Genomic DNA, 576,716 nt, shown 5'->3' with positions numbered 1-576,716 from the left:
AGCGGCTGAGCCGCACCAGCGATGTTAGGCCACGCAGCCGAGCCGCACCGGGCGATGGAAGGTCCCGCGGCCAAGCCGCACCGGGCACTGTTAAGTCCAGCGGCCGAGCCGCGCCGGGCGATGTTAAGTCCAACGGCCGAGCCGCACCGGGCGATGGAAGGCCCCACGGCCGAGCCGCACCCCGCGCCGTGAGGAAGAGACCTAAAAGAGAAAGGTTTCCCCCACCCCCTCACCATCACCCACCCACACCACCACCCCCCACACATACACAACCAAAAAAAAAAAAAAACACCCCAACACCGACACACAACAAAAAAAAAAGAGGGAAAAGACGAACAGACTGCTAGCGAGCCGCAGCCGTTAGGCGCCGCCACTTCAGGTCTGAAGAAGGGTCTCGACCCGAAACGTCACCCATTCCCTCTCTCCTAGATGCTGCCTGAACCTGAGTCTCCGGCGCTGCATTCGCTGTAAAGTAGCAACTCTACCGCTGCGCTACCATGCCGCCCTCCGAATCAAGGGGGGTTTTCTCTGAGATCTTCGGTTTCCTCTCACGTTCCAAAGACGTACAGGTTTGTAGGTTAATTAGCTTGGTATAGATTGGTAAAATTGTCCCTAGTGTTTGTAGAATAGTGTTAATATGCGGGGATTATTGGTCGGTGAGATCTTGGTGATCCGAAGAGCATGTTTCCGTGCTGTATCTCTAAACTAAACTAAATTAAAAATATAGACCGTGCTGCTGACGGCGGGCTGCATCGCCTCCCTGGCTGCTTCCAGGACGGACCTACTCTGCCACCGCCGGCCCACATAGATTCCTTGACACTTCCAGTACGAGCCTGCTGCCATCACCAACACTGCCAACCCTTACTTGCACTGGCCGCCCGCAGGCCACAACCATTGACTCTGTCGATCCTCACCTCTCCCCTGGACACCAGCAGGCCAATGCTGTCAACTTATTCCAGGCTCACTTCCGGACCGAGAGCAGGTTGGCTGGATGACAGAAGACAAAGAGTGGCAATCAAGGGGGCTTTTTCCAGTTGGCTGCCAGTGACTAATGAAGTTCCGCAAGGGTCGGTGCTGGGGCCACTATTCTTCATGTTGTATATTAATGATTTGGGCGAGTGGATTGAAGGTTTGTGGCAAAGTTTGTGGATGATACGAAAATAGGTGGAGGGGCAAGTAGTATAGAGAAAGCAGGGACTCTGCAGGAGGACTTGGACAGTTTGGGAGAGTGGGCAGTGAAGTGGCAGGTGGAATATAGTGTAGCAAAGTGTGGAGTCACGCATTTTGGTAGTAGAAATAAAGGCATAGACTATTTTCTAAATGGGATGAAAATCCAGAAATCTGAGGTGCAAAGGGACTTGGGAGTGCTGGTGCAGAATTCCCAAAAAGTTAATCTGCGAATTGGTGGTAAAGAAAGCAAACACATTATTTCAAGAGGGCTTGTATACCAAAACAAGGATGTAATGTTGAGGCTCTATAAGGCGCTGATAAGGTCGCATTTGAAATATTGTGAGCAATTTAGGGCACCATATTTGAGGAAGAATGTGCTGGTCTGGAGAGGGTCCAGAGGAGGTTTATAACAATGATCACAGGCATGAGTAGGTTAACCTATGATGAGCCCTGGGCCTTTACTCGCTTGAGTTAGCCCTGGGCCTTTACTCGCTTGAGTTTAGAAGAATGAGGGGGAACCTCATTTAAACATACAGAATAGTGAAAGGCTTGGACAGAGTGGATGGGGAGAGGATATTCAGCCATGCTCACAGTGAATGGCGGTGCTGGCTCAAAGGACTGAATGGCCTACTCCTGCACCTATTGTCTATTGTCACTATTGGGAGAATCTAGGACTAGAGGTCATTGCCTCAGAACTAAAGGATGTTGTTTTAGGAAGAAGATGAAGAGAAATTTCTTCAGTCAAAGGGTGGTGAAACTGTGGAATTAGACAATAGACAATAGACAATAGACAATAGGTGCAGGAGTAGGCCATTCAGCCCTTTGAGCCAGCACCGCCATTCAATGCGATCATGGCTGATCACTCTCAATCAGTACCCCGTTCCTGCCTTCTCCCCATACCCCCTCACTCCGCTATCCTTAAGAGCTCTATCCAGCTCTCTCTTGAAAGCATCCAACGAACTGGCCTCCACTGCCTTCTGAGGCAGAGAATTCCACACCTTCACCACCCTCTGACTGAAAAAGTTCTTCCTCATCTCCGTTCTAAATGGCCTACCCCTTATTCTTAAACTGTGGCCCCTTGTTCTGGACTCCCCCAACATTGGGAACATGTTATCTGCCTCTAATGTGTCCAATCCCCTAATTATCTTATATGTTTCAATAAGATCCCCCCTCATCCTTCTAAATTCCAGTGTATACAAGCCCAATCGCTCCAACCTTTCAACATACGACAGTCCCGCCATTCCGGGAATTAACCTAGTGAACCTACGCTGCACGCCCTCCATAGCAAGAATATCCTTCCTCAAATTTGGAGACCAAAACTGCACACAGTACTCCAGGTGCGGTCTCACCAGGGCCCGGTACAACTGTAGAAGGACCTCTTTGCTCCTATACTCAACTCCTCTTGTTACGAAGGCCAACATTCCATTGGCTTTCTTCACTGCCTGCTGTACCTGCATGCTTCCTTTCATTGACTGATGCACTAGGACACCCAGATCTCGTTGAACTGCCCTCCTCCTAACTTGACACCATTCAGATAATAATCTGCCTTTCTATTCTTACTTCCAAAGTGAATAACCTCACACTTATCTACATTAAACTGCATCTGCCATGTATCCGCCCACTCACACAACCTGTCCAAGTCACCCTGCAGCCTTATTGCATCTTCCTCACAATTCACACTTCCCCCCCAACTTAGTATCATCTGCAAATTTGCTAATGGTACTTTTAATCCCTTCGTCTAAGTCATTAATGTATATCGTAAATAGCTGGGGTCCCAGCACCGAACCTTGCGGTACCCCACTGGTCACTGCCTGCCATTCCGAAAGGGACCCATTTATCCCCACTCTTTGCTTTCTGTCTGTCAACCAATTTTCTATCCATGTCAGTACCCTACCCCCAATACCATGTGCTCTAATTTTGCCCACTAATCTCCTATGTGGGACCTTGTCGAAGGCTTTCTGAAAGTCGAGGTACACCACATCCACTGACTCTCCCTTGTCAATTTTCCTAGTTACATCCTCAAAAAATTCCAGTAGATTTGTCAAGCATGATTTCCCCTTCGTAAATCCATGCTGACTCGGAATGATCCCGTTACTGCTATCCAAATGCTCAGCAATTTCGTCTTTTATAATTGACTCCAGCATCTTCCCCACCACTGATGTCAGACTAACTGGTCTATAATTACCCGTTTTCTCTCTCCCTCCTTTCTTAAAAAGTGGGATAACATTTGCTATCCTCCAATCCACAGGAACTGATCCTGAATCTATAGAACATTGAAAAATGATCTCCAATGCTTCCACTATTTCTAGAGCCACCTCCTTAAGTACTCTGGGATGCAGACCATCAGGCTCTGGGGATTTATCAGCCTTCAGTCCCATCAGTCTACCCAAAACCATTTCCTGCCTAATGTGGATTTCCTTCAGTTCCTCCATCACCCTAGGTTCTCCGGCCCCTAGAACATTTGGGAGATTGTGTGTATCTTCCTCAGTGAAGACAGATCCAAAGTAACGGTTTAACTCGTCTGCCATTTCTTTGTTCCCCATAATAAATTCCCCTGCTTCTGTCTTCAAGGGACCCACATTTGCCTTGACTATTTTTTTCCTCTTCACGTACCTAAAAAAACTTTTGCTATCCTCCTTTATATTATTGGCTAGTTTACCCTCGTACCTCATCTTTTCTCCCCGTATTGCCTTTTTAGTTAACTTTTGTTGCTCTTTAAAAGAGTCCCAATCCTCTGTCTTCCCACTCTTCTTTGCTATGTTATACTTCCTCTCCTTAATTTTTATGCTGTCCCTGACTTCCCTTGTCAACCACAGGTGTCTCTTACTCCCCTTAGAGTCTTTCCACCTCTTTGGAATAATTCTTTGCCACAGAAGGCTGTGGAGGCCAAGTCAGTAGATATTTTTAAGGCAGAGATAGATTCTTGATTAGTACAGTTGTCAGAGGTTATGGGAGAAGACAGGAGAATGGGGTTAGGACGTAGATCAACAATGATTGAATTGCGGAGTAGGCTTGATGGGCCGAATGACTCCTATTCCTGATGACCTTATGAGAGTCTGTTGAAGGGTCTTGACCCAAAACGTCGTTTATCCATGTTCTCCAGAGCTGCTGCCTGACCTTCTGAGTTTTCCAGCACTTTGTTTCCTTTTGTGTATTAACTACTAACTGCAGTCGTTTGTCTCTACTACTTAAACAATGATATTACCTTACCTAGTTATAGCGGACAATTGGCAATTATAGACACCGTTCAACGGTTCAATAGTTTGTTGGCACTTTATTGTCACATTGAAATTTGATTTGCCATACAGTCATACAAAAAAAAGGAACAAGATACATGACTACATAAAGATTAAACATAGACTTAAACGGCCACCACCGCGGCGTGTGAGAATCCCCAGGGCACACAGCATAAGCGGAGACCCACAGCCATCAGTTCAATGTCTGGGCCACAAACACGCTCCTTCACCGTGATGTGACCAGAGTTGTACCGACCGCTATCACTCTCTCTGCAGTCCCTGTCGACCTGAACAGTCAGAAAGCCGGCCACACTCGCACTAGACTCCGGGATGTCCTCGTGGAGCCATGTCCCCGCAAACACTGAGGTCACTGCACTCACGGCACTCCATCTAAGTCCGCACGCCAATCTTGTTTTTTCGGCGACCTTCCATTCCCCACTGTGATGGAAGGGAAATAACATATCTTCTTTCCTCCTTTTCTCCTGTGGTCGGGGCAATCGAAACATCTGCAGTCGGGGCGATTGAAGCTCCTGCTGTCGGCAATCGAAGCCCCCGCATCGGGGCGATGGAGGCTCCTGCAATCGGTTGGAGCTCCCGAAGTCGATCCCTAACAAAGGGACCTCCAGCTCCACGATCTTAAGGCCGCAGTGCGGACAGAGATACAATACGGAAAAAGTCGCATCTCCGTCGAGGGAAGTGATTAAAAATGTTTCCCCCCCACATAATACAAAAACTAAAGATACACTAAAACATCCAAGTGAAAACAGACTAAAAACAACAAAAGAAGAAAGGGACGAGATAGGCTGTTGGTGAGGCTGCCACGTATTGTGCCACCCCGTGGCCACTATTGCCAACTATGGTCCGTTATAATGAGGGTTTACTGTAATTAATGTATAACTTTTTTTTGTGTGTGTATATGATTTACATGCCTGTGATGCTGCCTCAAGGAAGGTTTTTCATTGTACATTTACCTCACCATACCATAAACTCGACTCGACTTGACTTATTTTTTGTGACCAGGAGATAACTGTGCAATTTCTAACATGGTTGGAAAGTTGGCACTGTTGTATCCATTCTGAAACCACTTGGCAGCTGGCCCAGTTATTCTGGGCTGCAAGCCATCAGTACTAAGAAGGAATATTGCATGATTGCCTTTACACTATCCAGCTCTCCCAGCTATCTCTTGATAATTCCCAGCTGTTATCAGGCACCGAAACATCCTACCAACAGCTAGACAGCAGTCCTGAACTACTATCAACCTCATTGGAGACCCTTTGACTATCTTTGATCACCAGGCGTGGGGGGAACACCGTGAGGGGGGAGGGGAAGAACAAGGGAGGACCCGGCATGGGGGGACCACCGTGAGGGAGGTGGGGGGAGAACAATGGACAATGGGGGGGGGGGGGGGGGGGGAGAACAATGGGGGAGCTGGCGGCTTTCTAACTTTGTCAGCGCCATAGGTGGCTGCTATTTGTATACATTGGGTATGCAAGCAAAGGATTTCACTGTGCCTTGTCACATGTGACAATAAAGTATTCCATTCCATTCCATTCCAAATGAAACGTCTAAAGTGGGTAAAAGTCCAGCAGGGAGATTCCATGGGAAAGAGTTTTAGATGGGTTTCCTGACCTAGGTGCACACCCATTCTCCTGCAATCCCACCCCCTCTCCGTCCCCTTCCACCTATATCCCTCCCTCTGGGTTTACATTTCACTCCTCCCTTTATCAAGCTCCAGGGACCCGGCTTTGTTCCTGACTACTGGTGCTTGTTTGTATGGAGTTTGTATATTCTCCCTGTGACCTGCGTGGGGTTTTCCCCGAGTGCTTCGGTTTTCTCCCACATTCCAAAAACGTGCAGGTTTGTAGGCTAATTGGCTTGGTATAATTGTAAATTGTCCTTTGTGTGTGTAGGATAATGTTAATGGGCGGGGATCGCTGGCTGGCATGGACTCAGTGGACTGAAGGGCCTGTTTCTGCACTGCATCTCTAAACTGTACATAACAGGGCACTGGTGGGTGATTCTGCTGAGGGATACTAATTATCTTATTAAAGGAACTAAAGCAGCAGCTAAAAATCATTGTCATAGAAATGCAAATTAGTTGAGTCCAAGGGAAGTTTTACATGGTCTTTCCTAACCTAGGATAAATGCAATATTTAACAGAGCCGCAAACTGAGGAAGCGATAAGAAGAACTGGGGGTCTAAATTTAATAACAAGATTTAAGAAATAATAGATGTAAAACAATATAAAAAAATTAAAGAACCATTCATCATACGTAAATGGTAGTCAATGTAAATCATCTAAAAAGAATATTATTAAAATGTAAAATCGATTCAACATTCATTAATGAAGGCAATCAGTTGGCTCTGACATTTATGCTATAATTGGACAAAAATATCTTGAGACTGTTTCAGTTTATGACCAATGCAAAATCAGTGCTTGATATTAATTTTAAAGGCAAGAGCATTTTGTTAATATATCAACGATAAGCATTGTCTGAACTTCTTAACTGTCTCCAAGTCCAAAACTATCATTTTCCATTCTCCCCAGTGCATTTCTAACTCCAGTAGGTTCAACAGGAAGGGAAGACATAAAAGGAACATAGGAGGTTGAAAGACATATAAAAGACATTGGAGGTTGAAAAAACAGAAACGTTACAGCTGACACCAGGCTGGTCATTTAGTAGGAATTCAGTTCAATTAATCAGAGATTTAAGTGGCTGATGTTTACCGAAACAGCTTTGGTTCCTATTTTTTAATCTTTTCTGCATTTCCTCTTCCAGAATATTTTGATTCCTGCATTTAAGAGGAAAACCCCAACTTTATAGTAGCTACAGATCTGTTTATAAAATATGTAGCTGGTTTAAATCGAAGAAAGACTCAAAATGCTGGAGTAACTCAGCAGGACAGGCAGCATCTCTGGAGAGAAGGAAAGGGCAACGTTTTGGCTCGAGACCTTTCTTCAGACTTATCTGAATGCTTATAAAGTACATAGAAATCCATCAAGACACGGCACAGCACTGGGAAAATAACCAAGAGATCTGTCTCATAATTATGTTTAGCTACTGCACTAATCTTTTCCGTTGGGATCTATTTAGGATTTAGTACTTAAGATAAGAAGCAAATGTTGGAAATGCATAGACCGACTGGCTACTTACTGGCTGTTGGATTATCAGCATTTTGTATGTGTGACTGTTTTTCTTCGCAAAGTGATTAAAATGTGGAATGTGACCTAACAGTTGAATTGAACCTAATTATATTAAAAAAAAACCAATGATATATGAATTAAAGAGGTATGCTCATCGAGTGAGATAAAGTGAGAGATGGCTTGAGAGGTGCATAGGCACTGTTGTGATCTAGGCAGTATGAATTACATGCCAATGTGCTGTTAATTCTACAGACAGACAGTCCCCAGGCACATAGTTCAGTTCCTGAGAACTGTTCTTAACCTAACAGTTTGTAAGTCAGAATTCAACGAAAGCAAGTTGTGGGAGAAGATCACACAAACAACTGTGATGGGAAAAGGGAAAGTGGCCACTAGCCACCCTCAGTGACTCAATGAGCAAATGTATCTGCTCAGTGCTCCAGGTACTGCACAACTTGACATAGCCCCCGACTCTTATGGCCCTGAGGGTGGGGTAGTTATGAGCGAAAGCTTGCTGAGGTGCTCCCTTCCTACCAAGCAGAAGACGCCTCCGCCCCCACAGTCGCCAGCAATTCATTCCATCCATTTCGTTGGTCTCCCAAACGTTCATTTGCATGTATAGAGTGTCCATTGTGTTGGATGTTCATAACCTGGGTAAGAACCTATGTTAATATACAATCATAGTCAAACAACATTGAGTTTGTGCCAACCATCAAAAAGGCCATTTTACTCAGTCCTACACTGATCCCATTTTATTCTCCGTGTTTCTTCATCCTAGTTTCTATCTCTCATCTGCTTAATAGGGGCAATTTAAAATGGCCAATTAATTGGCCAACCCACTATCCATTTGGGGATCTGGGAGAGACTAGAGCATTGTGGTCACAGGGAGAATGTGCAAACTCCACACAGATTATGTGCTCAGATATTGGAATTTCTGACTTTTGGTGAATTAATGGCCCAACTGCAGCTGCAGAAGTGTAATGACACTATGAATTTCCGTCTCTGGCATTGTACATGGCAGCCGTGCCGACAGGCTGTCTCATCTTTTTCTTCTTTTGCTGTTTTGGTCTGTGTTTACTGTGTTTACTTGTATGTTTTTAGTGTACCTTTAGTTTTGAATTATGTGGGGTTGGGGGAGGGGGTGGGTTGGTGGAGACTTTTTTTTCTCTCTTTCCATGACGGTGATGCGACTTTTTCATCGTATCTCTGTCTGCACTGCGGCTTTAACATCATGGAGCTGGCAGTCCCTTTGTTAGGGATCGACTGCAGGAGCTCCAACCGCAGGAGCTTCGAACGCCCCGACCGCGGGAGCATCGATCGCAGACTGCGGGAGCTTCGATCGCCTGCGGAAGTTTCCATTTCGATTTCCCCGACCACGGGAGAAAAGAAGGTTACAGTTATTTGCCTTCCATCACAGTGGGCAAGGGGAAATGTGAGGTCGCCAATAAAAACAAGACGGATGTGCTGCCTGCACTGGTGAAGACTCGGAGGGAGTGCCGTGAGTGCAGCGATCTTGCTGTTTGGCGGGGACATGGCTCCATGAGCATCTAGTGCGAGTGTGGATGCCTTCGGGCGGACAGGGACTGCAGAAGGAGTGTCAGCGGTCGGTACAACTCTGGTCACATCACGGTGAAAGAGGGTGTGTGTGGCCTGGACATTGAACTGATGGCTGTGGGTCTCCGCTTATGCCCAGGGGATTCTCACGCCATTGTGTTGGCTGTTTAATCTATGTTTAATTTTTATGTGGCTCTAGAAATAGTGGACGCATTGGTGATCATTTTCCAATGTTCAATAGATTCTGGATCAGTTCCTGTGGATTGGAGTTTAGCTAATGTTATCCCACTTTTCAAGAAAGGAGCGAGAGAGAAAACAGGGAATTACAGACTAGTTAGCCTGACATCGGTGGTGGGAAAGAGATGTTGGAGTCAATTATTAAAGAGGTAATAACGGTGCAGTTGGATAGCAGTAAAAGGATAAGTCCAAGTCAGCATGGATTTATGAAAGGGAAATCATGCTTGACTAATCTTCTGGAATTTCTTGAGGATGTGACAAGTAAAATGGATGAAGGGGAGCCAGTGGATGTAGTGTATCGAGACTTTCAGAAAGCTTTTGATAAGGTCCCACATGGGAGATTGGTGAGCAAAATTAGAGCACATGGTATTGGGGGTAGGGTGTTGACATGGATAGAGAATTGGTTGGCAGACAGGAAGCAAAGAGTAGGAGTAAACGGGTCCTTTTCAGAATGGCTGGCAGTGGCGAGTGGAGTGCTTGAAGGGCACTCCTGCACCTATTTTCTATGTTTCTATGTGGTTATGTATCTTGTTGCTTATTTGTACGACTGTTGGCAAATCAAATTCCTTGTGTGTTTAGATACTTGGCTAATAAATTAATTACAATTACATAGAAACATAGAAATATATAAAAAAATAGGTGCAGGAGGGTCCAGAACCAACGTGATTTTCCCAGTCTACCTGCATATTGAAATTTCCCATAACCACAATGGCATTACCTTTGTTACATACCAATTTTAGCTCCTGCTGCAACTTACACCCTATATCCAGGCTACTGTTTGGGGGGCGGTAGATAACTCCCATTAGTGTCTTCTTTACCTTTACAATTCCTCATTTCAATCCACAGCGACTCTACATCGTCAGTCCCTATGTCACCCCTCACGAGGGACTGAATTTCATCCCTCACCAACAGAGCTACCCCACCTTCTCTGTCCATAGGACGTATAAACCTGAATTTTCAGTTCCCAGTCCCGATTCTCCTACAATAATTCCAATTACAGTTGTAATCTTGATGTTCACTATTCTTGGAATCCTGAGTTGATGAACCCTTCTGCAGCTTGGTCTGAGTAATGGCAACTGGCTTAATTCCAGACCATTACCGTAAGTCTCCAATGCAGACTGCTTGTTCTAATCAATCAGTCCAACATTTATGCTATCAAGATTAACTGTTTATCCTACATCATCGAAATAAATGAATTTGTTCAATACAAGAGCTGTTCATTTGCAGAAGACTATACAGTATCTCTCTGTTGCAACATTCACACAATTGTTTTTACCATGAAGAGCAATTTAATTGTTTCTGAATTATATTAGTGGTATTAAAGAGCTTTTGCAATAGCTCATTGATGCTCAATGGATATTTTTAAAGTGGAGATTGATAGGTTCCTGCTAAGTATAAGTAAGCAAGGGTTGTGGGGAAAAGACAGGAGAATAGGGTTGAGAACGTTCTCAACCGTGTCTTTTCTCCGAGATCTTCAGTTTTCCTCCCGCACTCCAAAGGCTTGGTAGAAATGTAAAAAAATTGTCCCTAGTGTGTGTGTGGGATGGTGTTGGTGTGCGGGGATCACTGGTCGGCGCGGACCCGGTGGGCCGAAAGGGCCTGTTTCCGCGCTGTATCTCTAAACTAAACTAAAAAACTAAACTAAAAACTAAACGAAAGATAGATCAGCCATGATTGAATGGCGGAGTAGGTTTGGTGGGCCGAATGGCCTAATTCTGCTCATATAACTATAAAGTTATGAACTTATGCAATAGTTCCACGACACGTGCTGACATTTCAGTTTGTGATGCATTCTCGTGCTTTGAAGTTTCATTTTTAGCTAAACGGACATCAGAATAGTGATGTGGAGAGTTGTTGAACTGAATTCAGGTGATGTTGTCAACAAATCGATGCAGATTTCACCAAGTTCGAGCAAAAGGTAGACACAAAATGCTGGAGCTACTCAGCGGGACAAGCAGTATCTTTGGAGAGAAGGAATGGGTGACGTTTCGGGTCGAGACACTTCTTTAGGCTCAGGTCTCGACCCGAAATGTCACCCATTCTTTCTCTCCAGAGATGCTGCCTGTCCCGCTGAGTTACTCCAGCATTTTGAGTCTCACTCCGATTTAAACCAGCATCTGCAGTTTTTTCCTACACAAGTTCGAGCAAAACATTGCTTCCTCAATTGATGTAGTTTAACTTAGTGTGGACAATTTAGGATCTTTTTTGGCCCATGCATCAGTGGTCTTTTAACATTCAATGTAGCCTGGGGTTAACAGAAACAAATTTCCTGCCTCTTCAAATTTCCAAGAATGATCATGTTTCCAATTATCATGCGTTGAGGTGGCACCGTTTCAGAAGCCTGCAAGAATAATTTATCCCTCATTGTTGAGTCTAATAGAAACCATGCCTTGTCCATTTTTATTGTGCTAAAATATTCCACTGGGAAAGATGAGAGCAGAATTTTCCATTGAAGTGATGCTCCAGAAATTGCTTAAGAACATGATTGAATGGCTGAAACAGAAGGTAACACCAATGTTCAAATATGTGTGGGATCATAGAAGTACCACGCAAATTGCCATATTGTATGGCTCTGCTTCTTTCGTGTCCATCATCCATGTTTCAAATGTTACATCACTGTCATCGTCCGTCCTGAAAAGGGCGCAAGCCTCCGGCAACAATCAGCGGGAGCCACAACTTGTACAATAGATGATGGTGGTAGCAGAATTAGCTCAGGACACTTCCAGTTTCCAGCCCCGCGACGTGGCCCCTCTGCTACGGGGCCATTGTATAGTTAATGAAAAACAAAAGACTACAGCCACATTCTGAATGACTTCATCCTGGAAAATAAACTGGACTTCCTCTGTCTGACTGAAACCTGGCAACAACCTCTGGACTACCTCCCACTCAACCTCACTACACCCAACGGATACTCCTACATCAATAAACCGCGCTCGGAGGGCCGAGGTGGTGGGATTGCCGTAATTCACCGACAGGACTTCAAGATCAGCCTCAACTCCATCTCATCTGCTCCTTCATTTGAACACCTGGCTTTCAAACTCTCTGGCCACACACAATTAGTCATGGCAGTTGTCTACCGCCCTCCCAAACCACACCCATCATTCCTTTCTGACTTCTCTGACTTTCTGACCCAGTTCTGTTCTCTCTCCCTCTCAATCCTCCTCCTCGGTGATTTCAACATCCATATGGACTTCACTGAAATACTCAACTGCTTTAACCAACACGTCAATTTTCCTACCCATAACCGTGGGCACATTCTGGACCTTGTCTGCTCCACTGGACTAAATCTACATCACCTCTCTGGCTCCGACCCCACCCTCTCTGATCACTTAGCCATCACCATGTCCGTCAACATTCCCACCCCAGCTCCAAGGCAAAAATACAAAATCAACTTCCGTAAGCTGAACTCTGTTTCACCTACCTCGCTCTCATCCTCCCTCTCTGAAATAATGTCCGCCTCTCCCTTCGTTGACCTCCACAGCCCCTCTGACCTCACTGACTACTACAACCACACTCTCTCCTCCTGCCTCGACCAGCTTGCACCTATAAAAACCAAAACAGTTTCCTTCACCCACTCTGCTCCCTGGTTTACCCCCGAACTCCGCATGATGAAAACTCATGCCCGCCAACTTGAAAGACTCCGCAACAAAACAGGTCTCACAATTCACTCCCAAGCCTACAAAGACCACCTGCAGCACTACAAAGATGCCCTCTCCCGCGCCCACTCCACCTACTACTCTCAAATAATTCACTCTGGCTCCGGAAACCCAAAAGCACTCTTCTCTACAATAAACAAACTCCTCAGCCCCCTGGACACCATCTCCCAATCATTCACAGTTGACAAATGCACCACTTTCCTTTCATCCTTCCAAAGCAAAATAGACAGCATCTACAGCACCTTAACCACCAACGCACCTGCTCCCCCTCAAACCACCTGCCCCCCCTTATCCTGTCAACCCCTGCCTCAGTTCTCCCCAGTCTCCACCACCGACCTCTCTGACCTCTTCACAGGAATAAAAACTGCCACCTGCTCTCTGGACCCCATCCCCTCCAGCTTTGTCAAGGCCTGCCTTCCTGCTCTCTCTCCACTTATCACTGTAACAATAAACTCCTCCCTATCAATTGGCATCGTCCCGCCATCCCTCAAAATTGCTGCTGTCACCCCCATTCTGAAAAAACCTGGTCTCAACCCTGACACCCCAAACAACTTCAGACCAATCTCCAACCTACCCTTTCTGTCCAAGGTGGGAGACAGTTTTCTCCCCCCTGAAACGGTCTCCCACCTTCACTCGACCTGGACCCTTGGCGTGACAGCCTCACAGTAGGTCCTGTCCAGGAAACTCTCGCATTCCCGGATGGCCCTGAGGTCATCCAGCTGCTTTTCCAACTCCGCCACACGTCCAGTCAGGAGCTGCACCTGGACACAATTCTTGCAGGTGTAGCTCCCAGAAGCTCCAGCGGTGTCTCTACCTTCCCACATCCTGCAGGAAACACACTGCACCAACTTGTCTGTCATCACTTCGGTGTCAAAAACAATTCTGGCTCAAAAAACAAGTGTAAGCTCCTCACCTCAGCCTCCTCGCCGAAGACTCGCACTTTACTCACAGGGCACTTCCCTCAACAGGGCTGCACCCCTTGTGCAAGCCTTGCTTATATCAGCCACTAAATTACTTAAATGGCCAATTTACCAAACGTCTGCTTTAATTGATCAACCAATCTCACTTCTATGCTGCCTTCCTGACCAGCTTGGAGTTATGCGCTCTCAGCCAACGGTCGTCCTTGCTGGACTTTTCTGACTTTTCTAACACATCGTCCCAACATCTGTACACAATACTCTGACTGATGAAAGTCAATGTCCCTCAAGCCTTCTTGACAATCTTTCTAGTTCAGTTTAGTTTATTATTATTGGCGTGTGTTCAGCAAGATGTTGCTTGTAACTTGCCTAAAATGTTTTCCAGCGAACAGCGAATCTAGACCCTATTTAAATTTGTACCCAGATGTGAAAGAACCTCACAATGAAATGGCATAGACAGAGTCTCATTCTGTATTGCCTGTGAAAAAAGTGTTTTAATCAACCTTACTTTACTTCCCAGTTAAGCACCCGTTTGAAGATTATGATTGGATTTTGATGGTAAGTGGTAATGTTACACAGCATTAAAATAATCCTCATCGCTTCTTTTTTTATAAATAACATAAATCAATTATTTTGTTTAACAATTTTTGTTGCAGTGGAAGCTTTGAACTCAATGATTGTAACATTCCCAAGGCTTCAATATTTAATGCTGTTTAGGAAGTGGCAGGGAGCTCACTTGTTAGCTGTGTGGTCTTTAAGAGCTGAGTCGTTATGCACGGCATCTGAATGAACAGCAAATTTGGAAATGTGATTGTTGATACAGATTATGAATTGCCTGGCCCAAAAACTTTCTGAAAATAAATCATTTTCTAGTTTATACATAATGGACAGAATTCATCTGTGTCGTCCAGGGGATAGATAAATAATCCTTGAAGATAAACTGGGTTAAAAAGATGTTATGAAAGGTCTTGCGCCTGGGTGATCAGCTGTTCCAGAGACTTGGTAGTTACAAGAAGGTGGCGGCATGCGACAGCCTTCTATGGTGTGCTGTTTCAGATGAGGAATTATTACCCTAATGTTTGGCATGATTTGTTGAATGGCCTGCAGAATAGCATTTCACTGTGCGATAATTTAAAAAAATCTTTGAGCCAAATCCTCTTCCAGCAGTTTGTTTTTTTACTCAAGATTCCAGCATCTGCAAACTCGTATCTCCTTTGACCGTCTGTCTGGGCTACAATACAATACAATATCTTTATTGTCCTTATACAAGTACACCGAAATTAAGAATGCCACTTCCATATCGACGCTATAAAATAAATAAATCATGGCGAAGACAAAAACAACAAAGGGAGGGGGGGAGGGGAAAGGAAACAAGGTAAAGTGCAAAAAAGGTTCATGCTGGGTCGGTTGTGCCAGATGACCATGGGGGCAGAGTCAGATCAAGGCAAGCTCTCAGCTGGTCCAATTCAGAGCAGCTATAGCTCTAGGAATAAAGCTGTTTCTTAGTCTGGAGGTGCGGGCAAACATCTAGAGTGAGAGGCAAATCTTTGTTTTATCCCAAACATCCAGTGTGATTCTACTTTGGGTTTGTGCATGTAACCCTGTAGATAAAGAGGGGAGAGGTAAGGGAAGGTGTGAAGGAATCTACTTTATTTATTGTTCACTCTCAGTACTTCATTAGTTATCGTATCGTTACAATTGTCATTCGGCACGAGTTCCGTGAGTTCACGAGAGTGCTCTGAGAATGGCTCCGATGCTCAATATGAGAGATTTAAGGAATGCAAGTGTTGGTTCTTTTTGTTCACATGTAAAATGTGACCGCAGAATTATTTCTTGGGATGTGACTGAAGTGAACAGATGAAAACAAAATGCTTTCAATCACAAAAGAGCAGCTGCTATATTTGAGACTTTTAGTTTAGAGATACAGCACGGAAACAGTCCCTTTGGCCCACCGAGTCCGCGCCAACCAGCGATCCCTGCACATTACTACACCATCCTACACCTTACTAGGGACAACTTTTACATTTACCAAGCCAATTTACCTACAAGCCTGTACGTCTTTGGAGTGTGGGAGGAAACCGAAGATCTCGGAGAAAACCCACGCAGGTCACAGGGAGAACGTACAAACTCCATACAAACAGCACCCGTAGTCGGGATCGACCCAGGGTCTCCGGCGCTGCATTCGCTGTAAGGCAGCAACTCTACCGCTGTGCCACCGTGTCTTATGGGCAACGTACGGTAGTTTGAGGTGTTCTTTCATACAAGGCATTTTTGCTTTCAGTGGAATAATTTGACTGCTTTTTAATTTTATTTTGATTGAATACTTCAAAAGATTCGGATGTTTTGCACAGGTTTTCAAAAAATGTAAGGGTGTTATTTTGTTAATAGAACTTGAGTAATTTGCCAAATCTGGAGTAAGTCAGGTGGTCAGGCAGCATCTCTGGAGAGAAGGAATGGGTGTCGTTTCAGGTCAAGACCCTGCTTCAAACTGAGTAATTTGCCAATTTTCTATCTGGTATCTGGAAGGGAGGTGTGGTTTCCATTCAGCTGTTATTTGTCATATAAAAGGGTTTTCAAAACTTGTCGCTACTGCCCAGTCTCTATTAAAGGGGCATGGACTGAGAATGACCTCTCATCTCACATACTCATGCTAGCAAATCCAATGGGAAGGTAAGAGAAATGAAAGCTTAATCTAGTCTTCATATGTTTATGAAATGGAAGAAAAAAATTATTTTTTGCAATTTGGAAAACATTGTATGATATTTAAATAAATGCATTGAACGTAGACTAAGACGTTTGTAAGTACCCTAACCCCGACGTGCAATGAGACAACAAAACCTGTAATACATCGTCTGTGCAAATTTATAATCAAATGTTTTGAAGCAATCTGATAAGGTGATGGCGATAAACTAGGCTAAATCATGCAAGTGAAATTTTTATCTATGCTGTTTCTTTATACACAGTGGGTGATCTGAGTAACTGAAATCCCACATTGGAACGGCTGTGATTATAAATTAAATTTAAAGTGATTTTATTTGCATTTCCAACTGACAAAATTTGTGGTGATTGGATGGCCTAAAGGTAGAGCCAGCCAGGTACGAAAAAGCAACACCTCCCTGGCTTTGTGGCTTGGGATAGTTTGTGCAGCCTTGCATAAGTGTACCTCTGGTTGTAAGTATTCTCGATTTTACTGATATCTGCTGGTCGCTTAAAAGACACTGTGGAATTGTTTTTAAAATCAGGTAGTTGAGGAGCTTTCCGTGTTCTTCTTCATAACTTAATGTACTAAAATTACTCAAAACTTGCTGTACTTATAAACGAGCTGTGAAATAAATTGAAATTTAGGAAAGGGTAGATTTAGGAAACTATAAACTTTCATTAGTGGAATGATGGCAATCGGTAGACAATTCTGTAGATGGACACAAATTACTGTAGTAACTCAGCGGAACAGGGAGCATCTCTGGAGAGAAAGAATGGGTGACGAAGGACGAATGGGTGACACGCAGCATCTCAGTCCTGCTGATTACTCCAGCATTTTGTGTCCAAGTCAAGTCAAGTCAAGTTTATTTGTCACATACATATACAAGATATACAGTGAAATGAAAGTGGCAACGCCTGCGGATTGTGCTAAAAATACAAAACAGAATATAATTTTTTTTTAACACAAAAAATAAATGAATACAGTAAATTAAATTAGTCCCTGGTGATATGAGAGTTAACAGTCCTGATGGCCCATGGGAAGAAACTCTGTCTCATAAGAAAATAACTGCAGATGCTGGTACAAATTGATTTATTCACAAAATGCTGGAGTAACTCAGCAGGTCAGGCAGCATCTCGGGAGAGAAGGAATGGCCGACGTGCAATGAGACAACAAAACCTGTAATACATCGTCTGTGCAAATTTATAATCAAATGTTTTGAAGCAATCTGATAAGGTGATGGCGATAAACTAGGCTAAATCATGCAAGTGAAATTTTTATCTATGCTGTTTCTTTATACACAGTGGGTGATCTGAGTAACTGAAATCCCACATTGGAACGGCTGTGATTATAAATTAAATTTAAAGTGATTTTATTTGCATTTCCAACTGACAAAATTTGTGGTGATTGGATGGCCTAAAGGTAGAGCCAGCCAGGTACGAAAAAGCAACACCTCCCTGGCTTTGTGGCTTGGGATAGTTTGTGCAGCCTTGCATAAGTGTACCTCTGGTTGTAAGTATTCTCGATTTTACTGATATCTGCTGGTCGCTTAAAAGACACTGTGGAATTGTTTTTAAAATCAGGTAGTTGAGGAGCTTTCCGTGTTCTTCTTCATAACTTAATGTACTAAAATTACTCAAAACTTGCTGTACTTATAAACGAGCTGTGAAATAAATTGAAATTTAGGAAAGGGTAGATTTAGGAAACTATAAACTTTCATTAGTGGAATGATGGCAATCGGTAGACAATTCTGTAGATGGACACAAATTACTGTAGTAACTCAGTGGAACAGGGAGCATCTCTGGAGAGAAAGGATGGGTGACGAAGGACGAATGGGTGACACGCAGCATCTCAGTCCTGCTGATTACTCCAGCATTTTGTGTCCAAGTCAAGTCAAGTCAAGTCAAGTTTATTTGTCACATACATATACAAGATGTACAGTGAAATGAAAGTGGCAACGCCTGCGGATTGTGCTAAAACTACAAAACAGAATATAATTTTTTTTTAACACAAAAAATAAATGAATACAGTAAATTAAATTAGTCCCTGGTGATATGAGAGTTAACAGTCCTGATGGCCCATGGGAAGAAACTCTGTCTCATTCTCTCTGTTTTCACAGCGTGACTGCGGAGGCGTTTGCCTGACGTTAGCAGCTGGAACAGTCCATTGCTGGGGTGGTAGGGGTCCCTCATAATGTTGCTGGCTCTGGATCTGCACCTCCTGATGTATAGGTCCTGCAGGGGGGTGAGTGTAGTTCCCATAATGCGTTCAGCCGAATGCACTACTCTCCGCAGAGCCTTCCTGTCCTGGGCAGAGCTGTTCCCAAACCAGATTGTGATGTTTCCGGACAAGATGCTTTCTACAGCCCCAGAGTAGAAGCACTGAAGGATCCTCAGAGAGACTCTGAATTTCCTCAGCTGCCTAAGGTGGTAAAGGCGCTGCCTTGCCTTACTCACCAGTGCGGCAATGTGTGTTGTCCATGTCAGATCCTCTGTGATGTGGACTCCCAGGTATTTAAAGCTGCTCACCCAATCCACAGTAATCCCATTTATCTCCAGTGGCGTGTACGCCTTCAGATGTTGAGCCCTTCTAAAGTCTACAATCAGCTCCTTAGTTTTTGTGACATTCAAGGGGAGGCTGTTGTCCTGACACCAGAGTGCCAGATCAGCCACCTCCTCCCAGTAGGCCTTCTCATCGTTATCGGAGATCAGGCCCACCACCACAGTGTCGTCAGCAAACTTGATGATGGAGTTGGAGCTGAACCTGGCCACACAGTCATGTTTGTACAGGGAGTACAGTAGGGGGCTAAGGACGCAATCCTGGGGGGATCCTGTGTTCAGGGTGAGGGGGTTAGATGTATGTTTCCCCATCCTGACCACCTGATCCGGCACCAGCGCGGTCAGCCATGTCTCGGTCAGACAAAAGATGTTGCAGTCTCTTATGTCCCGCTGGAATCTGATCCTCGCCCTGAGGTCATCCAGCTTGTTCTCCAGTTGACTGGACGTTCGCCAGAAGGATGCTGGGCAGAGGTGGACGAAAGGCTTGGGCTCTCAGCCTATTCCAAATCCGCCCCCCACCCCGCTTTCCTCAATGTTTTCTCCGACTTTTTCTCGGAGCCGCGCTCCCATTGTTGTTGCCGCGGCGCGCTCTCTTGATCTCTGTCGGCCACGCTGGATCGGTGAGTACAGTGTCTAATAAGTCTTCGGTTACCGTAAGGTTTAGTTTTACGAGAGTTTTCCGGTCGTACGTTGTTAGTGCTAGTGTGTTAGTACTTAAAAATAAATTTAAAATGAACATACGAGTTTAAAAAATGCACATTCTCTGCGGACCTACCACGATGGCGACTGGACTCAGACGTGCCATCGGAGGGACCTTTGGTGCATCTTTGGTGCAGTGCCTTCCTAGACAATTCTGGAGGATGTCAGCTGACAGACTTTTTGGGGGGATTAAATGACATGATTACAATAAATTGTAAATAGAATCCAATTTATTATATTGTGTGGCGGCTCCCAAGGGTCGGGCCATACCACATATCGTTGCCGGGGCGGGAGGAACCGCCCTCATCCACCCTACAGCGCCTTCGAGAGCGAGTTGGCAAGCCATCGGCCCTCCGGGACTGCGCCTATGTGTTCCTGCGCCGTGACGCCCACTGGACGCCGCTCCAGAGGCATTATGAGGGCCCATACCGGGTGCTGGAGCACGGACAGACAACCTTTGTCTTGGACATGGGGGGCCGGCCGGAGGCCGTGTCAATTGACCGCTTGAACTACCGCCCACTTGGACATCAACCAACCGGTGCGGGTTGCCCAGCCTCGGCCACGAGGTCGCCCCCCTTTGCGGGTCCCACCACCTGTCCCTCCACCTGTTTCTCCAACTGTGCCTCCGCCGGCCCCTCTGTCGGCCGATTTTCGTACGCGGTCCGGTCGGGTTGTGCGACCACCAGTGCGATTCGTGCCTCCGGTTCGGGGGGGGGTCCTGTGGCGGCTCCCAAGGGTCAGGCCATACCACTACCGACCCCTCGGCACGGGAATGGACCGGTCCAGGGGGGCGGCCCTGTGCTACAGATATAAAGGACGAGGTTTTGGGCGCGAATTTACTCTGGCAGACTTGACTGGTCTAGCAAACGTATTAAATTAATTCCTCCCGAAATACCCGGCTCCTCGCCTTTATTTCGGGCCTTTTTCGACGCGCCACATTTGTGTAATTCTATGAGTTATACAATAGAATAAATATAACCCTTGAAAACCTTACCAACTGGTTTGTGTAAAGAACCTGAACAACTTTAGAAAGTAGGGTTTCAAAGGATTGTACACGATATAGACATCATTGGGCGAATCGGCTTGGAAACGTCTATTCTCCGAATAAAGTAATTGGCTGCAATAGTTAAAAACAATTGAATGTAATAGAATTGGCAAGTAGTTGATTTCAAGGAAAATTTTACAGGGGATTTCCTAACTCAGGGTGGATACAATATTTATCAAGCTCCAAATTGGGAGTCTTAATTTCATGAATATATCAAGAGTCCAGAATGTTTTATTGTCGTATGTCCTGAAATGGAACAATGAAATTCTTACTTGCAGTAGTACAACAAATATGTGAGTATAGTACTCTGTAAACACCAGAATAAACAACAAAAAAAGTGCAGCAGCAGCACTAGAGAGAATGGAAGAACGGAAGAATGGCAAAGTGGAGTGCCTTCCTGCTGGCTGTGTTCCCCGTCACAGGTTCAAGTCAATAGTCAATAGTCGTTTATTTGTCACATACACATAAATGTGTAGTGAAATGAAAAATTACCCGCAGTTCAACAATAAGACCAATAAGAATAATCAATAAAAATGCAATAACACATACAATCATAAACTAACACCAAACAAAAAGAAACATCCATCACAGTGAGTCTCCTCCAGTCACCTCCTCACTGTGATGGAAGGCCAGAATGTCTTTCTCTCTTCCCCTGCCGTCTTCTCCCGCGGTCAGGCTGTTGGAGTTGCCACTGATGAGTGTTTGCCAGCACTGAGCCTCTACTTGCTGGAGTTCAGATGGACGAGTGGGGACCTCATGGAAACGTACTGAATGGTGAGAGAATGAAAGATCCGATTGAAACTTATAAACATCCTTTCCTCTGAAAGCACAGGAGATGTAATACATGTCATTACACCTTCTCCCTCACCTCCATCCTGTGACACTAGCAGCTTTCCACCTGAGACGGAGGTTCACATTGCACCTCTTCACATCTTGTCTTCTGCTTTTGGTCCTCCCGATATGGCTCCTGATAGGGTGGCACAGTGGTGCTGCGGTGGAGTTGCTGCCTTACAGTGCCAGTGACCAGGGTTCAATCCTGCCTACGGGTGCACTCTGTACGGAGTTTGTACGTTCTCCCTGTGACAGCATGTGTTTTATATGGGCGCTCTAACTTCCTCCCACACTCCAAAGAAATACAGGTTTGCAGGTTAATTGGCTTTGGTAAAATTGTAAAATTGTCTCTAATGTGTAGGATAGGGTTTGTGTATGGGATGATCGCTGGTCGGCATGGAATCCATGGGCTGAAGGGCCTTTTTTCCGTATTGTATCTCTAAAGTGTAAAAGATATGGCCTCTTTTACATCAATGAGACCAAGTATAGGCTAGATGAGTGTTTCGCCAAACACTTGTTCTTGGTCCGCCAAGGCCTGCTGGATCTCCTGGTTGCTAACCATTTTAACTCCCCTTCCCATACCCTTACTAGCTTTTCTGCCCTGTGTCTCCTCCATTGCCAAAGTGAGTCAAACTGGAGGAACAGTCTCTCTTATTCCACTTGGGTACCATATAATCCAATGGTACGAACATAGAATTATTGGATTTTAAATAGCACCCATTTTTCCCCTTCCATCTTTCCTGTGCCGCCCTAACTCAACGTGCACCCATTTCTCCCAATACATGACTACAATTGAGTCACTCACAGTGTACAAATTCATGATAAAGGGAATAACATGAGCAACTGCTCTGAAGAATGTTGTGAGACCTGTCATTAGGATAGATTGCTGGTGATTTAATTGAAGATTTGAAGTGCTTTTATGGGGATGTAACTGCTCTGAAGATTTGCAAAGGAACTTTATTAAGGGCCTGTCCCACTTAGGCGATTTTAAGGCGACGGCCGGCGACTAGGTTGTCACCGACAGTTCGCCGGGGTGTCGCGGGCATGATCGTGAGGAGTCTTCCAAAAATCGTAGTGGATCTCAGCGCATCGCTGAGAAATCATCCGGAGTGAAATTTCTCGGCGACAGCTGGCTTGTCGCCAGGTATCGTTGCTTATTGCGGGCACTGTCGCATGCTGTCCCCAGGTTTGCTAGTTTCTCTTAGATGCCCCAGGTTTGCTAGTTTCTCTTAGATGCATTTAGAAGCACATAATATTAAAATAAGTAAAGTCATTTCAAGATACCATAAATTACTTGTGTTTAACCAATTTATTTACCATCAGAACATTTGACAGGTAGATTGGAGGCAACAGTTTGACGGTCAGGTAAGCATGGAAATTTTTGCGATGTTTATGGCCATCAGCGATCACATTTAAAGTAGGCTCCCAACCTAGATTTGCAACCCAGAAACCAGATATGTATCTCCCGTACATTTTCAAAGAATGCCCACACATTTTTCACAAAAATACATTTAACCACTTCTAAAATTAAATTTCTTAATACTGCCGTTAGTAAACTGGAAGTAAATCCAGTTTATGCCTTGTTACCGTGAAGCTTGGTTTTTAATTAACCCATACAAGATGTTATAGTTCAAAACTCTCAAGTTTTTACCGACTTGTCAGTGATTTCAGCTAAATTTAGGATGCCGGTGAAGCATGGGAATTTTGTGATGTTTCCGAAGACGGTGTAATCTCGACCTGACTCGGCATTGTCGTGGTCATTGTTATCGGGTGAAAGAAAATTTTGGCGATCTGCTACGACTTTGACAGTCGCCGGCAGTCGCCTAAAAAATCGCCTAAGTGGGACAGGCCCTTTAGCTATGAGCTCTGCAAGGAATTCAGATTGTGCTCAACAAAACATGCCCTCCTGATATTAATATCAGAAGTTTTGTTATTTAACCAATTTAGTTAAACTAGATATACCATATGATCATACCATATGACCATTTGGGGTCATATTGGCCTGTGCATTAATGTGGTTTCTTTGAAGGTTTATTATAGCTTGGGGCCATCTTGAATGAATTTCCTGCTTCTCCAAATTTCCAAGTATTAGCAAACGTCAAATGGCACGATCAAGATGGCTCCAGTAGTATTTAATCACTTTCATGTCAGGGCCAAATCCAAACCACTATTATATTTATTATTGCTCTAAAATCTTCTGTAGACAAAATGTGCCATGGAAGTGATGCCAAGGCTATTGACCATGTTGGTGATTTCCTGCTGGAAGTGATAGTTCAATGATGAGCGGAGTTTACACAATACCATGCAAATCACAATATGGTATTATTAATCAAAAACTATAGACTGCAATCTGAAATAAAAAGGTCATGCGACATCTGCGGGGAGAGAAACAGATGTTTGAGCTCGATGATCATCGTTCTTAGGTTATTGTCATTTATACTTGAAAGCACTGACCAAGTGAATCGCCATTGAAGACCCAAGAATCCAAAGCTAACAGGGGCAGCTAACAGAGCCTGGGAAAAGCAAGGTTAGTTTTCATGGGGAAGGAGAGGATGATGTGTGGTAGAATAGAAATTTTCCACACTGTGAAGATGTTTGATATTTTCAGAAGGCGATTTTGATGTAAAGAAGAAGACAAAGCATTTCCTTCTCTGAGAAAGTCCATAACTCGGGGAATAAATGCAGGTAGTTCCGCTAGACCACGTGTTTCCATCACACAAATTGGATATAACATGAGTGAAGATTTAGGGAACACCGTTTTCATTAAGTGGGCCTAATCGGTTTTAATGTAATTTTGATTGGGAATTTGAGAACCAATTAAAGCTCTGAAGAAGGGTCCTGCCCAAAACATCACTGATCCTTTCCCTCCACATATGCTACCTGATCCACCGGCCCTTTGTGTTTTGCAAGCAGTTAAAGTTACTTTGAATATGGACAAGTGATAAAAACCCCATCTGAGACGAAAAACAATCCCGAGAAAAAAACAACCTGTGTTCACTAATTAGATACCATTATTTCTTAAAAGCACTGCTGCTATTTTAACTGCAAGTAGCTATTGAAGTTGATAAATGATTGCTTCGATTGACACCTGTGCAATGATACTCTGTTGAACAATCTAATATAACGTTTATAGTATTTTGAGCTTTCAGTAGTGAAAATAAACTATTGAAAATAACTTTCGTTTTGAAAATCTTGCAGGAAAAATAACATTGTTATTCCAAGTCTAAAACTCTTTTTTTCCCCCAATCCTCTTTCCCCCAAACCTTCTTTCCCCCATTTACACAATTGTTTGTATAATGTAAATTTTCTGCAACATGAAATTTCTTAGGAATACAACTATCATATTCGAGCTAAAATACCTGTATGCATCACTATTAAACCCACCAAGGAAATCAGGAGAAACTTCATTTCCCAGGGTGAAGTCACAAAATGAAATTTACTACAAGGAGCTGAGGCAAATAATATTTAAACTTGGTGAGCTCATAGCAGGTGTCAGGGGTTATGGGGAGAAAGCAGGAGAATGGGGTTGGGAGGGAAAGACAGATCAACCATGATTGAATGGTGGAGTAGACTTGATGGGCCGAATGGCTTAATTCTACTCCTATAACCTGTATGAACACACAAACCAAGAAGCAAAAAGATTCAGCATTGGATCTATTGTGTGGAATGGGTGTTTATGCTGTAACTTCTATGCACTCAGTGATTTTTATCTAAGTTGTTCATAAGGAAGGTTGACAGCAAATTAAAGATCTTGCAACTGATTATAATGAACAATGAATGTGACCAAGTTTCTTTCTTTTTTGAGTTGGATCATCTCAGTGGGTTGCTGACCCAACTGTTCATCAGTCTGATTGTACGGTCATTTCCTTTCTCTCTTTCCTTCATGCCACCATCACCATAAATCTTTCCTCATTACCTGTTATTAATGTGGGCGTCATCAATAAAACAAGACCAGCTATTGCCATTGATCCAATTTACTATGCCCTGTTTACTGGTAAACTGATAATCCCATTCAAAGATCTGTACCAATTGTTGAGGAGCAAAAACAACAGGTATTCCATAATAGTTTGCTTTGCCGAAGAGATTCTGGCAAGACTTTGACATAAAGGAATCCTTTGGATGTTGGCCGTGGCCTTGTGAAGACTTCCTCTCAAGTCCTGAGAATCTTCAAATGGATGGTTGGCAACCTTCACAGAAGAAAGGGGCTGGGGTTGCTTTGTCTACATAACATGCATTGTCACAAAGAGGTCTTGTGTTAAATGCAAAGGGTTTAGCTAATGTCAGAAATCAATGAGCAGTGTTACATTTACTGGACTTCACTACGCAGATTTCCATTTTTTCACACAATACCCAAGCCACTTAAATAACCTGACTCCAGCAAACCATCAGGATTAATTTAGTCTTTAGGCTCATTATTAAATGGAAAAGTGAAGAAGACACAAAGACTTCATTCCTAAATCCAAATTCACTTGCTACTGGATTAAACTTTGACTTGTACTGAAATAAACAGGTCAATTGGTGGCTCTTGTCTCTTGGAACCAAACAAAAGGAGACAAAATTGAACCAGATCAAAAAGGAATTGGCATCAGATGAACAATGATAAATCTATTGCTATTGAAAAGTTTAATAGCTTTTAAATATTAAACCTAAAGAGAGCGAATGTTGATGAGTTACAGAATGAGGAATGAAGAAATGTGTAGGAAAGAACTGCAGATGCTGGTTTAAATCGAAGGTGGACACAAAATGCTGGAGTAACTCAGCGGGTCAGGCAGCATCTCTGGAGAGAAGGAATGGGTGCCGTTTCGGGTTGAGACCCTTCTTCAGACTGTCTGTTCATCAGATTGTCTGTTCATCAGTTTGAATAAGGGTCTCGACCCGAAACGTCACCCATTCCTTCTCTCCAGAGATGCTGCCTGTCCTGCTGAGTTATTCCAGCATTTTGTGTCTACCTTCGAGGAATGAAGAAATACTTCTCTCTTCTAGTATTGTGAAGATTAATAATCATGGTTAACTTTTTGACTTTTCATCGGTATTTCAGTAGATTAAAATCTCAGTAATCTTACAAAATTTGACTGCAGCCATAATAGATTTGCCTGTAATATTTGAATATGTTTATGATTCATCAAATCTTCAGTTATTCCTAACCCATTTGCATCTCCACGTTTTGCTTGCAGCCAATACTGATTGTCTGACGAGGACTCTTCTTCAAACAATGCTTTCCTGTATAATGGTTACTATCCTTCCATTTCAGATATTATCAGTGGAAATTGTTGGCAAATTTAATTATTTATTTTCTCTTTTGGTTTTTATTGGGTGATAATTAAACCTGATACAAATCTGATAATTAAACCTGATACATTGGAGATGAAATGGCTGAATAGATTGAATAAAATCTAGAGTATGAACTGGAATAAAACACTAACTAAGCTTTGGAATTTTTCAATTTAGGTTGGAAAAGTTACATCCAAATGCGTGCGAAGTCTGTATTTTATCCTTGTACTCAGCATGACCAGTGTGGCTCTAATAACTGAGAAAGGAACATAGGAGCAGAAAGAAAGGACATGGTTCTTTAACTACAAAGTGACATATAAATGCACGTAATTCTTTCCAGGCATAATATGTGGTGTCAGGGGCAAGGGTGTGATTTTTCTGTCCATCCCCAAGAACCCTTGAGAAAATGTTTGCGATGTTTTTGAACAGCAATGCTCCTTTGTGAAATGTTCCTGCAACGCTATGGAGTAAAAGATTCATTTTATGCATGGTGCCCAATATTTCACAGTGAATCAGGTAAAGCACAAGGATTTATTTTTCATTAAAAATCCCAACAATTAAGTGAACTCTGTACCAAGAAGTTATTTTGAAATGGTAGTGAGCCCATGCACTAACATATCTTACTAACTCATAAACAAATTGGGGATACCAATCCTGCTGTAAAATGTGAACTATTAGCACCAGTTCACCAAATTGGGATAATACATTGCGCATGTCTCAAAGACTTGATAGTGAAAAACAGATGCAGCAGAACCAATATAAAAATGTGGTAAATAAACTTTTCTTGGTGTACATGTTTCTTACATAGTGTTTGTCTCCTGAGGCTTTTGCACAATCACTATGGTATATTACAAAAGTGAAGGTGTTGACCAAATAATGGTGAGATATTTATATTAACAAGATATTATGTAACAGCTGAAAGATGCACAAACATTTTGTACATTGTGCTATATAACACGATGCTATATAATACGAGTATGTGCTATATAAAATATGATTACTTTGAAGAGGCAAGGGTGGAAATAGCGGTTTTAAAAGCTGAGTTTAAAGAAACATTTCTTATGTAAGATTCTATTTTAGGAATAGAGAGGCAAAACCGTACTACTGAAAAATTGATCAATTTCAGATTGCATGCCCACTTGACTGGAGTGAACCAGGGCTATGGGAGGTGCATGGAATTACGAGGTGATCAATGGGTTCATTTGTAATGTGGAGAAAGAGCTTTGTTTTTCACCTAGGGAAAAGTACTACCATTGAGTGAAAGATTGTAACTCTTGTATTTTTTTTTTGTTCTGCAGGGAGATTATGAGAAGTTCAGTCAAAATGGCGCATTTGGAGGCTGCACTGATCGTCCTTCTCTTCGCAATGAATTTACCTTCTACTGACTCTCAAATGACTGGTACCAGGCTCTTGAGTTCTATAACTGAATTTGTTTATTTATGAGATATTATGAGAGAATGACGACATATGAACCGAGGAAAATTTCCCTCAATCGAGCTAATTGTTCAAAGAGTGGAATTTGAAATAATATTGCATAATTTTACGATTTTTCTTTTCTTGGGTCATTTTTGGATTCAAAGGATATGGGATGGGGATCTGATATCAGTAGTTTGGATGAGCGGGCCAAAAAAGACATATTCAGGTTTTTTGTGAATACAAAAGATAGCTGGTATGTGGATCACAATGATAATGCATAGAACCTTCAAGAGCATATAGACAGGCGAAGTGAATAGGCAAGGTAAAACTAAATTGAAGGGAACATGGAAAAAATGCGAGCTTATCCACTTTGGTGGGAAAAAAACTAGAAAAGTGAGGTTTTTTAAAATATGGTGAGAGATTGAAAGATTCTAGTTTTAAATAGATTTTGCATATGAATCATTGAAAGTTAGCAGGCAATATAGCAAGCAGTTGGGAAGGCAAATGGTATGTTCATCTTTATTATGAGAGGTTTAAAGTACATGAATGAAGATATTCTGCTGCAATTCTGTCAAGCACTGGTGAAACTGCATTTAGAATAAAATGTACTCTTTTCTTCCTAAGTAAGGGATGATATACATGCACTAAAGGAAGGTTCACCAGGTTAATTCCTGGGATAGGGAAATTGTCGAACGAGGTGAATTAAGTGAATCTATTGATCATTTCTGGGATTTCTGGGGCAGGTTTTAAAGATCTATAAGGTTTATACTCCAGAGTTTAAAGAGGATCTCATTGAAAACTGTAAAGCTCTAGTAGTGCTCAGAGAGGTAGATGCTGGAACATGTTTTTTTTCTTTCTTGATGAGTGTATTGAGAATCAGTTTTGTGATGTGAAGACATTTCTTCACCTCAATTGTAGTGAATCCTAGACATTTTCTGCTCTAGAGGGCAATGGAAGCTCAGTCACTATCACTATTTAAGACTGAGCTGGATGTTTTCTTTTGAATATTCAGCAAATAGTGGGATATATAATGCAGGAAAATGGCCATGTGGTGAAAGATGAACTATAATTTTATTTAATGGTGGAATAGGCATGAGGGCATGAACGGGTCCAGAACTTCTTTTTATTAGAATAGGAATAGGACTAGGAATAGGAATACTTTATTGTCTCATGTGACTAGGCACAGTGAGATTCTTTGCTTGCATACACAATGTATACAAATAGCAGCCACCTACGGTGCTGACAAAGTTACAAAGAAACACCAGCTCCCCCTTTTGTACCCCCCCCCCCCAACAGTCCCCCCATGCCGGGTCCCCATTGTTCTTCCCCTCCTCCCTCATGGCGGTCCCCCCACGCTGGGTGATCCACACACCTCCTTCACGGCGGTTTCCCCACGCCGGGTCCTCCATTGTCCTTCCCCTCCACCCTCACGGCGATCCTCCACGCTCTCTTCGACCGTCGACCACGGGTTGACCCGTGAGGCTTCACCACTGCCGAGGCCCCATCATCGCAAGGCTTCACCGCTGCCGCCGCTTCACCGCCGCTTCACCGCCGCCGATGCCTCACCGCTGCTGACCCCATTTTACGCCTCTGTGGCGCCGACCCAGACTCCAACCCATGAGGACCCGGCCGGGCCCCGACCCGGGCTTCCACACAGCATTTTGGGAGGCATTGAGACTGCGGCCCCTCGATAAAGGCCTCCGGCCGCGTTCCCCGTCCACAGCAGCGGGGCGTGCGAATGCCTGTGAAAACTTGCACACCTAAAACATCCCCGATCCACATTTGGTTTCAGTTGGTGTCAAGTTTGGCACAGACGTTGGGCGCCGCAGAGCCTTTTCCTGTGCTGTACTGCTCTGTGTTCTATGTCCACACGAGTCATACACAATACACAATCGTGTGCCAATTACATACAAACAGTAACAATTCAATTAAGGTTGACACAAAAAGCTGGAGTAACTCAGCGGGCCAGACTGCATCTCTGGAGATAAGGAATGGGTAACGCTTCGGGTCGAGACCCTTCATCAGATTCTGAAGGTTACCCATTCTTTTTTTCCAGAGATTATTATGTTCCATGTTCAAATTTTTTGAATAATATAATTAGATTTTTGCATTGTATTTTCAAGTTATTAATGTATTTTTGCTAGCAGTTTACCGATTACAGTTTATATATACATTTACTAAAAGTCCATACTGGTACCTCACTTTGTGCTCGGGATGCATTCTCAGGTATGAGAGCATGTACAGAATCAGCATTGGAAGGAGCCCTTATATCACCACATAAAGAAATACATGATCGATGTCAGAAAATATGGTACAAAACTCTGCCCCCCCCCCCCCTACTGCTGTGTGTTGCCATGCCAGGACCGTGGTGAACCTCTGAATGCTGCTGCTTGCTGCTGTGTGGGTAACCTGATGTGGAGCCTAACCCTCACCACTGGTGCATCTTGTTGTGCCATTGACTTGGCACAAACCCCAACTCACTGGGGCTGACTGCTGTGCCAGAAACATGGATGCTGGGAACCTTGAGCAAACACAGCAATCCATGGTGGTGGGTGTATAGAAAGAGTGGTCGGAGGAAGTTGAAGCAGGTACAATAACATTCAAAAGGCATCTGGACAGGTATGTGGATAGAAAAGGTTTAGAAGCCTAAGGGCCGAATGTGGACAGTTGGGACTAAGCTAGATGGGGCATCTTGGTCAGCCTGGGCAAGTTGAGCCCAAGGGCCTGTTTCCGTACTGTGACACTTGATTAGAACAGGCATCAGAGGTTATGGGGAGAAGGCAGGGGAATGGGGTTAGGAGGGGGAGATAGATCAGCCATGATTGAATGGCGGAGTAGACTCGATGGGCCAAACCTACTCTAATTCCACTCCTATTCCTTATGACTGTATGGCTTTACGACTCTACAGCTCGATGTGGAGATGCCGCTGGTGAGGGCTGGTGTTGAGCAGGTTGGGATAAGTGATGCATCTGCTCAGTGCTGAGATGTGGGGCACAAGGAGGTGCCTTGGGCAGCAACGTGAGTGTGAGCCATTGATGGAGACCAACAACTCGTGCTCCATGTGTTCAAAGTCCACCTGGATCCTATGGTTCCTCTCCTCAACTGCTCTTGGATGTGATAGAAGTTGCTGCCGCTTCCTCATTTTGTTTTGTTCCAAAGCTCTCTCCAACCCAAAAACCTTTCAATGGTAACAAGCTGAACCCTGGTTGTTGGTTACCATCGAGAAATCTGTAGGCAAGAGAAACTACCATGTTTGCCAGGCAAACGCAGCTTTCGCCACATGCAGCAGGAGGTAATGAGGGAGACTGGGCAGTCTGTCAACACATGGAGCGGGTGTTACTGGTCTCAAGCAATGACCCATATTCAGTACTGGGCAGGATGCAGCCCTGAGGCCCCACATCTCAGTGCTGAGTATGTGTACCACCCACCGTGACCTGCCCAATACCAGCCCTCACATGCAGCCTCTCTAGTTTGAGCTGTGAGGAGAATCATTGGTGCAATGAATCGGTGGGGGTTGGGGGTGGGGGGGGGGGGGGGGGTGGGGGAGAGAGAGGGCAGGGGCTCACAACACAGGTTATCAACAGCAGCAAGGCAGGCAAATCCGGGTTTAACTCAAAGCTCACAGCATTGCAGTGCCCAGCCTCAACAGGTTCTTTACCAAAGTACAGGAGGGTATGAATCTGCATTAAATTGGGGAACCAATCACCCTGTTCATCACGGTCATTCCAAGGCAGGACCTGGAGCAGTAGTAAGTGACTTCTTGTCACTTTGACAAACCTACTCTAATAAATGTCGAATAAAGCACGACATGCTGAGAGGTTATAAAAATCTTCCCACCTGAATAGATGACAGACATTAACATCCCAGGTTAAATTGGTGCTCTCCCGGCAGCACAAAGAAACGTATGGCCTCTTGAAAATGTTATCAACAGAATGAAAAATTCATAGGATGTAGAATTTGAGTTTGATGGGCTATTGAAGGACATTATTTAAATTCATAATATTCCAACAATTAGAGCTAAATTTCACTTTTAATAACCTCTCTCAGGTAATTATGCCTTAATTTTCTGGATTTCATTGCAACCTGAGGAAGTCATGATGACCTGACTGGTGCTTAAGTGTCAATTTATACCGCAGAAGCTCTCTTGAGAAAATGCAAATGTAACCCGGTTGTTAATGCACATTATTACAGAAATTGTGGGTGTCAACTCATGTGGGAAAAGTTATTATCACGCACTATTGCTTTTTCTGTTTTAATAGCCTGCACAGAGGTCTCCACGGCAGACATTGTTTTCCTAGTTGACGGATCCTGGAGTATAGGAACTCAAAACTTTGAAAGGATTCAAGAGTTTCTCTATACATTGGTGAATGGATTTGACGTTGGAGAGGACAAAGTCCGGATAGGCCTCATACAGTACAGCGAAAATCCTCAAGCAGAGTTTTTCTTGAATACTTTTCATGATAAGAATGAAATCCTGCAGAAGATCCAGCAGCTGCCTTACAAGGGAGGAGGCACGAGAACTGGACTGGGCTTGAAATTCATGCTGAACATGCTTTTTGTGGCCTCGGCAGGAAGCAGGGCTTTGATGGGTGTGCCGCAGGTGGCCATTGTTATCACAGACGGGCAGTCTCAAGATAATGTGGATCTGCCTGCAAAGGCACTGAAAGAGCAGGGCATCAGTGTGTACGCCATTGGTATCCGGGATGCCAAGGAGGAGGAGCTAAAGGAAATTGCCAGTCAGCCATCTTCAGATTACGTGTACAATGTGGCCGACTTTACTGCTTTGAGGGAAATTTCACAGGCTGTCATCCAGGTTGTATGTACTCGGGTGGAAGAGGTATCCCGTGAAGTTTCTAAGGTTGCAAAGTCATCCATAGGTATTGTATCAAGGAAGCCAACAAGGTTGGAACTCAAAGATAGAACATTCTGTTTTGGTTTGGGCTCTTGGGTTTTTTCCTTTTGTTTAAATGTGTGTTATCTGGAATATCCCAATTTGTTCTGCCCCTCTTGTTGATATGTTTCCCTTATCACCTTTGCTGTTTGCTGTGCTATAATCCTGCCATCATTCCTGTTCCTCCCACATCTACATTCACACATTAATGGGTGCATAGCTTGTTCCCAGTGTCTCTTGAATGTGGTTGTGTCTCAAGTAATACCAAAAGGTTGTTTAATTTTTTTGTCTTTGATCCTGGTGTAAAGATCATGAGAACGGAAGAAAGACATTTAGGATCTCAAATCATTTATGACATTTGATTGGGTCATGGCTGAACTGTATCTTAGTGCCATTTACTCATTTTGCTTCCACAAACATTGAAACAACAATACTGAGACACGAGGAACCACAGATGTGGGAATCTTGAGCAAAATACAAAGGAGAAACTCCTATTGTGTCTTTATGTGGGATCAACAACATCCAGTGCAATCACAGCACAACTGCTGCCACTCAAAGAGAGCAGTGATTGTATTGAACAAAATACTAAGTGCTGGAGTAACTCAGTGGATCCGGCAGTATAGGTGGAGAGAATTGAGAGGGACGTTTCAGGTTGACCCGAAGAGTCGACTATCCATTCCTTCCACAGATGCTGTCTGACCCGCTGAGTTACTCCAGCATTTTGTATCTTGCTGGAAACAAAAATACCATATCAGTGATACCTTTGAAGTTTTCTGTTTCCCAAATATTTTATTTTGGTGCTTGCTTTAATTTTAAGGTCATGCCCTTCCCACAACTGGAAATAATTTATTTCTACACATGCTATTAAATACTTTAATGATCCAAAACGTTATTTCCAACACTCAGGGGAACAAGAGCTATAGTTATTCGTCATGTACTAACAGGGAAAAAAGGAAACAATCATGGTTAATTGGTTGGCTGAGAGCCCAGCACCTTGGAGCATTAATCAAAAGGCATGAATCTAAATACCTTGGCAGCAGCTGAAAAGCTTAAATTCACGAGATTAACTCAACTTTGATTTTTGTTGTTGTGAAAATAACTTACTTTGGACTAAGAGGGCTGGTCCGTGGGCAGTTGCTGCTGGGACGCAAGTCGGGGCCTGATCAACCCTGGCTGGGTCGCCTGGGCGAGGGTGTCTGATGTTGTGAGACCCAAATCACCCGATGACCCCAGATCACATCACCGAGGATGCTTCCCAGCGCATCCAGAAGATGTATCTTTCACATCACACTTATCAATGGCGAGGAAATCACCAAATTATTGGAAAAGCTCACTTGATTCCCTGCCATTCTTTGGGTAAGGAAATCTGTCATCCATGCCTGGCTTGGCCTGAATGTGACTCCAGGCCAATGTAGTTGACTTGTGGCTATCTCCTAAATGCAGGGGCAATTCTGAATGGATAATAACTATTGACATTCCCGTCCTGTGAACTAAATAAGTAAGGAAGCAATTTAACTTTTCGAAAGCTATTATTATTCCGGTAAATCTGCACAGAACTCTCTGCAAGATCAATAGCCCACAGACGAAGGATGAAGTCTGGAGATGGATAACAGTGCATCTTTACATGTGGCCCATCTCTGTTCAATGGCCAATGCAATCAAGGTAGAAGATACAAAAGAGGAAGGATTAACATTGTTCTGTTATCTAGCAACTGACCCTGGCATCAGGAAGATGCAAGTCACACCTGTGTACTTAAAGTAGCTGCCAATGGATTAGATCTTCCACTCTACTGTTACAGTTTTCGGGAGTAATGTTCATCACGGTCATTCCAAGGCAGGACCTAGAGTAGCAGTAAGTGACTTCTTGTCACTTTGTCAAACCTACTCTAATAAATGTCGAATAAAACACGACATGCTGAGAGGTTATACAAATCTTCCCACCTGAATAGATGACAGACACTAACGTCCCAGGTTAAATAACAGGGAATGTGCCAAGGATTGAATCCAAAACCATGTGTTTAGAAGTTGGCCCTCGAGCAGTACTCACATTAATTGAACCCTGGTGTCCCAGCCTTGGTGTGCCATTCACTTGGTGAAATCCTGAGCGGGAAGGGGGTGAATGATTATGATTGTATAGGATCAGGTTGTACTCCAGACCAGGGAGTATTCCTAAGGCTCTTGAAACACAATGATAATGAAAGTCCTTGAGTCAAACAGGACGAACTGCTTTGATATTGAATCTCAGCCAAATGACCTAAAATGGATGTTACGCTGCTCACCTGCACACCAGGAGCGCCACATAATATTTAAGATGCCTCAGAAATTCTAACATGCTTTTCAAACATTTGGATGCAGGGCATTGGGTCCCAGATTTACTCTACATGATGCTTCTTTTGTGCCCTTACGTGGGATCAACAAAGTCCAGTTCTACTACAGCACAATTGCTGCCACTACTAGAGAGAAATTATGTATTAGACAATAGACAATAGACAATAGGTGCAGGAGTAGGCAGAGAAGTGCCAGATGGAATATAGTGTAACAAAATGTGGTGTCATGTATTTTAGAAGTAGGAATAAAGGCGTAGATTATTTTCTAAATGGGGAGAGAATCCAGAAATCAAAGGTGCAAAGGGACTTTGGAGTGTTGGTGCAGGATTCCCAAATAGTTCATCTGCAAGTGGAATCGGTAGTAAAGAAAACAAGCGCAATGCTAGCATTTATTTCGAGAGGGCTTGTTATGCAAAAACAGGGATGTAATGCTGAGGCTCTACAAGGTGCTGGTCAGGCCACATTTGGAATATTGTGAGCAATTTTGGGCACTATATCTGACGAAGGATGTGCTCGCTCTGGTGAGGGTCCAGAGGAGGTTTACAAGAATGATCCCAGGAATGAGTAGGTTAACATATGATGAGCGTTTGACAGCACAGGGCCTGTACTCGCTGGAGTTTAGAAGAATGAGGGGGGACCTCATTGAAACGTACAGAATAGTGAAAGGTTTGGATAGAGTGGATGTGTAGAGGATGTTTCCAATAGTGGAAGAGTCCTGGACTAGAGGTCATAGCCTCAGAAATAAAGGACGCTCTTTTAGGAAGATGAGGAGGAATTTCCTTAATCAGAGGGTGGTGAATCTGTGGAATTATTTGCCACAGAAGCCTGTGGAGGCCAAGTCAGTGGATATATTTAAGGCAGAGGTTCTTGATTAGTACAGGCGTCAGAGGTGACGGGGAGGGCAGGAGAATGGGGTTAGGAGGGAGAGATAGATCAGCTATGTTTGAATGGCGTAGTAGACTTGATGGGCCGAATGGCCTAATTCTGCTCCAATCACATGATTTTATGTGGTTCAGAGCTTATTTGGAGGTTCCAGTGTTTAATATCCAGTTGGTTGTAGGGAAAAATATACTCATGAACCTGGATGTTTCAGGCTCTTCCTATACGTTCTTCCTGATAGCAGGAGGAAAATGAGTGCAGCCAGCACTGATCTCTCTCCTATGCTCCAACTCATGAAATATCTATTCAGAAGGCGGTGGAGGTAAATTCTCTGAATGCATTCAAGAGAGAGCTAGATAGAGCTCTTAAGGATAGCAGAGTCAGGGGGTATGGGGAGAAGGCAGGAACGGGGTACTGATTGAGAATGATCAGCCATGATCACATTGAATGGCGGTGTGGCTTGAAGGGCCGGATGGCCTCCTCCTGCACCTATTGGCCTTTATCTATTGTCTATTGTCTTTCAATGAACCAAACATTAACCTTGCACCACTTTATTCTACGGCAGTATGAGTCATACAGTAGAGCAAAATGCATAAAGGTATGCATAAGAGGAACAGCGCCTCATATTTCGCTTGGGTAGTTTACACCCCTGCAGTATGCACATTGACTTCTCCCACTTCAGGTAGTCCCTGCTTCTCCTCTCTATCCCCTCCCCCTTCCCAGTTCTCCCACTAGCCTTCCTGTCTCCGACTACATCCTATCTTTGTCTCGCCCCCCCTCCCCTGACATCGTCTGAAGAAGGGTCTAGACCTGAAACGTCACCTTCTCTCCAGAGATGCTGCCTGACCCGCTGATTTACTCCAGCATTTTGTGTCTACCTTCGATGCGTAAAGGTATGTTGGTAGATCTGTTGTCCACTCACATTTGGTAAAGACCAATTTAACAGAAAATGTCTTTCATGTGTTCTCAGATTGCAGAGATGCCAAAGTCGCTGATATTGTCCTTCTGGTGGATGGTTCATCGAGCATAAATAACGAGAATTTTAAAAAAGTGAAGGACTTTCTACACACATTTGTAAATGGCCTGCAAATTGCAAGAAACGGAATGAGGATTGGGTTAGTTCAGTACAGCGGTGATCCAAGAACTGAGTTTTTCCTGAATCAATATTCGTCGAAGAACAGCATATTGAACTATCTGGAGAATATGTCCCAGAAGAAGGGTAGCACAAATTTGACGAATGCTCTGGAATTCCTGCAGAGTCAACATTTTGTTCCGGCAGCTGGGAGTAGAGCAGATGAAGGCGTGAAACAAATTGCCATTGTGATTACCGACGGAGGATCTGTCAGCAAGGCAGCCGAGGTAGCGGCTCAGCTGAGGAGCAAAAGTGTTACAATTTATGTTGTCGGAGTTGAAGTCAAATCACCAGGGAGACTTTATGATATATCCAGCAGACCACCTGAGAAATACACCCACAAAGTTGAAAGTTTTAACATGCTATCAGAATTTTCAAAAACATTATTGGAGTCAGTGTGTGGGACAGTTGTAGACCATATCCAAGGTTGGTTCAACTGAAATGTCATTGTCATAGTATTATGCAAAACATGCCCTTTTGTTCATTGCCTTTGTGCCAGCTATCAAGGACCTATCTATATAATCCCGTTCCTGAACACTTGCCCTGTAGCCTTTGTTTCTTTTTTTATTATTAGCTATAGCGCTTGTCATGGTTTTCCACGATGACCACACTGAACCCACCTCATCCACACTCACCCTTCCCAGTTTATTTTACATCTTCACACCTTTAGCTTTGATAAACTGACCTATACTATTTAATTCTTTTTTCTTCTATATCCCCAAGGCCTCATGAAGTTCGTCTCCTTTACTAGACTCACATATCACATCCTTGACTCTATCTCAATCTATTATTGTCCTGGAATTATCTCTCTTTGGCCAAGTACTTTTCCCATAGTTCCCTCTTTAACAAAGCTACCATTACCTAATTCAGAGGCCCATCTAAAGTCTTCAATTCTCTTTGATTCCTGCCCCATCTCAAACAAACCTTTAATATTCTAAAATAATATGCTTTAATTTTGGTACACATTTTCTCTTTTTTTTTCTCATGTGATGCAACATTCCCCAAATGAATACTTTCAAATTGATCTATGATATTGAATCTGACAGAAATATTCCTTTGGGCTCCAGTAGGCTCTCTTCCTTCTTGCTATTCTCTTTCAACTTCTCATCTCCTCCACCCTTCCATCATCCAATCTCCTTCACTAACCAATCACCCCCCATTTCAATTTTTCCCAGCAAAGATTTATTTCCAGCATTATGCTGTCAAATCACTTCCACCATCTCTCCATTAACTTGCTTCCACGATTCCACCATTTATTTCTCCCCTGCCATTCACTTGTAGACCTTTCTTTATCCTGCTCCTACCTACATCAAAATAGCTATTATCTTTGCCATGAAGTATTGCCTTTACAAGGGGAACTATTGTGAGGATTAGGATTTCAGAGCTCCCCAGTTTTGATCCTTGAACTAATCCATCCTATTATTTATTTTACAGCCTTTGCTATGCAATATGCTGATGTTGTTTTTCTAGTTGATGGTTCTCAGCACGTGGGACTCCCCGGATTCAATCAGATCCGAAACTTCATCTTAAAAACTGTTTCTCAACTTGAGATCGGGGTGGACAAGTACCAAGTTGGTCTCGCCCAATATGGTATCTCCACCCATTCTGACTTCTTACTGAATGACTTCCAAACAATTGCAAAGGTGACAAACTACATAAGGAATATTCGTAGGCCTGCATTCCGGGGGAGCCGTGGGCTCAGAACAGGCAGTGCCATTGACTTCCTGAGCAAGACATTTTTCAATGCATCCACTGGAAGTCGACAGGCTCAAGGATTTCCTCAGATTGCTGTAATAATTACTTCGGAATCTTCAAGGGATAATGTTATTCCGGCAGCCAGAGAGATAAGAAGCAAAGGGGTGAAGGTTATCTCCATTGGTGTGAAGAATTCTTCTCTTGATGAGCTGAAGGATATAGCCTTTCCCAGTAATCAATTTTATTTCCAGGTTGATGCTGGTGATGCACTTGTTCAGTTATCCAAAAAAATACCCAGCACCATCAAGATGATAGTGCAAGAGCAATTTCAGTACAGAGAGTCAAGTAGACAAACAGGTATTGTTTGATTCGTCTGACATTATATTCTCACCTTGTGTGTTTATCCAGTTCTGGTATTAATATCTTTCCATATTATTCTAACATTAAGATGTATATTGTGTGAGTGATGTGCTCACTCACTCCAACTGCCCGATAATAACAGAATGTACACATGAAAATGGTGCTCTGTTACTTGCCACCCATTACCATCCATTCCTCCTTGCCACATCATCTTTCCTGTGGAAAGAGCAATCAGGTGAATTCTACTTACTGAACTTTTAGTTGACTCCACTGCTCTTCTCCATTACTCTCTACAATTGTAGATTTAGAAAGTTGATGGTTGCCATCTCCTGAACTTACTCCTACTGCTCCCTAAAGGCTGAATTTAGGAAATACAGTAGATAGGTTAAAAAGAGCACAAGCCCAACTCTGTGTTGCAACAACCTCTGCCACTTTGGATGAGTTCCAAGATGCACAGCTAAAACTGTTGGTTATCTTGGACAGCATATTCAGATTAGAAACCTATGACTGTAATAAAATGCTGCCGATTGCCTGTCCAGTGTGACTTTAGAGAGCTCAGAAGTAGGCGGAAAAGCAGGACATCCAGGTCCGGTATCTCCGGTTTGCTTCCAGCTCCTCGTGCTGGTGAGGGCAGGAACAGGGAGATAGGGGATCTGAATGTGTGGCTGAAGGGCTGGTGCAGGGAGCAGGGATTTAGATTCTGAGACCACTGGGATCAGTTTTGGGGTAAGGGGGAATTGTACAAAAGGGATGGGTTGCACCTTAACAGGCGGCAGAGCAGCATTCTGGCAGGCAGGTTTGTCACTGCTACACGGGTGGTTTTAAACTAAATAGTGGGGGGGTGTTTCAAATGGGATAGACAAGGATGGAGTTAAAGGGAAAGAGAGTATAGGAAAAGTTAAGAAAGACCCCAGAATTAACGGGAAAGAAAGCTCACAAAGGAATAGGAGAGAATGGCCAAGTGTAATAGGAATCGATGCGAAAGGTGAGATGAGCAAAGGATTAAAAGTACTATATATGAATGCGCGAAGTAAAAGAAGTAAAGTGGATGAGCTTGAGGCTCAGTTAGAGATTGGTAGATATGACATTGTGGGGATTACAGAGACGTGGCTGCAGAAAGATTAGGACTGGGAACTGAATATTCAGGGTTATACGTCCTATTGAAAGGACAGGCAGATGGGCAGAGGAGGTCTGTTAGATCTGTTGGTGAGGGATGAAATTCACTCCCTTGCGAGGTGTGACATAGGGACTGACAATGTAGAGTCACTGTGGATGGAAGTTGAGGGAAATGTAAAGGTAAGAAGACACTAATAGGAGTTATCTACAGACCCCCAAACAGTAGCCAAAATAGGGTGTAAATTGCAGCAGGAGTTAATACTGGCATGTAACAAAGATAATGCCACTGTGGTTATGGGGGATTTCAATATGCAAGTAGACTGGGAAAATCAGGTTGGTTCTGGACTGCAAGAAAGGGAGTTTGTAGAGTGCCTCCAAGATGGATTCTTCGAGCAGCTTGTACTGGAGCCTACCAGAGAGAAGGCAATTCTGGATTTAGTGTTGTCCAATGAACCAGATTTAATAAGGGAACTCAAGGTAAAGTAACCGCTTGGAGGTAGTGACCATAAAATGATTAGTTTTAATCTACAATTTGAGAGGGAGAAGGTTAAACCAGGAATGTCAGTGTTGCAGTTGAACAAAGGCGACTATGAAGGCATGAGCGAGGAGCTGGCCAAGGTCGAATGGAAAAGGATCCTAGCAGGAATGACGATGGAACAGCAATGGCAGGAATTTCTGGGCATAATCCAGAAGATGCAGTATCATTTCATTCCAAAGAGAAAGAAAGATTCTAAGGGGAGTAAGAAGCAACCGTGGCTGACAAGGGAAGTTAGAGATGGAATAAAACTAGAAGAAAAGATGGATAACATAGCAAAGAGTAGTGGGAAGTCAGAGGATTGGGCAACTTTCAAAGGACAACGGAAGGTAGCAAAAAGGGTAATACGGGCTGAAAAGATGAGGTACGAAGCGAAGCTGGCCAAGAATATAAAGAAGGATAGTAAAAGCTTCTTTAGGTATGTTAAGAGAAAAAGATTAGTAAAGACAAATGTGGGTTCCTCAAAGGCAGAAAAAGGGTGAAATTATTATGGGTAACAAGGAAATGGCAGAAGAGTTGAACAGGTACTTCGGATCTGTCTTCACTAAGGAAGACACAAACTATCTCCCAGGTGTACTAGAGGACAGAGGATCTAGGGAGACAGAGGAACTGAAAAAAAATTGCATTAGGTGAGAAATAGTATTGGGTAGACTGATGGGACTGAAGGCTGATAAATCCCATGGACCTGATGGTCTGCATCCCAGGGTACTCAAGGAGGTGGCTCTAGAAATCGTGGACACGTTGATGATCATTTTCCAATGTTTAATAGATTCAGGATCAGTTCCTGTGGATTGGAGGGTAGCTAATGTTATCCCACTTTTTAAGAAAGGAGCGAGAGAGAAAACAGGGAATTATAGACCAGTTAGCCTGACATCGGTGGTGGGGAGGATGCTGGAGTCAATTATTAAAGATGGCGCATTTGGATAGCGGTAACACGATTGGTCCAAGTCAGCATGGATTTATGAAGGGGAAATCCTGCTTGACTTATCTTCTGGATTTTTTTGAGGATGTGACAGGGAAAATGGATGAAGGAGAGCCAGTGGATGCAGTGTATCTAGACTTTCAGAAAGCCTTTGATAAGGTACCACACGGGAGGTTGGTGAGCAAAATTAGAGCACATGGCAGACAGAAAGCAAAGAATAGGAATAAACGGGTCCTTTTCAGAATGGCAGGCGGTGGTGAGTGGAATGCCGCAAGGCTCGGTGTTGGGGCCGCAACTATTTACAATATATATGAATGATTTGGCTGATGAAATTAGAAGTAACACTAACAAGTTTAAAGATGACTCAAAGTTGGGTGGCAGTGTGAACTGCGAAGAGGATGTTAGGAGGTTGCAGGGTGACTTGGACAGGTTGAGTGAGTGGGCAGATGCATGGCAGATGCAGTATAATGTAGATAAATGTGAGGTTATCCACTTTGGCAGCAAAAACAAGGAGGCAGATTATTATCTCAATAGTGTCAGATTAGGTAAAGGGGAAGTGCAACGAGACCTTGGTGTCCTTGTACACCAGTCACTGAAAGTAAGCGTGCAGGTACAGCAGGCAGTGAAGAAAGCTAATGGCATGTTGGCCTTCATAATGAGAGGATTTGAGTATAGGAGCAAAGATGTCCTTCTGCAGTTGTACAGGGCCTTAGTGAGACCGCACCTGGAGTATTGTGCGCAGTTTTGGTCTCCTGATTTGAGGAAGGATATCCTTGGTATTGAGGCAGTGCAGGGTAGGTTCACGAGGTTAATCCCTTGGATGGAAGGACTGTCATATGAGGAAAGATTGGAAAGATTGTGCTTGTATTCACTGGAGTTTAGGATGAGAGGGGATCTTATAAAGATGTATAAAATTATTAAAAATGTTCCCAATGTTGGGGGAGTCCAGGACCAGGGGCCACAGTCCAAGAATAAAGGGGAGGGCTTTTAAAACTGAGGTGAGAAGGAACTTTTTCACCTAGAGAGTAGTGATTTTGTGTAATTCTCTGCCACAGAAGGCAGCGGAGGCCAATTCATGGATGTAAAAGAGAGTTAGATAGAGCTCTAGGGGCTAGTGGAATCAAGGGATATGGGGAGAAGGCAGGCACAGGTTACTGATTGTGGCTGATCAGCCATGATCACAATGAATGGCGGTATTGGCTTGAAGGGCCAAATGACCTCCTCCTGCACCTATTTTCTATGTTTCTATGTTTCTAAATAAAAATTGGCCCCATCTTGTCTAATTATGACATCATGGCAGATGTTGTATATATAGAAGTAGAATGGTATATTGGTCTTTCATGGGTTGGTATTTTCTACCTCCTTGTTGAGTTCACCAGGTCCAGATACCTCTGTGGGAATGTAGAAAGGGGTAATTCGCAGGATGCGATGTGCTGCTTGTCAACTGGTCAGGTTCCCAGCTTCTGCATTTTATTTTAAAATTGAGGCCAACTGCCAAAGTCGAAAGATTGCACAGAAGATAGCAAGAAACAACTTTTAAAAGTTATGAAGCTGACACGGAGTCTCGAACTTGAAATGTTAAATCTTGTTCCTTTCCACAGATGCAGCCTGACCTGTTTTTATTTTTGATTTGCAGGCTTTATGGCTACGAAAGGTCTAGAGAGATATAGGTCAATCATGGGAAATAGGGCAAGCTTAGATGGGGCATCTTGGTCAGCATGGAGTTGGCTGAAGGGCCTGTTTCCATGCTGTACGACACTATTAGTTGTTGAAGGAGAAAGGCTAAATCGAGGAGGGTCTATGCCCTGTCAAGGAGTAATTTTCAACCAGAGACATTACATTGAGCTAGATTCTCGGCAGAACTTAAAGAATGGGAATGCATCCTGTGTGATCGTCCTTTCCAAGTAGACAGTCACATATAGCTATGCATCCCCACCCCCCGAACTTTAACACAGGGAATTTTGAAGGAAAACAGGAGGTGATTTACAATCATTAAATTGACAACTTCTGCTCTTGTGACAGAATACGCCTTTTTTGAGGCTGACTGCAGGATGATAATGTCTTCAGAAACTTAATTAAAGGCTAAATGCTTGAATATTATAGTTAGAGTGAAGTTGGTACGGTGCTGCCCTGAATTGCGTAACTTATGTTTTGATGAAGAATTGGAACATTGTAATGTTGAACACAGATGCCAATCAGATAAATGAGCTCGCTCTTCTATTCAGTTATATTGTGCCTGATCTATACCTTTTTTCCTTTTTGCACAACTTAATCTCATAGTTGACAAAAATATTATTTAACACAAAGCTTTCAATCAATTATTTTATTTTCATTTTCAATTAACCTAATATTAATATCTTAGCATGGAAGGTACATTTCAGATGTTGGAAGAAATGCTTTGACATCACCTGTGAAAATGTTCCTTGTTGCTACACTCCAGTAGGAGAGGAAAATGTTTCCACCATTTCAACAATTCCTTTAATCATTTTAAGTGTCCATTGAAACAATCTTCTGAAGTTGAGGGAATTTTTCTATAAACTCTGCAACCTGTCTCATAGAAACATAGATAATAGGTGCAGGAGTAGGCCATTCGGCCCTTCGAGCCTGCACCGCCATTCAATATGATCATGGCTGATCATCCAACTCAGTATCCCGTACCTGTCTTCTCTCCAAACCCCCTGATCCTTTTAGCCACAAGGGCCACATCTAACTCCCTCTTAAATATAGCCAATGAACTGGCCTCAACTACCTTCTGTGGCAGAGAATTCCACAGATTCACCACTCTCTGTGTGAAAAAAAACTTTCTCATCTCGGTCCTAAAAGACTTCCCCCTTATCCTTAAACTGTGACCCCTTGTTCTGGACTTCCCCAACATCGGGAACAATCTTCCTGCATCTAGCCTGTCCAACCCCTTAAGAATTTTGTAAGTTTCTATAAGATCCCCCCTCAATCTTCTAAATTCCAGTCTCGTATTTTAATATTTTGTTTGAAGAAAAGAACATCAATGTGTAAAGCTCTATATAAAGAGAGGGTTAGATATAGCTTAGGGCTAACAGAATCAAGGGATATGGGGAGAAAGCAGGAATGGGGTACTGATTTTGGATGATAAGCCTTGATGATATTGAATGGCGGTGCTGGCTTGCAGGGCCGAATGGCTTACTCCTGCACCTATTTTCTATGTTTCTATGTTATTCACAATGTTACGATATCTCAGAGCCAATGAAGTGTGGCAGCTCTGGTGCAAAGCATAAACCACTTTGCCCATAACAAATTTCCCACAAAAAAAAAGATGAGCTAATGGCCAGATTGTAGAAAAGTCACATTGCTTGAGAGATAAATATTGACTATGGGGCCAGAGGGAGTATCTTCTTCCTCCAATGTGACCCATGAGTCGCCTCTGAAAGTACGTGCAGTAACTAATTGAAGGTTGTCTCAAAATAATTGTTGACATAGAACCAAGAAGTGTACAGGACAGGAATAGGCCCTTTGGCCCACAATGTCTGTGTCGAGCATGATGCCAAGACCGACTATTCCCTTCAAAGTCATGTGCCTTTCCAAAAGTCTCTTAAATATCGCTATGGTATTTGACTCCACCACTATCCCCAGCAGTATATTCCAGGCACTCACCATCATCTGTGTAAAGAAAACTTGCCCCACACATCTCCTTTAAACTTTATCACTCTCCCCTTAAAGCTATACCCTTTAGCATTTGACATTTCCATCATGGGAAATAATTTCTGACTGTTATTAATTTGCTTCAACTCTTGACCTGTAGAATCATTTGTTTCCCCACAGCATGCCAGTCTGATTCAGTCGCTGATATTATCTTCTTGGTAGAAGGATCTGATAACTTTGGGGCAATCAACTTTCAATTACTCAGAATTTTCCTCCAAAATGTAATCTTTGGCCTGGACGTCAAAGCCGACAAAGTTCGCATTGGTTTGGTCCAGTACAACAAAGAACCGACAGCAGAGTTTTATTTACGAACTTATCACCAGAAGAGTGAAATCCTGGAGCATGTCAGATTATTGCCCTACCGGGGAGGAGGCAGAATGACAGGCAATGCCATCAACTTTGTATGGAGAAACTGCTTTACACTACAGTCTGGCAGTCGCGCCAAGAAAGGGATCCCCCAAATTATGATTTTGATCACAAGCGGTGAATCCCAGGATCAGGTGGCGGAGCAGGCAGACTCTCTGCGCCGTAAAGGTGTTGTTGTTTATGCCTTGGGAATTGGAAATGCTAACGTAACTGAGTTGGAGAACATCGCTTCATATCCTTCAAAAACGTATGTTTCCAGAATGAAAGACTTCATTCAGTTGTTATCTATGATGGAGATAGCACAGAAGAAGATTTGCAGTGAGGTTGAAAGACAAATCTCAGTGGCAGCGAGACAAGAAGATGACCTGAAACAAGGTTTGTAGATGTTAGATATTCCATAAATTTTAGCACATTACTTAATATTGTTGTTGATAAGAAGCATAATGATTGTGCAGTTTATTGAACATAAATATTATTTAAGGATATTGTTGAGGTGTTAATAGTTCAAAATATCTTTTATTCCTACTGTCCTGTTATTATGTTAGAATTGATCAAAATGTTTATGTTTTGTATTCTTTACCATGGCCCCAATTATTGGAGTTTGATTTTAACCCTTTATGCCTCTGTTAAAATAGTGTATATGGGTGTTTCCATAGATAAGGGTACCAGCCTGTGACATGGGTGGCCAAATTTGAAAGCTATTAAATCATAATGAAATACCGCAGCATTAAAAATGAGCCTACATATGATCCTACATATAGTAACAGTTCTTAGAGTATCTTCAAATATTCAAAATGATTAAGATCCAATGATGTATGTTGGAAGAATGTAGGATAGAAAATGCACAGCAAAATTATGTAAAGGAAACTCCCACAGACAGTGATATGATAAAGTCTAGGTAATCCAATTTTTTATTAGCAGAAATGGTCCTAATATTCTTTGAATTCATATTTGGGGATCTTTTAATCCATCTAAAAGAAGTGATGGACCCTGCATGTAATATCTGAAAGACTGCATTTCCAAGAAACGATTCCCAAGAATTACATATTATCAACTTAGATTTGTGTGGACAAGACTCTGGAATAGGTCTTTAGCCTTGCAAACTTCTACTTATGCACAATGGCTAACTTGGCACTTTGTGGTGACTGCAAGCAACTGTTCATGTCCTATATATGGAAATAATGGTAGCAGAGATAAATATTCCAATAAATCAAAAATTGTGTCGCAGTTTCTTGTGATGCAGCATCTAGGATTTGACCATTGTTCCAGATGCATGAGTTCAAATCCCTGCAACTCCAACCCAGTGCCACCACCAGGACAATGGGCCTTTATGGCCAACTTAAGACTCTAACATTTTTAACAACTCTGATCTTCGAGGGTACAAGATGGCGCTAAAAATGTGGTGACTCTTGTGTAATGCCTCAGTGTAATCTACTATCTTACACTAGATATTGTATTGAATTCAGCAACAAGGAGAAAAGGTGCAAATAAAATTTACAAAAATGTTACCAGATCTGGAAGGTTTGAGCTGTAATGAGAGGCCAAATAGGTTGGGTCTTTTTTTGATTGGAGCAGAGGAGGCTTCATTGTGACTTTATGGAGGTACATAAAATCATTAGGGGCTTAAATAGGTTGAACAACCATGGTCTTTTGCCTAGCATAAGTGAGTCAAAAACTAGAGTGCATCAGTTTAAAGTGAGAGGAGAAAGATTTAAAGGGACCTGAGGGGCAACTTTTTCAAGTAAGAACTATTAGAGAAATGGCCGAGGTGGGTACAATAAAAATGTTAAAGACAGACAGGCACATGGATAGGAAAGGTTTGGAGGGATATGGACCATGTGCAGCCAAATAAGACTAGCTCAGTTAAGCAACATGTTCAACATGGACAAGTTGGGCAGAAGGGCCTGTTTCCATGCTATAAAGTGCTCTAACTCTATGAGAAGGGTAGGATTACCAAAGGGATCTTCCCTCTTAGCGCTGTGAAGTGGCCAACCAAGAGATCAGATGCACCAATATTTGATGTTAAGCATGTTCTTGACTTGTGCATTCCAGTGCATGTCATACAAGTCAGGAATGTGCTGACAATGGAAGAGAACGTCACTGGTGGGTATTTCTCAAACTACCAGTAAAAAGTATGTTTTGTTCCCTTGATCTTGTTCAGGTTCCAGCTAAATAAATTGGGTTATACTTGCCCTTTCTTGTGTCAGTTAATTCTATTTTTTAAAGTATTTATTCATGCACCATATGAAAACGATAATTATGCAGTGCATGGTTAGAGTTTGGAATGAACTGGCCTAATAAGGTGGTAAATAGAGATTCAATGGTTGCCCAAAAGGGAAACAGCTAAATAGAAAGGAGAAAAAACATTGCAAGTGTCTGGGAAAAGTATACAGTTGTGGGACGAAGTGTAATGTCCTTTGAAAGACGGGACATGGTTCTGAAGGGCTAAGCTAATGTGTGAAACAAGTATTATCTTAACATCCAGTGTTTAATCCCATTGCCTCAGGTAAGCATCCAACCCTACTGTGTGCCCTCGTTGTTCTTCAGCACCTGATACAATTCTTCTATTCCAGGCTGCATTCAGACTGAAGAAGCTGACATTTTTTTTCTCATTGATGGGTCATTCAGCATTCAATCTTGGCAATTCGAGGATGTGCGACGATTCCTGATCGATGTTGTTAACGTATTTAACATTGGTGCAGATCAAGTTCGTGTTGGGGTTGTCCAGTATGCAACAACGTCAAGAATTGAATTTGGAGTCACTCAATATACCAATAAAACTAGTCTGGAGACTGCAATTAAACAAATTTCGCAAATGAAAGGAAAAACTGGAACAGGCCTTGCATTAGGCCGCATGAAAGATCACTTCAGTGAAGCAGCGAAAAGCCGCGGAACTACCGTGCCACGCTTTCTGATCACCATCACCGATGGAAAGTCAGATGATAAGGTGGAAATTCCTGCTAGAGAGTTAATGCAGCAAGGAATAATTATGTACGCTATTGGAGTAGGTCGGGCAATTGAATCTGAACTTCAACTGATTTGTGGAACCAAAGAAAGAGTTTATTACGCCAATAACTTTGATGCATTAAAATTTGTGAAGAATCACATGGTCCAACAAATATGCTCACCGAAAGGTAAATTTTGCAATGGATTTCAAAACACCATTAACTGGTTTTGAAAATGTATCTGTCATTGTTCATTGCTGGTATCTCCTTTATTTTATTACGGTGAGAAATGTGTAATAGGGAGCAATTCATGGCTGTTAAATTTCATTAGGAGGGCACAATGTAAAATGGGTTTTGTAAAGAATGAGTATTTATAATTGACCATGAGATGTTTGCAAATATATAATAGGTCTTGAATGGTCTTGAAACACCTGAGTATGGATCTAGATATTTACTTTGACCAAATAGTTAATAATCGCATTCTATTTTTTTCTTTTATGATTTCGTAAAGGTAATTAAATCAGAATAAAGAAGGAAAATGTTGAGACCCTGGAAAAGTTTTGATTTTAATCAATTATATTACGTGGGTGGATGGAGTAAAGTGTCCCAAACAATCCACCCACCTATTATACAGTCCATTACATTTGCCTGACCCCTCACTGACCTTATCAGACACCTCACAACCCACAGAATTGTAGAGAAAACAAGTCATCCCTGACACTGAAAGATTGCATAAGAAGATAATGAGCAAGAACAAATTGGCACTGGCATTATGATCTTTTGGTTGTTATTTCCATTGAGATCATTGGAAGGAATGTCTTACCCTAGTTAGTTTATTTTAACTTATCAATGTTTATTGAATGGCTATATTTTGCTGAGAAAAGTTGAGAGGTGGAAGGGTAAATTGTTGGTTTCAGGCTGGAGACCCATAGTCTTCCACAGTTCATAAGTTCATAAGTGATAGGAGCAGAGTTGGGCCATTCGGCCCATCAAATCTACTCTGCCAGTCAATCATGGCTGATCTATCTTTCCCTCTCAACCCCATATTCCTGCTTTTCCCCCATGACCCCTGACACCCGTACCAATCAAGAATCTATCAATCTTAAAAATATCAATTGACGGCCTCCACAGCCTTCTGTGGCAATGAATTGTGTATAAACTCTACCCCCTCTCCCAACTGTCGAGAAACAGCTGATGCATGCGATGATGCACATTGCAACACTGCCCACTTCAAGCTCAAGGATTGTAAACTGTTAAAATAAATCAAATCATAAGGCATTAGCAAATTTGCAGATGATACTAAGTTGGGGGGTATTGTGAATTGTGAGGAAGATGCAATAAGGCTGCAGGGTGACTTGGACAGGTTGTGTGAGTGGGCGGATACATGGCAGATGCAGTTTAATGTAGATAAGTGTGAGGTTATTCACTTTGGAAGTAAGAATAGAAAGGCAGATTATTATCTGAATGGTGTCAAGTTAGGAGGAGGGGGAGTTCAACGAGATCTGGGTGTCCTAGTGCATCAGTCAATGAAAGGAAGCATGCAGGTACAGCAGGCAGTGAAGAAAGCCAATGGAATGTTGGCCTTCGTAACAAGAGGAGTTGAGTATAGGAGCAAAGAGGTCCTTCTACAGTTGTACCGGGCCCTGGTGAGACCGCACCTGGAGTACTGTGTGCAGTTTTGGTCTCCAAATTTGAGGAAGGATATTCTTGCTATGGAGGGCGTGCAGCGTAGGTTCACTAGGTTAATTCCCGGAATGACGGGACTGTCGTATGTTGAAAGGCTGGAGCGATTGGGCTTGTATACACTGGAATTTAGAAGGATGAGGGGGGATCTTATTGAAACATATAAGATAATTAGGGGATTGGACACATTAGAGGCAGATAACATGTTCCCAATGTTAGGGGAGTCCAGAACAAGGGGCCACCGTTTGAGAATAAGGGGTAGGCCATTTAGAACGGAGATGAGGAAGAACTTTTTCAGTCAGAGGGTGGTGAAGGTGTGGAATTCTCTGCCTCAGAAGGCAGTGGAGGCCAGTTCGTTGGATAGAGCTCTTAAGGATAGCGGAGTGAGGGGGTATGGGGAGAAGGCAGGAACGGGGTACTGATTGAGTGATCAGCCATGATCGCATTGAATGGCGGTGCTGGCTCGAAGGGCTGAATGGCCTACTCCTGCACCTATTGTCTATTGTCTATTGTCTATTGGATCATGCTATCTGATTTACCATATATAGAAATTGCAGAAATTAACATCAAGAACTCGTGATTCTCAAAGCTCTGTTCAACTGGAAGTTTTGTTGTGTCTGAATCTGGTCTAGATATTTTTGATTAGCAACATTGCACTGTTGTTGTACCAGTCATTTACTAGGATGGTAGAACATGAGCATAATAGAAGTCACCAAATTTTAATTGTTTCTCTCTCCCAGCCTGCAGTAAATTGGGCGACGCTGACATCATCTTCCTAATTGATGGATCGGATAGCATACGTAAGGATGATTTTACAAAAATCAAAACATTTATGGTTAACATTGTCGACAGGATGACCACTGGATCTGACCATGTGCGCATAGGTCTAATACAATTTTCCACGCAGACTAAACTAGAGTTTGAGCTTAATGAATATTCATCAAATGAATTACAAAAGCTAATTCATACAATGAAACAGTTGGCCAGTGGCACTAACACTGGCAAAGCCCTGAACTTTACAGCAGACTACTTTGCTAAATTGACAGTGAGTCAGGCTGGTTCCTCCCGGTATCTCATCGTGGTCACTGATGGAGAGTCAAGGGATGAGGTCCTGATACCAGCGAAAAACGTCAGGGATAAACAAGTCACAGTGTTAGCTGTGGGTATTCGTGATGCCAACACTACTCAACTTCTGGAAATTGGAGGAGCTAATGATAAGGTTTTCTACATCGAAGAGTTTGACCTGCTGAAAGATCTGGAAGAACAAATATCCTGGCAGATATGTCTTGATCCTGATGATAAGTTTGGTAAGCCGATTTAAATTATTCTTATAGATAGGCAAACAAAAAGCTAACTTGAAGATTTCCTTAGAAACATAGAAACATAGAAAATAGGTGCAGGAGTAGGCCATTCGGCCCTTCGAGCCTGCACCGCCATTCAATATGATCATGGCTGATCATCCAGCTCAGTAGCCTGTACCTGCCTTCTCTCCATACCCCCTGATCCCTTTAGCAAAAAGGGCCACATCTAACTCCCTCTTAAATATAGCCAATGAACTGGCCTCAACTACCTTCTGTGGCAGAGAATTCCACAGACTCACCACTCTCTGTGTGAAGAAATGTTTTCTCATCGCGGTCCTAAAAGACTTCCCCCTTATCCTTAAGCTGTGACCCCTGGTTCTGGACTCCCCCGACATCGGGAACAATCTTCCTGCATCTAGCCTCTCCAACCCCTTAAATTTTTTATATGTTTCTATAAGATCCCCCCTCAGTCTTCTAAATTCCAGCGAGTACAAGCCCAGTCTATCCAGTCTTTCCTCATATGAAAGTCCCGCCATCCCAGGGATCAATCTGGTGAACCTTCTCTGTACTCCCTCTAAGGCAAGAACTCCCTCTAAGGCAAGATCTTTAAAGAAAGATCAACAAATCCATTAATTTGTGGTCAAAACCCATTCCCAATGACATGCTTTCACTATAAAATGGATAGAAAGGGATGGGTAATTGGTAGAGGATTCAACTCACACTGTTGTTGGAAATTTGTTGGAGCAATATGCTTGAGTGGATGATTTGGGATGTGGGCAAAATCCCTGCCTTGTATTCTCACCATTTCCTGCTGTCATTGCCTCATGGTGCTGACCATGTAGTTCAAACCATTGCAAAGAGCCTAGCAACTTTTCCGTTTCAAAATGTGGATATTCTTTATGATGTGAAGGTTGAACAACTGTTCAGTTGTCGTTCGTTGTCCCCTCCAGCCTGCCTGAAAACGGATGCAATGGATATTGTTTTTGTGATTGATGGATCAAGCAACACACAACCAGATGCGTTTAAGCATATGAAAAGTTTCATGAGGACAATGGTGAACATTTCAATTGTCACCTCCGACCATGTGCAGTTTGCTGCCATACTGCTCAATGAGAAAGCTGATGTCCAATTCCAACTGAACCAATTCAGGAACAAAAGGGAGATCCACAAAGCCATATTCCAAATGCAGCGACTAGGAGGAACTGCCACCATCGCACATGCTCTTAATCAGGCAAAACAGGTTTTAGCCACGGACAAAGGGGGCCAAAAAGCACAAGGTGCCTCACAGTTCATTATAGTGATGTCTAATGAAGAAGCGACAGAATCAGTCCAACAATTGGTGGCTGACTTTACAAATAATGACATTACTGTAATCACCGTGAGAATGCCCAGAAGCAACGAGGCATCCCTGAGAATAGAAGGTGCCAATGAAAATAAATGGAGCTTTCAAAATCATGATGCCATGAGTCAAATAATGAACAAGATCCTGCAGCACATTTGTGACAAAACTAAGCCAGGTAAACGGATATTTGTGTCTTTGGGTTGAACCAAAACTAACAGTATAAGTGAATTATAACATAGTTATTGACCTGAGAAAACATTGCATTTTATATTGAGTTTGGTGCAATGGGGCTGGAGACTTGAGGGTTAGAAATAGGGTGGTAATGTTAGCCAAACGTAATCTTGGTTATCGCCTTGGCCAACACTGGGTCGGAAATGATCTTGAAAAATTTACCTCATCCCATCCCACCCTAAACAATCTTCACAAACAAAGCAATCTAGCACATAGCATTTGTTACTGGCAGATGCAGTGGCTTCTGCATGGGAAGAATCAAACATAACTTGCTGAACCTTTTACTTGGTCTACAAGAAAACTGAACTTTCAGTTTCCTGTCATTTTAAATCTCAACCCTCCTCCCAATCTAGTTAGCCTTTCTGTCCATGCCCCTTATGCTGTTCCTGTGAAATTCAATATAAGCTTGAGGAACAGAACCTCATTTTTATTCTGGTACATTGCATTTTTCTGCATTCAATATTGAACACAACAATGCCAGCCTTCCAATCTTTTATCTTATATTTCCAGCATCCAGTTGTGTTATATGTTTCTATCCCTCATCCTTTTAAAAGATCCCCATCATCCTTCTAAATTCCAGTGAATACAAGCCCGGTCTTTCCAATCTTTCCTCATATGACAGTCCCACCATCCTGGGGATTAACCTCGTGAACCTACCCTGCACTGCCTCAATAGCAAGGATGTCCTTCCTCAAATTGGGAGTCCAAAACTGCATACAATACTCCAGGGGGTGTGGTCTTACCATGGCCCTGTACAACTGCAGAAGGAGCTCTTTACTCCTATCTTCAAATCCTCTCGTTATGAAGGCCAACATGCCTTTAGCATTCTTCACCGCCTGCTGTGCCTGCACTCTTACTTTCAGTGACTGGTGTACAAGGACACCCAGGTCTCGTTGTACTTCCCTTTTACCTAATCTGACACCATTGAGATAATAATCTGCCTCCTTGTTCTTGCCGCCAAAGTGGCATTTACATTTCCCTACATTATACTGCACATTTACCTAATTTTACTGCACCTGCCATGTATCTGCCCATTCAACCTGTCCAAGTCACCGTGCAACCTCCTAGCATCCTCTTCGCAGTTCACACTGCCACTCAGCTTTGTGTCTTCTGCAAATTTGCTAGTGTTACTTTTAATTCCATCATCTAAATCATTAATATATATTGTAAATAGTTGCGGCCCCAGCACCGAGCCTTCCGGCACACCACTCGACATTGCCTGCCATTCTGACAGGGACCCGTTTATTCCTTCTCTTTGTTTCCTGTCTGCCAACCAATTCTCGATCCATATCAATACCCTACCTCCAATACCATGTGCTCCAATTTTGCCCACTAATCTCCTGTGTGGGACCTTATCAAATACTTTCTGAAAGTCCAGATACACTACATCCACTAGCTCTCCTTCATCCATTTTACTTGTCACATCCTCAAAAAATTCCAGAAGATAAGTCAAGCAGGATTTCCCCTTCATAAATCCATGCTGACTTGGACCAATCCTTTTACTGCTATCCAAATGCGCCATTATTACTTCTTTAATAATTGACTCCAGCATCTTCCCCAACACCGATGTCAGGCTAACTGGTCTATAATTCCCCCTTTTCCCTCTCGCTCCTTTCTTGAAAAGTGATACAACCTTAGCTACCCTCCAATCCACAGGAACTGATCCTGAATCTATAGAACATTGGCAAATGATCACCAATGAATGAATGAATGAATGAATGGATAGGTTTATTGGCCAAGTATGTGCATATACAAGGAATGTGCCTTGGTGCCTAGAATGCCTAGAGAACACTGGAAAATGATCACCAATGCCTATTGAACATTGGAAAATGATCACCAATGCTGAAGCATTATTTCTATTTCTCTCTTCATAAATGCCGCCTGACCTGCAAATTACCAGTGGTTGGAGGACATTGTCAGACTAGGAAATGGGAGATAAAGGATGACAATTCTGCATTGAGAATGTTTTCTTGATTTCACCATGCATTGTGCATAGTGGGCAGATTGTATTGACACTATCTGCAGTGATCGTTAGAGCTATTTTCCAAAAGGTGGCAGAAACCATGAAATAATTTGTGGAATGTAAGTCAGAAACTTGCTTGAGGGTTGTAGATAGGGGAAGGCTGGAAGTGTATTGCAGTCTGCCATAAATCTAAAAATTGTTTTATTTTCTTTGATAGATTGTAAACTTCAGGGAGCAGATACTGTTTTCCTCGTAGATGGATCAACGAGTATCAATGCTAAAGATTTTGAACTCATGAAATCTTTTCTGAAATACGTGGCTAATATTTTTCCTATCGGCCCGAATAAATTCCAGTTTGGTCTGGCACAGTTCAGTACAGGTTACCAAAAAATCATTGAATTAAACGATTTTGCAACAAAAATTCCTTTGCTGAGGAAAATTGAAGAAATGAAGCAACTGATGGGAAGCACCTATATTGGAATGGCTCTGGAAAAGACGATTGCCTTGTTCAAAAAGGAAGCAGGTGGTCGGAAATCATCTGGAGTTCCCCAAAACCTGTTAGTGATCACGGATGGGAAGTCAACCGATACAGTAGTTGCCTCAGCTGAAAAGATTAGACATGATAATATAAACATATTTGCTGTTGGTACAGGAACTGCAAGTGAGAGCCAACTTTTACAAATCTCAGGGTCGAGTAAAAACATGTTTTTTGTTAAAGAATTTGACGGTCTGGACAAGATTAAAAGAAGAGTCATCCGCAGTGTCTGCGAGCCAAATAAAGGCGAGTGAAAGATTCTTGTTCTTCCTTTTTATTTAGTTGGTTAAGGTTTATCACTGACTGTATATTAATTGTCAGAATTACTTAAATACAATTTCTTTATTTTTTCAACACAATGTTTTTGAAATTGACAACTACAATGTAATTATAGTTGTAACCGAGAGGCTGGGCAGGCTAGGACTTTATTCCTTATAGAGATATATAAAATCATGAGGGGAATAGCTAGGGTGAATGCACAGAATCTTTTTCCCATGTTAGGGGAATCAAGACCTAGAGGATGTAGGTTTAAGGTGAGAGTGGAAAGATTTAATTGGAACCTGAAGGGCAACTTTTTCATACAAAGGATGGTGGAGCTGCCAGATGAAGTAGTTGAGGCAGGTACAATTACAACATCTAAAAGACGTGGACAGGTAGATGGATAGAAAAGATTTAGAGCGATATTGGCCAAAAGTGGGGAAATTGGCTTATTTGGGGAATCTTGCTCGGCGTGGACAAATTGGGCCGAAGGGCCCGTTTCTATGCTGTACGATTAATGCAAGAATAGTATCTAAATACCCAGCAGCTTCCAGAAATGATGAATAAATAGGTATTTGAAACAATGAATAACTTGGCAGAAAGATCAGGAATGACAAACCCGTCGAAGACATTATGAAGTCTTGGTTCTGCATCTTAAACTTTAATGGATATTTCATCCACAAAGCTTCATATTACTTTGTGTCAGTTTAAAGAGTCTAATAGCTTAGTTGGGAGTCTGATCTCCCCTGGTTTTTCAAAATGTTTGAGTATACATTTTCAGGTAAAATCTGGAGTAAAAGAAAACAATATTGCAAATAAATTGTTTAAAACCTCAAATCATAATATTCTCTTTTGATATTAGAAGCATTTGCGGCTATTGCAAGAGTAAGAACAATGCCGACTGTGCTGGTCCATGTGTGTGAGCAGCCTCTTCTTTCTTCCAGATTGCATCATTGATATTTCCATTGGAATAGATGTCAGTAGTCAGGTACAATTTCAAACTACACCTGGCAGTGAGCTGCAACTGCAGATGCATCTGAATGGCATCATTGACAGAATGTTGGATCTTCACAACATCAGCTGCAAGGGAGGTCACAGTCTCACCATGAGGATTGACTTTCACAGCCCCAGCATGGATACATTCGACTTTAAAAGCCGTGATTCCAGAGGAGAATTGCCATTGCAGAGTCACATTACATTGACTGCTGATTATCTGCTGTCATTTTTAAACAAATTTAAGATTTACTCGGAAAAACACTCGAAGGTAACATTTGATAAGTCTGGAGACATGACTATGTGCCATAATCTTTGAGGATTACTCTTTTGAAAAAAAGTTGTTCTGAATCCATAGAGTCATAGAGTCTTACACCGTGGAAACAGGCCCTTCAGCCCAACTTGCCCACACCAGCCAACATGTCCTGTCTACACTAGTCCTACCTGCCTGCATTTGGCCCATATCTCTCTAAACCTGTCCTCTCCATGTACCTGTCTAAATGTTTCTTAAACTTTGCGATAGTACCCACCTCATCCACTTTCTCTGGCAGCTCATACCATTCACCTACCACCCTTTACCTGAAAAAATTACCCCTCAGATTCTTATTAAATCTTTCCCCCCTCACTTAACCTATGTCCTCTGAATCATGATTCCCCTACACTGGGCAAGAGACTCTGTGTGTCTACCCAATCTATTTGTCTCATGATCTTATACACCTCTATAAGATCACTCCGCATCTTGCGCTCCAAGGAATAGAGTCCCAGCCTACTCAACCTCCCCGTATAGTTCAGTCCCTCGAGTCCTAGCAACATCCTCGTAATTCTTCTCGGCACTCTTTCCAGCTTGACAACATCTTTCCTATAACATGGTGCCCACAACTGAACACAATATTCTCAATGTAGCCTCACCAACGTCTTATACAACAGGAACATGACCTCCCAACTTCTGTATTCAATGCTCTGACTGATGAATGCCAATGTGCCAAAAGCCTTTTTGACCACGCTGTCTACCTGTGATGCCACCTTCAATGAACTATACTCCTGTCCTCCGAGATGCCTCTTCTCTACAACACTCCCAGAGACCTACCATTCACTGTGTAGGTTCTGCCCATTTAATGCCCCCAAAATCCAACACCTCACATTTCTCTGTATCAAATTCCATCAACCATTCCTCAGCCCACCTGCCCAACTGATCACGATCCCCTTGCAATGTTTGACAACCATCTTCACTATCTACAATACCACCCACTTTTGTGTCATCTGCAATCTTGCTAACCATGCCATGCATGTTCTTATCCAAATCATTTATATAGATGACAAACAGCGACGGGCCTGGCACCAAACCCTGAGGCACACCACTAGTCACAGGCCTCCAGTCCGAAAAGTAGCCATTCACGTTCACGTTCTGCTTCCTTCGATGAAACCAATTTTCTATCCATTTCAGCTATCTCTCTTTGAATCCCATGGGATCTAACCTTCCAGAGCAGCCTACCATGCGGAACCTTGTCAAATGCCTTACTAAAATCCATATACACATCAACAGCTCTGCCTTCATCGATCTTTTTGGTCACATCTCCAAAAAACTCAATCAGGTTCGTGATACATGATCTCCCATGTACAAAACCTTGTTGACTATCCCTAATCAGCCCTTGTCCATCTAAGTGCATGTATATTCCATCCCTCAGAATAGTCTCTAGTAACGTTTCGATCACAGATGCTAAGCTCACAGGCCTATAGTTCCCAGCCTTTTCCCAATAGCCCTTTATGAATAGAGGCACAACATTTGCCTCCCTCCAGTCTTCTGGTACCTTGCCTGTATTTAATGACGAGTCATGAATCTCAGCAAGGGCTCCTGCAATTTCCTCTTGAGCTTCCCACAGTGTCCTCGAATATATCTGCTCAAGCCCGGGAGATTTGTCCATCTTCATACACATCAGGACCTCCAGCATATCTGTGACCGTAATACTGATTGCTCTCAGGACACTTCCAGTGACTACCCCAAGATCCCCCTCCCTCCAGTCTTTCTCCACGGTAAAAACAGGGGAGAAATACTCATTGAGGACCTTGCCCATTTCATGTGACTCCACACTGAGTTGACCGCTTTGATTCCTGAGGGGTCTCACTCTCTCGTTACCCTTTTTTCCTTTATGTGCTCATAGAATCGCTTGGGATTATCCTTAATACCATCTGCCAGACCTATCTCCTGTCCCCATTTTGCCCTTCAGGATTCCTATTTTAGCTTAGTTCCTGAAACTCCTCCAGTAATACACTTGATCCCAATTGCGTATACCTGTCCAATGCACCTTCTTACTCTTGATCAAAGCCTCAATTTCCCTCCTCATCCAGGCTTCCTTACACTGGCCTGCCTTGCCCTTCACTCCAATAGGGATGTGCATGTCCTTATCGCTTGTCAGCACACTTTTAAAAACATCCCACTTTCCTGATGTTTCTTTTCCATCAAAATAGCTATTCCAATCTACTTGAGCATGTTCCTGTTTCATACCATCAAAGTTGGCCTTGCCCCAATTATCCATAATTATATTAAACCTAATAGAACAGTGGTCCCTGGTCCCTAAATGTTCCTCCAGGAACATTTCATCCAATTGCCCCTCCCGATTTCACAAGTTCACAAGTTATAGCAGTAGAATTAGGCCATTCGGCCTATCGACTCTACATCACCATTCAATCATGGCTGATCTCTGCCTCTTAATCCCATTTTACTGCCTTCTCCCCATAAGCCTTGATACCCATTCTAATTAAGAATTTGTCTTTCTCTGCTTTAAAAATACCCACTGACTTGGCCTCCACAGCCCTCTGTGGCAATGAGTTCCACATATTAACTATCCTCTGACTAAAGAAGTTCCTCCTCACCTCCTTTCTAAAAGAGCGCCCTTTAATTCTGAGGCTATGGCCTTCTGAAGAAAGAATGGGTTGACTGGGCTTGTTTTTGATGGAATTTAGTAGGGATGAAGGGATCTTATAGAAACATATAAAATTCTCAGCGGATTGGGCAGGGTAGATGCAGGAAAAATGTTCCCGATGTTGGGGGAGTCCAGAACCAGGGGTCACAGTTTAAGAATAAGGGGTAGGCCATTTAGGCCTGAGATGAGGAAAAACTGTTTCACCCAGAGAGTTGTGAGTCTGTGGAATTCATGTGCCACAGAAGGTAGTGGAGACCAATTCACTGGATGTTTTCAAGAGAGAGTTAGATATAGCTCTTAGGGCTAAGTGAATCAAGGGATATGGGGAAAAAGCCGGAATAGGGTACGGATTTTGGATGATCAGCCATGATCATATTGAATGGCGGTGCTGGCTCAAAGGGCCGAATGGCTACTCCTGCACCTATCTTCTATGTTTCTATGTTTCTTTGGTCCTAGACTCTCCCACCAGTGGAAACGTCCTTTCCACATCCACTCTATCTTTGCCTTTCATTATTTTGTAAGTTTCAATAAGGTTCCCCCTCAACCTTCTAAACTCCAGCGAGTAAAAACCCAGTGCTGTCAAATGCTCATCATATGCTAACCCACTCATTCCTGGAATCATTCTTATAAACATCCTCTGGACCCTCTCCAGAGCCAGCACATCCTTCCTCAAATACGGGGTCCAGATTTACTCACAATACCCCAAATGCGACCTGACTGCCACCTTATAGAGCCTCAGCATTTCATCTGTTTTTGTACTCCAGTCCTCTTGACATGAATGCTAGCATTGAATTTGTCTTCTTTACTACCAATTTATAGACAATATACAATAGGTGCAGGAGTAGGGCATTCGGCCCTTCGAGCCAGCACCGCCATTCAATGTGATCGTGGCTGATCATTCTCAATCAGTACCCCGTTCCTGCCTTCTCCCCATACCCCCTGACTCCGCTATCCTTAAGAGCTCCATCTAGTTTGATTTGCAAATAAACTTTTTGGGAGTCCTGCACCGACACTCCCAAGTCCCTTTGTAACTCTGATTTCTGGATTCTCTCTCCATTTAGAAAATAATCTACCCCTTTATTCTTATAACCAAAATGCATGACTCCACACTTTGCTCTGCTGAATTCCATCTGCCATTTCTCTGCTCACGCTCCTAACCTGTCCAAGTCCTTCTGCAGAGTCCTTGCTTCCTCTACACTGCCTGCCCCACCACCTATCTTAGCATCATCTGCAAGCTTGGCCATAAAGCCTTCAGTCCCCTCGTCCAAATCATTAATATACAACGTGAAGAGAAGTGGCACCAGCACCGACCCTTGCGGAACTCCACTAGTCACTGGCAGCCAACCTGAAAAGCGCCTATTATTGCAACTCTTTTTCTTCTGCCTTCCAGCCAACCCACTATCGAAGTTAGTACCTTCCCTTTAATACCAAGGGCTCTCATCTTCCCTAGCAGGACCTGATCAAAGGCCTTCTCAAAGTCTAGGTAAACAACATCTACAGCCTCCCCTCTGTCCGACCAGCTATTAACTTCCTCAAAGAACTCTAGCAGATTCGTCAGGCAAGATCTTCCCTTCACAAAACCATGCCGACCGGACTATTTTATCGTGAACTTCTAAGTACGCTGTAACCTCATCCTTTATAATTGACTCTAAAATCTTACCAACCACCGAAGTCAGGCTAACCGGCCTATATTTTCCGCTCTTCTGCTTTGCTCCCTTCTTGTACAGCGGGGTGATATTTGCATTTTTCCAATCTTCAGGAACCACTCTTAACTCTAGTGACTCTTGAAATATCACAATGAATGCCTCCCCAATCTCTGAGGCCACCTTCTTCAGAACCTTCATATGTGGATAAGTGTGAGGTTATCCACTTTGGTGGTAGGAATAGAAAGGCAGAGTATTATCTGAAAAGTGTCAAGTTAGGAAAAGGGGACGTACAACGAGATCTGGGTGTCCTAGTGCATCAGTCACTGAAAGGAAGCATGCAGGTACAGCAGGCTGCGAAGAAAACCAATGGATGTTGGCCTTCATAACAAGAGGAGTTGAGTATAGGAGCAAAGAGGTCCTTCTGCAGTTGTACAGGGCCCTAGTAAGACCGCACCTGGAGTACTGTGTGCAGTTTTGGTCTCCAAATTTGAGGAAGGATATTCTTGCTATTGAGGGCGTGCAGCGTGGGTTTATTAGGTTAATTCCTGGAATGGCGGAACTGTCATATGTTGAAAGACTGGAGCGACTAGGCTTGTATACACTGGAATTTAAAAGGATGAGAGGGGATCTTATCGAAACGAATAAGATTATTAAGGGGTTGGACATGTTAGAGGCAGGAAACATGTTCCCAATGTTGGGGGAGTCCAGAACAAGTGGCCACAGTTTAAGAATAAGGGGTAGGCCATTTAGAACGGAGATGAGGAAAACCTTTTCAGTCAGAGAGTTGTGAATCTGTGGAATTCTCTGCCTCAGAAGGCAGTGGAGGCCAAATCTCTGAATGCATTCAAGAGAGAGCTAGATAGAGCTCTTAAGGATAGCGGAGTCAGGGGGTATGGGGAGAAGGCAGGAATGGGGTACTGATTGAGAATGATCAGCCACGATCACATTGAATGGCGGTGCTGGCTCGAAGGGCCGAATGGCCTACTCCTGCGCCTATTGTCTATTGTCTATTATCTATTGAACCCTGCGGTGCAGCCCATCTGGTCCAGGTGACTTATCCACCCTCAGACCTTCCAGTTTTCCAAACACCTTCTCCTTAATAATCACCACTCCACTAATTCCCAGCCCCTGACTCTGCTGGTGTCTTGCACTGTGAAGGCTGATGCAAAAAGTTATTCAATTCCTCTGCCATTTCTTGATTTCCCATTATCACTTCTCCTGCATCATTCTGCAGTGACCCAATGTCCACTCTTGCATCTTTGTTTACTCTTTATATATCCATAGAATATTGCTATCTTCTTTTATATTATTGCCTAGTTTCATCTTTTCTCTCTGTATTGTCCTTTTAGTTACCTTTTGTTGATCTTTAAAAACTTCCCAATCCTCTGACTTCCCACTAATCCTTGCAATGTTATGTGCCTTCTCTTTTGCTTTTATGTTGTCCTTGACGTCCCTTGTCAGCCATGGTCGTCTTATGCTCCCCTGGAATCTTCCTCCTTGGAATGAAATGATCCTGCACCTTCCTAATTATCCGCAGAGATTCCTGCCATTCCTGCTCTACCATCATTCCTACTAAAGCACCTTTCCAATCAATCTTTGCCAGCTCACGCCTTGGTAGTCCCCTTTGCTCGCAGCTGTAATACCAACACATCCAATTTCACCTTCTCCCTTTCAAATTAAATCTAATCATATTGTGGTCACTACCTCCTAGTGGTTCCTTTACCTCAGGTTCTATTATTAAATCTAGTTCATTGCACAACACTAAATCTAGAATCACCTTATTCCTGGTAGGCTCCACTTCAAGCTGCTCTAAGAAACTCTCTTGGAGGCACTCTGCAAATTCTCTCTCTTGGTGTCCAGTGCCAACCTGATTCCCCCAGTCTACCTGCATATTGAAATCTCCCATGACCACCATAGCATTGCCTTTGCTGCACTCCGATTTTATTTCCTGATGCACCTTGTAACCCATGGGGGTGTGGGGAGAAGGCAGGAACGGGGTACTGATTGAGAATGATCAGCCATGATCACATTGAATGGCGGTGCTGGCTCGAAGGGCCGAATGGCCTACTCCTGCACCTATTGTCTATTGTCTATTGTCACATCCTGGCTATTGTTTGCGAGCCTGTAAATAACTCCCATCAGAACCTTTTTACCTTTGCAGTTTTTTATGCTCCACCCACACGGACTCTGCATCTCCTGGTCTTAAGTCACCCTTTGCTAAGGACTGAATTTCATTCCTTCCCACCCCCTCTGCCCATCTGTCTGTCCTTGCGATAGGATGTGTAGCCTTGAATATTGAGCTGCCAGTTCCGATCCTCTTGTAACCACGTCTACGTAATGCCTACAACATCAAACCTGCCGATTTCCAACTGTGCTACAAGCTCATCCACTTTGTTCCTTATGCTACATGCATTCAAATATAATACCTTCAATGCGGTGTTGACCAAGACGTGATCAAGCGTTGCCCTTTCCCAGGTAGGGCCCTCAACATATTGCCAGAGGAATCTTTCCTGAACACATTTGACAAATTCCACCCCGTCTGAACCTGTCACACTATGACATTCCCAGTCAATGTTGGGAAAATTAAAATCCCCAACTATGACATCATGATTAGACCTGCAGCTGCCTGCAATCTCCTAGCACATTTGTAGGATCAACTAAATCCCTCGACAGAAAGCAAAGAACAAACGACACTTAGCCGAGCCAGACACCTTGTGTCCCGTTTATTCCAGAAGCCTCTTTTACCTACATTCTCATCAATCATAACCCGTGTGCAGATAAGGCCAGTTAGTGCATCTGACCTTGGATTGTTATTGAGCTCTTGTGGCTGGATCTTCTCGTGAGGCTGCTGGCAAGTCGCCAGCGATGATAGGCTGTATGCAAAATCAATGTGGGCATGAAGGTGCCACACATTTGCTCTTTTTAATTCCTGTGGACTATTTGGGGGCCTATAGTACAACCCCAGCAAGATGATCATCCCCTTCTTGCTCCTCAGCTCCTCCCTTATATAGCCCCACTAGACAAACCGTCCAGAACATCACCCCTGATCACTGCCATGGCATCCTCCAGAACCCCCTCCTCTTTTACCGTCACCCCAGTCTCTCCTGAAGCACCTGTACCCTGGAACATTCAGCTCCCAGTTCTGCCCCTCTCTTAACAAGGTTTCCGTAATGGCTACATCGTCCCTATCCATGTCCCAAGTTCATCTGTCTTGCCCATCAGACCTTTTACATTAAAAACGTGCAATTTAAATCGACATTCCTCCCTCCTTCCCTCCCCAACTTCTAATCTCTCGCCTGCCTCGTCTTGTATAAGATCCCATCCCCCTTCCAATCTAGTTTAAACCCACCCATGTTGCACGAGCGAACCTGCCTGCCAAGATATTGGTCCCCCTCTGGTGAAGATGTAACCCACTCCTCTTGTATTGGTCACCTCTGCCTCGGAAAAGATGCCAACTGTCCAGAAATCTAAATCCTTGCACCGATTCCTCAGCCACACATTCCTCTCCCCTAGCTTTCTGTTCTTACCCTCACTAGCACGAGGCACGAAGCAATCCAGAGATAACTACCCTGGAGGTCCTGCTTTTCAGCCTTTCACCTAATTCCCTATAACCATGGTGCAGAACCTTCTTCCTCTTCCTACCTATATTACGTGTGCCCACATGCACAATAATTTCCAGCTGCTCCCCCTCCCTCTTGCGGATTGTCACGCAGCCGCTCCAAGACATCCTGGACCCTGACACCAGGGAGAGCAGCATACCATCCTGGAGTCTCGACTGCTGCCGCAGAATCTCCTGTCTGCACCCCTAACTATTGAGTCGCCCACCACCGTGGCTCTGCCTGATGTCGCCCTTCCCTGTTGAGCCTCAGCCCCAGGGTTAAAGTCACAGCCCTGCCTGCTACTCAAACTTGAAGTATCATCCGTCCTGACAGCTCCCAAGAGGGTGTACCTGTTTTGAAGTGGTACGGTTACTGGGGTCACCTGCACCACATTTAATTCCCTTCCTTGTGATCACCCACCTTCTCTCTTCCTGGTCCTTTGACATGATGGTCCTCTCCAGGAAGCTATCGTTTTCCCGGATGGTCCTGAGATCATCCAGCTGCTGCTCCAGTTCCCTAACGCGGTCCTTCAGGAGCTGCACCTGGACACAATTCACACAGGTGTAGTCTTCTGGGGTACCAGCAGTTTCCCTGACTTCCCACATCCTGCAGGAGACACACTGCAACAACTTGCCTGCCATTACCACTGCTGCCAAATCAATATTTAAATAAAGATTTACACTCTCAGAGCTGATTGTACCTTATCCCCGATCTGCTACTGATAGCCTCCTCGTTGAAAACTGCTGAACCAAAGACTCACACTTTACCTCCACACAGCACTTCCCCTCAACACACTTTCTCTCCCAACACGGCCGCTCCACTACACCTAGCCTTACTTTTATTTGCTATTCAATTAATTAGTTTGGATGTCCTGCCGCTCCTCCTCCGACCTCAGAGTTAAGTGTTCAAGGCTGTCCCTGGGTGGCGTTTTTAGAGTTCCCGCACTGAAACTCACTTGGGATTCCCTTGATGTTAATTCACTTCATATATCAAGTCAAGTCAAGTCAAGTTTATTTGTCACATACACACACACGATGTGCAGTGAAATGAAAGTGGCAATGCCTGCGGATTGTGCAAAAAAAGAATTACAGTTACAGCATATAAATTAAAGTTAATACAGAGAAGACAAAATTTAGTCCCTGGAGTTATAATAGTTAACAGTCCTGATGGCCTGTGGGAAGAAACTCCGTCTCATCCTCTCCGTTTTCACAGCGTGACAGCGGAGGCGTTTGCCTGACCGTAGCAGCTGGAACAGTCCGTTGCTGGGGTGGCAGGGGTCCCTCACAATCTTGCTTGCTCTCGATCTACACCTCCTGATGTATACGTCCTGCAGGGGGGCGAGTGTAGTTCCCATGGTGCGTTCTGCCGAATGCACTACTCTCTGCAGGATATTATGGTGTTGGTAAAAAAATATTGGAATTGGGCAGTGTAGGCTCAAAAGATTAAATCAATTGTTTATATCAGCCCATTGCTAATTCAATATAAATCCAGTTCAGTACTGCACAACACTAGTTACTGCCCAGACAGTTAACTTGAAATCCTCAATATATTTAACATTCATGGTTTCACAAACTGCTATATTGGTAAAATTTGCTTTTTTTCAAATATAGCTGGAATCTCCTCTATCTATATGTCTCTGGAGTTCCCCCTATCTACACATCATATTGATCTCTTCCATCTGAAATCTCCACAATATAATCTGTAATCCATTGTGTCCCAATGATTTACAGGGATGTATTTGTATATGATCTTTGTTTCTGCTTGTTTATGTGATTTCCTTTATCTGTGCCTCATTTTTCTCCCCCCCCTGTCTGTCCCTTTCTATAATCTGCTCAGTTCGTATATCCCCTTACACTAGGTAAAAGATATTTGAATTGGGCAATGTAGGCTCAAAAGAATAAATTCATTATCTATCTGCTCATTTCACTAAAATAGTGCATTTACCCAATCTATTCCTCTCATGATCTTATACATCTCTAAATATTTATACCTACATATTTCACTCCTGCCGTATCCAAGAAGGTACAGGAGCCTAAAAACGGTGATGTTCAAATTCAGGAACTGCTTCTTCCCTACAGCTATTAAATGCTACAACCTCCAAATAAGCTTCCAACTAAGATTTAGGAGCATTGTTTTTGTCTTTATTTGTGTTTCATATACTGTCTATTGTTCAGTTTCAGGATAAAAGACAATAAAACACTCTTGACTCTTAACTCCCTTGACTCATGAAGATCACCTCTCATCTACCTGCGCTCCACGGAATAAAGTCATAGACTGCTCAATCTCTCCATATAGCTCAGGCTCTCAAGTCCTGGCACCATCCTCATCAATCCTCTTTGCACCCTTTCCAGCTTAACAACATCTTTCCTGCAACTGGGTGACCAAAACTAAGCAAAATACTCTAAATGTTGGCCTCGCCAATGTCTTGTACAACTGTAACATGACCTTACAATTTCTATACTCAATATTCTGACTGAGGATGGGGGCTAATGGAATCAAGGGATATGGGTAGAAGTCGGGCACAGGTTACTAATTGTGGATGATTTGCCATGATCACAATGAATGGCGGTGCTGACTCAAAGGGCCGAATGGCCTCCTCCTGCACCTATGTTTCTATGTTTCTATGAAGGCCAATGTGCCGAAAGCCTTCTTGACCACCCTACCTACCCGTGACGCAACTTTCAAGGAACTCATGTACCTGCACTCCTAAATACCTCTGCTTTTCGACACTCCCCAGAGCTCTGTCATTCACTGTGTAGGTCCTGCCCTGGTTAGGCTTCTCAAAATGCAACACCTCACCCTTCTCTATATTAAACTCCACCACCAATTCCTCAGCATATCTGCCCAACAGATCAAGATCCCACTGCAATTTTTTATCACCATCTTCTCTATCTACAATATCACCCACTTTAGTGTCACCTGCAAAATGTATTAATTGAAATAGATGAAAAACAGCAACGGGCCCAGCACCGAATCCTGAGGCACACACTAGTCACAGGCCTCGGGTCCAAAAAAAACACCTTCTACCATCACCCTCCGATTCCTTCCATGAAGCCAATTTTCTATTCATTCAGCCAGCTCTCCTTGGATCCCATGCAATCTGACCTTCCAGAGCAGTCTACCATGCAGAACCTTGTCAATTGCTTTGCTGAAATCCATGTATACAATGTCTTCAGCTCTGCCCTCATTAACCTTTTTGGTCACATCTTCAATAAACTCAATCAATTTTGTGAGACACGATCTCTTATGTACAAAACCGTAGATAGACACAAAATGCAGGAGTAACTCAGCGGGTCATCTTTGGAGAAAAGGAATAGGTGATGTTTCAAGACGCAATGGTCCAGTGTTGGCTGTGGAAGAGGTGATAATTAAGGGATACAAACAGTGAAATTAGCAAGACTAGGGTGGGAGAGGGACTGCGAGAGTGGGAATGCAAGGGTTACTTGAAATTGGAGAAATCAATATTCATACCGTTGGGTTACAAGCTACCCAAGCGAAACATGAGGTGCTGTTCCTCCAATCTGTGTGTGGTCTCACTCTGACAGTGGAGGAAGCCCAGGACAGAACGGTCAGTATAGGAATGGGAAGGGGAGTTGAAATGTTTGGCAACTTGGAGATTGCACAGGCAAGGTGTTCAATCGCACAGTCTGCGTTTGGTCTCGCCGATATACAGGAGGGGTAGGCCATTTAGGACTGAGATGAGGAAAAACAAAATTCACCCAGATTTGTGATTCTGGGGAATTCTCTGCCATAGAAGGCAGTGGAGGCCAATTCACTGGATGTTTTCAAGAAAGAGCTAGATTTAGCTCTTTGGACTAAAGGAATCAAAGGATATGGGGAAAAAGCAGGAATGGGGTTCTGATTTTAGATGATCAGCCGGGAATGGCGGTGCTGGCTCAAAGGGCCGAATGGCCTACTCCTGCACCTATTTTTCTGTTTCTATGTTCTATGAGTCCATGCTGACTATCTCTAATCAGTCCCTGTCCAGCTAAATGTATGTATATCTTATTCCTCAGAGTACTCTCTGGTAATTTTGCGACCACAGATGTTAGACTCACTGGCCTGTAGTTCCCAGGCTTTTTCCCTGCAGCCCTTCTTAAATAGAGGTACAACATTTGCCACCTTCCAGTCTTCCGGCACCTCACCCTTATTTAATGATGACTCGTAAATCTCAGCCAGTGCACCTACAGTTTCTGCTCCAGCATCCCACAGTGTCCTTCGATACTGTATGTATATTCAGGCTCGGAAAATTTGTCTAGCTCCATATGCATTTGGACCTTTGGTCTAAAACAATTGTAAGGGGAATTACAGACGATAGAATTGGCTCTTAAATGAGGAGAATGGTTGGAGCACCTATTGTAATTATTTCCTTGGGTTGAGCTGCATATTCTGATTGTACTTTTTAAACTCTCTCTTCACAGATAATAGTAATATTTACAGATGGAATAGATGACCGTATGGAAAACCTAAAGGAAGTATCACATAAACTCCGACTTGATGGTAACTTACTAAACAATGCAGTTTTGAAGATATGAGCACTAAATGTTGGCAAAGAGTGGTGGTATTTAACAAATCATTCAGAAATTTCCCAATTATTTTGTCTGTTAGATTTTGATACATGTTTATTTTAGATATGGAGATCTTAATCATTAGAATGTTTTCAGATATTAGGATGAAAGAGATTCCACTGAAGAAATAGAAACAAAAGGAAATAGAAACCATGTGCATTTCTACTTGAGTCTTGAGTCTTTGATAGCACTTTTTCTGGATAGACTATATCCCTTTCATCTATGTCCCACTCATCTGCATTTGTGCATCTGGATGTGATTTACAAAAAAAATAGAAAATGTGCCCGTTAATGCATGTAATGATGTTTCAGACTGCAGTGGATAAGTACACAAAGTGAGGGGAAACTAAAGAGAGAGAGGGGGGTTGCCTGATCATCAGTGCAATTAGCTGAAACAATGGAAAGCATTACCCATGTAATTTCTATAAATTACCAAAAAGAAAACGGGTAACCTGTGAGCAATGTGCAATGCAGTAAGGTGTAAATGTCGCAGAGAAACACTCTGACAGAAATCAAGAAAGTTCAAAAATATTTTAATAGGGGACAATCGTTTTATTTTTGTAACAGGTGTGAATGCATTGATTGTGGTTCCCCTGGAAACTAAAAGTACTGACAACTTTACTGAACTAGAGTTTGGACGAGGGTTTGGATACAGAAAGAAACTGAGGATCAATATGCCCGATATTGGAAATGCTTTATTGTCAGAAATTGTAAGTTATTTTGTAAGATAACCAAAGGTTAGCAGAAGTATTGGAAAATAGCTGTAATAAACAATTTGTACTTTTAATCATTTGCTTTTAAAAAGTTAATTTTATTTAGAACTGATGGACAAATTTGCAATGTTTATTGACAATGCTTATTGACAAAGCACTTCATTGAGTATGTAAATGGTTCAATGTCTGGTTTATTGCATTTATCCAAGATATAGCATCTAAATGCTTACGTCCATCCTCTGACATGCCCTGGTTATAAATATTATTGATATCTTATAAGATATGGTTGTCCAGAAATTATTTGGCATTCCATAAAACTTTTGTGTGCAATGCTTGGGATCACCAGATGACAAAACTTACTCTGGGTCCATTATGTATATGACATGCATTCACAGACAGAGATGTGTAGTGATGTAAAGTACATGCCATGAATGTTTTGACACCACATGGGCCAAGTACAGTTTTGCATCTGAAATTTGCAAATGTCATGGGCACCAAAGAAGAACCGAAGGTAGCTTCTGATTTGTTTAAGAGCATTGTGTATGGTGGTGAGCCTCCCAACATCAATATTTAGTTGTGCTCTTGTGTACTCTGCACTCATTTAAAGTCTAGACTCTTTTCCATCGCTCACAAATTTGCTTACAGCTGTCCTGAATTTCCCCTTTAATAGAATAGTTCCTTTATTGTCATTGTAACATGAGCCATGTACAACGAAATTGTAAAATGTCAGCCAGTCAGTGCACCATTCAAACATTTCTAAAAGCTAACGATACATACAAGGTAAAATATTTTAAAAAAGATAAACAACTAAAATAAATATCATGAAAATAGCACGCATAAACACCCAACCCTACATCCTTCTGTCGATTTCACAGTCTCTTATTATGTATCGCCCCTGCGTTCCTTGGCGGCTACATTTAGTGCCTTTATAGCAGTGGGGTAAAAACTATTTTTAAGTCTGTTTGTCCTTGTCCTTGTAGATCTGTACCGTCTGCCTGACGGTAACAGTTCAAACAGGGAGTGTCCGGGGTGGGAAATGTCCTTTATAATACTCTGGGATTTTTTGATGCAGCGGGAACTGTGTAAGTCCTCCAAGGTAAGTAGAGGGCAGCCGACAATCCTCTGGGCGTTGTCAATGGCCCTCTGGAGCGCTTTCCTCTGAGCCGCTGTGCAGCTGGCGTACCATACGCATACACAGTATGTTAGGATGCTCTCAATGTAGCACCGATAAAAGGACAACAGCAGTCTCTGAGTGATGTTATTCTTCCTGAGCACCCTCAGGAAGTGCAGTCTCTGCTGGACCTTTTTCAGCAGCGCAGAGGTGTTCACGCTCCACGTCAGGTCCTCCTCAATATGGATTCCCAGGAAGCGGAAATCCGCCACCCTCTCCACACAGTCCCCTCTGATAGTTAATGGTACCATGTCCGTTTTATTCTTTCTGAAGTCTATTATTATTTCCTTTGTCTTTAAGGTGTTGAGGAGCAGGTTATTTTCTCCACACCACACTGTCAGCTGCTCCGCCTCATCCCGGTAGGCGTACTCGTCCCCCCCGGTGATGAGTCCCACCACCGTAGTGTCATCCGCAAATTTGACAATGGTGTTGCTGTGGTGGGCGGGGGTGCAGTCATGTGTATAGATGGTGTAGAGCAGGGGGCTCAGCACGCAGCCCTGTGGAGAGCCGGTACTGAGGCTGAGGGCCGTGGATGTGTGATGGCCCACTCTGACTCTCTGGCTGCGAGCTGACAGGAAGCTATTTATCCACATGCAGGTGGAGTGTGGAAGTCCCAAGTCCCCCAGTTTGTCCACCAGTTTATGGGGAAGGATGGTATTAAAGGCAGAGCTGTAGTCCACAAAGAGCATCCGCACGTAGCTCCCCGGCTGCTCCAGGTGGAACAGTGCAGCATGGAGGGCTGTGGCTATAGCGTCCTCTGTGGATCTATTCGCTCTGTACGCAAACTGGTGGGGGTCAAAGCTTCGGGGCAGGAGTGATGTGATATGACCCCGGACCAGTTTTTCAAAACACTTCATCACCACTGGTGTGAGTGCGACTGGCCGGTAGTCGTTGAGGCTGGAAATGTGGGGTTTTTTGGGCAAGGGGACTATGATTGCGGACTTCAGACAGGATGGAACAGTGGACTGGGCCAGAGACTGGTTGAAAATCCTCGTACAGACTCCAGCCAGCTGGTCAGCGCAGTCCTTCAGCACGCGTCCAGAGACGCCGTCGGGTCCAGTAGCCTTCCTTGGATTGATGGCCCGCAGCGTGCGCCTCACCTCATGCTCCTCTATCTTGAGGGTTAGGCTGCTGTGGACCATGTGGTGTGATATGGCTGTCTCGGGTGGCTCCACTTCAAAGCGAGCAAAGAAGAGGTTCAGCTCCTCTGCCAACGAGGCGTCACCTTCAGCAGCTCCAAGGTTGGTCTTATAGTTGGTTAGATACTGGATCCCCTGCCACACCTGCCTGCTGTTGTTACTGTCCAGGTGGTCCTCTATCTTCCTCCTGTAGTCTAATTTGGCCTCTCTGATGCCTCTCTTCAGGTTAGCTCGGGCCATGCTGTATAAAGCCCTATCGCCAGACCTAAAAGCAGTGTTCCTCTCTTTTAACAGCCAACTTCTTACCTTCTTACACTTCTTACCTCACTTCACCTCACCATCCATCTTTAACCAATCATTTATCGATACATTAAGAGTGATAATTATCCTTGGTCTTTTATTTTATTCGGTTGGCTCCCATCTAAAGAAAAACTACTGCAATTTGACTGCAACCTCTTCGCTGCAATGCTTATGGAGTTTAATTGTTCCTCACCTACTACTGTTTAAAGCAAAATAGCAAAAAAATTAACTTAACAATGCGGGAACAAGTGGTTAATCTTTCTTAACATTGTATGATGTTGCAGGATACAATTGCAGAGAGGGAATGCTGTAAAATGTGTTGCAAGTGCGTAGGGCAGCCTGGACCAACAGGACCTCAAGGAACAAGAGGATCTTATGTAAGCCAAATTTTAGATTTTACTGAATGACACAAGACTCCTAAATTGGCTATGTTCCCTAATCATTATGTTGTTGGACCAGAATTCTGGAGCTGAAATATCATTATTTGAAAATAGATTTTTATGGAGGTACAAAAATGAATAAAAATAACCATGTCTGTTCAGAGTTTTGTCATTTCTTTAATAGGTTTGTAAGAAGGGAACTTGGTGGCTGCTTAGGTCTATATGTGACTCCAGATCCTTAACAATGTGATTGTTCAATGTGATTGTTTTAGTGGGAATAAATGCAGTCATCATCAATGAATAGATTTTCAAAGTAAATGGCAAGAAGAGATACTTTCATTAAAAGGCATGGTTTACATTTTTATGTTCTAATATTTGGAGCACATATTAGGGAAATAAATACTTGCAGTGAATTTCTGCAGTTGTATGTTTTTTGAATTTGTATAAGTTATGTATTAAAACAAGTTGAGCAGTAACGTCAGTTATTTTACTGCTGTAACCCATCAGAATCAGATAGAAATGCTTGCTACTGGCAGAAAATGGTCTGACGTTTCTATTTAATATGGGTAAAATTGCTCTGATAGATTCCCACTGTTTTTTTTGTGGAATCATTTAAATGAACTCTCAACAATTCATCTTGCAGGAATGTTTTGATGAATACTTGAAGACTGTAGTTCAAGTCTTGAATACTTGAAGAGTGGGAAGTGGGAAGAATTTCAGCAGTTACTTTTTGTTGCCTTTTATGAAAATCTCAGTTTTCTCTTTGGGTCTGCTGGGAATTTTCTGATTTACACTTACCATAGTTCCGTTGATAAAATGTTGTAAAAAGACAAACCTTCTGGAGTAACTCAGCGGGTCAGGTAGCATCACTGGAAAAAATGGATAAATGCCAATGAAGGTTTGAATGAAGGATACAACATGGATTAGCCTTTGTCCACCCATCTGCCAATCAACCCCCCCTCGCCTATTTCCGTCTATTTCCCAAGCTTTGTCCCACCCCACCTCTTTCCCTGCTTTCATCCCCCTCTTCACAGCCCCTCCCCCAACTATCATTAGTCTGAAGAAACGTCCCGACCCGGAACCTTGCCTATCCTTGTTCTCCAGAGATTCAGCTGAGTTATTCTAGCACTTTTTTAGTGGGTTTTTAGTAAACCAACATCTGCAGTTCCTGAAGTCTCCAGGGTGCCAGCGTCTCCAGTTCCTCACATCTCCAGGTGAGAATGTTCTGATAGGCTACTCTGGGGTTCAACTATTGCAGCTATTCAACCTAACAATAAGCCCAGTTCCAAAGATGCCAGGTCTGAGCGTACAATGATTTTGCTGAGGATCTTGTAGTACGTACAGCCTCACAACCAAGGACCTTCAGCAGTGGGTGGATCGAGGTCGCAGCCTGGGTCTTCCTCTGCTCTTGGACTAAAATGGATGGATGATTGTTGGGCAAGATCAACATGCTACATAATTCATTTTGGGACGCATCTGAAGTTTTGTATTATGTCATTGCACGGTGGCGCAGCGGTAGAGTTGCTGCCTTACAGCGAATGCAGCGCCGGAGACTCAGGTTCGATCCTGACTACGGGCGCCGTCTGTACGGAGTTTGTACGTTCTCCCCATGACCTGCGTGGGTTTTCTCTGAGATCTTAGGTTTCCTCCCACACTCCAAAGACGTACAGGTATGTAGGTTCATTGACTGGGTAATATGTAAAAATTGTCCCTAGTGTGTGTAGGATAGTGTTAATGTGCAGGGATCGCTGGGCGACGCGGACTCGGTGGGCCGAAGGGCCTGTTTCCGCGCTGTATCTCTAAAAGAAAATAATGTTTTTTAAAAATGACCATCTGAATATAGAACAATATCAGATCCTTTGCACAATGGATGTTGGAGTGGGGGAATGGCCATAGAATTCCATCTATGCCAAAGTCCCAAATCTCATTTAATAGTATGTTCCAATTTCCATCTAAATGAAGGATCCTCCTCCCTGATCCAAATTACTTGATCAGAGTCAACATGAGAAGCATCTTCGGGTGCTAAATTTGGACAGGACCTCATTTTATTATTTCCAAAATAATTTGGAAATCTTTCCGTGACAATCTAGAGACTCTTACAAGTGAGTATTCATGTCAGATTTTTGAGGCGCATTCTGGGACAACCAAACCAGTGTAAGAGAGCCGAAATGCAGGCCGCTTGTCTTTGAAACAATTCTACTGTGAAAGGTAATGCTTCTTTTATTTAACTTGACAACGTGGAAGTCTTTGAGCAATTGTGAAGGTTCCATCGGATAACTTGTTAGGAAAAGGTGGTTCAGATCAGGATTTGAACTTGCGATTTCCCTGATCTTTGGGCTCAGGACCGTGCCAGCCCATCCACAGCCTTACTGAAATATTATTGGAGCAAATGCAGAAACCTCCAATGTCCAAGTTGAACATGTTTGATAACTGTTTATGCACCTTTATTATTTCAGGGGAACGCAGGTCAAAAGGGAACTAGAGGATATACAGGAGAAGAAGGGGCTGTGGTAAGTTTGTTAAGGTGAAAGACTTTTTTCAAAACGATTTTTAAATGTTTAAGGTAAGATGGAAATATTGTTGTTTGGAAAACTATTGAGATTATGACAACCGTGCATGGTCTCTAAAATGTATAGAAACAGGCAATTAGGCAGGTCCTGCATTGCCAAGGGATATGTTGGAAAGGAGTGTGGAAAGTGAAGAGAGAATCTGAAATATAAGGGAGGTTTCAGAAAGGGGCGAACAGAGTATTTTAAGTGGCAATCAAGTTGAGATGTTTAGGGTGATTAAGTTCAGTTTAGTTTATTGTCACGTGTACTGAGGTACAGTGAAAAGCTTTTGTTGAGTGCTATCCAGTCAGCAGAAAGACAATACATGATTACAATCGAGCCATACAGTGTATTTACAGTGTATTCACAGTGTATTACAATACATTTACAGTACAAGGGGATAATGTTTAGTGAAGAAAATGTTGCTGTTGGAATAGAGATTTAAGAGTGTGGAGCGATTGTAATATGTGTTTGTGGATCTGCTTCTGTGGTTAGCACGCATATGGTCGCCTGGGTTGGGTGCCATTTTGGAATCAAAAGAACTCAGTGGGAGATAACCTCTGATTTAGGGGTGAAGGAGGGATAAAATGCATGGTAGGTTGTTCAGCACTGATCGTGGAATCAAAGAACTGTTGCAGATGATGCGAGGAAACATTTGTGAGGCAAAGGGTAGTAGGTACGGACTATTTTCTAAATGAGGAGATAATTCAGAAATTGGAGGTGTAAAGGGACTTGGGGGTACTGGTGCGGGATTCCCAAAAAGTTAATTTGCAAGTCGAATCGGTAGTAAGGAGGGCGAATGCAATGCTAGCATGGGCTAGAACACATGCATTTGGAATATTTTGAGCAGTTTTGGGCCCCATTTCCGTGGAAGAATGTGCTGGCTTTGGAGAGGGTCCATAGGAATGATTGGGTTTACATATGATATGCATTTAAAGGCCCAGAGCCTGTACTCACTGGAGTTTAGAAGGATGAGGGGGGACCTCATTGAAACGTTCAGAATAGTGAAAGGCCTGGATAGAGTGGATGTGGAGAGGATATTTCCACTAGTGGGAGAGTCTAGGACCAGAGGCCATAACCTCAAAATAAAAGGACGTACCTTTTGAAAGGAGATGAGGAGGAATTTTTTAGTCAGTGGGTGGTGAATCTGTGGAAATTATTGCCACAGGCGGCTGTGGAGACCAAGCCAATGGATGTTTTTAAGGTGGCAATTGACAGGTTCTTGATTAATAAGGGTGTCAGGGGTTATGGGGAGAAGGCAGGAGAATGAATTTGATTGGGAAATATAGATCAGCCAATGGACCCAGCACCGATCACAGAGGCATACCACTAGCCATGCAATCTAACCTACTGACTGCATAGCACGCAACAAAGAAGCTTTCCACTGTACCTCGTTACGCATGACAATAATAAACTAAACTACAGTAAACTGAATCTTCATGGTTCCTTCTTCAAAAAACTCAATCAAATGTGTGAGACGTGATCTTCTTATTCCTCTCCAGTAATATTCCTACCACAGATGTTAGGTTTACTGGTCTACAGTCCCCCAGTTTCTCTTTGCAGCCTTTCTTAAATAGAGGTGCATCATTAGCCACCCTCCAGTCTTTCAATACCTCGGGTATGGCTAATGATGACTGATATATCTTAGCCATGGCTGTGGCAATTTCTTCTCTAGCTTCCCACAATGCCATTGGATAGATTTGAAAAAGGCCAGCCGAGTATGATGCCAAGACCAGTCTGCCTGCATATCATTCCTATCCCTCCATTCCCTGCATATGCATATGCCTTTCCAAAAGTCTCTTGTTTTATCTGCCTCCAACACCAGCACTAGCAGTGCATTCCAGGACTCGTCACCCTCTGTGTAAAATAACTCACCTTGAACATTTCCTTTAATCTTTGCCCCTCTCACCTTAAATCTATGCCCTTTAGTATTTGAATTATCCATCCTGAGAAAAAGGTTCTGACTGTCTATTTTATCTATGCCTCTCAGAAATTTTATATACATCTATCAGATCACCAGACAACCTCCAACATCCCAGAGAAAACAATCCAAGTCTATCCAACCTCTCTATGTAGCTAATGATCCAGGCATCATTCTGGTACACCTCCTCTGCACCCTTTCCAAAGCCTCTGCATCCTTCCTGTACTGGGGTGACCCGAACTGCACACAATACTCCAAATGCACTCTAACCAAAGTCCTATGAAGCAGCATCATGACTTCCATCTCTTATACTCAATGCCCTGACTTATGAAGATGGTAAGCATATCATCTATTTTCTTTACCATTTTTCCACTTGTGCTGCCACTTTCAGGGAGTTATGGACTTGGGCTCCAAGATCCCTCTCAACATCAATGCCGTTAAGGATGATGCAATTAATTATATATTTTCCCCTTACATTCGTCCTCCCAAAGTGCAACACCTCAAACTTACTCGGATCAAACTTCATCTGCCATTTCTCTGCCCATTTCAGTAGCTGATCTGTATTTCATTGTATACTTTGAAACCTTTTCTCACAGTCCCTGTCCCCAGCAATCTTGGTGTCATCTGCAAACTTACTAACCAACCCATCTACTTTACATCTAAATCATCTATATGTCCCAGCACAGATTTCTGCATAACTGGTCACAGACCTCCAGCCTGAATATTGTCCGTCCACCATAACTCTCTGTCATCTAAAAGTAAGCCAGTTCTGAATCCATACAACCGAATCACTCTTAATCCCAAATTTTCTTTGTGTTTTCACGTAGGAGTGGCAAATGTAAATGGTTGAGGTAAAATACAAGAAAGAAACTTCAAGGTTTGAAAACTGAATGTGTCAGAGAGAACTATGATGTTTATGTCACACAATTATGTACTTCACTGTCACCAAGAAATTGTGTTCTGTCTTTCTTAGGGCAACAGGGGACGTATAGGTGTTAATGGAACTCAAGGAGCAGATGGATGCCAAGGTCCCAGAGGCTTCCAGGTCTGTGTTTCAACTCCGTGGACCTACATTCCAGCTCAGTTTAAATTTCCAGTATTAACTCAATAATCATTGTTTTTCAGGGATCAAGAGGGTATCGAGGACAGAAGGTGAATATGTTTTCAAGCTTAACTAATTCTCCATCCAATTTTTTTGCTTTTACTATGGAGAATACCTTGTTTCTGCTGATCTTTTGGTCAATGGTTCACCAATGGTCTAATGTTCTCTTGACAGGCTGCCAGTGGTCTCAATGGTGTGGATGGAATAAGTGGAGAAGAGGTACATCAGGAATCAAGCTCAGTTTGTAACTTGTGCTCCTAACATTTCTTCACTGCTGAGTTAGATGTATCGCATGTGCTTGTAGAGTTGGTGTTGACCTGAGAATATAAAGACTAAATTGAAACTGGACTGTCTGTCCTGTCTACATAATTTTAGACCTTCCAGATATCGGAACATTTTAACATAATGATATCAAATAGCATATTTTGCATTTTAGGCTTCATGCATGTGTTTTATTATTTTCATTTGACTCGGTGCAAAGACCATTTTCGGCAATTTTTCTGCCTGTCCCACACTGAAGGGATCTAGGCACAAAACTCTTGATTTTAATTATCCTCTGGGTTCTCACTTCAAATGAGTGTTCCAAGACAAAACTTCAATAGGAAATGATGGAAGGTAATGCTCCTACAGAGGGATTTTAGCGGGTACCTCAATGTTGTCTTAATCCATGGATTTCACACACACACACACACACACACACACACACACACACACACACACACACACACACACACACACACACACACACACACACACACACACACACACACACACACACACACACACACACACACACACACACAGACACACAGACACACACACACACACACATACACACACACACACACACACACACACACACACACACACACACACACAGACACACACACACACACACACACACACACACACACACACACACAGACACACACACACACACACACACACACACACACACACACACACACACACACACACACACACACACACACACACACACACGTATGCGTATACATATTTCATTTCCTGTTTTTTTTTTTTACCTCTTCTTGTGTTTTAAATGTATTTGACGACTGAATCCAAAATATTATATTGCAGGGAAATCCTGGAACTCCTGGACTCGGTGGAGAAAAAGGGGCCGAAGGAAACACTGTAAAATCTTTTTTTTTAATCTCATATTTATTGAATTTGAAATGTACACACAAAGCACACAGTCCATAATTAAACAATAGTAAAGAAATAATGTAATTATTATTTCATCCTCTATCATTATAAACATATAAAGCAATCAAAATCCCTTTGATTTACAGTTTTCTATTCCTTTATTCTTAGTTCAAAGTTATGCCTATTTTGGAATTTCTTGAAGTTGAGAGGATGATAACAGTGCAGAATAATAAGATGAATGGTCCCATCCTGAATCAAAGTATCAAACAGCTGGGAATGAGGAAATGCAGTTCATTATGTCTGCGGTGACTCTTTGGGAGAACCACTTAGTGTTTCTCTGCATGCTCAGCACAGTCTTTTTTTAAAATATCCAGTTTCTTTATGAAAACCCGTCTCGGATCTGTTTCCTTATTCCTTCCAGGCAGTGCATTCCAAATCATAACAGTTAGAAGCATAAAGCAATGTACTTTCCATCTGGCCCTCTTTTATTTGTCTCTTCAGTTATCTCAAAATCAGTGTTCTTTGGACAATGCCCCCTTTTGCTAGATTAAATAATTGCCTAAAAGTTCACCGTTGCCAGCGTGTTATACCCTTCTGCTGAAATTCATTCTTTGAATTCAATAGAATGAATTTTAGAGGGCAGGGTACCACATACTGATGTTCTTATATAGTCATCATATCATATCATATATATACAGCCGGAAACAGGCCTTTTCGGCCCTCCAAGTCCGTGCCGCCCAGCAATCCCCGTACATTAACACTATCCTACACCCACTAGGGACAATTTTTACATTTACCCAGCCAATTAACCTACATACCTGTACGTCTTTGGAGTGTGGGAGGAAACCGAAGATCTCGGAGAAAACCCACGCAGGTCACGGGGAGAACGTACAAACTCCTTACAGTGCAGCACCCGTAGTCAGGATCGAACCTGAGTCTCCGGCGCTGCATTCGCTGTAAAGCAGCAACTCTACCGCTGCGCTACCGTGCCGCCCATTTAGCACCATCAAAACAATGATGAATTTCCAAATGTGTCAACTCATCTAATCTAGCAAAACCTTTAAAATTGCAAACTTCTATTAAATCTGTCCTTAATCCACCTTACTGTAAGGAGAACATTACCAGTTTCTCTTATTTCACAAAATGCTGGAGTAACTCAGCAGGTCAGGCAGCATCTCAGGAGAGAAGGAATGGGTGACGTTTCGGGTCGAGACCCTTCTTCAGACTGAAGAAGCTTCTCTAATCTCCTCACACATCATTACACTCCATATCCCTGCTCCCATTCTGGTGAATCATTTCTGCATCCTTCTTTCTCACTTATTTTACAAATGCGGTGGCCAGTGGAGGCATGAACAGTGACTTAAAAAGCCTGACCACAACTTCCTTGCTTTTTATAACTCTGAGTGCATTTAAAAAGCTGATGATTCCCCTGGTTGTAATAACCTTCTCAGCTGTTCTGTCTCCTACAATTCTATTTGCAACATTATAATCTCTGTCTCTGCTGTATTGATCAGTCCAGTTTTATATTTCTGTTCAATAATTAAAAACAATATAAACAGTGCATTCAGAAACCCATGGAAAGATCTGCTGCCAGTAACGTTCAGAAAATATCATCTGATATTTGGCAATTTAACCTGTCACATTAACTTTTCAGGGAAGTAAAGGTGCTCAAGGATTCAAGGGTGACCGAGGAGATCCTGGTCTACCAGGGGACACTGTAAGTAGATAAAGCAATATTTGACATTACACAGACTTTGAACATTATTTTAAACTGTAGTTTTATCTATATGATCATGTCAAGATATCATTTTGGATCCCTGTTTTAATCAGGACTTGGTTATACCTAGTGAATTTTGTATTGAGGTGCAAATTGAATATTCAGTTTGACGCCCAATGACTGCTTCTTCACATCAGATCATGAACCAAGCATCATGGTCACGTTTAGTTGCTGTACTAGACAAGTGGACCCGTTGGGCCCAAACCTCACATGCATTGGTGTTGCTATTTCCCATGACCCACTTAAATGTGTTTCTGTGATGGATTAATTTGATCTTTCTCTTAATCATTTAAAAAAAATTGCAAGCAGAAATGTACATTTCCCAGTGTGATATCTTATTCCATCAGAATCTCACTGTTGCCTGATCAACAGTGAGATACACTGCGACCATAAGCTCTACCTTCCCAGCCAGACACAAGGAAACTGTAAATCAAAGCAACTGTTAGTGTAATAACTCGAGTAACCAGAGTTCAATCCTGAGCTTGAATGCTAACTTTAGGGATTTTGCACATTCTTCCTGTGGTGCAAGGATTTCCCCTGGGTGTACAGCTGACAAGAGCCCAGGACCTGCATATTCCTGATAGAGCGAAGGGCAAAGCAGATGGGCATGAGGAAGCTTGAATGACGAGCGAAATTGAGGCCCTCGTCAAGAATGAGTAGAAGGCTTAGGGCAGGTATAGCAGCTGAGATCAAGCGAATCCCTGGAGCAGTTTCGGGAACTGAGGTGCAACCTAAAAAAGGAAATCAGGAGGACAAAAAAGGGGACAGGAGATAGCTCTGGCAGATAATATTACGGATAATCCTAAGAGATTTTATAAATACACTGAAGTAAAAAGGGCAACCAGAGAGGCCCCTCAGGAATCAAAGAGGTCAACTCTGTGGAGCCACAGGAGGTGAGCAAGATCCTTAATGAGTATTTCTTCTCCGTTTTTACCATGGAGAAATACATGAGGACAGAGGAACGTGGGGCAGGCAATGGGAGTGTCTTGAGGGTAATCAGTATTATGGTCGAGGTGGTGCTGGCGCATATGAAGGTAGACCATATCTCCCGAGCCTGATCAGATACATCCGAGGACACAGTGGGAAGCTAGAGTGGGAAGCTAGATATTGCAGGTGCCACGGCTGTGATTTATAAATCTGATTTATTAAATACGGGTGAGTTGGCGGAAGACTGGAGGGTGGCAAATGTTGTGCCTCTATTTAATAAGGGTTGTAGGGAAAAACATGAGGACTACAGGCTAATGAGTTTAATATCTGTGGTAGGAATAATAAAGAGTATTCTGAGGGATAATACAGAATAGACATGCATTTAGATGGGCTGATTAGGGATAGTCAGCATGGTTTTGTATGTGGAATATCATGTCTCACAAATCACACAACTCTACCAAAGGGCCAGCTGTTACAGCCACACATTAAGTTTGCTGGTGAAACATTTGGATTCTTTGAAACGTGCAATAACTTAAACATGAGCAAAACTAAATATGTTAAATCATACATTAAATATTTTTAAGCACTTTTAAAATGGCTGTGCTATCAAACTTGAGGGGGAGGCATTATATGAGGGAATTCTTCTTCTTGCATTTGAGGCAGCAGAAATTATGTAACGCCCTCCAGGCGCTGTAGCCAGTGCAATGTGCTGTTGTCGAGGGCCGTGAGGTCTACCCCTCCACCATGGGGGCGGAGGACAGTGCAGTCGAAAATTACGTGCTGCGCTGTTTGCTGGTCTGCTCCACACACGCAGGCTGCTCATGAACGCAACGCAACCCCCAATGATGCATGTTGGCATTGAACCGGCCGACCCCTGTGCGGAGCCGGTTCAGGGCGACCCACTCTTTGCGGGGCATGTCCGAGCCGGGTGGGGCTGTGGTGTTCGGTGTGACAGTGAATTGAGGAGGTCACGATGTCTGTTCCCAGCTGGTTCTCCATGCTCCTAGTATGTTGAAACCGGAGCCACAGAGGGTCACTGCATGACGGGAGAAAGGGCAACGAGATGACAGGCGTTGAGGTCCCAGTTGCTGTGAATCCTGGGCAAGGTTGTGCAAAGGATGTTTGGCGTCCGATGGGGCCTTGCACACCAACCTATGAGTGAAGAACTCTCTGCGAAGCTTGGCGGGTGCGATACCTGCGAGCACCGGCAGGAGATCCGGCGGAGTAGGGCGTAGGCAGCCAGTGATGATCCGCATGGTGTCGTTGAGGGTGGCGTCTAGTTTGCTAGTATGAGCGCTGCGGCACCATGCCGGGGCGAATGAGGGAATTCCTTTGGTTTAACACAACTATGGCAAGAACAAGAGATATTTGATAACTCTATCTGTTTTGCACTCTGGCTGATTAAGTTTTCCATTGATTTCATTATAAAAAGCACGGACCTTTGTTGTTTTATGTATTTCCTGAATCTTTGAATTTACTTTTGTGCTATCAGTTAAAAAAATCAAAAAGACTCAGACTATAGATGCTGTGTTCTGATGTACACAAGTAACAAACACATGGATTCAGATGTAAATTAAAAGACTCATGAGAAAAGGTGAAAGACTTTTTTCAAAATGATTTTTAAATGTTTAAGGTAAGATGGAAATATTGTTGTTTGGAAAACTATTGAGATTATGACAACTTTGTGCATGGTCTCTAAAATGTATAGATACAGGCAATTAGGCAGGTCCTGCATTGCCAAGGGATATGTTGGAAAGGAGTGTGGAAAGTGAAGAGAGAATCTGAAATATAAGGGAGGTTTCAGAAAGGGGTGAACAGAGTATTTTAAGTGGCAATCAAGTTGAGGTGTTTAGAGTGATTAAGTTCAGTTGAGTTTATTGTCACGTGTACTGAGGTACAGTGAAAAGCTTTTGTTGAGTGCTATCCAGTCAGCAGAAAGACAATACATGATTACAATCGAGCCATACAGTGTATTTACAGTGTATTCACAGTGTATTACAATACATACTGAGAAACAATCTTCTCAAATACCAGGAAGCAGTAAAGTCTGCTAGAGCACAATAGTTCTCCGACCTTATTTCCAAAAACTCTCATAACTTCAAGGTCCTATTTAGAGCAATTACCTCTGTCATATGTCCCGCCCCCAGTACCAGCTTAGTTGGGTCCCCTGCTAAGTGCGAAGAATTCGCTAAATTTTTCACCAACAAAGTTGAGAATATTAGAATGAACATTTCCCCTCCCACCCGTGACCTAGCTGTCTCACTAGTCTGTTCATCTAAATTGGACTGCTTCCAACCCGTCACTATCCTCCATTGCAAAGCTTGTCTCCGCTATGAAACCTGCAACCTGCCCCCTTGATCCAGCCCCCACTGTCCTTCTGAAGGATGTCATTGCAATAGCCGGTCCCAGCATCCTCTCTATTATCAACAGTTCTCTGGCCACTGGCACTGTTCCAACCAGTTTCAAGCACGCGGTGGTCCAGCCCCTACTGAAAAAACCTAACCTAGACCCCACCTTGCCTAGCAACTACAGACCCATTTCCAAACTGCCATTCCTGTTAAAAGTCCTTGAAAAGGCAATCCTAAACCAATTAGTGCCCTACCTGCACCAAAACACCATCCTGGAAAGTTTCCAGTCAGGTTTCAGAGCCCACCACAGCACAGAGTCTGCCTTGTTGAAGGTACACAACGACCTGCTTCTCGCCATCGACACCGGCGACTGTGCAATCCTGCTCCTTCTCGACCTCAGCGCAGCGTTCGATACAGTGGACCACACCATCCTTATTGACCGTCTCCGGTACGCGGTTGGCATTGATGGCACTGCCCTGAGCTGGTTCGCTTCGTACCTCAAAGATAGGAGTTTCGCCATCAACATAGGCAGTTATTCCTCTGCTCCAGCTAGCCTCTCCTGCGGAGTTCCACAAGGCTCCATCCTAGGCCCCATTCTCTTCTCTCTATACATGCTCCCCCTTGGCCAAATCATTCAAAGGTACGGCATTTCTTTCCACTTCTATGCCGATGACACTCAGCTTTACCTCCCCCTGAAACTCAACAACCAGTCAAATTTAAACAGCCTCTCACACTGCCTTGAGGACATAAAATGTTGGATGGCACAGAACTTCCTCCAATTAAATGAGAGCAAGTCTGAGGTCATCCTATTCGGCCCCCCCGACTCCATCAAATTGATAACAGGCAGTCTTGGAAGCCTATCCTGCCTAGTCAAACCGCATGTCAAAAACCTCGGCATGATATTTGACTCTGCATTAAAATTTGATAAGCAAGTCAACGCTGTGGTAAAAGCCAGCTTCTTCCAACTTCGAACCATAGCTAAAATCAAACCTTTCCTCCAATTCGACGACACAGAAAAAATCATTCACGCTTTCATTTCCTCCCGCCTAGACTACTGCAACTCCCTATACACTGGGATCAGCCAATCTTCCCTGTCCCGCGTGCAACTGGTCCAAAACGCCGCAGCGAGACTCCTGACGGGTACCCGTAAAAGGGACCACATCACCCCGATTCAGGCCTCTCTCCACTGGCTCCCTGTACGGTACAGAATCAACTTCAAGCTCCTCCTATTCACGTATAAAGCCCTAAATGGACACTCCCCCCCCACATCAAAAATCTTCTAACCCCCCTCTCTAACTCCAGGTCCCTCAGATCGGCCGACTTGGGGCTATTCACTATCCCGCGGTCTAGGCTTAAACTCAGGGGTGACCGCGCTTTTGCGGTTGCAGCTCCTAGACTGTGGAACAGCATCCCTCTCCCCATCAGAACTGCCCCCTCCATCGACTCCTTTAAGTCCAGGCTCAAAACATATTTCTACTCCCTAGCGTTTGAGGCTCATTGAGGAGGCGCTGTGAACTGTTTGCGTGCTACTGTATGTTTTCATTTTTTTTCTATTGGAACCTAATCAAATGTACAGCACTTTGGTCAACGTGGGTTGTTTTTAAATGTGCTATGCAAATAAAATTGACTTGACTTGACTTGACTTGACTTGACATTTACAATACAAGGGGATAATGTTTAGTGAAGAAATGTTGCTGTTGGAATAGAGATTTAAGAGTGTGGAGCAATTGTAATATGTGTTTGTGGATCTGCTTCTGTGGTTAGCACGCATATGGTCGCCTGGGTCGGGTGCCGTTTTGGAATCAAAAGAACTCAGTGGGAGATAACCTCTGATTTAGGAGTGAAAGAGGCATAAAATGCATGGTAGGTTGTTCAGCACTGATCGTGGAATCACAGAACTGTTGCAGATGATGCGAGGAAACATTTGTGAGGCAAAGGGTAGTAGAAAGTAGAAAGGTGTGGACTATTTTCTAAATGAGGAGAGAATTCAGAAATTGGAGGTGTAAAGGGACTTGGGAGTGCTGGTGCGGGATTCCCCAAAAGTTTTCCTGGTTTGGGATCAATATTTTCTTCAGTCCAGTTTTCACTCATTTATTGACATTTGAAGCTTCCAATTACACTGGGAGGACGCCTGTATGTAAACTGACGTCATCATAATCACGCACACACAATCACAATCACAATAAAACTTTATTAGCCAAGTATGTTTTGCAACATACGAGGAACTTCATTTGCCATACAGTCATAACAATAAAAAGCCACAGGACACACAAAACACATCTTAACATGAACATCCACCACAGTGACTCCTCCACATTCCTCACTGCGATGGAAGGCGAATCTCTCCCTTCTTTGTCCCCCAGCAGCCGGAGGCTCTAACCTTCCATTGACGGGATGATCTTGACTCCCGTAGCCGGCGGCGAGCCCTCCTCGTCGGGGCGATCAAGCTCCTTCATCGGGGGTGGGGTTGGGGGGGGGGATCTCAGCTGCCCCGCGCCGGCGATCTACCCCGGGTCGGGACCAGTCGAACCTCGTGCAGCGTTTGGAGCTCCCGACCGGTCTCAACCCAAGACTGCGAGCTCCAGATGTTAAAGTCCGCAGGCTGCATTGCAGCGTTGATCCCAGGCAAGGGATCGCAGGCTCAGATGATAAGTCCACGCCCCTGCGGGGACTCAAGGTCAGTCCCAGGCAAGACCTCCAGCTCCGTGCTGTTAGGCCGCAGAGCGACCGGAGATACCATCCAGAAAACAATCGCATCTCCGGCAAGGTAAGAGATTGAAAAAAAGTTTCCCCCGACCCCCTCTCCCACCCCCCACATAAAACAAACCAGAGAACATTTACACAAACTTTTAAAACTTATCAAAAATAACAAAGAGAGTTTGAAAAGGACAGACAGACTGTCGGCGAGGCAGCCATGGTGCATCGCCCCTTGATTGTGTCCAGAAAACAAAACTCAATTATACTTGTGCAGGAAAGAACTGCAGATGCTGGTTTAAATCGAAGGTAGACACAAAATGCTGGAGTAACTCAGCAGGACAGGCAGTATCTCTGGAGAGAAGGAATGAGTTATATTCTGGGAGGGTCTCGACCCAAAACGTCACCCATTCCTTCTCTCCAAAGATGCTGCCAGTCCCGCTGAGTTACTCCAGCATTTTGTGTCTACACTTTAACTTTCCATTGGAAGAGGGGAGCAATGAACGATGAGGATGATGGTGTTCAAATCAACTGTAAAAACCTGAGCATAATCCCAGAACTGAGGGTTATTGCCAGACATTAAATGAACAAATTTCAGCTCAAGTCAACGGCACCACTAGGATGCACAATGTGAGATCCATAAAGGGAAAGTTGTGAAGCAGATGGTACCTGTTTTTTGTGCAGTTTTGCACAATCTCTTTAAGTACTGCTGGTGAAATGACTTGTTTTAGATAAGGTGGAGAGGAGTGGGGTGGTGGGAAAGTGTGGATGTAGCTTTCTATCTCAGAGAAGCAGGAACTCTCCATACCATCTCCAGATTCAACCAAGATGATGTGGGAGCAGCATCAGATGGATAATGAATGACTGATGCCATTTTTAGACTCCAGCTCGAGTTGAAATCAATTCTCATTTGCATTCATTTTGGCCTGATTGGCAGTGATGAATTCAAGGTTCCTTTAGAAATCATAAATGCGTCTTGGTAAAAGTCATTTTCTTTTGGCATTTAGAGATTGTCATGAACAAGCACAAAAAAATGAAAACCGGGAAATACATTCATAACTGAAGAATAAAACAGAAAATAATGGAAGCAGTCAGCATACCACGCAGCATCTGAGAAAAGAGAAACAAATTGGATCAGAGACTTTCTCAGAGACATTTTGTGTAACTTGCATATACTTTTTATTTCAGGGTGTACATGGTGCAGACAATTCCTTTCGAGGAAGGAAGGGTGATAAAGGACAACAGGGAATACAGGTGAAGTCTTTATTCTTTACTTAATCAGAATGGATTTCAGAGCAAGTGTACAATGCCCCACCATTAATAGGCAGTGTGTTTAGCACAGTTGAATCTCTAGGCGTGTATGTTTCATGGAAATTTGGAGCTCTTATTAATCCATTCATATTTTGAGGCTGAAGCTTTTTGGAACATGGTGATAGTAGCAGACTCAAGCCTGCACTGCCAATCATTTGATTAATGGCTGATCAATGTCCAAACTCCATTTCCCTGCAATATCCCTGTTTTCCTTAACACCCTCACCCAACAGAAGTATGATGATCTCAGTTTCAAACTTTTCAACTGAGCTAGCTGAAGAGTCAAGAGTATTTTATTGTCATATGTCCCAGAAAGAACAATGAAATTCTTACTCACAGCAGCACAACAGAATATGTAAGCATAGTACTCTGTAAACAATATAATAAACGAGGAAAAAAGTTCAGTATCTATATATATGTAGGTAGACACAAAATACTGGAGTAACTCAGCGGGACAGGCAGCATCTCTGGAGAGAAGGAATGGGTGACATTTCTGGTCGAGACCCTTCTTCTTATATATATGTGTATCTGTGTAGTGTGTGTATATATAAAAATAACAAACAAACAATAATAGTGCAAAATAGTGTCATGATCACGTTGAATGGCGGTGCTGGCTCGAAGGGCCAAATGGCCTACTCCTACACCTATTGTCTATTGCCTATTGTCTAATGTCTAAAACGACATTAACGTGCAGGTACAGCAGGCAGTGAAGAATGTTAATGGCATGTTGGCCTTCATAACGAGAGGATTTCAGTATAGGAGTAAAGAGGATCTTCTGCAGTTGTATAGGGCCCTGGTAAGACCACATCTGGAGTATTGGTACAGTTTTGGTCTCCTAATTTGAGGAAGGACATCCCTGTAATTGAGGCAGTGCAGCGTAGGTTCATGAGTTTGATCCCTGGGATGGCAGGACTGTCATATGAGGAAAGATTGAAAAGACTAGGCTTGTATTCACAGGATTTTAGAAGGATGAGAGGGGATCTTATAGAAACATATAAAATTATATAAGGACTGGACAAGCCAGATGCAGGAAAAATGTTCCTAATGTTGGGCGAGTCCAGAACCAGGGGCCACAGACTTAGAATAAAGGGGAGGCCATTTAAAACTGAGGTGAGAAGGAACATTTTCATCCAGAGAGTTGTGAATTTGTAGAATTCTCTGCCACAGAGGGCAGTGGAGGCCCAATCACTGGATGGATTTTGGAGAGAGTTAGATAGAGCTCTAGGGGCTAGTGGAATCAAGGGATAAGGGGAGAAGGCAGGCATGGGTTATTAATTGTGGACGATCAGCCATGATCACAATGAGTGGCGGTGCTGGTTTGAAGGGCCGAATGGCCTCCTCCTGCACCTATTTTCTATGTTTTTGTTTTAATGCCCCCATGTCTATGTAGTTCAGAGCCTATTTAAAACGGCTTTTTTTCCGTTGAAGTTGTGGATTTTCTCTGCCTTTGGTGAGATGCAGTGCTTCTTTACATCATCGTGACCAACTTCACTCCAATTTCAAGCCTCTTGTTCTAATCTCATTGAACAAAGGAAATAATTTATTTTTGTTTATCCTTCATCTTGAATACTCACAGGAATGCAAGACCAATCTAAATATTACCATTTAGCTTCAAACTGCTAATAAAAGCAGCTAATGTGTTTGTTTATCTTTCCCAGGGTAAACTGCAAACTAGAAGAAGTTGGTAAGAAGAAAATTCTTGATAATATAATTGAAGGAAGGTCACGAACTCATCAACAGAGAAAATGTCATTTTACAAATCTTTAGAATTTAAAAAAATGCACTCCACTGAAATTATGAGCTTTCTTATTATAGTCTCGTTCCATGTGTGGAACTGTTGAGAAAGAATTACAGCTGGAATGACATTGACGTTTGTTCCTCTCATTTTCTTCTGTAGGGTGAAGTCGGATTAGAAGGTTATCCGGGTCAAGATGGCAAGGCAGGAAATCACGTAAGATACTCCCCGCTTCCAGTCAGCAACACAGACCATGCATGACCATGCTTTTATGTCTTGTTTGCTTTGTAAAGCCTCTTTGAGTTTCTTGAAAAGCGCTATATAAATTAAATGTATTATTATTATTATTATTATTATTATATTATTTGTACTGATCTATTGGCAAATCCATCTTGTCGGTCTCCCAAATGCTCATTCACACGTACAGACTGTGCCAAAGTTGAGAGTTTACAATCTGGGAGAACCAATACTCAGTAGAAACAAGGAGCTGCAGATGCTGGTGTACACCCAAATATAGACACCAAAGTGTGGAGATTCCAAAGATACCAAAGTCTGAAGAAGGGTCCCAACCTGAAATATCATCCATCCTTTTTCTCCAAATGTTGTATCCAGTACATCTGTATACTAGTGGTAGTGACTAGTGGGGTGCCGCAAGGCTCGGTGCTGGGACCTCAGTTATTTACAATATATATTAACGATTTAGACGACGGAATTAAATGTGACATCTCCAAGTTTGCGGATGACACAAAGCTGGGTGGCAATGTGAGCTGCGATGAGGATGCTGTGAGGCTGCAGGGTGACTTGGATAGGTTGGGTAAGTGGGCAGATGTATGGCAGATGCAGTATAATGTGGATAAATGTGAGGTCATCCACTTTGGTGGCAAGAACACGAAGTCAGATTATTATCTGAATGGTGTTAGATTAGGAAAAAGGGAAGTGCAAGGAGGCCTGGGTGTGCTTGTACATCAGTCACTGAAAGTATGCATGCAGGTAGAGCAGGCAGTGAAGAAAGCTAATTTAAGTTTAGGAGCAAGGAGGTCCTACTGCAGTTGTACAGAGACCGTGCCTGGAGCATTGTGTGCAATTTTGGTCTCTTAATTTGAGGAAGGACATTATTGTTTATTGAATGAATGAATGCCTTTATTTCTCGTTGAAAGCACCGCATACCACAAAATTATTATTGCCACTCCATTGGTGCATAATATACTTAACATAAAAGCATTTGCAGTTAGCAATCTTATTCTCACAAGTTCAGCAATCATAGGGAGGCCATAGGGTGGTGAGAGGAAACAGAGTGCTCAAGAAAGGAAAGGACACTCCTGGACCTTCCTATTCCCATAATTTACTTAAGCTTGAGGATTTACAGGGGTGCTGCAGCTGAGATAAATTTAGACATTTCCCTCTGGCTTTTGCTCCTTCACATAAATCATGAGAGGAATAGATCGGGTAAGCGCACAGAGTCTCTTGTCCAGAGTAGGGGAATTGAGAACTAGAGGACATAGGTTTAAGATGAGGGGGAAAGATTTAATAGGAACTGGAGGGGTAACTTTATCATGCAAAGGGTGATAGGTGTGTGGAATGAGCTGCCAGAGGAGGCAGTTGAGTTAGGTGCTATCTCAACGTTTAAGAAATATTTAGACAGGTACATGGATAGGACAGGTTTAAAAGGACATGGGCCAAATGTAGGCAGATGGGACTAGGGTAGATGGGACATGTTGGACGGTGTGGGCACGTTAGGCTGAAGGACCAATTTCCATGCTGTAAGACTGTGACTCCGTGACCCTATAAACTGTGACTTCGTAAGGATTGATGGATCTGACAATTTTGTAAACTCTCATGCTCACTGCAGCAGTTATTGGCTTCAGGTACATTTCATCCAAAGAATATATTATATTAATTGACAGCAAAATACCACAATTTTGCTCCACAGGTCAAACCATCAAGGAAGCATCAAGGCCCAATCACCATTCATATACAACACTGCATTTCTATTTTTGAATGTCAGCGCATGTTTGCATGCTTTTGGATCAGTTTAAAAACGTATAAACATGCATAGGTATGACTCCAGTGCTTTTACTTGTGCTGCACCAAAAGATTCACCCCTTTTTAATCTATACAATTGCAAGGCAGTTTGAGCAAACATTATTATTTTAAAGAATATAAATAGAAGAAAAAGGGACTGGAGGGGCCTGCTCGGCTATTCACTGGCTACATTTTATTTTGTCTTCAGCAACACTTTCTGCTCTAATTTCATATCTCTTGACGTCTTTAATATGAAAATGATCAGTCTAAATGACTGAGTGACCAATTGGAGAGAGAAATTTGGGTGAAAATTGTTTATCCTTGTACTGAATAGCTGACCCTATACTATGACATGAAAGGACATAAAATGCTGGAGTAACGCAGCAGGTCAGCCAGCATCCCTGGAAAACATGGATAAATGAGGTTCTGGGTTTCTACCTGCTGAGTTACTCCAGCACTTTGTGTCTCTTATTATGACTTTTGGTTCTTGGCACCCTAGTCAAGGGAAACATCATCTTGCATCTACCTTGATAAGCCTGTGATAGTTTTATATGTTTCAGTAAGATTATGTTTCATTCTTCTAAATTCTGGACAGATTTGGCTCTGACTATTCATATTACAAATCTGTCTTCTTTGGAAACAATTTGGTGAGCCTTCATTGCATTCCCTCTGTTGTAAATGTCTCTTTCTTCAGGTAGGAGAACAGAATATTCTAAATGTAATCTCTTCAGAACCCCATATGGGAGAAGCAAGATATCCCTATCTTTGTACCAAAATGCCATGCAGTTTGCCTTCCTAATTGCCTGCTGTACCAGCAATTTAACTTTCAGTGATTCAAGTACAAGGACTACCAGGTCCATCTCAACTCCAATACTCTCAATATCCCACTGTTAGAAAAACCACGCTATGCTTCTATCTTTTCGACTGAAGTGGATGATCTTGGTTTTTTCACATTGTATTTCATTTCCCATGTTCTTGCCCATTAATTTAGGCAGTTTAAACCTCATAATCCTCATAGTCACGGGGCTTTGTATCATCAGTAAATCTGGATATATTATTCTTGATTTCTTCATTCAAATCATTGATGGAGTTTAGATTAGCTGGGGATCCAGGACCGTCTCACCAGTTACAGCTTCACAACCCAAACATGATCTGGGTTAATGTTACTCGGTTTTCTATCTGTTAACCAAATATACTTGATGGAACAAAATATAAAATGCCGGATGTAACTCAGTGAGTCATGTACGGTATGGTATTTTATTTGTCGCATGTACCGAGGTACAGTGATATTCATTATTGTATACAGTTCAGTACAAGTATCACTATACATAAGCACTTAGTTAGACAGCATCTCTGGAGGACATGGGTTGGCAGTATATCGGGCCAGTATTTGATTGCCAACAAATAATTAGATGCGTTGTGTAGATTGATTATTATTCTTCCTTCGGATCAACTTTAATGTTGTAGACCTTGCATTGTCGTCGCGGTTGATGTGATGTAAACCATTTATATGCCTAAAACAAATGTAATTTTGCATCTTTAAAGGGGCGACCTGGTCGGAGAGGAGTTGTAGGTAGTAAGGTGAGTGCATTCACTTATGTCAAAATGTTATTTTAGTACCAATAAAAAGAATGAAAGTATATATTTCCAACACTATTATATTATAAATGTTATCACTCATTAGGATATGCTAGTACCTTTGTAGCAAGATATATACAGCCTGGAAACAGTATCTGTGAAGTCAAGTTAAAGGGGTATAAGAAAATAACTGCAGATGCTGGTACAAATCGATGGTATTTATTCACAAAATGCAGCAGTAACTCAGCAGGTCAGGCAGCATCTCGGGAGAGAGGGAATGGGTGACGTTTCGGGTCGAGACCCTTCTTCAGATTGAAGAAGGGTCTCGACCCGAAACGTCACCCATTCCTTCTCTCCCGATATGCTGCCTGACCTGCTGAGTTACTCCAGCATTTTGTGAATAAATACCTTCAAGTTAAAGGGGTGGTCTGCAGCAGGCTAATTAAAATTTCATTTGCGGTGTGCTGCTGCAGAATAATGTAATAGTGGGGCCCCACAAAATCATATATTACAGAACCAACTTTATCTTCTTTAAAAGCCTTTCTGCTGTGAGATTTTCCACTGTGGTGTAAAATGAGCACTTGATCTGATCAGTTGAATTAGTCCACTCATCCCCAAGTTAGTGGAGTGTCGAAGGGAATGGATTAGGACAGTAACATTTAGTAACAGCTACTTTCAAGAGGAACCTGTGATGCCATGACTGAGGTGCACCTTTGTGCTGGAAGAATGCTCACTTCTCAGATAGATGCTGTAATTTTGCAGTTGAGGCTAACAGGACATAACTGGGTAATTAATGGCAGGTAAAGCACTTAATTTTCAATCAGAACATGCCAATGGGGCAAAACTACTACACAACAACAACAACAACAAATGCAGATGTTGGGAATCATGTACAAATACAGAAATGCTGGACATATTAAACAGATCGGGTTAAAGACTCTTCATTATAAAATTTTCCATTCCTGTCCCTTGTTGGGATAAGATACAAAATATTCAGGCTAGAAGGAGTATGGATTTAACTATCTTGTGGCAATTGCATGTTGAATTCAAACCTCAGAAGTCACCCAAATCAAGCAATATTATGTAGAAGCAAAATCTTATGCTGTAATGTTTTGCAACTTTTTTGATCATTTTCTTCAATCCAATCCCTTTACTAACATACAAACTTTCCTCCTACAGAGTCGCCAGGGCCAATTTGGGGTCCCTGGACCCATTGGGCCCGCTGGATATGAAGGCGTGCAGGTGAATCCAAATATTTTATGTAATTTCTTCTGAAAACTCAGTATTTGTTTTTTGAACAGATTGAGTAAATGCCCTACAAATATAAATCTATATAAGGGACATAGTTAGCTATGTAAATTAACTATTAATCTCCCTACTACAATGCTATTTGCTGATAAATTAGACCCCTCAAAAGGCCATAGCTGTGGAACTTTTAAATGAAAATATTTAAACAATTTTATGTTTCTGTTATTATTGAAATTGACATCTGTCCCATTAACTTGATTAATTCTCTTGAAGAGGTGACAAAGGAGATTGATGAAGGTAGGGTGGTGGGTGTTGTATATATGATTTTTAGTAAGGCTTTTGATAAGGTCCCTCATGATCGGCTGATCAAGAAGATGTAGGGGATTCACGATGAGTTGGTTAAATGGATTCAGAACTGGCTTATTCATAGAAGACAGAGGGTTATGGTGGAAGGTAGATATTCTGGCTGGAGGTTTTGACCAGTGGAGTTTTGCAAGGGATCTGTGCTGGGACCTCTGCTGTTTGTGATATATATTGATGACCTAGACATAAATGTAATTGGGTTGGGTTTGCTAACAACACCAAAATTGAAGGAGTTGTAGATAGTGAGGAATGCTGTCAGAAGATACAGCGGGATATACATCAGCTGCAGAAATGGGCAGGGAATTGGCAGATAGAGTTTAACCCGAGCAAGTGTAAGGTGCTGCACTTTGGTATTTGAATGTAAGGAAAGTATACAGTTAATTGCAAGACCCTTAACAGCAATGATGTGCAGAGGGATCTTGGTGTCAGAGTTCATAGCTCACAAATGTGGCAACACAAATAAATAGGTTGGATAGGAAGTTTATGGTATATTTGTCTTCATTGCTAGGGGCAATGAATATCAGAGCCAGGAAGTCAAGATGCAGTTCTATGGGACATGCTTAGGCTGCTTTTGGAGTATTGTGGTCGCTTTACTACAGGAAATATGTGGAGTCCGGAGAGATTGCAGAGGAGGTTTATCAGCATGCTGCCTGGATTGGACGGTTTCAGCAATGGGGAGAGGTTGGATAGACTTGGATTGCTTTCTCAGGAATGTCCGAGGTTGAGAGGAGACTTGATGGAAGTATATAAAATTATGAAAGGCAGAGACAATCATAATCTTTTCCCACAGAGAGTGTTGGGGGTCTGTAACGCACTGCCAGGGATGGTGGTGGAGGCAGATACGATAGTGGCATTTAAGAGACTTTTGGATAATCACATGGAAGTGCAAGGAATAGAGGAATATGGATCATATACAGGCAGATGAGATCAGTTTAACTTGGTATCATGTTCAGCACAGACATTGTGGGCCAAAGAGCCTGTTTCCTCTGGTGTATTAGTCTACATTCTATGAAATGGTTCCAAGTTCAATTCTCGTCCTGCATTTGCTCAGTGAATATAGCAAAGTAGTACTTTCAAATAAAATGCTGATGAAAAATTGACATGAATGTTGATCACTTTATATCCATATTGTTTAGGGTCAGGCCAAAATTGTGCTTGCTCCTTAACATGAATTCCTGTTCATCTTTTGGTGTTTTAGTAAACAGAAAATCACACCTTTGCAAAAATTAAAACAGTCAGACATTAATTTTACTATTATTTTGCCATATTTTCCTTCAAAAGCCCTCACAATTTTAAGCACCTCCATAACTTCCATTAATCCTCAATCCGTAAACTGAATAATATCAATTTCTCTAGTCTTTGCATCTAATAGTAGACTCTTAAATCTTATGTACTCTCTCTCATGCCTTGACATGCCTACAAAAGTGACTAGAAGAGGACACAATAGTTTACTAAGCCCAAAGCACCAATTTATAACGGTTTAGTATAATTTCCATCCTTTTTTTAACTTTATGTTTCACTTATAAGGTCATAGATCCGGCATATATTTTTTTTAACAATGCCATAAACCTATCTGGCATGTTCAAATATCTTAGTTTCTATTTCTTCATTCCTATTTGAAGTTTGGTTTAAAATTCTTTAATTAAAATTGTGATTACTTTTCTTGACATTATCTGTAAACTGAAGATCTGAAGAACCAAATTGAAAATTTTACATGTTAACTATACCAAATGGACCCGTTGGGCCCAAACCTGTCCTGCATTGGTGCAGTATCCTCTCCTCCCCCCTCTCCCCTCCCCTCTCTCCTCCCCCCTCCCCGCTCCCCCCTCTCCCCTCCCCCGTCCCCTTCCCCTCTCCCCCCTCCCCCTCCCCCCCCTCCCCCTCCCCCTCCCCCTCCCCCTCCCCCTCCCCCTCCCCCTCCCCCTCCCCCTCCCCCTCCCCCTCCCCCTCCCCCTCCCCCTCCCCCTCCCCCTCACCCTCCCCCTCCCCCTCCCCCTCCCCACACCCTCCTCCCCTCCCCCCTCCCTCCCTCCCTCTCCCTCCCCTCCCCTCCCCCTTTCCCCTCCCTCCTCCCTCCTCCCTCCTCCCTCCTCCCTCCTCCCTCCTCCCTCCTCCCTCCTCCCTCCTCCCTCCTCCTTCCTCCCTCCTCCCTCCTCCCTCCTTCCCTCCTCCCCTCCCCCTCCCTCCCCCTCTGTCCCCATGCCCTCCCCTCCCCCACTCCATCCCCCTCAACCCCCCTTTCTCCTCCCTCCTCCCCCCCTCACCCCCTCCCTCCCTCCCTCCCTCCCTCGGAGATAGATTTAAACTTTAAAATGTGAATAACTTTAAAAATATAACACCGATTTCAATGAAACTTCTTCCATTAGCACCAAAGGGATGACGGTGAGTAAGGTGGACCTATAATTGTTGTGCTGTCGTGTACCATTTTGGTTGTAGTTCAGGAACAAACAAACGAACAAACAAACGAGAGTTTTAGTATATAGATTCTTTGTAGGAATGTTTGCTGGACAAGATTGAATACTAGCAAAATCAGGAAAGATGTACGACCCATTTTCTGATTACAACAATATTTAAAATTGTTCCACCCAAACCACAACATGTGTATTGTTTCTTTTTATCACATTGCTAATATTAGGTCCATAATTTTGTGCTTTTTGTAGGGGTCTAAAGGAACTTTAGGTTCTCCTGGAATAAAAGGAGAGAGAGGATTAACAGGAGTTCAGGTGAGTCAGAGTTGCACCAATAACCTATTGAATCAATAAAAAAAATATGGGCTTCCAAGAGTCCTTTGCAAAGAAGTTGACTCTTCAGGTTGTGGAGAGCAAGTGGAAACGCAGGTGAGAATCACGTGACTGGCAAGTTACTAAGCTTGCTTGAATTTGAAAGTCAGAGCAAAATTTCATGAACTTTTAATGTTGGATATTTTTGGATATTAGTCTGGATTGACCAGACTAACAAAATCGTTCTTACCAATCTAGATAGGAAAGATGGCAGGGACAGGTTGGCATTTGTAGCAACTCTTTCACAATCCCAGAACATCCTAAAACATGTTGTTGCCGAGACGCTATGTGAAATGTAGATTTGGTATTAAATTTGCAGACTGTAAGATTCTATAAATGAAAATGGAATGAATGGTCCCAACCTGCCCTACTCCTCATGTGTCTTCAGTTTAGTTTATTGTGATGTGTACAGTGAAAAGCCTTACCCTGCAACTACTGGAGATTTAACACCTGTTCCTATACCTCCTCTCTCACTTCCATTGGCAAGACCAAGCATTGACTCGGCAACCACTTACTCCACCCATCTTTCAAATACCCCCCCCCCCCACCTGTATTCACCCAGCACTTGCCATGATTTGCCCTGTCCCCACATCTCTTTTCCAGCTACCCCGCCCCTACTCCTATCAATCTGAAGAAGAGTACCGACTCGAAACAGTAACTGTCCATTCCCTGCCCAGATGCAGTGTGACCTAATAATTTCCTCCAACACTTTGTGTTTAGCACCAAATTCCAGTATCTGCAGTTTCCTCAGTCTCTCCGAATGTTCAAACACCTTTGCTGGAATAATGTTACGCACATGCATGGTCTAAAAGTACTCTGTCTCACCTTGAAGGGCTGCTGGGGTCTGTGGATGGAAATCAGAGAGGTATTAGTTCTCCTGCAGTTGCAGAGGAAAGTATTGGGGAGGGTCTATCCCAAAACCTCTGTCCTTAAGAGGACAGAGAACCTAGACACCTAAAATTAGTGGTGTGAGGCAGGGCCGTTTTTACAGCATTATGGGCCCCCGGGCAAAGCAGTGTACTGGGGCCCCTACCGTTACTCTCCCCCACCCCACTTTCCGTACCAGCCCCCCCTTGTCGTGCCGGCGTAAAGCACGTACCGAAAAGCACTTAGCGATGGACTTAGGGTGCTACATTGTTGCGAAAAGCACTTACAGAAGCACTTAGTGACCGAAAATGTTGCGAAAAAAGCACTTATTGAACCTACATTTTTAAAGTAGTATTTATTTATTGCAAGTCACTTAACATACACAGATCAGCATGGGGCCCCTATGCTCGTGGGGCCCCGGGCAAGTGCCCATCAGGCCCATGCTTTAAGACAGCCCTGGTGTGAGGGCTGATTCTCCATATCACAATGGATCAAAATAACTTGCCCAGAACATTTCCTTCAAACTTTGATCCTCAACCTTAAAGCATAGTAGTTAACATTACCACTCTGGGAGAAAGGTTCCGACTGTCTATCCTATCAATGCTTCTCATAATTTTATAAACCTCTATCACGTCTCCCCTCAGCATCTGGCGTTCCAGAGAAAACAACCCACGTTTGTCCATGCTCTCCTTGTAGCTAATACCCCCCTAATCGAGGCAGCATTTTGTAAGCCACTTCTGCACCCTCTCTAAAGCCTCCATATCCTTCTTCCAACGGGGCAACCAGAACTGCACCCAATACTCCAAATGAAGCCTGCCGAAAGTCCGATAAATCCGCATCATGGCTTCCTAATTCTTATTCTCAATGCCCCAGCCAATAAAGGCAAGTATACCATACACCTTCTTTACCCCTCTGTCTACTTGTGCTGCCACTTTCAGGGAGTTATGGACCTAGATCCCAAGATCCCTCTGCACATCACTGCTGTTCAGGGTTTTGCTATCAATTTTCTCCTTACATTTAACCTCCCAAAGTGAAACACCTCACACTTGCTTGGATTAAACTCCATCAGCTATTTCTCCGCCCATTTCTATAGCTGATCTACATTCCATTCTGTACTTTGATAACTTTCCTCACTGCCTGCAACCCCAGCAATATTGGTGTCATTTACAAACGTACCAACTAACCTATCTACATTTCCATCTTAGTTGTTTATACCTACTGTATATCACCAACAACAGAGGTCCCAGGACAGATCTCTGTGGAACTCCTCTGGTCACAGAATTCCAGACACAATAATGCCCTTCCACCACAAACCTCTGTATTCCATGAACCATCTAGCTGTGAATCTGTACGACCAAACCCATCATGAATCCTGTACGTGTTAATCTTTTGGACCATGGGGTTTCGAATTAATGTCAATAATCCAATAATTCTATAACTCCTGAACAATTCCTGCAAACTCCATTCCTCCAATCTTGGCCTCTTCATCAATCACACATTTAATTGCGGCAGGGTGGTGAATCTGTGGAATTCTTTGCCCCAGAAAGCTGCACAGGCCGTCAATGGATATTTTTAAAGGCAGAGATAGATAGATTCTTGATTAGTACGGGTGTCAGGGGTGTAAGGGGTTTCCGCCCGACCTAAGGTCCCCGTGCCTTGCTCTGATCCCTTGACCTGGCCGTGCACACTGGTTTCCCCGTGAGTGGTTCGACCCACTCACCCCTTACGGTTCTAGACACTGGACTTGGATGCAGGAGCTCTTATAGTGCAGAAAAATTCAACCAGACCAGATTTGAAAACCAGGGTTTAAATGAAAAGGCTTTATTTCAGCACTTGGGACTATTGTCCATGAATACTTATACAGTTCTATAATACATGTCTATAAAACACATACCGAATCACACGAATACTTATAACTATGAATCATAAAACACACACAGTTCTATAAGACATATACACGACTGTAAGATGGGGAACGTACGACACATCGCAAAATTGACCAACACACACTTCTTTACACACCCAACGTTTATTCAAACCACCCTCCCCTCTACACTAAACTATGTCCAGGATATGCCAGATCTGGGTGCATGCTCACCATGGGGCTATTACTGGGGTTACTGGCTGTTCGTTTTGCAGTATTTCTCCTCGAGTTGCGTGCCTGTTCCTCTCTCTTGCATCCGTTCTTCTTGCCTGTCTTTTCTTCCTCCTGCATTCGTTTTCTTGCCTGCTTGCGTTCCCTGCAGGTTTTCTTCTCGAGTTGACTTAACTTAACTCAACCTCTTCACCCAAAAGTAGTGGCCAGTTATACTGTTTCTGACCCGTCCTATCTCCCGCCAGATCTTGGAATCTCTTTGTTCAAAAAGATATGTATGAGGTTTTCTTCTGATCTGCGCTTATGTTCGGGGATACCGGGGATGGCCAGAAGGTGTAAATTGGGATTTCATTGTGAGGTGGTGGGTGTTAACTGGTTTCCCATCACCTACCAGGTAGTTTTCTATGGGCTATTGTGCCCCCTCACTGAGATGAACTGTTTAGGTCGGCTTGGGGCATTGTGAGTATGCTGATGTCAGCGCCCCAGTGTCTGGACTCCGACCTGGTTTCGTAGGTTTCTGCATGGCCAATACCCATCCTTTGTTCTGGCCATGGCTTTGCAGAAAACCTAGAGACTGGGATGTAAGGTTTTTACCTTTTTTTGTGGCTGGTCACGAGGTCCTGCAGCCATTTTAGGACCCACAGATTGTGACATCCTTTGGTAAACTGACTGCAGCCTTTCTCCGCTATCAGCCCCAGTCTCCCGTTTAAAATGTCCAAACTGCAGCTCTTTGGTTTTGTGTTGATTTCAGAATGAGGGAAAACTTCTCAAATCTTACAGGGGTTACAATACAATACAATACAATATATCTTTATTGTCATTGTACAGGGTTACAACGAGATTGGGAATGCGCCTCCCATATGATGCAATAATTTAATTTGCTAGTCAGTATTCATTTAAACAACCCAATGAAACAAATTGTAACAGTTTTAAAACAGAATAAAGTGCAAGTAGATCTGTGCCGGATCACTGTGCGATGTGACCTACGGTTCATAGCAGCTATGGCCCTGGGGATGAAGCTGTTCCTGAGTCTGGAAGTGCGGGCATAGAAGGCCTTGTATCGTCTGCCCGATGGAAGGAGTTCGAACAGACTGTTGCAGGGGTGTGCAGAGTCTTTGTGGATGCTGGTGGCTTTTCTGAGGCATCGTGTGGGGAGAAGGTAGGAGAATGGGGTTAGGAGGAGGAAATAGATCAGCCATGATTGAATGGTGGAGTAGACTTGATGGGCTGAATGGCCTAATTCTGCTCCTATCACTTATGATCTTATGACCTTATGAGAATTTACCATCATGCCTTCTGTTGTTAATCCCCAAAAACTGTATTTCCTACTTGAACCCCACTGCAATCATCTTTCTTCTTCCTTCTTTGTGCACTTATCAGGAAGTCTGCTGTTGGACTGTTTTTTCGCTATCTGCCCAAAATTCTCCTGAAATGGCTCGGTCTCAAATGGTCATTTGATAATGTTCTTGTAAAGTATATTTGGCTGTTTGCCACATCAACGTCAAAGTTGTTTACTTTAGTTGTAGATTCAAAAATTTTCATAGAACTGAACATTGTCTAAAGAGGTTTCAAATGTTTCCTGATTGAGTGAAGTCCACATAAAGTCACAGCTCAAATAAATAATTTCCAGTTCTATCCCGGTTAATCCCGATCTTTCAGAATAATTATCCTTTATTAGCCAAGAGAAGTACGCTGGATACAGAAAAGACTGCAGTTGCTGGAGCAAAAATACTTATTTTATTTTATTTTTTTGGAAAAAAGTAAACAATTGAATAAATAAATAAATACAATTAAAAATCTTAAGCAAAAAAGATATTTTTTAAATTAAATTTTAAAATTTAATTTAATTTTTTATTATTTTATTTTATTTTTTAACCCGGCAGTCCAGGCAGCATCTGTGGAGGGAAACGTACAGGCGATGTTTGGGTTGGGACCCCGCTTCAGACTGGTGGAGTAGAGGGGGGGGGAAACCTGGTAAAGAGAGATGAGGGGTAGAGTTGGCTAAAACTGGGAGGTGATAGGTGAATTTAGATGAGGAGGTGGTGATAGGAAGGAACTGCAGATGTCGGTTTACACCGAAGAAAGCCTCAAAATGCTGGAGTAACTCAGCGGGACAGGCAGCATCTCTGGAGAGAAGGAATGGGTGACGTTTCGGGTCGAGACCCTTTTTCAGGAGGGGTGATAAGCAGATGGGTGTTGATGGAGGTGAGGTGGAGACAGAAGTGTGCAGAGAAGCTGATTGGCGTGACCATCCTACCTGCAATGATAGCTTGTACTTGCACTATTTTTAACATCAATTCTTTGTGTTTCAGGGCTCAATAGGACGAGAAGGCTACATCGGTGCCAAAGGGAATGAAGGATTCAGAGGGCGAAAGGTTATTCTGTGTTTCTTCTTTTAATAATTGCTCAATTAAAAAGAACTTGCTAAAATGAAAAATGGAAATCTGTGGACAGACAATTGCCAACTTTTGCTTTGTTCGCAACATTGATCGAGATGGTGGTAGATTCACAAATGAGTACATTTTTAGTGCGTCCACAGAGGGTAAGAAGTGAAATTCATATTTCATTTGCTGTTTAGATGGATGTCAATAATCCAATACCATTATTTGATGAAGAGTAAGTTTTTCTTTTGACATTCCTTTCTCAAGCTATGATATCAGCTACATCTTGTTCCTATTTCTGGGATCGTACATAATATTTGCAGACATTATTAGGTAAAATAATATTCAGGCATTTTTAAATCTTGCAAAGATTGTATATTTTGGCCAGTCGTGGATTTTCCCAAGATCCTTGACACCCACTTACTACCTTATCTACCTACCTAAGGGGTAGGCCATTTAGAACAGAGATTGGGCGGCACGGTAGCGCAGCGGTAGAGTTGCTGCTTTACAGCGAATGCAGCGCCGGAGACACAGGTTCGATCCTGACTACGGGTGCTGCACTGTAAGGAGTTTGTACGTTCTCCCCGTGACCTGCGTGGGTTTTCTCCGAGATCTTCGGTTTCCTCCCACACTCCAAAGACGTACAGGTATGTAGGTTAATTGGCTGGGTAAATGTAAAAATTGTCCCTAGTGGGTGTAGGATAGTGTTAATGTACGGGGATCACTGGGCGGCACGGACTTGGAGGGCCGAAAAGGCCTGTTTCCGGCTGTAGATATATGATATGATATGATATGAGGAGAAACTTTTTCAGTCAGAGAGTTGTGAATCTGTGGAATTCTCTGCCTCAGAGGGCAGTGGAGGCCAATTCTCTGAACACATTCAAGAGAGAGCTAGATAGAGCTCTTAAGGATAGCGGAGTCAGGGGTTATGGGGAGAAAGCAGGAACGGGATACTGATTGAGAATGATCAGCCATGATCACATTGAATGGCGGTGCTGGCTCGAAGGGCCGAATGGCCTCCTCCTGCACCTATTGTCTATTGTCTCCCCTTATCCCAGGATAATATTACTATTATATCATTTCAAACTGGAGTTTAAAATTATTTATCCAATGAATCAACTGCAAAGCATAATAAGGTGCAGCTATGGAACAGGGCAAACATAATTCAGTTCATGATGGCTTTTGTTTGCCATCTCCAACAACTGGGTTGAAAAATGGACCGAAGAGAATTTGAACACCAGCAATTGCTAGTTCTTGCCCTCACACAGAGAAGGTTTCATTTATTTAGTGACCATGATTTTTATAGCCCAGTCGTACAAACTGGATGGTAATAGTGCGTAGAAAGAAATTATGATCATATAACTCATATGGAAATTGTGCTTAGGGTGAAGCTGGATCCCTGCGTCCGAAAGGAGAATCTGGAAGAGCTGGACCTCGTGGGCCGCAGGTTAGTTTGTTCTTACTTTGCCAATGTTACATTGGGTGGTTCTGAGATATTGTTTTGGTTTCCATAAAAAAAGAGAACTGATGCATGGAAAAAAAGGATTAAAGTTACAACCAGAGGATGGTCTGCACATCTTAGGTGTCTGAGAGTGTCCCAAAGAAGTGAACTAGCCTCTCGTTAACCTGGAGCCCTAATTTGTGGCACAGAGTCCTAGTGTCACAGAGTCATACAATGTGGAAACAGGCCCTTCAGCCCAATTTGCCCACATTGATCAACCTGTCCCATCTACATGAGTCCCACCTGCCTGCGTTTGGCCCATATCCCTCTAAACCTGTCCTATCCATGTATCCATGTCTAAATGTTTCTTAAACATTGTGATAGAACATGCCTAAACTACCTCCACCCTTTGCATGAAAAAGTTGCCCCTCAGGTTCCTATTAAATCTTTCCTCCCTCACCTTAAACCTATGTTCTCTAGTTCTTGAGTCCCCTACTCTGGGCAAGAGTCTCTGTATGTCTATCTGATCTATCCATCTCATGATTTTGTACACCTCTAAGAGATCACCATTCATCCTCCTGCGCTCCAAGAAGTAGAGTCCTCGCCTGCTCAACCTCTCCCTTTAGCCCAGGCCCTCGAGTCCTGGCAACAGAAGGCTTAGGAAGTTTGGCATGTACCCTACATCTCACACCAACTTCTACAGATGCACCCATCTGCAAACTTGCTAACCATGCCGTGTATGTTCTCATCCAAATCATTGATTCTTGATGACAAACAGCAATGGACCCAGCACCGAACCCTGAGGCACACCATTAGTCACCGCCTGAAAATGTAGTTTCGATAAAATGTAGACACAAAAGAACTGCAAACTCTGATTTACCAAAAAAGACACAAAGCGCTGGAGTCTGTGTAACCAATGGTAAGTAGTGCTTCACTGCAAAGACCTAGCACACAGATCAGTCTTAAGATAATTTTCCATCCCGTAGTCTGAATGCTGAGAGTTGCTGTTGCTTTCTGCACTGTGATATTTTTCTGCAATGCACATGACCAAAAATATATGTTTAATTTTGTTCAGATTCTGATGAAACCTGGTGTACTCAAGAGTTTAGAGATGACTCACTAGTATTTTCTTTGGTAATACACAGGGTATGGATGGAACTGATGGAATTGGAATCCCTGGACCTAAAGGGCGAGAGGTGAGGAACCAAATCTACTGCTGTGACAGTAACCCAATTGTTTTTACCTTCTGTGCACAGTGCATAGACTGAAGCAAGACTCAGTGATATGTGCACACATACACATCTATCTTCCCAAAATGTTATTCTTGCACCATACCTTTGGTCATCATTCTTGGTGTTTGTGTATACCCACTCCTATAAAGAACTTTGGGTTATTTAACTACCCTAAAGGGGTTGGCAACAAATTAAATTGTGATTAATAATCTATCCAATTCATTTTAGTGAGCAGCAAATCATCATTAGTTTGCCCTATATTATTCCCTCTGGCTATCCCTCAATTTTTTTTTAACGTGGAGCAATACTTCTTTGAATGTGTACAAGATAGTTCCTCTGTCCCTCTCTTCCCCTCCTCCTTCCCAGATCTCCCTCTATCTTCCTGTCTCCACTTATATCCTTCCTTTGTCCCACCCCCCTGACATCAGTCTGAAGAAGGGTCTCGACCCGAAATGTCACCCATTCCTTCTCTCCTGAGATGTTGCCTGACCTGCTGAGTTACTCCAGCATTTTGTGAATAAATACCTTCGATTGTACCAGCATCTGCAGTTATTTTCTTATACTACCTTGTATATTTTAGATGTCAGTGAAAATAAAACATTAATCTGCAATGTGTTTGAAGATCAGACGTGGACCTGTTGTGACGGTGGTGAAATTGCAGTGGGTCAAGGTTGCTTGGTCAACTAGATTTAATATGTTCTATAACCAGCCTCTCAAAGCACTTCATGATGGTGGATGTCAAGGCCACTGGATCACTTACATTGATAAAAGTACAAACAGTTGAACAGTGCAATCTAATTTCTTTTCTTTTCTTATTGTTTAAGGGAACAAAGGGATACCTCGGTTTTCCTGGCCAGCAGGTACGAATTGAAAACATTTATGTTTGTAAAAGGATATACAGTTTTTTTTATATAGGATGTGAGCCAGTTATTCATGCACGTTGCATTCTGAATTTTCAGGGATCAAATGGTAGAACTGGAACCTCTGGTGCTAAGGGACATAAAGGTTCAAGAGGGCGCAGGGTATGTTATTTAATCTGTTCACCTCATGTTTTAACCCTTGTTAACCATTTTGTTTTAACCATTTCTCTCTCAAATGGACTCATTTAAGAGAGCCGGCCAATCAGGCAATATAAATATTTTGGAAACTCCTTGAAATGTTAGACAGCGCATGAAATTACCATTACCAATAGCAATTCCTAACATCACAATCTCTCTTTAAGCAAATTTTGCCCACACAACCATCTGATGCTCCTTTAACTGCTGTCCACCAATGTACAGCTTTGATACACCTTCCATCCATACTTTTCCAATCCAACAAACCATGCTCATGCAGAGATAGCTGAGCTGTTGACACTTCTTGTAAAACATCATACTGGTTGGTACACATTGAGGCAAAATATGTGTAATTTACCCATGGCATTCCAGTGGCATTTGCACCAAAGTGTTGTGCTTTATAAGAGAAGATAAGCAAAATTAATATTTGAATTTATGCGGATCTGAAATAGGTAAATATTACAATTCATTCTGACTGTCACCAGCCACTGCCAACATGATTACTTGGAGTTGGCTGTCTTAAGAGTTTACATGCCATGAAAGTAATCCAAACACAAAATGAACGTGTGAAATATTGAGTATTGTTCTGAGAAGAACAATGATTCAATGTATCCCATTTGGAATCTGGTCGAACCGGAGATAGTTTATAACAAGTAGGAGTTCTTTTTTTTGGTTTTAACTGAATAAGATTTTCTCTTTCTATTTGAGGGGGACTCAGGCCAACCTGGTGAGTTGGGAGGTCCAGGCGAAGACGGATATCCAGGAACAAGGGTGAGGTGCACACATATTTGGGGGAAGGGGAGTGGTGGTAGAAAACGGAAGCATTGTTGCCAAATTATTTCCTGCGATTGCTTGTGCCAAGTTTCCATTTATATTTTACTTGGCTGCCTAATAATAGTTGGAGTAAAAGAATGACAAAACCCTAAAGCCATATCAGATGTCCGAGAAAACCTGTTTCATAATAAACAAGAAGTTCCAAGAAATTTGTTTTGGCAGTACAGTACAGTATTATTTTTATCCCTAAGGGGAAAGTATGACCTGTACAAAAAGGACGGGTTGCATCTGAACCTGAGAGGAACCAATATCCTGGCGGGGAGATTTGCTAAGGTAATTGCGGAGACTTTAAACTAGTACGGTTGGGGGGAGGGACTCAAACACAGATAGCTAATAGGCAGTGTGTGAAGCAGGAGGCAGAAAAGGGAAACACTCAGACCCAATATGTAGGAGAGAAAGAAGGGAAAAGAAATAAACTGAGAATAAGAAATGATGGGTCCCTTAAATGTGTATATTTTAATGCTAGGAGCATTGTAAGAAAGGTGGATGAGCTTAGAGCCTGGATTGACATCTGGAAGTATGATGTTGTGGCGATCAGTGAAACATGGTTGCAGGAGGGTTGCGATTGGCAATTAAATATTCCAGGATTTCATTGTTTCAGATGTGATAGAATCGGAGGGGTAAGAGGTGGGGGTGTTGCATTGCTTGTCAGGGAGGATATCACAGCAGTGCTTTGGCAGGACAGACTAGAAGGCTCGATTAGGGAGGCTGTTTGGGTGGAACTCAGAAATGAGAAAGGTTTAGCAACACTTATAGGGGTGTATTATAGACCGCCAAATAGGGAACGAGAATTGGAAGAGCAAATATGTAAGGAGATAGCAGATATTAGTAGTAAGCACAGAGTAGTGATTGTGGGTGATTTCAATTTTCCGTACATAGACTGGGAATCACATTCTGTTAAAGGATTGGATGGTTTGGAGTTTGTAAAATGTGTGCAGGATAGTTTTTTGCAGCAATACGTAGAGGTACCTACCAGAGAAGGGGCAGTGTTGGACCTCCTGTTGGGAAATGAGACGGGTCAGGTGACGGAGGTATGTGTTGAGGAGCACTTTGGGTCTAGTGATCACAATGCCATTAGTTTCAATATAATTATGGAGATGGTCAAATCTGGACCAAGGGTTGAGATTTTGGATTGGAGAAAGGCTGATTTTGAGGAGATGAGAAAGGATTTAAAAGGAGTGAAATGGAACTTTTTGTTTTATGAAAAGGATATAATAGAGAAATGGAGGATATTTAAAGGTGAAATTTTGAGAGTACAGAGTCTTTATGTCCCTGTTCGGTGGAAAGGAAAGAATAATAATTTGAAAGAGCCGTGGTTTTCCAGGGAAATTGGACACTTGGTTCGGAAAAAGAGGGAGATATACAATAAATATAAGCGGCAGGGAGTAAATGAGGTTCTTGAGGAATATAAAGAATGTAAAAGGAATCTTAAGAAGGAAATTAGAAAAGCGAAAAAAAGATATGAGGCTGCTTTGGCAAGTAATGTAAAAGTAAACCCCAAGGGGTTCTACAGATATGTCAATAGCAAAAGGATAGCGAGGGATAAAATTGGTTCATTAGAGAGTCAGAGTGGACAGCTATGTGCTGAGCCGGAATAAATGGGGGAGATATTAAACAATTTCTTTTCTTCGATATTCACCGAGGAGAAGGATATTGAATTATGTGAGGTAAGCGAAACAAGTAGAGTCGTGATGGAAATTATGAGGATTAAAGAAGAGGAGGTTCGGACACTTTTGAAAAATATAAAAGTGGATAAGTCTCCAGGTCCTGATAGGATATTCCCTAGGACATTGAGGGAAGTTAGTGCAGAAATAGCAGGGGCTATGACGGAAATATTTCAAACGTCATTAGAAACGGGGATGGTGCCGGAAGATTGGCGCATTGCGCATGTTGTGCCTTTGTTTAAAAAAGGTTCTAAAAGTAAACCTAGCAATTATAGACCTGTTAGTTTGACGTCTGTGGTGGGAAAATTAATGGAAAAGATACTTAGGGACAATATATATAATTATTTGGATAAACAAGGCCTGATTAGAAACAGTCAACATGGATTTGTGCCTGGAAGGTCATGTTTGACTAATCTTCTTGAATTTTTTGAAGAGGTTACCAGGGAAATTGATAAGGGCAAGGCTGTGGATGTTGTCTATATGGACTTCAGTAAGGCATTTGACAAGGTTCCACATGGAAGGTTGATTAAGAAGATTAAATCGTTGGGTATTAATAGTGAGGTTGCAAGATGGATTCAACAATGGCTGAATGGGAGATACCGGAGGGTAATGGTTGACAATTGTATGTCAGGTTGGAGGCCAGTGTCTAGTGGAGTACTCCAAGGATCTGTGTTGGGTCCACTGTTGTTTGTCATTTACATTAATGATCTGGATGATGGTGTGGCAAATTGGATTAGTAAATATGCAGATGATACTAAGATAGGTGGTGTAGTTAATAATGAAGTAGAGTTTCAAAGTCTACAGAGAGACTTGGGCCTTTTGGAAGGGTGGGCTGAAAGATGGCAGATGGAGTTTAATGCTGATAAGTGTGAGGTGCCTCATTTTGGTAGGACAAATCAAAATAGGACATACAGGGTAAATGATAGGGAATTGAGGAATGCAGTGGAACAGAGGGATCTGGGAATAACTGTGCATTGTTCCCTGAAGGTGGAATCTCATGTGGATAGGGTGGTGAAGAAGGCGTTTGGTATGCTTGCCTTTATAAATCAGAGCATCGAATATAGAAGTTGGGATGTAATGTTAAAATTGTACAGGGCATTGGTGAGGCCGAATCTGGAGTATGGTGTGCAGTTCTGGTTGCCAAATTATAGGAAGGATGTCGACAAAATGGAGAGGGTACAGAGGAGATTTACTAGAATGTTGCCAGGGTTTCAGCACTTAAGCTACAGAGAGAGGTTGAACAGGTTGGGTCTTTATTCTTTGGAGCGTAGAAGGTTGAGGGGGGACTTGATAGAGGTTTTTAAAATTTTAAGAGGGATGGACAGAGTTGACGTGGGTAGGCTTTTCCCTTTGAGAGTGGGGAATTTTCCAACAAGGGGACATAGCTTCAGAATTGAGGGACAAAAGTTTAGGGGTAACATGAGGGGTAACTTCTTTACTCAGAGTGTGGTGGCTGTATGGAATGGGCTTCCGGTGGAAGTGGTGGAGGCAGGCTTGATTTTATTATTTAAGAGTAAATTGGATAGGTATATGGATAAGAGGGGATTAGAGGGTTATGGTCTGAGAGCAGGTAGATGAGACTAGGTCAGAGAGAGTGGTCGGCGTGGACTGGTAGGGCCGAACGGGCCTGTTTCCGTGCTGTAGTTGTTATATGGTTATATGGTTATATGGATAAAAATAATACTGTACTGTACTGCCAAAACAAATTTCTTGGAACTTCTTGTTTATTATGAAACAGGTTTTCTCGGACATCTGAATGGTAATGAAGGTGCTTTGAATTTTAGCGTGCAAACCCATGTATATTGTCTTCGATGGAACCAAATTTCAGAAGTGGAGTCCAATGCATATTTGTTACTATTTTTACATAATTTAGGGTTACAAAATAGAGATTTTGTTCTACTTTCAAAACTTGGACTGTGGGAGAGCAGCCATCTTGCTGAAAGCATGATTTTAAAACCTTGAAAAATCGGCAGGAAAAGGTGAAGAGTGTTTTTTTCACTGTTGCTAAATGTGGGGCCTGGACATTGGATTGAGGCAGATGTCGATTGGCTCAGCTAGAGTGAGAGTGGCAAATAAATAGAAGGTGAGGTACAGCGGATCAGCCTGTTGGGAGACGCCATGTTGAGGTGCAGCACCGTGTTGAGGAAATGTAGAACATGAGGCTTTGCCTCGAGAGGCTTCTGAGAGAAGGGCTGAGGAGAGGAGTGCTGACCTGTCAAGCCCCGAGCAGAGCAGCTATCATCAAATTACTGAATAGTTGTAGAAACCTAATATATTCCAGAACCAGGGGTCACAGTTTAAGAATAATTGTAGGCCATTTAGGACTGAGATGAAAGAAAACAATTTTTCACCCAGAGAGTTGTGAATCTGTGGAATTCTCTGCCACAGAAGGCAGTGGAGGCCAATTAACTGGATGTTTTCAAGAGAGAGTTAGATAAAGCTTTTAGGGCTAATGGAATCAAAGGATATGGGGGAAAAACGAGGAACGTGGTAGTGATTTTAGATGATCAGCCATGATTATATTGAATGGCGCGAAGGGTCGAATGGCCTGCCTCTGTACCTATCTTTGGTATTCACTCGTGTCTTTGAAGGAAGATCTTCAAGTCTGATCTACATGTAACTCCAGATCTACTGCAATATAGCTGATTGAATTTTAAAATAATAACCCATTGGATTTAAAAATAATAATCCTTCATCCCCCACATTGGTCACACCTTCGTACATTACACAAAACCTCTAAAGGCTGCTTTTGTTTTCTTGCTGTTTCAGGGCTTCAAAGGGCCAAAGGGGCCAGCATCCTTGAAGGTAAGTCACCTTTGTACATACTGTGTGGTTTCTCCCAAAATTTGATGCCATCCTTCAGATCTTGAACATTCCATTTTTCTATTGCAGCCATGCGAACTCCTGTCATACATTCGTAGTCATTGCCGTAAGTAGCCTAGTTCTTCATTACATCACAATGTGTTTAAACCAGAACCGTTTCTTTTTTATTAATTCTCATGTGAAGACTTTAAAAAGATAAGATTTGATATTTACTGGTGATAACTGTGTGTAAAGTTTTGTGTGTAAAGTTTTAAAAACATTGTGGGAAACAACTCACCACCTTCTCAGGTAACCACTCTCTCACATTTACGTCTTGTTTTCGTGGATTTTGAACACGGACCCAAATGCAATCTGAAACAACAGAAGAAAGATCCATTAGACCTTTTCATTGCATCGGGCACACAGAAGAAATATTAGCTTGTGGGCTCATGCACCCACCAATCTAATGCACTTTTTGTTCTTGTGAGATGTACTGCATGGTGTGTTGTGGACCAGTAATTCAAACAATCCTCTGACAAAAGCTAAGAATTTGAGATATCTTTGTTGCTAATGTTCACCACTCTTGGGATGCATCGCCTCTAAACTAGACGTTTCCTTTTTTTTCTCCTTCCAGCTTGCTGTTCATCAAGTAAGTGCTCTTGCTTTATTTTCAATTGGTGCATCTTAAGGCGTTTTAAGGTTGATAAATCTTCGGGGCCTGACCAAGTGTATAAAAACATAGAAAATAGGTGCAGGAGTAGGCCATTCGGCCCTTTGAGCCTGGCACAATATCCTACGAAATAGTGAGAAACAGGGGAAGAAATTGCAGGGACACTGGCAGAGATATTTGTCCCATCTTTAGCAACAGGAACACTATCAGAAGACTGGAGGATTGCTGTTGTTATTTCCCCACATTTCCCCCAGGACAGGGGATGTCCAAAACCTATTGACATTGATTTACGGTAAGTGGGGAAAGATTTTAAAAGGATCTGAGGGGCAAACTCTTTCACACAGAGGGTGGTGGATATATGGAAAGAGCTGCCAGAGGAAGCTGTGGAGGCAGGTACAATGTTTGAAAACCATTTGTACAGGTACATGGATAAGAAACTTTTGAAGGGATATGGGCCAAATAAATGCTGGTAGATGGGACAAACTGAGATAGACATATTGGGTGCAATGGATGAGTTGAGCCAAAGGGTCTTTTTCAGTGCTGTATAATTCTATAGCTACGTGAAAGCAATGGCCCAGTGCCTCTGTGTCCAAAGGAATTCTAGTATAATGTTACCCATTTAATCGCATAATCCAACAAAATACTTCCAGTTCAGCGCTGAGGACATGTACCGTCGGAGCCACAAAATCCTGAGTAATAGAACACTAGGTACTGGAATTTGATTCTAGTTCCTATGGTTTCGGAAGTGTATGGAAACCCCAGAGAGGGTGTATCGGAGATTTCTAACATGGTTCTAGGGAGGTGAGATCTCAGCTATAAGGCAATGTTGGAAAATGTGGATTGTTCTTGGTGAAAAGTGGGTAGAGAGAAGATTAAAAGGAGGTTTACAAGATCAAGTTTAAAATGGAACTGCAGATGCTGGTTTACACTGGAGTGACTCTGCAGGTCAGGCAGCACCTCCGGAGAAAAGGAATAGGTGATGTTTCGGGTCGAGACCTTTCACCAAACTGGATGATGGGTCTCGACACGAACCATCATGTATTCGTTTTCTAAGAGATGCTGTCTGGCCCGCTGAGTTACTCCAGCGTTTTGTGTCTATCTTCTTTACAGGATCAAGATAGATAGAGCTCTTAAGGATAGCGGAGTCAGGGGGTATGGGGAGAAGGCAGGAACGGGGTACTGATTGAGAATGATCAGCCATGATCACATTGAATGGCGGTGCTGGCTCGAAGGGCCGAATGGCCTCCTCCTGCACCTATTGTCTATTGTCTATAAGATGGGTTTATAGAGCACAAGCCAGTTTCCATTATTGGATGGTTCAAGGATAAGTTTGCACAGATTTAAAGGGTGAAAAGGTCAGAGAGATGACAAGGAAAAATACTTTCATGCAGAGTGGTTATGATCTGAGATTTATTTATTGCAAGCGTGATGGAAGCAGAAGCAACAACTTTAGCAGTGCAGCCATTTGATGGGAAACACGTATACAGATGATAGGAAGAAATATGTGAATGGAACTAAAAAGATTACTCGCTGTGAAGACAGCATGGACGTATTGGGCTGAATAGCCAGCTACTCACTGTAACATGATTTTACACTGCTGTGAAACTATTTCAAAGAGATAAATCGTTTCCTTGGTATCTTGGCCAATATATTCTCCTTCTGCTTATCTGGATAGATCAACATTGCTCTTGCGATAAAAACAGAAAATACTGGAAACATTCAGCAGGTTAGGCACCATTTTCAAAAGAGAAACAGTTAATATTTCATGTGAAAGACCTTGGTTCTGGTCAAAGGGGCTTCAATGTGAAACATTAATTCTATTTTTTCCTGCCACAGATCCTGACCTGCTGAGTGTTTCCATCATTTTCTGTTTTTTTGTTCATGCCAGATTTCCAGCACCTAAAGTTTTTGTTATTCTTGTTATTTTTGGGAACTTGCTTGCAAATTGCTTGTCACATTTCCTTCAATATAGTATAAGAAAATAACTGCAGATGCTGGTACAAATCGAAGGTATTTATTCACAAAATGCTGGAGTAACTCAGCAGGTCAGGCAGCATCTCAGGAGAGAAGGAATGGGTGACGTTTCGGGTCGAGACCCTTCTTCAGACTGCCTGAAGTCTAGACTGACTGCCTAGAGTCTGAAGAAGGGTCTCGACCCGAAACCTCACCCATTCCTTCTCTCCTGAGATGCTGCCTGACCTGCTGAGTTACTCCAGCATTTTGTGAATAAATTCCTTCAATATAGTGATGACTACTCATTAGACATATTTAACTAGTTCTAAATCAGTCCTGAGGCAATGTAATATGCGACATAAATGTGCGATTTTTCATTGCTGTACCTTAATACTTATGAATGATCTCTCATTTCAGAAAGTTTAGAGTGCCCTTTTTCCCCAATGGACCTAGTGTTTGCATTGGACATGTCTGTGGATGTCACGCCATCCATATATAACAGAATGCGGCAGATAGTAAATGACTTTGTGCAGGATCTCAAAGTCACTGAAGGTGCCTGCCCAGAGGGAGCGCGTGTGGCAGTTCTTTCCTACAGTTCCACACCGAAAATGCATATACGATTCTCAGATTTTAGGAGAAAACAGACTTTTCTGAAAGCGCTGGCGAAGCTGAATTATGAGCGGTCATTCAACAACCGAAATATCGGACTAGCAATGAGGTTCGTTGCAAGAAATGTCTTCAAGCATGCACGTGGTGGCTTACGTGTCAGAAAAGTAGCAGTATTTATTACCAATGGTCCATCTCAAGAGAAAACATCAATTGTGTCGGCAGCCCTGGAGTTCAGAGCCCTGGACATTACGCCGGTTGTCATTTCTTTCTCTCGGGTCCCTGAAATACAGCTTCCTTTCCAGGTAGGATATCTATGATATTTTGCAAACAATGTATTTATTTATACACCTTGTCAAGTTACCATGCTTGTATTTGTAATACAAATTCCTTATGCTATTATTAAGCCCACCTACCAGTGGAGACACTACATCACCATGGATTGGTAGGGGGATCTAATTGCAAGGTTGACATTTACATGGGCAGTTTTCGTTATCAATCTGGCTTTATCAATTGTTTAGAGTAATGCAAAAATAAGGTCATTTAATAAGCCTTTCTTCAGCTAAAGTCCACATATTCTCAACCTCCTGCAGATCATGCCGTATGGAATTGACTGGTATCTTGATATCTTGGATAGGTGATGTTTTGGGTCATGACCAGACTTGCTGTAGTAAGGGGGAAAAAGCTGGAAAAGAGGTGGAAGCTAGGGAAATTCTGGCAAGTGATAGGTGGAAACAGGTGGTGGTGGTGGGGGGTGGTGGGGAGGAGGTTTGATTGTCAGATGGGTTGGACAAAGGCCGGAGATGAAAAGACAAAAAACGAGATAAGGAGATAACGATAGAAGACGCGTGAAATGTGAAGCCAGAGGAAAAGAATACAGGGGGAAGGGAAAGGGAGAAATCGATTTGCATCCAGATGAGGCACAGGGAAGAGAGGGGGAGAAGCTAATATAATAATCATCTGATCATTCTGTTTGCTAACATGGAAAGGGTGCAAAGAAGATTTAAGGGGGAAAGAGTGCAAAGGAGATTAAGATTGAAGAGTGCAGAGAAGATTAAGCTGGAAAGAGTGCAGAGAAGATTTACAAGGAGGTTGCTGTGATTTGAGGGCCTGAGCTATAAGACGAGGTTAGACAGGCTATGACTTGATTTCATGGACCGTAAGAGGCTGAGGGCTGACCGTATAGAGGTGTAAGAGATCATGAGATAGATAGATAGGGTGAATTAGTATCTGCTCAGAAGGAACACGTGTGGCAGTTCTTTCTTACAGCTCCGCGCCAAAAATGCGTAATGAACCGGATTTGATAAGGGAACTCAAGGTAAAGGAACCACTAGGCGGCAGCGACCACAACAAAGAATCAGCGTGGAGACAGGCCCTTTGGCCCACTGAGTCCACGCCAACCAGTGATCACCCCATACACGAGCAGTATCCTACACATTAGGGATAATTTTACAATTTTATTTACCGAAGCCAATTATCCTACAATCCTGGAGCGTGGGCGGAAACCGGAGCACCCGGAGAAAACGCACATGGTCACAGGGTGAACGTACAACCTCCGTGCAGAGAGCAGCCATTGTCAGGATTGAACAGGGGTCCCTGGTATTGTAAGACAGCAACTCCACCGCTACGCCACTGTGCTCCCCTCTATATTATCTTCAGTAAATGTCCACATCTTCTCTTGGATATTAAATTTCTATAAGATTACTTGACCTATTGAGTGGCCATGGCTCGAATCGAACTAGTTGGGCTTCAAGGGTGTAGTCTCCTTTTTATATATTTGACATTGGCTTAGTTTAGTCTAGAGATACAGTGCGGAAACAGGCCCATCGGCCCACCGAGTCCGCACCGACCAGCGATCCCCACACATTAACACCATCCTACACACACCAGGGACAATTTAGACATACACCAAGCCAATTAACCTACATACCTGTACGTCTTTGTAGTGTGGGAGGTAACCAAAGATATCAGAAAAAACCCACGCTGTCATGGGGAGAACGTACAAACTCCGTACAGACAGCACCCGTAGTCAGGAGCGAACCCAGGTCTCTGGCGCTGTCAGCGCTATAGGGCAGCAACTCTACCGCTGCGCCACCGTGGCTTCCGCGTTTAAAAATGTTAAAAAATGTTTGCAATTTAAATTTGAATGTACATTCTATTTTCCCGTAAAAGGTTGATGATACAAAAACATTTCAAGTACTTTCTTTGTCAAGAGATCAGCAAGAAGCGAAGGAACAATTGCATAGCATCCAATTATGCACTTTCTGTTTTGGTATGTCTTTAATTGTATTCAGTTAATTGTATAGTAAATCAAAAGTTAACCTGCATAAATTTAAGTGTGCCTGAACTGCAAGGATTCTTTGATTAGTTCATATGTCAAGATCTAAACATTAGACTTTCCTCTTCCCTCGCAGATATGTGTAGACCAAATGCCCAATGTGGACACGTCATCTCCCCACCTCCCATTTCAGTTGACATGGACATGGCTTTTGTCGTCGATGGCTCGCACAACATGAAAATGATGGACTTTGCAAGAATCAAGGGTTTCCTCAGCTCAATGCTGGACATGCTTGTGCTCTCAAGAAATCCACGCACCCGTGATAATCGTGCCAGGGTAGCATTGGTACAATACTCACCGCCAGGTTATTTCCCTAGGGCTGGTCAGAAGCCAGCCAATTTGGAGTTTGGGTTCATAAAATATAACAGCAAGAACCTGATGAAGAGGTACATTGAGGATTCATTTAATAAGTTAAATGGCCCTCCTGGGGTTGGCCATGCTATTGAATGGACCATAAATAATGTCTTCATGAGCCATGCTGAAGCACGTCGTCGTTATAAAGTGATCTTTGTTATACTTGCGGGAGAAACAAGTGCCTTTGATATGGAAAAGCTAAAAGCTGTGTCCCGAAAAGCTAGGTGTGATGGTTTTGTGATCTTTGCATTCTCCCTTGAGACAATCAGAAACAACTTGGAGGATCTTGTTAGTTTTCCTATTGACCAACACGTAATTCGCCTTGGCCAGCTGCTTGATTCTGAAATGAGTTATGCCAAAAGGTTTGCCAGGGCCTTCCTGAAAAGCCTCTCACGTAAGTTATGCTTGAGGTAAAACTGAAAAACTATATTAAGTTCTTAATGTCAATGCATTCTTTACAGAGAGACGTTGTTGCTTTGACATTGTTTAATCGTGTATTTTTAAACTTTGTTTCCATATGCTGGTATCGTGAGACTTCAGACCACCTTTACTTTAATACTACGATAGGCATCAATTGACAAAGGAGTTAAAGGGACCCATCACTGCACTGACTTCCATCTGAGCCCCCCCCCCCCCCCGGTTGACTGCTTCGAGAGAATTGAAGCAAAACACCTCAGATGCAGGATATTCAAAGCATAAACAGAAAATACTGTAGTCAAGAGATCAGACACTTTGGGTCATGGCACTTCATCAAGACAAAAATGAATCTGTTAAGTTGCATAAAAGATAGAACAAGGTTTTGTGTTTCTCTCCAGTGATGTTGCTTGACATACTTAGTGCTTACACCATTTTCTGTTCCATCACATCATGAGTTCAAAGCCACCTCTAGATTCTTTTCCACATACTCCAGGTTGACAATGTGATGCAGTACTGAGAGGTGCTCCATTCCCAGGTTGTTTTCTGTTTCATTAAACCACCCCCTTAGTCGGATGTAAACGATTTCCAACCGAGACCAGCTCTAATCTATATCCTTCCATTCCCTGCATATTAATTTGCCTATCCAAAAGTCTCTTAATTGCCACTAGCATATCAGTTGCAAACATCTCCCCCTGGTAGTGCATTCCAGGCACTCCGAACCCACTGTGTAAAAAAAAAACTTGCCCAGTACATCTCCTTTAAAGTTTTCCTCTCTCACAAACCTGTGCCCTCTGGTATTTGATTTTTCCATCTTGGGCAAAAGGTTCTGACCAGAACGGCATGCAGTACTCCAAGTGCAGCCTAAACTAAGTCATGACTTCCAGATTCTAATACTCAATAACCTATGAAAGCAAGCATACCAGATACCTTCTTCATTTCTATCTACATATATTGCCACTTTCATGAAGTTATGGATTTGGACCCCTAGATCCTTCTGTACATCAATGCTGTTAAGGATCATGCCATTAATTGTATATTTTCCCCTCGCATTCAACCTCCCAAAGTGTAACACCTCACACTTGCTCAGATTAAACTCCATCTGCCATTTCTCCACCCACTTCTGCAGCTGACTTGGACCAATCCTTTTACTGCTATCCAAATGCTCCATTATTACCTCTTTAATAATTGATTCAAGCATCTTTCCCACCACCGATGTCAGGCTAACTGGTCTATAATTCCCCTTTATCTTTCTCACTCCTTTCTTGAAAAGTGGGATAACATTAGCTACCCTCCAATATACAGGAACTGATCCTGAATCTATAGAACATTGGAAAATGGTCATCAATGCGGCACGATTTATTGAGCCACCTCCTTGAGTACCCTGGGATGCAGACCATCAGGCCCTGGGGATTTATCAGCCTTCAGTCCCATCAGTCTACCCAATACTATTTCTCGCCTAATGCAAATTTCTTTTAGTTCCTCTGTCTCCCTAGATCCTTTGTCCCCTTGTACATCTGGGAAATTGTTTGTGTCTTCCTTAGTGAAGACAGAACCAAAGTACCTGTTCAACTCTTCTGCCATTTCCATGTTCCCCATAGTAATTTCACCAGTTTCTGCCTTCAAGAGACCCACATTTGTCTTTACTAATCTTTTTCTCCTAACATACCTAAAGAAGCTTTTACTATCCTTCTTTATATTCTTGGCCAGCTTACCCTCGTACTTCATCTTTTCACCCCATATTGCCTACCTTCTGTTGTCCTTTGAGAGTTTCCCAATCCTCTGGCTTCCCGCTACTTTTTGCTAAGTTATACACCTTTTCTTATCGTTTTATCCCATCCCTAACTTCCCTTGTCAGCCACGGTTTACTCCCCTTAGAATCTTTCTTTCAGAGGCCCCATTCGAGGGGTGAGAAAAAAACATTGTTCCTTGTTACAGGATTTTACATTTTCATCTTTTATAATGACTTTTTCATATGTACAAAAATTCCCTCGATCATTGGAAAGCCATTCCCACTATTTGCCCCTTACCATGGCTGTTTATTCACCTGCCTTTCACTGCTTCAGTTCTCGGCCTATTTCTGCAATCTTTAACTGCAAATGGGACCCCTCAAAGGAAGTACAGTGCGTTGGGATTGGGATCAAATCTGATATTTTCATAAATAATCTCAAGAACAAGTCAATTAATTTTAATCAGCTCATGAAATCATTACTGGTTGCTTCAGTTTTTATTGACTCAAAATTAAATATTGGGAATTTTGATACGCTATTTTTTTTCTGCTTTTAATGAAATTTGCCTTTTGCAGTTAAAATCAATGAATATCCACATCCAGACTTGCAGGAGGAATGTGAAAGTGAGATGGATTTGTATGAAAGCGAGTATGTTTTCAAAAGCATTGCACTTTTAGATTAATGCTAATGTTTTTAATATATTTTCATTGCCATTTTATTTGATTTTACACCAGTTTGTAATGCATCAACTTTACAGAATTCCAATGGAAGAAACAGAAATAGAAGACAAATATGAGGAAGACTTTGAAAACTATGACCTGCTATCAGAAGCTGAAAGAGAAGCAAAAGGTCGCCATGGTAGGTGAAATGGGACCCTCTGTGGACACTTTTCTTCCCAGGTCTATATAAAGACACAATATATGCACAGTTTATAGAAACACTGCATTAGAGTTGAAAGCAAAACATTGGTACAGCAAATGTTACAATTACACCAAAGTGTTTTGCTGTCTGCCCATGGAACCATGTCCCATCTACACTAATCACATCTGTCAGTGTTTAGCCCATATCCTTCAAACCTATCCTGTTCATGTCCCTGGCCAAATGTTTTTTAAACGTTGTAATAACATTGGCCTCAACTTGAAAAATGTTATCACAAAAAATAACAAACTGCTGGAGGAAGTCGGCAGGATGAACAGCATCGGTGGGGGAAAGGAATTGTGAACACTCTGGGCCGACGCTCTGCAACAGGACTGAGAGTAGAGAGGGAAGATAGCCAGTGTGAGGGGAAAGGGGGAGTTGGTGAAACAAGAGCCAGCGGCTGATGGGTGAGCCTTGGAGGGGTGAAGTATGACAGGCCGGAGGAGCTAGGTGGGGGAGGGTAGGGGTAGGTAGGTTGAAAAAAATACACGGTAGATGAAGCCAGATGCAGGGGAGGGGAGGCTAAAGGTGGAGGCAGCTGCCAGAGGGTGATAAGTAGATAGATGAAATCTACCTGTGTAGGAAAAAAAACTGCAGATGCTGGTTTAAATCGAAGGTAGACACAAAATGCTGGAGTAACTCAGCGGGTCAGGCAGCATCTCGGGAAAGAAGGAAAGGGTGATGTTTCGGGTCGAGACCCTTCTTCAGTCTGAAGAAGGGTCCTGACCCGAAACGTCACCCGTTCCTCCTCTCCCGAGATGCTGCCTGACCCGCTGAGTTACTCCAGCATTTTGTGTCCACCTGAAATCTACCTGTGCTGGGATCAATTACAATTCAGTGTCTGCAGTCCTTGTGTTTCCATCACAAAAGTTGTTTCCAACTCTTATAGAATTGTCTGTTTGCATTGTAAGCTTTCCTCTAGTAGTTGCTTTCTGCTTGGCCTTAATTAATGCAGAGTTGATTTCTAGTTATTTGTTAAAATCTGAGTCAGAAGATTATGTGTTTTGTTCTCGCATATGAGACTTTGGAATAACATCCAGTTTTGGACAACAGTGGCAGAGTGGGATGCCTGCTGGCACTATTTTGACTAAGATCCATGGAGATTTCTGCATAATATTCATCAGGTTATTTAATCTCAGTACCATATGATTCTTGTTGAGCAATTTGGCTGCTATGTTCCAACACCATGGCATTAAAACAAGATGCTGGAGCCAAGAACATAGCAGCCAAATTGCTCAACAAGAATCATATGGTACTGAGATTAAATAACCTGATGAATATTATGCAGAAATCTCCATGGATCTTAGTCAAAATAGTGCCTGCAGGCATCCCACTCTGCCACTGTTGTCCAGTGGGTCAGTGGGTCATACGACATCTGTGAAGCTTCGGGTCGAGTCTTTGCATCAGGACTGAGAGTGTATAGGGAGATCACTTCTTCCTACATTATAAGTACCTGCCCTTCAAAAAGGTCATTACTGGCTGTAAAATGTTTGGAATCTCCCGAGATCTTTGAAGATGCATTATAAGAATGCTTTCTATTAATCAAACGGCTATTAATAATAATAATAATAATAATATTCATTTATTGTCATTGCAACGAGTACAACGAAATTAAAAAATAGCCAATCCTGATGGTGCGTAAAAACATATATGCAATAAATGCAAAAACAAATAAATACAATTATATTAAGTACAAAAGTTTTAACAGTGTTGCCGAGTGCAGAAGGTAGTGTTCAGTTCTCGTATGGCCCTGGGGTAAAAACTGTTCTTAAGTCTGTTTGTTCGGGATTTGATCGACCTGAAACGTCGACCAGAGGGCAGATGAACAAACAGACGGTGGCCGGGGTGGGATGGATCTTTTATTATTTTGCCTGCTCTACTGAGGCAGCGTAGGCTGAACAGGTGCTCCAGTGAGGGCAGTGAACAGCCGATGATCTTCTGGGCCGTCGTGATGACCCTCTGAAAGGCCTTCCTGTCCTTTTCTGAGCAGCTGGCATACCATGTGGTTATACAGTATGCCAGCACACTCTCGATGGAGCAGCGATAGAAGGACATCATGAGCTTCTCCTGCAGGTTGGTCTTCCTGAGGATCCTCAGGAAGTGGAGTCTCTGCTGTGCCTTCTTCACTGTGGTAATGGTGTTGGTAGACCAGGTAAGATCCTCTGCGATGTGCGTACCCAGGAACCTGAAAGCGGTTACCCTTTCCACACAGACCCCTTTGATGTAGAGTGGGTCGTATTCTGCACTGGTTTTCCTGAAGTCTATTATGAGTTCCTTTGTTTTGGCGGAGTTCAGGACAAGATTGTTCACTGAACACCATGCTGCCAGCCTTTGGATTTCATCCCTGTAGGCTGTCTCATCTCCTCCTGAGATGAGTCCAACCACAGTCGTGTCATCCGCGAACTTGATGATGGTGTTGGTGGGATGGGTGGGGGCGCAGTCGTGAGTGTAGAGGGAGTAAAGGATGGGGCTCAACACACAGCCCTGTGTTTGAACAAATATTTAACCCCTGTTGCCTCTTAAAAACAGTTCACTGAATTTTGCTGTAACATTAACAATGAAGGTATGTTTTTCCCCTCAATTCAAGAACAGACCAGAGAGCAATCTTAACGACCGCATGTAGAGTCAAATACAGAAATCGCGAAGTTGCTTTCAAATGGTGACTGCAGATGTTGGAACCTTGGGCAAAAACCAAACTGCTGCAGAAACACAGCTGGCCGGGCAATATTTGTGGAAGGAAATTTTTGTGGAAGGAAACACACAACTGGCCGGGCAATTCTTGTGTTTCCTTGTCCATTTTTTTCCACAGATGCTGCTGACCCGCTGAATTCCTCCGGCAGTTTGTTTATGCTCCAGTTGCTTTCCCAGTTCCTCTAGTTGATTGACTATCCAAGTACATTATCAAAGGACTTGTCATTAGAACACATGGAGTGCTTGCCAAAGAAACTAGTCAATGTTAGGTAGACACTAGACCAAGTGGACCCGTTGGGCCCAAACCTCTCCTGCATTGGTGCAGCACCCTCTCCTCCCCTCCTCCCCTCACCCCTCCCCCTCCCCTCCCTCCCTCCCCCCTCTCCCCTCCCCCTCCCTCCCCTCTCCCCCTCTCCCCCTCCCTCCCTCCACCTCTCCTCCCCTTCCCCCTTCCCCTTCCCCGTACAACCCCCCTTATCCTCCCTCCTGCCACCTCCCCCCCCTCCCCCTCCCTCCCTAGGAGATATATTTAAACTAAAAAGTGAATAACTTAAAAAATATAACACCAATTTCAATGAAACTTCTTCCATTAGCACCAAAGGGATGACGGTGAGTAAAGGGCCTGTCCCAATTTAGGCGATTCTAAGGCGACTGCCGGCGACTAGGTGTCGCTGACAGTTCGCTGGGTGTCGCGGGCATGATTGTGAGGAGTCTTCCAAGAATCGTAGTGGATCTCAGCGCGTCGCTGAGAAATCACCCGGAGTGAAATTTCTCGGTGACAGCTGGCATGTCGCCAGGTATCGTTGCTTATTGCGGGCGCTGTCGCCTGCTGTCCCCAGGTTTGCTAGGTTCTCTTAGATGCATTTAGAAGCACAATATATTAAAATAAGTACAGTCATTTCAAAATACCATAAAATGCTTGTGTTTAACCAATTTATTTACCGTCAGGACATTTGGCAGGTAGATTGGAGGCGACAGTTTGACGGTCAGGTGAGCGTGGGAATTTTCGCGAGGTTTATGGCCATCAGCCATTACATTTAAAGTGGGCTCCCAACCCAGATTATGCAACCCAGAAACCAGATATGCATCTCCCGTACATTTTCAAAGAATGCCCTCACACTTTTCACACAAATCCACTAAACCACTTTTTTTTTTTTTTAATACAGCTATTAGTAACTGGAAGTAAATCCAGTTTATGCCTTGTTACAGTGATGTTTTTAAGTAACCCATACAAGATGTTATAGTTCAAAACTCTCAAGTACTTACCGACTTGTCAGTGATTTCAGCGAAAATTAGGACGCCGGAGAAGCATTGACAGCGTGGGAATTTCGCGATGTTTCCGATGACACTGTAATCTCGACATGACTCGGCATTGTCGTGGTCATTGTCGACGGGTAAAAGAAAAGTTCGGCGATCTGCTACGACTTTCACAGTCACCGGCAGTTGCCTGAAAATCGCCTCAAGTGAGACAGGCCCTTAAGACGGGCCTAAATCGGGTACCGTTTTGGCTGTAGTTCAGGAGCAAACAAACGAGAGGTTTAGTATATAGATGGTACATTCCAAATCAATCGATCTTCTCGTGGTACAATTGTTAACTTATTACTCTCCATCAACCTCTCTGACAATAAAAAAATATTTATTTGCAATTTACTTGAAGATGAGGAAGATTTTGAAGAATATGCACGGGAGAAAGAAGCTGAGGAACAAACACACACACATCACGGTAAGCTCAATGAGATGTATGGGCACTTTTTTTAACCTAAGCTATTTGAATACACTCACGTCTTCATATTTTAACTGCGTTGGTTAAAATAAATATGAGTTTTACTCTGTCTTTTTTCTCTCTTAGTCCCATTTGTAAAAAAATTCCCTTCTTCATTTGACTTCATGTGCATGATTTAGCATTGAATTAAATATTCCAATGTACACTTGGTCCACGCTCAGAAATGTTTGATCACATTCACACACATGCAATTTAGTTAGGTTTAGAGATACAGTGTGGGAACAGGCCCTTCAGCCCACCGGGTCAGCACCGACCAGAAATCCCTGCACATTAACACTACCCTACACCCACTGGGCACAATTTTTACATTTACCAAGCCAAGTAACCTACAAACCTGTACGGCTTTGGAGTGTGGGAGGAGACCGAAGATCTCGGAGAAAACCCATGCAGATCACGGGGAGAACGTACAAACTCCGTACAGACAGCACCCGTAGTCAGGATCGCACTCGGGTCTCCGGTGCTGCATTCGCTCTAAGGCAACAACTCTACCGCTGCACCACCGTGACCGCCCGATATCTAATTGCCCTGTGTTCCAATGGAAAAAGTCCACAAAGAATCATTGAGTAAGAGCACAGTCACATCTGTGGAATCATTTAAGTTCCTTGGGACAATCATCTCCAGGGATCATAAATGGGAGGTCACCATCGACTCCACAGTCAAAAAGGCCCAATAGAGGATGTATTTCCTGTAGCTCCTGAGAAAATACACCTGCCACAGGCAATGGTGGTCCAGTTTTATACTGCCATCATAGTCTATCACACCTTCTCCAACATGGTCTGGTTTGGCTCTGCCACCAAGCATGACATCCGGAGGCTGCAGCTCATCGTTCAATCAGCCAAGAAGGTTGCAACCTTTCCCCCATTGACGGACTGTACACTGCAAGGGCCAGGAAGCAAGCGGGCAAGATCATCTCTGACCCCTCTCACCCTGGCCACAAACTCTTTGAAGCACTTCCCTATGGAAGGCGACTCCGGACTGTCAAAGCCGCCACAGCCGAACATAAAAACAGATTTTTTCCACGAGCAGTAGCTCTACTCAACAACCAAAAGTCTGTAACCTCCTTTTGCTCTGGTGTTTTATTTAATTTGTTACCTGTGTAAATTATAATGTTCTATTCTTAATTGTTTACTGGTTGTCATGTTGTTACTTGTGAGCAAAGCACCACGGCAAATTCCTTGTATGTATACGTACTTGGCTAATAAAATTTATTCAATTCAATTCAATAATGAACGGTTGACACTATTTAGTGCAATACCCAACCAATTCGGAAATATAGGCATTTGGCCTGGCACAACAATTTCTAAGTTATTTCTTTGTTCATTCCAGATATTTGCTTACTCGAGTGGGATATGGGAGACTGCGAGGATTATGCCTTAAAGTGGCACTTTGATGAAGGCACGCAGGGTTGTGAACAGTTCTGGTATGGCGGATGTGGAGGAAATGAGAATCGATTCAATACCCTTGAAGAGTGTGAAGACTACTGCGTCAAATCACAGTAGAAAATGTTTAATCAGTTGTGTGCAACAAAATGACTGCTTTAAAATCTGTAAACTCTAGAGCACAATGGTCTTACCCTGTGTTGTGAGGCAATTAAAAATTCCAATTTACTTAAACCTTATTTAAGCTTTAAGCAACTCATTTCCGTAATACATATCTTCAAAGCGTCTGGAAATTATCGCTGATTCCACAGGCCTCGTCCGCCCGAGAGTCCCGCACATTCTCCCCTCCTATTTATAAGTTGAGACGGTCAGGGGGTTTAGTATGTCTTGATGACCGTGGCAGCACTGGAGCATCAGGAGATAATGGTGTTTCAACAGCTGGTGGGACATATATTGCTTGGTCATCAACTTCACTCATATTGTTATTGACATTTTCAATTTTAGAATTACTTATAGACGTTTTCATAGGGGATGATGGGAGTGTTGGAGGAAGTTCTCGATTAATATTATCAAGGAGTGGTGGAGCTGATGGAGAAGATGGACATGGTGCAAGGTCACGAAGTGAGACGGTTGACTGACGTCCATCCTGATACTTGATAGTTGCATAAGAAGGGTTCACATCAGTCAGTTCAACTTCATCAACAAAGGGCTCATTCTTATTTGATCGGACATATCGACGAAGCAACACAGGCCCAGGGCTAGTCAGCCATGATGGCAGAGAAGTACCAGTAGAAGAACGCCTTTTGAAGTTAAAGAACCGCTCATGTGGCGTAGTATTGGTAGCAGTTGACAGTGGAGATCTGATGAAGTGTAATGCATCTGATAGAACACATTCCCACTGCCGATCTGGTATGTCATTTGACTTTAAAGCCAGTTTCACTGCTTTCCAAATGATTCCGTTATACCTCTCAACCTGACCATTTCCAATAGGATGATATGGTGTTGTTTTACTTGTTGCAATTCCTCTATTGGAAAGGTAGTCCTTTAAATCTTTTGACATGAATGAGGTGCCCCAATCAGAATGTATGTAACTTGGAAATCCACAGAATGAAAACAATTGATCTAAACATTTGATAACCGTAGCAGCTGACATATTTGGACAAGGAAAGGCAAATGGAAACCTCGAATATTCATCAACTATGGTAAGTATATAAACATTTTGAGAGGGGGATGGTAAAGGCCCTTTGAAGTCAATACTCAAACGTTCCATAGGTTGAGTAGCTTTGATCAATCTTCCTTCTTCAGGACGGAAGAACCTTGGTTTTAATTCAGCACAGATTCTACATGAAGCACATGTCATCTTCACATCTTCTGTAGAGAAAGGCAAGTTTTTGGAACGAACATAGTGTAACATACGAGTGACTCCAGGATGACACAGCCCATTGTGAAGATCAGTGAGTGCAGAAGAATGAACAGAGGCACAAAATGCTCGAGTTAATGCATCCGGAGCAACATTATCCTTACCAGGGCGGTTGAATAACTATATGCAGATAATTCAATCCTCCATTCATGAATTTTACTGTTTTTAATCTTCGTTCGCTTCCGATTATCTAGCATAAAAGCTACTGAACGCTGATCTGTTATCAAAGTGAAGTGCTGGCGAGCAAGAAAATGACTCAATTTTCTCACTGCTTCAATAATTGCTGTAGCTTCCTTTTCGACGGGTGGGTAATGCAATTCACTACCTTGGAGAGTACGAGGCATGAAAGCCACTGGTCGTCCTCCTTGATTTAATGTTGCTGATACTACTAAATCAGAGGCATCACATTCAACAACAAAGGGGAGATCCTCATCGATGGCATCTAATGTCGCAGATTCTAATTGTTTCTTTAAAGAAGTAAAGGCACCAATTGCTGTAGAGTCAAGGGGGAAAGATTTTGCTCTAATCAAAGGTTGAATTTTGTCAGAGAAATTTGGTATCCATTTAGCATAATATGCAAACATGCCAAGAACCCTTCGTAGAGAGTTTAATGTAGCTGGAACAGGTATCTCTTGGAGTGGGCGGAGTCTTTCTGGATCAAGCTTGATCATATCATTTCCAACCCAATAACCAAGAATATTAATTGATGACACTGATATTATTGACTTAGCCTCATTTAATGTTAGATTTTTAGAATGTACAACTTCTAAAAACCGTTGTACATTTTTGTCATGTTCAGCTTGGTCTTTTCCGGCAATAGTTATATTATCAAGATAAGGGAAAGTATCTTTAAGGTTTTTCTGTTCAACAAGTTTGTCCATCTCTCTCTGACAAACTGCCACACCATTAGTTACACCAAAAGGAACTCTGCAGTAGTGGTATAATTTTCCATTTGCTTCAAACGCGGTGTATTTCTTTTCTGATTCTTTCAAAGGAATTTGGTAGTAAGCACTTTTTAGGTCAAAAGTAGAGAATACCTTATACTTAGCTAATGTATTGATAATATCTTCTATACGAGGTAATGGATATGCGTCAAGTTCCATGAACTGGTTTATAGTTTGAGAGTAATCAATGCAGAGTCTCTTTCTATGTCTCTCCAAGGGGTCCTTAACCACGACAACTTGTGCCCTCCAAGGGGAAGAGCTGGGCTCTATGATCCCTTCTCGTAAAAGATTAGTTACTTCTGTGCTGATAAAGTTTTTGTCATCCTTACTAAAATGCCTTGATTTTGTAGCAATTGGCTTGCACTTAGAGGATAAATTAGTGAATAATGAAGGACATTCAACAGATGCAGCAGAAAAAAACACACAATACTGGTGGCTTTGATAATACAAGATCAGGCATAGTTCCTTCATACATTATTTGAAGTGATCTGTGCTGTTTCTGAAAATCCTGACCTAGAATTACATCGCTACACAAATTTTCCATAATACCAAGACATACGGATTTATAACTAGTTTTGTTCAGAATAAAGTCTACAATACAAGATCCAATAATTTGAGCATTGAGAGATGTCAGAGCCATCGAGATTTCTCTATTCAAAGGAATTAAAGTTAGATTTAGTCGAGACACAACTTGTTCATTTATAAAACTTTCTGAACTGCTAGAATCAAGTAGTACATTAAGTGTATGGCCATTGATGGATACCGTTGTAGCTGCATGAGACAAGCTCTGAGGAAATGCAGCTGTAATTGCACATAGAGAAGGCATATACATGGCAGCAGTCACACTTTTAGTAGTTGCTTTGGACTTGCATACTCTAGAATAATGTCCCTTCTTGCCACAACTATTACAAGTTGCCTCTCGAGCAGGACATATCTCTCTATTATGAGATATTACCCCCGCAAAAGTAACACTTCCTTTTTGGATAAGTATATGCTGCAGCAAGGGCACATTAATCAGTAGAAATTGTTTCAGCTTGCTCCATTGATATAAAAATTCATTCCTATAGTTATTGGGGACTGTACCTTTAAGAATAATGTATGGGCAAGCAGATGCTTGCTTGTAGACTTTGCTCACTGCTATTTTGTGCTGACTGTGGTTTTGTACTTTGCACACCTGCGTGATGAGATTAAGTTGTGGTCCTGCGTGATGAGATTAAGTTGTGTTCGATACGTCCTTGTTTACTCCATTGTATAAAGGAATGAGTGGGGCACTGCTGCGGCAGAGAGACTCGTTCAGACTCCTGTACTCTGTGCGATCCTCTCTCATCATATCATATCATATCATATCATATATATACAGCCGGAAACAGGCCTTTTCGGCCCTCCAAGTCCGTGCCGCCCAGCGATCCCCGTACATTAACACTATCCTACACCCACTAGGGACAATTTTTACATTTACCCAGCCAATTAACCTACAAACCTGTACGTCTTTGGCGTGTGGGAGGAAACCGAAGATCTCGGAGAAAACCCACGCAGGTCACGGGGAGAACGTACAAACTCCTTACAGTGCAGCACCCGTAGTCAGGATCGAACCCGAGTCTCCGGCGCTGCATTCGCTGTAAAGCAGCAACTCTACCGCTGCGCAGTTGGATCTAAATTGCTGTGACTGTCGTTTGTTGGGAAAATATTTCTAACATAATTGGCGCCCAACGTGGGGCCCCAATACCTCTGTTGCCTTCTTCCAATAAACAAAGAGCACTCACTTGAAGGATTTACGGAAGGTGGAAACAGAACACCTCAGTCTTCTGTCCTCGACCACGAGCAGGTAGAAATAAAGCTCTTTCTAAAACTATTTCCTTGGTTCCGTGTGCTGCATTTGGGTCTATCTGCGTTCCGTTACATTACAATCTGGCCAAGACATGGACCCAGCACACACAGCGTCACCACTGAATCGCTTTGAGCGGATCGAGAGTGCGCTCCAACAGCAGCAGGAGGGTTTTACCAACGCTCTCGCTGATACTCGCTGGAGTGTTTCTGTCTTGGGGCACACAATGACCACATCAGCCAACCAGATGTAGCAGTTGACCACGGCGCTAACGCAGCAGACAGCTGCAGGTTCAACGCCTGCTCCTCTGCCACCTGCGCCTGAGCCCTCACCACTCAGGAACTCCCCTGAACCCCTGGTGGGGCTGCCGGAACGCTATGCCGGAGATCCTGAAGGCTGTGGACCTTTTCTCACAAACTGTTCGATCCTGTTTTCCCTGCAACCCCGTACCTTCGCCACGGAGGAGGCGAGGGTGGCCTTCGCCATTACCCACCTGACAGGCAGAGCACGGTTGTGGGGAACAGCCGAATGGGATCGTGGGATGCCAGCCTGTCCTTCCTTTCGGGCTTTCTCTGAGGAGCTTCGCAAGGTTTTCTGTCTGAGGCCTGAGAGCTCGGACGCGGGTCGAGGCCTTTTTCACCTGTGTCAGGGGGTTCGGACCGTGGCTGACTACTCCATTGATTTCCGTACTCAGGCTCGTCGGAGTAACTGGAACATTTCCGCTTTGTGTGACGCTTTCCTGCATGGATTAGCTGACTATGTTAAAGACGAGCTGGTCTCCTATGAACTACCTGCCACGCTCGATGGGGTCATTGAGCTCGCCACCCGGGTTGACCTCCGGATTCAGACACGGAGACGGGAGAGGCGTCAGGGGCCCGCAGAACATCATCCCCGGGGCCGCCCCTGGGTAGCCGCTGCCTCAGCCAGCACAGCCAGACCAGTCGAACAACCGCCTGAGGGGGCAGAGCCGATGCAGCTGGGTCGTTCCCACCTGTCTACAGAGGAACGGCAGCACTGGCACCGGAACAACCTCTGCCTCTACTGTGGCCAGGACGGCCATTTTCTCACCAGCTGTCCGGCAACAGGGGGAGTCCTGATGAGCCGCACCCCGACTAAAAACTCTCTCATCCAAAGACCATTGCTCCACGCTCGGTTTTGTTTTTCTGGCAGGATTCTCACCCTCGCTTGCTTCATTGACTCTGGGTCCGATGTCAGTATCATGGACGAAAGGCTCATCACCCACCTGGAGCTGGGCCGAGTTCCTCTGCCTCAGCCTGTGCCGGCCAGTGCCCTGGGAACTGTCACCCATCAGACCACCCCAGTTCTTCTGCCGATGTCCGGCAACCACCACGAGACGCTGCAGTTCCACATCCTGCCATCACCTCTACAGCCATTGATTCTGGGGTATGCCTGGCTCCGCTGCCATAACCCCTACATCGACTGGTCCACGGGGGCCATCCTGGGGTGGGGTTCATCATGCCATCAGATCTGTCTCAAGCAAGCCTCCTTGTCACAGTCTTCGCCGGTCTCCAGCCCTGCTCTCGATCTGTCCTCAGTGCCGGCTGAATACCATGATTTCCAGGAGGCATTCAGCAAGACTAAAGCCACGTCTCTTCCACCCCATAGACCCTATGACTGCGCCATCGACCTACAACCTGGCACTTCCCCTCCCAGGGAGCGTCTGTTCTCCCTGTCTGCACCTGAGAGGGAAGCCATGGAGAAATACATCAATGACTCTTTGGCTGCGGGCATTATTCATCCATCGTCATCCCCAGCTGGGGCTCGATTTTTTTTTTGTTGATAAGGAGGACAAGTCCCTGAGGCCCTGCATTGACTACCGGGGCCTCAACGACATTACAATTAAGAACCGATACCCTCTTCCCCTCATCACCTCCGCCTTTGAACTGTTGCAGGGAGCCACTATCTTTACCACGCTCGATTTACGCAATGCCTACCACTTGGTCCGGATCCGTGAGGGGGACGAGTGGAAGACAGCTTTTAACACCCACACTGGGCACTACGAATATCTCGTCATGCCTTTCGGGTTGACCAACGCCCCAGCTGTGTTTCAGGCCTTGGTCAACGATGTGCTGAGAGATATGCTCAACAAGTATGTCTTCGTCTATCTGGATGACATCCTCGTCTTCTCTCGCTCCCGGGAGGAGCACGTCCACCATGTCCAGACCGCCCTCCAGCGCCTCCTCGAGAATTCCCTGTTTCTTCAAAGCCGAGAAATGTAAGTTTCACGCTGCCTCCGTCACATTTCTCGGCTACATCATCCGCCAGGATCACGTCCAGATGGACCCGGAAAAGGTTTCTGCTGTGACCACCTGGCCAGCCCCAAAGGACCGTAAGCAGCTCCAAAGGTTCCTGGGTTTCGCCAATTTTTACCGGAGGTTCATCCAAGGATACAGCTCCATAGTCTCTCCACTCACCGCGCTGACATCTTCCAAGGTTCCATTCCGGTGGTCCTCTGAAGCAGAGACGACCTTCAGGGAGCTGAAGGCCAGATTCACCTCCGCGCCCATTCTTCAGGTTCCAGATCCAGACCGTCAGTTCGTGGTGGAAGTCGACGCTTCTAATGTGGGGGTAGGAGCTGTCCTTTCTCAGCGTGCTGCAGCCGACCAAAAGCTTCACCCCTGCGCTTTCTTCTCTCTTCGACTCACCCCCTGTAGAGAGGAACCACGACATTGGGAACCGGGAGTTCCTAGCGGTCAAGTTGGCCTTGGAGGAGTGGCGCCACTGGCTCGAAGGGCCCAAGCTGCCTTTCCTGGTGTGGACTGATCATAAGAACTTGGAGTATATCCGCACAGCCAGACAACTCAATTCCAGGCAAGCCAGGTGGTCACTCTTCTTCACCAGGTTCAATTTCACCCTCTCCTATTGTCCCGGTTCCCGTAACGTCAAGCCTGACGCCCTATCCCGCCGCTTTCCTGATGAAGAGGGGCCTTCCCCAGAGTCCGACTCCATCCTTTCTGCTCCGTGCCTGGTTGCTGCAGTTTCCTGGGAGATCGAGGAGAAAATGAGGGCCGCCCTGGAGGACCAGCCCGGCCCCAGCACCTGTCCCCCCGGGTCGCCTGTTTGTTCCCCAGGCTCTCAGGGGGGACATCCTCAAGTGGGCCCACGACTCCCGTCTCTCCTGCAATCCCGGCATCCAGAGGACTAAGGGCGTCGTCCAACAACGTTTCTGGTGGGCCACGCTGGATGAGGATGTCCGGGGGTATGTCAACGCCTGCCCAGTTTGCAACCAGCACAAGCCATCCCATAAGGCTCCTGCCGGACTTCTGCAGCCGTTGCCTGTGCCTCATCGCCCGTGGTCCCACATATCCCTGGACTTTGTCACCGGTCTGCCGCCGTCAGACAATAATACCACCGTCCTGACGGTGGTAGACCGGTTTGGTAAGATGGCACACTTCATCCCTCTCCCAAAGCTGCCATCCGCCAAAGAAACAGCCATGGTCATCCTCCAACATGTGTTCCGGCTCCACGGTCTACCAGTTGATGTGGTTTCCGACCGGGGGCCCCAGTTCACATCCATTTTCTGGAGGGAGTTTTGCAAGCTGCTGGGGGCCACAGTCAGCTTATCCTCCGGCTTTCACCACCAGACCAACGGCCAGACGGAGAGAAAGAATCAGGACATGGAGACGGCGCTGCGGTGCATGGTCTCTCAGAACCCCTCCTCCTGGTCCCGTCTGCTCCTGTGGGTGGAGTACGCCCACAACACATTGACCAGCTCGGCCACTGAACTTTCTCCCTTTCAGTGCGCCTATGGCTTCCAGCCTCCACTTTTTCCGGCCCAGGAGGAGGAGGTATCCTGTCCGTCTGTCCAGTCCTTCATCCGCTGCTGCCATCGAACCTGGGTCCGAGCACGAGCTTCTCTGATGCGTGCGGCGGACCGCTACTCGGTAGCAGCCAACAGACGCTGCTCTCCAGGCCCCACCTACCAGATTGGCCAGAAGGTTTGGCTGTCCACCCGAGACCTCCCTCTTCAGGAGGAGTCCAAGAAACTGGCACCCAGGTTCATCGGTCCCTTCGAGATTGAGAGGATCATCAACCCAACGGCGGTGAGACTGAAGCTTCCTCGGACCATGAGGGTCCACCTGACGCTTCACATCTCCAAGGTGAAGCCGGTCCGGGAGAGTCCCCTTTCGCCAGCAGCTCCACCACCGCCACCTCCACGCTTCATCGATGGGGGCCTTGTCTACACGGTCCGTCGACCGCTGCAGTCCCACCGCCGAGGGAGGGGGCTGCAGTACCTCGTCGACTGGGAGGGGTATGGTCCAGAGGAGAGGTCCTGGGTCCCTGCTCGACACATTCTCCACTCCCGACTCATCAAGGCTCTTCAACACCCCGACCAACCGGCTAGGCCCACTACATCTTCCAGAGGGGCACCCCGGATAACCTCGCCGTCTGTTGCTCCAGATTCTCCGGAGGAAGAAGACTCATCTGGTGACGAGGAGATTTCCAGTCCCGGACACACTAGTGCTGGAAGTCTCGAGGGGCCATCCTCTGATGAGGATGATTCCCCCCACCATTCACCTGCCTCCCACCCGGTTGCGACTATGGAATGGGACGGCGTCTCTGAAGAGTATTAGCCCACCTCCACGGCCCCTCCTCCCACCTTCTGTTTATTGACTTTTGGGGACGTCAGGAGCCGTCCCTTGAGGGGGGGGTTCTGTCGCAGTCTGCCCTGTTCACTCACCTGCCAGCCACGCCCACCACGTTAAGCCAACTCCCCTCACCTGTTCACTCACCTGCTCCAGATCACCAATCAAGCCAGCATATAAACCCTTCCTGCACACACACTCTTTACCAGATTGTCTTTAGCCTTCATGCAAGACTCTCCAGCATTCTCTTGGTTGGACTGATTTCCCGTTGGCGACCCTGCCTGCTCCCGACCTGCATGCTCTTCGTGGCCCTGGTGAACGCCTCAGTCTTCTGTCCTCGATCACGAACAGGTAGAAATAAAGCTCTTTCTAAACCTATTTCCTTGGTTCCGTGTGCTGCATTTGGGTCTACCTGCAGCCCGTTACACTTATCCCTCTTTACTTACTGGAACATGCTGATCTTGCACTTCGGTCAACTGGCTTTTAAATTACATCCATATGTCAGCTGTGGACTTACCCAATAACAACTGCTCCCAACCAACCCTACCTAGCTCCTGCCTAATGACATTATCATTTGCTTTCCCCAATTAAGTACCTGCCCCTAGCATCCAGATTTATTCCTATTCAAAACTATCTTAAAATTTATGCTGTGATCACTATCTCTGAAATGCTCTTGCACCATAACACCTATCATCTGACATTATTTCCCAATGTAAGGTTCAGTACAGTCCCTCTTTGAGTCGGACTGTACCCGTACTGTTTAAGGAAACTTTCTTGGATACACCTGACAAATCCTGCCCCGTCTAGTCCCTTTGCACTGAGTAAGTCCAAGTCAATCTTGGGGAAGTTAAAGTCACCCAATACAACAATCCTGTGGTTCTTGCATGCTTCCATCATCTGTTCTATAAACTGTAATATGTTGATGTAGTATCATGTAGAGTATTCTTGTCTTTCTGTATTCACAGCCATGGTTTGTCTTGGAGTTTGTTCATGCATATGTTTCATCAGCAAAAATATTGCTATTTGATATGAATTAAAAATAAAGTAACCTGCAATTATATTTCCTTCTCTATTTCATCTTCTGCGCATTCACCAACATTGTTTTGGAAGAAAAGTTGCATGTGAGCATAATCAGTCCATCAGCATTGTGAATGCACCAAATTGTTCAGATAATAGAATACATGAATGGGTAAGCATGATTGCAATAAAAAGGGGATTCTTGTTGTAAATGTCCTATAGTCAACCAGCATTTGAGGAGCAAATATGCTTGGAGCTTGCAGGCAACTGTAAGGTTAATAGGCTTTTCATAGAAGGGGATTTTAACTTTCCCATTATACCCTGGGACTGCCACGGTGTCCAAGAGTGTAGATGGGGTGGAATTTGTCAAGCCTGCTCAGAAAAGTTTCCTCAGGCGATATGCAGAGGGCCTTACAAGGGAGATGACAAAAGCCTGAACAACTCTTGGGGAATTGAGAAGGGTAGGTGACTGAAGCATCAATGGGTGAGCATTTTGGATTCAGCAGCCACAATTCTATTAGTTGTAACATATGCTTGGATGTCGCTGTCTGCAAAGTTTGACGTCCGGGCCAAAACTCCTCAGCTGGCTCGGGTTTTTTAACCAAAAATAATCGAATCAATTATTAACAATAATATTGAGGTGCTGCTCCTCCAATTTCCGGCGGGCCTCACTATGGCACTGGAGGAGGCCCATGACAGAGAGGTCAGACTGGGAATGGGAGGGGGAGTTAAAGTGCTGGGCCACCGGGAGATCAGTTTTGTTAATGCGGACCGAGCGCAGGTGTTCAGCGAAGCGATCGCCGAGCCTGCGCTTGGTTTCACGATATAAATGTCAACTTATTCTGACCAGTCTGACCTCTCTGTCATGGGCCTCCTCCAGTGCCATAGTGAGGCCCGCCGGAAATTGGAGGAGCAGCACCTCATATTTCGCCTGGGCAGTTTGCAGCCCTGTGGTATGAACGTCGACTTCTCCAACTTCAGATAGCTCCTCTGTCCCTCTCTTCCCCTCCTCCTTCCCAGATCTCCCTCTATCTTCCTGTCTCCACCTATATCCTTCCTTTGTCCCACCCCCGACATCAGTCTGAAGAAGGGTCTCGACCCGAAACGTCACCCATTCCTTCTCTCCCGAGATGCTGCCTGACCTGCTGAGTTACTCCAGCATTTTGTGAATAAATCGATTTGTACCAGCATCTGCAGTTATTTTCTTATACTAAATAAACTACTGTATAACTACATTACAATCCCCATCGAGGATGACTTCCACCCCACGCGGTGCACAACAGTCCCGGAAATTCCCCAGGGCGCCCGTGGACAACGCGTGGACCCTCTCTAGTGCCAACAGGGCGTGGACGTAGGGCACTGGGCTTTGTGAGCAGTCCAGCACCCAGGCCGACTCATTATTCACCCAGCCACGGCCGAGTCGGTTAACGAATTGCCCCGGACGGACTTAGTGCACGAAACATCTGGCACTGGGGGTGTTGCGTGAATTGGTTGATGTCCTGATGTGAGTTGCACGCCTGGTTCATGCACTCTGACACTTGGCCCACGAGCAACACGCTTGGTTCATCACTTTCACCACTTGGTTCATGATTTCTGTCCATTTGGTTCATGATGTACACACGTACGGGAGCATATTTTAAAGTACTGCTGTTTGAGGTGCACATTTGTGGGGAAATTGTGGGTGTTGGTCGGTGTGTCGGTAGCGATGAGCTGGGCAACGGGGCTGGATTTGCCGTCGCCTGCCGGGCGGCTGCGCGTGAAATTCGCGTGCGATCGGGAGACCGGGAGAGTGCGTGGGACATGATTTATAGACAATAGACAATAGGTGCAGGAGGAGGCCATTCGGCCCTTCGAGCCAGCACCACCATTCAATGTGATCATGGCTGATCATTCTCAAACAGTACCCCATTCCTGCCTTCTCCCCATGCCCCTTGACTCCGCTATCCTTAAGAGCTCTATCTAGCTCTCTCTTGAATGCATTCAGAGAATTGGCCTCCACTGCCTTCTGAGGCAGAGAATTCCACAGATTTACAACTTTCTGACTGAAAAGGTTTTTCCTCATCTCAGTTCTAAATGGCCTACCCCTTATTCTTAAACTGTGGCCGCTGGTTCTGGACTCCCCCAACATTGGGAACATGTTTCCTGCCTCTAATGTGTCCAACCCCTTAATAATCTTATACGTTTCGATAAGATCCCCTCTCGTCTTTCTAAACTCCAGTGTATACAAGCCTAGTCGCTCCAGTCTTTCAACATACGACAGTCCTGCCATTCCGGGAATTAACTTAGTAAACCTACACTGCACGCCCTCAATAGCAAGAATATCCTTCCTCGACGTTGCCAGCGGGGCGCAGTGGGCATTCTGCCGGCCAGCTGCGGGTAATTAACCCGGGCGACCGGGAGATCGGTGGTTTGCATGCGGATGCATTTGCCTGTATCTACGGGGCGGCGGAGGCCTTTTGCCGGGCGATTGTGAGCGATCTACCCGTGTGATCAGGAGACAGGGGAGTGCACGTGAATGGATATCCCTGTGGCCGCGGTGCGCCCCGTGTGCCCGGCTCTCTCCCCTGGTAAGTGATCCGTGGTGTATCACGATCAAGGTTGGCGGGCTTGAGCCCAGACCTTGCCAGCAGGCGTAGTGCTGGGTGTCGGTGTGTTACCATCGGCGCTGCCCCGCATTAGGGTTTGACCACATTAGGGGGTACTGGGTTAGGGGACCGAGGGTTAGATGGGGCCAGCCAGGGCCATCCGCCTGTGGGACGGGAATCAGGCCCGGAAGTTCGAGCTCGGAACCTCGGCGGGGAAGCACAGTTTTCAGAGACACCTGAAGAGTCGGTGGTGAAACGTGCGGGCTGCGACCCGTCAGCCGCTGAGCGGCAGCGTGAATGTGCTGCTGCCGGGTAATCTGTCGAAACCGCGCTAGGCCGAGGGGCGCCCAGCGACCCAGCTGTTCGACGAGTCGAAGACTACCTGAAGAGCCCGTCTACGCTTTCAGGGAGCCTTGATACAGGCCCACAACCCTAAGCCTAACCCTAACTCCCTTGGTTGAAGAATTCGCCATTTGGTTCATGAATTCTTCCACTTGGTTCACGAGTTTGCCATTTGGGCTGCTGCAATGATTTGAAGGCAATTAGAATGGCTGGGTGGCAGTGTCAACTGCGACGAGGATGTTAGGAGGTTGCAGGGTGACTTGGACAGGTTGAGTGAGTGGGCAGATGCATGGCAGATGCAGTATAATGTACATAAATGTGAGGTTATCCACTTTGGCAGCAAAAACAAGGAGGCAGATTATTATCTCAATGGTGTCAGATTATGTAAAGGGAAAGGAGCAGCAGTGGTGGTACCAGCAGCAGCGCAAAGTCAAGTCAAGTCGAGTCAATTTTATTTGTATAGCACATTTAAAATCAACCCACGTGCTGTACATCAGCTCAGGTACTACGAACGAACATACAATGGCACACAAACATAACAGCACATACATAAAAAGTTCACAGCGCCCCCTCAGAGGGGCTCAAACGCTAGGACGCCCCCCTCCATCGGCATGCACGGTCTGGCCGTGACCAAGCCAGCTGGTGACTCATCTCCTGCCCTCGGTCCCGCTCCGCCTTATGTCATAGAAACATAGAAACATAGAAAATAGGTGCAGGAGTAGGCCATTCAGCCCTTCGAGCCTGCACTGCCATTCAATATGATCATGGCTGATCATCCAGCTCAGTAACCTGTACCTGCCTTCTCTCCATACCCCCTGATCCCTTTAGCCACAAGGGCCACATCTAACTCCCTCTTAAATATAGCCAATGAACTGGCCTCGACTACCTTCTGTGGCAGAGAATTCCACAGACTCACCACTCTCTGTGTGAAGAAATGTTTTCTCATCTCGGTCCTAAAAGACTTCCCCCTTATCCTTAAGCTGTGACCCCTGGTTCTGGACTTCCCCAACATCGGGAACAATCTTCCCGCATCTAGCCTCTCCAACCCCTTAAGAATTTTATATGTTTCAATAAGATCCCCCCTCAGTCTTCTAAATTCCAGCGAGTATAAGCCCAGTCTATCCAGTCTTTCTTCATATGAAAGTCCTGCCATCCCAGGGATCAATCTGGTGAACCTTCTCTGTACTCCCTCTAAGGCTAGAATGTCTTTCCTCAGATTAGGAGACCAAAACTGTACACAATACTCCAGGTGCGGTCTCACCAAGGTCCTGTACAACTGCAGCAGAACCTCCCTGCTCCTATACTCAAATCCTCTTGCTATGAATGCTAACATACCATTCGCTTTCTTCACTGCCTGCTGCACCTGCACGCTTGCATTCAATGACTGGTGCACCATGACACCCAGGTCACGTTGCATCTCCCCTTTTCCTAATCGGTCACCATTCAGGTAATACTCTGCGTTCCTGTTCTTGCCGCCAAAGTGGATAACCTCACATTTATCCACATTATACTGCATCTGCCATGCATTTGCCCACTCTCCTAATCTATCCAAGTCACTCTGCAGCCTCCTAGCATCCTCCTCGCAGCTAACACTGCCACCCAGCTTCGTGTCATCCGCAAACTTAGAGATATTGCATTCAATTCCCTCGTCCAAATCATTAATATAAAATTTATATTGTAAATAACTGGGGTCCCAGCACTGAGCCTTGCGGTACCCCACTAGTCACTGCCTGCCATTCCGAAAAGGACCCGTTTATTCCTACTCTTTGCTTCCTGTCCGCCAACCAATTTTCTATCCACCTCAACACTGAACCCTCAATACCGTGTGCTTTAAGTTTGTACACCAATCTCCTATGTGGGACCTTGTCGAAGGCCTTCTGAAAGTCCAGATATAACACATCGACTGGTTCTCCCTTATCCACTCTACTAGTTACATCCTCGAAAAATTCTATAAGATTCGTCAGGCATGATTTGCCTTTCATAAATCCATGCTGACTTTGTCCGATGATTTCACCACTTTCCAAATGTGATGCTATCACATCTTTAATAACTGACTCTAGCATTTTTCCCACTACCGATGTTAGGCTAACTGGTCTATAATTCCCCGTTTTCTCTCTCCCTCCCTTTTTAAAAAGTGGGGTTACATTAGCTACCCTCCAATCCTCAGGAACTACTCCAGAATCTAAAGAGTTTTGAAAAATTATCACTAATAGACAATAGACAATAGACAGTAGGCCATTCAGCCCTTCGAGCCAGCACCGCCATTCAATGCGATCATGGCTGATCACTCTCAATCAGTACCCCGTTCCTGCCTTCTCCCCATACCCCCTCACTCCGCTATCCTTAAGAGCTCTATCCAGCTCTCTCTTGAAAGCATCCAATGAACTGCCCTCCACTGCCTTCTGAGGCAGAGAATTCCACACCTTCACCACTCTCTGACTGAAAAAGTTCTTCCTCATCTCCGTTCTAAATGGCCTACCCCTTATTCTTAAACTGTGGCCCCTTGTTCTGGACTCCCCCAACATTGGGAACATGTTTCCTGCCTCTAATGTGTCCAATCCCCTAATTATCTTATATGTTTCAATAAGATCCCCCCTCATCCTTCTAAATTCCAGTGTATACAAGCCTAATTGCTCCAGCCTTTCAACATACGACAGTCCCACCATTCCGGGAATTAACCTAGTGATCCTACGCTGCACGCCCTCAATAGCAAGAATATCCTTCCTCAAATTTGGAGACCAAAACTGCACACAGTACTCCAGGTGCGGTCTCACCAGGGCCCGGTACAACTGTAGAAGGACCTCTTTGCTCCTATACTCACCTCCTCTTGTTACGAAGGCCAACATTCCATTGGCTTTCTTCACTGCCTGCTGTACCTGCATGCTTCCTTTCAGTGACTGATGCACTAGGACACCCACATCTCGTTGAACATCCCCTTTTCCTAACTTGACACCATTCAGATAATAATCTGCCTTTCTATTCTTACTTCCAAAGTGAATAACCTCACATGCATCCACTATTTCTGAGGCTACTTCCTTAAGCACTCTGGGATGCAGCCTATCCGGCCCTGGGGATTTATCGGCCTTTAATCCATTTAATTTACCTAACACCACTTCCCGACTAACCTGGATTACCCTCAGTTCCTCCATCTCGTTAGACCCCCGGTCCCCTGCTATTTCCGGCAGATTGTTTGTCTTCCTTAGTGAAGACAGAACCAAAGTAGTTGTTCAATTGGTCTGCCATCTCCTTGTTCCCTATGATCAATTCACCTGTTTCTGACTGCAAGGGACCTACATTTGTCTTAACTAGTCTTTTTCTCTTAACATATCTATAAAAACTTTTGCAGTCAGTTTTTATGTTCCCTGCCAGTTTTCTCTCATAATCTATTTTCCCTTTCCTAATTAAGCCCTTTGTCGTCCTCTGCTGGACTCTGAATTTCTCCCAGTCCTCTGGTATGATACTTTTTCTGGCTAATTTTTATGCTTCATCTTTTGTTTTAATACTATCCTTGATTTCCCTTGTTAGCCACGGATGCACTACCTTTCCTGGTTTGTTCTTTTGCCAAACTAGGATGAACAATTGTTGTAGTTCATCCATGCAATCGTCCACCGTCAACCCTTTAAGTATAAATTGCCAGTCTATCTTGGACAATTCACGTCTCGTACCCTCAAAGTTACCTTTCTTTAAGTTCAGAACACTTGTTTCTGAATTGACTTTGTCACTCTCCATCCTAATGAAGAACCACCATATGATGGTCACTTTTGCCCAAGGGGCCTCGCACAACAAGACTGCTAACTAACCCTTCCTCATTACTCAATACCCAGTCTAGAATGGCCTGCTCTCTCGTTGGTTCCTCGACATGTTGGTTTAGAAAACCATCTCGCAAACATTCCAAGAAATCCTCTTCCTCAGCACCCCTGCCAATTTGGTTCACCCAATCTATATGTAGATTGAAGTCACCCATTATAACTGCTGCACCTTTAGTGCGCGCATTTCTAATTTCCTGTTTGATGCCATCCCCAACCTCACTACTGCTGTTAGGTGGCCTGTACACAACTCCCACTAGCGTTTTCTGCCCCTTAGTGTTTCGCAGCTCTACCCATATCGATTCCACATCCTCCGAGCTAATGTCCTTCCTTTCCACTGCTTTAATCTCCTCTCTAACCAGCAACGCTACCCCACCTCCTTTTCCTTTCTGTTTATCCCGCCTGAATATAGAATATCCCTGGATGTTGAGCTCCCAGCCTTGGTCACTCTGGAGCCATGTCTCCGTAATCCCAACTATATCATAATCATTAATAACTATCTCCACATTTAATTCATCCACCTTATTACGTATACTCCTTGCATTGAGACACAAAACCTTCAGGCTTGTTTTTACAACACTCTTACCCCTTATACAATTATGTTGAAAAGTGGTCCTTTTTGATTTTTGCCCTGGATTTGTCTGCCTGCCACTTTTACTTTTTACCTTGCTACCTATTGCTTCTACCCTAATTTTACACCCCTCTGTCTCTCTGCTCATGCTCCCATCCCCCTGCCACATTAGTTTAAATCCTCCCCGACAGCACTAGCTGTCGTTGGTGGAAAGGAGAGTTCTCAAACTTTAAATGGGCAAGAAGCCAGGCTCACTGGTTTGAAGTCAGGCGTGTAATGCGAGGCAAGCACGCGGGGGCTATGCCGCGACAAGTAGGAGGGCCGCTGCGGTGAGCACGGTAGGGTGTGGGCCTGGGTGGAGCCACCGCAGGTACAAATCTTGGTGGTAGTAGATGGTCTCCAAGGTGAACTACTAGTGGGAAAGTCTAGGACTAGAGTCATAGCCTCAGAATTAAAGGACATTCTTTTAGGAAGGGGGTGAGGAGAAATTTCTTTAGTCAGGGTGGTGAATCTGTGGAATTATTTGGCACAGAAGGCTGTGGAGGCCAAGTCAGCGGATATTTTTAAGGCAGAGATAGATAGATTCTTGATTAGTACGGGTGTCAGGGGATATGGGAAGAAGGTAAGTGGGAGAGAAAGATCAGCCATGATTGATGGGCCGAATGGCCTAATTCTACTCCTATCACTTATGACCTAATGAATACTGGTGCAAGGCTCACCGGCCAATTATTTCCTAATTTGCCCTTAAAAAGCGGACCAACGTCTTGTGGTAAAAGAGACAATTCCACCGTCCTCTGTGTACTCTGTCACAACCCGGGCAATCTCCTCTCTTGCCCCTCTCAATAATCTGGGTTCGATCACAGCAGGCCTGGAGATTTATTCACCTTAATATTCTTCACCGTCACCAACAACTCCTTAAAATGACAAATTCATATCCGGAGTACTCTGCGTGCCGCTGGTCCACACAATACTGTAAGGACATGATTGCAGTGGGGAGGGCACAGAAGAATTGACCATGATGTGGTCTGAGGTGGTTCAACTGCACGGAGGAACTGGATTCTCACATTGACTCTTAAATCAAACATAAATTTTGGCTGAAGAGATATGAGGGTTAGAAATTGGAGCCAATTATTTCAATATTATGCTGCCCAGAATGAACTCTTGGCTGCATTTTCTTCAATTCATATTTCAGAAAATGGGTGTTTCTGAAAAGACTAGCACTTATTGATCATCATTAATTGTTACTTGCAAGGTTCAGGTTATACGTCCTAAAGAAAGGACAGGCAGGTGGGCAGAGGAGGTGGGGTAGCTCTGTTGGTGAGGGATGACATTCAGTACCTTGCGAGGGGTGACTTTGGGACTGATGAGGTAGAGTCACTCTGGATAGAGTAGAGGAATTGTAAAGGTAAGAAGACACTAATGGGAGTCTGAAGAAGGGTCTCGACCCGAAACATCACCCATTCCTTCTCTCCTGAGATGCTGCCTGACCTGCTGAGTTACTCCAGCATTTTGTGAATAAATCCATTTGTACCAGCATCTGCAGTTATTTTCTTATACTAATGGGAGTTATCTACAGATCCCCAAACAGTAGCCTGGATATAGGGTGTAAGTTGCCGCAGGAGTTAAAATTGGCATGTAACAAAGATAATACCACTGTGGTTATGGGGGATTTCAATATGCAGGTAGACTGGGAAAATCAAGTTGGTTCTGGACCCCAAGAAAGGAAGTTTGTAGAGTGCCTCCAAGATGGATTCTTAGAGCAGCTTGTACTGGAGCCTACCAGAGAGAGGGCAATTCTGGATTTAGTGTTGTCCAATGAACCAGATTTAATAAGGGAACTCAAGGTAAAGGAACTGCTTGGAGGTAGTGACCATAATATGATTAGTTTTAATCTGCAATTTGAGAGGGAGAAGGTTAAACCAGGAATGTCAGTGGTGTAGTTGAACAAAGGGAACTATGAAGGCATGAAAGGCATGGGCTCTTTGGCCGACCGTGTCCGCGCCGACCAGTGATCACCCCATACACAAGCACTATCCTACACACTCGGGACAATTTACAATCTTACTGAAGCCAATTAACCTACAAACCTGTACATCTTTGGAATGTGGGTGGAAACTGGAGCACCCATAGAAAACCCACAAGGAGAACATACAAACTCCGTAGTGACAGGACCCGTAATCAGGATCGAACCCAGGTTTCTGACGCTGTAAGGCAGCAACTCTACCACTGTGCCACTGTGCCGCCCTCAAGCCCACCCGACTCACCCGCTGAACAACCGCGCCGTGGACTGGAACCTGCCCGGTAGGTCCGACCCGTCCCCACAGGTCTCCCAAGAGGCTGCGGGAAAGCCAGGCGGCGAAGTGAGCTTGGGCCGAATGGAGTGGCAGCAGTGAAGTCTCGGGCAGCGGTGAAGCCTGGCGGCAATGGGCCCTCAGCAGCGGTGAAGCCTCGTGGCGGCAATGGGCCCTCAGCAACGGTGAAGCCTCGGTGCTGGTGGTGAAGCTTTGGCGGGGGTGATGAGCCTCGCGGGTTGACCTGCGATTGGCAGTCGATGAGAGCCTTGGGGGACCACAGTGGGGGGGGGAGGGGAAGAGCAATGGAGGACCCGGCGTGGGGGGGGCCGCCGTGAGGGAGGGAGAAGAACAATGGTCAATGGGAAGGGAGGGCGGAATAGATTTGATGGGCCAAATGGCCTAAATCTACTCCTATAACTTTTGAGGTATGAGTAAATTGGCATAGGGCTGAACGCATGGCTCAAAGACTGGTGTAGAAAATGTTTGTCAAAAAGCCTTCAGGTTAATGATAATTGAATCCATAATCCAATCAGGCAGTTAGTGATGGAAAGAACTTGGAAAGAACGATCTGATAGTGCTTGCACCAACTAGCAGTCTTTCGGTATTTTTAAAGCAGAGATTGACAGGTTTTTGATTAGTAAGTAGAAACAAGGAACTGCAGATGGTTGTTGAGACCAAAGAAAGTGACTTCCTTGATTGCACACATCCTGATACCTGGCAAGTCACCTTCTGCAGATCCTATCTCTGAATTAACCTCTATGGTCTTTGAAGAGTCAGTATCTGGATTGGTGTCTGCGTACATTTATGTAAAAGACTCTTGTACCATTACCTGGCTGGATTGCAGTTCCAGTTATAAGTGCAAGTGTTTTCACACCATGCCCTTCCCTATCTCTAGTCTCCCTCTCCTCTGACTCTCACTCTGAAGAAGGGCTTCGAACTGAAAAGTCACCCATTCTTTCTCTCCAGAAACGATGCCTGGCCTGCTGAGTTAGTCAAGGATCTTAATCAATTGGGCGAGTCGGCGGAGGAATGGTTCATGGAGTTTAATGCAGATAAATGTGAGGTGTTACATTTTGAGAGGTCTAACTAGGACAGAACCTTCACAATAAATGGCAGGGCTCTGGGGATTGTTGTAGAGCGGGAAGATCTAGGAGTTTCTTGAAAGTGGTGTCAAGTGTATACAAGTTGTCATGAAGTGTTTCGGCACATTGTCCTTCGTCAATCAGTGTATTAAGTATAGAAGTTGGGATGTTACGTTACAACTGTACAAGGCATTGTGAGGCTGTTGGGGTATTGTGTTCAGTTTTGGTCACCCTGCTAGAAAAGGATGTTTTTAATCTGGACAGAGTGCAGACAAGATTTATAAGGATATTACCAGGACTTGAAGAGGGAGAGGCTAGGACTTCATTCCTTGGAGTGCAGAATGACGAGGTGTATAAAATCATGAGGGGAATAGATAGGATAGATGTACAGAGTTTTTTTTTACCCAGAGTAGGGGAATTAAGGACCAGAGGACATGGGTTTAAGGTGAGAGGGGAAAGATTTAATAAGAATCTGAGGGGCCTTTTTTACACAGAGGGTGGTGAGTATATAGAATGAGCTGCCGGAAGAGGTAGTTGAGGCAGGTACTATAACAGCAATTAAAAGGCATTTGGACAGGTACATGGATAAGAAAGGTTTAGAGGGATGTGGGGCAAATGTGGGTAGGTCAGACTTGTGTAGTTAGGGCACATTGGTCGGCAAGGGCAAACAGGGCCAAAGGGCCTGCTTTCATGCTGCATGATTCTATGAAATTTAGTGGCAACATTGCATTTGAAGCTCATTCACTGAGCTTGATTGCTGATATAAAGTTATTGAACCTCGCAGCAGTGTACCTTACAAGGCTGGACTCCTGACACTGATCTCCCGGTCTCTTGGCAGTAAATATTTGGAGTGTCTTCTATTTCCCTGTGGAGGTCATCATCCCACCTCTCCTGTTCCTCCCTTCCACAAAGGTGTCAAGACATTGGTCATCACCCCACAATGACCAAACCCGAAATACAGGCAAGATGCACCTCCCCTTTAAGATGCACCTCCCCTTTAAGATTGCAGGCAGACTTTAGTCAGTGCAGGCCAACTTGAACTGACTCAATCAATTCTGAAGATAGACACAAAAAACCGGAGTAACTCAGCGGGACAGGCAGCATCTCCGGGGAGAAGGAATGGGTGACGTTTCGGATCGAGACCTTTTATGAAATCAGGCCCCATTCAGGACGATAGGGCAGCAACAACAGTGCTGTTGTTGTTGGTTTACTCTGAAGTCGTTACACTGAGCAAGCAGCACAGATTTGTAGGCATGCCCGCAATGGGTTGAGCAGACACACAGATTAACTTTCTCACACAAATCGATATACCTCTAGTTGAGGATTTTCACTGCCCTTCCTACACAGCATTGTTTAGGAGTTAAGATTTGTGATTATCTTTATTGCACCTCACACTGAAGTTGTTCTGCAGATGCAAGTGAAACAGATATTGCTCAAACTCTTAAAAGACAGGAGATCAGAGACCACTATCAATTATATATTTGTTCTAAACTTTGTATGTTCTTATGCAAACAACTTTTATTTCAAGTAATTGAATCTTTAGCCTGAGAAAAATGTTTGTCAAAAAGCCTTCAAGTTAATGATAATTGAGTCCAGAATCCAATCAGGCAGTTAAAGTGATGGTGGAACTTGGAAAGAACGATCTGATAGTGTTTGCACCAACTAGCAACTACAATGTAAACAGTCACAATGCAAATAATCATGATTTTGCCTTAATGTCAAAAGCTTTGGCATCGCAATTTTGTTCTTATACAGCTTTATGTAATTATGTACATGTGTTCAAATATGTGTACATGGAAGAACGGACATTCCCTTTTCAGAATTATTCCGAGCAAACAATATGGTTCTGAAACAAATTCAACAGCGTCTGTTACAACTGAACATGCTTCTCTACTAAGAACCCGCGCAAAATAATTTTATTAATCTGATGCCATGTTTCACCATATCTTATGGTCAGACACACCGTAATATATTCTGGTGCATTTTACAAGGGGGATGGTTGTACACATGAAGTTTTACATTCCTGTTGTGTGTCAAATCTATTTGCATTTCCTCCACAGCCACCGTACCAGAACCGAGCGCAGCCTTTTTTGGCATCATAGGACCACTTGATGGTGTAATTATGACAGAGTCCTTCGTCTTGCTTCAATAGACATACATCTGCAAAGAGATAAAGTAGGTCATGGAAAATTGGAAAAGCTGCAATGTCTGCCTCAGACACGAAATGCTGGAGAAACTCAGCGGGAAAAGCAGTATTTCTGGAGCGAAGGAATGGGTGAGAAAAAAGTCTGAAAAAGGGTCTTGACCCAAAATGTCACCTATTCCTTCTCTCCAGAGATGCTGCCTGTCCCGTTGAGTTATTCTAGCATTCTGTGTCTATCTTCTGTTTAAACTAGCATCTGCAGTTCCTTCGGACACATTATGCCTGCCTCAGAGTTCTTTAACGCTGTGTTATCAGCATTTGTACAGCAACAAATTAACCTGAACCACCACCACATAGAAACATGGAAAAATAGGTGCAGGAGTAGGCCATTCGGCCCTTTGAGCCAGCACCGCAATTCAATATGATCATAGCTGATCATCTAAAATCAGTACCCTGTTCCAGCTTTTTCCCCATATCTCTTGAGTCCGTTAGCCCTAAGAGCTAAATTTCACTCTCTCTTGAAAACACCCAGCGAATTGGCCTCCACTGCCTTCTGTGGTAGAGAACTCCATAGATTCACAACTCTCTGGGTGAAAAAGCTTTTCCTCAACTCAGTCCTAAATGGCCTACCCCTTATTCTTAAACTGTGACCCCTGGTTCTGGACTCCCCCAACATCGGGAACATTTTTCCTGCATCTAGCCTGTCCAATCCTTTAAGAATTTTATATGTTTCTATACGATCCCCTCTCATCCTTCTAAATTCCAGTGAATACAAGCCCAGTCGACCCATTCTTTCATCATATATCAGTCACGCCATTCCGGGAATTAACCTGGTGAATCTACGCTGTACTCTCTTAATAGTAATAATGTCTTTCCTCAAATTAGGAGACCAAAATTGCACACAATACTCCAGGTGCAGTCTCACCAGGACAACTGCAGTAGACCTCCTTGCTCCTAAACTCAAATCCTCTCGATATGAAGGCCAACATGCCATTAGCTTTCTTCACTGCCTGCTGTACCTGCATGCTTACTTTCTGGAAGCGATGTAAAAGCACACCCAGGTCTCGTTGCACCTCCCCTTTTCCAAATCTGGCACCATTCAGATCATAATCTGCCTTCCTGTTCTTGCCACCAAAGTAGATAACATCACATTTATCCACATTATACTGCACCTGCCATGCATCTGCCCACTCGCCCAACCTATCCAAGTCACCCTGCAGCATCATAGCATCCTTCTCTCAGCTCACACTGCCGCCCAGCTTTGTGTCATCTGCAAACTTGGAGATGTCACATTTAATTCCCTTGTCTAAATTGTTAATATATATTGTAAATAACTGGGGTCCCAGCACCGAGCCTTGCGGCACCTCACTAGTCACTGCCTGCCATTCGGAAAAGGACCCGTTAATTCCTGCTCTTTGCTTCCTGTCTGCTAACCAGTTCTCTATCCATGTCAATACCATACACCCAATACCATGTGCTCCAATTTTGCATCCTAATCTCTTGTGTAGGACCTTGTCAAAAGCTTTTTGAAAGACAAGATACACCACATCCACTGATTCTCCCTTATGTACTTGTTACATCCTCAAAAAATTCCAAAAGATTAGTCAAGCATGATTTTCCCCATCATAAATCCATGCTGACTTTGACCGATCCTGTCACTGCTTTCCAAATGCGCTGCTACAACATCTTTAATAATTGACTCAAGCATCTTCCCCACTACCGATGTAAAGCTAACTGGTCTACAATTCCCTGTTTTCTCTCTCCCTCCTTTCTTAAAACCATGCTAGCTTTCTTTCCCCCTCACCTCTGCAATCAGTCTGAAGAAGGGTCCCAACACAAAATGTCACCTATCCATGTTCTCTCGTGATGCTGTATGAGTTACTGAGTTACTCCAGCTTTTCATGTCTTTCTTTGGTAAACAAGTATCTGTTAGCTGTTTCTACACCTAAAATGAACCCCTTATTCCCAAGCACGTATTTAAAGAATATTTCAAAAATTGCTATTTTTGGATGATCAAATGGAGCATCTTGGAGACAGAAGAAATTGCAGATGCAGGTTTACAAAAAAAAGACACAAAGTGCTGTAATAACTCAATGGGTCAGGTAGCCTGTCCGGAGATCATAGATAGGTGACGTTTCAGGTTGGGACCCTTCTTCCAACTCTTTACTGATTTTAACGCATGATTTAATGCATGCTAACGTATTAAGTTTAAGGTGAGAGCACAAAGGTTAAATAGGAACCTGAGGGTCACCTTTTTCACTGGGAGGGTGGTGGGTGTACTGAACAAGCTTCAGAGGTAGTTGAGGCAGGTACTATAACAACACTCAAAAGATATTTGGACAGGTATGTGGAGATGAAAGATTTAGAGGGATATGCTTTATGCTCAGTGTGGACCCAGTGGGTCCCAGTATGACATGAAGCCCTGTGCAAATGTATTTGTATACAGAGAGCTCACTCAGTACACAGTGTGCCTCTCCCAAGTCATAATTTAGTGCTGGCGTTTGAGAACTATTGATTACACACAGACTTTGCTTTCTCTTCACCTACCGTAATTGTTGGTGTAACCTTTGGGCACCTCAGAGTCATCCGCAACAACCATCCTGTAAATGAAGAGGCAACGATTTAGTAATAAGAATAGTTTCTGTTAATAATATCTAACATCGCGCATGTCTGTGAAACGTACAGTTGTAAATTATTAGGCGGCTCTTGTGGTGCATCCTTGACTGGCTCCTGAGGTTTTATTCCTTTGCATTCCGTCACAAGATCTGGAGGGGGATAGCTGTTGATTCCAGCTGCAAAATAAATAAAAACTTTCAACAGACTGCACTGAGATAAAGAACAGAACAGCTGGAATATTGCTGGCTGTTTCCCCCACACACTGACATCATCTTGGAAGAAGATGGCAGTTCTCCACAGTTCCTACTTGTACAGAGCAGAGCTGGGAGAGTGAGAAACCTCCAGATCAATTACCCACAAACTGTTTTTGAAAAGTTGTCATTGCATCCTCCAAGGTTTAATCAGACGTTCAATCCATTTGTAACTGGATATCCATTTATCCGACTGGATGGAAAAATTGACATCATGGAAGGAATCAGAGGGTGACGGTGGAAGGTTGTTTTTCGGACTAGAGGCCTATGACGTGGTTGGCTGAAGGTACGGTGCTGGACCCATTGCCATTTCTCATCTATGTCAATGATTTGGATGAGAACGTACAAGACATGATTAGTAAGTTTGCAGATGACACTGGAGTGGGTGGTATGGCAGATTGTGAAGATGGTTGTCCAAAATTACAGCAGGGTCTTGATATGTTGGCCGGGTGGGCTGAGGAATGGTTGATGGAATTTATTATATAGAAAGTATGTGGTGTTGAGTCTAACCAGGGCAGGACCAACACAGTAAATAGCAGGGCTCTGAGGAGTATAGTAAAGCAGAGGGATCTAGGAGTGCAGGTACATACTTCCTTGAAAGTGGTGTCATTGGGTAGATAGGGTGTTCAAAAAGGCTTTTGGCAGATCGGCCTTCACCATTTAGTGTATTGAGTATAGAAGTTCGGAGGTCATGTTATAGTTGTACAAGACATTGGTGAGGCCGCATTTGGAGTATTGTGTTTAGTTTCAGTTTCAGGATGGCAGGTATATGAAACGAGCTGCCAGAGGAGGTAGTTGAGGTAGGCATTATCACAACTTTTAAAAAACACTTGGACAGGTACATGGATAGGATTAGAGGTGATATGGGCAAAACCAAGGATGTGACCCACACCAGGGTCAAGTACCCAGGCTGTGCCAACTTTGGTAGGATCCTTAGCCCTGCACTGGAATGTCTGGTCAATGGCTATTGTAGGTTAGTTTTATTTTCCATCACCATATACACCATGTCTTCCTCCAACACTCAGCCAACTGCTGAATAGATTCTGCTCTGGGGGAATCGAACAGCCATCAGCTAAATTTCACAATGTTTCAAGACATTAAAGACACTTTATTCCACACAAGCTAAACCATCAAGGTAAGTATCTCCACAAAGTCCAAATGTTCCCATTCTCAATGAAGGCAACAGTGTGAACCTTTCATTTTTTAATTTTTATTATGAAAATACAGCCCCTCAGCCCACAATGTTTGTGGAAAACATCATGCCAAGATAAACTAACCTCCTCTGCTTTGCACGTGATCCATATCCCTCCATTCCCTGCATATTTACGTGCTTATCTAAAAGCCTCAAAATTGCCACTATCGTATCTGCCTCCAGCACCATCCCTGGCAACATGTTCCAGGCACCCACCACCCTCTACTAAAAAATGTCCCCCCACACATTTCCTTTAAACTTTTCCCCTTTCAATTTAAAGCCATGCCCGCTATTCTTTGACATTGCCACAATGATTTGATGGTCTACCCTATCTATGCCTCTCATAACTTTATATACATCTATCAAGTCTCCCCTCAACCTCCGGCACTCCAGAAAAAAACAATGCAAGTCTGTCAAACCTCTCCTTGTAAGTAATGCCATCTAATCCAGGCAGCATTCTGGCAAACCTCTTCTGCACCCTCTTCAAAGCTTCCACATCTTCTTTCCTGTAATGGGGTGACTGGAGTTGCACACAATACTCCAGATGTAACCCAATCAAAGTCTCAAAGAGCTGCATCATGACTTCCTGTTCAATGCTCCAACCAATGAAGGCAAGGATACTATACGCTTTGTTTACAACTAACTCTAGTTAGAAACTTGTGTTGCTACTTTGAGTGAGCTATGGACCCGGACCCTAAGATTTCTCTGTACATCAATGATGTCAAGGGTCATGCCATTAACTGTATACTTTCCTCTTCTATTGGACCTCCCAAAGTGCAACAGGTCATACTTGCTCGGATTGAACTCCGCCTGCTATTTCTCTGCCGATTTCTGAAGCCGACCTCTATCCTGCTGCATACTTGGACAGCCTTCCTCACTGTCTGCAATTCCAGCAATCTTGGTGTTGTCTGCAAACTCACTAACCAGACTACCATTTACTTTAATAGATTGCTTTTGGAGTAGTCTCTGCATTCTATCTTCCTGTTTTCATCTCCTCAAATCGTGATTGTTCCACAAATTAAGAAGGAATGTCCATTGCACTTATTCTGCCTGAGTGAAAAGTCTTGACAATTATCTGATGTGTCAGGGCTAATTTTGGTTTAAAATAACTAGCTCCTGCTTCACTCAAACATTTTTGTGTTCCCTTATGAAATTTGCAGTGACCTTAATAAACTAATTAAAATGCTTCACACTTCAAAACAAAGCTACATTTTAACTAATATATTAGACCTACTTCAGGCTAGGAGCAAAAACCAAAGTCATTGCATTTTCTTGTTGACTTTGGCTGCTTGTTTAGTTTGATATATTTGCCCTGTAATAACTGCAGATAATGTATTTGTATTCTTTTAACATTAAGATGAAACAAAACTGGGTCAGCTCTTGTATTCGTACTCAGTTGATAGAAAGTACAAACATCCTAAAATATTTTGTTTTAGGTTTTTTTTCCAGCAAACATCCTCCAAAGCTGCCACCTTACTTACCTGCCAGGTTTTTCAGAAAAGTCACTGCAAACCTTTGTGCATGTTCCACTTCAGTCTCCAGAACTTTGTCCAGGTAAACTAAATGTTGATCAAAGGGAAAACTGACAAACTCCTCCAGAATTGTCGTGTTGGATACCTTTCCAAGGACCAGGGTAAATATTGCAAAGCCTTTACACTTGGCTTTGTGTGATATCTCCAGTAACTCGTCGTCATTCATGTTCGTTTCCCCTGAAAGTATTGTAAAGATAACCTTGTGCGTCTGCTGGTCGGTGAGATTTGAAAAGTAATTCTTCAGGGTCCATTCAATAGTGTTGCCGATGCCAGTGGAGTGCTCTGGCTGACTGGCTGAGTCGTGGACATGCCTCTTCTTCAGTGTTTTTGTCGTGTAATCCAAAATCCCAAATTCAAGCTCGAATGGATCATTCCCATATTGCAGCCTGTGGTTTGGGGAGTGCTGAACAATAGCTACTCTGGGATGAAATTCAGCGGCCTTTGGTTCTGCGGAGCTTAGAAATGTATTCAGCATGGAATTTAAGAAATGCTTCATGGCTTCTCCATGCATGGATTCCATCTGTTCGGGATCATCGACAATAAATGCTAAGTCCAGGTTCACAGGCAGAGGAGATATCCGTGTATCTCCCAGGCACAAAACGTTTGGTTCGCACATATCTGCCAAAGAAAAATAAAACTATCAGTTCCGTTCCACTCCTTTTATTTTGCAGATATTTAATTGATTTTGCTGAAACATTTCAAATAATTTTGCTTTATTTATATTGGGATGTAAATGTTGATTCGTGGCTGAAATTCACCTCTGGCATAAGATAAATCTCTGGGGAAGAAAAAAATAACGCGCTTCTTCACTCTGGAATCAAGTTGGCCGTTGACTCTCAGTTTCCCAGTGTTATGCAAAACAATCTACTTCGCATCAACATTAGGGGTGCACGCTGAATTAAAAACAAGTCGGGTACTTTAATTACTCATGGTTCCACAATTTGTATATGGCATCATTTTAAGAATAAGGAGTAGGCCATTTAGAACGGAGATGAGGGAAAACTTTTTCAGTCAGAGTTGTGAATCTGGAATTCTCTGCCTCAGAAGGCAGTGGAGGCCAATTCTCAGAATGCATTCAAGAGAGAGCTAGATAGAGCTCTTAAGGATAGCGGAGTCAGGGGGTATGGGGAGAAGGCAGGAACAGGGTACTGATTGAGAATGATCAGCCATGATCACATTGAATGGCGGTGCTAGCTCGAAGGGCCGAATGGTCTACTCCTGCACCTATTGTCTATTGTCTATTTCTAATACTCATTTACAGAGGAGGATTGTATTTCTATTTAACTTCATTTCTGAAGATCAGCACCTCCAAATTTGTGGTGCTGTCCTCAGTGCACCATTGTAACATTGGCCTCCTTTTAGTGTCTAATTATATTGGTAGATAGCACAATTAAAGCTGGTCAATAACTGAACCATTAAAGCGAAGAGATTCCACAAATTGGTGAATAAGTTGATTTTAACCTCTGTAGTGGTCGTGTTACCACAGCTGATCCAAGTGCTGATTGAATAGGGAGGAGGAAATCATTCAGATTGCTTGTCCAAAATTATTTCTAAGTGAGCCATCGAAAGCAGACTTGTGTACCATTTAAGGGAGCCTCACTGCAATGAATATTGCAATAAATTCCTATTATTGGACAGAGTTTTGGGCAGTGGAGGAAAACAGAAAAAATATTCAAGGTTGGCAGAGGAGCAGCAGGTGAAGGAGTGAGTGCGGGGATTGGCTTAGAAAGTAATCTCAGGGAGTTTTTCCAGTGTTTTTTCAGGAATGGGTGATTTAAAAACTGGCCGGGGCCAGCCTGTAACACATACCTTCAAGGTCGGCAGAGGAGTGGCAGATTGGCTGAGAAGGGGAGCGGCCTGTCGGGGAGCGGCCTGTCGGGGAGCGGCCTTGTCGAGGGAAGTGCCTTGTGAGAAAAGTGCGAGTCTTTGGCTCGAGATCCTTCTGTGAGAAAAGTGCGAGTCTTTGGCTCGAGAGCCTTCGGCAAGGAGGCTGAGGGAGGAGACTACACTAAAAGTTGGAGAGGGTGAGACGCAGTGAAGAAATGACAGGTAAGCTGATGCAGTGCGATGCTTGCAGGATGTGGGAGGTCAGGGATCCTGCTGGTGCCACTTGCTGCTACAAATGTGGAAAGTGTGTCCAGGTTCAGCTCCTGAAGGACCGTGTTGGGGCACTGGAGAGGCAACTGGATGACCTCAGGATCATCCGGGAAAACGAGAGATGCCGGGACAGGACCTACAGCGAGATCGTCACACCGAAGATACCGGAAGAGAAAAAGTGGGTGATGATGAGGAAGGGAAGGAAGCTTGGAGTACATGAGACACCGAGGGATGTACCTCTTGAAAGCAGGTTCACCCTTTTGGAAGCCGTCAGGACAGAAGACATTGCAGTCTGAGCGGCGGGCAGGTCCACGAGTCAAAACGTGGCGCTGAGGCAAAGCCGAATAGGTAGACATGAGGCAGAGCCGTGGTAGGAGGGGACTTCATCGTGAGAGGTACAGACAGGGGTTTCTGCGGCAACAAGCGGGATTCAAGGATGGTGTGTTGCCTCCCTGGTGCCAAGATCCAGGACGTCACGGACCGATTGCAGGGCATCCTCAAGGGTGAAGGTGAGCAGCCGGAAGTGGTAGTGCGTGTCAGTACAAATGACGTCGAGAAAAAGAGAAAAGAGATTCTGCAGCGTGACTTTAGAGAGCTCGGAATAAGGCTGAAAAGCAGGGCCTCCAGGGTGGTTATCTCCGGTTTGCTTCCAGTTCCTCGTTCTGGTGAGGGCAGGAACAGGGAGATAGGGCATCTGAATGTGTGGCTGAGGAGCTGGTGCAGGGGGCAAGGATTTAGACATAGAAACATAGAAAATAGGTGCAGGAGTAGGCCATTCGGCCCTTCGAGCCTGCACCGCCATTCAATATGATCATGGCTGATCATCCAACTCAGTAACCTGTACCTGCCTTCTCTCCATACCCCCTGATCCCTTTAGCCACAAGGGCCACATCTAACTCCCTCTTAAATATAGCCAATGAACTGGCCTCAACTACCTTCTGTGGCAGAGAATTCCACAGACTCACCACTCTTAGACCACTGGGATCTGTTTTGGGGTAAGGGTGAATTGTACAAAAGAGACGAGTTGCACCTTAACAGGCGGGGGACCAGCGTTCTAGCAGGCAGGTTTGCCACTGCTACACGGGTGGGTTTAAACTAAATAGTGGGGGGGGGGGGGGAGACAAATTGGATATACAAGGATGGAGTTAAAGGGAAAGAATGTATAGGAAAAGTTAAGAAAGACCCCAGAATTAACGGGACAGAAAGCTCATGAAGAGATAGGAGAGTATGGCCAAGTGTAATAGGAATCGATGTGAAAGGTGAGGTGAGTAATGGATTAAAAGTATTATATATGAATGTGCGAAGTATAAGAAGTAAAGTGGATGAGTTTGAGGTTCAGTTAGAGATTGGTAGATATGACATTGTGGGGATTACAGAGACATGGCTGCAGGAGGACTGGGAACTGAATATTGAGGGTTATATGTCCTATAGAAAGGAGAGGCAGGTGGGCAGAGGAGGTGGGGTAGCTCTGTCCATGAGGGATGAAATTCAGTCCCTTGCGAGGGGTGACAAAGGGACTGACGATGTGGAGTCGCTGTGGATAGAATTGAGGAATTGTAAAGACACTATTGGGATTTATCTACAGGCCCCCAAACAATAGCCTGGATATAGGGTGCAAGTTGCAGCACGAGTTAAAATTGGCATGTAACAAAGGTAATGCCACTGTGGTTATGGGAGATTTCAATATGCAGGTAGACTGGGAAAATCAGGTTGGTTCTGGACCCCAAGAAAAGGAGTTTGTAAAGTGCCTCTGAGATGGATTCTGAGAGCAGCTTGTACTGGAGCCAACCAGAGAGAAGGCAATTCTAGATTTAGTGTTGTCTAATGAACTAGATTTAATAAGGGAACTCAAAGCAAAGGAACCGCTAGGTGGTAGTGACCATAATATGATAAGTTTTAATCTGCAATTTGAGGGGGAAAAGGTTCAATCAAAAGTGTCAGTGTTGCAGTTGAACAAAGGGGACTATGAAGGCATGAGAGAGGAGCTGGCCAAGGTCGACTGGAAAAGGATCCTAGAACGAATGATGGTGGAACAGCAATGGCAGGAATTTCCGGGCATAATCCAGAAGATGCAGGATCATTTCATTCCAAAGAGGAAGAAAGGCAACCGTGGATGACAAGGGAAGTTATGGATGGAATAAAACTAAAAGAAAAGATGTATAACATAGCAAAGAGTAGTGGGAAGCCAGAGGATTGGAAAACTTTCAAAGAACAACAGAAGGTAACAAAAAGAGCAGTACGGGGTGAAAAGATGAAGTATAAGGGTAAGGTTGCCAAGAATATGAAGAAGAATATAGTGAAAGCTTCTTTAGGTTTGTTAAGAGAAAAATATTAGTAAAGACAAATGTGGGTCCCTTGAAGGCATTATTAAGGGGAACAAGGAAATGGCAGAAGAGTTGAACAGGTACTTTGGTTCTGTCTTCACTAAGGAAGACCCAAACCATCTCCCAGATGTACTAGTGGACAGAGGATCTAGGGAGACAGAGGAACTGAGAGAAATTTGCATTAGGCGAGAAGTAGTATTGTGTAGACTGATGGGACTGAAGGCTGATAAATCCCTAGGGCCTGATGGTCTGCATCCTAGGGTACTCAAGGAGGTGGCTCTAGAAATCATGGACACATTGGTGATCATTTTCCAATGTTCTATAGATTCAGGATCAGTTCCTGTGGATTGGAGGGTAGCTAATGTCAAGAAAGGAGTGAGAGAGAAAACAGGGAATAATAGTCCAATTAACCTGACATCGGTGGTGGGGAAGATGCTGGAGTCAATTATTAAAGAAATAATAATGGTGCATTTGGATAGCAGTAAAAAGATTGGTCCAAGTCTGCATGGATTTATGAAGGGGAAATCCTGCTTGACTAATTTTCTCAATTTTTTTTGAGGATTTGACAAGTAAAATGGATGAAGGAGAGCCAGTGGATGTAGTGTATCTGAATTTTCAGAAAGGTACCACACGGGAGGTTGGTGAGCAAAATTAGAGCACATGGTATTGGGGGTCGGGTATTGACATGGATAGAGAATTGGTTGGCAGACAGGAGGGCGTGCAGCGTAGGTTTACTAGGTTAATTCCCGGAATGGCGGGACTGTCATATGTTGAAGGACTAGAGCGACTAGGTTTGTATACACTGGAATTTAGAAGGATGAGAGGGGATCTTATCGAAACGTATAAGATTATTAAGGGGTTGGACATGTTAGAGGCAGGAAACATGTTCCCAATGTTGGGGGAGTCCAGAACCAGGGGCCACAGTTTAAGAATAAGGGGTAGGCCATTTAGAACAGAGATGAGGAAAAACCTTTTTAGTCAGAGTTGTGAATCTGTGGAATTCTCTGCCTCAGAGGGCAGTGGAGGCCAATTCTCTGAATACATTCAAGAGAGAGCTAGATAGAGCTCTTAAGGATAGCGGAGTCAGGGGGTATGGGGAGAAAGCAGGAACGGGGTACTGATTGAGAATGATCAGCCATGATCACATTGAATGGCGGTGCTGGCTCGAAGGGCCGAATGGCCCACTCCTGCACCTATTGTCTATTGTCTATTGTCCATTGAAACAGAGTAGGAACAAACGGGTCCCTGTCAGAATGGCAGGCAGTGGCGAGTGGAATGCCTCAAGGCTTGATGCTGGGGCCGCAACTATTTACAATATATATTAATGATTTAGATGATGGAATTAAAAGTAACACTAGCAAATTTGCAGATGACACAAAGCTGGGTGGCAGTGTGAACTGTGAAGAGGATGCTAGGAGGTTGCAAGGTGACTTGGACAGGTTGAATGAGTGGGCAGATGCATGGCGGATGCAGTATAATGTAGATAAATGTGAGGTTATCCACTTTGGTGGCAAGAACAAGGAGGCAGATTATTATCTCAACGGTGTCAGATTAGGAAAAAAGGAAGTGCAACGAGACCTAGGTGTCCTTGTGCACCAGCCACTGAAGGTAAACATGCAGGTACAGCAGGCAGTGAACAAAATTCATGGCATGATGGCCTTCATAACGAGAGGATTTGAGTTTCGGAGTAAAGAGGTAATTCTGCAGTTATACAGGGCCCTTTTGAGACCACATCTGGAATATTGTGTGCAGTTTTGGTCTCCTAATTTGAGGAAGGACATCCTTGCTATTGAGGCAGTGCAGCGTAGGTTCATGAGGTTAACCCCGGGGATGGCGGGACTGTCATATGAGGAAAGATTGGAAAGACTGGGCTTGTATTCACTGGAATTTAGATGGATGAGAGGGGATCTTATAGAAACATACAAAATTATAAAAGGACTGGACAAGCTAGATGCAGGATAAATGTTCCCAATGTTTGGGGGAGTCCCAAACCAAGGGCCACAGTCTAAGAATAAAGGGAAGGCCATTTAAAACTGAGGTGAGGAAAGACATTTTCTCCCAGAGAGTTGTGAATTTGTGGAATTCTCAGCCACAGAAGGCAGTAGAGGCCAATTCACTGGATGAATTTAAAAGAGAGTTATATAGAGCTCTAGGGGCTAGTGGAATTTAGGGATATGGGGAGAAGGCAGGCACAGGTTACCGATTGTGGATGATCAGCCATGGCTCGAAGGACCAAATGGCCTCTTCCTGCACCTATTTTCTATGTTTCTATGTTTCTAATACCAATGAAAATTATGTTGATTTCAGTGTAATGTGAGATTATAGTCCCAAAAATTTAATCAAATCTTAATCATTACAGATGTTAATGGAAACAAACGACTTATCCTTCACAATTCAAACAATGGTAGTTTCCCTTTATTTGCTTTTAAATTAATTCCAAGTTTTGAATGAAAATTATCTCAAATCCCCCAAGACATTTTAAAATCTTACCAAAGCAAAGTGTGCACTGAAAGAGTCTGTGTAACAATTTCTTGGATTCTTGTTGCTGTCTTGGCAATACAATCACTTTAGCTGATGCTTCATTATTGACCTTAGATAAATGAATTGAAAGAAATGCAACAGAAATAACAATAATCACCAACTTGACATTAATATAAACAAGCACATTTTATTTTCCCTGTTAATAGAATGTCAGGGTAAAAGTTCATAGAACTATTTTCTATGTTAAAATAAGCGCAAGAGTAGGTCATTGGCCCTTCAAGCCAGCACCGCTATTCAATATGATCATGGCTGATCATCCAAAATCAGTAGCCCGTTCCTGCTTTTTCCCAATATCCCTTTAGCCCTAAGAGCTATTTCTAACTCTCTCTTGAATACATCCAGTGAATTGGCCTCCACTGCCTTCTTTGGCAGAGAATTCCACAGATTCACAACTCTGGCTGAAAACGTTTTCCTCATCTCAGTCCTAAATGGCCTACCCCTTTTTTTAATAAACTATGACCCCTGATTCTGGACTTCCCAAACATCAGGAACATTTTTCCTGCATCTAGCCTGTCCAATCCCTTTCTCCCCATATCCCCTGATTCCATTAGCCCTAAGAGCTCTATCTATCTCTAGTAATTCATAATTGCCAAAGTGCTGTGAATAATTATTTAATACATCAGGTTGATAACAGTCTAAACTAAAATAATTAGTAAAGCACACAGAATATTTCATGAACTGATTAGTAAACAGTTTTATAATAATACAATATACAATATTTGTACAATGATGGTACTCCACGAAAAAGATGGATTCCTTGCAGAATTTTAATACTGCATAAAAATTTCCACCATGACCAATGAATAGAGACCTTAAGAATACCCGCTAAGAAATTGTGTAGTGACCGTCAGGGTATCAGTCACTCATCATAAACCCAATGCAGCTTCAGACGAATGCAACAAAGGTTTACCTGCTGTGCCCTTCATCGGAGAGCTGTGTGCAAAAAGGAAATCAGGGGATTGTGGAGATGGGGCAGGGATTGGGACTGGAATGGGGAATGGCAGTGACGTTTGTGAGGCATGGAAGCCAAGAGCTGGGTGCCAGGGTGGAGATCAGCAAGAGAAACATGAAAACAGATCGGCAAGTTGAGAGTTCAAGGGGAGAGATGATATTAGAAAATAGTTGGAAAAGATGGAGGAGGCTGGTTGCGAGAGGTTCACTAAGCAAATCCAGGAATAGAGGTTCACAGTTGGCCAGGGGGTGATTGCTGATTCGGGAATATTGTTGGTAGAGTGATGGGTGGGGTGTCAGGGCAAGGTTCACAAGCCTGAGAAAAGCGGTTACAATGTGGGATGTCGGTAGATGGGTGAAGGGGGCTAGGTAGCCAGAGGACGAGTTCAATAAGTGAATTACTTTAAAAAACAGCCTACTTGAATCGCACAGATGTAGGATTCACAGACTTGTTTCGGTTTTAGTGGTCTGTGCACAAGTGTCAATGAAAATCACTGGCTTCACCAAAGATCAGTGAGGGATTAGTTTAGAGATGCAGCGCGGAAACAGGCCCTTCAGCCACCGAGTCCACGCTGACCAGCGAGCCCCGCAAATGACCCGCCCAGAAGGTGCAGCTCACCTGCCGGTGACCGAGGACTCGCCCGCAGTGGATGGAGCACACACCTGGTAGTCCCGACTCTTGTACAACATCCGAGTTGTTATCTAATATGTATCTAAGTGCTTATATACTTATATATAGCGATACTTCGACTGAACTGTCCACAAAAATGAATTTCACTGTACCTCAGTATATAGAGTCATAGAATGATCCAGTGTTTAAGCAGGCCCTTCGACCCAACTTGCCTACATCGGCCAACATGTTCCAGCTACACTAGTCCCACCTGCCTGAATTTGGTCCATGTTACACCAAACCTGCCCTATCCATGTACCCATCTAACTGTTTCTTAAATGTTGGGATAGTCCCTGCCTCAACTATCTCCTCCGGCAGCTTGTTCCATACACCCACCCCCTTTGTGTGAAAAGGTTACCCCTCAGATTCCTATTAAATCTTTTCCCCTTCACCATAAACAATAGACAATAGGTGCAGGAGTAGGCCATTCGGCCCTTCGAGCAAGCACCGCCCTTCATCGTGATCATGGCTGATCAGTAACCCGTTCCCGCCTTCTCCCCATATCCCCTGACTCCGCTATCATTAAGAGCTCTATCTAACTCTCGAAAGCATTCAGAGAATTGGCCTCCAGTGCCTTCTGAGGCAGAGAATTCCACAACTTCACAATTCTGAGTGAAAAAGTTCTTCCTCATCTCCGTTCTAAATGGCCTTCTCCTTATTCTTAAACTGTGGCCCCTGGTTCGGGACTCCTCCAACACCAGAAACATGTTTCCTACCTCTAGCGTGTACAATCCCTTAATGATCTTATTGTTTCAATAAGATTCCCTCTCATCCTTCTAAATTCCAGGGTATACAAGCCCAGTCGCTGCAGTCTTTCAACGTACGACAGTCCCGCCATTCCGGGAATTAACCTCATGAACCTACGCTGCACTCCTTCAATAGCAAGAATGTCCTTCCTTAAGTTTGGAGACCAAAACTGCACACAATACTCCAGGTGCGGTCTCACTAGGGCCCTGTACAACTGCAGAAGGACCTCTTTGCTCTTATACTCAACGCCCCTTGTTATGAAGGCCAACATTCCATTGTCTTTCTTCACTGCCTGCTGTACCTGCATGCTTCCTTTCAGTGACTGATGCACGAGGACACCCAGATCTCGTTGTACTTCCCCTTTTCCTAACTTGACACCATTCAGATAATAATCAGCCTTCCTGTCCTTACCACCAAAGTGGATAACCTCACATTTATCCACATTAAACTGCATCTGCCATGCATCCGCCCACTCACACAACCTGTCCAAGTCACACTGCAACCTCATAGCATCTTCCTCACAGTTCACACTGCCACCCAGCTTTGGGTCATCTGCAAATTTGCTAATGTTACTTTTAATCCCTTCATCCAAGTCATTAATGTATATTGTAAATATCTGCGGTCCCAGCACCGAGCCTTGCGGTACCCCACTAGTTACTGCCTGCCATTCTGAAAGGGACCCATTTATCCCTACTCTTTGCATTCTGTCTGTCAACCAATTTTTTATCCATGTCAGTACCCTATCCCTGATACAATGTGCTCTAATTTTGCCCACTAATCTCCCATGTGGGACCTGGTCGAAGGCTTTCTGAAAGTCAAGGTACACTACATCCACCGGCTCTCCCCTGTCCATTTTCCTAGTTACATCCTCAAAAAATTCCAGAAGATTAGTCAAACATGATTTCCCCTTCGTAAAGCCATGCTGACTCGGAATGATCCTGTTACTGCTATCCAAATGCTCCGCAATTTTGTCTTTTATAATTGACTCCAGCATCTTCCCCACCACCGATGTCAGACTAACTGGTCTATAATTTCCTGTTTTCTCTCTCCCTCCTTTCTTAAAAAGTGGGATAACATTAGCTTCCCTCCAATCCAAACCTATGTCCTCTGGTCCTCGATTCCCCTACTCTGGGTAAGAGGCTCTGCATCTACCCGATCTATTCCTCTCATGATCTTATACCTCTATAAGATCACCTCTCATCCTCCTGCACTTCAAGGAATAGAGTCCCAGCCTACTCAACCTCTCCCTTTTGCTCAGACCCTGTAGTCCTGGCAACATCCTCATAAATCTTCTCTGAACCCTTTCCAGCTTGACATCTTTCCTATTACATGGTTTCCAGAACTGAACAAAATTACATGTGACAAATAAGGTACCATACTATAATAACACTATCCTACACACACGAGGCACAATTTAGAAACTTGTATGTCTTTGGAGTGTGGGGGGAAACCGAAGCACCGGGAGAAAACCTACACAGGTCATGGGTAGAACATACAGACTCTGTATAGACAGCACCTGTAGTCAGGATTGTCCCTGGGTCTCTGGTGCTGTAAGGCAGCAACTCGACTGCTGCCCCACCATGCCAGTCGGCCAGAATCCAGTTCGCCAGAAAATCTGTCAGTTCAGCAGAATGCTGTTCTGAATGTGTCGGATTAATTGTTTTATTGTAATTGGAAACATTCATTACTTTATGCATTTTAAGATCTGGGATTAAAAATATACCTTGAGCTTAAAATTAATAATTGAATAGAAGACAGAGGGTTTAGGTGGGTCAATATTCAGGATGGCAGTGTGTGACCAGTGGAGTTTAGTTTAGTTTTGTTTAGTGGTTCAGCGTGGAAACGGGCACTTCGGCCCACTGAGTTCACACAGACCTGTGATCACTGATACACTAGTTCTATCCAACACACTAGGGATAATTTACTGAAGCCAATAAAACTACAAACCTGTACGTCTTTGGGATGTGTGTGGAAACAGGAGCACCTGGAGAAAACCCACGTGGTCAGAGGGAGCACATGCTAACTCTGCACAGATACCATCCTAGATCAGGATCGAGCCCGGGTCTTTGGCGCTGTGAGGCAGCAACTTTATCGTTGAGCCACTGTGCCCCCGAGTTCCGCAGGGATCTGTGCCAAGACCTCTGTTATTTATAAATGACTTGAACATAAATGTACATGGATTGGCTAGTAAGTTTGAAGATGATACCAAAATTGCTGGGGTCGCTGCCCATGAGGAAGGCTGTCAAGGCATACAGTTGGATATAGTTGAGCTACAGAAGTGGGCAGAGAAATGACGAATGGACAATAGACAATAGGTGCAGGAGTAGGCCATTCGGCCCTTTGAGCCAGCACCGCCATTCAATTTGATCATGGCTGATCATTCTCAATCAGTACCCCGTTCCTGCCTTCTCCCCATACCCCCTGTCTCCGCTATCCTTAAGAGATCTATCTAGCTCTCTCTTGAATACATTCAGAGAATTGGCCTCCACTGCCTACTGAGGCAGAGAATTCCACAGATTCACAACTCTCTGACTGAAAAAGTTTCCCCTTATCTCCGTTCTAAATGGCCTACCCCTTATTCTTAAACTGTGGCAAATGGTTCTGGACTCCCCCAACATTGGGAACATGTTTCCTGCCTCTAACATGTCCAACCCCTTAATAATCTTATAATTTTCGATAAGATCCCCTCTCATCCTTCTAAATTCCAATGTATACAAGCCTAGTCGCTCCAGTCTTTCAACATATGACAGTCCCGCCATTCCGGGAATTAACCTAGTAAACCTACGCTGCACGCCCTCAATAGCAAGAATATCCTTCCAATAGCAAGTATGAGGTGTTATACTTTGGGAGGTTAAATGTAAGGGGAAAATATACAATTAATGGCATGATCTTCCACTGCATTGATGTACAGAGAGATCTTGGAGTCCAAGCCAAACTCCCTGAAATTAGTAACACAAGTAGATAGAGTGGTAAAGAAGCAAATGGCATGATTGCCTTCATTTGTCAGGGCATTGAGTTAGGATGTCATGACACAACTTTATAGGAATTTGGTTAGGCCACAACTGGAAGAGTCCCAACCCAAAATGCCATCTATGCATGCTCTCCAGAAATGCTGCCTGAACTACTGTGTTACTCCAGCACTGTGTCTTTTTTTTGTAAACCAGCATCTGCAGTTCTTTGGGTTTACATGAAAGGATTGGTCCTCTTACATTCCGTTTGTTAAAAAGACTAATTACTCATGCTACATAGAGTCAGAGAGTGATACAGTGTGGAAACAGGCCCTTTGGCCCAACTTGCCCACACCGGCCAAAATGTCCCAGCTACACTTGTCCCACCTGCCTGCGTTTGGTCCATATCCCTCCAAACTTGTGCTATACACTATTACACACTATAAAGGAAAGCTACATTGATGAAGTAATGTTCTTACCTTAAAAGCCCGTTCTACTTCTAGGATTTCTTTGAAGGAAATGATAACTGGAATGATATCTGAAGCACTGAATTGTGAGGCAGCTGCATTAATGGCATTTGTGTCTTTGGATCCTCCATTAGCAAGAAACACAGCTATTTTCCTCACGAGGGCACCATTACGAACTCGTTTAAAAGTATTTCTGACCACGAACTGCATAATGTTGCCGATATTTCGTCTTTTGCTCGATCGTTCATGACCTAGTCCGTCTATTTTTTTCAGAAGTAACTGCTTTTTCTTAAAGTCCGAAAAGCGAATGAAAGACTTAGCTTGGTTATTGTAAGTCAGCACTGCCACGCGAGCACCGGTGGGGCAGTTGTTTTCGGCGATGTTAATATCCTGCAGGAAATTAATCACAATTTTCTTCATCCTTTCAAATATAGCAGGAGGGACATCTGCAGATGTGTCCAGAGCAAAGGCCAGCTCTGTGGGGTAGGCTGGACATGCTCCACCTTCTGCAAGTGTTAACAATCAATTAGACCACAAGAACATCTCTTAAACACTGGACTGAAACCATAGTTGCAGTGATAATCAATGAAGCTTACTTACTTTTTGAACAACAAGCTGGAAGGAACAAATAATGCCGGAAATTAATAGAAAATTGGAAGCAAAATTAAGAGACACATTATTAAACTCTCATCCATCTTCACTCATTAAGTAACATGCTTGAATATTTATTCATTTTTATGGGTTTTGTGCCTTGGAATTTTTTGGTTTTACTTGTACAGAAGCAGGTACATTAGTTATAACTGCACTTGAAAGTCACTGAGTATTTAAACATTATTCATGTTAATATAAAACATGGAACATAGAAAAAAAACTGTACAAGAACAGGCCCTTCGGCCACAATGTCTGAGTCGAACATGATGCCAAGATAAGACTGGATTCACAGGAATGATCTCATCTGACTGCTAACAATGCATGTTTCTCCATTCCCTGTATATCTGTACCTATCTGAAAATCTATTAAACTCCACAACTGCCTCCACCATTCCAAGGATCCACCACCTTCTGTGTAAAAAGCATATCCTGCACATCTATATACTAAAACTCTCGTTTGTTTGTTCCTGAACTACAGCCAAAACGGTACACGATAGAGCGACAATTTTAGGCCCACCTTACTCGCCGTCACCCGGGGAGGAGCGCATTAGTTAAAGGTCCGGGGGGGGGGGCGCATTAGTTAAAGGTTCCGGGAGGGGGGAGCGCATTAGTTAAAGGTTCGGGGGGGGGGGAGGGGAGCGCATTAGTTAAAGGTCCGGTCCGGGGGGGTGGGGAGCGCATTAGTTAAAGGTTCTGCGGGGGGGGGCATTGGCCCTTGTGTATTTTCACATTATCAAATCTGGCCCTCTTTGAAAAAAGTTTGGACACCACTGATGTAGTCCAAGCTAATTAGCTTCAGACAGTGATTTTTCACAGGAATTATCAAATTTGGCAAAACATGTTTGGAACACTGGCTCAAGACTTGAAGTCAGATATGAGCTCATGCTCTGTCCATCCTAATGTAAACCTCACAACAGAGTAGGGGAGGGGTGGACAGGGATAGAAATAAGCCCAAGAAAATGGTGCAAAACACAGAACACGTGAAGAGCTGTCGAAGCAATGACCCTCCTTTAGCTGGCCTTCAAAGCTGTGAAGACACTGATTTTGTGCTTGAGAAAATTCCTAAAACATCACCATACCATTACAGCAAATAAACAGATCCTTAGCCCACCATGTCCACATTCAAATAAAAGTTCTTAAAGGTATAAAAATAAATTATAAACCAAACTGATTTAAATCATTCTAAAATACTTAAAAATCTGAAGTTTTTAAATAATGTACAACAAAACCTTGCCCCACAACCTGTCCTCTATATTGACATGAACTGGACATAGAGTTCATGCACTGAGTCCATCCAGTGCAAGTTGTTAGCTCAGTTGCACACCTCCGATTCAGGGACAGCTTCTTCTCAGCTGTCATCAGGCAACCGAATCATCTTACCACAACAGAGCAGTGCTGAACTACGAACTACCTCTTTGGTGACCCTCGGACTATCCTTGATGGGACTTTGCTGTCTTAACCTTGTACTAAATGTTATTCCCTTATCATGTATCTGTACACTGTAATGGCTTGATTGTAATCATGTATTGTATTTCTGCTGACTGGATAGCACGCAACAAAAGCTTTTCACTGTACCTTGGTACACGTGACAATAAACTAAACTGAAACTGAAATTGTCCCAACTTCAGAACCAAGGGCTTCTTGCCTTTCAGAGCACCAGACTCCTGATTTTGAACTTTCTGCAGAGGATTTTAGATAGGCACACAGATATGCAGAAGAATTGAGCAGTATGGATTATCAGCAGATAGGTTAGATTAGTTTATGATGGCATCATGTTCAGCACAGACATGGTGGGTGGATGGCCTGTTCCTCTGCTGTACTCCTCTATGTTCTGTGATTTTGAGGAGCTGGGGCATTTATTCCTGTGTGCAGGTTTACACTGAAGAAAGACACAAAATGCTGGAGTAACTCACCGTGTCAGGCAGCATCTATGGAAAAAAGGAATGGGTGACGTTTTGTGTCGTGACCCTTCTTCAGACTGAAGGATCTCTTCAGACTGAACGGACTCTTCAGAAGAAGGGTCTTGACCCAAAACATCACCTATTCCTTTTCTCCAGAGATGCTGTCTGACCCATTGAGTTACTCCAGCATTTTGGGATACTCAGATGATAGCATAATATAAGAGATGAGTGCCATCTAGTGCTGCTCGTGATAATACAGACATGAAATATATTTCAAGCTTCAAGCATTTCCAAAGCAGAGGTTGCTCCTGCGATAACAGAACTGAATGTAAATTAATGAGTAATTATAGAATCATACAGCATGGAAACACACCCTTCAGCCCAGCTAATTGACGCTAGATGTCCCAAACTAACCCATTTGCCTATATTTGGCACATATCCCTTTAAACTTTTGCTATCCATGCACCATGTAGCTTTAGAAAGAGATGAGGAGGAATTTCTCTAGTCAGAGGGTGGTGATTCCTTTTCTCCAGAGATGCTGTTTGACCCATTGAGTTACTCCAGCATTTTGTGCCTATCTTCCACATTTATTCCTATACCTGACCCACCACAGTTACATTGGTTGCTCCAAAATCACTGCAACCAATGGTTAAAAAACAGAGATCACCTCCGCTTAGGAAGTGCAGGCTTGACCTCAACCAGCAGTCATTTTCAACTGGAACATGGAGCTCCTGAAATCACTCCCTGTGACTGTATGCCACTGTGTAAATTAGCATGATTGGCACGATGTGAATGTACAAATCATTGTATTAGTTGTGAACGCCATATCTGTCTGCATGATAAACTGACAGAGGTCCCTCACGTGTGAATATCTCCCCATTACTTCACAAAATATGTTCATTGGATAGCCTAAAGCACTCAAGAGCAAACAGAAAGGAATCTATGTACAGGTGTATAGGTTAATTGGCCTGGTAAATGTAAAAATTGTTCTGTGTGTGTGTACTCCAAAGACGTACAGGTATGTAGGTTAATTGGCTGGGTAAATGTAAAAATTGTCCCTAGTGGGTGTAGGATAGTGTTAATGTGCGGGGATCGCTGGGCGGCACGGACTTGGAGGGCCGAAAAGGCCTGTTTCCGGCTGTATATATATGATATGATATGATATATGATATACGATAGCGTTAATGTGCAGGGATCGCTGGTCGGCGCGGACCCGGTGGGCCGAAGGGCCTGTTTCCATGCTGTATCTCTAAACTAAAAAAAAAAGAAAAATACTTACGGCAGCTTTCTCGCACAGCCGATATGAGATCACATGGCTGGAAAAGAAATCGTTAAATTTAAGGCACGATAAAAGTATTAGACCAAATATATTAATTCATGGCTAACCTATTCCATATATGGTTACGTACCGTGATTGCTAATCCTGGTGGTCCCTTCGGACCCTAGAATGAATAAAAAAGAGACACTTTTAGTGTATCAGCAGACAATTCACTGGCAATTTTACAGAATGACATGGTGGAGATCTAACTGATACCAGTGTAAGAAAATAACTGCAGATGCTGGTACAAATCGAAGGTATTTATTCACAAAATGCTGGAGTAACTCAGCAGGTCAGGCAGCATCTCAGGAGAGAAGGAATGGGTGACGTTTCGGGTCGAGACCCTTCTTCAGACTGATGTCAGGGGGGCGGGACAAAGGAAGGATATAGGTGGAGACAGGAAGATAGAGGGAGAACTGGGAAGGGGGAGGGGAAAAGAGGGACAGAGGAACTATCTAAAGTTGGAGAAGTCAATGTTCATACCACTGGACTGCAAGCTGCCCAAGCGAAATATGAGGTGCTGTTCCTCCAATTTCCGGTGAGCCTCACTATGGCACTGGAGGAGGCCCATGACAGAAAGGTCAGATTGGGAATGGGAGGGGGAGTTGAAGTTCTCAGCCACCGGGAGATCAGGTTGGTTAAGGCGGACTAATCGAAGGTGTTGTGCGAAACGATCGCCGAGCCTGCGTTTGGTTTCGCCGATGTAATGAAGTTGAAGCAAAGAGTAGGAATAAACGGGTCCTTTTCGGAATGGCAGGCAGTGACTAGTGGGGTACCGCAAGGCTCAGTGCTGGGACCCCAGTTATTTACAGTGTATATTAATGATTTGGGTGAGGGAATTGAATGCAACATCTCTAAGTTTGCGGATGACACGAAGCTGGGTGGCAGTGTTAGCTGCGAGGAGGATGCTAGGAGGCTGCAGAGTGACTTGGATAGATTAGGCGAGTGGGCAAATGCATGGCAGATGCAATATAATGTGGATAAATGTGAGGTTATCCACTTTGGCGGCAAGAACAGGAAAGCAGAGTATTACCTGAATGGTGACCGATTGGGAGAAGGGGAGATGCAACGTGACCTGGGTGTCATGGTGCACCAGTCATTGAAAGCAAGCATGCAGGTGCAGCAGGCAGTGAAGAAAGCGAATGGTATGTTGGCATTCATAGCAAGAGGATTTGAGTTTAGGAGCAAGGAGGTTCTGCTGCAGTTGTACAGGGCCTTGGTGAGACCGCACCTGGAGTACTGTGTGCAGTTTTGGTCTCCTAACCTGAGGAATGACGTTCTTGCCTTAGAGGGAGTACAGAGAAGGTTCACCAGATTGATCCCTGGGATGGCGGGACTTACATATGAGGAAAGACTGGATAGACTGGGCTTGTACTCGCTGGAATTTAGAAGACTGAGGGGGGATCTTATAGAAACATATAAAATTCTTAAGGGGTTGGAGAGGCTAGATGCGGGAAGCTTGTTCCCGATGTTTGGGGAGTCCAGAACCAGGGGTCACAGCTTAAGGATAAGGGGGAAGTCTTTTAGGACCGAGATGAGAAAACATTTCTTCACACAGAGAGTGGTGAGTCTGTGGAATTCTCTGCCACAGAAGGTAGTTGAGGCCAGTTCATTGGCTATATTTAAGAGGGAGTTAGATGTGGCCCTTTTTGCTAAAGGGATCAGGGGGTATGGAGAGAAGGCAGGTACAGGCTACTGAGCTGAATGATCAGCCATGATCATATTGAATGGCGGTGCAGGCTCGAAGGGCCGAATGGCCTACTCCTGCACCTACTTTCTATGTTTCTATGTTTCTACATCTAGAGCAGTGGATACAATAGATGAGGTTGGAGGAGGTGCAGGTGAACCTCTGTCTCACCTGGAAAGACTGTTTGGGTCCTTGGATGGAGTTGAGGGGTGAAGCATCTCCTGGGGTTGCAGGGGAAAGTGCCTGGGGATGGGGTGGTTTGGGTAGGAAGGGACGAGTGGACCAGGGACTTACGGAGGGAACTGTCTCTGCAGAACGCAGAAAGGGGAGGGGATGGGAAGATGTGACCAGTAGTGGGTCCCGTTGGAGGTGATGGAAATGTTGGCGGATGATTTGTTGGATACGCTGGCAGATGGGGTGGAAGGTGAGAACGAGGGGGATTCTGTCCTTGTTACGAATGGGGGGCGGGGGAGCAAGAATGGAGCTGCGGGATGTAGAAGAGGTCCTAGTGAGAGCCTCATCTATAATGGCGGAGGGGAAGCCCCGTTTCCTGAAGAATGAGGACATCTCTGATGCCCTAGTGTGAAACACCTCATCCCGGGCGCAGATGCGGCGTAGACGGAGGAATTGGGAGTAGGGGATAGACTTTTTGCAGGAGACAGGGTGGGAAGAAGTGTAGTCCAGATAGCTGTGCCAGTCAGTGGGTTTATAGTAGATGTCAGTCATTAGTCTGTCTCCTGTGATGGAGATGGTGAGGTCCAGATACGGTAGGGAGATGTTGGAGATAGTCCAAGTATATTTAAGAGCAGGATGGAAATTGGTCGTGAAGTGTATGAAGTCAGTGAGTTCTGCATGGGTACAAGAGGTAGCACCAATGCAGTTGTCGATGTAGTGGAGGTAGAGTTCGGGGATGGAGCCAGTGTATGTCCGGAACAGGGATTGTTCGACGTACCCGACAAAGAGGCAGGCATAGCTAGGGCCCATGCGAGTGCCCATAGCTACGCCTGTGGTTTGGAGGAAGTGGGAGGACTCAAAGGAGAAGTTGTTAAAGGTAAGAACCAGCTCTGCTAGGCGGAGGAAGGTGTTGGTAGATGGGGATTGGCTGGTTCTGCGGTCGAGGAAGAAATGGAGGGCTTCGAGACCATCCTTGTGGGGGATGGAAGTGTAGAGTGACTGGACATCCATGGTAAAAGTGAGGGAGTGGGGGCCTGGAAACCGGAAGTTATCGAGGAGACAGAGAGCATGTGAGGTGTCTTGGACGTGAGTGGGGAGGGATTTGACCAGGGGGGATAGGATGGAGTCGAGGTAGGTGGAAATAAGTTCGGTGGGACATGAACAGGCAGAAACAATGGGTCTGCCGGGACAGTTCTGTTTATGGATTTTAGGTAGAATGTAAAATCGGGCTGTGCGGGGCTGGGGAATGATAAGTTTGGAGGCTTTAGAGGGCAGAGTGCCGGAATTGGTGAGGGCAGTGATGGTGTTGATGATTAAGGTCTGGTGCTCGTCGGTGGGGTCATGGTCCAAGGATAAGTAGGAGGAGGTGTCTGAGAGTTGTGAACTGATACCAGTCATCTGTGAAAAGAACTTCCTGACAACAAATGCAAAGGTATTGGCATTAGGGTTGTTTTATTAGGAACATATCCCAGGTGTCCCTGTGAGAAACATATTATGGGTGATCATTTTTTATATTACTATTAAAAGAGTTGGATTGATCTTAGATAAAAATGTAGATAACTAGGCAGATTTAAAGAAAGCTCGGGCTTTTGTAGTTTTACGATCAAGGTAATGACGCACATGAAAACAACTACAATTCAACCATGGAAATACGAAAATGAAAATGGATATTCTGTGGTTTTCTTTGTTGCTCGTGAGGATTTCCAAGATTTCTCTGGGATGATTAAATAATTTAAGCCTATATTGGTCCAGGTTACCTCAGATTTAGATTGCTCAAGGCTTTCCAATGAATAGATATGTGTGCTTTAACTCTGTATAAATTTTGGCTGGATGTCTGTGACCAGTGAGGTTCTACAAGGATCTGTGTTAGGACCTCTGTTGTATGTGGTGTATCTATATAAACATACACGTACATGGGCTGCTTAGTAAGTTTGAAGATGACACCAAAATTGCTAGAGTTGTGGGCAGTGAGGAAGACTGTCAAAGTACGCAGCAGGATATAGATCAGCTGCAGAAATGGGCAGAGAATTGGCCAGATGGAGTTTAATTAGAGCAAGTCTGAGGTGCGGCACTTTGGGAGGTTGAATGTAAGGGGAAAGCATAGAGTTCATGGCAAGATCCATAACGGCAGAGGAGGAACTTGGGATCCAGGTCTTTATATATATTTTCCTTCGTGATCATTGGATACCAGTGTGAACCATTATAAGCCTCGTTCAATCCTACTTCTGTTCCTAGGGTTTATATTACCATTGCTGGCGGTAGATTTTGTACCTCCAACTTATTAATGCACTTTCACGAAAACATGCTAAGGTGCTTCACAGATATTGGGAAAAGATGGAAACAAAACTGAGAAGAGGGACAACCAAAGGCTTGTTACAGTGACGGGTTTTAAGGAAGATCTTAAGAAGGTAGTCAAATTGAGAAAATGAAATGGGCATAATGGGATCTAGCTGGCTGAAGGCACCACATTTTCATATTTAATTATTCATTGTTGGCTGTTTACCACTTATTTTACATTTCATTTTAAAACACGTATCTGCTAAGCAGGAATTCAGCTGCTGTATAAACTTTGAGGAAAATAGTAGATGCTTTAGTCTTAGTTTTAATTTTAGTTTTAGAGATACAGTGTGGAAACAGGCCCTTCAGCCCACCGAGTCCGCGCCGACCAGTGATCCCCGCACATTAACACTATGCTACACACACTAGGGACAGTTTACACATACACCAAGCCAATTAACCTACATACCTGTACGTCTTTGGAGTGTGGGAGGAAACCAAAGATCTCGGAGAAAACCCACGCAGGTCACTGGACGAACGTACAAACTCCGAACAGACGGCGCCCGTAATCGGGATCAAAACCTGCTCTCCGGCGCTGCAAGTGCTGTCAGGCGGCAACTCTACTGCTGTGTTAGACTTGCTGCCCTTGTGGTGCCAACCTGCCGCTTTGTACCAACTGATTGCAGAACTTACCACGCGCGAAACGTTGGAGAAACTGTCCAATGCAAACTTTTATATTGAAAATGTATCAACTATCCCATTGTCCTACCTTTTGTCCAGGAATTCCCATCTCTCCTGATCCACCGGCATCACCAGGAGCACCAGCGTGGCCCTGAGAGGTGCAAGCACATCACGTTATTCTGGAGGAAACCGTATCAATGGATGATTACCTGTACGTTCATACTTCGTATCTGAATAAGTATTCACAAAGAAAGTACATCCAGTGTCTCAAAGTCCGTATCACGGTTTGTGAGCTTGAGCTGGGGCTGGGTTCATTGAGGAGCTCATGATGTCCTTTTTTCAGGAGATGGCTGCATTCCATGGATCAGGGGAATGATGAGCAGGCACCCATCCATAATGGACGAAGCAGGCAAGTGCAGGAATCCTCTGGGCTGACAGCACACTCAAACAAGCTCAGTTTGCTAAATACGGTGTGTGTGTGTGTGTGTGTGTGTGTGTGCGTGCGTTTGCGTGCATGTGTTATTGATATTTGCAACAAAAATGAGAAGCATCTGCTGATATGAGTCTTGCATCTTTAAACTTCTCTCAGGTCTGACGATCTAATGATGAGCTTTCAGATTAAAGCACTAAACTGACTTCCAGCCCTCAACGGACCCTATCAGCAAGTCTACACGACCAGCAAGACCTGCCATCTATTAGTCTTCTGAAACCTCCAGGCAATGAAATCAACCCCCCCCCCCCCCCCCCCCCAGAGCTAATCAGACTATAGAACAGTGCTGTGGTGCAATTGCTTATTTCTAGAGTGAAAAGTATTTGCAGCTATTTCTGACCGGATGAGAGGAGATCTTATCGAAACGTATAAGATTATTAAGGGACTGGACACGTTAGAGGAAGGAAACATGTTCCTAATGTTGGGGGAGTCCAGAACATGGGGCCACAGTTTAAGAATAAGGGGTAGGCCATTTAGAACTGAGATGAGGACAAACTTTTTCAGTCAGAGAGTTGTGAATCTGTGGAATTCTCTGCCTCAGAAGGCAGTGGAGGCCAATTCTCTGAATGCATTCAAGAGAGAGCTGGATAGAGCTCTTAAGGATAGCGGAGTCAGGGGGTATGGGGGAAGGCAGGAACGGGGTACTGATTGAGAATGATCAGCCATGATCACATTGAATGGCGGTGCTGGCTTGAAGGGCCGAATGGCCTCCTCCTGCACCTATTGTCTATTGTCTATTGTCTTGCCGTTCCAGAAGATAGACCGGGGTCTTTAGTTGCTGATCGCCCTTGAGCATCCAATGATATTTCGTCTGGAGAGCTACTGGTGTAATTAGGTCACATTGCTGTGAAGCATGCCTTTTTGCTGGGCCCTCCCGGAACATTGATGTTTCATAGAGCTGCTGGAACCTGACCCGGGATCCTCTTTGACTCTTTTATATATTTGCTGTTTTTTTTACTCGGAACCTTACCATCCATTTCTCCTCCCCATCATGAATGAATGAATCCAATCCCTGTCTCTGTCAACCTCACCGTACACCTTCCTCCCCCTTTGGCAATCTGTGATGCATTTCCAAATAGTGTTGGTGTTCCAGGCCACCACACAAAGTCCACGTAACAAGCTCAGAAACATCATATTGCATTACTGTCTCCAGTAGCTGTTCTACTTTAAATAAGGAAATCCTCACCACATTCAATAGGCGATTGGTGGGTGATGTGAGATGTTATCACAGAATTAGGCTGGAAAGAGTGCAGAGAAGATTTATGTGGATGTTACCAGGACTCAGGAGCCTGAGCTATAGGGAAAGGTTGAACAGGCTAACATTTTATTCCTTGGAATGGAGATAATATAATACCATTTAAAAGACAGCTTGACAGGTATAATTTCATAAGTTCTAAGGGCAGAATTCGGCTATTCAGCCCATCAAGTCTATTCTGCCATGACCTATCTTTTCTTCTCAACCCTATTCTCCTCTCTTTGTCCCATAACCCCTGACACCCGCGCTAATCAAGAACCAGTCACTCTGCCCTGAAAATATCCATTGACTTGGTCTCAACAGACATCTGTGGCAATGAATTCCACAGGATTGCCACCCTCTGACTATAGAAATTCCTCCTCATCTCTTTCTAAAGCTACATGGTGCATGGATAGCAAAAGTTTAAAGGGATATGTGCCAAATATAGGCAAATGGGTTAGCTTGGGACATCTAGGTCAGCATCAATGAGCTGGGCGTGTTTCAATGCTGTATGATTCTATAATTACTCATTAATTTACATTCAGTTCTGTTATCGCAGGAGCAGCCTCTGCTTTGGAAATGCTTGAAGCTTTAAATATATTTCATGTCTGTATTATCACGAGACAGCACTAGATGGCACTCATCTCTTATATTATGCTATCATCTGAGTATCACAAAATGCTGGAGTAACTCAGCGGGTCAGGCAGCATCTCAGGAGGGAAGGAATGGGTGATGTCTCGGGGTCGAGACCCTTCTTCAGACACGGAGGGCAGGAGGAATCACAGAGAGGGAGCAGTGAGAGAGCATGTTGCTAAACTCTCGTCGAAGGGCGGAGGAGAACGTAGACATACCTTGAGGAGAAATCGCAGTGGAGCGGCAAGTTGTGTCGGAAAATAACTGCAGATGCTGGTACAAATCGAAGGTATCACAAAATGCTGGAGTAACTCAGCGGGTCAGGCAGCATCTCAGGAGAGAAGGAACGGGTGACGTTTCGGGTCGAGACCCTTCTTCAGACTTTTGTGATACCTTCGATTTGTACCAGCACCAGCAGTTATTTTCCTATCATCTGTGTAGAATGAAATCGGTTCAGAAGTGTTTAATAAAATTCTTCTTGCCTGACTTGGACAATAGAACATAGGCAATAGAGGCAGGAGCAGGACACGCATCTCTCTGCCCAGAGATGATGTGGCGATCATGCTCACTAAGCAATGTTAGTGAGTTGTAAAGGACGATACTTAGAGGATGAACTGAGAGTACTAACACGTGGTTGATGCAAAGTGTGGCTCATAAATATATTTTCATTTTTTATGCAGCAAAGATGTGGCAGATAAAATGTTACAGAGAACTGCCAAATGTGTGCAACATTGGTGCAACTCTGGGCTGCAAAGTTCCACATCTAGAAGAGCCACTGCTTCATGCAGTCAGAGACCTGGGTTCAGCCCTGACCTCAGTCTGCGTGTCATTTACCCGTTCTCTCTGTGGCCACATGGATATCCTCTGGATATTCTAGTTTCCTCCCACGTCCCAAAGATTTTCAGGATGGTAGGTTAGTTGGCCACTGTATACGCCTGCAGGTGAATGGGAAAATCTGGGATGTGATGATGGGAATGAGGGGAGAATAAAAATGGAATTGGCATAGGAATAGTGTCAATAGGTGCTTGATGGTTAGTGCGGACCCAGTGGACCAAAGGGTCAGTTTTCATGCTTCACGCCTTTATGGTATGGAACGGAGCACAAAGTGTACAATATAAGGCTCATCAAAGCATGAAGTTGGTTGTACTCAAAAGAACACAAAGTTCTGGAGTAACTCAGCAAGTCAGACATCATCCCTGAAGAACATGGATAGATGACATTTTAAGTCAGGACCCTTCTTCAGATGCCAGTTTATTGTACCATTAAAAAAATCCATTAAGAGGATTCTATGACCGGAAGATTGAGTGCAAGATTATCGTGTTTACTGGCTTGGGAAATAAGCAGCAAACAAGATGACCTTGCGCTCAATTCACATGTTGTAAAGCAAAAAAATTAGAGAGTGGCTTGGTACATAAACTATTTTCTTATTTTATCACAGGTTTCTGTTGATTGGGTTATAATCTAAATTCAGGGTGACTGCAAGTTAACTCGGCGGGTTTAGATTCTGAGAGGTTGATCATTTCGGCCGATCAATAGTTACCATTTATCCTTGGCATAACAGAGGTAATTGTTGTGTTTGACTCAAGGCATCATTGCTGCCATTACTCAATATGTCAGTCCCACGTCTCCAAATGAATCTGCTTTGAGACAACATCTTGGCTGCACATCCTGAAGGGGTGTAAGGGTAAGTTGGGGTCTCTCTTTAATACAGACATGCTCCTCTTTTGCTCTCTCGTCCTGTTGCTGCCTTTGGAGGGCTTCAGGTGGAGCTATCAGGAGCATGGAGCAGAGTTTGTCCTGAACTGTCCTGGCACCAAAGTCCCCTCCAAACACCCATGGCTCAGGCACAATCTCAACAATGCAACACCACCATCCGCTCCTTCAAGTCAGCATTGCCATTCAATATGATCATGGCTGATCGTCCAGAATCAGTACCCTGTTCCTGCCTTTTCCCCATATCCCTTGATTCCGTTTGCCCTTGAATACATCCAGTGAATTGGCCTCCACTGCCTTCTGTGGCAGAGAATTCCACAGATTCACAACTCTCTGTGTGAAAAGGTTTTTCCTCATCTCAGTCCTAAGTGACCTACCCCTTATTCTTAAACTGTGACCCCTGGTTCTGGACTGCCCCAATACTGGATTATTTTTCCTGCATCTAGCCTGTCCAATCCCTTAAGAATATTATATAGGTGAGGAGCCAACGGATGATAAGATAGTCTTTCAATCAGAGCCTTGCCATGAGCTGAATAGTCATGAATGGATAGTCAAAATGAATCATTTTCATAATTGATTTCCTGTGTATTAGTTTACATAAATGTCATTGTTAATGCCAAAACTGTAACAAATTAATAAATTTAACATTAAATGTTTATTAACAATAAATAGAAATCTTTTTAGACACAACAATAATTCATAAACTAAACCTTCAAACATGGTTTAAGAATGTAATGTTTTCAGTAAACTTCCTACCCTGTTCCCTTTCATTCCTTTAGGTCCTAGTTCTCCATTTTGAGCAGCTTTCCCATCTTCTCCCTAAAACCATGATAACAAATGTGGCACAAAGAACAATTCATCGCCTGCAGTAAATTATCCAAAACAAAGGTGTGAAAGTAAGACTACTTTAAACATCAAAGATACCTTCACGCCAATGATTCCTTGGGACCCTCTCTCTCCCTGCAGGAAAATAAAATAATTAATTGAAGTTATATTTATATTTTTGTGTTGAAACAAGGCAATACTGGGTTAAAGAATGGAATGAAATATTTTTGACTCTTTGTTAGTAGATCAACCATAAATGAACAAAACAGGATTTTGTTCATGTCTTCATGATCTAAATGGAAAAGTAGGCAGTTTCTTTGCGGCTGTTCCATCAGTTCCTTTATTCTGCTTTCAGGTTTTCAGGTACGGAATCTTGATGTTAATTCTTATTTACTTATACTGGAATGGATTTTATTAGCTCTAGTTACATTGGCAATGAGTTACAAAGAATATGGTCCCTCTAAAGCTAACTATGGGAGTGGGAGAGAAGTGGACTAAGCTGATGTCTGGTCGTTTAAAATAGTTCAGGATTACTTACCTTTGGAAAGTTTACCCGGTGGCCCCCAGGGCTACCACAGACTGACATCTGAGGTGTATTCTGATTCATGGATGCTAATCTGTATATAAGGACATTATGTCATCCCACATGTAACTTCTACAGATCTCCTTGGAGAAGTCAGGAGATAGAGAGGCAGGGGTGGAAATTGAAAGAGTCCATGAAGTAAACTCAGTTCCTTCGTGCCACCATGAAGAGCAGGGTTGAAAGATCCAGGTGTGCACTTCCCAGTTTGAAGCCTCAGGACTTATCCTTTCCACACTCCTAACATGAGAAAATTACCTGAATGGAAATGAATAACTGATGCTCCTCATTCGTGCCCACTTCCCAACAAGGATGTCCATCGGATGTATGCTAATGAAGCCCAACAACATAATTCACAGTTGCCTGACATTAGGTAGGCAGTTAACTAAAACCACCTCCGCCTTGAAAAGGTGGGATGACAGGAACTGCATTAGATGAGGAAAAACTTTTTCAGTCAGAGAGTTGTGAATCTGTGGAATTCTCTGCCTCAGAAGGCAGTGGAGGCCAATTCTCTGAATGCATTCAAGAGAGAGCCGGATAGAGCTCTTAAGGATAGTGGAGTCAGGGGGTATGGGGAGAAGGCAGGAACGGGGTACTGATTGAGAATGATCAGCCATGATCACATTGAATGGCGGTGCTGGCTCGAAGGGCCGAATGGCCTCCTCCTGCACCTATTGTCTATTGTCTATAATATTTTCTCTACTTAAAGAAGCTGCCCCCAAATCAGAATAAAGGTAAAATATAATGGACGTTTCTGCCTACTTTTCCATTTAGATCATGAAGACATGAACAAAATCCTGTAACAGTTAAAACTTTCTGATTGACTTTCATGACTTTTCTGATTGAAATATCGGAAGTAGTCAATTAAAATTAGTGGGATATCATCAAGTTACTTCAAATATTTAAACAACTAAATTTGCAATTCCTTTAGTGGATGAAGAAGAAAATATATTGGCCAATTTTCGATGATTCTGGTCATGAATAAAATCTCTCCAGAGAAGGAAATTCGTTTGTTGCTGGGAGATCTTTCTTTAATCTCATGCATACTTTTTGACTAATCTGTTACTTAGGTGATTCTTACCATAATTATTTTGTGAGTGGATTTTTAACGTAGATTAATTATTACCCATGTTTTTATAAATGTTGCAACGTTAATACTAACATTCCTCACTACACTATGATTGCATATGTTAAATGGGAAAAATGGCATAATGAGACTGATAGTGCGAACTAGTACAGTGGGTAGAAGTCATAAAGCTCCCAGCAGGGTACAATAGACAATAGACCTTACACAGCAGAAGCTCCCAATGGGCTGTGGCCTGTCGGAGCGGAGCCACCGAGCCGGACCTTGCTCACCCCCCATGGCGGGACGCACAAAGATCCGGCGGGCCACGGCCTGTAGTGGGGAAGCCTTTGGACTAGAGACCAGAGAGGATGTAGCCGCGACGACGAAAGCGAGGAGCAAAGCCAGTAATAGAGGGACTGGGGACTGACCTACAGTGCCCTCAAGGTCGGCTGCGTGAGGCACAAAGGTGGACAGGTGAGGAGCGGGATTTTGGTTTGTCGATCCACACGTCCAAGGAATTATACTTTGATTAGTACGGTTGTCAAGGGTTATGGGGAGAAGGCAGGAGAATGGAGTTAGGAGGGGGAGATAGATCAGCCATGATTGAATGGGGGAGTAGACGAGGGGCAGAATAGCCTAATGTTGCTCCTATCACTTATGAACTGATGAGGAATGGCAGAATATTAGACCCGGAGGATGGCAGAATATTAGGTATGATGACATTCCTGCTCAACTGCGAGTAGAGGGTGCAGACAGGCGTCAGGAGTTGGTTGAGTATGTAGCCAATGTGGATGAACAGCGTGGAGAAATGTTTCTTGAAGAGAAGGTTCCTACAATTGATGAACTAAGGGCTGCTATAAGGAGAGTGACGATCAGCCATGATCACATTGAATGGCGGTGCTGGCTCGAGGGGCCGAATAGCCTCCTCCTGCACCTATTGTCTATTGAAGGTGATGGCTGGAGGCCCTGCAACAGCCTGGGGCTTGCCTGGATGGAGTGCTGCTCATCATACCTGGAGCAAGGAGTGGACTTTGGAAATGGCACCCAAACCTGGCGCCTCCGTATGTTTGTGTTGTCATTTGTGAGCGGATCACCAAGGCATATTCCTTGTATATGCATACTTGGCCAATAAACTTATTCATTTATTCATTCATTCATGTAAGAATTTCACTGTGCATTTGCACATGTGACAATAAAGCACCATTGAACTAATAATTCACAAGCTACAGCTACAGAATCTGAGGCGCAATGACATAAAAGGCAAGATTTCTTATCTTGTTACAAGAGTAAATTATGTCAGTGCATATGCTGTTACCTTTCTTCCTTTTGAGCCTTGATGGCCAAATCCATCCCCGCCATCCAGACCCTGTGTGGTAAACAAGACTTTGTACATACACATTCCAATTGTGCTTCATGTTGTGGCTTCTTCTAGGAATTTAACATTAGCAGAATGAATCTTTTGAGACATCCGCAAGTACCACACTGCTGATTAGTGATGGCGACAAAATCATCAACAATATCAGCTATTCCCATTTATATTGTGCTGCTACCACAGATAAAAACCATCCATAGGCACATCAAAGGATGATTGCTGGCAAAAATTTGACAAGAAGTTATGGCTGAAAGAATAAATTTTGAATAGGTATGAAGGAATGGAAGGTGAAACAATGCAGAAGTCTGGAGAGGCAATTCCAGAGTTTAGGAATAAATTGAGAAAACGCTGTCAACATTAATCGATCTGCAGCAAGAGATATATAATTATTGTTTCAGGCCCAAGTCCCTTTGCCAAAATCAGGAAAGAGAAAAGCAAATTAAACGTCAATCGTAGAGTGCTTTAGTTTACTTTAGTTTAGTTTAGAGATTTAGTACAGAGAAGGTTCACCAGATTGAGCCCTGGGATGGCAGGACTTTCATATGAAGAAAGACTGGATAGACTAGGCTTATACTCGCTGGAATTTAGAAGACTGAGGGGGGATCTTATTGAAACATATAAAATTCTTAAGGGTTGGAGAGGCTAGATGCGGGAAGATTGTTCCCGATGTTGGGGAAGTCCAGAACCAGGGGTCACAGCTTAAGGATAAGGGGGAAGTCTTTTAGGACCGAGATGAGAAAACATTTCTTCACACAGAGAGTGGTGAGTCTGTGGAATTCTCTGCCACAGAAGGTAGTTGAGGCCAGTTCATTGGCTATATTTAAGAGGGAGTTAGATGTGGCCCTTGTGGCTAAAGGGATCAGGGGGTATGGAGAGAAGGCAGGTACAGGTTACTGAGCTGGATGATCAGCCATGATCATATTAAATGGCGGTGCAGGCTCGAAGGGCCGAATGGTCTACTCATGCACCTATTTTCTATGTTTCTATGTTTCTATGTTTCTATGAGATACAGCGTGGAAATGGGCCCTTCAGCCCACCGAGTCCGTGCCGACCACCGATTCTGGCACATTAACACTACCCTACACACACCAGTTTTTTTTTACACCAAGCCAATTAACCCACAAATCTGTACGTCTTTGGAGTGTGGGAGGAAACCGAAGATCTCGAAGAACACCCACGCAAGTCATGGGGAGAACGTACAAATTCCGTAAAGACAAGCACCCCTAGTCAGGATCGAACCCGGGTCTCTGGCGCTGTAAAGCAGCAACTCTACCGCTGTGCCACTGTGCCGTCCTGAGTGATGGGTAAAATGAAGAGAGTTTGCGACCAAATTCTGATTAAGTTCTGATGTTCCTGTTCTGACGATGGGTTCTGGGTGTGAAATATGAACTGTTTCTTTCTCCATCTCTGTTTTTATTTGGTATCTTCTGTATTGACAGTTTCTTTGTATTTTCATTGAGGCTTTAAGATCTTGACAAATGAAGATGCAGCTGTCAGTACTGAAGAGATTAAATTTAACAATGCTCACGGGGCCAGCATTAGATATAAAGATTAGGAGGCAAGAGATCATGGAGAGATTTAAAAATGCTGAGAATTTTCAACTGAGGCATTAAAGAACCAAGTGCTTGAAGGGTCTCGACCCGAAAAGTTATCCGTTCCTTCTCTCCAGAGCTGCTGCCTGCCCCACTGAGTTACTCCAGCCTTTTGTGTCTATTTTCAGGTGCTTGTGGAATTCAGTTTTATATTGCCTTTTGTTTATGGAGACAAATACAAATTATGCAGATTAATACTTAAGGACACGAGAGGAGATTTGACTGAGGTAGGTTAGATCATGGTGGCTATGAATAGGGTAAATAGAGAGAAACTGATTTTCATCAGGAGAGAGGCCAAAGACTAGAGAGGGGAATTTAACCCAAGTAAATAAATGGGATAGGAGTGTTAACATATCAAAATACTCCAAACCTCATTTTGATGAGTAATGTGTAGACCATTGGTTTGCAAAAGGACTTCAGTCTTTAGTTAATGCCATTTTGCAGTACCAAAATTGATCTAGGTACCTTGAAGAATTTAGAAGTTTCATACCTTGACTAAAAACAACTGCACCCTGTACTATATAAGGAAAGGTATGTTGAATATTTACAAACTGTTTGGTAATGTCTTTTATATTGTCCTATGGTAGCTCTAGTTACTCTATTTCAGATTATTCTCCTAAAACCGTTGTTTCTTTTTTGTTTTGCTTGAGCTTTAAAGATATGACAAATATTGATAATTCTATAATTCTACAATTCTGTAACTGTAATTCTATAATTCTACAATTCTGTAACGGTAATTCTTTTTTGTGCACAATCCGCAGGCATTGCCACTTTCATTTCACTGCACATCGTGTATGTGTATGTGACAAATAAACTTGACTTGACTTGGATCATTTCATGCTTGGCACCTACTAAATTTTATTTTTTAATCAGAGTTCTTAGAATAATTTGTTTTAGCAAAGGATGTGAATCCTTCATCAAGAAACGATCATGCTTTGTAAATTTGGTAATGCTGCCGTTGTGCATTGTGATCAATGCTCACTAACACAGATTATCTAATTGGAAAATGAATCTTTCTCATCACAGATGCTGCCTGACCTGCTGAATGTTTCCAGCATTTTCTACTTTGAATTCTGATTTTCACAATCTGTAGTTTTTGAAATTCATTTACTGTAGAATTGGATGTGGATGTCACTACTCCAGATTTGTATTGCTTCTGATTAGTTTTAACACAGAGATGTTTATCTGAGATATATTGAGATATGGTGGCAAGAACAGGAAAGCAGACTATTACCTGAATGGTGGCCGATTAGGAGAAGGGGAGATGCAACGAGACCTAGGTGTCGTGGTACACCAGTCAATGAAAGTAGGCATGCAGGTGCAGCAGGCAGTGAAGAAAGCGAATGGTATGTTGGCATTCATAGTGAGGGGATTTGAGTATAGGAGCAGGGAGGTTCTGCTGCAGTTGTACAGGGCATTGGTGAGACCACACATGGAGTATTGCGTACAGTTTTGGTCTCCTAATCTGAGGAAATACATTTTTGCCATAGAGGTAGTACAGAGAAGGTTCACCAGATTGATTCCTGGGATGGCAGGGCTTCCATATGAAGAAAGACTGGATAGACTCGGCTTGTACTCGCTGGAATTTAGAAGATTGAGGGGGGATCTTATAGAAACTTACAAAATTCTTAAGGGGTTGGACAGGCTAGATGCAGGAAGATTGTTCCCGATGTTGGGGAAGTCCAGAACAAGCGGTCACAGTTTAAGGATAAAGGGGAAGTCTTTTAAGACCAAGATGAGAAAGCTTTATTTCACACAGAGAGTGGTGAATCTGTGGAATTCTCTGCCACAGAAGGTAGTTGAGGCCAGTTCATTGGCTATAATTAAGAGGGAGTTAGATGTGGCCCTTGTGGCTAAAGGGATCAGGGGGTATGGAGAGAAGGCAGGTATGGGATACTGAGTTGGATGATCAGCCATGATCATATTGAATGGCGGTGCAGGCTCGAAGGGCCGAATGGCCTACTCCTGCACCTATTTTCTATGTTTCTATGTAATACAATACTATGCACACGAGCATCATGAACTGCCAGAACATTGTTTGAAAGTGTAGGAATGAGAAAGGTGTAGCGACCATAGGGATTGGACCTGAGAGTCGAACCCTCGGATTGGCCAGCAAGGTCAGGTGGTGGTTGTGGCGCCCAAAACCAGTCAGTGGGAAGAGAACTTCGAAGCGAACAGTTTGATTTAATGGTTGTCTGTAATTTCGTTTGTTATACTTTGTAATCGAATATTGCTGCCGCAATAAACTTCTTTAACAAAGAACAAGGCTCCAGACTCGTCATAAAGGACCACAAAAGTGTTGGTGACACCACCTAATCTTTAATTATGCAAGTTAGACCCATGCAGTAAAATGCAGGCAACCAAGCATAGATATGTGAAACTGGAAGGGAAAGGATATTTTCTGCAAGTATATTCCTATTGATGGTAACGAGAAGACAGCAAACCATCCTTTTTAGGTTGTTTTTTTCCATCTTGTTTACAAACTCTTTATCATTTGTATAGAGGAAAAAAGTAATTCAACATGTTACTTTGAAAATTAATCAAATAATGTAACTACATTATTCATTAATCTGATAAACACTCTCACAGTATCTGAATAAACACTGTCAGACCAGGCACATTGTTTAAGGCACAGACCTGCAGTACAAAAAGTAGTTTTGCTATTTAGAGCAGGTTCATTGGTTTAGACTTGTGAGTGAGAGACACTGAACAGACTCACATTTTGATGCTCTAAATTAATTAGTCATCTGGACTGGGTTTGTTGGTAACCAGGCAACTACTAATTCTGCTAGCTGATTTAAGCCAGATCAGTGGTTAGCACAGCATTATTGCTCATGTGAAAAGTGTGAAAAGAAAAATCAGTGGAAGCTCTTGCTCGTGTCTTTTGAGAGACCGTTGACATAAACTGCTCAGAACCACGCAATGGCTTTTGCCTCTTCAATGGGATTAATGGGCTGCTGGTTGCAGGTTGTTGCAAGTATGGTGGGGCTTGGAGTAGGGGTGCCAACTATCTCACTCCCAAATAAGGGACAAGGTGACGTCACCGCCCCACGCCCCACATGACCTCACCCAGCCAGCGTCCACGTGCTCCTGCTCCACCAATGGTGCCCCCCCGGGCTGGGAGGCAGGTTGCTAGGCAACCTCTGTTAGGCGGCGCCCGGACCTCCGGGCCTACATTGTCCGGGCCTACACTGTCCGGGCCTACAGTGTCCGGGCCTACAGTGTCCGGGCCTACAGTGTCCGGGCCTACAGTGTCCGGGCCTACAGTGTCCGGGCCTACAGTGTCTGGCCTACAGTGCCCCCCAGGCCTAATATAGGACAAGGGTGGTCTTGTATGGGACAAACCAATTTAGCCCAATATACGGGATGTCCCGGCTAATACGGGACAGTTGGCAACCCTAGCTTGGAGGGAAGATTAGGTCTTGACACTTAAATCTTGTGTTAGTGTAATATATATTGGATAGGGTATATATAGGGTTTCCCCCAGGTATTTTCCAGTCCATAATTTTCATATATTCACACATCCGAATATGACCAAATGACCAAAATGGCGGCGCTGCCATAGCAGCTGCGGCTTACCTGCGGTCCATTTGTCTTTGTGTTTTGTTGTTTTTTTGTGTCTTAATTGTCGTTGTGATGTCGTGTTTTTGTGTTTGTGTACTATGTGTGGGTGTGGGGGGGGAGGGGGGAACTGTAAAATTGTAAATATGTGTCCCTTCCGAACGGAGAGCCAACCTTTGTGTTCTGGGTCGGGTCTCCGTTCCTGCTGCGGCCTACCATCGGCCCAACTCCTGGAGCTGGCGGCCTCCAGGGCTCTGGTTCGCAGAGCCCGCGGACCGGACTGACCATCAGCGGAGCCGGCCATCTTCGGAGGCTGCGGGAGCGGCTGCGACTCGCCTTCGGCTCGGGCCGCGTGGATGCCGACATCGGGAGCTCCGGCAGCGGCAGCGTGTTCGCCTACCCCGGATCGCGGGGCTTGGGTCGCGGACATTTCACCGTCCGGCGCGGCCTAAAATAGGCCGCGGGATTTTTCTCTGCTGGGCGGGGGCTTCAATGTCAGGAGCCACGACCGCCCCGATGTGCAGCAACAGCGGCAGCGACAGCGTGTTCGCCCGCCCCGGATCGGACTTATCATCAGCGGAGCCGGCCGTCTTCGGAAGCTGCGGGAGCGGCTGCGACTCGCCTTAGGCTTGGCCCGCTTCGGACCGTCCGGCGCGGCCTGCAACCACAACAACCTGACCGCGGGTGAAGACGGCAGGAGAAGGGAAAATACATTGTGGCCTTCCATCACAGTGAGGAGAGGGCTGGAGGAGACTCACTGTGATGGATGTTTCTTTGATGGATGTTTCATTTTTTGTGTGTTTGTGGGGTTGTGTAATTTTAATGCCTATTTTAATGCTTTTGTTGTTGGACTGTGGGTGACTGAATTTCGTCCAATTTGGATGACAAATAAAGCTATCTTGAATCTTGAATCTCTTGAATCTGTATGACATATGAAAGATTGATAATCATCTGCAGAACTATGTCTCCCTACACCAACATCTTGGAGTGTGGAGGGAAGAGGGGAAACAATGTACCTTGTAAAAAACCTATAGATTTGTAACCTTATATTCATAGCATAATGCCTTGGTGTGAATTGTGAGCCTGTGATTCAGCTACTTGTGTCGTCTCTCATCATGAAAGGTAGTTGATTTGCTAAGAAATGCAGGTGATAGTGGCGATGAATGGATCTTACTATAAATCTGATGGCCATTCTGAAAGACGATGCAAATTGCAATTTATAGCTTCTGCTGAAGTTACAGAATCATTTCAGGATAACTGCTGTGGAAGTGCCAGGATTGAATGGAAAGAAATTCTGTCACTTTTATTCCTCCAACTTGTTTGTTCATTAGACAATAAATACATATTTTTTAAAAAGACCAAACTTACCATTGAGCCACGACGTCCAAGTGGTCCAATTACACCTTTCGCCCCAAGATTTCCAGGTTCACCCTATTAAATAATACTCTCTGGTTAATTAATAACATACATGGTTTGTAATCAATCCATTACAAACGTATTAGGTGAACCACAAAGCATTTATTGAAACCCATGCTGAGTGAACAATACATAATGTTGCACACCTGGTATCAGCTTACAGACAGACTACCAAACTAAAGGGACGAGCAGGATGTTATCAGTGACTGCAGTCCTATTCAAATCCCGGACTGGAGTACCTGGTGGAATGTGTATCATGCATAAGATATGTGGTGAAGGTCATATTGACAGAGATAAATGTGGTTGATCTACAATACAAGAGCTAAATTGCACCCACCACCTACCCATTAACAGCAATGTGTTGCAGGCTGAACAATTGGTGAGGGATAATAATTTTGGGCATTGGGATGGGGAAACATTAGAGATATGTTGCGTCTACCTACAAGGCAGAGTATTTTTAAGTGATGGGAGACTGAAAGGTGTTATTAGGATGACAGTTTGTTTGCACACACATCATTGAAAATTGACGTGCAACTAGAAAGACTAAAGATATGATGAACCTCATTGCTAGAGGATTTGAGTACAAGGGCCAAATATTTTCTTCCAGATTTGCATCAGCATCATATTTTTTGATTTTCAATTGTAGGAGTAACAATCTCGTACTAGAGTCAGAGAGTCATTGAGTGATACCGTGTGGAAACAGGCCCTTCAGCCCAACTAGCCCACACCGGCAAACATGTACTGTTGGCGAGACAGCTTCTGGAATTTTAGGTACATTTGATCTCCCTACCTAAGACGGCGTCTACTGAAAATAGAGAGACTGCAAAGAAGTTTCACCAGATTGATCCTGAGATGAGATATTAGGTTTGGTATATGAGAAAAGATTGAGCAGACTGAGTGTATACTGTCCAATATTTGAAGAGAATGAAGGATATCTCATTGAAACATGCAAAATTCTTACAATCTTGACAGGATAGCTACAGGGAAGATGTTTCCACAACTGGAATTAAGGGTCGTTGCCTCAGAATAGTTGATCAGTCATTCAGGACTGAAATGAGAAGAAATCACTTCACGCAGAGGGAATGAATCTTTGGAATTCTCTACCCAAGATGACTGGAACAATTTAGTCACTGCGTATATTCGACAGAGATTTTTGTCGTTTTTGAAAATCAGAGAGATGCTGTTAGTGCAGGAAAGTAGTGCTGAGGTAAAAGCTCAGCCATGACATTATTGAATGGATAACCTAGGTATAGAAGCCCAATGTCTCCTCCATTTATAACGCGGCAACTCTAGTAACACAGAACTCCATCAGGACATCAAAGGAATGGTGGTTTAGATATTGTACTGAAGTTCCTGGATTCGATTTAAAATACAGAACCCCCTAACTCAAATGTGATATCACTGAGCCACAGCCAATAATGCAAAGAGCCTTCAATTCGAATAGGTGTTGGTCAGTTGGGTAGATAACTGATATGTGAAAACGCATCAGCACAGTTGCTGAAATCAGTGTGGTCCATCACGGGACTACCCACCATGGAGAGAAATGTCCAACACTAGTGGACATAGCGATAAGGTGTGAGGATGAAAGTTTAATGGAGATGTTCGGGGCAAGTTTTATACACAGAGGGTGGTGGGGCCCTGGAATACTTTGCCAGCGGTGTTGGTGGTAGATATGATAATGGCATTTCAGAGGCTTTTGGATAGGCACATGGAAATGTAGGAATTAGAGGGATAAGGATCATGTGCAGGCAGATGAGATCAGTTCATCTAGGCATCATGCTCAGCACAAACATTGTGGGCCCGTTCCTCTGCTGTACTGTTCTATGTTCTGTGTACAATACTATTATGTTGATGTAATGATAAACAACAGAAAATGCTACTTACGTTTTGTCCTTTATATCCTTGGACCCCCTCAATTCCTTGCTCACCTGGGATTCCAGGCAGGCCCTGTAGCATGATTGATATTAGTTTAGTTTTAGATTAGAGATACAGCATGGAAACAGGCCCTTCGGCCCACCAACTTCACACCGACCACTGATCACTGTTCACCCGTTCACACTAATTCAATATGGTCCCACTTTCTCACCAACTCTATGCACCATAGCGTCAATTTTACAGAGGCCAATTAACTTCCAAAGCTGCAAGTCTTTGGAATGTGGTAGGAAACCGGAGCACTCAAAGGAACCCCACACGGTCATAGGGAAAACATGACAGCACCCCAGGTCAGGATTGAACCCGGGCCTCTGGCCTTGTGAGGCAGCAGCTCGACTCATTATTCATACATTTTAATTCATTAAAGCATAAGAACAAACCTCTTGCCTCAGCCTTTCTTACAGTTTGGGAAATTAGCAAGTTGAATTAAAAGAATCCTGAGAAATTATTTTAAAAAACATAGATGACATTATTTGGTGGATTACAGAGCATAATTTACTAAGCGAGCTGTGGAAGTCCAGCTAATGAAACCGAATAAGAGATATTTACCGAATGCAACTTAATAGGGATGGAACAGTGGGATAGTTAACAGAGCTGCCACTTTACAACCCCAGAGATTCAGGTTCAATCCTATTCTCGGGTGCTGCCAATGTGCAGTTTGTACATTCCCACTGTGAAGGGCCTGTCGCACTTAGGCGATTTTTTAGGCGACTACAGGCGACTCGGCTATTGCCACACGGTCGCCGGGGTGTCACCTGTACGGTCGTGAATAGTCTCCAAAGAGTCGTAGAGTCTTTCTGGTCGCCACTGGATTTTCAGAATTTTGAAACTTTTCGGCGATAGTGAGTTTGACGCCAATGAGCGTAGTTTGATATATCCTGACGTATGTGATGTCGTAGGTTGTCGCCAGGTGACGTAGGTTGTCGCCGGTGGTGACTTCGGTGAATTCCAAGTGTGGACTTAATCTGATCACCCATCAGTGTAATGTGTCCATAAATGCTGTTACGTTTTGTATGTTTTTGCACTTGTATTCTGTTTAAAGTTTGAATTTTAATGTTTGAAGTTTGAAGTTTATTGAAATTTATTACAATATTTTTGTATGCACTGTTGTATGTTCTTATCAACCTTTTTAAAAAATGTGTTTGTTTCAATATCAATAAAGGAAATTCTTGACATTTTGACGGAAAATTGATGTATGAATTTGTATTTCAGAATAGTTTCTCATGGCATCACTTTCAAATAGTCATGATGCAGAATGATTGGAAACCCTACCGTACACCCCCTTTTATAGGGAAACTGGGTGAAACGTGAATTGTCTTCAGTCTTCAGGGTCGTAGCTTGTCGCGGGTGGACATAGGTTGACTGGTTGTCGTAGGTTGTCGCCTCTGTGGTCGTAGGTTGTCGTATGTGTCGTCATAGGTTGTCGTAGGTGCGGTCGTAGGTGGACGTCCTATTCGCGACGATTGGGTCGCCGGTAGCTTGCCATAGCTTGACGTCGACTAGGTGGTAGGTTGTTGTAGCTTGTCGTAGACATTGTCGTAGGGGCGGTCCAGTCGCCGTTTTTTCGGCGACCTGCTACGACTATGACAGTCACCGGCAGTCGCCTAAAAAAATCGCCTGTGGGACAGGCCCTTGACTGTTTAGATTTCTTCTGGGTGATCCGGTTTCCTCCCATATCACAAAGATTTGCGAGTTGATGGGTTAATTGAACACTATACTTTAAGAGTAATGTGTTGGTGAATCTGGGGGGGGAGCTGGTGGAACTGTGGGACTAACACAATGGGATTCTGCTGAGTTACTCCTGCATTTTGTATCTATCTTCCATTTTGTGTCTATCTAAACCAGCATCTGCAGTTGCCTCCTACACAATGGGATTAATAGGTGCTTGATGGTTGGTAGAACCAATATGACTTCATGGAGGAACCACCATTGAATCTGTGGGCAAGATGCACAATAAGATTGGAGGATTTTGAGTTGAAAGATGTTTGTGCATGTTATAGGAAGGATGCTGTTGTGTTGGAGAGAGTGCCGTTAAGAGATTCACTTGGATATTGACTGGTTTGTAGGACTTTAGTTAACCGGAGAGATTGGATAGGCTGGGCTGGGGGTTCCCAGATAGAAGATAATGAATGGCACAGGTAGGGTGGGTCAAATCTTTTCCCCGTGGAGGAAGTATCAAAAACAAGAGGACTTAGGTTTAAGGTGAGAGGAAGGAATTTTTCAGGGGTCCTGAGGGGTAAGTTATTTACAGAGTTTTTGATATGTTGAATGTGCTGCCAGAGGAGGTGGTAGAACAGATACGATCACTACTTTTAAGGGGCATTTAGACAGGCCCTTGAATAGGCAAGGCAGAGAAGCAAATGTTCCTAATGCGATTAGCGTAGATAGAATCAGTGTCATAGAGTCATAGAGCGAGGAAACAGGCCCTTCAGCCCAACATGCTCATAGTCCCACCTGCCTCTGTTTGGCCCATATCCCTCCAATCCTGTCTGATCCATGTACCAGTCTAACTGTTTTTAAACATTGCGATGGTCCCATCTTCTAGCAGCTCGTTCCATACACCCACCACCCTTTGTATGAAAAAGGTTACCCCTCAGATTCCTATTCCTATGGCCAAAATTGTTGGCATGGATGTGCTGGGTGAAAGGATCTGCTTATGTCCTGTACAACTCTACGAATCTATGTGATAACTCTCCATCCCAAGGCAGTTGGATACTTTCAGCTGGCATATGCAATAGAGCAACATTCACAACGATGCTGGTGCTAATGTGACCTGTAATCTCCCCTGCAAATAAACCTCAATGCATTACAAACCCGACCTATGACTCTACCGCGTAGATACACCAACATTTAGTTTTACTACAAACCTGCTGGCCTCGAGCTCCTTGGCTTCCATTCAGCCCTTGTGGCCCAGTGGAACCTGGTATCCCCTGTAAAGAAAAAGGGCACTTATCAGGAACTGATATTTTTGAGCACGGGCCAAGATCACATTGTAACTAATAATAACTGACTCCTTTATTGTTAATCTGTAGATGTCAAAATAAAATCTTCACCATTCTTTTGTGGACAGTAGATACTTTCTCCCCAGATCAGATAAACTCGAGGGCCATTCAGAAGTCCATGTTTAGGCCACACCTGCTCTGTGAAGGTCTGTTTCTGAAGATTGGCTTGCACTGTTCACTGGACTACTTAATAATAATAATAATAATAATAATAATCCTTTATTCATCCCAGAATGGTGAAATTTGCAGGGTTACAGCAGCAAAGTGGATAGCAAAAATAAATAAGCATTCATTAAAAAATAAAATAACGGTAATTATCTTTATACACTGATCTGCTGGGAGCAGTGCTGGTTGTGCAGTCTGACGGCAGCAGGAAGGAAGGACCTTCGATATCTCTCCTTCACACACTTGAGGTGAAGAAGTCTGTCACTGAAGGAGCTACTCAGTGCAGTGACAGTGTCCTGCATGGGGTGGGAGTCGTTGTCCAGCAGTGACGATAGCTTTGTCATCATCCTCCTCTCTCCCACCGCCTGCACTGAGTCGAGGGGGCAACCCAGGACAGAGCTGGCCTTCTTGATCAGTTTACATTTCCTGTGCAAATTAACTTCATGTGAGGAACAGTCCACATGCTGGGAAGTCATTTTGGGACATCTAACAAAGACAGGCCCAACACAGTAAATGGTAGGCCTCTGGGGAGTGTTGGGGAGCAGAGGGATGTAGGAGGGCAGATGCATGGTTTCTTGAAGGTCGAGTCGCTTTTGGCACATTGGCCTTCATCAGTCAGAGTATTGAGGATAGAAGTTGGGAGGTCATGTTGCAGTTGGAGAAGACGTTGGTGAGACCGCATTTAGAATATTGTGTTCAGTTCTGGGCACCATGTTATAGGAAAGATATTGTCAAGCTTGAAAGGGTTCAGAAAAGATTTACGAGGATGTTGCCAGGACCAGAGGGTGTGAGCTAACGGGAGAGGTTGAGTAGGCTGGGTCTCTATTCCTTGGAACGCAGGAGGATGAGGGGTGATCTTATAGAGGTGTACAAAATCATGAGAGGAATAGATTGGGTAGATGCACAGAGTATCTTGCCCAGAGTAGGTAAATTGAGGACCAGAGGACATAGGTCAGAGGTGCAGGGGAAAATATTTAATAGGAATCCAAGGGGTAACTTTTTCACACAACGGGTGGTGGATGTATGGAACAAGCTGCCAGAGGAGGTAGTTGAGGCTGGGACTATCCCACCATTTAAGAAACAGTTAGACAGGTACATGGATAGGACAGGTTTGGAGAGATATGAACCAAGCGCATGCAGGTGGGACTAGTGTAGCTGGTACATGTTGGCCGGTGTGGGCAAGTTGGGCTGAAGGGCCTGTTTCCACAGTGTATCACTCTATGACTCCATTTGAAAGCAGTTCCAGATTTTTCTGAGCATAAGTGCAGCATGAATTCAGAGGTCCCTGACCAAATGTTGCCTTCTGCATGACTCACACATTAAGCATTATGCATTACAAAAAGGAATTTAACCCAAAATGTTCTGGCTACATATATAATTGTTCCTTGTTTAAGTTCCTTCATATACATACAAAATCATTTCTAATCTGTTAATTATGTCATTATTTAACGATCAAGTTAAATTAAAATCAAGCTTCTCTGAATATACAGCGAATTCAGGAAAGACATTTTTGAACTGTTGAATAAAATCTCAGTGCAGGTCAGCAAAAAAATGTCAAAAGAATATTTAAAGTAAAGACTCTGTAACAACGCTCAAGTGACACAATCAAAAACGGTATGCAGCTGGCCTTTTAATGAGGGAGAGTTCATCAGGTGGTGTACGTTACTCTGTAAGCTAGCATAGTTCCAGCAGAATAGAGGATTTAGGTAATGATCTGTTGAAAAGGAGAGTCTTCCAAGATGGCGCCCAACCCAGGTGACTATTTGTGTGCTACCCACAGAAGCAGATCTACAATCACATGTTACAGTCACTCCACATTTTTAAATCTCTACTCCTACAGCAACATTTCTATTCCCTTATTATGTATCTGTACACTGTGAGTGGCTCGATTGTAATCACGTATTGTATTTCTGCTGGTTGGCACGCAACAAAAGCTTTTCACTGTACTTCGGTACACGTGACAATAAACTAAACCGAACGGAATGAGATTGTGCCATTAGACTCTGAGGTTTGTTCCTCTTATTTTGAATGAGAATAATGAGCTTGTCATTGAAAGTGGAGAGTGGTGATAAATGGATGTTAGTGTATCCTGCCCAAACTTCTTTTCCACTGCAAAGTGTGGAGCTTTTGACTGGTTTCCAAGTGTTTGCCCTGCTGCCCAAAATCTCTAACAGCGCCCTTTGTGGAATTGGAAAAGGACCAGGATTAAGTTGGACAACAACAATCTGGATGGTCGAATTGGTTACTCGAGTGAAGAAACAGAATTTTGCCAAACGTGGAAGCAAACTCTTGAAGGGAGAAGAGCTGTAAGGCAGGATAAACATGCTGTAAACAAAATAGTAAAATGAATGAATGCTAATTACAGCAGTTGAACCGTTAACTTCCATATCAGTCAAGTTGTAATTAAATGCTCTTTGTTACTCATGATTACCTGTGTGCCTTGGAATCCTCGGTTTCCATTATAACCTCTTTTGCCAGGCTTTCCATTCTGACCCTATATAGAAATAGACAAGCATTATTTGATAGGAAAGAACTGCAGATGCTGGTTTAAATCGAAGGTAGATACAAGATGCTGGAGTAACTCAGCGGGATGAAGGGTCTCGACCCAAAGCGTCACCCATTCCTTCTCTCCAGAGATGCTGCCTCTCCCGCTGAGTTACTCCAACATTTTGTGTCTACCTTCAAGCATTATTTGATGCTAATGATCTCTAATTTTGGAATGTAATTTGACCGTGCTTTTATGGCCACCTTTAGAGAACTATGGATTTGAACCCTAAGGTTCCTCTATGCATCAACATTCCTTGGCACCTTACCTTTTGTGTACATGTCTTAGACCTATTTGACTTCCCAAAATCACCTCCTTACATTTATTGGGATTAAATTCCATCTGCCAACTCTCAGTCCAACTTTCCATCTGACGTATGTCCTGCTGTGGCCTGAAACTGATTCCTCACTATCCATGACACTACCAAACATTTTGTTATATGCAAACTGACAAATCGTACCTCATACATTCAATCCAAGTTGTTATTATATATATCACAAACAACAAGTCCCAGCACAGCCAACCGAGGTGTACCACTCATCACAGATTTTCAATCAGTAAAGCGTTCTATCTGCTCTCACCAAGCCGAGTTTGGATACAGTGAGCCTATTCACTTTGTTTCCTTGCGCCTTAACCTAGAGTAGACTGCCATGCAGGACCTTGCAAAATATCTTAATATAGTTCATATAGACAAAGTCTCTTGCCCTACTCTCATGAATCTTCCAAAATCCTTCCTTGAAATGTTTAACCAAATTTGTGATCTTCACAAATACAAACATAGAAACATAGAAAATAGGTGCAGGAGTAGGCCATTTGGCCCTTCGAGCCTACACCACCATTCAATATGATCATGGCTGATCATCCAAATTCAGTACCTCGTTCCTGCTTTCTCCCCATATCCCTTGATTCTGTATAAAGTAACATTTATTACTGGATTAACAGAGACCTGAACAATTGATTAGTGAGCTTGAATCTGAATCCCACTATGGCAACAAGGGTATTTAAATTTGGTTTAATAAATCTGAAATACCAAACTAGTATCAATAATGGTAACCTTGATACAGGTTTGTTGGAGAAACAACACATCTGCTTCCCAAATATCCTACAGGGATGGAAACCTATCCTCTTTCTGCATCCAATCCAGATTGTTGATATTTAACCCTCTTCTGAATTAGGCTACTCAGATTAAGGAAGCAATTATATTTAGACATTGACTGCTGGCTTTGCCAGCTTTAGCCTGTCAAAATAAATATGAACATGCTTAGTTACAAACAGATCCAATTTAGTCGGCAGCTAGCTAGTTGAGTAAGCATTGCCATGATGCTATCAGGCACAGATGTAGCAGCTGAGTAATGGGACAAAATTGACAAAGTGAATATAAAAAGCATATGTGTGTGGGTTACAACTTCGTATTTCGTTCTTTTTTTATCTGCAGGCACACTCCCATTAGTTATGTTGATTACATCAGGAGATAGGAACGTATTGGATTGGAAAAGCTGACTGCTACCCATCTGAATTAGAATTTAAAACACAATGTTTGTGCCGAACATGATGTCAAGTTAAATTGATTTCACCTGCCTATACATGATCCATATCCCTGTATTCCCTGCACTTCCTAAAAAGCTTCTTAAAGGCCACTATTGTATCTGCCCCCACCACCACCCCTGGCAATGCGATCCAGGCCCCCTCTAAACAAACTTGCCCCGCACATCTCCATTAAACTTTCCCCCTCTCACCTTATAGTTGGACATTTCCACGCTGGCTGTCTACCCTATCGACTGTATGCCTTTCATAGTTTTTCATATTTTTATCAGGTCTCCCCTCAACCTCCGATGTTCCAGAGGAAAACCCAAGTCTATCCAACCTTACCCTGCAGCTGAAACTCTCTAATCCAGTCAGAAATCTGGTTAACCTCCTTTGTACCCTTTCCAAAGCCTCCACGTGTTTTCTATGATAGGGTGACCAGACCTACACTTATAGACAATAGATGCAGTAGGCCATTCGGCCCTTCGAGCCAGCACCGCCATTCACCGTGATCATGGCTGATCATCCACAATCAGTCCCCCCATTCCTGCTTCTCCCTATATTCCTTGACTCCAACATCATTAAGAGCTCTATCTAACTCTCTCTTGAAACCATCCAAGGAATTGGCCTCCACTGCCTTCTGAGGCAGAGAATTTCACAGCTTCACAACTCGGAAAGTGAAAAAGTTTTTTCTCATCTCCGTTCTAAATGGCCTACCCCTTATTCTTAAACTGTGGCCCCTGGTTCGGGACTCCCCCAACATTAGGAACATGTTTCCTGCCCATAGCGTGTCCAATCCCGTAATAATCTTATATGTTTCAATAAGATACACTTGTTGCACAAAAATCCCACTTATAAAGATTGCATGATAATAGACAATAGACAATAGGTGCAGGAGTGGGCCATTCAGCCCTTCGAGCCAGCACCGCCATTCAATGCGATCATTGCTGATCATTCTCAATCAGTACCCCATTCCTGCCTTCTCCCCATACCCCCTGACTCCGCTATCCTTAAGAGCTCTATCTAGCTCTCTCTCGAATGCATTCAGAGAATTGGCCTCCACTGCCTTCTGAGGCAGAGAATTCCACAAATTCACAACTCTCTGACTGAAAAAGTTTTTTTTGGTTATGGACTAATTATATACATATACGATTATACAGTATCTGTTGTGCTGCTGCAAGTAAGAATTTAATTGTTCTCTCTGGGACGCATGACAATAAAACACTCATGACTCTTGACTACTACAATACAATGCAGTGATAATAAATTGAATGAATTTAAAAAATGATCAAACTCACATCTTTCCCAGCTTTGCCTCTGTGACCAGGGAGACCCTAAAACAAACAAAATATTACACTTTGAAATTATATCACTTGATAAATCTAGACCGTGGGTTGCCTGCAATAATATCTTTGGACAATTTTTCTGCTCTCCTGTCATGGAAGTCTTAGTGATAAAGAGTTTTATATTAATGTTTAGTATTCCACTCAGATTCACCCTTTTTAGGGCTTGAATGAAGCAAATAACTTCTTGTGTAGGAAATGGGTATTGGTGGAGCCTGGTGGTTCATAATTCTCAGCAGTGAGATGGATGTACAAGCTTGTACACGGCTCTTAAAGGGATAGATTGCAATCAAAGCACCACTCTTCAAACTACTGGGGAGTGTTGCTACTGACTGACAGAAATCTGCAATAAGACAATTGAAGAATCCATCCACCGAGAGAGAGAGACCTGGAAAGGTTTGGAAGAACAATGCTAACTTGTTCTTTATGCAAAATAACATGCTAGGGTTAAAGCTAAATGTTCCTGGCAGGAAGATACCAAAAGATCATCCTGTGGTTCTGAATATCTATATAGCTGTTATCAAGCAACTGAATGAGCTAGAGTGCGAGTTGGCACAGTCTCAATGGGCCAAATGGCCTCCTTCAATGTCATAAGGAAGTCTGATACATGAAAAGGTCATGTTCGAGAACATTGCCTCGGCAAGTGTGATGAAGTGCAAATTGGACACCACCTCCTAGGAGACCATGGGATGCTGCAAGGAAACAAAACGAGAATGCCAGAACATCATGTCACGATCCAGATCAACAATCCAGGCCACCCATTCATTTCAGGAACATGTGTTCCAAGTTACCACTCTGGAGCAGCCTGCATCAGCTTTGTCTGGCAGATAAAATGTTTATTGAGAGATTATTATCCTTAACCTCAATGGATAGTTATTCCTAGTTCACAACTTGATACACCACATACCATCTACTTTAAGGAGAAGAATGCCATTTTCTCCAGTCTCCCCTTAAAAAGTCCCTGTTGCCATTTTAGTCAATCTTTTCTGCACTTTCTCAATATCTGAACATCCGTTCTGAGGTGTGGTGTTCAGCAGTGAAAGCATTATTCAAACTGGGATACAACCATTATTCAAGGATATGTCAATGGATACTTTTAAGGCAGAGATAAATTCTCGATTAGTACAGGTGTCGGAGACTATGGGGAGAAGGCAGAAGAATGGGGTTAGGAGGGAGAGATAGATCAGCCATGATTGAATGGCGGAGTACACTTGATGGGCCGAATGGCCTCATTCTTCTCCTATCCCTTATGATCTTATGATTATTTCAGTTTGCATTATGTCAGAGCCCTTTTACTTGCGACCCATCTTTCACACTAGTGGTACATTCATCTCCATCGATTCTGCATCATGTTTCTCCTTCCAGAATGTTTATCGTGTTCCACCCTTCTGTCAACTCCCCTGCAGTATTAGGTAGCTTTCTTGTGATCCCGACTCTTCAGGGATATTTTGTCCTAGATCTGGCTCTGATGGTCTTAAATTGGAAAACACCCTGTACTGTAATATTTATTCAGTCACATGTTAGCCTGATTTATCTTACTATTCCTGATCTCATGAGTACATGGGGGGGGGGGGGGGGGGGGGGTCATCCAGTGATCACTATATTTGAAGTTCTACCTTTTAAGTTCATCACCAACTCATTGGACCGTCTGATGGATCTCAAACCTGTTTCTTCCAGTGATACTGAATCCCACCAAGTTGGAAGTGACAAGCTGGGCTTATACTTCTTGGAACAAAGGATGGCAATGGACGATGGCAGTTGTAGATAGGGTAAACTCAGCAGTTCGTACATCAGTGGGAGAGTCTAGAACTAGAGGTCATAGCCTCAGAATTAAAGGACATTCTTTTGGGAAGTAGATGAGGAGAAATTTCTTTAGTCAGAGGGTAGTGAATGGCCACAGAAGGCTGTGGAGGCCAAGTCAGTGGCTGTTTTTAAGGCAGAGATAGATAGATTCTTGATTAGTACAGGTGTCATGGGGAGAAGGCAGGAGGTGTCATGGGGTTAGGAGGGAGAGATAGATCAGCCATGATTGAATAGCACAATAGACTTTATGGGCTGAATGGTCTAATTCTACTCCTATTCCTTATGACCTTATGACCATCAGGAGAGACAGATTCAAAGTGATAAGAAAGACCAGAGAGTAGTTATAACCTGGAACGCTCTCCCTCTAATAGTGCTGTAGACAACATCAGAGTAGGCCTCAGAAAGGGAATTGGATTGGCATTTGAAGGGAAATTATCTACGTTAGGGGGAAAGAACAGAGGAATGGGACACCACAAGAAGCTGGCATGAACCTATTGGGCCAAATGACTTGGGTCTGAACTACAACTGTATGATACTTACATCCATAACATTTTCCACATCACAATAAGCTACCAAAGATTAAGTGGTTGATGTTACCTCAATTTATCAGATAAATAATTTTGACTGCAGGCAGGATATCTTCAGCAGCACGCCACATCTCTGCCACATGTATAATTTTTTTGTTGATGTGTAATGGGGAAAATTGATATTGCCCAAATTGCACATAGTTAAATTTACCTTTCACTGACAACCCTGCACTCTACTAAACCATCCCCGGCCCTCCATCCATGAGTAATGTTAAGTAGCTCAAAAATCTGGTGCGAAGTCAACAGCAATGATGGGGTTATGTTTGTATTGTATTAAATTGTAATCATTCTGATTAAAAACAAAGAAACTTTCTTACAGGACGTCCTGCCCTACCACGTTTTCCTGGATCACCATTCTCTCCTGGATCACCCTGTTGAAAAAAAAGTTTACTGTTAGTTCAGTTTGCTACTGCAGATCCATTGTAAAATAAAAATTGCAAGCTAGTTGAAATTTTGACGAATGTATTCGTAACAATTACACAGAAATTACATCTGTGGAATTCTTTGCCACAGAAGGTTGTGGAGGCCAAGTCAATGGATATTTTTAAGGCAGAGATAGATAGATTCATGATTCGTACGGGTATCAGGGGTTATCAGGCAGAAGAATGGGGTTTGGAGGGAGAGATAGATCAGCCATGATTAAATGGCAGAGTAGTCTTGTTGGGCCAAATGTTCCTATCACATGACTTATTACTTAAGACCTTAACTTCACTGGAGCATCCATGGATCCCATGGTATAATGTTACTCCAGTGCATTCTGGATAGACTGAATATATAACTGTAAACTATGGAACGTTCGAATTGATGCTAGAATTTTGGAAGAAACAGGCATGTTGTTTTTAAGTTAAATATGTTCTTATTATTATCAATATTCCCCCGAGGTGCACAAGACCAGTTTCAAATTTCTTTTGTTGTGCATGCTATCCAATCAGATCAGATAATACCAAACCGAAATGCCATAAAGTTAAACTGAAGTACAATAGGTAGAGCACAGGGAAAGATACAGAGTGCAAAATCTCAGTTCTCAGCATTGTAACACATCAGTTCCATAGACAATGTCTGCAATTAGATACAGGTGAAGTGGACAGTATCCCATGGAAGGAGTGTTCAGAAGCCTATTAACAGAGGGAAAGAAGCTGTTCTTGAGTCTGTTTTGTGTGTGCTTTAAAGCCGTTGTACCTTCTGCCCAACAGGGGGCAGGGAGAAGAAGGAATGAGCAGGGTGGGATAAAGTTTGGTTTGTTGGCTGCTTTTCTAAGGCAGCGGGAAGTGTACATTGAGTCAACAGCGGGGAGTCTGGTCTGTGTGATGGACGGGGCTACATCTACAACTCTTTACAATTTATATTGCAGTATTGTGCAGGGCTATTCCCAAACAAAGCTGTGGTTGACTGGGTGCCAATAAATGGGCTGTGTTGTCCTAGATGGTATTGAGCTTCTTGAGAATTGTTGGCACATACTCATTCATGCAAGTGGAGAGTGTTCCATCATGTCCTGATGATGGTAAAAAGGTTTTGGGGTGTCAGTTGGTCAATCACCCATCATGGAATTTCTAGCCTCTGACTTGCCCTTGCTGCCATGGGCAACATTAATGTGACTGGTCTAACTGAGGTTCTGGTCAATGATGATCCTCCAGGATACTGATGGTGGCAGTGGTAATGAAATTGAATACCAAGAGCACATGGTTTAATTCGCTCTTGGAGATGGTCATTGACTTGAATATATGCAATGGTAATGTTACTTGCCACTTCTCAGCCCAGGCCTGAAAGTTGTTTAGATCTTGCTGTGTGCAGGCATGGACTGGTTAATAGAACAGAACATCTCTCCCGAGATGCTGCCTGACCTGCTGAGTTAGTCCAGCATTTTGTGAATAGAACATTATGGAGAACATGGATAGGTGATGTTTTGGGATGGGACCCTTGCCTACATCCCATATCCATGTTCTCCAGAGATGCTGAGTTAGTCCAACACCGTGTCTTTTTTAAACATTTAACAGACATTTGGACAGCTACACCATGGTTCGGAGAGGTTTAGAGGAATATGGATCAAAGGCAGACAAATAGCTTTAGCTCTGATGGGGCATCTTGGTCAGGATGAACAAATTGGGCCAAAGGGCCTGTTTCAATGCTGTCTATTGATTTTAAAGATCAGAGAAGGAAAAGTAATAAAAAACATATTTTTAATTTAAGTTAAAAAAAATCTTCCAAAACCAGGAATTGTTTTCAAATGCACAGGACATGATGTTAAAATCCAAAGTGCCACTTCTTAAATTGCTCCCGAATAAGACATGCATTTTTGGTTGTTTGCATTCTCGACTAATGCTAATTATCATTTAAAGAGTACTAGTGCTAATAATTAACATGGATATTTCCAATATAGATCTACAGCATAATTAACATGCAGATTCAGCATCAATTTGAAAATCGCTAACAGATGAAGCCCCAAATCATGTTTTGAAAAGCTAATGATGGAGTAACAGTAAATGGCCATCTCTGGGGAATCCGCATCAGAGAAAGAAATATAATTGGCTTGTAAGTGCATGCGTTAAACCATATGGTCACACTCTCTAAGAGATACTCATATTTTTTAACCCTTTCCTCCCTCATCTTTTCTGCTCGTGAAAATTAATTCGTTCTTCTCTCTTTCCCAGTTCTGACAAAGGGTTCTGGGCCGGATTCATTACCTACTTTTCTTTCCACAGTTTCTCCCATTTTCTTCTGACAGCTTCCAGCATTCCCTACTTTTATTTTTACCTTCAGATTTCCTGCATTTGCATTCTTCAGATTTTCCCACCTGGCAGCAAATGGCTGGTTGATTTGCAGATTAACAATGGCAATCGGATATTACCTTTTTTTTCAGCATGCGATAATTAGTAGACAAATATAGACACGCCAAAACATAAACACAACTTACCGAAAATCCCATGTCACCTTTCTGACCTTTTAGACCTCGAATTTTATTGTTGTTGCCAAATTCACCCTACGAAATTGAAATAAGATCCATTAATTCACCAAAGCAAGGAACATGGTTTTCAAAAGCATTCAGCACTGAAACATGCATTTTCTATGAAACAATAATGATAGGAATTCACTTGGATGAATTCTGCGCACAACATAAATAATAATGAGAGTTCAGCAACATCCTCTCTCGCTGCTCCCCTTTGCAATTCCTCTTGCTCTCCGACTCTATGACCACGTTTTAACCCAGACTCGCTACCACAGACCTTTTTTTGCATATCTTTCATTCATTTGTTCTACATCTCTCCATATCACCATCCATATCCCTCGTTTCCCTTTTCCCTGACTCTCAGTCTGAAGAAGGGTCTCGACCCCGAAACATCCCCTATTCCTTTTCTCCAGAGATGCTGCTTGATCCGTTGAGTTACTCCAGCTTTTTGTGTCTACCTTCACAATATAAATACGTTTGCTACTCGGGTGGGTTGAAACTAGATAGTCAGAGGTATGGGCTCCAATGCTGGACTGGGGCAGGTGAGAGGCTGAAAGTCATTATGGAAGGTGATGAGAGAACGTTCAATGGAGAGGATAGGCAAGAGCACAGCGGGGTGCAAGGACGTTCAGTTGGATTGAATTGCATTTATGTTAATGCGAGATGCCTGACGGCTAAGGTGGATGAACTCAGGGCATGGATAGGTACGTGTAACTGAAAAATTGTAGTTATTACGGACACCCGGCTAAGAAATGGACAGGACTTAATGTTCCACGGCAAAGGTCGAAGATTACATTATTGATGGTTCATCCAGCGAGGTTATATGGGTGAAGCTGAGAAATAAAAAGGAGATCATAAGATATAGTAGAACTAGGCCATTCAGGCACATCAAGTCTACTCTACCATTCAATCATGGCTGATCTATCTTTCCCTCCTAACCCCATTCTCCTGCCTTCTCTCCATAATCTCTGACACCGGATCATCTTGTTGGAGGTGTACTGTAAGTCTCCAATTACTCTGCGGGTATTAGAAGACTATGCCAGGAGATTGCAGACAGCTACAAGATTAATAGGGTTGTCATAGTAGGGGATTTTAACTTTCCCAATTTGGACTGGTACTGTCATAATGCTGATGGCTTGGATGGGATGGAATTTGTCAAATGTGTTCAGGAAACTTTCCTTCAGCAATATATAGATAGCCCTATAAGGGAGAGGGAAAAGCTTGATCTAGTCTCATGAAATTGGCAAGGGAGGTGACTGAAGTGTCAGTGATCAAGCCTTTTGGGACTAGTGGCCATTGTTCCATTGGCTTTAAAATAGTTATGGATAAAGACACAGAGAGCCCAAGCTAATGTCTCTCCTTACCATTGCATTAATCTCCTCTTTAACCAGCAATGCCACCCCACCTCCTCTTCCTTTCTGTCTATCCTTCCTGAATATTGAATACCCCTGAACATTGAGCTCCCAGCCTTGGTCACCCTGGAGCCATGTCTCCGTAATCCCAACTTTATCATATCCATTAACAACTAACTACACGTTCAATTCATCCACCTTATTACGAATGTTCCTCGCATTAAGGCACAAAGCTTACAGGTTTTTTTTTTAACATTCTTAGCCCTAAAAGAATCATGATGTAATGTGGGCATTTTTGATTTTTGCCACTGATCTCTCTGCCTTCCACTTTTACTTTTCTCCCTTTTACCTTTTGCTTCTTCCCTCATTTTTACAGCCCTCTGTCTCCCTGCACTGGTTCCCATCCCCATGCCATATTAGCCATAAAGGACATCTGGATAAGAAAGGTTTAGAGGGATATGGGCCAAATGTGAGCAAATGGGAATAGCTTATTTGGGGCATCCTGGTCAGCATGGACAAGTTGGACTAAAGGGCCTGTTTCTGTTTGACTTTATGACTCTTGTTTCCCCTTCTGTCCACAGAAACCTATGAAGCTCAGACTATCTAACAATCTGTTTATTTTATATGGGTGTTCCTGCAGCCAGAGAGCTTTGACTTTTATTTTTGTGTTAAGTTGGAGATTGTCACGATGTTAATGCCATTCCAATATTTCTAGTAATCTCCAAAGAGAAAAAAAACAACATAACTTCAATGGATGGGAGCCATGTTTATGCTTTGCATGTACTCAGTAATGCAGACCCAAATTGAACCCAAAACTGAAGGGTTTTCTATTTTAATTTTTTTGCTGAATTTTTCCATCAAATTCAGCTACATATTGCTGAACATTAAATTTGGGGATGTACTTTTATATTAAATTTGCACAAATTATTCCCTGAGCATAAGAAATAGAAACACAAAGTGCGGCACGGTGGCGCAGCGGTAGAGTTGCTGCCTTACAGCGCTTACAGCGCCAGAGACCAGGTTCCATCCCTACTACGGGGCTGTCTGTGCGGAGATTGTACATTCTCCCCGTGACCGCATGCGATTTCTCTGGGATCTTCGGTTTCCTCCCACACTCCACAGGTTTGTAGGTTAAATGGCTTGGTAAATGTAAAAATCATCCCTAGTGTGTGTAGGATAGTGTTAATCACTGGTTGATGCGGACGGTGGGTCGAAGGGCCTGTTTCTGCGTTGTATCTCTAAACTAAACTAAACTAAACTAAACAAGTGAGCCTTCTTGCCTCCTTCGCCATTCAATGAAATTATGACAGATCTTTTAAATCAGTGGTATCTTGCACTAATCTTATATCCCTCAGTTCCTTAATATGGAAAAGGTCAACTACTGCCTACCCAAAGCCCGTTTGTGCAAGAGAATCCCAAAGATTCATACTTTTCTGGATGAAGAAATTTCTTCTCATATCAATACCGAATGTCTGACCCCTTATTTTTGCACTGTGACATCTGGTTCTAGACATCCCACATTAACATGATATCCACTCTCTCAAAACTCCAGATACCAAAATATTAAATGAATAAACATCTCATTGAGAGATGGAAGGTGTGGTTTTACTTACATGGTCTCCAGGTAAGCCTGCTTTTCCAACTTCACCATGGTCTCCTTTTTGGCCTTTCTTGCCCTACAAGTCATGAACCATTAATTAAATGTCAGAGGACTCCAGAAGTATTTTGGTAGCAGACATTCATATATAATTTACTCATAGGTTAAATCTAACAAACTTATCAAACTAACAGCCTGCCTGCATTATTGCAGAGGTCTATCTAAAAGATAGGCACATGAAAGTGCAGGGAATAGAGGGATGGGGATCATGTACATGCAGAGGTGATCAGTTCAGCTGGCCATCATGTTCAGCACAAACATTGTGAGCTGAAGGGTCTGTTCAATAGACAATAAACAATAGATGCAGGAGAAGGCCATTCGGCCCTTCGAGCCAGCACCGCCATTCACCGTGATCATGGCTGATCATGCACAATCAGTACCCCGTTCCTGCCTTCTCCCCATATCCCCTGACTCCGCTGTCCTGTGCTGCACTGTTCTACGTTCTATGTTCTCTAACTTGATGATCTATAAAAAAGGTAGTAATCATTATTTCCTATGTAATTGTTCATGCTTCTTTGATAAACCATCATTGGCAAAAAGTAGTGGATGTGTGATGAAGGTCAGTGAATTCCTTGGAGAAAGTCCTTACAGGTTCAGAATTGTTTTAGAGGCTGGAGTTTCATTGTATACAATGAGGCAGAGCTAGGAATAATGTGAATGCATGTAAATCACAAAGCCATCTAGTTTCACGCTGTGGTAATTAAAAAATGCATCATTCTTGTTGCATGGTTCCCTGGGACTCGACTGGATTGGACACCACTCCAGGATGCTGAACACACAGATCGGACACGGCCTGCAACAGCACAGTGCAGTGGAGCAGTGGAGGACACACGTAGCTTCGGTTGGCCAGGATGACCCCTACAAGCCATAAAGGCCAAATTAAGAACTCTACTTTCGTAACAATTGGGACTTGAATCATGAAAAATGGCACCAAAACCAGGCAACTCATGCATACTGTCTCGGTGTACACTTGTATACCCTATACACTTGTACTGAACAAAGCTCATGCTTATGCAAAAAAGGAATTTCATTGTACCTCGGTACACGTGATAATAAAGTACAACTGAACCATTGAACCTTGTTTGTGTTTAATTTAGTCTTTAATATTTTCTGCTTCTTGATTAATTCAACATTCCCACGAATTGGAGATTTGTTTTTGAGTTTTTAGCTTAAGACTTAAAAATTCGTGACTCTCACAAGGTAATTTTTTTGATGTTCTTTCAAAATGAGTCAAATAGATTTTCAACTGCATTTCTCCAGTTTCCAAGTAGCACATGTCTAATATTATGGGTGATGTGGCAATGTATTAGCAGTGATTGTAGACATTTGTTACCTAGACCAGATGTGACCAAGAATAGGATCTGTAAATGAGCTGAACTATGACTCATTCGTATGCTTTAAAAATGGTTTAGAAATAGCCCACTTCTGTACAAATGAGATGGGATTACTTTCACATTGATTCTGCCAATGTCTTATTCCAAGCTGACAATTTAAATAAAAACATATTTATTTTGTGGCAATCTTTTTGCATTCTTCCAACAACTGGAATTACCATTTGCTTTTTAATTTAAATTAGTAACAAACACTTGTTGTGTTTTGCAATTCTCTTTTCCAAAGTTGGGTCCAGATATTGAGCTACACTGGCTGTCTTGGATTATTATTGGTGTTAAATGTAGCCAATTATAGTTTTGCTGATTACCTTTCTTGATCGCATGCAAACTGAGATCTTGTGGTCAGTGGCAAAGCAACTCTACTTGCCACTAACCTTTTGGAACCAAACCAAAAAGATTCAGTGAGTTCAATGCAATGAACTACACTTCTCCAACACCAGTTGCTATCACAGGTCAATTACAAGGGATTTCTGTTATTTAGGAACAATTATGTTAACAAACAAAGGTGCAATTTTAAACAAATGTTTGAAATCTTTCATAGACATCAAAACTGAATTTGTACCAAGCAAATGCATTTTAATTTAAGTGTGTGGCACTGATTTCTTTAAGGGGGATTAGGTGATTGTTCAAATGCCTGAGCCTTGGAAGGTCAGATTAGAATCATTTGCAAAACTCAATGAGACCTTGCCATTTAAGTGGCAAAACTTTCCTTAATTTACAATTATTTAGTAAATTGTGCTTTTAGACGTTGCAATATTATAAATCTTATACTGGGGTAAGCATTATTTTTAAATATTTGTATGATGAGTATTGTTTTATTAAATGATATATAGTTTTGCTTGCAGCGCCAGAGTCCCGGGTTCGATCCTGACTACGGGTGTTGTCTGTACGGAGTTTGTACGTTCTTCCTGTTAACTTGTGGGTTTGCTCTGGGATCTCTGGTTTCCTCCCACAGTCCAAAGACATACAGCTTTGTAGATTAATTGGCTTGGTAAAATTGTAAATTGTCCCTAGTGTATGTATGTTAGTGTGTGGCAATCACTGGTCGGCACAGGCTCAGTGGGCTAAAGGGCCTGCTTCCACGCTGTATATTTATATTAAATTAAACTAAGTAATCTTTTGCCATACACTTTTTAATCTTGAAAGAGAAGAAGCAGGAATTGTACCAAAATTTAATATACATTAGTTATATATTATATATTATGTAAAATTAAATATATGACTTTGCCAGAAAGCAATGGAACTTCATTGAATTTATATCTCTGAACAGATTTACAAATGAATAGTCTTGTCTGTGAAAAACTGGTATAAATTATGTTTCAGCCCAATTCCACCTGCTGACAAATTGCTTTTTTCATACCAAGTGTGCACTAAAACATACAATTCAATGTTCTATAAGTGCTAAATATAGATTATATTTCATGAGAACAAAAGACATTCTGATGATGTGCAGCATGTTAACAGGCATGCTCATTCTAATTATTAGAGGATGACAGTACCGGATTTCCAGGGGCACCTTTTTCACCAGATGATCCAGCAACTCCATAGTCTCCCTATGGGAACAGAATATTCTATGAATGCTTATAACAAATCGAGAAATGACCTTTGAGTGTAAATCTGATTTGGGAAATTATTACCTGTTCTCCAGTTATTCCATTGATGCCCTCGATTCCACCTATACCCTGTTACAAAGACAATGTTTTAGAACGCTGCTTTTAAAAGGGACACGGGTAGGTTTTTCTTGATGAATAATTAACTTCTAATTTAGAACCGACATTCCATATTTACCTTTTCTCCAGGATATCCCAAGTTTCCCTGAAAAACAAAGTCTCATTCATCAGACTACATGTACAAAACTACAACGTTAAGATATACTTATATTTAATAAGGGAGAGATTCTTACCTTATGGCCTCTGAAACCAAGACATCCTTCAATCCCTCGAGTTCCATTTGGACCGGCTGGGCCTCTTTCACCCTAGAAACAATTAAAGGTGTCGCTTGAGCATCTCAATAACAATAAGTTCATAAATTCATAAGTGATAGGAGCAGAGTTAGGTCATTCGGCCCATCGTCTACTCCGCCATTCAATCATGGCTGATCTATCAACCCCATTCTCCTGCCTTCTCCCCATTACCTCTGACACCTGTACAAATTAAGACTCTATCTATCTCTGCCTTAAAAATATCCATTGACTTGACTTCCACAGCCTTCAATGGCAATTCCACAGATTCACCACCCACTGACAAAGAAATTCATCCTCATTTTCTTCCTAAAGGAACGTCCTTCTATTCTGAGGCCCTGACCTCTGGTCCTAGAGTCTCCCATTAGTGGAAACACCCCCTCTATATCCACTCTATCCAAGTCTTTCAGCCTTTTAGTCTTTTGGCCTACAGCTAAAATTGGAAGTTTTCACATACAATGGTTAGTGTTTTTTTTTGATTGTCAGTTGTTTCCTAAATACACCATTAAAATGATTATTGCAGTTTTATTTTATAAGAATCTCAGTTGATTTAATACATTCTCAATATTCAAATGGAGAATAAAGATTTCATAGAGTAAGAAATTTACGAGATACGAACATTGTGGGCCAAAGGGCCTGTTCCTGAATGTACTGTCCTATGTTCTATGTTCTCTTTACAAAGAGAGCATTAAGTTTCAGTTCGCACATGCATGGACAAATGCTGAAATGTACTTACTGACAAGTGTGCACTGGTTTCAAATAATGGGATTGGGTTGGAAGTATTTTTTGAATTTTGCTTTTCATAATGCAATTTTATAACAATATAACTCCTCAGGGGTCTTTCAGAAAAGATAGTATCTTGTAAAGTTTGAGCCTAATGGAATATTTTAAAGTGATAAACCAGCTGTGCTTTGTCAAATTAAAAGCAAAGCAGCTGTTTCGCCAGGGAAAAATGTAGGAATCGTCATCATCCTGATTGGGACATAAATTCATGTTCTACATGTATCAAAGATGGATCATAACAAATAATAATATTATTAACTCTTCGAAAACAGTCAAACGCAGTGAAATTCAGATAGATAAACAATCAGATAGCATTTTGGACAAGAATTATAAAGTATACTACACCCAAATAAGGGAAATACTCTCTACTCGGACTAGTTATTTCCCACCAGACATCTTGCAATGGCCATCACCAGATGTCACCATTTCTACATAGGCATTCCCTTGGAGTCCAAAATATAGAACATACAGCACTGGGACAGGCCCTTCTACATTGAAGCCTGTGCCAAACATGATGCCAAATTTAACTAATCCGTTCTGTCTGCACGATTCGAATCTATTAATTACCTACATGTTCATGTGTCTATCACAAAGCCACTTAAAAGCCACCACGATATCCATCTCCACCACCACACCTTGCAACTCGTTCAGGTCGCACACCACTCTCTGGTTAAAAAAACTTGCCTTGCACATCTCCTTTAAATTTCCCCCCTCTCACCTCAAAGATATGCCCTCTAGTATTGCACATTCCGAGTCTGCAAAAATAGGTTCTGTCTGTCCACTCTATCTATGCCTCGGTCTTGATAAAGCAAATCACATATAATTTTATGTACTTCCATCAGGTCTTCCAACAGCCTCTGATGCTTCAGAGAAAATAATGTAAGTTATATGTCCCTATAACTAATGCCCTCTAATCCAGATTTGCATGGAATTTAGTCAATCCAAGGCCACATCATACATCAGTACTGCCTTTCTGGGAATCAGCTTAATGAACCCTTTAGTTTTTATTTTTATATTTGTCACGTGTACCAAGGTACAGTAAAAAGTTTTGTTTTGCATGCTATCCAATCAGATCATATGATACTACACATAAAATGTTCCTAATGTTGGGCGAGTCCAGAACCAGGGGCTACAGTCTAAGAATAAAGGGGAGGCCATTTAAAACTGAGGTGAGAAAAAACGTTTTCACCCGGAGGGTTGCGAATTTGTGGAATTCTCTGCCACGGAAGACAGTGGAGGCCAATTCACTGGATGAATTTAAAAGAGTTAGATAGAGCTCTAGGGGCTGTGTGCAAAAACCTGGAGATACTTGGAAGTACTTGGATACTTGAAGTGGCGGCAGCGGTGAAGCCTCGCGACGATGGGCCTCGGCAGCGGCGATGCCTCGCAGGTCGACCTGCAGTCGACGGTCGATGAGAGCATGAAGGACCGCCGTGAGGGGGGGAAGGGAACAACAATGGAGGACCCGGCGTAGGGAGACCGCCGTGAGGAGAGAGGGGAAGAACAATGGAAGACCGACCCAGCATACGGGGTCCTCCGTGAGAGAGGTGGGGGGGGGGGGGAAAGACAGTGGGGACCCGATGTGGGGGGGGGGGGGCAAAAGGAGGAGCCGGCGTGCTTTGTAACCTTGTCAGCGCCGTAGGTGGCTGTTATTTGTATACATTGGATATGCAAGCAAAGAATTTCACTGTGCCTTGTCACATGTGATAATAAAGTATTCCATTCCATTCCAAGTACATTTAAGCCGGTTAAAAGTTTTCGAATAAAAATGTTTTCTTCATTATTTATCTGACATCCTTGCACGTTTCTGTACTTGGCCCTGAAACCTCCAATTTAATGCAGCTTAAACAGAACAGAGCCCACACGCAGCAGGGCTCCAAGCCAATTAGATCTGGAAACAAGATAAAATCATACTTCCATTTGCAAAAGAAACATTCAAGTGTCAACTTACTGGTTCTCCTTCTTCTCCAGAATGTCCTTGAAATCCTTTTGCACCTTGGTTTCCCTGAAAAAAACATCAACACATTTACCAAATGACAACAGATTTGGACAAACTAGTTGTTTAACTGTCCAACAATGGATATGTTTTCAAACATGAGTCAGCTATAAAATGTGAATGTCAAACACACTCCAGAAACATGCATTCAATATTAGAATGTGGTGCCTTTTGCACATCCATGTCGTAATTCAAGTTTATGTCCTGTTACAACTTCAGATTCTTTGACAATCTTCAAAATGCCAGACTCCCAATGCAATGTGGTGTTCCAAAACAAAGTGACCTTTATTTGAAGCAATAATGTAGCTGATGGTAGATTTTAGAAAAAACTATTAGTGCTGGTAAAAGTAGAAATCATGAAACAGATGGGGACATTTCACTCAATCTAATCCATCTCAAAACTGTTCTTAAGAGATTGTTGATGCAATTTGTCAGCACTGTTCAGCCAAATGAATGTAGCTGTGGGACTTTATACAGATCCTGGCATGCACTCCCTTATTGTTTCCTTGATTAAGTTTATTCTGATAACAGATCCACACTGATATCACAGGAGGGTCACCTCGATCCTGTGAATTGTGTTCACAGTTTACCACTTATGGTTGGGAGAATAAACATAACATTGTGAAAGCCATGTGCTTTTTTTTGTTGCTTGGCTCATCCAATATAATTTCAGAAAAGGACTTTCATTGGGAATTTATGAGACGATACGACATGATCCGATTGAACTTTACTTATCCCAGGAGGGAAATTGATCTGCCAACAATCATAAAAACACAAAATACATGAAACATGAAATTAAAGTGACGAGTGGAAAGGATTGGGGATGTGTAAAGATTGGGGGGGGGGGGGGTCAGTCTCAGTCTACCCCACGACAGAAGGGGGAGGAGTTTACAGTTTGATAGCCGCAGGGAAGAAGGATCTCCTGTGGCGTACTGTCCTCATTTCATGTTGCTCTTCCTAACGTAGGACAAATCAAAATAGGACGTACAGGGTAAATGGTAGGGAATTGAGGAATGCAGTGGAACAGAGGGATCTGGGAATAACTGTGCATTGTTCCCTGAAGGTGGAATCTCATGTGGATAGGGTGGTGAAGAAGGCGTTTGGTATGCTTGCCTTTATAAATCAGAGCATCGAATATAGAAGTTGGGATGTAATGTTGAAATTGTACAGGGCATTGGTGAGGCCGAATCTGGAGTATGGTGTGCAGTTCTGGTCGCCAAATTATAGGAAGGATGTCGACAAAATGGAGAGGGTACAGAGGAGATTTACTAGAATGTTGCCTGGGTTTCAGCACTTAAGCTACAGAGAGAGGTTGAACAGGTTGGGTCTTTATTCTTTGGAGCGTAGAAAGTTGAGGGGGGACTTGATAGAGGTTTTTAAAATTTTAAGAGGGATGGACAGAGTTGACGTGGGTAGGCTTTTCCCTTTGAGAGTGGGGAAGATTCCAACAAGGGGACATAACTTAAGAATTAAGGGACAAAAGTTTAGGGGTAACATGAGGGGTAACTTCTTTACTCAGAGGGTGGTGGCTGTGTGGAATGGGCTTCCGGTGGAAGTGGTGGAGGCAGGCTCGATTTTATTATTTAAGAGTAAATTGGATAGGTATATGATGGGAGGGGATTGGAGGGTTATGGTCTGAGAGCAGGTAGATGAGACTAGGTCAGAGAAAGTGGTCGGCGTGGACTGGTAGGGCCGAACGGGCCTGTTTCCGTGCTGTAATTGTTATATGGTTATATGGTTATATGGTTATAACGTAGGAGGCAAATGTACCACTTCTCTCACAAGTCCCTGAGCAGTTCAAAGCAATCTATGGCTGATTAACCTTTATGAATATAATTAATACATTTCCATTTTAAATGTACACCAAGTGAATCGTGACAGTAATTGTGGAAATAGTCAATGCTAAGTGCTCTCATTAAACTCCATTTATGTAAAACAGATAGACGTACTGCAGGTGCAGACTTCAGAGTGAACCACATTGTGCACGGAAATGTGGCTGCATCATGCTTGAGGTGTAAATTTCTTCAATTCTTCAATCCCATCTTGCAGGCCAGGAAAACCCTAACCTTAGGCCACTAGACTTTCACCAAGCTGAAAATCAGCTGGGTTGTACACTGTTTGCAGAGGGACTTACCAGTAAGCCTTTTTTTCCCCGTGCCCCCTGGGCACCTGTTTTTCCCAGGCATTTACAGAGACAACTGCAGCATTCTTTTTCCGCAACGGCATTCTGGAATAAACATGTACGTTTGTTAATCCTGCATGGTTCAAACCTCAAAGCTGCAACTTTTCAATTAAAGCAAAGTCTACTCCATTGAAATCGTCTAATATTAAATAAAGGTTGAAGAGGGTCAGGATCTTTAGGATGTGGTGTTACCCCATTAAATGTCTCCATGGGTTACAGACCAGCTAAATGGTAGCATTTGCATGGACATGGAATCAGCTGTGCACAGGTTTCTTATCAAAAACACAAAGGGGAAACTGAAACCATGGACACTGATGAGGTATAAGAAACTATTGGAACTCCCATTGAAAAGTGGAGCAGAATTTATTAAGAGAGGGTTCGGATAGAAAAAGATTAACATGGAATTACAAAGTAAATAAAGCATAAAATCCGTAGATATTAGCATCTGAAATAAAAGATGAAGATGGTGGAAACACAGGAGGTCAGGAAAATATATGGAGAGGGAAGCAGAGTTCATGTTTCAGATTGATGATACTTCATATTTCTGGTGAACCTTCCTAATAAACCATCAGTGACAGCTCTGAATGAAAGATCACCAGCATGAAACACTAACTCTCTTTCCCTCTCCACAGATTCTACCATGCCTGTTGAGTTTTTACACCATTTTATGCTTTCTACTTTTGAAGTCTAGCATCTGAAGTTTTCTGCTTTTTGGTTGGACTAAAAATCTCATTAAACAAAAATATCTCTGCAATAATTGGCATTGGTAAAAAGCTTCTTTCAAAGAATAGCAACTTTTTTCACCAGACTGTAAATTCACCATGGCTGCAATAAATTAGTCGACTTTTGCATGCACCAGGCGATGTTTTTTTTCTATTGCAAAGAGCAGAAAATTCTGGTTTGATAAATATAGAAGTGAAAATGCTATTTCCGTAACCAAATCAATCCTTTCTCTTGAAAAAAATTAGCTGAGCAACATTGAAAAATAGAAATTAAAAATTACTGTAACTTTACTTGGTTTTACTTACTATTTGTCTTTGCAAAACAGTTGCAATATCCTCCATTTCAATAGATAATCCTTGCTTGTATCCAAAGCCTCTTCCGAATTCAATAGAAAGTAAGTCACCAAGATGCTGGGGACCTTGTAGAGCCACAGTGATGAGTGCATGGACTCCTACAATAATAAAATCACGATTCATTAATTATCGAGCAGATACATTTTCATTGCATATTTGGCTACTTTTCAAATTTAAGGAATGCATTTTCTTTTTAAAAGAGTAGTTATGCAGTGATCTTGCTATTGAGGGCGTGCAGCGTAGGTATACTAGGTTAATTCCCGGAATGGCGGGACTGTCATATGTTGAAAGACTGGAGAGACTAGGCTTGTATACACTGGAATTTAGAAGGATGAGAGGAGATCTTATCGAAACGTATAAGATTATTAAGGGGTTGGACACGTTAGAGGCAGGAAACATGTTCCCAATGTTGGGGGAGTCCAGAACAAGGGGCCACAGGTTAAGAATAAGGGGTAGGCCATTTAGAACTGAGACGAGGAAAAACTTTTTCAGTCAGAGAGTTGTGAATCTGTGGAATTCTCTGCCTCAGAAGGCAGTGGAGGCCAATTCTCTGAATGCATTCAAGGGAGAGCTAGATAGAGCTCTTATGGATAGCGGAGTCAGGCGGTATGGGGAGAAAGCAGGAACGGGGTACTGATTGAGAATGATCAGCCATGATCACATTGAATGGCGGTGCTGGCTCGAAGGGCCGAATGGCCTACTCCTGCACCTATTGTCTATTGATCTTTTGCTAAGTTTCCCTAAAATAGAATGAAAGTCAAGACAAATTTACAGAGAACACAAAGACCATAAATCGATTTTAGTTTGCAGTCAGAGTATTTGCACTGCAAACATCTGTTTAATTTCAGAACTTTCTAAATGTTGACGGACTTTTTGAGGTAGTCGGCAAAAGTTCCGCAGAAATTAATTTTAAAAGAAAGGAATTGTATGGCATTAATAAATAATAACCATCTGAGCTCACTGCCTAGCTGACATAAGACAGATAGTCACTTGGGCCAGATCCTCTAATGCAGCTGGTGTCTTTTGGAGCCAGAACTGTGCATGTGTCACTAGAGCAAGAGTAAAGGAAGAGAATGAGTCAGTAATCCTGTTAATCATGAGTTATCGTTGGAGTACTGCAGTCAATAAATGAGAAAACATGTTATATTTGGTCTACGATAAATCCGATTTTTTTTCTGGCCTGGTCGCTATCTCTAATAAATTCAAGCTAATTCTGAGGTGGAAATATTACCAGATTAATGTCTGCGATATGAGTATGTGGAGGAGGGGGGGGGAGGTCTGATTGGGGTTTATGTGAAATTCTGAAAGGCCCTTGTCTGGGTTGACTTCTCAGGCTAGGTGGTGAAGGAGCAGGATATCGAATCTTTCATTTGGAGCTGAGAATGCAAGTTATTTTTTTTCAGTGGGTTGTAAACCTTTGGAATTCCCTTGGACAAAGGACTAGGGATGCTCAGAAACTGAAGGCCAAGACTGAGGCGCACGGGGGGAATAAAATAACGCGGGGGTTGGCTGGAAAGTGGTCTTGAGGATTAATGAACAAGCTGTGATATTAAATAACTGGAGCAGGACTCATGTTTTCCCATTCATCACCAGACAATTTAAAAGGCCTCTCCTTGTTGGCCAGCACCCAGGATTGGGAGGGGCAGGGAAATAGTGATATTTTTATGGGCTTCAAGTAAAAAAGCAAAGATTTACAATACCCATATGCAGAGCCTATTCAACTACAAATCCTCAGTCGTCCCTTTACTGGCATTCAAGTTGGGCGAAACTCCCATGTGTCCAGCAAAGGTACAACCCGGATGACTTGATTCTAGTTCTATCCTGTTAAGATCTCCTTGGATGGTGTGCTCTCTGCTTGAAACTAATAGAGCACAAGACAGCAGCTGGATCTCAACATGTGTCAGGAGCAGGGAGAGGGTGTAACATAGAAACATAGAAAATAGGTGCAGGAGTAGGCCATTCGGCCCTTCGAGCCTGCACCGCCATTCAATATGATCATGGCTGATCATCCAACTCAGTATCCTGTACCTGCCTTCTCTCCATACCCCCTGATCCCTTTAGCCACAAGGGCCACATCTAACTCCCTCTTAAATATAGCCAATGAACTGGCCTCAACTACCCTCTGTGGCAGAGAATTCCACATATTCACCACTCTGTAGGGAAAGAGATAAAAGCTGGAAGCACATTCGTACTGAGTTCCCACTTCCATGTTCCCTCTCACCATCACTCTTTCTCCAGTTTAGTTTTAATTTAGTTTATTGTCACGCGCATGGAGCGAAAGTGAAAAGCTTTTGTTACGTGCTATCCAGTTGGCAGAAAGACAATACATGATTACAATCGAGCCATTTACAGTGTATAGATGATACATGATAAAGGAATCACGTTTAGTGCAAGTTAGGTCAAGAAGATCATTGTTAAAGTTAGAAATGTTGCTGTGGGAGTAGAGATTTGAGTGTGTGAAGCGATCGTAATATGTGACTGTAGATCTGTTTCTGTGGCTAACAAGCAAATAGTCACCTGGGTTGGAAGCAAGATTCAGCATGCCTCCACCACATCCTGCAATCCCAGAGATGATCGGCTTAATGTATGGTGAGTGTTTGATGTCTCTGGGCCTGTACCTATTTGTGGGGCTCTGGGCCCATTAAACAAATTATTTATCCACGAGAATGTTGCAGATCACTTTTCCTCCTCTCCGCTACTTTAGGTTTAGGTTTATAATTGTCGCCTGTTCCGCAGTGACAAGCTTTGTTTGCACGCTATGCAATCAGATAATACCATCAGTAAATAAAATCAAGCCAAACTCAAGTACTGTAGATAGAGCAAAGGGGAAGAGCGAAGAATATCGTTCTCCGAATTGGAGTCAGTTCCATAAACAAGTCTAATGTCCACAATGAAATAGAGGTAAATCAGACAGTACGCTAACTTATGGAAGGACCATTCAGAAGCCTGATAAAAGAGGGAAAGACGCCTCATGCTCTGATGTTTACAGCAAGTTAACTGTTTGATTACCAAAAGGTGGACATGTAGCAATTCTAATTGCCCTGCACCCATTCTGAGCTGAGTTACTGAATTTGACTGCACACCAAGTAACTCGCCTACAAGTCAGATCTTTACCTTTTTCTCTCAGACTTTTGGATGTTTTTTCAAGCACATCTTTGGTGTCATCCAAGCCATCTGTAAATATTAGCATCACCTGTAAAGAGATGGTGTTGAAGCATAGTTACTATGAACTGTTTATTCCACAATCAACAAAGTTAGTGAGAAAACGCAGATTTAAAGTGTAAGTTGCCAAGAGATATTGATGCTGATAATTTCCAAAGTATGGAACAAAACAAGGTCGAATCCAATTGGCCTCAATTATTGCTGGCTGCAATAGAGGCTTATCATCAAGAGACTCCTGTCCTACCCCACTCCCACCTCTCCCCAAAAAGACCAGCGTTTTACAAAAGCGGTCAATGAACTTCCAAATTGGATGGCAGGCTCAAAGATAATAGAGATAGACCACTCCATCGAAATCACCTATACTGAAGCGTAGGACACAAAGGACCCATTTTAGTAGGCAAAACCTGCCGTCCATTATGCCTCTCACAGTGTAATCAGTGTTTTGGGGGAACAGTATGTGTGATGATACCATAAAAATGCAGAATATATCTCATCTATCAATTCACAGATTTTTGTTATTTTTCTTTTAAAATGTTTCTGCAAGTTTCTGCCTACTAAAATGGCGCCATGACATATTACGATTTTTAGGGTCTTGCTCTGCTCTATTATTTTTGGGCAGGAACATGATGGTATAAATTTTGAGGTGCAAATGGGCAACACTACCTTCAGCCGATTTGGAAGGGCCATTGAGAGTAGACTGGGAAAATCAGGTTGGTACTGGATCCCAAGAAAGGGAATTTGTAGAGTGCCTCTGAGATGGATTCTTAGAGCAGCTTGTAGTGGAGCTTACTAGGGAAAAGGCAATTTTGCGTTTAGTGTTATGTAATGAACGAGTGTTGATAAAGGAACTCAAGGGAAAGGAACCACTTGGAGGTAGCGACCACAACATGATAAGTTTTAATTTGCAATTTGAGAGGGAGAAGGTGAAATTGGATGTGTCGGTATTGCAGAGGCATGAGGGAGGAGCTGGCCAAAGTTGACTGGAAAGGTACCATAGCAGGGATGACGGTGGAACAGCAATGGCAGGAATTTCTGGGAATAATCTGGAAGATGCAGGATCTTTTCATTCTAAAGAGGGAGAAAGATTCTAGGGGGAGAAGGAGGTGACCATGGCTGACAATGGAAGTCAAGAACAGTATAAAGCTAGAAGAGAAGGTGTATAACATAGCAAAGATTAGTCAGAAGCCAGAGGACTGGGAAGCTTTTAAAGAACAACAGTGGGTAACTATAAAGAAAATACGGGGACAAAAGATGAATACAAAGGTAAGCTAGCCAATAATATAAAAGAGGATAGCAATAGTTTTTCAATAAAGAACAAGGAAGCTGGAGAATGATGTAAAAGTGACAATGGGGAATAAAGAAATGGCAGAGCGGTTGAATAACTTTTTGCATCAGTCTTCACATTGGAAGACACCGGCAACATACCTGAAATTCAAGAGAGTCAGGGGGTGGAAGTTAGTGGAGTGGCTAATACTAGGGAGAAGGTGCTTGGGAAGCTGAAAGGGCTGAAGGTGGATGTCACCTGGACCAGATGGACTGCACTCTAGGGTTCTGAAAGAGGTGGCTTTAGAGATTGTGGAGCCATTGACAATGATATTTCAGGAATCACTAGAGTCAGGAGTGGTCCCAGATGATTGGAAAATAGCCAATATCACCTCGCTGCACAAGAAGGGAGCAAAGCAGAATAGTGGGAACTATAGAGCAGCTTGTACTGGAGCCTACCAGGGAGAAGGCAATTCTGGATTTAGTGTTGTTTAATGAACCAGATTTGATAAGGGAACTCAAGGTAAAGGAACCATTAGGAGGTAGTGACCATAATATGATGTTTTAATCTACAATTTGAGAGTGAGAAGGGAAAATCGTAAGTGTCAGTGTTGCAGTTGAGCAAAGGGGACTATGGAGGCATGAGGGAGGAGCTGATCAAAGTTGACTGGAAAGGTACCATAGCAGGGATGAACAGCAATGGTGGAACAGCAATGGCAGGAATCTCTCGGAATAATCTGGAAGATGCAGGATCTTATCATTCCAAAGAGGAAGAAAGAGTCTAAGGGGAGTAAGAGGCTGACAAGGGAAGTCAAGGGTAGTAAAAAAATAAAAGAAAAGTATTATGACATAGCAAAAATGGGCGGGAAGCCAGAGGATTGGGAAACTTTTAAAGAGCAACAGAAGGTTAAAAAAAAGGCAATACGTGGAGAAAAGATGAGGTACGAAGGTAAGCTAGCCAAGAATATAAAGGAGGATAGTAAAAGCTTCTTTAGGTATGTGAAGAGGAAAAAAATAGTTAAGACAAATGTAGGTCCCTTGAAGACAGAAACAGGTAAATTTATTATGGGGAACAAGAAAATGGCAGATGAGGTGAACAGGTACTTTGGCCCTGTCTTCACTGAGGAAGACACAAACAAATCTCCCAGGTGTACTAGTGGCCAGAGGACCTAGGATGACGGAGAAACAAGGAAATTCACATTAGGCAAGAAATGGTGTTGGGTAGACTGATGAGACTGAAGGCTGATAAATCCCCAGGGCCTGATGGTCTGCATCCCAGGGTACTTAAGGAGGTGGCTCTAGAAATCGTGGACGCATTGATGATCATTTTCTAATGTTCTATAGATTCAGGATCAGTTCCTGTGGATTGGAGGGTACCTAATGTTATCCCACTTTTTAAGAAAGGAGGGAGAGAGAAAATAGGGAATTATAGACCAATTAGCCTGACATCGGTGGTGGGGAAGATGCTGGACTCAATTATAAAAGAAGAAATAGAGGCACATTTGGATAGCAGTAACAGGATTGGTCCGAGTCAGCATGGATTTATGAAAAGAGAAATCATGCTCGACTAATCTGGAATTTTTTGAGGATGAAACTAGGAAAATGGACAAGGGAGAGCCAGTGGATGTAATGTACCTGGACTTTCAGAAAGCCTTTGATAAGGTCCCATATAGGAGAATAGTGGGCAAATTTAGAGCACATGGTATTGGGGGTAGGGTACTGACATGGTTAGCAGACAGGAAACAAAGAGTAGGGATAAATGGGTCCCTTTCAGAATGGCAGGCAGTGACTAGTGGGGTACTGCAAGGCTCGGTGCTGGGACCGCAGCTATTTACAATATACATTAATAATTTAGATGAAGGGTTTAAAAGTAACATTAGCAAATTTGCAGATGACACAAAGCTGGGTGGCAGTGTGAAGTGTGAGAAGGATGTTATGAGGATGCAGGGTGACTTGGACAGGTTGGGTGAGCGGGCAGATGCTTGGCAGATGCAGTTTATAAATGTGGATAAATGTGAGGGTATCCACTTTGGTGGCAAGAACAGAGAGGCTGTTTATTATCTGAATGGTGTTAAGTTAGGAAAAGGGGAAGTACAATGAGATCTGGGTGTCCTTGTACATCAGTCACTGAAAGTAAGTATGCAGGTACAGCAGACAGTGAAGAAAGCTAATGGTATGTTGGCCTTCATAATAAGAGGAGTTGAGTATAGGGGCAAAGATGTATTTCTGCAGTTGTACAGGGCTCTGGTGAGACCACACCTGGAGTATTGTGTGCAGTTTTGGTCTCCAAATTTGAAGAAGGACATTCTTGATATTGAGGGAGTGCAGCGTAGGTAGAAAAAAATTACCTTTGCTTTTGAAGTTCTTTCTCCAAGCTTCTTTCCAAGTGACTCCAAATTTTCAACAGTCAAATCAATTTTTTCTGCAGTTTGGATTGCCATGAGGTTACTAATTGTTTCAGCAGTATAATTTGCGAATTTTGATTCAAAGATAATCTGGCCAGTTTTACTTTGCATGTAAATTGCCATGCTTATTGTTGGCTGTGAGCTAGAAAGACAACTGACACCAGTCACGGATGTAATTCCTTGAAGGATTTCGGCTAGCTTTAGTTTTAATTTCTGTTGTCCAGCAAATATGTTCTCTGATCCAGCCCATCCAGGGAGATCAAATCCCACTGCAATGTCTATGAAGCAATCTGCAAATCCTATAAAACGGAACAGAAATCAAAATTGTGCCTTCACTACAGTGTGCCAACACTTCAGACAAATGCAGGCATTCACAAATAGACTAATACGAGTTATAATGTGAAATGTAATTCTCAACATCACAATAAAAAAAGGATTTCCAGTGCAGTTTGAAAATGTTCATCCTGCCTGTGATATTCATCAGATTGCAATGTCACTTATTTAACATAGAAGCAAAGAACTGCAGATGTGGGTTTATACTAAAGATAGACATAAAGTGCTGGACTAACTCGACGGGTTGGGTAGCGTCTCTGGAGAAAAAGGATGGGTGATATTTTGGATTGAGACCCTTCTTCATACTGCAAATAAGGGATGGGGAGGGGGAGGGGAACCTCCTGGATAAGTGGCCTCCTGCACCCATGCAGAACTCATGGACTTTACATCTGACTTTCACCCTTCCCAAAAACTCTAACTCAGACACCTCGCCCCCACCCTTTCTTGATCTCACTTTCTTCATCACAGGAGACAGACTATCGACAGACATCCATTGGAAACCTACCATCTCCCTCAGCTATCTGGACTATAGTCCTTCCCACCCTGCCTCTTGCAAAGATGCTGTTCCCTCTACCCAATTCCTCCGACTACACCGTATCTGCTCCCAAGATGAAATATTCCTTACTAGGACATCATACCCCTCATTCTTCAGGGAACATCGGTTCTCCTTTTTGTGTGATAAATGAGGCTCTTACACGTGTCTCCTCTGTGTCCTGTAGTTCTGCTCTCCCTCCCCCTCCCCCCAGATGCAACAAGGACAGAGTTTCCCTGGTCCTCACCGTTCATCCAACACTTTGCCCTCCAACATTTCGGCACCTCCTAAGGGATCCCACCTGCAATCACATTTCCCTATCTCCACCTCTTTACACATTCTACAGGGACCGCTCCCTCTGCAACTCCTTGGTTCACTCATCACTTCCCACCATAATCTCCCCCTCCCCAGGTACTTTCCCCTGCAACCGTATGAGATGCAACACCTGTCCCTATACCTCCTCCCTCAACTCCATCCAGGGACCCCGGCAGTCCTTTAGGGTTAGAAAGACATAGAAACATAGAAAATAGGTGCAGGAGTAGGCCATTCGGTCCTTCGAGCCTGCACCGCCATTCAATATGATCATGGCTGATCTTCCAGCTCGGTAACCTGTACCTGCCTTCTCTCCATACCCCCTGATCCCTTTAGCCACAAGTGCCACATCTAACTCCCTCTTAAATATAGCCAATGAACTGGCCTCAACTACCTTCTGTGGCAGAGAATTCCACAGACTCACCACTCTCTGTAACCACAGACATGTACCTCTTCTAACCCCATCTACTGCATCCGGTGTTCCCGATGTGGGCTCCTGTATATCGGCGAGACCGTTTCTCTGAAAGCTTACACTCAGCCTGCCAAGGCCTATGGGATCTCCCAGCTACCAACCATTTCAACTCCCCTTCCCATTCCGACCTTTCTGGCCTGTGTCACCCTCCATTGTGAGAGAGAGGCCCAGCACAAATTGGAGGAACAGCACCTCATATTTTGCTTAGGTAGCTTACAACCCAAGGGTATGAACATTGAATTCTCTAATTTTAAGTAACTTCTACTTACACTCCCCCCTCCTCCCTCGCCCCCTTCCTGCTCCCTAGTTGTTTTACCAGTTCCCCAGTTCTCTACATTGTTTCTCTCTTGAGATCACACCTTCCCAAGCCAACAATGGGCCTACTAGGCATTGCCCTGCCTGAGGTCATTTGTGGCTGGTCCTGATTTGTCCTGGTCTTTTCTCGCCTCTGGCTCTTCAACTCCCCCCCCCCCCCCCCTACATTCATACTTTGTTTCTTACTTCTTTAATATATTTGCAAAATTACAGTTCTTTATCTGCCATGAGAAAGTGAGTACATTTCTTATTTGGATGAATATTTTATGGTATTTACCTGGTTTCTCAGCTACATAATCCATTTGGGCTTCTGACATTTAGAAGTCAAAAATGTTCTGGCATTTACAGTTGGAAATGTCCAACTCTAGAGGGCATAGGTTTAAGATGAAAGGGGGAGAGTAAAACGGAGATGTGCGGGATAAGTGTTGTAACAGAGAGTAGTGGGGGGGGGGGGGGCTGGAAAGCATTGATGGTGTTGGTGGAGGTAGTTAAGATAGTGATGTTTAAGAGGCCTTTGGATAGGTACATGGAAGTGCAGGGAATGGAGGGATATGGATCATGTACAGGCAGATGAGATCAGTTTAACTTGGCATTATGTTCAGACATACATTGTGGACCGAAGGAACTGTTCCTGCGCTGTATTGTTCTATGATCGATGTTCTTTAACAAGATAAATCCATGCCAATAATTGCAGGCTATATAATCATCTTTGTTCATCCCCTCGCTAGCCATGTTTCATGTGCTTTGTCTGTCCTGATGATCCGTGGACAAGGATGGTGGAAGGCTGCCGACTCTCATTAAACAAATTGCCAGTCCTAAAAGAAGACAATGAGCAGCTCTGCATCTGAGCAGCTCAGGAATTTTACTGCATCACCCTTCCATGAGTATCAGCCAGTCAGGTCTTGCAAGCAAGAATGGGAGCTCTGATGGACTGGCACTGGAGAGATCGTGAATGCTATCAGCCTCAGAGGGTCCAGCCAGGTCTTACTCCCCCTCTCCCAGATGCAACTTCTCTCAGCTAACTGATTGCTTGGATTGTCCAGTACAGTCACAGTCTATATGAACATCTGCATCCAGAGCCACAATGGCAGTTCACAGTGGCAACACAGAGATGCCTGATGTTCTACACAAGTCAATAGACAATAGACAATAGGTGCAGGAGTAGGCCATTTGGCCCTTCGAGCCAGCACCACCATTCAATGTGATCATGGCTGATCATTCTCAATCAGTACCCCGTTCCTGCTTTCTCCCCATAACCCCTGACTCCGCTATCCTTAAGAGCTCTATCTAGCTCTCTCTTGAATGTATTCGGAGAATTGGCATCCACTGCCCTCTGAGGCAGAGAATTCCACAGATTCACAACTCTCTGACTGAAAAAGTTTTTCCTCATCTCTGTTCTAAATGGCCTACCCCTTATTCTTAAACTGTGGCCCCTGGTTCTGGACTCCCCCAACATTGGGAACATGTTTCCTGCCTCTAATGTGTCCAACCCCTTAATAATCTTATACGTTTCGATAAGATCCCCTCTCATCCTTCTAAATTCCAGTGTATACAAGCCTAGTCGCTCCAGTCTTTCAACATATGACAGTCCCGCCATTCCGGGATCATCAGCTATCAGATGTTCAGTAGCTTCTCGATGCGTGGTCAGGGAAGCAAGGTTAGTCAAACAGGTAGAAGGTATGGGAGCCTGACAACTCCAGTCTCTGGAGCAGCTTCTTCCCAACAACCATCAGGTTATTAAAACCTCTGAATAAGCACCAAACTACATAGACGTAGGGGTGTTGTTTTTGTCTTTGCACTATTATTGTTTATTTTTATTCAGCACATATAAATATAAATATATATCTGTTGGAATACTGTAAAGGACAGCAGAGTAATGCTACCAGTAGAACTGTTGCTACACAGGTTTTATCCAGATCTCGTGCTGTCTGTGTGGAGTTTGCAGATGCTTCCACATGTCTTCCTTGTTGTTCTGATGTAGAAGTTAAAGTGATTCATGTTACGAAGGGCAGAGCTTGAGAAAATGTTAGGCCTTAAAACCAGCAAATCCCTGCAACTAATGACTATGTCCCAGAGTTCCAGAGATAATGAGATAAAACAGTTAAATAATGAAAGTAGTGAAATTCAAAGCCTGGATGGAGGGATATTGTAGATGGGCTATTGCATGCTAGCCAATCGTAGTGTTTGTTAGTAGTGATGTAGATGGGCTATTGCATGATAGCCAATCGTAGTGTTTGTTAGTAGTAGTCCCGCCCATTATGTGCTGTATATATTAAGAACTTGCCTGCGTCAGTCAGTAGGTGCAGCAGCTCGGAGCTGGAATGTACTGCACCTCCTGTGATGTAAGTGTTGCATTAAAAGCCATGTGTTGTGTTACAGCGTTGGTATGATCACTTCATTACAGATATGATGGGAACAGGACAAGGGTGGGGAATACGGGGTATAAAAGGGAAATTTGGGAGGGGGTTGGAGGGGTGGAGCTGGTACGGTAATGGGAGGAGGGTAGGGGGAGTATTACTTGAAATTGGAGATTTCAGTGTTCACACCATTGGGTTGCAAGCTATCCAAGCGGAATACCAGATGTTGTTCTTCCAGTTTGCATGTGGCCTCAGACTGGCAACGGTGGAAGCCAATGATGGGAAGGTCGATATGGGAATGGGAAGGGGAGTTAAAACGGTCAGCAACCAAGAGCGGCAGCAGGCGTTGATGGACACAGTGCGAGTGATCAGCAAACAGGTCACCTAGACTATGGTTGTTCTCTGCAATGGATGGATCTCATGGAGCCGAATAGCTTGCTGCTTTGCTCTGCATACAGTCAGTTAGAGATGGGTTGGTTTCGAACCGATAAATAACTGCAATATGGGAGATTAATCCTTTCTCTTACTACTTTGAGAGAAAATCCTACAGTTTTCCATTAATCAATCACTGTGATAGCCATTTAGATTTATTTAGAGATACAGCGCAGAAACAGGCCCAGCGGGTCCGCGCCGCCCAGCGATCCCCGCACATTAACACTATCCTACACCCACTAGGGACAATTTTTACATTTGCCCAGCCAATTAACCTACAAACCTGTACGTCTTTGGAGTGTGGGAGGAAACCGAAAATCTCGGAGAAAACCCAGGCAGGTCACGGGGAGACATACAAACTCCGTATAGTACATCACCCGTAGTCAGGATCGAACCCGAGTCTCCGGCGCTGCATTCGCTGTAAGGCAGCAACTCTACCGCTGTGCCACCATGCCGCCTGATTTCTTGCCAGGCATCATTTATGCCTGGCAAGAAATCAAGCAATCAATTTTTAGGCTTTCGATCCAATAACCAAACTCAGTCTCTGAGACTATCTGAAATAATTTTCTCTTCCCGCAGAAAATATAAATGCAGAGCAAAGAGCCCTTTATGTACCACTTCAAGGATCTTAAAGTGCTTTGTAGCCTATGGATTAGGTTTGAAGTGTATTCCTCATTGTTAAGAAACATTATATAAACATATATTATATAAACATATGTTCAATAAACATTTGGATAGGTACATGGATAAGATAGGTTTAGAAGGATATGACCCAAACGCAGGCAGGTGGGACATTTTGATGAGCCATTGACTATGATTCTATGACTACAAAGGAAACCCGAAGATCTTGGCACACTCTTGTGAAATGGTCAGGGAAAATTTGCAACATGCATTTCTAGCCAAAATCAACCGCTTATAACTAAAAACTGTGATTATAATAAACTTTCACAACAAAGTATTCAAAATTGAAACCAGAAGACTGTTGAAAGTGTGCCAATTATCCAATATATGTCTCTTTAACGATGAGTTTTATGCAAGAAGAAAGTCCAGTCCAAAATCACGAGATGTCAGAAAAAGGGTTTGTCCTCAAATGTCAAGAATTTGACAGATATTCAATAAATATTTGGTTTAGATTTTCCCCATCTGGAAATGGATGTGCGTTATTTGACATCCTTAAAAGGGTAATATATCAGTATCTTGGAACATAAAACAGTGCAGCATAGGAACTGGCCTTTTAGCTCGTGATGCCAAGTTACTCTAATCTCTACCTGCACACTTGTTGAGTCTCCCCTTATAAGTAATACTCTCTCATCCAGGCAGCATTGTGGTAAACCTCATCTGCACCTTCTCCAAAGCTTCACATCCTTCCTCTATTGGGGGACCCAGAACTGCACACAATACCCCAGATGCGGCCTCATCAACATCCTATAAAGCTGCAACATAACTTCCAAACTCTGATACTCAGTGGTATACCAATCAAGGCCTTATTTACCACTCGATCCACACGAATTATCACTTCAGCCTCAAAATCCCTCTGTACATCAATGCTGTTATGTGTTTTGCCCATAACTATACTCATCCCTTACATTCGATCTGCCAAAGTGCAAAACCTCACACTTGCGTGGAGCAATTTCCATCAGCCATGTCTTTGCCCATTTCTGTAGCTGATCTATTTCCTGCTGAATACTTTGACAGCCTTCATCACTGTCCACAAGTATATTCACTTGCATTCTTCCATAAAATTGTAATATTCGGAGACAACTCACATTTCGGAGCACCTAATATGGTCCACTAACACTGCTGCGCTGGTCAAGAAGGCACAGCAACGACTGTTCTACCTAATAACACTGGAAAAAGTCTGGTCTACCCCAACAGCTGCTGACGACCTTCTACCGCTGCACCATAGAGAGCATCCTAACACATGGCATCCCTGTGTGGTATCTCAGCTGCACGGAGGCAGAGAGGAAAGCTCGACAGAGGGTAGTCCATAGAGCTCAGAGGACTATCGGAACACAGCTACAAGCCTTGGAGGGCATCTACAACACACGATGCCTCAGAAAAGCCACCAGCATCCACAAAGACTCTTCACACCCCTGCAACAGTCCGTTCGAACTTCTACCATCGGGCAAATGATACAAGGCCTTCTACGCCCGCACCTCCAGACTCAGGAACAGCTTCATCCCCAGGGCCATAGCTGCTATGAACCGGTCCTGCTGAGCCGAATGGTCACATCGCACAGTGAACCGGCACAGATCTACTTGCACTTTATTCTGTTTTAAAACTGTTCTAATTTGTTTCATTGGGTTGTTTAAATTAATACCGACTAGCTAATTAATTTATTGCATCATATGGGAGGCGCATTCCCAATCTCGTTGTACCTCTGTACAATGACAATAAAGATATATTGTATTGTATTCTATATTCAATAATGTAGTTAGCAGCATGGTAATACTTGCATGATTTACTGTCCTTTTGTTAGTTTAAAGGATATTTTAAATGGATCTAAGTTAAAGGCAGAGGCGCAAGAGACTGCAAGTACTGGAATCTGGACCAAAAAACAAACCGTCAGAAAAACTCAGAGGGTCAAGCAGCATCTGTGCAGGGAAAACAATTGTCGATATTTCAGGTCAAGAATGCGCATCGTTAATGGCCTTTTTTTCTGGTGGGCAATTAGTTAACAAACTAGGTCTGTTAAAGGTAACATTGCACAAATTACACCTGTTACTATGGTTTATCTTCATTATTGCCAAATGGATCAAAAAGGGTCTGAGGTTCAACAGCCACCTGCTATATGCAAGAAAATAGCTAATTAAATCATGAAATCAAACCCAAAACTTGCCCTGTGTAATTGAATCTTAAACCAATTCTGTCAGTCTGAAGAAGGGTCTCGACACAAAACGTCACCCATTCCTTCTCTCCAGAGGTGTTGCCTGTCCTGCTGAGTTACTCCAGCATTTTGTGTCGATCCTCAGTGTAAACCAGCATCTGCAGTTCCTTCCTACACATCTCTTTAAGTCGCTCATTATTTTCACTGCAACATATACTCTATGCTCTGAACCTTTATGAGCGTTGATTTCATTTTATTGGAGCAAACATTGACACTGCACAATTTACACAGCAAATAAAATTCTTACTGATTCATAAAGAATATTAAAATAATTTTACACCCAACAAACAATTGCAGCGCTAATGAAGGATAGGTACTTTGACTTTACCTGATGGAGGTTCAATTTCTGTGGCTTTTGTCATTTCGTGTATGTGCTTTATTGTTTCAAAGACATTTGCCACAATGTTTGTAATCTCAGCGATATTTCCGATCCTGTGAACAAATTGGGCATCTGGACGGTAGGCAATGGTTTGGAGTTCACTTAAGTCTGAATCCTTCGCTCCAATGGAAATAGCTATCACGTTGTCATTTCTCAAAGATGTGGAATAGTTTGTAACATTGTCTTCTGACGGTGCGGTTGTAACTATTATTGCAATCTGAGGAATGCCTTTATCCTTCCGACTTCCAGCGAGTGCTGTGAAGAAATGTTTGAGCAGAAAATCCAGAGCGATGCCTGTTTTTAGAGAAGCTCCGCCCTTGTACTGAAATTTTTTCTTTATGTAGACCATCAATTCCTTCTTGGTTTGAAATGTATTGAATACAAACTCCTCATGCTGAACATCGCTGTACTGAGCGAGACCAATTCTGTACGCATCCGTTTGTACATTCAGCCTGCTGATAGTTTTTAAAATAAACGCACGTACGTGTTTAAATCCTTGTGCTCCCATATTTTGAGATCCATCAACCAGAAAAACAATATCAGCAGCGGGTTCAGCAAGTACTGGCAATTTAGAAAAAACATTATTAATTTCAAGAAGGAAAAATGAATATTAACATATTGTCTACAAACTTATTGAATGATTCTCGCCTTCTAATTCCCATTTTTATACCAGTAAACCTATTATTTCACATCTTATAAACTGAACTTGTAGTTGAAGTGTGCAGAAAAAAAAGTATATGTTCTGATATCAGCTCCTTACTGAAATATAAGGGGTCAAGGAACATTGAGATCCAGTGCTCTCGGTGGAAGAACAAGAGTAGGTGTCTTTTAAAGATTGAGAGCAGACATCTATATACTAAAACTCTCATTTGTTTGTTTGTTCCTGAACTACAGCCAAAATGATACACGATAGCGCAACAATTTTAGGCCCACCTTACTCACCGTCGTCCCTTTGGTGCTAATGGAAGAAGTTTTATTGAAATCAGTGTTATATTTTTAAAGTTATTCACATTTTACAGTTTAAATCTATCTCCTAGGGAGGGAGGAAGGGGGTAGAGGGAGGGGGGAGGGAGAAGGGGGATGGAGGGGGGAGGGTGCTGCACCAATGCAGGAGAAGTTTGTGCCCAACGGGTCCACTTGGTCTAGTTTTAAGCTAAATGTTAGCTTTACGTCTAGTCATACAGCATGGAAACTGGCCCCTTGGCCCAACTTGCCCAAGCCGACCAATAGCTACATTTACACCAGTCTCATCTGCCTGCATTTGGTCGATATCCCTGTCCATTTTTCCTATCCATATACCAGTCCAAATGTCCTTAAAATATTGTCATAGTACCTGCCTCAACTAACCCCCTCTGGCAACTCATTCCACATGCACACCACTCTTTGCATGAATAGCGGCCCCACTGGTTCCAAGTAAAGCTTTGCCTGTTAAGTATTAGCTTGAATATTTAAAACTAAACATTCAAGGTTCAAGCATTAGTCATTCAGAATAGTAAGCTGCCTGTCTGTGCAACGCCCTCCTTTACCCTTTTCTCTTCCATAGTTTGAGTCCCCTCAGCTCAGACAGTGGGGACCATTTTGTCCTAATTTCAAGCTGACATTTAACTTAAAGTGTCTGCTCTCACCTTTCAAAGAGCACCTGCTCTTGGTGTTTCTCAGAGAGCACTGCACCTCCACATTATAGAGTCATGCAGCACGGAAACAGGCCCAACTGGTCCATACCAACCAAGATACCCCATCTACCCTTGGCCCACCTGACCGCATTTGGCCCATATCCTTCTAAACCTTTCCTATCCTTCCCTTTGACCTCTGGTTTGCATCTGCTCAGGAACACTAAGAGCCCATTGTTGCATCATTGATCTGCTGAGCCTTTACTTACATTTTCCCAAGTAATCTTATGTAGCTTACAATTTATTGCCCTCTCTGCCACTTTCCTTTTGAGGTAACAGGTGCCCAACTGTTTCTACTAGTTGTGTAGGAAAGAACTGCAGATGATAGTTTAAATCGAAAATAGACACAAATGCTGGATTAACTTAGCGGGACAGGCAGCATCTCTGGAGAGAATGAATGGGTGACGTTTCGGGGTGCAACGCTTGAAGGGTCTCGACCCGAAACGTCACCCATTCCTTCTCTCCAGAGATGCTGATTGTCCCGCTGAGTTACTCCAGAATTTTGTGTCTGTCCTGCTTCTGCTAGCTGTTCAGCATCTTTGGGTGAAAGAACTTTATCGTGACGTCTGCTACAAATTCTTACCCCCATTCCAGTACTTCCACCTGTCCAATATTTTGCCCTACAAATAGCTTCTGTATTCACTGCCTCATCACACCTGTCCCTGAACCCGAACAATGTTCCATGCTGATACTCAGAGTTGCATCAACTTTATCACACCTCCTCTCAGGTCCAAACTCCTGCTCTTGACACCGCACAGTCCCCCATTTACCACAGGTTACAGGAAAGCTATGTTATAAAGTTATGAGAGGTTATTACCTGTGAGATTAGGTCTATGGAACAAGTTTTCTTTCTGTCCTGCCACATGCATGTTTCGCCTGTTATCTCAAACCTGAGCAGATCGTGCTTACTGTTTTAACTCTACCTTTCTCCTCCAAGAGCCATCTCTCACATCCAATCTTTTTTCCCCCTGGTACAATGATCTCCAAATCCCTACCCATGTGTTGTCTCTTCCCAGGCCTCCCCCTCCCTTTCTCTCTCTCTCCCCCCTCCATCTCTCCCTCTCTATCCCTCTTTCTCTCTCTCTTGGAATTCCCTTGATGGTCCATTCTGGCTCTTGATGCTCCTTCCTTCTGAGTGGTAAGCATGGCTACCCCATCCTCCGAACTCACCAGCTTCCTTGCCAACAAGGGCCAAATTTGCCAATTGCTTTCTCATCCTGCTCACCTGGTGCTGAATCCATGTATTCAAATCTTCAAGCAATGTAGAAGGATACCATTCAGCCCATCGTGTTAATGCTAGCTCACTGAGCAGCCATGTTCCCCAATTAATTTTCCGTGCAACCTATTTTCCCAACAGGTTTATAAACCTCCCATCAGATTCTGCCAGTCATCTACACACCAGCAGCAATTAACAGTGGTGAATAAACCAACAAATCTGCATGTCCTTGGGATGTGATAAGAAAGCAGAGCATCCAGGGAAAAACCATGCAATCAGAGGAAGAACGCTCAAACCCCACACACGCAACGCCGGGGGTATTGTACCCTGACCTTAAGTTTTATTTCAGGCAATTCTATTCAAATATTTCTCTAAATGCATTGGTTTTCTGCACATTTATGAAACTAAAAAGCATTGTTTGTGTGTTTCTATGTAAGCTTATAAATGAGCATGCTAGGACAATTGTCCTACATATAGACACATTTAAATACCTTGTTCCTGAGAGATGGTTATATACATTGTTAATGCCAGAACGACAAATGATATTGACGCTTCAAACATCCCCATGTTGGCGAGAGCTCCAAAAGTTGGCCTTGGTAAAAGCATGAAGAAGAACAGCGAAAATGTAGATGTTATTTTGCTCTGTTAAAATCTTAAAAATCAGAAACAAATTATTTCAAGTTCAACATGCGTTTCCTTTTCAACAGAATAACTGATATACCTATCATATAAAGTAAGGTATATCAGGTATCACTATCAGGTAACATGTTTGTATGTCATGGAAGGTTGTATTTATAGTATTTTGATGGGTCAAAAAGTAACAAAACTGGCAAAGTCCAATATGTTTGATTTACACTGCAACTTGGAAAATCAATTCTAATCAATGACGTATCGTATCTAATGGTAATAGATGATTAATTGGTGCTGAAGCAATAACAAAATTAGCAAACATGGGCGAGTTCAGGATAAAATACTGCACTCTATTTATAGTGGCTATTGGAGGTATAAATTCCCAAATGATCTTCATGAAACCAGAATAAAATATATGCCAGAATGGAAATTTTGAATTTTATACCAGTCTATCGGTTGTAATATAAACAATAGAAGAATTATTTGCATTGGCGATTGGGTGTAGTTGCGCATTTGAAAATATTGTCATTTATTGTAATAAGAATTAATTTATCACCTGGCAGTCAAAGGATCTGGTAAGCCATCTGATCTACTCTGCAGAAGGTTTTCAACAAGATCTTTATTAAAAAGTATGAATAATATTTGTTATTACTTTGTATAGTCTTTTGATACCCAGAGTTGGGAAATCAAGTAAAAGAGGGCATAGGCTTACGCTGAGAGGGGAAAAAATTAATAGGAAACTGAGAAAACGGAAGTTTGTCCACTTACCCACCACTCAGATGGTGGCGGGTATATGGAATGAGCTGCCAAAGAAGGTGGTTGAAGCAGGCCAACCCACAGGCCATCAGGACTGTCCATTTTTATAACTCCAGGAACTAAATTTTGTCTTCTCTATATTAACTTTATTAACTTTATTTATATGCTGTAACTGTAATTCTTTTTTGTGCACAATCCGCAGGCATTGCCACTTTCATTTAGGTGGATAGATGGGAGAAGCTGGTGACATTGTCGCTGGAACAGAAGAGAAAACTTTATATAATTGCCGTGATACATTTTAATTCCGGCACTCAGATCCTCTCGTAATATAGGCTAACGTGCCATTTGTCATCCCAATTGCTTGCTGCACCAGGATATGGACTTGCAGTGACTTATTTGTGAGCACTCCCGGGTCCATTAGAACCCCAATATCACACTATTTAACAAATAATCTTCTTGTCTCTTATATATACTTTATTTTATTTTTGGTTAGTTTGGTTTAGAGATACAGCGCGGAAACAGGCCCTTCAGCCCACCGAGTCCATGCCGACCAGTGATCCCCGCACACTAGCACTATGCTATACACACTCAGGGCAAATTTACATTGATACCAAGCCAATTACCCCACATACCATTTTTTTGACCACTCCCTCTTTGTTCCCTTCAGACTCGTTACATCTTCACAAGTTCTGGTCACCACACTGTCTCAGTTTAGTTTATTGTCACGTGTACCGAGGTACAGTGTAACCCCTGGAGAGATTGCAGAGGTGGTTCACCGAGTAACAAGAATGGCCTGGATCATGCCGCAGGATCACCACCCAATGTCCCTGCAAACTTGCATCTATCCTGGCTGGGTAGGGTGCTCTACTTTTCCTTGTTCTCACCGTTCTTGAGTGTAACAATGCGGTCCAGGCAGAGGGGTAGACCATAGGCACCAATAATGCAAAACATACTGCCTGAAACCAGGCAAAGCTGGGGTGAAGCTTTATCTCCTGGCAACGTTCGCATTGATTTCGTAGTTTTTAAATGCTTGGTTTTTCTGCCAATGAAAGTTATCCCTGCAACAGATGTCATGCAATAATGGTGCAGTGGATTGGTATCTGGATTGGTATCTGGGATCATGGATTGTCCTGTGATAAAGTGCCTGGGTGTATATTCTCCTTGGGATTCAAAGGGATGAGAGACTATCTCAATGAAACACGCAACATTCTTACAGGGCATGCCAAGAGAGATGCAGAGCTGGTGTTTCCCCATGGCGGAGTTGGGTTAAACCGCAGGGCAATTTCTCAAAATAAAGGATCATTCGTTCAGGGCCGGGATGAGAAGACAGCTTCTCGCCCAAAGGCAACGGATTTTTGTGGGAGTCTAGAGCTTCCCACTAAGCTTCCCACTAAGCTCTAGAGAAGCTCACTCACTAAGTGTATTAAGAACTGAGATCTATATGTTTTTTAATGTTAAGGATATGATGTTGGTCAGGAGAATAACTCTGAGGTAAAAGATCATCCACAAAGCTTATTGAATTGTGGAGCAGGCACTAAGAGCCAAATGACCTAGTCCAGATTTTATTTTAAATATTGTTCTTATGTCATTTGGACAGAATACCAGTTCCCTGGAGTTGTTGAGACAACGGTAACTCCATGCTTAATTTCCTGCCATGTGAGCAGTCTGTTTAATGTAATGCATCAAATATTTGCTTGGTTCACTCCACTGCAACTTTAATTACTACTTTGAAGATTTATTCAATAAAATTGATTCTTTTGTTATTGATATTGATCTTTAGCTCATAAAAATATAGTGCAGTCTACACTGAATGAATTGTTAACAGTTATTATCTTCCAATGGCTCAAAGCTGATAAATACATACTGCTAGACAATGTATTTGATAATTCACCTCCTGTGACCAAATTGTACATTTAAATGTTGGATGCTTTTCAAAAATGAACTAATTGCTTAAAACATGATTCAAATTACTTTTAAATGTTCTTTTGATTTTCTTAAGTGAAAAGTTCAAATACTCTATTCTCATTTTATACAACAATATATTTTGTAATACAACACAAAATAATTGTAAAAATGTCAGTAAATATCAGTGCCAATATATAGTATATCTAAATCTAAAACCCGATGCCAAAAAAATTAAAATGTATTTGTGAACTAATTGTTTGTTTCTATTTAGGATGGGCCACAAATCTCATTCTTTCATTGAACGTAGAACAGTGCAGCACAGGACAGACCTTTCAGCCCACGATGTTTGTGCTGAACATGATGCCAGGTTAAACTAATCCCATCTGCCTGTACATGATCCATATCCCACTTCCATGTGCCAACCTAAAAGCCTCTTAAATTTTTGGAGCGTGGGAGCAAACCGAAGATCTTGGAGGAAAAACCCACGCGGTCATGGGGAGAATGTACGAACGCCTTACAGACAGCACCCTTAGTCAGGATCGAACCCGAGTCTCTGGCACTGCAAGTGCTGTAAGGCAGCAACTCGCCGCCTTTAATATACACATTCTAATATACACATTAAAATACAAATTTTATATACATTTTAAAATATTATACCATCCTATCTTCAATACTATTTCAAAGAAGGGGACTGAATGCATGATCAGCCTTCTGAAGGTTTCCATTTTTCTCTTATTACATATTTTAAATGTTGCTTTGACGACCAGCGAAGAGGGATTTGGAGTGATTCGCTTTGCAGGTGGGATACTCATTAAAAAGTTGTTTTGAAAACATTTTGATAGTTTAGTCATCTGGCTAAAACCATGCCAAACAATCTGTTAACTTAGACATTAGCTTCCTTTTACAATTTAACCATGATTCCGCAGCATGAGAAATGTGAAAGAGTTTCAGATACAAATCAAAAGAGCAATTGAATCTTCAGAGAAAATCAACTTCATATTTCAAATGCCACTCAGAAGTAATCAATACAGAAACATTACAACAACTCTAGCTTCCTCCAAAATTGTCAGCAATTGACCCAAAAAGCAATATTTAACAAAATGATTTCCATGAGAGCATAACATTCAAATGAAAAATCCTCCTTATCACCTGATTTTATATCATGCAGAATCTTTCAATTTAAGTAACTATTTAATTCTTTACCATACAAAATCAGTCTGCAGATATCAGTCTGACTAAAGCACAACTTAATGACCCAGGCAGATGTGGTATCCAAAATAATTGCTATAATAAAAGCTGCCCTCTTAGTTATAGAATTGGCTGCAATAGGACTATGTTAATAATTTATGCTCAGAGTCCACTATAGCAATATTTTTAATTGAAACAACATTACTTACTGTATAAGACGATTTACATCTACCCTGTGCAGAGTAGATTCTGAAACTCCAAGCTAATATTCCAGGTTCACATTAGAAAAGCATTGGGAGGCTCCTCCTTATTCTCCCTTTTTCAATGTTCCGAAACAACTCTCAGTGTCAAAACTTCAGGCAGATTAACCTTTCACGTGCTGCCTTGTTTTAAACCTATTCCAATTACTGGATAGTGTAACTTGGTGATGTCAAGTGTCACTAATAGTTCAATAACCTGAAACATTTTCTTGCCTACTGCCGACTTTGGTTATATTTTTGTCATTTTCTTTGATAACAGACTCAAACAAAATGTTGATGCAAAATTGAAAAGCAGGTGAAAAAAAATCTGAAATTAAAATGGAAAGCACCGAGAAAGCACTGTCAGGCAGCAACTGTGGAATCACAAAGGTGAACGATCATAACTGGTTTCTCTTCACATAGATACTGCCTGACAAACTGAGTATCTCAAACATGTTCTGGTTTTGTTTCAAACATGACATGCCTGATTTCTCTCCTCCCTTTATAGTTATCATGAGGCCTAAACATTCCTTTAGTTACCCAATGAGTCTTTTCAACACAGGATTTTGTCAAAGCGAAGAAAGGTAAATAACATCAAACCAGGCTTTCATTCTTATACATCTTTAGTCATTATCATAGAACATAGAACAGCACAGCAAAGGAGCAGGCTCTTTCAGCTTGCAATGTCAGTGCTGGACATGATGCCAGGTTAAACTAATCTCCACTGCCTGCACATGATCCATACCCATCCCTTCCCTGCATATCCATATGCCTATCTAAATGCTAATATCATATCTGCCTCCCTCACTACACCCAGCAGCGCATTCCAGGCACCAACCACTCATTGTCCCACACATCTCCCTTGAAACTTTGTCCTTTTTACCTTAAAGCTATGACCTCTAGCCTTTGACATTTCTGCCCTGGGAGAAAGATACTGCTTGTCTGCCTCTCATCATTTTATATGCTTCTATCGGGTACCCCCTCTATCTTCGACGTTTCATAGGAAAAAAATCCAAGTTTGTCCAGTCTCTCCTGACAGCTAATACCCTTTGTTTTTGGCAGCATTTAGCAAACCTCTTCTGCACCCTCTCCAAAGCCTCCACATCCTTCCTGTGATTAGATGACCAAAACGGCACACAGTGGTCCATATGTGGCCTAGTCCAAAGTCCTAAAAAGCTGCTACACGAATCCCTGACTCTTGTATTCATTGCTCCGACTGATTAAGGCTTTCTTTACCACTCTTTGTACTTGTGTTGCCACTTTCAGAATCAGAATCAGAATAACCTTTATTATCATCCAAAAAAAACAAGTCTTTTGGATGAAATTCCATTACCCACAGTCCAACAATAAGAGCAATAAAAATAAGCAATAACACACACAATTACAAACCAACACAAAACAAAAAAAAGAAACATCCATCACAGTGAGTCTCCTCCAGTCCCCTCCTCACTGTGATGGAAGGTCAGAATGTCTTTTCTCTTCCCCTGCCGTCTTCTCCCGCGGTCAGGCTGTTGACGTTGCCACGTCGGGGTGGTTGGGGCTCCCGATATTGAAGCCAAGAGTTATAAACATGGACCCCAAGATCCCTCTGTACATTAATGCTGTTAAGGGTCTTACCATTAACTGTATACTTTCCTATTATATTTGACCTTCCAAAATGCAATACCTCACACATGTTTGGATTAAACTTCATCCTTCAGTTCTCTTCCCATTTCCGTAGCTAAGCTACATCCAAATATTTACATTGACAGCCTTCCTCACTGTGCACAACTCCACCAATTTTGGTGTTGTCTGCAAGCTTACTAACCAACACATCTATATTTAGGAAGGAACTGTAAATGCTGGTCTACACCAAAGATAGACACAAAATGATGGAATAACTCAGCGGGACAGGCAGAATCTCTGGATGGAAGGAATGGGTGACGTTTTGGGTTGAGACTCTATACTTACATCCAAGTTGTGTATATGTATCACAAAGAACACAAAGCATAGATCCCTACAGAACTCCACTGATCACAAACTTCCAGCCAGAATAATATCCTTCCACCACAACCCTTTATCTTCAATGAGTAAGGCAGTTCTGAATGTAAAAAACTAAGTCACCATAGGGTACAATTATGAAATTGTAATGTGAATGAAAATTGTAAAAAAAAAACAACCTGACCAGAATGCCAGTAATTGATTTAACTCTGTTAACCATTCCTCAGCCTATTTGCCTGAGGGTAGCTAATGTTGTCCCACAGTCCACATTAATAGGTTAATTCCCGGAATTTTAAAGGATGAGAAGAGATCTTATCGAAACGCATAAGATTATTAAGGGGTTGGAAGCAGGAAACATTAGAGGCAGGAAACATGTTCCCAATGTTGGGGGAGTCCAGAACAAGGGGCCACAATTTAAGAATATGGGGTAGGCCATTTAGAACTGAGATGAGGAAAAACTTTTCAGTCAGAGAGTTGTGAATCTGTAGAATTCTCTGCCTCAGAAGGCAGTGGAGGCCAATTCTCTGAATGCATTCGAGAGAGAGCTGGATAGAGCTCTTAAGGATAGCGGAGTCAGGGGGTATGGGGAGAAGGCAGGAACGGGGTACTGATTGAGAATGATCAGCCATGATCACATTGAATGGTGGTGCTGGCTCGAAGGGCCGAATGGCCTCCTCCTGCACCTATTGTCTATTGCCCGGCTGATCAAATACCTGATGATCAAAGCTGTAATCTTTGATAACCATCTTCACTATCTATGATACCACCCACTTTAGTGGCATCTAATCATGTCTCGTACATTTTCATCCACATCGTTGATATGAACCACAAACAGCAATGGGCCCAGCACTGATCCCTGTGGCACACCACTCATCATAAGCCTCCAATCTGAAAAATATCCTTCCACCACCACCTTCTGCTCCCTTCCATGAATTCAATTCTGCATCCAGTTTGCTAGTTCCCCCTGGATTCCATGGTATCTAATCTTCAAGAGTAGCCCTTCTTGTAGATCCTTATCAAAGATCTTGCTGATGTCCATTTAGACAATGTCTACAGCCATGACCTTGTCAGCCTTTCTGGTTACTTCTCAACTCAATCAAATTCATAAGATACGGTCTCCCACGTATAAAACCATGCTGACTATCCCTAATCAGCCCCTATCTATCTAACTGTATCTTATCCCTCAGAATGCTCTCCATAATTTGTAAATTGGTCTTACCCTCATTCAGAACTTTAACTTGTGGGCCCGGCATATCCTTATCCATAAATATTTTAAAGTTAATAGAACTGTTGTCACTGGTCCCACATGATTCTCCCACTGACACTTCAGTCACTTACCCTTCCTAACTTCCTACCACGTTCCAGAGAAAACAATCCTAGTTTATCCAACCTCTCCTTGTACTGCAGCTAAAACCATCTGATCCAGGCAGCATCCTGGTAAACATCCTCTGCACCCTCACCAAAGCCTCCACATCATTCCTAAAAAGGGGGGGACCAGAACTGCATGCAATATGCCAAGTGCAGCTTAACCAAAGTCTTATCGAGTTGCATCATGATTCCCTGACTCTGTTACTCAATGCCCCTAGCAATGAAGACAAGCACACTATATGCCATATTTACCACTCTATCTACTTGCGCTACCACCTTCAGTGAGCTATGAACTTGGACTCCGAGATCCCTCTTCTTATTAATGCTGTTCTGTGCCTTCTTTAGCCAGTAATGGTTATAACATTCCAGTTGCGCATACCAATCCATGCCCTGAGTTCATCCGCATTACCCATCAGATCTTGTGCATTGTATTAAATGTAGCTTAAACCTGCCTCGCTCACTGCTGTGTTCCTGCCTATCCCATCTATTAAATTTGCTTTGTCACCTACAGTGCTAACTTGCAGCTGCTCACCTGCCCCAGTCCTGCATTGAATCCCTCTCCCTGCCAACCTAATTTAAACCCTCCTGAGTGGGACTTGTAAACCTACCTGCCAGGACATTGGTTCCCCTCCTGTTCAGGTGCAATCTATCCCTCTTCTACAGGTCACGTCAACCTCAGAAGAGGTCTCAATAGACCAAAAATCTGAATCCCTGCCCTCTGACCCAGACAGAAAGGCCAGTATGGGAATGGGAAGGGGAGTTAAAGTGTTTAGCAACTCTAAGATCATTGTGTATGTATGTATATACAGGTATAGAGGGATACAGGTGGGGGTTGGGGGGGGAGTGGTTATTGGCAGGTGGGTGGAGCGAGTGACAAAGGCGAAAATGGAATAAAACTGTTAAATAAGGAAAGGAATGAAATTTAAAGTCTGGAATGGAGGGATACGAGTGTAGTGAACACAGGGAATAAAGGGGAAATATGGGAGGGGGGCTGACATGGTTACGAGAGGAGGGTAGGAAAGTATTACTTGAAATTAGAGAAGTCAAATAGGGAATAAATTGCAGAATTCAGATATTTAGATATAGAAGGGTAAGGTGTGAAAAATGAGACATTGAAGGGGATGAGGGTCAATGAAAATATAGAATAGATCATAGTTAACTCAGGGAAGGTGAGCCCTGCTCCTCCCCCCCCCCCCCCCCCCCCCCCCCCCCCCATCACGGTCATCGCAAAGCTTCATTGCCTCACAGCTCAGTAATACCTCAATATGAAAATGTTCACACAGACAATCCCATTCCCCCCTGTGTAATTAACTCCAACTGAACAAACCCAGCTGTGATTCTAGGCCTCTTGAGATCTTGGCTTGAGTCCACGATGCTGGCACGAGTTATTTCATTGCATCTTGAAAATTGAGGATGTTGCTGAGCTGCTATGAATAGAGGAAAGGGAATGGTGTTTCATGTCTCCTTGCACACAGTATCTTGCTCCAGGTTTAGTTTAGTTTAGAGATACAGCGCGGAAACAGGCCCATCAGCCCACGCCGACCAGCGATCCCCGCACATTAACATTATCCTACACATACTTGGGACAATTTACACATACACCAAGCCAATTAACCTACATACCTGTACATCTTTAGAGTGTCGGCGGAAACCGAAGATCTCGGAGAAAACGCACGCAGGTCACAGGAAGAACGTACAAACTCCGTACAGACAGCACCCGGAGTCGGGATCGAACCCGGGTCTCCGGCGCTGTGAGGCAGCAACTCTACCGCTGCCCCAGGTGTCAAACAAGTTGGCCTATTTGCCCAGATGTTGTTGAACTCCCTTCTTGTTCTTAGAACAGTACGTTCTCAGGAAAACAGAGAGCATTCCACACACTTTCAGCTTGGACATTGTTGATAGTGCAAAGTCCTTGGGGAATGAGCATCAGGGCTGAAACATCCTCAGTGTATTTTCCTATTAGGATTTTAACCATCTCATTCGTGCTGTTTCACAGGACCCTAAAAGGATGCCAATACGTGGCTTTAAAAAACATTTTTTTTGGCAGATATCTCTGATATAATGGTACGCTGTGTCAGTTTCCATGGGGATTACTGAAAAAGGTCACATTGATTTTCTTGAGTCAAGAACTCATCAACCACTTTCTTAATGACGTACAATACTGTTGGCACACTTTCAGTTCACCACCAGATTCAAGAACTGCCTCTTCCCAGCTCTCATCAGACCATTGTACTATGAATTAAGGAAATATTCCCAATCTCGCAATCTACCTTGTTGTGGCCCTAGCATTCTTAGTTTTAGTTTAGCTTAGAGATAGAGCGCTGAAACAGGCCCTTCAGCCCACTGTCTGAACCAGCGATCCCTGCACATTAACACTATCCTACACACACTAGAGACAATTTACACTTATATCAAGCCAATTAACCCACAAACCTGTATGTCTTTGGAGCGTGTGAAGAAACCGAAGATCTCGGAAAAAACCCACGTGGTCACGGGGAGGAGGTACAAACTCAATACAGACAGAACCCGTAGTCGGGATCGAACCCTGATCACCAAAGCTGTAAGCGCTGTAAGGCAGCAACTCTACCGTTGCACCACCGTGCCACCCTGTTTTTAATCTGCACTTTCTCTGTAGAGGCAACACAATATTCTGCATTCTGCTTCCTTTCTCTTTTGCAGTACCTGTTCTACTGGCGCAATGTTCGGTTGCATCATTTGCCTGAACAGCTCCTGAAGCAAAGCTTTTCATTGTATCTTGGCAATGTTGCGGTTTGTTGAGGTTCTTGATCTTGTTGTTCTCCCTGGTGTTTTCTGGTCCTTCCTCTTGCTCATCTTCTTATTCCATCCCGACCAACAATACCTGAGGTTGTCCATTGGGAAGGTTATGCAGGCCATAACGGGCCATGCCGAAGTAGAGCTCTCTGGATTTGAACTTGACAGAGGGACGCAGACAGCAAAATCACATTTTCAGCCGCCCCTCTGTGGCCTCCACTAAGTCCTTGAATGTGGTAATTATTGTAGCACTGGTCAAAATATCATTAATTCATTAATCAATCAATCAATCAATTAATTAATCAATTGATTGATTGATTCATTAATAAATAAATTAATTAATTGATTAATTAATTCGAAAGATGCGCTAGACAGAGCAAACAATCATTTGAGTCGTGAACATCCCTCATCCCCAAAATGCCCATGGAAGTTAAAGAGCAGCTGTGACTGACTCCCAGCAAACCCGAGATAGAGTGACTGAGAGAATGCATCTCCCTCCAACTAAATGGATATATTTGAGGTGTAAACGGCAGATCCAATGGCCACATAAGATCAGGCTGGCAGTATCAGCAATCTGGGGAAGCTTGTGATGCCAATAACCTAAGAAATGTGAGAATCAGGAAGGATGGATAACGTGCACAGACGATACAAGGCCTTCTACTCCCGCACCTCCAGACTCAGGTACAGCTTCATCCCCAGGGCCATAGCTGCTATGAACCGGTCCTGCTGAGCCAGATGGTCACATCGCACAGTGATCCGGCACAGATCTACTTGCACTTTATTCTGTTTTAAAACTGTTACAATTTGTTTCATTGGGTTGTTTAAATTAATACTGACTAGCTAATTAATTTATTGCATCGTATGGGAGGCGCATTCCCAATCTCGTTGTACCCCTCCCTGTACAATGACAATAAAGATATATTGTATTGTATTGTATTGTATTGTATTTCTCTTGTCAAAGAAAGCTGAGGAACGAATTAATTGAGAATCTTAGAAATTGTAAAAGGTTTTGCTAAATGCAAATGTGTGAAATTTTGTCGTTTGGTTTTTCCGGGCGGTCATATGATTGGAAAATGGTTTCAGCAGTGTCCATGTACATTCCAACAGTTTATCTGTGGGTTTTAGTCCCTTGTAAAATAGTATGAGTTAGTGAAGTCAACCAGATGATTTTTAGTTTCCTGGCAAAGACTGCTATCCCCAAAAACAATATCATTGCAGAATTTAAAATGAACAGTCCCCAGCTTTACCGGAATGTTTCCTGGATCAGGAATATTAGCAGTTTCTTCCCCTCTTGTTGTCAGACTTCTGAATCTTAGGACTGTGATGAGGAAAACATTTTTCGGACTGAGATGAGGAACATTTTTCTGCAACCAGAGAGTTGTGAATCTGTGGAATTCTCTGCCACAGAAGGCAGTGGAGGTCAATTCACTGGATGTTTTCAAGAGAGTGTTGGATTTAGCTCTTAGGACTAAAGGAATCAAGGGATATGGGGGAAAATCAGGAACGGGGTACTGATTTTAAATGATCAGCCATGGTCATATTGAATGGCGGTACTGGCTCGAAGGGCCGAGTGGCCTACTTCTGCACCTATTTTTCTATGTTTCTATGTTACAATAAACCAGGTACTACTCACCATTGCGGACATTGGACATTGTCTATGGAGCTGTTGTGCTACAATGCTGAAAACTATATTCTGCACTCTCTATCTTCCTCTTTGCTCTACCTATTGTACAAATTCAAATCGATTGTAGTTTCGAATAATGTTATCTGATCTGATTGGAGAGCTTGCAAACAAAGCTGTTCACTGTACCTTGGTACCTATGACAATAATAAATCTAAACCTAAACCTATTAGCTACAAGGAGAAGTTGAGTAGAGTTGTAATAATCTGCAAGGAAAATTAATGGGGAAATGGGATTGTGCTGTGAGCCGGTTTAGACTTGATGAATGTCCTTTTTCTATGTCATAAGAAAATATTGCAGTGCATTACTAACACAGTTAGTTAGTTCGTTTAATTTATTGTCATGTGTACCAAGGTTTTGTTGCGTGCTCACCAGTCAGCACAAATATTATATATGATTACAATCAAGCCATCTGCAGTGCACAGATGCATGATAAAATAAATAACATTTAGTGCAAGATACAGTCCAGTAAAGTCTGATCAAAGATAGTCCCAGGGTCTCCAATGAGGTACTTAGTAGTTCAGCACATTAGCACAGAAGAAGTAGAATGTACCAGCTTAGAAACATAGAACATAGAAAATAGATGCAGAAGTAAGCCATTTGGCTCTTCAAGCCAGCACCACCATTCAATATAATCATGGCTGATCATCCAAAATCAGTACCCTGTTCCTGCTTTTCCCCCCTATCCAGTGATTCATTTAGCCCCAAGAGCTAAATCTATCACTTCATCTAGAAACAAGAATTTGAAGAATATTAATAAATATCCCAGCTTTTAAAAAATTCTGTAATCAATTTGGGGTTTGTTTGAGATGAGCATCCAGTTGACAATGCTCAGAACATGTTTTAGGTGGATACTCTGACAACCTCTGACTTGGGCTATTTGATCACAAGATTGTTCACCTGGTCCCCAACCATTGTTAGAATCTAAATCACAAATGTGTTGGGAGCCAAATTTCCATAGACAACGATGTAGTCTTCAGGAGTGGATATATCATTTGAGGAATGCAGTTGGCTTGAACTCAAGAGTGTGTCTTGTAAAATGAAAATCAGTTCCTGATGTTTTGCTTCACTTCCTCTGGGAATTGGAGTTTATCATGTGTGATTTATCCAATTGTTTCCTGTGGGAGGTTGTTAGGATAGTTCATAATTGGAATACTTCCACATTGAACAGCTGGCTGTTTTGATGGTTCAATCAGTCTTTTCTCAATCTTCACTTTCTCATGTTCTATATTATAGTATCTCAATTATTGCTGTTGTGAGGAGAAAATTTATATGTTGAAAAGACAAAAAACAGGTGATGCTTGCATAGTGAAAATTGTGTTGTAATTTTTATTTTCATTTCGTATTAAAGCCGTAAATTAGGAATTAAATTAGTACCTTGAAAGGTGGTGCAATGGTAGAGTTGCTGCCTTACAGCACTTGCAGCACCAGAGACCCAGGTCCGATCCCAACTATGGTAACTTCTGTACGTTCTCCCTGTGACCGTGTGGGTTTTCTCAGAGATCTTCGGTTTCTTCCCACACTCCAAAGACTTACAGGTTTGTAGGTTAATTGGCTTGGTAAAAGTGCAAATTGCCTCGAGTGTATGTAGGATAGTGTTAATGTGCGGGAATCGCTGGCCGGTGCGGTCTCAGTGGGCCAAAGAGCCTGTTTCCGCGCTGTATCTCTAAACTAAACTATTTGCTGAGGGAGAGAAACAATTCACTTTCCAGTGTCTTCTCACTACCATTGGATTTTCTCCAAATAATGCTCAATATTTTCAGTGAATTAAGCACTATTATGTCCGTGATACCACAAAGTTAATTTCTATATTTGTTACATTGGAATTTGCACACCTGCAACGCTGATGACTAAAGTACACTGCTGCTAGTAGTTAATGAAAAATCAAGAGTGTTCAATTGTCATCGGTACCTAAATGGAAGTTTTAACTTACAGCAGTAAAACAGGTCCATCAACACAGTCCTCAATAAATAATATAGTAAACAAACAGAAAATAGCTCAATAAATGTTTAAAAAGCAATATTAGTGCAAAACCAAACAAAAGCCTGAAGTCCCGAGTGCAAGCAAGACAAAGGTTCAAAGGTTCAAAGCTCAGTTTATTGTCACGTGTACCAATTAAGGTACAGTGAAACTTGAAATACCATTTCATCATTCAAAGTTTAGTAGGCGTTTGTTGGCGAGGAGGCTGAGGCGAGGAGGCTACATTTATTCAGTTGTGCGTTTAATTTAATTTAGATATTTAAACTTATTGGCGTGATGGCAGGAATATTACTGCAGTGCGTTTGCTGCAGGGTGTGGGAAGTCAGGGGCACCGCTGGTGTCAGTGACCACTACGCCTGTGAGAACTGTGTCCAGATGCAGCAGCTCAAGGACTGACAGAGAACTGGAGCAGCAGCTGGATGACTTTCGGTCCATCCGGGAAGACGAAAGCTTCCTGGACAGGACCTACCGTCAGGTCACTACAAGGGTACAAGAGGGGTGACGTTGTTGGCGGAAAGGAAGGGGATGAAACGAGTGCAGGAGACCTCGGTGGAAGTACCTCTTGAAAACAGATACACCCTCTTGGGAGCTGTCGGGGCCGACGACACTTCCAGTCCGAGCGACGGACAGGTCTGTTACTCAAAACCTGCTGCTGAGGCTCGACCGGCGAGACCGACATCAGGCAGCGCTATAGTGCAGGGGGACTCCATCGTCAGAGGTGCGGACAGGAGATTCTGTGGCGACAGGCAAGACTTGAGGAAGTTGTGTTGCCTCCCTGGTGCCAGGGTCCAAAATGTCTCAGACCGACTTAAGAACATCCTCGTGAGGGAAGGTGAACATCTGGAAGTCGTTGTGCATGGAAGCACAAATGACGTGGGTAAGAAGAGGAAGGAGGTTCTGCAAAATGAGTATAGAGAACTAGGTGGGAAGCTGAAAAGCAGGACTTTTAGGGTGGTTATCTCTGGGTTGCTTCCAGTGGCTTGTGCTAGTGAGGGTAGGAACAGGGAGATAGGGGATCTGTATGTGTGGCTGAGGAGTTAGTGCAGGGGGCAGGGATTTAGATTTCTAGACCGCTGGAATCTCTTCTGGGGCAGGGGTGACCTGTACAAAAGGGACGGGTTGCACCTTAATTGGAAAGGGACCGACATTCTGGTAGGCAGGTTTGCTTGTGCTACACGGATGGGTTTAAACTAAACAGTAGGGGGGGTGGGGTGGAGTCAACAACGTGGAAGCGTATGCGTGCAGTTAATGGGAGAGTGTAGGAAAGGTCACGTTTAAACTAACAGGGCATGGGGATGGGAACCAATGCAAGGAGACAGAGGGCCATAAAGGAGGGCAGAAGCTAAAGATAGGAAACATAGAAACATAGAAAATAGGTGCAGGAGTAGGCCATTCGGCCCTTCGAGCCTGCACCGCCATTCAATATGATCATGGCTGATCATCCAGCTCAGTAACCTGTACCTGCCTTCTCTCCATACCCCCTGATCCCTTTAGCCACAAGGGCCACATCTAACTCCCTCTTAAATATAGCCAATGAACTGGCCTCAACTACCTTCTGTGGCAGAGAATTCCACAGACTCACCACTCTCTGTGTGAAGACATGTTTTCTCATCTCGGTCCTAAAAGACTTCCCCCTTATCCTTAAGCTGTGACCCCTAGTTCTGGATTTCCCCAACATCGGGAACAATCTTCCCGCATCTAGCCTCTCCAACCCCTTAAGAATTTTATATGTTTCTATAAGATCCCCCCTCAGTCTTCTAAATTCCAGCGAGTACAAGCCCAGTCTATCCAGCCTTTCTTCATATGAAAGTCCTGCCATCCCAGGGATCAATCTAGTGAACTTTCTCTGTACTCCCTCTAAGGCTAGAATGTATTTCCTCAGATTAGGAGACCAAAGCGGTACACAATACTCCAGGTGCGGTCTCACCAAGGCCCTGTACAACTGCAGCAGAACCTCCCTGCTCCTATACTCAAGGGAGATAAGAAAAATAAACTTGAAAAGCTTTGTGTCTTAATGCGAGGAGCATTCGTAATGTGGTGGATGAATTGAATGTGCAGTTAGTAGTTAAGGAATATGATATAGTTGGAATTACGGAGACATGGCTCTAGGGTGACCAAGGCTGGGAGCTAAACATGCAGGGGTATTCGATATTCAGGAAGGATAGACAGAAAGGAAGCTGAGGTGGGGTGGCATTGCTGGTTAAAGAGGAAATTAATGCAATAGCAAAGAGAGACATTCGCTTGGATGCTGTAGAATCTGTATGGGTAGTACTGCGAAATAGCCAAGGGCAGAAAACACTTGTTGGAGTTGTATGTAAACAGACCAACAAACAGCAATAGGGAAGTTGGGGATAGCATCAAGCAGGAAATTAGGGATGCGTGTAGCAAAGGTACAGCAGTTATCATGGGTGACTTTAATCTACATAAAGATTGGGACAACCAAATTGGTAGCAGCGCTTTGGGGGAGGATTTCATGGAATGAGTACGGGATGTTTTTTTAAACCAATATGTAGAAGAACCGACTGGAGAACAGGTCATCCTAGACTGGGTATTGTGTAATGAGGAAGGATTAGTTAGCGATCTTGTTGTGCAAAAGTGAACATAATATAGTGGAATTCTGCATTAGGATGGAAAGTGACACGGTTAATTCAGAGACTAGGGTACTGAACTAGTCTTTGAAGGGAGACTGTGAAGGTTTGAGATGGGAATTGGCAAGGATAGACTGGCAAATTATACTTAAAGGGCTGACGATGGAGATGCAATGGCAAAGATTTAAAGGCCGCATGGATGAACTCAAAAAATTGTTCATCCCTTTCTGGCAAAAAAAGAAAACGGCTCAATTGTGGCTAATCAAGGAAATCAAGGATAGTATTAAATTCAGGGAAATGGCAAAGAAATTGGCCAGAGGAAGCAGCAAACCGGAGGACTGGGAGAAATTTAGAACTCAACAGAGGAGGACAAAGGGGTTAATTAAGACGGGGAAAAAGAGCATGAAAGAAGGATTGCGGGGAATATGTAAACTGATTCTAAAAGTTTCTGTAGAGATGTCAAAAGGAAAAGATTAGTGAAGACAAATGTGGGTCCTTACAATCACAGACAGGTGAATTTATAATGGGAAACAAGGAAATGGCAGAACAGTTAAACAAGTCCTTTGTTCTGACTTCACTAAGGAAGATACAAACAATCTCCCAGAAATACTAGGGGACTGAGGATCTAGTGGGAGAGAGGAACTGAAGGGAATCCTCATTAGTCACAATGGTGTTAGGTAGACTGTTGGGACTGAAGGCAGATACATCCCCAGGGCCTGATGGTCTGCATCCCAGAGTACTCAAGGAGGTGGCCCTAGAAATCGTGAATGCATTGGAGATCATTTTCCAATGTTCTCTCAACTCTGGATCAGTTCCTGTGGACTGGAGGGTAGCCAATGTAACCCCACTTTCTAAGAAAAGAGGGAGAGAGAAAACGGGGAATTATAGACCAGTTAGCCTTACATCGGTAGCATCGATTGTTAAAGATGTTATAGCAGCGCATTTGGAAGGCAGTGACAGGATCAGTCAAAGTCAGCATGGATTTATGAAGGGGAAATCATGCTTGACTAATCTGCTAGAATTGTTTGAGGATGTAACAAGTAGAATGGATAAAGGAGAGCCAGTGGATGTGGCATATCTGGACTTTCAAATAGCCTTTGACAAGGTCCCACATGAGAGATTAGTGTGCAAAATTAGAGCACATGGTATTGAAGGTTGGGTATTGATATGGATAGAGAACTGGTTGGCAGACAAGATCCTTTTAAGGGGTCCTTTTCATTAACGGGTCCTTTTCAGAATGGCAGGCAGTGACTAGTGCAAAGTGATAGTGTGCGCAGGGAGTTATAACTCATGAAATTCACATTGCAAATCCCCACTGGGATTCCGAAGTGTCATGTCAATGCACCAAGTGAATAATTTCCATCACTCCCTGAATCTATAAGAAGCCTGCAATTTTCGTAAATGCATCAGCAAAATCCACTTCACAGTCTCTGCTTATGGGCCAGATGTGAAAGTCTTTCTCTGACCCAATAACAGGCTTCAAGTGGCAAATATGCCCAGCTGCTGTCGACTGGAATGATCCAGAGGTCGGGAAATTCAGGCCAGTCACCTTCCCGTGAGTGTCCACGATGTCGTTTAAACAAAGAAACAGAATTCATTTTCCGCTGGAGATGCTCCACTGGAATGTTCCAGAGTGACTGATGTCATTGGTGCACATTCTAAATGGCACGTGTCCTGAAGGCACACTCTGCATTGCCCATTGCCCAGTGTCATATAGAGCCACTTGCCTTACCCAGTTTGAAGAAGGGTCTCGATCCGAAATGTCACCCATTCCTTCTCTCCAGAGATGCTCGCCTGTCACGCTGTGTTGCTCCAGCTTTCTGTGTCTATCTACTGCCTTACAGCGCCAGAGACCCGGGTTCGAACCTGACTACGGGTGCTTCTCTGGACGGAGTTTGGACGTTCTCCCCAGGACCTGCGTGGTATTCAGTTTCCTACCAGGACCTAAGGTATTCAGTTTCCTACCACACTCCACAGATGTACAGTACAGTTTTGCAGGTTAATTGGCTTGGTATAAATGTAAGTTGTCCCTAGTGTGTGTAGGATACTGTCACTGTATGGGGATCGCTGGTTGGTGTCGAAATCGGTGGGCCGAAGGGCCTGTTTCCGTGCTGTATCTCTAAACTGAACTAAACTAATGACTTGTGTAATTGGAGTAAGTTTTATCACAACTCAACACAATACCCGGCTAGGTTGTTGTCTGTACTGCCTAAACACTCATGACTGCATGGCCAAATTCAGTTCCAACTACATCTCCAGGTTTTTTCGCATGACACCACTGTGGTGGGCTGGATCACAAACAATGATGAGAGGAAATACAGGAATGAGATAGAGAACTTAGTAACATGGTGTCAGAACAACAATAACTCCCTCAAAGTCAGAGAGACAAAGGAGCTAGTTATCGACTTCAGGAAGCGTGGTGGAGTACATGCTTGAGAGCTTCAAGTTCCTTGGCATTAATATTACCAGCGATCTGTCGTGGACCAACCACATTGATGTGACAAGCAGGAGGGCACACCAATGCCTCTACTTCCTGAGGTGAGTGAGAAAATTTTGCATGTCTCCAAAGAGTCTTACAAACTTCTGCAGCTGCTGCACACAAAGGCACACTGTTGGGTTGCATCACAGCTTGATTTGGAACAGCTTTGCCCAAGACCACGAGAAATTGCAGCGAGCTGTAGACGTAGTCCATTCCATCACATAAACCAGACTTCCCACCATTGACTCCATCCGTATTTCACGATGCATCGGAAAAGCAGCCACCCGAGTCATTCCTTTTTCTCCCTGCTCCCATCTGGCAGAAGGCACAAAAGCTTGAAAACAAGCACCACCAGACTTAGGAATAGCTTCTTCCCTGCCATGATCAGACCACTACTTGTGGTCCTTCCACAAGCTAGGGTACTGTCCATTTCAACTCTACCCCATTGTAGACATAGAGGGTCATAGAGTCACAGAGTGATACAAATATGGAAAAAGGCCCTTCGGCCCAACTTGCCCACACTGGTCAACATGTCCCAGCTACACTAGTCCCACCTGCCCGCGTTTGGTCCATATCCCTCCAAACCTGTCCTACCCATGTACCTGTCCAACTGTTTCTTAAATGTTAGGATAGTCCCAGCCTCAACTACCTCCTCTGGCAGCTTGTTCCATACACCCACCACCCTTTGTGTGAAAAAGGTACCCCTCAGATTCCTATTAAATCTTTTCCCCTTCACCTTGAACCTATGTTCTCTGGTCCTTGATTCTCCTACACTGGGCAAGAGACTCTGTGCATCTACCCAATCTATTCCTCTCATGATTTTATGCACCTCTATAAGATCCCCCTCATCCGCCTGCACTCCAAGGAATAGAGTCCCAGCCTACTCAACCTCACCCTATAGTTCAGACGTTCTGGTCCTGGTTACATCTTCGTAAATCTTCTCTGTACCCTTTCAAGCTTGACAACATCTTTCCTATAAAACAGGGCCCAGAACTAAGCACAATAATCTAAATGCTGCTTCACCAACGACTTATACAACTGCATCATGACCTCTTAACTTCTCGACTCAATACTCTGACTCTGACTGACATTGAACTTTGTCTATGTACCTTATGCACTACAATGCTGAGAACTATATTTTGCACTCTGTGTATTACCCTTGGCTCTATCTATTGTACATAAGTTTGACTTGATTGTACTTATGTATTGTATATCCGATCTGTTTGGATAACATGCAAGACAAAGCTTTTCACTGTACCTTGGTACAAGTGACATCTGTGACAATAGTCATATCTAATCCTAACCCTAAACTAAACTTGAGTGTGATTAATGCAGAAAGGCATCAAAATGCAACAAGTTGCACAAAGGATTTTTCTGTGCAGTTTCTGTGCCACACAAAGAGATCACGATATAAATTGCAGTCAGCTTATTAAAAAGCACAATAGTAAGTGCACGCTTACTCTGTTAGTTCTTGTTAAGTGTCAACTCAGCTGCAATCTCAGTGGATTTTTTCCAAATCTAGAAGTGCCAAACAAAATCCAGATGCAGCTATTGAGTAGTGGTAATAATGAGAATAAACTGTGTGTATTGTCAAAATTTCTAATGCACAGAATATTCAACATGGAGAAAATGAGTATTTTAACTTGTATTATGGTTACGCAGGAAATATTTCTACCATACATTACCATAAGCAAATCCAATTTCCAGTGCCAATTTCTTAATGCAGGGTCTTTATTTGAGAGAAAAAGAATGGAGACTTCCAAGTGCCAGTTATATGTATATTTGCACTCGATGTGCAACTTTAGGGAATCAGTGGGACAAGTGGCACAGCGGTAGAGTTGCTGCTTTACAATACCAGAGACCCGGGTTCGATCCTGACTACAGGTGCTTATCTGAGTACAGAGTTTGTACATTCTCCCCGTGACCTGTGTGGGTTTCCTCTGGGAGCTCCGGTTTCCTCCCATACTCCAAAGACATACAGGTTTGTAGGTTAACTAACTTGGTATAATTGTCGCTAGTGTTTGTAAAATAGTGTTAAGTCCCAGTTATGCGATTTTTAAGGCGATTGCCGGCGACTGTCAAAGTCGTAGCAGATCGGCAAAATTTTCTTTTACCCTACGACAATGACCACGACAATGTTTCCGTGCTGTATCTCTAAACTAAAATAAAGGAAATTCTCCTTTTTTAAATACCTGGAAGGCACAGGAGTGCTATTTCACTGTTGGAATGATATTGAAGTGTGAGAGTGATGTTGTATGATGTAAGTGATATCACAACATGGGACCGATACTACAATGTGGACAAGTCTTTTTCCAATGTGGAAATAATATGACAAATTGGGACCAATATTCCAATGCCTCCCATGAGATTCTGCTAGACAGGGTAATGCCTGACTCAAAGACCACTCAAATAAACTGCACAACTGAGCTGAGGATTGAGAGTGTGCAGGCATACGTTCATATTTCTTTGCAAGAATATCACTTGCCACAGCTCTAGAAGACTCCGATGTTAGCCCCTCATGCAACGCTGTTTCAATGTTGTTTCTGAAATTCTGGGCTGGGTGAGGGGTCCCAACCCGAAACATCGTCTGCCCTTTTCCTTCCGCAGATGCTGCCTGACCTGCTGAATTCCTGCAGCACTTTGTTTTTTTCCTTCAAGATTCCAGCAGCTGTAGTTTCTTGCGTCTTCAAATAAACTGCAGGTTGAGAGCATGAATGGAAAGTGCTGCAATTGTACAGCTGGTCAGCAGCATTTATGGAACGAGAAACAGACCGAGAATTTCAGGCACGCCCTGAGCACTGGATATCAAAGCTTATTGCAAAATCTTTCCGTTCTGTACATTTGAACAGAAATTAGTGTTGGAGTTAACTCTAACTCCAATGTACCGTTGAGAGGCCACAAACTGTCCATCTTCACTATCAGCCTTATTAAAAGTAGTCCAATTTTGGACATGTTTTTCAATGCCTTTGCCGATGACATTTCCATTTTATCAGCAGAGGTCTTGATATCATAAAGATGTTCTTCAGCCACAAAGTGACCTTTTTATTTAATACCCCGAAGCAAAGTACCACTCTTTTCCATTGGTTTTGGCTCCATTTTGTGTAGATCATCATGTAATGTCAGCTCTATACTGAAACTACATACAACAACTACTTGAATGTATCAACCTTTGGTGTTAAGTGTTTGGCGAGTGTGCTGGTTTGAGAGAATTCCAGCTGGCAGCCCTGCTGTTGAAGATTTTGACACATTACATTGCAGCTATTTTTTTCCCTATTAGTTTCTATAGAGACAAAAATAAATAAGTAATGCAGCCTACATTCTGCTTTCTAGTTTTGGGTTGTATCGCCATTCACACATGTTTTCTTCATGTACAAGTATCGGAAAATCAATTACTTCAAACTTTTAAGACGTTGGTGAGGCCATAATTGGAGTATTGTGTTCCAGTTTGGTTACCCAACATTAGCAAAGATGTTGTTAAGCTGGGAGGAGATTTCGGAGGACGTTGCCAGGACTTGAGGGAGAGTTTGGTCAGGCTAGGACTGTAACACTATGGAACACACGAGGACGAGGGGCGATCTTATAGGCGTATAAAATCATGAGGGGAATAGATAGAATACATGTACAGAGAAGGGGAATCAAAACCCTGAGGACATATGTTTAAGGTGAGAGGGGAAAGATTTTAGAGGAATCTGAGGGGCAACTTTTCTCACAGAGAGTGGTGAGTATACTGAATGAGCCACCCGAGGAGGTGGTTGAAACAGGTGCTATAACAACATTTAAAAGATATTTTGACATGTATGTGGACAGGACAAGTTTAGAGGAATGTGAGCCAAACACAGGGAGTTGGGACTAGTGCAGATGGGACAGCTTGGTCATCATGGGCAAATTGGGCCGAAGGGCCTGTTTCCATGCTGTATGAATCTGTGACTCTATAACTCTTATTGTCAAACTATGCTAACTCACTTGGATAAAATGGAAGTACAGAATGCTTGTAAGACAAGAACTTCATTTATTAGTGTGATACATAATTACGATAAAGTCAAATCAAACGATTGGCACATTGACCTTCATCACCCAAAGTATTGAAGTTGGGAGGTCATGCTACAGTTGCATAAGACATTGGTATGGCCACATTTAGAGTATTATAGCGAGAGGATTTGAGTATAGGAGCAAGGAGGCCCTACTGCAGTTGTACAGGGCCCTGGTGAGACCACCCCTGGAGTATTGTGAGCAATTTTGGTCTCCTAATTTGAGGAAGGACATTCTTGCTATTGAGGGAATGCAGCTTAGGTTCACCAAGTTAATTTCCGGTATGGCGGGACTGACATGTGATGAAAGAATGGATCGACTGGGCTTATATTCACTGGAATTTAGAAGGATGAGAGGGGATCTAAAAGAAACATATAAAATTCTTAAGGGATTGGACCGGCTAGATGCAGGAAAAATGTTCCCCATGTTGGGGAAGTCCAGAACCAAGGGTCACAGTTTAAGAATAAGGGGTAGGCCATTTAGGACTGAGATGAGAAAAAACTTTTTCAGCCAGAGAGTTGTGACTCTGTGGAATTCTCTGCCAGAGAATACTGGATGTGTTCAAGAGAGAGTTAGATATAGCTCTAAGGGCTAATGGAATCAAGGGATATGGGGAAGAAGCAGGAGCAGGGTACTGATCCTGGATGATCAGCCATGATCATATTGAATGGTGGTGCTGGCTCGAAGGGCCGAATGGCCTACTCCTGCACCTACTTTCTATGTTTCTATGTATTGTGTCCAGTTTTGGTCACCATGTAATAGGAAAGATATTGTCAAGCTGGGAGGAAATTTGAATGAATGAATGAATGAATGAATGAATGAATGAATGAATGAATGAATAAGTTTATTGGCCAAGTATGTACACATACAAGGAATGTGCCTTGGTGCTCCGCCCGCAAGTAGCAACACGAACATACAGTAAACAATTTAGAATAAAGCAAAAAACATGAAACCATTAAGAATACAACATTACAGGTTAAACATGTGAGTGAAATAAACCGGAGCAAAAATAGACGACAGACTTTTGGTTATCGAGTAGAGCTACTACTTTTTTGCGAGATGTTGCCAGGCCTCGAGAGCCTGGGCAGCAGGAAGAGATTCAGCAGGTTAGGACTTTATTCCTTGGAGCGCAGGAGGATGAGATCATATAGAGGTGTACAAAATCATGAGAGGAATAGATCAGGTAAATGCACAGAGTCTTTTGCCCAGTGTAGGGGAATCAAGAACCAGACGACATAGGTTTACGGTTAGGGGGGAAAGATTTAATAGGAACCTGAGGGGTTCCAGCGCCCCTCTCCACCGTCGAGTCCCTGCAGCAGCCTGGGGCTCGGCCCGGCAGCCCGGCAAGCTGCTGTGGATCTTACAATGCCGTGCCATCATCAGTCCCGAGAAGAAGCTAGTAACACAACATATGCAAAATAAAAATTTGCTTTCCACAAGGCGCTGGTCAAGCCGCATTTGGAATATTGCGGGTAATTTTGGGCACCATGTCTGAGGAAAGTTGTACTGCCAATGGAGAGGGTCCAGAGGAGGTTTACAAGAATGATCCCAGGAATTAGTGGGTTAACACATGATGAGCGTTTGTCGGCACAGGGCCTGTACTCACTGGAGTTTAGAAGAATGTGGGGGGACTTCATTGAAACACACCGAATAATGAAAGGCTTGGATAGAGTGGATGTGGAGAGGATTTTTCCACTAGTGGAAGAGCCTAGGACTAGAGGTCATAGCCTCAGAATTAAAGGATGTTCTTTTAGGAAGAAGACGAGGAGGAATTTCTTTAGCCAGAGGGTGGTGAATCTGTGGAATTCTTTTGTACAGAAGGCTGTAGAGACCAAGTCAGTGGATATATTTAAGGCTTGTCAGAGGTTACAGGGATTGAATGGCGGAGTAGACGATGGCCAAATGGCCTAATTCTGCTCCTTTATTTTCAAGAGGGAGTAAGATTTAGCTCTTAGGGCTAAGGAATCAAGGGATATGGGGAAAAAACAGGAACGGGGTACTGATTTTATGATCAGCCATGATCATATTGACTGGCAGTGCTGGATCGAAGGGCCAAATGGCCTACTCCTGCACCTATTTTGCTATGTTCTATGTTTCTATCACTTATGATCTTATGATCCTATGATCCACTTCCAATATGGAGAACCAGGATCAGCCCCAATACACAAAGCGTGTGGGCAATATGAGAATATGGAACACTTCAGAAACCATTGTGGGGTATAGGGTTTATTCCAGTTAAAATGCACTCAACACCTGTAAAAGTGCAAGTAATACCGGACACTATATCACTTTCATCTTATATTTATGGAGTGCATCGCTCAGCAATAAACTGCTTAAGAGATACAGCATGGAAACAGGCCCTTCAGCCCACCGAGTCCATGCCGACCAGCGATCACCCCCATACACTAGTTCTATCCTACACATTAGGGACAGGTCGATTAACCAACAAACCTGCACATCTTTGGAATGTGGGAGAAAACCGGAGCACCCGAAGAGAACCCACGTGGTCACAGGGAGAACGAACAAACTCCATGCAGACAACACCTGAAGTCAGATTCGAACCCGGGTGTGTGGCATTGTAAGGCAGCAACTCTACCGCTCCTCCACTGTGCCACCCCTTAACAGCCACACAGTTAACTCTGAAGAAGACACAAAATGCTGAGTAACTTAGCAGGACGGGCAACACCTCTGGAGAGAAGGAATGGGTAACAGTTCGGGTTGAGATTCTTCTTCAGACTGAGAGTCAGGGGAGAGGGAGTCTAGAGATATGGAAGGGTAAGGTGTGAAAATGACAGATTAAAGCAGTTGCTGATAAGGAAATGTAGAATAGTTATTAGTATTGTTAGTTGAGGGGAAGGTGACAACATGGCACACAATCAGTAATATTTAATCAGGAGGACAGTAGAACTAGTCGAAGAACTAGGATGGGGAGGAAAGCAGTGGTTACTTGAAGTTAGAGAAATCAAGATTCATACCTCTGAGTTTTAAGCTGCCCAAGCGAAATATGAGGTGCTGTTCCTCCAATTTGCTTTGGGCCTCACTCTGCCAGTGGAGGAGGCCCAGGACAGTAAAGGTCAGTATGAGAATGGGAAGGGGAGTTAAAGTGTTTAGCAACCGGGAGATCATGTAGGCCTAAGCGGACTGAGTGAAGGTGCTTAGTAAAACGATTGCCGAGACTGCGATTGGTCTCGCCGATATAGAGGGAATGAATAGATCAGGTAGATGCACAAAGTCACTTGTCCAGAGTAAGGGAATTGAGAACCAGAGAGTACAGGTTCAAAGTGAAGGGGGAAAGATTTTATAGGAATCTGAGGGGTAACCTTTTCACACAAAGGGCGGTGGGTATATGAAACGAGCTGCCAGAGGAAGTAGTTGAGGCAGGGACTGTCATAATATTTGAAGCAATTAGACAGGTACATGGTTAGGATAGGTTTAGAAGGATATAGGCCAAATGCAGGCAAGTTTGACTATGTGGATGGAACATATTGGTCAGTGTGGGCAAGTTGGGTCAAAGGACATGCTTCCATACTGAGTGATTCTACTGCTAATAGATTTAAGATCAGAGGAGGAAGGTTTAAAGGAGATATGTATGGCAAGTTGTTTTACATAGAGAGTGATTGGTGTGGACCAGGCAGACACAAAAAGCTGGAGTGACTCAGCGGGCCAGGCAGCATCTCTGGAGAGAAGGAATTGGTGACGTTTCGGGTCGAGACCTTTCTTCAGACTGGTCCCAGTGTGGACCAGGTGCCTGGAGGGGCTGACCAATAGGGAGTGATTGGGCAGGCTAGGACTTTATTCCTTAGAGGCTTAGACAATCATGATGGGGATAGGGTGAATGCACAGAATACTTTATCCATGCTGGAGGAATCAAGAACAAGAGCACCAGTGTTTAAGATGAGAGGGATAAGATTTAATACAAACCTGAAGGGGAATTTTTTCACCAAGAGGGTGGTGAGTATATGGAATGAGCTGCCAGAGGACGTAGTTGAGGTAGATATTATAATACCATTTAAAAAACACTTAGACAGGTACATGAATAAGAAAGCATTAGAGGGATATGGACCAAAGGTGGGCAAATGTGACTAGATTAGATGGAGCATTTTGCTTGGCATAGATGAGTTGGGACAAAGAGCCTGTTTCCATGCTGTATGAATCTATAAATCTATTTTCTTCCAAATGCGAGTAAACCCTATCCCAAACAATTCTCCCCAATAACTTTCAATCCTAACGTGAGGCCCACTAGTTTATCATTTCCTGGATTATCTCTACTTCCCTTCTGGAACAAAAAAAACATTGGCTACGCTCTGGTATTCCGGGAAGCTTGTGGCTAGAGAAGATATGTGGTGACAGAATCAAGTGCATCCATGGAGGAGTTTCGGGAACTAAGGAGTAAACCAAAAAAGGAAGTCAGAAGAGCAAAAGGGGGCCAGGAGATAGCTCTGGTGGGTAGCATTAAGGACAATCCCAAAAGATTTTATAAATACATAAGGGGAAAAAGGGTAACTAGAGAGAGAGAGTGGGACCTCTCAGCAATCAAAGCGGTCTCCTCTGTGTGGAGCCACAGGAGATGGGCAAGGGCCTCAATGAGTATTTTCTCCTCTGTATTTACCGAGGAGAACGACAGTAGGACGGAGGAAATTGGAGCAGTCACTGGAAGTGGCTTGAGAGCAGTCAAAGAAGCACTGAAGGTACTGTTGGGTTTGAAGTTAGACAAATCTCCAGGGCCTGATCTGATATATCCTAGGACATTGTGGGCAACTAGAGAGGAAATTGCGGGAGCCCTGGTTATAATTTACGAGTCGTCCTTAAATGCAGGAGAGGTGCCGGAAGACTGGAGGGTGGCAAATGTTACACCTCTTATCAAGGAGAGCTGCAGGGAAAATGCTGGGAATTATAGGCCGGTGAGCTTAACATCTGTAATTGGTAACTTACTGGAGAGAATGCTGAGGGATTGGATATACAGGCATTTGGATGGGCAAGGGCTGATTAGGGTTTAGTCAGCATGGTTTTGTACGTGGGAAGTTAAAGGGAAAGAGAGTAAAGGGATAGTTAATGACCCCAGAATTAACGGGAAAGAAAGCTCACAAAGGGATAGGAGAGTATGGCCAAGTGTAATAGGGATCGATGTGAAGGGTGAGATGAGTAAGGGATTAAAAGTGCTGTATATGAATGCGCAAAGTATAAGAAGTAAAGTAGATGAGCTTGAGGCTCAGTTAGAGGTTGTAGATATGACATTGTGGGGATTACAGAGACGTGGCTGCAGGAGGATCGGGCCTGGGAACTTAATATTCAGGGTTATACATCCTATAGAAAGGACAGGCAGGTGGGCAGAGGCAGTGGGGTAGCTCTGCTGGTGAGGGATGAAATTCAGTCCCTTGCGAGGGGTGACAATAGACAATAGACAATAGACAATAGGTGCAGGAGTAGGCCATTCAGCCCTTCGAGCCAGCACCGCCATTCAATGCGATCATGGCTGATCACTCTCAATCAGTACCCCGTTCCTGCCTTCTCCCCATACCCCCTCACTCCGCTATCCTTAAGAGCTCTATCCAGCTCTCTCTTGAAAGCATCCAACGAACTGGCCTCCACTGCCTTCTGAGGCAGAGAATTCCACACCTTCACCACTCTCTGACTGAAAACGTTCTTCCTCATCTCCGTTCTAAATGGCCTACCCCTTATTCTTAAACTGTGGCCCCTTGTTCTGGACTCCCCCAACATTGGGAACATGTTTCCTGCCTCTAATGTGTCCAATCCCCTAATTATCTTATATGTTTCAATAAGATCCCCCCTCATCCTTCTAAATTCCAGTGTATACAAGCCCAATCGCTCCAGCCTTTCAACATACGACAGTCCCGCCATTCCGGGAATTAACCTAGTGAACCTACGCTGCACGCCCTCCATAGCAAGAATATCCTTCCTCAAATTTGGATACCAAAACTGCACACAGTACTCCAGGTGCGGTCTCACCAGGGCCCGGTACAACTGTAGAAGGACCTCTTTGCTCTTATACTCAACTCCTCTTGTTACGAAGGCCAACATTCCATTGGCTTTCTTCACTGCCTGCTGTACCTGCATGCTTCCTTTCATTGACTGATGCACTAGGACACCCAGATCCCGTTGAACTCCCCCTCCTCCTAACTTGACACCATTCAGATAATAATCTGCCTTTCTATTCTTACTTCAAATTTGCTAATGGTACTTTTAATCCCTTCGTCTAAGTCATTAATGTATATCGTAAATAGCTGGGGTCCCAGCACCGAACCTTGCTGACAGAGGGACTGACGAGGTAGAGTCACTGTGGATTGAGTTGAGGAATTGTAAAGGCAAGAAGACACTAATTGGTGTTATCTACAGACCCCCAAATAGTAGCCCGGATGTCGGGTGTAAGATGCAGCAGGAGTTAAAACTGGCATGTAAGAAAGGTAATAGACAATAGGTGCAGGAGTAGGCCATTCGGCCCTTCGAGCCAGCACCGCCATTCAATGTGATCATGGCTGATCATTCTCAATCAGTACCCCGTTCCTGCCTTCTCCCCATACCCCCTGACTCCGCTATCCTTAAGAGCTCTATCTAGCTCTCTCTTGAATATATTCAGAATTGGCCTCCACTGCCTCTGAGGCAGAGAATTGCACAGATTCACAACTCTCTGACTAAAAAAGTTTTTCCTCATCTCTGTTCTAAATGGCCTACCCCTTATTCTTAAAATGTAGCCCTGTGGTGATGGGCGATTTCAATATGCAGGTAGACTGGGAAAATCAGGTTGGTTCTGGACCTCAAGAAAGAGAGTTTGTAGAGGGCCTCCGAGATGGATTCTTAGAGCAGCTTGTAATGGAGCCTACCAGAGAAAAGGCAATTCTGGATTTAGTGTTGTCCAATTAACCAGATTTGATAAAGAGAACTCGAGGTAAAGGAACCGCTTGGAGGTAGTGGCCATAATGTGATTAGTTTTAATCTGCAATTTGAGAAGGAGGTTAAATCAGAAGTGTCAGTGTTGCAGTTGAACAAAGGGGACTATGAAGGCATGAGAGAGGAGCTGGTCAAGGTCGACTGGAAAGGGATCCTAGCAGGATTGACGGTGGAATATCAATGGTGAAATTTCTGGGCATAATCCGGAAGACGCAGGATCATTTCATTCCAAAGCGGAAGAAAGATTCTAAGGGGAGCAGGAGGCAACCGTGGCTGACAAGGGAAGTTAGGGATGGAATAAAACAAAAAGAAAAGATGTATAACACAGCAAAGAGTAGCCAGAAGCAGAGGATAGGGAAACTTTCATAGGACAATAGAAGGTAACAAAATGGGTAATACGGGCTGAAAAGACGAAGTGCGAGGGGAAACTGGCCAAGAATATAAAGGAGAATATAAAAGATTCTTTAGATATGTCAAGAGAAAAAGAGTAGCAAAGTCAAATGTGGGTCCCTTGAAGGCAGACACGGGTGAAATTATTATGGGTTACAAGGAAATGGCAGAAGAGTTGAACAGGTACTTTGGTTCTGTCTTCACTTAGGAAGACACAAACAATCTCCCAGATGTACTGGAGGACAGAGGATCTAGGGGTGTAGAGGAACTGAAATCAATTTTCATTAGGCGAGAAATAGTATTGGGTAGACTAATGGGACTGAAGGATGACAAATCCCCAGGGCCTGATGGTCTGCATCCCAGGGTGGTAGCTCTAGAAATAGTAGACGCATTGGTGATAATTTTCCAATGTTCAATAGATTCAGGAGCAGTTCCTGTGGATTGGAGGATAGCTAATGTTATCCCACTTTTCAAGAAAGGAGCGAGAGAGAAAACGGGGAATCACAGACCAGTTAGCCTGACTTCGGCGGTGGGAAAGATGCTGGAGTCAATTATTAAAGAGGTAATAACGGTGCATTTGGATAGCAGTAAAAGGATAAGTCCAAGTCAGCATGGATTTATGAAAGGGAAATCATGCTTGACTAATCTTCTGGAATTTTTTGAGGACGTGACAAGTAAAATGGATGAAGGGGAGCCAGTGGATGTAGTGTATCTAGACTTCCAGAAAGCCTTTGATAAGGTCCCGCATGGGAGATTGGTGACCAAAATTAGAGCACATGATATTGGGGGTAGGGTGTTGACATGGATAGAAAATTGGTTGGCAGACAGGAAGCAAAGAGTAGGAGTAAACGGATCCTTTTCAGAATGGCAGGCAGTGGCGAGTGGAGTGCCGCAAAGCTCGGTATTGGGGCCGCAACTGTTTACCATATATATTAATGATTTGGAAGAGGGAATTAGAAGCAACACTAGCAAGTTTGCGGATGATACAAAGCTGGGTGGCAGTGTAAACTGTGAAGAGGATGTTAGGAGGTTGCAGGGTGACCTGGACAGGTTGAGTGAGTGGGCAGATGTGTGGCAGATGCAGTATAATTATAGATAAATGTGAGGTTATCCACTTTAGCGGCAAAAACAAGGAGGCAGATTATTATCTCAATGGTGTTAGGTGAGGTAAGGGGTAGGTGCAGCGAGACCTGGGTGTCCTTGTACACCAGTCACTGAAAGTTGGCGTGCAGGTACAGCAGGCAGTGAAGAAAGCTAATGGAATGTTGGCCTTCATAACAAGAGGATTTCAGTATAGGAGTAAAGAGGTTCTTCTGCAGCTGTATAGGGCCCTGGTAAGACCACTTCTAGAGTATTGTGTGCTGTTTTGGTCTCCTAATTTGAGGAAGGACATCCTTGTAATTGAGGCAGTGCAGCGTAGGTTCACGAGATTGATCCCTGGGATGGCGGGACTGACATATGAGGAAAGATTGAAAAGGCTAGGCTTGTATTCACTGGAGTTTAGAAGGATGAGAGGGGATCTTATAGAAACATATAAAATTATAAAAGGACTGGACAAGCTAGATGCAGGAAAAAAAATTCCCAATGTTGGGCGAGTCCAGAACCAGGGTTAGACTAAAAGGGAGACCATTTAAAACTGAGGTGAGAAAAAACTTTTTCACCCAGAGAGTTGTGAATTTGTGGAATTCTCTGCCACAGAGAGCAGTGGAAGCCAAATCACTGGATGGATTTAAGAGAGAGTTAGAAAGAGCTTTAGGGGCTAGTGGAATCAAGGGATATGGGGAGAAGGCAGGCACGGGGTATTGATTGGGGACGATCAGCCATGATCACAATGAATGGCGGTGCTGGCTTGAAGGGCCAAATGGCCTCCTCCTGCACCTATTTTCTATGTTTCTATGTTTCTAAGTCATGTCTCACAAATGTGATTGATTTTTTTTGAATATGTGACCAAAAGGGTTGATGAGGGCAGAGCTGTAGATGTTGTTCAGTAAGGCGTTCGACAACGTTCCGCATGGTAGGCTGCTCTGGAAGGTTAGATCGCATGGGATCCAAGGAGAGATAGCTGAATGGATAGCAAATTAGCTCCATGGAAGGAAGCAGAGGGTAATGGTGGAAGGTTGCTTCTCAGACTGGATGCCTATTGTGCCCTTTATCTTTTATCTGTGCAGTGCAGATAGCTTGACTATTCATTCATGTAGTCTTTTCTTTGACTGGATAGCACGCAAACAAATATTTTTCACTGTACCTTGGTACACATGACAATAATAACAACTAAACTAAAAAAAATGAAAGTGGGTGTGCCTACAAATGTGATCTACAAGTTATGCTGCAGACAAACAAAATGAGAATTCATTCCATGATGTAGGTTTTAATCAAAAAATTAGTACATGTGATATTATTTAACTGCAGTTTGCTCCTCATTATATTGGCATTTCATTGAGGCCATCAGGTGTTTGTCTGTTGGCACTGTAATACCACATGTAGCAGGACCTTTGGAAAGACAAACAAGGAAACATGCAAACAACCACATTCCCTACCCTGAGCAAAGAACAATAATATTTCCCTTGTAACAACCACACCTGGAATATACAGGAAAACAAATCTTTTTCAGTTACAACAGTTTTTTAAATTGCTGCAATTAGAAAACATTTTTTAAATCGTGTTTGGAATTGATCAGCAAGCAAACAATTGGCATACACATGGTTCGTTGAACTTTGCAGATGTTACAAACGTATATTATTGTGAGAAACACAAGCAGTTTAAAATGTGGAAACTGACTACAACTCCACATTAGAAGAAAATCTTGTGAGGTTGAATTAGAATCCCTAACTCCCTTTTAATTACCCCGAGTAAGGATTTCGCTTATAAAATGTCCTTTGTAAATATTTTCAATATTCATATAAAATTGAATTCTGGTAAATGTACAACCAGTTCACCAAGATATTTTCTGCATGAAATAGCACCATACCTTTAACATAATCTGATATATAAATGACATATTTTCTGAAATGCTTGCACCACTAGCCCTTTAACATTAAATTGAGCATTTAAGTGCATTGAAACAGATAAATGAAGCATTTAACAAAAGCGATAAAATTTCGGGAAGGTACTCATTTTTAATACTTATGACAAAAGACTGAACTGGAAAACATAATATATTTAATCAGGAAGAAGATTTCACAAATAATTCACATTTGGGTTGCAATGCTTTACTAGTAGCTTTCAAATGTCAATTTGTCACTGCAAATAGTGGCAACCTGTTGCCTCTTTGCTCCACCAATTGACTCAGTCATAATACTTGGATTCATTTTAGCTCCCTGTCTCATTCTTCCATGTAGATTCTTGATCTGTGCCCCACTGAAAATATTTTCTGTTAAACTGGCGGTTGCTCAGGTAAGTTAAAGAATTTCTTTGCAAGTAGAATTATTTTTTCTTCCATTACTCCTCTTGCCACCACAGCCATGGCGCTTTCACAGACACATGCGCACACAGAGACACGCGCACACACAAGCACACTTGCATGCACACACACGCACACACGTACACAGACACATGCACGCATACAGACACGCGCGCACACAGACACACACAGACACACGCGCACACATGCGCGCACATACAGACGCGCGCGCGCACATACACAGACGCGTGCGCACATACAGACGCGCGCAGTCAAGTGCACATAGACAGATGCGCGCGCAGTCACGTGCACATACACAGACACACGCGCACACACAGACATGCACAGACACACGCGCGCACAGTCCCACGCGCGCACACAGACACACGCGCGCACACAGACACACGCGTGCACACAGACACACGGGTGCACAGACATGCCGCACAGACAGACACGCAGACACACACGCGCGCACAGACATGGACACACACGCATACAGACACACACGCACATGGACACGCACACAGATACACAAACATACGGATAATTAGACATTTTCAGGATTCTAGCTCATGCTCAGCATGATGCTCCTGACGTTAGCAACACTGCTGCTGTTTCTGACTTCCTACTCTAGAGTATGGAGCCTCCCAGAAGAATTGGGAGTCTTCCTGAAAGATCAGGAGAGGAAGAATTAGGTCCCTTCATTTGGTCTTATTTGATTGCAAATTTTTAGACTTTAAAACATTGTGTAAACTATTTGCTCAATTATTTCAGGACGATGTTTCTGCCATCCACCTGGTCTTTTACTTTTACAAACAAACAAAACACAGAAGAAAGATGTCCGTATCCATTGTAAGCTTTCCTGCATTATGAAAGTGTAAATGGGAATATCCTGTCTATTAATTACAGGTATTACTCAACACAGAGTGGTATGTACTAAACACCCGGAGCGCCAATATGAATAACGTATTGTATATGTAAATAGAAATTGACATGTGTACTGGAATTTCATGCCTGTTATCAATGAGTGTTTATCCATAATCATACCACCGCAGTATTTAGTAGGAAGATTTTAGACACAGGGCTTCACATTCCACCCTTGTGTCGAATCTGTTCTCATTTCCTTTACAGCCACTGTACCAGAACATTCTGCAGATCCGTAATGTTTTGTTAAAGTACCATTTTAAGGAATGGTTGTCGCAATTCCCTGGATCCTTATTCAATCCGCAAGCAGCTGGAATGAAAAAGAATTAAACAGCTTAAGAAAGATGTATGTAGCCACAAGAGACTGCAGTTGCTGGAATCTGGAGCAAGAACGTAAACTGCTGGAGGTAATTAAGGCAAAGGGATAGTTAGCATTTCAGGTCGAGAAGTTGTATCAGGGCTGGCCGAGGGATGATCAACTATTGTAAATGAAAAAAAAAACACAGATGTCCAAGATAGACACAAAATGCTGGAGTAACTCAGCGGGACAGGCAGCATCTCTGGATTAAAGGAATGGGTGATGTATCGGATCGATAAATTTCTTCGGACTGAGAGTCAGGGGAGAGGGAGACACAGAGATATGGAAGGGTAAGGTGTGAAAATGAGACATTAAAGGGGATGGGGTCAATGAAAATATAGAATAGATCGTTGTTAGCTCGGGGAAGGTGAGCCCTGTTCACCCATCACGATGGTCATCACAAGCTTCATTGACTCATGGAACCCTTCTGAAGAAGAGTCTCGACCCGAAACGTCATGCATTCCTTCTATTCAGAGACACTGCCTGTCCCGCTGAGTTACTCCAGCATTTTGTGTCTCTCTTCAGTGTAAACCAGCATTTGCAGTTCCTTCCTACATAGAAGATGTACATCTCTATTGCAGGCTTCTGGACTCTTTGCCTCCACAGATGCTTCCTGGCTGGCCGAGTTCCTCCAGCAGTTTGTTTTTTGCTATGAAAGATTTATATCAATTGCGCAAAACCTTCACACAAAAATGAATGAAATGAGCTGGAGTATTTAATTTTTATTGGACTTTTTATCTTGCACTGAACATTTTTACCCTTTATCCTGTATTTGTACACAGTGGACGGCTTGATTGTATCCCGTGTAGTCTTTTCGCTAACTGGATATCAGGCAACAAAAAAGCTTTTCACTGTAGCTCGGAACATGTGTCACTAATAAACTAAACTAAACTAATTGAAAATATGAGAACCAGAACAAAATATGTAGCATTGTTCATCCAAATATTTCACTCAGCAATTTGTCACTATCATCTTTTGTAAAGACATGAAAATCGTAAGGTCCTAAACTGAACAAAGGCAAGCAACAGCAAAAGGCATGGGAGAGCAGGGATGGAGATCAATTGGCACAGACTACCACAACCTCCCTCTCTAGAGTTGCTGACAGCAACTTATTTCCTGCTGGCTAATACGTGAAGTGCTGGTTGGAGTAGGGGCCGACTGCCCCAGTGAATTGAACAGATGGCTTCCTCCATTCATGTCGTTCCCTGAGCTGCATGGGGAAATTGGCCCTTAACTCAGGGAAATGAGTCAGGTCCCAAATTCTGCAAGCCAGAAAGAGAAGGCCACTTCTCCCTCCAATTTGACATTCTGTCCTGCACATTCCTTAGTCTTAGCCAAGACCCAGAAACCCTTTCAAGGCTCTTCTCCCCCTCACTTCCTCTGAGGTTTGTTGCAACAAGACTGTTTCTTTCATAAGTTCATAAGTTGTAGGAGGAGACTTTGGCCATTCAGCCCATCAAGTCTACTCTGACATTCAATCATGGCTGATCTATATTTCCCTCTCAACCCCATTCCCCTGCCATCTCCCCATAACCCCTGATACCCTTACTAATCAAGAATCTATCGATCTCTGCAATATACATTGACTTGGCCTCCACAGCCTTCTGTGGCAAAGAATTCCACAGGTTCACCACCCTCTGACGAAAGAAATTCCTCCTCATCTCCTTCCTAAAAATACATCCATTTATTCTGAGTCTATGGCCTCTAGTCCTAGACACTCTTTTTTAACCCAGGCAAACACAGCCTTACCAAATGAGCTACTAAAATCTCACTTCAATTCTCACACTTCTACACCTTTTCTCTATTTTGCAAATCTTTTGCTATTTTCTTTTTATGGCTGTACATATAAACTGGCGCTGGGAAAAACATTTTGATGTTAAATGCCAGATCTTTTAAGGGCCTGTCCCACCTAGGCGATCTTTTTGGCGACTGCTGGCGACTATCAATGTCGTAGCAGATCCCCAAACTTTTCTTTTACCCGACGACAATGACCACGAAAATGCCGAGTCAGGTCGAGATTACAGCGTCTTCTGAGATCCACTACGATCCACTATGATCTTTGGAAGACTCCTCACGATCATGCCCGTGACACCCCAGCGAACTGTCGGTGACAGCCTAGTCGCCGGCAGTCGCCTTAAAATCACCTAAGTGGGACAGGCCCTTAACTCAGGTGCAAATGTAGTGTGAAGGTACCACAGCAGGCGAGGGGCAGAAGATGTATTGCTGGGCATTGTTTTAATTTTTCAGATCAAGCTAATGGCCCACATCAGTAACAATGATGTATCACTGGCTAAAAGGAATAAAACATGTGCTGCCTATCCAAGGGGATGAAAGCAAGGACTAACGTGCAAGGCACTAACGGGGGAAAGTGAGTCCAGATGGAGATGGTCCTTGCAACTCTATCGAGCCATGAAAGGGTGAACGAGTATGGACGTGCATTATATAATTTCTAAAGATTACTAACATTCACAGACCACATGGGAAGCAATTATATCATTCTCTGTAGAATGGAATAACCACTTCACATAGATACAAACATAGAAAATAGGTGCAGGAGGAGGCCATTCGGCCCTTCCAGCCAGCACCGCCATTCATTGTGATCATGGCTGATCATCCACAATCCACTTTGCACAATAACTTTCCAAATCCATTCTTAATTAAGGTCATAAGGTCATCAGGAATGGGAGTAAAATTAGGCCATTCGACCCATCAAGTCTGCTTCGCCATTCAATCATGGCTGATCTATCTCTCCCTCCTATCCCCATTCTCCTGCCTTCTCCCCATAACCTTTGACACCTGTACTAATCAAGGATCTATCTAAAACATAGCACAAAAAGTAAGGAAATTTGTGTTTGGTAGATTATTTCTTTGTTGTAACAATGCTTCTTGGCAATAAATCTTATACCGTTGGAAAGCCTGTTTATTTCCCTTTTAAATGGTGCCACATTTGTAAGGAACATGCATTTGTGGGATGAGCAGCAGAGCTGAGTATATGGGTTGCGCCCATGAAAAATGTGCCAAATCTTCTCTGCCAATGCCAAACAGCTTATTCTGCTGTTGCTATTGACTCTTGTTTTGAGCTTCTGGTACCCCCAGGTGCTGACAATCAGGTGCCTGATTGGCACCTGATTGGCAGCATCTGTGAGCATGGGCCCTGCTACAGTGGTCAGTAGGTGTCTGCTCCAAGAATCGGCATGCCACGTTTGACTGATCTGGATAAGGCCCGTGCGATAGGGCAACTTCAAGCTGGTGTTCCGCAAAACCAAGTTGCGGCATTATTTGGAGTGAGCCCTAGTACCATCTCCAAAGTGAAGGCCAAGTTCCATATAACGGGGGATGTCAGAGACAGGCCGCGAAGTGGGCGTCCTAAGAAGACGACACCCGTAGATGACCGTTTCCTCACCCTGTCAGCACTTAGGAACCGTAGGCTGTCTTCTACCGATTTGCAGTCAAGGTTTGCAGGACGATATGGCCGACGGCTCTCTGGCCAGACAATTCGGAACAGACTGCACGCAGCCGATCTCCGGTCTCATAGGGCTGCCAGGAGGCCTGCCATGACTGCCTTTCACCGTCAGGCCCGTTTGCGCTGGTGTCGTGAACCTGAACATGTGGAGGAACGTTATGTTCAGCGATGAGTCCAGATTCTGCCTACGGCAGTTGGATCATAGGGTCAAAGTGTGGAGAAGACGTGGAGAACGCTATGCTGATTGCTGCACCGATAGAGTAACATCTTTTGGTGGAGGCAGTGTGATGGTGTGGGGCGGCATCTCCCTCACTGGAAAAACGAGGCTTGTCATCATTGGAGGCAATCTCAATGCAGAGAGATATCGAGATGAGATTCTGCAACCAGTGGCAATCCCATATCTCCACAGTCTGGGACCGAACTCTATCCTCCAAGATGACAATGCTCGCCCCCACAGAGCAGGGTTTCTCAGAGACTACCTCCAGAATTTGGGAGTGGAGAGGATGGAATGGCCTGCCAGCAGTCCTGACCTCAACCCCATTGAACACTTGTGGGATCAGCTTGGGCGTGCTGTTCGTGCCAGAGTGACCAACACAACCACGTTGGCTGACTTGCGACAAATGCTGGTTGAAGAATGGGATGCCATCCCACAACAGTGTGTGACCAGGCTGGTGACCAGCATGAGGAGGAGGTGCCAGGCTGTTGTGGCTGTGTATGGTTCTTCCACACGCTACTGAGGCTCCTGTCAATAGTCAATAGTCGTTTATTTGTTACATACACATAAATGTGTAGTAAAATGAAACATTACCCGCAGTTGAGCAATAAGACCAATAAGATTAATCAATAAAAATGCAATAACACATACAATCACAACTAACACCAAACAAAAAGAAACATCCATCACAGTGAGTCTCCTCCAGTCCCTCCTCACTGTGATGGAAGGCCAAAATGTCTTTTTCTCTTCCCTGCCGTCTTGTCCCGCGGTCAGGCTGTTGGAGTTGCCACGTCGGGGCGGTCGGGGCTCCCGATATTGAAGCCCCCGCTGGGCGGTGAAAGGTCAACGGCCTATTTCAGGCCGCGCCGGATGGTGAAAGGTCCGCGACGGGCTGACCCAAGCCCCGCGATTCGGGGAGGGCGAACACGCTGCCGCTGCCGCTGCCGGAGCTCCCGATGTCGGCCCCCACCCAGGGGTCTGCGGGCTTCCGACGTCCACGCGGCCCGCGCCGGAGCCTCCGGAGACGAGTCGCAGCCGCGCCCGCAGCATCCGCAGGCGGCCAGCGCCGCAGGTGGTGAGTCCGCGCCGCGGGCTCTGCGAACCAGAGCCCCAGGTGTTCCCAGGTGAATGGCCGGTGGTAGGCCGCAACGGGAACGGAGACACGACACAGAACAAAGGTCACGTCTCCGTTCTGGAGAGAGAATGTTACAGTTCCCGTTCCCTCCCACCCCTCCCCCCCCCAAAACATAACATACAACACTACATCATATTAAACTACAATTCAGACAAAAACAACAAAAAACACAAAAGACAGACGGACTGCAGGCAAGCCGCAGCTGCGACGGCAGCGCTGGCTCCTCCTAGGACATTTTATTAAATGAATAAATTGTTAAATTGCCAATATGTCTTGTTTCTTCAGACTTCAATCATCCAATCCACCAAACAACACCGAACAAGATTCAATGGCAGAATAAGCTGTTTGGCATTGGCAGAGAAGATTTGGCAGATTTTTCATGGGCGCAACCCACATACTCAGCTCTGCTGCTCATCCCACAAATGCATGTTCCTTACAAATGTGGCACCATTTAAAAGGGAAATAAACAGGCTATCCAACGGTATAAGATTTATTGCCAAGAAGCATTGTTACAACAAAGAAATAATCTACCAAACACAAATTTCCTTACTTTTTGTGCTATGTTTTTTTATATCTTCCTTAAAGATATCCACTGAATTGGCCTCCACAGCCTTCTGTGGCAAAGAATTCCACAGATACACCACCCTCTGACTAAATACATTTCTCCTCACCTCCTTCTGAAAAGAATGTCCTTTAATTCTGAGGTTATGACCTCTAGTCCTAGACTCTCCCACTAATGGAACCATTTTCTCCAAATTAAAACTCTTCTCAAGGAAATATTTTTCAGCTATACCCACCATAGACATTGATTCCATCTTTCTGTTCTTCAACATCTTCCATAATATTCATTCTGCAATGAAGAAGTGAACACATCAATCAACAAAGTCAAATTCCATTCCTTGACCAGAGTTTGATACTGATTGTTACAAAACATACGGTGCGTTGGGAAATGTTTCCTTTTCTTCCGTGTGCTGAGGATATTTTTTGTTGCATTCCTTCCTTAGGGCTTTAGGTGGATAGTTGTTAATTCCAGCTATAAAATAAATAAGTACATTATTTGTTTAGAGTTGACTGCAAGGTACCTACAACACATAAAAGTGAGGTGTAATTTTTCCAAAATGCTTTTTCTCAATGGTTCAAGTTTTAAATAGCAACGGTGAATTAACCTTTTCAGCGCATCATGGTGGGGAGTCAATGTTGGCCCCAGATCCTTTATCCTGACCAAGTTGCCCAACTCCTTTCATGGATTCACTGTCAACAACTTTGTCAACTTGAGCATTCATGGCCTGAAGGTTATCTGAGGGAAAACACTTCTCCTCATCTATTCTACAGATATTTTCCATTGATATTAAATTTACGCCCTCTTGATTTTAACCTACTCACCAATAATATTTATTTGTGACCTATATATTAGAAAGGACACATTTTTACAGTAGCATATTTTACAATATGTGGGCAACACAAATAGATGGGAAGAGTAGTTAAGAAAAAGATACACACAGTGTAGGGGCCTAATGGCTATTTCACTTCCTACTCGTGGAGACCATAAGACATAGGAGTAGAACCAGGAACATCGGCCCATCATGTCTACTTCATTATTCAATCATGGCTGATCTATTTTCCCAATCAACTCCCAACCCCATTCTCCTGCTTTCTCCCCATAACCTTTGATACCCTTACTAATCAAGAACCTACCAATCTCTGCTTTTAAAATACCAAATTACTTGGCCTCCACAGCCGTATGTGGCAATGGAATTCATTGGAAACAGATTCACCACCCACTGGCTAAAGAAATTCCTCCTCATCGCCATTCTAAAGGTACGTCCTTTTATTCTGAGGCTTTCCCCTCTGGCCCTCGACTCTCCCACTACTCGAAACATCCTCTCCACATCCACTATATTTAGGCCTTTCATTATTTGGTAGGTTTCAATGAGATCCCCCCTCATCCTCCTAAACTCCAGCAAGTACATGTCCAGAGCCATCAAACACTCCTCACATGTTAACGTCTTGTGCTCAACAATCCAGTCTTGTATCTAATGAAGTGATTCAGACCAACTTAGAATATTGCTAAGTTGAAGATACTGAGATGTGGCAACTACTTCAAGTACCCTGAACAGTCTGCACCTCCTCTGCATATTAGCGCACAATTGATACTTAGTCACTCTTCACACCATTACTGAATGACATTGTCATTTTATGGGTATTCTTCTCCACAACATTGGAATAACCTTCAGTATTTTTAGAGTGCTCATAGAAATGCAATGGTGAAAATAAGGATTCACTGGGGAACTGGGCATTTTTAAAGATATCTTCATGTTCTACGAATCAAAATGTTTTAGCAAAGACTGCAATGTTGAGTTCGACTGCATCTGGCAGCTCTTGGGGATGGCGGAAGGAACTCAATGTGCTTAGGAAAACTCCTTTTGTAAAAACCATTATGCAAAATGCTTTGACTGTGTGCTTTGGGATTTCAGAGCTTTAAATGGCTTTACTTTTATTTAAATCATTTCCAGATCTTGTAACACACAAGATGCCAACAATCTGTGTTATATATTGACAGCCAATGTATTAAAGACTTGCTGTGCTTTAAGTAGGCTCCACAAATCTTTTGAGGATCAGTCTGGAGAAAGGTCCCAACACGGAACGTCACCTCTGAGTGTGAACAAGGTTTCCGGACTCCAAACGCTGCCTATGACTCTGAGGAAGGGTCCCGACCCAAAAACGCTACCTATCCAGTCTGAAGAGGGGTCCCAAAACAAAACATTACCTATCCGTGTTCACCAGAGATGCTGCCTGACCCATTGGGTTATTCCAACGCTTTGTATCCTTTTGTGTAACCGAGCCTCTGAGGTTCCTTGTTTCTTCACAGATCTTTTCGCAGGATTTACTGACCTTGTGCTGCTTGACTTCAATTAACCCGATCTCGCTGGTTATGCGATTGCCAGGAAGGCTAAAGGCACCGTGTTTACTAATTTATGCCCGTGCAAATTAAAACAATGTTGAGAGAATTTTTAAGTGAAGGGAAAAATCACTTTTTTGATCACTGTCCACAAAACTTTCCCCCGCTCTTTATAAACTCAACATGTAGCATCACTTGCAGTGAAGTGGGGCAAGCTGTGGGAAATGGTTTGAAATGTGGAAGGATATCCAAGTGTACAATAAGTGAATTGGGAAGGTGGGCCAAGGAATGGCAAATAGAATTTAACTGAGACGAGTGTGAGATGTTGCACTTTGGTGTGTCGCTCCAGGGCAGAACTTACACAGTAAATGGTAGATCACCTGGGAGTGTTTGGTGTGTCACTCCAGGGCAGAACCTACATGGTAGATCACCTGGGAGTGTTGCAGAACAAAGAGATCTGGGAAATAGACACAAAAAGCTGGTGTAACTCAGCAGGACAGACAGCGTCTCTGGAGAGAAGAATGAGTGATGTTTCGGGTCGAGTCCCTTCTTTAGCAGCGAGAGAGGATGTCGGAGAGAGGAGGAGAACTTCTTCAAAGTAGATATACCTTGAGGAGAGTTCGCAGTGGAGCAGACGAAGTGTGTAGGAAAGAACTGCAGATGCGTTTAAATCGAAGGTAGACACAAAATGCTGGAGTAACTCAGCGGGTCAGGCAGCATCTCGGGGGAGAAGGAATAGGTGATGTTTTGGGTCGAGACCCTGCTTCAGAATTTCACATTGCTATTCAAGGAATTTCACATGCTATTCATACTCCTGGATAATGGTATTGATTTCAAAAGTTGGCACAAAAAGATGCAGCTATACATTATATCATTGGTGAGACCACACTTGGAGTACTGTGTGCAGTCCTGATCACTCAGCTATAGGATGTTCAGTTTTGGGCACCATGTTATAGAAAATATATTGTTAAGCTAGAAATGGGTACAGAGAGGATTTCCAAGGATGTTGCCAGGGCTAGAGGGTCTGAACTATAGGGAGAGGTTGCGTAGGCTGTGTCTCTATTCGTTGGAGCGCAGGAGGATGAGGAGTACTCTTAGAGAGGTGTATAAAATCATGAGTGGAATAGATTGGGTAGATGCACACAGTCTCTTGCCCAGAGTAGGTGAATCGAGGACGAGAGGACATGGGTTTGAGGAGAAGGGGAAAGGATTTAATAGGAATCTGAGGGGTACCTTTTTCACACAAAGGGTGGTGGGTATATGGAACAAGCTGCCAGAGGAGGTAGTTGAGGCAAGGACTATCCCAACATTTAAGAAACAGTTAGAGAGGTACATGGATAGGACCGGTTTGGAGGGATATGGGCCAAACGTAGGCAGGTAGGAGTAGTGTAGCTGAGACATGTTGCCCGGTGTGGGCAAGTTCAGCCAAAGGGCCTGTTTCCATGCTGTATCACTCTATCACTCTATGGTTGTCATTAAGTTGGAATGAGTGCAGGAGATTCTCCAAGATATTGCCTGACCTGCCATTTGAGTAATAGGGAGAAATTTGATCGACTGGCACTTTTCTCTTTGGATTGTAAGAGGCAGAGGGGCGACCGTAATGAAGTGTACAAGATCACAAGGGGCATGGACAGAGTGAATACACAGTCTTCTTCGCAGGTAGAGGCCATAGGCTTAAAGTGAGGGGTGAGATTTAAGATAGACCTCAGGGGCAGCTTTTTCATTTACAGGATAATCCATATCTGGAAAGAACTACCAGAGAAAGCTGTAGAAGTAGATACATAAAAGACATTTGGACCGATATAGGGATGGGAAGAGTTTAGAGGGCTATGGGGAATAGTACTTCCAAGGGAATTGAATAATTTGATTGTTGTGTGTGCAGCGAGTAGCCATGAAGGTGCTAGGAGTGAAGTTTGAGAGAATCTCAGAGAAGGAAAAGCAGATGATCAGCTATTGTCGGCATTCCAAGTGGTCCCTTTGGTGCTGATAGAAGTTTCATTGAAATTGGTGTTATATTTTTAAAGTTATTCACATTTGAAAGTTTAAATCTATCTCCTAGGAAGGGAGGGGGGAGGGAGGGAGGGGGGTGGAGGGAGGATAAGGAGGATGGAGTGGGGGGGGAGGGGAAAGGGGGGAGGGGGGAGTGGGGGCGGAGGGGGAGGGGAGGAGGGGAGAGGGAGAGAGGAGAAGGAGAGGGTGCTGCACCAATGCAGGATTGGTTTGGGCCCAATGAGTCCAGGTTCTTTATTAAATATTCTCTCATTCTCTCATTCTCTCTCTCTCTCTCTCTCTCTCTCTCTCTCTCTCTCTCTCTCTCTCTCTCTCATTCTCTCTCTCTCTCTCTCTCTCTCTCTCTCTCTCTCTCTCTCTCTCTCTCTCTCTCTCTCTCTCTCTCTCTCTCTCTCTCTCTCTCTCTCTCTCTCTCTCTCTCTTTCTCTTTCTCTCATTCTCTCATTCTCTCTCTCTCTCTCTCTCTCTCTCTCTCTCTCTCTCTCTTTCTCTCTCTCTCTCATTCTCTCTCTCTCATTCTCTCTCTCATTCTCTCTCTCTCATTCTCTCTCTCATTCTTGCTCTCTCATTCTCTCTCTCTCTCTCATTCTCTCTCTCTCATTCTCGCTCTCTCATTTTCTCTCTCTCATTCTTGCTCTCTCATTCTCTCTCTCTCTCTCTCTCTCATTCTCTCTCTCTCTCTCTCTCTCTCTCTCTCTCTCTCTCTCTCTCTCTCTCTCTCTCTCTCTCTCTGTTTCTTATCAGTCTTCTGAGCTTTTGAAGGCATTTATTACTATACTGTGGCAATATGGCTACCATATAAAATGATTTTTGTGTATGTTTCAACTTACGGACAAAATGGACTGAAAGAGGTCTGTAAAAGTGGACCATGTTAGATTCCTGGCAATCGCCTGATCCTTTTTTATTTGCGGAAACCAAATATATTCACACTACTCCAAGTGTGAACTCCCCAACACTGTACTCCCGGAACAAAGTGTCCTTATTTTTAAACTCTAACCCCTTTGCAGTAAAGACTAAAATGTCATTTGCCTTCTTAACTACTTTTTTTAACCTGCTGCTACCTTTTTGTTTACTCATGTAGCGGAACATCTAGATCCCTCTATACCTCTATACTCATTTGCAGTCACCCTTCATTTAGTAATAACCTACCACTGAATACAAACCCAGCCGATCCCATCTCTTCTCATTAATTAAGTGTTCCATCCTATTAAATCTCCTTCGCATAGTCTCCAGTGCATTCAGACTTTCCTACAGTGTGGTGACTGGAACTGTCCAGCTCTGACCTCGATGTTTAGTTTTAGTTTAGTTTAGAGATACAGCGTGGAAACAGGCCCTTCAGCCCACCGAGTCCGTGCCGACCAGCAACCACCCATATACTGGTTCTATCCCATGTCTCTTATCTACATTTCATATAGTAGTAACAAAACCTCCATGTTCTTATATTCTACGTTAATGAAGGCCTGCGTCTGGTATGCCTTCTTCATCACCTCATCTACTTGTGCTGCCACCATTAGGGATCTAAAGACGCATGCACCAAATTTCCACTATTCGTCATTACTCGCTAGGTGCTCTACATCATGATGCATGTCCTCCATATTAGACCTCATAGAGTCATAGAGTGATACAGCGTGGAAACAGGCCCTTCGGCCCAACTTGCCCACACTAGTCCCACCTGCCCGCGTTTGGCCCATATCCCTCTAAACCTTTCCGATGCAAATACCTGTCTAACTTAAATGTTGGGATAGTCCCTGCCTCAACTACCACCTCTGGCAGCTTGTTCCATACACCCACCACCCTTTGTGTGAAAATATTACCCCTCAAATTCCTATTAAATCTTTTCCCCCTTAAACCTATGTCCTCGTCCTCCATTCACCTACTCTGGGCAAGAGACAATGTGCATCTATCCGATCTATTCCTCTCATGATTTTATAGACCTCCTACAGCACATCACTTCACACCAGGGGCCACAGTTTAAGAATAAGGGGTAGGCCATTTAGAACAGAGATGAGGGAAAAAAATGTCAGTCAGAGAGTTGTGAATCTGTGGAATTCTCTGCCTCAGAGGGCAGTGGATGCCAATTCTCTGAATACATTCAAGAGAGAGCTCGATAGAGCTCTTAAGGATAGTGGAGTCAGGGGGTATGGGGAGAAAGCAGGAACGGGGTACTGATTGAGAATGATCAGCCATGATCACATTGAATGGCGGTGCTGGCTCGAAGGGCCGAATGGCCTACTCCTGCACCTATTGTCTATTCACACTCATTGGATTAAATTCCATCTGCCATTACGTTGCCTAATTTACCAACTGATCAATATTATTCTGTAAACTAAGATTTTCCTCTCACCAGCAACTATAGTCATCTTACTGATCACACCTCCTACACTCATATCCAAATTATGAATGTATTTGACAGACAGCAAGGATCCCGGCACAATTCCCTGTGCTATACCAATGGCCATCGTCTTACAATCACAAAAGTAACCTTCCACCACCACCCTCAGTCTCTGATCAGCAAACCAACATTGGATCCAATTTGTCATTTGACCAGGGGCATCATGGAATATAACATTCACCAGCCTTTCATGTGGGGCCTTGTCATAAACCTTGCTGAAGTGAATGGAGGCAACATCAACTGCACTGCCATCATCAATAAATGGTGTTACTTGTTCTAAAAACAATCAAATCGTCAGACAAGATCGCTCACTAACTAAACCATGCTGACTATCGCTGATCAGCCTCTGTCATCCCAAGTGTAGAATAATCCTGTTACTCAGATTTTGTTTCCCAATAACTTCTCTAAGACTCACTGGCACGTAATTATCTAGCTTATTCCTGCTACCCTTCTTAAATAAAAGTACCAATCTGTTACTATTTTAATAACATTTAATCATATTCCTCCTTTCTTTCTACCTACCACTCACTGACTTAGCCTGTCTGTATGATCAAGTAGACTTTTTGCATCCTTACATCCTACACTGCCATCTAGCTTCTGCATGGTCCACAAACTTGAATACGTTGATTTTTTCATCCAAATCAACGCGGTAGACAGTAAATAGCTGGGGGATTCAGCAATGGTCCCTGGAGCATAACCCAAAAATTGATCCAACAAAAAAAAACTTTTTTCTCTCCATCAACTAATCCCTAATCCGTAACAGTATGTTGCGTCGGGACTCTTCTTCAGACTGATTGTAGTAGGGGGGATGAAAGCTGGAATAGATGTGGGGTCAGGACAATGCCAGGTAAGTGATAGGTGGATATAGGTGAAGGGAGAGGGGGGGGGGGGGGAGTGGCAGTGGTTTGATTCGGCAAAGGTTGATCAAAGGCTAGAGATGAAAAGACAAAAGGCTGAGACAGGGAGATAATCGGAAAAGAGGCAAGAAATGTGAAACTAGAGGAAGGGAAGGGATATGGATGGGACAAACCGATTCAAGGGGTACTGATTCTCGATGATCAGCCATGATCATATTGAATGGTGGTGTTGGCTCGAAGGGCGGAATGGCCTATTCCTGCACCTATTGTCTATGTTTCTATGCTATAGGCAGAAGAGGACAGGGGGCATTCTATGTCCCTATCCCCATCTAGTAAATGCCACTATCATATCTGCTTCCACTACCACTCCTGGTAGCGTGTCCCAGGCACTTACAACTCTGTGTAAAAACACTTGCCCCACACTTCTCCTTTAAACTCTCACCTTAAAGCTATGCTCTCTAGTCTTTATGATTTCTGTGCTGAGAAAAAAAGGTTCTTAACTTCCTATTACTAATTTATTAATAATAGGCTCCAGCAAGTTTCTCATTATTGTCAGGCTAGTTAGTGTTTAAGGCATCCTCCAGTTCTCATTTTTTAGTACTTATCAAACAGTACTATGTAAATATACATATTAACATACGTAGAGTCAATAATGCATGGTAATAAATTATAGTTTTATCATAAAGATTCCTCAAAGTTCCAGCCCACTTACTTTCCAGGCTTTTCAGGAAAGCTACTGCAAACATTCGTGCATATTCCATTTCCATCTCCAGAGCTCTGTGCAGATGGACTAAATGTTGATCATGAGGAGAACTGACACACTCCTTCAGGACCGTGATGTTGGATCTCTCTCCAAGGACCAATGCAAAGACAGCAAATCCTTTACATTTGATATCTTGTGATATTTCCAGCAATCTCTTCTCGTCAATATTTGTGTCGGCTGAAAGTATTATAAAAATAACCCTGTACGTCTTCTGCTTCGTAGCGTTTGAGAAGAAGTTTCTCAGGCTCCATTCAACAGTGCGGTCAAGGCTGGAGGTGTCCTCCAGTTGATCAAATGGCTCTTGGATGTGTCGCTTTTTCAGCGTTTTTGCTTTGTAATCCAAAATCCCAAACTCTAGGTTAAATGGTTCTTTCTCATAACTCGCGGCATGTTGTACAATCGCCACTCTAGGATGAAGACTGGAAGCTTTTGGTTCTTCGGAAATCACAAACTCGTTAAGCATGGAACTTAGAAAATGCCGAACATTTTCTGAATGTGCAGTTTCCATCTCATCTACGTCATCAAGAATAAACGCAATATCCAAGTTTACTGGAAAGGTAGTGGGGGGCCCAGTTCCTGTACACTGGCTATCTGGTTTACACTGATCTGAAAAGAGAAACATATTTATTGACCAATATTTTGGGAGTTTGGTCCACATTTTTAAATGTGCATTTATTTGCTGTAATTTAAAGTTGTATGAAATCAAAATTTAACCAATTACATCTGAAATATATAGTAGACAAATTATTCTTTTCTGGCAATGGAGTTGGAAAGGGCCAGAAATATAATCTACAAAATCACATATTGAGTCAAGGTTATTTTATTGTCACGTGTGCCGAGGTACAGTGAAGAGCTTTTGTTGCAGAAAGACAATACATGATTACAATCGAGCCGTACACCACGTACAGACACATGATGAAGGGAATAACGTGAATAATGTTTTGTGCAAGATAAAGTCCTGTAAAGTCCAATCAAAGATAGTCCAATGGTCTCACAGGTATAAATACTGGACATTGTGAAAGGTGACATTAAAATTGAAAACTTTCATTCCATGTGTCCCAATAGGTTTAAAGTATGTTAATGATAAAAAAGCATGATCAAAATCATGACCCCATGAGATGGGCAGGACAATTCCAAAGGGCTTTGTTGAATAATGATAAATAAATAGAACTACAAATGCTGGAATCCAAAACAAAACAGAAATGTTTGAAAACTTCAGGCAGTTTACCAGTGTCGATTGAAAGAGAAACCAGTCGATGTTGCAGGTCAATAGACAATAGACAATAGACAATAGGTGCAGGAGGAGGCCATTTGGCCCTTCGAGCCAGCACCGCCATTCAATGTGATCATGGCTGATCATTCTCAATCAGTACTCCGTTCCTGCCTCCTCCCCATACCCTCTGACTCTGCTATCCTTAAGAGCTCTATCTAGCTCTCTCTTGAATGCATTCAGAGAATTGGCCTCCACTGCCTTCTGAGGCAGAGAATTCTACAGATACACAACTCTCTGACTGAAAATGTTTTTTCCTCATCTCAGTTCTAAATGGCTTACCCCTTATTCTTAAACTGTGGCCCCTTGTTCTGGACTCCCCCAACATTGGGAACATGTTTCCTGCCTCTAACGTGTCCAACCCCTTAATAATCTTATACGTTTCGATAAGATCTCCTCTCATCCTTTTAAATTCCAGTATATACAAGCCTAGTCGCTCCAGTCTTTTAACATATGACAGTCCCGCCATTCCGGGAATTAACCTAGTAAACCTCCGCTGCACGCCCTCAATAGCAAGAACATCCTTCCTCAAATTTGGAGACCAAAACTGCACACAGTACTCCAGTGCGGTCTCACTAGGGCCCTGTACAACTGCAGAAGGACCTCTTTGCTCCTAAGTTTTCAATTACTCTTCTAAAGACTGAGAGATGGGGGTGGAGGGAATAGGAGAGTTTGTGGTCTCCAAAGCAGAGTTGGCAAAGGAGGAGCAAGGTGCATTAGATGGGTATAGAAAGACATAATTCAGTCCCATTCAGAAAGTAAATTATTGTATTATGAATGGTGTATATATTTTAATTGTACATTACAGAGGGGAAAACGTATGACAATTTGGGAAGAAGAACCAATTGAATATAAAGGCTGAGTTACTGGCAGACACAAACCTGCAGTACCAGCATTGGCTCGGGTATACAACACATAGAAAGGAACTTACAACAGAAAATGATGACAAAACATGAGACAGCAAGTGCAACACTAGGAAGTCAGATGTCAAAGGTTATGGGCAGAAGGCAGGAGAATGGGGTTAGGAGGGGTAGATAGATCAGCCATGATTGAATGGCGGAGGAGACTTGATGGTTCAAATGGCCTAATTCTACTCCTATTCCTTATGAAGTAAATTATTTTGAAAAGTAAGTGAGAGCAGAAAAGATCAGCATATTACAGGTTAAATTTGATTAATTTAAAAGCATACCATAACACAAAATGCATGAATGGACCTGACTCAAAAGTTGTTGGGATCTTTGCTGTTGTCTTGGCAACACGACCACTGCATCCTTGGGAATGAAAAATGTAAAAGAAAGATGGCTTAGAACTAAAGAAAAAAAATCTGCAAGGTTAACAAACACATAATGCACTTTAAGGCATCACTACGGTTCTTGATTTTAACCGTCCCAGCTTGTTAGAAATTAGGCAGGTCCGAGACAGTTAAATAAAGAAAGGGACATGCCCTTTTTTTAGTTTAGAGATACGGTGCGGAAACAGGCCCTTCGGCCCACCGAGTCCGCGCACATTAATACTATCCTACACAGACTAGGAACAATTTACATTTATACCAAGCCAATTAACCCACAAACCTGTATGTCTTTGAAGTGTGAGAGGAATGTGAAGATCTCAGAAAAAACCCACATGGTCACGGGGAGAATGTACAAACTCTGTACAGACAGCACCCGTAGTTGGGATCGAACCCGGGTCACCGGCGCTGTAGGCGTTGTAACGCAGCAACTCGACCGTTGCGCCACCATGACGCCTTTTCGTAATCTTATTTCCATCCCATCTTACACTTTCTGCTCATTTGAATTGAGAAGCCGCAGCCATCATTAATTGTGCGGATATGATAGAACAATCTAATCAGGAGCTAATTTGCAATTCCATTGCCCGAGCAGTGGAGCAGAGTCCTCAAGGAGATGAAACTAAAAGGAACCAGTTCCTTGCCCAGACGTAAGCCTGCAGTTAATCTGAACTTTCCCTGTAAAGCAGAAGGGCAGGTGATCCTTGCTAGCCTCATATAAAGTCTCAAGACTCCCTTGTACCGATCTAATCCTCAATGGTTCAATGGTACTTTATTGTCACATGTACCTAGGCACAGGGAAATTCCTTTTTTTGCATTCAGTTCAGTCAAAATCTTACTATACATAAACATAATCGTACTTGATTACAAGAGTGTAAGAATAGCAGATTGCGTTGAGGCTGTACACAAAAGTCATCATGTTTCCAGACCATCTTGTGCCCTTCAAGTTCAGAATTGTTAAAAATGTCAGAGTCTTAACTTGGCCATAAAGGTCCATCATCACCGAAAGCATTTTCTCCTTTCCAATCCCTGATGGGGTTGTGCAGGTAGGATACTCCAGGGGTTGGGTGCTTTTGTGGTCACTTCTCTCTGTATGGGATGATGGAATGATTTGGACAGACTGGGCTTTTCACGGTTACCTGCTGGCTGCTCAAAGGATCCTTTGAGCTCAAAGCACCGAAGGATTTCGACAACATAGCTCACCCCCTCCATGACACACTGGTCAACCCGAGGAGTAGCTTCAGCAACTGACTGATTCCACCAAGCTGCAGCACAGAATGCCACAGGAGATCCTTTTCCCTGTGGCTATCAAACTGTACAACTCCTCCCCCTTCTGTCATGGGGTAGACTGGCTCCCCTCTCCCCCCCCCCCCCCCCCCACTCCCCCTCCCCAATCTCTACATATCCCCATTCTGGATTTTCCACTCATCACTCTGATTTCATGTTTCATGTACCTTGTTTTGTTTTAAGTCTATTGGCAGATCAATTTCTCACCTGGGATAAAAAAAGTTCTATCACATCGTATCAGGGGTTAGGCACGTTATTAAGGGGTTGGACACGTTAGAGGCAGGAAACATGTTCCCAATGTTGGGGGAGTCCAGAACAAGGGGCCACAGTTTAAGAATAAGGGGTAGGCCATTTAGAACGGAGATGAGGAAAAACTTTTTCAGGTAGGGAGTTGTGACTCTGTGGAACTCTCTGCCTCAGAATGCAATGGAGGCCAATTCTCTGAATGCATTCAAGAGAGAGCTAGATAGTGCTCTTAAGGATAGTGGTGTCAGGGGGTATAGGGAGAAGGCAGGAACGGGGTACTGATTGAGAATGATCAGCCATGATCACATTGAATGGCGGTGCTGGCTCGAAGGGCCGAATGGCCTACTCCTGAACCTATTGTCTATTGTATCGTATATTTGGGAAAAATTCTTTTAGGACTTGTGCTACCAAGGGACATCATAGATTTGTTCTGCTCCATGATCATTGAATACAAAGAACTGTTAGAGCAGAAGGTGGTTATTAGGCCCGTCCCAGTGGAACAATCCTTTCTCGTATTCTTACCCCATTTCCCTACAAATGATCTTCCTTCAGGGATCTATTCGACTTCTTCTAGAAGGTACTAATTACTTCTATTTCAAGCGCCCTTACAGGCAATGTGCTCCAGATCATAACTTCCCATGTGTATCTATACTTCATAAACCTCTTGTGAATCTGATCGACATTTAAAATTATGCATATAATTACTGCTTATAATTCCAGAAAAGTGATACCCTACAGAGAATAAACTTTGAACAGGCGGCACTGCGGTACAACGGTAGAATTGCTGCTTTTCAGCTCTTGCAGTGCCAGAGGCCTGGGTTCGATCCCAACTACGAGTGCTGTCTGGACGGATTTTGTACGTTTTCCCCGTAACCTGCGTGGGTTTTCTCCAAGATCTTCGGTTTCCTCCCACACTCCAAAGACGCAAAGGTTTTTAGGTTAATTGGCTTGGTATAAATGCAAGTTGTCCCTAGGCTCTGTAGGGTGTTGTTAATGTGCAGGGATCGCTGGTCGGCGTGGACTCGACGGGCCGAAGGGCCTATTTCCGTGCTGTATCTCTAAACTAATCTAAGAATGTATAAAACAGAAATGCGGAATAGCCCTCACCTTAAAAACTTTTTCCACTTCAGGGATGTTTTTTAAGGAGATGATGACAGGAATGATATTTGAAGCACTGAACTGTGTGGCAGCCATTACCATAGCATCAGAGTCCTGCGATCCTCCATTGGTGAGAAACACAGCTATTTTCTTCACTAGGATACCATTACGAACCCGTTTAAAAGTATTTCTGGCAACAAACTGCATACTGTTGCCGATATTGCGCTTGCTTCTCGATCGATCATGAGCTAGATTTTGTATTTCTTGCAGAAGTGCCTTTTTGTTCTTAAAGCGAGGAAATGGAATGAAAGGCTTAGCTTCGTTACTGTAAGTCAGGAGAGCCACTCGGGCACCTATGGGGCAGTTGTTTTCAGCAATGTCAATGTCCTGCACGAAACTAATTACAATTTTCTTCATCCTTTCAAATATAGCAGGAGTGATATCTGCAGATGTGTCCAGAGCAAAGGCCAGCTCCGTGGGGTAGGATGGGCACGCTCCACTTCCTGAAAGAATGCAACAACATTTTGCATTTTAAGATGACATTTATTCGAGAAAAGTGCAGGTAATTTATTTTGATTTTTTTTTTTTTAAAGAGCCACTTACTTTGTGAACTACAGGCTAGAGAAATAAAAGAGGAAGTAAAATTTAATACAATGAAGTATATTTTTAACTTCGCAAAGTTAATCAATAATCTTAATGACTCTTTCTATAAGCGGATTTGCTCACTATGTAATTTTGGTATCTGATTTTCAAAGCCCTGAGTCACCATGTTAGGTTACAATAGGGAAACTTGCTTAATGCAGTCTCATTGACACAGAGTTTGGATCCAGAGTAGGTCTAGATCTGGATATCCCAGGTGCCAAAGTTGAGTATCTAATTTTTTTTAGTTTAGTTTAGAGATATAGCACGGAAACAAGGCCCTTCAGCCCACTGAGTCCGTGCCGACCAGCGATCCCCCCGCACACTAACACCTACACACACTCAGGACAATTTTACATTTTACATTTATACCAAGCCAATTAACCTACAAAACCTGTACATCTTTGGAGTGTGGGTGGAAACCGGAGATCTCAGAGAAAACTCAGGCAGTCACAGGGAGAACATACAAACCCCGTACAGACAGCACCCGTAGTCGGGATCGAACCCGGGTCTCTGGCGCTGCGAGTGCTGTAAGGCAGCAACTCTACCGCTACGCCACTTTGCCGCCCAATCGGGGAGTGTGTTGCTGTTGTCCTTGACTATTTTGTGTCGTTGGCGTCTGGCCTCCAGGGTCTTGAACCACATGCTGTTGTGGTGCTTCATTCCCGCCTGGAGATTCTAGCCCCCCCCCCCTCCCCCCCCCCCCAACTCCGGTTCTCTGCAGCCACTTTCTAGTTGACAGTGCCTATGTTAAAATTTATCATATTATTGACATTTGTTATATTTAACAAATATTTGCGATATTGTTTACTATTCACACATGAAATCACGTAGGCAAGTACAAACAAGGAATGGGGATGGACAGATCATAACGCTGCTCATGAAGAAAGGAACTGCAGATGTTGGTTTAAACCGAAGATAGACACAAAACCCTGGAGTAACTCAGTGGTACAGGCAGCATCTCCTGGGAGAAGGAACAGGTGATGTATCGAGTCTGAAGAAGGGTCTCGACCCAAAACGTCACCCATTCCTTCTCTCCAGAGATGCTGCCTGTTCTGCTGAGTTATTCCAGCATTTTGTGTCTATCTCATAACACCCCTCTACGTTTATGCCAGTACTAGCAGCTAATACCATGTCTTAAACAAGCATGGCTGAGCGTATGATCAACAATGAGACAGATATACCCATCAGTGCTAACTAAACTCAAACTGGCTGATTGCTTTATCCGACTCCGCCATTCAGTCTGCACAGATGGCTCCAGCCTTCCAATTGCCAATCACTTTATTTCCATCCACTCTGCTTTCTCTCCACTAGTCTTTGTGCACTGTTCCAAAGTTAACTCATTGGCTGATTTGGCAGATTGCAGCCTTCCAGACTCAAAATCGAATTTCAGACAATCAGCTGCTCCACCCTCATCAGGAATAGCTTCTTCCCCTCTGTTAACAGGATTTTGAATGGTCATTCCACAAGCTAGGATACCATCCGATTCCCCTCTACCCCAGTGCGTCCATGAAACAGATGCGCTACAATGCAGAGAATTGCAGAGAACAATGCACAGAACTGCAAGAGTTTAGAAGAATGAGGGGGGACCTCATTGAAACATACATAATAGTGAAAAGCTTGGATAGAGTGGATGTGGAGAGGATGTTTCCAATAGTGGGAGAGTCTAGGTCTAGAGGTCATAGCCTCAGAATTAAAAGAAGTTCTTTCAGGAAGGAGATGAGGAGAAATTTATTTAGTCAGAGTTCTTTGCCAGAGTTCAAAGCTTTTCACTGCACCTTGGTCCTCGCGTCAATAATAAACTTAAACCTAAATATTCAAGCATTTAGCAGGATTTTTTTCTGTACTCTCTACTAGCACATTCCACATGTCATTGATCTCCTTGATATACTCTTTGCTATTCAGCTGCCAATACCATCTACTTTCAGCTGGCTCTCCCATCACCTTTAGCATGCAATGCTCTAAGCTCTTCATAGACTATTTCCCCTTTGTTCACTCCAACTCTCCTATAACTTAACAATTTGCTTCATCCTAAATATTTCCCAGTTCCAATGAAAGGTTATTAACCCGAATTGTAAATTCTGATTCTCTCTCCGCGAATTTTGTGAATAGCTGTGAACATTTCCCACACATTTTCCTTTTATTATGGTCATTTTTGGGAGGAGTGCACAAGCTGGTACGACCACATTTTCTTTTTTTGATGTTCAAGCCGACTGAACATCGACTCAAAGAAAGCATGCAGGTACAGCAAGCAGTGAAGAAAGCTAATGGCATGTTGGCCTTCGTGACAAGAGGAGTTGAGTATAGGAGCAAAGAGGTCCTTCTGCAGTTGTACAAGGCCCTAGTGAGACCACACCTGGAATATTGTGTGCAGTTTTGGTCTCTGAATTTGAGGAAGGACATTCTTACTATTGAGGGACTGCAGAGTAGGTTCACGAGGTTAATTCCTGGAATGGCAGGACTGTCGTATATTGAAAGATTGGAGCGACTGGGCTTGTATACGCTGGAATTTAGAAGGATGAGAGGGGATCTTATTGAAACATATAAGATTATTAAGGGTTTGGGCACGCTCTAGGCAGGAAACATGTTCCTGATGTTGGGGGAATCCTGAACCAGGGGCCACAGTTTAAGAATAAGGGGTAGGCCATTTACAATACAATACAATACAATATACCTTTATTGTCATTGTACAATGGAACAACGAGATTGGAAATGCAAGATTTAGAATGGAGAAGAGGAAAAACGTTTTCAGTCAGAGAGTTGTAAAGCTGTGGAACTCTCAGCCTCAGAAGGCAATGGAAGCCAATTCTCTGGATGCTTTCAAGAGAGAGTTAGATAGAGCTCTCTAGGTTGAACAGGTTGGGTCTTTATTCTTTGGAGCGTAGAAGGTTGAGGAGGGACTTGATAGAGGTTTTTAAAATTTTGAGAGGGACGGACAGAGTTGACGTGGGTAGGCTTTTCCCTTTGAGAGTGGGGAAGATTCCAACAAGGGGACATAGCTTCAGAATTGAGGGACAAAAGTTTAGGGGTAACATGAGGGGTAACTTCTTTACTCAGAGGGTGGTGGCTGTATGGAATGGGCTTCCGGTGGAAGTGGTGGAGGCTGGCTCGATTTTATTATTTAAGAGTAAATTGGATAGGTATATGGATAAGAGGGGATTAGAGGGTTATGGTCTGAGTGCAGGTAGATGAGACTAGGTCAGGGAGAGTGGTCGGCGTGGACTGGAAGGGCCGAACGGGCCTGTTTCCGTGCTGTAGTTGTTATATGGTTATATGGTTAATGATAGCGGAGTCAAGGGATATGAGGAGAAGGCAGGAACGGGATACTGATTGTGGATGATCAGCCATGATCACTGTGAATGGCGTTGCTGGCTCGAAGGGCCAAATGGCCTACTCCTGCATCTATTGTCTATTGTCTTATTAGAACATAGAAGAAAACAGCACAAGGAGCAGGCCCTTCGGCCAACGTGTCTGTGATTCGGCCCACGATAACTGTGTGTCCCAGGCACTATCCCCAACAGGCGGGGAAGGGGTGGGGAAAGAATTCAGGAAATTGTGTTTGTCGAGCATCAATGCCGAGTTTTGGCACTTTGGCAATAGTTCGGACGGTAGATCAAAGAAAACAGTCCCCAGCATCAGCATCAAGCCCAGCCTACTACACCTGTGTGATGATTTAAACTTTTCACGCCAGGAACTTCTATTACCAACTTAATGTCAAATGAGCTGAATATGTGCAGGGGACCCACACATCTCAGTTATGTCCCAAAGGTAGCATTCAGAGGCCACAATCATTTGATCAATTCAATTTAAATTCAAGATGAGGAGATAAAAAACATCTTATAATATTCCACCATCTAATCCCAAATACAATTTTAATATTTTTTCATCTTAAAATAATTACCGAGTCTTTAAAATAGTAATTCATAAGTTCATAAGTGATAGGAGCAGAATTAGGCCATTCGGCCCAAAAGGTCTACTCCACCATTCATTCATTGCCGATCTATCTCTCCCTCATAGCCCCATTCTCCTGCCAGATTGGAAAATCTGCTTGAATTTCGGAAAATTTAGACAAATGCGCTTTTCGTTTTTTAACGTTTGTAATATTCTACAAATTTAGTGAGAGATTCCGGCTTTTAAAATATCACTCAATGGGAAGAGGATGTCACTTACCGCAGTTGTCTCTTACGTAATTTACAAGCTCACATGGCTGCAAGGAAATTGACAAGGTGTAAGCTTTCAAACATTCTATGCAGTAAACATGACCCTGTCAGATTGTATCTTAGAACATAGAACATAAAACATAGAACAGTACAGCACAAGAACAGGCCCTTCAGCCCACAAGGTCTGTGTCTAAACACTATGCCAAGACTAACTCTTATCTGCCTGCACATAACCCATTCTCACGATGTCCATATCCCTATCCAAAAATCTTTTAAATTCCACAGTTGTATCTGCCTCAACCACCACCCCCTGCAGAGTGTTCCAGGCACTCACGTGCTGCAAACACATCCTGTAAACTTTGTCCCTCTCACCTGAGAGCTATGCCCTCTAGTATTTGAATTTTTCACCCAGGGGAAAAAAAGGTTCCCTATGTCTCTCATATTTTTTAGACACTTCTATGAGATCTCCCTGCAACCTCGGGCAATTCAGAGAACAAGCCTGTAGCCAATACCCTGTAATACAGGCTCCATTACAGTAACTTCCTCAGCACCCTTTCCAAAGCAACCACACCCTCCCTGTAATTGGGTGACCAGAACCACAGGTAATACTTCAATGCAGCCAAACCAATGTCCCTTAAAGCTGCACCACGACAGTCCCAACTTTTATACACAATGCCGCAACCTATGAAAGTAAACATTGCATATGCCTTCTTTACCATTCTATCTACTTGTGTTGCCACTTTCAGGGAGTTATGCACTTGGATGCCAATATCCTTCTGTATATCAATGCTGTTAAGGGTCTTTCCGTACATCCATGCTGTATATTTACCCCTGACATTCAACCTCCCTAAATGCAACACCTCACACCACACGTACAAGCAGTTACATACCGTTTGTGATCTGTGACCAGGTTGTCCTTTGGGGCCCTGGCGGAAAGGAAAGATACATTTTAAACAACGTCTCTAATTTCTCATTCTTCTTAAGATTCCCTATCCCCTTCTACTTAAGATATTTACATTTCGCTGTTTATGCCCGCACGGATACGTGACACATTCTTTTCCAGTCACCTTTTCTTCACATGTGAACTTAACAGTGATTTCCTTTTGTTGTAAAATGGTTATTGTTCATAAGTGGGATTACAGAAAGTTCAACTGGTGTTTACTGCTCAGTCAAAGAGTCGCGGAGTCGTACAGGATGGCAGCAGGCCCTTTGGCCCTTTGGCCCAACTTGTCCAAGATGCCCCATCTGCACTAGTCCCACCTGCCAATGTTTGGCCCATATCCCTATTAACCTTTCCTATCCATGTACCTGTCAAAATGTCTTTTAAATGTCGTTATAGTACCTGCCTCAATTACCTCCTCTATCAACTCGTTCCATATACCCACCACACTCTGTATGAAGAAGTTGCCCCTCAGGTTCCTATTAAATCTTTCCCCTCTTACTTTACACCTATATCCCCTGGTTCTTGATTCCCATACTTTGGGTAAAAGACTCTGTGCATTTACCTTATCTATTCCTTTCCTATTCCACGTTAGAGACAGGAAACATGTTCCCAATGTTTTGGGAGTCCAGAGCCAGGGGCCACAGTTTAAGAATAAGGGGTAGGCCATTTAGAACGGAGATGAGGAAAAACTTTTTCACTCAGAGAATTGTAAATCTGTGGAATTCTCTGCCTCAGAAGGCAGTGGAGGCCATTTCTCTGGATGCTTTCAAGAGAGTTAGATAGAGCTCTTAAAGATAGCGAATTCCACAGATTTACAATTCTCTGAGTGAAAAAGTATGGGGAGAAACATAGAAAATAGGTGCAGGAGTAGGCCATTCGGCCCTTCGAGCCTGCACCGCCATTCAATATGATCATGGCTGATCATCCAACTCAGTATCCCGTACCTGCCTTTTCTCCATACCCCCCTCCTCCTCCCCTCACCTCCCCTCCCCACCCCCCTCTCCTCTCCTCTCCTCCCCTCTCCCCTCCCCTCCCCTCCCCTCTCCTCTCCTCTCCTCTCCTCTCCTCTCCCCTCTCCTCCCCTCTCCTCTCCCCTCTCCTCTCCTCTCATCATCATCATCATATATCTACAGCCGGAAACAGGCCTTTTCGGCCCTCCAAGTCCGTGCCGCCCAGCGATCCCCGTACATTAACACTATCCTACACCCACGAGGGACAATTTTTACATTTACCCAGCCAATTAACCTACATACCTGTACGTCTTTGGAGTGTGGGAGGAAACCGAAGATCTCGGAGAAAACCCACGCAGGTCACGGGGAGAACGTACAAACTCCTTACAGTGCAGCACCCGTAGTCAGGATCGAACCCGAGTCTCCGGCGCTGCATTCGCTGTAAAGCAGCAACTCTACCGCTGCGCTACCGTGCCGCCCTCCTCCCCTCCCCTCTCCTCCCCTCCCCTCTCCTCCCTCTCTCTCTCTCTCAGAGAAGGCAGGAATGGGGTACTGATTGTGAATGATCAGCCATGATCACATTGAATGGTGGTGCTGGCTCGAAGGGCCGAATGACCTACTCCTGCACCTATTGTCTATTGTCTATTGTCCTCTCAGAAACTCTTCCATGTGCTAACATACATATGGCTTCAGTAGACTGGAAGACAGGGACAAGGAAGACTGCTTCTGCTCGTGAGGCGGTAGCAGAAACTCTTCCACATGCCAATGGTCATCTGGCCTCAGCAGGCTCCAAGCAGAAGACTGCTTCTAGAGCCATGCTGAAGTAACTAGCCCTAATTATTTCTTCAATTGTTCAAAGGTTCTATCATATAACAACTATAGCATGGAAACAGGCCTGTCCGGCCCTACCAGTCCACGCCGACCATTCTCCCTGACCTAGTCTCATCTACCTGCACTCAGACCATAACCCTCCAATCCCCTCCTATCCATATACCTATCCAATTTACTCTTAAATAATAAAATCGAGCCAGCCTCCACCACTTCCACCGGAAGCCCATTCCATACAGCCACAACCCTCTGAGTAAAGAAGTTCCCCCTCATGTTACCCCTAAACCTTTGTCCCTCAATTCTGAAGCTATGTCCCCTTGTTGGAATCTTCCCCACTCTCAAAGGGAAAAGCCTACCCACGTCAACTCTGTCCGTCCCTCTCAAAATTTTAAAAACCTCTATCAAGTCCCCCCTCAACCTTCTACGCTCCAAAGAATAAAGACCCAACCTGTTCAACCTCTCTCTGTAGCCTAAGTGCTGAAACCCAGGCAACATTCTAGTAAATCTCCTCTGTACCCTCTCCATTTTGTCGACATCCTTCCTATAATTTGGCGACCAGAACTGCACACCATACTCCAGATTTGGCCTCACCAATGCCCTGTACAATTTCAACATTACATCCCAACTTCTATACTCGATGCTCTGATTTATAAAGGCAAGCATACCAAACGCCTTCTTCACCACCCTATCCACATGAGATTCCACCTTCAGGGAACAATGCACAGTTATTCCCAGATCCCTCTGTTCCACTGCATTCCTCAATTCCCTACCATTTACCCTGTACGTCCTATTTTGATTTGTCCTACCAAAATGCAGCACCTCACACTTATCAGCATTAAACTCCATCTGCCATCTTTCAGCCCACCCTTCCAAAAGGCCCAAGTCTCTCTGTAGACTTTGAAAATCTACCTCACTATCAACTACTCCACCTATCTTAGTATCATCTGCATATTTACTAATCCAATTTGCCACACCATCATCCAGATCATTAATGTAAATGACAAACAACAGTGGACCCAACACAGATCCTTGGGGCACTCCACTAGACACTGGCCTCCAACCTGACATACAATTGTCAACCGTTACCCTCTGGTACCTCCCATTCAGCCATTGTTGAATCCATCTTGCAACCTCACTATTAATACCCAACGATTTAACCTTCTTAATCAACCTTCCATGTGGAACCTTGTCAAATGCCTTACTGAAGTCCATATAGACAACATCCACAGCCTTGCCCTTATCAATTTCCCTGGTAACCTCTTCAAAAAATTCAAGAAGATTAGTCAAACATGACCTTCCAGGCACAAATCCACGTTGACTGTTTCTAATCAGGCCTTGATTATCCAAATAATTATATATATTGTCCCTAAGTATCTTTTCCATTAATTTTCCCACCACAGACGTCAAACTAATAGGTCTATAATTGCTAGGTTTACTTTTAGAACCTTTTTTAAACAAAGGCACAACATGCGCAATGCGCCAATCTTCCGGCACCATCCCTGTTTCTAATGACGTTTGAAATATTTCCGTCATAGCCCCTGCTATTTCTGCACTAACTTCCCTCAATGTCCTAGGGAATATCCTATCAGGACCTGGAGACTTATCCACTTTTATATTCTTCAAAAGTGTCCGTACCTCCTCTTCTTTAATCCTCCTAATTTCCATCACTACTCTACTTGTTTCGCTTACCTCACATAATTCAATATCCTTCTCCTCGGTAAATACCGAAGAAAAGAAATTGTTTAATATCTCCCCCATTTCTTCCGGCTCAGCACATAGCTGTCCACTCTGACTCTCTAATGGACCAATTTTATCCCTCACTATCCTTTTGCTATTGACATATCTGTAGAACCCCTTGGGGTTTACTTTTACATTACTTGCCAAAGCAGCCTCATATCTTTTTTTCGCTTTTCTAATTTCCTTTTTAAGATTCCTTTTACATTCTTTATATTCCTCAAGAACCTCATTTACTCCCTGCCGCTTATATTTATTGTATATCTCCCTCTTTTTCCGAACCAAGTGTCCAATTTCCCTGGAAAACCATGGCTCTTTCAAATTATTATTCTTTCCTTTCCACCGAACAGGGACATAAAGACTCTGTACTCTCAAAATTTCACCTTTAAATATCCTCCATTTCTCTATTATATCCTTTTCATAAAACAACAATTTCCATTTCACTCCTTTTAAATCCTTTCTCATCTCCTCAAAATTAGCCTTTCTCCAATCCAAAATCTCAACCCTTGGTCCAGATTTGACCTTCTCCATAATGATATTGAAACTAATGGCATTATGATCACTAGACCCAAAGTGCTCCTCAACACTGCAGTCAATCGCAAGTTTGAAAACGCACAGATTCTGATTCGGGAACAGTTTCTTCCCAGCTGTTACCAGGCAACTTTACCACCCAACCACAACTAGAGAGCAGTACTGAACTACTATCTGCTGGGGTCTGATCGCCCAGCGCAGGGGAGCTGAGATTCCCCCAATGCGGGAGCTTGATCACCCCGATGCGGAGGGCCCGACCGTTGGTTGCGGGAGCCAAGATCGTCCCGACAACGGAAGGCTCGAGGCCCCTGAACATGAGAGAACAAAGAAGGGAAAAGATTGAACTTTTTTTCCGCCTTCCATCACAGTGAGGAATGTGGTGGAGTCACTGTGGTGGATGTTTATGTTAAAATGTATTTTGTGTGTCTTGTTGCTTTTTACTGGAATGGCAAATCAAATTCCTCGTATGTTGCAAAACATACTTGGCTAATAAAGTATGATTATAATTGGAGACCCTTGGACTATCTTTGATCGGACCTTATTGGCTTTATCCTGCACTAAACGTTATTCACATTATTCCCTTTATTATGTATCTGTACAGTGTGAATGGCTCGATTGTAATCATGTATTGTCTTCCCCCTGACTGGTTAGCACGCAACAAAAGCTTTTCACTGTACCTCAGTACACGTGACAATAAATAAAATAAAATAAACTCATTACTAATTTTCCTGCTTTCAAGACCACAACTTACCATTGCTCCAGGAAGCCCAATCGTACCTGGATCTCCAGCCTCACCATCCCAGCCAGCCGTCCCCTAATTTTATAAGAATATTACATTATTCTATGTCATCCACAAATAATAATGGCAGTCACATTTTATTTTGATTTGACAGCAATTGTGACTGAAACTTTTCTCATACATTGAAATTATCAAAATGATCAGCATTTATGAAATGTCCTTAAGATAGATGGTTTAGGAAGGGACATAAATTACAGTACAGTGATTGGTTTTAAGAACACGTCTATTGAAGTTTATTAAATACGTCTGTACTTTCTTTAGGATCTGCTGAGACAATGTTACGCAAATGAAACATCCATTCTGGGTGCAGTTGATGAAATGATCATCCAAATTCTCGTTCATAAAAAACATTAACAAACTTAACACTGCTAATCCTAAACTTGGATCACAGAGCCTGATTTTAAAAGTCAACTATGTAAAGTTTGATTTTACCCAAATTAGGTTATAAAAGCAATCATTTACTGGTGAATTCTCATAAATCATTTTAAAAAACTTTACTGGGAACTTGCATATACCTGAGCTTTCCCAGAATCAGGCACACACCTGATGATGCTGCTAATTGCACGTTTCCACCCACACCAAAGCAAGTTGAGCTCAAAGATCCACACAACAATCAGTGTGGAATTGTCTCAGTTGGATTGTGCTTTTCTCACTATTTAGAGGGACATTGGGAGCACCAACTAGGCATCTTCCACACTGCCTGCAAGCTCTTCAGACACCTTCGGAAGTCATGTGCTTAATGTGCTTAAATTATTGGAGCGTTTCCTCCAGTAATCGGTTGCTAATATACTCTGCTGGTAGCACTCCATCAAGGTGGGTCAGATATCTCAGAGCACCAGGCAAAGTTATATCTATCAAAAAGAACCTACTCCCAGCGTACCTTCAGAAAGAAAACACCCTACCTAGAACTCTCAAATGAACAATGCATTCACTGGCTCAGATTTTCGAATGCTGGCTCCAGCTGGATATGCATCATTCTGCAGGAATATATTCAGCCACTCACATACCTGGAGTGCTCTGCCCATGGAGGTGAAGGTTACATTTCTCTCCATTGGATCTTTTCAGGCCACCTCAGCAGGTCTCAATCAGCTGTTCAGTGCTGTGTCAGAGGGATTGCCCAAGCAATCTCTTCAAAGATAATTGATTTCATCTACGTTGACTTCAGTGAAGACAAGTTGGGATTTCGGGCAGTGAGTTTTTGAATATTGCTGGCTTCACACGAGGGCAAGCGGCCAATGATTGTTTCTGTATACCCATAAGGCCTTCCATTAAGAACCCAGATCTTTTCATCAAGAGGAAAGATTTCCACTCTCTCAATGATCACGGTCATGTTGCTTGTTGTGGATTCTGGGCAGAATTTCCTCATGGTGAATACCATAGAGTTATGGAGTCATAGAGTGACACAATGTGGAAACAGACCCTTTGGCTCAACTTGCCCACACCAGCCAACATGTCCCAGCTACACTAGTCCCACCCGCCCGCGTTTGACCCATTTCTCTCTGAAAAAGTTACCCCTCAGATTCCTATTTAATCTTTTCCACTTTGCCTTAAACCTATGTCCTCTGGTCCTCGATGGTTCCAGACATCATGTTTCAAGAAAGTACACGTAATTGTTTCTTCATTGGAAACCATACTGCTGGACTTGTTCTGTGGCTTGTACTATCCAGATGAATGGACCCCATGACAAAGGCACACCAGAGCACCTCCAGGCACACCTGACAGATTTTTCAAACTAGTAAAGGACCTTACAAGAACAAGGTGGGGAGAAAGACAATAAAACTCAGCAGAATGCATTATTCTACATTTTGGATGAATCAGAACTAATTAATTGCAATTTGAATGAATATCCTACCCTGCGGCCTCTGATTCCTTTGGGACCTTCTTTACCTGGAATTCCAGGTTCTCCATCGGCTCCCTGTTGGCATGGTAGACAAATTGTGGTCAACTAGCAGTAAACTTCTAAAAACCACGTTAGACAATAAAAACTGCTAGTTACCTGTGAACCAAGATATCCAGAGCTTCCTTGTCCTCCCTATAAAATGTAATTAAATTATCTTTAGTCCAAGCACGTAGAAACCATGCAGATCTGTGATGCTATTGATTAATTTACTTGCAAAGCTGCACTTAATATGTTAGTGTACTTAATCTGTAACATATTAAGCAGGAACTAATTAACACTTCTTAAGCTTTATCTCAAAAGACTGTGCAATCTATAGGTGTAAAGCGGAGGAAAATGGACCAGAGGTTCATAGTAAGGGTCCCCAACTCCACAACATTTACATTGACCTGGGATGTTCAGGGCTTCCCCATAGAGATATGCAGATCGTTTGAATGCAATAGAAACCAGTCCAAAAACCGCACGTAACTAGGACAGAGACTGGGGTTGTGGGGAAGGGTCCTCTTATATTCATCTCCTCCTCTCTTGTCAGCTGGGCAACCAATCCAATTGCTGCCCAAAGAAAGTTGTAAGGTCTGAGACAGTAAGACAGGATGGACAAGAGTCACTCTAGGCTTTTTTTCTGCACCAAGGCAGGAGGTAGCCTCATACACTTGAGATTGTTTTTAATCATATTAACTCATTGATATGGTGCATATTTTAACACATATTTTGACTGGCTTTGGTTTGATTCTATCTTCTTACCCCATATCCTCCAAGGAATACTATAGACAATAGACAATAGGTGCAGGAGGAGGCTATTCGGCCCTTCGAGCCAGCACCGCCATTCAATTGGATCATGGCTGATCATTCTCAATCAGTACCCTGTTCCTGCCTTCTCCCCATACCCCCTGACTCCACTATCCTTAAGAGCTCTATCTAGCTCTCTCTTGAATGCATTCAGAGAATTGGCCTCCACTGCCTTCTGAGGCAGAGAATTCCACAGATTCACAACTCTCTGACTGAAAAAGTTTTTCCTCATCTCAGTTCTAAATGGCCTACCCCTTATTCTTAAACTGTGGGCCCTTGTTCTGGACTCCCCCAACATTGGGAACATGTTTCCTGCCTCTAACGTGTCTAACCCCTTAATAATCTTATATGTTTCGATAAGATCCCCTCTCATCCTTCTAAATTCCAGTGTAGACAAGCCTAGTCGCTCCACATATGACAGTCCCGCCATTCCGGGAATTAACCTAGTAAACCTTTGCTGCACGCAAGTGCGCTCTTTGTTCAAGGAAGTTATTCATTTTAAGGGAGTTAGGTTTGTTTGGATGGTCTGGGCTCTGTCCGCAACTCTGCAATTTCTTGTGCTTACATTTTTTGGTGGATTTCTATGCTTAAATGTGGGAGGGTCAGCCTGTCGAGGATAGGCCTAGTCAGCCATGGCAGGAAATGCAACCATAGGTGAAACATTCCAGTCTCCAAGCAGGACAGCATCAAAGCCGCACCATCATCTCTCACAGATGGACGGATGCCAACCCCCATGCTTACATGTAATACAACAGCATCCCCTGCATGAAGTGCGATCAAACTGCATCATTAAACATGGGAGATTATCATCAAGCAACAGGGAGTTGAGGGAGATGTCATTGGGCATTGGGAGTTCCTCCCCTCCAATGACAAATGTTGAATTCATTCAAGCATTTAGATTGCTGAATTTTTGGCTATTGCACAGTCATCCTTGGAGCATGGATCATGATATTGATTGCAGCAGCAATGTGAACACACTGCTTTTACCCTGCAGACAGTCTGTATCTAAGCCCTTGGCGTTTACCTTCTGCCATTGAAAGTTTACATTTGAGGTTCTCATGCGAGTATAAAACCATTCTCTGTAACAGTAAATGTTAAAGCCCATTTTAAGATGTTCATGATGCATCTTTCATTGCTGCAAAGAAAGACCATTGTAAAGATTTTTTAAAAAGAAAATACAAAATACATTAACTGTAATTAAAACATTGGAAAGCAGAGGTAAATTAAGAGAGAAAGAATGCTAAGTGCATAGATTGTGCTGAAGCGAAATTATGTTCATACTTGCAATAATTTAGGCGGTAGGACTATGTCATGTTGAAAGCAAACACATAGCCTGGGGCAGAATACAGCAAATCTAACCAGGATCATGCTGTGTAGTTCTTGAAACAATGCAACATGCCTTTAAGAGATGCAGCAGAACTTTAGATGGTGCAGGTTAGATTTGAATGGTGTTGGCCACCTGTTGACATATCCATGGGCAGCACGGTGGCGCAGCGGTAGAGTTGCTGCCTTACAGTGCCAGAGACCCAGGTTCGTTCCTGACTATGGATGCTGTCAGTATGGAGTTTGTACATTCTCCCTGTGACCTGCGCATCTCCAAAGAAGGGTCTGAAGAATGGGACCCAAAACGGCACCAATTCCTTCTCTCCAGAGATGCTGCCTGTCCCGCTGAGTTACTCCAGCATTTTGTGCCTATCTCCAAAAACGTACAGGTTTGTAGGTTAATTGACTTGGTAAAATTGGGAATTGTCCCTGGTGTGTGTAGGATAGTGTTAACGGTGTTAGCGTATGGGAATTGCAGGTTGGCGTGGACTCAGTGGGCCGAAGGGCCTGTTTCCACACTATGTCCAAACTAAGCAAAATAAATCCAAACAATTTGCAGGAGGATTAACAATGGCAGAACACTTAAATCTTTATATTGGGGGTGGGGGAGTGATGGCAAGTAGGTTCGTGCCAATATTGCATCACCATGTCCAGCAAACAATTACACCACCACATCTGGAAATCCATCAACAAGTTTAAGTGCAAACAAGTTTTATATGTTTCCATGTCTAGTTTAGATCATTTTTTAAATGTAATAATATTCAATCATTTCAATAATAATACCAACATAATAGAACACAACAAAAAATATAGTGGTAGTAAATCAGGCAGTATTATTTAAATGTCAATGACATTTCCTGTAGGGTCTCGACTTGAAATGTCAGCCATTCCTTCTCTTCAGAGATGCTGCCTGTACCCGGCAAGTTACTCCAGCATTTTGTGATCTGTTTCTGGGTGATATTATAGGGAGGGTTTGATCAGACAAACCGCTCCTCTGAAAGCTGACCTCTGCAGCTGTCTAATCGCTGCACAAACAGCAGCTTCAAGTTTACAGTGGTCATCCATTGACATTCCAAACTGTAGCCACTGCCCGCACAAAGCAGCAATTCATTCACTCAAACGTTCGTTTTTCTTTTGCATCGCCGACAATCCAAGAACGATTGAGAAAATCAAGAATAACTCATGGTTTGGGACATATTCCTGCTTGAGGAGCAGCTCTGGTACAAGTTACAATGCAAAAGAAAATTGTCACGATCTCGCTCACTCACCGAAGCATCAAGCAGTAAAACCTACAAAATCATTGGGTTTTTTTTATAAATTAACCATAAATAACCATTAGCAAATTTGCAGATGACACAAAGCTGGGTGGTAGTGTGAACTGTGAGGAAGATTCTATGAGGTTGCAGGATGACTTAGATAGGTTGTGTGAGTGGGCGGATGCATGGCAGATGTAGTTTAATGTGGATAAGTGTGAGGTTATCCACTTTGGTGGTAAGAATAGGAAGGCAGATCATTATCTGAATGGTGTCAAGTTAGGAAAAGGGGACGTACAACGAGATCTGGGTGTCCTAGTGCATCAGTCACTGAAAGGAAGCATGCAGGTAAAGCAGGCAGTGAAGAAAGAAAATGGAATGTTGGCCTTCATAACAAGAGGAGTTGAGTATAGGAGCAAATAGGTCCTTCTGCAGTTGTACAGGGCCCTAATGAGACCGCACCTGGAGTACTGTGTGCAGTTTTGGTCTCCAAATTTGAGGAAGGATATTCTTGCTATTGAGGGCGTGCAGCGAAGGTTCACCAGGTTAATTCCCGGAATGGCGGGACTGTCGTATGTTGAGAGACTGGAGCGACTAGGCTTGTATACACTGGAATATAGAAGGATGAGAGGGGATCTTATCGAAACATATAAGATTATTAAGGGGTTGGACACGTTAGAGGCAGGAAACATGTTCCCAATGTTGGGGGAGTCCAGAACCAGGGGCCACAGTTTAAGAATAAGGGGTAGGCCATTTAGAATGGAGATGAGGAAAAACTTTTCCAGGCAGAGAGTTGTAAATCTGTGGAATTCTCTGCCTCAGAAGGCAGTGAAGGACAATTCTCTGAACGTTTTCAAGAGAGAGCTAGATAGAGCTCTTAAGGATTGCGGAGTCAGGGGGTATGGGGAGAAGGCAGGAATGGGGTACTGATTGAGAATGATCAGCCATGATCACATTGAATGGTGGTGCTGGCTCAAAGGGCCGAATGGCCTCCTCCTGCACCTATTGTCTATTGTCTACACCTTATTAATAGTTTTGAAAGCAGTATTTTCTGACCTCGAAGAAGCAAAACTGGAAAATACGGATGAAACGCAGGTCTGTATACATGCAGTTGATCAGCCGGCAAGAATGTTTAGCACAAGTGCATGCGCATGCGCGGTCGAGATACCGAACTCGCTTATTGAGACCAACTATTTTGGCGGGACAGTGAGTAAAGACTAAAACATTGCTATTATGATTAGCAAAACAAAGAAGAAATTGGTAATGTAATAACAAGGAACTGCAGATGCTGGTTCATACCAAAGATAGACATAAATTGCTGGAGTAACTCAGCGGCTCAGGCAACATCTCTGGAAAGGTAATGTTTCTGGTCGGGACCCTTCCTCAGACTGGTTGGAAGGGGTAGTGGGAAAAAAAAACTAGAAGCAAAAAGAGGCAGGACAAATCGCGGCTGGCAATGGATAACCTCAGGTGAGGGGGAAGCTTTTTGGGCATTGGTTAGATACAGAAGAAGGTGTGAGCTCACGACAGATACATAGTGGTGAACTGTGAAGCTAGTTAATGGACATTCAGTAGAGGGGAGGGGAGGAGAAACTGGTACAAGGTCAGCCAGTGTCTGGGGTCAGGGGAATAGAGTCAGGGAGGGAGTAAGGAGAAAAAGTAAGGGAGAGATTAAAAAAAAAAAAAAGTAAGGACTGTACAATGATACATATTTAAGTAGAAACATTTTTTTCAAACATCAGAAACACCTACAAATTGTTTTCAAATCAAGAAACAGAAAATAGTTATAAAATCAGTTATTTTAAAAAATCACAGAAATCACAGAGACAGCAACAACAGTTCAAGTCTCTGATCCACATTTCCACTGAACCTGAGAAATCTCTGAAACATGCCACACATAATAATAATAATAATAATAATTTTCATTACCTCTCTGCCTTTTGGTCCAGTGGAACCAGATCCATGCTGGCCATCTATCCCCTGAGTGGTTAAAAACAAAGTTAGACATAGAGTTGTACAATTTCCTAACAGCTTTTTCTCCAACATGCTACATTTGAAAAAGATGTTATCCACAAATGTGGAAAAATCTCAAAACAAACAATCTCATGTCGGTCAGTTTCTCAAGGGAAATCAGTACATTTTGTTTTACAGAAGCACAGCTGCAAATATACTCTGGAAATTAAAAATCTGCCTTATAACCAAAAGACGCCAGAGGTAATTTTGATTGCCCAAAACTCCATGGGAAGTAAAAAGTTAAAAGTATGTCTCAGGACTCAACTCATTGCGAACAAAATCACTGCCATTGGTGTTAAACGAATATGAAAACATATAAAAGAATATGAATATGAATACTCCAGCATTTTGTGATACCTTCGAGATGTTGCCTGACCCGCTGAGTTACTCCAGCATTTTGTGATACCTTGCCTTTGCTCAGTCTGCCTTAACCAACCTGATCTCCCAGTGGCTCAGCACTTTAACTCCTTCCCACTCCCAGTCTGACCTTTCTGTCATGGGCCTCCTCCATTGTCATAATGAGGCCCACAGCAAATTGGAGGAACAGCATCTCATATTTTGCTTGGGCAGCTTACACCCCAGCGGTATGATCATGAATTTCTCTAACTTCAGATAGTTCCTCTGTCCCTCTCTTTCCCCTCCCCCTTCCCAGTTCTCCCACTTTCCTGTCTCCAACTCCATCCTATCTTTGTACCGCTCCCTCCCCTGACATCAGTCTGAAGAAGGGTCTCGACCCAAAATGTCACCCATTCCTTCTCTCCTGAGATGCTGCCTAACCCGCTGAGTTACTCCAGCATTTTGAGATACCTTTGAAAACAATCTGTTCTCAGTACTGGTGCACTGTTGAAAACTTAAGGAACCTTCCTGCTTCCATTTTAACAAGAAACCATTTTTGTTCAAGTTAGCTAAATATCACAATCCTGAATTCCCATCCCTCAATTGGCACTTCTGACCAATTCGCAATCCCTGCCTGTGGTCTTCATTTCTGCAATACCCACATGAACTAATTTCCTTCCAAAATCTCATGATCTACAAATAGCCCAACCCTTCTATGTTTTACTCGCCTTCACTCCACCAATAAGCTTCTTGCCACATTCAAGTTTTCCCCATTATCTCACACTACAAACCATAATTCACCCTTTCCTTTGCTTCAGATTTCCTTGCCAAGCATTAGGAAGACAGTGCTGTCAGCCAGATTGCCTTTCAGTCAAGGAGCCCGACAGAGATTTTCCTAATGGTGCCTTGTTAAAATTCCACAGTTTTTGAGGAATCCTGCACCATAATTCCACCCCAAACCCTTTCCCTTCCCCTTATCCATTCTGAAACCCAAATCCAATAAATATTGGGAGCAATTATATTTGAATCTGCACCAAGGTGATTTTAAATGAATGTTCATGTTGGATATGGATCACTCACTCAAAGAAGATAGAAAACCAGCATTATGCCTGACTTAAATGGCCAGAAATTACAATTAGGGCTATTCCTTTTCATTTTTAAATGCTTACCTCAGGTGGCACAGTGTGCGTTATTTCAAGGTGCATAAGAATTTGGTCTGTCATACATCATAGACCTGTATCAGTGATATTTTCCATCTTAATATAGCTTTATGTTTTCTACCTTGGTGCAGATTCAAGTATAATTTCTAATTAACTTCAAATGTTAAAATAGGCCGGTTGCCAAAAGTGTGGAGAAATCCAAATTTTGTTCCGTTGTTCACAAAGACGTTGAGGTTATTAACACTTTATTTGTAGGAATTGCCTTGTCGCGGCAAAAAGAAACCCACAAATCTGATGTGTTAATAAAACAAGAGCCCATGTTCCAAGGAGGTAATAATGGAGCTGCAGCTTTGTATTTCAGGTTCAGAGCGATAGAGTCCTGCAGTACAGAAACATGCCCTTCAGCCTAACCCGTCACTGCCAACCAGATTTTGTAAGCGAGCTAATCACATTTGCCTGCATTTAGCCCATATTCCTCTTAACCTTTAACGTACATCCAGTCTTGCACCTGTGCTTTTTCTGCACAGTTCCCCACGGGAAGAACCATTGAAGTTACTTACAGCACATAAATACCCCCGACTGGGCTGCAAGGTATTTCATTTCTGTCATTAAATAGATCTCCAAAATGGAATGGAATGGATTTGAATGGAATATCTTATTGTCACATGTGACAAGTCCCAGTGAAATTCATTGCTCGCATACCCAAGGCATGCAAATACTTGCCACATAAACAGCGCTGACAATGTTACAAAGTACCCACGCCGGCTCTTCGGCTCATGTATTCTGTGTAAAGACACCCTGCCAAGAACTGCACCACACTCCCAATAACTTCAGCAATTACCTGTTTCCTCCTGAGTACTTATTCTATCCCACACAAGGTAATTATTGCATTGTAAACAAAACAAAGTGTACAGACTGTTAAACGAGCATTCTGAATTTGTGTTCTCTGCAGAATCTTCCTGATAATCTCAGAAACTAGACTTATTTAACTATTAATAATTTCGACCACTTTAAACCCTGTATGAAAATAAACGAGTTCAATAGTCAAATCAATTTATTTGTCACATACACATAAATGTGCAGTGAAATGAAAGATTACCCACAGTCCAACAAGAAGACCAATAAGAATAAGCAATAAAAATATGCAATAACACACACAATCATAAACCAACACCAAACAAAAAGAAACATCCATCACAGTAAGTCTCCTCCAGTCACCTCCTCACTGTGATGGAAGGCCAGAATGTCTTTTCTCTTCCCTACCGACAAGTACTTGTGAGTAGCCATCCTAACGCATGGCATCCCTGTGTGGTACCTCAGCTGCACGGAGGCAGAAAGGAAAGCTCTACAGCGGGTAGTCCATAGAGCTCAGAGGGCCATCGGAACACAGCTACCAGACTTGGAGGGCATCTACAACACGATGCCTCAGAAAAGCCACCAGCATCCACAAAGACTCTTCACACCCCTGCAACAGTCTGTTCGAACTCCTTCCATCGGGCAGACGATACAAGGTCTTCTACGCCCGCACCTCCAGACTCAGGAACAGCTTCATCCCCAGGGCCATAGCTGCTATGAACCGGTCCTGCTGAGCCAGATGGTCACAACGCATAGATCAACTTGCACTTTACCCTGTCTAAAACTGTTACAATTGTTTCGTTGGGTTGCTGTTGTCTAAATTACTTAAATTATTGCATCATATGGGAGGCGCATTCCCAATCTCATTGTACCCCTGGGTACAATGACAATAAAGATATATTGTATTGTATTGTATTGTATTGTAGATGAGTACATGAATTAAGTAAAGTTGCAGGATAAATTGTACAATAATTAGCACTGGATTGCTCATTCATTCATCATTAGATCTTATATAAGCTCATTCATGACAGTCTGATAGGATAACAAGAGTCTGTACAGCAATTGCCCATAAGGTTAACTGAAACAATTAAATATTTAATCAGGATACCAAAATATAGCCAGCATAAATATTATATTCAAGTGTCAATCTGAAACAATCTGATTATAATCTTAACCCTCTTCACCTTTTTTGGCCATTTAACTATAAATATTTCTCCTGAAAATGCGTTAGTAGAAAGAACACATTGAAGGAAAATAAAATGAACTCACCGTCATTCCACGGGGTCCATCTATTCCTCTCGCACCTTTTCCTCCAGAATTCCCAGATCGACCCTGTTAAATAACCCAAATGACTCATTCAAAATTGCATTACAATGCAAACAATTTATTAAATACAAGTGGAGCGTAGAACAGTACATGGAACTGTACAGCACAGGAACAGTCTCGTTAGGAATAATGCATATGGCAAACATGATGCCAAGAGAAACTCTTATCTGCCATTACATAGTCCATATCCCTCCATTCTCTGCATATCTATGTGCATATCAAAAAGCCTCTTACATGGAAACATAGAAAAATAGGTGCAGGAGTAGGCCATTCAGCCCTTCGAGCCACCACCACCATTCAATATGCTCATGGCTGATCATCTAAAATCAGCACCCCGTACCTGCTTTTTCCCCATATCCCTTGATTCCTTTAGCCCTAAGAGCCAAATCTAACTTTCTCTTGAAAACATCCAGTGAATTTGGGCTCCACTGCCTTCTGTGGCAGAGAATTCCACAGATACACAACTCTCTCGGTGAAGAAGTTTTTCCTCATCTCAGTCCTAAATGGCCTCCCCCTTGTCTTAAACTGTGACCCCTGTGTCCCCCAATATACAGAACATTTTTCCTGCATCTAGCCTGTCGAATCCTTTAAGAATTTTATATGTTTCGATAAGATCTCCTCTCATCCTTCTAAATTCCAGTGAATACAAGCCCAGTCGACCCTTTCTTTCATCATATGTCAGTCCCACCATCCTGGGAATTAACCTGGTGAATCTACGCTGCACTCCCTCAATAGCAATAATGTCCTTCCTCAAATTAGGAGACCAAAACTGTACACAATCCTCCAGGTGCGGTCTCACCAGGGCTCTGTACAACTGCTCCTAAACTCAAATCCTCTCATAATGAAGGCCATTAGCTTTCTTCACTGCCTGCTGTACCTGCATGCTTACTTTCAGTGACGAGCACACCCAGGTTTTGTTGCACCTCCCCTATTCCAAATGTAACACCATTCAGATAATAATCTGTCTTCCTGTTCTTGCCATCAAAGTAGATAACCTCACATTTATCCACATTATACTGCATTTGCCATGCATCTGCGCACTCATCCAACCTATCCAAGTCACTCTGCATCCTCATAGCATCCTCATCGCAACTCACACTGCCACCCAGCTTTGTGTCATCACCGAACTTGGAGATGTCACATTTAATTCCCTCGTCTAAATCATTAATATATATTGTAAATAACTGGGGTCTCAGCACCGAGCCTTGCGGCACCCCACGAGTCACTGCCTGCCATTCTGAAAAGGACCCGTTAATTCCTACTTTTTGTTTCTTGTCTGCCAACCAGTTCTCTATCCATGTTAATACCCTACCCCCAATACCACATGCACTAATTTTGCACACTAATCTCTTGCGTGGGACCTGGTCAAAGGCTTTTTGAAAGTTAAGATACACCACATCCACTGGCTCTCCCTTATCCATTTTACTTGTTACATTCTCAAAAAGTAGGGTTATATTGGCTACGCTCCAGTCCACAAGAACTGATCCAGAGTCGAGAGAACATTGGAAAATGACCACCAATGCATCCACGATTTCTAGGGCCACTTCCTTGACTACTCTGGGATGCAGACCATCAGGCCCTGGGGATTTATCTGCCTTCAGTCCCAACAGTTTACCTAACACCATTTTGTGACTAATGTATATTCCTCTCAGTTCCTCCCTCCCACTAGATCCTCGGTCCCAACTGTTGCCCAAGGGGCTTTGCACAACAAGATCGCTAACTAATCCCTCCTCAAAAAGTTGGGAGCCTCGATCACCTCGTGGCACCACGGGAGAAAAATGAGGTGGAGATAAGACTTTGCCTTCCATCACAGTGAGGGTGTGCCTAGAGCAATCACTGTGATGGCTGTTTGTGTAAAAATTGTATCTGTGTGTCCTGTGCTTTTTGTTGTCTACTGCCGGACCCTGACGTGAGAGGACGCTGGCGTTGTTTATTCGCCGCTTTTCCGTTAGGATAGTTTGTCTGTTTGTTTTTATGTTATGATTGTTTCTGTAAAGCGCTTTGAGCACCTGATAAGGCGCTATATAAAATAAATGCTTATTATTATTATTATTATTATTATTATTACACAATACACAGTCTAGGATGGCCTGTCCTCTAGTCAGATCTTCTACATATTGATTTAGAAAAACATCCCTTATAAATTCCAGGAAATCCTCCTCCTCAGCACTGCTACCAATTTAGTTGGCCCAGTCTATATGCAGATTAAAGTCACCCATGATAACTGCCACTATTATATCTGTCTCCAACGCCACTGAAGGCAGTGCATTCCAAGCACTCACCAACCTCTGTATAAAAAACCTGCCCCACACATCTCCTTTGAACTTTGCTGCTCTCTACTTAAAGCTATGCCCTCGAGTATTTGATATTTCCATCCTTGAAAAAAGGTTTTGTTTACTCATAATTTTATATAGTTCTATCAGATCTCCCCTCGACCGTTTATTTCCCCTTGCTTCTAAAAATATATATTTTTTAAAACCGGAGCTAGTATTAATTTTGTCACAAGCTACGGAAGTCCTTACATTTTTTGCCACCATAGGGTGGCTTTCACTAACTGCACTAATTGTAGTTGTAGTTTTAGATGTTTCTTTTCTTTTCCTGCACTCTTTTAACTCTCTACGTTCTTATCTTACTTCTAATTTTTTTCACAATGTTATTATTAAATATTTATATCATTTTGGGAGATACTTTCGGGTGATACTCCGAATACTACAAAAGACCACCCACCCTCCACTCAAGAAGAATGCTATGGTTCATGTGACAAACCATTTACTTTATCATAGACCATTTAATCTTTAAGATGCAAGATACTACTACGAAATCTGGGGGTAAAGGTATTACATTTTGTAGCTGGAATGTCAAGGGCATTAATGAACCAATCAAAAGAGGTAAAGTACTTTCACATCTAAAATCAATTAATGCTGATATAATGTTTCTTCAGGAAACCCATCTCAAAAACGTAGCACATAATAGACTGAAAGGCAAATGGATTGACAAATTATTTCAGAGAAAACAATGCAAGTCTGTCCAACCTCTCCCTTTAGCTAATAACCCCCTAATACAGCTATCCATTCTGGCAAATTTCCTATGCACGTTTTCCAAAGCCTTTCCTGTAATGGGGTGACCTGAGCTGCTTTCAACACTCCAAATGCAGCCTAACCTAAGTCCTATAAAACTGCATCATGACTTCCTGACTATTATGGTGATTACATTTGAGAGCATTCAGTTTATGACATTGCATATGTGATGGCCAAGTATAAGTGCAGGCATTTGATAACTTGCAGGTTTTGATCTTGGCTCTCCTTCTTAGCGCACCCAGTGCTCTCCTTAGTTAGTTTAGCTTATTAGTGTCACGTGTACTGAGGTACAGTGAAAGGTTTTGATCTTGGCTCTCCTTAGTTTAGCTTATTATTGTCACGTATACTGAGGTACAGTGAAAAGCTATTTTGTTGCGTGCTATCCAGTCAACGAGAAAACTATGCGCGATTACAACTAAGCCGTCCACAGTGTACAGATAATGTCCAATAAAGTTTGATTATGGATAGTTCAAAGATCTCCAGTGAGGAAATGCTAGGTTGGGACCACACTCTAGTTTCTTTCGGAATGAAATATCTAATTTCAGAATAAATAGATGCAAGAATAGATGGTACCTTTTGGACTCATCTCTTCCATTGCTTTCTTTGCCTCCTGTTAAATTCGGGCATGCCAGATGCTTGATCTTATGATGCTTAAGTACCCCAAGCTAACACTTCTGTTGTGGCAAATACACTTTTACAGCTGCCAAATTCACCAAAAGAAAAATCAACGTTGTTACTACTTTCTAACCTCTTGCCCAAAATTGCCTCTCATTACTTTAGGGATTTCCTTCTCTAATCATCTTCCAATTTGGTTCACAATTCCTCTATTTCTAATGAGCCTGTCAACTTTTTTGCTTCCAAATGATCTTATCTGAATAAATGTTTCCACATTATTTCATCCCATCTACTGATATAACTGGTATTTCCAATGCACAGTAGATCTTTTGATCTCTGGATTGCATTAAGATTTATAATGCAGTTTTCTTTTTTAATCACTGGACGTACTGGCCCAAATGTAATGCTTCCAACTTTACATGGCCCTGATTCTTTTCAAGTTTATCATGCTTTTTAGTTCCATCTCTTGTTCTCCTTGGAAATTTGTCAATGTTGATCTTATCCCCAACCAAACCTACATCCTTCATTTCCAGTCTGTCCACTCCCTGGTGACCCTGTTATGGTAGATAAATAATACAACATAACTTACAGTATTCCCTGTTCGACCATTGTCTCCAATTATTCCCTCAAGTCCTGGATTTCCACGTTGGCCCTGCCAGAGGAATGATAAACGTCAATTATAACTACTTATTGCACAATTTCTAAATAAATCTAATCCATAAATCACTGTGTTAGAAACGCTCCAATACCATCTTTAAATTCACCAACAATACCACTGTTGTTGGGCAAATAACGGGTAATGATGAGTTTAGTTTAGTTTAGTTTATTGTCTTGTGTAACCGAAGTACAGAGAAAGGCTTTTGTGTGCAGTTTTGGTCTCCAAATTTGAGGAAGGACGTTCTTGATATTGAGGGAGTGCAGCGTAAGTTCACAAGGTTAATTCCTGGGATGGCGGGACTGTCATATGTTGAAAGAATGGAGCGACTGAGTTTGTATACACTGGAATTTAGAAGGATGAGAAGGGATCTTAATGATTATTAAGGGATTGGACATGCTAGAAACAGGAAACATGTTCCCGATGTTGAGGGAGTCCAGAACCAGGGGCCACAGTTTAAGAATAAGGGGTAGGCCATTTAGAACGGAGATGAGGAAAAACCTTTTCACCCAGATAGTTGTGAATCTGTGGAATTCTCTGCCTCTGAAGGCAGTGGAGGCCAATTCTCTGGATGCATTCAATAGAGAATTAGATAGAACTCTGAAAGATAGCAGAGTCAAGGGATATGGGGAGAAGACAGGAACGGGGTATGGATTGTGGATAATCTGCCATGATCATAGTGAATGGCGGTGCTGGCTCGAAAGGCCGAATGGCATTCTCCTGCACCTATTGTCTGTTGTCTATTGCATGCTAACCAGTCAGCGGAAAGACAATACATGATTAAAATCGAGTCATCCGCAGTGTACAGATGCATGATAAAGGGAATAATGTGAATAACGTTTAGTGCAACATAAAGCCAGTGAAGACTGATCAAAGATCGTCCGGGCGTCTCAAATGAGGTAGATTCAGGACTACTCTCAAGTTGTTGGTAAGATGGTTCAGTTGCCTGATAATAGCAGGGAAGACACTGTCCCTGAATCTGGAGGAGTGCGTTTTTACACTTCTATACTTTTTGCCCAGTTGGAGAGGGAAGAAGAGGGGAGAAGATGGAGAGTCAGTGGACATGAGGGTGATTGATAATCTGATTGAATGGTGACAATCTTGCTTTCAACCTTAGCTTGAACAAGGAGCTATTGTTGACTTCAGCAAAGGGTTTAGGTTTAGGTTTACTATTATTACGTCTACGTTCAATCAGTTCATATACCACTATACATGAATATGTATCTCTCAATGTCTATCTCAAATACAATAGATAGAGCAAAGGAGAAGATACAAAGTGCAGAACATAGTTCTCTGCATTGTAGTGCATGAGTTTCATAGACAAAGTCCAATGTCTGCTATGGGTTAGAGGTGAACTGGACAGTACTCTAGCTTATGGAAGGACCGTTCAGAAACCTGATAACAGAGGGGAAGGAGCTGTTCCCGAGTCTGGTAGTGAGCACTTTCAAGCATTAGTACCTTCTGCCAGTCAGGGGCAGGGAGAAGAAAGAATGACTGGAGTGGGACAAGTCTTTGATGGGGAATGACTGGAGTGGGACAAGTTCTCCCGAGATGCTGCCTGACCTGCTGAGTTACTCCAGCATTTTGTGAATAAATCGATTTGTACCAGCATCTGCAGTTATTTTCTTATGTCTTTGATTATGTTGGCTGCTTTTCGGCAGCAGCGTGAAATGTAGATGGAGTCCATGATTGTGAATCTAGTCTGTGTGATAGACTGGGCGACATCTACAACTCTGCAATTTCTTGTGGTCTTGGGCAGAGCTGTTCCCAAACCAAGCTATGATGCAACCCAACGGCATGCTTTCTATGCTGCACCTGTAGAAGTTGAATGTCCTCAATCTCCTAAGGAAGTGGAGTTGTTGGAGTGCCTTCTTGGTTCTCCATCAATGTGGTTGGTCCCCGTCAGAAAGTTGGTAATATTAATGTCAAGGAAGTTGAAGCTCTCAACCACTTCTACTTCAGCACTATTGATGCTGAATGGGGCATGTTTCCTAAAATCAATAACTAGCTTCTTTGTTTTGTTGACATTGAGGGGGAGGTTGTTGTCCTGACACCATGTTATTAAATTTTCCATCTCATCCCTGGACTCTGTCTCGACATTGTTCGTGATGCGGCCCACCACAGTGCTGTCATCTGCAAACTTGTAGGTGGAGGCAGGAAACATGTTCCCGATGTTGGGGGAGTCCCGAACCAGGGGCAACAGTTCAAGAATAAGGGGTAGGCCATTTAGAACGGAGATGAGGAAAAACTTTTTCACAAAGTTGTGAAGCTGTGGAGTTCTCTGCCTCAGAAGGCTGTGGAGGCCAATTCTCTGGATGCTTTCAAGAGAGAGTTAGATAGAGCTCTTAATGATAGCGGAGTCAAGGCATATGGGGAGAAGGCAGGAACGGGGTAATGATTGTGCATGATCAGCCATGATCACAATGAATTGAGGGCGTGCAGCTAGCTATTGAGAGCGTGCAGCGTAGGTTCACTAGGTTAATTCCCGGAATGGCGGGACTGTCGTGTGAGTTGAAAGGCTGGAGCAATTAGGCTTGTATACACTGGAATTTAGAAGGATGAGGGGGGATCTTATTGAAACATATAAGATAATTAGGGGATTGGACACATTAGAGGCAGGAAACATGTTCCCAATGTTGGGGGAGTCCAGAACAAGGGGCCACAGTTTAAGAATAAGGGGTAGGCCATTTAGAACGGAGATGAGGAAGAACTTTTTCAGTCAGAGAGTGGTGAAGGTGTGGAATTCTCTGCCTCAGAAGGCAGTGGAGGCCAGTTCGTTGGATGCTTTCAAGAGAGAGCTGGATAGAGCTCTTAAGGATAGCGGAGTGAGGGGGTATGGAGAGAAGGCAGGAACGGGGTACTGATTGAGAGTGATCAGCCATGATCGCATTGAATGGCGGTGCTGGCTCGAAGGGCTGAATGGCCTACTCCTGCACCTATTGTCTATTGTCTATTGAATGAAGGTGCTGGCTCGAAGGGCCAAATGGCCTACTTCTGCACCTATTGTCTATTAATCCTGGACAAAGACTAAATGGACTAATGCCTGAGAACAAAGTTAAATTTCTGGAATGGAAATACGCCTCGTTCAATACCATATTTTGTCAGCAGATGTCAGTGTTTCTCCTTCTAGCAGGTTGGGTAAATGAAAGTCTGGAATGAGTTAGAGTCAAGAGTGTTTAACTGTCAAATGTGCCAACCACAGAACAATGACATTCTTACTGCTACAGCTCAATAGGCCTGTATATGCAATAACATGCAGATAATGTAACATAATCAAAAATCCAATAAATTAATAACCATAATATTAGTTAACCATAATAGTGCAAAAACCTAAATCCGTAGTGCAATCAAAGACACAGTCCGTAGAAGATTATAGCAGCTAAATCAGCTAAATTGTGTAGTGTTGATGAGCCTGATGGCTGCTTCGAAGAAGCTAATCTTGGTGGTCATGGTTTTCAGGTTCTTGCACCTTCCTCCCGATGGTACTTGCAAAAATAAAAGCGTGGCCAGGATATTGCAGGATGTTGTAGACAATAGGTGCAGGAGTAGGCCATTCGGCCTTTCGAGCCAGGACTGCCATTCACCGTGATCATGGCTGAGGCGTTGTCTCATTCTTTTTGAGGCAGCCGCTCCTATGGATCCCTTCAATAGTTGAGAGCAGTGATGAGCAGATCTACCACTTTTGGTAACCTCCTTTGCTCCTGGGCATTCGAGTAGCCGAGCTGGGCCTTGATGCAACCAGTCAGTATGCTCTCTATCAACACCTGTAGATGTTTACTGGAGTATTTGGTGACATACAAAATCTCCTCAAGCTTCTAAGGAAGTAGAAGCATTAAGAAGCCTTTCTTTATGATTGCATTAATATGCTGCATTCAGGACAGATCCTCAGAGACATGCACGCATGCCCAGGAACTTGAAGCTCTTCCCTCGCTCCAACACCATTCTGTTGGTGAGGAAGGATTAGTGGATCCATGGCTTTCTCCTCCTGAAGTCAACTATCAGATCCTTGTTCTTAACCTTGAGAAAAAGATTGTTGTTCTGGCACTATTCAATCTTCCTCCTGTACACTGACTCATCATTACCCATTATTTGTCCAACACCTGTGATATCATCGGCAAATTTAAAGATGATTTTGGAGCTGCAGATAGACACAAAAAGCTGGAGTAACTCAGCGGGTCAGACAGCATCTCTGGAGAAAAGAAATAGGTGATGTTTCGAGCTGCACAGTGATGGGTAGAGCGGAGGAATGAGCACAAAGCCTTGAGGTGCTCCTGTGTTTATGCTGATAGAGCTGGAAGGGTTGTAAACAATTCATACTAATTGTAATCTGCGGATGCTGAAGATCCAATTACATAGGGACAAGCAGAGACTCAGTTCCCTGAGTTTGATGATGTTTAGAGGGAATGATCGTATTGAACGCTGAGCTGTAGTCGATGAACAACAGCCTGACGCACGTGTTCTTATTGTCCACGGCACAATGGATAGCCAGTGAGAACGAGAGTGTAGGAAGGTGATGGAATTCTTCACAGCATTAAATTTGATATTATTGGACTTACCACAGAGTTTCATAAGTTAGATCTTTTAACACAGATGTCACAGTGTAAATAACATATCCTGTTTAACTTCAGCATCCACCAAAACTCATTTCTTATTGGTGTTCACACCATCTAAAACACTGTAATAAAAGACATAAAGTGTTGTGGTAACTCAACAGGTCAGGCAGCATCTCTGAAGAACATGGATAGGTGACATTTCGGGTTAGGACCCGTTTTCAGACTGATCAGTCTGAAGAAGGGTCACAACCTGAAACGTCACCTATCCATGTTCTCTGGAAACGCTGCCTGACCTGCTGAGTTACTCCAGCACACTGTCTTTTTTTGTCAACCAGCATCTGCAGTTCCTTGCGTCTACGTTCTCCCAATCTAACTTCTTTTCTTTGTCTTACTATCTGACACTCAGTCACCTTTGGCTCTGATTCCACTTTTCTTCCACTCTTTGGTCTTTGCTTCCTGTTCACCATCTGGGTTTTCACAGCCATTTAACAGAGACTCGTACACGTGTACATCAATTTGAAGCACTGAATTTTTTAACGTAGATCTTATGTATTTTAAGGAAATTCTGGACTGGCGTCCAATAACGTTTTATTATTTGCACAGTAATTTGTAATCAGTGAGTGCAAAAATAGTCATTTTCCTTTAAACACACAAATGACAAGTCATTGAATGACAGCCAATTCACAATGACTGTAAATTGTAAACACTCATATTGAGTTAATAAATCATCATGCAATACCACAATTTTCCTCGTTATAATGGTGCAGCCAAATAATTATAATTTCACAAATCTGACCAAAAACCACATGAAGCCTCGCCATCAAGCCATGTTTCAGTTTTACTACAAACCTGTCGACCTCGAACTCCCAGTTCTCCTTTTCGACCTGGAATTCCAATAGAACCTGGTTCCCCCTATAACAAGAAAAGGCATGTCAAAATTGTAGTGGGCAGGTTTACTGCAGTGATAGCACACTCGGCAGCAATACATCTCCAGGCAAAGAAGTGGGCCTGTTCTAAATCAACATGATGAAAACCAGTCTTAGTTTTCCCCAGCTGATGCTCTTGTCTAGTTGCGAATCTAAAGTAAAACATTGTATGTCCTGCAGCTGTTTTGTTTTTTTGCTTTTCCCAAAAACGTTATTAGAAAGTATCAAAGGCTAAAAAGTATTCTCTCCATTTTAATTATGACCACTTAAAAATTAATTAGTGAGGCAATGGTACAAACATCATATTGTACCAAGCGGTGACTGTTCATATATTTGTAATCTATATACTAAAACTCTCGTTTGTTTGTTTGTTTGTGATTGAACTACAGCCAAATCGGTACATGATAGCGTGACAATTTTAGGCCCACCTTACTCACCGTCATCTCTTTAATTGTAACGCAAGTAGTTTTATTGAAATTGATGTTATATTTTTTAAGTTATTCACATTTGAACGTTTAAATCTATCTCCCAGGGAGGGAGGGAGGGGGGGAGGAGGAAGGATAAAGGGGGGTTGAGGGGATGGAGTGGAGGTGAGGGGAAAAAGAAGAGGGAGGAGGAGGGAGGGGAAGGGGGAGGGGGGAATGAGGGAGGGGGAGGGGGGAATGAGGGAGGGGGAGGGGAGGAGGAGGGGAGGGAGGAGGGAGGCGGCGGAGGGAGGGAGGGGGGATGGAGGGACGGGGAGAGAGGGAGAGAGGGAGGGAGGGGGAGAGGGGGAGGGAGGGGGAGAGGGGGGAGAGGAGGGGGAGAGGGGAGTGGAGGAGGAGAGGGTGCTGCACCAATGCAGGAGAGGTTTGGGCCCAACTATAAACTATTCCATTATAAACTAATGTAATGATTTATTGGCAGACGTGATAAGAATATACAGCATAGCTTGCGTATGAAGGACATGGCACTCAAAGCAATTTTCAAGCTGTGATTATTAAAATTGGGCGTTGCAAGTGGTGCATTGTTTCAGATGTGATAGAATCGGAGGGGCAACAGGTGGGGGTGTTGCATTGCTTGTCAGGGAGGATATCACAGCAGTGCTTTGGCAGGACAGACTAGAAGGCTCGATTAAGGAGGCTGTTTGGGTGGAACTCAGAAATGAGAAAGGTTTAGCAACACTTATAGGAGTGTATTATAGACCGCCAAATAGGGAACGAGAATTGGAAGAGCAAATATGTAAGGAGATAGCAGATATTAGTAGTAAGCACAGAGTGGTGATTGTGGGTGATTTCAATTTTCCGTATATAGACTGGGAATCACATTCTGTTAAAGGGCTGGATGGTTTGGAGTTTGTAAAATGTGTGCAGGATAGTTTTTTGCAGCAATACGTAGAGGTGCCTACCAGAGAAGGGGCAGTGTTGGACCTCCTGTTAGGAAATGAGATGGGTCAGGTGACGGAGGTATGTGTTGAGGAGCACTTTGGGTCTAGTGATCATAATGCCATTAGTTTCAATATCATTATGGAGAAGGTCAAATCTGGACCAAGGGTTGAGATTTTGGATTGGAGAAAGGCTAATTTTGAGGAGATGAGAAAGGATTTAAAAGGAGTGAAATGGAAATTGTTGTTTTATGAAAAGGATATAATAGAGAAATGGAGGATATTTAAAGGTGAAATTTTGAGAGTACAGAGTCTTTATGTCCCTGTTCGGTGGAAAGGAAAGAATAATAATTTGAAAGAGCCATGGTTTTCCAGGGAAATTGGACACTTGGTTCGGAAAAAGAGGGAGATATACAATAAATATAAGCGGCAGGGAGTAAATGAGGTTCTTGAGGAATATAAAGAATGTAAAAGGAATCTTAAAAAGGAAATTAGAAAAGCGAAAAAAAGATATGAGGCTGCTTTGGCAAGTAATGTAAAAGTAAACCCCAAGGGGTTCTACAGATATGTCAATAGCAAAAGGATAGTGAGGGATAAAATTGGTCCATTAGAGAGTCAGAGTGGACAGCTATGTGCTGAGCCGGAAGAAATGGGGGAGATATTAAACAATTTCTTTTCTTCGGTATTTACCGAGGAGAAGGATATTGAATTATGTGAGGTAAGCGAAACAAGTAGAGTAGTGATGGAAATTAGGAGGATTAAAGAAGAGGAGGTACAGACACTTTTGAAGAATATAAAAGTGGATAAGTCTCCAGGTCCTGATAGGATATTCCCTAGGACATTGAGGGAAGTTAGTGCAGAAATAGCAGGGGCTATGACGGAAATATTTCAAACGTCATTAGAAACAGGGATGGTGCCGGAAGATTGGCGCATTGCGCATGTTGTGCCTTTGTTTAAAAAAGGTTCTAAAAGTAAACCTAGCAATTATAGACCTATTAGTTTGACGTCTGTGGTGGGAAAATTAATGGAAAAGATACTTAGGGACAATATATATAATTATTTGGATAATCAAGGCCTGATTAGAAACAGTCAACATGGATTTGTGCCTGGAAGGTCATGTTTGACTAATCTTCTTGAATTTTTTGAAGAGGTTACCAGGGAAATTGATAAGGGCAAGGCTGTGGATGTTGTCTATATGGACTTCAGTAAGGCATTTGACAAGGTTCCACATGGAAGGTTGATTAAGAAGGTTAAATCGTTGGGTATTAATAGTGAGGTTGCAAGATGGATTCAACAATGGCTGAATGGGAGATACCAGAGGGTAACGGTTGACAATTGTATGTCAGGTTGGAGGCCAGTGTCTAGTGGAGTGCCCCAAGGATCTGTGTTGGGTCCACTGTTGTTTGTCATTTACATTAATGATCTGGATGATGGTGTGGGAAATTGGATTAGTAAATATGCAGATGATACTAAGATAGGTGGAGTAGTTGATAGTGAGGTAGATTTTCAAAGTCTACAGAGAGACTTGGGCCTTTTGGAAGGGTGGGCTGAAAGATGGCAGATGGAGTTTAATGCTGATAAGTGTGAGGTGCTGCATTTTGGTAGGACAAATCAAAATAGGACGTACAGGGTAAATGGTAGGGAATTGAGGAATGCAGTGGAACAGAGGGATCTGGGAATAACTGTGCATTGTTCCCTGAAGGTGGAATCTCATGTGGATAGGGTGGTGAAGAAGGCGTTTGGTATGCTTGCCTTTATAAATCAGAGCATCGAGTATAGAAGTTGGGATGTAATGTTGAAATTGTACAGGGCATTGGTGAGGCCAAATCTGGAGTATGGTGTGCAGTTCTGGTCGCCAAATTATAGGAAGGATGTCGACAAAATGGAGAGGGTACAGAGGAGATTTACTAGAATGTTGCCTGGGTTTCAGCACTTAGGCTACAGAGAGAGGTTGAACAGGTTGGGTCTTTATTCTTTGGAGCGTAGAAGGTTGAGGGGGGACTTGATAGAGGTTTTTAAAATTTTGAGAGGGACGGACAGAGTTGACGTGGGTAGGCTTTTCCCTTTGAGAGTGGGGAAGATTCCAACAAGGGTTCAGAATTGAGGGACAAAGGTTTAGGGGTAACATGAGGGGGAACTTCTTTACTCAGAGGGTTGTGGCTGTATGGAATGGGCTTCCGGTGGAAGTGGTGGAGGCTGGCTCGATTTTATTATTTAAGAGTAAATTGGATAGGTATATGGATAGGAGGGGATTGGAGGGTTATGGTCTGAGTGCAGGTAGATGAGACTAGGTCAGGGAGAATGGTCGGCGTGGACTGGTAGGGCCGGACAGGCCTGTTTCCATGCTGTAGTTGTTATATGTTATATGTTATATGTTAAATGGTACTTTTTTTTTTCAAAGGAATTTCTAATCTACTGAATTTGAACCATATTATTTTCTTGTATCTTAAAGATAAGTAGAAATATTTATTTTAACTTCAGTTAATGACAAGCAACATGACCAAGTTCACCATACACAGGACCTCTTTAAACCAAAGGACAGTTTCAAGGTTTCAAGGTCATATTGTCACATGTACCAATGAACAGTGAAATTTGAGTTTAGCATTGGTTTAAAGATGACAAGTTCAGTTAAATTAATTGCTTTACACATTTCTAGAGTTACATAGCCAATGTTTTGTTGCATGTTCATTTAAGGTGAAGGGGAAAACATTTAATAGGAATCTGAGGGGTAACTTTTTCACACAAAGGGTGGTGGGTGTATGGAACAAACTGCCCGATGAGGTAGTTGAGACAGGGACTATCCCAACATTTAGAAATAGTTTGACAGGTACATGGATAGGACAGGTTTGGAGGGATATGGACCAAATGCGGGTAGGTGGGATTAGTGTAGCTGGGACATGTTAACCGGTGTGAGCAAGTTGGGCCGAAGGGCCTCTTTCCACACTGTATCACTCCATGATTCTATGTTATTGCTGCATTATTTCAGTCAGTGTAGATTCTAGTTTCCAGAAAGTAAGGATAATAGAGTTGAGTTGTGAATTTGAAACTATTTGTCCTTGGCTGCCTTATCAAGAATAGATCATTGAGTTAAATGGATGCATTAAATTCAGCATGGGCATGTCTCAACTCAATTAATTTATCTGCTGAACCGAGAATCCTTTCCCCCAGGGGCAGCAACAGTAAATAGCAGGGAAGTGTAACAGTTCACGCAGCAGCATTATTATGGGCGAGACTTGCATAAACTATTATCAGGCACAATACTATTTACTTTAAGACAGAACTTAATCAAATGTAAATTCCATCTAAAATATCAGCTAGTTGCACTTCCATATTTTTAGCCTGTTGTTAACAGTTTCACTGCTATCTGTTGTGGCACCACTGTGGCGTCGTGATAGCGCTACTGCCTTACAGTGCCAGAGACCCAGGTCCGATCCTGACTATGGGTGCTTGTCTATATGGAGTTTGTACGTTCTACCCGTGGCCGGCGTGGGTTTCCTCCGAGATCTTTGGTTTCCTCCCATACTCCAAAGACGTATAGGTTTGTAACTTAATTGGCTTGGTACAAATGTAAAATTGCCCCTAGTGTGCGCAGTTTAGTGTTAATGTGTGGGGATCGCTGGTCGGCACGGACTCGGTGGGCCGAACGGCCTGTTTCCACACTGTATCCCTAAATTAAACCAAACTAAATCGGTTGTTCACTCTCTCACCACTGTATTTTTCAATCATTTTCTAAAAAAAATAGCTTTAAGGACACTGAATCTCACCAAAGCCAATGGGTAATGGTAAGATACCTTGAGCCATATGCTTACATTTACTGGACAATAGCAGATCAATTGATGGCTATAAATGACACCTACGTTGGAAGTGGACAATCAGGGTGGAGTCCTGAGTATGGGAAAAATAATGGGTTACAGGGAATTATGATCAAGAATGGACATATTAAGTCAAATGTATTCCTTCTGTGTCATTAGGAATCCATTGCCCGTGGAATGTGGAGGTATGTAGATATAAAACATGTTAGTAGGTTAAGAATCACATTTCGGCCAGACTGGGACACATTGCTCAATTGGAAGGATTGTTATAACAATCCAGTCATTCAATCTTTACCTACTGACTTTAATTCCAGATTTGTTTAATTATTTGAAATTAAATCTTCAATGTGTCCTATTGGGATTGAAACTCATGTCTCTGGATCAATGGCCCAGAATTCTAGATGCTAGCCCAGTAACGTAATCTCTGTAGTATTGTAACCTGATAGTAATGCTCTTGCAAGTGAGTGAGCGAGACGGAGGGAGACAGTGAGGTTTTGGAAAAGAAGTGCTAGGTTGATTGCATCAGAGACTGGGCCCCCATCAGATATTCTTGCGCATGGGATGCACAAGTCACTTTGAAGTCCAAGTTTTGTTTATATTGCACAGTTGTGTGTGCCAAATGCAACTGGAGTAACCTTCCAATTTCTGGAGGGTATGGTAACTTGGTCAACACCAAGAGTGGGAATGGATGGCAATAGGCGGCGGAGAGAAGAGAAAGAAACATCGGGACAAAAATTGAAGAGATGGGGACTAGTGGTTCTGGTCTCTGAGCTCCGGCCTCCTCAACAGGGGGAGTATTTGGAAATAATCGAGTGATGATGCTTAGGTGAGTGGAAGTGTATTGAGATGAGACATAGTTAATCATGGACAGGATGCTTCCTGGATGTGTAGGGGACGTTTCCACTAGTGGGAATGGGAAAGTCTAGGCCCATAGCCTCAGAGTAAAAGGACGTACCTTTAGAAAGGAGATGAGGAGGAATTTCCAGTCGGACTGTGGTGAATCTGTGGAATTCATTGCCACAGACTGCTGTGGAGGCCAAGTCTTTGGGTAATTTTAAGGCACAGATTGACAGATTTGTGATTAGTAAGGGTGTTACGAGGTGAAGGCAGGAGAATGGGGTTGAGTAGGAAAGATAAAGCAATGATTGAATGGCAGTGTAAATTTGATGGGCCAAATGGCTTGATTCTGCTCCTATAACTTATGAACTTATGAATTCATGAAAAGGGGAGGACCACATGTAGTGATAAGCTTGAACGTGACAAGGGAGGAAGTCGTGAGAAAGGGTTAGGCGTTGAGAGTAAGTGGGCAAAGGGAAGCTGAAAGACATTGATGGATGGTAAAAGAGAGCCATTGGCAGAGTGCAGGAGTGGAGGGGTGAGGGTGTGGGGTGGCATGGGAGGGGAAGGAATGGGGAGTAGCACAGGAGCGAGCGTGTGATAGGTGTGTACACCTTAAGATTTACCAATTATAGAGAGCAGTGGGCCTTTTGCTGCAGTTGTGCACTCTACCTGTACGTGCAAAGGCCTAATGACTCTGATCACAGGCTACAAGTGTGGGCTGATGAGTCTTCACCACTGTAGTGATTATTCTGGTGCGGAATGTAAGCGTACATACCACCCACCATCACCTTCGCTACAATTATAAAGTGAGTGCTGTGTAATCCAATGTGCAGGCTGGTGATGCAAAGACTAGTATTAAAAACAAGAGACCCCGTGTCACAACTTACTTAGATGTCACCCCCCAAAGACAGTGAGTGACCTTCATTATTTTTCAACCAGAGGACCCTTGGCAAAATCCTTCAATGTGAGGAGCCAGCGCTGCCGTCGCAGCTGCGGCTTGCCTGCAGTCCGTCTGTCTTTTGTGTTTTTTGTTGTTTTTGTCTCAATTGTAATGTTAATATGATGTAGTGTTGTATGTTATGTTTTGGGTGGGGGTGGGAGGGAACGGGAACTGTAACTGTAACATTCTCTCTCCAGAACGGAGACGCGACCTTTGTTCTGTATCGTGTCTCCGTTCCCGTTGCGGCCTACCACCGGCCATGCACCTGGGACCACCTGGGTCTCTGGTTCGCAGAGTCCGCGGTCCGGACTCACCACCTGCGGCGCTGGCTGCCTGCAAATGCTGCGGGAACGGCTGCGACTCGTCTCCGGAGGCTCCGGCGCGGGCCGCGTGGACGTCGGAAGCCCACAGGCCCCTGGATGGGGGCCGACATCGGGAGCTCCGGCAGCGGCAGAGGCAACGTGTTCGCCCGCCCCGAATCGCGGGGCTTGGGTCGGCCCGCCGCGGACCTTTCACCATCCGGCGCGGCCTGAAATAGGCCGCGGGATTTTTTTTTCACCGCCCAGCGGGGGCTTCAATATCGGGAGCCCCGACCGCCCCGACGTGGCAACTCCAACAGCCTGACCGCGGGACAAGACGGCAGGGAAGAGAAAAAGACATTCTGGCCTTCCATCACAGTGAGGAGGGACTGGAGGAGACTCACTGTGATGGATGTTTCTTTTTGTTTGGTGTTAGTTGTGATTGTATGTGTTATTGCATTTTTATTGATTAATCTTATTGGTCTTATTGTTCAACTGCGGGTAATGTTTCATTTTACTACACATTTATGTGTATGTAACAAATAAACGACTATTGACTATTGACTATTGACTATTGAGTGACCCATAGAGTCATAGAGTCACACAGCGTGGAAACAGGCCCTTTGACACAACTCATTGAACTAAAACAAAATATATCAAACCAATACCAAGGGCATTGCAAAAGTTAAACTTTAGAAAAGCAATCGAAGCTCAGTATTATTTTTATCTGTCAGAAAAAAATGTTTCATTAAACTGTTGTGTGAATATTTAATGCACAATACCATAGATTTTAATGCTACTGTTGACTACCTGCGAGCCTCGGATTCCTGGATCGCCTGTGAGACCTATTTTACCCTTGGCTCCTTGGGAACCCTGCGCAAAGAGGAAAGTGTTAGTTAACGCTGCGAATACCTTTTAAATATTATTCCGAACTAGGAATTATTTAAAATTAGGCTACTTCAAACACAATCTTAATTAACAGCGATGGTGAATCAAAAAGGTCAAGCAGTATCTGTAGGAATCAAAACAGAGTTAACAGAGACCTGTCTTTTTCTCCAATTTCAGCGTGTGCACTGCAGAAAACATCCTATCAGAATGCAACATGTTTAGCAGTATCGCCACCCAAGGAAATTGCAGAATGTTGTGAATGTAGCCCAGTCTAACTCATCCCCCATTGATTCCATCTACATTTATCTACATTTCATGCTGCCTTGGGCAAAACAGCCAGCATTATCACGGATCATTTTCACTTCAGTCACTCCCTCTTAAACCCTGTCCCATTGGACAAAAACTTGAAAGCAGGTAGCACCAGATTCAGGAACAGCTACTTCCCCGCAGTTATCAGACTACTGAATGGTCCTCTCATAAGCTAAAGGTGTAGTCCTGATCTTCCAATCCACCTCATTGCTGACCCTGCACTTTCTCTGTAAATGTAGTGCTCTAAAGCTGTAACACTAAACTACACTCTGACATTTTTCTCTTTGCACTATCTGTTGTGCTTGTGTACGGCTTAGCTGCACTCTTGTATAGAATGATTCAACTGGCTAGCAGACAAACAAGACAAAAAGCTTTTCACTATATTTTGGTACACGTGGCAGTAATAAACCAATACCAATCAACTTGAAATGGGAATTGTTTCTAACTAAATAAATGCATAATAATCTCACTGAACTCAGTTAAGGTTAAATTATTGTCACGTGTACTGAGGTTCAGGGAAGAGCTTCTGTTGCGTGCTAACCAGGCAGCAGAAAGACAATACATGATTACAATTGATCCATTTACAGTGGGTAGATAGATACATGATAAAGGAATAACGTTTAGTGCAAGGTCAGGCCAGCAAAGTCCGATCAAGGATAGTCAGAGGGTCATCAAAGAGGTAGATAGTAATTCAGCACTGCTCTCCACTATCTACCTCTTTGATGATTCTCGGACTATCCTCCACTTTGCCAGCCTGATTTCCGATTGTATGCTGTGTCAACGTTGCAATCAAGGAAATTAAAAAAGCAAAATCTCACCTTTGCACCAGGTAGTCCCCTCACTCCGTCAGGACCCTAAACAAGATGGGAAATGTAATGTTCTCATTAGTTTCTTATTCCAATTGTAAATCTATGCTTGTTTACCATGAAAAAGAAACAGCACTCCCCTTTTTATGTACAATCTGCATACATGGTAAAAATGAGAATATTAGGCCTCCACCATTCAAGAGAAAACAATCCAAGTTTGTCAAACCTCTACTTGCAATTCCACCTAAACCAGGCATCATTCTGTTATGCATGCTGCCTCCTTTACAGAGCCTGTATACAAGAGTCCCCATGCACTACTTAAACTAGTATTAATGCAAACACTGAATGTATGGTACTAAGCTATTCAAAGCTAACCAAAATATTTATTGATTAACAGCATTATGCATCAAATATTGAACTTTAGAGCCACGTACAGTTTTAAGTTAACAGAGGAAATATATTTCTAATAATAAAATGGCAATCATCTTTCTCTATTTACATCACACTCTTTTCAATAAATGTGAAATAATGTATTTAATTTGAACAGTAACAGTTGAAGGAAATGAATATTGTGGAACTGCAGGTTTGTCAAATGAAACTGTCAACTTCCTTACAGGGTATCCTGCATCTCCACGTTTTCCTGAAATGCCAATGCTTCCTGGATTACCCTGGAAAAGAAAACGTCCTTGTTACTGCTGTGCAATGTTTCAGTCCACAAAGACCAAGATCAGTACATTGTCAGCCTGTAAGTAGCTACATTCAACTGCAAAGACAAATGAAGGCAATTTACCACTTGGCCTGGGTTTCCCTTTTCACCCTGTGGACCTTCAACATTTCTGTCAGCCCCACGATCACCCTACAAAAGGAACACCAAACACAAACTCATGAAAACGTCATCAAAATCATGATCGCGGCTAGCTCAGTAAAATCCTGAGATCCAACAGATTCATCGAAAAGCATTATTTCTTGCAAGCAAGCAACAATTAAGAATCTCCCCGTACACTAGCACGAGCCCACACACACTAGGGACAATTTACAATTTTACCGAAGCCGATTAAACTACAAACCTGCACATCTTTTGAATGTGAGAAGAAGCCGGAGCAACCAGAGAAACCCCACACGTTCACAGGGTGAACGTACAAACTCCGTACAGGCAGCACCCATAGTCAGGATCGAACTTGGGTTTCTGCCGCTGCAAGGCAGCAGCTCTACCTCTGTGCCAGTGAGGTTAAGATTTTGATTAAGATTTCTCTAGAGAGGTGGGTGCAAAAGTATGCTTTGTGTGTGTGATGGGAATTAGGTTAAATGAGGCCCAGGCAAACTCATGGTGTTATTGAGCTGATTAAAAGCTGCCCAGCATTTCATTTAAAGTGCACCATTAAAGAATGCAGTTTAATAAAAATATATTAAAATGGAATGTATCCATTTTGGGACATAACGGGAATAATGGGGGAGCCATCTCATCATCCTACCCTCCCACCACCACCCCCCACGCCGGCCATTCTATTTTATTAGTAAGATTAAGGGTGTCAGGGGTTATGGGGAGAAGGCAGGAGAATGGGGTTGAGAGGGAAAAATAGATCAGCTATGATTGAATGGTGGAGTAGACTTGATGGGCTGAATAGCCTAATTCTGCTCCTATAACTTATGAACTTATTCTTCATTTGCCAGCAATTAAAGCCACCACTGATGTGGTAACAGAGGCTGCATCAATCTCTCTACAGATAGTATAGAATGGAGAAAACATTACATATGCTCAAGTATAGTTTTCTCTGTCAGCATAGCATTAATTATTGTTTCGAGTCTGTGTGGGGATGTCTGCTATTTTACTTTTCTCTGAGTTCTGCTTAACATTGCACAGTGAACGTAGTGTAATTTTTTTTTAAACCATAAAGATGAAGGCAGACAAGAAATCAGATAGGAGGCTCTTAAAAGTGAGACATCCTCTCACTATATATGGACAATTTGGGGGTGGCACCGTGGCACAGCGGTAGAGTTGCTGCCTTGCAGCGCCAGAGAACTGGGTTCAATTCTGCCTACCGGTCGGTGCTTGTCTGTACAGAGTTTGTATGTTCTCGCTGTTTTTCCTCCGGGTGCTCCAGTTTCCTCCCACATTCAAAGGATGTGCAGGTTTGTAGGTTAGTTGGACTCACTAAATTGTCCCCAGTGTAGAGGATAGAACTAGCATACAGGTGATGACTGGTCAGCATAAATTCAGTGGGCTGAAGCGACTGTTTCCACGCTGTATCTCTAAACAGAGTGATTGTTTCATAATATTTGTTCTTAATGAGTCTTTGTGCTTCAGAAATCTGTGATTTTCCTTAGAGACACTCGGAGACAAAATTGACACTCTCTCGTGGAAGTGTCAATTACCTCATAAAGATTGAACATTAGTATATCTTTGTCTGAACTAATGGAGCTCACAACTACTTTAAGCCTCTTTGGATCTGGAGCTATCTGAGAACCATCAGCTAGGAAGACAGGACAAGTGAAACTCAAAACCCCTCCATTTCATGAGCAGAGAGTGATTCTGTTGCATCACTGTACGGTGTTAATCACATGACTCCAAGTGTCTGCATCAACCAGGAAAATAATCTTAAACAGAGGTTCACCTGTACCTCCTCCAACCTCATCTATTGCATCCACTGCTCCAGATGTCAACTTATTTACATCGGTGAAACCAAACGCAGGCTTGGCGATCGCTTCGCTCAACACCTGCGTTGGCCAAACTGATCTCCCGGTGGCCGAGCACTTCAACTTCCCCTCCCATTCCCAGTCTGACCTTTCGGTCATGGGCCTCCTCCAGTGCCATAGTGAGGCCCACTGGAAATTGGAGGAACAGCACCTCATATTTCGCCTGGGCAGCTTGCAGCCCAGTGGTATGAACATTGACTTCACCAACTTTAGATAGTTCCTCTGTCCCTCTCTTCCCCACCCCCTTCCCAGATCTCCCTCTATCTTCCTGTCTCCACCTATATCCTTCCTTTGTCCCGCCTCCCTGACATCAGTCTGAAGAAGGGTCTCGACCCAAAACGTCACCCATTCCTTCTCTCCTGAGATGCTGCCTGACCTGCTGAGTTACTCCAGCATTTTGTGAATAAATACCTTCGATTTGTACCAGCATCTGCAGTTATTTTCTTATATTAAACAAACAAAGAATCAGCTTCCCGAGCAATATGGAGCAGGAGAGTTAACCAATGTCAAACTAAGCAAACTATTGCCCTCATAATTGATGACTTTAGACAAGAGATATAGTGCGGAAACAGGCCCTTCGGCCCACCGTGTCCGCGCCAACCAACGATCACAAGTGATAGGAGCAGAATCCCTCCCGCCTTCTCCACATAACCCCTGACACCCGTACTAATCAAGAATCTCCCCGTACATTAGCACGAGCCCACACACATTAGGGACAATTTACAATTTTACAGAAGCCGATTAAACTACAAACCTGCACATCTTTTGAATGTGAGAAGAAGCCGGAGCAACCAGAGAAACCCCACACGGTCACAGGGTGAACGTACAAACTCCGTACAGGCAGCATCCCATAGTCAGGATCGAACTTGGGTTTCTGCCGCTGCAAGACAGCAGCTCTACCTCTGTGCCAGTGAGGTTAAGATTTTGATTAAGATTTCTTTAGAGAGGTGGGTGCAAAAGTATGCTTTGTGTGTGTGATGGGAATTAGGTTAAATGAGGCCCAGGCAAACTCATGGTGTTATTGAGCTGATTAAAAGCTGCCCAGCATTTCATTTAAAGTGCCTGAATAGATCCATTGGAATACTGTGGTATACATGCAGGATAATAGCAGTGGGCTTGAGAGGAATGAAAGCCTTGGAGTGATGATGATAGCGGGAGACAGCTCCTGTTGTTCACAGTAGATGGAGAGTATGCAGGAAACTAAAATTATGGAGATGCCAGAAAGCAGTTGCCAGGCCAATAAGTCTTACGCTTTAGTGATTTCAAAATATATACTCAGTAATTTTATACCTTCTCCTGTCCCAAAATGTCCTAGATTTCTGCTATATTCCTTCATGTGCCTGCAAGTTCATAAGTCATAGGAGCCGAATTAGGCCATTCGGCCCATTGAGTCTACTCCTGCCATTCAATCATGGTTGATCTATCTTTCCCTCCCAATCGTATTCCCCTGCCTTCTATCTGTAACCTTTAACACCCTTACTAAACAAGAACCTGTCAATCTCCACTTAAAAAATATCCAAAGACTTCGTCTCCACAGCCGTCTGTAGCACTGAATTCCACAGAATCACCACCTTCTGGCTAAAGAAATTTCTCCTCATCTTCTTTCTGATGACATCCTTTTGTTCTGAGGCTATGATCTCTGGTCCTAGATGCTCAACTCCTCTCCACAGCCACTCTATCCAGGCCTTCCATCATTCGGTAAGTTTCAATGAGGTTTCCCCCTCATCCATCTAAACTCCAGTAAATACAGGCCCAGAGCCATCAAAAGCTCATCATACATTAAGCCAATCATCCCCAGGATCATTCTCGTAAACCTCCGCTGGATCCTCTCCACCACCAGCACCTCCTTCCTCAGATATGGAGCCACAAATTCCTCACAATATTCCAAATGTGGTCTAACTTAAAGCCTGAGCATTATATCCCTCCTTTATATTCTAGCCTTCTTGAAATGAATGCTAACACCTCATTTGTCTTCCTTACTACCGATTCAACCTGCAAATTAACTTTTTGGGAATCCTGCGTCAGAACCCCCAAGTCCCATTGCTCCTCCGTTTTCTGAATTCTCTCCCCATTTAGAAAATAGTCTACACTATTATTCCTACTACCAAAGTGCACGACAGCACACTTTGGTACGCTGTGTTCCATCTGCCACTTCTTTGCCCTCTCTCCCAACCTGTCCAAGTCCTTCCTCTGCACTACCTTTCCCTCCACCCATCTCAGTACCATTTTCTTTGACCTTGTGTGTAAAGAAATTAATTCTGACATGGACCATGATTAGCCTAGCCCTATTGGTTCCTTATTCTAGACTCAATCACAAAGGACAATGATCTTGATCCTATTAAATCCTTCAAATACATTAATCAAAAATTTATATTGAAGTAGAAAGACCCTCAGAGTTGCATCCCCAGGGGTTTTGCAGAAATTCTGTTCAATATATAACAGCTAATTATTCTCTTTGACAAATTTGCAGATGATACTAAGCTGGGGGGTAGTGTGAATTGTGAGGAAGATGCAATAAGGCTGCAGGGTGACTTGGACAGGTTGTGTGAGTGGGCGGATACATGGCAGATGCAGTTTAATGTAGATAAGTGTGAGGTTATTCACTTTGGAAGTAAGAATAGAAAGGCAGATTATTATCTGAATGGTGTCAAGTTAGGAGGAGGGGGAGTTTAACGAGATCTGGGTGTCCTAGTGCATCAGTCAATGAAAGGAAGCATGCAGGTACAGCAGGCAGTGAAGAAAGCCAATGGAATGTTGGCCTTCATAACAAGAGGAGTTGAGTATAGGAGCAAAGAGGTCCTTCTACAGTTGTACCGGGCCCTGGTGAGACCGCACCTGGAGTACTGTGTGCAGTTTTGGTCTCCAAATTTGAGGAAGGATATTCTTGCTATGGAGGGCGTGCAGCGTAGGTTCACTAGGTTAATTCCCGGAATGGCGGGACTGTCGTATGTTGAAAGGCTGGAGCGATTGGGCTTGTATACACTGGAATTTAGAAGGATGAGGGGGATCTTATTGAAACATATAAGATAATTAGGGGATTGGACACATTAGAGGCAGGAAACATGTTCCCAATGTTGGGGGAGTCCAGAACAAGGGGCCACAGTTTAAGAATAAGGGGTAGGCCATTTAGAACGGAGATGAGGAAGAACTTTTTCAGTCAGAGAGTGGTGAAGGTGTGGAATTCTCTGCCTCAGAAGGCAGTGGAGGCCAGTTCGTTGGATGCTTTCAAGAGAGAGCTGGATAGAGCTCTTAAGGAGGGGGTATGGGGAGAAGGCAGGAACGGGGTACTGATTGAGAGTGATCAGCCATGATCGCATTGAATGGCGGTGCTGGCTCGAAGGGCTGAATGGCCTACTCCTGCACCTATTGTCTATTGTCTATTGTCTATTGTCTATAACCCAACATGTATTTTGTGAACAGGCAGTTTCCTACATTATCACAAATGTAATGGAATTGTGTAAATATGCTATGTATGAAATTCTAATTCAATGGTTTCATCAGTTGTCTGACATACCTAACAGAGTATGGATTGAGAAGTAAGGTTCAGAAAACAGGCCTGCCCATTGTAAAAACTCCAACACATTTTTAAATTTATTAAGTTCATTGAATAGCCTATGTGTATATATATATATGCACCTGGTAAGACTGAATTTCTGGAATTTTTTTTGGTTACATTTATATATATATATATTTTTTTTAATCCAGAAATTCAGTCTTACCAGGTGCATCCTATAAAATAAATCCGCATGCACGTCTAAACCAGAATGGAAGAATGATAAAATGCTAACTGTCAATACCTGATTGTAAGCACCTTTCCTAAGGGTTTGCAGTTAATCTTGTTCCAAGTTCTAAGAGAGAGCTATATTTCTGTATTACATTTGTTCAGGCACTGCTCCATTTTTTTACAATAGACTTGTATTTGCCTTGTTAATCAATTGCTTTGGTAATCTACCAAGGAATTAGTTCTTCTCTGAGGAACACTTACAGGGTTTCCACGTGAACCAGCCTCTCCACGATCACCTGGAATTCCTTTTTTCCCCTTTCTACCCTGGAAATGAAGGCAAGCAATATTAGTTCTCAGAAATCAATATATCACAGCTTTTGAATTCAACTTATTTAAAATTCCAGTGTCTAAAAATAGGACGCACACCCATGAGAGAAGAAAAACATAATCCACTAACATTCATTAGTAATTATAACATGCGTGAAATCCAACAGATTTGTGTGGCTAAATGACAATTAGGTTTCATCTTCAGAGATTCTCATTCCACCTGCAGAATCAAAGAAAAACATTCTGCAATGTCACAGAATGAAGAAGGGAAAAAATGGACCGTAGCTCACCCAAGTCTGTTGTTAAATACACCTGATCCTAGCATCAAGATCATAGTTAATAAATACAGCAAACATTCTTTTTACAAACAATTCAGTCTGGACTGGAGGGTCTGGGCAGTTTGGGATAAGTAATACATGTAATTTGTTGAAAGAATAAACAACTTGTTGAATGGAGATATGAAAAATATAGTTCTCTGGAATTTTCATTATAATGGACCTATGAAATGATATTTTAATTACCCATACCCATACCATAAACTTGAATCTTGTTTTACTTCGTGCAATTTAAAGCTTTGCTCCTATGTTTTATATAAAGATTGTAAAAATATGCAAATATGCTGCTCGGCAGGAACATCTAAAGTGGGTTCAGGCATTGTATACACTAGGCTTGTATACACTGGAATTTAGAAGGATGATAGGAGATCTTATCGAAACGTATTAGATTATTAAGGGGTTGGACACGTTAGAGGCAGGAAACATGTTCCCAATGTTGGGGGAGTCCAGAACAAGGGGCCACAATTTAAGAATAAGGGGTAGGCCATTTAGAACTGAGACGAGTAAAAACCTTTTCAGTCAGAGAGTTGTGAATCTGTGGAATTCTCTGCCTCAGAAGGCAGTGGAGGCCAATTCTCTGAATGCATTCAAGAGAGAGCTAGATAGAGCTCTTAAGGATAGCGGAGTCAGGGGGTATGGGGAGAAGGCCGGAACGGGGTACTGATTGAGAATGATCAGCCATGGTCACATTGAATGGCGGTGCTGGCTCGAAAGGCCGAATGGCCTCCTCCTGCATCTATTGTCTATTGCTGATCTTTGAGTTTCAATCGTGCAGCTCATGCTATCTTACTCACACAGCAAATTGGCTTAAAGTTTAATTATTCCATTAAAGAAATGTCGATTCGTCCACCATGCAGGGGAAGATTCATAGCTGAAGACAGCAATAACACTAAAACATAGGGTTCAGAACACAAGATCAGTGTATTGCACATCCTGCACATGTGGTTGAGATCATTCTGCATCTATTCAAGCAGGTCAGGTCTTCACAAAGAAATAGTACAAACCTGGTTAAGACAATGGCTAAATATTTTTTTTAATGTTTTACCGGTTTACCGCTGTTGCCCTTCACGCCAGAATCTCCAGAAGTACCCTGGATTCCCTGTAAGAACGCAGCAGTCAATTAATATGCATCATATATTTGTAAGTAACCTCTTTGTGCAAATCTTCATTTGAAAATAAATACCTGCTCTCCATTTATTCCGTCAGTACCATGGTCACCATCATTCCCCTGTAGCAGTAGAATGTTGAGATTTAGTACGCTATTAAATTTCAAAATGTGCTTAAAGAAAATATTCAATCAAGATAATTTTATTGCATCATATTTACCTTCTTCCCATGATAACCTCTTCTGCCCTGAAATATGAAATTGAATATGATTATGAAATTGAAAGTACATGTATTTGACAAAATGTCACTGAAGCGAGCAGCAGATTCAGAGTAACCTCTCACCTGGCTGCCTCTGCCACCAGGGCATCCGTCACCTCCTCGAGTCCCATTGTATCCATGCGAGCCTCTTTCTCCCTAAATAAACAAGTCAACCTGATCTTAACAGAGCAAGATATTTGAAAAATCATCTCAAATCAATATTTGAAAAATCGTGCGGTGGTGATGATGACTGACGAGGATGGACCATGTGGAAGTGTGGACGCCGCTGCCGGGGGGAGGAACAAAGGAGGACCCGGCGTAGGGGGACCGTCGTGAGGGAGGGGGGAAGAACAATGGGGACCCGGCGTATCCCTCCACACACTCCGCATCAGGCAGAGTATAGGGAGGGAATGGACAGGCGACATTTCAGGCCGGATCTCTTCTTCTGAGTTCCCCGAGCAATTGTTTTTTTTGCTCAAGATTCCAGCATCCGCAGTATCTTGTGTCTCTTGGATACCAGTCCAACTCTGCCACTGTACATTTACTAAATACATACTTCAAATTTTGGAAAAAATATTTCAGATTTTTATCTGCTTTAAATTTTTTTAATAACTTTAAATTTTGTAAGTATTTTATAATTGTTTAAACGGTTTTGTGATTGATAGATTTTTAGACATTAAGGGTGTCAAGGGATATGGGGTTAGTGCTGAGATAAGGGATTCAGCATTGATTTTTGGAATGGTTATGAAAGCACGTGAAGCCAAATAGCTTCCTCCTATTTTAATTTATTATGTTTTTATCTTCTTTTAGCTTTTATCAGGGGATGTGTTAGTTTATTTTCAAGGTCGGGTTTGTTCTAGTCTGCAGGGCCCACTCTCAAATGTGTGAATCCATGTTGCTCCATAGCACCTAAAGTCAGAGTCTTACAGCACAGAAACAGGCCCTTCGGCCCAATTTATCCATGCTGACCAAGATACCCATCTCTGAAGATTGTTCCCGATGTTGGGGAAGTCCAGAACCAGGGGTCACAGCTTAAGGATAAGGGGGAAGTCTTTTAGGACCGAGATTGGAAAACATTTCTTTACACAGAGAGTGGTGAGTCTGTCGAATTCTCTGCCACAGAAGGTAGTTGAGGCCAGTTCATTGGCTATATTTAAGAGGGAGTTAGATGTGGCCCTTGTAGCTAAAGGGATCAGGGGGTATGGAGAGAAGACAGGTACAGGTTACTGAGCTGGATGATCAGCCATGATCATATTGAATGGCAGTGCAGGCTCGAAGGGCCGAATGGCCTACTCCTGCTCCTATTTTCTATGTTTCTATGTTTCTAAGCTGGTGCCATTTGCCCGCATTTGATCCATATCCCGCTAAATGTTTCCTTTCCATGTATCTGTCCGATTATTTTCGACTATTTTAGTAAGTGAGTAACTTGGTCGGCAAAGCCAGAGTTGGACCAAAAGGCCTGTTTCCATGCTGTATATTTCTATCACACTATCATTCTAAAACTTAAGTAGACAAGTTAGTCTTTACACATAATTCAATAGAGAGTCTCAGAAATTAATAATGGGCCAAAAATGGATAGTATTTTAAGCTGCATTTTGAACCTTTTTGGGGCTGCAATGCTGAATTTGATGCAATTCAGTGTCTTGCTTTTACCAGCATGAATCACCATCAGCAGGTCCACTGCTCTCCCAGAGGCTAATATAGTTGGCTCTCCTCCCTGGGGGACAGATGACAAAGAGCAGCTAGTTCTCAACAGCATCAGTTTATGCACCACTCAGAGATGCACCACTCACCCACCGCTCATCAGTTTATGTACCATTACCTCCACACAGAGTAAGGCAATCACAGCTGGAGTTGGGTGTTGGAGGGAACCTCATTGCTTGTCATTTAGAAGTTATTTTACTCTTACTTATTGGATGCCTTTGAAGGCCAGAGATAATTACAAATAAACTTCAAAATTAAATTTAAAATCTGCTCTGATTATTTCCCTGAGTTAAAATTGGATCCATGAATTCACATCTGCAGCAGTGTTTGACAATTGCCAAACAAATATCAGAAGGAGAGTAAATATGGATTTTAAAAAAACAAATGAAATTGCCTTCAAACAAGTGGTAATAGCTGGGATACGGGAAAAGATTAAAAGGAAATTCTTAGTGTGTAGGAGGAAAGTGAAAAAGCTGGTTTAAACCAAAGATAAACACAAAATGCTGGACTAACTCAGCGGGACAGGCAGCATCTCTGGAGAGAAGGAATGGGTGACATTTCGGGTCGAAACCCTTCTTCAAACTCCTGAACTCTCTTGAGAGAGAGGAGGAGAACTTCTGAAGAAGGGTCTCGACCCGAAACGTCACCCATTCCTTCTCTCCTGAGATGCTGCCTGACCTGCTGAGTTACTCCAGCATTTTGTGAATAAAATTCTTCAAAGTAGACATACCTTGAGGAGATTTCGCAGTGGAGCAGACGGAATGTGTGGGAAGGAACTGCAGTTGCTGGTTTAAGCCGAAGATAGACACAAAATGCTGGAGTAACTCAGTGGGTCAGGCAGCATCTCTGAAGATAAGGAACAGAGTCTGAAGAAGGGTTTGGACAAAAAACTTCACTCATTCCTTCTCTCCAGAGATGCTGCCTGGCCCGCTGAGTTGCTCCAGCATTTTGTGTCTAAAAGGAAATTCTTACCATGGTCAGAATTTGTTATGCATGAGGTTATAGTAAAAACCAAAAACAGCAGGATGAACATTGAGTTGACAATAATCCGAGACGTTTGGAATAACAACCAAAAATAAAGTACATTGTGGTGAAAATATCGTGATAGTACAGAGCATAGGCTTTATAAAGCCTTGTTCCTAGCGTGCCTTTAAACAGTAACAACTGGACTTTGTCTTTTAATTTCAAACAGAGCAGCCATCAAGCGACCCGGTTACATTAGCACAGAGTCGATGGTCAAATACAAAAAATCCTGAAAAATTCAATTAATGTTACATTCTAAAACTGTGCGACATGGTTGAAGGGAAGAGACTCCACAAGCTGGTCCTGCCCCTCCTCTCTTCCAGCTTTCTCCCCCCCCCCCCAACCCCAGGATCCCCACCCCACTGGATCCCAGGAATGAGTGGGTTAACATATGATGAGCATTTGACGGCACTGGGCCTGTACTCGCTGGAGTTTAGAAGAATGAGGGGGGAGCTCATTGAAACTTGCCAAATAGTGAAAGGCTTGGTTACAGTGGATGTGGAGAGGATGTTTCCACTAGTGGGAGAGTCTGGGACTAGAGATCATAGCCTCAGAATTAAAGGACGTTCCTTTAGGATAGAGATGAGGAGGAATTTCCTTAGTCAGAGGGTGGTGAATCTGTGGAATTCTTTGCCACAAAGGCTGTGGAGGTCAAGCCAATTGATATTTTTACGGCAGAGATAGATAGATTCCTGATTAGTACGGGTGTCAGGGGTTATGGGGAGAAGGCAGGAGAATGGGGTTAGGAGGGAGAGATAGATCAGCCATGGTTGAATGGCGGAGTAGACTTGATGGACCAAATGGCCTAATTCTGTTCCTATCACTTATGACCTTATGACCACACAATGTGTCCTGACCCAAAATGTCACCTATCCATGTTCTCCAGAGATGCTGCCTGACCTGCTGAGGTACTCCAGCACGTTGTGTCATTTTTTGTAATAAAGCATGTGCAGTTCCTTGTTTCTACACGTTATATACACTACTTGGATATTTGTATTGTTTAAATCAAATTGAGGGGTAATCCATTTTCATTTGTGCTGTCAAATGAAAACAGGGGCAGAATGTAATATGGACTGTGAGATTGAACTGAGTTCTTTATAATCCAATTTTCCAAATTTATTTTCTTTGCATATTAAATAAAATTGCTAAGCAAGATTTGTAGAACTTTATTCTCCTGGCTGGTTTGGAATATTTTACCATATTTTACAATATTTAAATTGTAATTAACTGCTGTTTGTTATTTAGGCACAGCAGGAGTGAAATCCAAATTGAAGCAATTTTCTAACATTCACCTGATGCCTCAGATTATTTCCATTGAAAAATTCATAACTGGACTTTGCCCTTTGGGGTTGGTATGAATTCTCCTGATTAACAGATAACTACATTCTTGTTGTCAAGAAAATTAACTCCTCAAACTTGTTACTCTTAACACGGATTGTTACAAGTAAACACATGCATTTTAAAACTAAATTTAATAACACTAACGAAAGTCTGATTTAGTGTCTATTGGCTTTTAATTATATATATATCATCTATTGTATGGTTCAATTTTAAGTTTATTTTAACATTTTTGAATAATGGATCAAATTCTGAAAACAAAAATATTGCATATATTTAACCTAAAATTTCAAATAAATCAACCGATTAACCACAGAGACTTGAAACTAGTGCAAATGAAAAGTTGCACCATGGTAAATCTCACATCTACTGAAATTCTCAATTCCTTCAAATTAAAGGGAAATTGAACAAGCAGCATTAATAATATCGGTGGGTGTATAACATCAGTCCACCAATTTCATGTCTTTTTAGATTTCTTCATGAAATAAGTTTTGTCAATACTTTGCGAAACAATTTAATGAAAATACATTCAATTTTAACTTGCCAAAGTCTGTTTTCTATGAAATGGATATCTCCTCTGTCAATGCCTGTAATCCACCAATTTTAGAGGCTCTGAACTTCATTCACCCACTTACTGAGATGGTAGTGTGCAAAGGAATTGCAGATGCTAGGTTATACCGAAGATAGACACAAAGTGCTGGAGTAACTCAGCGGGTCAGGCAGCAACTCTGGAGAAAAGGAATAGGTGACGTTTAGGGTCAGAACCCTTCTTCAGATTACTGAAAAAGGGTTCCGACCTGAAATGTCACCTATTCCTTTTCTCCAGAGATGATGCCCGACTGCTGAGTTATTGAGATGGTAAGGTTTAAATCTTTTTTTGGGGCCAAGTGGAAAATAATCTGAAACCTCTATAGCTATTTCTACTTGGACCGACCGTGCTGCCTGTAATGAATACAGAGATGCTAGAAATACTCATCAAGTCAGGCAGTATCTGTGGAGAGAGCAGCAGAGTCATTGTTACAGTTTGAAACACAAAGTGGGTCAGGCAACATTTCCTGAGGACAGGGCTAGTTGATGTTTCGGTTGAAGGAGATGGACAGACGACATTTCGACCTGAAACGTCCCCTATCCATGTCCTTCAGAGATGTTGTCTGACCCACTGAATTATTCCAGTACTGTGTGTTACCTACCAGATTAAAGCATCTGCAGATTCATGTGTCTCAGCGTTTCAGTTTGATGGCCTTTCTTTAGAAGCAAGATAATATTCTGATATACATTAATTTGGAAATACTGACAAATGTTTCCTTTCCACAGATGCATGCAGTTTTTAATTCAGTTTTCTAATATTTGCAGTTTCTTTTACCTTTTGATTACTTTACCGCCGAATGTGTAGCCACAAGGCCACCAGATGTGAACAGGCAAAGATCTGGCATGTTTCACCAAATTATCCATTTGATGCCCCTACCTTTCCTCTCCTAAATAATTGAGACCCGTGTCTCACAATGGTTCCAGCTGCTTTAGTTCCTCTTGCAGGCTGATGCTGGTGCACGCCATTGATCAACCCCAAAGGAGTCCAGAACAAGGGGCCACAGTTTAAGAATAAGGGGTAGGCCATTTAGAACTGAGATGAGGAAAAACCTTTTTCAGTCAGAGAGTTGTGAATCTGTGGAATTCTCTGCCTCAGAAGGCAGTGGAGGCCAATTCTCGGAATGCATTCAAGAGAGAGCTGGATAGAGCTCTTAAGGATAGCGGAGTCAGGGGGTATGGGGAGAAGGCAGGAAAGGGGTACTGATTGAGAATGATCAGCCATGATCACATTGAAGGGCCGAATGACCTCCTCCTGCACCTATTGTCTATTGTCTATTGAAATTAAGCTTGAAGTAGTCTAATGTTCCAGGAAAAAAATTATATTTATCCTATTCAATGTTGGAAGATCCTTACGTTTGCTTCTTTTCTATGAATCTACGTACGAGCCAAACATATCTTTAATGTGTTGCCTGATAAATGTCACAGAGCTCAGAAAGAAACAAAAGCAGCCTCATTTTACTTCCATAATAAGGAGGAAAGATGACAATATTCTTGAAAATTCGGTTAAAAGTACCAACTTACCTGCACGCCTTCTTCTCCTGGATAGCCTGTAAATCCCCTCAGACCTGGAGGACCCTAAATTAACATCAAAAGCTCGATTAAGCAGTGAGGACAGTACTTTATGTTCCTGAACTTCTTTCAGCAATCTGAAGAAAGATGCAGTTAGAAGACTAAAGAGATTATTCACTTACCTTCAGGCCAGTACGTCCTTGCAAACCAATACCGCCAGGTTCCCCCATGCACACACATTGGGCCTTACAACACTTCATTTCAGAAACTGCGCTCTAAAAACAAAACAATACAACTTTAATTTTTTTTAGTTTGGTTTAGAAACACAGAGTCCGCACGACCAGCGATCCCCACACTTTAACACTATCCTACGCACACTGGGGACAATTTTATATTCATACATTTATACCAAACCAATTAACCTACAAACCTGTATGTCTTTGGAATGTGGAAGGAAACCGAAGATCTCGGTGAAAACCCACACAGGTCATGGGGAAAACTCCATACAAACTCCGCAGAGACAAGCATCCGTAGTCAGGATTGAACCTGGGTCTCTGGCGCTGAAAGGCAGTAGCTTTACTGCTATGCCACCGTGCCGCCCAAATGTTTAATGATTTTAAAAGTTTTAAACATATATATTAGAGAATGATTTTCTAAATATGTTTATCACAGAGCAGCATGTTCCTCACCAGAGAAACATTTGATGAATCGAAGGTAGACACAAAATGCTGGAGTAACTAAGCGGGACAGGCAGCATTTCTGGAGAGAAGGAATGGGTGATGTTTCGGGTCGAGACCCTTCTTCATACTGATGTCAGGGGAGTGGGCGGGTCAGAGATAGAATGTAGTCGGAGACCGTAAGACTGGTGGGAGAACTGGGAAGTGGGAGGGGATGGATAGAGAGGGAAAGCAAGGGCTATTTGAAGTTAGAGAAGTCAATGTTCATATCACTGGGGTGTAAGCTACCCAAGTGAAATACGAGGTGCTGTTCTTCCAATTTGAGCTGGGCCTCACTTTACCAATGGTGGAGGGACAGGACAGAAAGGTCAGATTGGGAATGGGAGGGGGAGTTAAAGTGCTGAGCAACTGGAAGATCAGATGGGTTACGGCAGACTGAGCAGAGATGTTCAGCGAAAGGATCGCCAAGCCTGCGCTTGGTCTCGCCGATATATAGGAGTTGACACATGGAACAGCGGTTACAGTAGATGAGGTTGGAGGAGGTGCGTGAACCTGCCTCACCTGAAAAGACTAAGGGTCCTTGGATGGAGTCGAAGGGGGAGGTAAAGGGACAGGTGTTGCATCTCCTGTGGTTGCAGGGGAAAGTACCTATGGAGGGGGTGGTTTAGGTGGGAAGGGACGTGTTGACCAAGGAGTTGCAGAGGGAACGATCTCTGCAGAAAGCAGAAAGGGGTGGAGATGGGCCAGTAGTGGGATCCCATTGGAGGTGGTGAAAATGTTGGAGGATTATATGCTGTATGCGACGGCTGATGGGGTGGAAGGTGAGGACAAGTGGGACTCTGTCCTTGTTGCGAACAAGGGGGGGAGGGAGCAAGAGCGGAGCTGTGGGATATCGAGGAGACCCTAGTGAGAGCCTCATCTATAATGGAAGAGGGGAACTCCAGTTCCCTAAAGATTGAGGACATCCCCGGTGACCTGGTATGGAACACCTCATCCTTGGCACAGATGCGGCATAGACGGAGGAATTGGGAGTAGGGGATAGAGTCTTTACAGGGAGCAGGGTAGGAAGAAGTGTAGTCTAGATAGCAATAGGAGTCAGTGGGTTTGTAATAGATGTCAGTCAATAGTCTGTCTCCTGTGATGGAGACGGTGAGATCTAGGGAGATGTCGGAAATGGTCCAAGTGAATTTGAGTGCAGGATGGCAATTAGTCGTGAAGTTGATGAAGTCAGTGGGTTCTGCATGGGTGCAGGAGGTAGCACCGATGCACTCATCAGTATAGCAGAGGTACAGTTCAGGGATGGGGCCAGTGTACGCCTAGAACAGGGATTGTTCGACGTACCCGACATAGAGGCAGGCATAGCTAGGGCCCATGCGAGTGCCCATAACTACGTCTTGGATTTGGAGGAAGTGGGAGGAGTCGAAGGAGAAGCTGTTAAGGGTAAGGACCAACTCTGCTAGGCGGAGGAGAGTGTTGGTAGACGGAAATTGGCTGGTTCTGTGGTCGAGGAAGAAACGGAGGGCTTTAAGACCTTCCTGGTGGGGGATGAAGGTGTAGATTGAATGGACATCCATATTCAAGGTGAGGGAGTGGGGGCCTGGAAACCGGAAGTTATTGAGGAGACGGAGAGCATGTGAGGAGTCTTGGACGTAGGTAGGGAGGGATTGGACCAGGGGGGATAGGATGAAGTCGAGGTAGGTGGAAATTAATTCAGTGGGACATGAACAGGCAGAGACAATGGGTCTGCCAGGACAGTTCTGTTTGTGGATTTTGAGGAGAAGATAAAATCGGGCCGTGCGGGGCTGGGGAACGATAAGGTTGGAGGCTTTAGAGGGCAGAGAGCCGGAAGTAATGAAATCAGTAATGGTGCTTCAGATTAAGGTCTGGTGCTCATCTGTGGGATCATGGTCCAAGGATAAGTAGGAGGAGGTGTCTGAGAGTTGTCGTCTGGCCTCAGTCCGGTAGAGGTCAGCGCTCCAGACTACCACGGCACCTCCCTTGTCGGAGGGTTTAATTATCAAGTCGGGGTTGCTGCAGAGTGAGTGGAGGGCTGTACTTTCAGGGGGGGAGAGGTTAGAGTAAGTAAGGGGAGTCAAAACGTTGAGGCGGTTGATGTCTCGCCAGCAGTTGGAAATGAAAAGGTCTAAAGAAGGTAGAGGACCATCCGGGGGAGTCCATAAGGAGGGGTTCCGGTGGAGACGGGAAAAGAGGTCCTCACTGGGTGGTGAGGACTCCTTCTCATAGAAATAGGCACAGGGGGGCAGAGGCGACGGAAGAAGAGCGCGACCTTGTGGTGGACCCGGAACCTTGTTGAAGTGGGGTCGGAGGGGAACAAAGGTGAGGCCTCTGCTGAGGACAGACCATTCCGTAGCAGAAAGAGGGAGGTCAGGGAGTATGGTGAACACACGTCAAGAGTGGGGGTTGGGGTTAGAGGAAGGCAGGTGAGTGGAGGGAGGCCGAGGCGATGTAATCAATATTTGGTTTAATCATAATAATATGATTAAAGCCTCCTTAATCAAATGCTTCAAGTCCCATTTTCTAATATATACTTACACGATATTAAAATAACCTGTCCTACTTTTATCAGGAACACTTACAATTTTTTTTAACAAAGAACTTTCAATATCATCCATTTCAATCGACAACTGTTGCTTGTATCCAAATCCAGTTCCAAAGTCAACGAACAAAGTCTTATCAAATTCCTCTGCATTTTCCAGAGCCACAGCGATGAGCGCATGAATCCCTGAAATGATAAAATAACGGCTTATTATTACACTCCAGTTCCAGTTTAGTTTATTGTCACATGTACCGAGGTACAGTGAAAAGCTTTTGTTGCGTGCTAACTTTATTGCTGATACTTAAGATCCTGCTGGGAGGGTTAAAAAAATAATGAAGGGTCTCGACCCAAAACGTCACCCATTCCTTCTCTCCAGAGATGTTGCCTGTCCCGCTGAGTTACTCCAGCATTTTGTGTCTACCTTTGGTGAAATGGGTGACGGAATAATATTTTAAGCAGGTTTACAAAATATGTGCAACAATGGACCTTAACAGAAATAATAATGGATTCAAGAAAAATAAGATCTTCCAAGTATAGGGATTGGAAATATTATTTGGCAGAAAAAAGGGAACAAACTAGAAAGCAAAATATTGACTCTATATTATAAAAGCAGAGAAGTTTGAAACACTCAAAGATCAGGTGGCACTTGTGAAGAAAGAAACAGGATGGATATTTCAATATATTTCATCAGAACAGAATCAAAACATTCATTCACCACGGATTCTGCCAGACAGAGTCCATTATTGTCATTAAACTGGAAATGATGCAAATAGTTTTCTCAGGGTCAGGAGGGTTTGAGTGATAAGGAACTGGATAGGCTGTGTCTTTTTACCTGAGAGTAGAGGAGGTAAGCTGATAGGATATAACAAGAGCGTGCCTGTTGTACGGGAATTTTCCCAAATAGTCTGTGACCCACAGCACTGTGGCCGCAGCGCTATGTTTAAACCCCATAGAACTGCAGCTAGCAGCTCTATGTTTAAATCCCCCTGCATTAAGCGGACAGCGCTCTGTTTAAACCTTTGCATTCCAAACCGGCAGCGCTGTGTGTATTTCCTTTATGCGCCAAGTCTGTAGCGCTGTGTATTGCTTTATGCTCCAGTCTGCGGCTGATAGTGTTTGTTCCCATGGGGGGGGGGCTTGCTGGGATGCAGTTCCCTGCCATTGGTTATGGTTTGAATTTGGGAGCAGCGTTATTGGCCAGGACTTACCGGCGGTTATTTCAACACCTGATTTTTTACCTGTACAAAGGCAGGAGCCAGTAAGCCAGAAGTCAGTTCAAGGTCATGTACGAGAGGGGTTCACCGACGGACTGAGTCGCGAAATATAAGAAAATAACTGCAGATGCTGGTACAATATCGAAGGTATTTATTCACAAAATGCTGGAGTAACTCAGCAGGTCAGGCAGCATCTCAGGAGAGAAGGAATGGGTGACATTTCGGGTCGAGACCATTCTTCAGACTGATGTCAGGGGGGTGGGACAAAGGAAGGATATAGGTGGAGACAGGAAGATAGAGGGAAATCTGGGAAGGAGGAGGGGAAGGGAGGGACAGAGGAACTATATAAAGTTGGAGTAGGAGGGCAGGAGAAATCGCAGAGGGGGAGCAGCGAGAGAGCATGTTGCTAAACTCTCGTCGAAGAGAGGAGGAGAACTTCTTCAAAGTGGACATACCTCGAAGAGAAATCTCAGTGGAGCAACAAGTAGTATAAGAAAATAACTGCAGATGCTGGTACAAATCGATTTATTCACAAAATGCTGGCGTAACTCAGCAGGTCAGGCCGCGATCCGCGCCACGGATGGAGGCAGGGAGAGAGAGAGAGAGAGAAAGAAAGAGAGACGTGTGCTGCTATAAAACGGACCCCGCGCATACCAAGACAAATATTCTTTTTGTTCTCTCGGTAGAGTTGCTGCCTTACAGCGAATGCAGCGCCGGAGACTCGGGTTCGATCCTGACTACGGGCGCCGTCTGTACGGAGTTTGTAATTTCTCCCCGTGACCTGCGTGGGTTTTCTCCGAGATCTTCGGTTTCCTCCCACACTCCAAAGACGTACAGGTATGTAGGTTAATTGGCTGGGCAAATGTAAAAAATCCCCCTAGGGTGTGTAGGATAGTGTTAGTGTGCGGGGATCGCTGGGCGGCGCGGACCCGGTGGGCCGAAGGGCCTGTTTCCGCGCTGTATCTCTAAATCTAAAAAAAATCTTGCCAATAAATCTGATGTGCTCATGTACGAGAGGCGTTCACCGGCGGGCTGAGTGGTGATCACTGCCACGGACGGAATCAGAGAGAGAAAGAGAGAGAGAGAGAGAGAGGTGTGCTGCTGTAAACCGGACCCCGCGCATACCGAGACAAGTATTGTCTGGTACAGATTAGCTTAGTATTGTCACATGTACCGAGGTGCAGTGAAAGTTTTTGTTGTGTGCTGTTCATTCAGCAAAAACTCCAATAAAGTCTAATAGCCATAGAGTCACAGAGTGATACATCATGGAAACAGGCTCTTCGGCCCAACTTACCTACACCGGCCAACATGTCCCAGCTACATTAGTCCCACTTGCCCATGTTTGGTCCATATCCCTCCAAGCCTCTCCTATGTCCAAATGTTTCTCAAATGTTGGGATAGTCCCTGTCTCAACTACCTCCTCTGGCAGCTTGTTCTATACACCCACCACCCTTTGTGTGAAAAAGTTACCCCTCAGATTCCTATTACATTTTTTCCCCCTTCACCCTAAACCTATGTCCTCTGGTCCTCGGTTCACCTACTCTGAGCAAGAGACTCTGTGCATCCACCCGATCAATTCCTGGCGTGATTTTATACACATGATCGAGTGTGTGGGAGACTGGCAGGGGAGATGGGATGGATTTGTTGGCTGCTGCAGGGCTGCAAGCCTCTTCTGCCGGGTGGGAAATGTTTTCACCAACCCCACACCTCCTCCCCAATGACCGAACCGGAGCCACAACAGTCCAGTGCTGGTTCAGGCCAAACTGAGCAGACGTGGAAGCACTGGGGCTGGCTTACTTGCTCACTCACCGAGTCAGTGAAGCCAGCTGGCAGCCATTCTTCTCGCATCTGCCTGCTCTTCCCTCTCAGCTTTTTTCTGTGGTCCACTCCCGCAAACTATTTTGTTCGTTCGTTTCCAACATTTCGAGCCATAAACAGTTCCCGGGTCAGGAGCCCTGTTGTAACCTGGGACTCCCTGTGCTAACAAAGACTCGGTGCTCGTAACTACCTTAGAGTAGAAACAAGGTACTGCAGATGTTGGTTTACCAAAAAAAAGACTCTAAGAGCTGGAGTAACTCAGCGAGCCAGGCATCACCTCCAGAGAACATGGATCTTGATGTTTTAATTGGGATCTTTCTTCAGTCTGGGGAACCGTCCAGTCCAGACATGGAAACGTCACCTATCCATGTCCTCTGGAGATGATGTCTGACCAGCTGAGTTACTCCAGCTCTTTTTTTGTCTTGCAACTACTTTATTTAGTTTAGTTTAGTTTATTGTCCCGTGTACCGAGGTACAGTGAAAAGCTATTGTTGCCTGCTTTCCAGTCAACAGAAAGACAATACATGATTACAATTGAGCCATTTACAGTGTATAAGGGAATAACGTTTAGTGCAAGGTAAAGCCAGCAAAGTCTGTTCAAGGATAGTCCGAACGACGCCAAAGAGGTAGATAGTAGTTCAGCACTACTCTCTGGTTGATAGATTCAGATGCCTGGTAGGATGATTCAGTTGCCTGAAAACAGCTGAATCCTTCTCACTTATCAGCTGAATCTCTCTCACTCTCTCAGCTGAATCTTTCTCAGTGAGGCCACACTCGAAACACAGCGCGTGGTTTCGGTCCCTTTAACTAAAACAAGGATACAGTTCATTGAGGTGGTCTGAAGGAGATTCACTGGGTTAAGTACTGGGGAGAGAGGGTTGTCCCATCATGAGATGCTAGGCAGCTTGTGCCTGTAATCCTTGGATTTAGAAGAACAAGAAGTGACAATAGACAATAGACAATAGGTGCAGGAGTAGGCCATTCAGCCCTTCAAGCCAGCACCGCCATTCAATGCGATCATGGCTGATCACTCTCAATCAGTACCCCGTTCCTGCCTTCTCCCCATACCCCCTCACTCCGCTATCCTTAAGAGCTCTATCCAGCTCTCTCTTGAAAGCATCCAACGAACTGGCCTCCACTGCCCTCTGAGGCAGAGAATTCCACACCTTCACCACTCTCTGACTGAAAAAGTTCTTCCTCATCTCCGTTCTAAATGGCCTACCCCTTATTCTTAAACTGTGGCCCCTTGTTCTGGACTCCCCCAACATTGGGAACATGTTTCCTGCCTCTAATGTGTCCAATCCCCTAATTATCTTATATGTTTCAATAAGATCCCCCCTCATCCTTCTAAATTCCAGTGTATACAAGCCTAATTGCTCCAGCCTTTCAACATACGACAGTCCCGCCATTCGGGGAATTAACCTAGTGAACCTACGCTGCACGCCCTCAATAGCAAGAATATCCTTCCTCAAATTTGGAGAGCAAAACTGCACACAGTACTCCAGGTGTGGTCTCACCAGGGCCCGGTACAACTGTAGAAGGACCTCTTTGCTCCTACACTCAACTCCTCTTGTTATGAAGGCCAACATTCCATTGGCTTTCTTCACTGCCTGCTGTACCTGCATGCTTCCTTTCAGTGACTGATGCACTAGGACACCCAGATCTCGTTGAACATCCCCTCTTCCTAACTTGACACCATTCAGATAATAATCTGCCTTTCTATTCTTACTTCCAAAGTGAATAACCTCACATTTATCTACATTAAACTGCATCTGCCATGTATCCGCCCACTCACACAATTCAAGTCACCCTGCAGCCTTATTGCATCTTCCTCACAATTCACACTACCCCCCAGCTTAGTATCATCTGCAAATTTGCTAATGGTGAACTTAATGGACTTAAAATAAATTGCTTTAGTTTACTTACTGAACAATCTTTCCAAATTGTGTCACAAAATGCTGGAGTAACTCAGCAGGTCATGCAGTGGCTTGAGAGGACATGGATGGGTGACGTTTTGGGTGGGGACTCTTCTTCAGGCGCAAATGTTTCCAAATTGAGTCTTAGGTTTATGTGCAATCTACTCCTCTTAATTGGTTGTTTAATGTAAATTGTCTTGTTTTGTGTTATCATTTGTAAAAAAATGATAGTACACTGCCTGAATTGGATCGTATTACTACACTGCCTGGGTTGGAGTGTATTAGCTGAGTGCCTGGGTTGGAGTGTATTAGTAGAGTGCCTGAATTGGAGTGTATTAGTAGAGTGCCTGGGTTAGAGTGTATGTATACTGCCTAGGTTGGAGTGTATTAGTAGAGTGCCTGGGTTAGAGTATATTAGTAGAGTGGCTGGGTTAGAGTGTATTAGTAGAGTGCCTGGGTTAGAGTGTATTAGTATACTGCCTAGGTTAGAGTGTATTAGTAGAGTGCCTGGGTTGGAGTGTATTAGTAGAATGCCTGAATTGGAGTGTATTAGTAGAGTGCCTGGGTTGGAGTGTATTAGTATACTGCCTAGGTTGGAGTGCATTAGTAGAGTGCCTGGGTTAGAGTGTATTAGTATATTGCCTAGGTTAGAGTGTATTAGTAGATTGCCTGGGTTAGAGTGTATTAGTAGAGTGCCTGGGTTAGAGTTTATTAGTACACTGCCTGGGTTAGAGTGTATTAGTAGAGTGCCTAGGTTAGAGTTTATTAGTACAATGCCTGGGTTAGAATGTGTTAACAGGATATCCTGCTGTTTGTTATTTGAGACACAGCAGGAGTGATGTGCAATTGCAGTCTTTTCTTTTAACCTGTTAACCTTCTTCCAAAGTCCTCATTTTAAAATGAAAAAGCTGTAATGCGCTGCATAGTGGTATGAATCGACCCCAAGTGAAAGGTTAACATATCAGTATTATCAAGAAAATACAGAAAGTGTGAATTCTGGGAAGGGTACAAGATGACACTGATGTAAAGTCAAAGATAGACACAAAATGCTGGAGTAACTCAGCGGGTCAGAGAGTATCTCTGGAAAAGATGAATAGCTGATGGATAGCAGAAGGTTAGGACTCTTCTGCAGTCTAACTGTAGTGAGGGGGGGGGGGGGGGGGGTGGAGAGAAACTGGAAGCGAGAAAAGAAACAGGATAAATCAAGGCCAGCAAACAGATGAGCTCAGGCAGAGAGACTTCCTGATAAGCCAATTTTTGGCTACAGACTGGTGCGATCCCACGTTGTTGCAAATTGTGGAACTGGTTAACCAACGTTTCGTGATCCCGGAGTTCTACGCACGCCCCCTCTCTCCCCAGACGCAACAAGGATAGAGTTCTCCTGGTCCTCACCTTTCACCACACCAGCCTCCGCATCCAACACATCACCCTCCGACATTGTTGTCACCTCCAACGTGAAGGAGATGGGGAGGAATGTCTTTAGTCAGAGGGTTGTGAATCTGCGGAATTCATTGCCACAGACGGCTGTGGAGGCCATGGCAATGGATATTTTTAAGGCGGAGATTAACAGCTTCCTGATTAGTAAGGGTGTCAGGGGTTAGAGGGAGAAGGCAGGAGAATGGGTTTGAGAGGGAAAGATAGATCAGCCATGATTGAATGGTGGAGTAGAATGGTGGAGTCAGCCGAATGGCCTGATTCTGCTCCTGGAACTTATGAGCATAATAAACCCTAAATATTTATGTTATTCCTTATCCAATTTATGCAGCACCTCCTAAAGAGATGATCAACTACTTGCAGCTTAAAGATTGATTCAATTATTCAGGCTATCGCTACATTCTGCAAACATTTGGTGCTTTATCAGTTGTCTGAAAAAAACAATGTGTACTTTAACCACGTGTGATTTTTTTCTCTTACAAATCTCAAATTGTGGAGTACAGAGTCAAATAAATAAATGATGGGTCTTTATCCCAAACATTATGGAGGGCACTGTATGTACCTGTCCAGTGTCCTTTAAATAATTAAAGCAATTAAAGTCATTCAAGTAATAATAATTGTCCCTGTCACTATCTCTTCCACTGGCAGCTTGTTCTACACCCTCTGTGTAGACAGGTTGCCTTTTATATTTTTTCCCTCTTCCCTTAAACCTTTACCCTTTGGTTTTAGACTCTCCTACTCTTAGGAAAAGACTGTGATTATTCACCTTATCTATGCCCTTGATGATTTTATAAACCTCCGTAAGGTCACCCTCAACCTTTTTATGTTTCAGCCTCCCCTTTTAGAACAAACCCTCCAGATCTGGTTACATCCTTGCAAATCTTTTTTACATCCTTTCCAGTTGCAGTCCTTCCATTTGCTGGAAGAGGGAAAGAAGGTCTATCAGCGGACGGTCAAGATGTGAGATTCCTGCAGCCACAGTAATGGGTGACTCAAATAGAAGCTATAATTTCGAAGTAAAAGGACTTAGGTGAAATTATTGATATATTTGATCTGAACCAGACTTCGGAGAGCAAAGGTATCCATTCGGTAGACAGTGACGGCCTGCTCTTTCGTATTAATGTGGGGTTTTGCAGAAGATAACGTAAGCAACGAGGGTGTCTAAAGCTGATCCCTGCTATCTTAAGGGGTTGGACAGGCTAGATGCAGGAACATTGTTCCCGATGTTGGGGAAGTCCAGACAAAGGGTCACAGTTTAAGGATAAGGGGGAAGTCTTTTAGGACCGAGATGAGAAAGTTTTTTTTCACACAGAGAGTGGTGAATCTGTGGAATTCTCTGCCACAGAAGGTAGTTGAGGCCAGTTCATTGGCTATATTTAAGAGGGGGTTAGATGTGGTCGTTGTGGCTAAAGGGATCGGGGGTATGGAGAGAAGGCAGGTACGGGATACTGAGTTGGATGATCAGCCATGATCATATTGAATGGCGGTGCAGGCTCGAAGGGCCGAATGGCCTACTCCTGCACCTATTTTCTATGTTTCTATTTGGAGTTTATCGCTCGACGTCAAGAGTAAGAAGTGCCGGCGTAGGTCACCCAGGAGACATTTTTGCAGGATTCTTCCCACTCTCTTCACAATATTAATGAATAACATAACATCGTATCACATTGATCTGAGTAACGTATGACAGAAAAAAACAAACAGCTCTGACCAACACAATGTCAGTTCCAATCATTAACACTAATCATAAGATCTTACAGAGCACATCGTAAATTTGTGTCTTCGGAGCAGAATTAGGCCATTCAGCCCATCGAGTCTAATCCGCCATTCAATCATGCCTGAACTATATTTCCCTCTCAACACCATTCTCCTGCCTTCTCCGCATAAATTTCAACACTCCTACTAATCAACAATCTGTCAATCTCTGCTTTTAAAAATACCCAACGACGGCCTCCATAGCCGTCTGTGACAATGATTTCCACAGATTCACCACTCTTTGACTAAAGAAATTCCTAGCAGACACAAAAAGCTGGAGTAACTCAGCGGGACAGGCAGCATCTCTGGAGAGAAAGAATGGGTGACGTTTCGGGTCGTGACCCTTCTTCAAACTTTCTAAAGAGATTCCTCCTCATCTCCTATGTAAAGGTACATTCAGTAAGAAACTCTCCGAATAAAATCTCACCAAAACTTCAGTAAGGATACCCTCGGTGAAAAATGAATACCTGCTGTAGCCACAATTATAAACACATTGCTAGGAGATGAGTGCATTTCCTCAGACTGGTAAACTAGACCTGTTAAAATGTTTTATTTTTCTAGGCTGAAGCTGTGTAAACAACTTTGAAGCCACTGCACCATGAGGAAATTAATATGTTTCATCAGCAACTCTGAGGTCATTGGACAGATTTATCGTTGTTACTTGGAAAAGGTATGGTACAGGATTCAATTTAATCCTGGCACTCTCAAGGAATGTGTAGGAATGAACTGCAGATGTTGGTTTAAACCAAAGATAGACACAAAAAGCTGGAGTAACTCAGCGTTACAGGCAGCATCTCTGGAGAGAAGGATTGGGTTACGTGTCGGATTGAGACCCTTCTTCTGACTAGGGTCTGAAGAAGGGTCTCGACCCCAAATGTCACCCATTCTTTTTCTCCTGAGATGCTGCCTGTCCTACTGAGTTATTCCAGCTTTTTTTGTCTATCTTCTGGCACTGTCAAGTACTTGCACAATGTGAACTGTTATCTGAATTCCTGTCTGTTTTTTACATAATCCCCTGAAAAAAAAAATTCAATTAATTATTAACAGAATTACAAATGTTCTTTCATGCCACTTTCGTCATTTGTCATTTTAGATTTTCAGGGAAATATTGAATGTGTCTGAGATAGGTACCATGATGAAAGCTGATTTTGACCAGTCATTCTCCAAACTGAGATAGGTTAAACTTAACTTGATTAGAACATTGAACATAGTTAGAACATAGAACATTGAACAGCACAGCACAGAGACACTATCCATTCAGGCCACAATATCCATCCCGAATATGATGGCAAGGTACACTAATCACTGCCTGCACATAATCCATATCCTTCCATTCGCTGAAGATCCATGTGCCTATCTTAAATGCCACTATCATATCTGCCTCCACACCACCCCTGCCAACACGTTCCGCGCACCCACCACTCCCTGTGGACAAGACTTGCCCCCCACATCTCCTTTAAATGTTGCCCATCTCACCTTAAAGCTATGCCCTCTAGTCTTTGACATTTCCACCCTGGGGAAAAAATGGTTGTAACTGTCTCCCCTATCTATGCCTTTCATAATCCTATACATTTCTTTCTGGTCTCCTCTCAGATTTTCAACACTTCAGAAAAAACAATCTGTGTTTCCCCAGCCTCTCCTTTCAGCTAATAGCCCCTAATCCAGGCAGCATTGTGGTAAACCTCATCTGTACCCTCTCTAAAGCCTCTACATCCTTCCTGAAATTAGGTGACCAGAACTGCAAACAACATTCCAAATGTGGCCTAACCAAAGTCCTTTACAGCAGCAATATGACTTCCTGATACATATTCAATGCCCCGACTGATGAAGACAAGCAAACCGTATGTCTTCTTTTGCACTCCATCTACTTGTGTAGCCACTTTCAGGAATTTATGGACTTGGACCCCAAGATCCCTCTGTACACTAAGGCTGTTAAGGGTCTTGCCATTAACTGTATATTTTGACTTTACATTCAAGCTCTTAAATTGCCATTCCTCAAACTTGCTCAGATTAAACTCCTTCTGCCATTGTTCCACCCATTCCACCCACTCAGGACCCATCCCCCACCCCCCTTGTCCCCTCCCCCCCCCCCACCTGTCACCCCCTTGTCCCATCCCCCCCCCCCACCTGTCACCCCCTCCCTCCCCCATCTGTCCCACCTGTCCCCTCACCTCCAGTTTAAATTCAATTTGGAATATTTTGGAGGAACAAGAACCAAGAACCATTTCTGTAGCTGATCTACATTCTGCTGTGTATTTTGACAGCCTTCCTCGCTGTCGCTAACTCCACCAATTTTGATATTGTCTGCAAACAGACCTCCAGCTAGAAAAGCACCCTTCCACCACAACCCACTACATTTTGTGAATAAACCAGTCCTGAATCCAAATGACCAAATTATCATGGATCCCATGCATCTAAATCTGCTGGATCAGTCTATTGTAGGGGGGACCTTATCAAATGCTTTACTAAAATCCTGGTTATCTGCAGAAATTGAGAAACCGGCCCTGCAGAAGGCAGGAAGTGTTTAGGAAGGAACTGCAGATGCTAGTTTAAACCGAAGATAGACACAAAAAGCTGGAGTAACTCGTCGGGTCAGATGGCATCTCTGGTGAAAAGGAATAGGTGATGTTTTGGGGTTGAGACCCTTAGTATTTAGAGAAGTCATATCCTTAAGACGAGTACAAATGGTAATTGAATTGAGGACAGGAGTAATGGAAACAATTTAATGCAATTTGAACCACAACATCACATTAATATTAATTTCCCATGAATTAAAATTGAATCCAGACGGGGAAAAATAGGCAGACGTTATTAACATGAAGCAAGGAAACCAATGAACCTGTCAAGCCAAGATCAATCAAAGTAACTGTACAGATAATTGTGCACTTAGGATTTTTGGATGAAGCATTGCAAACTTTCAGCAAAACACTCAATTGTCCGGTGTTAAATACATACATCACACATTTACATGCTGCATCAAACCAAAAATATTGAAGAAGAGAATTGCTGTGAGATACATAGAGATATATTGAGCAGCATCGAATGGACACATTAAACATGATATAGAAACATAGAAACATAGAAAATAGGTGCAGGAGTAGGCCCTTCGGCCCTTCGAGCCTGCACCGCCATTCAATATGATCATGGCTGATCATCCAGCTCAGTAACCTGTACCTGCCTTCTCTCCATACCCCCTGATCCCTTTAGCCATAAGGGCCACATCTAACTCCCTCTTAAATATAGCCAATGAACTGGCCTCAACTACCTTCTGTGGCAGAGAATTCCACAGACTCACCACTCTCTGTGTGAAGAAATGTTTTCTCATCTCGGTCCTAAAAGACTTCCCCCTTATCCTTAAGCTGTGACCCCTGGTTCTGGACTCCCCCAACATCGGGAACAATCTTCCCGCATCTAGCCTCTCCAACCCCTTAAGAATTTTATATGTTTCAATAAGATATATTTCTGCCGTTTAGACTTTAGAGACACAGTGCAAAAACAGGCCTTTCGGCCGACGGACCAGTGATCCCCTACACTAACACTATCTGCACACATTGGGGCCAATTTTTACTGAAGCCAATCAACTTATAAACCTGCATGTCTTTAGAATATGGGAGGAAACCGGAGGAAACCCGTGTGGTCACAGGGAGAACACACAATCTCTGTACAGACAGCACCCATAGTCAGGATCAAAGCCTGGTATCTGGCGCTGTAAGGCAGAAACTCTACCACTGCCCTGCTGTGCCGCCCTCTAACTCTCTAAGTTTGTACACTCCAAACATTAGGCACAGGGTTCACAGGGTTAGGTATATGCTTCAGATCCAATACCAGGCTTCTCCCAATATGGGAATTTCCCTCGTCCTATCCATCCCCCCCCCCCCCCCCCGCCCCCCACCTTCTCTACAACTTAACACCAGCTTGTCTTCTCTTAAAAAGAGTACTTCGATCTAAAATATTAACTCTGTTTTGCTTTCTACACATTCAGCCTGACCTGCTGAATATTTCCAGCATTTTCTCTTTTTACTCCAAAAGGCTGTGTGGGATTGGGAGTAGGTGCTAAATTGTTATTTTCAGTCCCTTTTCCCCAAAATAATACTTCTCAGAAAGTAATCTATCACAGCCCATTCAAAGACTTGTTTTGAATATTAATTCAGGGCAATGGGCCCTTTGCATTGTTGCAAGTTGATACCATCCAGCTACACTGTGCCAACATGAAATAGAAAAGTGAGCACAGTGTGGGAGCCTTAAATGTTCCTTCCACATTCCCCAAAATATATAAATGGCAAGATTGAGGCTCAGCCAGCTGAAGGTCTATTCCATTATAATTTAGGAATTAAGGCCAGATTCAAACACATGTTGTTAATTTGGTAGCATCAACATTATTTGGAGAATTCACAGAAATTCCTCCTATTGATAGGTTTCACGATAGATCAGCCGCTTAAATGGCAGAGTAGACTTGATGGGTCAAGTGGCCTAATTCTGCTCCAATCACATGACATAGATAGATTCTTCAGTAGTATGGGTGTCGGGAGTTATGGGGAGAAGGCAGGAGAATGGCCTTAGGAGGGAGAGATAGATCAGCCATGCTTAAATGGCAGAGTAGACTTGATGGGTCGAATGGTCTAATTCTGCTCCTATCACTTATGACCATATAATAATAATAATAATATTTTCCTTTATTCGTCCCACACCGGGGAAATTTACAGTGTTACAGCAGCAAAGTGGATAGGATGAGAGCAAGAGATTATTCATTATAAATAAAAGATAAAAGATACATATGACATGTTGCTTGCTTTGTACCTACACCAGTTTTTCCAGTCATGTTTTGATAAAAAATTCAGTTCTTCATCTCGTATATAAACTAAATGCAAGTTGGATTCCAGCTTTGAAACTACAATTCTACATACCTGGGACTGGTTCTCGATTGTTTGAAACATGAGCTGGAGAAATCAATGTGAAGGTCACGCTGTGGGATTCATGCCACTTAAAATGCAGTATCTGAATAATGGGTATGTCTTGAGGTGTATAGTTTATGGAATTATGTGTGTGCAACAATGTAATGGAAATGTGTCTTAAGTGGACCAATAATACTATAAATTCCAAATCCAAATGAAAATGGACTTACCTTTATTATACATCAGCTCTGAATGCTGTTTAATTCTCTCCTTGGTGTCATCCCATCCATCTGTGAATAACAGTACTACCTGTGAAGAGATTACAATTACATTCACAGCTGTTGGTGCTAATTTAAATATAAAATACTTTCTTCTATCTTCTGTTTTTATTGGTCTCATTACATTTTCATCTCCATTAGCCTTAAGAATATTAAAGTAACTACAGGTACATACACAGCACAGAAACAGACCATATTCTACAACTAGTCTGACCTAGTGTTTACTCAGAGTCATGGACCCATAGAGAATGAAAACAGGCCCATCAGCCCAACTCGTCCATGCCATCTAAGATGCCCTATTTAAATTAATCCCATTTCCCACATTTAGTCAGTATCCATCCAATCAGTTCCTATCCATGTACCTGTCCAAGTGTCTTTTAAATGTTGTTACAGTACCTGCCTCAACTATAGAAACGTAGAAACATAGAAAATAGGTGCAGGAGTAGGCCATTCGGCCCTTCAAGCCTGCACAACCATTCAATATGATCATGGCTGATCATCCAACTCAGTATCCTGTACCTGCCTTCTCTCCATACCCCCTGATCCCTTTAGCCACAAGGGCAACATCTATCTCCTTTGGCAACTCATTCCATACACCTACCACCCTCTGGTCTAAAAATTTCCTCTTTGTGTTTTGATTAAATCTTTCCCCTCACCTTAAACCGATGCCCTCTGGTTCTTGATTCTGAGTAAAACACATTATGCATTCACCATATTAAATCCCCTCATGATTTTATACATCTCTATAAGATCACCCCATAGCCTCCTGCATTATCAGAAGTACAGTCCTAGCCTGTCCAATCTCTCCCTATAGCTCGGGTCCTTGAGACCTGACAACATCCTCGTAGACCCGTGCACTTTGTTCACCTTAATGACATCTTACCTACAGCAGAATGGTCTAAACTGAACACAATGCTGCCACACATGAGAGCTCACCCACAACTTGTACATCTGAGACTAGATATCTGAAACTAGACATCTGCAACTTATCTAGTTTCCTTCTAAGGCTATTTGTTTCAATACACCCTGTGGCAACAAATTCCACAGTCCAAGCACTTTCCGAGTAAAATAAATGCTCCTTATTTCAGTCAGATTCATCGGTTGAATATGTAGATCCCGGTTGTCACAAGTATAAACATTCTCCCCATATGTCACTTGCCCAAATCATTCATAATGTTAAAGAAGTCTGAATTTCCTTGGGTTCCTGAAGGAAAGCTGCAGGAAAGAAAGAGCTTTATCTAGCCTTACAAAAAAGAATGTGGTAGACAAACAAATACACAAAAATCAGCGTGTCCAAAGACTGTGTTGTGAACGATCTAGTGTGCAGCAGTAATATCTGGACACCACAGTCCAGATTTGAAAGAAATATAAAAAATCTCTTTGGTGTCTAAACAAGGGCACATCAAAATGGAAGTATGTGCTGTTCAAATTCACATATGGGAGAGGTTATAATGAGGTATTAAGGAATGGCTAAGATGTATAACAAATACAGCTTTTTTCCGGTCCTACATAAAGGATGTGGTGGAATGACAAATGCATAAATGTCTGTGTGTCCAAACACTGTTGTCAACAACTTACAGTGCAGCAGAAAGGTCTGGACACCACACTTCAAATGTGAGGGTAAACAGCTACCATATGCATTGCCTGCAACACATTCTGAGAAGGAGAGAATCGCATATTCTGGCATCCTGGATTGTCTATGGATCCTGATTTGGTAGACATTGTTCTAGCAGAGATGCTTTCAATGGTTTGGATATATTCACCAGATGAATGATAGTGAATTTCCAAAGATGATCTCAATGGAGAATTAGCTTCAGAGAAAAAGCCAAAAGTGTGCCCAAACTTGTGCTTCAGTGAAAGGACATAAGGTGCCAGGCATCAATATGGACAACTGGAAATGGACATGGTGGCACAGTGGTAGAGCTACTGTCTTACAGCGCCAGAGACCTGGGTTCGATCTTGACTATGGGTGCTGTACGGAGTTTGTACGTTCTCCCCGTGACCACGTGGGTTTTCTCCGATATCTTCGGTTTCCTTTTACACTCCAAAGACGTATAGATTTGTAGGTTAATTGGCTTGGTATATATGTAAGTTGTCCCTAGTGTGTGTAGGATAGTGTTAGTGTGCGGGGATCGCTGGTCGGCGCAGACTCGGTGGGGCAAAGGGCCTATTTCCGTGCTAGATCTCTGAACTAAACTAACAAAACTAAACTGAAAAGCAGTATATCAGGAAGACCATCAGTGGAACTGCAAATTATGGAAATGCAGTGAAGAGACCTTGCAGGAAGAACAAACTGCACACTCACGCATACACACCAACATACGCGCATGCACACACAATACAGGCGTGTGTGCACACAAACAGACACACACCCACATAACTAAGTCTGACTTCAGGTACACCAGATGAAGCAAAAAGTGTCACTCCCATGTGGGACTTCTAGAGCCACAACAGACAGTGTGCTCTAATCTCAGGATACTCATTGGGACCAAATCCCTGGTCCATGATCTCTTGAGTCTACAAACTAAAATTAAGTCAACTACACAGTCTATGTTAAGTGGAGTACATTGCAAATTTAGATTTAGAATAAGTTACTACTAATTAATTGAACTAATTAATGTTCCATTAAAAATAAAAATATCGCAGGATAAAAATTCCCCAGTGGTTAGCTAATTAAAGAGGTTAGAGACTTTGTGGATTAAGAGAGGTTTCATACTGCCACCAACAAACTTTGCAATTCTGCACATACAATGAATTTTGGAAACCAAATAAACAGGATATCTAAAGTTAATAGAGTGCGCTTATGGAATAAACTAGGCAGAAAATATAAAGAATGACTGGAGGAGTTTCTGCTGGTGCCTAAACAAGAGCATACCAAAAGTATGTGCTGCTTAAAGTCACATATGCAAGAGTTATAATAACATATAAAGAAATAACAAAGATGTGAAATAAATACTTTGATTTTGTCATCACATAAGATGACACAAAAAAATAATTAGAAATGGTGAACAACCAGGAATCTAAAAGAGTAAGGATTCTAAAGTATTTATTTTATTAAATATGGGTCACACTGGGGAAATTAATGGATTGCAAGCCGTAAACTCTCTTAAGTAAGATCCTATATCCACGAACACCAAAAGGAAGTTGTAGAAATAATGAGCACAGTAGTAGGGTTCTCCAAATTTCCTAGATTGTGAAATGGTTTCAGTGGATAAGCAGTTTCTCTATTTGTAAAAGAATGGAGAGAGAAATTAGTAACTTGATATCAATTGTTGGAAAAATGCAGGTAGTCCCAAAGGATCCACTAACAGGACACTTGTAAAGTCATTAAATGCTTGGGCAGAGCTAACATCAGGATACACCTCGGCAGCATACTGCTGCAACAGGTAGTGCAGCCATCTCACAGCTATGATTCTTTAAATAGACAATAGACAATAGGTGCAGGAGGAGGCCATTTGGCTGATCATTTTCAATCAGTACTCTGTTCCTGCCTTCTCCCCATATCCCCTGACACCGCTATCCTTAAGAGCTCTATCCAGCTCTCTCTTGAATGCATTCAGAGAATTGGCCTCCACTGCCTTCTGAGGCAGAGAATTCCACAGATTCACAACTCTCTGACTGAAAAAGTTGTTCCTCATCTCAGTTCTAAATGGCCTACCCCTTATTCTTAAACTGTGGCCCCTTGTTCTGGACTCCCCCAACATTGGGAACATGTTTCCTGCCTCCAACGTGTCCAACCCCTTAATAATCTTATACGTTTCGATAAGATCTCCTCTCATCCTTCTAAATTCCAGTGTATACAAGCCTAGTCGCTCCAGTCTTTCAACATATGATAGTCCCGCCATTCCGGGAATTAACCTAGTAAACCTACGTTGCACGCCCTCAATAGCAATAATATCCTTCCTCAAATTTGGAGACCAAAACTGCACACAGTACTCCAGGTGCGGTCTCACTAGGGCCCTGTACAACTGCAGAAGGACCTCTTTGCTCCTATACTCAACTCCTCTTGTTATGAAGGCCAACATTCCATTGGCTTTCTTCACTGCTTTTCAACTGCTTTTCTTTTCAACTTCATCCTTATATAATGAAAATTCTCATTTGGCTTTCTTTCTCTTTGTTTACCCAAAGAATCACATCGCAAAGCTAAAAATGTTCATTCTACAATTCCACTCACTACTCTTCTCCTTTCACGCTGCACTTTACTTTACTTAAGAGATATAGCGTGGGCACAGGTCAGGCGGCCCACCGAGTCCACGCCGAACATACTCTAGCACTGTCCCTCACACTGGGGGCAATTTCCAATTTCCAGAAGGCAAATTAACCTGCAAATCTGTCTGTCTTTGGTGTGTGGTAGGAAACTGGAGCACCCGAAGGAAACCCACATAGTCACAGGAAGAACGTACAAATTCCACACAGACAGCACCCATAGTCAGAATCAAACCCAATCAAGCATGCAGGTACAGCAGGCAGTGAAGAAAGCAAATGGCATGTTGGTCTTCATTGCGAGAGGATCTGAGTATAGGAGCATGGAGTTGTACAGATCCCTGGTGAGACCGCACCTAGAGTATCGTGTCCAATTTTGGTCTCCTAATTTGAGGAAGTACATTCTTGCTATTGAGGGAGTGCAGCATAGGTTCACCAGGTTAGTTCCCGAGATGACAGGACTGACCTATGATGAAAGAATGGGTCAACTGGGTGTATCCACACGAGAATTTAGAAGGATGAGAGGGGATCTTATAGAAACATACAACATTTTTAAGGGATTGGACTGGCTAGGTGCATGAAAAATGGTCCCCATGTTGGGGGAGTCCAGAACTAGGGGTCATAGTTTAAGAATAAGGGTAGGCTATTTGGGACTGAGATGAGGAAAAACTTTTTCATGCAGAGAGTTGTGAATCTGCGGAATTCTCTGCCACAGAAAGCAGTGGAGGCCGATTCACTGGATGGTTTCAAGACAGAGTTAGATTTAGCTCTAAAGGGCTAATGGAATCAAGGGATATGGGGAAAAAGCAGGAACGAGGTACTGATTTTGGATGATCAGCCATAGTCATATTGAATGGCGGCGCTGGCTCGAAGGGCCGAATGGTCTACTCCTGCACCCATTTTCTATGTTTCTATGTCTCTGGCGCAGTAAGGCAGCAACTCTACTGCTACACCACTGCGCTGTTACACAATCCCCCAAAGCTTACTGAACATAGTAACTATAAATGTAAGCACATCAGCAAAATAATAACCTTTTCCAGGAACGGAAGAAAACACAGACTAAACACAAGAATATTTCCAGAGGCCGAGAAATGATCTCATAAGCACTTCTCATCAATGCTATTAGACCAATGTTTGGATACCTAAACCTGGAGAGGGTCTGCTCGCTGGTGAGTTTCAAAATTATGGCTGCTTCACAGGCAAACCTGGTCCTAGGCTTGTTTGCCATCAGCAATGTTAAGAGCACTTCTGCATTAATCAATGAATGACAATAGACAATAGGTGCAAGAGTAGGCCATTCAGCCCTTCGAGCCAGCACCACAATTCAATGTGATCATGGATGATCATTCCCAATCAGTACCCCGTTCCTGCCTTCTCCCCATACCCCCTGACTCTGCTATCCTTAAGAGCTCTATCTAGCTCTCTCTTGAAAGCATTCAGAGAATTGGTCTCCACTGCCTTCTGAGGCAGAGAATTCCACAGATTTACAACTCTCTGACTGAAAAGGTTTTTCCTCATCTCCGTTCTAAATGGCCTACTATTCTTAACTGTGGCCCCTGGTTCTGGACTCCCCCAACATTGGGAACATGTTTCCTGCCTCTAACGTGTCCAACCCTTTAATAATCTTATATGTTTCAATAAGATCCCCTCTCATCCTTCTAAATTCCAGTGTATACAAGCCTAGTCGCTCCAGTCTTTCAATATATTACAGCCCCGCCATTCCGGGAATTAACCTATTGAACCTACGCTGCACGCCCTCAATAGCAAGAATATCCTTCCTCAAATTTGGAGACCAAAACTGCACACAGTACTCCAGGTGTGGTCTCACTAGGGCCCTGTACAACTGCAGAAGGACCTCTTTGCTCCTATACTCAATTCCTCTTGTTATGAAGGTCAACATTCCATTGGTTTTCTTCACTGCCTGCTGTACCTGCATGCTTCCTTTCAGTGACTGTATGAAAATAACTGCAGATGCTGGTACAAATCAAAGGTATTTATTTCACAAAATGCTGGAGTAACTCAGCTGTTCAGGCAGCATCTCAGGAGAGAAGGAAACATAGAAACATAGAAACATAGAAAATAGGTGCAGGAGTAGGCCATTCGGCCCTTCGAGCCTGCACCGCCATTCAATAGTCTGAAGAAGGGTCTCGACCCGAAACGTCACCCATTCCTTCTCTCCTTTCAGTGACTGATGCACTAGGACACCCAGATCTCGTTGTACGTCCCCTTTTCCTAACTTGACACCATTCGGATAATAATTTGCCTCCGTATTCTTACCACCAAAGTGGATAACCTCACACTTATCCACATTAAACTGCATCTGCCATGCATCCGCCCACTCACACAACCTGTCCAAGTCACCCTGCAACCTCATAGAATCTTCCTCACAGTTCACACTGCCACCCAGCTTTGTGTCATCTGCAAATTTGCCAATGTTACTTTTAATCCCTTCATCCAAGTCATTAATGTATCCCAGCACCGAGCCTTGCGGTACCCCACTAGTCACTGCCTGCCATTCTGAAAGGGACCCATTTATCCCCACTCTTTGCTTTCTGTCCGCCAACCAATTTTCTATCCATGTCAGTACCCTACCCCCAATACCATGTGCTTTAATTTTGCACACTAATCTCCTATGTGGGACCTTGTCGAAGGCTTTCTGAAAGTCAAGGTACACTACATCCACTACATCTCCCCTGTCAATTTTTCTTGTTACATCCTCAAAAAATTCCAGAAGATTAGTCAAGCATGATTTCCAATTCGTAAATCCATGCTGACTCGGAATGATCCTGTAACTGCTATCCAAATGCTCAGCAATTTCGCCTTTTATAATTGACTCCAGCATCCTCCCCACCACTGATGTCAGACTAACTGGTCTATAATTTCCTGTTTTCTCTCTCCCTCCTTTCTTAAGAAGTGGGATAACATTAGCTACCCTCCAATCCACAGGAACTGATCCTGAATCTATAGAACATTGGAAAATGATCACCAATGCGTCCATGATTTCTAGAGCCACCTCCTTAAGTACCCTAGGGTGCAGACCATCAGGCCCTGGGGATTTATCAGCCTTCAGTCCCATCAGTCTACTCAACACCATTTCCTGCCTAATGTGAATTTCCTTCAGTTCCTCCATCACCCTAGGATCTCTGCCACTGCCATCTGGGAGATTGTTTGTATCTTCCTTAGTGAATACAGATCCAAAGTACCGGTTCAACTCGTCTGCCATTTCCTTGTTCCCCATAATAAATTCCCCTGCTTCTGTCTTCAAGGGACCCACATTTGCCTTAACTATTTTTTTCCTCTTCACATACCTAAAGAAGATTTTACTATCCTCCTTTATATTATTGGCTAGCTTACACTCGTACCTCATCTTTTTCCCCCGTATTGCCTTTTTAGTTATCTTTCATCTTTTCCCCCCGTATTGCATTTTTAGTTATCTTTAGCTATAATTAATGGTAGCCTTGCACCAGGGATGCTCAGGCAATAAATGGCCACTTCTCAGCTGAGATCATATCTGTCAACACTAGTATTACAATAGACATTGGACCATTTCTATCAATTTAAGTTAATTAATCATAAGCAAAACTATCAGAGCTTTGTTGCTGCATGTATTAAAATTTTCAAGGTCACAGCAAATACATGAAAATCCAAACAGTGCAATATGCTTATAGACAGAAAAAAAACCCTCATCTGTGCCTTAGAAAATCAATGAGATGTTTTTGCATATAAATGATTGAAATATCCTTACCTTTGCAGTTGCAGTTGATGCCTTAAATTTGTCAACAAATGATAACAATAACTCTGCATTCGGTTCAATTCTGGCATTTGTTTGCAGCTCCAGCAGTTTATTTACAATCAATGGGTTGAATTCTTCGAATTCAGTTTCAAAGATAGATTGGCCAGTGCTGCTTATTACATGAAAGCCCACTCTGAAATTTAGCTGGGAAGCAGAAGCACAACTGATATTTGGCATAGAAGTAATTTTCTGCAATATTTGTCCAAGCTTTGCTTGCAGCTTTTGTTGGCCAGTAAATATGTTCGGTAAACCAATTCCGCTTGAAAGATCAAACCCCACAGCAATATCAATTCTGCACGCTGGATCCTCTACAAAGTGAATAATAGAATTGCAGATTTATTTCAGTACATTTTGTACAGTAGATTTCAAAGTTAATAACTTTATACATTATACAGCTTTATACAGGTAAAAGATGTCAGATGAAAATAAGAGAAAATTAAGGCAAGGAAGGTAAATTCTAAATAGTTTCGTTCTAATCCTCAAAGATAAACAGTCAACATATTAAAAGTGGGAGATTCAATGTTGATAATGCTACTGAGTATCATTTGGAGCTTATGATACCACCATGATCTAGTACTTGTGCACCACAATTTTTACTTGCTGATTATCAACTTAAGCCTGCCGTTTTACCATAAGCAAACATTGACTAATACGTCATCTGAGGGAATGAGCATTGTGTATTTATCAGCAAAGGTCACTGCCTGCAACTTAAGTGGCAAGTTTGTGATTAAGAAGGGCAGCACAATCAGCCCTGACTCTGAGCACATCCAGTATCAATATGTGCACATTCCATTAAGATAACAATCTTACATCTATGAAGTATAGAATCATAATCCTGGGTGAACAAGGCTATCTGAAGTGTTTTTATCATTACCATGAGTCAGACCTGCTACCTTAATGCACATCCGAGATGTAATTATTGCTATGCCTATGCAATTAAGGCAGTGTCAAATCAATGCTTATATAGTAAGTATATTATAGTAGTAAATTAGCTTCATTATATATATATATATATATACGTATAAAATACAATATATATATAAATATAATAGATAGTATTATATATATTATATATATATAATTTTAATATATATATATTTTGTATTTTTATATATTCAATAATGTATGATATATATATTTTATATTCAATCAGATCACACACATATATATATTCTGATTGAATAGCATGCAAAATAAAGCTTCTCACTGTATCTCGGTACATGTGATAATTATGAACCTAAACCTAATCTTGGGAACCTTTTCAAACCAGAATTGTAATCACTCCTGCAGATTCAAATCATCAGATGCTGTTTAAAGCCCTCTATCCAATATACCAATAACTCAAATTCAGGTACTGTTCTACGATCTAACAATAGTGAAGATGGTTGCGAAAGATTGCAGGAGGATCTGGATCGATTGGCCAGGTGGGCGGAGGAATGGTTAATGGAATTTAATACAGAAAAGTGTGAGGTGTTGCATTTTAGGACGTTGAACAAGGGCAGGACCTACACAGTAAATGGTAGGCCTCTAGGTAATGGTAGGCCTCTAGGCAGCGGGATCTAGGAATACAGGTGCATGGTTCCTTGAAGGTCAAGTCGCAGATAGATAAGGTGGTCAAAAAGGCTTTTGGCACATTGGCCTTCATCAGTCAGAGTATTGAGTATAGAAGTTGGGAGGTCATATTGCAGTTGTGTAAGATGTTGGTGAGAACGCATTTAGAATATTGTGTTCAGTTCTGGGCAGCATGTTACAGGAAAGATATTGTCAAGCTTGAAAGGGTTCAGTAAAGATTTACAAGGATGTTGCCAGGACTAGAGGGTGTGAGCTATAGGGAGAGGTTGAGTAGGCTGGGTCTCTATTCCATGGAGATCTTATAGAGGTATACAAAATCATGAGAGGAATAGATCGGGTAGATGCACAGAGTCTTTGCCCAGAGTAGGGGAATCGAGGACCAGGGGACAGAGGTTCAAGGTGAAGGGGAAAAGATTTGATAGGAATCCGAGGGGTAACTTTTTCACGCTAAGGGTGGTGGGTGTATGGAACAAGCTGCCAGAGGAGGTAGCTGAGGCTGGGACTATCCCATTGTTTAAGAAACAGTTAGACAGATACATGGATAGGACAGGTTTGGAGGGATATGGACCAAGTGCACGCAAGCAGGACAGAGTGTAGCTGGGACATTGTTGGCCGATGACCTGTTTCCACACTGTATCACTCTATCACTCTATGACTCTATGACTCCAATGTGCATCATTTACTGTACATAGTGCCATGCAGAACTCATTAGAGCTGTCCCAATAGCACTTTTCAAACCTACAAACTCTACCATCAAGAAGTACAGTGGCAGCACCGAAACTGAAACAATCCTTGAATGTTTCCCTTCCAAACCTCACATCATTCTGATTAGTAAACATATATTGTTTATTCCCTCACTGTCGCTGGACCCAGTTCCTGGAATTCCCCATTCAAAATTATGGGAATATCTTTGCTGTATTTACAGTGGTATTTCAAAATATTTGTTTTCTTTGGTTCAGAGATACTTCGACCCACCAAGTCCACGCCAGCCTTCGATCACCCGTTCACACTAGTTCTATGTTATCCCACTTTCTCATCCACTCCCTACACACTCATGGCAATTTACAGAGGCCAATTAGCCTACAAATCCGCGTGCCTTTGGGATGTGGGAGGAAACGCACGCGACCACAAGGAGAACGTGCACACTCGACACAGGCAGCACCCAGAGTTGGGATCAAATGCGGCTCTCTGGCATTGTGAGGCAGCAGCTCTACCAGCTGTGCCACTGTGCTGCCCTAGCTCACTGCTACCTTCCTGGCTCACCAGTTCCTTCTTGAGGGATGGACAATGCACGCTGACCATGCCAGCACTGGCCTCTTCCTCTGATTGAAACATGACAGGGTTAATTCCCAGGACATAATAGGTTTGGGATAGGATCGGGGTTTGGGATTAATAGGTTTGGATTGGGGCAGACGCTCAGAAAGCTTTACTATCATAAAGAAGCAGCTGGAGATGGACAAAACGATCTCAGACCATATGTAGCTGGATTAATGATTCACATCAAAATTCATTAGAGACAGTAGTTTTCGTACAGAACCAAATACAATTTGAGCCCATGTGTCATCATTAACTTACCTTTTGGGGGAGGGATTGGAGTACAAATTTTACGGAAAATTCTTCTTTTAATGTTAGTTAGCTCTTGAAAATCATTCATATAGATTTTTCTGTCTGCCACTCCAGTGATTTTCAGAAGCTCATTGTGGTTTGCATCTTGAGCACCTAGTGCAAATATATTGATGTACCGTTTCCTCAGTTCGTTAGCTGCTGCTACCACACTGTCACTAGGTTTCCCAGCTGTGAACACCAGTAGGTACTGGGGCACCTTCTCTTTCCTTCGACTTCCCAGCTTTGGCTGGAAGAGGTCACCCACATATCGTAATCCTGCCGCAGTGTCAGTTTTTCCCTGCAGCTGGACCATCTTATCAATTCTGTCCCTTAGTGTGTCGTGTGAATGAGACTCATTCAAGTAGATTTCGGTCTTTTGCCCAGTGCCATACTGGGCTATTGCGAACTGGAAATGATCATCACCAATATCAAACGAGCTGGTGAAGTCTTTCAAGGCATTCTTCATCATCTGGAAATCAACGTCTTTTATTGCTGCTGAGCTATCCATCAGTAAAACGACGTCTGCTTTCTCAACATCACATCCTGCATAAAGTAAAAACATAATCATAGAGCAGTCAGAGCATTGAAAGTTCATGCGATCTACAGCATATAAACACAGCAAAGTGCATTCAAATCCACAGATGAAAGAAAGCTCAAACTTTAAGGAGTTGGTGGATCATTCATCAGAACAAGGAAATGGGACCTAAACTCCTTTCATGGACAGTACAAGACACAGCCAGGGCAAGTACAAGACACAGCCAGGGCAAGAGGTTACTCTCACAGAGGTAGTTAAAATGTATGAGTTTTTTTTTAATTTGCAAATAGAGGGTTATGTGCATGTTAAAGCACACACCTCACCTCTGTACGCTTATTCTCACATTCTGGACAAGATAAATATGCAATTAATACTGGGCAGCGTATTTATGTTTGTCTTCTCAAGCTTAACAATTGTGCTCTGTATTTCTGTAGTTCCCTTCTGACAGTAAGAAATTCAGCCGTACAGAGAGAAAATAAAACCAGTCTCAGTGTTACACCATGTGCCTTGAGCATGTCATAAGGTCATAAGGGATAGGAGTAGAATTAGGCCATCCGGCCCTTCAAGTCCCCTCAGCCATTCAATCATGGCTGATCTATCTCTCCCTCCTAACCCCATTCTCCTGCCTTCTCCCCATAACCTCTGACACCTGTACTAATCAAAAATATGTCGATCTCTGCCTTAAAAATATCCACTGACTTGGCCTCCGCAGCCTTCTGTGACAAAGAATTCCACAGATGAACCACCCTAAGATAAGCCATGTTATCTTATCTCATTTTGGCAGAAATATGTACACTGCAGGCTTCCCCTGCCGAGAGTGGAGAATCTGCCAGACCCACAGGGCAATATTTCCTACATGTATACACATGAGGTTATGGTTGATAAGGGGAGAGAAATAAGATTTGGCTCTGTTACTCCCTTGGCACGATTTTTTTGCGGCCAATTGAAAGTATAGATCCTTGGAGAAAATATTACAAGTGCCAGAAGAAACAGATGTAGAACCACAGTGAGTGTGGAAACCCAAGTAGAATGTTAAAATAACATTTGGGGGCATTTCATACATCGGTTCTCAATGAAATGTAGACAAGAGGATTACATGCCAGTCACTTTGGGCAGATATGGCCATCTCCTGAGAACCCTTCGCTCCCTCTAGTTCAGTCCTGCTCTGCTCAAGATTCCTTATTTTCCATGACCAATTCCCAGAGGAAGCCCTCATGGCCACCCATGCTTGGGAGGAACATGCAACAATACCTTGACTTAAAGGAGAGTTTGGCCAAACTTGGATTGTTTTCCCTGGAGCATCAGACACCGAAGGGTGATCTGATAAATGTATACAAAATGACATGAGGCATACAAATGCAAGAGGCTACAGGGAGTAGCGGGATCAGCCCAGACCAAGATGGGCTTAGCCCTCCCCTCTGTAGAAAGCATCTTCATGAGGCAGTGGTTCAAGAAGATAGCACATTTCACCAAGGATGCCCACCATCCAGGTTATGCTACGATTCAGCAGGAGGTGTAGAAATCCTACAGAAGCCTTAAATCCCACACCTGCAGGATCGGGAACAGCTACTTTTAGAAACATAGACCATTAGAAAATAGGTGCAGGAGTAGGCCATTCAGCCCCATGAGCCAGCACTGCAATTCAATATGATCATGGCCGATCATCCAAAATCAGTACCCTGTCCCTGATTTCTTCCCATATCCATTGATTCCATTAGCCCTAAGAGCTATATCTAACTCTCTCTTGAATACATGTAGAATAACTTTCTAGAGTTATCAGGTTCTTAAACCCAGCCTGCATAAACCCTCGAAGGTTTCAAAGGTCTTTTATTGTCACGCGTGCCACTTAAGGTACAGAGATATTCGTATTACCATATACACGTGCTAAAAAAAAGCAACAAGACACATAACTACATAAAAGTTAACATAAACATCCACCACAGCGGATTCCCCACATTCCACACTCTGATGGAAGGCAATAAAATTTAATCTCCTTCCCTCATTTCTCTCCCGTAGTCGTGGCGATCGAACCTCCCACAGCCCACGGTCGAAGCTCCCGTGTCGGGGTGGTCGAAGCTCTTGCAGCTTGGAGCTCCCTGGCACAGGGATCGCCAGCTCCTCGATGTTAAAGTCCTGCAGGCTTCCACATTTGGAGCCCCCAAAGTCGGTCTCCAGCAGAGGCCGCCAACTCCTTGATGTTAGGCCGCAGTGCAGACGGAGATACGATACGGAAAAAATTTGCATCTCCGTCGAGATAAGAGATTAAAAAAAAGTTTTAAAAACACATACTAAAGAAACAACAGAGAAGGAAGGGACAGACTGTTGGCGAGGCAGCCATTGCTGGCGCCACCCGGTGGTTAACCCTAATCCCACCTCGACAGCAGATCATCATGGTCCACCTACTCCTCTCTACGACCAATAATCAGATAGTTCCTCTGTCCCTCTCTTTCCCCTCCCCCTTCCCACTGTCTTCCTGTCTCCTACTACATCCTATCTTTGTCCCGCCCCCTCCCCTGACATCAGTCTGAAGAAGGGTCTCGACCCGAAACATCACCCATTCCTTCTCTCCTGAGATGCTGACTGATCCGCTGAGTTACTCCAGCATTTTGTGAATAAATACCTTCGATCAAGGTCCACCTCTTACTTTCCCTTCAGGCATCAAAAAAACACCATTCATTGTTTTTTGAACATAGACCGAACATGACCAACTTCTCTGCATACATCCACCCATTTATCCCAGGAACCAACTTAATGAACTTTCTCATGACTGTCTCTCATGCTAATATATCCTTTTTTAAATGTGGAGACCAAATGTATGCATGGATCTCCAGGTGTGGTCACAACATCTCCAAACCACATCAAAATGTTTCCAATGTTATGCCCCATTTCTGTTGCAATAAAGAGCAACATTCCTTTCGCCTTCCTCATTACTTGTTGTACCTATACATTAATCCTTTATGTTTGACATACTCAATCATAATCATAATTATAATCATAATCATAATCATACTTTATTAGCCAAGTATGTTTTACAACATACGTGGTCCCTTTGTCCCACAACACTTTGCAGGCTCACTCTATTTAAATAATATTCGTTGCTTTAATTTTCCTTCCAAAATGGATAAACTCATGTTGACTCGATGGGCTGAATGGCCTAAGTCTGCTCCTATGACTTCTGAATTCTTGCTATTGAGGGCGTGCAGCGTAGGTTTACTAGGTTAATTCCCGGAATGGCGGGACTATCATATGATGAAAGACTGGAGCGACCAGGCTTATATACACTGGAATTTAGAAGGATGAGAGGAGATCTTATCGAAACGTATAAGATTATTAAGGGGTTGGACATGTTAGAGGCAGGAAATATGTTCCCAATGTTGGGGGATTCCAGAACAAGGGGCCACAGTTTAAGAATAAGGGGTAGGCCATTTAGAACTGAGATGAGGAAAAACTTTTTCAGTCAGAGAGTTGTGAATCTGTGGAATTCTCTGCCTCAGAAGGCAATGGAGGCCAATTCTCTGAATGCATTCAAGAGAGAGCTGGATAGAGCTCTTAAGGATAGCAGAGTCAGGGGGTATGGGGAGAAGGCAGGAACGGGGTACTGATTGAGAATGATCAGCCATGATCACATTGAATGGCGGTGCTGGCTCGAAGGGCCGAATGGCCTCCTCCTGCACCTATTGTCTATTGTCTATTGAACTTGCCCACATGTACTCCATCTGCCAAATTCATGTCTTCTCACTTAAAATATCTGAATCCCGTTACAGGCTGTTTGTATCTCCTCTACTTGCTAATTCACCTAATTTTGTATCACCAGAAAAGCTTGGAACAGTGTACTCAGACCCTTCAAGCATATCATCAATATAGATTGTAAATAGCTAAGGCCCCAGCACCCATCCCAGTGGTAGACACTAGTTATTTACCGCCAATCCAAAAATGACCATTTATGCTGGGGCTCAGTTTTTGGTTTCTTAAGTAATCCTCTATATTAGTTTAGTTTAGTTTCATTTTACAGCGCGGAAACAGGCCCTTCGGCCCACCGAGTCCGCACCAACCAGCGAAATGCCACCTATTCCCTTTTAATTTAGTTATACATAGACCAAACATGACCAACTTCTCTGCATACATCAACCCATTTATCCTAGGAACCAACTTAATGAACTTTCTCATGACTGTCTCTCATGCTAATACATCCATTCTTAAATGTGGAGACCAAATTTATGCATGGATCTCCAGGTGTGGTCACAACATCTCCAAACCACATCAAAATGTTTCCAATGTTATGCCCCATTTCTGTTGCAATAAAGAGCAACATTCCTTTCACCTTCCTCATTACTTGTTGTACCTTTACATTAATCCTTTATGTTTGACATACTCAATCATAATCATAATTTTAATCATACTTTATTGGCCAAGTATGTTTTACAATGAACACTATCTTAAACACACTAGGGACAATTTAGACTTCCCAAGATGCACCATTGTACACCAGTACACCATTGTACACAAGATTCCCTTGTACACCAGTCACTGAAAGGTGGCGTGCAGGTACAGCAGGCAGTGAAGAAAGTTAATGGAATGTTGGCCTTCATAACAAGAGGATTTCAGTATAGGAGTAAAGAGGTTCTTCTGCTGTTGTATAGGGCCCTGGTAAGACCACATCTGGAGTATTGTGCACAGTATTGTGCACAGTTTTGGTCTCCTAATTTGAGGAAGGACGTCCTTGTAATTGAGGCAGTGCAGCGTAGGTTCACGAGATTGATCCCTGGGATGGCGGGACTGACATATGAGGAAAGATTGAAAAGACTAGGCTTGTATTCACTGGAGTTTAGAAGGATGAGAGGGGATCTTATAGAAACATATGAAATTATAAAAGGTCTGGACAAGCTAGATGCAGGAAAAATGTTCCCAATGTTGGGCGAGTCCAGAACCAGGGGCCACAGTCTTAGAATAAAGGGGAGGCCATTTAAAACTGAGGTGAGAAAAAAAAAAAGAGAGTTGTGAATTTGTGGAATTCTCTGCCACAGAAGGCAGTGGAAGCCAAATCCCTGGATGGATTTAAGAGAGAGTTAGATAAAGCTCTAGGGGCTAGTGGAATCAAGGGATATGGGGAGAAGGCAGGCACGGGTTATTGATTGGGGACGATCAGCCATGATCACAATGAATGGCGGTGCTGGCTCGAAGGACCGAATGGACTCCTCCTGCATCTATTTTCTATGTTTCTATGTTTCTATGCAACACCTCACATTTCTTTGTATTAAATTCCATCAATCAATCCTCAGCCCACCTGGCCAATTGATCAAGATCCTGCTGCAATTTTTCACAACCATCTTCACTATCTGCAAAACCCATTTTTATATCATCTGCAACCTTGCTAATCTTGCCATATATGGTCTCATCCAAATCATTGATATAGATGACAACGAGTAACGGGCCCAGCACCATACCCTGAGGCACACCACTAGTCACAGGCCGCCAGTCCGAGAAACAACCTTCCACCATCACTCTCTGCTTCCTTCCATGAAGCCAGTTTTCTCTCCTTGGGAATGATCTCTCCTTGGATCCCATGAGGTTTAACCTTCCAAGTTTTAGATAAAGCGCAGAAACAGGCCCTTCTGCCCACAGAATCCGCATCGACCAGCGATCCCCGCACATTAACACGATCCTACACAGACCAGGGAAAATTTACATTTATACCAAGCAAATTAACCTACAAACCTGTACGTCTTTGGAGTGTGGGAGGATACCAAAGATCTTGGAGAAAACCCACGTGGTCACGGGGAGAACGTACAAACTCCGTACGGACAGCACCCGTAGTCTCTGTTGCTGCAAGCGCTGTAAGGCAACAACTCTACCTCTGCCGCCCCAATAGATTACTCCCAACTCTGGACAAGTGAAGTGCAGGAAAGATTCTTGTGAAGAAATAAAATGAAGAAGTCTGTGTGCAGATGCTTACAAGTTGACGAAGAACAGGGTGAATGAATTATTTAGCTTGTGATAAGATCTGCCTTGATGTTTTACAGGAAATGCCATTGAGCATTTCAGTCAGCATTAAACACTTGCCTATATATCTGTTCCATAGATAGGTCATTGCTCTTGGTCTGTCAATGTCTCTGCAGCTGCAGAGTTCCAGCTTATGGCAGCTGAAGAATGCAAAAATGCATGAAGCTAATCGAAACATGCACTGGCATGAAAAAGCCATGTCAAAACAATTCTATTCAAACTTTGATGGCCAGGGGTACCTTAAAATATTTGACTATATCATTTATATGCAGCATCCTTTAAAGTTTAGCTCTGCATTTTCTCTTGGCTATCAATTGGGGTTTTTTGTGTAGTTAGCAAAAGTTATAAATTTTCGTGTAATATTGCACAATGCCTTGCAAAATAAACATGAATTTTTAAAGTTATCTTTGAAAATACCTGTGAAGTTTTTCAAATAAATCCTTTGGAAATGGGTATTCAATGCATTATTTAATCTTGGAAACGGTACTTAGTCACCTGCCTATTTTAATGTGCTTTCACACTGTGCCAAGCACTGACACGTTATTATCTGAAATGTGTGTGGCAGTTGCATATACTATACCAGAACAAGTTTGTCAGATTTCTCAATGCTTCCAAATGTGAAGTCCTTTAGTTTAGTTTAGTTTAGTTTAGTTTAGTTTACTTTAGAGATATAGCGCGGAAACAGGCTCTTTGGCCCACAAAGTCCGTGCTGACTAGCGATCCCCACACACTAACACTATTCTACACACTAGGGACAATTTACAATTATACCAAGCCAATTAACCAGCCAACCTGAAGGTGTTTGGAGTGTGGGAGGAAACGAACTCCCGGAGAAAAACCCACACAGGTCACGGGGAGAATGTACAAACTTCAAACAGACAGCGCCTGTAGTCAGGATTGGATTTGCTATTGAGGGCGTGCAGCGTAGGTTCACTAGGTTAATTCCCGGAATGGCGGGACTGTCGTATGTTGAAAGGCTGGAGCAATTAGGCTTGTATACACTGGAATTTAGAAGGATAAGGGGAGATCTTATTGAAACATATAAGATAATTAGGGGATTGGACACATTAGAGGCAGGAAACATGTTCCCAATGTTGGGGGAGTCCAGAACAAGGAGCCACAGTTTAAGAATAAGGGGTAGGCCATTTAGAACGGAGATGAGGAAGAACTTTTTCAGTCAGAGAGTGGTGAAGGTGTGGAATTCTCTGCCTCAGAAGGCAGTGGAGGCCAGTTCGTTGGATGCTTTCAAGAGAGAGCTGGATAGAGCTCTTAAGGATAGCGGAGTGAGGGGGTATGGGGAGAAGGCAGGAACGGGGTACTGATTGAGAGTGATCAGCCATGATCGCATTGAATGGTGGTGCTGGCTCGAAGGGCTGAATTGCCTACTCCTGCACCTATTGTCTATTGTCTATTGTCTATTGGACCCGGGTCCCTGGCGCTGTAAGGCAGCAACTCTATCTCTGTGCCACTGTGCCGCTTATTCAATCCCTTGAGCTGGTTCCACTGTTTATTCAGAGCTAACCTGTACATCGCTTCCTTCGATTTCTTTCTATTGCACATCTGTGTAGATGGGGCATGTTGGTCAGAATGGGCAAGTCGGGCCGAAGGGCCTTGTTCCATGCTGTATGGCTCTAAGCCTCTCTGCTTACACACTGGTCTGACTAAAATTATCGATTACACTTAAGAAAATTGCGATAGGTGGAAGTGAGAGTTGTAATCTAAAAAATCACAAATCTGCTTCTCCCTTTCACTGCCACATGGACTAAATCTTATTTTAAAATTGTTCTCTCTTGTTATCGGTTCCCGGCCACAATCCATTGATTAATTTGAGGTGGGATCAGAGCATGTGGGGAACCGGGTTGAGCAGAATACTCAGGAGAGCCCCATCCTCACAGAGGGGGCTGCCATTGGAAGTACATGCGAGCAATACCTTGCTGTCCATGTGAGGGTCAATTACAATCCAAGGCGGGTGCAAGATTTCTTCCGGGGCTTGGAGGAGTATTCCTGTGCAAGATCCTTTATCTGGCCTGCAGTAATCATTGAATTCATTGAATTCATTGGATCATGAACTGGGATGGAAACACATCACTGTCCCAACCTCAAGCTTCAGACCTCATCAGCACCCAACCTGAATTTTTAGGGAATTCCACCAACTTGGACAAGTGTCCTATCTGCCTGCAGTTTAAGAACATGGGAAAATACGAGCAGCAGAATAGGCCCTCGAGCCTGCTCTGCCATTCCATACAATGTGGACAACCAATGCTGGCCTCCTCTCCCCATCTGTGCCAATCACTCATAGTCCTCAATTCCTTGACCGTTCAAACACTTATCACTCCACCTTAAATATATCCCAGTTTCTGGCCTCCGCTACCTTTGGGGAGCACAGGATTCCAGAAATTTGCTGCCCTCTTATAGAAGTAATTTCTCTGCAGCTTAGTTTTAAATGGCCGGTCCCTTAATTTGTAGCTTTGTCTCCTTGTTTGTAACTCCCGTTAATGGAAACATCCCAACATCTACCCTGCCAAGCCCCTTTATATCTTTGAATAAGGTCACTTCTTAATTGGTCAGTGTAGAAAAACGAATCAACAAAATCCTGGGAAAAATTAATGGCATATATCTTTCAATATGAATGATAAAATGTTCAAATCATTTCCTGTTACTTGAATGCTTTGATCTAAGGATTGTAACAGATAAAATTATCAATCGGATAAGTAAAGGAGATAATTTTTTACAAGTAATTAATGGAATTAATTTCCAACAACAAAATGACTTTTGAGCTTTGCTTTTAAACAAGTTTGCAAATAGTTTCAACTTTCCCACACAACCAGCATTTAGGAATGTTGGATTCATCTTCAATACGTTATCGAACATTATAATTTTATTTAACCAGATACTTCAGTCACTGAAACAATTTCTGCCTCACAGAATCAAGTACCTGTCGTATTTATGACAGAAATAAAATCTGAAAAGATTCTGCATATCACTTTAACCCAATTAAATGAGAATGTGTCCACCATTTGGCATCTAAATCTAGAATACAATGGCATGCTGAATTTTCAGGAGAGTGTTAGTTTTAGCTCTTAGGGCTAACGGAATCAAGGGATATGGGAGAAAGCAGGATACGGGATAATGATTTTGGATGATCAGCCATGATCAAATTGAATTGCGGTGCGGGCTCGAAGGACCTTGCACCTATTTTTTTCTATGTTTTTATGAAATCACGCATAGCACTTAAATATCTCATTGGTTCCACTAATGTCATGATTTTTGTCCCATGTTTCCTCATAATACATCTTACAGAATTACTGGTTACATACTCACCAGGTTTGATTTGATTGCACAGCAACTGACCGATTACTCTGGATAACTCCTTCAAAGCACTGAAGTCCAAAGCATAGTAGTAGTTCTCCTCAAAACTTGTAATTGTCACAAGTTCGTTTTTGTTGGCGGCAGATACACCGATGGCATAGACTCCCACGCCATCATCTTTCAAGGATTTAGCTATGTCTGGTATATCTTTTGCATCTCGGGCTTGTCCATCAGTAATGAGAATAACAAACTGGGAGACTTTTGTTCTGCTTCGCCCACCCTTTTCTAGAGTCAGAAGTTCTTTTGCACGCTGTAGTGCCTTTGCAGTGTTCCTGGATCCACTTGTCTTCTGTAATTTCAAAATTGCATCACTATATTCGGATTTGCTTGTGAATTTATCAAGCTGGAATATAGTCTGTGGGTTGTTTCCATACAGAATGGCTCCGAATTGAACATAATCCTTGCCAACCTCTGAACGTTGTATCAGGGCCATCATAAAGTTCTTTATGCTTTCAAACTGAGGTATGGTTCGGTCGTTCGAACCATCCATTACAAATACAATGTCTGCAACTTCAATTCTCTTGCATGCTATTAAAAACAAAATCGGGAATAAATAAGAAATAATAAATAAGAACAAACAAGCATCAGAAGTAAGAACAAACACTGCACGATTACACAACTGTTAGAAGGTAATTTAACCTGTTCTCTGCCAAGTTTTTTATTTCACTATTGGCCCATGATCCAAGAATACTCAGGGGTGGCACTGAACAGGTTAAGTGCTTCAGGTGAAGATTAAACTCTGCAAGGTTACTGAGCCTATCCATGGGTATGAAATCAACGGTTGGATATTCTGATTCTTAGCAAAATGGAGTTAATGAAATTAATTACAATTGACTTTAAAACCTTATCGCTTCTTGGTTATTTTATTGAGTCGAGTCTTACCATTTAATAATTTATTGCATTATTGATCATTGTATACTTATTTATTGTGTTGTTGCATTAATGTGCCAGAAAAGCGGTAGCAAGTAAGAATTCTCATTGCACCAGTCCTATGACAATTAATCATTCTTGACTCTTGGCATATTGGCCTTCCCCTCCTCTTTATTAACTCACTCTGTAAAGGGCTTGTTCATTCAGAGTTTGGCAGAATTATCCAAAGGACTTTTATTTTTAATGATTAGATGTATACATGGCACCTGAGAAAGGTTATATAAGCTGTTCATCAGAATAGTTCCAGGGTAATAATGTTTAAATGAAAACAGATTGAATTAATTGGTCTTTAATTTCAGTTAGTGTAATTATTAAAATTAAATATTAAAAACAATCTAACTGAGAAGCAAATTATGGGTAGGAAAATAACGACAGATGCTGGTACAAATCGAAGGTATCACAAAATGCTGGAGTAACTCAGCAGGTCAGGCAGCATCTCAGGAGGGAAGGAATGGGTGACGTTTCAGGTCTGAAGAAGGTCTCGACCCGAAACGTCACCCATTCCTTCTCTCCTGAGATGCTGCCTGACCCTGCTGAGTTACTCCAGCATTTTATGATACCAGCAAATTATGGGTGGTTAGAAGCAAGTTATTTCTTCCTCTGACTGACACCGGATAGAACTTAAACTGCAGCTAACCTATTTAGAGGTGACAAAAGGAAGAAAAACTTCGTGCAAAGGGCATTCAAAATCAGAAAATCTCCCAGGAAATAATCTCACGCACCACTGTTCTCTCTATCCCACATTCCTCCACACCAATGTAAGATTTGAGAAGTTTTCCCTCATTCTGCAAAACAACAAAACCAAAGAGCTGCAGTTTGGACATTTTATACGGGACTGGGGCTGATAGCGGAGAAAGGCTGCGGTCAGTTTTTTTAACAAGGGATGTCACAATCAGTGGGTCCCAAGATGGCCACGGGACCTCGTGACCAGCCACAAAAGCAAAAACCCCACAGCCCAGTCTCTAGGTTTCTGCAAAGCCACGGCCAGAACAATGGATGGATATTGGCAGTGCAGAAATCTGCGAAACCAGGTCGAAGTCCAGACACTGGGGCACTGACATCAGCATACTCACAATGCCCCAAGCCGACCTACACAGTTAATCTCGTTAAGGGGGCACAATAGCCCATAGAAACCTACCTGGCAGGTGATGGGAAACCAGTTAAACCCATCACCTCTCAACGAGAAACAGATTAACAGACCGTCTAGCCATCACCGGTACCCCCGGACATAACGCAGAACAGAGAGAAAACTCAAATACCCATCTTTGAAACAAAGAGATCCCGAGATCTAGCGGGAGATAGGACGGGTCAGAATTAGTATAACTGGCCACGACTTTTGGGTTTTAAACTCATGTAAGGAACGCAAGCCAGGAGGGAGAAGAACTGATGCAAGGCAGAAGTCAGAGGAGGCAACAAACGGCACGGAGCACGGAGACTCACCAAGAAGAACGGAAGGAAGAAACTCACGGAACAAGCAAGACCCTCACGGAGAACAGCGGAGAAGCAGCACGAACAGCCAGTAACCCCAGTAATAGCCCCATGGTGAGCATGTACCCCGATCCTGCACATCCTGGACATAGTTTAGTGTAGAGGGGAGGGTGGTTTAATTAACGTGGGTGTATAAGTAAATATGTGTTGGCCAATTTTGCGATGTGTCGTACGTTCCCCATCTTACAGTCGTGTATATGTCTTGTAGAACTGTACGTTTTAGAATTCAGAGTCAAAAGTATTCATGTATATGTCTTGTAGAACTGTACGTTTTATGATTCATAGTCAAAAGTATTCATGTAATTCGGTATGTGTCTTATAGATGTCTTATAGAACTGTGAAGAGCATTCATGTACAATAGTCCCAAGCGCTCAATAAAAGTATTTTCCATTTAAACCCTGGTCTTCAAATCTGGTCTGGTTGAGTTTTTCTGCACTATCAACGCTCCTGCATCTAAGTCCAGTGTCTAGAACCGTAGGGGGTGAGTGGGTCGAACCACTCACGGGGAACCAGTGTGCGCGGCCTGGTCAAGGGATCAGAGCAAGGCACGGGGACCTTAGGTCGGGCGAAAGCTCGGCGCAGAAAACCCCTTACACCAATGCACCTCAAACTCTCCTTTCCCCCATCAACAGGTTATTTGGGCTAAGTCAAAAGAAAAACTGATCCAGATTATGTGGGGAAAAACCTGGGGAATTATTTTCAACAATTCCACTAATGCACTGAATTCAGCTCACCATGGCATGGATGAGATAAGGGATATTATAATTGCCTCCCTCCCATTATCTCGGGTGTATAATTGATTGAATCATAGCTGAGAACAAAATGAGCCTGGAGAGTAAAGGCTGCCAGACTCAAACAATTTGCCAGGGTTAAATTGAAGTTTTGTTAGGTTACACCCATAGAAGCAATCATGACTCAACTTTAGTAGAGAATATCAACGGATAACCTAACCAGGCTCATTTCCTGAACATGGTCGATGGTAATTTAAATGGAGAAAACCAATGGTAAACTTCAGACACCATAATGGTAATTTCCCCAAATTTGCTGTGAACAGGACTCCCACCATTTCATCAGTTCATAAATTCTAGGAGCAGAATTAGGCCATTCAGCCCATCAGGTCTACTCCGCCATTCAATCATGGCTTATCTATCGTTCCCTCTCAACCCCATTCTCCTGCCTTCTCCCCATTACTCCTGACACCTGTACTAATCATTTGAAAGGTTCCTCCCCAAAGTAGATTAATGCTGCACGGTTCCCAGTCTTTTTTTTTTTAAACTCACCTTCAAATGGACTGCAAACTTCAAATGAGATCAACTTATCAAGGTCTTTCAGGGCATCAAAATTCTCTACGTGATAAACTTTATCCTGGAATCCTGCGATCTCCAAGAGCTGGCTGTTATTAGCTTGGTAGATACCAATGGCAGAAATATAAATCCCTTTTTCCCTTATGGCTTTTGCAGGTGCATATACTTCATCCCGCGCTTTCCCATCTGTAATTACAATAAGGTATTGCCGTTCACCGGGACGACCCCCTTGTGAGCTATCAAAGTAGTCTAGGGTGAACTTCAGTGCATGGCCGGTTCTGGTATCCCCATGCAGCTGTTTAGTGTCATTAAGAGCTTTCAGCAGTCTATTCTTTTCAGGGTATTGATCAAGCCGGAACTCCAGCCTTGTTTGTGTGCTGAACTGTATCACTCCAATTTGGACTCTGCTTTTGCTAATTTCAGTTTTGTTGATTAAGGTTTCTATGAAATTCTTCATTTTGATAAAATCTAGGTAATATATGCTTGTTGATCCATCCATGAGGAAAATGATATCTGCCACTTTCAGTTTACTGCAAGCTGTTGGTAAATGAGACAAAAAAAACAGTTTAGAAAGTCGCCGTTATTAATAGGTTTTCAAAGTTCTTGGATTTTCAATCTCCCCGTCAATATAGAACAGCAAAAGTTTTTAGAACTTAGAACAGTACAGCACAGGAGCAGGTCATTCGGCCCACAATGTTTGTGCCGAAAATGATCCGAAGTTAAACTTATCTCAGCTGCCTGTACATGATCCAGAGTTTGAGTTGATCCTTAGTTCAGCATCACATGTACGGAGGTACATGGAAAAGCTTTTGTTGTATGCTATCCAGTCAACAAAAAGACAATATATGATTACAATCGAGCCCTACACAGTGTACAGATAAATGATAAAAGGAATAACTTGAATAACGTTTAGTGCAAGCTAAAGTCCGGTAAAGTCCGATCAAAGATAATCCAAGTGTCTCCAATGAGATAGTAGCTCAGGACTACCGGGAGAAAGGGATATGGTGTTAGCAAAACCAGATGGAATTTCACAACAATCCAGTAGTTTTTGCGATCATTTCCGAATTACACAGTAATAACTAAATTTACATTTCACAATACGTGTGGTGGGATTTGATCTTAAGTATTCGATTGTCACTCCAGGCTTCAAGATTACTATTTTGGTAACTTAATAACTTTGTACCAGAGAACCATTTTCCAAAATGTCAGCAACGGCTCAGGATTGGTGAATCTGTGGAATTCTTTGCCACAGAAGGCTGTGGAGGCAAAGTCAGTGGATATGCTTAAGGCAGAGATCGATAGATTCTTGATTAGTATGGGTGTCAGTGATTATGGGGGGAAGGCAGGAGAATGGGGTTAGGAAGGAGAGATAGATTAGCCATGATTGAACGGCGAAGTAGACTTAATGGGCCAAATGGCCTAATTCTACTCTTGTCACTTATGATCCTATGATTTGAAATCCCACTGCACTGTCTCTAGATAGAAAGGGTAAACCAGGAGTGACAAGTGCCTGCTATATATGATGCCGAAATACTAAACTTCCCAAATTCAGAGGTTTCAACAACACACAAAGCTTTACCTTCTTTTGTACACATATCCCGCAAAACGGTTTGTTTTATTTCCGTCAAGGCATCGTGGTTTTTAGTGTAAAAAACCCTTTCTATTTCTCCTCCGATCTGCAGGAGTTCAGCCCGTTTGGCTTTTGCCACACCAACGGCATAAACATCAACTCCTCTTTGCCTTAATTCTGCAGCAGGCTTCGAAATGTCATCTTGTGACTGTCCATCTGTGATGGAGATCAGGAAGCGTCGCACTCGAATTTTACGACTTTTATCTGCTTCGTTAAAGAGATCCTTCATATATGTCAGTGCTCGTCCTGTTACTGACTGCTCCCCTCCAATCGGTCTAATGTTGTTGATCGCCGTCACTATTTCCTTTTTGTTTGTATATTTAACAATGTCAAATTCTGTCCTTGGAGTAGAGCCATACTGGACAACACCAATTCGAACTTTGGCTGCACCAATGCGGAATGTGCGTGCAATATCTGTCATGAAGTCCTTGATGTCTTTGAAATCGTCAGACGATAAGTTGCCTGACCCATCAACCAGGAAGTAGATATCAGCCTCCTCGGTGTCAACGCAACCTGAAATAATAAAACAAACCTACTTTAGATGTGAACTGAATATTTCAATCTGACTTGAACACTTCTCACCTGAGTGGAAACGCGCAATTTTCTTCATCCTTTTCTGATCATGCGAGCATTATATTTTCTTTGCAGTGCTTGACAGAGCAGATGTCATTCGTGTGCCTCAGTGACAAGTGCCTGCTATATATGATGCCGAAATACTAAGCTAGTCAGGATGTATTCAGACCAGATTGTAACCATCTCTGGTTAATTGTTTCCACGTTCTGGTTGTTTTGATCATCTGTGTCCTTGTACACAGATAATCAAATCAGTCCTTATGGACTTCACTCAGCTACATTAACATTCCTTTTGAGGTTTGTCATGCATCTAATCTAAAAACAATCATTTCTCCCTATCTGCGCTAAATTTCACCAGCGTTCGACTATTGCATGCCTTGGGTATGCAAGCAAAGAATTTCACTGTGACTTCTCACAAGTGACAATAAAATATTCATTCATTCATTCATTCCAGCTGCTTAAGGTCATAAGGAATAGGAGTAGAATTAGGCCATTCGGCCCATCAAGTCTACTCCGCCATTCAATCATGGCTGATCTATCTCTCCCTCCTAACCCTATTCTCCTGCCTTCTCTGACACATCTGACACATACTAATCAAGAAGCTATCTATCTCTGCCTTATAAATATCCACTCACTTAGCCTCCACAGCCTTCTATGGTAAATTCCTCAGATTCACCACCCTCTGACTAAAGAAATTTCTCCTCATCTCCTTCCTAAAAGAACGTCCTTTAACTCTGACGCTATGACCTCTAGTCCTAGACTCTCCCACTAGTGGAAACATCCTCTCCACATCCTCTCTTTGCAAGCCTTTCACTATTCCATACGTTTCAATAAGGTCTCCCTCATTCTTCTAAGCTCCAGCGAGTACAGTCCCAGTGCTGCCAAACACTCATCATAGGTTAACCTACTCATTCCTGGGATCATTCTTGTAAACCTCCTCTGTACCCTCTCCAGAACCAGCACATCATTCCTCAGATATGGTGCCCAGAATCGCTCACTATATTCAAAATGTGGCCTTACCAGGCGCCTTATAGAGCCTCAATATTACATCCCTGCTTTTGTATACAAGCCCACTTGAAATAAATGCTAGAGTTTGCTTTCTTTACTTCCTTTCCCTCTCCCACCATCCCTCCTCCATCCTAGCTCTCCAATTAGTTTTTCTGTCCTCCTGATTCAATTTTACTGATTGTATGCCACATTGTCACCTTCCCCCAGCTAACAATGATCCATTCTACATGTTCCTTGGATCTACATCTCTTTTGATCTTTCATTTTTTCATCTTACCCTTCCATATCTCTGTGTCCCTCTCTCCTGACTTTCAGTCCAAAGGGTCTCGACCCAAAACGTCACCCATTCCTTCTATCCAGAGATGCTGCCTGTCCCACTGAGTTACTCCAGTATTTTGTCTATATTCAGTTTTGAGTTCCTGAATCCTGCTCTTTTATAATTTTTGCAATTAAGGAAACTATCTCCATCACAGGCTCCCTAACACTGATCACCAAGTTGAATTTCAAAGGGCTTTCTCCCGAAACACCATTGTAACCTTGGTGGAAATGTTGCAAAACAACAGAAAGAAGTACAGATTATTTAGCCTATTTGTCTTGGTAAGCCACATTAATTTCAGACAATTATGGGTGATAACATCTGCAGATGGTCTCATTTTCTTCCTGTCCTTCAGCCAGTCTCTTCTTAATACATACATTCATGTACAACAGTACAACACAAGAACAGGCCCTTCTGCCCACAATGTACGTGCCAAACAAGCTTCGGTTTAGATAAGTTTAGTTTATTGTCACATGTACCGAGCTAGATAGAGCTCTTAAGGATAGCGGAGTCAGGGGGTATGGGGAGAAGGCAGGGACGGGGTACTGATTGAGAATGATCAGCCATGATCACATTGAATGGTGGTGCTGGCTCGAAGGGCCAAATGGCCTACTCCAGCACCTATTGTCTATTGTCTATTGTCTATGGTACAATGAAAAGCTTTTGCCCTCTCGTCTTTGACATCATAGAAACAAAGAACATAGAACATTGGATAGAAACATAGAAACATAGAAAATAGGTGCAGGAGTAGGCCATTCAGCCCTTTGAGCCTGCACCGCCATTCAATATGATCATGGCTGATCATCCAGCTCAGTAGCCTGTACCTGCCTTCTCTCCATACCCCCTGATCCCTTTAGCAATAGCGCAGTACAGAAGAGGGCCCTTCTGCCGACTATGTTTGTGCTGCCAAATGATCCAAGTTAAACTGATCTCATCTGCCTGTACATGGTTCATATCCCTCTATTCCCTGCACCTTTGTGTGACTATCTAAAAGTCCCTTAAACACCACTATCGTATCTGCCTCCAGCACTACCCCAGGCAACGCGTTCTAGGCACCCCCACTCTCTGTTGCCCCGCACATCTCCATTAAACTTTCCCCCTCTCACCTTATAGCTTTGCCATCTTCGTGTTCATGTTTACCCCAATTCGCCACTGAAATGAATTTAGTTCATCACTATCCATGTAATAGTTCTAAATCCTTTGAGAGCTCAAAAAAAAAAGAATGTCTCTCCATGCAAATGTCCATACAAATAACATTCAGCAATGTAAATACTACTCACCCTGTTGCAGTTGATCTGTTTGCTCAGATATTACCGATGTCAAATGGACGATCCCAACACAAACTTTCTTTTGGATAATTCTTTCGATATCTTTTAAATCTGTAAAACTGTCGATGCTTAAAACAAAGTTTTCAGGGGGATATGAGGCAATGTTTGTGAGCTGGCTCTCTCGGGTGCTTTTCATTCCCAAGGTGTATACAAGAACACCAAATCGTCGAAGGGCAGCCGCTGGTGTCTTGACATCGTCATCAAAGTTTCCGTGAGTGATCATAAACGCAATTTGAGGAATTCCTTCAGTTTTCCTGCTACCCGCCGTCGCCACAAAATAATTCTCTTTTACATACTTTAGAGCAAGTCCTGCATTTATAACCCCAGAAGGTGTGACTTTAATAGCTTTGATGCGGTTGAGAATGTCTTCGTTGTTCTGGTATGTGGCGAGGTAAAATTCTGCCGTGGGTGATCTGCCATACCGAACCAAACCCACTCTCACTTTCTCCGACCCAATGTTGAGAACCGAGATGAAATTCTCCAGAAATTCAAGGATCAGCTGAAGGTTCGCCGCGTTTATGTTGTTTGATTCCTCCACCAGGAAAACAATGTCAGCCATCGAAGCGGTTTGGCACACTGAAAATAAACAAGAAAAAGGTTGCCAACGCACATGGCGGCATTTCTCAAAAGGTCAGGCGTGCATTTATTAAGTGTGCTGAATGTGTGTGGCTCATTGATCACTGAGGAACAACCTTCAAACTTCATCCACCAAAGCAAATAGCTGAATGGAGATTCTACTTGTGTCGGAAGGAACTTGTGTACATGCTGGGTTAAACCGAAGATAGACACAAAAAGCTGGAGTATCTCAGCGAGTCCTACAGCACCTTTAGAGAAAAGGTGGTGTTCCAGGACGAGACCATTTTTCAGTCTCGACCCAAAATGCACCTATTCCTTTTCTCCAGAGATGCTGTCTGACCCGCTAAGTTACTCCAGCTTTTTGTGTCTATCTTTGGAGATTCTACTTGCCTGGTTGTTGGCATGGAGAAGCCTGCAGGGCTATTTGTTCTCATTTTCTTTAATAGTTGTGATAGACTGGTGAATTGATTGATTGATCGATCAATTCAAGGACTGATCGATTGAAAGACACAGCATGAATGTGCTCACCGAGTCCACACTGACCATCGATCAACCATACAGTTTTAATGTGTTGAAAATTTTTATCCTTGTTCTGTTATGACAAAGTAAAATTCTGGTATCAGAATTTATATTTTAAAGGCAATTAAATATATTTAATTGTTTTAAGTGTAGAGGCATAGAGTGATACAGTATGGATCCAAGCCCTTCGGCCCACCATGACCCACACCAGTCAACATGTCCCAGCTACACTAGTCCCACCTGCCTTCCAAATCCCTCCAAACTTGTCCTATCCATGTACCTGTCTAACTGTTCTTTAAGCGTTGAGATAGTCCCAGCCTCAACTACCTCCTCTGGCAGCTTGTTCCATATACCCACCACCCTTTGGTGAAAAAGTTACCCCTCAGATTCCTATTAAATCTTTTCCCCTTCACCTTGAACCTATGTCCTCGAGCCCTCGATTACCCTACTCTGGGCAAGAGATTCTGTGCATCCACCCGATCTATTCCTCTCATGGTCTATTCCTCCCATGATTTTATACAAAATCTATGTAGTTATGTTTTAATTCTTTTAAAAGATATTCTTCTTTGATAAAATTATTTATTTTGATAGCTTTTGCATAACCTTTAATGTTTCTGATTGAAAGAGATACATTTTGGCCTGGTGGTGAAGCTGGCAGTCGAAGAATACAAAAGGAAGCACAAGGAACAACAGATACTGGATCCTTGAGCCAAACACAAAGTGCTGGAGAGGAACTCAGAGGGTGAGGCAACATCTTTGGAGGGAATGGACGTGACGTTTTGAGTCTGGACTCTCTTCTTCCCCCCTGTATTATCCATTCAAGCTCAAAGTCTAAAACCACTTAGTTCACAAGGTTACACTCGGTGCTCAATTTTATTAGCAGAAACCATTGCCAAAATAGTTTAAATTGATGTGAAATCTGCCCATTAAATGGTTGAGATTTAACTCAACTTTTGAATTTTTGTACAAATATTGGTGCAGTTGTTCCTTAAATCTTTTTTTAAAAGATAATTATAATGTAACATTCCAGATGTTCCATTTTTAAATAAAACATAATCTAATTCAAAAAGCACACAAAGTACTGGAGTAACTCAGCAGATCAGAAGGCATCTGAAGAAGGTAACTGCCTGAACTGCTGAGTCACTGTACTCCAGCATTTTTTGTCTATCTTCAGCATAAACCAGCATCTGCAGTTTCTTTGTACACAGATCAGGTGGCATCTCTGAAAAACATGGATGGGTGACGATTTGTATTGGGATCCAGACTTAATACATTACCTTGGGTTGTTTTTAAATGTGCTATACAAATAAATTGACTTGACTTGACTTGACTTGTTCTCTCGAGATGCTGCCAGACACACTGAGTTACTCCAGCACTTTGTGCCTTTTCTTTTGTAAACCAAGATCTGCAGTTCGTTGTTCCTACATAATGTAACTCAATTTCAATTCTTTGGGTTACAATAATTTTAACAATGGGACTCTATAAAAGTGGATGGGCCCCTACATCTCGTGTAGAAGAATGAGTTTAACCGTTACCTGCTGGTTTTTCAAGCTCTTTCAGCAAAAAGTGTTTCTGTGTTATCGTTTGGATTGCAGTGGACATGTCAACAGCAAGTGGCTGAAGTTTATCAAAACCATCAGCACTGACCATAAATGGGTAAGTTGGAAGAAACGCAATTTTGTTGAGAATACTTTGGTCTGCCTTCCTTATGCCAAAGGAAATAGCCATCACACCATCAGCCTTCAATGCTTTGGCAGCTGTTTCGACTCTATCCTGCGACGGCGAGGCAGTAATAATGATGGCGATCTGAGGAACACCTTTATCCTTTCGGCTCCCAGCCGATTTGGCAAAGAGGTTTTTGTGCATAAAGTCAATGCCTCGCCCTGTCTTCGCCACCGCTCCGCCCTTGAAGGTGTACTTCCTCTGCAAGTAGTTTGTAACCTCTTCCTTTGTCTGAAATGTGTTCAGTGAGAATTCAGTCCGTGCATCTCCGCTGTACTGAGCAAGTCCGATCCTGTATCCATTAGCTCCAATGTTCAGCTGACTGACAACCTGTTGAATAAAGCTCCGGATTTGAAGAAATCCCGCTTGTCCCACATTTCGAGATCCATCCACCAGAAACACAATATCGGAATAGTATCGATCCTTGGCTGTCAATTTAACATAAGAAAGGCACAGAATGAGTTTAGGTATAAAACATTTACTTGTTCGTTGACTATCGATAATATTAATAAAGGCTGTTATCTGCTTAAGTCACAGCCAAGTTTTTACATTGAATTATTGGATTGAAAGGTTCCAAAAGACTAACTTATTAATTTTTAAAACAAAAACATTTAGCTGAATAATGTTTATGATAACCTTTGACTTTGAAGCATGTGCTGGAAACAGACATAAGGTATGAGAAGCAGCACCTCACATTCTGCTTGGGTAGCTTACAACCCAATGGTATGAACATTAATAGAAACATAGAAAATAGGTGCACGAGGAGCCCATTTGACCCTCCGAGCCAGCACCGCCATTCATTGTGATCCTGGCTGATCATCCACAATCAGTAACCCGTGCCTGCCTTTTCCCCATATCATAGACATAAACATAGACATAAAAAATAGGGGCAGGAGGAGGCCATTCGGCCCTTTGAGCCAGCACCGCCATTCATCGTGATCATGGCTGATCATCCACAATCAGTAACCCATGCCTGCCTTCTCCCATAAGCTACCCATGCAGAATATCCCTAGATTCCACTAGCCCCTAGAGCCCTATCTAACTCTCTTTTAAATTCATCCAGTGAATTGGCCTCCAATGCCTTCCGTGGCAGAGAATTCCACAATTCACAACTCTCTGGGTGAAAAAGTTTCTTCTCACCTCAGTTTTAAATGGCATCCCCTTTATTTTTAGACCGTGCCCCCTGGTTCTGGACTTCCCCCAACATTGAGAACATTTTTCCTGCATCTAGCTGGTCCAGTCCTTTTATAATTTTATACATCTCTATAAGATCTCCTCTCATCCTTCTAAACTCCAGTGAATACAAGCCCAATCTTTCCAATCGTTCCTCAAATGACAGTCCCTCCATCCCGGGGATTAACCTCGTGAACCTACGCTGCACTGCCTCAATAGCAAGGACGTCCTTCCTCAAATTAGGAGACCAAAACTGCACACAATACTCCAGATGTGGTCTCACCAGAGCCCTATAGAACTGCAGAAGGACCTCTTTGCTCCTATACTCAAATCCTGTTGTTATGAAGGCCAACATGCTATTTGCTTTCTTCACTGCCTGCTGTATGCTTACTGCACGCTTACTTTCAGTGACTGGTGTACAAGGACATCATGGTCTCGTTGCACTTCCCCTTATCTAATCTGACACCATTGAGATAATAATCTGCCTCCTTGCTTTTGCCACCAAAGTGGATAATCTCACATTTATGTACATTATACTGTATCTCCCGTGCATCTGCCCACTCACTCAACCTGTCCAAGTCACCCTGCAACCTCCTAACATCCTCTTCGCAGTTCACACTGCCACCCAGCTTTGTGTCATCTGCAAACTTGCTAGTGTTACCACTAATTCCTTCATCCAAATCCTCCCCCCAACCCCTCCCCTCTCTTCCCTGTGTATGGATATGCACCCATTTCTCCCTTTCCCTTTTCTTCCATCCTTCTACCTGTGTTTGTTCTTCTGGGTTCACATTTGACACTGTCCTTATCTTACACTTTTTGTCTTTTCACCTCTGACCTTTGGCAACCATTTTCCAATCAAAAACCCCTCTCACCTGTATCACTTGCCATTCTTTATCCTGCCCCCACCCAGTTTTCACCACACTACAGCAATCGGGCTGAAGAAGAGTCCTGGCCCAAAACATCGCCTGTCCTTTTTAGAAAATAGGTGCAGGATGAGGCCATTCGGCCCTTCGAGCCAGCACCGCCATTCATTGTGATCATGGCTGATCATCCACAATCAATAATCCGTGCCTGCCTTCTCCCCATATCCCTTGATTCCACTAGCCTCTAAAGCTATATCTAACTCTCTCTTAAATTCATCCAGTGATTTGGTCTCCACTGCCCTCTGTGGCAGAGAATTCCACAAATTCACAACTCTCTGGGTGAAAAAGTTCCTTCTCACCTCAGTTTTAAATTACCTACCCTTTATTCTAAGACTGTGGCCCCTGGTTCTGGACTCCCCCAACATTGGGAATATTTTTCCTGCATCTAGCTTGTTCAGTCCTTTTATAATTTTCTTTGTCTCTATAAGATCCCCTCTCATTCTTCTAAACTCCAGTGAATACAAGCCTAGCCTTTTCAATAAGGGTAATAGCCTTATGTATATAATGTCACCTGCAAGTTATTCTCCCATGACATACACCTAGCTAACTTGGAAATAATGTAGTTCACTGTTAACTCATCAATTATGGTCAGAACCATCTAACTCCTTCTAGCAGTACAGCAGAATTCCTTCACCAAATGTACTGGAGAATTCCCAATAATTCAATATCAACTTTACGGTGGACTTCAGAGCTAGGCTTTGCTCAACTCACATGAGAGATCAAAAAGGAAACAGTCAAACAGATGTAGCCCAGCCTTTTCCAATGGAGAAAAAGACTGGAAAGAAAGCCTTCTGCGATCCACAGCTCTTGCACAGATTTGGATTTGCATTGTATAAATAACACCAGTTCCCCATTTGGCCAGTATAATTAAGTACCATTTGATTTTACAACTATTTTCCTACTCATTGATGTGATTATAGCATGCTTCAAATAAAATTATACTTTAATGTGGGAGTTTGCACATTATTAATGGAATTAGCATCTTGCAGAGATTGGATTGAAGTTCACTAAGATGGCAATCTGGGATCAGAGACATTATTCTGTGGGGCTTGGTACAAGATGTGACTTCCAGGACTGTTGTTTCTCATAAGGGGGGAGGAAGGGGGCTGTAAAAGCTGCGTCTCTGTGAAATCCAGTACAAAGACATTTCTATGGTTGCTGTGAACAATAAGCTGGCCGTACAGCAATTTAACCCTTGCGGCTCTCTCATCCTGGATAGCTGTTTTCAAAGGGCCACAGCCATTCTTAAATAGATAAACACAAAATGCTGGAGGAACTCAGCGGGACGGGCAGCATCTCTGGAGAGAAGGAATGGGTAATGTTTCGGGTCGAGACCCGTCTTCAGACTGAGAGTCAGGGGAGAGGGAAATGTAGAAATGCTCATTGTTAGCTCAGGGGAAGGTGACAAGGAGGCACACAATCACTCACAGAGAGGGAGCAGCGAGAGAGGGAGGGTGTTGCCGAACAGAGAGAAGAGGAGAACTTCTTCAAAGTAGTCATACCTTGAGGAGATTTCGCAGTGGAGCAGACTGAATGTGTAGGAAAGAACAGCAGATGCAGTTTACGCCGAAGATAGGCACAACATGCTGGAGTGACTCAATGAGACGGGCAGCATCTCCAGAGAGAAGGAATGGGTGTTGTTTCGGGTGGAACACTTCTTCAGACTGAGAGTCAGGGGAGAGGGAGTCTAAAGATATGGAGGAGTAAGGTGTGAAAACGACAGATCAAAGCAGACGTTGATTAGGAAATGTAGGATGGAGCTTGTTTATCAGCAGTGTCAGTTCTGTAGAAGTGAGTGCCTTTCTCCTCTTGTCATGTTCAGTCTTCAGTCGTTTAGATACAGTTCCATAGTTTCGTTGTTTTGTTAATTATGATTTGTTCAGATTTTAGTTAAGGTCTGCAGATATTTTAACGCTTTGCTCTGATGTCGTATAACCGTTGTGCTTGAATAAAAAGTTTTAAAACGCTACGACTGGACTCGGCAAATCATTGAGAATTCAGTGGTCCTACGCTTAACTGTATAACTGTGTCACCTGATTTGGGGTATCGTGTGATGTCCTGGTTACATTATCACGGGAAGGATGTGTGGGATTGGAGAAGGCACAGAAGTGATTTACCAGAATGCTGTCAAGATTAGAGGATATTGGCTTCATGGTGAGGGTGAACTAACTTGGATTGGGTTTTTTCTTGATCGCCGTAGGATGAAGGGAGGAGACCTGATTAAAATGATATTAAAATTATGAGAGTAGGATAGATAGTCCCAGATAGTCAGAACCTTTCTCCCCTGGTGGAAATTTCAAAGACTAGAAGGCATAGTTTTAAGGTGAGTGGGGCAAAGTTTAAAGAACATGTGCAGGGCAAGACTTTTACACAGAGGGTGGTGGTTGCCTGGAACACACTGCCACTGGTGGTGGTGGAGGCAGGAATGATATTGATGTTTAAGAGGCATTTAGAGAGGCACATGGATGTACAGGGAATGGTAGGATATAAATTATGTGCAAACAGATGATCTTAGCATCACGTTCAGCACAGACATTATGGGTCAACGGGCCTGTTCTTGTGCTGCACTGTTGTGAGTTTGAGCTTGAGTTTAGTTTATTGTCATATGTACTATGTTCTATGTTCAATGGTCATGAGCTATCTTAAACACGGCCGTTTAAGCACAGTTGGTGAAACTTCCATCTTTGTTCCCAGATCATTGTGGACTTATTTCTAAACTTTATCTGAACTTTGTTTCAAAATAAACCAAAAATAACAAGTTACGTATTATCGTAGAGACATATCAAAGGAATGATATCAAAGCTGCAGAGTTCCTCCAGCAATCTGCTGGAGGAACTCAGCAGCTCGAACAGCATTTGTGAAAGGAACTGGACAATCAACATTTCTGCTTAAACTCTAGATGAAAGGTCCCGACCCGAAACATCAACTGTCCATTTTCCTCTACAGATGCTCCTTTGGCGCTGAGTTCCTCCAGCAGTGTGTTTTGCTGCACATTCCAGTCTCTTGTGTCCTCAATGACCACCTAGTGCTTTGTACATACGAAGAGTCTCAAAAGAACTAGAAAGCAAGTGATCTTTTCTGAAAAACTGAGAATATTATTTCCAATTAGAAGTAGAGAAATAGATGCAAATATAACAATTGCATCTGAATGATATGGAAGCTTTGCTAAACTTACTTTTTGTTCTATTTTTGTTTTAAGATACAAACCCTTCATGATGTTTGTACCTCTCTGAATGGTATATCACATGTAATATTTGCATTGGGGTTGCAAATACTTCTTAATGCTTTCTTTATTTATGGAATTAATTTAGTTTAATCTCGACACACTTCAGTATTCTATTCTGAGTCAAGTCCAGATTCCTGTCCCCATAAAGTGAAAAGGCATGGAAACAGGCCCAACTCATCCATGCTGACTAAGATGTCTATCTGAGCTAGTTCCATTTGCCTGCGTTTGCCTCGCATCTCTCGAAACCTTTCCTATTCATGTACTTTTGTACAGGTTTTTTACACGTTGTGCCCACCTCTACTACTTTCTTTGGCAGTTCACTCGATATAGCCACCATTCTCTGTAAAAAAAAAAAAGCTGCTACTCTGGTCTCCTTTAAATCCTTCCTATCTCAGCTTAAAACGATGTTCTTTCGTTTGAAATTCTCCTACCCTGGAAAAGGGCTCTGACAGTTCTCCTTATCTATGCTTGCGGTTTTATAAACCTTATTAGGGTCAGCCCTCAGCCTCCTATGCTCCAGGGGGAAATGTCCCAGCCATTCATTCCTTCCTTGTAGCTCAAGTCTTCCATGATTTATTGTCACTCATAATGCAAATATACATCTAAAACAACAATGCATGAAGATTGTGAAATAAGAACTTTGCATCAGCCGTAGATATGAAGGTAAGATAAGTTGTATTTTACATGTAATACCATTAGAGGTCCAAGGATTATATCTGCTATAATGTTCAATTCTTAACAAATATGAGAAAACAAATTCTTAACAAATAATGTTCAATTCTTAACAATTCTTAACAAATAAAAAAGTGATTAATGTCTTCAAACAAAAGACAAATTCAACAGGAAAGAATTAGAATCCTTCCACGTGCAGATTTGAGAAACGTTTAATCCACCTCATATTTATAAATATACTAAAGTAAGGAAGTACACATATTTTGATATGAAATATCTGAGCAGGCATCAAGGAGAGTTCCAGCTGGGGCAATGGAACAAATTGTCCCAAAATTCATGACAAAGAAAGTGCTTTAAATAATCTTCAGGGAACCATTTGTTCTGCATGTGTGCATTCCCTGATCAGAATGTTTGCAACTTGACAGTTAACAGCACCCACTTATTTCATGATGTTTCAATGAGTTCCAGTTTCACAAATCAACTTGAACTCCAGATACACGGATGTAACGTAAAACTTGCATTCCCTGGCGAAGTTTCCGTCGGAACACTAATGTGTGTTTGCCTGTGCCACAGGTCTAATTTATTACGCAAGGCTACATTTTTTAAACTGTTAAAATGCATTGACACTTAAAATAAAATAAATCCGTCAAGCCTAAGTTTCCATTTAATGAATTAAAAATGTTTATAAAATCCATACACAAATAGCTACATACCCAAATGTTGAGATTTGGTAACATATACCATTGCAGTTAGAAGGAATACCACCACAGGTACTTTTAAAAGCCCCATTTTGACAGAATTCCAAGGCATTTTCCTGAAAAAGACACATTTTATAAATTAGTTACCATTGAGCTTATTAAAGTAATAAGGCTGGAACATCACAGAAACAACACATATTTATACAATGCAGTTAACATAAACATCCCAAAGTATCTCATGGAGGATAACATTCAATACCAAAATTAAAGGAAGCAATTTTAGAAGAATGATTAAACCATGGTCAAAAGGATGGTGTTTATATACCTGCTGTGCTGCTGCAAGTAAGAAAGACAAATGCAGATATATTCATCGCAAAAGTTAATAATCATTAACAGAAGTTGAGCTGCTTTAATGCAACAAATGCTACAGAAACTTGATTTGAAAGATACAAATATTAAATTGTGTGAACAACAGGCATTGATTCAGGAGATGACAACACCTTAAACTCAGGTCATGTCATAAGTGATAGGAGCAGAATTAGGCCATTCGCCCCATCAAGTCTACCCCGCTATTCAATCAGGGCTGATCTACAGTATCTCTCCCTCCTAACCCCATTCTTCTGCCTTCTCCCCATAACCCCTGACACCCGTACTAATCAAGAATCTATCTATCTCCGCCCTAAAAATATCAATTGACTTGGCCTCCACAGCCTCCTGTGGCAAAGAATTCCACAGATTCACCACCCTCTGGCTAAAGAAATTCCTCCTTGTCTCCTTCCTGAAGGAACATCCTATAAATCTGAGGCTATGACCTCTGGTCCTAGACTCTCCCACTAGTGGAAACATCCTCTCCACATCCACTCTACCCAAGCCTTTAGCTATTCGGTAAGTTTCAATGAGGTCCCCTCTCATCCTAAACTCAGAAAGGTAAGAGAAGTTGGAGAGGGTCCTTGCTTTATTTCATTGATGTTGGGAAATTATGGCAGATTTGAAAGAATGGGATACCCCACGGCGAGAGCAATTCATTATAACAACAGGATAATTTTGTAGTTAACACTTTGGTGGAAATAAGATCAAGGTCAAGAGAGAGAGATTCATGTAAAAAGTCACAAAATGTCAAAGGTGGTAGGAAGGAGGAAAATAGGCTGATTCCGGTAACAAAGAGAAAATGTTGATGAGATGGAAGAGGGAAAGAGATAGATACAATAGAAAGAATGGATTGAATTGTCTCAATGATTGTTACAAATAAATGCATATATTCTTTGGATAGTGGAAGTGAGGCCAAATGGGATAGAAGAATGTAAGAAAACAGTTATCAGAAGAAAAACAAAATACCATGTGCAATCTAGGATAAACCAGTAGTGAACAGTTTTGCACCAAACAAGGATGGTTGATATATTCCAGCCAGAATTGATCATTATTGTTAAACCAGTTGTGTACGGAGTACATTCAAATTGTTACACATTGGACAATGAAATAAAGGGGAAAAGATGGGTGTATTGGTTTTAAGACAACAACGGTAGAGAGCAGGAAAACCTTGAACTTGCTCTTTACTGCTACATGAATCCTTCAAGCTATCCCCATATTGACTTATCTGGCAATGCCCTCCTGCACTATTGTACCGAGGCCCAATAAATGCTTGGGGAATAGCACCTTCCCTCTAGGCACGGTACAACCTTCTGCATACAATATCAAATTCTACAACTTCAGGAAGTTACTTGTCTGTAACAAACTGTCTACTTCTGTTTAAGTAGTTAAGATACTTAGCTGATACTTAACTGGCTACTTAAATATCCCCGCGGTCTCATCTTGTCACATATGTTCCCTTTGTCCATCCCCCCCAACCTTCACTCAACTTGGTTTTCTGTCCTTCCCAACTTCAGCAAAGGTTCTTCATGCAGAAATGTGTAAGGGAGGAACTGCAGAGGCTGTTTAAACCAAAGATAGACACAAAAAGCTGGAGTAGCTCAGCGGGTCAGGCAGCATCTCTGGAGAAAAGGAATAGGTGATGTCTCGGATCTCAAGAAGGGTCTCTCTCGACCCGAAATTTCACCTATCCCCTTTCTCCAGAGATGCTGCCTGACCCGCTGAGTTACTCCAGCTTTTTTCTTATGCCTGTCTTCATGTTGAAACGTTAACTCTTTTCTATCTATGGATGCCTTTGGTGTGGTGAGTGTTCCCAGCAGTTTCTGTTGGATTTACTTTCGCAGCGACTGCAGTTTCATTGTTTATTTCAGTTGTTCGTGCAACAGAAATAAACGGCACGGATCCAGGCTTTCCATCCTTGGTCAGACCTTTATGAGGTTAACCTTCATACACAGCCCTGGGCAAACGCTTTGAACGGAAGTACAGAAGGAAGGATATGTTTATAAACGGCGCATTAAATCGTCCCAGGAGATGCTGGTGGGTTTCGTAATACTGTCAAATTTTGATTGAGAAGTTGATTTAGAGTTGAATTAATTCTCGTAAATGGTTGGTAGAATAGGACGGGCCAACTATCTTCCAACGACGACACCAGAAACAATTGATGGACCAGTTCTGAGTAGGAAGGAACTGCAGATGCCGGTTTACACCGAAGAAAGACACAAAATGCTGGAGTAACTCAGCGGGTCAGGCAGCATCTGTGGAGAGAAGGAATGGGTGATGTTTCGGGTCGAGACCCTTCTTCAGACCAGTTATCTTCTGTGGGGCGCCACTGTGTGCATAGCTGGGAGAGGTCACAGGGATACCTGCGAGATTGAACCTCGTTGGTCTATGCAGCACTAACGCAGAGACGAATTCTCCAGTGGCACTGCTTAAATATTTGCAGAGCTACATTTTTCTTTGAAATTATCTAATGTTTTATAGAGCCACATACATTTTCAGATTCAGTTTTAATAATATAATCGCTATTCTCCGAAAACACAGTCGCCCCCCACCCCATGTCTGTCTCTTCCATCGAAGATAAGACACAAAATATTGGAGTAACTCAACAGGTCAGGCAGCATCCGTGGAGAAAAGGAATAGGTGACGTTTCGGGTCGAGACCCTTCTTCCATTTGCAGATTGCAATGGAATTCCAGTAATTCATTCCAGGTTATATTCGGAAATTAAAATTGCAACCCTTTATTTTAGATTTTAGATTTTTTAGATTTAGAGATACAGCGCGGAAACAGGCCCTTCGGCCCACCGGGTCCGTGCCGCCCAGCGATCCCCGCACATTAACACTATCCTACTCACACTAGGGACAATTTTTTTTACATTTACATTTGCCCAGCCAATTAACCTACATACATCTTTGTACGTCTCTTCTTTTTGCAATCAGCTACGTTTCCAAAAAAAATCTGAACGGTGTTATAAGGTTTTATTTTGTTGTTGTTAGAAAACAACCTATTTGATCCGCGTTCTTGCCTTGATTTAGTAAATGTGCATTCAGGTAACCTATAAACCAGTTACCCGCTACAAGTAAACAGGATAGACACAAAATGCTGGATTAACTCAGTGGGTCAGGCAGCATCTCTGGAGAAAAGGAATAGGTGCCGCTGCGGGTCGGGACCTTACTTCAGACTAAGGGTCAAGGGGGAGGGAAACTAGAGGTATGAATATGTATCGCCTCAGTCCAGCCAGTCGGAACTTGGTGGTAGAAATAAGAGCGAATGAAGACAGACCATGTTCTCGCCGTATTCCGTTCAATCGAAACGTATAAGATTATTAAGGGGTTGGACACGTTAGAGGCAGGAAACATGTTCCCAATGTTGGGGGAGTCCAGAACCAGGGGCCACAGTTTAAGAATAAAGGGTAGGCCATTTAGAACTGAGGTGAGGAAAAATCTTTTTCAGTCAGAGAGTTGTGAATCTGTGGAATTCTCTGCCTCAGAGGGCAGTGGAGGCCAAGAGAGAGCTAGATAGAGCTCTTAAGGATAGCGCAGTCAGGGGGTATGGGGAGAAGGCAGGAACGGGGTACTGATTGAGAATGATCAGCCATGATCACATTGAATGGCGGTGTTGGCTCGAAGGGCCGAATGGCCTCCTCCTGCACCTATTGTCTATTGTCTAATGGGTTGCTTGTACCCCGTTTTAAACCAAACTTTAAACGCGTGCTCCACATCTCTCTCTCTCTCTCTCTCTCTCTCTCTTTCTTGAAAGTAACAGTTCTTTTCGCCTCCCTCAGCAAGAAGAAACAACCCGATCAGTGTCACGCTCGGAGTACAGGAGAAAACCCTCTATCTAATATTCCCAACAATGAAGAACAAACCCACCGTTAACACCGAAGGGGAGGGGGGGGGGGGGGTGGATTCACTCAGGCTGATGAAGTGCACATACAGCAACCCGTATCCCAAACGTCACCCATTCCTTCTCTCCAGAGATGCTCCCTGTCCCGTAAAGTTACTCCAGCATTTTGCGACTATCTTCGGTGTCAACCAGCATCTGCAGTTAGTTCATTCCTACACAACCCGTCTCCTCTGTTGGCTCACGAACGAAAAAGAACCGGTGTCAGTAAAGAAGCACTTTTAAAGTGGACAATAACATAAAGTAATTCGGTACCCTTGACAATTCAGTATCTAATTCAGTATTAATTCAATATTAGAAGGGTCTGAAGAAGGGTCTCGACCCGAAACGTCACCCATTCCTTCTCTCCCGAGATGCTGCCTGACCTGCTGAGTTACTCCAGCATTTTGTGAATAAATCGATTTGTACCAGCATCTGCAGTCATTTTCTTATAATTCAGTATCCTTGACTGGCAAATGGCACTCCAATATTTGTATCGCCGTACAGTTTTATAAAAAATAAGGTGCAGCGAGATAATTAATTTCAAATGAAAGCCCATATTTGGACACGAATTTACTTACAGCACCAGATTATGTATTTCCCGGAGTAAAGTTCGAAACAGCAAAGTGGAGAGGTATCTCCAGCATTTAGATCTTTGCAACGGTGGCTGAATTAACACCTTAAATCGAGAATAGTATAAAGTTGACTCGCGCCATTAATTTAAACCAGTTCGTAGCGTAAACTGGATGAAATCGCGGGAGGTTGAAGGAGGGTTGCACAGTACAACGAAAGTTCAATCACCGTATAATTCATTCTGCAGAAACCCGGTGCACGGGCGTTTCACATGCAATAGGTTACTTACTACTCACTAGCGCATCAGAGGGGTGTCGAGACGTCGCTGCATGCCAAAGCTTCTTAAAACCGTGAAGCAGTTGCACTGTTTCGCGTTAATAAAGTGCTCTAAGCCCCACCTTCCTCACCAGAATACCACTCGGTATTTCCAAATGCAAGGAGTTAGGGGTAATATTTCCACCATCGTTGAAAGTCTGACCGCCCTTGCCCTGGATCTTGGACTTCCCTTGAGTAACGGAGCGTGCTCCAGCTGGGACCTGTAAACCCTTGGCTTTTCAGAACTTGAAGAGTTTGCAGAGAGGTTTGTCTGACCTGTGTTGCCTCTCAGTCAGACATTTTGTGACAACCTAACACAAATAGTTCAAATCTGTGGGGATTCAAAGCACATTCCGAACACATTGGTTTGAAAGGGAGGGGGAGGGGGGGCGCCGCGAAATGTAGGGTCGTAAAGAGAATTTGGAGGTAATAGTGTGCACAAGTATTTCCTCTTGTGTTTCTGAGAGTTGATAAGAGGGAGGGTTTATAACTTCTTGTGATAGGAGCAGAATTAAGCCATTCGGCCCATCAAGTCTGCTTCGCAATTCAATCATGGCTGATTTATCGCTCCTTCTTAACCCCATTCACCTGCCTTCTCCTCATAACTCCTGACACCCGTGCTAGTCAAGAATCTATCTCTGCTTCAAAAATATCGGTTTATGCTGATGTTTGTTGATGCTGCCAACCTTGCCTCAACAACTTGGTGCTGTGCATCTGTGTAGAGGGATTGGATATTTCTGCACATGGATGAATGCAGATTAAACGTGCCTGCTTTGTTCTGAAGAAAGGTCCTGATCAGAAACTGTGGCCATCCATTCCCTCCATAGATGCTGTCTGACCCACTGAGTTAAACCAGCGCTTTGTGTTTCGCTCAAGGTTCCAGCATCTGCAGTTCCTTGTGTCTCCATTGTTCTGAATTGTGTTGGGCTCTGTAGGCATATTGTGACTTCCCCCCATCCTGCCACAGGTATCCCATTACACATCTGATGTGTCTTGTCACAAATGGAAAATGGTCTATTTTTGGAGGGCATATTGTCTCCAAACGTTTTTAGTTTAGTTTACTTTAGAGATATAGCATGGAAACAGGCCCTTCTACCCATTGACAGACACAAAAAGCTGGAGTAGCTCAGCTGGACAGGCACCGTTTCTGGAGAGAAGGAATGGGTGACGTTTTGGGTCGACAACCATCTTCAGACCCTTCTGCCCATTGAGTCCATGCCAACCACCAATCACCCATACATTAGTTGTATCCTAGCCATTAGGGCCAATTTACAGAAGCCAATGAACCTACAAGCCAGTATGTCTTTGGGAGGTGGGAGGAATCCAGAGAACCCCCCACGGTCACAGGAAGAATGGGCAAACCCCATACAGGTCAGTATCGAACCCGGGTTTCTGGTGCCGTAAGGCAGCGGCTCTACCACTACGCCACTGTGCCGCCCCCGTGTTGTCAATAGCAAACTGAGAGTGTTCAGTTCCCAGTTGATCACGGCATTACCCCCAATGGTGAGGTGCCAGTACGTGCTGTGCAATACAAAAAGTTGTAACAGCCAAAGTGTTTCACAGAACATAACGCCATCATATGGATGGGCTGAAAACATTCTGTGCTCCTGCACAAGGAGCAACTGAAAAAAATTAGTCCAGCATTACTGTCTTTCTAATGTAATTACAAGTGTTGTATAAGAAAATAACTGCAGATGCTGGTACAAATCGAAGGTATTTATTCACAAAATGCTGGAGTAACTCAGCAGGTCAGGCAGCATCTCAGGAGAGAAGGAATGGGTGACGTTTCGGGTCGAGACGCTTCTTCAGACTGATGTCAGGGGGGCGGGACAAAGGAAGGATATAGGTGGAGACAGGAAGATAGAGGGAGATCTGGGAAGGAGGAGGGGAAGAGAGGGACAAAGGAACTATCTAAAGTTACAACATTACAAGTGTTGTAATGCCCTGAAAATGAATCCTAACAAAATACGCTTAAAAAAATTGATTCAATTCAAAACACATTTAAATTGTTTAAATTTTTTTTACAATTAAATGATTATAAAATGCCTCAAAGGATAGGGAGCCTCTACTCTCAGTGTTTGTAAGTTTTTCAGTGGACAAGGGACTGGAAGGTTTTTTTCTCATGGACTCCAAGATATTTGATGTTGCAACGTGGAAGGTTTTATAGTCAATGTGTTGTATTCCATTTGAGTTCGAGATCTACACACATTCTGCAAAGTTTAGCCGTGTCTCCGTGTAAAACTGGTTACTTTGTTGGGATCATTCACGAAGCCAGGCTTGGCTTCTAGGTGCGTTCATAGCCGCCTAGTTTCAGGATGTTGCATATTGTGGTCAAACCTTCTCCACTGTTGGTGCACAGCAGGGCAGTGAACGCAGGGCCGTCTTAACGCATGGGCCTGATGGGCACTTGCCCGGGGGGCCACGAGCATAGGGCCCCCATGCTGATCTGTGTATGTTAAGTGACTTGCAATAACTAAATACTACTTTAAAAATGTAGGTTCAATAAGTGCTTTTTTTGCAACATTTTCAGTCCCTAAGTGCTTCTCACAGCGATCTGTAAGTGATTTTCGCAACAATGTAGCACCCTAAGTCCATCGCTAAGTGCTTTTCGGTAAGTGCTTTTCGCCGGCACGACAGGGGGGGGGCTGGTAGGGAAAGGGGGGTGGGGGAGAGTAACGGTAGGGGCCCCAGTACACTGCTTTGCCCGGGGGCCCTTAATGCTGTAAAAACGGCCCTGAGTGAACGTCATTGCTATTTCATCCATCTGCCATCTTTGTAGGCCACAAAGAAACAACACAGTGTTAAATGTGTAGGGAGACACTGCTGATGCTGGTTTAAACTGAAGATAGACACAAAATGCAGGAGTAACCCAACGTGACAGGCAGCATCTCTGGAGAGAATGGGTGATGTTTCGGGTAGAGATCCTTCTTCAGACTGAAGGAAGGGGAACTGCTGCGAGACGCAGTGGATTGAGCATAGACATCTGAAATCGTGTTTCTGTCTGAACTGGGAAGCCTGGAGCCAGAGCTGAAAGCCACGAGGCACAAGAAGATGGATAACTACATGCATGTGTTATCAGAGATAGAAAACAGGGACATGTTAAATATCACCACTCTCTTTTTCCTTATCTACAGCCTCTGGGCTTTGAAACACCACTGCAAGAGCAGGATCCTGCATGAAAGAACTATTTTCTTTATGATGATCAGAAAACTAACGTGTGCTGGACTGGCTATGCAATCAGAATATATTGAAATATTTAGGTTTCATAGAATCGTAAAGTCATACAGCATGGAAGCAGGCACTTCAGCCCAATTTGTCCTTGCGACCAAGATGCCCCAACTAAGCCAGTCATATTTACCCACATTTATCCCATATCCCTCTAAACCTGTCATACCCACGCACATGTCCGAGTGTTTTTGTTTAAATGCTGTTATAGTACAGTACCTCCTCGGGCAGCTCATTCCATATACCAACCACCCACTGACTGCAAAGGTTGCTCTCCAGATTTCTTTTAAATCACGCTCCTTTCACTTTAAACCTATGTCCTCGGTTTTTTTGTTTCCTCTACTCTGGGTAAAAGACTCATGTGTATTCATCCTAACTACTCCCCTCATGACTTTATGGACCTCTATAAGATCACCCTTCAACCTCCTGTGCTCCAAGGAATAGAGTCCCAGCCTGCCCAATCTCTCCCTGTAGTTCAGCTCCTCCAGTCCTAGCAACATCCTCATAAGTCTTTCCAACTAATGACATCCTTCGTATTGCAGGGTGACCAAAACTGAACACAATACTCCAAATGTCGCCTCACCAATATCTTGTACAACTGTAACATCATGGCCCAAATTCTATATTCAATACCATGACCGATGAAGCCCAACATACCAAAACCTTTTTTTAACCACCTTATCTTTCTGTGACGTCACCTTAATGGAACTATGTACCTGTACTCTTGGATACCTCTGCTTCACAACACTCTCCAGTGCCCTGCCATTCACTGTAAAGGTCCTGGCCCTGGTTTTAATTCCCAAAATGCAACAACTCGCACTTTTCTGCTTCAAACTTAATTAAACATTTTTCAGCTCACTTGCGTAGGATGATCAAGAGCCAGCTGCATTTTTTGCTAACAGTTTAACCATCTTTGCTGTCTACCATACCTCCTACTTTGGTGTCTTCTGCAAACTTACTAATCATACCTTGTACATTCTCATTCAAGTCGTTGATATAAACCACAAAGAACAATGGGCCCAGCACCGATCACTAAAGCACAGGCCTGCCGTCCATAAAGCACCCTTTCACTACCATCCTCTGCTTTCTTCCATGAAGCCAATTCTGTTTCCAGTTAGCTAGCTCTCAGCGGATCCCATGCGATCTAACCTCCCAGACCTTATCAAAGGCATTGAAGTCCAAATAGACAAAGTCTACGCCCTTGCCCTTCTCAACCTTTCTGGTTACTTCTGGAGAAAACTCAATCAAATTCTTAATACAAAATCTCCCATGTACAAAACCATGCTGACTTTCCCTAATCAGCCCTTGTCTATTCAAATGCATACATATATTATCCTTCAGAATACTCTCCAGTAGCTTACCTACCATAGATGTTAGGCTCAATGGTCTACAGTTCCCAGGCTTTCCGTGCAGCCCTTGTTAAGTAAAGGTTAGTTATCCTCCAGTTATTCAGCATCTCACCAGTGTCTGGTTCATATATCTCTGCCAGGACTTCCATAATTTCTCTCTAGCTTCCCACAGCATCCTCGGATATGTCTGATCCAGCCCGGGAGATATATCTACCTTCATTTGCGCAAGGACATCCAGTATTGCCTCGACCGTAATATGGACTGTCCTCAAGACAACTCCATTATTGTCCCACGTTTCCTTGCCTTTATATATTTTTTCACAAAAACAGAAGAGAAATACGTTACTCTCTCGTTACACTCTTTCCTTTCATATTCATACAATCTCTTTAGATTCCCCTTCATTTTACCTGCCGGAGCTATCTCTTGCCACCTTTTTGCCCTCCTGCTGTCCTTCTTAAGTATGCTCTTCAGTCCTCTAAACTTCTCCAGGTATACACAATACCAGTGGCCTATATCTGGCCCATGCCTCCTTGTTTTTCTGATCAGAGCCTCAATTTCTCTCGGCATCCACATTCCTTATTTCTGGCTGCCTTGCCCTTCACTCTAACAGGAACCTTGAACTTTCAACGTCACTCTTTTAAAAGCATCACACTTTTAGAATGTCCCTTGGCCCACAAACATCCTACTCCCATCAACCATAGCAAGTTCAAGTATGCAATTTAAAATTTCATAAGATTCTTGAGGGTATATTGACCTCCATATTAACATCCCCATTTACCATGCTCGCATCTATTCAAATGATTGCCATTATTGGGTACCAGGAACATACCATAATGTGTGAATGCCTGGGTCGTTTGAGGTTCATAAGGTCATAAGTGATGGAGCAGAATGAGGCCATTCTGCCCATCAAGTCTACTTTGCCATTCAATCATGGCTGATCTATCTCTCCCTCCTAACCCCATTCACCTGCCTCCTCCTCATAACCCCTGACACCCTTACTAATCAAAGGTTATCACAAGAAAGGAGATAGAGCTGTGAAGAAATAGCAAAGAACCTGAAATTTATTTTCCTTTGCCTGTTAATTTATTGTACATCCTCAAGTACCTGTCAACCTTGGCTCATGTGATCTCTTGGCACTGCAGAAGAATATCTTGTGCTCAATACTTTCCACTGTTTCCAGAATATACAGAATCTGTCATGTTCCTTGGAATAGATTGGGATAACAATAAAATGAAAGATACAATGGCCGAGGATGTAAGCCTTCACGCTGGCTGAGATGCAATGCAAGAATTGAACTAAATAATTGAATACTGTGAATAGTGCTGCGCAACATTATACTTTTATATTGATCCTGGGTAATGAATAAGATGCCATGGATATCCAAAGGAAATTTTGATTGATAGTCATCTGTTTGTTACTCTTCGCTTTGGCAAATTGTTCTGTAATGGAACTGACTGTACATATATCTTTGCAAAATCTGCAAAGCCTTTAAGCTCTTTAAATACTGGAGGATTCTTTGTGAAATAATGGAGATGCCCCACACAACCACAACCACATTTATTCCACACGTGTCATAAATCTGGTTTTGATTACTTCTTCTCAGCTATTCCGGCAATTGTTTATACCATTTTAATTTTTTTAATGCAGGCTTTAACATCTGAAGAATTAAGCACCTATCCTGGTCTTGTAGCTGCATTCTTAGCTCAACCACTTAATCTCTTTAATACAATTTGCTGTTTAAGTGACTAAATTCCACCATCTTGAGAATCTCCCTTCAATCATTCACAGATGAAGCAGATGAACCTTGTTCATGACTTACACTATTTAATTACATTAATCACATTACAATAGTTAGGTTATATATTATTTTTTAAATTCGTTACATTACATTATTTATATATATTATTTATATATTTTAATATATCGACATTAGAGGAATACAGAAGGTGTAGGGCGGTTCTTAAAAAAGAAATTAGGAGAGCAAAAAGGGGCCATGAGATAGCACTAGCGGGCAAAATAAAAGAAAATCCCAAAGTGTTCTATAAGTATATCAAGGGTAAGAGGATAACGAGGGAAAGAGTGGGGCCCATCAGGGACCATAGTGGAAAGCTGTGTGTGGAGCCAGAGGATGTAGGAGATGTTTTAAATGATTTTTTTGCATCTGTTTTTACGAGGGAGGAGGGCGATGCGGACTTAGAAATGGAGCAAGAGGGTTGTGATGTTCTTGAGCATATTGCTATTGACAGGGAGGCGATGCTGGAGGCTCTGGCAGGCTTAAAAGTGGATAAGTCTCCGGGCCCTGACGAGATGTATCCCAGGATGCTGAGAGAGGCAAGGGAGGAGATTGCGGGGACTCTGGCACAAATTTTCAGAGCCTCTCTTGCAACAGGGGATGTACCGGAGGACTGGAGGATAGCTAATGTGGTGCCATTATTTAAAAAGGGCAGTAGGGATAAACCTGGGAACTACAGGCCGATGAGTCTGACATCGGTGGTGGGAAAGCTGCTAGAAAAGATTCTGAGGGACAGAATCAGTCTTCACTTGGAGGATCAAGGGTTAATTAAGGATAGTCAACATGGCTTTGTTAATGGAAGGTCGTGTCTGACTAACTTGATTGAATTTTTTGAAGGGGTGACTAAGGAGGTAGATGGGGGTAGTGCAGTGGATGTGGTATACATGGATTTCAGTAAGGCTTTTGACAGGGTCCCACACAGGAGACTGGTCAAGAAGGTAAGAGCCCATGGGATCCAGGGCACCTTGGCAAAATGGATACAAAACTGGCTTAGTGACAGAAGGCAGAGGGTGATGGTAGAAGGTTGCTTCTGTGACTGGAGGCTGGTGTCCAGTGGGGTGCTGCAGGGATCGGTGTTGGGTCCCTTACTGTTTGTAGTCTACATTAATGATCTGGATGTCAACGTACAGGGCATGATCAGCAAGTTTGCAGATGACACAAAGTTAGGGGGGGTGGTGAATAGCGAGGAAGGGATCTGCAAGCTGCGGGAAGAAATAGATGAGGTGGTCAGATGGGCGGAGCAGTGGCAGATGGAATTTAATCCTGAAAAGTGCGAGGTGATGCACTTTGGCAGGAATAACTTGGAGAGGGATTACACCATGAATGGAAGGACCCTAGGGAAGACAGGGGTACAGAGGGACCTTGGAGTACAGGTACACAAGTCCTTGAAGGCAGCAGGACAGGTGGATAGGGTGGTCAAAAAGGCATATGGGATACTGGCCTTCATTAGCCGGGGCATCGAATATAAAAGTAGGGGGGTAATGGTGGAATTGTACAGAACACTGGTGAGGCCACAGCTGGAGTATTGTGTACAGTTCTGGTCACCACATTATAGAAAGGATGTGATAGCTTTGGAGAGGGTGCAGAGGAGATTCACCAGGATGCTGCCAGGGATGAAGGGCCTCGGCTATGAGGAGAGACTGAGCAGACTGGGGTTGTTTTCCCTGGAGCAGAGAAGTCTGAGAGGGGACATGATCGAGGTGTACAAGATCATGAGGGGCATAGATAAGGTAGATGGCGGGGAACTTCTTCCACTGGTGGAAGGTTCAACAACGAGGGGACATAGATACAGGGTAAGGGGAAGGAGGTTTCGGGGGGATGTGAGAAAGAACCTTTTCACCTAGAGGGTGGTTGGAGTCTGGAACTCACTGCCTGGGGTGGTGGTGGAGGCGGGAACACTCACAACGTTTATGAGGCATTTGGATGGGCACTTGAAATGCTACAACATTCAGGGCTACGGTCCAAATGCGGGAAAATGGGATTAAAATTAGACTGTGTTTGGTAACGGGCGGCACGGACACGATGGGCCGAAGGGCCTCTTTCTGTGCTGTAGGACTCTATGACTCTATGACTCTATGACAGCATTTCAATATTTTGGTAGCCATGAGTACTATCCTTCATTGTGGTTTGCTGATTGCAGTAACTATATGCTTATACACTGTCATGGGCGTTGTTTTGAAACCAACACATACCACAGTATATAAAATATAGAGTAAAAAATAAACTGCTGGAGAGATTCAATAAGTCAGGCAACATCCATGGAGGGAAATGAACAGTTGACATTCCGGGTCAGTACCTGTCTTCAGATTATCCATTTCCTTTCATAGTTGCTGCCTGAACCGCTGGGTTTTTTTCCATCATCTGTAGTCATCTGTGTCTTCATGTAAAAATATTGTTTCTTTTGGTGCTTTATTTAATTTTGATTTCCTTCATTTCTCAAGAAATTAAGAGACACCATGGGTTTGTCAAATGAACTTGATCCAGTATTGCAGCAGTTAGTTTCCTCCATCATCCCAAAGAACTCTCTTTAGACTTTACTTTAGACTTGAGAGATGCAGCACATTGACAGGCCCTTTGGCCCATCGAGTCTACATCGACTAGCGATCACCCCGTACACTAGCGCTCGCCTACACATGAGGGACAATTTACAGTAGCCAATTAACCTACAAACCTGCACGTCTTTGGAGTGTGGGAGGAAACCGGAGCACCCGGAGAAAGCCCACGTGATCACGGGGAGAATATACAAACTTCATGCAGATAGCTCCCATAGTGAGGATCAAACCCGGGTCTCTGGCGCTGTAAGGCAGCAACCCTACCGCTGTGCCACCATACCACCAATTCTCCATGAGAATCATTACAGATTTGATGGGCTGGGTGGCCTCCACCTATGCCATAAGTAGGTAATGGGATGATAAAGTCTTCTGAGATCATCAAGGGAAACAAATTGTCCCAAGACCATCAAGAAAGACCCAAGAAACCCAGGTAACATTGATTGTTATAACTGCAATAGAATCTCAGTTCCAGTGTTATTGAGGGAATTTCAAATGCTCAAACTTTTTATTATTATTCTGTGCTCATGGAAGTTCGAATGTATTTTGTAAGCAATGGTGATCATCAAACCAGCATTTGCATTTCCTCCCTACACATTTTGACTGCTCCATTGCGAAGCCCCCAAAGGTATGCCTACTTTGAAGAAGTTCTCCTTCTCTCTCCGATGAGATTTCTGTGCCATTAATTTCTCCTAAGTACTTTCTATATCTCCCGTTCCCTTTTTCCCTGACTTTCTGTGGACACAGAAAGTCTCATGAATTTGTCTTGTAAGTTAAATAAATAAGCTAGTACTTTGCTCTAACTACTGCCTACAATATTGCAAGATACTGGACCTATAAAGTTAACTACAGTTTCCAGATTATTTGATAACTATGAACAGGAAAACTATAAATAACCTTTCACACTTCTATCAAGGCTAAAGGTATAGAAGTGTGAAAACTCACACCACCAGATTCCGGGACAGTTTCTTACCAGCTGTTATCAGGCAGCTGAATCGTCTTACCACAATCAGAGAGTAGTGCTGAACTACTATCTACCTCTTTGATGACCCTCGGACAATCCTTGATTGGACATTGCTGTCTTTACCTTGCACTCAATATTATTAACTTATCATGTATCTAAGCACTGTAATTGGATCGATTGTAATCATGTATTGTGTTTCTGCTAACATACAGCAGACTTCACCTAGGCAGTACACAAAAGGTTGCCACATTTCAGATGCCGATAAAGTTTCAAAACTTCTTGGTACAATCAGATTTATGGTGCGGGGAGGGGTGGTGGGGGGAGGGGGGGGGGTGATGGACAGGACTAAGGGAAAAGTTATGGCAGTGTGAGGCCAGGATTCCTGTGGAGATAAGTTCTAGAGGTCATCCAGCCCATGGGTTATAAGAAGTAGCTACAGTGTGATAATACAATACAGGAGTGTAACAGGACCATAGAAGGCCACAGGCCAAGCATTGAAACTGGGATTAGTATAAACCATGACCTGAATTTCCACTATTAGCATGGTTTGCTGACAAACCTGTTTCGATGCTGCATGACTCTATGATTCCATGATGGCTTCCTCCACAATATAAATGTGACGGGCTAAAATCAACATCATAAAACCGGTGCAATCTATATACTATAACAGTCGTTTGTATGTTCCTGAACTTCAGCCAAAACGGTACACGATGGCATGACAATTTTAGGCCCAGCCTACTCACCGTCGTCCCTTTGGTGCTAATGGAAGAAGTTTTATTGAAATCGGTGTTATATTTTCAAAGTTATTCACCTTAAAAAGTTTAAATCTATCCTAGGGAGGGAGGGGGGTGGACGGAGGGGGGAGGGAGGGAGGGGGGCGGAGGGAGGATAAGGGGGGGAGGGGAAGGGAGAGGGGGAGAGGAAGGAGGGGAGGGGGGTGGGGGGGGGAGGGGGAGGGGAGGGGGGAGGGGAGGGGGGGAGGAGAGGGTGCTGCACCAATGCAGGAGAGGTTTGGGCCCAACAGGTCCACTTGGTCTAGGAGCCATTAAAAATAAACTAGATGAGAAGAAATAAAAACTAATTAAAATGCTTGGAATATAATTGAGTTGTTTCCAAGGGGGACAAACTAATAACCCCACTGAAACATTATTTGAGTAAAATGGCATTCATGTCTGCCTTAATAAGATTTTCAAATGAAGTTCTGGAGTCTCAAAGAAGCGTCGTGTACCAAGTGTGCACCCAGTAAAAGATCCTCACAACATACACACAGTAGGTGAAGGTTAACTGTTGCTGACCTCCACCAGAATTTACTACGATGGAACAACAGACCAAGTACTTTAAAGGAATGCAAATAACCTAAAATGTTTCTGTCTGTGATCTTGCACATCTGGAGTTCATTAAGTGGAGCACCATTTGACAGACTTAAAGATGCAACATTTTCTTTGGTGCCAAATTTTTAATCATTACACAGGAAATGCCCCTAGTACATTTCTGGGCCAAATACCCATGGAATTGAAGTGATTATGCCAGTTATATAATTGCATATCTGAAGAAGGGTCCCGATCCAAAACGTTACATATCCATGTTCTCCAGAGATGCTGCCTGACCCTCTGAGTTACTCCAGCACTTTGTGTCCTTTTGGGTAAACCAGCACCGGCAGTTTCTTGTTTCTACCTTTTAATTGCATATCCAATTGGTCCACCAGTGTAAAACAAAACTGACGTTGTTGTAAACCTGGACACTCTTCTAAATGAAATCAAATGTCCTTCTATTATTTGTAACGTCCTAAATAATAGAAGGACATTTGATTTCATTTTCTCTGGTGACCACAATTTCTCATATCTGAATTATTCTGGACATAGACAATAGACAATAGACAATAGGTGCAGGAGGAGGCCATTCGGCCCTTCGAGCCAGCACCGCCATTCAATGTGATCATGGCTGATCATTCTCAATCAGTACCCCGTTCCTGCCTTCTCCCCATACCCCCTGACTCCGCTATCCTTAAGAGCTCTATCTAGCTCTCGTTTGAATGCATTCAGAAAATTGGCCTCCACTGCCTTCTGAGGCAGACATATTCCAGCTGCCAAAGTGGGTAGAAATGTGAAGATGATTATCTGAATCAAGCGTAACATTTCTTGAAAATGCAAATCAGAATTCGAACATTTTTACTCCGATACACTCAATATTCATTTTCAAGTGGCAGATCAGGCATGGTGTCTGCTCTGCTTCATATTCCAGTGCCAAGAACATCCAAAGCAATGTTCACTTAAACTAAACATCTCCCCATAATTAAAACATAATTCAGGCTGCTACCATCTGAACTGGCTTTTCTCACTGGCTCCAATTTGCTTGTCTTTGATTCACAGGATTTACCAATGGACCACATCAGCACAGGAATCAGCTGATTTTTTTTTCTTTACAAACCATGCAAAGCAGAGCAACCTCTTCATAAGTTCATAAGTTCATTCATTATAGGAGCAGATTTAGGCAGAATTAGTCTTGAATTAAGCATTGAGAACACGATGTCCATAGGACCAAAGAACTGAGATGAGGAAAAACTTTTTCAGTCAGAGAGTTGTGAATCTGTGGAATTCTCTGCCTCAGAAGGCAGTGGAGGCAAATTCTCTGAATGCATTCAAGAGAGAGCTGGATAGAGCTCTTAAGGATAGCGGAGTCAGGGGGTATGGGGAGAAGGCAGGAACGGGGTACTGATTGAGAATGATCAGCCATGATCACATTGAATGGCGGTGCTGGCTCAAAGGGCCGAATGGCCTCCTACTGCACCTATTGTCTATTGTCTATTGATCAGAATTAGGCCATTTGGCCCATCAATTCTACTTCTCCATTCGATCATGGGTGATCTATTTTTATCCTCTCAACCCAATTCCAGTGCCTTCACCCCTTAACATTTGACACCATTACTAATCAAGAATCTATCAATCTTTGTTTTAAAAATACCCAATTACTTGGCCTCTACAGCCATCTGTGGCAATGAATTCCACAGATTCACAGCCCTCTGACTAAAAAAAAATCCTCCATGATGCCCACTTGGTGCCACTTTTGACAACTATTCCAGTGTCTTGGCTAACATAAAATAAATTGATGCATAAGTCAAAAGAGATTTTTTGCCAGAGAGACTGAGAAAATGGCTATAAATATACTTTTTGAAAATGGAACAGTGAAAGCAAAAGGTAATATTTGTGAGTAAAAGTGTATTTAAAGAAAAAGTAAAAGGTTGAATAATATGAATAAAAGGGACACAATATGCAACTAAATCAAGAAACAACAAGATAATGTTTCTATGCATTCTCTCTGGTAAGCTCCAGTACAACTGCTCTAAGAATCCATCTCGGAGACACTCTACAAACTCCCTTTCTTGGGTCCAGAACGAATCTGATTTCCCCAGTATATCTGCATATTGAAATCTCCCATAATAGCATAGAATTGCCTTTTGACAAATTGTAAAAGTAAGAAGACACTAATGAGAGTTATCTACAGGCCCCCAAAAAGTAGCCTGGATATAGGGTGCAAGTTGCAGCAGGTTAAAATTGGTATGTAACAATCAGAAAGTCTTTGATAAGGTCCCACACAGGAGATTAGTGGGCAAAATTAGAGCACATGGTATGGGGATAGGGTATTGACATGGATAGAGAATTGGTTGGCAGACAGGAAACAAAGAGTAGGAATAAACGGGTCCCTGTCAGAATGGCAAGTGGAGTGCCACAAGGCTCGGTGCTGGGGCTGCAACTATTTACAATATATATTAATGATTTGGATGATGGAAATAAAAGTAGCACTAGCAAATTTGCAGATAACACAAAGCTGGGTGGCAGGGTGAAATGCGAAGAGGATGCTTGGAGGTTGCAGGGTGACTTGGACAGGTTGAGTGAGTGGGCAAATGCATGGCATTTGCAGTATAATGTAGATAAATGTGAGGTTATCCACTTTGGTGGCAAGAACAAGGAGGCAGATTATTATCTCAATGGTTTTATTCCATCCCTAACTTCCCTTGTCAGTCACGGTTGCTTCTTGCTCCCCTAAGAATCTTTCTTCTTCTTTGGAATGAAATGATCCTGCATCTTCTGGATTATGCCCAGAAATTTCTGCCATTGCTGTTCCACTGTCATTCCTCCAAAAGTTATAAACTTTCAGCATTTCGTAGAATAAGCCTAAACTCACCAAGTATTTGAAATGCTAATTTTTGCTAACAATCACAGCTGTTGTGTGCAATGGTGTTTCAAGTTGTATTTCAATCTAGCAATCTATAACTTAAATTTGCACTTTGAGCAGAATAAAATGCTGCATATTGTTCTTAGTAGGAGTATAGCACAAATTCATCAGGACTTCACTGGGATTTATAGACAATAGACAATAGACAATAGGTGCAGGAGTAGGCCATTCAGCCCTTCGAGCCAGCACCGCCATTCAATGCGATCATGGCTGATCACTCTCAATCAGTACCCCGTTCCTGCCTTCTCCCCATAACCCCTCACTCCGCTATCCTTAAGAGCTCTATCCAGCTTTCTCTTGAAAGCATCCAACGAACTGGCCTCCACTGCCTTTTGAGGCAGAGAATTCCACACCTTCACCACTCTCTGACTGAAAAAGTTCTTCCTCATCTCCATTCTAAATGGCCTACCCCTTATTCTTAAACTGTGGCCCCTTGTTCTGGACTCCCCCAACATTGGGAACATGTTTCCTGCCTCTAATGTGTCCAATCCCCTAATTATCTTATATGTTTCAATAAGATCCCCCCTCATCCTTCTAAATTCTAGTGTATACAAGCCTAATTGCTCCAACCTTTCAACATACGACAGTCCCGCCATTCCGGGAATTAACCTAGTGAACCTACGCTGCACGCCCTCAATAGCAAGAATATCCTTCCTCAAATTTGGAGACCAAAACTGCACACAGTACTCCAGGTGCGGTCTCACCAAGGCCCGGTACAACTGTAGAAGGATCTCTTTGCTCCTATATTCAACTCCTCTTGTTATGAAGGCCAACATTCCATTGGCTTTCTTCACTGCCTGCAGTACCTGCATGCTTCCTTTCAGTGACTAATGCACTAGGACACCCAGATCTCGTTGAACATCCCCTCTTCCTAACTTGACACCATTCAGATAATAATCTGCCTTTCTATTCTTACTTCCAAAGTGAATAACCTCACACTTATCTACATTAAACTGCATCTGCCATGTATCCGCCCACTCACACAACCTGTCCAAGTCACCCTGCAGCCTTATTGCATCTTCCTCACAATTCACACTACCCCCCAGCTTAGTATCATCTGCATTTAAAGGGTGAAATGATGAGGCTAGGTAGTAAACATAAAGCTTGTAATCTCTTAGACAGACAAAAAGTTGGAGTAACTCAGCAGGCCAGGCAGCATTTCTCTGGAAAAAAGGAAAAGGTGGTATTTCAGGTCGAGACCCTTCTTCAGACTGAGAGTCAGAGGAAACAAGAGATATAGACGGTATTTAGGACTACTTGTAATCTCTTGTTAATAGAAGGTTTAACTGCTTAAAATAACAGATAACAGTTAAAATCCAGATAAATTACTTCTACTTGTTGTGGGAGCCAGAACAAACATAATCAAAATTACATCCATTTAAGCATGAAATCCAAAGCACTTTCTTTGCAGAAAGTTTATAAAATTGCGAATTATCCTTTTTCAGAAGCCATGGGAAATGAGATCTAATTAAATGCTGGAATGAGGTAATGCATGTCCTTTCCAATGTGTATTTCTGATCATCATGTTAAACGATTGCAATAAACGACACTATAATAATAGCAAAGTAAAAGCAAAAAGCAATTGCGCATGAAGTTTAAATTCTGTGTTTTGCATTACAGCAAGACTAAACCATTTATTGAGCTATTGGAAATGGAACTCACTTAATAAGTGTAAACTAATTGTGAAGAACCTTTTTATACATTGGTCATGGTGGCACGGTGGAGCAGCAGTAAAGTTGCTGCCTTACAACGCCAGAGACCCAGGTTCAATTCTGACTATGGGTGTTGTCTGTAAAGGGTTTGTACATTCTTCCCGTGATCTGCGTGGACTTTCTCCGGGATCTCCGGTTTCCTCCCACACTCCAAAGACGTACAGGTTTGTAGGTTAATTGGCTTGGTAAAATTGTAAATTGTCCCTAATGTGTGTAGGATAGTGTTAGTGTGCGGGGATCACTGATTGGCGTGGACTCGGTGAGCCAAAGGGCTTGTTTCCGTGCTGTCTCTCCAAACTAAAAAAAAGTTAAATGAAAAAATGTCACTGCAGTAATACATAACATAACATAACATAACAACACTTTATTGTCACTCGGCATAACACCGAGCGAAATTTCAGCAGTCACACAAAATACAGCAAAAAAGAAAAGAACACAGGACACCCGACCCCAACACAAACATCCATCACAGTGACTCCAAACACCCCCTCACTGTGATGGAGGCAACAAAACTTCCCCTCTCTTCCCCCCGCACCCACGGACAGGCAGCTCGACCCCTACCGAGGCATACGGTGGGCAGTGATGAAAATGGGGGGGGTGCACAGGGGGATGGCGTTCCCCTTGTTTTCAATTTCCAGCTGGGGTTTAATGAGTACTGCAGAAAGATTCGAGTCGTTTATCACTTTATTCAACTCAGACAAAAACGATTTGTTAACTGCCACTGTTAGCACTTGTTAACAGCCAGTAGTTAACAGGTAGTAGTTATACAATGTGTCATCAATACATCGATCCACATTCCTCAGTAAATGTAATTGTGTTTTGACCCTGTATTAATGACACCGCGTTCCTTTGAATAAAATTCAAGGGAGAATTTCTTAAACTCACTGTCAGGGCTACTGGACCGCGAGCACGGGCTCAGGTAAAGTCACGTTATTTTATTATTCCATGTTATTTCATTTGCCGCTCTGCTGCTGTGCCTCTCTGCCGCTGTGCCTCAGTTGTTTCAGTTACATTAGAATGGATGGGGAGAAAATTAAATAAGTAGTACCAATAGTTTTTTCCAGCCTAAATCGTGAGTGGTGAATATTTTATTGTGGGTGGTTTTATTTAGCAAAACAATAGTGCAAGCGGAAATATTTTATTATATATCACTATCAAATTTTATTAAATATCACTATCAAATCACTATCAAATCACTATAAATTTCAGATTTGTGTACCCCTGTGAAAATGAGCATACTAAGATACTTTGAAAGACAGCGTCTTCAGATCGATGAAGAAATAAATGATAATGAAAACACTCAGCCAGAAAAGAAGGCAAAATTTCATTGAAAATGATAATGTAACTGATGCAGCTGTTTCGCCTGATGCTGCTGCATGTGAAGACATTTCAAAAGATATTGAAAAATGTGATCTTCCAGACTGTTGGACACAAGAAATGTACTTAAACAAAAAGAAAGAATATCCCTGGCTAATTGTTAAAAACAGAAAACTAAGATGTAGTGTATGCAGCAAGTGTCATCTTGGACTTGAACGAACACAAGGAATTCATTTGTCTTGTGAGTGGTGCAGTGTTAATGTAGTAGGAGTAAAACAGTGTAGTGTATGTAGTGAAGCAAAACAGTTGATGAGTTTAAGAAAAAAGATTTTTAAGCACAAAAATAGTGAAGCTCATATCAGATGCCAAAAAAATCAATGAAACAGCTGGAAAAAAGCAATCAAAAATGTAGTGTATATGTCACTGAAAAAGGACGAAGCAAAAACAGGTCGAGTTTTTAGAACTGTAAATAATATTGTACACAAAGTTAGGCCCTACACAGATATGTCTTCTGATATTGAACTGCAAGAAAGAAACGGCATCGACTTAGGGTACGTTCTACACTTTCGTAAGTCATGTGCAGATGTTTCTCACCACATAGGGAACTAGATGCGAAAGACAGTGGTGGAAAATATAATTTCAAAACAATCTAAAATGTCTATTATGATTGATGAATCTACTACTATTAATGGGAAAACTGTTCTAGTAGTCTGCTTGAGAGCAGCAGTTGGTGAATCTTCCCAACCTATATCATTCTATTTTGACTTAGAACATATGAAACCTGGTGCAAATGCAAAATCTATATATGATGGGCTTCTAAGTTACTTACAAAGAGGTGGCTTTTCAATACAGTACCTAAAAGAAAATGTGATATCAGTTGTAACTGATGGTGCATCAGTAATGTTAGGACGAAATGCAGGGGTTGCAAAACTATTTCTTGATGATTTTCCTAATGCAACTGTTTGGCACTGTGCCAGTCACAGGCTTGAACTCAGTGTAGGTGATGCTATAAATGAAGTTGCAGGTTTGAATCATTTTCAGATATTTTGTGATAAGTTGTATTCCTTATATCATAGGTCTCCTAAGAATCAGGATGAGTTAACTGCATGTGCTGAGACTCTTCACTGTCAACTGTTGAAAATTGGTCGTGTTTTCAGTGTGAGATGGGTTGCTTCGTCTTACCGAACTGTAAATGCAATGTGGCAGTCTTATAAAGCTATTTGGGAGCATTTTGGAAAAGCACGCTGTCATGCTTCAAGATCGAGTGCAGAGAGAGCAAAGTACGAGGGGCTGAAAAAAGTATTAAAGTCATCAGCTTTCGTAAATAATTTGGGCTTGTTGATGGACAGTTTGCTAGAGTTGTCTGAACTGTCACTTGAACTGCAGAACCGAAATTGTACACTTAGTAAAGCACATGAGGAAATTAAATGAACTATCAAGGTTCTTGAATGTCAAATAGAGAAGCCAGGAAAACTCAACCACCAGCCTCAAACTCAGCAGTAACAACAACACTAAGTACCCTCCCTGTGTGCTGTTTGGCAAAACCTTAATCATCTATATACTAAAACTCTCGTTTGTTATCTTGTTTGTGACTGAACTTCAGCCAAAACGGTACATGATAGCACGACAATTTTAGGCCCACCTTACTCACCATTGTCACTTTAGTGATAATGCAAGTAGTTTATTGAACTCGGTGTTATATTTATTAAGTTATTCACATTTTAAAGTTTAAAAGGAGGGGAGAGGGGGAGGGAGGGTGGAGTGGGGGAGAATGGAAAGGGGAGGGGGGGTTGAGGAGAGAGGAGAGAGGGGAGGGGGGGAGAGGTTTGGGCCCATCGGGTCCACTTTGTCTAGTAGATGCTAGTGCTGTACAGGTCTCACCGGTGGATACAGGAGGTTACATGCCAAGCCCTTATGCATTCTGATGATGCCATTTTTGCCAGCAATCACAGCTGTTGTATGCAGTGATGTTTTCAGTTGTATTTCAATCTATAACTTAGATCTGCACTTAGAGCAGAATAAAATACAGTGCATTGTTCTTGGTGTGAGTATAGCATAAATTTATCAGCACTTGACTGGGATTTAAAGGGCAAAATCATGAGGCTAGGAAGTAAGCATAAAGCTTGTAATCTATGAGACAGATGCAAAAAGCTGGAGTAATTCAGCAGGTCAGGCAGCATTTCTGGAGAAAAGGAAAAGGTGATATTTCAGGTCGAGACCCTTCTTCACACTGAGAGTCAGGGGAAAGAGGAACGTGAGAAATATATGGTATTTAGGTCTACTTGTAATCGCTTGTTAATAGAAGGTCTAACTGTTTAAAATAACAGAATATTTTGCAAGTTAAAATCCAAATAAATTACTTCTACTGGTTGCAGGATCCAGAAGAAACATAATCAAAATTACACCCATTTAGGGGTAAAATCCAAAGCATTTTCTTTGCAGAAAGTTTATATAAATAGGAATTATCCTTTTCCAGAAGCCATGGAACATGAGATCTAATTAAATGCTGGAATGAGGTAATGCATGTCCTTTCCCATGTGTATTTCTGATCACAAAGTTACTCAAATGCAATGAACTACACTAGAATAATATCAAAGTAAAAGTAAAAAAGCAATTGTGCATGAAGTTTAAATTCTGTGAGTGTTTACAGCAAGACTAAATCATTTATTGAGCTTTTGGAAATAGAACTCACTTAATAAGTGTAAACTAAGTGTATTAATGTTCTGAAGAACTTTTTTGGTCAGTTATACATTGGTCAGGGCGGCTCGATGGAGCAGCGGTAGAGTTGCTGCCTTACAGCACCAGAGACTCAGCTTCAATCCTGACTATGGGTGCTATCTGTAAGGGGTTTGTCCATTCTCCCCGTGGCCTGCGTGGGTTTTCGCAGGGATCTCCGGTTTCCTTCCACACTCCAAAGACATACAGGTTTGTAGGCTAATTGGTTTGGTAAAATTGTAAATTGTCCCTAGTGAGTGTAGGATAGTGTTAGTGAGCAGGGATCACTGGTCAGCGTGGACTCGGTGTGCCAAAGGGCTTGTTTCCGTGCTGTATCTCCGAACTTAAAAAAAGTTAAATGAAAAAATGTCACTGCCGCAATACAGTGGAACACTAGATTAAATTTGTGTACAATGGCAGGAACAACTGATTTGCCACTTGCTGCCTCATAACATAAGGTCATAAGGAATAGGAGTAGAATTAGGCCATTGGGCCCATCGAGTCTACTGAGCCATTATATCATGGCAGATATCCTAACCCCATTCTCCTGCCTTCTCCCCATAACGTCTGACACCTGTACTAATCAATAATCTATCTATCTCTGCCTTAACAATATCCACTGACGGTCTCCACAGCCTTCTGTGGCAAATAATTTCACAATAGCACTAAGTACCTTGTGTGCTGTTGGGCAAGCCTTATTCATAGATACTAGTGCTGTTCAGGTCTCATTAGTGCATGCAAGAGGTTACATGCCAAGCCCTTTTGCATTCTGATGCCAGTGTTAAAGCCACGCTGTGAAAAAGCTTGTTTTTCAATGATGAGTTTCCTTTATTATTAGTTATTATTATTATTATGGTGGCGCTGCCCTAGCAGCTGCGGCTACACCTGCGGTCCATTTGTCTTGTGTTTTTGTTGGTTTTGTTTGTCTTAATTGTAGTTGTGATGTGGTGTTTTTGTGTTTGTGTACTATGTGTGTATGTGGGGGGGAGGGGGGGAACTGTAACATTGTAAATATGTATCCCTTCCGAACGGGGACCCGACCTTTGTGTTCTGGGCCGTGTCTCCGTTCCTGCTGCGGCCTACCATCGGCCCAACTCCTGGAGCTGTCGGCCTCCAGGGCTCTGGTTCGCAGAGCCCGCGGATCGGACTTACCACCACCGGAGCCGGCCGTCTTCGGAGGCTGCGGGAGCAGCTGCGACTCGCCTTAGGCTCGGGCCGCGTGGATGCCGACATCGGGAGCTCCGGCAGCGGCAGCGTGTTCGCCCGCCCCGGATCGCGGGGCTTGGGTCGCGGACATTTCACCGTCCGGCGCGGCCTAGGATGGCCGCGGGATATTTCTCTGCTGGGCGGGGGCTTCAATGTCGGGAGCCACGACCGCCCCGACGTGCAGCAACAGCGGCAGCAGCAGCGTGTTCGCCCGCCCCGGATCGGACTTATCATCGGCGGAGCCGGCCGTTTTCGGAGGCTGCGGGAGCGGCTGCGACGCGACGCGCCTTGGGCTTGGCCCACTGTGGACCATCCGGTGCGGCCTGCAACCACAACAGCCTGACTGCGGGAGAGGACAGCGGGAGAAGGGAAAGACATTGTGGCCTTCCATCACAGTGAGGAGAGAGAGGACTGGAGGAGACTCACTGTGATGGATGTTTCTTTGATGGATGTTTCTTTTTTTGTGTGTTTTTGGGGTTGGGTAATTTTAATGCCTATTTAATGCTTTTATTGTTGGACTGTGTTTTGGGGGTTTTGGGGTTGTGTAATTTGAATGCATATTTAATGCTTTTATTGTTGGACTGTGGGTGACCGAATTTCGTCCAATATTGGATGACAAATAAAGCTATCTATCTATCTATCTGTCTATCAAGTGAGGGAATAAGAACTTTCTCATTTTGAATTCCATAATTCCACCCTTATTAAATGCAGCAAAATGCTTTATAACATACATTATGAATCTTAATTTAAAATCTCAGTTATTTTCTGTTTCGTTATTTATTCATTTTTCTTTCAGTACAGCTGTGGCCTCGTTCATTCCAGGTTCTTTAACTTTAATGACAAGCCACAATATGGCACCAAACACTTTTTACAAGTCCATGTACACCCTGTTAATTGCAATTCCCTATCCACCATTTCCATTACTATGTCAAAGTACCCCATCATGTAAGTTAGACAAAATATATCTTTAACATATCGATGTGGAGGAAGGAACTGCATATGCTGGTTAACACTGAAGAGAGACACAAAATGCTGAAGTAACTCAGTGGGTCAGACAGGATCTCTGGAGAAAAGTGGTAGGTGACATTTCGGGTCAAGACTCTTCTTCAGACTTAACAGATGGCTTTCTTTAATCCATCCATCTTGCCCAAAAGACAACTAATTCTAGGTTGTTGTCAAGACAACTAATTCACATAAAGGTTGAATTGCTGAGTCTGCAGTAACCAGTATTTGTCCTTACTCTCTATGCTTGAACAAGGGTCTCTTTCTTGCAATTTTCCTTTCCTCATGCATCACTCCTGAACCTGAGGATGTTTGAAAGATTATGTCCATGGCCTGCAATCGACTCTCTTACCTCCTACGATATATCTTATCTGGACCAGGTGAATAGTCCTCATTATGCTAAACATTCTTACCATTGCTAACCATTCCAGTATTGCCTCTTCAACAATTTGTGGCTCAAGCAGAATCTCTATTGCATCCTTCTTTGCTGTCAGCCTCTTCCTACCAGGTAAAGACGGATGTAAAGTAGAGAGATATGGACAATGTGCAGGGAGATGGGATTAGTTTAATTTGCTATTATGGTCGGCACAGACATTGTGGGAAGAAGGGCCTGTTCCAGTGCTGTAGTGTTCTATGTTCTGTGTTATCATGTTACCATGTTTAGTACCATGCCATACAAAGCTTTCTATAAAGTTTTAACTTAAAAAAAAATCTTAATTCTGAAAGGAAACAAAGAAACAAAGGGCAATAATAGCTGAACCACCAGGGGGCACCTCACGACGGATGCCTCGCCTAAAGTCTGTCTGTCCTTTTCGAACTTTTTTTGTTACTTTTGGTAAGTTTTAAAAACTTGTGTAAATGTTCTCTGGTTTGTTTTATGTGGGGGGAGGGAGGGGGTTGGGGGAAACTTTTTTTCAATCTCTTACCTTGCCGGAGATGCGATTGTTTTGCGGGTTGTATCTCCGGTTGCTCTGCGGCCTAACGTCGTGGAGCTGGAGGCCTTGCCTGGGACTGAATTTGAGCCCCACCGCGGGGCCGTGGACTTAACATCTGAGCGTGCGATCCCTTGCCTGGGATCGACGCTTCAACTGCGGCCTATGGACCTTAATATCGCGAAGCTCGCAATCTCGGGTTGAGATCGGTCGGGAGCTCCAAAAGCCGCACGATGTTCGACTAGCCACGACCCTGGGGTCTGATCGCCCAGCGCGGGGGAGCTGAGATCCCCCCCCCCCCCTGATGCAGGAGCTGGATCGCCCCGATGAGGAAGGCCCGCTGCCGGCTACGGGAGTCAAGATCGCACGGTCAACGGAAGGTTAGAGGCCCCCAACCGTTGGACAACAAAGAATGGAGAGATTGAGATTTTTTCGCCTTCCATCACAGCGAGGAATGTGGAGGAGTCACTGTGATGGATGTTCATGTTAAGATGTATTTTGTGTGCCCTGTTGCTTTTTATTGTTATGACTGTATGGCAAATGAAGTTCCTCGTATGTTGCAAAACATACTTGGCTAATAAAGTATTATTATGATTGTGATTGTGATCATGATTGAGCAAGTAGGCTTCTATTGCAACTTTGGATCTTGGCTGAATGGAAAGTTCAATTGAGCATTGGACGTGGATGCATCCTTAAGTTTGACTGGTATTTCTGGCAATTTTCATCCATCAGAATGCAGTTTAATATATGGAAACTAATATTCTAGCCCATGTACAAAATAAAATAATACCCACATCAGCAATGCACTCAGACCCTGATACTCTATGAAAAATATAATTGGAGAAAGCTGGTTATGCAGAAAGAACTTAGTCAAATAAGACCACACTAGTTATTGAAACTTGCCGAATAGTCAAAGGCCTGAATAGAGTGGATAGTGAAGAGGATATTTCCACATCCTGAGAGTCTGGGACCAGAGAGTACAACCTCCGAATAAAAGGACGTACTTCTAGAAAGGTGGATGGTGAATGTGTGGAATTCATTGTCACAGATGGCGGTGGAGGCTATTTTCAAAGCAGCGATTGACAGATTCATGATTCGTAAAGGGTTATGGGGAGAAGACTGGAGAATGGGGTTGAGAGGGAAAGATTGATCAGTCATGATTGAATGGCAGAGTAGACTGGATGGGCCGAATGACCTAATTCTGCTTCTCTGACTTGTTGAACTTAGGAGCCTACTTATTAAGAACATGTATATGCAAGATTTATTTGGGACTTGGCGCTGCTAAAGTTAACTTGATGAGTTTACTGATACTGATCTAACAAGCTATTATGAGAAACTAATTTCCTTGAAATAAGATACTCCACAAAGGGTTTTGGAATGCAAATGGAACATGTCAAAGAGTGGTCCTGTGCACTAATCAACAAGTACATTAAAATAAGAGTCCAATGTGAAGAATTTCTTGGCTTGCCAAAGAATTAAAGTGCGATACGCTGAAAGAAATAGCACATCATGTTATAGATCAAAGTTGAACAACACTAATGGTTAGTATGAAGATATTTTACTCATTGTGTAGGTTTTTGTCTGAGCTGTGCACTGAACCAAATGGTCAGAGGATCAATTAAGATTGGTAATTGGGCCTTGCCGAGATATCTGGATCAAGGTGTCAGCAATTATTTAATGTCCACAGGAACCTTGGCTAAAAGAAGAAATCGTTTTTGTGCGACACACTGACTTAGTAATCCTTTTGCCATCCCATTCACAACATCCATCCCATAGTAAATAAAAAATGATTTCCAATAAGGTAAAGAAATATAAGAAAATAACTGCAGATGCTGGTACAAATCGATTTATTCACAAAATGCTGGAGTAACTCAGCAGGTCAGGCAGCATCTCGGGAGAGAAGGAATGGGTGACGTTTCGGGTCGAGACCAATAAGGTAAATATCTATTGGGCTACTATCCTTGTGGAGTCTATGCAGCATATTTCATTATTCCTGCTCAGTCTGTAATGGGCTTTCATAGCGGAAACACAAAATCATCCTATTCAGTGTTATTTCTATTTAAAACAGACAGAATTTGCAATTTGGATAAAACCTGGCACAGTATCCTCTCTGTCTGATTTTCCTCTATCATTTAGTTCTAGTAAGACAGACAGCATCCAAAGGCAAGCTGTGTTAAAGTGGACAGACCATTCCGTACAAATATCTATTGCAATCAGCCAGGCGAGGTGTATCGCATATTCCAAGGTCCTTGGGAGGCTAATTGCTTTTCTTTTGGCAAGCTTAATCTCTTTGTTTCGAAGCAGTACAAAGTAACTGCAGTGTATTTTGTTGATGGTACCGACTGCAGCCACAGTCTCCTTGTGGCAGATGGGTAAAATCAGTGAGCAGCTTATTCTTGTACGGCCTTGATTGTCCGGGAAACTCTTGGAGCTGAACTCATCTAGGCAAGCAGAGAGCATTCCATCAGGGTCCTGGCTTGCAGCTCGCACATCGTGGAAGAGCTCTTAGATGTCAAGGAGTGAATTACTCATCACAGCCTTTGATCTGCTCTCAAAGCCGCGGTATTTCTGCAGCTGCTGTATCGAGTTTCTGACTGAAGGTCACTTCCACGATATTGATGAACGACAATGCTGTGGCGGCTCTCAAAAGTTCGGCCACTGATCGAACCCCTCGGCACTGTGACAGACAGGTCCCGGGATGGCCCAGGCTACGGGGTTTCCTTACAGGGGGTTTTGGCGCGAGGCTTCAGACTTCAGTCTCCCACTGAAGCAAAGGGTAGTGTTTTGAGTTAATTAAACAACCCTTGCGGAATTCACAATAGACAATAGACAATCAGTACCCTGTTCCTGCCTTCTCCCCATACCCCCTGACTCCACTATCCTTAAGAGCTCTATCCAGCTCTCTCTTGAATTCATTCAGAGAATTGGTCTCCACTTCCTTCTGAGGCAGAGAATTCCACATATTCACAACTCTCTGACTGAAAAAGTTTTTCCTCATCTCAGTTCTAAATGGCCTATCCCTTATTCTTAAACTGTGGCCCCTTGTTCTGGACTCCCCCAACATTGGGAACATGTTTCCTGCCTCTAACGTGTCCAACCCCTTAATAATCTTATACGTTTCGATAAGATCTCCTCTCATCCTTCTAAATTCCAGTGTATACAAGCCTAGTCGCTCCAGTCTTTCAACATATGATAGTCCCGCTATTCCGGGAATTAACCTAATAAACCTACGCTGCACGCCCTCAATAGCAAGAATATCCTTCCTCAAATTTGGAGACCAAAACTGCACACAGTACGCCAGGTGCGGTCTCACTAGGGCCCTGTACAACTGCAGAAGGACCTCTTTGCTCCTATACTCACCTGGCTCCTCGCCTTATTCCGGGTTCGTACACTCACCCGCTACAATGCTATTGAATATCACAGGTAAGAAATTGGGATGTTTTTAGCTGGGTATGGCCACTGCCTTCCTCTTATGTGATGCTAACCTAATGCAACCTACGGGGCCACTCCTGAATAATATCTAGGACTTGGTGCATGTCCAAGTGCACCAAGTCCTAGACAATCGACTATTACTTTGCTGAATAGTTGCAAAAAGAAAATAAAGAGTATGCACTCATAAGTAAGCATTCCCAGATCTCATCTTATGATGGAAGATCTTTGATGAACCAACTGCAGATCTTTATTCCGATGCTGAGCCCAGAAGATCTCCTGCTGCTGGGGGTAATTGATCCCCATCAACGACAACAGTCTTGCTTTGTACAAGTTACAATCTCAACACTGGAAACATTCATTCTGTTTCTTTTTCCTCAGATGCTGTGGAGCACTTCCATCATTTCCATCTACGTTTAAAGTGTTTACCATCTCTATTTTTCTTTTAATGTCACAAGGATAAGGATATGGAAGGGAAAATTAAAGAATATATGGAATCTATTATTAGTGTAAGAAAATAACTGCAGATGCTGGTACAAATCAAAGGTATTTATTCACAAAATGCTGGAGTAACTCAGCAGGTCGGGCAGCATCTCAGGAGAGAAGGAATGGGCGGCGTTTCGGGTCGAGACCCTTCTTCAGACTGATGTCAGGGGGGTTGGACAAAGGAAGGATATAGGTGGAGACAGGAAGACAGTGGGAGATCTGGGAAGGGGGAGGGGAAGAGAGGGACAGAGGAACTATCTAAAGTTGGAGAAGTCAATGTTCATACCACTGGGCTGCAAGCTGCCCAGGCAAAATATGAGGTGCTGTTCCTCCAACAGCACCTCATAGGTCCCACCGGAAATTGGAGGAACAGCACCTCATATTTCGCCTGGGCAGCTTGCAGCCCAGTGGTATGAACATTGACTTCTCCAGAATCTGTCAATCTCCACTTTAAAAATATGCATTGACTTGGCCACCACAGCCTTCTATGGCAATGAGTTCCACAGATTCACAACCCTCATCTTTCTATAGGTAAGTCCTTTTATTCAGAGGATATGGCTTCTGGTCCTAGATTCTCCCACTAGTGGAAACATTTCGCATCCATGCTATCCAGGCCCTTCACTATTCGGTACGTTACATTGAGATCCCCCCTCACCCTCTAAACTCCAGCTAGTACAGGCCCAGTGCCGTCAAACAATCATCAAATGTTAACCCAATCATTCCTAGGATCATTCCGGTAAACCTCCTTTGGACCCTCTCCAATGCCAGCACATCCCTCCTCAGATAAGGGACCCAATACTGCTCACAATACTCCAAATGTGGTCTGACCAGTGCCTTATAAATCCTCAGCATTACATTCCTATTTTTATATTCTAGTTCTCTCAAAATAAATGCTATCATTGCAATTGCCTTCCTTACTACCGATTTGAGTTGCAAATTAACTTTGTGGGAATCTTGTACCAGCACTCCCAAGTCTCTTTGCACCTCCGAATTGTTACATGATTAATTGACTGGGTTTCTTCTTTCTGATTACAGCTTTACTAAACATATGGGATGTAATGGGGTGAACATTTGATATGACTTCCATTTTCTGCAGATTTGCCATTATTTTAAATATTTACACGTAATTGTAAGTTGGCTGGAAACAAAAATGACATGGAACTGACAAATTATAAATAAGTTAATCAGACTTCCAAGGAATTCATTGCATGACGTTTAAAAAGCATTCCATCTGGTCTGCAAATACTTTCAAAGTGAACCAACTGTCAAGAGTCAAGAGTGTTTAATTTTCATATGTACCAACAACGGAAAAATGAACTTCTTACTTGCAGGAGCTTAACAGGCCTGTAAGTGCAATATACATGGATAATATATCATGATATTCAACTTGTTCTGCCTCAGTGTGCATGAAGGAACTGCAGATGCTGGTTTAAACGGAAGATCGACACAAAAAGCTGGAGTAACTCAGCGGGACAGGCAGCATCTCTGGACAGAAGGAATGGGTGACGTTTCGGGTCGAGACCCTTCTTCAGACTGGTTAGGGATAAGGGAAACGAGAGATATAAATGGTGATGTAGAGAGATAAAGAACAACGAATGAAAGAAATGCAAAAAAGTAATGATGTTAAAGGAAACAGGCCACTGTTAGCTGTTTGTAGGGTGAAAACGAGAAGCTAGTGCGACCTGGGTGGGGGAGGGATAGAGAGAGAGGGAATGGCGGGGCTACCTGAAGTGAGAGAAATTAATATTCATACCACTGGGCTGCAAGCTGCCTCAGTGATATATGCCTCAGGTCCTGCTTGCATTCATCCCACCTACATTTGCAATGATCCAAAAATCTAAAGCCCTCCCTCCCATACCATCACTTTATTTATGGGTTCATGTGACATGTTCTGTTCTTCCAATACTCAAGAGGGTGTGCTGCTGGAAATATACTAGAAAAGCCTTAGAAGTCCAGCTCTTTAAAACGCAGCCTAAGATGATGTTACAGTACCCCATCTCTTTTGCTATCCATGTTATTGGTACCAACATGTTTCATCACTAGGCTGTTCACCCTCTCTTGTAGACCCTTCTTCAGACCTATGTGTCGTAAACCTATGTTCATGAAGTTAAGAAACTTATGTCTGAAGGGTCTCGACCCGAAACATCTGAAGTACTCTAAGACTCTATGCGGTGGAGATGGTCATTATATTGGCTCCTATCTAGACAATGAGCAATGCATTCAAGTTATGACGGGACATTAAAATCATTTAAATGTGTGGCAGCGCAGAGTTGGTGTGGTACCCCGTTAGTTTGAACAGATATGTTAATTCTGCATCATGATGGTTCAATGGTGCTTTATATCACATGTGCAACTGCACAGTGAAATTCCTTTTGCATTTATTGCACATGCCGGCGCCGCCAATTTTGGTGCCACTATTCAAAGTCCGGTCCACGCGCACGTTCAGAGTACTGGAGCAGTTCCCGCGAACCGATGTCCTTCTCATCTCCTCGCCCGGCCATCTTTGTGTCTCCGGGGCACCTCCTGCATCCTCCTACCGGCCCTTGCTCCGAGCATCCGACGTCTCCAGCTCCCTCACGGTTACGCCATCCGACGAGCCTTCGGCCGGGCCCCAATGACCAACAAGCCTTCTGCCGGGCCCAGCCAACCAACAATTCTTTCGGGTAGGCTCCCGATCCCACCGAGCCTTCCAGCAGGTCACCCGTTCCCGCCGACCGATGAGTCTTCAAGCAGGTCCGTACTTGTTTTGAGAACTGTCAGACTTAGCCTCAGTTTTTCCACTTGATAGCTCGTGGTGAAATAACGCTGTGATTTCTGTTGTGAATGTTGTAAACACAAATTTTGATATTTGTAAATGACATTCTATATTGAAATGGTGAATCTCTATATTTGTTTACCTGCAGTCAAGCATACCATGATATTTAGAAGATTGATTACAGGCACAAAACCTTGCATTCCTCTCTGTCATTCCGTCAGATCCATTCTGGTTTACTCCACGGCTACCATACCAGACACCTGCAGAGACTTGTATTTGAAGACTTTCATTGAAGACTCATTGAGTGAAGTAGTTGTAGATACCCCCTTCATTACATTCTAGGCCATGGCGGTGCAGCGGTAGAGTTGCTGCCTTACAGCGCACCCGGCTTCGATCCCGACTATGGGTGCTGTCTGTACGGAGTTTGTACGTTCTCCCCGTGACCGCATTGGTTTTCTCCGAGATCTCCGATTTCCTCCCACACTCCAAAGACGTACAGGCTTGTAGGTTAATTGGCTTGGTGTATGTGTAAATTAACATCGAAACATAGAAACATAGAAAATAGGTGCAGGAGGAGGCCATTTGGCCCTTCGAGCCAGCACCACCATTCATTGTGCTCATGGCAGATCATCGACAATCATGATGTCCCTCATGTGTGTAGGATAGTGTTAATGTGCGAGGATCGCTGGTCGGTGCGGACTCGGTGTGCGGAAGGGATTGTTTCTGCGGACAGTCGGTCGGCCTGAGGACGACCTGGGCGGCACGGTAGCGCAGCGGTAGAGTTGCTGCTTTACAGCGAATGCAGCGCCGGAGACTCAGGTTCGATCCTGACTACGGGTGCTGCACTGTAAGGAGTTTGTACGTTCTCCCCGTGACCTGCGTGGGTTTTCTCCGAGATCTTCGGTTTCCTCCCACACTCCAAAGACGTACAGGTATGTAGGTTAATTGGCTGGGTAAATGTAAAAATTGTCCCTAGTGGGTGTAGGATAGTGTTAATGTACGGGGATCACTGGGCGGCACGGACTTGGAGGGCCGAAAAGGCCTGTTTCCGGCTGTAGATATATGATATGATATGATATGATAATAATTGCTCAAATTTCATTAGTTCATTAATATTAGCCAACCAGTAATTTTGACTGGATCATGATGTAAATATGAGCGACTGAGAAATGTGTACAGAAATGCGCTTGAATTTCACCTTGTTCAGCCAACTCTGTTCGTTTTTGTGAAGATTGAGAGAACTCGTGAATTTACCATTTTTGACTTTCTGTTCTTAATGCTGTTGAACTCAGCTTTCCAGTTATTGAGAGGGAATGTAAAGTTGACCTGATTTTGCTCTTTATAGTTGCCATAGGGTTTTTTGGAAAGAGAAAATCTGGAGTTAAAAATAAGGAGGAGGATTTCTATGCAAGAATTTACTTGCAGTGCTACTTTCATATGTATACAGCAGATTATCTTCTGACTGCTAGCTTGGCTGGAGTGAAAGCAGCTGGGGAGTGGGTGCCAAATAATAATGGAACAGCACGTGTGAAGAGTGAGAGATTGTGGGTGGCAGGTTTTGCAAATAACAACTGTGTGCAGTGGAGTCAGGTGTAAAAATGGGAGGACAATGAAATTGGAGATTCGATGGGCGGGGCATTGGTAGAGGGGAATTAAATGTGTTGTGACGGGTTTGGCCAAGATAGGGGTGAGGGAAGGGCCAAGGACAGGAAAGATTGAGAGAGCAGGGGCAATGCAATGTATAGTCAAGGCAAAAATTGGAGACTGAGGAAGGAGGTTGGGGATCATGTGAGTCAGAGATTAAAAGAGGTTGAGGAGGAATTTAAGTGTGGGATATATAAAATGGTGCTTCAGGTCGGCAAAATGCGTATGAAGGAACCGCAGATGCTGGTTTCTACCGAAGATAGACACAAAAAGCTGGAGTAACTCAGCGGGTCAGACAGCATCTATGGAGAAAAGGAATAGGTGATGTTTCAGGTCGAGACCCTTCTTCAGACTGAGGGTAGCATCAGGTAAGTAAATTTGCTGATCAAAGAATTTCTAAAGGACTCAGCTTTTGAGTTTGAAGGAAACATTCTATTTTTCTGATGTAAAGAGCCAGAACCTGATTTCTACTGACATGTTTCTATAAGACCTATTGCCTCCCAGTTCCAGCATCCCAGTTTCAATCTTGACGACAAAGCTGTATAAATGGAGATTGCACTTCCCAAAATGACCATGTTGGTTTCTTCCGGGAGCTCCAATTTCCTCCAACACATCAAGGACATTCTGGTGCGGAGATTAATTGGCCATGTAAATTTCCCCTGACATATGTGAGACTGGTTAAAATCTGAGGGGAGCTGACGGGAATGGGGGAAGAATAACGTCACATTAATGTAGGTAGAGTGTAAAATGGGTGCTTGGTGGTTACGAAAGAGTTAGGGGGCATAGAACATCTATATACTAAAACTCTCGTTTGTTTGTTTGTTTGTTTCTGAACTACAGCCAAAACAGTACACGATAGCACGACAATTTTAGGCTCACCTTACTCACCATCGTCCCTTTGGTGCTAATGGAAGAAGTTTCATTGAAATCGGTGTTATATTTTTAGTTATTTACATTTTAAAGTTTAAATCTATCTCCTAGGGAGGGAGAGGGGAGGAAGGAAGGGAGGGAGGGGGGAAGGGAGGGAGGGGGAGGATAATGGGGAGTTGAGGGGGATGGAGTGGGGGGGAGGGGAAGGGGAGAGTGGGAGGGAGGGGGAGGAGCGGGGGAGAGGGGGGGGAGGAGAGGAGGGAAGGGGGAGAGGGAAGGGGGAGAGGGGGGAAGTGGGGGGGAAGGGGAGGGGAGCAGGAGAGGGTGCTGCACCCATGCAGGAGAGGTTTGGGCCCAACTTGGTCTAGTAGAACTTAAAACAGTACAGTGTAAGAAGGAACTGCAGATGCTGGTTTAAATCGGAAATAGACACAAAAAGCTGGAGTAACTCAGCGGGACAGGCAGCATCTCTGAGATGTAATATCAAAGAGTTACCGAGACTGAGAGCCAGGGGAGAAGGTTCTGCGTAATTCTCCAGAGATGCTGCCTGTCCCGCTAAGTTACCCCAGCTTTTTGTGTCTATAAAACGGTACAGCACTGTGGCCCATAATCATTGTGCTGAACATGATGTCAAGTTAAACTGATCTTATCTACCTGTACACGGTCCATATCCCTCTGTTTCCTGCACTTCCATTTGACTATCTAAAAGATCCTTAAATCCTATCATGCCTGCCTCCACCACCACCCCTGGTCATAAGTTCCAGCTCCCCACTATTCTGTGTAAAAAAAACTTGCCCCACTCAACTCCATTGAACTTTCTCCCTCTCCCCTTATAGCCAGGCCCTCCGATGTCAGCCATTTCTAGCCTAGGGTATAAGGTTCTGACAGGGTCTGTTTCCAGATGGTGTAACTCTTCGACGTTACATCTCCAGCCCATTTCTTAATATTTACATCTAGACAATGAATATCCCCCCCAGAGGCAGAATTAACGCAACCTTATCTCTTCTACATGTCATTTAAATGTCCTAGACAAAGACAAATATGTATGTATTATAATTATTTATGTGATGTCTTTGTCCTGCAGCACTTCCATGGTATTCATCCTGGTAATTACCTGTCACTGGTAACTCATCAATCAACAAGGCAATCTTACAAAATGAGTTCAACATTTGGTAACAGCTATACATCAGGAGATACTTTAGTTTCTTCCCGCTCTTCAGTCTTTCTCTTTTCGACTCGTATGTTTGTTAACTCCACCTCAAACGTACATGCAATGTTTTAACCTCACTCCTGCACTTAGTATAAGAATATTTACATGGAGGAGTACGTTTTTCGTAAATGTGCCGTTGTGCTGTGCAATTGATTTCAGTACAAATGCTGTTATTTCATAGCAGCAATGGTCAGATGCAAGAGAGCAAAGGCGGAGAAACAATGTGCTGTATTGGAGAGGAACGAGAATGTAACATGGTTTGGAACCCAGAGAGTTGTGAATCTGTGGAATTCTCTACCACAGAAGGCAGTGGAGGCCAATTCACTGGATGTTTTCAAGAGAGTTAGATTTAACTCTCGGGACTAAGGGAATCAAGGGATATGGGGAAAAAAGCCTGAACAGGATACTGATTTTGGATGATCAGCCATGGTCATATTGAATGGCGGTGCTGGCTCGGACGGCCGAATAACCTACTCCTGCACCCATTTACTATGTTTCTAACTGCAGATGTTGGTTTACATTGAAGATAGACACAAAATGCTGGTGTGACTTAGCAGGTCAGGCAGCATTTCTGGAGAAAAGTAATAGGTGATGTTTTGGGTCGAGACCATTCTTCAGAGAGAGAATCTACAGAGAGAGAGAGAGAGAGAGAGAGAGAATTTACAATATATATTAATGATTTAGATGATGGAATTAAAAGTAACTAGCAAATTTGCAGATGACACAAAGCTGGGTGGCAGTGAACTGTGAAGAGGATGCTAGGAGGTTGCAGGGTGACTTGGACAGGTTGAGTGAGTGGCAGATGCATGGCAGATGCAGTAAAATGTGGATAAATGTGAGGTTTTCCACTTTGGCGGTAAAAACAAGGAGGCAGATTATAATCTCAATGGTGTTAGATTAGGAAAAAGGGAAGTGCAACAAGACCTGGGTGCCCTTGTACACCAGTCACTGAAAGTAAACATGCAGGTAGAGCAGGCAGTGAAGAAAGCTAATGGCACGTAGGCCTTCATAATGAGAGGATTTGAGTATAGCAGTAAAGAGGTCCTTCTCCAGTTGTATAGGGAACTGGTGAGACCACATCTGGAGCATTGTGTGCAGTTTCGGTCTCCTAATTTGAGGAAGGACATCCTTGCTATTGAGGCAGTGCAACGTAGGATCACGAGGTTAATCCCCGGGATGGCGGGACTGTTATATGAGGAAAGATTGGAAAGACTGGGCTTGTATTCACTGAAATTTAGAAGGATGAGAGGGGATCTTATAGAAACATATAAAATTATAAAAGGACTGGTCAAGCTAGATGCAGGAAAAATAGTCCCAATGTTGGCGGATTCCAGAACCAGGGGCCACAGTCTAAGAATAAAGGGGAGGCCATTTAAGACTCAGATGAGAAAAAACTTTTTCACCCAGAGAGTTGTGAATTTGTGGAATTCTCTGCCATGGAAGGCAGTGAAAGCCAATTCACTGGATGAATTTAAAAGAGAGCTGGATGGAGCTCTAGGGGCTAGTGGAATCAAGGGATATGGGGAGAAGGCAGGCACGGGTTACTGATTGTGGATGATCAGCCATGATCACAATGAATGGCGGTGCTGGCTTGAAGGGCAAATGGCCTCCTCCTGCACCTAATTTCTATGTTTCTAGAGCCAGGGGAGAAGGTTCTGAGCCTTTAAACACCCCTAGTTTCCCTCTCCCCTGATTATCAGCCTGAAGAAGTGTCTCAACCTGAAACATCATCTATTCCTTTTCTTCAGAGATGCTGCCTGACCCGCTGAGTTACTCCAGTATTTTGTTTCTATCTTCAAAGGAATATGTTCCAGGATATATGTAACATTTCTATTTTGTCATTGAAACATCAAACCATTGGAAAGATAGCAAGCAATTTCATTTTTTTTAAAGGCAGTATGAAAGAGTATATAATACTGATTGAAACAATCTGCTGCATTATTTTCCATCCGTAATAATGTTATGTGAAAATGTGCATTGATGATCAATAATTACATAACTGATGTTTTGTTGTAATTCTCACTAATATTCTCTTAACAAACCTGAGCCTAGACAAACTGTATTTTGAATATTCAAAATGTAAAATAAACACTTTCAGATTGTTATTACGGGTGGCACTACCATGCTTTGTGAGGACGCTTGTCAATACACTGGAAGATTGCAGAGAAAGAAAACAAAATGCTGGAGTAACTCAAAGGGGCAGATAGCATTTCTGGAGAAAAAGAATAGGTGACGTTTCAGGTCGAGACCCTTCATCAGACAGTTTCTTGACCCAAAACATCACCTTTTCATTTGTTCATGTGATAGAAGCAGAATTAGGCCATTCGGCCTATCGAGTCTACTCCGCCATTCAATCGTGACTGATCTATCTCTCCCTCCTAACCCCATTCTCCCCTGCCTTCTCCCCATAATCCCTGACACCCGTACTAATCAAGAATCTATTTATCTCTACCTTAAAAATATCCATTGAATTGGCCTCCACAGCCCCCTGTGGCAATGAATTCCACAGATTCACCACACTTCATGGGTATAAGACAATAACTGCAGATGCTGGTACAAATCAAAGGTATTTATTCACAAAATGCTGGAGTAACTCAGCAGGTCGGGCAGCATCTCAGGAGAGAATGGGTGACGTTTCGGGTAGAGACCCTTCTGATGTCAGACTGATGTCAGGGAGGCGGGACAAAGGAAGGATATAGGTGGAGACAGGAAGATAGAGGGAGATCTGGGAAGGGGGAGGGGAAGAGAGGGACAGAGGAACTATCTAAAGTGGGAGAAGTCGATGTTCATACCACTGGGCTGCAAGCTGCCCAGGCGAAATATGAGGTGCTGTTCCTCCAATTTCCGGTGGGCCTCACTATGGCACTGGAGGAGGCCCATGACAGAAAGGTCAGACTGGGAATGGGAGGGGGAGTTGAAGTGCTCGGCCACCGGGAGACCAGTTTGGCCAACGCGGACCGAGCGCAGGTGTTGAGCGTATCAGTTTGAGCGAGGCTGAAGTGACTGAAGAATGAAAGGGGGAAGGGTGCCAATTGGAATGAAGTTTATGAAATGCTATGTTGAGTTGGTAGAGAGTTAAAATAATGCCCGATTGAAAAGCAGCAATGACTTGTACATATAATTTCCAAGGTGCTGCTAGGAAGCATCATAAAACACAATTTCACGCTGAGTGTTATAAACAGGTATTAAGGCACAAGGCCAAAAGCCTGGTCAAATATGTAGGTTTTAAAGAAAATGTCAAAGGAGTTGTTTAGGGGGGGAATTCTGGAATCTGGTAACTAATGGTATAATTACCAATCTTAAAGGAGTTGAAGCCTGAGGTGATCAAAAGGCCAGGTCTGGAGAATGCAGAACTTTCAGCAGATTTAGAACTGGAGAAAATTACAAAGCAAGTTAAGGGCAATGAAATGGAAAGATTTAAAAACAGGGACGGGATCTTTAAATCAAACTGATACTTAAATCAGTATCTCCAAAATACTAAGGGTGACCAATGGGTTAAACTAACAAAATGTTTTATAGAACAATGAAGCTTACAGAGAGAGAAAATGCTTGCTCAGATAGGCAATTGGTTCCAGCTGAGTACATAATTTGGTCAAACAAGGAACTGCAAATGCTGGAATCTTGTGCAGAGCACAAAAAAGTGCTGGAGTAACTTAACGGGTCAGGCAGCATATCAGGAGGACTTGGATAGCCAATGCTTCAGGTCAGGTCCCATATTCCTCAACCCAGAACCTTGCCTATCCACGTCCTACAGAGATGTTGCCTGACCCGCTGAGTTACTCTATCACAATGTGTTCTATACATATAATTTGGTCATCTATATACTAAAACTCTCATTTGTTTGTTTGTTTGTTCCTGAACTACAGCCAAAACGGTACACGATAGTGCAACAATTTTAGGCCCACCTTGCTCACCGTCGTCCCTTTTGTGCTAATGGAAGACGTTTCATTGAAATCGGTGTTATATTTTTAAAGTTATTCATATTTTAAAGTTTAAATCTATCCCCTAGGGAGGGGGGGAGGGAAGGAGGGGGGTGGAGAGAGGGGAGGGAGGGAGGAAGAATAAGGGGCGTTGAGGGGGATAGAGTGGGGGGTGGGGAGGAAGAGTGGGGAAGCGGAGGGGAGGGGGGTGTGGAGGGAGGGGGATGGAAGGGGGAGGGGAGGGGGGAGGGGGGAGGAGGGAGGGGGGAGGGAGGAAGGGGAAGGGGAGAGGGGAGAGGGGAGGAAGGGGGGAAGAGGGGAGGGGGGAAGGAGAGGGTGCTGCACCAATGCAGGGGAGGTTTGGGCCCAACGGGTCCACTTGGTCTAGTGTGGTATAATTCTCAAAGGGTACACCACCAATATTAGATAAGCACACATGTTACACCAGCTACATATCCAAAATAATTTCTGACCATCTGTCAACATTTATGACCCTCTAGGGATTATTGACCAAGGAACATTAAATTTCATGGACTGACATAAACAGATATTAGGGCACAAGGCCAAAACCCGCTCATATATGTAGGGTTTAAGGAAAACTAGACCAAGTGGACCCGTTGGGCCTAAACCTCTCCTGCACAGGTGCAGCACCCTCTCCCCCTCTCCCCTCCCTCCTCATCCCTCCCCTCCCCTCCCCCACCCCCCCACTCCATTCCCCTCAACCCCCCATCCTCCCTCCTCCCCCATCCCTCCCTACACCCCTCCCTCCTCTCCCTCCCTCCCACCCTCCCTCCCTCCCTCCCTAGGAGATAGATTAAAACTTTAAAATGTGGATAACTTTAAAAATATAACACCGATTTCAATGAAACTTCTTCCATTAGCACCAAAGGGACGAGAGGGGCCTAAAATTGTTGCGCTATCATGTACCGTTTTGGTTGTAGTTCAGGAACAAACAAACAAACAAACAAACAAGAGTTTTAGTATATACATGTCAAAGGAGCGGTTTCGGGAGGAAATGTTGCTTTCCCCACAGGTGGCTTGGAGAACCCCTCAGTTCTATATCACATATCTGATCTCGACCGGGCACATTGGCCCGGTTGAAGCTACGTAAGGCGGCCTTCCTATCTCCTGCTGCTTCAGTTTTAATTTAGTTCAGCGTGAAAACAGGCCCTTCGGCCCACCGAGTCCGCGTCGACCAGCGATCTCCACACACTAACGCTATCCTACACGCAGTGTAGTGGCACGGTGGCACAGTGGTAAGAATGCTGCCTTACAGCGGCAGAGACCCGAGTTCGATCCTGACTAACGGTGTTGTCTGTATGGAGATTGTACGTTCTCCCCGTGACCACATGGGTTTTCACTGGGTGCTCCAATGTCTTCCCACACTCCAAAGACCCACAGATTTGTAGGTGAATTGGCTTCTGTATGAATTGTCCCTTTGGCGTAGGATAGTGTGTGATAGTGTACGGGTTGATCAGGGTCAGTGTGGATTCGGTGGGCCGAAGGGCCTGTTTCTGCGCTGTATCTCTAAATTCTAAAGTCTATTAAAAAAGGAAAGATAAACTGCTGTCTGACCCACAAAACTCAGTGGGTCAGACAGCATCCATGGAGAAAATGGATAGGTGACTTTTCGGATCAGGACCCTTCTTCAGACTCATCTTATTTGTCTACATGTTCCACTACATTAATACTGTTGCTACTATATATATATTACACTTTGTGCACCCAACTCTTTCTTTCATTTACAACATAATGGTGCATATACATCAGTCGGTTTTGCTTCAAACCTCTCTGGTGTTACTAAGGCATTGATCCTAGTTGCCAGGATTGAGATCATTTGCAGGGCACATCTCCCAGGGCACAAACATCAAATTATTGTAGCTGAAACTAACTGTCCTCCAAGTGTTCTTCAGTAAGCAGCATCGAAGGTTCAAAGTATTTTGAGTGTGGGGCAGAGAGACAGCGATCAGAATTGAGAATTCGTGCAGCTTGATCCTCGGCATTGCGGACAAGGAATGTGCATTAGCAGAAACTGGGAGGCTGATCAGTCAGGACTCAGCTCTCAAACTGAGATGCTACCTGGCAGGAACCAAGCTGGAGTGCAATCAGTAACACCAAACCCATGAGGGAAAACCTCAGAGGCAAGCAGATTGTGCAGCACTCAAAACTCACATGGACCTGGAGAACACAAAACATACGAATTAAGCAGGATTAAAGATACCATCCAAGTTTTCAAATCATTCCACTTCAAAAGTACACAATCTGACTAAACAAGACTGGCGGAGTAGACTCGATGGGCCGAATGGCCTAATTCTACTCCTATAACTTGTGAAGACTCTACCAGAACAACCCAAAACTGAAGCTCAAACCATGGGTGAGCCAGTGATGGTAAATCATAAATAAAGGAGGGGATTGTAAGAGTGAACGAAGGGGGCCACAGGGTGGGAGGGTGGACCCAGCGGGGAGGGCCATCAAGAAGGAAGGGGCACCTGGCATGGGGGCAGTCAGTAGATAAATTGTTCGGTGAACTTTGTATAATTTTGTCGGCGCCAAAACGTGGGACACTTGTGCACTGCCTAGGTGAGGTCTGCTGTATGATTTTACCCAGTTGTATGCGAAACAAAGCATTTCACTGTACCTAGGTACATGTGACAATAAAATATAATTGAATCATTGAGTCACTGCCTGAACCCTTGCTGGTGAAGTCGAGAGTAAATGTGTCTTAATAGCAATTTCCTTCTATCTGCTGCCTCTGGTTCTCCTACCTGCTTGTCCCTCTTCACTAACACCTGCAGGTAATGATTTTCTTCCCACTTTAATAGAACTGTCAGGGAAATGGCATTGAAATTGAATCAGAAGAACACTGCAGAGCGCCCCCAAACAAGGTCAGGCAACATAATTTGGTTTCTGATCTAGGCGGCCACGGTGGCGCAGCGGTAGAGTTGCTGCCTTACAACGCTTGCAGCGCTTGCAGCGCCAGAGACCCAGGTTCGATCCCGACTATGCTGTCTGTGTGCAGTTTGTACGTTCTACCCGCGACTGCGTGGTGTTTTCTCCGAGATCTTCGTATCCTCTCACACACTCCAAAGATGTACAGGTTTGTAGGTTAATTTGCTTGGTATAAGTGTAAATTGTCCCTGGTGTGTGGGGTAATGATAATGTGCGGGGATCACTGGTCGGTGCGGACTTGGTGGGCTAAAGGGCCTGTTTCCGCGCTGTATCTCTCACCTAAACCTAACTAACATCTCTAATTTGACTGCTGGTCCTATTTTGACAGTTTCTGCAAATTTGCGTTAAATTTATGAATCCAAATTATTGGAATACTGTAGAAATGCCTGTGGTTGCAATATTGGACCTTGGATCTACTTTGCAGTTCAGATGAAAGACTGTTGACCAAAAACATTATCTTCTTTCTCTCTCCTGAGTTGTTGCCTGAATTACTGTGTATTTCTTGCCATTTCTATTTTCTTGTTGATACCCAGATTCCCAGCTGCAACATAATTTTGACTTTAATTTCTTTCCTCACATTCATGCCTTTTCAGACCTGTTACTCCACATGCTTCATCAGCCAATGCGTTGGATGTATGGTGAAGTATAAACTCTATTGTACAGTAAACAAGGTCCATTTATTCCATAAGTAGTCAATTCAAAAAGCAAATTCAACAAATAAAAGGTTTAGTTCAATATAGTTTAGAGATACAATAGACAATAGGTGCAGGAGGAGGCCATTCGGCCCTTCGAGCCAGCACCGCCATTCAATGTGATCATGGCTGATCATTCTCAATCAGTACCCCGTTCCTGCCTTCTCCCCATACCCCCTGACTCCGCTATCCTTAAGAGATCTATCTAGCTCTCTCTTGAATGCATTCAGAGAATTGGCCTCCACTGCCTTCTGAGGCAGAGAATTCCACAGATTCACAACTCTCTGACTGAAAAAGTTCTTCCTCATCTCAGTTCTAAATGGCCTACCCCTTATTCTTAAACTGTGGCCCCTTGTTCTGGACTCCCCCAACATTGGAAACATGTTTCCTGCCTCTAACGTGTCCAACCCCTTAATTATCTTATACGTTTCGATAAGATCTCCTCTCATCCTTCTAAATTCCAGTGTATACAAGCCTAGTCGCTCCAGTCTTTCAACATATGATAGTCCCGCCATTCCGGGAATTAACCTAGTAAACCTACGCTGCACACCCTCAATAGCAAGAATATCCTTCCTCAAGTTTGGAGACCAAAACTGCACACAGTACTCCAGGTGCGGTCTCACTAGGGCCCTGTACAAATGCAGAAGGACCTCTTTGCTCCTATACTCAACTCCTCTTGTTATGAAGGCCAACATTCCATTGGCTTTCTTCACTGCCTGCTGTACCTGCATGCTTCCTTTCAGTGACTGATGCACTAGGACACCCAGATCTCGTTGTACGTCCCCTGTTCCTAACTTGACACCATTCAGATAATACTCTGCCTTCCTATTCTTACCACCAAAGTGGATAACCTCACACTTATCCATATTAAACTGCATCTGCCATGCATCCACCCACTCACACAACCTGTTCAAGTCACCCTGCAACCTCATAGCATCTTCCTCACAGTTCACACTACCACCCAGCTTTGTATCATCTGCAAATTTGCTAATGGTACTTTTAATCCCTTCATCCAAGTCATTAATGTATATTGTAAATAGCTGCGGTCCCAGCTCCGAGCCTTGCGGTACCCCACTAGTTACTGCTTGCCATTCTGAAAGGGACCCATTTATCCCCACTCTTTGCTTTCTGTCTGTCAACCAATTTTCTATCCATGTCAGTACCCTACCTCCAATACCATGTGCTCTAATTTTGCCCACTAATCTCCTATGTGGAACCTTGTCAAAGGCTTTCTGAAAGTCAAGGTACACCACATCCACCGGCTCTCCCCTGTCAATTTTCCTAGTTACATCCTCAAAGAATTCCAGAAGAATACAGCGCAGAAACAGGCCCTTTGACCCACCGAGTCCGCACCGACCAGCGATCCCCACACATTAACAATACCCTACACACACTAGGAACAAATTTACATTTACACCAAGCCAATTACCTACAAACCTGTAGGTCTTTGGAGTGTGGGAGGAAATGGAAGATCTTGGAGAAAACCCAAGCTGGTCACAGGGAGAACGTACAAACTTCGTACAGACAAGCACCCGCACTCAGGATCGAACCCGGGTCTCTGGCGCTGCAAGGCAGTAGCTCTACCACTACTCCACCGTGCCACCCCTAAAATGTAAGGTGCTTTCTCTGGAAAAATCCAATGACCTGGAGAAGGTTTACATATGATTGAATGCATAAGAAAAATCTGTCAGCTACACTTGTCTACATTGAGCTGAATTTACAGGGTAATTATCCAAACATCCCTGTATGGCTACTCGTGCTGCCCTAACATTCTTTGAACTTAGTTTTAGTTTAGTGATAGAACATGCCCTTTGGCCCACCGACTCCATGCCTACCATTGATCAACTGTTCACTGTGTAGATGGTGCATCTTGGTTAGCATGGGCAAGTTGGGCTGAAGGGCCTGTGACTGTCCCATGACTCTATGACGCACTAATTCAATGTCATTCCACTTTCTCGTCCACTCCCAATGCATTAGGAGTAATTTTTACAGATGCAAATTACATTGTGTTAATTTTTTTCTAGGAAGTAGAAAATAAAAAGATCATGTCATTAAGCTGGAAAGAGCCCAGCTTTACGAAGATGTTGCCAGGACTCCTGGGCCCGACTAAAAAGAAAGGTTGCACAGGCTAAGGCTTTATTCCTTGGGTCACAGGAGGGTGAGGGATGATCTCATGGAGGTGTGCAAAATCATGAGGGGAATAGATAGGGTGAATGAACAGAGTCTTTTACCAAGGGTAGGGGATAACAAATCAGAGGACATAGGTTTGGAGGGAAAAGGACAAACGTAGGCAAAAGGGGCTAGCTTAGTCAGCATAGACAAGTTGGGCCAAAGGGCCTGTTTTGGGTGCAATATAACTCTATGACCCTAAGAGGAATCTCGAAACTCTAAAGGATAAGAGTAGCAGAATATGACAGGACCAAACCACTACATCAACACGACTCCTTCAGTTCAGGATATCCAACCTCTAATGCATCACCAGAATCTCCTGGAGGTTCCAAAGGACCACAGATATTTTATGATTTTATTCTGCAATCAGTCATAAGTATTAATGAATCATTATAAACAGTTCTACATTTGTATACATTGGAAGAAACATCCATAATCTCCACTCTTCAAATATGTTCTTTTCTTGCTAAGAAGAAGTCCTTGCTAATCCAAGTTTAAGATGGGTCCCACCCACCCACCCCACCCACCTTACTGTAAGTAGGTCTCCATGGAAACTCAGCAGCTGCCAAACTTAACATCTTTCAATCCTGGTCAGGCTTGCTGGCTATTTGTTACACACCCTTGCAAGGAATGGCAAACATGCGCTTAGAGGACTGTGGTCTATCAATTTCAATCGTTTCATGGCTAGTTCAAAAAAAAGATTCTTGTAGGAACTCAGTGGGTCAAGCAGGTTCTCTGGAGGGAAATGGGCCAACAATGTTTCAGGTCGCGACCCTTCTTAAAACTATGTCTCCATTTTCATGGCTAGTGTCTGGTTAGTTGTATGTCTTGGACTGTATTGCTTTAACCATTACGAGGAAGGCGGTAAATGAATATTATGATTAGATTAAATAACTTATTTTCTAATGTTTATTTGATCTAGTGCTCTTTATGTAAAACTATGAGAGGCGTAAACGATTGGACAGGCTAGATGCAGGAAATATGTTCCCGATGTTGGGGGAGTCCGGAACCAGAGGGTCAAAGTTTAAGAATAATGGGTAGGCCATTTAGGACTGGGATGAAGAAAATTTCAGGCTTGTGTTCACTGGATAGGCTTGTATTCACTGGAGTTTAGAAGGATGAGAGGGGATCTTATAGAAACATATAAAATTATAAAAGGACTGGACAAGCTGGATGCGCGGTAACAGAATCTTCGACCCACCGAGTCCGCACTGACCAGCGATCCTCGCACATTAACACTACGCTACACACACTAGGGAGAATTTTACACTTATACCAAACCGGTTTCCAGGGTCATATATAAATGGAACAATGAGGTTGATGAGGCCTTACAGGACTACTTTGACACAACTGACTGGCAGATGTTTGAAGATGCAGCAGAAGGCAATATTAACGAATACACAGACTCTGTCTTAGGCTACATAAGTAAGTGCATCGATGATGTGGTTCCAAAAGCCACCATCTGCACTTACCCAAATCAGAAACCCTGGGTCGGACGGGAAATCAGTGCTAAACTTAAAGCACGGACTACTGCCTTCAACTCAGGCGACCTCAACGCCAACAAGGTAGCCAGATATGACCTCCGGAAGTCCATCAGGAAAGCCAAGAGAGACTGCAGAAACAAAGTGGAATCTAACTACTACAGCTCGGACTCCAGACACATGTGGAGTGGACTACGCTGCGTCACAGACTACAAAGAGAAAAACAGGAGCACTGTTCAGCCTACCACATCGCTCTTGGACGAGTTTAACACCTTTTACGCCCGGTTCGATGCAGACAACACAGCGCCCACCATGAGTCCACAGGTGTGCAGGGGGACTACCACACTGTCCTTACAAACGGCAGACGTGAGGCGGTCCTTCAAAAAGGTCAACGACCGCAAAGCTCCAGGGCCGGATGGTATTCCAGTGCGGGCTCTCAGAGCGTGTGCTGATCAACTGGCAGGGGTGTTCACCAACATCTTCAACCTCTCTCTGAGTCAGTCTGTGGTTCCCACCTCCTTCAAAGCATCCATCATCGTTCCTGTTCCAAAGAAACCAGTAACCTCCTGTTTAAATGACTACCGTCCTGTCTCACTGACATCAGTCATCATGAAGTGCTTCGAGCGCCTAGTCAAAACTCACATCTGCTCCTCTCTCCCTGACACCTTGGACCCTCTTCAGTTTGCATATAGACCAAACCCACGCAGGTCATGGGGCGAACGTACAAACTCCGCACAGACAGCACCCGTAGTTGGGATCAAACCCGGGTCTCTGGCGCTGTCAGGCAGCATCTCTACCGCTGCGCCGCAGTGCCGCCCCAAAAAAAGACCACCGTGAGGCCTTTTTGTTTAAAATCAAAATAAACTTTATTCAAGATAAAAAATGTGTTCAAAACAAGAACTGTGCAAAATTCCCTCAGACATTCTCCACGGCAGCAAAGCAAAGTCGGACAACATCGCTGCTGATCCGCAAGATCTCATGCCTTAAAGTGGACCATCCAGTGGCCTTGACATCCACTATCATGGAGTGTTTTGAGAGGCTGGTTAAGGAACACATTAAATCCAGTCTTCCAAGCAACTTTGACCCACTGCAGCTCGCCAACCATCACATTAGGTCCATGGCTGATGCCATCGCCCTAGCCCGACAGCCATCCCTGGAACACCTGGATAAGAGAGACACCTACGTCAGAGTTCGATTCATGGACTGCAGCTCTGCTTTCAGAAAAATTATCCCATCCAAACTCATCACCAAACTCATGGAACTTGGAGTCAGCGCTCACCTCTGCAACTGAATCCTTGACTTCCTGACCAACGGACCACAATCTGTGAGGTTTGGGGACAAATCATCCTCTACAATAATCCACAAAACTGGTGCTCCAGATATCAAATAATGTCAAGGAGAAGATGACTTGCTTAGAAGGCTTAGGAAGTCCGCCATATCCCCAACAACGATCACCAACTTCTACAGACGTGCCATAGAAAGCATTTTATCGTAATTCTTCGCAACATGGTTTGGGACATTATGTTGCAACTCTACAACACATTAGTGAGGCTACTCTTTGGAGTACTGTCTGCAGTCCTGGTCACCACACAAGAGAAATTATGTGATTGTGCTGCAGAGGAGATTCACCAGGATAATGCTTGGATTGAAAGGCTTTAGTTATACACAGATACATAGAAACCTAGACAATAGGCGCAGGAGTAGGCCATTCGGCCCTTCGATTCAATGTGATCATGGCTCATCATCCACAATCAGTACTCCGTTCCTGCCTTCTCCCCATATCCCTTGATTCCGCTAGCCCTATGAGCTCTATCTAACTCTCTTTTGAATGCATCCAGCTGTGGGAAGAGATGGATAGGCTGCACTTATTTTCACTGAAGCAAAGATGACTGAAGGATGATCGTATAGAGTAGGAAAATAACTGCAGCTGCTGGTACAAATCAAAGGTATTTATTCACAAAGTGCTGGAGTAACTCAGCGGGTCAGGCAGCATCTCAGGTGAGAAGAAATGGGTGACGCTTCGGGTCGAGACCCTTCTTCAGACTGATGTCATGGGAGCGGGACAAAGGAAGGATATGGGTGGAGACAGGAAGATAGAGGGAGATCTGGGAAGGGGAAGGGGAATAGAGGGACAGAGGAACTATCTAAAGTTGGAGAAGTCAATGTTCATACCACTTGGCAAGCTGCCGAAGCAAAATATGAGGTGCTGTTCCTCCAATTTCTGGTGGGCCTCACTGTGGCACTGGAGGAGGCCCATGACAGAAAGGTCACACTGGAAGAAGCCCATGACAGAAAGGTCACACTGGAGGAGGCCCATGACAGAAAGGATGATCTTATAGAGGTATATACAGTACATTTTAAAACTATATATGGTCAGAATCTTTCTCGTGTTGTAGGGGTATCAGAAACAAGACGCCATGGGTTTAAGTTGAGAGAAAGGAGTTATAAATGGGATTTGACAGGAAACTGTTTTTTACATGAAGAATAGTTGATATTCACTGCCAGAGAATGTGGTAGACTAAGATACAATTGCTATGTTTAATTTGAAATAAAAATAATTTTTCACTTATCTTGATTTTTCCTCTTTCATTCAATATATCAAGAATGGTACTGTTTCTATCAGGTTCTTCCTTCAGAATAAAAAGCTAAAGAAATAATTTAAACCTCAGCCATAACAAAAAAAAACATTTTTGTAGATAGTTAAGTAAAACAGAATGATCCAAATATTTCAGCCTACAACATTAGCTTTTGGCTTTTCAACATTTTTATAAAATGATATCTGGAACAAAAGGGTGGACTGCAAAATAATTCAAGACAAGCACCATCGTACTGCTGACAGCTGTGATTTATGAACAGAATCGTGTCTGAAATGAAATCCTTAAACTAATTATGGCTAGACACAAAAAGCTGGAGTAACTCAATGGGTCAGACAGCAACTCTGGAGAGAAGGAATAGGTGACGTTTCGGGTCGCATCTGTTGTCAGTTTCCCATCTTATTTCAAAGCATTCACACATTCGTATTTTAATACTAACTTGAAATCCATCTATGCAGGAAAAATGTTCCCAATTTTGGGCGAGTCCAGAACCAGGGGCCACAGTCTTAGAATAAAGGGGAGGCCATTTAAAACTGAGGTGAGATAAAACGTTTTCACCCAGAGAGTTGAGAATTTGTGGAATTCTCTGCCACAGAGAGCAGTGGAAGCCAAATCACTGGATGGATTTAAGAGATAGTTAGATAGAGCTCTAGGGGCTAGTGGAATCAAGGGATGTGGGGAGAAGGCAGGCACGGGTTATTGATTGGGGACGATCTGCCATGATCACAATGAATGGCGGTGCTGGCTCGAAGGGCCGAATGGCCTCCTCCTGCACCTATTTTCTATGTTTCTATGTTATTTAAATGATAATTCAAAATGCCTGCATTTTTCTTAATTCAGTTTATTTGGTAAACTAACACTTTTAGGATTTAAAAAAATAACTCTAGTGCCAGAGACAAACTTAATTGAAGAAAGATAAACAACTCCAGCAAAGAACCAGGAGGCCATAAATTTTAACAATAGAATGCAAATCAGCCAGCACGTTCAGGGATTTGAGAAGAACTTGCTAGCCAAGTCAAGTCAAGTTTATTTGTCACATACACATACAAGATGTGCAGTGAAATGAAAGTGGCAACGCCTGCGGATTGTGCAAAAAATTACAATTACAGCATAAAAATTAAAATTAATACAGAAAAAAATGTAGTCCTTGGAGATATAATAGTTAACAGCCCTGATGGCCTGTGGGAAGAAACTCCGTCTCATCCTCTCCATTTTCACAGCATGACAGCGGAGGCGTTTGCCTGACCGTAGCAGCTGGAACAGTCCATTGCTGGGGTGGTTGGGGTCCCTCATAATCTTGCTTGCTCTTGATCTGCACCTCCTGATGTATAGGTCCTGCAGGGGGGTGAGTGTAGTTCCCATGGTGCGTTCAGCCGAACGCACTACTCTCTGCCGGGCCTTCCTGTCCTGGGCAGAGTTGTTCCAAACCAGACTGAGATGTTGCCAGACAGGATGCTCTCTACAGCCCCAGAGTAGAAGCATTGAAGGGTCCTCATAGAGACTCTAAATTTCCTCAATTGTCTGAGGTGGTAAAGGCGCTGCCTTGCTTTACCCACCAGTGCGGCAATGTGTGTTGTCCATGTCAGATCCTCTTTGATGTGGACTCCTAGGTATTTAAAGCTGCTCACCCTACCCACAGCCAATTATTGTCCTGTTATTTTGCCAAAAAGAACATTACCTTTTAGATTTGTTTATATCCCAGTGATTTTGTGATGCCTTTACTTCCCTATGGGCTATTAAATGACCACAATAATCACTGCATTCTTCAGCCCCATCACTCCTTGCTCACATCCCATCATGTACAATATCATGCACTTCGTACATGAACTCAGGTTATGAACAAAGCTTTGCAAAATAGATAAAAAATAAATAATTTGTGATCCAGCATCCCATGGAATTAGTTGTTTCATGGGAATTATCAGGCGCTGGTGAGGCCACGTTTGGACTATTGTGAGCAGTTTTGGGCTGCATATCTGAGGAAGGATGTGCTGACTTTGGAGAATGTCCACAAGAGGTTTACGAGAGTGATCCCGGGGATGATTGTTGTTAACGTATGAGGAGCATTTGAAAGCACTAGGCCTGTACTTTCTGGAGTTTAGGATAGGGGGGGGGCTCATTGAAACCCACTGGACTAGGAAAGGCCCAGATGGAGTAGTAGTGGAAAGGATGTTTCCAATAATGGGAGAGTCTAGACCTAGAAGGCACAGCCTCAGAATAAACAGACATACCTTCATATTTCTTTAGTGGTGTATCTGTGAAATTAATTGCCACAGATGGCTGTGGAGGCTATCAAAACGTATTTTAAGGCAGAGATTGGTAGGTTCTTCATTAGGAAGGGTGTCAAAGATTATGGAGTGAAGGCAGGAAAAAGGTGTTGGGAGAGAATAATAGATCAGTGAAGATTGAATAGTAGAGTAGATTCGAATGGCAGAACGGACTTATTCTTCTCCGATGTCTTGTAATCTTATGGAAATCTAGCCTCCATCTCTTAATTCGATTCAAAATGAGTATTCTTCCCCTTTGAAGGATAATCAGCTAATAAAAGAAACAGTTTTATTCACTTCTGAATTTATTAAATCTCACCAAGTGACATTTGCAAAATATTAGTTACATATCCTGCATTAGTCAGTCTTAATCACTTGTATTTAAAAGACAACATTCTTAAGCAAGTTAAAGCAAAGTGTGACGAATAGCACCCAGTAACCAATGTTAATACTAGTCTCTTTCTAAATGTTATTTACAGGTCTTCATACCTGACTGGCCATAATTAGCTAGAATTTTTATTCAATCCATTTTTTCCCCAGAAAAAAAGATGAACAGTATTAATTCTTAGAAATTAATTTCATACTCAACATCTGAACACAAAATATTGCAGAATGGGAGAAGAATTTTCAACACATAGAATATGTTTACGTTTAAGTCTAGGATTAGGTTTAGATGCAGATTTAATATTCATAAGTTCATAAGTGATAGGAGCAGAATTAGGCCATTCGGCCCATCACGTCTACACCATTCAATCCTGGCTGATCTATCTTTCCCTTTTATCCCCATCCTCCAGCCTTCTCCCCATAACCCCTGACACCCGTACTAATCAAATTATGAAGTGTAAGAAAATAACTGCAGATGCTGGTACAAATCGAAGGTATTTATTTCACAAAATGCTGGAGTAACTCAGCAGGTCAGGCAGCATCGCAGGAGAGAAGGAATGGGTGACGCTTCGGGTCGAGACCCTTCTTCAGTCTGAAGAAGGGTCTCGACTCGAAGCGTCACCCATTCCTTCTCTCCTGAGATGCTGCCTGACCTGCTGAGTTACTCCAGCATTTTGTGAAATAATCAAATTATGAACTTGCCTTCTAACTTTAAAGAAACTTATCCCGTTACTGATCATTCCTTCTTCTCCCACCGCACTCTGAAACAGATTCTTCTCCTTTGTTATCAGGTTTCAAAAGAGTCTTTCCATAAGTTAGCGTACTGTGCAAATACTATACTCACCTTAAACGTCTGTGCTTTATAATTCCCCAATGCTGGGTAAAAGACTCCATCTATTCCCCTCATGATCTTATATACCTCTATTATACCATCCCTCAGCCTCCTGCACTCCAAGGAATAAAGTCCTAGTCTGCACAGCAGCTCCCTATAGCTCAGGCCCCCGAGTCCTGGCAACACCCTTGTAAATCTTCTCTGCATACTTTCCAGCTTAATGACATATTCTCACGTGCACCGAGGTATAATGAAAACTTTTTGTTTGCATGCTATCCAATCAAATCAGATAATACGATACATGAATATATTAATGCCAAAAACAAGTACAAAAGGTAAAGTAAAGAGAAAGATACAGAGTGGAGAAAATCGTGTAGTGTTACATTACAGTATATTTCAGCCAGTATGAGAAATGTGCCAAAATATCACCAGATCTATGAAAGATATTTCTTACCTTTGGTATTTTATTTTACGTGCTCAGCTTTGCTCCGATAAAACAATCTAATACCTTCATCCATTTCTTTATTTCCAAATTTCACCTTTTAGGAACGAGTTCCAATTTTAGAGGTATTAATCCAAGAATTATTTGCATAAATAAATATAAAGATATATGGAATCATCGTTAGACACAGGAGAGGTGCCAAATGATTGGAGGGAGGTTAATGTTGTGCCTCTATTTAAAAAGGGATGCCTGAAAGCTATCGATCAGTGAGCCTAACATGTGGTAAGTAATCTACCCGAGAGGATTCTGAGGGATAGGATATACATGCATTTGGATAGACAGGCAGATTAGGGATAGTCAGCATGGTTTCATATGTGGGAGATCATTTTTTGTCAATTTGAGTTTTTGAAGAGGTAACCAAAAAGATTGATGAAGGCAAGGGCATAGACGTTGTTTATAAACAAGGAACTGCAGATGCTGGTTTACAAACAAAGACACAAAGTGTTGGAGTAACTCAGCGGATCAGGCAGCATCTCTAGAGAACATGGATAGATGACATGCAAAAGTGTTTTTCAGAATGGAGACTTGTGAGGGCGGTGTGCCTCAGGTATCGTGCTGGGCTCTTTGCTGTTTATGGTTTATATCAACAATTTGGATGAGAAAGTACAAGACATGATTAGTAAGTTTGCAGTACTGTAGATAGTAAAGATGGTTATCAAAATCACAGAAGACTCTTGATCAGTGGGGAAGTAGACTGATGAATGTCCAATGAAGTTTAATGCAAATAAGTGCTAGATGTTGCATTTTGATAAATTAAAACATTATTCAAATTATTATGGGTAACAAGGAAATGGCAGAAGAGTTGAACAGGTACTTCGGATCTGTCTTCACTAAGGAAGACACAAACAATCTCCCAGATGTATTGGAGGACAGAGGATCTAGGGGGGTAGAGGAACTGAAAGAAATTTTGATTAGGCAAGAAATAGTATTGGGTAGACTAATGGGACTGAAGGATGATAAATCCCCTGGGCCTGATGGTCTGCATCCCAGGGTCCTCAGGGAGGTGGCTCTAGAAATAGTGGACACATTGGTGATCATTTTCCAATGTTCAATAGATTCAGGGTCAGTTCCTGTGGATTGGAGGATAGCTAATGTTATCACACTTTTCAAGAAAGGAGCGAGAGAGAAAAAACGGGGAATTACAGACCAGTTAGCCTGACTTCGGTGGTGGGAAAGATGCTGGAGTCAATTGTTAAAGAGGTAATAACGGTGCATTTGGATAGCAGTAAAAGGATAAGTACAAGTCAGCATGGATTTATGAAAGGGAAATCATGCTTGACTAATCTTCTGGAATGTTTTGAGGATGTGACAAGTAAAATGGATGAAGGGGAGCCAGTGGATGTAGTGTATCTAGACTAAAATTAGACCACATGGTATTGGGGGTAGGGTGTTGACATGGATAGAAAATTGGTTGGCAGACAGGAAGCAAAGAGTAGGAGTAAACGGGTCCTTTTCAGAATGGCAGGCAGTGGCGAGTGGAGTGCCGCAAGGCTCGGTGTTGGGGCCGCAACTGTTTACCAAATATATTAATGATTTGGAAGAGGGAATTAGAAGAAACACTAGCAAGTTTGCAGATGACACAAAGCTGGGAGGCAGTGTAAACTGTGAAGAGGATGTTAGGAGGTTGCAGGGTGACCTGGACAGGTTGAGTGAGTGGGCAGATGCGTGGCAGATGCAGTATAATATAGATAAATGTGAGGTTATCCACTTTGGCGGCAAAAGCAAGGAGGCAGATTATTATCTCAATGGTGTTAGGTTAGGTAAGAGGGAGGTGCAGCGAGACCTTGGTGTCTTTATACACCAGTCACTGAAAGTTGGCATGCAGGTACAGCAGGCAGTGAAGAAAGCTAATGGAATGTTGGCCTTCATAACAAGAGGATTTCAGTATAGGAGTAAAGAGGTTCTTCTGCAGCTGTATAGGGCCCTGGTAAGACCACATCTGGAGTATTGTACAGTTTTGGGATCTCCTAATTTGAGGAAGGACATCCTTGTAATTGAGGCAGTGCAGCGTAGGTTCACGAGATTGATCCCTGGGATGGCGGGACTGTCATATGAGGAAAGATTGAAAAGACTAGGCTTGTATTCACTGGAGTTTAGAAGGATGAGAGGGGATCTTATAGAAACATATAAAATTATAAAAGGACTGGACAAGCTAGACACAGGAAAATTTTTCCCAATGTTGGGCGAGTCCAGAACCAGGGGCCACAGTCTTAGAATAAAGAGGAGGCCATTTAAAACTGAGAAAAACGTTTTCACCCAGAGAGTTGTGAATTTGTGGAATTCTCTGCCACAGAGGGCAGTGGAAGCCAAATCACTGGATGGATTTAAGAGAGAGTTGGATAGAGCTCTCGGGGCTAGTGGAATCAGGAGATATGGGGAGAAGGCATGCACGGGTTATTGATTGGGGACAATCAGCCATGATCACAATGAATGGCGGTGCTGGCTCAATGGGCCGAATGGCCTCCTCCTGCACCTATTTTCTATGTTTCTATGTAGGTGTATAAAATCATGAGGGGAACAGATGGTGTAAATGCACAGAGTATTTTACCCAGAGTAAGTGAATCAAGTATCAGAGGGCATAGGATATGGGACAAATGCAGACAAATGGGACTAGCTTAAGTGGGGCATTTTGGTTGATTTGGAAGTGTTAGGTCAAAGAGCCTGTTTCCATGCTGTATGACTCTATGACTCTAGCACTTAATGCTGTTCAGAGAATTCATTGAGGACTTTAATTAGGTATATCAGAACATATGTAAAAGGGAGACTTCAAAGTTATGGGTGAGCCAGAGGTCTCAACTATCAGCACAATGAAAATATTGATGCACTCCTCTTACATCTGGTGGAATATGACTGGTAATAAAATCAGAATGCAAAACAAGGTCAGATTGTGATGATTATAGTGTAATTTTAGTGGGAGGCTGCTTTTTATGATGCAAAATTGTTTCTTTGTCAAAGAGTTGGAAAGAGTTCTGAGTTCCACTGTCTAATTGCTATCTGTTGAAATTCACAATTGGAGATAAATTCATATAACAGACTGTAATGGTTTGATACTGCCATCCTGTATTCAAATGCTAGATGAACACAACTTATCCAAAGTTGATTCTGACTGTGCAAATCTTAAAGCATTAGAATTGTTTAATCCACAAAAAAAGCCAGAATTATGAAGGATAGTTTAGATTAGTTTATTAGTTTAGTTTAGTTTAGTTTAGTTTAGTTTATTGTCACAATGAAAGAATGGATTGACTGGGCTTATATTCACTGGAATTTCGAAGGAAGAGAGGGGATCTTATAGAAACATCAAATATGCTTAAGGGATTGGACAGGCTAGATGCAGATAAAACGTTCCCGATGTTGGGGGAGTCCAGAACCAGGGGTCACAGTGTAAGAATAAGGGTAGGCCATTTATACTGAGATGAGGAAAACCTTTTTCACCCAGAGAGTTGTGAATCTGTGGAATTATCTGCCACAAAAGGCAGTGGAAGCCAATTCACTGAATGTTTTCAAGAGAGAGTTACAGTAGATATCGCTCTTTGTGCTAAGGGAATCAAGGGATATGGGGAGAAAGCACTGTTTTTTTATTCCAATATAGGAATATTTTACAAATACTATGGCTGATTTTGAAAAGTTAAATTATATCCATATATTGAAGAGTGATTGGATACCGAAAGGAAAATTGAAATGATTTTTCCGTATTTGTAATCTTTTTAATAGACTGCCCCTTAGATCTATAGTTGAATTTCCCTTGGTCTCCACGTTGCAGGAGATGTGCCAGATGCAGTTAGAGTCATAATATCATAGAACGATACAGCTTGAAAAGACCACTCTTGACCAAGTTTTACACAAATGATTTATATTTACTATTCAATTAAATTATGTTAGAGGAATACCTCTAAATGTAAAAAATGCATCAAGATACGAAAGGGAAGAGTAATGGGCATGAAATAATGGCTGGAAATGTTAAAATTATTTGGGAAAACATAGAAAATTAATTATCCTACTTTACAAATAAATAACATCATGCATCTTAGGCACTAGCACAAATTAGTGGCAATTTTACAAATTATTCAAATTAGTAACATCACAGTGGTGCAGCTGGTAGTGCTGCTAATTCACAGCACCAGAGACCTGTTCGATTCTGACCTCAGCTACTGCCTGCATAGAGTTTGCACGTTGTCCCTGTCACCGCGTGGGTTTCTTCTGGGTACTCCGGTTTCCTCCCATAAGCCCAAAGACACATAAATTTCCCCTTGTGAGTGGTTGCAACATAGAACTAGTGTGTCCAGTAGTGGTGATCAATTGATCCCATTCCTTGCTGTCTTTGCAAAGATAATGGTGATCTGCCTTCTTGAACTGAAGCTCTCACAGAGCAATTAGCTGTATTTCCATGATGTATTCACAGTTAATGTTAGGATGCTCGGGAGTGTTGTAAAGCAGAGGGTTCTAGGGGTACCGATACACAGTTCCCTGAAAGTAGTGTCACAGATAGATAGAGTGGTCAGAGGCTTTTGATTCATTGGCCTTCATCAGTCAAGGTATTGAGTATAGAAGTTGGGATATTATGTTATTGTTGTGAAGGACATCGATAAGGCCACATTTGGAGTAGTGTGTTCAGTTTTGGTCTGCCATAGGAAGGATGTCATTAGCTGGGAAGTGTGCAGAGAAGGTTTATGAAGATGTTGCCAGGACTTGAGGGGCTGAGCTAGAGGGAGAGATTGGGCAGGCAGGGACTTTATTCCTTGGAATGCAGAAGGCTTGAGGGGCCATCGTTTCAAAGTGTGTAAAATCTCTGAAGGGAATAGATAGGGTGAAGGCACAGTTTTTTACCCAGGGTGTAGAAATCAAAAGCACAAAGAACTATGGTTAATGTGAGAGGGGCAAGACTTAATACAAACATGAGGGACAACTTTTTCACACCGAGGGTAGTGGGTATGTGGAAAAAAAACTGCCAGAGGAAGTAGTTGAGAAAGGTCCTATATTGTTGGTTAGGTACATGGATAAGAAAGGTTTAGAGGGATACGGGCCAAATACAGGCAAATGGGACTAGCTTAGATGGGGGTTCTTGATCAGCAAGGACAAATTGGGCAGAAGCATCTGTTTTCATGCTGCATGACTCTATGACTGACTTTATTTTGATCAAAAAACAATAAGGGAAAAAATAGCATTTAAGGAGATGGATTGCAGCCAGTCAAGCAGTTAGCTTTGTCTAGCATGTTATTAATCTTTCTGTCTATAGTTGGCTCTCCACCCATTAAATCAAATGAAAATATTTCAATCGTTCCTGACAAACACGAATGCATTCCCTCTCTTTCCGTCCCTCCCCCACCCTAGTCATCCTACTAGTTTCACCATCATCCTGCTTAGTTTCACTCTTTGTACCTACTCGTTACCACCTTTTCCACAGCCAACAATTGTGGGCTCCACCTTTCCTTGATCATCGTTGCTGCCTTTGATTTGTTCTTTTCATACCTTTCATTCATTTGTTTTTTGTACCTTTTCATATCTCTAGTTTCCCGCTCCCCTGTCTCACAGTCTGAAGGAGGGTCTCGACCCAAAACGTCACCTATTCTTTTTCTCTGGAGATGCTGCCTGAGTTACCCCAGAATTTTGTGTCTATCTTCAATCGTCCCTGATATGTACTGAGATAATGGAAAGGCTTTGACAAGTCAAAAGCTGAATCACTTGCCAAAGACGAGCATATGTGTGGCATCCTATTAAAGCTGTTCCAGGCAGGTTCTGGTTGACAGTAGCATGCTGGATACTAATGGTACTTAATATCATGATCATAATCTTGTCATAAGGAATAGCAGTAGAATTAGGCCATTCGGCACATCAAGTCTACTCCGCCATTCAATTATGGCTGATCTATCTCTCCTTCCTAACCCCATTCTCCTGCCTTCTCCCCTTAATCTTGTTGGATTATAGGGAAATGGTTAATGCTTGGCATGTGTGGTATGGAGGTGACACATCAGAACAAACTAGAAAGTGGATAATGTTCCATGAGGCATGGATTGCTCCATTTTGTCAGCAGTTGAGTATGGACCTGAACATTGTGCAGCCTCATTTTTGACCCAGTGATAGACAAACTTCATTGCTGTCACAAGCAAAGAGAATTGGACCCAGGGCGGTTGAGTTGGGATTTGGTCATTGCTCTCCAACTTGATGTCATGGCAGGAACTATAACTTCAGCACAAATCTTCGGGCCATTTATCCACGTTTGGACATTTTAATGAGATCTGATACCAAGTAGTCCTAGAGTAACCTAAATTGAGTTTCAGTTAACATATCATTGAGAAGTGGCACTGTGGAACACTGAACGATTCCTTTATTCACTACGATGATGTTTGAGAATGGATGAATGGTGTAGTATTTATTTGGGTTGGATTTGACCTGCATTTATTGTCAGGAAAGTCATGACAATTGTCCACATTGCCAGATAAATGTCATCACCCTGAAACATAAAACAACATAGGATGGTACAGTGTAGGAAGGAACTGCAGATGGTGGTTTAAACCGAAGATTAATACAAAAAGCTGGAGTGACTCAGCAGGTCAGACAGCATCTCTGGAGAAAAGGAATATATGACGTTTCAGGCTGAGACCCTTCTTCAGACCGGGCTGAAGACAGTCTGAAAAAGGGTCTCGCCCCAAAACGTCACCTAATCCTTTTCGCCAGAGATGCTGTCTGACCCTTTGAGTTACTCCTGCTTTTTGTGTCTATAGAATGGTACAGCACCAAAACAGGCCCTTCTTTCTTTCCCTGTGCTAACAAATGCACTGTGTATTTCCAGCCCTCGCAGTTTATTTCCTTTTATACTCACGAAACAGAACAATTATGAACAAGCTACTGAATAGGTACATCTTGCTCATGATAAGTTAAAAGCTGGAAGATGTTACCAGCTTTCAAGAAACATAATACCCTCCCTGTAGGGCCATTAATCTATTAACATTCACAACATATAGATAAACCAACTTTCTTTTTGAACTGCATTTTGAAGTTTCATATCTCTTATTATGCCTTTAAAACTATGTCACTTCACTCCCTTGTTATAATGATTTTTTAATGTGGTGTATAAAAGTAATAAATTTCACTGTGAAACCAATTTAAAAGAAAGGATTTTATTTTGTCATTTTTACTTTCTGTCCTCCACAAACCTTTCTTGTTTGAAATACATGCAATTTTTTTTAATGAAACTATTAGGCTTAAGTGGCTGTGTTTTGTTATGAAAGTGAACATCAGATAGGGAATGTTTCTTGGTGTGGGGTCTCTTTGAACACAATTATATTCAAGTCCCCTCAACCAGCTTAAAGAAGAATTCTAACCTCATTTTACAAGAAGGTATTTATTCACAAAATGCTGGAGTAACTCAGCAGGTCAGGCAGCATCTCGGGAGAGAAGGAATGGGTAACGTTTCGGGTCGAGACCCTTCTTCAGTTCATTTTACAAGAACATCATTGTCACTGCTATCGTAATAAATTCTAATCTTTCAATTGGATCTTTTTTTTTCCTGACCTAAACATGATTGAATCAGTATATCTATCCTCCTCTACATGTTTTTAACATCCTTCTCTGTTTCAGACCTTGTAGTAATAATCTTTCAGTCACGGCACGGTGGCGCAGCGGTAGAGTTGCTGCCTTACAGCGAATGCAGCGCCGGAGACTCAGGTTCGATCCTGACTACGGGCGCCGTCTGTACGGAGTTTGCACGTTCTCCCCGTGACCTGCGTGGGTTTTCTCCGAGATCTTCGGTTTCCTCCCACACTCCAAAGACGTACAGGTATGTAGGTTAATTGACTGGGTAAATGTATAAATTGTCCCTGGTGCGTGTAGGATAGTGTTAATGTACGGGGATCGCTGGGCGGCGCGGACTCGGTGGGCCGAAGGGCCTGTTTCCGCGCTGTATCTCTAAATCTAAAAAATTTAGCAACACACTTTTTTTTAACCCTTGGTCCCCATTACCATGTTGTCTATATATATTGCCCTGATTAACATTGACAAAATGGGTTAAGACCTAAGCATGGAATCGGAAGTCTAGTTAAGGCGGCAGTCTGTGACCTGTTGAACACTGACAAATTATGGCCCATTGGGAATTAGGCAGGGGTGCAGTGCTGCCGGATGGAGCTCACCGGAGAGCCGCTCTGGCACCTCTGTAAAAAATAAAATAAATAAACAGTGGGGAATTTAACAGCGGCTGCTCCGGCACCAGTGACAGCTCTGGCACCTAAAAGATTAGCACTGCAACACTGGAATTAGGTCTTACGTAGCACAGTGGCACAGCCAGGGTGTTGCTGCCTTACAGTACCAGAGAACTGGGTTCGATCCTGACTACAGGTGCTGGCTGTACAGAGTTTTTGTACATTCTCCCTGAGACTGTGTTGGTTTTCTCTGGGTGCTTCGGTTTCTTCCCACACTCCAACGACGTACAGGTTTGTAGGTTCATTGGTTTCGGTTAAAAAGTGTGTAGGATAGTATTAGTATAAGGGGTGATCGCTGGTCGGCACGAACTCGGTGGGCCGAAGGCCTTGTTTCCACATTGTACTTCTAAAGTCTAAAGTAAAGTCGAAGAAAATAACTGCAGATGCTGGTACAAATCAAAGGTGTTTATTCACAAAATGCTGGAGTAACTCAGCAGGTCAGGCTGCATCTCAGGAGAGAAGGAATGGGTGACGATTCGGGTCGAGACCCTTCTTCAGACTGAAGAAGGGTCTCGACCCGAAACGTCACCCATTCCTTCTCTCCTGAGATGCTGCCTGACTTGCTGAGTTACTCCAGCATTTTGTGAATAAAGTAAAGTCTAAAGTCTAAATCCTCTACTTGGTTTCCGATGAACTTCCATCAGAGCTGTGTGAAAGCAGCGGATCATATATATTTTCCCTTATGCACCCCAGGCTGACTCTTGGTTCATGACATTCCTTAGCTGAGCCTTATGCCCAAAAAATGAGACAGAAATCGCTGCAGGGATCTCACTTCCTGCAAGACTCAAGTATGAATGTGGAATTGGACTCCAAGAGCTCTCCTTGTAAAATATTACTCATGTTCTCTGGCTCATTTTCAATTCCCTTTTGGTTTCTGCTATCAGTGATTGTTACCCATTGTGACAATTGTAGCCCATTTATTGCAAATAGGATCGCGGGGCTTGGGTCAGCCCGCTGCGGACCTTTCACCGTCCGGTGCGGCCTGGAACGTGACAGGTTCAACAACATGACCGCGAGAGAAGACGGCGGGGAAGAGAAAAGACATTCTGGTCTTCCATCACAGTGAGGAGGTGACTGGAGGAGACTCACTGTGATGGATGTTTCTTTTTGTTTTGTGTTGGTTTGTGATTGTGTGTGTTATTGCTTATTTTTATTGCTCTTATTGTTGGACTGTGGGTGACAAAATAGACAATAGACAATAGGTGCAGGAGGAGGCCATTCGGCCCTTCGAGCCAGCACCACCATTCAATGTGATCATGGCTGATCATTCACAATCAGTACCCCGTTCCTGCCTTCTCCCCATACCCCCTGACTCCACTATCGTTAAGAGCTCTATCTAGCTCTCTCTTGAATCTCGTCCAAAAGACTTGTTTTTTTGGATGGCAATAAAGGTTATTCTGATTCTGATTCTGATAGTGAGATAACATGTGTCAGTGGATAGTTAATACTGAGGACTCAAACAAATCTCAGCGTGGCACAAATAAATTTTCAAAATGGACATAAATACATTTTGACTTGATTGTATTTAAACATAGTATAATCTGATCTGATAGGATAGCATGCAAAACAAAGTTTTCAACTTTGTACATTTGTACATAATACTAAACATAAGCCTTAACTTGAGTAATTGTAAGATATTATATTTTTGTTAAAAAAATGAAGATAGTGCATATTACCTGGAAAATGAGCAACTGGATGAGTAGATAGGCAAAGGGACCTGGAGTATAAATATATAAATTGCTGGAAACAGAATCACAGTTAAAATAAAACTACCGACCTGTTTCACTAATACATGTGGTGGGAAAAATTCTGGAATTAATAGTGAAGGTATAATAACTGAATACCTTGGAAATAATAATAGGACTGAAGAGAGCCCACATGCAGAGGAAATTCAGCATGTCTCCAATAACTCACCAATTTCAACTGACACATCATAGAAAACATCACCACTTGGTTAGGCAACTGCAAAGATCTGAATGCAGCCCAGTCCATCACACAAAGCAGCCTCCCCTTCTCCATCCACTCCAACTACTCTTCACTTTGTCTTGGGAAAGCAGCTAAGATAATCAAGGACTACTAATATAGAAACATAGAAAATATAATGTAGGCTATTCAGCCCTTCGAGCCAGCACCGCCATTCAATATGATCATGGCTAATTATCCAAAATTAGTACCCCGTTCCTGCTTTTTCCCCATATCCCTTGATTCCTTTAGCCCTAAGAGCTAAATCTAATTCTCTCTTGAAACCATCCAGTGAATTGACCTCCACTGCCTTCTGTGGCAGAGAATTACACAGATTCACAACTCTCTGAGTGAAAAGGTTTTTCCTCATTTCAGTCCTAAATGGCCTACCCCTTATTCTTAAACTGTGACCCCTGGTTCTCGACTCCCCCAACATCAGGAACATTTTTCCTACATCTAGTCTGTCCAATCCTTTAAGAATTTAATTTGTTTCTATAAGATCCTCTCTCATCCTGCTAAATTCCACTGAATACAATCCCAGTCATCCCCCTTTCTTCATATGTCAGTCCCATCATCCCGGGAATTAACCCGGTGAACCTACGCTGCACTCCCTCGATAGCAATTACACTGCTGTCTTTCCTTCTTTTTCCCTCTCCCGATGAGAAGATACAAAAGCTGGGAAGCACATGTCAGCAGATTCAGGAGCAGTTTTCCCTCCCCATTTATCAGACTATTGAACAGACTAAGGCTAAGGGTGTAGTCCCGGTCTCCAAAAATACCTAGTTGTGGCCCTTGCACTTTTTTATCCAGACTTTCTCTGTAGCTGTACCACTATTTTATGCACCCTGCTTCCTTCTCTTTGCATTACCTGAAGTATTTGTGCATGCCTTGATTGTACTCATTAATGCTACGATTTGCCTGGAGAGCACACAAGACAAGGTTTTTTTTGGAGTATCTCGGTACCTGTGACAATAATAACAAACCATTACTATTACTAGTATTCCATCACACTCCTGACTTGAGCCTTCTAGATGGTGGACAGGCTTTGGGAGGTTATGAGGTGAGGTATTCAACACAGGGTTTCTAGCCTCTGATCGGTTCCTGAAGCCACACTGTGCACGTGGCTACTCCAGTTTTGTTTCTGGCCAATGGTAACCACTTGGATGTTGATAGGAGTGAAGTCAGTGATGGTAATGCTATTGAAGTCAGGGGGTATTAGCTGCATTTTCACTTAGAAAATCCTGGCATGGCCCAGCACTTGAGTGATACCAGTATTACTTGCCACCCATCAGCCCAGAAGATAGACACAAAATGCTGGAGTAACTCAGCAGGACAGGCCACATCTCTGGAGAGAAGGAATGGGTGACTTTTTGGGTCAAAACCCTTCTTCTGACTGAGAGAAATAGATTGGGTAGATGCATAGGGTCTCTTGCCCAGAGTAGGTGAATCGAGGACCAGAGGACATAGGTTTAAGGTGAAGTGGAAAAGATTTAATAGGAATCAGAGAGGCAAATTTTTGACACAAAGGGTGGTGGGTGTATGGAACAAGCTGCCAGAGGAGGTGGTTGAGGAAGGGACTATCTCAAAGTTTAAGAAACATTTATAAGTGCATAGATAGGACAGGTTTAGAGGGATATGGGCCAAATGCAGGTGGGTGGGATTAGTGTAGATGGGATGCTGGCCATGTGGGCAGGTTGGCCCGAAGTCATAAACTCTATGACTCTATGAAATATGAGGACCAGACAGAGCAACATTTACATGTGTGCATTGCTGCCTTTCTCAAATTTCAACCATTCATATCCACACTCATGAAATATCACTCTTTATAGGAGCTGGAGAGGCTATGTGACCTCTTTGCATAATGTGACTCCTCTAAGTACTTTTTCACCACAGTAACAAAGTCATTTTGAACCTTTAGGGACATTCTTATTCCAGGCTGATCTATTCACCAAATGAATGAATCCTTTCAGCCAGTTTTCAGCTCACTACTTAATATTGTTCTGCATTGTTTCTGCAAACTCCCTGTTTCAAGATGAGAAAAATGGCTTTCAATTTCTGCTTGTCCCCAATGACATGTTTCCTCATCTGCCTTGGGCAGAGGAAATATCTTAATGACCAGAAATGACCTGCGCTGTAACAACCCTTCTTTTGTGATTGTGCTTTTTTTTTCATTGTAACCAGAACAGAAATACGCACCACCGCCCTGAGATTTAGGGTGGCACGGTGAGTTGCTGCCTTACACTGTCAGAGACCCGAGTTCGATCCTGACTATGGGTACTGTCTGTACGGAGATCGTATATGTTCTCCCCATGACCGCGTGGGTTTTCCCCGGGTGTTCCGGTTTCCTCCTACACCCCAAAGACATACAGATTTGTAGGTTAATTGGCTTCAGTAAAGATGGTAAATTGTCCCTAATGTGTAGGATAGTGCTAGTGTATGGGGATCGCTCGTCATAAGGTCATGAGGTCATAAGCAATATGAGTAGAATTAGGCCATTCCGGCCCATCAAGTCTACTCCGCCACTCAATCATGGCTGATCTAGCTCTCCCTCTTAACCCCATTCTTCTGCCTTCTCCCTGACACCTGTGCTAATCAAGAATCTATCTATCTCTGCCTTCAGTATCGTCATCGCCTATTTCCACATTGTAGCTCTAAAGTAAATTAAACCTAGGGTATAGTAGGAGAGAACCTATTTAGTTTAGTTCAGTTTAGAGATACAGTGAGGAAACAGGCCCTCAGCCCACCAAGTCCACACCGACCAGCGATCCCCGCACACTAATACTATTCTACCCACACTAGGGACAATTTACACCTATACCAAATCAATTAACATACAAACCTGTACTTCTTGGGAGTGTGGGAGGAAACCGAAGATCTCAGTGAAAATCCACGTGGTCATGGGAAGAACGTATAAACTCCGTACGGACAGCTCCCGTAGTCAGGATCGAACCCTGGTCTCTGGCGCTGCAAGCGCTGTAAGGCAGCAACTCTACTGCTGCGCCACCGTGCCACCCTTATTATGATTTATTACTTGAATCATTTCCATTCAAGAAGTTGCACCTTGAGATAATCTTGGAGAGTCAGACAATGCAGAAATCCATGTGTGCTGCTCATTTACAAAAGAATATCTTTCATGCCAGAACACAAGCTGAAATGAAATGAAGACTGGCTTGAAATGAATCACTGCCAATTAAAAATTAAAAATTATTTTATTTTATTTTAATATTATACAGTATCAGGCACCAGGCTCCAATGTGTGAAGAAAGCACATATCACTTGGTATGTTTGTCACACAAAATTTCACTTGAAACCTGCTGAGGAAAATATTTCTGCAGTTTGTCAGCACAGCTGGCGTTATTTAGGCATTACATGTAATGATTCAAGTCAAAAGAAATTCAGATGGATGAAGCATCTAAAGGGATGGGCTAGTTGATGCAGTGAGGGACGAGGTGATGTGTTCTTTCAATGTCATGGAAAACTTGGAGAAAATTAGGGGAAAAAGCAACTATTTATTTTTGACGTGCCTGACTGATCTGATGCCACTGTCTGCATTTCTCATTGCTTTTATTTTGCTGAGAGTATCAGCATGATGCCCCTGAACAAAAGAATAATTATGGCTGGGGCAAGACTCCAAGTCTGATCCGTAATAAGCCAAAAATGAACATAAAACCTTTTTTGCACTAAATCATCGTACAGTGAACAGGAACATTCTGCTGCATAAGAGGAAGCTCATTTGTAACTACCACGTGACTACTTTGGATTAGAAACCCGTGGATCATGGTCTGCAGATTCTTACTTTAAAAATCCTAACAGTTTAGGTTTATTAGGTCACGAGTACCGAGGTACAGTGAAAAGCTTTGTTTACGATCTCTGATCAGATCAGATAACACCAAACATAAATACGATCGTCAAACTCAAATGCAATCGATAGAGCAAAGTCAAGTCAAGTCAATTTTATTTGTATAGCACATTTAAAAACAACCCACGTTGACCAAAGTGCTGCACATCTGATTAGGAAAAAAAAAAGAAACATACAGTGGCAGGCAGCCAAACACAACGGTGCGGCCATCTTGAACAAAATGTTTAACTAAAGCAGAATGGTGTCCCGCGGCCGCGCCGCACCGGGCGATGGAAGGCCCCGCGGCCGAGCCGCACCGGGCGCTGTTCAGTCCCGCGGCCGAGCCGCGCCAGGCGATGGAAGGCCCCGTGGAAGAGACCTAAAAAAAAAAGAAAGATTTCCCCCACCCACACCCCCCCCAATATAACAATATGCAAAAATAACTAATAAACGCAAAATGACTCCTACACACCGGCCCCTAATTGTACTAAGAGCATAACGCAACAATTACTAATAAACATTAAAAAGAGCCATAAAAACTTCATACATAATCAAAAAAGCATGTACTTCTTTCACCTTGAAGTAGGGTGATACAGAGTGCAGAATGGGGTAGAGGTGAATAGGACCCCGAATGTAAGCACCATTCAGAAGCTTGATAACTGAGGGGAAGCAGCTGTTCCTCAGATAACAAAGGAGAAAAAGCTGCTCCTAAATTTGTGTTTGTTGAGTCCCAAATTACAGAGGATAACTCTTGATTTTATGAAACAGAAATAAAGCCTCATATTCATGCTTATGCTGAAATTATCTATACATATGTGAATTGCAGACCACCCATGCTGTTAACAAATAGATAGGGGAGAATGACAAAGATAGAAAAAGAGATGATGTCCTTCTGAAAGGTCCCATCCCGAAACGTCAATTATCCATACTCTCCAGATATGCTGCAGGATCCCCTGAGCACTTTTTGTATTTCATTGAGTATACAAGTTGGGATGTTACGTTGCACTTGGACAAGACACTAGTGAGGCTGCACTTGGAGTATTCTGTTCAGTTAAGGTCACTCTGCTATGGGAAAATTGCCATCAGGCTGGAAAGAGTTCCAGAAAAGATTTATGTTGTCAGAAGCAAGGGAATGAGTTATAGGGAGAGACTGGGCAGACTAGGACTTTAATCCTTGGAGCATAGGAGACTAAAGGGTGATGTTCTAAAAATGTATAAAATCACAAGGGGCATAGATAGGATGAATGAAGTTTTTTTCCCTCAGGATTAGAGAATCAAGAACTAGCGTGCACATGTTTAAGATGAACGGGGAAAGATTTAATATGAACCTGAGGGACCCCTTTTCACGCAGAGGATGCAACATATATGAAACAAGCTGCCAGAGAAAATGGTTGAGGCAGGTTCGATAACAATGTTTAAAAGATATTTGGACAGGTACATGGATAGGTAAGGTTGAGAGTGATTTGGCCAATACGCTGTGTGATTCTGTGACTATAGCATGTAAGGCTGCAGGGTAGGAGGAATTAAATAATGGAGTGGTCATTTTCACCAGAAAAAGAGAGACCTTCATATTTTACATTTATACAGATCACAGAAAGCTACAATACATCCGGAGATGTTGAATTGTTTCTGAAAGAAAACGTCTGAATGCTTATTATGCCTTACATCATACCAGCACACACCCATGCACATTTTGCTCTGGGCTTTATGACCCATTTCTCTCTTATATCTTCTGACCTAAAGGTCTCTCTATTTAAGTTGAAGGAATTGAAATTCCACAGGGGGTTCTCCCAGATGTCCACCATTATACCAAAAGAAGCGGGGACACCATAATAAAGTCACCAGGAATGTCTGTGGACCATATACTGAAATTAAGATGAATGGGAAAACAGCCAAAGAAATTCAAGTAGCATGTAGCATGCAATTCTCTTTTGCATCAATAGTTAGTTTTCATCCAAAAATCTTCCTATGCATCAAGATTCATCCTATTTTTAGCGTCTTCCCTTAAATGAGGGAACCATCTTCAGACCCAATTATTTGTTTGGTTTAGTTTAGTTTAGTTTGGAGATATGGCATGGAAACAGGCCATTCAGCCCACCAAGTCCGTGCTGACCATCGACTCATCTACTCCCTCTACATTTGGAGCAATTTACAGATGCCAATTAACCTACAGAACTTGGGCATGTGCAATTCATTTTTGAAAGCAAAATATCCTAGAAAACTTAATGGGTGTGTTCTACACAATAGTGTCAGTAACACAAAACCTGCCGGGTCGCAGAAGAAAACAATTGGGGCAAAGAGCAAAAATGTTGATCAGCTAGGTAGATTTTAAGATATACCTTAAGGAAGGAAGAGGTAGCAATCAAGAGAGGACATTAATTAGGGAATTCCAGAGCATAGGACCTTGGCAGCTGAGAATCAGAAATCAATAAAATAATTAAAAATTGGAAATGCTTTGTACATGCAAGATGTTGAATTATATGAAAATTCTATGTACAGTTTTCCTCGTTACTGCTTCTGCTCTGCCAGCCTACTATTGAATGAATAACATTAAACATTCGCAATAACGGACCACCGGGGGTGGGGGGGGGATGACGTCTGGTACTTACTGCTCGCTCTCTCCACTCCTGTAAACAGAAGCACACCACGTGGCATCAACTCATTAGGTAACTGACGAAAGTGGGGGGTGGGGTGGGGGGGGGAATGCTTAGGTCCCCAATAACTATGATCCGCTACCGTAGTCCATTATTGCCAGCGTTTACTGTATGGTGGAAGCCTATCGCATGCATGGTCATTGTTTCATAACTAAATTTCCTGCAAAGTTACTTTTTAGGAATGGAATGAAAGATCATAGAACAGTACAACACAGGAACAGGCCCTTCTGCCTACAACGACAGTGACGATCATAATGCCAAGAAAAAGACAGTTATCTGTCTGCCAATGCTCCATTCCCTACATATCCATGTGCCTGTTAAGCCTCTTAAACGCCACTATCGTATTTGCCTCCACCACCATCCCTGGCAGCATGTTCTATTGCTATTGAGGCCGTGCAGCGTAGGTTTACTCGGTTAATTCCCGGAATGGCGGGTCTGTCATATGTTGAAAGACTGGAGCGACTAGGCTTGTATACACTGGAATTTAGAAGGATGAGAGGAGATCTTATCGAAACGAAAAGATTATTAAGGGGTTGGACACGTTAGAGGCAGGAAACATGTTCCCAATGTTCGGGGAGTCCAGAACAAGGGGCCACAGTTTCAGAATAAGGGGTATGCCATTTAGAACTGAGATGAGGAAAAACTTTTTCAGTCAGAGAGTTGTGAATCTGTGGAATTCTCTGCCTCAGAAGGCAATGGAGGCCAATTCTCTGAAAGCATTCAAGAGAGAGCTAGATAGAGCGCTTAAGGATAGCGGAGTCAGGGGGTATGGGAAGAAGGCAGGAACGGGGTACTGATTGAGAATGATCAGCCATGATCACATTGAATGGCGGTGCTGGCTCGAAGGGCCGAATGGCCTCCTCCTGCACCTATTGTCTATTGTCTATTGTTCCAGTGACAAAATACTTGGCTCCGCACATCTCCTTTAAATTTTGTCCCTCTCAGCTTAAACCTACGCCCTCTAATGTTTGATGTTTTCATCCTTGGCAAAAGGGTTCTGACTGTCTATAATGCTATAAGGCTGCAGTCCTATAGCACAATGAATCTGCAACTTTAATTGATTGTATTTTAGATTATGTTTTATCTTTGTGTTATTGCATTTACAGGCCTGCCTTTCAATGTTCCGTTGTCGGTACATATGGCAATTAAACACTCCTGATTCTTGTCTCTTGAATTCTGGCATCTCTAATCAGAGATCCTTTGTTGCGTTGATCCATCTCAACAACTTAATGCTAGCTTGTTTTCCCTTCCTCCCAGTTCTGATGTGGAGCACAGATACTGTATTAGTCTTTCTGAGTTGATACTTTGAGTTCCAGCACAATATCTCCAAAGATATTCAGCTGCTCCAGAAATGGAGAATGTTCTGGACCATTTCTATTAGAATGCTTTTGACCCCATCGCCTATGCCGAAGGAAATAACTCTCACATCATTATTTTCCAATGCATTTGGTAACTGTTATCATCTGAAGCATTACTATCACAATCTGAAGATTGCTTTTATCCTTTTGCTTCCCGGAATCATTTATCAGAAGGCTGTGGAGGCCAAGTCCATGGATATTTTTATGGCAGAGATAGATAGATTCTTGATTAGGTACGGGTGTCAGGGATTATGAGGAGAAGGCAGGAGAATGGGGTTAGGAGGGAAAGATAGACCAGCCATAATTGAATGGCAGAGTATCCTTGATGAGCTGAATGGCCTAATTCTGCTCCTGTCACCTAAGACATAATGAGCTTATGATAAGTGTTTTGCACAGACATAACTCCTCTTAATGTCATAGCATCTCTTCTTTGTTTGAAATCCATTCAGTAAGAATTGAATCCACAAATCCGTAGACCATGCCTCTATCTGTTCAATCCAACATTCAGATGACCAAAATAAAATGATAGATTTGATAAAAAACTAATTATCCCATATCTCTATATCCATTGGCCCAAAATACAATTTAAATTATATTTAAGAATGCGTTTTGCACCTTTGAAGGGGAGTACTGCTAAAAATGGCATCACATTTACATATGATCACTTCTGATCAATAGATGCACAGAGTTTCTTGCCCAGAGTAGATGAATCGAGGACCAGTGGACATAGGTTGAAGGGGAAGGGGAAAAGATTTAATAGGTAACTTTTTCATACAAAGGATGTATAGAACAAGCTGCCAGAGGAGGTAGTTGAGGCAGAGGCTATCCCAACATTTAAGAAGCAGTTGGACAGGTACACAGATAGGACAGGTTTGAAGGGAATGGACCAAATGCTGGCAGGTGAGACTAGTGTAGCTGGGACATGTTGGCCACTGTGGGAAAGTTGGGCCGAAGGGCCTGGTTCCACACTGTATCACTCTGTAATATTGCAGGATGAAATTATTTTGTGGAAAGATTCCAAAATGAAAAAAAAAGTGTATTATTTTAACGAAAAATTCGAATGAACATGAACTGCCCAGAACAGCACGATGATTGATAAATAAATAAAGGTTTTTCCTATGGATTTCCCCTATGGATTTCAGTTTAATACAGACCTCTTGGCCATAACAGACCTCAACATCTGTGAGGTGCAAGAACTCTGCATGAAGCCACGTTGTAAACTCATCCCTACGGATCTATAACAAGAAATATCCTTCAACTGAGACGAACAAGACGATTTACTTGAGAGGTCAGCTGGTGTAAGAAGGCAATAAAAAAACTCATGCGATTGCAATAATAGTTGCTCTTTTTCGTTGAGATATGAGCAGCCAACCCAGGTGGATCTTTACACTTCTGCCAGTTGTATATGACTGTCAAAAAAGATGACGCAAGAGTAACCATAGATGATTAATTAGCATAGAGGGAAAAGACCCACTCTGAGCGGAAATTCAACCCACGCAAGTGAATGGGAAGTGTGAAGAAGGCGAGGATTAGTTGCCCGAGAATTAGCCAACTGCTAAAAACCTAGCGTCAATCCATTGACTTTTATGATTTAGCACTTTGCGACACGGTGTGTTTTCCCGGTTCATTTTTCAGGATGGCAAGCATTGCCTGCATTTATTCCCAATCACTAACACCCTCTGAGGAGATGCCTTCCTGAAACAATGCAGCTCTCCTCGTGAAGGACTCAGGGAGGCAGCTGTGTGCCGCAGGGTTCAGTGCCGGGCCCATTGCTGCTTGTGGTTTATCTCAATGATTTGGATGAAGGCACAATTAGTAAGTTTGCAGATTAGGTGGTGGGTAAGGCAAAGCAGCGCCTTTACCACCTTAGACAGCTGAGGAAATTCAGAGTGTCTCTGAGGATCCTTCATTGCTTCTACTCTGGGGCTGTAGAGAGCATCCTGTCCGGCAACATTACAGTCTGGTTTGGGAACAGCTCTGCCCAGGACAGGATGGCCCTGCAGAGAGTAGTGCGTTCGGCAGAACGCACCATGGGAACTACACACGCCCCCCTGCAGGACCTATACATCAGGAGGTGTAGATCGTGAGCAAGCAAGATTATGAGGGACCCCTGCCCCGGTCAGGCAAACGCCTCCGCTGTCACCCTGTGAAAACGGAGAGGATGAGATGGAGTTTCTTCCCACAGGCCATCAGGACTGTTAACTATTATAACTCCAGGGACTAAATTTTGTCTTCTCTGTATTAACTTTTATTTATATGCTGTAACTGTAATTCTTTTCTTTGCACAATCCGCAGGCATTGCCACTTTCATTTCACTGCACATCGTGTATGTGCATGTGACAAATAAACTTGACTTGACTTGATCGTAGATAACGATGATGGTAATAAAAAATTACAGCAGGATTTTGAAGAATTGGGCAGTGAACTAAGGAATAATTAATGAAGTTTAATACAGTTACGTGCAAATTACCTAGGAAATGGTGTCACAGGTAATAGGGTAGTCAAGAAATCTTTTGGTACATCGGCCTTCATCGGTCAATGTACTGAGTACAGAAGTTGAGATGTTATGTTACTGTTGTAAAGGACATTGGTGAGGCCACATTTGGAGTATTGTGTTCAGTTTATGGTGACCCTGAAACAGAAAGGATGTTATTAAATGCACAGAGTCTTTTTATCAACAATAGGGGAATCAAGAACCAGAGAACATATGTTTAAAGTGAGGGGGGAAAGATTTTAAAGGCACCTCAGGGGTAACTTTTTCACACAGAGCGTGGTGGGTCTATGGACCGAGCTGCCGGAGGCGGTAGTTGAGGCAGGTATTATAACGATATTTATAAAGGTATTTAGGAAAGATTGAGAGATGTGGCCCAAACATGAGCAGTTGTGAGAAGTGTAGATCGAGCATCTTGGTCGGCATAGGTAAGTTGGGCCAAATGGCCTGTTTCCGTGCAGTATGACTATGACTCTACGATTCTATGACTCTTTGACTCACAATGTTGATCGACAGAGAGTTCCTGGATTTGGACCACTTTGGAAACCTACTCAGAAGGGATATTTTATCAATTTTAGTGTGGTGCTCCCTCAACAAGAGTAGTCTTTGGCTTCTGAAATAAGCAACTACAGTTTGCCTGAGTTTGTTGCTTCTTGCCCATGAAACCAGGGTGAAGGCCCAGAAGCAGTGGGGAGGGGCTGAAGACATGGCAGGCAAGTGACCCACGCGACTCCATGAAAAGTGTCAGACAAAGATGCGGTCCTGAGATGCTACTTGGAAAGCCTCAAAATAAATTTGCATTTATTCGAATTCATTTACCAAACTCTGAGGGGAATTACCTCTGAAAGGCACTGTACAACTCTGTGTAATAGTACCGGATAGGGGTAGAATATGCTGCTGCACTTTTAGCCTCAGACCACAATCTGCATCAGCTGGAACCTCAGTCTGTCCAATTGCTCAGCAGCATATTCTAGGGAACAGTGAGGACGATTAGTTCATTGGACCAGTAACCAGCACAAATAATCACCCTTAATTAGTACGGGTGTCAGGGGAGAAGGCAGGAGAATAGGGCTGAGAGGGAAAGGTAGATCAGCCATGATTGATTGGGGGAGGAGACTGGATGGGCCGAATGGCTTAATTCTGCTCCTAGACCGTATCAACCGTGGACAGGTTGTGTGAGTGGGCGGATACATGGCAGATGCAGTTTAATGTAGATAAGTGTGAGGTTATTCACTTTGGAAGTAAGAATAGAAAGGCAGATTATTATCTGAATGGTGTCAAGTTAGGAGGAGGGGGAGTTCAACGAGATCTGGGTGTCCTAGTGCATCAGTCAATGAAAGGAAGCAGGCAGGCAGGCAGGCCGTGAAGAAAGCCAATGGAATGTTGGCCTTCGTAACAAGAGGAGTTGAGTATAGGAGCAAAGAGGTCCTTCTACAGTTGTACCGGGCCCTGGTGAGACCGCACCTGGAGTACTGTGTGCAGTTTTGGTCTCCAAATTTGAGGAAGGATATTCTTGCTATGGAGGGCGTGCAGCGTAGGTTCACTAGGTTAATTCCCGGAATGACGGGGCTGTCGTATGTTGAAAGGCTGGAGCGATTGGGCTTGTATACACTGGAATTTAGAAGGATGAGGGGGGATCTTATTGAAACATATAAGATAATTAGGGGATTGGACACATTAGAGGCAGATAACATGTTCCCAATGTTGGGGGAGTCCAGAACAAGGGGCCACAGTTTAAGAATAAGGGGTAGGCCATTTAGAACGGAGATGAGGAAGAACTTTTTCAGTCAGAGGGTGGTGAAGGTGTGGAATTCTCTGCCTCAGAAGGCAGTGGAGGCCAGTTCGTTGGATGCTTTCAAGAGAGAGCTGGATAGAGCTCTTAAGGATAGCGGAGTGAGGGGGTATGGGGAGAAGGCAGGAACGGGGTACTGATTGAGAGTGATCAGCCATGATCGCATTGAATGGCGGTGCTGGCTCGAAGGGCTGAATGGCCTACTCCTGCACCTATTGTCTATTGTCTAACATGAACTTATGGATGTGACGGAGATCATCTCCAGAGCCTCAGAGTTTTACGTCAAAGGTGGCACAGCGGTAGACTGCTACCTTACAGCGCCAGGGACCCGGGTTTGATTTTGACTATGGGTGGGGTGCTGTTTGTACGTTCTCCCCGTGACCGGCATGGGTTTTCTCAAGGATCTCTGGTCTCATCCCGGTTTGTAGGTTAATTGGCTTGGTATAATTGTAAATTGTCCCGTGTGTGTGTGTAGGATTGAGTTAGTATCACCGGTTAGCGCGGACTCAGTGGGCCGAAGGGCCTGTTACCGTGCTCTATCTCTAAACTAAACTAAAGGTGGCGGGTGGCATTGGCAGCATCTGGACAAGACCTGCTAGCTGCGGGCCGGGTGGTCTTGCTTTACAAAGCAATGCTTGACAAAGTCACCCCTCCACTCGGCGCTTTAGTTTGGGATCATTCCAGGGCTCTGCTGGGAAAGATTTGACATTTCAGGGGAAAAAAACGGATGATCATAAATGGAGATTCCCCGGAATGAAACTTAGCTCAACTTGATTTAACCATATAACCATATAACAACTACAGCACGGAAACAGGCCCGTTCGGCCCTTCCAGTCCACGCCGACCACTCTCCCTGACCTAGTCTCATCTACCTGCACTCAGACCATAACCCTCTAATCCCCTCTTATCCATATACCTATCCAATTTACTCTTAAATAATAAAATCGAGCCAGCCTCCACCACTTCCACCGGAAGCCCATTCCATACAGCCACCACCCTCTGAGTAAAGAAGTTACCCCTCATGTTACCCCTAAACTTTTGTCCCTCAATTCTGAAGCTATGTCCCCTTGTTGGAATCTTCCCCACTCTCAAAGGGAAAAGCCTACCCACGTCAACTCTGTCCGTCCCTCTCAAAATTTTTAAAACCTCTATCAAGTCCCCCCTCAATCTTCTACGCTCCAAAGAATAAAGACCCAACCTGTTCAACCTCTCTCTGTAGCTTAAGTGCTGAAACCCAGGCAACATTCTAGTAAATCTCCTCTGTACCCTCTCCATTTTGTCGACATCTTTCCTATAATTTGGCGACCAGAACTGCACACCATACTCCAGATTCGGCCTCACCAATGCCCTGTACAATTTTAACATTACATCCCAACTTCTATACTCGATGCTCTGATTTATAAAGGCAAGTATACCAAATGCCTTCTTCACCACCCTATCCACATGAGATTCCACCTTCAGGGAACAATGCACAGTTATTCCCAGATCCCTCTGTTCCACTGCATTCCTCAATTCCCTACCATTTACCCTGTACGTCCTATTTTGATTTGTCCTACCAAAATGCAGCACCTCACACTTATCAGCATTAAACTCCATCTGCCATCTTTCAGCCCACCCTTCCAAATGCCCAAGTCTCTCTGTAGACTTTGAAACTCTACTTCATTACTAACTACACCACCTATCTTAGTATCATCTGCATATTTACTAATCCAATTTGCCACACCATCATCCAGATCATTAATGTAAATGACAAACAACAGTGGACCCAACACAGATCCCTGGGGCACTCCACTAGACACTGGCCTCCAACCTGACATACAATTATCAACCATTACCCTCTGGTATCTCCCATTCAGCCATTGTTGAATCCATCTTGCAACCTCACTATTAATACCCAACGATTTAACCTTCTTAATCAACCTTCCATGTGGAACCTTGTCAAATGCCTTACTGAAGTCCATATAGACAACATCCACAGCCTTGCCCTTATCAATTTCCCTGGTAACCTCTTCAAAAAATTCAAGAAGATTAGTCAAACATGACCTTCCAGGCACAAATCCATGTTGACTGTTTCTAATCAGGCCTTGTTTGTCCAAATAATTATATATATTGTCCCTAAGTATCTTTTCCATTAATTTTCCCACCACAGACGTCAAACTAATAGGTCTATAATTGCTAGGTTTACTTTTAGAACCTTTTTTAAACAAAGGCACAACATGCGCAATGCGCCAATCTTCCGGCGCCATCCCCGTTTCTAATGACGTTTGAAATTTGTTCAAGAATTCTTACGGAGCACAATGTTTTCTTTATATTATTTCATAATTCTTATCTCCACTAATGACTTGGCTCTCTGCTTAACTGAAATATTATCATTTGAACAGATTGTAGAAGAGAATGTTATCATTAATTATATTTGACATGTCACTAGTCTCTAAACTAAGAAGGGCAGGGAAATTGGGGCTGAGATCATCACGCAAGTTCAATGAAGGCAGAATATCAAACTTGTGTTACCTCCCAGTCATTGTAATTGCATCCTTAGAGCTAATGACTCTGTCTTTTAGGTTCAGGTTTATTATTGTCACGTACACCAAGGTACAGTGAAAAGCTTTGTTTTACATGCTGTCCAAACAGATACGATATACCATACATAAAGATAAACAAGTCAAACTCAAGTGCAATATATAGAGTAAAGGGGAAGATGCAGAGTGTAGAATATCGTTCTCAGCATTGTAGCGCAGCAGTTCCATAGACAAAGTCCAATGTCCACCATTGGAACTAATGTAGATGGGGCATGTTGGTCGACGTTGGTCGAAGGGCCTGTTTCCACTTTGTATGACTTTATGACTCTATGAATGGGATAGTTGTAATACAACAGCAGGGAGACCAATTGTCTGGGTAGCTAGCACCTGATCAAGGAACGTCTTCAGGAGAGGAACATTTTCAAACATATCCCAGCAGCTGCCTCACACGATGCTCAAGGCATTGAATTCCCCCACTAGGACTTTAACATAACAATTATATCTGTTACATTGCATCCCTACTCCCAAACCTCATAGTTTCATCTCACCTGAGGATACCCATTCACATTGTGTATGAAGAAACTGCAGATGCTGGTTTAAACCAAAGATAGACACAAAAAGATGGAGTAACTCAGCGAGACAGGCAGCATACCTGGATAGAAGGAATGGGTGACATTTTGGGTCAAGACCCTTCTTCGGACTGAAGAACTCTCCGTGGCATGGAGCTCCCGGGTCGGCCTCTTCTCACCAGAGACCGCGGGCTTCACGATGTTTAAGTCACAGGCCCCGCAGTTGGAGCTTCGATCCCCGGCAAAAGGATCGCAAGCTTCGCGATGCTAAAGTCCCGCAGACCCCTGCAGCTTGGAGCACCCGTCGGTCTCCAGGAAAGGCCACCAACTCCACGATGTTAGGCCGCAGTGGGCACGGAGATACGATACGGAAAAAAATCACATCGTCGAGGTAAGAGATTGAAACCCACCCCCCACCCCCCCCCCCCCCCCCCACCCCTCACATAAAACAAACCAAGGAACACTGAAACATACTTTTTAACACATACTAAAAATAACAAAAAGAAGAAAGGACAGACAGAGTGTTGGCGAGGGGATCCTACCAAGCCCACTCAGAATTTTATATCTTACAAGAAGATCACCACTCTTTAAAATCCAATGAACATTTCTTAATACTACTCAATGTTTTCTCATAAAGACATCTCCCACCAGTTAATACAGCAAACATCCCTGACTAAATCCAATGCCAATAGATCCCTCTGTAGATGAGGAGACTGAAACTGTTGCAGTACTCCAGTTGCAGTCTCACAAATGCTCTGTATAATTGCAGCCAGACTTCCCTGCTGTTAAACAGTTGCTACCTATTTTAACTCACCTTCACATACTAACATTTCTATCCTCGGCCTCCTCCATTGCCAGAGTGTGGCCAAATGTAAAATCCAAGAGCAGGATCTATTATTCTGCTTCAGTTGCTTTGCATCCAAATGGCATAACTGTTGAATTCTCCAATTTCAAGTAATAGACCCACTTCCCCCTCTTTTGTGTGGCACCCCACTCCAGTGCCCATCCATTCTCCCACTCCCCCCAACCCTGCTCCTTTGCCCTCCTTCGCACCGTGATCTCCCATTCCCTAGTCCATCGTTTCTCTTTTATTCCTAATCTTTCCCCACCTCCAGTCCCCTACCACCTGCATCCCTTCCTCGTGGCTTCTTACTCCAACACTTTTCTTATTTGACACCCTTTTGGTCTCCTTTTCATCTTTAGCATTGTTCACTTGTTCCACTCATCTGCCCATTACCCCCACTCCATCCCCACCCCCACCCCCACCCCACCTGTATCCATCTAGCACTTGCCATGGTTTGTCCTACCCTCACATCTCATTACCAACGTTCACAACCCTTCTCCAATCAGTCTGAAGAAGGGTCCTGACCCGAAATACCATCCGTCCATTCCCTTCACAGATGCTGCCCAACCTGTTGCATTCCAACAGCACTTTGTGTTTTTCCTTATTTTTAACCCTATTTCGTTTGCAATGAAGGTGAACATTCAGTTTGCCTTCCTAACTGCATTTTACCAATATGCTCACTTCTGGTGTTTCCATTTGAACAGTGGAATTCTGCAATAGCTTTCCCATTTAAATTTTATTCTGCCTTTTTCCACCCTGTATTTTCCCACATTAGACTATAACTGCCCATTCATTTAACCTATCTATATTGCTTTGCAGATTTCTGCATCCACTTTCACCATATCATCAGTGATTTAGGCCACAATACTCTTGGTCCCTTTCTCTAAGTTACTAATACCGTTTGTAAATAGTTGTGGCATGAAGGGAAGAGTTGCGTTAGGTACCATCAAATCATGCCGTACTACATTTTCACAACTTTGTGAGGCAGAAAACATCAAATTTTAGTTTACTCAAGCCAATATTCAGTAGTAATCAATTCCAATCCAATGTAATGATGGTGCCGTTGTGAGAATCTTATCTGCTGTTCAATAGTTGACTTTCTATGCATACTTAAAACACTATTTAATGCATTATTCCAGCTTAATGGTTCTGTCACAAAATCAGCTATGATATTCATCCATATTCTAATCTTCCTTATCTCCATATCTCTAGCCAACAATATCATTCCACATGCTATCATTTTCCCACAATACAAATTGTGTGCTTGATTGGAAAAATATCGACCTGGAAAGAATGAAAACCATAGGCTCTGCACAGATAGATGTTGTGGCCTCAATCCCTAGAGGATCCATTAAATATCAAGAGTTTGAAAAGCAAATAAATGTCATATCAAGGGGTAGGAACACCCATCACGTTCCAAACTTTCACATCTAGTTTATCATTGCTAAGTCACACACTGCATCCCATAAGTATTCCATTACTTTCCCCTTATTTCCCCAGCATCTCTTCTGATGCCAACACTAGAATAGTGCGTTTGGGAGATCTTCCTTTTTGCTTAACTGCAGCTCCCCTACCTCCCTGGGTGACAGAATTAGGCCTCTTCTGCTCCCACACATTTGCTCTCAGCCCCTCTTCTCCCACCCACAGCAAGGCTAGGGATCCCCCTGCCTTCATCTCCCACCTCCACAGCATCTACACTCAACGGGTCACTTCCTATAGTTTCCTAAGCAGATGCAGAGTGCAGAATACAGTTCTCAGCATTGTAGCACACCGGTTCCATACACAAAGTTCAATGACCCCAATGGGGTAGAAGTGAATTAGATAGAAACCTAGCTCATGGGACTGTTCAGAAGCCTCATAATAGAGTGGAAGAAGCTGTTCCTGAGCCTGGAGGTGTGTGCTTTCAAGCGTCTGTACCTTCTGCTAGATAGGAGCAGGGAGAAGAGGAATGACCAGGGTAGGACTAGTCTTTGATAGCTCTCTTGGTCTCTACACTGTCAAAGAATTTCCCTTTGTTTTCTGCACTCTTTAACCCCCCCCCCCCCTCTGCAACATGAAACTGGTTCAATTCTTGCTTTTCCCAGATCAGGCATTAACTTGAAATACTTTGTTTATTTCTTGGAACAGATGCTGGCTGACTTGCTGAATATCTTCAGCACTTTATGCATTTATTACTATTAGTTTAAAGTGGTGGCAATCGGCAAACAAATGGGTCCATATATGTTTTTAACAACCCAAACTAAACTCAGTGCTTGACTTGAAAAATCCAACATTGGTTAATGGTGATCGGGAAGTTCCAAATAACTCCTGACTACTGACTTTATGGACACACTCCAGATGCTGGTTTACAAAAAAAGACACAAAGTGCTGGAGGAAATCAACAGGTCAGGCAGCATCTCTGTAGAACATGGATAGATGATGTTTTGGGTCACAACCCTTCTCTGGGGATGCTGCCTGACCCGCTGAGTTACTCCAGCACTTTGTCTATATAATCGTTTGATTTGCTTTCCTATGCTTATTTCAGTTGTAACAGGGTTATCAAAAAATGTCACTTAAAATTTGAGCAGGCTGGGACTCTGTTCCCTTTTGTGCAAGATGACGAGGGGTGATCTTATTGAAGTGTATAAAACCATGAGAGGAATAGATCTGGTGGACGCACAGGGTCTCTTGTCCAGAGCAGGGGGGATATCGCAGAGGACATAGGTTTATGGTGAATGGGGAAAGATTTTATAGGAATCTGAGGGGTAACATTTTCACGCAAAGGGTGGTGGGTGTATGCAACAAGCTGCCGGAGGAGTAGTTGAGGTAGGGACTATTGCAACGTTTTAGAAGCAATTAGACAGGTAAATGGAATGGACTGGTTTAGAGGGATATGGGCCAAACGTAGGCAAGTGGTACTAGTGGTAGATGGGACATATTGGTTGGTGTGGGCATGTTGGGCCGAAGGGCCTGTTTCCACACTGTACGACTATGTCTCTTGAAGCAATGAAGTCAGTTACCACTACAGCATTATTGCGCTCATGGCTAAATGCTGAACTCCCCTTTGACTTCTTGGACTTTTTCAATGTTGTTGCTTGATCGCCGTTCAATGAATAAACTAAAAAATGTATGTCTGGTGCCTCTAAATTAAAATCAGATCAACGGTCAACAAATGCAGGTCAAAGGTATTTCACTGCCTATGGGGCATTTTCACATGCCAACGGGTTTGTTCCTCATTTATTCCAAAGCAGCTTAAACATTAACACAGTTAGAATTTATGTATTTATTTGTTTGTTTGCAAAATGTATCAATTTTAACTGGTTATGGAGGAAAGCAATTTACACGTTATGTTGAATTGGCTCACATTTCCCAATTTTACTAACTTGTTGGCAAACTAACCCATCATTCGAAGGTGTTACAGCATTTATAAAGCATAGCCTAAAGTAAGAAAAAAAGTGTTTAATAACAAGGTAACATGTAACAGGAAATATTTCCAGAGCTAAGTCCTATAAAGTAATTACATGGAGAAATTCTGAAGAAGGATCTCGACCCGAAAAGTCACCCATTCCTTCTCTCCAGAGATGCTGCCTGTCCCACTGAGTTACTCCAGCTTTTTGTGTCTACCTTCAGTTTAAACCAGCATTTGCAGTTCCTTCTTACACAATTACATGGAGTAATTTGTTTGCATGTGAGCATCCCTTGCTTACAATGAAAGGTGCTCTTGATGCCGGAAATCTGAAATAAAACAGAAAATATAATAAACTCTCAGCAGGTCAGAGTGCATCTGTGGAAATAGAAGCAGTTACTGCTTCAGCTTCCAGCTCCTTTGTTCATAGGTTCATAAGTTCAGAATTTCATAAGTTATATTTTCATAAGTTATATTAGTTGAGAGATTTAGCGCAGAAACCGGCCCCTCGGCCCACCGAGTCCGTACTGACCTCATCCTTTATAATGGACTCTAAAATCTTACCAACCACTGAAGTCAGACTTACTGGCCTTTTGTTCCCACTATTCTGCTTTGCTCCCTTCTTGTACAATGGGGTAATATTGGCAATTTCCCAATCGTTTGGAACCACTCCTGGCTCTAGTGATCAGATTTTTTTTAGATTTAGAGATACAGTGCGGAAACAGTCTCTTCGGCCCACCGAGTCCGCGCCGCCCAGCGATCCCCGCTCATTAACATTATCCTACACACACTAGGGACAATTTTTACCCAGTCAATTAACCTACATACCTGTACGTCTTTGGAGTGTGGGAGGAAACCGAGGATCTCGGAGAAAACCCACGCAGGTCACAGGGAGAACGTACAAACTTCCTACAGGCAGCATATTCTTTAAATATTACTATATTTCTTCATCAGAGCAAATACAATGAAGCTTTTCACATGACAATAATAAACTAAACTAACATAAACAGAGGAACGGAGAAAATTAAATGGAGTCCGCACAGCAGGGGAGTGGGAGGAAGTATAATCAAGATAGCTATGTATGTCTGTGGATTTTTATGTACTACATTCAGTGCTGAAGATGTGGTCTCCTCAAAATTGGAAAAAAAAACATGCAAATGGGTAGTTAAAACATGCAATTGGGCAGTAAACACAAGGAACTGCAGATGCTGGTTTTCAAAAAAAAGACACAAAGTGCTGAAGTAACTTTGGGCTTCAGGCAGCATCTCTGGAGAACACGGATAGTTGACATTTCTGGTCGGGAATTGGGTGACAGAAGCTTATAGACTAAACGCATCCTTTTACTACATTCAGACTATAGGTTTCCAGTTGCCAGTTAGTTTAATTCTCCATCCTACCTTCACTCTAATCTCTCTGCCTTTGGCCTCGAAATGCTCCGACAAATCTCAACGTAAGCTTGGAGAACACCACATCTTCCAATTTAGTACGTGACAACCTTCGATTAGATTATTGTTTCTTACATCAGGATGCGATAACATCGAGTTTCCATGAAGCTCAGAGTAAACAATAAATGCAGGTCCATCACCGATTTTCCGGCAACTGGTGGTTTGGCACCTCCTTTAATCCGAACAAAATTACTACAGTACACTACAGTCCCTCCGCAACTTCCTGGTCCACTCGTCCCTTCCTACCCAAACCACCCTAACCCCAGGCACTTTCCCTTGCAACCGCACGAGATGCAACACCTGTCCCTTTACCTCCCCCCTCAACTCCATCAAAGGACCCAAACAGTCTTTCCAGGTGAGACAGAGGTTCACCTGCACCTCCTCCAACCTCATCTATTGCATCCGCTGCTCTAGATGTCAACTTATTTATATCGGCGAAACCAAGCGCAGGCTCGGCGATCGCTTCGCTGAACACCTGCGCTCGGTCCGTATTAACGCAACTGATCTCCCGGTGGCCCAGCACTTTAACTCCCCCTCCCATTCCCAGTCTGACCTCTCTGTCATGGGCCTCCTCCAGTGCCATAGTGAGGCCCGCCGGAAATTGGAGGAGCAGCACCTCATATTTCGCCTGGGCAGTTTGCGGCCCGGTGGTATGAACGTCGACTTCTCCAACTTCAGATAGCTCCTCTGTCCCTCCCTTCCCCTCCTCCTTCCCAGATCTCCCTCTATCTTCCTGTCTCCACCTATATCCTTCCTTTGTCCCACCCCCGACATCAGTCTGAAGAAGGGTCTCGACCCGAAACGTCACCCATTCCTTCTCTCCCGAGATGCTGCCTGACCTGCTGAGTTACTCCAGCATTTTGTGAATAAATCGATTTGTACCAGCATCTGCAGTTATTTTCTTATACTACTACAGCACACTTGATATTCCCACCTGGATGTCCGCCCGAAGATGTGGCGCCTCGGCCGGGTGAGGTAACCGATCTCTACCTCATCGGGACTTCCGCGCCAACCGGCGGGTCGAATTTGCCCCCTGCGGCCGGGGCTCTGGAACTCTGGCTCGGCTGGAGAATCTCTTCAACTACATGAAGTGAACCCTCACAGATCCATTTCCCAGAGTAGAGGATTCTAAAACCAGAGGGCATAGGCTTTGGGTGAGAGGGGAGAAATTTAAGAAAGATCTCAGGGGCAACACTTTCAAAGTATAGCATGCACCTGGGGGGAAAACTGTGAGCATTCACTTCACGCATCCCCTCATGATCATGTACACTTCAATGAGTTCACCCCTCAGCTTCCTGTGGACCAAAGAAAAATTGTCCCAGCCTATCCCTTTAAATTAAGCCTGCAAGCCCCAGTGACAACCCGGTGAATCTTTTCTGCACACTTCCGAACTTAAGTTGCAATGCTGCTTGATCTATGTGAGTATTTCCAGTATTTTTGCCGTTATTAAATATGTTGTTGTTCGTCCTTCGGGTTCGAAGATGACCATGACGTCACTTTCAGTTGGAGGATTAGTGACTGTGGGTCCGGAAGTGACTGGTGAGGCCAATCCGGGCCCAGAAGGCACGCCCACACATAAACCACAAGTGGATGGGTGCTGCAGTGGAAGTGGAGGTAGCCCGGGCCTTGCGCGCGGTGCGTTTCCTCTGGGCCTCTGCAGTGCGTCTGTTCTCTGCTGCACGGGCTCCTGTGGTGAGCTTGCTACGCCAGGTTGGACGGTCCAGAGCAAGAGACTCCCAAGTGCTGAGGTTGATGTCCAAGTCTTTGAGGGACACTTTGAGGCAGTCCTTAAACCGTTTCTTCTGTCCTCCTACTGAGCACTTGCCCTGACACAGTTCTCCATACAGAAGCTGTTTTGGCAGTATTTCCAGTATTTTTGCCATTATTAAATATAAGTAAGATGACTTAGCTGAACAATGACAACGGTTTTCCAATTTCCTTTCATCATTCCGCCTCATCGGTCAGTAAGATAAACTGGGCACAACATTTACAAAGTCCCAGAGGTGGCATTAGGTTATTAAATTATTGATATTGCAGCATAAAAAAACCATTCATGTCATATGGAGAGTGAGGTGAAAAAGCTAACTGGAATAGTCTGCTTTACAGTGTGATATTATTGCAATTTCTGTCCCATTGACATAGTTATGGATTGACAATAACTGCACCCATTGCATCCCATCATGGGCTTGTATACACTGGAATTTAGAAGGATGAGGGGGGATCTTATTGAAACATATAAGATAATTAGGGGATTGGACACATTAGAGGCAGATAACATGTTCCCAATGTTGGGGGAGTCCAGAACAGGGGGCCACAGTTTAAGAATAAGGGGTAGGCCATTTAGAACGGAGATGAGGAAGAACTTTTTCAGTCAGAGGGTGGTGAAGGTGTGGAATTCTCTGCCTCAGAAGGCAGTTGAGGCCGGTTCGTTGGATGCTTTCAAGAGAGAGCTGGATAGAGCTCTTAAGGATAGCGGAGTGAGGGGGTATGGGGAGAAGGCAGGAACGGGGTACTGATTGAGAGTGATCAGCCATGATCGCATTGAATGGCGGTGCTGGCTCGAAGGGCTAAATGGCCTACTCCTGCACCTATTGTCTATTGTCTATTGTCTATTGTCTACTTGAATGATTCATCCCACAACAACCCACAACCCACATCCCACTGAACCGTATAATAGGGATTCCATTGTTCCTAGGTACGTGCAACAATAAAGTACCTTTGAACCATTGAAATTAAGCATAGCAACCCTTTGCATGCTGATCCCAGAAGGGTATTGACAATCCTCTGCAATCGCTCCATTCTTTTAAATCTCTATTCCAATTGTGAATCTATCAGGACCTGTTGTATCTCCACCTCCTTGGTGACCCTCGGACTATCCTTGATCGGACTTCGCAGGCTTTACCTTGCACTAAGCGTTATTCCCTTATCAAGTAATTATACACTGTAAATGGATCGATTGTAATCATGTATTGTCTTTCCGCCGACTGGCTAGCACGCAACAAAGGCTATTCACTGTACCTCGGCACACGTGACAATAAACTAAACTGAACTTGTGTATGGTTTGATTGTACTCGTGCACAGGATGATTTGATTTATTTCAATAAAATGTCGACAAAGGCTTTTCACTGTACCTCAATTCATGTGACAATCATAAACCAATACCAAATAAAACATACATTCAAATTTATGTCTTTAAGCTCAATAGGGTGAGATTGGGGACATACAGCAGAAGCAACTGGACATCAGATGGGGAAGGATTTTGCTGACAGGGAATGAATGAAATGCAGAATGGGGAGTTATTGACTAAATTAATGGTCATGCAATGTCACAGTAAATAAAAGGACAAAGATTAGATACGGTAAATATGAACTCAACAGATACGATGAAAACTACTTGAGCAAATATTCATTTAGAAAGCAAGCCACATTTTGAAGCTTAGACCATGGATCTTATAGTGATCAGTTAGCCGAGTCACAAAGCATCCTAAATGATGTTTATACAAGATCTTCAAAATAGGCCTAACCCTAACCCAATGCTTACCTTTAATAACTTTATTTTCTAATGTCAATGATGGAACAAACATATTATAGAAAAGATAATAACTGAGCCTGGAGACTGGTAATTTCCCTGCTGGTCTGAAGATGTTGGACTCCAGCCTCATGCAAGGATCTATGCTCACAATCTAGAGTGAAGCAGGAAAGAAAGATCAAGGGGAATTTTTTGGCAATAAGTTCAGACATGGTGAATGAGTTGAAATTTGGTTTTGCTAGACGGGAGGGTTATTAAACAGATGACTCCACTTACAAAGCCTGCTGGTTCTCATTAAAAGATGCGTAACATTTTGGTGGCTAGAACTCACCATAACATTATTACCCAATGGAATTTTAATGGCAAACATTTCTCCCAATTATTTCCCCTAACAGTAACCAACTGTGTTTGAAGTAAATACAGCAAAGATGTAAATATTTAGTTCTAAGCAAAGGGATAATCACTGGAGCCACAAGTGGGAAGTCCGAAAGAGGTGGAAAATGAAATAGACTTAATCAACACTTCATCAACGTTCCCACATTTGTCCAACATATCTTTTGAAGATTTCATCAATTAAACATCAGTAGGAGTCAGGTTTTGTGCACCTTACTCCAAGGAAGCCTTTGATACAGACAAGGAACAGCAGGATGAAACAAAATGGAGAATCAAACGGATAAGAATTTGAGGTAGATACGATGAACTGCAGATGCTGGTTTACAAAAAAAAAATACACATGGTGCCGGAGTAACTCAGCGTAACAGGCAGCATCACCCGAGAACATGGAGAGGCGACATTCCAGGTTGGACCCTTCTTCAGACTCCGGAGTCAAGTAGTGTAGATACAGAGCCTACGATCCCCATGTCCATGCTAACCATCAAGTACCATTCTGTACAAATTCCTCTTCCCATCCTTTGACCCACAGGTTTCTTTACTGTGGTGTTTCGTCTGGATACTTATTAAATGTCGTGAGGGTAGCTGCCTTCATCATCCACTCAGGCAGTCTGTTCCAGATTCCACCTACCTTCTGAGTGAAAATATCATGTTAGATATAGTTTAAGTATAATGCCCTCTTTATGTTTGCATTTACAACACCAAGAATGCCACATTTACAGATACAGTCACCATTTGGGGGGTTTTTACAGCACACGTTAATGTTTATTATTTTTAATTATCACCCTTCATTCTCCTACGTGTCTCTTCGTAACATTTTGCTTTGAATTTGAATTGCCAATTGTCTACAAAAACATTCTCCATTCTACATAGGGCAGCACGATGGCGCAGCGGTAGATTTGCTGCCTGACATCGCTTGCAACGCCGGAGACCCGGGTTCGATCCTGACTATGGGTGCTGCCTGTACGGAGTTTGTACGTTCTCCCCCTGACCTGTGTGGGTTTTCTCCGAGATCTTCGGTTTTCTCCCACACTCCAAATACGTTCAGGTATGTAGATAAATTGGCTTGGTAAATGTAAAAACTTTCCCTAGTGTGTGTAATATGCTGGTCGGCGCGGACCCGGTGGGCCGAAGGGCCTGTTTCTGAGCTATATCTCTAACCTAAAGTAAACTAAAATTAAACGTCCTTCTGAATTTTATTACCGTCTTTCCCTTGCTTCATGACAATTCCAAATTATGTGTTAACTGCACATATCAAAATTGTACCCTGTAGCCAGTCCAAGTCATGAGTGTATCAAATGTAGACACTGCACTGCTATGGAGCCTGGGGAAGATCATTGTACAACTCCCTCAAGTCTGATAAACACCACTCTTATTTTCCCTTGCTTTTGACAATTCAGAGATCAGTTATGATGGAAACAGCTGCAAAATTTGAGAAAATATCTGAGTGATTTGTGAGGAAACGATAATATGGGATCATGTACTTCATTATTTCATTCAGTACTTCAGTATTTCATTGTGCTTTATGGGTTAACAACTCAGCACAGGAAACGCCATTAAAATCTGGATACAACATTTTCACACATCTTCAATTGGCACAAAAGTGTTGCAACAAAGTGATAATAGGATTTGCAAATTTATAGTCAGGAAGTGCATGAAGATGTAACATTTAAATAAGATGTAGGAATATGACAGCCATTTTAAATGTTGGTCGCAGTCATAGTCATTTGCTTTACTTATGGCATTCTACCCAGGTAAATATCAGCCATTTACGAACTTCTGAAGACCATGTGCACACTAGTGGACAATTACTTACTTTTTGCTTTGCAAATGGACCAACACATTATTTAATCTGGTGAAATGTGCCCCGTCTGACATTTAATAGATGGTCTGCAACTTCAGGGCAAACCCTGGAAGTTCAAATACTTCTTAATAGCCTGTATTAATTTCTGGGGGTTAATTCTGTCAATATTTATGTACCAGAATGGTAAATCCTTTGTGCATCCCACCCTTGGGATAAAGACTTTGACGAAGTCACACGAGTTGTTGTCACTCAAGAGACCATTTTCGTACCCACCCAGATTATTTCAAGTAAAAGCATTTATTGCTTTGTTTCAAATCTTGTTTCTTGTGCCTTGTACAAATCGTTGTACCTTGTGTACAATGACAATAAAGGCATAAAGGCATATTATTAAAATCTCAGGTGACTTCTCCGATACACCCCTTAAAGTAAGCAAGTATGAGGGGAAGGAAGATTCACATATAACTGTGACCTAAACATGTAAACATACCAAATCACCTTGGATAGAAAAAAAAAGCTGAAGTAACTCAGCAGCATCTCTGGAGTGAAGGAATGGGTGACATTTCGGGTCGAGACCCTTCGGCAGAGCTTGATACATTGTGACCCATAATTCAGGTTACCATTTTAAAAATTACACAATCTACGTGACAATAGCTGAACATTGAGGCAAGTAGGTTAAAATCTATTACACACAAAAAAAACACAATTAAACGTGAAGTTTGTATATGCATCCAAGGGCAGCAAAATTCATCAACCACCTTTGTGTCTGCAGCCCCTCTATCAACATGGGAACTGAATTCCTCCACATCTTGCAGGACCCACCCACAATGTGTTCCATAGTAGACACTGTTAAAGAAATCTTTAAAGCTCACCACAAAGATCGGGCAAGACAATCAAGATTTTAAGAGCACCAAATACATTGATTACTGGGAGCAATCTAGTAGTTTGCTCACCAAACTAAGATTCATCTGCTCCTTAAATACCAAATTTCGCTTTGATGTGCACGGTGTCCCTTTGATTTCCCTTTCCCACAGGCACTCTTCACATGGTCCTACAACAATCAAAGATCAAGCCTCTCAGGAAGACACAGATTAACAAATACGTTTCAATCGCACCTGGCGGCAGACAGACAGATGTCCTTATCCCATTTAGACCTCGTTTAATTGCAATTGCCATTTGTTCTTTCACAACATTGCCACTAGAAATATATTTCTTGCTCCCTTCAACTTCAAATATTACAGCATCCATTGCTGGCCTACAATCAGCCCTCTTCCCATTTTCCTCCACTCACTTCAAGGACTTGTGCAAGGATTATTTTACAATTGGAGCAGGTTACTGAGTTCGGGAGGGGCCAGGCTATTGAGGGACTTGTAAATATTGGCTTGGCAACTACTGCAGATCAGTGGAAAAGGAATAAACTGGACATTATAGCTTTGGATATGGGAATTCGAACACATGGAAGGTAAAGAGTGGAAGTGCAGCCAGGAATTTGCAATATTTCCTTCCCCCCCCCATCTATAAGATTTTGGCTCAGTGATAAAGCAGCATGTGTCTTGCACCACATGACTCCAGAGAGATTAATGTTGACTTTCAGATGTGGTTTGGAGCACAGTTCTGCCATCATAAATCTGCAAAGATTTATGAACATATGATATCTCTTTTCTTCTTAAGTATTCTGCAAAAGAAATTACACAAAACCCCATGGAACACTGATAAAAGTGAACTTGGAACAATGAAATCTTCATGAAAGAAAACTAAATCAAAATTACAAAGTATATTCTTTAAAATGTTTTTCTTTCTAGGGGAAAAAAGTATAAGGTAACCATTTTGAAAATAACTTTCATTCCCAAAAGTCAAATTTGCAGTATAGTAGAAACATCGAAAATAGGTGCAGGGGTAGGCCATTTAGCCTTTCATGCCAGCACCGTCATTCAATATGATTGTGGCTGATCATCCAAAATCAGTACCCCATTCCTGTTTTCTCCCTGATCATCCAAAATCAGTACCCCATTCCTGATTTCGTTAGACCTAAGAGCTAAATCTAACTCTCTGCATCTGAAAGTGGATATGGGGATGGCTTCACATTGGGAGATGCACTGTTAAGATCGCTTGGGGGAGTCCCAAAAGTTCATCTGCAATCTCAATTGAATCACTTTTGATTTCTGAATTTTTGGTCTGCAAGCTATACAAATGAGTTCGTTTATTGTCACTTTTACAGAGGTACAGCGAGAAGGCTTTGTTGCAAGCTAACCTGTCAGCGGAAAGACAATATATGATTACAATCGAGCACCCGCAGTGTACAGGTACATGATAAAGAGAAATAAAGTGAATAACATTTAGCGCAAGATAAAGTCCAGTAAAGTCTGATCAAAGATAGTGTGAGGGTCTCCAATGAGGTAGATAGTAGCTAAGGACTGCTAGGATGGTTCAGTTGCCTGATAACAGCTGGGAAGAAACGGTCCCTGAATGTGGCGGAGTGTGTTTTCACACTTCTATACCTTTTGCCTGATGGGAGAGGGGAGACGAGGGAGTGGCCAGGGTGCAACTTGTCTTTGATTATGCTGCTGGTGAATAGGAGTCGATGGAAGGGAGGTTGGTTTGTGTGATGGTCTGGGCTGCGTCCACCATTCTCTGCAATTTCTTGCAGTCTTGGATGGAGCTGGTCCCAAACCAAGTTGTGATGCATCGTGATAAAAAGCTTTCTACGGGCACAAGAGAGAAATGGTGAGCATGAACCTTAACTCCAAATAAAGGTTAATCCAGGATGGCTGTACTAATACAAAACTGTACCAATACTTGGATTCAATTATGTATTGGGATACTACTGCTGCACTAAGTAGGAGGGGGTTATGGCCATCTACTGCTTGTATGAAAATCACATTTATTTCTCTTCCGCAGAAGGTTTGGAGAGCGGGCAAAACAGCGGCAGATGGAATACGGAGTAGTGAAGTGTACAGTCAGGTGCTTCAAGGAATGTGTTGCATCTTGCTCTTACCCAGCAGAAACTGATGGGAAAGTCCTTTTGAACTCTTCCATCTGCTGAACGCTTGGCTGATCCTTGTTGTACGTAACACAGCACACGTTGGTCATTCGAGACACTGTTGCCTAAACGTGCAAAATCAGCTGTGACATTGCTGAGTGGGTAACGGCTCTGAAACCCTTCAGTAAAAGGCAGCTTCTTGTAAGTTGACTAGATGCCCAGAATGATTTGTGAAATTAAATGAATTATAAACTGATCTGCTGAAAGCAGTGATTGTTCTACTGAAGGTGTAGTTTTACACAGAAGGTGGAGAAGGAGACACAGTTGGTTGGCTTAGGACTATCCCAACGTTTAAGAGACAGTTAGACAAATACATGGATAGGATAGGTTTGGAGGGATATGGTGGATATCCCTACATGGTCTACATGGATTCTGATACTTTCCAATGTTATGCTAGTCAGAGACCTATAGAATCTTCTGGGATGAAACAAAAGTCTCATAATTTCCAGGAATTTTTAACACATTTTCTCTGATCGAGAATTGCTCATTGTTACAGTGGTCTGAAGAAACAGCTACCAGTGTGGTTAAGTCACTCATTTTCAGCTAATCAATTTGTAAATTTGCAAAGGTTTTGTTGAAACACAAAGCTAAGCCTTTCAGACAATTTCTTAGCTCCAGGATTCTGGGCCAGTGTTGGAAAGTACTTATGCAAACATTCACATTTTTATTTTGATAAGGAGTGTTACAAAATGTCAACACTGCCAGGGTTAGTAACAATAGGCACATAATAAATCATTAATACTTTTAAAAAAAGGGAAAATACGGCCAAAAACGTCCCAAAACTCTGCCACATCTCTTACATTTCAACATTAAGTTTTGGAAGGAAAAACGTTTGTAATCAACTGCAGTTGCCGCAATCATCACATGTTTAATTTTCTTTTTGTTTAAAAATTATATTACTTGCCTCAATTTCTGAATACACTCTATTTGTAGTTAAGGTCATAAGTGATAGGAGCAGAATTAGGCCATTCAGCTCATCAAGTCTGCTCCGCCATTCAATCATGGCTGATCTAACCCCATTCTCCTGCCTTCTCCCCATAACCCCGGACACCTGCACTAATCAAGAATCTATCTATACCTTAAAAATATCCATTGACTTGGCCTCCACAACCTTCTGTTGCAAAGAATTCCACGGATTCACCACCCTCTGACAAAAGAAATTCTTCCTCATCTCCTTCCTAAAGGAACGTCCTTTAATTCTGAGGCGAAGACCTCTAGTCCTAGGCTCTCCCACCAGTGGAAACATCCTCCCCACATCCACTCTATCCAAGCCTTTCACTGTTCGGTACATTTCAGTCAGGTCCCCCCCTCATCCTCCTAAACTCCAGCGAGTGCAGGCCCAGTGCCGTCAAAGCGTTGGCAGGATTGTCATGTTGGAAAATAAAAATCAGTTCAATTGCCTGCAGCCAGCTCATACAATCAGCAAAAAGAGAGCAACCTGAGAATCTATTTTACTGATGCTTTCTGATGCAATGACCATGACAACATGGCTGTGAAGTAATCAGAAAGGTAACGATGCACAAAAAACCTGGTCCTTCAAACCATCTAGAGGAAGAAGTGCCGAGTGGATATCTTAACCATCAGTCATAATCGTCTGTGTCGACCACTACCTTGCACAGTCTTATATTTTTACAGCTTTGCCTGGAAACCATTTAAAGGGAGGGAGAAAAGCATGGTTTGCTGAGAGACAGACAGATATTGCACCTGTGGAATGACAATAGACAATAGACAATAGGTGCAGGAGTAGGCCATTCAGCCCTTCGAGCCAGCACCGCCATTCAATACGATCATTGCTGATCACTCTCAATCAGTACCCCGTTCCTGCCTTCTCCCCATACCCCCTCACTCCGCTATCCTTAAGAGCTCTATCCAGCTCTCTCTTGAAAGCATCCAACGAACTGGCCTCCACTGCCTTCTGAGGCAGAGAATTCCACACCTTCACCACTCTCTGACTGAAAAAGTTCTTCCTCATCTCCGTTCTAAATGGCCTACCCCTTATTCTTAAACTGTGGCCCCTTGTTCTGGACTCCCCCAACATTGGAAACATGTTTCCTGCCTCTAATGTGTCCAATCCCCTAATTATCTTATATGTTTCAATAAGATCCCCCCTCATCCTTCTAAATTCCAGTGTATACAAGCCCAATCGCTCCAGCCTTTCAACATACGACAGTCCCGCCATTCCGGGAATTAACCTAGTGAACCTACGCTGCACGCCCTCCATAGCAAGAATATCCTTCCTCAAATTTGGAGACCAAAACTGCACACAGTACTCCAGGTGCGGTCTCACCAGGGCCCGGTACAACTGTAGAAGGACCTCTTTGCTCCTATACTCAACTCCTCTTGTTACGAAGGCCAACATTCCATTGGCTTTCTTCACTGCCTGCTGTACCTGCATGCTTCCTTTCATTGACTGATGCACTAGGACACCCAGATCTCGTTGAACTCCCCCTCCTCCTAACTTGACACCATTCAGATAATAATCTGCCTTTCTATTCTTATTTCCAAAGTGAATAACCTCACACTTATCTACATTAAACTGCATCTGCCATGTATCCGCCCACTCACACAACCTGTCCAAGTCACCCTGCAGCCTTATTGCATCTTCCTCACAATTCACACTACCCCCCAGCTTAGTATCATCTGCAAATTTGCTAATGGTACTTTTAATCCCTTCGTCTAAGTCATTAATGTATATCGTAAATAGCTGGGGTCCCAGCACCGAACCTTGCGGTACCCCACTGGTCACTGCCTGCCATTCCGAAAGGGACCCATTTATCCCCACTCTTTGCTTTCTGTCTGTCAACCAATTTTCTATCCATGTCAGTACCCTACCACCAATACCATGTGCCCTAATTTTGCCCACTAATCTCCTATGTGGGACCTTGTCGAAGACTTTCTGAAAGTCGAGGTACACCACATCCACTGACTCCCCTGTCAATGAGAAGCAATGAGGGCAGAGAAGAGTCTGCAAGATTTCATCTGCAAGGTGGAAAAGACCCACTATTAGGGCGTGCAGCGTAGGTTTACTAGGTTAATTCCCGGAATGGCGGGACTTTCATATGTTGAATGACTGGAGTGACTAGGCTTGTATACACTGGAATTTAGAAGTATGAGAGGAGATCTTATCGAAACGTATAAGATTATTAAGGGGTTGGTTGGCACGTTAGACGCAGGAAACATGTTCCCAATGTTGGGGGAGTCCAGAACAAGGGGCCAGAGTTTAAGAATAAGGGGTAGGCCATTTAGAACTGAGATGAGGAAAAACTTTTTCAGTCAGAGAGTTGTGAATCTGTGGAATTCTCTGCCTCAGAAGGCAGTGGAGGCCAATTCTCTGAATGCATTCAAGAGAGAGCTGGATAGAGCTCTAAAGGATAGTGGAGTCAGGGGGTATGGGGAGAAGGCAGGAACGGGGTACTGATTGAGAATGATCAGCCACGATCACATTGAATGGCGGTGCTGGCTCGAAGGGCCGGATGGCCTCCTCCTGCACCTATTGTCTATTGTCTATTGTTCAAAATGTTCTCATCTTTTATCTGGAAATGTTGTTTCACGCATCAGCAACCCCCTTTCCATCTGACCATTGTGCTCAGACACGATGGGCTGTCATGACCCTTAGGTTGTTAACTTCTATCATGTTGTCTGGTTGAGGGAAAATCCCGGTACATGGGATTTTATTTTTACTCAGCGACCCATAAACAGGTGTCAAACGTTATGCAAGTGTCCTGAAGGAACTCGTCTTTATACTTTGTATTCTTAAAATGTAAATATTATTATTCTGGGAAATCCTCTGGTTTCAGCTATTCCTTTGTCTCACACACCCCCACTGCTCCTGTGCTACATTTCATTTGCTACTTATGCGCCTGGACCTTAGTGAGCCTGGCAAAATGGTTTTAGTTATGGCAAGTATCAGTTCTAGTATAGATGTTTTTTCCTCTCACTCCAGGCTTATACTCGCTGGAATTTAGAAGACTGAGGGGGGATCTTATTGAAACATATAAAATTCTTAAGGGGTTGGAGAGGCTAGATGCGGGAAGATTGTTCCCGATGTTGGGGAATTCCAGAACCAGGGGTCACAGCTTAAGGATAAGGGGGAAGTCTTTTAGGACCGAGTTGAGAAAACGTTTCTTCACACAGAGAGTGGTGAGTCTGTGGAATTCTCTGGCACAGAAGGTAGTTGAGGCCAGTTCATTGGCTATATTTAAGAGGGAGTTAGATGTGGCCCTTATGGCTAAAGGGATCAGGGGGTATGGAGAGAAGGCAGGTACAGGTTACTGAGCTGGATGATCAGCCATGATCATATTGAATGGCGGTGCAGGCTCGAAGGGCCGAATGGCCTACTCCTGCACCTATTTTCTATGTTTCTATGTTTCTATTAGCTTGTCATGCCCAAACTCAAGCCCATTAGAAACACAGGGGGAGGGGTTGCAGCATTCTACCAGACCCTCAATGAGCACGGAGAAAACAAAATTGGAGGTATTTATTTGGGTTAAGGCGGGACAGCATTATATTTTGGGCATTAGACCTGACACAGCATTGGTAGCTCCTGAACATTTGCTCAGAACTACCTCAACAGCAGACTTGCATGTCAAACGGCGACAGTGACCATTGTGTGAGTTTACCCATTCCTCCTCATCAGCCATTCAGCAGATCAGGCTGAAAATTGAAAGCTAATTAGAAGAGAATTGAAGATGATTTTATGCCGTGCCTGATGGAAAGCAGATTAAGGTAGCTCATTCTGATTTCCTCTTGAATCCCTGCAAGGAGGAACCCAAGAAACAGTCAAAGGATTAGGCCGGGATGATCTCACCATTGTCAAGATTTTGTGCAAACTGTTTAGATAGATTTATCCATTGTGTGGTTATTGAGAGCGAGGTTGCTTGAATAACAGTACATAAAGACAGTTCCTATATCTCTTTTTAGCCTTACAAAATGTGACATATAAGTTCCGTGATTTAAATGGATCAATAAATCTTAGCTGAAATTTGATTGGTTATTGTATCATATACTGGGCGGCACGGTGGCGTTGCGGTAGAGCTACTACCTTACATTGCCAGAGACCTGGGTTCGATCCTAACTACGGGTGCTATCTGTATGGAGTTTGTACGTTCTCCCCGTGACCTGCGTGGGTTTTCTCCGAGTTCTTCGGCTTCCTCCCACATTCCAAAGATGTACAGGTTAATTGGCTTGGTTTAAATGTAAAGTGTCCCTAGTGTGTAGGATAGCGTTAATGTCCTGGGATCGTTGGTCGGTGCAGACTCGGTGGACCGAAGGGCCTGTTTCCGCGATGTATCTCTAAACTAAATTAAACAAAATATCCAGCTGTATCTTCTTGGATCAGTTTTTATGCTGGAGGAGGGTTGAACTTTGACGCACCAACTCGAATTCCCTGGAGAAATGTTCATTAAGCGGCACTGAAGCCAAAGCTTACAAGTGTGTACCACTGATCACTAACATAATGAGGCAGAGGCAGACAATTTTGTCTAATCGATATTGAGGGAGGGTTAACAGAATCTATTATTAGAGACACAATGTGTGATCAGTTGGACAAATAATTACTGATGAAAGAGGAACAGATTTTTTAAGGGAGACTCATATCCAAGAAATCTAGTTGAATTTGAGTGAGAATGTATGTCAGATATATGGACTTCCAGAAGACACTTGTCAAGCTTTTGTGTGAGATTTTGTTACTAAATAAGAACACATGGATGCGGAAGCAACCTAATCACTGTGAAATGAAATTGGTTAGGAAGAAAGAAACATATTTCCAATTCTTAATCCTAACTTTAAAATGAATGGGTTCCACACCTTCATTTAAACTCAGGATTATTTTGTTACCTTTAATAAGAATTCAATAAGAAAGTACTCGGAACTGACTCCCTCGGGACTCCAGGTTTCTCTCTTTCTCTCTTTCTTTTTCTTTTTCTTTTTCTTTCTTTTTAACGGGGGTGGGGGGAAGGGGGGGTGGGGGAGGGGAGAAAATACAGAACAATACGTGTATAATCGAATTTACAATGTAGTTATTATTGTTTATTATGGAATTTAAAATGTATGAGTTCTGTTAAAACTTAAATAAAACTTAAATAAAATATTTTTTTTTAAAAAGGAAGAAAGAAACATAACAGGGAAAATAATGTTCAATTGTCCAATTGTAACATAATTTCCTCGTTACCTGTAATGTCATAGTTTTCCATCAAATTAACAAAATGACTTAGATGATTGAAGAGCAAAGCTTAAATCTATCCAAGCTTTCTAAGATGTTAAAACGGAGTATATAGAGGGGGAAAATGTGCTCAGTTGGGAAAGAGGCAATATTGAGGCAATTAAGGCAGCAACATTGCAGCTGGACCAAATCGAGGGGATGTTAACAGACAATTATTCACAGAAAAAACAGGGATAATCTAGAACATTCATCTTCAAGAAGATGTTGAGCCAAATCTGTTGACCTAACCTTCAACAAATGGTGAGAGTGTTGGCATTGTTCAGAAAAGCATACCGGAATAACAACATGCCACATGTTTCATTATTATTTCCATAACAGAATTGAATTGGTAATGCCAATGTGTCATTGCGAGCCAGAAATACACCAACTATTGAGGGCGTTCAATAATTCAATTGCACTCCATATCTATTCTTGAGATGGAATTCTATTGTGCATCATACAGTCATAAAGTCAGAGTCATACAGTGTGGAAACTGGCCGTTTGGCCCAACTTGCCCATACCTACTAACATGTCCCATCTCCACTATTCCCACTTGCCTGCAGATGACCCATATCCCTCTACGGAATCAAAGGATATGGGGACAAAGTAGGAACGAGGTACTGATTTTGGATGATCAGCCATCACCATATTGAATAGCGGTGCTGGCTCGAAGGGCCGAATGCGCTACTCCTGCACCTATTTTCTATGTTTCTATGTTTCGAAACTGGTTCTATCCATGTACTTGTCTAATTGCATCTGAAAAACATTGTGATAGTCCCTGCCTCAACTACCTCCTCCGGCAGCTCGTTCCACACACCCACCACCCTTTGTGTGAAAAGGTGCTGGTAGACATTCTTTACATTTCAAAAATTTACTTTAAAGATTATTCTTTACAAACACAATGAGACCTGTTGCTGTTGTGAACGTCCCCTGTAGTAAATGCTGATCCCATCATCAAGAGACAAGTTGCTGCCGCCACTAGAAGAGTTGACCAATACTGGGAAACGATTTGGAGCTAACAGCCACAATGGATACATTTGGAGATGATAAACACCTAATAGAGAAGAGACTCAAACATTTGACAAGATAAGCTCCAGGAGATTTTGAACACAGAAAGTAAATATTGAATTTGACAGGAATAAGGAATAAAATAAATCAGATGCTGTGTGTTAAAATGACCAATACTGAATCAAAGCAGTGAGCTAACCCTTCCATTGATGCTATCACACTCAGGTTACTCTATACAGTTTGCACGGCCACAGAACAAAAGGCTTCGTGGAACTTTATAGAAGACACAGGAGAGGATAAATTCCTTCAATTTTAAAATAGAATCGACAATAAATTGAAAAGCTAAAGTTTTAAAACTAAATCTCCCCAAGCCATCACAATCCTAGCCATCATGAACAGCATGGAGCAATTTTGATACTAGACAAGGTTCTCCTGAATAACAAGTAGAAGACAGATTTATTGACTTTTCTGTTTATTTTAGATTGGCTATGTCAATTGTGTTTACAAGGTTGTTATTATGGTACTGCAAATCTGAATTTCATTGTCCCATTTGTTGGTACGTATGACAATTAAACACTCTTGCCACTGGACTCTTGGGTCTTGACATGATTATTCAACTATTAACCATTGCTGGCTGTTCGTGTGCCAATGCAGCAACATGGATATCTGCCAGTGAGCAGCAGTCATGAGGATACCACAAGTGGTGGAGCTGACCAATTTGAAAAAAACAAAATAAGTTTTTAAACTTTCTTTGAACGTATTTAACACAAATTCGTGATTGTTGGCCGATTGATGTGGGGACAACATTCAGCCAACATTTAATAGGTGGCAAGCAACACATGTAGCAGGTATATATCCCCCCTCCCTCCCCAGCCTCTCAAAGTATCTCCAATCTTTTCCAAGTTATTCCCCAGTTACTCAACTGAGGAAAAAAAACCTGGCCTGTCTTTCTCATCATAAAGCAAAGGAACCCTGGAGTCATTTATTGAAAATCATTGCAGGGTGTTGAAGTCAATGACCTGCCTCCATTAATTGTTTGTACGCACCGTCAGGATTGGCTATTTTTTAATTTCGTTGTACTCGTTGCAATGACAATAAATGAATATTATTATTATTATTATTATTATTATTATTATTATTATTATTATTATTATTATTATTATTATTATTATTATTATTATTATTATTATTATTATTATTATTATTATTATTATTATTATTATTATTATTATCCTTGCCAGGCCGACCTCTCCCCAATGCACACAATGCTTTGGCTTACAAAATAATTTATGACAAAATGTATGGTAAGTGTGACCATTTCTGGATGGAACAGAAGACTTCAGAAAATGAATTCCAGAGTTATCCACCACCACGTTTTCCTTTGAGCCATTTGTTGCTGTAGAGTGTAATTAAATACATGTTCTGCTTTAGGTTAGGCCGATCTCAAGCACTGCTCTTCAAGTTTGCAGGAGGAAATAAACTTTGATTTTGATATTTAATCATCATTTTTGAGTTACCAGGGAATCCTAATAATACTTCCACCCTCTTGCTGAAGATGACCATCACTTAGGTATTATACAGTCAACAAGCTGAGGTGTTGGCTCGTACTGATTGTAATGCAAGTTTTCAGACCACCCAAACAAAGTGGACGGATATCAAATAATGATGAGACGGACAGGAGAAACATTGAGGACTTCGTAACCTGGTGCAAAGATAACAACGTCATCTTTAATGTCAGCAAGAGATTGTGGAGATTGTGATCGACTTCAGGAAGTGAAGCAGTACATACAATGATAGCGCCAAAGTTGAGATGGTTGAAAGATTCAAGTTCTGAGGAATAAATATCACCAGCAATGTGTCCTGGACCTGCCACATTGAAACAATGGCCGACAAAGCACGCCAACAGCTCTACTTCCCTGGAAGGCTTAGGAAGTTCAACATGTCCCAACTGTTATCAGGCAACTCAACCATCCTCTCACCAACTAGGCAGCATCCTGACCTCCCATCTACCTCATTGGAGGCTTTTGAATATATCTTTAATTGGACTTTATTGGAGTTTATCTTGCACTAAACATTATACTTTTTATCCTGTGTATCTGTACACTGGACAATTTGATTGCAATCATGTATAGTCTTTTCGCTGACTGGATTGCATGCAAGAAAAAACTTTTCATTTTACCTCGGTCCATGTGACAATGATAAACTAAACTAGCAAATAGCTTCTTATACTAGAAAGATTGCAGCAATAATTTCATATTTTTGTTATTTATATCCGAGTTATTCTTCCGATTTAAGGCATAACATTTACAGTATATCTGACAATGAGATTAGATTGTATGTACCTGAAATTCTTATCAGTCCACTGATTTCTGAATATTACAATGCCATCGAGAACAATACAACCCATTTGTTTGACAGTGCATCAACGACCAGGGATGTAATGTTGAGGCTCTATAAGGCGCTGGAATATTGTGAGCAATTTTGGGCACCATATCTGAGGAAGGATGTGCTGGCTCTGGAGAGGGTCCTGAGGAGGTTTACAAGAATGGTCCCAGGAATGAGTACGTTAACCTATGATGAGCGTTTGCCAGTGCTGGGCCACTACCTCCTGGAGTTTAGAAGAATGAGGGGGGATCTCATTGAAACATACAGATTAGTGAAGGGCTTGGATAGAGTGGATGTGGAGAGGATGTTTCCACTGGTGGGAAAGTCTCGGACTAGAGGTCACAGTCTCAGAATTAAAGGATGTTCTTTTAGGAAGGAGGTGAGGAGAAATTTCTTTGGTCAGAGGGAGGTGAACCTGTGGAATTCTTTGCCACAGAAGGCTGTGGAGGGCAAGTCAGTGGATTTTTTTTAAGGCAGAGAAAGATAGATTATTGATTAGTACAGGTGTCAGAGGTTATGGGGAGAAGGCAGGAGAAGGCAGGAGAAGGCAGGAGAAGGCTGAATGGCCTAATCCTATTCCTTTTGACCTTATGACCTGATCATTCATTCCAAAAAGACCAGGTGCATAGTGACTGCAATGTGCATCATGTACAAAATGCACAATAGTTACTCACCTAAACTACTCCAAACCCACAACTACTACCGAAAAGGGGAAAGGATGGCAAGGGAACACCACCATGTGCAGGTTCCTCTCGATGTTGATCCTTTAGATCAGGGGCCTCCAAACTTTTCAGCATGAGGATCACATTATATATTTGGCCCTTTTTTGCAGGCCGTAGGAAAAAATAAAGAAGTGTGAGTTTTATAAATTTAATGAACTCAAAAACATTTAGACTAGGTTACGTTAGATTAGATTAGGAAAGGTTAAACTAGGTTAGGTTAGATTAGGATAGTTTACATTAAGTTTATATGGCAACAAATAAATAATATTCCATTTTTAAAAAGAGCTTGAAATATTGGAATATACACCTGCCGTAGATATACAATTATTTATCACACAGAAAAAATACAGTGACCACCAATGGGGGAGAGAGAGAGAGAGAGAGAGAGAGAGAGAGAGAGAGAGAGGAGAGAGAGAGAGAGAGAGAGAGAGAGAGAGAGAGAGAGAGAGAGAGAGAGAGAGAGAGAGAGAGGTAGAGAGGGGGGGGAGAGTGAGGGAAGAGAGTTGGGGGGGGGGGGGGGAGAGAGTCGGGGTAGAGGGAGCAGCGGATGAGAGCGGGAGCGTGGGGAGGGGGAGTGTGTCAGAGAGTCCGGTGAAAGAGCACCGCCACTTGTGGGGTCTGCTCCCTCCCTCTCTCTCTCCCTCTTGCTATTGAGGGCGTGCAGCGTAGGTTTACTAGGTTAATTCCCGGAATGGCGGGACTGTCATATGTTGAAAGACTGGAGCGACTAGGCTTGTCTACACTGGAATTTAGAAAGATGAGAGGGGATCTTATCGAAACATATGATTATTAGGGGGTTGGACACGTTAGAGGCAGGAAACATGTTCCCAATGTTGGGGGAGTCCAGAACAAGGGGCCACAGTTTAAGAATAAGGGGTAGGCCATTTAGAATGGAGATGAGGAAAAACTTTTTCAGTCAGAGAGTTTTGAATCTGTGGAATTCTCTGCCTCAGAAGGCAGTGGAGGCCAATTTTCTGAATGCATTCAAGAGAGAGCTAGATAGAGCTCTTAAGGATAGCGGAGTCAGGGGGTATGGGGAGAAGGCAGGAACGGGGTACTGATTGAGAATGATCAGCCATGATCACATTGAATGGCGGTGCTGGCTCGAAGGGCCAAATGGCCTCCTCCTGCACCTATTGTCTACAGTGCATCAGTATATTTTTATTTCCATCTTTCCTTTGTCCAATTTCTTTTTAAATGCTTTTCACATTTAATTCCTTTTGGCCATGAACAGGAATCTTGGAATCAAGATAAAAGCTGTTTGATGTATGTCTATTTCTCTAGAATCTGCCTGGCATAATAAGTATTTCCAACTTTTGAGGTTTTATGGGGAAAAAACACCATCGTGACTAATGCATACATCAGGACTCACTCTACAGTTTTTTAATAAACATTTAAATGAGGTTAAAAATTATTTAAATGCTGGTGGCTCTGTTGGTGATCAGTCTGAAGAAAGGTCTCGACCCAAAACGTCACCCATTCCTTCTCTCCTGAGATGCTGAGGGAGAGAGGAAGAGAGGAAGAGAGGAAGAGAGGAAGAGAGGGAGAGAGGGAGAGAGAGAGAGAGAGAGAGAGAGAGAGAGAGAGAGAGAGAGAGAGAGAGAGAGAGAGAGAGAGAGAGAGAGAGAGAGAGAGAGAGAGAGAGAGAGAGAGAGAGAGAGGTTGTGTTGCTCTCTGCTCGCTGAGAGGATTGAAGCAACCTTTGAAGATTGTATCGAAAGAAGAGGGACAGAGGCAGTGGGAGTTCAAAGTTTGACTGAACGTTGGACTTCGGAAACTTTCCTTTGTCGAAGGATTTCTCCATTTAGTGAGGAACTCCAGCGCTTGTCTGCAGTGCTGTGGGAGCGGCAGTGGCTGGCGGATTGCCAATCGTACCTGGAGACTGGGAGTTGGGAAGATGTGGTGTTTGTGTCGATTCTAGCTCCACAATCCAGCTTCCATACCATTGTGCCCGGACTGGGACTTCGGGCTCAACAAAGAGAAGGTACTTTTCAAAATCTGGCAGATTCTGGAGGGGCTCGAAAGGCCTCAGAAAGCCCCAAAAGCTGCACTCGGCGGTGAGGATAAGCGTGGGCCTGTTCCCTTGCTCGACTGGAGAGAACTGCTTCTGCTGCTCTTTAGACTGAGACTGACTCTGAGAGCGTTTTTGAGCGAAGACTGCTGTTGTTTCGGGTGGTGTTCTGTACCCCTGTCAGGATGGCAGCGGCTCGGGCTCGGGGTCGGGGTCGGAGCTACGCAGGTGTGGCTTCGGCTGCGGCTCCGGAGCCACTCGAGGAGGAGCCCTATGTCAACTTGGGGGGGCTCGAGTACGGGATCACGGTCCAAACCGGGGACCGGTGGTCCAAGGAGGAATTAGCGGAGAGTCTGTTTGATCTCTTCAAGAAGGACGAGATTGCCTCTGCTGAGGTTGGATGGGGTAAATGTCAGTTCATCCTAAAGGAACAGCAGGATGTGGCCCTAGCTTTGGAGAATGGGCTTATAGTGGGGGGAATCTTTGTACCGGTGGAACCATGGGTGTCCACCGTGCGACCGGTTCTCCTGCGCAACGTTCCCACTTTCATCCGGGATGCGCTCCTTAGCCCACACCTGGCAGAGATTGGGGAGGTGCGGTCCAGGCTGACTAGGCTTAAACAGACCTGGCGCAGCAGCACTCGTCTCCAAAGGAGCTATACATTTAAGAGGCGGGTGTATATGGAAGTATGATTAGGGATGGGCGCGGAGGGAAGTTTTGTCGTTAAGAATGCGGGGCTCCAATACCGCGTGTATTGGAGTTGGGGGGAAGCACGGTGTCATGCGTGTAAAGAGTTCGGGCACTTCCGCAGGGATTGTCCCAATGGCCGGGGTGCTGCGAGAAATCCCAACGCTGCAGCCCAGGAAAACACTGCTGACCCACCCAGGGCTGCCAGTTCCACCTCGGTGACCCGGGGAGACACTGCTGGCCCACCCAGGGCTGCCAGTTCCACCTCGGTGACCCGGGGAGACACTGCTGGCCCACCAGGGGCTGCTGGTTCCACCTTGGCGGCCCAGGGCAGCACTGCCCCTCGACCCCCATGTCCTGTACCTGCGGCGGAGCTTGGCGGAGAGGTGCAGGGGGAGGGCGAGGAGGAGGAGGGGGAATGGCACGTGCAGAAGGGGAAGAGTTCCAAGAGGAAAACGAGAAATCTTAAAGCGAAACAATCGCAAACGGATGGGCCCACGCCCACACCTGAGCCCACCCAAAGGGTGCCTGTTGGGCCCGGAGAGGTCCAGGGGGCACCTGGCGGGGCTCAGCAAGGAGCTGAGGAGGTACGGGAGGGGGCGGGGGAGTTCCTGTTGGGATCTGCGGTGGCTGATCAAAGGGATGAAAGAGAGGAAGCTGGCGGTGTGGAGGTGGAGGACTCCTCCTTTATGGAGGTCACCAAACCACCGCCCGCCGTGGGGGTAAAGAGGAGGCGTGCGTCTGGTGAGGAAGAGGATGGCCCTGGGCATAAGGCCAGGGGGCTGCCTGCCCCGAGACCCTCCACTCCGGTAGAGGATGGTGATCCACGACTAGTGTCCTCTAGGCCGGGGGTTGCCCTTTCGTCCCAGGGGCCTTCAGAGGGTGATATCTCACAAGATGTTGGGGTTGGCTGCCCTGGGAATGTGTCCCCTGGGAGGGAGGACGAGCAGGGACAACCCGAAGGGGGGGTCTCGGTTGTAGGGGTGGTTTCCCAGCCTATGCTCCTCATTAGAACTATGAGAGTGACTGAGGGGTGCGCTGCCCCACAGACTGAGGAAGTAGGGGAGAGTCCAGAAACACTGGCTCCTTCAGTGGGCCCCAGTGAGGGTACTCCCCTGGTGGTGGAGGATGGAGACTCTCTGGGTGATGCTGGGGGAGTGGGTTCCCTGGATGAGGAGGGGGACGGGGCTGTTGCAGGTCATGTCTCTCAGTCAGATTCCGGGGGTGAAGGTGGACCGCGGGCCCTGGGGGCGCCCTGTTTTTGTTCTTCCCCAGGCCCAGTTGTAGAGGGCGGGGAGAGTGTGCAGGAGCCTGGCCATACACTGGCCGGCTCATCGCTGTTGGAGGTGTCAGGACTCTCCCTCGACATTGATCCCGGGGGTGGGATCATGCCGGAGGGGGGGGAGGGTGTTGGAGCCAGCTTACACAGTGAAGAGAGCGAGCTGGCAGCCAGTGGCAGTCTGCCAAATCTGGGCCACGACCTTGAGAGCAGGGAGGAGGAAGATGTTGCTTCAGGTGTCAGTGGGTTGGCAGAATGCCAGGACTCCAGTGCAGTGGCTCGAGCGGCCGGCATCATTGAGATTCGAGAGTTTTTGCATAAACATCAGCACAGTAGGAGCAAAGTACGGCTAGCTGCCGAACGGTGGCCAGACCTGGGGGGAACTATCCGGACACTTAGTGCTATCCTTAACAGTAGGGATAATGCTCTAAGTGCTTGTGATAAGCGTCAATTCGGGGAGTTTTTGAAGCTCCTAAAAGAGCGGGGCTTCACTCCCACAAGGAGCTTGAGGAATAAGTCTAGTGAGCGTTCAAGTTCACAGTAGTTAGCCTAAATATAAACGGTGGAAGGGGGGACCTTCGTAGGTTTCACCATCTATCGGTCCTCAGAGAGGGGAAGTATGCAGTGAGCTTTCTACAAGAGACGCACACTGTTGTTAGTGATGAGCCCACCTGGGTCCTGGAGTGGGAGGGGGGGGTCTACATGAGCCACCTCAGTACAAAGTCAAGTGGGGTGGCTTTCCTGTTGGCCCCGACTTTCCAGCCAGAGATTGTGAAGGTGCAGGAATTTGTGCCAGGCCGTTTGCTCTATCTGGCCGTGATCCTGGATGGCGTGCCGTTACATTTCATTAACGTGTACGCCCCCAGCACCGGCACGATGCAGGCGCGTTTACTTCAGGAGGTGACTGCTCTGCTGAGCACCATTGATTGCGGAGAGTGTGTCTTCCTTGGGGGGGATTTCAATTGTACCCTTGAGACGCGAGATCGCTCTGGTATTCAGTGTGCCCCTGCAGTGGCGAAGAAGTTGAGAGGTGTGATTGAATCTTTCGAGCTGGTTGATGCGTGGCGGAATCTCCACCCTGATTCCAACGCGTTTTCGCGGAGGTCTGAGGGGGGTGGTTCCCGTATCGACCGTGTGTACATCTCCAGAGCGTATGTCTCCCGGGTCTCGGCGGCCTCTATGCGGACGGTGCCATGTTCGGACCACTGCCTGGTGCGAGTGGATTTTATTCCAGCGCGCACACGGGCTGGGTCCGCGTACTGGCACTTTAATAACCAGCTGCTGGAGGATCGCCGATTCCGGGAGTCTTTCAGGCGGTTCTGGGTGAAGTGGAGAGAGAGGCAGAGGGGCTTCCCTTCCCTTAAGCAGTGGTGGGATGTGGGGAAAGCTTACATCCGTCTTTTCTGTCAGGACTACACGGGAGGGTCGACCAGAAGGCGGGACGCGGCAGTCGAGCGACTCGAGAAGGAGTTACTCGACGCAGAGTCTCGCTTGGGCCGGGTCGGTGAGGACTCCTGTGAGTGGGGAGAGTTTCAGGAGAGGAAGGAAGCGCTGAGGGACCTGCAGCTTGAGTGGTCCCGAGGTGCTTACGTGAGGTCGCGAGTCCAGATGCTGCACGATCTGGACCGGGCTTCACCATTCTTTCTCTCTCTGGAGAAAGGGCGAGGAGCCCGCAAACAGCTCGTCGAGCTGCTCGTGGACGATGGCTCCTCGGTCACAGACCCAGAGGGGATTAGTGCGTTAGTTCGGTCCTTTTATGGAACGCTGTTCTCTGCGGATGGTGTCAGCGGAGAGGGTTCTGTGGGAGAGGCTACCGACTATAGATAGAGGGGTGGTTGAACAGCTTGATGACCCCTTATCATTGGAGGAGGTGACTGGTGCCCTGCACCAGCTCAGAAGGGGTAAGTCCCCTGGGCTGGATGGGCTGACGGTTGAGTTTGTTAGAGCCTTCTGGGATGTCCTGGGGGGTGACTACATGAAGGTTCTGGGGGAGAGCCTGGCGACCGGGGAGATGCCCCTCTCGTGGCGCAGGGCAGTCGTTGTCCTGCTACCCAAGAAGGGCGAACTCCGCCTGTTGAAGAACTGGCGCCCGGTCTCTCCTCTGTACAGAGTATAAAGTTTTTGCACGGGCGATGGCAAATCGCCTGGGCTCCGTACTATCCCAAATGATCCACCCTGACCAGTCCTATACAGTCCCTGGTCGGTCCATCCAAGATAACATCCATTTGGTTAGGGACCTGATCCATCTGGCCCAGGGCACTGGTCAGTCAGCTGCCTTTCTACCCCTGGATCAGGAGAAGGCTTTTGACAGGGTGGAACATGATTACCTCTTCGGGACACTGCAAGCGTTCAGTTTTGGACCGCATTTTGTGGCCCGGGTCCGGCTTTTGTACACCGCAGCAGAGTGTCTCGTGAAGATTAACGGTGCATTGTTGGCCCCCTTTCGCTTTGGGAGGGGGGTACGCCAGGGGTGCCCCATGTCTGGGCAGTTGTACTCGGTCTGTGTGGAGCCATTCCTGTGTCTTCTTAGGAGGCGGTTGGCAGGCCTGGTTCTACCAGGACCGGGGGTGGAGGTGGTTCTCTCGGCCTATGCCGATGACATTCTCCTTACGTTTACTGATCCTGTTGACCTGCGGAGGATGCGCGAATGCCAGCAGGTGTTCTCAGCTGCTTCGTCCGCTAGGATCAACTGAAGTAAGTGCTCCGGACTTCTATTGGGCCAGTGGCAGTGGCGGGCATCAGTCGACCCGCCACGCGGGACATGCCAAGCTTTTACCGCGATGTGTTGAGAGTGAGGAATTTGGTCATCTTCAGTCAGCGCGTTGCTCCTCAGGGGGAGGGGGGTGTTGTGGCTGTGGGGGGGGCCAGTCCTCACGCTGTCGCGGTGGGTGTCGGGGAGCGGCGTGTGCTTGGAGTGATTCCGGCCGAGCTTACCCCCGCTCCGCCGGAACTGCTCATCGGGCCCAGGCTCCAGAATATTTCCCGGGAGCCAGCCCCACACAACTTGAGCCGCCTCTCCCAGATGCCCAGCGTGCCGTTCCGTGATGCAGGCAGACGTTTACTGTATAGGATGCTCCTGCACACTCTGCACCTCCTCGCCTTCGTCTTCCGTCCGGATACGCCGTGGCGATCCGTGTTACCACCTGATGGCGGGGGTGGTCCCCAGTGGAGGTCTCTCTACAAGGGTGTCCTCCCCCTTTACATCGGGGATCTGGGGTGGAGAGTGTTGCACAGAGCCGTTGTGTGTAATAAATTCTTGAGCCGGTTCACGGACTCGCCGGCCGCCTGTATTTTCTGCGGCGAGGAAGAGTCCGTGTTCCACATGGAGTGTGTGAGGTTGCTGCCCCTGTATGAGTATCTAAAGGGGTTGCTCCTCAAGTTTTGGCTGCATTTCAGTCCTACGATTCTGGTGTTTGGGCTCGGGGCTGGGAGTGGGGAGGGCCGGTCAGGAGGGTGGGATTTCCCTGTCGGTTTGCTCTTGGGCATGGCCAAGATGGCCATTCGTGAGTCCAGGCAGCGGGCAGTCGATGGTCTTGCCAGAGTGGGCTGCCTCCCCCTCTTCCGGGCCTACGTCCGTGAGCGTGTGTCCCTAGAGAGAGAACACGCGGTGTCCATGGGGACTCTGGAGGCCTTCCGTGAACGCTGGTCACCGCGGGGGGTTGAGAGCATTGTAAATAATGAAGGCAATGTTGTATTATAATGATTACCTGATGTTTTGTAACCTCTGATTGTGGTTTTGATGTGATGTATCATGTGTTTGTGCTGAATAAAGTCATTGAAAAAAAAAAAAAAAAAAAAGAGAGAGAGAGAGAGATAGAGAGAGAATGCAGCCTGCAAGTGGTGGTGCTCCTTTACCGGACTCTCTGACACCCTCTGACACCCTCCCCCTCCCCGCGCTCCCGCTCTCACCCACTGCTCCCTCTACCCCGACTCCCTTCCCCCCCCCCCTCCTCTCTCTCTCCCCCCAGGTTGAGCGGTGGCATCGGCGGTGAGGAGGGAAGTTGTGAGCGGGCGCTGCGATCTCTCGTCTTGTCCCGGCTCTGGGTCGGTGGTGATCCGCTCTCCGGCGAACCTTCGCCGGCAACTTCTGCCTCCAGTCCCCGCTGTCTAAGAGGTTGTTGCGGGCCGCGTAAATTCTCGTGGCGAGCCAGTTGTGGCCCCGCGGGCCATAGTTTGGAGACCGCTGCTTTAGACAAATATTTTTTAATCCAATTTTTTTTTTTAACTAAAAATTAACGTTTGTTAATTGTTATATTTGAACTTTCGCCTTAATGGTATGTATGGGTCACAATCGTTTTTGGGAAGGTTTACTGACTCTGAGGGTGAGTTGTGCGTGGAGAGGTACAGAGAGGCTTAAACTGATTTGGCAGAAGATAAGGAACAGGAAAAAAAAATACAAGAAGAATCAGAAGAGATAAAAACCACTAGAACAAAAAACTGAAAGTGTTAATCTTAACCAAACCAAGAGAGAGAGAAAATGTGTATAAGAAAATAACTGCAGATGCTGGTACAAATCGAAGGTGTTTATTCACAAAATGTTGGAGTAACTCAGCAGGTCAGGCAGCATTTCAGGAGAGAAGGAATGGGTGACGTTTCGGGTCGAGACGCTTCTTCAGTCCCATTCTTCTGAAGAAGGGTCTCGACCCGAAACGTCACCCATTCCTTCTCTCCTGAGATGCTGCCTGACCTGCTGAGTTACTCCAGCATTTTGTGAGAAAATATGTATGTTCAGAAGAAGCCTCTTACCTTCTTATAATACCCTCTGCTTCATCTTACAAATACAACGTGGAATCAGAAGGCTGGCTTGTAATTTATCCAACAAACTTTCTATTTCATGTTCGAAACTTAATCAATTCATTTCCAAAAAATAATAATAAGCGAAACCCATTTGATGGGGTGGTTAGAAATTGAAGAACATTTAAAGATTCTGGAAAATTAGGTTCTTGTTTAGTACCATATTTTATTCTCTAACCCAGCACCAGATTTCCCTTTGGAGCCTAACAGACTGCAATATCCCTCAAACCATGCACATCTAGCTATGTTCAACAGCGGAGTAAGACACTGTGTCCAGTTGGAAAGTCATCTCTACAATTAGGATTCAATTCTGTGAATACTTTGTGCCATTCCATTATGAAATCTTAATTAATGCCAGGCAAAGATAAAATTGTATATTATTAACTTCCATAACATTATAACATGCCAGAACAAGAACATGCCAGAAAAAAAAAAAAAAAAAAAAAAAATGCTTATTATGATCATTTTGTATTTTCCCTTTTAACTGACCACAAATTTACATACCTGACTGTCGATGTTTGGTTAACGCACAGCATCCTTTTAATTTTATTTTGTTTGGATTGCATTAATAGATTTTTGTAGGAAGGAACGGCAAGTGCTGGTTTAAACCGAAGATGGACACAAAAAGCTGGAGTAACTCAGCGGGACAGGCAGCATCTCTGGAGAGCATCTCTGGAGAGCAGGAAACGGGTGACGTTTTGGGTCGAGTCCCGAAGTGTGGCCCATCCCGATCGACAAGAGTTTAACAACATGCTCTCTCGCTGCTCCCCCTCTGTGATTTCTCCACCTATATCCTTCCTTTGTCCCGTCCCCCTGACATCAGACTGAATCCGAAACGTCACCCATTCCTTCTCTCCTGAGATGCTGCCTGACCTGCTGAGTTACTCCAGCATTTTGTGAATAAATACTGTACCAGCATCTGCAGTTATTTTCGTACACAGCTTTTTCTGTCTATCTATGGAAATAGTTGAACTGTCCAAAGAAAAATGTTGCAAAATTGGTATCAGTAGTCCAAAAGGTTTTGCAGGAAGGATGCCAACTCCTCTGGGTTTACTTGAATTTTCAGTAATTGAAGATAAATCATTGCTGCAAGTATAACTAGGGAGGAAATTCTTCAGGCAGCAAACTAAATTGCACTCTCTTTTTCCATTTTGATATGTAAAAACATTGAAGATGGGTTGAAAAGGGTTATTTGACAAGAGCTAAAAATAAATTTGCTGCTGAAATGTCTGCCCCACTTCCATTGGGAGAGGGAAGGTAATGCAGCCTCAAGATTGATGCATTGAGCAAGAAAAGAGGTAGATGAGACTGGGACTATCCCAACGTTGAAGAAACAGTGAGACAGGTACATGGATAGGACAGGTTTGGAGGGATATTGGCCCAGCGCAGGCAAGTGGGACTAGTGTAGCTGGGACATGTTGGCCAGTGTGGACAAGTTGGGCCGAAGGGTCTGTTTCCACACTCTATCACTCTATGACTCTATGACCCTAAATGACAGGGGCAAGGAGCAGGTGAAGTCACAGGCCATCAGAGAAAACTGCCAGGAAATCAGCAAGCTGAAACAGCAACTCTATTTTGTGCTATTTCCAAATTCATGCCGCGTGAAGACTGCCGAGCGACTAATGCTGCCAAACCTGGGGGGGGAAAAAACAAAAGACAGATCTGGAATTTTAAATCTCTTTATCAATCCCACATCTGGCAGTTGACTCCAAACAATATTTCAAATGAACAAGAGAGACGCAAGGAACTGCAGATACTGGTTTTAAAAAAACGACATAACTCAGTGGTTCAGGCACTATGTCTCGAGAACATGGATAGGTGATGTTTCAGGTCGGGACCCTTCTTCAGACTGACTGTGGTGGGGAGGAGAAAGCTGGAAGAGGCTGTGGCAGGACAAAGCCTGGCAAGCGAAAAATAGATAATAATAATAATAATAATGCATTACATTTATATAGCGCTTTTCATACACTCAAAGACGCTTTACAGGGATTTAGAGAACATAGGGAAGTGAATAAATAGATAAATAAGTAAACGAACAGAGAAAGGAGACAGAAGGTGAGGTGACCTTCAGTGGTTGAAGGCAGTACTGAACAGGTGAGACTTCAGTGATGTTTTGAATGTGGTGAGTGTGGAGGAGTCTCTGACGGTTTGGGGTAGTGAGTTCCATAGGGTGGGAGCAGCGATGGAGAAAGCCCTGTCCCCCCAGGATCTGAGTTTGGTCCGGATGTGGGGGGATAGGAGATTGGCAGCAGCAGAGCGGAGGGTGCAGGTGGGAGTGTGCCTGTGGAGGAGGTCGGTCAGGTAGGATGGGGCCAGGTTATGGAGGGCTTTGTAGGTCATGAGGAGGATTTTGTACTGGATTCTCTGGGGGATGGGGAGCCAGTGGAGTTTGTAAAGGACGGGGTTAATATGGTCACGGATCGGGGTGTGGGTGAGTAGACGGGCAGCGGAGCTTTGAATGTATTGAAGTTTACTGATGATTTTTGAGGGTGCGCCATAGAGGAGGCTGTTGCAGTAGTCCAGACGGGAGGTGATGAAGGCGTGGATGAGGGTTTCTGCAGCTGTGGAGGAGAGGCATGGACGGAGACGGGCAATGTTTTTGAGGTGGAAGAAGGCTGTCTTTGTGATGTGATTGATGCAAGATACAAGTAGATAGGTAGATGATTGGACAAAGGCCATAGATAAAGAGACAAAGTGTGAGATAAGGATAGAAAATCTGCAAATGCAAAGGGGAGAAATGGCCGCAAATCCAGGTGGGACACAGCGAAGAGAGGGCTGAGGAAAATTGACTTGGCCTCCACAGCCTTCTGTGGCAATGAATTCCACAGATTCACCATCCTCTGACTGAAGAAATTCCTCCTCATCTCCTTCCTAAACGAACTGTGGATATTGATGGTGGCGTGTGTACTTTTGATAAATGGTGGGAATGCAGTAGATCCTAAAAATTGTGGAGGAAAGTCAAATGCTGAATTAGGTTTTCCAGCAGGAAGCAAACATAATGTAAATCTACAAAAGACATCCTGCAAGTTTAGATAGAACTATCAAATCGGGAAAGATCAGTGGACTAATCTTTCATTTTAAGTTATAGACAATAGACAATAGGTGCAGGAGTAGGCCATTCGGCCCTTCGAGCCAGCACCACCATTCAATGTGATCTTGGCTGATCATTCTCAATTAGTACCCCGTTCCTGACTTCTCCCCATACCTATCCTTAAGAGCTCTATCTAGCTCTCTCTTGAATGCAGTTAGTTCACAGAATGCGTTTCTAACATAATGGCCTAACATGTCAGTGCTCATTTTATAATGCAGTAAACGGACAATGGCTTTAGAAGCATGGGCTGGCACAATTAACCATGGAAACGATCATAGAGCCATGAATGGAAACGACCATTGAGTCATACGGCACGGAAACAGGCCTTTCAACCCAACGTGTCAGGGGTTATGGGGCGCAGGTAGGAGAATGGGATTGAGGGGCAGAGGTAGGTCAGCCATAATTGATTGGAAGTGTGCACTTGATGGGCCTAATGGCATAATTCTACGCTTATAACATGAACTCATGAAATACAGAGGTTCCTATGCAGAGATCTTGACACAAGTTCTCAAATCATGTTTTGGAAGCTTGGCATCACAAGCAAGGTCAACATTTATTGGCCATACCAATTTTCCCTTCAGAAGATGGCAGTGAGCTACCTACATGGACCATTAGGCGAAACATAAAGACGTTGGTTAAACTTGCATTTTTCTTTGCTCTCTGGGTTTCTGTTGAAGGGAAATTTGGGGATTACTGGAGCATTGGGACCAGGTCTGGAGGTGGAAATGACTTGTTCAAGTTCAAGATTGCATCACAGAGCTAGAACCAATGCCCTAGAGCTATGAGTGCATCGGTGGGAGGATGGTGGGGTCAGTTTAAACAATCATGAGTAAGAAATGGGAACAGAGGGGTAATCTACACATGGAGCCAGGGGTTATGAGCAAAATCCTAAACAAATCCATCTCATCAGTATTCATCAGGGTGAAGAACATTGACCCTGGAGAGTTAATGGCGGCTGGAGCATGTCCATATCAGGAAGGAGTAGGTTGTGGAAATATTGGAGCACATCAAGGTAGATAAATGTACAGGGCCTGACAGGATCTATCTCGGCATGTTGAGGGAATCATGGAAGGAGATTGGTGCCGCAGATCTTTACACCTTAGTTTGCCAAGAGTGATTTACAAGAAGACTGGAAGAGAGCTAATGTTGTCCCCTTGTTCAAAAAAGGCAGTAGGGGTAATCCTGAAAAGTATAGGCTTGCAAGGAAGTTATTGAGTCATAGAGTTATACAGCAAGGTAACAAGCCATTTCGGCCCAACCCTTCCATGCTGACCAAGTTGCCCCATCTAAGCTATTCCCATTTTCAACATTTGCCCCATATCCCTCCAAACCTATCCTATTTATGCATCAGTCCAAATGCCTATTAAATGCTTTTCTAGTACCTGCCTCTGGCAGCTCATTCCATACAGTGAAAACATTGCCCGTCAGGTTCCCATTAAATCTTGCCCCACTCACCTTAAACCCATAACCTCATGATTTTATACACCTCTATAAAATCACCGCTCAGCCTCCTGCACTCCAAGGAATAAAATCCTAGCCAGCACGTCTCGCTACAGCTCAGCCCCTCTAGTCCTGGCAATATCCTTGTAAATCTTCTCTGCTCTCTTTCCAGCTTAATGACATCCTTCCTATTGCAAGGTGACCAGAAGACCCAAAATGCCGGAATAACTCAGCGGGTCAGGCATCATCTCTGGAGAACATGGATAGGTGAGGGCTCAGGTCGGGACCCTTCTTCAGACTGATTATAGTCTCCAAATGTACTCCACATGTGGCCTCACCAACATCTTGTACAAGTTGTTGGAGAGGGTTAAAGGACAGGATTTATGTTCAGGTAGAAAGCCAGGACCTGACTGAGAGGAGTCAGCATGGTTTTGAGCAGGGAAGATGATGTTTCACAAATCTGTGTTATTTTGGGGGGAATCAACTAGGAAAGTTAAGGATTATGGGGAGAAGGCAGCAGAATGGGGTTCAGAGGGATCAGCCATGATTGAATACTGGAGTAGACTTGAGGGGCCAAAAGTTAAGGAGGCAGAGCCTTAGTCATGGCTTACATGGACCGTACAAAGACTTTTGACAAGGTCCTGCACAGTAGACTGGTCAAATAGCCAAACTGCGCAAAGTGTTATCAGAACTATTCCAATAATATAGCACAAACAGGTCAAAGAAAGGTTTACAATGCATGTATGCAAATACAAGATGTACATGAAGAAATGATGATGAGCTGCCGGGATGATGGATTACAGGGGTTATGATTATGTGGCTATAACAGAGAATCCGCCTTTAATTAAAGAGCAGAAATGGGTTCCAAATAATCCTGGGAAAATGTAATCAGGAAAGAAAGGAGAGGGGAATCAAAAGGGATGAAAGCAGTAAGAAGATCACAGTGTTGGGGGGAGAGAGAGATGAAGAAAAACAAAAGCTAGCATCATAGAATTAAACAACTATATTGAGACATGATCATACTACTGGGAATACTCTGTAGTTCATAAGTGATAGGAGCAGAATTAGGCCATTTGGCCCCTCAAGTCTACTCCAGTATTCAATCATGGCTGATCCCTCTGAACCCCATTCTGCTGCCTTCTCCCCATAACCCCTGACACCCATGCTAATCAAAAATGTATCTATCTCTGACTTAAAAATATCCATTGACTTGGCCTCCACAGCCTTCTGTGGCAATTAATTCCACAGATTCACCATCCTCTGACTAAAGAAATTCATCCTAATCTCTGTCCTAAAGGAACATCCTTTAATTCTGAGGCTATGACCTCTAGTCCTAGACTCTCCCACTCATGAAAACATCCTCTCCACATCCAGTCTATCCAGGGCTGGATAATGAGGAGCAACCTTGTAGGAAACCTATATTTCGCTTGGGAGCTTACAACCCAGTGATATGAATATTGATTTCTCCAACTTCAAGTAATTCCCTCTCTCTCCATCCCTCCCCTACCCAAGTTGCACTAGCTTCTTGTTTTCACCCAATAAATAGCTAACAATGGCCTGTTTCCTTTATCATTGTTACTTGTTTGCATACCTTTCATTCAATGTTCTACATCTCATATCATATCATATCATATCATCATATTATGGCGAGTCCGAGACTTGTAGTTGTAGATGAAGTTTATTGCAACCGCAATACACGAATACAGAATCAAAACAACAAGTCGCAGGACAACCAATATAAACTTACTGTCTTCCTTGAAGACTCAGACGAACTAACTAAATCGGGCGCCAAACGCACCCATGACATCGCTGACCAATCAGCGATGTCCTTCCCTGGACCAATCCCCATGGTCGCGTTCCCACGTGACCTCGCTGGCCAATCCGAGGGTTCGACGACCTAGACCATTCTCCATGGTCGCTACATGACCCCCCCCAGAACCCGAGGTGCGGAACCTAGCTGGGAGCCTGATTTCGCGACCACAACGAGTACGGAGAGGGACAGCCTGAACCACAGGAGCCGGAGGTTCCGGACTTGGTGGAACAGCCGGAACGAGAGGTTCTGGAGGAACTACCGGCACGGGGGGCTCTGGAGGAACTGTCGAAACGGGAGGTCCTGAAGGAACTGTCAGAACGGGGGTTTCTGGACTGGGCGGAACTAACGGAGGTCGGCCTCTCCGAGGGGTTTGACCGACCAAAACTGGTTGATCCGGGTCCAAATGGGCAGGTTTGAGCCGGGACACCGAGACGAGTTCGCTCTTGCCGCCCATGTCTAAGGTGAAAGTAGCCGTTCCCTTACGTAACACCCGGAACGGCCCTTGATAGACCCTCTGCAATGGGGCGCGATGGGCATCCTTACGCAGAAAAACAAACTCACAGTCTTTCAGGGCAGCCGGTTCATGCACCATGGAACACCCATGGCGTGAAGTCGGCACTGGAGCCAGGGAGCCCACCCGTTCCCGGAGAGATGCTAACGCTGATGGGACCGAAGGGAGCAGGGCTGAAGGGTCCGAAAAAAGGTCTCCGGGTACTCGAAGTGTCGAGCCATATACTAGCTCTGCAGACGACGCACCGAGATCTGGCTTAGGAGCAGTCCGGATGCCCAAAAGAACCCAAGGGAGTTGGTCCACCCAGTCCGGGCCTTCAAGCCTTGCACTGAGGGACGCCTTAAGTTGGCGGTGGAACCTTTCTACGAGTCCATTTGCCTGGGGGTGATATGCAGTTGTGGGTTGTAACTTGGACCCGTACAGTTCCGCCAGCGCGGCCCAGAGGGACGAAGTGAACTGTGGCCCTCTGTCAGTGGTAATAACTGCCGGGACCCCAAAACGAGCTACCCAATGGAGGGCCAAAGTCCTAGCACAAGACGCTGACGAGATATCAAACAATGGGAAAGCCTCTGGCCACCGGGTGAACCGATCCACCACCGTGAGGAGGTGGGTGTAGCCCCGGGAGGAAGGCAAAGGTCCGACCAAATCCACGTGGATGTGAAAAAAACGAAAGGCCGGGACCTCGAAATCCTGTACGGGGGGCTGGACGTGGCGCTGGACTTTAGCGGTCTGACAGGGCACGCAGGAACGTGCCCACCCCGCTACCTGTTTTCTCAGGCCATGCCAGACAAACCTCGCTGCTACCAAGGCAGAGGTGGAGCGGATGGACGGGTGCGCCAACCCATGAATGGCATCGAAAACTCGGCGCTGAAGGGAAGGCGGCACTACCGGCCTGGGACGAGGAAGAGAAATATCGCACCAGACTTTCGTGCCCTCCGACCCACAAGCCACCTGGGCCAACTTTAATCCCGAAGTGGTGGACCGGTAAGCCGAAACGGTATCCGCCAGAAGCTGCGCCTCCGCGAGCTCCTGGGGATCCACCTCGCAGTCCACCGCCGAAATAGGGGGAAAAGCAGGTCTAGACAGGGCGTCAGCAACGGCATTAAGCTTACCCGCGATATGACGGACATCTGTTGTAAATTCGGAGATAGCAGTCAGGTGCCGCTGCTGGCGGGCCGACCATGGGTCAGACAATTTCAAAAACGCAAATGTTAATGGCTTGTGGTCCGTAAATGCCACAAATGGGCGGCCCTCGAGGAAATACCTAAAATGACGGACAGCTAAATAGAGAGCTAGAAGCTCTCGGTCAAATGCACTATATTTCAGCTCGGCCGAATTTAGTTGCCGGCTAAAAAAGGCTAAAGGCTGCCAATGGCCACCAACCTGCTGCTCCAGAACCCCACCCACCGCCACGTCAGAGGCGTCAACCGTCAGGGCCGTGGGGGCGGAGGGGCTCGGATGGACCAACATGGTGGCGTCTGCCAGGGCTGCCTTAGCTGCCGTAAAAGCCGACTCTGCGGCCGGGGACCACAACAACTCTACCGGGTTCCCTGCAAGGCATTGGAAAAGCGGGCGCAGGACTCGCGCCGCTGCCGGAACGAATCTATGGTAGAAATTAACCATACCGACGAACTCCTGCAGCCCTTTTACAGTGGTGGGCCTGGGAAAGGCCCGGATGGCTTCCACCTTCTCGGGTAAAGGGGCGGCACCGGCAGGAGTAATTCTGTGCCCTAGAAAATCAAGGGCAGGCAGGCCGAATTGACATTTGGAGGGTTGGATAATGAGCCCGTGGTCTTGGAGCCGCTGGAACACGGTCCTCAAATGGGCCTGGTGTTCCAGCACGGAGGGGCTGGCTATCAGGATGTCGTCTAGATAAATAAACAAAAAGGGTAAACCCCGGCCCACGCGGTCCATCAGTCGCTGGAAAGCCTGTGCCGCGTTCTTTAAACCGAAAGGCATACGCAACCATTCAAACAACCCGAACGGAGTTATAGTTGCAGTTTTTTGTATGTCCTCCGGTCGCACCGGAATCTGATGATATCCTCGCACCAAATCGATTTTGGAAAACACTACCGCACCTTCCAGCCCAGATGAAAAGTCCTGTAGGTGCGGTATGGGGTAGCGATCAGCCGTGGTGACAGCATTGAGACGCCGATAATCGCCACATGGCCTCCACCCCCCAGATGCCTTGGAGACCATGTGTAACGGCGAGGCCCACGGGCTGTCAGACTGACGGACAATTCCCATTTCCTCCATCTTCCTGAACTCCTCCTTTGCCACCACCAGTTTGTCTGGCGGCAGTCTCCTGGCCCGAGCGAAAACGGGAGGGCCTTCGGTGCGGATGTGATGGACCACACCATGTTTAGCCGAAGGTGCGTCGAAACGTTGAACGAGCAGCTCTGGGAACTCGGCCAGAATCGCAGCATACGAGTCGGGGGCCGCGACGACGGCCTGGACAGTAGGGCTGAGCGAGGAGGCGATTGTCGGAGCGACGTGCTCGTCTTCGGCGGAAGGTCGGAGGTCGTTACCGCGGACATCAGGAACCAGTGAAAAAGCCCAGAGAAAATCTGCGCCCAGGATCGCTTGTTTGACGTCGGCTATGATGAATGGCCATTCGTACGTGCGGAGGCCTAAACCCAGGGACATTTTCCGTGTACCGAAAGTGCGAATTGGGCTGCCGTTCACCGCGATGAGGGTGGGACCTGTCTTACCCGATCTGGTTTCGAGGTCGGTCGGCGGCACTATGCTGACGATGGCTCCCGTGTCTACCAAAAATTCTGTGTCCGTGAATCGATCATGGACATAGAGGCGCCGGTTCTGGCCAATCGTAACTGCCCCTATGTACGATCGGCCGAGGCATTTCCCGCGAAGGTACAAGGCAAACGGCAGTTGCGGGATTCGTTACCCCATCGTAGGTGATAATAGCACCAGCCGCGCTTGTGCGGATCTTTTTGGCGGGCTTTCGGAGAATTGGCGGGAGACGTGGCGCCATCTTGCCGTCGCTGTGGCGTGGTCACCGATGTCGAGACTTTGTTGATGGAATCCCCTGCCTTGTTTTTTCCCGCTATGAGCGCGTCCGCTTTCGCTGCATATGCTTCGGGGTCCTTAAAAGAACAATCCGTAAGCAGCAATCGGACATCCTCGGGGAGTTTTTCGCGGAATGCCTGCTCAAACATCGGGCAATCCGTATGCTCACCGGCTAGCACCATCATTTCGGCCATGAGGACGGAAGGCAGTTTGTCTCCAAGCTCCGGTAGGTGCAGAAGTTTTGCCGCACCACCATGCTTTTTTAACCCGAAGGTCCGCAGTAATACCTTCTTCATGGTTTCATACTTGTCTTCCGCAGGTGAATTTATTATGAACCGCATCACGCGCTTGGTTGTGTCCGGCGATAGCGCGCTGACGAGGTAGAAATACTTCGTGGAATCATCCGACACCTTCTTTATATGGAATTGGGCCTCGGCGTGGATAAACCAAGCTTGCGGTGCGTACGTCCAAAATAACGGAAGATGAACGTCCGCCGCGCTTGACTCCGGTGTGCCCTGCTCAGTCATTGTCAACGAGGCGTCGGGTTTTTCTCAGTCGGTGATCGTCCAGATCACGTTCGGGGTCACCAATATGGCGAGTCCGAGACTTGTAGTTGTAGATGAAGTTTATTGCAACCGCAATACACGAATACAGAATCAAAACAACAAGTCGCAGGACAACCAATATAAACTTACTGTCTTCCTTGAAGACTCAGACGAACTAACTAAATCGGGCGCCAAACGCACCCATGACATCGCTGACCAATCAGCGATGTCCTTCCCTGGACCAATCCCCATGGTCGCGTTCCCACGTGACCTCGCTGGCCAATCCGAGGGTTCGACGACCTAGACCATTCTCCATGGTCGCTACAATATCATATATATACAGCCGGAAACAGGCCTTTTCGGCCCTCCAAGTCCGTGCCGCCCAGCGATCCCCGTACAGTAACACTATCCTACACCCACTAGGGACAATTTTTACATTTACCCAGCCAATTAACCTACATACCTGTACGTCTTTGGAGTGTGGGAGGAAACCGAAGATCTCGGAGAAAACCCACGCAGGTCACGGGGAGAACGTACAAACTCCTTACAGTGCAGCACCCGTAGTCAGGATCGAACCTGAGTCTCCGGCGCTGCATTCGCTGTAAAGCAGCAACTCTACCGCTGCGCTAACTACATCATCGTCTATATCTCTTGTTTCCCTTTCCTGTGACTTTCAGTCTGAAGAAGGGTCTCGACCCGAAACATCACCCATTCCTTCTCTCCAGAAATGCTGCCTGTCCCGCTGAGTTACTCCAGCTTTTTGTGTCTATTTTCGGTTTAAACCAGCATCTGCAGTTTATTCCTACACCATTCGAACTAATCCTTGACATCAGCCATTGTGGGGAAGAAAATCTATAGAACATAAAACAGTACAGCACAGGAATGTTTCTGCCGAACATGATGCCAATTTAAACTGATTTCATCTGCCTGTACATTATCCATATCCCTCTATTCCTTGCACTTCCATGTGCCCAACTGAAATCCTCTTAAATGCCATTATCGTATCTGCTTCCACCAACACTCATGGCAATGCGTTCTATGCCCACACCACACTGTGGAAAAAAATCTTGTCCCACACATCTCCATTAAATTTTCCCCTCTCACCTTATAGCTATGCTCTCTAGTGTTGGACATTTCCACTCTGGGAAACCCATGTTACAATTCCCCCCAAGTTAGGGCAGGGTTCCGTTGCTGAGAACTGTTTGCAAGTCAGAGATGCGATCGGCCGGCAATATATTTAAATAAGACCTAGGCCACCCAAAGGCAATGTGCAATTAAAACAGGGCATTTAACACAGTCATTCAGATATTGTCACGAGCAGAGTTCCCACGTGGCAGGAGATGCCTGCAGCTGGAAACACTCACCCACCGGTCTCCCAAATACTCGTTCGTATGTTTGAGCTGCACAGAAGTCAGGCACTTGTAACTTATGGAGAGCCTCTGTAGGAACAATCAATGACGAGACTGAGTACAGGAAGGGCATAGAGCTTAGTAGCATAGTGTCAGTACAACAACGTCTCCATCAATGCCACTAATATAAAGGATCTATTTATTGACTTCAGGAAGCGAGATGGAATACACGCCAGTCAGAATTAATGGTGCCAAAGTAGAGATGTTGAGAGTTTAGAGTTTCTAGGCATAAATATCACCTAAAAATGTATCCTGGACCATGGACATTGAAGCTACGACCAAGAAAGCATGCTGATGCCTCCACTTCCTCAGAAGAAGAAGGAAGTTTACATGTCTTCAACGACTCTTACCAATTTCTTAGATACACATGGATGCTTTACAGCTTGGTTTGGCAATATCTCTGCCCAAGATCTCAAGAAATTGCAGAGAGATGTGGATGCAACCCAGTCCATCACTCAGCCCAGCATCCCTCCCATCGACTCCATCTACACTTCACACTGCCGCGGGAAAGCAGCCAATCAAGGACTTTTTTCATGCCATTATTCCCGCTTCTCTCCTTTCCCAGTGGGCGCAAGATATCAGTTTGGAAGCACGTAGCACCAGATTCAGGAACAGCTTCTTCGCCACTGTTAGACTACTGGACGGTCCTCCCATTCACTGGGGTGTGGGCCCAATCTTCCAACCTACCTCATTGTGGACCCTGGACCTTTTCTCTATAAGGACGGCACAGTGACACTGTGGTAAAGTTGCTGCATTACAGCACCAGAGACTTGGGTTCGATCCTGACTGTGGGTGCTGTCTGTACGAAGTTTGTATGTTCTTCCCGTGACTTGCGTGGGTTTTCTTCGAGATCTTCGGTTTCCTCCCACATTCTAAAGACATATAGGTCTGTAGATTAATTGGCTTGGTATAAATGTAAATTGCTGGTCGGTGCAGACTCGGGTGGGCCGAAGGGCCCCGCACCGTATCTCTAACCTAAACTGTAACGTTATAATACTGTAAAACTATATTCTGCACTCTGGTACTTTCCCTTTTGCATTGCCTGTTGTACTTGCATATTCCCTAATTGAGGTCATGTGTAGATTGGTTTTGTTGAATCCTGGAACATGAGACAATAATTACCAATACCAATGCCAATAGTCAAAACTGCAAGTGTAGTTTTCTTTGAATGCCATACTTAGCCACCAACCACAAAACAGAGGCAAATGTGCAAGATACAGTACTTGATTTTGACAGATGCCTTTTCTGTGTTTTCCCCCTCAGACAGCATATGTATTTCAAAGGTGAACACAGCTAATTCTTTTTTTTAATGTATTCCACACTGCTTCAAATGTGCCCAAACATTCTTTACTACTAGTGGCACCTCCATCAGGCATCCCAATGCTGAGCTCGAGAACTCCCTTTTCAAATATCTCTGCGGTTGTTCCTTTGCCTCTTCACTGCTGATAAATCTTTGGTTCACATATCTTTATCTGGCCTGACGTCATGGTAATCCACTGAGAAACACCTTGAGCTTTTTATGACATCGCAGATATTTTGCTTTTAAATACAACAAAGGTTTTCTTTTATTGGAGATACTCAACTGGCACACCAGGCAGCTGGTGTTCAATAAGTCTTCATTTAAAATATCAAAAACAGAAAAGAAATTAACAGGGACAACAAAATTGGAGTTGTTGGAAACAATATGAAGTGACATTGATGAGATTCTCAGTAATTATCAGCATAATTTTCTTGAATACAAAAAACAAGTAGGAAGAAGTAGGGAATGGAGAGGAATTCAAAGTATTTAGTGGGAATGAAAAACAAAGATTACCAAAAATAGACAAAAGCACATTAGTTTAGTTTAGAGATACAGCACGGAAATAGGGCCTTAGGTCCACCGAGTTTGCACCGACCAGCCACTACTAGCACTATCCCATACACTAGGGACAATTTACAATTTTACCAAAGCCAAGTAACCTGCAAACCTGAACATCTTTGGAGTATGGGAGGAAACCGGAGCACCCAGAGAGAACCCATGCGGTCACAGGGAGAACGTACAAACTCTGTACAGACAACACCCGTAGTCAGGATCAAACCTGAGTCTCTGCCGCAGTAAGGCAGCAACTCTGCCACTGTGCCACTCTAAATATAAATAATATAAATTAAAGAAATGGAAAAGGAATAAGTCTAGGCCTTTACCAAAGAGATCAGGGGAGCAATTTGGGTTAAGAATATTTTTGATTCATTGAAGGTAGACAGATAGAGTCAAGTCAAGAGCCAAGAGTGTTTTATTGTCATGTATCCCAGATAGAACAATGAAATTCTTACTTGCTGCAGCACAACAGAATATGTAAACACATAGTACACTGTAAACAATATGATAAACGAGAGAGAAAAAAGTTCAGTGTGTATACTGTATACGCACATACCCATATATATCCACACACACACACACACACATATATATATATGTATATCCACATATACATCCACATATATATCCACACGCACACACACACACACATATATATATATATATATATATATATATATATATATATATATCCACATATATATCCACATATATATCCACACACACACACACACACACATATATATATGTATATCCACATATACATCCACATATATATCCACACGCACACACACATGTGTGTGTGTGTGTGTGTGTGTGTGTGTGGATATATATGTGGATATATATATATATATATGTGTGTGTGTGTGTGTGTGTATACATATATGTGTGTGTGTGTGTGTGTATGTGCGTGTGAGTGTGTGTGTGTGTGTGTGTGTGTGTGTGTGTGTGTGTGTGTGTGTGTGTGTGTGTGTGTGGCTATATATATATACTCAAAAAACAAACAATAGAATAATAATTATTTTTATTATTATTATTATTATTATTATTATTATTATTATTATTATTATTATTATTATTATTATTATTATTATTATCATTATTATTATTATTATTATTATTATTATTATTATTATTATTATTATTATTATTATTATTATTTATTATTTATTATTAATGATAATAATAATAGTCTATTGTGGTTCAAAGCTTATTTGAGGTTGTCGTGTTTAATAGCCCAATGGCTGTTGGGAAGAAGCTGTTCCTGAACCTGGGCGTTAGAGTTTTCAGGCTCCTGTACCTTCTTCCCAATGGACATTAGTAATGGATGGCCCACAGTGTGGCGTTTAATGTAGAATTAAGCAGTTCATTATGGAACCCCATGTTTTCCAGCTGTTCACAAGAACTGTACCAGGAGTGAAAATGGAAGGAGTTGGCTCATAGAAATGAAATCTAGAGGAAAGCTGTACTCACATTAAAACCAATTCATGAGTGGATGGAAATAATCTCAGACAGCTGACTTCACACTAGAGGGGAGCCTGCCCCACATGTGTGGAACATGAATTGCCAAGTAAAATACATGAGCATCTGTGAAATTGGATTGCTTTGAGAATGCAGTTTGGATAGAAAACATTTCATGTTTATGAATGATTACAAACAGATGGACAAGTTCACTGAGCTTTTGTAGAGTGTGCCGAGAACATGCCTCTTGCCTCTATTATAAATTCTTGGAGTAGATTATTTGTGGCAAATATACTGAATGGCAGTGGGGGTCCCTAAACGTTGAAATAATTCTTTGCCAGTTTTATAAATTTACTTGCACAGTGGGATATCTTTGGGGGACACAAGGAACTTCAGAGGTTGTAATCTTGAGCAAAACGCAAAGTGCTGGAGTGACTCAGTGGGTCAGGCAAGATCTTTGGAGGGGATGGATGGACGAAAGATGTTTTGGGTTAAGAGCCCTTCTTCAGACTCTTTGTGAGATGCATTGAAGCTAGCACTCAAACAACTGTTGCCATTCACTGCTGTTTGTGGCCTTGGGAGGCATTGACTGAACTGTGCTTGTCCGATGCCAGGAACGTGCAGAGCCAGTCCGCAATGGCCCTACAAGCTCGAGATTGTTAAGATACAAGATAGATACAAAGAATTTATTAGCCAAGTATGTAAGAACATACAAGGAATTTGATTTGCCATACAGTCATACCAAAAAAGCAGCAAGACACACAACTACATAAAAATTAACATAAACATCCATCACAGTGCACTGTGATAGAAGGCAGTAAAGTTATATCGAAGCTCCCGCAGCCGGCGATCAAAGCTCCCGCGTCGGGGCGGATCGAAGCTCCTGCATCTAGGTGGTCGAAGCTCCTGTGGCTTGGAGCTCCCGAAGTTGGTCCCTAAACAAGGGATTGCAAGCTCCATGATGTTAAGTCCGCAGGCTCCCACGGTTGGAGCTCATGGAGCTGATCCCCAGCAAGAGGCCGCCAGCTCCTCGATGTTAGGCCGCAGTGCGGACGGAGGTACGATACCGAATTAGTCACATCTCCGTCCAGGAAAGAGATTTTTTAAAGTCTCCCCCGCCCCCCCCCCCCCCCCCCCCAACATAATACAAAACTAAAGATACACTAAAACATACATTTAACAACAAACTAAAAACAACAAAAGAAGAAAAGCGAGGCTGCCATTGTGCAGCGCCACCCGGTAGTATTAAAGGTCATGGTAGATGCATTGGAATAGAGTCCTCAAATGTTGGGCAAAGATTTTTAATGGTTGCCAATTACTCAACGCATAATCAATACAAAATGAATTGACACTTTTAAAAAAGCACATTTATCGCACACCATAGTTTTCAAAATCAATAAATACCCAATTATACAGTCCAAGGGAAGCAAGGATGACACCTCCAACCCCAGCCGCCACGATGTTTACATCAGGGTGAGTCACCAATCCTCAGCCCCTCAGACCCATGACCCACTGTGGTACCTATGCCCCATTTCCTCTCTCAACCACTCTAATCCAATCTTGTCTGAAGCTTCCACCTCTTGCCTTATTGTGGCACGTAACAATGGGAACATATTCATGTACGGGATTTCCAAATGTCTTTTCATAGGCACTGAAGGAGGCAAGAGAACAGGAGATAAAGGAGGAAGAGAGTTATGGTTCACATGAGTGTCCTTTAGAAGCAATTCCCTGCTATTATCAGACCATTGAACAGTCCTTCCATCAGGTGGAGTTTAGTCCCAAATTCCAATCTACCTCATTGGAGACCTTGCACCTTTTCTCTGGAACTAGTGTAATAATGCTACAACACTATATTCTGCATTCTGGTATTTTTGTCTTTGCACTACCTGCTTTATGTATGCATGGCTTCACTGTACTCAACTCCATTCTACCATTCCTCTCTTGCCAACATTACTCTTGTGTCCATCTCTCTTTCCTTTCCTCCAATTCCAGTTCCCAGCTTGCATTTTTCAGCAACTGATCTCCACAAGAAATCCCATTAAAACGTATTTTAATGTGATTTCTCGTGGAGATCAGTTGCTGAAAAAAGGTCCAGCAATGTAGGCTCCTAACACAACAAATTGATCTGCAAAGATAGAATAATCAAGCTAGAGGTCCTGCCAAAAAAGATTGGCAATGGACCACCTTTGCTACAGGCGGCTGCGGAGGCCAAGTTAATGGATATTTTAAAGGCAGAGGTTGACAGGTTCTTGATTTGAACGCGTGTCAGGGGTTATGGGGAGAAAGCAGTAAAATGGAGTTGTGATGGAAAGACAGGTCAGCTATGTCCAATGGCAGAATGGCGGAGTAGCGTTTACGGGCCACATGGCCCAATTCTGTTCCTAGAACTTAGGAACCTTTCCAACACAATTTATGTCTTGTCCTACAGAGTGCAACTTTAATATCCATCACAACACCAAGTACAAAATATCTCCTTAATTTTGCACTCTGCCAAAAGAGTTTAATGGAGCTGTTTTAGCCATCCATCAGATGTATTATTATTGCTAATTCTTGTAACTCAAGAATTTGATGAACTTAAAATAAATTATTCTTGTTAAACTCAAATATCATGGTTGTTAAGTTTGGGGTTGAATAGATAGAGACCACAGGAGTTGTGGATGCTGGAAACTTGACCAACACACAAAGTGCTGGAAGAACTCAGCAGGTCAGGCAGCATCTAAGGAGGGAATGGAAAAACGACGTTTTAAATTGATTAATCCACTGAGTTACTCCAGGATTTTGAGTTTTGGTTGAATAAAGGCACTCAAAGTATTCAATGCTCTCTTTGACCTCTTGGTAAGGAACCCATTATTTTCAAGTCCCCTGTTTTGTTCATTCATGTCCCAGTGCACCAGATGTGCACTCTGGAAATTATACTTTTTTTAAATCTTTACAAGACAAGCAGATGAAGGGACTATGGTTTGATTTGAGTTTTCAACTGCATTTGATCAACTGTAACACGAACAACATAACTATAAGCCCTCCTGATTTTAAAAATACCTCCTAGTTCATAAGATCATAAGATCATAGGTGGTAGGAGCAGAAATAGCCCATTCAGTCCGTCAAGTCTACTCCGCCATTCAATCATGGCTGATCTATCTCTCCCTCCCCATTCTCTGGCCTTCTCCCTAAAACCTCTGACAATTGGCTTTGCAATTTACCATTTACAGTGTCAGAGGCAAACAGCATGGAAACAGGTCCTTCAGCCCAATTTGCCCATGATGGACGAAGCTGCTCCATCTATACAAGTCCCACCTGTCCATGTTTGATTTTTAGATTTAGATTTTTTTTTAGATTTAGAGATACAGCGCAGACACAGGCCCTTCGGCCCACCGGGTCCGTGCCGCCCAGCGATCCCCGCACACTAACACTATCCTACACCCACTAGGGACAATTTTTACATTTGCCCAGCCAATTAACCTACATACCTGTACATCTTTGGAGTGGCCCTTATCCCTTTGGTTGAAGAGACTTTATAAATGCTTCATTATTAACTAGGAATGTGCTATTCAGAGTGTCCTTTTGTGTTATCTAAAATTGGAGAATTCAACAGTATGAACATTGAATTCTCTAGTTTTAGGTAACACCTCACCCCCTCGTGGGTAACATCACATCCCTTTTTTACCCCTCCTCTCTTCCCTGGGCCTCACTCGGGTGCATGTCCACTTCTCCCACTAACCCGCCACCCCCTCTCCACTTCCACCAACATCCCACCCTCTGGCTTCACGTTTCACTCATCTTCGCTCTCTATCTGACAACCTTTTGTTTCCTTTTTATCTCCAGCTTTTGCCCACCCATCCGCCTATCAAAACCCCCCTTAACCTGCATTCATGTATCATGTGGGTAGCGTTGCTGGTTAGAGAGGAGATTAACGTAATAGAAAGGAAGGACATTAGCTTGGAGGATGTGGAATCGATATGGGTAGAGCTGCGAAACACTAAGGGGCAGAAAACGCTAGTGGGAGTTGTGTGCAGGCCACCTAACAGTAGTAGTAGAGTTGGGGATGGCATCAAACAGGAAATTAGAAATGCATGCAACAAAGGTAAAACAGTTATAATGGGTGACTTCAATCTACATATAGATTGGGTGAATCAAATTGGCAGAGGTGCTGAGGAAGAGGATTTCTTGGAATGTATGCGGGATAGTTTTCTAAACCAACATGTAGAGGAACCAACGAGAGATCAGGCTATTCTAGACTGGGTATTGAGTAATGAGGAAGAGTTAGTTAGCAGTCTTGATGTGCGTGGCCCCTTGGGCAAGAGTGAGCATAATATGGTTGAGTTCTTCATTAGGATGGAGAGTGACATAGTTAATTCAGAAAGAACGGTTTCTGTACTCCACACCTGGAGTATTGCGTACAGTTTTGGTCTCCTAATCTGAGGAAAGACATTCTTGCCATAGAGGGAGTACAGAGAAGGTTCACCAGATTGATTCCTGGGATGGCAGGACATTCATATGAAGAAAGACTGGATAGACTCGGCTTGTACTCGCTGGAATTTAGAAGATTGAGGGGGATCTTATAGAAACACAGAGAGTGGTGAATCTGTGGAATTCTCTGCCACAGAAGGTAGTTGAGGCCAGTTCATTGGCTATATTTAAGAGGGAGTTAGCTGTGGCCCTTGTGGCTAAAGGGATCAGGGGGTATGGAGAGAAGGCAGGTACAGGATATTGAGTTGGATGATCAGCCATGATCATATTGAATGGCGGTGCAGGCTCGAAGGGCCGAATGGCCTACTCCTGCGCCTACTTTCTATGTTTCTATGTTTCTATGTGCCAGGCTTTGTCCCACCCACACCTCATTTCCAGCTTTCACGCCCCTACTACAATGAATCTGAAGAAACACAACACAATGATGTGGCCCGACCCAAAATCTCAACTATCCAGGTCATCCAGAGCTGCTGCCTGACACGTTGAGTTACTACTCTACTTGTTGCACCCTCAAAGAACTTCAGTAAATTCATCAAATACTATTTAAATTTCAAAAACCGTGTTGACTTTTCTGGACTTTCGTCCGATTTCCTAAGCGTCCTGTGCCAAATGTGCTGTATTCCTAGTTCCTTAAGTTCCATAATTCCTAGTTCCTATCATATCTTAGGCTAACTCACTCCCAATTCCCTGCTTTCTCTCACCCTCATTTTTTGAATAGTGGTTCTGCTTTTCTTTTTTTTCCCTAACCTATTGGAGACCAGAAGGTGCCTGACAGATTTCTTCATGGAGACCACTAGCAATCGCTTCCATTGACATCTGTGCAATGATACATTAAACAATGTAATTCACAGGCTTTTGAATATACTCACAATATATTATGTAACATAATATACTCACAACTATCGGGGTAAATTCCGCTGTGACTCCATTTACTAGACATCAACAACTTCTTTAATGTCAGCAAACTGACAGAGCTAGTCATTGACTTCAGAAAGCATGGTGGAGTACACTCCCCAGATACCCACATCGATGCTGCGGCTAAGAAAGCACACCAACTCCTTTACTTCATCGGAAGAATGTCTCCAGTGACTCTCACTAAATTTTAGAGATGCCCCATAGAAATCATCGTATCGAGATGCATGACAGCCTGGCATGACAACTGCTCTACTCAAACAATTGCAGAGTTAAGAATGCAGCTCAGTCCATCACTCAAACCAGTCTCACCCCATCGACTCCATCCACTCCCATCAGGCAAGAGGTATAGAAGTGTGAAAACGCATACCTCCAGATTCAGGGACAATTTCTTCCCAGCTGTTATCAGGCAACTGAACCATCCTATCAACTACTAGTGAGCAGTCCTGAGCTATTAACTACCTCAGAGGACACCCTCCTGACTATCTGTAATCAGACTTTACCTTACATTTAAATGTTATTTCCTTATCATGAATTGAATTGAATTCAATATTTTATGTCACATGAGACACGTCACAGTGACGTTCTTTGCTGGCAGACCCAAGGTATGCAAATAGTTGCCACATAAAGGGCGCTGACAAAGTTACAAATTCATGTAACTGTGCACGGTGGATGATTCGATTGGAATCATGTATAGTCTTTCTGCTGACTGGTTAGCGCGCAACAAAAGCTTTTCACCGAACCTCGGTACACGTGACAGTAAACTAAACTTCATGCTGCCGTGGGAAAGCAGCCAACATGATCAAGTACTAAGGTGGACACAAAATGCTGGCGTAACTCAGCGGGACAGGCAGCATCTCTGGAGAGAAGGAATGGGTGACGTTTCCGGTCAAGTCCCTACTTCAGACTTTTCATGATCAAGGACTACTCAGACCCTAGTCATTCCCTCTTCTCCCCTCTCCCATTGGGCAGAAGATTCAAAAGCTTTAAAGTACTGATAAGAACAGCTTCTACCCTGCTATTATTAGACTTTTGAATGGACTTCACATATGCTAAGGATCTATCCCCAATCTCCCTTGTCGCAGCCCTTGGACTTTTTTTTTAAACCTGGTCTTCCTCTGTAGCTGGAATACTAAATTCTGTGTTTCATTTCTATTGTTGCATGTCGTGTTGTACTCATGTTTGGTTTGATTGTAACATATAGAATGTTTTGCCTGGACGGCATACAAAACAAACTTTTCCGTCTGTCTGAAGAAGGGTCTCGACCCGAAACGTCACCCATTCCTTCTCTCCATTAGATGCTGCCTGACCCGCTGAGTTACTCCAGCATTTTGTGATACGAACTTTTTCACTGTAGCTCAATGCATGTGACAGTAATAAACCAATACCTTTAGTATTAGTAGTTTTCAGTAAAAAACAATTATAGCTATTAAATATTTTTAGTTGTGAAAATAGTGCAGGAAATATAGTTGTTATTGTGGTCTGAAATCCTCTAGCCTCAATGTCTCCCCCCCCCCCCCCCCCACATTGACACAGTTGTTAACACAATTTTCTATTCATGTGAGATTTCTTAAGGACGCAGCTGTTCAATTATAGCCGAATTAGCTTCATTTCCGCCCAAGGATCTCCTGACACCCCATGTATATATCACTTCCTTGCCACACAGCCTCATGAGGAGACCTGGAACAGTAGGTGTAAAGCGTTGGAGCAATTTCCTGCCCACCTGGACATGAATGCTCCAGAAAGACTTCCAGTAACATTATGTTTCAGTGATCACATACCCGTTAAGAACTCGAGCCCTGATATTAATTAGCACAGGATTGACGAAGCTGATGATATGGGGTATTGGTTTGCTAACAAGAATATAAAAACTAAATAGTGAAATGCCTGGATAGAGTAGATGTGGAGAGGATACTTCCACCAGTGAGAGAGTCTAGGACCAGAGGCCATAATCTCAGAATAAAAGGACGTACCTTTCGAAAGGAGGAGGAAATTCTTCTGTCAGAGGGTGATGAATCTGTGGAATTTATTGCCACAAGAGGCCAAATCAATGGATTTTGTTACGGTGGAGGTTGACAGATTCTTAATTAGTACGGGTGTCAGGGGTTATGGGGAGAAGGCAGGAGAATGGGGCCAAGAGGGAAAGACAGATCAGCCATGATTAAATGGCAGAGTAGACTTGATGGGCCGAATGGCCCAATTCTTCTCCAATAACATGAACAAGCATGACCATGCAATTATCAGAAACTGAAAATGCACACATACTGATTCAGAAACATAGAAACATAGAAACATAGTAAATGTGCAGGAGGCGGCCATTTGGCCCTTCGACCCAGCACCGCCATTCATTGTGATCATGGCTGATCATCCACAATCAGTAACGTGTGCCTGCCTTCTCCCCATGTCCCTTGATTCCACAAGCCCCTAGAGCCCTATCTAACTCTCTTTTAAATTCATCCAGTGAGTTGGCCTCCACTGCCTTCTGTGGCAGAGAATTCCACAAGTTCACAACTCTCTGGGTGAAAAAGTTTCTTCTCACCTCAGATTTAAATGGCCTCTTCTTTATTCTGAGACTGTGGCCCCTGGTTCTGGACTCCCCCAACATTGGGAACATTTTTCCTGCATCTAGCTTGTCCAGTCCTTTTATAATTGTATATGTTTCTATAAGATCCCCTCTCATCCTTCTAAACTCCAGTGAATACAAGCCCAGTCTTTCCAATCTTTCCTCACATGACAGTCCCTCCATCCCAGGGATTAACCTTGTGAAGCTACGCTGCACTGCCTCAATAGCAAGGACGGTCCTTCCTTAAATTAGGAGACCAAAACTGCACACAATACTCCAGATGTGGACTCACCAGGGCCCTGTACAACTGCAGAAGGACCTCCTTGCCCCTATACTCAAATCCTCTGAATGGCATTTCTCCAGCTTGGGTTAACATTTCCCACCACTGACGTTAGGACAAGACCAAAGCACATCTGATACAAGGTCTGCCCAAATCATCTATCATTCCTTTGCCTCTGCAGGTGTTGCTCGTCCCATTGCGTTATTTGAGCAGTTTGTTCTGTGGCTCCAGATTCCTGTTTCTGCAGGCCCGTATCTCACTCAAAACATTTACCCTGATATCTGTTACTCACAACTGCTGACCTGTTGAACTTTTCCAGCATTTTCTATTTTATTTCTGGTTCATGAGAATTAGGATGCTTCCCATTTCCGGTAATTGGTTTATTTTGCTTTCCGTTTCGTGATTAATAAGTGCAGGAAGAAACAGCGCTTTAGGGAAAATTAAAAAGCCAGCAGATGTCAAGCAGATAAAATAAAAAAAATTCGTAGGACTAAATGCTTGGTAGAGGAAATCCATTAAGTGATTAAATTGCTTCATGATGTAGTGTGTCTGCATTGATTTCAAATTGCTATTTTATTTCAAATGCAAGTGAAGGGGAAATCCTGCTTGACTAATCTTCATATCATATCATATCATATATATACAGCGCGGAAACAGGCCTTTTCGGCCCACCAAGTCCGCGCCGCCCAGCAATCCCCGCACATTAACACTATCCTACACACACTAGGGACAATTTTTTACATTTACCCAGTCAAATTAACCTACATACCGTACGTCTTTGGAGTGTGGGAGGAAACCGAAGATCTCGGAGAAAACCCACGCAGGTCACGGGGAGAACGTACAAACTTCTGGAATCTTTTGAGGATGTGACAAGTAAAATGGATGAAGGAGAGCTAATGGATGTAGTGTACCTAGACTTTCAGAAAGCCTTTGATAAGGTCCCACACGGGAGGTTAGTGAGCAAAATTAGAGCACATGGTATTGGGGGGTAGGATATTGACATGGATAGAGAATTGGTTGGCAGACAGGAAACAAAGAATAGGAATAAACGGGTCCTTTTCAGAAAGCCCCCGCGTCGGGGCGGTCGAAGCTCCTGCGGCTTGGAGTTCCCGATGTCGGTCTATAACGAGAGACCACAAGCTCCACAATGTTAAAGTCCGCAGGCAGCCGCGGTAGAGCTCAGAGGTCGATCCCAGGCAAAGGGTTCGCGGGCTCCAAGATGGTAAGTCCGCAGGCACCCACGGTGGAGCTCTCGAAGTTGGTCTCCAGTAAAGGCGGCCAATTCCTCGATGTTCGGCCGCAGTGCGGACAGAGATACGATACGGGAAAAAAATAACATCTTCGTCAAGGTAAGAGACTAGAAAAAGTTTCCCCCAACCCCCTCCCCCACCCCACAACATAAAACAAGCTAAAGGACACTAAATACATACAAAAACAACGATGGAGAAAGGGAGGCAGGCAGCCAAAGGAGGAATGACTGAGGTGAGACAATTCTTCGACTATGTTGACTACTTATCCAGGGCAGTGGGAAGTGTAAATGGAGTCAATGGTGGGAAGTCTGAAGACTGGGCTACATCTACCACTCTCTGCAATTTCTTGCAGAGCTGTTCCTAAGTTGTGATGCTACCCGAGTGTATGCTTTCTGCAGTGCATCCGTAGAATGGTCACAAGAGTCATTGCTGAGAGGTTTGTGAGCCTACGTTGCTCAGGAGCTGCTTTGGCAGCCCATGGCAGTTGAAGTGCTGAAATTCAATCAGACACAATGTGCAGTGCTACACATGCTTGTATGAGAAGCATGCACAAGGAAAAGGAAAATTGCTTTGGAACTGCTAACCGTCTGTGCAGTTTAACTAAATATCGGCAGCCCTCCGTTTCCACCCAGTCCAAATCCTTTGCACGTCATTTGGCACTGAATGCAACACCTACCTCCAAGTTGGTTATGTCGAAACAAGGAACTGCAGGTGTTAATTCATGAAAAAGGGACACACAAGAGATTTTCAAAGGTGAACCAACATATATACTGTACCAATGTTAAGAGCTTTCAGGAGACCCAAGATACTGCAGATGCTGGAATCTTGCATAGAATGCAATGCTGAAGTAACACAACATGTCAGGCAGCATTGCTGGCGGACAATGGTTAGGTGATATTTCAGGTCAGGATCCTTCTTCTGACGAGTTCTTCCAGATCTGGTATGGATTAAAACATAAACGACATTTTCACTACCTCCAAAGGGATCCCAACACTAGTCACATCTTCCCATCTCCACCCCTTTCCGTCTTCCGCAGAGACCATTCCCCCCTGGTTAACTCATCCCTTCAAACCCAAATCACCACCTCCCCAGGTACCTTCCCCTGCAACTGCACGAGATGCAACACCTGTCCCTATACCACCTCCCACAACAGTCTAGGGACCCCGACAGTCCTTTCAGTTTAGGCAGAGGTTCACTTGCACCTCCTCTAACCTCATCTACTGTATCCGTTGTTCAAGATGTGGCGAAACCAAACGTAGACTGGGCGATCATTTCACTGAATACCTTCGCTCAGGCTGCCTGAACCTACCTGATCTCCCCATTGCTAAACACTTTAATTCTCCTTCATATTCCCACACTGAACTTTCTGTCCTAGGTCTCCTCCATTGTCAGAGTGAGGCTATGCACAAATTGGAGTAACAGCATCTTATATTTCGCTTGGGTAGCTTACAGCCTAGTGGTATGAATTCGATTTCTCTAACTTCAAGTAACCCCAGCATTCCCTCTCTCTCTATCCCTCCCCCACACAAGTCACACCAGCTTCTTGTTTTCACCCAACAAACAGCAAACAATGGCCTGTTTCCTTTTTCATCGTTATGTTTTTTGAATATCTTTCATTCATTGTTCTTTATCTTTCTACATCATTGTCTATATCTCTCGTTTCCCTTTTCCCTAACTAGTCTGAAGAAGGGTCTCGACCCAAAATGTCACCCATTCCTTCTCTCCAGAGATACTGCCTGTCCCGCTGCCTGTCCCGCTGAGTTACTCCAGCTTTTTGTGTCGATCACTGGTGACGCTTCAGGTTGGGACCCTTCTTCAGAATGATCGTAGGAAGGGGGAAAAAGCTGGAAAAGAGATGGGGGTGGGCCAAAGCCTCACAAGTGACAGGTGAAGGGGTTTGATAGACAGATAGGTGGACAAAGGCAATAGATAAAAGGAGATTAAAAAAAAGATGACAGGCACAACGGTAGAGTTGCTGCCTTACAGCGAATGCAGCGCCACAAGACCTGGGTTCGATCCCGACTACGGGTGCTTTCTGTACGGAGTTTGCACGTTCTCCTCGTGACCTGCGTGGGTTTTCTCCGAGATCATCGGTTTCCTCCCACACTCCAAAGACATGCAGGTTTGCAGGTTAATTGGCTTGGTAAATGTAAAAATTGTCCCTAGTGGGTGTTGGATAGTGTTAATATGCAGGGATCGCTGGTCGGCACGGACCCAGTGGGCCAGTTTCCGCGCTGTATCTCTAAACTAAGGACAGAGCGAAAAAGATGACAAATGGGTGTCAGATAAAGAAAGTAAAGAAGTGTGAAAGAGGAGTAAAATGTAAAGCTAGTGGAAGGAACATAGAAACAAGGTGCCGGAGTACGCCATTCACCCCTTCGAGCCAGCACCACCATTCAATATAATCATGGCTGATCATCAAAAAACAGTACCTCATTCCTCCCCATATCCCTTGATTCCGTTAGCCCTAAGAGCTATATCCAACTCTCTCTTGAATAGATCCAGTGAATTGGCCTCCACTGCCTTCTGTGGCAGAGAATTCCACAGATTCACAACTCTCTGGGTGAAAAAGTTTTTCCTCATCTCAGTCCTAAATGGCCTACCCCTTATTCTTAATAGCTGAAGGGAATGGGAGGTGAAAGTGGGGTGGGATATTGGGAGAACAAAGATTGCACAGTGTGGTGAGGATGGGGCCACACAGAAAAAGGGGATGGGGAAGAGGATGGGGATTGCTATCCAAAATTGGAGAATTCAGTTTTCATACCGATGGGTCGTCAGCAACCCAAGCGGAATAGGAGGTACTTCAATTATTGGAGATTGGCTTAAAAGAAACGGAACACTGGAAGATCTCAGTGGCTCAAGCAGCATCTATGGTGGCAAAGGGTACAAATTGATGTTTTGAGTCGAGATCCTGCATCAGGACTGGGGAAGGATTGCCAGTACATTGCAGAAATAAAGGTAGGTAAAGATTGGTGAGTGGTAGGTGGAATCAGATTGGAGATGCTGGTTAAACCGAAGATTGACACAGAAAGCTGGAGTAACTCAGCAGGACAGGCAGCATCTTTGGAGAGAAGGAATGGGCGATGTTTCGGGCTGAGACCCTTTCATCAGACCTTCTTCAGTCCGAAGAAGGGTCTCGACCCGAAATGTCGCCCATTCCTTCTCTCCAGAGATGCTGCCTGTCTCGCTGAATTACTCCAGTTTTTTTTGTGTCTGGACTCTAAATGGACGTGAGAATATGAGTGGTTGACCTAAAATTGGAAAATTGAGTGTTCTACTGTTTGATTGTAAGTTACCCAACTGTAATATGAAATGTTGACTTCCAGCTTGTTTTTGGCTTCTCCATAATGACAGGTTGATGCGAGTGTTTCGTTCGTGCTGTCTTCCCATATCCCTTGATTCCGTTAGCCCTAAGAGCTATATCTAACTCTCTCTTGAAAACATCCAGTGAATTGGCCTTCACTGCCTTCTGTGGCAGAGAATTCAACAGATTCACAACTCTCTGGGTGAAAACGTTTTTCCTCATCTCAGTCCTAAATGGCCTACCCCTTATTCTTAAACTGTGTCCCCTGGTTCTGGACTCCCCCAACACCGGGAACATTTTTCCTGCGGGGATCACATTGGAGCGAAAATGGCGGAACTTCGCCATCTTGTTTCCACGACTCTATGAAGAATATGGTGCTACTATGGAGCGATCCTTTCAATGTCAAAAATTCAGACATGTAACTGGAAAATTAAAAATAGGACTGAAGATTTGCCTTTGCAAACAATGATCAGGAGATTAAAATATTCATCCCTTCCCTTTCGCAGCACATCTTGAACAGTTTTTAAGCTACCCACAGAAAGGAAAAATATGCAAATTACTCCTGTTTTAAATTAAGTTTGTTGCAGATGTAATGTTTTCCATAAGTACCAGAAAGAACCCAGCTGAAAGATTGAGACAAATATTTGCTGAAGCAGTTTCCAAACAGAGGGGAGGATTTAATTCCATGGTAAGCACGTTTCCTTTGAAGACTAGTGAATGGTACTAGTGAATTGAAGAACTAGTGAATGTTCTTTGATTTCTCCAGTGCATTCAACACCATCCAGCCGAGGCTTCTGGGGGGCAAGCTGGAGCGCACAGGAGTGGATCACCACCTCACATCCTAGATTCTGGACTGCCTCACCAACCGACCACAGTATGTGAGGACAAAGGACCTGGTCTCAGACAGGGTGGTCTGCAGCACTGGGGTCCGCAGGGAACAGTGTTAGCTACATTCTTGTTCACCGTGTACACTGCGGACTTCAGACACAGCTCTGCAGACTCCTATCTGCAGAAGTTCTCTGACGACTCTGTCATCGTCGGCCTCATCACGGGCGACGAGGACAGGGAGTACAGAGAACTGATCAAGGAGTTTGTGGACTGGTGCCAGCGGAACCGCCTCCGGATCAACGCGGGGAAAACCAGGGAGATGGTGGTAGATTTCCGCAGGCACAGCCAGGTCCCCCCGACAACGGTGAACATCCAGGGAATGGACATCGAGAGGGTGGATTCTTATAAGTACCTGGGTGTCACCAGGTACCACCAGGGGGCGCCGCACGATGGCTGCCTCGCCGACAGTCTGTCTGTCCTTTTCAAACTCTTTTGTTATTTTTGGTAAGTTTTAAAAGTTTGTGTAAATGTTCTCTGGTTTGTTTTATGTGGGGGGTGGGAGAGGGGGTCGGGGGAAACTTTTTTTCAATCTCTTACCTTGCCGGAGATGCGATTGTTTTCCGGATGGTATCTCTGGTCGTTCTGCGGCCTAACATCACGGAGCTGGAGGTCTTGCCTGGGACTGACCTTGAGTCCCCGCGGGGGCGTGGACTTATCATCTGAGCCTGCGATCCCTTGCCTGGGATCAACGCTGCAATGCAGCCTGTGGACTTTAACATCTGGAGCTCGCAGTCTCGGGTTGAGACCGGTCGGGAGCTCCAAACGCTGCACGAGGTTCGACTGGTCCCGACCCGGGGTAGATCGCCGGCGCGGGGCAGCTGAGATCCCCCCCGGATGCAGGAGCTTGATCGCCCCGATGAGGAAGGCTCGCCGCCGGCTACGGGATTAAGATCATCCCGTCAACGGAAGGTTAGAGCCTCCGACTGCTGGAGGACAAAGAAGGGAGAGATTGAACTTTTTTTTCACCTTCCATCACAGTGAGGAATGTGGAGGAGTCACTATGATGGATGTTCATGTTAAAATGTATTTTGTGTGTCCTGTTGCTTTTTATTGTTATGACTGTATGGCAAATGAAGTTCCTCGTATGTTGCAAAACATACTTGGCTAATAAAGTTTTATTGTGATTGATTGTGATTGTCTACCTCAACAATAAACTGGACTGGACTGAAAACACTGATGCGCTATACAGAGAGGGCCAGAGCAGCTTTATCTGCTGAAGAGACTCAGGTCCTTTGGAGTGCAGGGGGCACTCCTAAGGACCTTCTACAACACGGTGGTTGCATCGGCCATTTTCTATGGAGTGGTCTGCTGGAGCAGCAGCATCTCAGCAGTGGAAGGGAAGAGACTCGACAAGCTGGTCAGGAAGGCCGGCTCTGTCCTGGGTTGCCCCCTCAACTCAGTGCAGGTGGTGGGAGAGAGGAGGATGATGGCAAAGCTAACATCGCTGCTGGACAACGACTCCCACCCCATGCAGGACACTGTCACTGCACTGAGTAGCTCCTTCAGTGACAGACTCATTCACCCCAAGTGCGTGAAGGAGAAATATAGGAGGTCCTTCCTTCCCGCTGCTGTGAGACAGCACAACCAGCACTGCTCCCAGCAGACGGGTCAACAATAACAGCTAAGAACACACAGAAAACTGATGACAATATATGTATCTTTTATTTATAATAAATGATCTCTTGCTCTCTTGCTATCCACTTTGCTGCTTTAACACTGTAAATTTCCCCGGTGTGGGACGAATAAAGGAATAATATTATACTTGCCACCTATCAGCACAAGCCTAAACATTCTCCCTCTCGCTGCCTCCAGACACGTGTAGGAAGGAACTGCAGATGCTGGTTTACACCAAAGATAGACACAAAATGCTGGAGTAACTCAGTGGGACAGGCAACATCACTGCATAGAAGGAATGACTGACGTATCTTCGTCTGAAGAAGGATCCCGAGCTGAAATCCATGCCTGGAGGCACACAAAATGCTGGCGTAACTCAGCGGGACAGGCAGCATCTTCTGTCCAGAGATGCTGCCTGAACCGCTGAATTACTCCAGCAATTTGTGTGCCTCCAGGCATGGATTTTGTTCGGCGACTGAGAGACTGCAAATGGAAATTAACATTAAACAGTCACCAACAAACGTTCATACATGCAGCTTGCTGATGGAGGATAGTTCGTTGATGAAGCGAGTGAAAACGATTCAAATAAAAATGGAAAATGCTGGAACGGCAAGTGGCATCTGGGGCAGGGAAAACAGGTGAAGTGAAAGTGAGAAAATAGGTTAATGTTAAGTTACAAAGAGGGTCAGGGTGGTTATCAGTCCAGGGCTTTGGTGACGGAGAGGGTTGTATGGGCGTGATGTGGCTCCGATCGACAGCCAGCGGGTCATTCCCCCCTCCATGCTGCCTACTTGCCTCCTCTCCATTCCATGTGATTTCTGCTGGAACTCGGCCCTTTTCTGACCCACATTATTTTGTGCCAACGTGCACGATGACCTCCATCCGATCGCCTGACCCTTGAGAATTTTCTGCAACCACTCGTTGACGTCCTGGACTCTGGCACTAGGGAGGCAACGTTTCATCCTCGAGTCTCATTTGCTGCCACAAAATCCCCCCGACCGGCCCCCTAACCAACGAGTCTCCTATTGATTAGGACGGGTGTCAGGGATTATGGGGCCAAGGCAGGAGAATGGGCTTGAGAGGGAAAGATAGATCAGCCATGATTGAATGGAGGATTAGACCTGATGGGCTCAGTCTTGGGGTCAAAGTCTTCCAGGGATTTGGCTGAAGTCCAGAAGGCATTTGTGGGGTTTCAGGTGCATGTTATAGACAATAGACAATAGGTGCAGGAGGAAGCCATTCGGCTCCTCGAGCCAGCACCGCCATTCAATGTGATCATGGCTGATCATTCTCAATCAGTACCCCGTTCCTGCCTTCTCCCCATACCCCCTGACTCCGCTATCCTTAAGAGCTCTATCTAGCTCTCTTTTGAATGCTTTCAGAGAATTGGCCTCCACTGCCTTCTGAGGCAGAGAATTCCACAGATTCACAACTCTCTGACTGAAAAAGTTTTTCCTCATCTCAGTTCTAAATGGCCTACCCCTTATTCTTAAACTGTGGCCCCTTGTTCTGGACTCCCCAAACATTGGGAACATGTTTCCTGCCTCTAACGTGTCCAACCCCTTAATAATCTTATACGTTTCGATAAGATCTCCTCTCGTCCTTCTAAATTCCAGTGTATACAAGCCTAGTCGCTCCAGTCTTTCAACATATGAAAGTCCCGCCATTCCGGGAATTAACCTAGTAAACCTACGCTGCACGCCCTCAATAGCAAGAATATCCTTCCTCAAATTTGGAGACCAAAACTGCACAGAGTACTCCAGGTGCGGTCTCACTAGGGCCCTGTACAACTGCAGAAGGACCTCTTTGCTCCAGAGGACCTCAACTCCTCTTGTTATGAAGGCCAACATTCCAATAGTCAATAGTCGTTTATTTGTTACATACACATAAATGTGTAGTAAAATGAAACATTACCCGCAGTTGAACAATAAGACCAATAAGATTAATCAATAAAAATGCAATAACACATACAATCACAACTAACACCAAACAAAAAGAAACATCCATCACAGTGAGTCTCCTCCAGTCCCTCCTCACTGTGATGGAAGGCCAGAATGTCTTTTTCTCTTCCCTGCCGTCTTGTCCCGCGGTCAGGCTGTTGGAGTTGCCACGTCGGGGCTCCCGATATTGAAGCCCCCGCTGGGCGGTGAAAAAAAATCCCGCGGCCTATTTCAGGCCGTGCCGGATGGTGAAAGGTCCGTGGCGGGCCGACCCAAGCCCCGCGATTCGGGGCGGGCGGACACGTTGCCTCTGCCGCTGCCGGAGCTCCCGATGTCGGCCCCCATCCAGGGGCCTGCGGGCTTCCGACGTCCACGCGGCCCGCGCCGGAGCCTCCGGAGACGAGTCGCAGCCGTTCCCGCAGCATCCGCAGGCAGCCAGCGCCGCAGGTGGTGAGTCCGGACCGCGGGCTCTGCGAACCAGAGACCCAGGTGGTCCCAGGTGCATGGCCGGTGGTAGGCCGCAACGGGAACGGAGGCACGATACAGAACAAAGGTCGCGTCTCCGTTCTGGAGAGAGAATGTTACAGTTACAGTTCCCGTTCCCTCCCACCCCCCCCCCCAAAACATAACATACAACACTACATCATATTAACACTACAATTGAGACAAAAACAACAAAAAACACAAAAGACAGACGGACTGCAGGCAAGCCGCAGCTGCGACGGCAGCGCTGGCTCCTCCCAGCTTCATTGGCTTCCATTGGCTTTCTTCACTGCCTGCTGTACCTGCATGCTTCCTTTCAGTGACTGATGCACGAGGACACCCAGATCTCGTTGTACGTCCCCTGTTCCTAACTTGACACCGTTCAGATAATACTCTGCCTTCCTATTCTTACCACCAAAGTGGATAACCTCACACTTATCCACATTAAACTGCATCTGCCATGCATCCGCCCACTCACACAACCTGTCCAAGTCACGCTGCAACCTCATAGCATCTTCCTCACAGTTCACACTACCACCCAACTTTGTATCATCTGCAAATTTGCTAATGGTACTTTTTATCCCTTCATCCAAGTCATTAATGTATATTGTAAATAGCTGCGGTCCCAGCACCGAGCCTTGCGGTACCCCATTAGTTACTGCCTGCCATTCTGAAAGGGACCCATTTATCCCCACTCTTTGCTTGGGCAGATTGTTCAGGTCAGCATGAATGGGAAGGTCAGGGTTAGCCTCAATGGTGCACCAATCTTTCAACATCCTCTGTATTAATATTAATAGTAGTACAATCCTCTGTATTGTATTAGTAGTAGTAAACAGACAGCTGCGGCTGCTGGTTAATTCACAAAAGGACACAAAGCGCTGGAGTAACTCAACAGGTCAGGCATAAGAGTAAATAATTGCTCAATTGAATGTCATTTTCCATTATCATTTTATTTTCTGCACTTTGTCTGAGTTTGGCGAAATATATTATTTGCTTTTAAATTAAAACCACGATGAGTAATATCTTTGGAAGGGTTTGACCGTAAGCTCGTAAGCAATTCTCGCAATCGTCAAAGCATTTGCTAATTTTATCTCTTTGTGGTTGGATCTCCATAATCAAAAGATCATTCCTGGCAATTAACATTCAAAAACTAATTTCAACCATGTGGCTATCATACTTATTCATTTTTGGGATCTGGATATTCCTTGGCATGGCCAGCATTTATTGCGCATTCCTAACTGACACGAATGAGCTATAAGAAAATAACTGCAGATGCTGGTACAAATCGAAGGTATTTATTCACAAAATGCTGGAGTAACTCAGCAGGTCAGGCAGCATCTCAGGAGAGAAGGAATGGGCGACGTTTCGGGTCGAGAACCTTCTTCAGACTGATGTCAGGGAGGCGGGACAAAGGAAGGATATAGGTGGAGACAGGAAGACAGTAGGAGATCTGGGAAGGGGGAGGGGAAGAGAGGGACAGAGGAACTATCTAAAGTTGGAGAAGTCAATGTTCATATCCCTGGGCTGCAAGCTACCCAGGCGAAATATGAGGTGCTGTTCCTCCAATTTCCGGTGGGCCTCACTATGGCACTGGAGGAGGGAGGCCCATGACAGAAAGGTCAGACTGGGAATGGGAGGGGGAGTTGAAGTGCTCGGCCACTGGGAGATCAGATTGGTTAATGCGGACCGAGCGCAGGTGTTGAGCGGAGCGATCGCCGAGCCTGCATTTGGTTTCGCCGATGTAAATAAGTTGACATCTGGAGCAGCAGATGCAATAGAGGAGGTTGGAGGAGGTGCAGGTGAACCTCTGTCTCACCTGGAAAGACTGTTTGGGTCCTTGGATGGAGTTGAGGGGGGAGGTAAAGGGACAGGTGTTGCATCTCGTGCGGTTGCAGGGGAAAGTGCCCGGGGATGGGGTGGTTTGGGTAGGAAGGGACGAGTGGACCAGGGAGTTACGGAGGGAACGGTCTCTGCGGAACGCAGAAAGGGGAGGGGATGGGAAGATATGGCCAGTGGTGGGGTCCCGTTGTAGGTGACGGAAATGTTGGCGGATGATTTGTTGGATCCACTGGCTGGAGGAGTGGAAGATGAGAACGAGGTGGATTCTGTCCTTGTTGCGAGTGGAGGGAGGGGGAGCAAGAGCAGAGCTGCGGGATGTAGAAGAGACCCTAGTGAGAGCCTCATCTATAATGGAAGAGGGGAAGCCCCGTTTCCTGAAGAACGAGGACATCTCTGATGCCCTAGTGTGAAACACCTCATCCTGGGCGCAGATGCAGCGTAGTACTCTCAATTACTCCGTCTACGCCGCATCTGCGCCCGGGATGAGGTGTTTCACACTAGGGCATCAGAGATGTCCTCATTCTTCAGGAAATGGGGCTTCCCTCCTGCACCTATTTGTTATGTTTTTATGGTTCTAACCCTTGACACAAGTATATGGAACAAGCTGCCAGAGGAGGTAGTTGAGGCAGGTACTATAACAACATTTAAAAGTCATTTTGGCAGGATAAGAAAGGCTAAGAGGGATACTGGACAAACATGGGTAGGTGGGACTAGTGTAGATGGGCATCTTGGGCAGCACAGGTAATTTGGGCCAAAGGGCCTGTTTCTGTGCTGTAAGACCCTATGGCTCTTAAGATTTCCGCTTTTTACATTAATGAGGATAATTCTTTTTTAAACATCTCCGTCAGTTAAATATTTTTATTGTGTTTTAACTACTAGCAAAATTTAGTTATTTTATTTTTTCAACTTTGGAATGCCTCTGATTAATAAATACGTTAAGAAACCCTTTTGATAGCACAAGCTTAGTTTAGAATGGTTAGTATAGCATGGAAATGGCCCACTGAGTCCGCGCCAACTAGCAATCCCGGTAGAGTAACCATATCCTACTACACACACTAGGGGCAATTTACAATTTTATCAAGCCAATTAAGCTACAAACCTGTACGACTTTGGAGTGTGGGACGAAACGGAACCACCCGGTGAAAACCACGCAGGTTCACAGGGAGAACGTACAAACTCCGAACAGACTCGTAGTCGGGATCGAACCCGGATCTCTGACACTGTAACATAGCAACTCTACCACTGCACAACTGTACCGCCAGTCAGCTGTCAGAATGCCAGTAGTGCATAGAAAACATAGAAAATAAGTGCGGGAGGAGGCCCTTCAAGCCAGCACCGCCATTCATTGTGATCATGGCTGATCATCCACAATCAGTAACCTGTGCCCAACTTCTCCCCATATCCCTTGATTCCACTAGCCCCCAGAGCTCTATCTAACTCTCTCTTAAATTCATCCAGTGATTTGGCCTCCACTGCCCTCTGTGGCAGAGAATTCCACAAATTCATAACTCTCTGGGTGAAAAAGTTCCTTCTCACCTCAGTTTTAAATGGATCAGTTAATAGGTTGGGACTTAGACTAGGAATGAGTAGGTAACTCGGTACTGGGTCTGTACTCGCTGGAGTTTTGAAGAATGAGGAGGGACCTCATTGAAACATACAGAATAGTGAAAGGCTTGGATAGAGTGGATGTGGAGAGGATGTTTCCATAAGTGGAAGAGTCTAGGACTAGAGGCCATAGCCTCAGAATTGAAGAACGTTCTTTTTGGAAGGAGATGAGAAATTTCTTTAATCAGAGGGTGGTGAATCTGTGGAATTCAGGCTGCGGAGGCCAAGTCAGTGGATTTTTTTTTAAGGCAGGGATAGACAGATTCTTGATTGGTAAAGGTGTCAGAGGTTATGGGGAGAAGGCAGGAGAATAGGATTAGGAGGGAGAGATAGATCAGCCATGATTGAATGGTGGAGTAGACTTGATGGGCCGAATGGCCTAATTCAACTCCCATTCCTTATGACCTTATGACCTGATAAATAATTAAATCCCAGCCCTTTGGCCCAGCCATCCCTCCTGCATGGGAAGGATACAGCATGTTGGGGGGAAGAGGAACTACAAAGGTCAGTTCAGCTCCCAGATAATCTGCCCCAGAATGCTAGACTTCCATGCAATAGAGCTGAAGTCTAAAAGTATGTCTTATTCAAATTATCCAGAGCTGTTGTGATAAGATGCTTGGAAATTTTTTTACTTTTATGTCTCCAAATTTAAGGAAAGATACATTAGACTTGAAGTCAACGTTAACATTTCACTCTTATCCTCATTCTTATTCCCTTTTATCTCCCCATTTTATCTCGCCATTTCACCTCCCACTTGTTATGTCCACCTATATCCCTCCATCTGGCTTCACATTTCACTCCTCCTCTTCTCTCCTTCCGACATCTTTTTGTATCCTTTTCACCTCATGCCTCTGTCACTTTCTCCACCCTTCTACCTATCCAAACCTCCCTCACCTCTACCCACCTATCACTCACCAAGTTTTGACCCACCTACACCTCTCTCACACAATTATCTCCCCTCTACTACCATCGTCCATGGAGATGCCTTCTTCCCATATCCTCTGACACCTGTACCAATCAAGAATCTGTCTATCCCTGCCTTAAGAAGGGTCCCGACCCAAAGATCACCTGGCCATCCTCTCCACAGAAGCTGCCTGGCCCATTGAGTTCATCCAGCACTTTGTGTTAGTTTAGTTAAGAGATACACCGTGGAAACAGGCCCTTTGGTCCGCGCCGACCAGCGATCCCCGCATATTAACACTATCCCACGCACACTAGGGACAATTTACACTTATACCAAGCCAATTAACCTCCATACCTGTACGCCTTTGGAGTGTGGGAGAAAACCGAAGATCTCGGAGAAAACCCACGCGGTCATGGGGAGAAGGTACAAACTCCTTACAGACAGCACCCATAGTCAGGATCGAACCCTGGTCTCTGGTGCTGCATGTAAATTCACTAATTTGTTCACTGGATGAAGGGGTTTTCTGTGAGAATACATTTTTAAGTCAATAATCACAGGAGATTAGAGACATGACGGGTGAAATCATTGATGCACAAGATTACAAGAGGGGTCTGCAAAGCAGCTGTTTCATTGCACTGGAGTGTCTAGAATGAGGTCAATTAGAATCGGATTAGGGATTCGTCATTCAAGACGGTTCTGATGGAAATTTTCTTCACACGGAGGGTTGTAAAGCTTTGTAATTCTTTGTGTAGGAAGGAACTGCAAATGCTGGTTTAAACCGAAGATAGACACAAAATGCTGGAGTAAGTCAGCAGGGCAGGAAGCATCTCTGGAGAGAAGGAATGGGTGATGTTTTAGGTCGAGACCCTTCTTCAAAATTTGCCATTGTTTCTTTCAATACTTACAAGAATGGCTTGCTCCTGAACTCTCACCATCTCCCATTTGAAACACACCCATTTGTTGAATGTTGTTTGAGCCATGAGCAGCTTTTCCCAATCTAACTTGAAAATTGTTTTGATTTAAAAATTACCCTCCAAGATTCAAAAATTGCCAAGATTCCAAAAGTGCCGTAAGACTCTATGACAGAAATGGGCAGCCTTGAAATAGACAGGATTAAGAAGAAACTCAAGATATTCATGTATGTCAGGGTCAAAATGGTAACCAGGGAAAGAGTAGTGGCCATCTATAAGTGGAATCAAGGGGTGTGAGTGAAGTATTACATTCCTTCTCTCCAGAGATGCTGCCTGTCCAGCTGAGTTACTCCAGCATTTTGCATCTCCAACCAGTCTGACTGCCCTCCTGATTTAATTTTATCTTTGTATGCTTCTTTGTCACCTTTCCCTGGTTAACAATAAACTATTTTACATTTTCCTTGATCTTCGGCCTGTTGAACTGAGCTGCACTGAACTCCTACATCAACGGAAAAGAAAACTATTGGAAAAAATTCCAAAGGGCAGGAAAGGTAGGATGTATAGGGAATAGTCTGTATAGCTATGTTTGTGGGAAATCCTGTCTTACTGATTTGATAAAACGTTTTTAGAGGTACAAAATGTAAAAAAGTCAAACAAGTCTCAAAAACTTCAAAAAGCCGCCACTGATAATCTGAGTTCTTATCTTCAGTCTAGTTTCATAATGATTAATCCGAATACTGGATGAGTACAACAGATTTTATTCCACAACGGGGTTCTCCCATGAATATCTTCAGACTCAATACAAGTGTCTGAAGAGATATCAGCTAGGGAGAGAATAGCTTTTCCAAGATTGATTACTTTTTATACAGAAAGGAAAAAGGGGTGGTACATTAATCATCAACAACCAATTACAATCTTAATACAATTCACATGGTTACAGAGAAAACAAAACTTAACTCATTAATACAGGTCACATACTCCCAGGGAAATGCATCACCGAGGGAAGATCGAAACTTAACTTTTCTACTTCCACACATGCCCATATAAGGAGTTGTTATTGAGAAAAATAAGTCATTCTTATCTTTACAATTCGCACCATTTCTGCAGCTGCACGACCTCGCTTCTGACTAACAAAACAACATTCCAATCCTCCAAGCTAAAACTAGAAACAAAGCATCCATTCAGAGACAAAAGAAGCTTTTAGCATCTTTCCACTCACAAGCTAATAACACATTCTTCTCCACTGATAACATTGCTTCTTCAAACTAGCATCCATTTCACTGCTTCACTACTTAAAACAGGCATTCATTTTCTCTTAGCTAAAACAACGACAAGAGTTATTTGTAACCATCTACAACAAGATGTCAATATCACTAATCAACTACACAAGCATATAGCATCCTTATATGCTATAGATTCTCACCACCATCCCACCCAATTCCACCGGCCACACTATTATATCATACATGTGATTGTGCTGCATGCAATTGCAGAGAAGATTCACCAGGATGTTGCTTGGATTGTAGCATTTCAATTATAAGGAGAGAAATTCAGTTCAGTTTAGTTTAGTGTCACGTGCAATATTAGTACAGTGAAAAGCTTTTGTCGTGTGCTGACCAGTCAGCGGAAAGACATTCCATGATTACAATCGAGCCATTTACAATGATACATGATAAGGAAATAACGTTAGTGCAAGGTGAAGCCAGGAAAATTCCGAGCAAAAATAGCCCGAGCATCACCAATAAGGTAGATAATAGTTCTGGACTGCTCTATCCAGATAGGGTATATTGAATTATTTTTCCTGAAGTAGAGGAGGCTGTCCTGATAGAGGTATGCAAAATTATGTGGAAGGCATATTGAGCAGATAGTAAGAATCTTTATCCCACAGTGAGAATGTCAAAGACAAGAGGGCATAGGTATAAACTGAGAGGTAAGAGGTTTGGAGGTAATCTGAGGGGGAGATTTTTCACAGAGTGGTTAGAATCTGTAATGTGCTGCCTGAGGAGATGGTGGAGGTAGGATCTCACCACATTAAAGAAGCATCTGAACAATCATTTGAATCACCCAGGCACAGACAGCTCTGGAATAGTGCTGAGAATTGGGGTTTGCACAGCTGGGCATTATAGTTGGCATGGGTGTGGTGACCTGTTTCTACACTGCATAACTAGGAGTTTAAGAGTTTAACTATTTCTTTAAGAGTTTTGGATTGAAAATTGCACAATTTGGACATTTTTTTAAATAATGCAGGCTTGAACAGTTTTCAACATTCCATCGGTCATGCTGTCCTGTTGAATTATATCTCATTCAAATTCCCCAAAAGAAAACAGGTCCTGATTAGACATGAAAACAGCTCAAGATGAGATATTTGACCACAAATGTGCTTTTTATTCTTTCGAGGATGGCACTGCTTCTGTCAAATGTGGAGTGATCATAGTGTCAGATTCCTACACCATGGAAACAAGCCCTTAAGCCCAATTTATCCACAAGTAACAAGTAACATGCTAGTCCCATTTGCCAACAATTGGCCCATATCCCTCTCAATCTTTCTATCCATGTTCCTGTCCAAGTGTATTTTAAATGTTGGTATTGTACTTGCCTCAACTGACTCCTCTCACAGCTCATCCCATATTTCTACCAATCTCCAAGTATAAAGGTTGCCCCTCAGGTTCCTATTAAATCTTTCTTAAATCTCATCTTAAATCTATGTCCTCTGGTTCATGATTCCCCAACTCTGGGTAAAAGACTCTGTGCATCTACCCTACCTATTCCTTATATAATCATACACCTCTATAAGATCAGCCCTCCTCCTACTGAGCTCCAAGAAATAAAGTCCTCGACTGCCCAACCTCTTCCTATAGCTCTCTGCACTTTTTTCAGCTTAATGATATCCTACCCCCAGCAGGGTGACCAAAACTGAACACATACTCCAAACAAAGCCTCGCCAACATCCCTTAACAAAACGCCCCAACTTTCATTTTGCATTGAAAAAAATTCTCCCTGCTTGTAAAAGCTCTACATTACATTAACCCACAAGCCAATAGACAATAGACAATAGACAATAGATAATAGACAATAGACAATAGGTGCAGGAGTATGCCATTCGGCCCTTCAAGCCAGACACCAACTTTGGTGTCTTATCTGACACCGAGCATCTCATAGGTTCGTAAGTTATTTTAGTTTAGATTAGTTTAGAGATACAGCACGAAACAGGCCCATCCATCCACCAGGTTGGCACTGACAAGCAATCCCCATACACTAGCATGATCCCACACACACTAGGGACAATTTACAATTTCTTACCAAAGCCTAAAAGCCTGTACGTCTTTGGAATGTGGGAGGAAACCAGAGCATCCAGAGAAAACACACGTGGTCACAGGGAGAACGTACAAACTCCGCACAGACAGCACGCGTAATCAGGATCGAACCCGGGTCTTTGGCACTGTAAAGCAGCAACTCTACCGCTGTGCCACCGTGCCGCCCTTATAGGTTATAGGAGCAGAATTAGGCCATTCAGCCCCTCGTCTACTCCGACATTCAATCATGGCTGATCTATCTTTCCCTCTCAACCCCATTCGCCTGCCTTCTCCCCTTAACCCCTGACACCTGTGCTAATCAAGAATCTGTCAATCCCCACCTTAAAAGTATCCATTGACTTGGCCTCCACAGCCGTCTGTGGTAATGTATTCCACAGATTCACCACCCTCACCACATCTGACCAGGAATCATCAGCATCACCAATGGGTGGTGAACTGTGGAATTCATTACCACAGACATCAGTGGAGGTCAAGTCATTAGGTATTTTTAAAGCGGAGATTGATCGTTTTTTGATTAGTAAGGGTGGCAAAGGTTACGGGGAGAAGGGAGGTGAATAGGGTTGAGAGGGAAACATAACTCAGCCATGATCGAATGGCAGAAAGACTCAATAGACCATATGGCCTCATTCTGTTCCTATGTCTTATAAACTTAGAAAACAAAACCATGGTCCCTGCGGGTCAGAACACATATGTTGAAACATTCCAACAACAGCAAAATTTACAAGCACTCCGAGACTAGTTCTGGTAAATTCAGATGGTTTGTCCAGTGGTACACGTCTGAGAATTGTGGAGGAATCATTTTAAAAGGAATTCGGTGCTTCAAAAACACTGAATACAACAGTGAATTGTTGAACAGTGAACAGAAAATTGTGATGGAATCACTTAAAAAGGAAATTACTGATTCAAAAACACTAAAAACACGCCTACGATCCCATTAGTAATGGACACAAAGTGCTGGAGTCATTCAGCAGGTCAAGCAGCATTTCTGGAGAACATGGACAGGTGACATTTCGGGCCGAGACCCTTTCCTTGACCGTAATAACTGTCGACTCCCCACTTCTGCCTCAGCTCATCTGCAGCCTCTCTTCATCCCTTTGCTGTCCTAGTTATTCCAATAGCCTCAGGGCCAGTTTCACATCTTCCGCCCAACATAACCTTAACCTCATCTAAAACTGTTGATCCCTGTTTAACCCACCCACTTTAATTCCCGGTTACTCATCCCTTGCCTGCTTTAGCTCACCGTCTGGAAATGTCTCCATTGCACAATTGCTGTCCATTTTCGAATCTTTCATGGTCTTTAATGGATCTTCCCAGCCTTCCCACACCAGTCACACAGACAGTCACACTTCCAAGTAATGTGGCACTTGGGATGTCTGTCCTTAATTGGTTCTGAGTTCTGGCATCATCCGAAAGCCTAATTTTATTTGCTCCAGCAGTGGATACGCTTCAATTCCAGGTTTTTGGTCTGGAATTCACCATAAAATCAATCTCTTCCTGTAGTGGTTTAAGTTAGAAAGGTGACTTCAACTTTCAGGATACCTCCTATTAAACACAAGGGCACCATGTTTTGGGAAGAATGTTGTCACGCAGGAAAGAGTGCAGATAGGTTTTAGGAGGATGTTGACAGGACCCGAGGGCCTGAGCTAAAGGGAGAGGTTGACAGGCTAGGACTCTATTCCTTGGAGCACAGGAGGATGATGGGTGATCTTATAGAGGTGTACAAATTATGAGAATTGATCGGGTTAACGTACTGAGTCTCTTGCCAAGAGCAGGGGAATTGAGAACCAGTCATGGGTTTAAGGTGAGGGGGGGGGGGGGGGGGAGGATTTAATAGGAACCTGAGGGGTAATGTTTTCACACAAAGGGTGGTGGGTGTATGCAATGAGCTGCCAGAGGCGATGGTTGAGACAGGTACTATTTCAATGTTTTAGAAACATTTAAATAGGTACATGGATTGGATAGGTTTAGAGGAATATGGGCCAAACGCAGGCAGGTGGGACTGTTGTTGTTGTTCGTCTTTCGGGTTCGAAGATGACCATGACTTCACTTTCAGTTGGAGGATTGGTGACTGTGGGTCCTGAAGTGACTGGTGAGGCCAATCCGGGCCCGGAAGGCACGCCCACACATAGAACACAAGTGGATGGCTGCTGCAGTGGAAGTGGAGGTAGCCCGGGCCTTGCACGCGGTGCATTTCCTCTGGGCCTCTGCAGAGCGTCTGTTCTCTGCTGCACGGGCTCCTGTGGTGAGCTTGCTACGCCAGGTTGGACGGTACAGAGCAAGAGACTCCCAAGTGCTGAGGTTGATGTCCAAGTCTTTGAGGAACACTTTGAGGCAGTCCTTAAACCGTTTCTTCTGTCCTCCTACTGAGCGCTTGCCCTGACACAGTTCTCCATACAGAAGCTGTTTTGGCAGTCGACTCTCGGGCATTCTGACGACATGGCCTGCCCATCTGGCTTGGGCTTTCCGTAGGAGGGTGTGGATGCTGGGGATTCCAGCCCGTTCCAAGACCTCTGTGTCGGGAATTTTGTCCTGCCACCTGATGCGAAGGAGTCTGCATAGGCAGCTCAAGTGAAAGTGGTTGAGCTGTTTGGCATGTCTGCTATAGACAGTCCAGGTCTCACTGGCATAGAGAAGAGTGGTGAGTACCACTGCACGGTAGACCTTCAGCTTGGTGGTGAGGCTGTGTCCTCTCCGCTCCCAAACATTCCCACAGAGCCGCCCAAAGGCAGCGCTGGCCTTGGCAATCCTGTTGTTGACCACAGCGCCAATGTTCACCACTCGCGAGAGTGTACTACCCAGATAGGTAAAGCTGTCGACTGCCTGTAGATTCTGCCCCTTCACCGTGATGTGTGGTTCCTGGTAGGGCTTTCCAGGCGCGGGCTGGCACATAACTTCAGTCTTTTTGGTGCTAATGGAGAGACCAAAGTTGTCACAGGCCTGTGAGAAGCAGTCCATTTCATGCTGCATCTTCTGCTCTGTGCTGGCGTTGAGGGCGCAGTCATCAGCAAACAAAAAATCTCTGATGATGGTCTCCTTCACCAGTGGGACTAGTGTGGATGGGACAGGTTGTTCGGTGTAGGCAAGTTGGGGTGAAGTGCCTGTCTCCACGCTGTTTCACACTTTGTCTAGGCAGCACAGTGGAGTCCCTGCCTCACTGCACCAGAGCCTTGGTGGATGCTGGAGAAGTAGTAATGAGGAACAAAGAAATAGTGGACATACTGAATAAGTTTGTTTGCATCAGTCTTCACAGTGGAAGACACCAGCAATATGCCAGACATGCAAGAGAGTTTAGTTTAGTTAAGTTTATTGTCATGTGTACTGAGGTACAGTGAAAAGCTTTTGTTGCGTGTTAACTCATCAGTGGAAAGATTATACACGATTACAATCGAGCCATCCGTAGCATACAGATGCATGACAAAGGGAATAACGTTCTGAGCAAGATAAAGTCCAGTAAAGTCTGATTAAAGACAGTTTGAGGGTCTCCAATGATACCTATAGTAGCTCTGGACCGCTCTCTAGTTGTTAATAGGATGGTTCAGCTGCCGGAAAACAGCTGGGAAGAAGCTGTTCCTGAATCTGAAGGTGCGCATTTTCACATTTCTATACCACTTGCCCAATGGGAGAGGGGAGAAGAGGGAGTGACCGGGGTGAGACACATCCTTGATTATGTTGGTGGCCTTGTCGAGGCAGTGTGAAGTGTAAACAAAGTCACTGGAAGGGAGGTTGGTTTGTGTGATGGTCTGGGCTGCGTCCACAATTCTCTGTAATTTCTTGCGGCCTTGGATGGAGCTGTTCCCAAACCAAGCTGTGGTGCATCCCGATAAAATGCTTTCTACGGTGCATCTGTCGAAGTTGGTGAGAGTTGTTGGGGACATAGTGAGTGGATGCTGTTTATTTGGATTTTCAGATGGCCTTTGATAAGTAGCCGCACGTGAGGTTGCTAAACAAGATAAGAGCCCATGGTATTAGAGGCAAGGTACAAGAATGGATAGAAGATTTAGAACGGAGATGAGGAAAAACTTTTTCAGTCAGAGTTGTGAATCTGTGGAATTCTCTGCCTCAGAAGGCAGTGGAGGCCAATTCTCTGAATGCATTCAAGAGAGAGCTTGATAGAGCTCTTAAGGATAGCGGAGTCAGGGGGTATGGGGAGAAGGCAGGAACGGGGTACTGATTGAGAATGATCAGCCATGATCACATTGAATGGTGGTGCTGGCTCGAAGGGCCAAATGACCTACTCCTGCACCTATTGTCTATTGGCAGAGAGTGAGAATGGTGATGAGAAAGAATTTCATTAGCCAAGTGGTGGTGAACTGTGGAATTCATTACCACAGACATCAGTGGAGGTCAAGTCATTAGGTATTTTTAAAGTGGAGATTGATCGTTTTTTTGATTAGTAAGGGTGGCAGAGGTTACGGGGAGAAGGGAGGTGAATAGGGTTGAGAGGGAAACATAACTCGGCCATGATCGAATGGCAGAAAGACTCAATAGGCCATATGGCCTCATTCTGTTTCTATGTCTTATAAACTTAGAAAACAAAACCATGGTCCCTGCAGGTCAGAACACATATGTTGAAACATTCCAACAACAGCAAAATTTACAAGCACTACGAGACTAGTTCTGGTAATTCCGGTTGTTTGTCCAGTGGTACACGTCTGAGAATTGTGGAGGAATCATTTTAAAAGGAATTTGGTGCTTCAAAAACACTGAATACAACAGTGAATTGTTGAACAGTGAACAGAAAATTGTGATGGAATCACTTAAAAAGGAAATTACTGATTCAAAAACACTAAATACAACAAACGATTGTTGACAAACCTGTTGTGCTGCTGCAAGTAAGAATTTCATTGTTCCGTTTTGGTACACATGACAATTAAACACTCTTGACTTTCTAGGAATGAAAATAATAGTTCAACAACAGCTGAAAAAATATTGCTTGTGGAAATATACAAATTGCCAAGTTCTTTTAAACTTGGGAAGCTGCAAAATAAACTTGTGCCATATTAGACAATAGACAATAAACAATAGGTGCAGGAGTAGGCCATTCAGCCCTTCGAGCCAGCACCGCCATTCAATGCGATCATGGCTGATCACTCTCAATCAGTACCCCGTTCCTGCCTTCTCCCCATACCCCCTCACTCCGCTATCCTTAAGAGCTCTATCCAGCTCTCTCTTGAAAGCATCCAACGAACTGGCCTCCACTGCCTTCTGAGGCAGAGAATTCCACACCTTCACCACTCTCTGACTGAAAAAGTTCTTCCTCATCTCCGTTCTAAATGGCCTACCCCTTATTCTTAAACTGTGGCCCCTTGTTCTGGACTCCCCCAACATTGGGAACATGTTTCCTGCCTCTAATGTGTCCAATCCCCTAATTATCTTATATGTTTCAATAAGATCCCCCCTCATCCTTCTAAATTCCAGCGTATAAACCTGTTGTGCTGCTGCAAGTAAGAATTTCATTGTTCCGTTTTGGTACACATGACAATTAAACACTCTTGACTTTCTAGGAAATTAAACCATTTTGATGTACAACGGACATATTAAAAAGTAAGGAAGAGCATTGGTGCTCCATTTAATTGTCATAGAACTTCCCAGAGGAAAGTTTGAACACACACAACTCCTGCACACAGTCTAGGCACGAGCACAAACACGCACACATTTGCCCAGGTGCAAATTCCTCTTCTTCCAGCTCCCTTTGCCCGCTTTTCCTCTTCTCCTACTTCTCTTCCCTAGTTCCCATCCTCTCTCAAAACTCCTCCCTTTCAACTCTTACCCTACCAGCAAATGTACTCTTCCCTTCACTCAATTCTTAGTTTAGTTTAGAGATCCGGTGTGGAAACAGGCCCTTCGGCCCACTGGGTCAGTGCTGACCAACATCCACCCATACACTAGTTCTATCCTACACATTGGGGACAGTTTACAGACGCCAATTGACCTAAACACCTGCATGTCTTTGCAACGTCGGAGGAAACAGAAGCACCTGGAGAAAACCCACATGGAGAACATGGAGAACAGACAGCACCCAATCAGAATCAAACGTGTGTCCCTGGCACAGTAAGGCAGCAATTCTACCATTGCGCCATCTTCCTTTCTGCTCCTTTCCCCTTCATTCACTCCCTCACACTCAGCCCCTTTAATGTACTCAACACATTCTATTGTTATGTATACTCTTGTATTTTTTCATCCTTTCGGCACATTTTCCTCCTCCCCTTTTCTCTTGTGTACTTGCCTAATTTCCTTTGGCAGTATCTAAGATTGTTGCCTCACCCTCTGGTAACCTGCGGTAACAGATTCCTCACATTCGAACCTCTCTCTGAATGTGAAAGTTCTCAGTTCCTCACATATTGGGGCTTGTTATGAATCACCGTGGACTGGGTGACCCCCTGCTCGTCCCCCGAGGTCCAGAGAGGAGGATGGAGGGAGCCGGCGATGGCGGACGCAAGAACAAGAGCCAGTGAGAGAGTGAACCAGGATCTTGCCTCCCGTGCCCTCAAGGTCGGCTTCAGGAGGCACCTCCGGGGCACAAACGTTGAAGGTGGTTGGACGAGGAGAAGGAGAATGGTTTGATGGCCGATCCGGACAGTGGTGGTGGCTGGAGGCCCTGCAGCAGCCTGGGGCTCGCCTAGATCATCTAAATCATCGGACAAAGTCAGCATGGATTTACCAAAGGCAAATCATGTCTGACGAATCTTATAGAATTTTTCGAGGATGTAACTAGTAGAGTGGATAAGGGAGAACCAGTCGATGTGTTATATCTGGACTTTCAGAAGGCCTTCGACAAGGTCCCACATAGGAGATTGGTGTACAAACTTAAAGCACACGGTATTGAGGGTTCAGTGTTGAGGTGGATAGAAAATTGGTTGGCGGACAGGAAGCAAAGAGTAGGAATAAACGGGTCCTTTTCGGAATGGCAGGCAGTGACTAGTGGGGTACCGCAAGGCTCAGTGCTGGGACCCCAGTTATTTACAGTGTATATTAATGATTTGGACGAGGGAATTGAATGCAACATCTCTAAGTTTGCGGATGACACGAAGCTGGGTGGCAGTGTTAGCTGCGAGGAGGATGCTAGGAGGCTGCAGAGTGACTTGGATAGATTAGGCGAGTGGGCAAATGCATGGCAGATGCAATATAATGTGGATAAATGTGAGGTTATCCACTTTGGCGGCAAGAACAGGAAAGCAGAGTATTACCTGAATGGTGACCGATTGGGAGAAGGGGAGATGCAACGTGACCTGGGTGTCATGGTGCACCAGTCATTGAAAGCAAGCATGCAGGTGCAGCAGTAAGTGAAGAAAGCGAATGGTATGTTGGCATTCATAGCAAGAGGATTTGAGTTTAGGAGCAGGGAGGTTCTGCTGCAGTTGTACAGGGCCTTGGTGAGACCGCACCTGGAGTATTGTGTGCAGTTTTGGTCTCCTAACCTGAGGAAAGACGTTCTTGCCTTAGAGGGAGTACAGAGAAGGTTCACCAGATTGATCCCTGGGATGGCGGGACTTTCATATGAGGAAAGACTGGATAGACTGGGCTTGTACTCGCTGGAATTTAGAAGACAGAGGGGGGATCTAATAGAAACATATAAAATTCTTAAGGGGTTGGAGAGGCTAGATGCGGGAAGATTGTTCCCGATGTTGGGGGAGTCCAGAACCAGGGGTCACAGCTTAAGGATAAGGGGGAAGTCTTTTAGGACCGAGATGAGAAAACATTTCTTCACACAGAGTGGTGAGTCTGTGGAATTCTCTGCCACAGAAGGTAGTTGAGGCCAGTTCATTGGCTATATTTAAGAGGGAGTTAGATGTGGCCCTTTTTGCTAAAGGGATCAGGGGGTATGGAGAGAAGGCAGGTACAGGCTACTGAGCTGGATGATCAGCCATGATCATATTGAATGGCGGTGCAGGCTCGAAGGGCCGAATGGCCTACTCCTGCACCTATTTTCTATGTTTCTAGATCGAGCGCCGCTCCAGACTGGACTAGAAAATTGCGCCAAAACCTGGCGCCTCTTGCATGTGATCTCAGTGGATTATTTCCATGCATGTTATACTAATCGGTGATTGTGCTTAGGTATGGCTATACTTTACTAAACCAAATGCAAAAAAAAGAATTTCACTGTACATGCGATGATAAAGAATGATTGAACAATTGAAGTTGGAATTGTCAAATCTGTTCAGGAAAATTTCTCAGGCAACATGTAGAAGGCCCTCCAAGGGAGAGGGCAAAGCTTGATCTAATCTTAGGGAATTTGGAAGGGCAAGTGACTGAAGTGTCCATGAGCTAGCCTTTTAGAGCCAGTGACCATTGTTCTATTAGTTTTTTTAATAGTTATGGATAAAGACAGGGCAGGCCCAGAGGTTAAAATTCTGAATTTGGGGCAAGGCCAACTTTGATGGTATTAGATAGGAACTTGCTGAAATTGATGAGAGTAGGATGTTTACGGGCAAAGGAATGTCCGGAAAGTGGGATGCTTTTAAAAGTGTGATGAGAAGAACTTAGGCATCAGAGTGAAGGGCAAGACAGGTGGGAATAAGGAACCTGGATGACAAGAGAATTTGAGGCTCTGGTTAGAAATAAGGATAAATAAATGGGCAGCTACCATTAAGAGTATCCCTGGAGGTGTTTCAGAAACAAGGTCATATAGGAACACAATCAGGCCATTCGGCCCATCGTCTACTCTGCCATTCAATCATAGCTGATCTATCTTTCCCTCTTAACCCCATTCTCCTGCCTTCTCACCATAAACCCGTACTGATCAAGAATCTATCTATCTCTGCCTTAAATATAACCACTGACTTTGCCTCCACGGCCTTCCCTGGCAATGAATACACATTCAAGGAGCATACTTAAGAAGGAAATCAAGAGTGCAAAGGGTAGTTCTGGCAAATCTAAAGAGATTTTATCTACATTAAGGGAAAGAGGGTAAGTAGGGAGAAAATATAGCCCATCAGAAACCAAAGTGGTCATTGCTGTGTGGAGCCTCAGGAGATGTTCAAGGTCCTCAATGAGTACTTCGCCTCTGTTTTTGCCAAAGAGCAAGGCATGAAGACTGGAGATCTTGGGACATTCAATGCAGATGTTGAGGACAGTCTGTATAATGGTGGATATCCTAAAGAGTATGATGGTAGATAAATCTCTAGGGCCTGACCAGATGTTTCCAAGGACACTGTAGGAAGCTAAGGAAAAATTTGCAGGTGCCCTGGATGAGATATATCAACCATCATTAGACACACGTGAGGTGCCAGGTGGAGGAGGGTGGCTAATGTTGTTCCTCTATTTAAGTAACTAGAACAAGTCTGGGAACTATACACCAGTGAGCATAACATCTGCAGTAGGCAAGTTACTGGATTCTAAGGGATAAGATGTGCAGTAAATGCATTTGGATAGACAGGAGCTGATTAGGGATAGACCGCATGGATTGGTACATGGGAGTCAGCAAGGCATTTGACAATGTTCTGGTAAGCTGCTCTGGGAGGTTAGATCACATGGGAGAGTTGGCTAACAGGCTAGAGATGTAATAATAAGGAACTGCAGAAGCTGGTCTAAGCCCAAGATAGACACAAAACGCTGGAATAATTCAGTAGGTCTGACAGCATAGAAACATAGAAAATAGGTGCAGGAGGAGGCCATTTGGCCCTTCGAGCCAGCACCGCCATTCATTGCGATCATGGCTGATCGTCCCCAATCAATAACCCGCGCCTGCCTTCTCCCCATATCCCTTGATTCCACTAGCCCCTAGAGCTCTATCTAACTCTCTCTTAAATCCATCCAGTGATTTGGCTTCCACTGCCCTCTGTGGCAGAGAATTCCACAAATTCACAACTCTTTTGGTGAAAAAGTTTCTTCTCACCTCAGTTTTAAATGGCCTCCCCTTTATTCTAAGATTGTGGCCCCAGGTTCTGGACTCGCCCAACATTGGGAACATTTTTTCTGCATCTAGCTTGTCCAGTCCTTTTATAATTTTATATGTTTCTATAAGATCCCCTCTCATCCTTCTAAACTCTAGCGATTACAAGCCTAGTCTTTTTAAATCTTTACTCATATGATAGTCCCGCCATCCCAGGGATCAATCTCGTGAACCTACGCTGCACTGCCTTAATTACAAGGATGTCCTTCCTCAAATTGGGAGACCAAAACTGTACACAATACTCCAGATGTGGTCTTACCAGGGCCCTATACAACTGCAGAAGAACCTCTTTACTCCAATACTGAAATCCTCTTGTTATTAAGGCCAACATTCCATTAGCTTTCTTCACTGCCTGTTGTACCTGCACGCCAACTTTCAGTGACTGGTGTACAAGGACACCCAGGTTTCGCTGCACCTCCCCCTTACCTAACCTAACACCATTGAGGTAATAATCTGCCTCCTTATTTTTGCCGCCAAAATGGGTAACCTCACATTTATTTATATTATACTGTATCTGCCATGCATCTGCCCACTCACTCAACCTGTCCAGGGCACCCTGCAACCTCCTAACATCCTCTTCACAGTTTACACTGCCACCCAGCTATGTGTCATCCGTAAACTTGCTGGTGTTGCTTCTAATTCCCTCTTCCAAATCATTAATATATATGTAAACAGTTGCGACCCAAACACCAAGCCTTGCGGCACTCCACTCGCCACTGCCTGCCATTCTGAAAAGGACCCATTTACTCCTACTCTTTGCTTCCTGTCTGCCAACCAATTTTCTATTCATGTCAACACCCTACCCCCAATACCATGTGCTCTAATTTTAGTTACCAATCTCCCATGCGGGACCTTATCAAAGGCTTTCTGAAAGTCTAGATACACAACATCCACTGGCTCCCCTTCATCCATTTTACTTGTCACATCCTCAAAAAATTAAATTCCCGAAGATTAGTCAAGCATGATTTCCCTTTCATAAATCCATGCTGACTTGGACTTATCCTTTTACTGCTATCCAAATGCACCATTATTACCTCTTTAATAATTGACTCCAGCATCTTTCCCACCACCGAAGTCAGGCTAACTGGTCTGTAATTCCCCGTTTTCTCTCTCGTTCCTTTCTCGAAAAGTGAGATAACATTAGCTATCCTCCAATCCACAGGAACTGATCCTGAATCTATTGAACATTGGAAAATGCGTCCACTATTTCTAGAACCACCTCCTCGAGGACCCGTGGATGCAGACCATCAGGCCCAGGGGATTTATCATCCTTCAATTCCATTGGCCTACCCAATACTATTTTTCGCCTAATGAAAATTTCTTTCAGTTCCTCTACCCCCCTAGATCCTCTAGTACATCTGGGAGATTGTTTGTGTCTTCCTTAGTGAAGACAGATCCGCAGTACCTGTTCAACTCTTCTGCCATTTCCTTGTTACCCTTAATAATTTCACCTGTGTCTGCCTTCAAGGGACCTACATTTGACTTTGCTACTCTTTTTCTCTTAATATATCTAAAGAAGCTATTACTGTCCTTCTTTATATTCTTGGCCAACTTCCCTCGACAGGGCCACACCCCTTGAGCAAGCCTTGCTTATATCAGATGCTAAATTGACTAATTGTCCAATTTACCAATCTTCCAATGTAATTGTTCAGCCAATCCCCACACTCACTCCTAACCTTCCTTCCTCTGATGAGCTTGAAGGTATGTGCTTTGCCCGACCTGAACTCAAAGACTGCTAACCTGTTGTTTGCCCTCTTTTTAAACCTGCACTCAAGACTCACCAAGTCCAGCCAACGGTCGTTCTCGCTGCTGCTTTGCCCGACCTGCACTCAAAGGAGACCTGTATCTCTGGAGAAAATGCATAGGTGACATTTTGGGTCAGAAACCCTTCTTCAGATTCAGGGTCCAAAGAAATATCACCTATCCATTTTCTCCAGAGCTGCTGCCTGACACACTGAGTTACTCCAGCATTTTGTGCCTATCGACTGGATAGAGAATTGGCTTCATGGAAAGAAGCAGAAGGTGATATTGGAAGGTTGTTTTTCAGACTGGATGTCTGTGAGGAGTGGTGTGCCTTTGCTGTTTGTGGTTCATATCAACAATTTAGTACGTTTACATTAAGCTTCTGAAAATTACTATCTCTTTCTTCTTGGCAGGAGTCAATAATCAAGGAAGAAATAATTGTGTTGGAAGGAACTGCAGATGCTGGTTTAAACTGAAGTTAGATACAGAATGCTGGAGTATCTCAGAAGAATACGCAGGATCTCTGGAGAGAAAGAATGTGTGACGTTTCAGGTGAAGACCGTTCTACAGAAGTCTGAAGAAGGGTCTCAACCCGAAATGTCACGCATTCCTTCTCTCCAGAAAGGTTGCCTGTCCTGCTGAGTTTCTCCAGCATTTTATGTCTATCTCCAAAGAAATAACTTTGTTGTAGTTACCCATGTTTTGTCTTCGCCCCCTCTTGAATAAGTGTCACATTTGCTGTTTTTCAATCCACTAGTACCTTCCTAGAACTGAATAAACTTTGAAGAACTTCAACCTAAGGTTCTATTATCTCTCCTGATAATAGACAATAGACAATAGACAATAGGTGCAGGAGTAGGCCATTCAGCCCTTCGAGCCAGCACCGCCATTCAATGCGATCATGGCTGATCACTCTCAATCAGTACCCCGTTCCTGCCTTCTCCCCATACCCCCTCACTCCGCTATCCTTAAGAGCTCTATCCAGCTCTCTCTTGAAAGCATCCAACGAACTGGCCTCCACTGCCTTCTGAGGCAGAGAATTCCACACCTTCACCACCCTCTGACTGAAAAAGTTCTTCCTCATCTCCGTTCTAAATGGCCTACCCCTTATTCTCAAACTGTGGCCCCTTGTTCTGGACTCCCCCAACATTGGGAACATGTTATCTGCCTCTAATGTGTCCAATCCCCTAATTATCTTATATGTTTCAATAAGATCCCCCCTCATCCTTCTAAATTCCAGTGTATACAAGCCCAATCGCTCCAGCCTTTCAACATACGACAGTCCCGCCATTCCGGGAATTAACCTAGTGAACCTACGCTGCACGCCCTCCATAGCAAGAATATCCTTCCTCAAATTTGGAGACCAAAACTGCACACAGTACTCCAGGTGCGGTCTCACCAGGGCCCGGTACAACTGTAGAAGGACCTCTTTGCTCCTATACTCAACTCCTCTTGTTACGAAGGCCAACATTCCATTGGCTTTCTTCACTGCCTGCTGAACCTGCACGCTTCCTTTCATTGACTGATGCACTAGGACACCCAGATCTCGTTGAACTCCCCCTCCTCCTAACTTGACACCATTCAGATGCATCCTTTAAAACCCTTAAGTGTAGTCTATGAGGACTAGTGACTTTTCTGCTTGGCCCTCACAGTAGTGATTATTACATATTCATACAAACCAACCCATATTGAGGATATTGAATTGAATTGAATTGAATACATTTTATTAGCCAAGTATGTACACGTACAAGGAATTTGCCTTGGTGCTTTGCTCGCAAGTAACAACACGATATACAGTAGACAATTCAAAATTAAACATTATAATTTAAACATGTGAAGAATGAAATAAAATACCAGAGCATAAGGAGGCTACAGACTTTTGGCTGTTGAGTAGAGCTGCTGCTCGCGGTAAAAAGCTGTTTTTATGTCTGGCTGTGGCGGCTTGGGCAGTCCGGAGTCGCCTTCCAGAGGGAAGTGCTTCAAAGAGTTTGTGGCCAGGGTGAGAGGGGTCAGAGATGATCTTGCCCGCTTGTTTCCTGGCCCTTGCAGTGTACAGTTCATCAATGGGGGGAGGGTTGCTGCCAACAACCTTCTCGGCTGGTCGAACGATGCGCTGCAGCCTCCGGATGTCATGTTTGGTGGCTGAGCCAAACCAGATCATGATGGAGAAGGTGAAGACGGACTCTATGATGGCAGTATAAAACTGGACCATCATTGCCTGTGGCAGATTGTGTTTTCTCAGCTGCCACAGGAAGTACATCCTCTGTTGGGCCATTTTGACTTTGGAGTCTAAGGTGGCCTAGCTTTTAAGGTCGCTGGAGATGATGTTTCCAAGGAACTTAAATAACTTAGATGTGGCTGTGGTGTTGATGGTGAGTGGGGGGAGGGAAGGGGGAGTTCTGCGAAAGTCTACAATCAATTCCACCGTCTTAAGAGCATTGAGCTCCAGGTTGTTGCGATGGCACCAAGATGCCAGCTGTGTCACTTCCTGTCTGTAGGCAGATTCCTCCCCATCCTGGATCAGTCCAATCAGGGTTATGTCATCCGCAAACTTGAGAAGCTTGACAGAGGAGTCCTTGGAGGTGCAGTCGTTGGTGTAGAGAGAGTAAAGGAGAGGGGAGAGTACGCAGCCTTGCGGTGCTCCTATGCTGATGGCCAGCGGGTCCAAGATGTGCTTTCCCAGCCTCGCATGCTGCTTCCTGTCTGTCAGGAAGTTGATGATCCACTGACAAAGGGGTTCAGACACAGTCAACTGGGAGTGTTTGGAGTGTAGTAGCTCTGGCACAATGGTGTTGAATGCAGAGCTAAAATCCACAAACAAAATCCTTGCATAGGTCCCCTTACGATCTAGGTGCCGGAGGATGAAGTGCAGGCCTAGATTGACTGCGTCATCCACTGATCTATTGGCCCTGTATGCAAACTGCAGGGGGTCCAGCACAAGTCTTTCAAGGGTCTTCATGATTGCAGAGGTCAGTGCGACAGGCATATAGTCATTAAGACCAGTAATCCTTGGCTTTTTGGGTACAGGAACAATAGTGGAGACTTTGAAGCAGGCAGGGACAGTGCAGGTTTGCAGGGACCGATTGAAAATGTCAGTGTGGACTGGTGCCAGTTGTTCGGCGCAGAGTCTGAGGGTAGAGGGGGAAACATTGTCCGGAGATTTCCAGCTTTGCTGTCTCCTGAATAACTTTTCCACCTCCTCAATTGCTATTGTTAGTGATGGAGAAGTGGCCATACTGATGTTGGGCAGCAAGGAGGGGGTGGGTAGTGGACGAGGGCCCAGTCTTTGCAGACTGGAGTCAGGCTGTATGTGGGTGTGAAGTGGTGATTGTGGAGGAGTGGGTGGGGGAGGGAGCGAGGGGGTTCCAGGGTTATGTTTCTGTCTATCGAACCTGCAGTAGAACTCGTTCAGGTCATTGGTCAGCTGACAATTGTCCAAGGAGCAGGGGGGTTTCCTCTTGTAGCTGGTGATTTCTTGCAAGCCCTTCCACACTGAAGAAGTCATTAGCTGAGAACTTGCTCCTCAACGTCTCAAAGAGTACCTTTCCTTGGCAGCTCCGATTCCTCTTCTCAGCTTGTACTTGGCCTGCCTGTAGAGGTCTGCATCCCCGCTCCTGTAGGCCTCATCTTTCGACTGGCGGAGCTGTGTTGAGTTCTGCTGTAAACCAGGGCTTGTCATTGTTGAACCGGATCCGGGTCCTAGTGGGAATGCAACTGTCCTCACAAAAACTGACACATGATGTCACAGTGTCTGTATATTCATCGAGGCTTGTGGTTGTTTCCCTGAACACATTCTAATTAGTGCAGACTGTAGGTTTTCAATGCCCTCACTTGTCCATTTTTTCATTGTTCTGACTACAGGCTTAGCAGATTTTAGTTTCTGCCTGTAGGTCGGAATAAGGTGAACTAAACAATGATCAGAGTCCCAGAGCCCCTACGGGGAACAGAGCGATTTGCATTCCTGATTGTGGTATAACAATGATAGAGTGTTCTCTCCCCTCAGGTGGGGCAGGTAACGTGATACAACGTGCCTGTATCTTGAAGGGTATAGGCTTAAGGTGAAGGGAGAAAGATTTTGTAGGAGGGGGTAACTTTTTACTGGAGTGAGCTGACCTGCAATTGGAGGTAGATGAGGCAGGGACGATTGAAACCTTTAAGAAGAAATTAGACAATGCAT

At 43.5% G+C, this 576,716-nt stretch overlaps 3 protein-coding genes across 3 annotated transcripts; 1 reads left to right on the top strand and 2 right to left on the bottom strand.

The window, feature by feature from the left end:
- Positions 1–19,658: 19,658 nt before the first annotated feature.
- Positions 19,659–128,967, top strand: LOC144601442 (collagen alpha-6(VI) chain-like). The gene is made up of 40 exons (XM_078413570.1): positions 19,659–19,788; positions 28,313–28,413; positions 32,690–33,307; positions 37,497–38,084; positions 39,093–39,710; positions 46,082–46,702; positions 48,901–49,461; positions 51,696–52,262; positions 53,207–53,773; positions 56,009–56,572; positions 57,529–57,848; positions 70,165–70,243; positions 70,878–71,020; positions 73,918–74,010; positions 76,470–76,523; positions 79,457–79,528; positions 79,609–79,635; positions 79,760–79,804; positions 80,684–80,737; positions 82,404–82,466; positions 89,684–89,749; positions 91,703–91,756; positions 95,108–95,143; positions 96,320–96,382; positions 99,412–99,474; positions 104,806–104,868; positions 106,259–106,321; positions 107,461–107,511; positions 108,372–108,407; positions 108,507–108,569; positions 109,311–109,373; positions 113,870–113,905; positions 113,993–114,029; positions 116,943–117,436; positions 119,304–119,403; positions 119,546–120,217; positions 122,543–122,615; positions 122,725–122,825; positions 127,234–127,299; positions 128,686–128,967. The coding sequence occupies exons 2-40, from the start codon at positions 28,338–28,340 to the stop codon at positions 128,856–128,858; spliced, it is 8,103 nt and encodes a 2,700-aa protein (XP_078269696.1). The 5' UTR covers positions 19,659–19,788; positions 28,313–28,337; the 3' UTR covers positions 128,859–128,967.
- Positions 128,968–151,215: 22,248 nt separating this feature from the next.
- Positions 151,216–500,443, bottom strand: LOC144601431 (collagen alpha-6(VI) chain-like). Its single transcript, XM_078413544.1, has 38 exons — positions 500,349–500,443; positions 404,290–404,390; positions 397,396–398,010; positions 394,718–395,341; positions 391,492–392,055; positions 389,889–390,449; positions 386,143–386,718; positions 376,257–376,829; positions 373,062–373,417; positions 365,066–365,144; positions 351,850–351,995; positions 348,758–348,850; positions 348,588–348,641; positions 342,498–342,569; positions 342,375–342,401; positions 342,232–342,276; positions 342,094–342,147; positions 340,648–340,710; positions 334,759–334,824; positions 334,583–334,636; positions 333,981–334,016; positions 332,776–332,838; positions 324,635–324,697; positions 319,167–319,229; positions 314,829–314,891; positions 311,125–311,175; positions 305,930–305,965; positions 305,786–305,848; positions 303,886–303,948; positions 299,039–299,074; positions 298,159–298,195; positions 293,953–293,967; positions 169,723–170,216; positions 163,877–163,976; positions 156,915–157,583; positions 154,058–154,166; positions 153,922–153,974; positions 151,216–151,391 (listed from the first exon to the last, which is right to left on the bottom strand). The coding sequence occupies exons 1-38, from the start codon at positions 500,441–500,443 to the stop codon at positions 151,216–151,218; spliced, it is 7,008 nt and encodes a 2,335-aa protein (XP_078269670.1).
- On the bottom strand, positions 274,205–288,290 carry LOC144608991 (collagen alpha-3(VI) chain-like). Its single transcript, XM_078427292.1, has 4 exons — positions 288,113–288,290; positions 280,179–280,275; positions 280,040–280,092; positions 274,205–274,382 (listed from the first exon to the last, which is right to left on the bottom strand). Exons 1-4 carry the CDS (start codon positions 288,165–288,167, stop codon positions 274,207–274,209), a joined length of 381 nt encoding a protein of 126 aa, XP_078283418.1. The 5' UTR covers positions 288,168–288,290; the 3' UTR covers positions 274,205–274,206.
- Positions 500,444–576,716: the final 76,273 nt, after the last annotated feature.

This window comes from Rhinoraja longicauda, chromosome 2 (genome assembly GCF_053455715.1).
Source record: "Rhinoraja longicauda isolate Sanriku21f chromosome 2, sRhiLon1.1, whole genome shotgun sequence".
Taxonomy (NCBI): domain Eukaryota; kingdom Metazoa; phylum Chordata; class Chondrichthyes; order Rajiformes; family Arhynchobatidae; genus Rhinoraja; species Rhinoraja longicauda.
The sequence above is the reverse complement of the archived record's forward strand: the minus strand, read 5'-3'. Positions and strand labels throughout refer to the sequence as shown.

Coding starts and splice junctions, on each gene's coding strand:
- LOC144601442 (XM_078413570.1), top strand. CDS start 28,338: ATGGCGCATTTGGAGGCTGCACTGATCGTCCTTCTCTTCGCAATGAAT. Junction 28,414..32,689: donor TACTGACTCTCAAATGACTG/GTACCAGGCTCT, acceptor CTGTTTTAATAG/CCTGCACAGAGGTCTCCACG. Junction 76,524..79,456: donor CAGGAGAAGAAGGGGCTGTG/GTAAGTTTGTTA, acceptor TGTCTTTCTTAG/GGCAACAGGGGACGTATAGG.
- LOC144608991 (XM_078427292.1), bottom strand. CDS start 288,167: ATGGAAATGGAATATGCACGAATGTTTGCAGTAGCTTTCCTGAAAAGC. Junction 280,276..288,112: donor TTTCCTGAAAAGCCTGGAAA/GTAAGTGGGCTG, acceptor TTTATTTTATAG/CTGGAATTAACAACTATCCA. Junction 274,383..280,039: donor AGATGGAATCAATGTCTATG/GTGGGTATAGCT, acceptor TTTTCATTCCAG/CTGCTTGCGGATTGAATAAG.
- LOC144601431 (XM_078413544.1), bottom strand. CDS start 500,443: ATGACCAACGTGTGCTGTGTTACGTACAACAAGGATCAGCCAAGCGTT. Junction 392,056..394,717: donor AACAGATCAACTGCAACAGG/GTGAGTAGTATT, acceptor TTATTATTTCAG/GTTGCGTTGACACCGAGGAG. Junction 314,892..319,166: donor ATGGTCGAACAGGGAATACT/GTAAGTTATGTT, acceptor GTTATTTAACAG/GGTCGATCTGGGAATTCTGG.